Source organism: Rana temporaria, chromosome 3 (assembly GCF_905171775.1).
Source record: "Rana temporaria chromosome 3, aRanTem1.1, whole genome shotgun sequence".
Lineage (NCBI taxonomy): Eukaryota > Metazoa > Chordata > Amphibia > Anura > Ranidae > Rana > Rana temporaria.
The window spans coordinates 47,708,340-48,133,526 of NC_053491.1; the positions used below are offsets into that span (position 1 = coordinate 47,708,340).

Here is a 425,187-nt window from a genome sequence, read left to right on the forward strand (position 1 = left end):
TCGCCTACAGTGGGTATAGAAAAGAAACACCCCCTTTAAAATAATAATATTTTGTTGTTTTGCAGCCTGAAAAGAAGACAGACACAGTTTTGGTTTTATCCAGTTGTATTTACTCACTGCAAATTATAACATCAATGTGAAGATTTTTTTTTTAAATAAAATGAATGTATTTTGTTGGACTACATTTCGCTTTAATTACAGCCTTTAGTCTGTTGGGAGATGTCTCTACTAATTTTACACATATAGCACCCTCTACCTTAGGTAGGTGCTAGAATTAGGATTTTTTGTAAGTGCAGGTAAATGTAATCAGGTTGTTTGTTTTGATCTGTGTGGGCTGGGAGTGGCTCAGTGTAGGCTGGTGACTCACAGATAGCATCATCTTTCGGTTACCCCCCTTCTGCTTCTAGAAGGTTCTAGAAGAAAAGAGGGGAAGAGAGGTGGTGTCGTCTGGGGTGTTCTAATGAGCTCTGACCAATCCCCAATCCAGATTGGCAGGGGGCAGGCCTCCTTAACCACTTCAGCCCCGGACCATTTGGCTGCCAAATGACCGGGCCACTTTTTGCAATTCGGCACTGCATCGCTTTAACTGACAATTGTGCGGTCGTGCAACGTTGCACCCAAACAAAATTGAGGTCCTTTTTTCCCCACAAATGGAGCTTTCTTTCGGTGATATTTGATCACCCCTGCGGTTTTTAATTTTTTTGCGCTATAAACAAAAATAGAGCGACAATTTTGAAAAAATCTATAAAAAATATGTTTTTCCTCGGTTTAGGCCGATACGTATTCTTCTACATATTTTTGGTAAAAAAAATCGCAATAATCGTATATTGATTGGTTTGCGCAAAAGTTATAGCGTCTACAAAATAGGGGATAGTTTTATTGCATTTTTATTTCTTTTTATTTTTTGTACTAGTAATGGCAGCAATCTGCGATTTTTATTGTGACCATAACATTGCGACGGACATATCTGACACTTTTGACACATTTTTGGGACCATTCACATTTATACAGCGATTAGTGCTATAAAACTGCACTGATTACTGTATAAATGTGACTGGCAGGGAGGGGGTTAACACTAGGGGGAGTTGAAGGGCTTAATATGTTCCCTAGTGTGTGATTCTAACTGTAGGGGGAGGGGACTCACAAGGGGAGGAGACCAATGTGTATTCCTCTGTACTGGGAACACACCATCGGTCTCCTCATTGCTGACAGGACATGGATCTGTGTGTTTACACACACAGATCCCCACGGTCCTGCCCTGATTTTGGGCAATTAAGGGTTCCCAGTGGACATCGTGGCCGCCGGCCACGCGCACCAGGTCCCGAGCGATGCCGTGCGTGCGCGCCCCCTAGATGGCCAGGAAGCCCAGGACATCATATAACGTCCACCCAGGATAGGAGATCCCATCTGTGGACGTCATATGACAATGGGCGGGTAGGGAAGTGGTTAATTAACGCCTTTAGTCTGTTGGGAGATGTCTCTACTAACTTTAAACATGTAGCACCCTCTACCTTAGGTAGGTGCTAGAATTAGGATTTTTTGTAAGTGCAGGTAAATGTAATCAGGTTGTTTTGTTTTGATCTGTGTGGGCTGGGAGTGGCTCAGTGTAGGCTGGTGACTCACAGATAGCATCATCTTTCGGTTACCCCCCTTCTGCTTCTAGAGGGTTCTAGAAGGAAGGAGGGGAAGAGAGTTGGCGTTGTCTGGGGTGTTCTAATGAGCTCTGACCAATCCCCAATCCAGATTGGAAGGGGGCAGGCCTCCTTAACCACTTCAGCCCCGGACCATTTGGCTGCCACTTTTTGAGATTCGGCACTGCATCGCTTTAACTGACAATTGCGCGGTTGTGCGACGTGGCTCCTAAACAAACTTGACGTCCTTTTTTTCCCACAAATAGAGCTTTCTTTTGGTGGTATTTGATCACCTGCGATTTTTATTTGTTGCACTATAAACAAAAATAAAGCGTCAATTTGGAAAAAAAAATCTATATTTTTTACATTTTGCTATAATAAATTTTCCCCAAAAAATCTATAAAAAAAAATGTTTTCTTCAGTTTAGGCCTATATGTATTCTTCTACATATTTTTGGTAAAAACACAGTGGTTAAAGGAGAAAAAGGTGAACGTCCTTGATTGAAAAATCGGCTGGGGTGCCGACATCGCGGGACCCCTGGACAGGTAAGTGTCCTAATATTAAAATTCAGCAGCTACAGTATTTGTACATATCCCAACAGACTAAAGGCTGGAATTAGAGCAAAAGGTGGTCCAACAATGCCTGACCTCACAAATGCGCTTCTGGAAGAATGGTCAAACACTCCCATAGACACTCCTAAACCTCGTGGACAACCCTCCCAGAAGAGTTGAATCTGTTATAGCTGCAAAGGGCGGGCCAACTCAATATTGAACCCTACAGACTCATGGTTCCGGAACTGGCGACTCAGCCCTCTCTGGATCTCTACGCCAGAGATCTCTGAAGCAATCCCGATTGACATGGCAGATTACTGGTCTCTCAATGTGGGTTCTGCAGCCTGGGGCTCTCTATGGGATGCCTTCAAGGCTGTGGTTCGGGGTTCCTATATTCCCTGCATTCAGAACTACAGATGCGCCAAACGAGAGGCAGGAGAAACTCTTCAGAAGGCTCTTGAGGAGGCTCTTGCCTGGCATGCAGGTGCTCCCACTTCTGAAACCCGGGGTGTGCTGACGGATGCCCACAGGGCGTTGCAGCTTCACATGATAGATCTAACTAAGAAACAGCAATTATACCTTTCTGCTCGTATCCTTGAGCATGGGGGGAAGAACGGTAGGCTTCTTGCCTATCTTGCCCATACGGATTTTCAGGATTCCTCGATAGACACAATCCAGCTCCCTGACGGCACGTCCACTACGCATCGACCATAAACCAGACCTTTACAGACTTCTAAAGTAACCTGTACAGGGGTGCGGCGGTCCCAGTAGAATCTGAATTTGTGGGCTTCTTTGAAACTCTTAGTTTCCTAAATTTAAGTGAGTCCCAAACATCCGCGCTAGATAGACCTATTACCCTAAAGGAGGTTGACTCCGGGCATGGATGGTCTCCCCTCGGAGTGGTATTGGACATATATAGAGGTATTGGCCCCTAAGCTGCTCAAAGTTTATCAGGACTCCCTTGCGGTGGGGAAGCTACCGGACTCCATGAATGTGGTTATACCTAAACCTGGTAAGGACAGGATGCAGTGTGGGTCTTACCAGCCCATATCGCTCCTGAATAATGACTCCAAAATTCTAGCAAAAATACTCGCCCTCAGGCTTCAGACAGTCATCCTATCCCTTATACCGCCCGATCAGTCTGGTTTCATGCCTGGCAGGAGTACATATGATAACATTCGTAGACTATTCTTGCACATCCACAGAGCGGCACGCATGAAATGTAGTGGTTTAGTCCTCTCTTTGGACATATTAAAAGCTTTTGACACTGTCAGCTGGCCCTTCCCCTGGGAAACTATGGCTCGGATGGGGATTGGCCAGGGCTTTATTAAATGGGCCCGTTTGTTATACGCAGCTCCGAGGGCAAGGGTCCGCACGAATAAGGATTTCTCTCATCCTTTTTCTCTTGAAAGGGTGCACCAGGCTGGGATGCCCTCTCTCTCCACTCCTGTTTGTATTGGCCATTGAGCCATTGGCGGTGCGGCAGGCGTCTGGGATTGGGGGCATCCGATCTGGTCTATTAGAGGAGAATATTTCTCTCTATGCAGACGATGCCCTGGTTTATCTTGATGGTAAGGAAAGTTCCTTTCGTGCTCTTACAGGTGGCCATGAGTTTGGTGCAGTCTAGGGGCTTCAGGTGGGCTGGGAGAAGTCCCAGGCCTTTGCGATCGGCCCCCCGATCCCACTTGATTATCTACAGGGGTCACGCATTCTTCTGTCGCAGTCCTTCAAATATTTGGGCATCCAGATACATGCTGACCTCTCTAGGTATGAAGAACTTTATGTTAACCCTGTATCTCAACAAATGGTGGATAAGTTCTGTACCTGGACGCCGCTGCCCCTTAATCTAATTGGTCGTATTAATATTTTTTAAATTATTTTTTTACCAAAATGTCTTTATTGTTTTCGTGCCTCCCTGGTTTTTCTTACCAAATGTTTGGTTTCATCTGGAACGGTTGCCACCCTTGAATAACTAGGTCTTCCCTTGAAGCCGCCAAGGCCGTGGGTGGCTTGGCCTGCCCGAACCTGCTGTACTATTTTCTGGCCTCCCAGCTCGCCTATGTCCATGACTGGCTGCACTCGGACCCCCAGACTCCAGCTACTGCTCTCTTACTGTCTTTGTTCGAACCTCCTACCTCCCTGTGGAATGAATTACACAGGTTTTGGAGGTCTGAGGGCTCCAGGCTCTCTCCCGTCGAGGTCCGTTTGCTGGCCTGGGAGGAGAGTGGGAGACTGCTGTCGCATGCCACATCTGGCATGTCACTGCAGACTCCTTTATAGCGGAACCGAAATGATCCGTATCTCTATGGTCACCCGGATTCGATATGGTGGACCCGCTGCGGAATAATGCACCTCTCTCAAATTATAGTAGAGAATACGTTACTGTCATTTGAGAAGCTCAGGCTTTATTATGGTCTGGACAATACATTTTTCTTTAAGTATCTATTATTGAGACATGCCCTCCGGACACAATTTGGGTCCCTGAACGTTGAGCTCTCGGAGACTCCCATTGAAGGTCTAATGTCATTTTCTGACATTGCCAAGTTGGTGACGACCTTTTATGGCCGCCTCCAAAGGGCGGGGGCCGATCCCTTTCAGAACTCTCATGGCAAATGGCTAATGTCTATGCCTGAGCTTTCTGAGGAAGATTGGGAGGAAGCTAAGGAGGTGTGCTTTCAGGATATCATTAGCACTCCTGATATGTTAGTGCAATTTAAGTTTGTACATCACTTACACTACACGCCTGCTCGGTTGGTTAGGATGGGTCTGGGACTGAATGCGGCCTGTTGTAGATGTGGTACAATAGCTGCTGACTGGTTTCATATGTTCTGGACGGGTCCAGGGCTCTCTGCATTTAGGAAGGATATATTTGCTTTTTTTGCTGACAAGTTACATCTACAGGTACCTCATATTCCAGAAGTTGGACTCTTGGGGGTGCTGAATGATCACATTCCACGATCTCACCCCAGGACTCTGTTACGTATTTTGTTATTCTATGCAAGGAAAACTATATTGCTTCATTGGAAGGATGTGGGCCCCCTCTCGATTATTTTTTTTTTATATTTTTGGGATGAATGAATGAAAAATTTGTGTAGCGCTACATATGCGAGCTGAATCGCCTTACTACGCTTGGTATTCATTTCCTTCTAATTTTTGGCCTGCAGAATAGATGGGTCTTGAGTTTCTTTCTGAAGGCCTGGTGATTAATTTCCATTCGGATATCGGTTAGTAATGCGTTCCACAGTCGGGGTCCTTGGACTGCAAATCTCCATTCTCCTTTTGTCTTATAACGGGCCTTTGGGATTTGGAGTAGATTTTGGTAAGTTGACCTGGGAACACGATTGGGGTTGTGGTATTTTATTTTCTCACATAGATATTGGGGAGCGATTCCTTGAACACATTTGTGCGTCAGGCAGAGGGCCTTAAATGTGATCCGGTCCTTCAGGGGCAACCAGTGAAGGGACCTAAGGGAGGGAGTGATTGATTCCCAGGGTTTTTCCCTTGTTATCAGTCGTACCACCGTGTTCTGGACGATTTGTAGACAAGCAACCTGGTATTTTGGAAGACCTAGATACAGGGCATTTGCATAGTCGAGTCTGGAGTTTATTATTGTTCCCACAACGATCGATGTGTCCTCTTTTGGGATGAAGGGGATGAGTCTACGTAGCAGGCGCAGCAGATGGTGAGATCCGCTGACTACTGAGCCTATTTGTGCATCCATTGTTATGTCGGTGTCAAAGGTGACTCCGAGGCTATTGACTTTGGTCCTGGGGTAATGATTTGTCCCAAAATGGGCGGGGGGCGTCCATGACGCCATCGCTGGTCTCTTGAGGTTAGCGTGGAACAGCAGAAATACTGTTTTTGTTCCATTAAGTTTAAGGTAACTCTCCATCATCCAATTTTCTATCAAGGTAAGGCATTTCTCTAGTCCGACATAATGATCCCTTTTACTGCTGATGCGAAAATAAAGCTGGATGTCGTCGGCGTAGGAATGGTAGAGTAACTCCTGGTTACTGATAATTTTAAGGAGTGGGCTTAGATAGATATTGAATAGTACAGGCGACAGTGGTGACCCTTGGGGGACTCCGCATGACAGAGCGTCGTTCTGAGGTGAAAGGACCTAATTTCACTGTCTGGGATCGATTTTCCAGGAAAGAGGAAAACCACGGAAGATCCAAGTCTGCAACTCTAGCTATTTCTGCTAGGCGTGACAGCAGCATTTTGTGATCTACTGTATCAAAGGCCACGCTCAGGTCCAGCAGTATCAGAAGACCTGATTCTCCTTCATCTGCTGCTTCGAGAGCGTCATCCCATATTTTGAGAAGTGCTGTTTCCGTCCGGTGACCCCGATTGTATATGTATTATAGCAGAAAGTATAAAAAAGTTTTTTTTTCTTTTTTTTTCATTGTTGGTCTTTCTTTGTTTATAGCGCAAAAAATAAAAACCGCAGAGGTGATCAGTCTATAGTTATCCCTCTGTCTTATCTCACTAAGGGCCCTTTCCCACGTACGGATCCCGTGCGGATCTGTACCTTTCTTATCCGCTTGCTCAGCGGGGATCCCTCCGTTGATCCCCGCTGAGCCAGCAGGTGATAGACACTGTGCAGGGACCGCCCTGTCAGCAGGGGAGGGCTGGCAGCCTTAGGCCTGGGGGGCAAGTCCAGTCAAGAGGCCCTTTGAACCACCGAATAAGCTCACCATCCCCAGTGCCCATAAGCGCAGCCTCCCCAGTGCCCAACAGCGCAGCCTCACCAGTGCATGGGGATTAGAGAGGAGAGCAGCCGGATTACACAGAGCGGAGATCTCCCACTTACCCAGCGTGGCTGCTCCCGTGATGGACATCATCAGTGTGCTTTCTATCATAGGAGCCAGTCCAAGAGGCAGGACTTCGTATGACAGTGGCCGCCAGGTAAGTGGGAGATCCCCGCTCTGTGAAATCTGGTGGCGCTCCCCTCCGAGGCAGCCCAATGCACACAGACACTGGGCACCCTCCCACTGCCCCATCTCTCGGTGCACCTGCTCCGAATTGGCCCTGCAAAGCAGGGACAAAACGGGGACAGACTTGGTCCAGGGACAGTGTCCTCAGTCCAGGGACATCTGGTCACCCTAGGCGAGTGGCCAGCAGGGCCCACAGGTCAGTGGCCAGCTCCCAGCATGACCCACACAAGTGGATCCTGCTGGGAGCTGCCTGTGCACCTGGGGGTCCTGCTGGCTACGGACCTGTGTGTCCTGCTGGCCGCTGGTCATGGCCTGTGGGTCGTGCTGGCCATGGCCATCTCCCAGCAGGACCCACAGTGTTTATGGCGATTTTTAGGTTACTGGGTGAGCACTGGCCTGGGGCAGGGTAAATAGGGTGTATGGGGGGTAGATGGGATGTGGGGTTCAGCTGCGGGTGTCAGGGTCTGTCACCTCAGTGATGGCAGCTGCCCTTGCCAGTGCCAGCTCAGCAGGTCCTTGCATTGCCTCCTCCGATCCTGGGGGTGTGAAGTGATGCTCCTGTCCTGGGGTCAAGGAAACTTGCAGCCCAAGCCAGTCATGTGGGTCCCAACTCCCTGGCACGCCTTGCTTCTCAGGGGTGGACTGACAACACCCAGGGCCTCCAGACCAAATAAAGCAAGGGCCCCCTGTCAGGCCCTGCCCATGACCCATTCCTGGCCCTATCATGACCCACCCCTGGCCCCGCCACTTAAATTTGTACAAAGTACTACCTTTTAAAAAAAAAAACACTGTTTAACAACAGAGTCTAATGGGACCTGGAGGGGGGTCTTTTTCTAACAGTGTCCCATAGACAGTCTGTTAGAAAGTGTCCCCTCCATGCCCCATTAGAGACTACAACAGAGTCTAATGGGAACCCCTCTTTGTGCCATGACTCTCACCCCTGCCCCAACCTCTCACAAAGTGGAAATAAAATTGTAGCGCTACTCTTACCTTTGCTATGGGTGCTGTAGCTGTGGCTGGCTTCTGCATCCTCTGTGGCTGGCTGGCTCCCGCGTCCTCTGTGGCTGGTTTCTGTGGGTGGCTAGCTGGCACCTGTTTGGTGGCTGGCCCAAACCCTGCTTTGGCTGGCTGAATCCCTGGTGTGGGTGGGTCACCGTGGGTGGTTTGCTCCTGTGGGTGGCTGGCTGGCTCCCTGCTGTGGGTGGGTCACTGTGGCTGGCTGGCTCCTGTGGGTGGTTGGCTGGCACCCTGTTGTGGCTGGCTGGTTTCCTCGTGTGGGTGGGTCACCGTGGGTGGCTGGCTGGCACCCTGGCCCTGCTGTGGATGAGTCACCATGGGTGGCGGGCACCCTGGCCCTGCTGTGGGTGGGTCACCGTGGGTGGCTGGCTGCCTGGCACCCTGCTGTTGGTGGCTGGCCTGGCTCTCTGCCGTGGGTCAGTGGGTGGGTTGGTGGCTGGCTGACATGGTGCAGCCTGCTGTGGGTGACTGGCCTGGCTCCCTGCTGTGGTTCAGTGGGTGGGTCAGTGGCTGGCTCGCACTGTGCACCCTGCTGTGGGTGACTGGCCTGGCTCCCTGCTGTGGGTCAGTGGGTGGCTGGCTGGCACAGTGCACCCTGCTGTTGGTGGCTGGCCTGGCTCCCTGCTGTGGGTCAGTGGCTGGCTTGCACGGTGCACCCTGCTGTGGGTGGGTGGGTGGCTGGCCTGGCTCCCTGCTGTGGGTCAGTGGCTGGCTTGCACGGTGCACCCTGCTGTGGGTGGGTGGCTGGCCTGGCTCCCTGCTGTGGGTCAGTGAGTGAGTGGCTGGCTGGCACAATGCACCCTGCTGCAGGTGGCTGGCCTGGCTCCCTGCTGTGGCTAACAGAAAGGGGGTGGGCTGACAGAGGTGGATGGGCTGACAAAGGAGGGGTGGGCTGACAGAGAAGAGGTGGGCTGACAGAGAGGGGGTGGGCTGACAGAGAGGGGGTGGGCTGAGAAGTAGGTGAGCTGACAGAGGAGTGGGCTGAGAGGGGGTGTGGGCTGACAGAGGAGTGGGCTGAATAGGGGGTGGGCTGACGGAGGAGGAGTGGGCTGAGAGGGGGTGTGGGCTGACAGAGGAGGAGTGGGCTGAGAGGGAGTGGGCTGACAGAGGGGGGCTGACAGAGAGGGGGTGGGCTGACAGAGGAGTGGGCTGAGAAGGGGGTTAGCTGACAGAGGAGGAGTGGGTTGAGAGGGGATGTGGGCTGACAGAGGAGGAGTGGGCTGAGTAGGGGGTGGGCTGACGGAGGAGTAGTGGGCTGAGAAGGGGGTGGGCTGACAGAGGAGGAGTGGGCTGAGAGGGGGTGTGGGCTGACAGAGGAGGAGTGGGCTGAGTAGGGGGTGGGCTGACGGAGGAGTAGTGGGCTGAGAAGGGGGTGGGCTGACAGAGGAGGAGTGGGCTGAGAGGGGGTGTGGGCTGACATAGGAGGTGTGGGCTGACAGAGGAGGAGTGGGCTGAGAGGGGGTGGGCTGACAGAGAGGGGGTGGGCTGACAGAGAAGAGGTTGGCTGAGAGGGAAGGTGGGCTGACAGAGGGGGGCTGACAGAGAGGCGGTGGGCTGACAGAGGAGTGGGTGGGGGCTGACAGAGGGGAACTGACAGAGGGGGGGTGGGCTGACAGAGGGGGGGTAGGCTGACAGAGAGAAGGTGGGTTGACAAAGGGGGGGGGTGGGCTGACAATGAGGAGGTGGGTTGACAGAGTAGGATGGCTGGGGGAGGGGCGCTGACAGAGAGGGGGGTAGATGAGACTGAGAAACACACAGCGCGCCAGGCAGAGGCTGGACTCCAGCAAGTGGTCACGACCAGCCGCGCTTGGCCGCATCCACACATGACCAGCTCCGCCTCCGTCGATCTATTTGCAGGGCGCTCGCAAGTTAGGTGAGGTGTGCTGACAGCTAATTAATGGGCTCCTACACATTAACACGTGCATTTATGTATGCACTGCAAGGTTATGAAGTCACTGCTGCCTTGAAACTAATGATTTACTAAAGTAATTAAGAGTTTTCACTCTCTATAATTCTTTCTACATTAATGGGTATTCAAAGTGGACATAGCTTTACCTTATCCACTTTGGTGAACATTCTTTACTCCTAGAGTAAATCAACTTAATATATGTGAACTCTACCAGCCAGAAGATTAAGTGAATGAATGAATGAATGAATGAATGAAAAACTTATAAAGCGCGGCGCATGCGAACTGAATCGCTTCTGGGCGCTAGTTGTTCGTGTCTCATGACATCAAAAGAGCAGAGTTTTGATTCGTCTTCTGAAAGTCAGGTGGTTTTCCTCCAACCGAATGCTGGTTGGTAAAGCGTTCCATAGTCTAGGACCCTGAAAAGCAAACCTTCTTTCTCCTTTGGACTTGTATTTGGTTTTTGGTACCCTGACCAGATTTTGGTCGGTGGATCGCAGAACGCGATTCGAATTGTGAGGTTCTATCTTGTCGCAAAGATATTGCGGAGCCTTCCCATGGATGCACTTATGTGTCAGGCAGAGTGCTTTAAATGCAATTCTGTCTTTTACTGGCAGCCAGTGAAGGGTTCTCAACGAAGGTGAGATTGATTCCCATTTTTTTTTCCCAGTCACAAGTCTGGCGGCCGTATTTTGTACGACTTGCAGACGAGAGATTTGGTACTTTGGGAGTCCGAGGTAAAGGGCATTTGCATAGTCCAGTCTGGAATTCACGATTGTTCCCACCACGACTGCTACGTCTTCTTTGGGGATAAATGGAATAAGTCTGCGTAGTAGGCGCAACAGATGGTGCGCTCCGCTGACTACTGACCCTATTTGTGCGTCCATTGTCATGAAGGTGTCGAAGATGACCCCGAGACTTTTGACTTTGGAGCTAGGGGTGATGATTTGGCCCAGAATGGGCGGGGGTGTCCAGGTTGTTGCCAGTTGACTCTTTCGGCTGGCGTGAAACATAAGGAGTTCTGTTTTTGAACTGTTGAGTTTAAGATAACTCTTAGTCATCCAGTTTTCTATCAAAGAGAGACATTTCTCTAAACTGAGATGATGATCCTTTTTGTTGCAGATGCGAAAATACAGTTGCGTATCGTCTGCATAAGAGTGATAGAGTAGTTCTTGGCTACTGATAATATCAAAGAGAGGGCGAAGATAGATGTTGAAAAGCACCGGTGACAGGGGGGATCCTTGGGGGACTCCACATGACACCGTGCGCTTTTCCGACGTGAAACAACCCAATTTAACTGTTTGTGATCGGTTTTCAAGAAAGGAAGAAAACCATGGTAAATCACCTTCTGCGACTTCTGCTACCTTGGCTAGTCGCATCAGTAACAGTTTGTGGTCTACCGTGTCAAAGGTTGCGCTTAGGTCCAGCAGAATCAGGAGACAAGATTCTCCTTCGTCTGCGGCCTCGAGGGCATCGTCCCATATTTTGAGTAAGGCCGTTTCTGTCCCGTGTCCGGGACGGAAGCCTGATTGTAATGGATCCAGTAGATTGTGGGTATCTAGATGCTGTTGCAGCTGTTGTACCACTACTTTCTCCATTATCTTGGAGAGAACATTTAGGCCTGTTATGGGACGGCGGTGAGTTGGGTCCTTGGGATCCAGGTTAGGTTTTTTCAAGATGGGCTGGATTGTGCCCTCTTTCAACAGGGATGGCACTGTGCCTTCCTTAAATGACTGGTTTATAAGCTGTGTGATGGGTGGTGCCAGGATGTCGGCACATTCCTTCAGCAGTTTGGTGGGGATGATATCATTGGGCGATGTGCTGTTCCGCAAAGCACCAATGATATTTTTTGTGGTATCGATGGAGATTGGTTCCAGAGTGAACTTTGTTGATTGTAGAGCGTTTCTGTGGGTGTTTTGTGGTTGATTGACGGTGGGGTTGAGGGGGGTATTGTTTTGCATGATGCTTTCCCGGATTCTTTCAATTTTGTTGATGAAGAAATCCGATAGTTCATTGCAGAACTCTTGGGTGTCTGAGTTGGGGACTTCAAGACATCCTGGGTTCATGGTCTGGGTGACCATCTTGAAGAGTTCGCGGGGGCGGTTTAGGGCGCTGTTAATCGCCATAGAAAAATGATGTTTCTTGGCTTTGAAGATTTCTTTATGATATCGTGTTGTTATTGCCTTGTAGATGATGAGGTTATCCTCTGCAGGACTTCTTTTCCAGGCGGCTTCCGCCCTTCTGCGCTCTTGCTTCAGAAGCGACAGCTGGTTGTTGAACCAGCCGGACTTTCTTTTTCGGATGCAGGCTTTGCGTTTCGGTGCTACTAAATCGGCTGACTGTAGCAGGGCTGCGTTTATGGCATCCAGTGTATCTGCGGCTGTTTGATGTGGATGGATTGTTTTGATTCTGTTTCCCAAGGTAGATTTGAAGAGTTCCGAATGGAGCTTCTTCTGAGATCTAGCCCAGTGTATTGTCACCGGCTTGGGTGCTTTTATCACTGGGGGAATTTTGGAGATTATGAAATTAATTGCATGGTGGTCTGTCCATGGCAATGGTTCATTTTCTAAAATGCTTATTTTCAGATTTTGTCTGAAAATTAGGTCGAGTGTGTGACCTGAAGCATGTGTTGGCCCGCATATAAGTTGCTGTAGCCCTAATCCCTCCAGGTGATCAATGCAGGCGTCCGCAATGGGATCCTGTGCGGAGTTGGCCCACAGATTAAAGTCCCCGAGCAGCAAAAGGTGTTTGCTGTTAAGGGTATAAGTGGATATAAACTCCGTTAATGATGGCAAAAACTGCGATTTTGGCCCAGGTGGCCTATAGCAGAGGAGAATGTGAACAGTCTCCTGGGGGGAAGTTTGAAGTTGAAGAGTAAGGGTTTCCATGAATGGAAGAGGATTTTGAAGGGCTGGCTTAGTGATTGTAATGCGATTCTTGTGGATCACCGCCAGGCCTCCTCCTCTTTGCCCTATTCTGTTTTCCGTTATAATGCGATAGTTTTCTGGCACCAATTCTCCGAGAATGGTGTTGCAGTCGTCTGAGAGCCCGCTTTCTGTAATAAAGAGGCAGTCTAGATCGTTTTGTAGTAAGAAATCGTGGATTTCTAATCAGTGTTTTACTGCCGATCTTGTGTTGATCAAAGCACATGATATGTGCTCGAGCTGGGTTAAATAGTTAAAATTTTTGATGGTCGATCGTCGATCGAATCTCAAAAGTTGCTCTATTTTTAAGGCCTTTTTGGTGACGGCTGGTAATGCTGTTGCGAATTGTCTCAGACCCCGAATAGAGTGCGCAGAGTATCGCAGATTAGCCATTGTCGCCAGTCACATTGTCATCAGTCTTTCCTAATTGCGGCGGCCGCGAATGAGGCCTGGTCTGGCGCGGATGCGGGAAGAGCCGCGAGACGCCGGATGTGATGGGTGGAAGACTGTCCAAGTGAGCCGTCACTCGTTGAGTCTTCTCTCCCCGATTGGTCCAGAGGAAGGCGAAAAACCCCAGGCGTGCTGTGCCAATCTGCAGCGATCGGGGGAAAAAATTCCTTCCTGACCCCTTAACGGCGATCGGTGCAACCCTGGATCAATTGGCTAGGGGGGTGTGGTGGACCCTGCCTGGCTGCACTATCCCTGGGGAGAGCCGACTCGTTTGAGAGCGTCCTGCTCTCACTATCCCTGGGGTGAGCAGACTAAGATGAGAACGTCTGCTGCACCGCTGAATCTATATAGCAAGAGTTCCAACTTTATTAGCTGCAAGCTTGTTCTGGATCAGTGATTGAAAAAAATAATGAAGACTCCTGTCTTACCTCCTGTTTCAAACTCCTGGTTTTTAACTCGCACTTTTGATCAAAGAATGCACTTCTGATCAGAGAGTCCACATGTGAAGCCACCATCAACTGGGAGCCAGCTCCTCTGGGAGCTTGTACAGCCACTTTAATACTCACCTGTGAAGACCTGTGAACAAACACACACCTGTGAACAATTAAACCCTCCCCTTAATTAGCAGAAAGGAAAAAGAAAAAAAAGCTGTTTAAAAAGTGTCAGAGAAAAAGAGGGGAAAAAACAAATCTGCAAGCAGAAGCAAATGATAGCCAAATCCTGGTTTTTAACTCGCACTTTTGATCAAAGAATGCACTTCTGATCAGAGAGTCCACATGTGAAGCCACCATCAACTGGGAGCCAGCTGTTATTCTGTTAAACCAGTCTCATAATACAGACATTACTGGCAAACAGCACAGCGAGGTCCTGCACATCCTGAGATCTCTCTGCAGACTACACTATATGTAAACTTTCAAGGCTGGTCTAGTTACCCATTTCAGCCTGTGATGTGACAGTGAAGGAGCAGCCGCACACTCTGCTCTCTCTTGCTCCTGCAAAGCAGCGGGGTGTTATTGGTGCATGCTCCATCCTGCTTCCATCCATGCTTCCAGTGCTGTTATCCAGGGAATTGCAGCAACACAAATGCCCTGTGATTGGCCGAACAGGGTCATCATCATGTGCAGCTGCTCGCTGTGCAATTCTGGGACCTGCCGTCATGATGCAAGTCTCACATCATGACTACAATTCCCAGAATTCCACAGCGTGCAGCTGCACATGACCCTGTTCGGCCAATCACAGGGCGTTTGTGTGGCCTGCCACCTACTGTTCAAGTCCTGGAAAGTGCATCTGGCAGACTTCATAAAAAAAAAAAAAAAACGGCAGCGCGGCCGTTTTGCATATAAGTCGGGACGGCCTGGGGGGAAGTGTCCACCTTGCATCCCGGCCCAGTCCGCCCCTGCCTGTCAGATCTCCGCTCTCCCCTATGGGGGGATCGGATGAACATGGACCGTCTGTCTGTGTTTACCCGATCCGCTCCGGAGAGGGATGGAAAAATAGGATTTTCCTCCGTCTGCAGAATCGGACCATAGCAGGGACCGATGACATCTGCTGACACCCGCTATCCTATAGGGATACATGTATGTCCGTATTTCATCCAAAAACGGATGGATGAAATACAGACATACTGTCCGTACGTGTGAAAGGGCCCTAACTAAGCCAGTTTTAATACCATTGCCATGTACATTTGTTTTTGTGTATTTGTTTTTCTCTTTTTTTTTCCTTTCCCTCAGAGATTGTTTTTTTTTTTTAACATTCTACTAAAACTTTTGTGAATCAGTACTGTTTTGGCCTTGATGAAATGGACATCAATACAAAATTGTATATTAGTGCAAATAAAAAAAGTGAAAGTGCACTAATGCGGCTACAATCAGCTCAAGCTTTATTGGTAGAATTTCCTGGGTTTTGGCTACGTTAATTTAGTTGCATACTCAACGTTAATCAGGTTTTTTGTTTGGTTTTTACGTTGTTTGCTTTTATACTGGAATGAAGTATGCAGTTTAGTCCCAAGAAAGCTGTGGCTTTAACCTTTCCAACATAAAGTAGCTTTGGTGTCGTTATTTGGGCAAGGCTCCCATTTGGGTCTGTTGTGTGATAATTAATGCCCATGTTACTCAGCAGTCAGGATTCCTTTCATGGTGTCACCCATTTTTTAGACAAATACTCTAAAGGATTACAGTTCACATAACTCACCTCTTAAGCTTTCTCCAAACAATTACAGCGATTAACTTTTTATGGAAGATCAAGTGCTAGAAGAGGAGATTTTTAAATGGGCTGTCTGGTGGCAGCTCTGAAATCTTGTGATCTCTCTCACCCCTTTAACATATGTGAAAACCTTGGAAAACTCTTTATTGGCTGCAATATGTACAGCCTATAGCAGTGATGGCGAACCTTGGCACCCCAAATGTTTTGGAACTACATTTCCCATGATGCTCATCTACACTGTTCCAAAACATCTGGGGTGCCAAGGTTCGCCATCACTGGCCTATAGGATATTAAGGCGTGTTATATGATAATTTTGTGCTTCATTTTTTACCTCCCTTACATTCTGAAAATGGTTCACATATAGTATCTCACAAAAGTGAGTACACTCCTCACATTTTTGAAAAATATTTTATTATATCTTTTCATGCGAGAACACTGAAGAAATTACACTTTGCTACAATGTAAAGTAGTGAGTGTACAGCTTGTATAACAGTGTAAATTTGCTGTCCCCTCAAAATAACTCAACACACAGCCTATAATGTCTAAACCACTGGCAACAAAAGTGAGTACACCCCTAAGTGAAAATGTCCAAATTGGGCCCAATTAGCCATTTTCCCTCCCCGGGGTCATGTGACTCATTAGTGTTACATGGTCTCAAGTGTGAATGGGGAGCAAGTGTGTTAAATGTGGTGTTTTCGCTCTCACTCTCTCATACTGGTCACTGGAAGTTCAACATGACACCTCATGGCAAAGAACTCTCTGAGGATCTATAATTGCTCTACATAAAGATGGCCTAGGCTATAAGAAGATTGCCAAGACACTGAAAATGAGCTGCAGTGGTTTAACAGGACAGGTTCCACTAAGAACAGGCTTTGCCATGGTCGACCAAAGATGTTGAGTGCACAAGCTCAGAATCATCATCAGAGGTTGACTTTGGGAAATAGAGGTTGAAGGGGTGGGGGGGGTCAGCCTGTCAGTGCTCAGACCATATGCATCAAATTGGTCTGCATGGCTGTCGTCATTGCCGTTACATGCCCCTAGCCTATACCTGAAGGTAGAGGGTATTTATCTTCACCCTCAGTTATGTGTATCTGTTACCCAAAAATACAGGTTCACTCGAATATTGCCCCTGCAAATGCTTACAAAAAGAAGCTCTGTGTATGCTTCAAGTCAAGAACTGGAACTTGCATAGGGCTGAGGTCTCTCGCTATCTCTATGTGACCGTGCTTGGTGTACGGTGCCAAGCACCATTGCTATCACATGGGAGGAAGTCACATGCTTCTCATTATTTTGCTTTGTCAGTCCAACAGTGTGGCAGGGAAGCAAATGAACATTTAGAATAAGTAATTGCAGGGGCCAGCATTAAAGGGGCCTACATAAGCAGAGCACAGGTTCGTTTTAAGCTGCCTCTGGATTTAAATCCACTGTGTGATTATTTTTTTATGCTAATGTGAAATAGAGTAATGTTAATTATGTATTGGAAGGACAGTTTTTCAATCGATTGTTTAGGGGAGGCATACGATGGATATAGAAAAAAAAAATTAAACTCTGGTCCTGTATGTGAACCTTATATTGGTGTACAATGGGGGTGATTTACTAAAGGCAAATGGGCTGTTCACTTTGCAAGGGAATTTACTCTGGGCATATTGAATGAGCAGAAGCTCTGCTGACTTCCATCATCCAGTCATGTGCGATATTCCTTTATTTTCCTTGCACATGATTAAAGGGTTTGTAAAGGATTTTTTTTATTTTTTTTATCTTAATAGCTTCCTTTACCTTAATGCAGTGCTGTTTTCATGTCCTCATTGTTCGTTTTTGCTTTCAAGTTGCTGTAATTTTTCTCTGATCTCCACACTTCCTGGTTGTCTGTTTCCTGATAACCACAGTACTGGGAGCTTTCTCTCTGTGGTCACTAATCAAGGAGGTGTGATTACTGTGTGTCTAAAACCCCACAGCACCAATCCAGTTTCGTTTTCCAAACCATCACTGCCCTGTATTGGCTCTGTGGCTCTGTACATCACAGAAGCAAGAAAAAAACATGCAAAAACGAAACTAGAAACTGCAGATACATTATAAGATTGATTTTTATCTATTTTTAATAATTTTTAAAAGGAATCAGTTAACTATTATGTCTCCTTTAAGTATACTTTGCAAAGTACATTTTCACCACATACATTAAGCAGGGTGCTAATTCTTTTGCAAAACGAACATCCTATTTTCCTGTGTTCAGTGAAAGCTTGTAACTTTTGGTTTTGATTTTGACCCAGGTATAATACACATTTCTGAACCAGTGGCTTGGTGCTGTTCCTTAGGTAGTGTGTTCTCCTTTCCATTTCCTACACATATGGCTATATTCACAAAGAGTTACGCCGGCGTATCAGTAGATACGCCGTAGTAACTCGGAATCTAAGCCGTCGTATGTTAAAGTGTATGCTCAAACTGAGATACACTTAAACCTAGCTAAGATACGACGGCCTGTGCTGTCGTATCTTAGCTGTCTAGGTCGCTAGGGGTGTGAACGCTGATTTACGCCTAGAATGCGTAAATCGGCGAGATACGCCGATTCACGAACGTACGCTTGCCCATCGCAGTAAAGATACGCCGTTTACGTAAGGCAATTCCCGGCGTAAAGTTAGTCAAACAAATAGCTGGCCTAGTCAATGTTAAGTATGGCCGTTGTTCCTGCGTCGAAATTTGAAAAATTTACGTCGTTTGCATAAGTCATCCGTGAATGGGGCTGGACGTAATTTATGTTCACGTCGAAACCAATACGTCCTTGCGGCGTACTTTGGAGCAATGCACACTGGGATATGTCCACGGACGGAGCATGCGCTGTTCGTAAAAAACGTCAATCACGTCGGGTCACGAGTAATTTACATAAAACACGCCCCCCTCATCCTCATTTGAATTAGGTGCGCTTACGCCGGCCCATTCATGCTACGCCGCCGTAACTTAGGAGGCAAGTGCTTTGTGAATACAGCACTTGCCTCTCTGACTTATGGTGGAGTAGCATATATGCCATACGCTACACCTGCCTAAAGTTGCGCCCGCCTACGTGAATCTGGCTAATAGAGAGCAACAGGAGACATTGTTGAACCAATATTACACCCATGTTCCTGTCTACAGAAATTATTCTTGTACTTGAAGTAGGTGGCATACAGAAATAGAAACATAATTCTTTTGTGTTGAGTTCTTTTTTTCTAATGTCAACTGGTTTTACAGCTTCAATTACCTCAGTAATAAGCATGCATGTAAATAGTGATTTTTTATCACAGGACAACATTGTTTCCTTTTCTTTATATTTTTACCTCATAAACTTGAATATGTGCTGCTTGACATGTTGGGCTAGTTGTACAAAGGCTGTAAATTCAGTCACGGTAACAAGACTGAATCTAAGGAAAATGCATTCAAATACCTTGGAGGAGTACAGGGTGGGCCATTTATATGGATACACCTTAATAAAATGGGAATGGTTGGTGATATTAACTTCCTGTTTGTGGCACATTAGTTTATGTGAGGGGGGAAACTTTTCAAGATGGGTGGTGACCATGGCGGCCATTTTGACTCCAACTTTTGTTTTTGGTGTATCCATATAAATGGCCCACCCTGGGCAATCACTGTACTACATCGGATTGTTAGTACAGCGGCTCCAACCCGCTGGGTTGAACATTAGGAAAAAAAAAAACTAGTAGTGTGTACTAGGCTTTAGGTAGGATCATTGTGAATACAGCCACAAGATCCAGCTGGAGTAACAAGTCATTCTATAGGTGGGAGGTGAGTGTTGACAATCACAGGGTGACTTTTAACAAGCACTGTAATATTGGGGTAGATTCAGGTAGGGGCGCACAATGATACGGCGGCGCAGCGTATCGTATTTACGCTACGCCGCCGTAACTTACAGGAGCAAGTGCTGTATTCACAAAGCACTTGCTCCGTAAGTTGCGGCGGCGTAGCGTAAATGGGGCCGGCGTAAGCCCGCGTAATTCAAATGTGGAAGGGGGGGCGTGTTTTATGTAAATATATGATGACCTGACGTGATTGACGTTTTGCATGCGCCATCCGTGTACATATCCCAGTGTGCATTGCTCCCAAGTACGGCGCAACAACGTATTGGTTTCGACGTGAACGTAAATTACGTCCAGCCCTATTCGCGAACGACTTACGCAAACGACGTAAAAAATTCAAATTTCGAATCGGGAACGACGTCCATACTTAACATTGGCTGCGCCTCCTAATAGCAGGAGCAACCTTACGCCGAAAAAGCCTAACGTAAACAACGTAAATAAATTGCGCCGGGCGTACGTACGTTTGTGAATCGCCGTATCTAGGTAATTAGCATATTCTACGCCGACAACAACGGAAGCGCCCCTAGCGGCCAACGTTATATTGCACACAATTCTACGCCGCCGCAATCAAGTTACGTCGGTGGAGGAAGCCTATTTTTTAAGCGTATCTGCCTTTGAGAATCGGCGTAACGATACGCGGGCGCGGATTTCAAATTACGGCGGCGTATCTGGAGATACGCCGCCGTAAAAGGTACGTGAATCTACCCCATTGTGTTTATCAACTCAGTAGCTTGTGCCTCTAAAAGATTCAAAATCTTTGGCTCTATAACGTCCACTGCAATGGGGAATGCAGATATATTGGAGATACAAAACATATGACCAACAAAAACATAGCCAATCAGAGGTGATATTATGTCTGGTCAAAAATGTAAAGTTTTTCTACAATTAACGGACAAGGTAAACTTCTTTTAAGCACAGTATAGTACACATTTTTGAATGGAGAAGACAATTTATTTGTAAAAGGTGTTATGGTCAACGTTGGGGACCTGGGGCACACCAATCAGCAACTTACAATATCCCTCTAACACTTGTGATGTGGCTTATGTAAGGGTGTTAGAGACCCTTTAAATTGCTGATACAATGGAGAAAATAACTATCTGGTATCCTGCAGATTTTGTAAGTTTGCCCACTCACAAAGAAATGAAGGGTCTATAATTTTTATCATTTGACCCCCAAGCAAAACATGACTTATTACTTGGTGGAAAAACCCTTGTTGGCAAGCACAGAGGTCAGATATTTCTTGTAGTTGGTGACCAGGTTTGCACACATCTCAGGAGGAATTTTGGTCCACTCTTCTTCACAGAACTTCTCTAAATCCTTAAGGTTTCTTGGCTGTCACTTGGCAACTTGAAATTTCAGCTCCATTTATAAATTTTCTATAGGATTAAGGTCTGGTGGCTAGTCCATGCCATGACCTTAATGTGCTTCTTCTTGAGCCACTCCTTTGTTGCCATGGCAGTATGTTTTGGATCATTGTCAAGCTGGAAGACCCATCTTCAGTGTTCTGGCTGCAGGAAGAAGGTTCTCATCCAAAATTTTACAATACATGGCCCCGCCCATTGACCCCTCAATGCGTCAAAGTCGGCCTGTATATTTAGAAGAGAAACACCTGACGTGCAGTTGATGATAAAGGGACCAGGTTCATTGGCCCCCTTACATACACCTGCACCCTTATCCCCGCCTCTCACCTGGCGCTCAATTTCGGCCAGTGTGATAGGCTGTTAAGTATCAGCTGTCTCTATTTAGACCTGGCTGTGTTACTTTCATACTGCTGCACAGCCAGGATCCATGCAATCTGTCTAAATCCATGAGCTATGGTATGGGAACTTGATATCTTCCTAAACACTATGTTAACATATAAAGCTCTGCTTGTTTGGTGGTATATATTTATACCCACCTGTTTGTTGTTTTTTTGGATTGTGTTTATGGTATTCTCTTTGCCTTATATACACATTTTATACATATATATCTTTTTTAATAGATTCAACCGCACTCTGCCTGCATTTGTCCTCGTGAGTTTTGACGTACTGCATGTTTCCATCTCTCTGCTGATCTTACGCCTGACCCCTTGTGCCCAACATTCCAAATCCAAATGGAATAACGGCACCAATTCCATTTTTTTAAAGGGCCAGGCAAATTTTTCCATCTTTTTATTTCTGTTTGGCTGAAAGCAATATACTTGGGCTGGGCCTCCTGCCATCCAGGGATCCATCCAATTTGACATGCCTATTCTCTCTACACATGTAAATATCTCTATGTGATGTTAGTACTATGCACTTTTTCCAACTATTAAATAGACTGGAATAGACTAGATGTAATGTCAGTAAATGATATGCAAAATATTAAGCTCCATAAGTAATTCAAGAAATTAATATTATAAACTATCTATATATATTTATACTATGCTCTTTTTTTTCTTTTCTTTCCTTTTATTAGGAAATATTAACCACTTGACCACTGGGCACTTAAACCTCCTTAACCACTTGCTTACTTACCCCCCTCCTGCCCAGGTGAAATTTCAGCTTCAGGCACTGCGTCGCTTTAACTGACAATTGCACGGTCGGGCGGCGTGGCTCCCAAACAAAATTGACGTCCTTTTTTCCCCACAAATAGAGCTTTCTTTTGGTGGTATTTGATCACCTCTGTGTTTTTTTTGCGCTATAAACAAAAAAAGCGACAATTTTGAAAAAAGCACAATATTTTTTACTTTTTGCTATAATAAAAATCCCAATTTTTTTTTATTTAACTTTTTTTTTCTCAGTTTAGGCCGATATGTATTCTTCTACATATTTTTGGTAGTAATGGCGGCGATCTGCAATTTTTATTGGGACTGCGACATTATAGTGGACACATCGGACACTTTTGACACATTTTTTGGACCATTCACATTTATACAGCAAACAGTGCTATAAATATTCACAAATTACTGTATAAATCTGACTGGCAGGGGTTAACACTAGGGGGCGAGGAAAGGGTTAAATGTGTACTCTGCATTGTGTTTCTAACTGTGGGGAAAGGGACAGTCAGTCCCTATGTGTACAAGGGACACAGCATCGGTCTCCTCTCCCTGACAGGACGTGGATCTGTGTGTTTACACACACAGATCCACATCCTTGTCTGTGTAACAGCCGATCGCGGACGTCAGGCGGACATCGCGGCCGCCAGGCACGCGCATCGGCACTGCAGTGATGCGGCACACCCCCCAGTGGCCGGAGGAGCCGAGGACGTCTATAGACGTCCTCCCGGCAATTGAGAGCCACCTTGTGGCCGTCATTTGGCAATAGAGAGGATACCCAGTGGTTAATAACCAGACCAATTTTCAGCTTTCGGTGCTCTCACAATTTGAATGGCAATTACTCAGTCATACAACACTGTACCCAAATTAAATTGTTGTCCTTTTTCCCCACAAATAGAGCTTTCTTTTGGTGGTATTTAATCACCATTTTTTTTGTTTATTTTTTGCGCTATGAAAGAAAAAAGACTGAAAATTCTGTAAAAAAATGAATTTTTCTTTGTTTCCGTTATAAAATTTAGCAAATTTGTAATTTTTCTTCATAAATTTTGGCCAAAATTTATACTGCTACATATCTTTGGTAAAAATAAGTACAAATTGGTGGATATTATTTGGTCTTTGTGAAAGTTATAGAGTCCATAAGCTATGGTGCCAATATCTGAAAATTAATCACACCTGAAGTACTGATGGCCGACCTCATTTCTTGAGACCCTAACATGCCAGAAAAGTACAAACCCCTTTTTGGAAAGAAGACATTCCAAGGTATTTAGAAAGAGGCACGGTGAGTTTTTTGAAGTTGTCATTTTTCCCCACAATTTTTTGCAAAATCAAGATTTTTTTAATTTGTATTTATTTTTTCACAAAATTGACAAATTTCCAGGTTATTTCTCACACACAGCATATGCATACCACAAATTACACCCCAAAACACATTCTGCTATTCCTCCCGAGTATGGCAATACCACATGTGTGAGACTTTTACACAGCGTGTCCACATACAGAAGCCCAACATGCAGGGAGCACCATCAGGCGTTCTGGAGCACCCAGGCCAATTATGACATTTCTCTCCTACATGTAAAAATCATCATTTATTTGCTAGAAAATTACATAGAACCCGAAACATTATATATATATTTTTAGCAAAGACCTAATGCCGGGTACACACGAGAGGACTGATCCGCGGATACGGTCCGCCGGACCGTATCCGCGGATAAATCCTCTTGAGTATCTCCGCGGATTTTGATCCGATGGAGTGTACTCCCCATCGGATCGAAATCCGCGCCGAAATCCCATCGCGATGACGTGTCGCACCGTCGCCGCGATGATGACGCGGCGACGTGCGCAACGCTGTCATATAAGGATATCCACGCATGCGTCGAATCATTACGACGCATGCGAGGGAGGGAATCGGACAGATCGATCCGGTGAGTCTGTACAGACCACCGGATCGATCCGCTGAAGCCGATTCCAGCGGATAGATTTCTTAGCATGCTAAGAAATTTTTATCTGCTGGAAATCGGTCGGCCCGAAAAAAATCAGCGGAAAAAGATCCGCTGGGTTGTACACACCAGCGGATCTATCCACTGGAACTGATCCGCAGATCAATTCCAGCGGATAGATCCTCTCGTGTGTACGGGGCCTTAGAGAAAACAATGTCGTTGTTGCAACTTTTTATCACGCACGGTATTTGCGCAGCAATTTTTTTAGCGCTTTTTTTTTAACCACTTGCCGCCCGCCAATGACATATTGACGTTGGCAAAGTGGTTGTAGAATCCTGACTGGCCGCCTATCCAAGCCCATCCACGCCGCCTATCCGTGCCGCCTATCAGTGCCCATCAGTGCTGCATATTAGTGCCCATCAATGCCGCCACATCAGTGCCACCTCATCGGTGCCCATCAGTGCCGCCTTATCAGTGCCCGTCAGTGCAGTACCATCAGTGCCCATCAGTGAAGGAGAAAACGTACTTATTTACAATGTTTTATAACAGAAACAAAAAAATACTTTTTTTTTCTAAATTTTCGGTCATTTTTAAAAAAAAATTGCAGAAAATAAATATCCCAGAGGTGATCTAATACCGCCAAAAGAAAGCTCTATTTGTGGGTACAAAATTATAAAAATTTTGTTTGGGTACAGTGTAGCATGACCACGCAATTGTCATTCAAAGTGCAACAGCGCTGAAAGCTAAAAATTGGTCTGGGCAGGAAGGTGTATACGTGCCCTGTATGGAAGTGGTTAAATAAAACTGTTTTGTGCTTTTAAAAAAAAACATTAAAGTTAGCCCAATGTTTTTGCATAATGTGAAAGATGAAGTTACACCGAGTAAATAGATACCTAACGTGTCACCCTTCAAAATTCCACACGCTCGAGGAATGACGTCAAGCTTCGCTACTTAAAAATCCCTATAGGTGACACTTTAAATATTTTTACTGGTTACATGTTTTTACTTAGAGAGGAGGTCTAGGGCCAAAATTATTGTTCTCGCTCTAACGTTCGCAGCGATACCTCACATGTGTAGCTTGAACACCATTTTCATACGTGGGCGGGACTTACGTGTGCGTTCGCTTCTGTATGCAAGCACAAGGGAACAGGGGCACTTTACCAATTAAGACCCGGACCATTACGCAGGTAAAGGACCTGGCCAGTTTTTGCGATTCGGCACTGCGTCGCTTTAACTGACAATTGCGCCCAAACAAAATTGGCATCCTTTTTTTCCCACGAATAGACCTTTCTTTTGGTGGTATTTGATCACCTCTGCAGTTTTTATTTTTTGCGCTATAAACAAAAATAGAGCGGCAGTTTTGAAAAAAAAACAGCGGGGATCGGGTCCGTGGCTCTCGCGCCCACGGAGCTTCGAACTGGGTCGCGGGCGCGCGCCCCATGTGGCTGGGCACTTAAAGGACGTACAGGTACACGTGCCTGTGCCCAGCCATTCTGCCGACGTAAATGTGCAGGAGGCGGTCCTTAACCACTTAAGCCCCGGACCAATATGCAGCCTAAAGACCCAAGGTGTTTTTACAGTTCGGGACTGCGTCGCTTTAACCGACAATTGCGCGGTCGTGCGACGTGGCTCCCAAACAAAATTGGCGTCCTTTTTTCCCCACAAATAGAGCTTTCTTTTGGTGGTATTTGATCACATCTGCGGTTTTTAGTTTTTGCGCTATAAACAAAAATAGAGCGACAATTTTGAAAAAAAAGCAATATTTTTTACTTTTTGCTGTAATAAATATCCCCCAAAAACATATATAAAAACATTTTTTTTCCTCAGTTTAGGCCGATACGTATTCTTCTACCTATTTTTAGTAAAAAAAATCGCAATAAGCGTTTATCGATTGGTTTGCGCAAAATTTATAGTGTTTACAAAATAGGGGATAGTTTTATTGCATTTTTATTTTTTATTTTTTTTTTACTACTAATGGCGGCGATCAGCAATTTTTTTCGTGACTGCGACATTATGGCGGACACTTCGGACAATTTTGACACATTTTTGGGACCATTGTCATTTTCACAGCAAAAAATGCATTTAAATTGCATTCTTTATTGTGAAAATGACAGTTGCAGTTTGGGAGTTAACCACAGGGGGCGCTGTAGGAGTTAGGGTGCACCTAGTATGTGTTTACAACTGTTTGGGGGTGTGGCTGTAGGAATGACGTCATCGATCGTGTCTTCCCTATAAAGGGAATGACGCGATCGATGCGCCGCCATAGTGAAGGACGGGGAAGCCGTGTTTACACACGGCTCTCCTCGTTCTTCAGCTCCGGGGAGCGATCGCGACGGAGCGGCTATAAACAAATAGCCGCGCCGTGGTCCCGGATCGCTCCCCGAGCGGACCCGACCTCCGCATGTAGCGGGGGGGGTCCCGATCGGACCCCCCACCCGCTAATAGGCGAGGACGTACGTGTACGCCCATGTGCCTGTACGTGCCATATTGTGGACGTATATGTACATGCGGGGGTCGGGAAGTGGTTAAGTGGTTAAAAACATTTTTTTTTTATTGTTCATTTTACTTTATTTATTTTAGTTTGACACGTTTTTCCCCAAAAATAAATGTTTTGGTCACTTTTATTCCTATTACAAGGAATGTAAACATCCCTTAATAGGAATATGGCATGACAGGTCCTCTTTACAGTGAGACATGGGGTCAATAAAACCCCACATCTCACCTCTAGACTGGGAAGCCTGAAATAAATAAAAAAACAATCCTGGCTTCGATCGTAGCGGTGATTCGGTAGAATCACTGGAGGGCGACGGGAGGGGGGGACATCCCCTTTCGCCTCCCGTAAGAAAGAGGTGGAAAAGCCGCCATGATTGTTCTTATGGTGTAGAGAATCGCCGGCTGAAAAAGCTGATATCTGAATGATGCCTGTAGCTGTAGGCATCATTTAGATATCCCCGCACAAAGTCAAGGACATCCTATGACGGCCGGCGGGCGGGAAGTGGTTAAATCGCATTCAGAGTATTTTCTGGGTATTTCAGAGTATTGGCAGGGTATTGACAGGGTATTGCGAAGTATTGACAGGGTATTGCGGACTACAGTATTGACAGGGTATTGGCAGGGTATTGCAGAGTATTGCCTGGGTATTTCAGAGTATTGGCCAGAGGTATTTCAGAGTATTGGCCGGGGGTATTGCAGAGAATTGGCAGGGGATATTGCAGAGTATTGGCAGGGGTATTGCAGAGTATTGCAGGGATGGCAGAGCATGGATGGCTAGATCTGTGACTGCAATTGTCACAGATCCAGCTCACAGCGCTGCTGACACCCGCTCTCTCCCTCTCACACTATACCAATCGGTACAGAGAGAAGAGGAGGAACCGGCGTCCTCAAATGACGCCGGTTTATTTACAAGTGATCGCTCTGTCATTGGACAGATCGATCACGTGGCAAACGGCTGCTATCAGCGGCTATTTACCGTGATCCGTGAGAGGACCGGTCACAGACACTCCTGTGTGCACGCCGCAAGGGGCGCGCGATTTTGGGAGGACGTCCATAGACGTCCTCCCAGAGTTAACGAACCACACTGTAGACGTCTTTTGTCTTAGGGGGGGTCTTTAGCTGGTTAAGAATCCCTGAAGAAGGAACTTGCACATGGTTTATGAATTAACTTAACTATCTGCCTTCAAAACATGTCGGGTATCATCCACCTCTTTATGTTTTGACCTACCTGTCAGCATTCGGGTGTGGATCTCTGTATATTGGTATTATTTTGTATGTCCATCCCTTTTGTTTTTAATGATTTTTTCTAATTTTGTATATTGTGATTATCATGATTCATATTAAATAAATATCTTTATTTTTATACTTTTTGCCAATTCCATTTTATTGTTGCAATCCGCACCATCCCAGTATACATTGATCTCATTTTACCACAGCACTTTCTCCCAATCCTTCTCTGAATCATTTAGATGTTCATTGGCAAACTTCAGATGGGCCAGTACATGTGCTTTCTTGAGTAAAGGGACCTTGCGGGCACTGCAGCATTTCAATCCATGGTGGCGTATTGTGTTACCAATGGGTTTTTTTTGGTGACTGTGGTACCAACTGTCTTGAGATCATCCACAAGCTCCTCTCCTGTAGTTATGGGCTGATCCCTCAATTTTCTCAGATCATCCTAACCCCATGAGGCAAAATCTTGCATGGAGCGCCAGACTGAGGGCGATTGATGGTTATTTTGTATTTCTTCCATTTGCGAATATACACTCCAACAGTTGCCTCCTTCTCACCAAGCTTCTTGCTGATGGTCTTGTAGCCCCTTCCATCCTTGTGCAGGTCTACAATATTGTCCCTGATGTCCCTTGACATTTCTTTGGTCTTGCCCATGATGGTTTTGAATGGGATAAAGAAATTCTGTAGACAGGTGTCTTTTATACACATAACGAGTTATCATTAGGAGCACCTTCTTAAATTGACAGGACTAATCTGTGTAACACATGAGAACATTCTGTAGCCAGTCAGTAGGAGCCAGAATTATTGTTAGTTGGTAGGAGATCAAATACTTATTTACTCACTGAACTGCAACTCTTTATAACATTTATATCATGTGTTTTTTCTGAATTCTTGGTTGATATTCTGTCTCTATCATTTAAAATACACCTATGATAAAAATTATAGACCCTTTATTTCTTTGTAAGTGGGCAAACTTACAAAATCTGCAGGGGGTCAAATAATTTTTTTCCCCACTGTATGTGGTGTCCCACGTCCCCAACTCTGTGTGTTTTCTCCTTCACACCCAATTTTAATCAGATTGTAAGCTTTAACGAGCAGGGCCCTCTGATCCCTCCTATATTGATGTGTATTGTAAGTGTACTGTCTGCCCCCATGTTGTAAAGTGCTGCGCAAACTGTTGTTGCTATATAAATCCTGCATAATAATAATAAGTTGCTGATATGGGATGTCACAGGTCTTCAACTGTGTGTGTTGGCCTTTCTCACATCCCTGAATCCACTGTCTTTTCTATCCAAAGTCTTTACCCTAATGCCCTTTAAAGAGTGCACATTGTCCCCTAGGTGTATGTAAACAGCTGCTTATGTGACCCAAGTTATTACCTGTCTCTGTTGGGTAAACAACAATGATCCATGGAGCTGTACCAACACACTGCGTCCTGTGCAAAACGTTATGGTAATGGTAATTGGACTACCCAATATAGTTTAAGTGCTTAGGAATTCCTTCCCATCAGATGAACTGCAGAAGTCACTTGGATGACTGAAAAACAGTCATAGACAGATTATGGCCTTTGTAAATAATGGTAACAAAGATAAATCCGCTCTTTCTGTGTTCCCACCACTGCGCTTATAAACAACTAGTGATAATCAAATTGGCAAAAGAGTTAAGCAGCTACTTTAAAAAAATCAAACTGTGAAAAACATATTCTAAAACCCTAAAATTAGTGTAATAAAATATAAGCAGCGCTGTAAACAATGTAAGATGAAATATCCGTTTTCACAGGTATTCAAAAATAATGCTAATGTCCATAAACTTCACCATGTGACAAAAGTGAATATGTGCACAAATTTCTAAAAATATATATAAATGTGTTTAAATATTAATTGAATATAAGTCCATAAAACACATCAAGTAGGTTTGTGAAAAAATAATGATAATAGCTTCCAATATTCCACCACACCCAGTGTCAGTGAATCCTCTCCCGTCAAATGCAAAACTCACCAACTCTAATTGGTGATCCCATGACTAAGTCTTTTATGACGAAACATGTCGGGCGTGGCTGTGCGGCAACCATCTGAAGTGAACGTGTGACGTAACAAGGCCGATCAAGGAAGCAGAGATCCAGGAAGTAACAGCGGGGAGATGGTGAGCGATCAGTTGACACCTTGGGTCTGCTGTGACAAATATACTCGGTTCATCTCTGAACGAGTGTTTGCTCTATTTTTTGAGATTCATGTGAGTGCTATATTTGAAGATTTAAGTGTGTTATTAAACTGATTTTACAGTATCACGCTATTTTGAGCACTTCTTTTATTTACATGCAGAGCTTTCTGGCAGTGAATTGGTTGGAACTGGAATTATCTGCTATACCTACCAGTGAGGTCTTTTTGTACACGTTTACACGCCGAACATGAGAGTGTAAGGCAATTAGAGTTGGTGAGTTTTGCATCTGACGGGAGAGGATTCACTGACACCGGGTGTGGTGGAAGATTGGAAGCTATTATCATTATTTTTTCACAAACCTACTTGATGTGTTTTATGGACTTATATTCAATTAATATTTAAACACATTTATATATATTTTTTGAAATCTGTGCACATATTCACCTTTGTCACATGGTGATGTTTATGGACATTAGCATTAATTTTGAATACCTGTGAAAACGGATATTTCATCTTACATTGTTTACAGCGCTGCTTTTATTTTATTACACAAATATTGGGGTTTTAGAATATGTTTTTCACAGATTATGGCCTTTGCATTACTTGACTTTAGGAGATTAAAACACTGTTCTTTCACATCTCAAAGCAGCTAGTTACTGAACTAAAACAAATTAAAGGCACATACAATGTTTAGGACTGATTTATACGACTACAAAAGAAACTGGTTTTCATAGCCTACATCATCTAATCCTATTAGCGGCAATTTTATCTTTAGCCGAAACATTACAATTGTCTTTACTGGACTATTGATGTAATGTAGTCATTTTCTGTTAAGTCTTCCCACTCAGTACTGAACATCCAAAGAATCTAGAAATCAACAGAACTGCATCACAGAAGAGGGAGTTAGACTGCAGTCCTGGAATGCCAGCACTGTGCAGGTCATGCCCTGAATGGAATACTTTGTTACTTATATATTCAGAAATCATAAACTGCAGTCTGACAGACAGGATATAAACCGTATAATTCCGCCTTTAACATAAAATATGCTGAGCATGAATTAAACATGTTCTACTTTATAATATATTACAAGCCCTTTAGAACTCGGGCATGCCGCAAGGTCTGGTACTCTCACAGAATAGGCTTATTTAGGAAATGGTCTCAAAACCAAAATAGTGAGGTGATAGTTCTATTTAATTTTTTTTTATCAAATAGCTGTAAAAATCATCACTTCATATTAATGTTCCATGGTGAATTAAAATAAATGTAATGAAAATTAAACAATGAATTACGTTTGCAAAATATGCAGTTTGGGAACTGATTGCAAGTGATTATCCTGTTCTAGCATTATGTGTAAAGGCTTCTGCGCTACTCTAAGTGAATAGAAAAAATCCTCCAAAATAAACAGTTTCAAAATGCAGCAACAACTCGCAGTGTATACACAACAGCAAAGGTAAATAAATGGAATAAGGTTGTTGCGCAAAATATAAAACACATATAATCATATAGTGACCAAAGATATATAGTGACCGAAAAATATATATATATAGATATATGAATAGTGTAAAGTGCTAGAGGTGACCAAAGGTCAAATAGTGAAAAAGCAAATAATAGTCCATGAGTGAAGTGGCAGTCAACACTGCTAGTCCCCAGATGAAGACACGTGACTGTGTCGTAATGCGTAGGGATTGGCCGTGGACAGACGTACACCAGGAGTGACGTGAGACGGCGCTGAGAACGCCACTGTCTATGTTTTATGCACTCGTTTTATTTATCCCATGTAAGCACATTTTTATCCTAATAAATGCTCCTTAAGCTTTAATACTACACTATTGGAGGCCCTCTCTTCTGACCCTTTTGTTCCCAGGTACGGAGTTCTTTTAGGTACTGAAGGGAGACTGTTTAAGGCTTTGGCTATTCGGACCGTGAGACACCCAGGAAGTCCGTGGGATAGTGTATACATGTGGATACATCTCTTATTGTACCGCAGATTTGATCCATTGGTGAGGTGAGAGTTCTGGGAGACCAGATTGAAGTCCTTTTGGTGCAGTTTCTCGTTCCTCTCTGGGATTGGTGGACATCTATTCTTCTCCTAGCAGTGTTGACTGCCACTTCACTCATGGACTTTATTATTTGCTTGTTCACTATTTGACCTTTGGTCACCTCTAGCACTTTACACTATTTATATATCTCTATATATATATTTCGGTCACTATATATCTTTAGTCACTATATGATTATATGTGTTTTATATTTTGCGCAACAACCCTGTTCTAGCATTGATTACAACTCTAATACCTGAGCTCATTATTGTATTTATTAATTTTCCAACATGTTGGAAGTTTTCATTTTTTTTCCTTTACTCTAGAAAATTGAACATTTCCTTCATTATACATGGTCCACATTGGTATTGAGAATTTGAAGATCACTCCACACCATCACTTTCAGTATAAGATCTATAAGAGAAATTTTATTTAAGAATAGAGTTTATCGGGTACTTTGGCAGAAGTACACATACAGTACTGCATACTAGTAAAGAGTCAGAATTCAGTACTGAAGGCACATACATTTTATAACAGTTTATGTAGCATTTTACCATTGCAGTTATATCATGTAGCCACTGGACATGCTAAAAGAAAAATGCCTCTTTTAACACCCCTAATATGTGAGAATTAATAAATGGAGTAAGCAGAGGAAAACTAAAGAAGAAAAAGTAGAAAAGGTGAGGGCCATATAAAGAGAAAAGAAGGCACAGAGGGTAAGACTCCAGTTGGGAGTCTAGCTATTGATTTCCTTAATTAACTATAGGATCACTACTTAAAACTCGTAGAAAGGACCGAGGTTTGGTTGAACCAGAGAAGTCAATCCAAGTGTATCAGACATTTATAAACTTTGAGTGACATTCTTGTAGGCTTGATAGTTCCTCTATCCTCATGATTTGGTTGCGTTTTTCAACCAATTCCCTAATACTAGAAATAGTGGTCATCTTCCAAAGCCTAGGAATCAAGGCTTGACCTGCAAATAGAAGGAATCATAGAAAGCTCTTTTTAACACTTAGAACTGATCCGGTTATAATGGATATTAAATATTACCTCTGAAGACTCTGGCCAAGCAGTTTCCATGATTTGTTGGCATACTTTAAAGATAGATCTCCAGTAGGTTCCAATAGGGGGGCTGGTTCACCAGATTTGGAGCTTTGTTCCAATCTCCTTTACGCATCTCCAACAACAGTTGGGGAATCGATGGAAACATGCTGTGCAACATGGCAGGGGATATTATACCATCTAGTTAGTTGCTTACATTTTTTTCCTTGTGTGGTTGGCTATACTCGATTTAAAGGTCAGGAAAAATGACTTCATTCAATCATCTTTTGAGATGGTGCGTCCAGGTTCCCTCTTCCAGTCTCTGATGGTAAGGTCAGTTGGGAAATGCATGTGTTAATAGGATATTGTAAAGTTGGGATACTTCATGTGAACAGTCAGTGCTGTCTAGGCACAAGGATTCAAAAGGTGTTGTCCAGTATAGCCATATTTTTGTTTGGCCCTAGCATTCACTACCATGACCCAGTTGCAGGGGTCATGGTTGAGTTGACTTTCTTAATATGTGAACAAATTACCATTCACACGTCATCATTTTATTACCAGATAATTCTAACAAGCAATGAAATCTAATTTTAGCTCAAATCCAGTTTGATTATAAACACATGGGTTCTTATCTCCAGGGATTCAACATCATTATCTACACAGTTTGTCATTCAGAATATATGAATAAAGATTAACAGTGAATATGTCTATCAACACCAGATAAAGGAAGGTGGTAGGTTGCATGGGACCTTTAACCAATCTTATCTGAAATACTAATCAAAAATTGGGTCAGCCATAATTGTTCTCTTACCAAGAATGCACACTTCTAAGACCTGTTGTTATATCCCCTTTCTATAAAGAAAAGGGAACAATTACCCTATAGTTTGTAAAATGTTGGAAATAATTTTTTATTCAAGAAAACAGTTCAAGGGGCAAATTGCTAAGTTCAAAGTGTATACCCATGACAACCAATTAGGATCCATCTTTCACTGGTTTTCAGTAAAGTGGTCTATGATTGAATGTTATTGGTTGCTCTTCATGCAATGTTCCTTGCATTATTTCCTGCACAAGCCCAAAAGGGTACTTCTGATCCCCTGATATGTTTCTTATTACTTGTAAGTTAAATATTAGTGCATTTTTTACACACCAAAGCTGCTTTAATATAGGCAAAAAAATCAATAGGTTTGCAAACACAACTTTTTACCTTTTCCAGTTCTCCTGCTATCATCTGAAAGCTCTGATGGAATTTCCAAACTTCTGCTGATATAGATCTTCTTCAGGATAGTTGATAAAGTTTTAGGTATAGCTTCAAGTTGGGAATTAAATCAAACTGTCAGTGCAATTACTCTGATTCTCTCTTAAAGCAAATGACAACATAATGAACTTGCCTGTAAAATCTGTCCATGAAAAGAAGAAAGTTAATACTTCTCCTTCTGTCCTTTCTGCCAAACACTGCTCCATTGAAGAGAAATATTCCCAAACTAAAGCTTTTTTTTTTTTTTTAGAAACCGACAACTCCTGGGAGTGTTAATATCTTAGTCCCACTTTGTACTCAGTGGTTCCTTCTACCAAACACCATTTCACTGCTTTGTCCTGTAGCAATGCGAGGTCTCTGGAAGGAACCACTGAGCACAATGGGGACACAGGAGATCAACACACAGAAATGAGATGAAACATTTTTCGCTTCTATAGGACTGTGTTTGGCAGAGAGGTAATGAGTTACTAACTTCTTTTCAGGGGCACCTTTTATTGGCACTTTTAGTTTGGCAATGGAGTCAAAATAGTAAGCTATTTTCAGCAGATCCACTTTTCTAAAGGAGCAAAGTCTGCTAAGGAGGTGCCCATAGATGACTCAATTTCTTTTTTCAATCAGTGGCTGAGAAAAGTTTTCCAACAGTCCCATTTTAACAATCCAGAGCCGGAGCAACCCCCCCCCCCCCCATTACCTCTTATTAGTGGCCACCAGTGCATAGGAGGAATCCCTTCAGTTCTCCCACATGGGAGAGTTTGTCTCCAATGGTTGAGACGCAGGATCTTTCATTTTATTACTAGGGTAGGACCCACTAATTTGGAGTACTTTGTCGCAGTAAGTCGGCTTAGCACTATATGGCCATATAGTGTGACCAAGCCCCCATATTTTTTTTAATATGTTCAGGTGTTTTTAAATAACCTTGCAGGATAAATGTCATTTTTGTATGTGTGTGCTATAATCTGTTTTGTACTGTTTGTTGGTCTTATAGCAGCACCATCTTGAATGTAAACACGTTTTAGGGTGTGCCCCCCCCCCCCCCAAGTATGATTTTTTTAGCCATTCTAACAATCTACATCAAAAAATCGATTTCTGTTGAACAGGGACATCTATACATGTAGATCAAAATTCAGCCGGTCCCTGCTGAACTGACCAAATTTTCATCCATCTATGGCTATTTATATTAAATAGGGTGAAGCTCGAGGAAGTTTGAGAACCTCTGGGATGCATGGCTGGAAGTTCCTGGCTTGGCTCCCCTACACCTGGTTCAAAATAGAATCCTTGTAGGCAGGACAACACCAGCATTCACTTAACCTTAGAATTTGTTCATTAGATAGATAAATGGGTGAGACCAGGGGGTAAGATGCAATGGTGCTTCATGTATAGGCTACACTAAAGGGACTTCAGGGGAGGGTTGAATGTGTTGTTTAGTTTTACCCAACAGTTAATGTACAGAATCACTGTAACCCACACCCTGCTGTTTAGGGGATAGTGGCACTCCTGCCCCGCTCATTGGCCCTGATAAGGTCTGGGAGCGGAGAAGGGAGATCGGATATAATAAGGGCACACAAAAAATATAAAATGACTTAAGAACCACAGACTCGGTTGCACTTTACAGTCAATGCTTCTTTATTTCGTATGTACTGTTACATTTTATGCTGTATGAACATATACTATGTATAGCCGGATGGGGGCCAAAAGTGGATAACTGTGTCCTCCCAGTTATGTGACTCGTTTGTTGTAAAATGAAAATGTTACTTTTTGTTCACAAAAAAAATTATTTGATTTACAAAAAAAAAAAAAAAATAGGGTGAACCTGTATTCACTATAAATACCAAATCATGTGCCAGGGAGATTGAAACATTTTTTTTTTTTTGCTAGCTTATGATTGTAGATTAAAGTGAACGCAACTTTTTTACTAACCCCCAGTGAACATTCAATGTGCAAGTGAACAGTTACTGGTCTTTTGGTAAATCAATCTCTTTCTGAAAGACTAGTAAAGGAAACCCACTTTGTAGCACGGCTAAACTAGAAGCAGAGCTTTATATGTACAGTAATAAGCAAGTACAGCTCCCACCATGTACATATATAACTACAAAATTATACATTGAATTCTATTTAACATTACCACAGACTGATAGAATTATTATAAAGCTCTCTTTAAATGCTTTGTAAAATTACCAACATTTACAAGTTCACAGCATTTTGATAGCATAGAAAATATTAACCTGTGTAACTACTTTAATGCTGAACTCCAGCCTTCCCTTCAGTCTTGCATAGTTATACAGACTCCTTTCCTGTACTGAAATTACTTACTCTGATTTCACTGCCAGCATCTCAAAATAAGCATTAGAAAGTAGAGCAAGTCAGATAAAACCCAACACATTTCCTGGCTGGAGAACCTCCAGTATGATAGGATTCCTCCAGAGATTGATGTGGGTTCCTTGAGCTGTGGCTGGTTGACCTTTCATGTGATGTTGCCTGCATAGTTCTGGGACCAAGTCCATATAACATAGTCAGATGCAAGACATCAATGATGTTTGTAGCTGCCTGTTGGTTTGGTTTGAAGCCTCGTACACATGCACAGTTTTCTCTGACAGAAACAGCAAGAAAACTGCTGGCAGAGCCTTTTACAGAGAAAACTGTGCGTGAGTATGGTTTCTCGTTGAGAAAACTGCCTGGAATCTCGACGAGAAAAATAGAGAACCTGCTCTCTATTTTCTCGTTGTGATTCTCGTCAGTGTTTTCCTGCCGAGAAACCTGAGCGTCTGTATACTTACCTGCCTCCATGTAAACCTGCGCATGCTCGATGAGACGTTGGCGCATGCGCGGTAGCTGCCAAGGCATAGTGTAGGGTGTAGCAAGATGGCGGTGATGGCATCGAATGTGACGAGCACATGCTCATCGTAGTCGATGTCGTCACTGCGTTCTTGCCATTCAAAAGAACGGTGGTTCTTTTGAATGGCCCATGTGTACACTCGGCAAGCAAGAAAGCTTGCCAGGAATCTCGTTAGGAAAAACAACGTTTTTTTCCTGACGAGATTCCCGGCCGTGTGTACAGGGCTTGAGAGGCATTCCCTGAGACCTGAAAATTATATACAATTTTCCTCTGGGACAAAAAAGCCGATTTAGACCTTTCTTCCCCTGCCTTACTTTTCCTGGCCTATCCCTTTCACTCATTGGATTTAAGTTCTTTCAGTCATGGGGGATCAGCATTGCATGTAGGTCTTACCTAAGGTGGTGTGCATGCAAATACAGCCTGCCCAGGAACATCCACTCGTCAAGACTGACATCACCCATCAAAACATTTTGATGTTTGCATATCCCCTCCAAAAAAATGGCCTACTGCTTTCAATTGCGTTGAGGGCTCTTAAGAGGAGTACTGAGGCAGGATGCTGAGATGTTTTTAGGAACCTATGTATTGCCCTCTGCCAGCCCAGCAAATCCCACCAGCCATGACCTTCCTACATTGCATAGAGAAGCAGTGATGAGATCAATGGTCTAAAATAAAAGATGTAATAAAACAGAAATGTTTTATGTTTGTATTAATTCTTTAAAATTTACATTAACATGTTGATGATTGGGGAAAGGAAGAGCCAGGGAAGTCAAAATATAAGCAGATTAAACATTAAAGGGTAAGTTCACCTTTACAGAAAATCTGTAAGGTGAACTTACACTGGACCCCTCCCCAATTCCCCTCCCCACCCCGATACAGCTATACAGGAGTCCCGCCGTCACCTGCTGTGAGACATCAGGATGTTGCTTTACCGGCCTGGGGATTTCAAATCCTCCTGGTTTCCTCTCCTCTTCTCCAGCGCTGACAGGACAGGCTAGGCAGGTTCTGATTGATCAGCGCCATCCATGTGACAATGCCTTCTATCCATACACGCTGAGATGTATGAATAGGTGATTAAACTGCAGGGATTTCAAATCCCCTGACTAGTGACGCTGGGACCGGGTGTCTCACAGTGAGGGATCACGGGACTTCTGTATAGTGGGATCAGGGTCCAATATAAGTTCACCTTACAGATTTTCTGTAAAGGTGAACTTACACTTTAAGCTTAAAGTCGAGAATAGATAAGGGGAAAAAAATAAAATAATTTTAATAACATTTTTTTCAATCATGTAAAATAAAGGCGAAAAGAACGACAGACCTATTCATGTCATTTTATTGTTAGAGTTTCAGGCGTTTTCCATTTACAGAAATTCAAAATGACAGAATATTGCACACAGAAAAGGGGACATTAAGAAACAGAAGTAGAGAACAAATAATAAAAAAAGAAAAACAAGTTTCTTAGTAACGCTGCAGAAACATTAAAGGAAAATAATGAAAAAGTCGGGGGTCTTATTTATACAACATCCAACGTAGAAAGAAGCTATCAGGAATACAGGTTGCAATTTTCAATACAATTAAGACATGTTCACTTTTTTATATATTTTGTAAAATAGTTATTTATTCTTTTGTTTCACCTATTACATACAGGGGTATAACTCATTGTAGTCCACATGCAGAAACAAGCAACAGCTGATTTTAAATGTTTCTATATTTATATATCGCCTATATGTTACGTTGTAATGGTAGTAATGGATTTACAGAGATTCTGCATTTATTTGTGATACATGTTAGCAAATATAGTCTCTGCCCGTGTTGTCTGGTTAGGAGGGCGAAATCATGAGATTGACCTTGGATGACTTTGAGTTGTTCCCTTTATGCAGGGCACCAACGCCGGCCCTATAGCTATTGTCAGATTAAACAAAAATTTAGCAATAGCTGAGAACCTAGGTTTGACTCTGCTACAAAACTACTAATACGCATCAAAAGGCAGCAATGAGAAGCTCTATTTGGTAGTCTGTTGTAGGTTTACTATTCTTGTTATTGGTCAACTATTTAAAGGGGAATCACAAAAATCAAACTTTTCAATGCACAGTAATAAAGGGAAAATGTCTAAGGTCTGTGTACATTCTTATTCATAACATCATTGCGGTGTATAAGTGTTTCCATTCAGTATTGTCATGTGCAAGGCAGGTTTCTTAGTGACCATGGTTATCCTGTTTCTTGGTCTTTTTTTTGTATTAGCTTTCAAGTTTAAGAGAAATAGAAACATTCATAGCTCATTTCTTTTTAGTGCATTATCTATTCTGCCTAGACACCCGTATGGATGTGATCAAAGGAAATGACTGTGCGCTAGGCATCCAGGCACCTATGCTACTGGCTTAGAGCCACAAGCATTGCAGCAAGTAGGTGGGGCTTGTAGGTCAAGCATCCACATTAATAAAAATGGAACATATAAGCAGATTCAACAAAATCTAACAGCCATATGCAGAGAACATAACGCATGCATACTTTAAGATTTAGCTTCATTAAAAGAAATCAAGCATTACATTCCAGTACAGTGTAGTGCTGATACAATGTGCATTTTTTTTCCCTTAGCTCAGCACTAAAAGAAGACAGGGACTTGGGGTAAAATGCCTAAAAGCGTGTAACAAAATAATAGACAGTTGCAAACACATTTTAGAAAAGACACCTGGTTGCCATCTTAATAAAAATCTAAAAACATTCAAAACAACAAAGTCATTCCATTCTAGTAACTTTACTTTGGATATTATATGTCATTCTTTTGGTTTGTTGGGTCTTAGCCTACAGGTCCTTACACATACATAGTATACTAATCACAAGGGATGGTCAGGATGTAGCTATCTTGTGATAATACAACATGACAGCTGAGGACTGACCCTCCCCAGTCCCATTACACACCAATCCTATCTGTATCACTTTGCATTATTACTACAGCACAGTCAGCTCATATCATAACACTAAATAACCACTGCCAGGCAATCGATAGCAAACATATCACAGACACTTGGTTAGATAAGAAGAGTATGAACTTTCAAGAAATCACCACTCCGAAAATCCTTTACTTGGATCTGTTCTTACAAAATCTGGAGAAAAAAAAACATTTCATGTTATGGTACATCCTGTATTTATATTTCCACAAGTTGGCCTAGGAGTCACCATGGAACAAAAAAAAAAGCAAGATAATTTTATTTAAGGACTTAATTTTATATGTGCAAAATCGCGAGGGGTGATATTCGATTTGTAGAGTATGGACAACTAGTGCAAAAAATTGACTAAAACATAATTCCATACTATTAAAAGCAACAGTATGACTACACACAGATAAAATTACATACCTATAATTCTCTAAGTCTTGACTATGGGTAATTTCCCTTTAGAGCTCTGTGTGTTAAAGAACAATTAACAGCCTATAAAATTATATACCCATTAATAAGCAATTGGCTTATTGCCAAGACCAGTACGATAATCAATAGATTATACTAAAGGTTAGATGCATCTAAATAGCTTGACCTAAAAAAAAAAAAAAAAACATACAAACATCGCCTACTGTTAGACCCATAAATTAATAACACATAGCTTAGTTCTGACAATAAAAATAAATATATAAATTAGACAGCAAAATACACCATTGATATATAAATGGTTTGTTCAGCAATAAAGAAATGTGTTCTGTTGTGTAAGGCAGGTAGCTCCCTAGAGCAGCCAACAAAATCTAAAATGTAAACAAACAAGCTATAAAAATGTTTTTATTTGTGTAGCAGCTTCTATGGTCGGTGAAATAAAAAGATCTGATAATGTTCTTAAGCTTTGTGGATCTACCACCTATACAGCTGATATGAGCAAGAATAATAGTAAGTGATAAATACCCAACATTCACTTTATCTTATTTAATGTTTTGTATGTGGGCTGCCCGCTAGGCGATCCCTAGGGCATGTCCCCACTGCAAGAAAGCACATCAAGAGGTACATCACAATCACACTATCGGACTTATTCAGTAAGGCAAAGAAAAGACCAAATTGAAGATCACATGTTGTTTTAAGCAAGTCAGACCACTGTAAAAAAAAAAAAAACATTCTACGTGATTGCTATATGTCACAGCACTTTGACCTTCGTCCTTATTAAATAAGCCTGAGTGAGCGATCAGCTGTGTACAATGGAGGAGCCAAAGGAAATCAAGTGTTCTAACCAAGCAGGTTACAGGATTATAGATAAGTAGAATACCGAAGCTTAATTTTATATGACAGTCAAACTACCATCTACTGACACTACCAGTAAACATGTTGATCATAGCCTTCCTGGAAGCTGAGATAAATCACTGAAAAATATAAATGGTTCTCCATGTCATATTACACGTTTTTTATTTCTGCATATGCGTATAAAATGGTGGTATAAGCCAATTGGTATAAACTGATAACCACCATAACATGGGTCCGGGTGCAGTATAATATAGGCAATTCAGCAGTGTCAAAGAAAATATTAAGTCAGCAGTCTGAGTTTAATTTATAAAAATAGGATGGCGGTATTCTGGTGTTTATAAATCTACGGGAAACCTTAACTTTATCTTTCATTGCAGCTATCACATTCATGCAGACTATCCACAAGGTTGCCAACTGCTTCCAGGGACTTAGCTTCATTGCTCTGAATGGGCACCTAGGGCAGGACCTGAAAAACAGGGCCATATAACAGTGTATATAGAGTTAGCTCCAAGGCCTCTCATTCTAGTTTATCACTAGCGATTTCATGGCTATGTACATTTTAGGGGTCTATGCTCCACATTCTATGATTGAGCAATGCCCAAATTTTGTTCAGTCTGTCGCACATAATTTTATGCTACTATACTCATACAACTAATAAGAACTTTTAGGATATTTTTCTGGAAAGTCTATGGGAAACACTCCCAGATAAAAATTACTTTATTAACTACATACTGTATCCAAACAGCCCTAACAAACCCGTCTTATGCAGATCATACCCTAGGGTTTCAAAGCTCAGCATTAGTATGTCCCTAGCCGACTCGCTGCTTTCTGACTATGGAACCAATGTATCTTCTCATGTGTGGATGTAATCCATATGCTTTATGTATCTGAGAACATTCCAGACCTGTCCTCTGGTTTTTGATCCAGACTTACAATCCTAGATTGATAAATTAAAATAAACAAGTACCGGTAGTTATCTATTTACAGTATATTTCACTACATAACCGAGTCTCAACTGCCATCAGAAATCATGTTATAATATCTAATGGCTGTATGTTCTGCCAGTAACTGACCTCCCTTAACCCAAATATCTTGAATGATCGTGGCTGCTAAGACAATATTCATTAATGCTTCTATATAAATAATCCCTTGCTGCTGTTATCATACATTATTGGCGTTATCTTTCTTTCTGCTGATAATTGGCAATGCATGAAAATGTAACAAAAATTACACAGATAACGGCAACATATAGCAAACGAAAAGAGTTTGCCGTAACGGTCTTGTCGTGAAGAAAAATAAAAGCTGCGTGTGTCACAGACATCCAACATCGGTAGATATGTTACCAATACAAATCCTAACCAGCTAAAGAGATGCTGGATATTCAGTTGACAGTGTTTGCCAAGGTGGACCGCAACAATCCAGATCTGTAGAAAGAACCTGGACACACACCTAAACACAACATACACATAGACACACTATGACTGCTGTGATCCTTAGAATTCTATTTTGCATGCTGGGAAGGATTCGTCTTGCATCACCACAGTACTGCTGCTAGCTAACACCATTATATTAAGCTCCTGCTGCTTCTCATGGGTTTGCTGGTACCATTCACGTGTCACTTCGGTGTCATGGGTTGGGATTAGTGTCACCTGGATAAAAGGGAAAAAAAAAAACACAAAAATAATACTGTTAAATACAGTGTATTGAAATCAATGTGCACTGCGCTTGTGAAACCAAAAATATAAATAATTAGTGTTGCTACTTAAATAATACGATATCAACCAACAGGTGAAAAAAATAGCATGTATATAACGTTTCTACAGTAGTGCACAAGAAAAGTTGATTAAACAATATTAAATGGTTTCCAAAAATGATCAATAAGTGTCCAAAAATAATGTGTCATTATTCGTTACAGGGTTGCAGTGCCCCTGTGATGAAGTCGGAAGTGACAAAACGCATTGGGTGGGGATTGGCTACACTGCAACTGTATGCTGAGGCTGGGAAGGCTAACTGACATCTAGCAAACAAAGAAGTGGTGAGATCACAGCGCAGTGCTTCCCAGCTTGTCTTGTACCATGTAAAATGAAGGCTTGTTTTATTTTGATTTGATGTATATGCAATATATATTTTAGTAAATTCCTCATACTAAGTGATTTTACACTATTGGAGGCTCTGTTTCTATCTTTATTTCCTACATGTGGAGTATAAAGCCAGACAAGAGTGGCATTTATAAGAGACTCTTCAATTAAAATCCTGAGCTTATTTGCCAAACATGAGAGTGAATGGCAACAGCATCTGGTGAGCCTGTTTCTTAAGGGGGTTGCTCTCCCGTTTATCACTGTGGTGGAGGAGTTGGTGTTACTTCACATTAATATATTGCACATTTCAAAGAGGACTTCTTTTCATATGTCTGGAATTGTAATATATTTTACTATTCATTTATGGACATTGACACATTATTTTTGGTCACCTACTGATAATTTTTGGACACCATTTAATATTGTTGAATTAACTTTTCTTGAGCGCTACTGTGGAAAACGTTATTTATATGTTATTTCATTTATTGTTTTTTTTTTCACCTGTTGGTAAATACAGTGTATTGGTAATTATTATTATTATTATTATTATTCAGGATTTATATAGCGCCAACAGTTTGCGCAGCGCTTTACAACATCAGGGAAGACAGTACAGTTACAGTACAATTCAATACAGGAGGGATCAAAGGGCCCTGCTCGTTAGAGCTTACAGTCTAGAAGGGAGGGTCAAGTGGAACAAAGGGTAGTAGATGTGGGGGGTGATCAGATGGACACAATTAAAGTACAGTTGTTAAATGTGGGTAGGATAGGCTTCTCTGAAGAGGAGGGTTTTCTAAAAGCTAATAGAGAAGGAGATAGACGGACAGATTGGGGTAAGGAGTTCCATAGGCTTGGAGAGGCTCTGGAAAAGTCCTGGAGACGAGCATGAGAGGAGGTGATGAGAGAGCTAGAGAGCAGGAGGTCTTGAGAAGAACGGAGAGAACGATTAGGTTGGTATTTAGAGACTAGGTCAGTAATGTAGCTGGGGGCAGAGTAATTAAATAAGTCAGCTGGTAATCATTAAACTGGTCATAGATGGATCGGAATTCAGCTGGTTTTGCAGGGACCACTCAAATGTTTATCCGTCTATAGGCAGGCTGGTTATACAGAAGTCTATCTCTCAATCGACTTCTGTATAACCAGCCTGTTGGAAAATGTTCACTCAATCAGTGCCCTGGCTATAGCCGGCAGTGCTGATGAAAATATTTTGATGGCAGGAAAGCCTCCCCACTGTCAGAATACAATACCACAGCAGGAGGGATTTCTGCATCCACCTTATATGTGTGGATGGGGAATTGTGTGCAATTCCTTTTGTTTAACCCACTGGTTGAACGAAAGAAAGTAATCATGCATAGCCTGCCTTAAAGCGGGGGTTCACCCTAAAAAAAAAGATATCATTACAATGAGCTGACCTGTGACACGGACATTATGCTGGTCTTTTTTTTTTTTCGTACATACCGTTTTATCTGTATTTTCTCCCCGGATTTCCCGTGGGAGTGGGCGTTCCTATTCACAGGGTAAGTGCATACAGCGCGTCACGAGTTGCCGAAAGAAGCCGAACATCGGGTCGGCTCTATACGGCGCCTGCGCACCGACGTTCGTCTTCTTTCGGCAACTCGTGACGCGCTGTATGCGCCGGCCGGAAGAACGTCAATCACTTACCCTGTGAATAGGAAGGCCCCCTCCGGCGGGGAATCCGGGGAGAAAATACAGATAAAACGGTATGTACGAAAAAAAAAAAAAAGACCAGCATAATGTCTGTGTCACAGGTCAGCTCATTGTAATGTTAGAATTTTTGTTTTAGGGTGAACCCCTGCTTTAATTTAATATATATATTTATACAGTGTATATATATATATATATATATATATATATATATATATATATATATATATATATATATATAAATTAGTATATATTTTAGCCTCTAGACCCTTATTTTTTTAGTTTTGGATAGAGTGGAGAAGGATAAGAAAACACCATTTCATTGCGGTCTATACTTTCATTAGGGAGATTCACCCTCTCTATTTGTCCTGTTTACCATTATCATTGAAAGTGAAAGTAAAAGTAAAAGAAAATCCCACATTTGGGTTGTCCACAAAAAAATAATAGAGGTGAAACTTCCCAATGAGGACACTAGTTCTAGTGACCTGGGGGTCCCCAAGAGATTCCCTTAATTTGCCAGGATTTCCTGTTTGGCTATGGCACAGAAAGCAAAGGTAAATTTCCTTAATGGGACAAATATGGCAAAAATAAACTTTACAGGGGTTATAACCCTTCTATACTCTATCCAAAATGAAAAAAAAAAAGTTGTGTCTATAGTTCTATTTTAAGGTAACTAGGGGTAAAGGCTTCAGTTCTCAGTACTTTTGGTTCCAGTAATGTCTGTGAAGTTTCTTATTTATTCAGGTCATGGTAAATCTTATAGTAGGCAGTCACATTTTACGTAAAAAACAATAAGCAAAAAAAGGTGAAACAGGATGCCAACTTATTATAAAAAAAATAGTAATTGACTCTACACTCTCATTTGTACTTTATACTGGTGTGGTGGATGTGTGTGGTATGCATGATAGGGGTTTAGATGACAACAGTGGCATTTTTACCCGTTTTTGCAACATCTGCATACTGTTTGATCTTTCTTTCATCTCTATACGGTTAGGGTATATCTCTGATCTATGCATATGAGTGTTTGTAGACCTTATCGACATCCTCCTGGGCAGAATTGTGATGTTCAGACCCAATGTTTCTTACTCATCCACTTCTCTGCACTTCATTGCCCTCTTAGGACTGGGGGTGCCCAATTAACATGGTATTAAAAAAGCAAAGAAGGAGGGCACACCATCCTAGCGCATTCCCTTTGTAAACTCTTCCACTTCAGCCCCCGGAAGGATTTACCCACTTTCTGACCTGGCCATTTTTAGCGATACGGCACTGTGTTACTTGAACTGACAATTGCATGGTTATGCAACAATGTACCCAAACAAAATTGATGTCCTTTTTTCCCCACAGATATAGCTTTCTTTTGGTTGTATTTGATCACTGTTATTTTTTTGTGCTATAAACCAAAGAAAATATGTTTTTTATTTTTTATTTTCTTCTATAATACATACCCCCAAAAAATATAAAAAAAACAAATGTATTCATCAGCTTAGGCCAATATGTATTCCTCTACATATTTCTGGTAAAAAAAAAAAACGCAATAAGCGGATATTGATTGGTTTGCGAAAAAGTTATAGCGTCCACAAAATAGGGGAAAGATTTAGGTACTTTTCATTTTTTTATGATTTTACTAGTAATGTTTGGGATTCTCTGGATTAGCGTATACGACAGCGTGTTCCAATTCCTGCCAATATCCAGCAACTTTGCACAGCCATTGAAGAGGAATGGACCAACATTGCACAGGCCACAATCAACAACCAGATAAACTCTATGCAAAGGAGATGTGCTGCACTGTGGGTGGCAAATGGTGGTCACACCAGATTCTGACTGGTTTTCGGACCCCCCCCCCCCCCCAATAAAATAAAAATGCACATTTTAGAGCAGCCTTTTATTGTGGCCAGCCTAAGGTACACCTGTGAAATAATCATGCTGTCTAATCAGCATCTTGATATGCCACACTTGTAAGGTGGATGGATTATCTCGGCAAAGGAGAAGTGCTCACTAACACCGACTTAGACAGATTTGTGGACAATATTTGAGAGAAATAGGCCTTTTGTGTACATAGAAAAAGTCATAGATCTTTTCATGGTAAATAAGGGCAAACACAAAAGTGTTGCGTTTAGAATTTTGCTCAGTGTACATCGCTACTTTGACATAAATACCGTTGTTATGGCAGGAGATAGCTGCCATAACCCCCAGTATTTTCCTTAATGGCGGGCAGTCCGCTTTAGGTTAAAAGTGGTCTCTGCGGCTGATTCGCTGCAAGATCACTTTTATCGGTGGTGGGAAAGGTGACCACCCCCCCCCCCCGCCACGTCCCGGTGGTTTCCACCACTTACCGGATCTGTTGGTAGCGACGGAGACAATCCAATCCTTTCCTCTGATAGGCAGGAAGTCGAGTGAGGGATTGATGGCCCCCACTCGACTCTATGCCATTGGATGACGGGAGCAACGTCAAATGTCACTTCTGCCCAACGGCCTTAAGGGGACAATTTTTTTTTATTGCTTTTAAGTGTAAATGTGAGATCTGAGGTCTTTTTCACACCAGATCTCACAATAAAGAGGTTCTGTCATGGTTTTTTCTATTACAAGGGATGTTTTTTGGGAATCAGTGACATTATTACAGCGATCAGTGCTAAAAAATATGCACTGTTACTGTACTAAGGACACTGACAGGTAATGGGTTAACATCAGGGGCGATCAAAGGGTTAAGTGTGTTCCTAGGGGTTGCTTGCTAAATGTTTGGGGGATGAACTCCCTGCATGAACAGAGATCCGTGTTCCTGCTTAGCAGGAACACAAGATCTGTATCTTCTTCCTTGTCAGAATTGAGATCGGCTTTGTTTGCATACACAGATTGCCGTTCTGCCTCTCTGGGGAATAATCACGGGTGGTATGCCGGACCCGCTGATTGGCTCCTCCTCTGTCCAATCAGCATGCGTGCCCCCAGTGTCTATTACACAAAATGACGTACAGGTACGTTGTTTCGCTCAATAGTGTCGACCTGCCGCAATACACCTGGCAGTCGGGAAGTGGTTAAAGTAGAACTATAGGCAAAACTTTTCATAAAGTAAAGGAGGGTTATAACTCCTGTCAGATTTTCTTTTGCCATCTGCATCCCATTGCGGAGATTTCCTTTCACTTCCTGTCCCACAGCCAAACAGGAAGTGAGAGGAAATCCCTGAAAATTAAGGGAATTCCTTGAGGACCTCCAGGTCACCAGAACTAGTGTTCCCATTGGAAGATTCCCCCTCTATTTCCTTTCTGGGGACAACCCAAAATTTGGGATTTTCTTTTACTTTCCCCTTCAATGATAATGAGAAATAGGACAAATATAGAGGATGAATCTCACTAATGGGGGCACGGACAGCAATACAAACTGACAAGTGTTCTAATCCCTTTCCACTAGTTGCTATGGAGCAGCATGAACTTTGCCAGATTTGACCATACTGTACATGTGTATTTGTATAAGTAAGATTCAGAAAGCAGTTGTAAGATACCATTTTAATCACCTTTTGTATGATAACTGCTGTTCTGCATCCTAAAGTGTTGCGAGTTACCTTTTTATTATTTTCTTTATTTTTTACACTGGAACGGTCTCTTTTTTTTTATTAACTATGCCACCACTTTAATATAACAGATGTATTGTTCTGTAATTTATGGTCTGGTAAGTAATAAAATCAGTATATGACAATATAAGAATTTTGACAACAATCTTACTTACTTGTAAATTCTCTCCCCATTGGGCCTTTCCTTCCAGAAGCGAATCAAGTACAGCTCGATTTGGTTCTCCGTTGGCTGCATCATTGCCACTTACAACATAATACGCAGCTCGAACTCTTTTAAAAAACTCCATATCAGTATTTTTGCTATTGCAGTGATTAGGAATGTATGCCAGATCCACATAGACAGGTGGGCCAGGAGGAATAGAAGAGCTTGACTTAGTTGAGCTGCTTGTACCTTGAAGAGAATATAGGTGCATGCTCAGTAGTGACCAATGTATTCAACATACTTATACTTTAATTTAAGATGTCTTATTTTAATAGGATAACAATAATATCATATAAGTATAGTGATCAACTGCACACATCCGAAGCTTCTGTCAGTTAAATTTAGGTACATATGCATCTGTTGGGGTGGGGGAGATGGTTGTGAGCTAAATGAAGCTCCTTTCAGCCAGATTAAAAATTGAAATTGGACGGAGCCCCAAAAAGTATTCTATATATTATTATTATAGCTACAGTTGTGCTCATATGTTTACATACCCGGGCAGAATTTATGATTTCTTGGCCATTTTTCAGAGATTATGAATATTAACACAAACACTTTTCTTTCACTCATGGTTAGTGTTTGGCTGAAGCCATTTATTATCAATCAACTGTGTTTACTCTTTTTAAATCATAATGACAACAGAAACTACCCAAATGACTCTGATTAAAAGTTTACATACCCCACCAGTTCTTAATACCGTCCATTGCCCCTTTTAATATCAATGACAGCTTGAAGTCTTTTGTGGATGAGGCTCTTTATCTTCTCAGATGGTAAAGCTGCCCCATTCCTCTTGGCAAAAAGCCTCCAGTTCCTGTAAATTCTTGGGCTTTCTTGCATGAACGGCATGCTTGATATCTCCCTAGAGTGGCTCAATGATATTGAGGTCAGGAGACACAGATGGCCACTCCAGAACCTTCATTTTATTCTGCTGTAGCCAATGACAGGTCGACTTGACCTTGGGCTTGTGTTTTGGAATGTCCAAGTACGTCCCATGTGCAGCTTCCTGGTTGATGAATACAAATGTTCCTTAAGTATTTTCTGATAATATACTGAATTCATCTTACCATCAATTTTGACCATATTTCCTGTGCCTTTGTAGCTAACACATCCCCAAAACATCAACAATCCACCTCCGTGTTTCAAAGTAGGAATGGTGTACCTTTCATCATAGGCCTTGTTGACTCCTCTCCAAATGTAGTGTTTATGGTTGTGGCTAAAAAGCTCAATTTTGGTCTCATCACTCCAAATGACTTTGTGCCAGAAGGTTTGAGGCTTGTATCTATGCTGTTTGGCGTATTGTAAGCGGGATACAATGTGGCATTTGCGTAGTAATGGTTTTCTTCTGGCGACTTTACCATGAAGCCCATCTTTCTTCATGTGCTCCATTATTGTGCATCTTGAAACAGCCACACCACATGTTTTCAGAGAGTCCTGTATTTCACCTGAAGTTATTTGGGGGTTTTTCTTTGCATCCCAAACTATTTTCCTGGCAGTTATGGCTGAAATTTTAGTTGATCTACCTGACTGTGGTTTGGTTTCAACAAAACCCCTAATTTGTTACTTCTTGATTACAGTTTAAACACTGCTGATGCAAGAGTCTGTCAGGAGTCCAGAAACTCATTGACTTTTTATACACACACAATAGTTACAAGCAAACAGATCACATGTGACGATGGTTACCTTTAATAACCATTTAAACCGCTTTGTGTCAACTGCATGTTATCAGGCCAAAATCACCAGGGTATGTAAACTTTTGATCAGAGTTATTTGGGTAGTTTATGTTGCCATTGCGATTTAAAAAGAGTAAATTGATTGATAATAAATTTAGCCAAACACTAACCATGCGTGAAAAAAGTTTTTGTATTATCATTCATATTCTCTGAAAATGGCTCAAGAAATCATAAATTCGGCCAGGGTATGTAAACTTATAAGCACAACTGTATATTTCCTAAGATGAGTAGTTAAGAAAATACCATATTGCTCTATTAACAAGTCTGAATATTTCTATTGCTATTTCACAAAAATGTATAATTGAAAACACAAACTTCAAAGCTCTGTAATATTTTGTTGCAGATATGAATTGATTCCTGATGCTGATCAGTGGGATTATAAATTTATTAATTCTAATATTAATTTTGATATATATTTTTTTATTAATTATAATACCATTCAAATATTGGTTTACATTCACCGATTGGCACAAGATTGCTCCTAAATGGCAACTTATGTTTATTATGTTTTTTTATTTTTGGACATATTAGTGACACATTACTATATGCCATCAGTCACATATTTGTATATCACTATTGTTGTCTGTTTTTTGTCTGGTATTCTTAATTTGGTGATTTTTTAATTAAGTTTATCACATGGTCAAGGGGTAGCGCGATTTATTATTTTATTTTTCTGAGAATTCATAGACCTTGGGATGTCCCCAGGCAATGAATTAGAAGGGTGGACAACAACTGGGCAAACAAAACTGTGCCAACAGGCCCAACAACAAGGGTCAATAGATCCAACTTCAGAGTGTCACTGCAAGATCCTTGTGGCTAAAAGCCGGTTGCTCAGAAGACTGGACATCACCCTTGTAGAACTTTGAGCATGAATAGAGGACTAGGTGGAAGCCTTACAAAGCTGGGAAATGGGATGCCAGAATGGCCAAAAAACACCCACCAACCTGAGGTCTAGAGGATGACAAATCGGGAATCCATCTTCCTAATTGAAGCTATTTGAAAAATCCAACAGGATCTCCTCTCATTCACATTTAGATACTGTAAGCGCCACAGCTCTTAAATATCAGGGTCCCCAGAGTTGATTGAAAAATGTGAAGGTAAAATAGTTAAGCTAAGAGGGATTTCTCTGTAAGGGAGAAGAGGTCAATCCCCTTAGGAGACTAGAAAAAACTGAGGACTGAACATGGTAAAGCCCAGTACATACAGGCCGAATGTCAGTAGACACATAGGCCACCGTGTCCGACAAAAGCCTTTACCAAAAATTAGCAGCCGACAGACTCCTGAACAGCGTTCTCAGCCAATGGGCGGAGGGCACTGTTCGGAGTGTTATGGCGGGGGGAGGTGTCCCCTTGTCAGAACACAACAGCTCAGTGGGGGAGATCGCTATACTAACTTTGCATAGTGTAAGGGGTTAGCTCAGTAGCGGGGGTGTGTGACCTCCTGAGTGGGTTCACTACACACTGAATTATACAGAGAGGCAGCCGTGGGTGGTTTAAAAAACAAGGGTTATGGTTTATTCTTCCATATTGCTGGAAACAAGTGCAAGCATCCAAACAGCATAAACAAAAAAAACATAAAATAAACCCTGGCCACTTGGGCCATCTACCTTCACAACACAGGAACCTACCTATGGAGTCTGGCACAGCCTACTGCTGGTCTTACAGCAGAAAACAATAGTCTTTTTGATTTTCTTATCACACAGCAAAAAGTTCAACAAGCACTTCACCTTCAGAAGTCTTCCTCAGCTAACTGCTCTCCTTAACTCATTGTTTCTCAATTCCAGTCCTCAGGCCCCCCCAACAGGTCAGGTTTTCAGGATTTCCATTATTTTGCACAGGTGATTTGATCAGTTTCACTGCCTTAGTAATCACCACAGCCTTTTCATCTGAGGGAAATCCTGAAAACCTGACCTGTTGGGGGGGCCTGAGGACTGGAATTGAGAAACACTGCCTTAACTCAACAAGCCTCAGGATGCAGCATTTAGTAGTAATCCTCTGGACAACTTATAGAGGCCTTAATTTTCTCATTCTGAACAGCTGAAGCTATCCAACGTCCTTAAACCTTTCTGGCTACCTCTGCAGCCGACACCTGATAGTAATTGGTGAATTTTCTAAACAAGGCAGAAATGTATCTCCCGTCTGTGACAACACCCCCAGATTTACCTGACTTCCTGTCACAATAGTTAGTACAGCAGCTCCAACCGGGGCTGACAGTTTCTTTTTGTTCAACCCGCAGGGTTAAATGAAAAAAATAACTCATAGTGTGTACTAGGCTAAAGGTTAAAGGGAAGGTGCCCAGGGGGAATGTCCTCAAAGCTTACCAATGCCCAATCACCTATAACCTATAAGCCTATAACCCAGGGTCTGTGAACAGCCTGTGTCTTGTACTGTATGATTAAGAACTCACTTTGGCTGTCACCACAGCAGACATATCTGCACACGGGCACTGCAATGCCCCCTTTTCTGCTTGCCTACGTAAAATCTCTGAGAACGGTTAGATGGAGCCAAAAACATTTGAAAAAAAATACTTTCGACATCTATTGAGGTGCTGGAGCATATTGCTCCATAGCGAGTCACACCTATCAATAAAATTGCCATATGTATGCCTAAAGCAATATTACATTGAAAAAACAAAACGGTTATTTATTGCAACTTACCAATCCCAAAATGTTGTGGCTGTAACATCCTTTATTGAATATCTGCCCAGTAACACACTTCCTGTCTTAGGGTGTCCATATTTAAGGGCTCAATTCACTAAAGGAGATTGCACATGATTTTTGGGTCATGTATCCAAATATCGCATACGATATTGAAAAGCTCCATTCACTGTAGGTTTATGCATTATTCACCACAGAAATAAAAAGTGTTTGGTATATACCGCATAAACCTAGTTAAAAGTCAATTCACTAACATAAAATGTAAACAAAAGCATTTGTAAGATGTGGTCTAGCTGGTTGTTAAGTTGTGGTCTAGCCGGTTGTTAAGCAGTCAGCATCTGCCGGCATCCTTAACAACCAGGGAATAGTTGGTTGTTAAGAAGCCAGCACCCACTCTGTTCTTAACAATCAGTGTTTCATCTTCTGTCATCAGGGTATCCCCACTGACAGAATGTAAACAAGAGCCAAAAAAATCTTTGTGCCGTTCCCCCCAATCTGCCAGGCACGCCAGGAAAGAAGAGGGGAATGAGCACACACCCTTCGGACCCCCCGAACAATAACAGAGCACATGCCCTCAACATGTTACCCCTGACGCTTGGCTCCTGCCAACTGAAATGCCACACTTAAGTCAATGAGGGAAGCATGGTCAACAGCATTATAAAGGGAGGGATCACCTGGATAGGTCTACATCGGGGAACTTTTTTCTCTTAACCTCCCTGGCGGTATGATTCTTTCAGAAAAAAGGTGCTGAAAGCGGTACCATTATTTGCAAGGAAATTTGGCGTTTTATATTGTAGGCCTGTAATTTTTAGAAATAACTCACTTAAATCTGACCAAACAAGATTCTAATAGGCATCCCGGGTATGACATTTTTTTTAAAACAAAAATTATAAATTATAATATAATAAATACTTATAAATAATTATAACAAATAATAATATAATTATAATAAAAATGATTCAATAATGTAATCAAATCAAAATCACTGAAATTTTCTCAGTTGCAGAATTGTCGCTTCCCCACAAATCGCTATCAAACAATTCTGCAAGTGATTATAATTTATTATCGCTGTTTTCTAGCTGCTCTAAAACTATTTTTGACATAAAGGGACACTTTTGGTTGCTATGGACAATCTACAGTTTGCAGGCAGAAAGAACAGTTTTTATTATATAAAAGAACATGTAGGGCACTGGGCAGACCACTAGGGACAAGGGGGGTGTGCATTGTTTACATACAGTACTGTAATCTATAAGATTACAGTATACTGTATGTAATGTGTTTGTTTACGTTTTTGAATTTGGCGCCGTTCTCCGCTCCCGTGCGTCGTAACGTCGCAGGGAACGGAGATCGGCGGCACAGGAGGACGCTGTGTGAATCGAGCGAGGTCCCGCTCGCTCACACAGCGCGGTGGCATCGCTGGATCCAGGGACAAGGTAAGTAAACAGTGCCTGTGGATCTAGCGAGGCAAGCCCGAGTCTGACTCGGGGTTACCGATCGCAGCATGAAAATCTAACCCCGAGTCAGACTCGGGAATACCGCCAGGCAGGTTAATAAATGACTTGTTAATAAAGGACTTTTTAAGGGGGCTGCCAGATTCTGCTAAGTCATCCCCTCCACATCCGAACAACAACAGGGTCAGGGTTGTGAGGAAGAGGCCGTTGTCCTCATCAACAAAGCACCCCCCATGTTGAGGGCATTTTGGACTGGTTTGGGGGGGGGTGGACATGTGTCCTTCACGTTTTCTGGACAGCCAGGCTACATGCTTGGATAAGGGTCTGGTATGGATTTTGGGGAGTTCCTTGAACCATTTTTTTTTTGGCATGAAGTCCCCATACAAGAGCACCTTAAATAACGCAAAATTATAAAATTAATGCGATATTTAAAAGTGAATTGACTCCTTAGATAGACTGGACTAATAAATTAAAGCCAAACTAGCTAATGCTCTTTAAGTGGATAGACTAACTTTTTTTCCTCTTGGAATTTTACAGAAACAAATTAAAGCTGACCATTGTAATCACCTATGCCAGTGTTAGATGTTTTGTCTCAACCCTCTGCCACTTTTCCTTGACAGCTCGGTCTGTTAAAGGAAGGTTAAAGATAACAGACACACTGGCAGGATCACCAAGTAAAAAAGGAAAAAAGACTCTTATAAGTAATAAAAATAACTCCTAATTCTAAACAATAGCTTTGACATATGTCAGCAATATGCATATAGGTAGTACACAACATTCTTCAACACCCATCAAACCTCTAGTGTGTAAACAATTGTAATTATGATAAGTGGGCATTAAATGAACTTGAGGCATAGTTCAAACATGAAATTACCTGTAGATTTGATGCCGTTTACCAGCTTGCTAGGATTACTGCTTCTAGAAAAGTCGTCTTTGTCTTCTCCCCTAGAGGAATGGGTCTGCAATGAAGTTTTTGATTTTTGAGATTTCTCTGTTGTTTCCTTCCTTGCTGTTGTATGCTTTGAAGATTTGTCTGTTGTCTCTCGTGATGTCTGCTTTGATGGTGTTGGAGAATGTTTTACTTTAGATTCCAGCTTCCTAGCAGGCGAAGTAGATTTGGGTTTATTTAAAGATTTTCTAACACCTTTAGTTTTCTCCTTTAGATCTTTTTTGAGCAGTTTTTCTCCTTTACCCAGTGTTAAATCATTTACTAACATTTCAGGGTCTACCATACAGACATCAGGATGTGGAGGATGAGGATAGGGATCCATCATTGGAGCTGGATGTGGATCGTGACCTTGCCTTGAACTGCTGTGGTGAGAATTTCCCACTGCTTTATCTACAGGAAGGAAGTCCGCATCCTCATCAGAATCCATTGCTGCATCAGCTGTTATTGATGGACATTCTTCAGTTTCTGGTGGAACATCAGAATCTGATTGGGAGGATCTAGAATCGCTAACAGATGTTGGAGGTGTTTCCTCAGCAGTGGTCCCCTGAACATGACGGGTTGACCCATGATGAGACCTTCCCTTAACTGAAGGATGACCCTCATCTTGTGACACATCACTATCATCTGACAGGTCAAGCGGGCTAGGGTTTATAAAAGATGGAGAGAGTTCACCTTTCTTGTGTAAGTACTCAGAGGAGGATATTTTGTGCTCATACTCACTTGATGTTCCTAGGCATGGCTCATGCTCATGGGAAGCATCTCCATGATCTTCAGGTCCTCTACCTTTTTGTGTATCTGGAAAGTAAGGTTGGAATGTGTGGTCAGGAGACACAAGAGAAGAGGGCCGGTTTGGTATTTCTGTATCTTCCTCAGAGTATGGAGAGTCTCTATCAGAATCTGGAGATGCTTTTTCACCCATTTTATCTGAAGAGTAGAACTCCTTTTCAACATACTGTGAATGTTGAAATAATTCCGGCATTGTGTGAACCTCTGTGGGACCATTTGCTGCTGACAGTTCTTCTTGTTGATGGGGTGGAAATGAAGTCAACACATTAGAAATTGTGGAAATGCCATCCATATTTTCTGCCTGTGCAGGTGATATATGGCCACTAAAAATGTCTTTAACAGTCTCCGTTTTTGAAGTGCACGGTGTTCCTTTGCATTCAATTCTACAAGGCAATGTACAGTCATCCATATCATAGGAGCTTGCAGACTCATGATCATCAGTGGCATCCCTTTCCCCTGGTATACAGGGTTTGGCAGCATCAGCTGGAACAAGAGGAGATACATCCCACAGATTCCTGACTGCTGGCTCAGTATCTGACGAATAACTGCTAACAATATGTGAGTAAAATCCTTCAGCAGTGTCTTTTTTTACTGGCGTGCTAGCTTCAGAGGATGTTTCTGATGCACTGTGAGAATCTTTTTGGTAATCTGCTTCTGTGTATTGTTGACTTGAAACTTTTGAATATAAAGGATTATCTTCAGATGGGCCTAGTGGTGAGAAATGGGTTAAAGAGAAGGAATCTTTTTTGCAAGCTCTTTCAGAAACCTCAAGGTATTCGTTCTGTCCTTTAAGTGATGCAACTAAGGCATCTGCACCTAATTCTTTAGACTCTGAAAATGACAAAGAGTCATAATGTGGTTTGTATGATGTAGAAGATGCCAAACCTTCAATCTCTTTTTCTGTAACTAAAAACATTCCAGATGAATACTCAGATTCAGTAGCTGAGATTGCACTTTCTGCAACTCCAAAAGATTGCTTCTTGTCCTTACCACATAAAACACCACTTTCTAAAAATGAATCTGCTTCATGGGATTCAATAATAGCTTCTTTCTGGTGGTAATCTATCTGGAATTGAGATTCAGGTAAATCCTTTGTAAAATCACTTTGTAACTTGAAAGGAGAGTATGTGTAATCCATTTCGCTATCGTCCCTCTGCTCTTTTTGTTCGTCTTCATGAAAGCTGTGTTCTGTTCTTCCCAGTAAAGAATGTTCAACAGTTTGAGCTCCAATTAATTCCACAGTTTTTGCTCCAGCCTGAACATTAAAGTGTTCTATTTCTACATCTTTGTGTTCAGAAAGAATACTAAAATTAGCCAAGTCATTCCTTTCTTTAACATCATCAAATGTGTATGTTTCGTATGGCCTTTCTATATCTGCATGCAGAATGGGATCCTTTGTCTCCTTTTCTGACTTCTCTTTGGCTCCTTTCTCCAATTCAGAATCACTTGCATTTTCTTCCCACGTGTCTGTTTTTTCATAATAAGAATCTTTAACTTCAACAGGTCTTATTTCAGAAAGGGCAACATTCTGACTAGCTAAATTGATGTTACCATCATTGTTTTGTGAAGCATGGAGGTATGAAACAGCCATATCTTGGTGTTCTATTGTATCTGATTGTTGTGAAAGATCCATGCAGCTGGGTGATAATTCAAACTGATCATCTACTTTTTGTTCTTGTATCTTTTCAAATGACATTTCCGTGTCTAATTTTTCATTACCGACTGATCTAATACTTGACTTTTTATCAATGCCTGAGCTTGCTAAATCATGTTGTGTTTCTGTGTACTCAAATGTTGAGCGGCCTCCTTTCTCTTTAGGAGACATTGGTGAAGAGAGTTCCTTTTCTCTTAATGTATATAAATGCGACTCCTCCTCCTTTAAGGAAATTTTATGACACTGTATGCTTGTAGATACTGCATCAACAGAAGGAATAGTTGACTTTTCTTTCTCTAGATAACTAGCACTTGTTGGCTCAGTCTCTTCCATGATGTGTCCAACTCCGGAAACAGCAATCTTCTCATATATATCTGCATACTGAAATGATTTGTCACCTGGATAAGGTGTTGGTTCCCGTTCTTCAACTTTTTTTGTAGAACAATATATTTCTCTTTCTTGTGCACTGGACTCAAATTGACTATGAGATGATGTAAAGCTGGAATCTGTAGGATAGTCCAGTGAAGATGGAGAAAGTTTTTTGTCCCGTTTTGAAAGCAAATCGCCTTTTGTGTTATCTAGTTTGTCTCCCAAACTATACTCAGTAGTGACTTTAGACAATGCTGGAGTCTCTTGGTATGATGTTTCCACATATTCTTGCTCCGTGCAATATTCATATCGTTCATATTTCTGTTTTAAAATTTCTTCATAGGCATTATCACTTGATTCCTCGACTAGAGAATGTTCATATTTATCTAATACATTTACAGTATCCCTGCCAAGCTGAAGATCACATTTCTTTTCAACAAAATCACTATCATGGCAAGAAACTCTTGTATGAAAGACAGGTTGTGAATATGGATACTCTTCTTCCTCTTGTGAATCATGGTCTTCAAACCCCTTTGCTACAGGCAAGGAAGTTTCCTTTATTTTTTCTGTAATGCCATCTTGATGGAATATAGGGTCATTTGCTCCATCTTTCCTGTCTGATAAAGCATCAATGGGTGAAGATGTTGTTACATAGGACAGTTTATCCAAGAGGTCAGTTTCATCCGATTGATATGTTGTTTCTTGTTGCAAGACAGATTCAGCAGGTGATAATCTTGTATGAAAGACAGGTTGTGAATATGGATACTCTTCTTCCTCTTGTGAATCATGGTCTTCAAACCCCTTTGCTACAGGCAAGGAAGTTTCCTTTATTTTTTCTGTAATGCCATCTTGATGGAATATAGGGTCATTTGCTCCATCTTTCCTGTCTGATAAAGCATCAATGGGTGAAGATGTTGTGACATAGGACAGTTTATCCAAGAGGTCAGTTTCATCCGATTGATATGTTGTTTCTTGTTGCAAGACAGATTCAGCAGGTGATAATCTTGTATGAAAGACAGGTTGTGAATATGGATACTCTTCTTCCTCTTGTGAATCATGGTCTTCAAACCCCTTTGCTACAGGTAAGGAAGTTTCCTTTATTTTTTCTGTAATGCCATCTTGATGGAATATAGGGTCATTTGCTCCATCTTTCCTGTCTGATAAAGCATCAATGGGTGAAGATGTTGTGACATAGGACAGTTTATCCAAGAGGTCAGTTTCATCCGATTGAAATGTTGTTTCTTGTTGCAGGACAGATTCAGCAGGTGATACCTTGTCATCAGTGAGATGAGTTTCAGCAGATATGTAAGAAGACTCCTGCAAAGGGTCTATATGTTTATCCTCTTGGAAATGTGCATATTCTGTATCTAAAATATCCCTCTCTACTCTATCAGGTGTTGACTGTTCTGAATCCTCTAAATTTGAGGCCAACTGCTCCTCCCAGTCAGGAACATCATCAAGGAAGGTGCTCTCACCTTCTTCAGTATATCGTAGCTTGCTTTCTTTTTTAACATATTCTATTTCTTTTACTTCTTTTGCCCCTGTGAACCATATCTTCTTATCTGAGTTTAGTTGTTTAAGATCGTCATCTTCTGTTTCAGTGGAACATTCATTATTAATTTCCTTTTCTGAATATATGTCCTTCTCAAACATCTTTGAGGAACTCTTATTTTCCTCTGTGCTTTCTGTAGAATCTACAGATTTTAAATAGTTTAGAGAAAATTCTACATCTGGATAATCTTGGCATGGTTCTTTATAAGGGCTTATTTTTACTGATTCAGTTTCTTTAAGAGCACTGTGATCTGCAAAAGATAGTGAATCCGATTCATCAGGGCTTGAAGAGGAAATTACTGAAAATTGTTCCTTATGCAATACTGGTTCTTCAAGGTGATATGCATGTATCTTCCCCACAGATGATTCCTCGGAAAGGGTTTCTTTATCCTCTCTAGGTTCTGTAGTATGGAGAGGGAGAGGCTGAAACTGATCTTGAAAATGTGTTTCAGGAGCCTCTTCTAGATGTTTTTGATCATCCTCAAAGCTTTCCTGTGTGGATAGCAAAGATTCCACATATCCCTGTGACATTTCATCAGACACACATCTTGTTTCTTTTTTTTCAGTTTGATCTTTAAACTGCAAAGAACTTTCATTATCCAAATATGTTTCTTTTGTTGGACTATCTTGATAGGTTTCATTTACAATTGGACTTTGCTCTATTAACGACATCTGTAAGGAGGTGTCATCTTCTTTTCCTTGTTCTGTGAAGGAAAGTGACTTAGCATCTCCTAAGAAAATATCCTGACTACAACTCACAGGTGACATTTCATCTTTTCCAAGCTTTTGGTCTTTAATATCAACATAATCTGCATACTCTGGCATCAGTTTGGGTGACACTGACTGGAATAGATCAGTCTCGGTTTCTTGGACATGTGAAGATTTCCAGTCTTCATGGGATATTTCCTTAGATGCAACTGTTTCTTCAAGCTGCATGTATGGTCTAGAACCCATTGATATCACTGGCTCTGTAGGAAGCTCACAGAATGGAGAAAGGTCAATGTTTTTATCCATTACTTCCTCTTCCACACTCTGGATTATTTCTTTCATTGCTGGCAATGTTTCATTGGTAAAATCATCATAATCTTGATCTCTGGTGTATGCTGGCTCTTTTGATTTAAGGGTTTCTGATACAGTCACCTGCTCTGCAGTTTGAGAAGGCACTTCTTTTGATTTATAATGCTGCTCTGTGCTTTTTTCATATAATTCATATTTGTCATGTACTTCATCTTTCACATCTTCTGCATGTGTAAGTATATCTGCTGCTTCAAAGAGTTCAGCTTGTGTAGTCTCAGATCGATCCTCAATAGGTGACTGGTGGAAGGGTGTGTGTCCTGTGCTTGTAGGCCCAGACTGAGTTGGAGATGCCATTTTAACAGTACTGTCATCAGGACTCAAACATCTTTCCTCAGTCTCTGCAAAGATGGAGTCAACTTTCTCTGATTCACCACAAGGAACAGAAGAGGAGAACTTCATATCCATGCCATATGTATATTGGATATCAGCTTGCTCATGCTCAGAAAATAAAACAGAGCTGTAATTTCTTTCATCTATTGCACCAATATCTGTAGTTTGGTTGCTTTCCTCCACCTCTGCAAGACAGCTCTCATAGAGATGACTTTTAGCAGAAGCAATCATTGCCTGAAAATCTTCTGGAGGTGGAGATTTGAAGCACTTATCTTCTTCAAGAGAAGAGGTTGGTGATATTGTACCAGCAGATGGTAAATACTCAATTCCCTGGGTAGCTTCAGTATGGGAAGAGGGAATGCTGTTGGCAGTGTCAAGAAGCAAGGAGCTTTTGCCTGTCTCTTCTGTTTTTGGTGCAGTAATAGAGGCAACAGACTGGTCTTCTGCAACAGATGTGGCAAACGAAGATAGTTTGTCACATTCAGTAATCGATGTTGCTGAAGAAACGTGTTCCTCTTCGGCAAGAGGTGCTGCAACAATGTTAGTGGAATAACCCACTATTTCAGGCCCTTGTACTCCATACCCCTTCACAGTCACCTCAGAAGAAGGTATAGCCATAATACCATGTATTGCATCAAATGATCCAGGATGATCTGGAACCGAAATATCATAACTTCCTACATCATACTGTAGGTGAGGAATTCTTTCTTCCTGCTCATCATGTATTTCTTCATCAGAAATTGTCTGCTCAGTTTCTGAATAGCCAGGCATAGTTTCATCTTGGATGTATGATATGTGCTCCGCAGCAGTTCCAGATGACAAAGGGACACCAGCCAGGTATGAGGGCTCCTTTTCTGCATCTTTTCCATAAAGATTTGATGTATCTGTCTCCTTTTTTAGTGACATTGTAAAATCGCATGACATATTTTCTTCTTTTTCATTTAATTGTTCTCTAAACTCACTGTCCTTACATTTCAGTTTATCTTCAGCTTCTTCTACATATTCCTCCATTTCTTCTACATCAGCTTTTTCTACCACCTCTATGCTCTTCTCTGTTTCCTTTTCATCTTTCTCTTTTTTACTGACATAATCATCTTCACACCGCTCATTTATTTCTTCCTTTTGCTTTCTATCCAAAATGCCCTTTTCATCCAACTCATTTTCTTTATCTTCATCAGTTTCCAAGTCTTGTATGTCCAAAGTTGGCATAGATTCTAACCTGCTTCTCCCCAACACTCTATTTTCCACTTCTGGTGTGATCTCATTCTCTTCTTCTGTTGCTACTTCTTCCTCATATTCTGCCATTTCAGCAGGTTCATCCATTGCTGCACCTTCATCTACCAGTTCATTTGTGTCATCTATTTTGTACAATGGCTTCTCTTCATGCTGTGAGTCCCCCTCCACATCAGTAGTGGTAATACCCTCATCTGGAGACTCAATAGGGCTTTTTTTATCAGATGTCATCTCTTCTATTTCATTTTCATCTTTGAACTGATTTTGTATAACTAACATATCTGATGGTAGGTCTTTAATAGTATCATTTTCTAAAAGAATAGCATCCTCTTGTTTTTCATTGAGCTGCTCCAGTTTTCCTTCAAACTTCAACTCCTCAAAATCTTTGGTTAGATCTTCAGGAGATGACATAACTGATCTTTGTTCTGCTATATCAGCCATCTGTGGGGGCTTTCCTATGGGAACTTGTTGTACGCGACTTACTTTTTGTTCTGATATAGCATCTTTCTCTGCTTTACTTTTTATTTTTTCAGTCCTAATTTTTCCTGGAACTTTTGCTTTATGTAGCGTTTTTCTTACTTCAGGTGTAAACGGTCGTAAGTCAGGCTTGGGTACTTTCCTAATTTCAGGTTTAACTTCTCTTTTTTTCTCTTCTTTTTTTACATCTTTCTTTTCTTCCTTTTTAACATTTTCTTTCTTGATATCAATTTTTTCTTTCTTTATTTCTTTTTTCTCTTTGTCTTTTTTTTCATCAAGTTTAGAAATCTTGTCCTTGATAGACTTCTTACCTGTTTTCTCTTTCAAAAGTTTCCGCTTTTCAGCTTTTGCAGAATCAGTTGATTCTGTTTTTGTCTTTTCAATCTTTGAAGGTTTTTCAGTATGTTTGTCTAAAGCCTCTTTAACCTTTTTCTCAGTTTTGGCCTCTTTTGTGATCTCTGATTTAACTTCCTTGACCACCTCTTCCGAAATGTCTTCCCTTTTACTTGGTTTACCTGTGCTTGGTCTTGTAGAGGATTTGAGACTTTCTTTGCTGTCGGCCCTTTGTTTGATTTTGGTGTGCTTACCAATAGATGGTGGACCACCAGCAGAAATGTCCTTTTGTGTTGCAACCGGATACCTCAAGAAATCTAAATGCTTAAGCTTTTCAAGACCTTCAAGAATTTTATTTTGTGGTGCATTTCCAGGAAACAAAACACGTACTATTTTTTCTGTGGGGCTTGCTGGGAGCCAGACTACTAGGGCAGTGATGGATGTAAGATATGGTACTGAAATTTCACCCTCTTTGCCATTTGCTAGAATTATGCCAGTTTTTGCTTTGCTGTTTCCAGCCCATTTTTGCATTAAAAACTGCATTTCTTTGCTGTCTTTCACTGGATTTAACACATACATATCCAACCTACCAACACCCATTTTATGAAACAATGTTATGGGCTCTATTGTGTTGCTCACTACCCTGTACAAAGGCTCTGCTTTTATTCCTAATTTATTTAAGTGTTGTAATGTTAGACAAGCTTCTTCAATACTTCTTTTAACCTTCATACCAGATTCAGGCATTTTAAGCTTATCTGGTACATTGAAGAACACAACCCCAAGCTCTGGGGATATTAGGTTCTTCATCCAGTCACTATAAGCAGTAGAGCCCTGAGATTGTTCTTCATCTTGTTCAGCTATCTTTCTTTGAAGAAGTCCATTTATTCCAGGTAGATTATCTGCTCCAATATGTGTCAACAATATGGAGTCAATCCTATCTAAATGCCGAACTAGCTTCCAAAAGCAGGATTTCCTTTCAGATCCACCATCTACTAGAATATTAAATCCATTAACAGCAAAAAGGGCAGAGTCTCCTCTGCCACCAGGAAATATGTAACAACATGGCTTTGACAGTTTCAAAAAACCGCCAGAATTGGGTGGCTCCAGGAGATCAAAAGGAGAAGGAACATCAACAGTCTCTGAGACATAATCTGCAAATTCCGAAACCCCATCCATTGCAGGTAAGACTGGTTCAGGATTGAGCTTTAAACTGATGATATCCTGGAAATTGGAATGTCCAAGGTTGCACCAATCACCTTCTTCCAAACAAGAAACCGTTAAAGAAGCCTTGATCTCTGGATCAGTGTTACTGAAAAGCTGACAAACCTGCAGTGACAAAAGCAGAAAAAAAAATAATGAGTTACTTAACCTTGATGAGAAAGCAATCTTGGACTAAAGGAAACGGAAGTTTTTTTTAATTGATCTACCCAGCCATGAATGATACGTAAAGATACAATCTTCCATCTACAGCCCTTGAACACAACAGCATAATGCAAAGCAACCCATTGGAGGAGTACTGTATTGGGTTTTGATCTCTGTACACTAGCTGGGGCTATTAAAAATAGTTCCCTATGTTGCAATTGTATTTATTTATAACCCAGATAATACAGTAGGAGGAGCTGGAACATTAGTATACAGTGTAAACAGTGTAAACAGTATATGAAATATACACCACTTTGCCACCACACTGAACTTTTAACTAATATCACTTTTAGGTGGACAGACATTTTAAGCTGAAAGTGGCTCATATTTGAACCACCAAAGACAAACGTATCACAAAATGCCCAACCAGTATGGCACCAAGCTACAAAAAGAAAAGCTGATTACTGATAAGTAAAACAGTTTTACATCATTTAGTTAATGATTTTGACTATACTATACATACCTCCGGGTCACTGAACACCTCTCCAAGTCTTCGAAGGGGAAAAGTGCCACTTTGTAGAATTAAATCTCCTTCTTGGTCTGAACACTGACCACTTAAGATGAGTAGTTTGTAGGCAGAAGGATCCGTGATCAAGGAGCGTACCTTAAAAATAGAATTCAGAGCACATTTAGCAATGCGCAAAGCAAAACAATCTAATAGGCTTTGAAAAAACAGTAAACTTTGCCCCTCAGAGTGACAACATATATGGTTCTTGCCTCTAAACAGAATAGGGAGAATGTCTCAATTTATACAAAGTGTTGGGTACATATACAGACCAAGATGTGATTGCTACCAGTACCATTTATGTTCTAGAAATAGCAATGCTTTAATATTTAACAATCCAATAAAATGGCATCCTTGTACATCAGAGCTCAGGAAAGTTTACCTACTTCCCTGGCTAGGGCTTACAAAGTGACTTCAGGCTAAAAAAAAAAAAAATCTTTGCTTGGAAAAGTGTGTGTGTGTGTGGGGGGGGGGGGGGGTGTTCCATTTATAACAGCTTTCCATTTATTCTAGGCACGCTTACCTCACTGTCTTGAAAGCTTAGAAACACGTGTCCATTACTTCTGCCTTACTTCCTAGACAGACTTTAGGTCATTACACAGGAAGGAGTTGGCCAGCTGAGGGTAGATGATGCAGGGTGTGTATGCTAATGAGATCAGCTGGTCAACTCCTCCTTGTGTCATGACCTAAAGTCTGTCCAGGAAGTAAGGCAGAAGTATTTGAGCAGTATTTTTAAACAGATATGCAGAGTGAGGTAAGCATATGTAGAACTAATGTAAAGCTGTTTTATTTTTGCAAAATAAGTACATTAATACTATACTGATACATAGGGGAGCTGGAATTTAGAAAAAAAGGTGAACAAAGGTGAACTTAGAAATAGAGAACTCCGGCGCTGTCTGATGGACTGGGGGGGCGATGACGACTGCAGCAGCACCTGTGGATCTGATCCTAACAGAAAAGGTGATAATAATGTGAAGTATGGTAGCTGCGCTGTGGGGGAGGGAATGGGAAGGGGAAGTGAAAAGGGAATGCGAAGTAAAGTAATCGTGGGTGAACTAAACAGTGAAAGAAAAAGAAAGGGTATCTGATGATACTACAATGAACAATACAGATGAAAGTGAACAAACACCTATAATCCGGTAAAGATTTAACAGTGAAAATACATAGTAAAATGGCTACTACATTAACAAACACCAAAACTAGCATAAAATAAGTGGGAAAAAAGTGCAAAACTATAAAAAATCACACATGTGATAAAGTCCTGTCCATAAATAAGGATCAGATCCAGTAATTCCTCCACAGAGCAGTGTCTAGATGAAACACCTCCACCCAAAATGCAACGTGCACAAATGAAATCTTCAGTGATGACACCTCTGAGTGTGCTAGCAGTTCACCTCATGGCTGTTTGTCCAAACAGCTAACAGAGATACTGATCGCAGCTGGATGAGTGGGCTGATAAAACACATCCTCCTGACTCCTAAGACAGCTCTTAGCGGCCAATGTGTGTCATGGAAAAGAGAAGATATATGCCATGCATATAGCGTGACACTGTGAGGGTACCTCGAACAGGTAAAGATTTGAGAAAATGCACTCACATGAATGAAAGGACAGCGGGCATAAATCCATGAGTGCCGAACTCGTATCCCCCTCAGAGTGTCAGCTATACAGGTGAGAGTGTGATCTGATCATCATACGTCCAAATGGCAAGGCTCAATGTATCATAGGAGCATTAGGAAGAGCGAAAAAGATACCATAGCGTGACTCCATATAATGGATACATTTAATAAAAGACAGATAAAAAAACTCATATTTAGGTAGTGAAGTAGAATAAAACATACACGAGCACCGAACTTGTATTAAAACTTCAGACTCTCTGTACCCGGTGCTCCAATCCCATGAATGTGAGTTTTTATCTGTTTTTTATTACATTTATCCATTATATGGAGTCACGCTATGGTCTCTTTTTCGCTCTTCCTAATGCTCCTATGATACATTGAGCCTTGCCAAGGTTTACCTGTAGGTAAGGAGAATATCTCCTAAACCTGCACAGTTTAGGAGATATTCCCCTCGCAATGCGGGCGGCGCATGCGCAGGGGGGAATCCACGGCGAAAGGACCGGCATCCGCCAGACCCTGCCGATTTTAAATCTCCCACGCGTGACGTCATCGCCGCTCCAGCCAATCACAGCGCTGGATCGGCGATACCCGGAAGACACGCCGGAGCAAGATGACATCCTGCTCGGCGTGGACCAGGTAAGTGGTGGTCACCTCGTTCCGAGGTAAGTATTTCATAATCGGCTAGTATGCGGTTTACAACCGCTTTAAGCTGGCGATACATTATACAATTTTGTTGTTCCATTTCCTTTAAAACTATGTAGAGCAAGGGCCTGCCTGACTGAGTAAAAATTGAAAGTGTTTAAAGGATAGCACTTTTGTGGGATTAAAATTGGCAAATAAAAAAATAAAAATAATATAGCATATACAATTGCAACACAAGTCATATTTTAATACAATATGTAATATAGTCGGGGGTGTTCTGTACAGAAAACCCCCCGATATGTTATTTCCTGCTTGTGTGATTGGCTCACTGATTTTTTCCCCGAAAGTCTGCACAACAAAAACATTTTGGTGAGATACTCCCTATAGGAAATCACAACTAAAGGGATGCAGACCCAGCAATGTTCCTCATTAGAGATTTGCAGGTGTAGCAGCTGGTTGATAATTATGAAACAACTCCCATTAGACTCGCTCTAATGGACAGAGGGGAATGCTTTTTTTGCCCAAAAAAAATGGAGTTACTCTTTAAGTTTGACCTCACATTATATGTTTTTTTGTAAATATATAGGAACATTTTACAAGAAATGTGTTTAATTTATGGCCAGCCTTACAGACAGGAACAAGCACACCTGTTTGGGAGACTTTCTCTCAAGGCTTGTTCCAGTGACAACAATGACATTTTGGGTCTCCCCTCACTTTCTCTTCTATTGTAAAAGATCTAAAAGTGTAGAGAAATCTCTCCAAAAAGGACAGAAATATAAAAAAAAAAAAGAAGGATGGTGTCCCTAACCTTTTCACATTTTCTCCAAATGCTTCGGCCCCTCTATAAGATATGCAAGTTCATGTACAGTATAAGTATAATATATGCAATTTATATTCTTGATAATTAGCACTGGACATGTTTTATACATGTACATATTAGATCCCCAAAGGATCGAAAAATGAGCTCTAAAGCTGGCTTTTCATGTCTACTGCAAGGGTGGACTAGCACCTCTACTTTGACCATGTATGCATTGTTTTAAAGCAATCTTTGGATGTTTCAGTTACTGCAACATGTTGTTTGATGGGCACTAGGAACCAATGTTTAATCCAAAAGTTGAATTATAAATCATGCATTCTTGAAAAGTATCTGTACAATCAAATGTATATCCACAATTTCAGCTGTATAAATATTAGAAATCATACCTCATGAACAATGCTTTCAGCATTGGGATTCACCAAGATCACTGTCTCTAGGACATCACTTTGATGCTGTAGAGTTCTTTGGCCTATGGAAAATATTGATAAAACAATATTATTTTGGATATTACAGAAAACTGACAATTAACCCTGTCATTTGTTTGCTTCAATGATAATTGAATTCACGAATAATACATTACTGGGAATGAAACACATTTGTGTAAAGTATGTGAAGAAAAGCCATTCAAATGAAGAAAAAAAAACGACAAATGTGTTATTCATTTTACTTCCAAATCAGTTTGTAATTTTCCTCCCACACAGCACTTGCATTCTGTAAATCTAATGCAAGAATATAATCTTCCCAGCTGTAAACACTTGAGGAATTTACATCTACACAAAGGCTACCAACAGACAATTCAGAAGTAAACTCAGCAAATCATTAACAAGAGTCATTTTATATTAAGATCCAAAATCACAAACTAAATAAGAAAATAGAATTGCATCCTTGGATTTCTACTAATTGAGTTTTCTTTTGTATTGTGCAAATTAAAAATGTTATAACAAATAAATGTCAATTGCCTTTTTCAACTAGAAGTCTAAAGGAAAAGGCACAATATCTGGAAAGAAAAAGCCCCTGAGTATATACAGTATGTGATTTATGAGCTTTAGCTTAAAGTGGAACTTTAGTCAAGTGAAGTCTTTCTAGGTCACTTCCATGTTGGCCTAATATTACCTAATATCTGTATCCATTTGATAGAATCCTGCCATCTTTAATAAGTTAAAAAGCAATACAATACAGCAGGGGTGCCAAACCTTTTGAAGAGCAACGGCCACTTAAGCAAACTGGTAACCGGTCGCGGGCCACAATGAGCAGAGCGGGTGGATGGCAGTCCACTCAGCTCTATAAAGTCCACTCTACTCGCAGCACACCAAACTCGCAGGTAATAACAGAAGTCTATGGCTCAGTGCAGGTAACCCAAAAGGTGCACTGAAAAGCAGCCCAGTTTGAAAGCAGCCCAGTAACCACTGCAGAACAGATATGCCCATATATACACTCTGATTTTTGTAATAAACTGACCTTTAAAGCGGAGTTCCACCTAAAAATGGAACTTCCGCTTAACCCACTCCTCGCCCCCTTACATGCCACATTTGGCATGTAATTTTTTTTGGGGGGGAGTGGGGGCTTCAGGAGAAGGGGACTTCCTGTCCCACTTCCTCCTTCTGCCGAGGGGCTGGTAAGGCGATTAGCGTAATTGCCTTATTGCAGCCCCTCCCTGTAGGCAAGCACCTGTCCAATCGGACGGCGCCGTGCTGCTCGCGCTGTCACTGCCGGGTGCCCACACTAGGAATGAAGACGCCGGCCGGCGAGGGGGGGCGATGAGCGGAGCCCCGGCCGGCGTGTTGCTGGAGCCTTGGAGCAGGTAAGTGTCTGTTTATTAAAAGCCAGCAGCTACATTTTTTGTAGCTGCTGACTTTTAATAAACTTAAAAAAAGGCTGGAACACCCCTTTAATAACAGCATTCTATTCTTTTTTGTTCCATCCCAAAGCAGGAGGTCGTGGGCCACATCAGAGGGCTCCGCGGGCCACATGTTGCCCCCGGGCCCCTTGTTGGTCACCCCTGCAATACAGTATCTATTCCGGAATCCTGGAGGCAGTTTCAGTTTCAATAAAACCTCTGTAGTGTTTCTGTTTTTTTAGCTGTGCAGGCAGCATCAATTAGTGCCAACATAGTGAAAGGTATGTCTTTTATCTGGTTAGCACACACATCATCATATAATATTTAACTGTATATGCAGGCCTATTTTTGTGGGTAGAAAATACCATCCACGGAGAATAATCTGCTTCTGTCTCATTATCTTGTCAGTTTAAATCCTTTAAAATCATGCAAGCTTGCAACCATTCAACAAACAATATATTAGCTTGAATTATAAATACTACTTATGTATGTCCTCAATAAAAACTGCAGAGGTGATCATATACCACCAAAAGAAAGCTCCATTTGTGGGAAAAAAAGGACGTCAATTTTGTTTGGGTGCATCGTCGCACGACCACGCAATTATAAGTTAAAGCGACGCAGTGCCGAATCGCAAAAAATGGCCCAGGCATTGGGCAGCCAGTTCTTCCGGGGCTGAAGTGGTTATTCAAGTTTTGAGTTCTCATTAAAGGGAAAGTGCACTTTTTAAATGACAAGGACATGGTAGCATTTCAAAAATGGGGGGCATCAACAAAAAGGGGGGGGGGGAGAGAACAATCTAAAAGAAATATTGTTAACCGCTGTTCTTTGCCATTCCTTATTGACTCTGTTCTGTGCTCTTTTTCATTTTTTTTTCTGGCAAGAGCCATCTTACACAATGACCAAGGCTAGTGAACAGGCAGACATAGCTAAAGGTGAATTTCCACTTTTTTTTTACAAAGCCAAGCGATCTCCAAACTGTGGCCCGCAGGCTGAATGAGGCCTTTTCCTAGCCTTTATCCAGTTCTTGGGGCACTTTTCCTCTCGATATGAGGTGGTATTCCTTTCACTGACTCCAACAGTGGGGCACTATTTCCCCCACTAATACTAATGATGGAGCACTATTCTTTCCACTAACACCAATGATGGGGCACTATTCCTCCCACTGATACCAATGATGGGGTAATCATTTTACTCCCACTGACCACCAAGCATGAGGTATTGTTTACTCCCTCTGATCATGTCAGGACTTTTTGAATTCCCACTGGCCACAGTCAGGCCCACCTAATGTTTGAAGGCCGTGCTATGCATTTTAAGAAAGTTTATTTAAGCATTGAGAATCGCAGATTTTTAAATTGTTAGAAGTTGGGTGAGCGCAAAATGTATTTGGTATAATTAAAGGAGTTGTAAAGTCTCATGGTTTTTCACCTTAATGTATTCTATGTGTAGTGGACTCCCCGACTTTCAAGGCCTGATGGTGACCCCCAGAGCCAGGGAGAACTGACATTCCTCCTTAGGGTGTAGGTTACTAGGCATAGTGGGTGCGGTGCAAGATGGAAAGATTAACCTTTGCCGCCAGTCACTTTTTGTAAATATGAACAAAGATTTTATTTCTCTAAACAGGAATGGTGGGGAGAGAGAGTTAGGGCACAGGACACCCTTAGGCAAATGCAATAGCAATTAGGCAAACTCTCAAAAATAGAACTAGGCAAACAGCAATACAGATAAAGGGCCTTTAAAGAGGAAGTAAAACCCTGATGGGTTTTACTTCCTCTATCTTTCCCTGCAAAGGTAAAGCATAATTGCATCGCATAGTAACCCATTACGTGACAGTAGAAGCCCGCGATGTCACCGTCTTCCACGCTGGCAGCGAGCATCCATTCTTCACCCCTCTTCTTCCGAGGGGCCACGAACTCCGGCTTTCTGACTGGCCGAAGTCGCGTGATGTCACTTCATGGCATGACCCCTGGCTTAAAACGGAACAGCGTGCCCTTTCAAGATGGCGCATGCGCCGTTGAAGTCGTCGCTCTGGGAAATTGTAAATATCTCAGAGACTGTGTAGGTCTCAGAGATATTGCAAGCACCTACAGGTAAGCCTTAATCTAGGCTTACCTGTAGGTGCAAGTTGTCCCTGGGGGTTTACTTCCTCTTTAAGCTGAATGCATCAATCTGTATCTTGTAGCAACTACTGTCTCCTATAGCAACAACTTCTCTCACAGTATCCTACTGTAGATCTTCCAGTTTAACTCACAGTATCCCACTGTAGATCCTCAAGCTCAGCTCGCCGTCTCTCATGCCCCGTACACACGGGCGGTTTTCCCGACGGAATACCTCTCAAACCTGCCTTTCACACACACGGTCACACAAACGTTCGGTGAACTTTTGACTGCCAAGACTGCAGTGACGTAAAAGACTATGATGAGCCAAGAAAATTAAGTTCTATGCTTCTGAGCATGCGTCGACTTGTTTCCGAGCATGCATGTTTTTTTTGTGCGTTGAAATTGCATACAGACAAGCGTTTTCCCGATTTTGTGATGTGCCCTGATGTGCTGTGCATATGGGGGGGCGGCATTGAAGGACCCGGTCTTGGGGCGGCAAAGGGAGTAAATCCGTGCCTGCTCATGTGTACGGGGCATTACTAGACTTCTTGGACTCTCAGCTACTGCTGGAGCCCTCAAGCTTCACCCACAACTAACCGATGTACTTATCTTAAAGCTTTACTTACAGCTACCTGCCGTACTCCTTCAAGCTTTACTTACAGCTACCCACTGTCTTCCTGGATGAGTCTCCACTAAAGCTTTCCCACTTACGCCACCGTCCCCAGTTAGTGAAGCGTCTTCTCTGGTACTCCTTCAGAACTTCATCCCTTCCAAACTTGCTTTTGGTAACAGGAGTGGCCGTTCCTCCGGCAGTTGTTCTCCCTTACCACCGGCAACGAACAGGCTCCCCTCGGGCTGAGCCTCTAACACACGCAATTTCATCCCAGGCTTCAGGCTTAACCTTTGCTGCTCCTCCATTGCGGAACCCTTACTGGATAGGCCTCACTTAGACCTAGCAGCCAGAAGTTCAGTTGCTGTAGATTTGAGGGGGACATGCAAGGAAAATAAAAAAACAGCATTTTAGCTTGCACATTATTGGATGATAAAATCAGCAGAGCTTCCCCTCATTTCAGATCTTCCCCTTAGATCTACAGCAACTGCACTTCCAAGTGCACTTTCAGGTGCACTTGTAGTGCAAAGTGGATTTGCCTTTCAGAAATAACCCCTACTGGTGATACAATACCACAAAAAGAAAGTTCTATTCATGGGAAAAAAATGACATCAATTTTATTTGGGTAGAGCATGCAATTGTCAGGTAAAGAAACGCAGTGCCATATTGCAAAAAATGGCCTGGTCATTAAGGGGGTAAATCTTACCTTAAATTACAGCTTTGTTTTAAAAGGTCTATACAAAATAAAAGTGTGATGAAATACAACATGGCTATACGTTTTGTACAAAGGCCCAAACGAACAAGAGTGTTAATCAAGGCATCAAGTAGGAATGGCACTGTATATAGATTTTAATTGTTTAGAACAGGGGTCTCCAAACTTTTCAAACAAAAGGCCAGTTTATTGTCCTTAAGACTTTAGCGGGGCCAGAATGTGCCTGGGGGGGTACAAAATGTCCTAGCTCTGGCATCAGTGAGAATAACTATGGACTCAGGGATGGTGGACAATAGGGGTAGGAATAGTGCCCCTAATTATTAGAAGGGATAGTATCCCATCATTGGTATTGGTGGAAGAAATAGTGCTCCATTGTTGGTATCAGTGGGAGGAATAGTGCCCCAAGGACCGGATAAAGGCTAGCAAAGGGCTACATTTGGCCCTCGGTTTGGACACCCCTGGTTAGATACATACAGTATGTGAGTATAGCAGCACTGGAAATAACTTGTCTATAAAAGTCAGAAAAGACAGACACAAGTAGAGATGTTAATTAAGGATGTAACAGAAAGCGGAAAACACCCTGATCAAAGAAGACAATCTTAAAAAAGGCATAGTCTCACCCCATTCCATAAAAGAAGAGAGCATTGGTGTACTAGGAAATATGTCGTGTTGTTAAAGATAATTATTTTATACATTTGACCATTGTACCCTTTTACAAGCAATTTATTTCCTTTGTTATTTCAAGCGCTAATTGCTGTGGTTGTTTCACCTTGTAATACTTTGTGTTGAGCCTTTCCTTTTCAGCTTTGCTAAGTGGATAAACTTAGATACAATCTTTTTTTTCTAGCATGTCTTCAACAAAATACATCTTCAGAAGGACTCAAAATCTTGGATCAAGGGATTACTGTTTTACAAACAGCTTTAATACCGTAATGCAACATTGGTGCGATTACGGGAGCAAAAGAAGGTGAGCATACACTGTTTTACCTTGAATTTAATATAAGTATACAGATACGGTTAGAGGTTCTGTATTACTATTTTCTAAATTTGCTATACCTTCATATGGTGCACCATCCACATGACACAGAAGAGGAGGTCAGTCGTACTAGTCTTGCAGTAGTGGCTCCGTCTGCAGCCTTCCACCCGCCGGCACTTAGGACTTCGCCATTGTCAGGTAAATGGTAGCTGCTCCTCTGAAGTGTGTCACTTTGTACTAGGAAGGGGGCAAAACTGTGCTGGCGAGGGGTTAGGGTCTTAGGGTTAGGAGTTTGAGCTCTGCACTGGTGTGGGGGACTGATGGGAGATCACTGTGCTGGGTGTTTGGGGGAGAGCTCTTTACTGGTGGGAGGATCATTTTTGTTTGTACATTAGCCTGTGCAATATGCACTCCTTAGCCCTGCGCCTTGTTTAGTATGCACTCATTAGCCCCATGCCCTGTATCGTACGCACTCCTGAACCCTGCTCCCTGTGCTGATATGCACTCCTGAGTCCTACACTCCTTGGAGAACTACTACCGTTTGAAGTATTTGTTTCAGCACTATTCTGGGCAAAGGACTTATCTACTGCTCCCAACTTCCCTTTGGGGTATAATGTTAATGGAGCAATATTAACCTACACAGAGGTCTCAGCACTGCCCACTCTATTCAAATTTAAAAAACAGTTTGGAGTTTACATACTGTACATGCAATTAAAATTCTGCTCTTTGTATACTAATGTGTGCTAAAATGTCTGCTACTTATGTTGTAAAACTGATAGCAACAGCATTATCACTAGCCTTTAAAGCAATACAAAAACAAAAAAATGTAATGTATTGCAGTTTACCAATCCTTAACTGTTGTGGCTGCAATCGTTTTATTTTTCTATTTTATTTTCCCTTAATTATCACCTAGTTATCCAGCAATTATGTCTGTTATTTTTCAATTTCCTTTAACCACTAGCCGACCAGCCGCCGCAGTTATACGGCAGCAGGTCGGCTCGGCTGCACAAAATCACGTAGGTATACGCAATTTCGCATTCCAGCCGTTAGGGGCGCATGCCCCCTGCTCGCCCCTGGTGCCGACGCACGTGATCACCGCCGGGCACCCACGATCGCTCGTTACAGAGCGAGAACTGGGAGCTGTGTGTGTAAACACACAGCTCCCGGTCCTGTCAGGGGGAGAAATGAGCAATCTGTCATTTCCCCTAGTCAGTCCCACCCCCCCTTCAGTTAGAACACACCTAGGGAACATAATTAGCCCCTTCCTCGCCCCCTAGTGTTAACCCCTTCCCTGCCAGTGAAATCTTTACAGTAATCAATGCATTTTTATAGCACTGATCGCTATAAAAATGCCAATGGTCCCAAAAAATGTGTCAAAAGTGTCCGAAATGTCCGCCATAAGGTCACAGTACCGAAAAAAATCACTGATCGCCGCCATTACTAGTGAAAAAAAAATATTAATAAAAATGCCATAAAACTATCCCCTATTTTGTAGACGCTATAACTTTTGCGCAAACCAATCAATAAACGCTTATTGCAATTTTTTTTTTACGAAAAATATGTAGAAGAATACGTATCGGCCTAAACTGAGGAAAAAAATTTTTTTTTTATATATATTTTTGGGGGATATTTATTACAGCAAAAAGTATTATTCATTTTTTTCAAAATTGTCGCTCTTTTTTTGTTTATAGCGCAAAAAATAAAAACCGCAGAGGTGATCAAATACCACCAAAAGAAAGCTCTATTTGTGGGGAAAAAAGGACGCCAATTTTGTTTGGGAGCCACGTCGCACGACTGCGCAATTGTCAGTTAAAGCGACGCAGTGCCGAATCGCAAAAAGTGGCCCAGTCATTGACCAGCAAAATGGTCCGGGGCTGAAGTGGTTAAAGTGCAACTTCACCTTAAAGAGGACGTTCTGTTTATACCCCCCTTCTTTTGGAATATTTGGGTACCTGGTTTTGGACAGGCACCCACTATCACTTCTAGTTGGATCACCTAGATGCTTCCACTAGAAGTTCTTTACAGCATTTGTAGCTGCTGATTTTTTTTCAAAGGGTGAAGAATCTCTTTAATTGACCAAGCTGTTCAGCAAAAGTGGCAGTCTAAAGCCGCATACACACGATCGGAATTTCCGATGGAATAAAATCCAATGCAATTTTCCGTCGGAATTACGATAAAGCTGACTTCCATCAGTCTTGCATACACACATCAGAATAAATTCCGACCGTCGACTTGATTCTGAGCATGCATGGTTTTTTTCTCTGTCGGAGTTGCACACAGATGATAGGAATTTCCTATCGTTTTTTTTCTCATCGGAAAAAAATTAAAACATGTTCTATTTTTAAACACCAATGGAAAAAAGTCCGATGGGGCCCACACACAATCGGAATTTCCGATGAAAAAAGTCCATCTGACTTTTTTCATCAGACATTCTGATCGTGTGTACGCGGCAAAAGAGTTTGACACAGGGGTGGTTTCATGGGTCAGCTTTTTATTCCAGCTGTTATCCCAAAAGGAAAGCAGGACTGGTGCTGTTACAGTGGTACCTCGGATTACGAGCAAAATCCGTTCCAGGAGAATGCTCGTAATCCAAAGTACTCGCATATCAAAGCGAGTTTCCCCATTGAAGTCAATGGAAACTAAAATAATTTGTTTCACATTGAATTCAATGGCATGCAATACCGCATGCAGGCAGAGGCGGGGGGAGAGGGAGAGCCTCGGAAACAGCCGGAAAGGCCCGAGGACAGCTCGGCTGACCTTGGCAAACCTCAGAAAGGCTTGGGAACTGAGTATTTATGAGTCTTTCCGAGCATTTTCGAACGGTACCGATCGTCGCCGCTCGGCTCTGGCGCCCCCCCACCTCAGGCCAAATGTGGTACTGCACACCGCTTTGGCCTGAATCCTGCTCGTTTTGCGAGACAACACTTACAAACCGAGTTAGGGTTTTTCAAAATACAGTGCTCGTTAACCGCGTTACTCGCAATTCGAGGTTCCACTGTACTTAAAAACATTAACTAGAATTCAGATTAAAGTGTAGATAGAGCAATTTTTTATTTTTTTTTGTTCAGCTGGCTGGCTGAATTAAAAAACAACAACAGTGTATAGTCAGCTTTAGACATAAATTGTGTCACTGGCTCCATCACCAGGTGAAAACAAAGGAAAAAAAAGCCACCACATATAAGGATTGTTTTTGTGTTTAATCTTCCCTAATATCTGAATAAACTATGGTAATAAAGGATACATAAACAATTTAATTAAAATAGTTCTGGATAAAAGGGGATACAGTGATACCTCGGTTTGTGAGTAACGCGGTATACGAGCGTTTCGCAAGACCAGCTATATATTTTTTTATATCCTGACTTGATTTGCAAGCGATGTCTCGCAAGACAAGCAGGACTCAAGCCACTGGTGTATGTATTACCGTATGTGGCCAGAGGTCCAGGAGCGCTGGAGAACTAGGAGACGCTCAGAGATGCTCGGAGACACTCAGTGACACTCCCAGCTGGGTGAAACCTACGTCGGAGCACCCGAAAGTGTCAACAGTTCCTGAGCGTCTCAGAGCTTCACTAGTGCCCCCACACCTCTGGTCACATACAGTACTGCATACACCAGCAGTGGTTGTGGAAGAAATCATCTGAGTTTCTATTTTTTCTTATGGGGAAACCCACTTTGATATACGAGTGCTTTGGATTACAAGCATGCTTCTGGAAAAAATTATAATTAGTTCTGCTTTAAACAGGTTCCCTGACACTCAGAAATTCTTAATGTGAGAATACGTTTGTAATGCCGCATACACACGATCGGAATTTTCAACAAGAAAAGTTCGATGTAAGCTTTTGGTCGAAAATTCCGACTGTGTATAGGCCCCATCTGACTTTTTCTGTCGGAATTTCCGACAGCAAAAATTTGAGCGCTGGTTCTCAAATTTTTAGACGGGAAAAGTTCTTGTCGGAAATTCCGATCTGACGCACAAAAAAACATGCATGCTCGGAATCAAGTCACGCATGCTCGAAATCGATGAACTTAATTTTTCTAGGCTCATCGTAGTGTTGTACGTAACTGCGTTCTTGACGGTGGTAATTTTGTGTGACCGTGTGTATGCAACACAAGTTTGAGGCAGAATTCCGTTGGGTTTCTTGATGGAATTTTTCGATCGTGTGTATGCGGCATAAGACTGCTCATTTTAAAAGAAACCTATCAAGACTAAAATATAGGAACTGCTGTTGGTGACCTGTTTTTAAAGGTGCATGATCAACATCTGTCATCCTGAACATGTCTTTACTACTTGGTGAGTCATTGACCTAGAAGAAGTATGTACATACAATATCATGTATGCAACTTCTTGTTCTGGGTCCACCACTAGCTAAATTGTGAAGCAAGGGTTAGGATAGCAGATTTGAAATATGCACCGTGAAAAAAACAATAACAGGTCGTATTCTGTATTCTTCTCCTGACAGATTCCCTTTTTATACACCGAAATGCAAGTCAAGCCCAACCACTGGGGTTCAGGCAGTAGTTGTAGTACGACTTTGGACATGTGAAACCAAAGGTCTTGGCTTAACATATAAGATCACAATTTCACAGGTTCAGAAAACGATTCCTTTCATTTTATTTTCAGACGTCTAATACAAGTCTGTGGGGCGTACGCAGCGTATCCTTGCAGATTACTCCATGTTGTGGGTGGGGCTACCTTGCCCTGCACATGGGAGTACCTTTCATGTGTATGCACACTCATTAATGCTTGGAACCAGGCAGGGATGTTCATGTAAGAATCAAACTTTATGGTGGATCCCTGGCTTATAGATGAGCTGTAGACAATGTGCAGCAGTAAAAGTACAGAGTCCTTCTGTCAAAGTGCTGTCCTGTGACACTACGCACCTTCCTTGTTGTATATTGCATTTAGGAGGGACACCGCAGAGTCTATGCCCTCTCCACCAGTCCAGCATACCATTATCTCCTTACTCCCAGTGACAGAATGAGGTCCCGCCATGCACCTAGCGCAGACCTCATGCATGCACTTAATTAACTCCTTCCACTCTCCTGTACAATGCGGCCACGTACACAAGGTCTCCATACCGTGGGTTCGGTCCCAGTTACTTTAGAGAAACTAACAGCTATGGAGAGAACCAGAACATTCATCCTGTCGCTACCGAAGACCGGTCACCTACACCCAGGTAGAGCGCTGCGTGACTGGCTGCAATGTACCTCGCACTAGTTAATGGTTACCAGTAGCGACTGCATTCTTCCACCTACTTGTCTTGCTGCGTTAACCTTTTATGGTAGCTTTTCTTCTTAACCCATCTGTGCTTTACTGACTCTGTTCTTTCTTACACCAGAAACCATCATACACCCCTCTGAATGACTTCAGGCTGAAAACATTACTGTAACTTCTTATGGCAAAACAGATAATGTGCCTAACTAAGTCCCAAGCTTAAATTGGCTAACAGAGGTGGCTGCCCAGACATACCTTTACAGGCGCTAGTCCAAAGCTGGCAATCCCCAATGGCTGGTAGTGTTCACCGAAACATCCGCATATTGTGTTGAATACATGCTGATTCTTAAGCCGCGTAGATGCGACCATTTTCATGTCATGGAAAAAAACGATGTTTTTCTCAAAGTGATTCTTCTCAAGCCTGCCTTGCATACACACAATCGTGAAAAAAAATGCTCGAGCAAAGCGCGGTGACGTACAACACGTATGACGGCACTATAAAGGTGAAGTTCCATTCGAATGGCGACACCCTTTGGGCTGATTATGCAAATTTTCCCCATCGTTAAAGCTTAAACACAACCGTTTTTCACGACGTGAAAAACGACGAGAAAAAATAGGAGCATGTTCTAAATTTTTAATGCCCATTTTTTATGTTGAGAAAAATGCTCTGGAGCCTACACATGGTCATTTTTAATGACCAATTAAAAAAATGGCATTTTTCTCGTCATGAAAAATGGTTCCCGAGTTCCATGTGCTGTTATGTTTCTTCGTTCTCAAGCTCCTGCCGCACTGGGTCTGGGTCTTTTTCAAGAAAAGTGATTGGTAAGAGCTGCCCACCCTCCCACCCCTTTTCATATGGTATGTCACAGCTTGCTGCAGTTTTTTGACCTTGCCAGCATAAAATGTCTGTAATGGGTTATGCCCTTGATGGAAATCGGAAGTAGGCGGCCTGTCCGGCACTTATGGTAAGGACAGGCCCCCTCCCCTTTGGAATTGTGTGCTCACAGTACAACTGTGACTGGCACTGGTTGAAAAGTGTTCACATGTTATGTTTGGATTTAATAAAGCTGTGGCCTTGCCCTTTCCAACCTAAATGGTTGTAAGTGTTTTTATTTAACAGGGTGAAGGGGCAAGGGGGAAAGTTTTTTACTATACATTTATGTTACAGTTAATTGCGCCTGGGCTCATTTCGACTCAGCAGTCATATGCCTGGAAACTGCGGCGCAAAAAATGTAACCCTTTCAAGCCAACAACCTGACTAGTACAGAAAACTCACACTGTAGGTAACCTGTCTGCAAGGTTTACATAGCAAGTAATTAGTTGTCTTTACACAGATATGGCAGAGCACATTATGGTACAGCTCACATATAGGCATTTTTGTAAGGATTAGTAAACATCCTGCTTAATGCATTTTCCATCAGTTGCAGTTTCCAGTAAATGCATCCTCCATACCGCATCAAAAATGTCCTAAACTGCTTATGAGAACATCTTTTTGAGATTTGTCTGCAGTAAAAAGTACACACAGTTTAGTATAACAGATGCTATGGGAGTCCCTAAGTGGCTACAGCTCCAGGGTTATCTAGCAACTCAATTCCCAGGACTGTTGCTTGTTGTCAAGTCATCAGGGACAAACTTCCTAGAACAACATGCTGTATACTCAAACGCGCCACCCTGTATCATCCAAGATTCACCTCCCGATGCTGATTATAGCATAGCAACCCCAACTCCATCAGTTCACAATCTTCCCTATATGGTTTAAAACTAGTTGTACATCTCCAGGTTGCTTATGTGACTACAAACTGCTATGGACTTATTGCCCAAATGTTAAATTATTCCTCGCAAGGGGGCTACGCCTGCAATGCAAGAGTTAATAGCTTGTTTTGTCTAGGCGAAAAGAGAAATAGTTTTACTTACCTGATCCTACTCTCCTTTTGGCAGACGGCAATCTCCGATACGTTACGCCGCTCTAACTTTAGGCGCAAGTTCTTTATTCAGAAAGAACTTGCGCCCTTCGTTACGGCGGTGTAACGTATGTGTTGCGGCGTAAGGCCGCGTAATTCAAATGTGAAAGGGGGGGCGTGTTTTATGTTAATGTGTGATGACCTGACGTGATTGATGTTTTTTACGAATGGCGCATGCGCCGTCCGTGTACATATCCCAGTGTGCATTGCTCTAAATGACGTCGCAAGGACGTCATTGGTTTAGACGTGAACGTAAATTACGTCCAGCCGTATTCGCGAACGACTTACGCAAACAACGTAAAATTTCAAAACTCGGCGCGGGAACGACGGCCATACTTAACATTAGCTACCCCTCATATAGCAGGGGTAACTATACGCCGGAAAAAGCCGAACGCAAACGACGTAAAAAAAAAGCGCCGGGCGGTCGTTCGTTTCTGAATCGGCGTAAATCTTAATTTGCATATTCCTCGCGTAAAAATACGGAAGCGCCACCTAGCGGCCAGTCTGGAATTGCAGCCTAAGATCCGACAGTGTAAAACACTTACACCTGGTTCTCTGAATCAGCTGCATAGATACGACTGTCGGAACTCAGAGATACGATGGCGTATCAGGAGATACGCCGTCGTATCTCTTTCTGAATCCGGCCCAATGATTACTGCTAGCGGTTATAGCTGCCGACAGTGATTGAATTAAAAAAATCTGACAGCCTGCCCATAGATGGATCAAATCTTTTCCGGTCCCTGCTAAACAGGCCGAGATTCGAATCATGTATGGATGGCCGATGAAAAGTAGTTAGTTGGCAAGAAAATGTACAAACATTATGTGTGTTTTGCATCGTTTTTAGACACACCCATTGAAGTTTATTGGGGCTAAAATGCTTGATTCTATCCTAAAAGAAGTTGTACAGCGATGATCTGGAAGCAACTGACTGTAATAGAAATCCTAGTGTTGAACGTTGGAGCTCTTCCAGTGAAGCTTCCAATCACTCGCATAGTCAGGTGTGCACAGAGCTTTATGGGATAGAGATTTGTCGAAAACCTTTAACCATTCCCTGCTCTATCCAAAACTGGTAAAAAGTTTTGGCTTAAGGCGATCGGATATTTTGACAATTGTGTGATGGACGTGTTTTGTTGGATAATCCGACCGTCTGTATGCTCCATCTGACAACTGTTGTTGGAATTTTCGACAACAAATGTTGGATGGTCATGCTCTCAAATTGTCCGACAACAAATGTGTTCCGTTGGATTATCCGATTGTGTGTACACAAGTCTGTCAGACTAAAATTCAAAGTACAAACACTCATGCTCCGAACCAATGCTAACCATAAGACAACATTAGCAAAAGTTGCCCAAAGGGTGGCGCTAAAGAGCAGAAAAAACACGTAGTTTCATGAATGTTGGCTGCTGTCTGTGTGCAGAACACGTTCATGGCCAACACCCTTCGGAAAAAAATCGGATTTGTCCGATGGAAATCCGATCGTGTGTATGAGGTTTTAAAAAGGCTCCGTTCGCATGGGGCAGATTTGTCTGAGCGGAATCTGCCTGCTCAGCGGGGATCTCTCCTCTGATCACTGCTGAGCAGGCAGATGACAGGTCCGTGTCTGCTCCGCTGTGCAGAGTGGACAAGGATAGAGCCCGCTCTCCTCTATGGGGCGGTCAGATGAAAATGTATGTTTGTTTTCATCCGATCTGACCCGCTGGATGGATGGCGAACATATTGCCATGCATCTGTTTTCAGTGGATTTTGTCAGATCAGATGCCTGGCGGGTGTCCGCTGAGATCCGCCACCCTATAGAGCAGTGGTCCCCAACCTTTTTGGCATAGAGGACCGGCTGCGTGGAAGAAAATTGCGCCAAGGACCGGGGGGGGGGTTTCACGATATTTCGCGGGCAATGGCTGGTGTTAGCGCTTCAATCATCACGGCACCATGCTTGATAGGGTGTAAGGATGATTGAAGCCCATTATTTCTATTATCACATTGTAGTAATAAATGAAATAGTTTGACTCACCATAATGTAGAATCAGTTGGAGCCCTGAGCGTGTCCCCTGCCACTGTTGTCTGCCACCAGATGTGGATAGTCACTTGCCACGTTGCCTGTCACCAGATGCGGAGTGAGTGGAGCTCCCCTTATGGTATGTCAGGCAGACAGCTGATGTGGTGAACTACAAGTCCCAGCACACTTCACCTGTACTCCCACAAACAGCTCACCTGTCACTGACAACGTCACATCTCTGTGGGATCGCCCCTCTGGATGTAGAAGGGTGTCTCCCTCCTCATGCTGCAGCCGGTCTCACCTGGCAGAGGGAGAGTCCTGGGACTCCTTAGGCTGTTACTCTCTGGCTCCACTCTTCTGCCATTCCCGATTAACTATTCGGGGAGGGGGTACAGGCAATCTGCTCCTCTGAACAAGGAAATGTTTTTACACAGCGTGGAGCCGCAGGATAGCTTTGAGGTGGGGGGGCGGAGAGAGATATCATCTCTGCTTGCCCGCCCGCTCATTTGTTTCTTCAAGCACCCAGCGCTCTCATGCCAGCAGCCCAGTATGTCTCATGCCGGCCGCCTGCACCCGTGGCCCGGCTGCAGAAGAGCCGCGGCCCGGTGGTGGGCCGGGGACCGGGGGTTCACGACTCCTGCTATAGAGGACAAAGGGTGGCCCGATCAGTTTCATCTTAAGAATGGACAGGTGGACCCGATCGGTCCGCTGGTGTAAAAGGGGCCAAATACTTTAAGGGTTAATGAGTTTCCTAATTTTAAACATTTAAGGGCCATGATGGATGATCTTGTAAAGGGTTTCTCACCATCACATTTTTTGGATGTAAATCTGCAGTGTGGTGGCACGCACACAAAACCACATGGCAGACAATCATTCTATGTATAAGAACCAAACCATATATGGATGACAAAACATACACAAGAATATGCCTATGATGTGCTGGTCCTCTATAAATGTCCCATCATGAGGATGTTAAAGCTGTGACACTATTCCAATTTTCTCAAAGCATATTTGAATGTTTTCAATATACTAAACACAGCAAACAAATTACAAGTATCTTTGCTCGAAGCATAAATGTAACATTTTAAAAAGAAAAGACCCAACTACATCGCTTCAGGCTACATTCACACCTACGTTTTTCTGTATCACGAGTTTCTGAAAAAAACACGCTAAAAACACAGCAAAACATGCAATTATTTCTTAATGGTACTCAAAACGTGGGTAGCAAAAAGCACAGCAATATGCAGAATGCTCTTGGCGTAGGTACATGAGCTACTTTGGCACTTCCTTCACACGTAGGCCAGCGCATTCAAGTAAATTGGCTGCCCTATGCTGTTGCAAAACAAAAGCGTCAAACAACGCACTAAATAAAGACGTGTTGCACAGGTGTGAATGCGGGGATATGATTAATGAAAAGCTCTAATGCATTTTAAATAACACTCATTAAGATTTTCTAAATGTGTGGATCCTATAGATCACCCATGAACCTAGTATAGTAGACTTTACCTCCCTCACTGTCTTGTGACCACAGTTTATTCCCATGAGCCCTTGCATCCAGCACTGGGCGTGCCACCTACCCTGTCATGTCATCCCCCTTTCCCCACCACTCCCTACTGCCTATGCTTTACTTCTGTTATCCCATTCTACCTTACTTCCTCTCTTTTCAGTACTTCAAGTTGTCTACTATGTTCACATATAGTATCGCCCTTCTACCTAATTTGGAGCGAGATGGTTCGTATCTCACAAGCTTGCTTTTACAATCAGGAGGCATTAGAAGCATCACAATCCTATGATCAGGCCTCATAACTTTTGATAACTTAACTGCTTGAAAGCTTAACATGCACCTATCCCATTTCAGCCACTGCTGGAGTATGCACAAATTCACAAAGATTCTACAGCAGCCTTTCTAAAACTTTTTACCCCAGAGGAACATAATTTTCAGGTCTCAGGGAACCCTAACTAATTGACCAACTCATCAGGGGTCAATAAGAAAAATTAGCAATATATTGGTGGCCAGTAAGAGCAACGCAGCCCTTACAGTGGTGTTCAGAATGCCACCCTTACAGATATTAAAGCGGTGTTCCGGCCTTGAAAAAATAAATTTAAATCCAGCATCTACACATACTGCAGCTCCTGGCTTTTAATAAATGAACACATACCTGTCATGGAGTCCAGCAATGTCGGCACCAGCAGCTGATGTTTACTTCAGCTGTCGGGTGCTCCGCTGCCATTGAGGGTAGGGGAACCCGGCAGTGTAGCCTTTCGGCATCACGCCGGGAACCCGACTGCGCATGCGTGAGGCCCCGCTTCTCTCTTCTATTGCCCCGGCGGCCATGGGAGAAAAAGGGACCCCCGCGGTGATGTCACAGCTCCGTGGCAAAGACTCCCGGAAGTGGGAAACAATACCTGTCATAGACAGGTATCCCGTCCCCCCTCCCCCCGAAAGGTGCCAATTGTGGCACCGAAGGGGGGGGAGGAATAAGATAAGCGGAATTTCCACTTTTGGGTGAAACTCTGGTATAAAAATTGGTGTCATGCTGCTGGCTTTGCTAAGTGGCACTGCTCTTGAAACTTTGCAGGCACCATCAAATAGGTGGTCAATCGGCCAAAGTTTAAAAAACCCCTAGCAGTATCTAAAGGACCCCTAGGGTTCTACAGACCCCTATTTGAAAATGGCTGTTCTATAGGATGTGCATAGTACAGGGAGATAAAACATAGAGTAGGAAGAGTTACACTTACTCCTTGTTTTTTGTTTTTTTGTTTTTTGCTGTTGTCTGTGTCCCACTTAGGGGATTTTCCTGCACTTCCTGTCCTAGGGATGCAATAGGAAGCAAGTAAAAAAAAAAATCCAAAGTGGATGGACATCTCACTAGAACAAGCGATCTCATTGTATTTTCCCTTTATTCCTGTTCTGATGACAACTGTAAAATTGAGGATTATTCATCACTTTCTACTGCAGTGAAAATGGTCACTATGGAAAATTGAGAGGGTAAATCTGTCTAGTGGGACCATAGATTGCAATAAAAAACAGATAGCAGTTGTTTTCTACTATACCCCAAAAGTAAGATTTGGTTAGACATACACTTTAACACATTTGTTTTGGTCTGTGAGCTACAAGCCACCAACTTCCTACCAACCCTGGTTCCAGAAGACCACTGGTTTCAAACATGAAGGGTAATACGTTGTGCTAAGTATAACTTTTCTAACAGTAGTCCAAAAAGCTAAAGAACTGAAAAGTGTGCCAAAAAAAAGTTTTCAGAAGGACAAATATAGTCATCTGTGTTGCCTGTAGGTTTCTCACATCTGATCTTTCCTCCCATTACTGACTTCCCATGTCTTGTTCTGCACTATGTGTCTGTTTTTGGGTGGCCATCTTGGTATAGGCAGGGATTTGTTTCTTCCTATCTAAGCTGCTTCTTTATTCGATTGCTGGTTATGTAATGACTGATGGGGAAATATTCAAAAAGCAGAAGCAGATGTTCAAAAAAACAACATGGACCGAATGAATGATGAGCAGGGAGATTCTTGCATTAAAAAACATAAAAGTGTAGCACTAAACATATGAAGGTACATCTAGTGGTGATGAACACAGTGCAAAACAATATTTGAAACAATCAATGAACAAATATCTGTAAGGCATCGTACACACACGACCGAACAGGTCTGCTGAAACTGGTCCGCGGACCAGTTTCCGCGGACATGTTCGGTCGTGTGTAGGGCCGACCGGACCGGATTCCCGGCCTAGCGGACAGGTTTCCAGCGGACAAATGTTTCTTAGCATGCTAAGTAACATGTCCGCTGGAACCATGTCCGTCGGACATGTCCGATGCTCAGTACGACTCATCGGACATGTCTGCTTGGCCGAAATCCCTCGCATGCGTCGAAGTGATTCGACGCATTCGTGGAAGCATTGAACTTCCGGGGTCGCGTACGTCGCCGCGTCATCGTCGCCGTCACGTCGCTGCAACGTCGCCGCCACGTCACCGCGTATCCTGTCCGCGGGGAATTTAGTCTGATGGTGTGTACAGCCATCAAACCAAATGATCCCAGCGGACATGTCCGATGAAAACTGTCCGCGGACTGGATCCTCAGCTGCAGTTCCAACAAAACGCCTCACATACCGAACCAATACAAAGAGGGTATTCTGATAATAGGTGATTATGGGTAATAACCCAGGAGATGGCGGGAAGTAGAACCAGATAATTGTAGAAAAAATTAAAGTGGTTGTAAACCCTTATTTTTCCACTTTTACCTACAGGTAAGCCTATAATACGGCTTACCTGTAGGTATACAGAATATCTCCTAAACCTGTACGGTTTAGGAGATATTCCCCTCGCAATGCACCGCTGATTGCAGCGGCGCATGTGCAGGGGGGATCCACGGCGAAAGGACCGGCAGCCGCCGGACCTTGCCGCGTTTAAATATCCCACGCGCACGCGCGGGAGTGACGTCATCGCCGCTCCAGCCAATTACAGCGCTGGAGCGGCGATACCCAGAAGACACGCCGGAGCAAGATGACATCTCGCTCGGCGTGGACCAGGTAAGTGCTACACACCTCATTCCGAGGTAAGTATTTCATAATCAGCTAGTATGCGGTGCATACTAGCTGATTATGCCTTTTGCCTTGCAGGTTTAAAAAAAAAAAAAAAATTATATATGCGGTTTACAACCGCTTTAAGAAAAAAGAGACGGGCACATAGCGTAATACTGTATGATAAAGGTATTTAATGTAGATAGGAACACTTACATTGAGAAGTTAAAACAGCGCTTGTCAAAGTACTTAACGGCAACAGTGGAGTCACCCGATGCGTTTCGTAGCATAGTACATCGTCTGGGGATTCTTGCATTGCAGGTCCTCGCATACAGCTTCCTCTCCAGCAAGGAGAAAAGTGAGCAGCACAAAAACGACATCACTTTATCTCCCGAGACTAGAAGCCAGAGGCAATGCGCCTTAGGCTACTTCTTAGGCAAAATCAAAAATTCTAGATGTCCCCCATAACGTAGCAAATCTTCACTTTTTAAGATAAGGTGCACTTTAAGATAAACCTCTGGAGATGCATGTAATCTGTATATAAAAACTGTTCTCTCTAACACCAATTGTAACTTTACACCAAGTCATTTGCCTTTTCTTTCTCTTTTCATGGGTGCAGTAACTAAGCTGCCGCACCGCCTGTCACTAGGAAATGCCTTCAGATTCATTCATGACCTAATCCACTGCAGCTGTTTACATCGGTGTGTTCATCTATTTTATTTGGTCATGTTTTATTTAAACATTTGCTAAATCAGAAACCAGAGCAGGACCATTTTTAGAGATCCAATCATAAAAATACATTAAACATGCCTGGAAGGGGCTTGTGCTGACAACTGCAACAAAGTCATATTAAATGGAGCAGGCGATGAGTAAGTTACAAAGAATTGTTGTCCAACTTCGTTTTACATTGAGATCTTATTTTAGCATTCATGCAAACAATGACTTTTAAGTTAATATTCTGCTCACAGCGCGCTGTTTTCCTGCTGCCACTATTTAAGAATATCTTGTGAGTTACTGGATTTTAATGCAAAGCAGGTTAGTGCTGCGGGGCTGCAAGATGTAAAACATTCACTGCTAAATAACTGCAAGGAGGTCTGGAGATTTATAAAATGTAGGACAGATGCCTGAAGCTCTGAATCTATTTTAAAATAAAAGTGAGATAATTATATGTGTGTGAATTTGGTCATTAGTGATGTCACACCTGTTGGGGAATATTGACATAGGTGAAATTATCACCATGTCTGATTCCACCACCTGCACGCCCACCTTTATCTGCTTTCATGGCCCCCAGGAACAGCATGTGGCTGTACCGTATAGAATGTTTTTTTTTTTCTTTTTTTTTTCAATAGGATTGTGTGTATTGTAAAGAACAACCTAAAGCAGAACTTTTCCCAAAAGGGGTAGTTCCTTTTTCTCGCCCCCCCCCCCATCTCTATCACTTTTGGATACAGGTTTTGAGAGGTGCCCACTCCCACTTCTGCTTGGATTGCCTATAAGTTTGCCCCCACCCCCTTTGCCCACAGCCGCCTGGGTCACACCACAGGTCCTTCTATTTAAAGTCAGAAGCTACAGTATTTATAGCTGCAGACATAAAAAAAAATGATACAGCCTTAAAGGGGTTGTAAACCCTCGCGGTTTTTCACTTCAATGCATTCTATGCATTGAGGTGAAAAATCTCTTGTAGTGCACCAGCCCCCCAGAGCCCCTCTTTTACTTACCTGCACCAAATTGTTCCTGCGCCGGGGACAAGCACACTGGCTCCAGCCGGTGTCTCGGGTCCTGATTGGATAGATTGATAGCAGCGGAGCCATTGACTCCCGCTGTTGTCGATCAAACCCAATGATGCGGGAGCTGGGGGCGGAGCGGAGTCATTCTGTCTGTATCAATGAACGCAGCAGCAGGACATGGGAGAGTGCCCACACGGGTGACCCGAGGGAGATCGCTTCTCCAACGGGGGACTGGAGAAGAGGAGGAGCCAGGAGCGCCACTGGGAGACCCCAGAAGAGGAGGATCGGGGCCACTCTGTACAAAACCAACTGCACAGAGGAGGTAAATAAGACAGTTTTTTTGTTTTTGTTTTACAAAAAAAAGGAACCTTTAGTTATCCTTTTAAGATCCTCTTTATTTCCCCAATCAAATTGTATGACAGATATCAGGCTGGCTAGCATACAACCATGAAGGCCTGATAAATAAACAAGAACAGGGAAAAATATTATGGAAATCATACATCCCAAGATGACATAAGATCAGATGATGCACAGCAAACGCGATCCCCGGATCTAACAAATCTTTCACTGATCTTTGAAGTTTTTGGTGCGCCCTCCATTTGTGGTGGGCTTGGCACATCCAATTAATGCTGCTTTACGTCTTTCAATTGCAATAAGAAATGTGCCTGGCAACATTTTATCCCAAAATAAAACAAAAATGTACATGTTCCAAGCAATATAGCATGTCAAAAACAAATGTCTTGCTGTCGGAGCAAACACGGCACTTTATGTACAGGTATTTATCACTGGAAAATTTTGTAGAGGCAGCAGTAACATGTAAGCCCTGGTTCACATTGATGCGATTTGGCATGCGATTTGACATTTCAAATTGCATGCCAAATTGGTGGCTATTGCCTGCAATGGAAAGGTCTGAAACGGTGTGACTTTGCGGCACCGCACTGATTCCCAAATGCAGTTTCTGTACTACTTTTGGCGATTTCAATAGATATATCTGCAGGAAAAAGCACAGATGTCTATGAAATCGTCAGACTGACATGCGGGAATAAAATCGTGCGAGTTTAGCTGAACTCACACAATTTCAATCTTGCAGCAGTGCGAAGCTGGGCTAACATTGGGGGTCATTTACTAAAGGAAAATCCACTTTGTACTACAAGAGCACTTGGAAGTGCAGTCGCTGTAAATATGAGGGAGACATGCAAGGAAAATAAAAAACAGCATTTTTGCTTGTACATGATTGAATAATCTGCTGATCTACCCATCAGATCTACAGCGACTGCACTTCCAAGTGCACTTGTAGTGCAAAGCGGATTTACCTTTAGTAAATAAACCCCACCGAGTAATAATGCTTGCTGTGGTCACCACGGACATAACTTTGCATTAATATTGGGATCCCCCCCCAGACCAGTCTACACTATTAGGTGGATTCATAAAGACTTAGGCCGGCGTATCAGTAGATACACCGGCCTAAGTCTGAATGTTCGCCGACGCAAATTTAAGCGTATTCTGGTAACCAGATATGCTTAAATTAGGCTCAGATACGAGCGGCGTAAGTGTCTTACACGTCGTATCCTAAAGTGAAATTTTTAGGCTGACCTCTAGGTGGCGCTTCCATTGCGGTCGGCCTAGAATATGTAAATGAGTAGTTACGCCGATTCACGAACGTACGCTTGCCCGACGCAGTAAAGATACGCCGTTTACGTAACGCATTTTCAGGCCTAAAGTTATTCCATCAAATAGCTGGACTAGTAATGTTAAGTATGGCCGTTGTTCCCGCATTCAAAATTTGAACATTTTACGTTGTTTGTGTAAGTCGTCTGTGAATAGGACTGGACGTAATTTACGTCCACGTCTAAACCAATAGGACCGTGCGCGTACTTTGCCGCAATGCACACTGGGATATGTACACGGACGGCGCATGCGCCGTTCGTAAAATACGTCAATCACGTCAGGTCACCCCCCAATAACATAAAACACGCCCCCTCAGCCGAATTTGAATTAGGCGCGCTTACGCCGGCCCGATTTACGCTCCCCCGCCGTAACTTAGCAGGCAAGTACTTTGTGAATCATGTACTTGCCTCGCTAACTTACGGCGGCGTAGTGTAAACACGATACACTACGCCGCCGCAAAGTTAAGGCGGTCTTTCTGAATCCACCTTTATGGCTTTTTTTAATTTTTGCTGTTTTCAGTCACCTTCATCATATTAAAGGGTCAATATTGCCATGCCGATTTGTCACTAATGGCAGGTCAGTATACTTAAAGAAGCTCCAATGACTACCTACCTCCTTCTGCGCTCTCTTCTATTCATAAAAGTCCTTGTATTTTTTTTTACTTAATATAACACATGCTGTGAATGGGATATGGGATCCTGCCATTCATTTGCCTCTCCCCCATTTAGCTAAAGTGCTGCATGCTATAAAATACTTTTAAGGCTCTTCTGAATGAAGGAGAGGACAAAATGTAGTGCAGCAATTGGGACTTTTTCAATATTCTACAATGTAAGAGCTGAGGAAGTTAACCCCTGCAGCACCAGAAGGGGACCTGTCATTACTGCAGGAACATTCCTTCACTAAAGAGCAATCAGCAGGATGTGGGGTATACTTCATTAGAGGCATAGGTGTGTGCAGCCCATTGCATTAGGGTGTGCACCCCAAAGCTCAAACACACATGCCTTTTCCTGCAGCCTCAGCTGCATTGGACACTGAATGAATGGGAAGTGCTCTGTGCTAAGTGGCTCCCTGTTCATTCACAAAATGAAGCATAATAAACACAGTTTACTATTCCTCATTTATGATTTAACACAGTGTGTTCATGTAGAAAATTAATTGGCCTTTAAATGACATATTGAATAGCCCCTTTCCCACAGCCTCCACCCTTAAATATCCCCTGCAGCAGCTGGGGGGAGAGAAGAGGAAAGGAGGGAAGCCTCTTCCTCTGTTGATTCTTGCTGCTGGAATATTCTGTATGTCCCTAATTGTCTAAGTGATGGAGCCCTAAAACTGCATATTTCATTAAAATAAAAATGTAAACCTGTCTTGTTCAGGTACTTTCCTGTTATAGTGTGACAATGCACTGTCCCTGTAACCCTATATTAATTTTGCATTGTCACCATTTCAGGTGGGCTTCCAATGGAGACTACAAAAGCCTGTTTCAACACACATTTAATGTAGGCATGGTCCAGTGGTGGTATCACCTTCTGCAAACCTGTTCTGAGAAGTGCCTTGCAGCTATAACTGGAATGCATGCATACCAACATAAAGTGGCTGCAAAGAAGCATAAGCTGAAAAAACGTAAAAATAAAATGTACTTTCTTAAAACAAACAGTAGTTTTTATGACATACAATGCATTTGCAGACTAAATGTTATTAATTAGGGGTGTACATAGTTACATAGTTAGTCAGGTTGAAAAAAGACACAAGTCCATCCAGTTCAACCACAAAAAAAAATAAACAAACAAAATAAAAAACACAGTACAATCCCATACACCCAACTCCATACCCACAGTTGATCCAGAGGAAGGCAAAAAAAAACCAGCAGAGCATGATCCAATTTGCTACAGCAGGGGAAAAAAATCCTTCCTGATCCCCCGAGAGGCAATCGGATTTTCCCCGGATCAACTTTACCTACAAATCTTAGTATATTATGTACATTTAGGAAAGAATCCAGGCCTTTCTTAAAGCAATCTACTGAGCTGGCCAGAACCACCTCTGGAGGGAGTCTGTTCCACATTTTCACAGCTCTTACTGTGAAGAAACCTTTCCGTATTTGGAGGTGAAATCTCTTTTCCTCTAGATGTAAAGAGTGCCCCCTTGTCCTCAGTGTTGATCGTAAAGTGAATAACTCAACACCAAGTTCACTGTATGGACCCCTTATATATTTGTACATGTTGATCATATCCCCCCTTATTCTCCTCTTCTTAAGAGTGAATAAATTCAGTTCCTCTAATCTTTCCTCGTAGCTGAGCTCCTCCATGCCTCTTATCAGTCTGGTTGCCCTTCTCTGCACTTTCTCCAGTTCCCTGATATCCTTTTTGAGAACTGGAGCCCAAAACTGAACTGCATATTCCAGATGAGGCCTTACTAATGATTTGTACAGGGGCAAAATTATATCTCTGTCTCTGGAGTCCATACCTCTCTTAATACAAGAAAAGACTTTGCTCGCTTTGGAAACCGCAGCTTGGCATTGCATGCCATTATTGAGCTTATGATCAACTAGAACCCCCACATCCTTCTCCACTACAGATCCCCCCAGTTGTACTCCCCCTAGTATGTATGATGCATGCATATTCTTAGCCCCCAAGTGCATAACTTTACATTTATCTACATTAAACCTCATCTGCCACTCAGTCGCCCAATTAGACAGAGCATTGAGGTCGGCTTGTAAATTGGAGATATCCTGCAAGGTACATCTACCTTAAATAAAATTATTTTCCCAAAACAGGCTCAAAATGCGGACAACCAAGCAAGAACAAAGAAGTCATGGAAATGATACAAGTTGATACATAATGCTTGGATCCGTTGACCCAGGGGCTATTCTACGTGCCTACTGTGGTCTTCTTTAAAGGGAAACTATTAGGCCTCGTGCACACTGGACGTTTGCTCAGCTCTTCTAAACACCTTTCTCCAAGCAGGAGAAAAGCAGTGTTAAAAACACACCTAAAGTCAAGTTTTTACAACCCATTTAGGTGCAGTAGTGGCTGGTGTTTTTTTGTTGGTGGGGTGGCAAACAACCACCCCCCCCCCTGCTGTTTGCCGGTCCATCAGCACTTACACGATCGGCGGGCACATAGAAGACCATCGGGCAGGGCTGAGGCAGGCATCTTGCAGCGACCTCCATGTTCTTTTCCCTTCCGAGATCACGGCGGCGTCTTCTTCCCTCCTCCTAGGCGTCCAATAGGATTGCCTAACTTGTTAGCTAATCGAGAAACGGGTAACAGACCCGCGCTTCCTGATTGGCGGAGAGGCGATTCAGTGTTAGAAAAGCAAATATTCATTTGCTTTTCTAACACATCTGGGTGGACTCCGAGCGCAATGCTCTGCGCTCAGAGTCCACCCTATTTTGAAGTCCATTAAAGCATGAGATGCTAAAAAAAACACTCCCGCTGCTGTAATTCAGGCACCCGTGGTCCGAAAAGGGGCCAGAAGCCTGAATACTGGGTGGCTATGCATAAATCTATCCATTAGTCATATAAGGGGGTGGTGAGGATAGAGGGAGCGGCGCCTGTGCACCCTTAATGCACAGGCCACCCCTGTTTAGGTGCTTTTAAGCATGTCAAGTGCTTTGACATTTACTCATTCCATTGGCTAGAATATTAATTTGCATTTAGATACGTTTACACACGTTTAGGTGCGTCAAGCATTTTTTTCTGACAAAACGCTGCTGCTCCTAAGTACACTGGCAGTGCATTTTTTTTTCCTGCTTGTAAATGCCTATGTGTGCATGGACACATATTGTAGGCTTAGCCAACATTAAGTGGTGTTTAGAGGCAGAAAAAAATGCAAGACGCCTCTAAAAAGCATGTAAAACGCCAAGTGTGCATGAGGCCTTAAGCCTCGTACACGCGATCAGTCCATCCGATGAGAACGGCCCGATGGACCGTTGTCATAGGTTAACCGATGAAGCTGACTGATGATACACACCATCGGTTAAAAAACCGATCGTGTCAGAACGCGGTGACGTAAAACACAATGATGTGCTGAAAAGAACGAAGTTCAATGCTTCCAAGCATGCGTAGATTTAATTATGAGCATGCGTGGATTTGTAACCGATGGTTGTGCGTACTAACGATCGGTTTTGACCTATCGGTTAGCAATCCATTGGTTACATTTTAAGCAAGTTGGCTTTTTTTTAACCAAAGGTTATCGGGCCTACACACGATCAGTTTGGACCAATGAAAACGGTCCATCAGACTGTTATCCTCTGGTTAACCTATCATGTGTACAAGGCCTTATAGTTTTGGGTAAGTTCTATTTCAGTGTTTTCTTTGTTTCTTCTTTTATAATTACACTGCCCTGGGTAACAATATAATTCAATATTACAACAGCCATAGCATAGTAAAGAAAATAGTAAAGTAATATTGTAGATTGTCTTTATGGTGCAAATAATTCCCAGCCATGCTAATAAGGATTTAATAACGTCTGGCCCCAGACTCATTCCCAATCCCTGGGAAGGGTGAAATCCAGAAAAGGGTGTGGGACATGGTGCCTAAATGGGGCTATTTGTGTGCCTAGAATGATGTCATGCATTATGTTCCAAGGCAGATCTCATTCACTTGGAAATAAGCTCTGCTTCAATGAATGCACAGACATGCAAATACTAGTGAGGTCTAATTCTTTCTCGGTCCACCTCTTAACTTTGCATAGAGGCCGAAAACACAGCGGCAAGCCCATAGGAAGCTCAGCTCTACAGAATGACCTCATAGTTCTCCAGCAGACTCAATGCATAGCAGTTCAGTCCTGACACCTGCATACACTGTGGCCTGTCCAAAATAGAGGATTAAAGATAATGCCGCCAATCTTATTATTTTTAGTGAACAAAAAAAATTAAAGATGTAAAACTTTTTTTTTTAATGGTATATGGGAAATAGTTTAAATACTTTTTACACTCTAAAGCACAAGCCTCGTAAAAGTGGCAGCTGTTGCCCCTCACCAAAACACCAGATTAAAGAAAAGAAATCTCACACATTTACACATATCCCATAGAGTTCATGTACTAAAAGACTGAAGAAAGTTTAATTAGCAAAAAGAATAAAATTAAGCTTCAATCAACCAATCATCTGCAAGGCAAAATCCATTTTTTTTTTACAAGATTTTCCCCCCACATGACTGCAGAGTTAAAGTAAACACGTTACTCCAGTATATATATATATATATATATATATATATATATATATATATACATACATACATACATACATACATACATACATACATACATAAATACATACACTCACCACCGGCCACTTTATTAGGTACACCTTGCTAGTACCGGGTTGGACCCTCCTTTGCCTTCAGAACTGCCTTAATTCGTATGTCGCCTACACACGACAGTGTGTGGGCTTCAGAGCATTTTTCACTATGTAAAAAATGGCAATTAAAAATTTCGAACATGCTCTAATTTTTCACGACGTTTTTAACGTTGTAAAAAATGGTCGTGTGTGGGCTTTAACGACATGAAAAAAACGTGCATGCTCAGAAGCAAGTTATGAGACTGGAGCGCTCGTTCTGGTAAAACTAGCGTTCGTAATGGAGATAGCACAGGAATGTTTATTTTGATAATCAATCAGTTACATGACCAAACTTTTACTAACACGAAATCAGCAAAAAAAGCCCCAAGGGTGGCGCCATCCGCATGGAACTTCCCCTTTATAGTGCCGTCGTACGCGTTGTACATGACCGCACTTTGCTAGAGCATTTTTTTTTTCATGATCGTGTGTAGGCAAGGCCGCTTTAATGATCGGATTGAAAAAAACTTTGTTTTTTCTAGACCATTAAAAACGTAATTTTTTACAATCTGAAAAACGGTTGTGTGTACGCGGCATGAGTGGCATAGATTCAACAAGGTGTTGGAAACATTCCTCAGAGATTCTGGTCCATTTTGACATGTTGGCATCACACAGTTGTTGCAGAGTTTTGGGCTGCACATGCATTATACAAATCTCCCGTTCCACCACATCACAAAAGGTGCTCTATTGGATGAGATCTGGTGACTGTGGCGGCCATTGGAGTACAGTGACCTCATTGTCCAGTGGTGAGATGATTTGAGCTTTGTGACATGGTGTATTATCCTGCTTGAAGGAACCATCAGAAGATGGGTACACTGTAGTCATAAAGGAATGGAAATTATCAGCAACAATACTCAGGTAGACCTTGGCGTTTAAACGATGCTCAGTTGGTACTAAGGGGCCCAAAGTGTGCCAAGAAAATATCCCCCACACCATTACACCACCAACCTGAACCGTTGATACAATTCAGAATGGATCCATGCTTTCATGTTGTTTACACCAGTGTTCATTACCCCTGTCCTCAGGGCCCACTAACAGGCCATAAGTATTACCTTGGGGAGATGTAGACTAGAATATTGCAATCACTGATCAGCAAATGATATCACCTGTGATGTACTTCAGTTATCTTGCAAACCTGGTCTGTTAGTGGGCCCTGTGAACAGGGTTGACAACCACTGGTTTACACCAAATTCTGACCCTACCATCTGAATGTCGCAGCTGAAATCGTGACCCATGAGACCAGGCAACATGTTTCCAATCTTCTATTGTCCGATTTTGGTGAGCCTGTGCGAATTGTAGCCTCAGTTTCCTGTTTATAGCTGACAGGGGTGATACCCGATGTGGTCTTCTGCTTCAAGGTTCAATGTGTTTTGCATTCAGAGATGGTATTCTGCATACCTTGATTGTAACGATTAGTTATTTCAGTTACTGTTGCCTTTCTATCATCTTGAACCATTCTGCCCATTCTCCTCTGACCTCAACAAGGCATTTTCCTCTATACAACTGCCTCTCACTGGATATTTTCTCTTTTTCTCTGTAAGCCCTACAGATGGTTGTACATGAAAATCCCAGTAGATCAGCAGTTTTTTAAATACTCAGACCAGCCCGTCTGGCGCCAACAACCATGCCACATTCAAAGTCACCTAAATCCCCTTTCTTCCCCATACTGATGTTCGAAATAAATTAACTTTAGCAAGTTGTCTTCACCACATCAAGATGCCTAAATGCATTAAGTTGCTGCCGTGTGATTGGCTGACTAGCAATTTGTGTTACCAACCAATTGAACAGGGGTACCTAATAAAGTGGCCAGTGAGTGTATACACTACAGTGCACCCGGAAAGTTCACTTTTCCCACATTTTGTTATGTTACAGCCTTAGGCCACTTTCACACGGGGCGGATCAGTGATGATCCGCCCCGTGAACCTCCGCTTGCTCAGCGGGAATCGCTCCGCTGATCCCCACTGAGCCGGCGCATGACAGGGCGGTCCCTGCACACTGTGCAGGGACCACCCTGTCTTTTCTCCGCTCTCCTCTATGGGGGGGATCGGATGAACACGGACCATTTGTCCGCGTTCACCCGATCCGATCCGCAGACGGATGGAAAAATAGTGTTTTCCTCCGTCTGCAGAATCAGAGGATTGCGGAACCGGGTGAGATCGGGTGTCAGCGGATGTTCATCCGCTGACAGCCGCAATCTCATAGGGACCAATGTATGTCCCTTTTTCATCCGTACACGGATCTTTGCAAATCTTTGCAAATTTATAAAAAAAGTACATACTGTAAGTATTCACAGCCTTTGCTCAATACTTTGATACTTTGTTGAAGCATCTTTGGCACCAATTATAGCCTCAAGTCTTTTTGAGTATGATGCTAAAAGCTTGCCACACCTTTTTCTGGGCAAATTCTCCCATTCTTCTTTGCAGAACCTCTCAAGCTCCATCAGGTTGGATGGGGAGTGTCGTGCCCAGCCATTTTCAGATCTCTCCAGAGAGGTTCAATCGGGTTTAAGTCTGGGCTCTGGCTGGGCCATTCACAGACATTCGCAAAGTTGTCCCATAGCCACTCCTTTGTTATCTTAGCTGCGTGCTTGGGGTCGTTGTTCTGTTGGAAGTTGAACCTTCCCCCCAGTCTGAGGTCCAGAGAGCTCTGGAGCAGGTTTTCATCAAGGATGTCTCTGTACATTGCTGCATTCATCTTTCCCTTAATCCTGACTGGTCCAACACCATGCTTCACTGTAGGGATGGTATTGGCCAGATGATGATCGGTGCCTGGTTTCCTCCAGACATGACGCTTGTCATTCAGGCCAAAGAGTTCAATCTTTGTGTCATCAGACCAGAGAATTTTGTTTCTCATGGTCTAAGAGTCCTTCAGGTGCCTTTTGGCAAACTCCAGATGGGCTGTCATGTGCCTTTTACTGAGCAGGGGCTTCCATCTGGCCACCACTCTACCATACAGCTCTGTCAGAGTGATCATCGGGTTCTTGGTCACTTCCCTGACTAAGTCCCTTCTCTCTCGATCAATCAGTTTGTCCAGGGGCAGCCCACTCTAGGAAGGGTCCTGGTGCTTCCAAACGTCTTCCATTTATGAAGTGAAAAGTGCTTTTGCGCTAAAATGGATCCTAAATGAGTGAATCCACCAAAAATATATAGTGCAGCAAAACCTAATTATGTTTACATGACATAAAACAGGAATATAAATAAATGGTGATTCTGCGCAACATATCACACTAATGGAATAGTGATATCACATAAACAAGATAAATGTAAGAGCTGACAAATAATCAGCATATAGTATTAAATGCAAAGAGAATAGTGAGTCCAAATATAAATATATATATACTCAAATAGTGAATAGTGAGTCCAAAATATATAATACTCATAAGGCGAATGTGCAAAAATATATAAAGAATATTGTGCAAAAAAACCGGAATGGAAGTTCAATCCCAATAGTAAACACAAATCAGCTGTCAGGGCAGATATTCTGAATGCACTGGATGAAGGTGAGCACCAGCTCTATGGTGTGAGTGCACGGCCGTGCGATAGAAGATAAACCAGATCCCTGGCTGAGCTCCCGGGACTCTTACCTCTCAGCCCTCCTAAATGGGCATTGATGTACAGGTCACTCGCAGCCTTCTATGGGTGGTCCCTGATGTTTCCTCTCTTGATCTGATGGATCCTTCCTTAATTGGGACAGATGCTCCTCGAAACCAGATGGATGATGTGGGTTATAAGAGAGAGAGAGAGGGGACTCCCATAGTGAGGTAACGTTTGGTGCAGGTAAAATATGTTTATTGAGGAAAAACCTGCACTTACATTAAAAGAAAAATAAAAGTGCAACGAGGAAACAAACAAGCGGCGTTTGAATCGCCAGCTTACGTCACTCCGGGTGTACGTCCTCCAATTCCTACGCGTTACGACACCACGTGTCTTCGTCTTCCATTTATGGATAATGGAGGCCACTGTGCTCATTGGGACCTTCAATGCTGCAGAAATTATTCCGTACCCTTCCCCATATTTGTGCCTCGATACATGTACGTGTGATTTGTTTCCTTTTTTATTTTTAATAAATTTGCAAAGATTTTAAACTTAAACTTCTTTCACGTTGTCATTATTTTGAGGAAAATAATGAATTGAATCCATTTTGGAATAAGGCTGTAACATAACAAAATATGGAAAAAGTGAATCGCTGTGAATACTTTCCGGATGCACTATATATTGTGTTATAATATATTCTACATTATATTAAAGTATGTTCCTTAAACAAAATTATAATAAGATAGTTTTAAATGGGTGGTGTTCAGGATGTCATGTGCGGAAATATGGTAATCCATAGTACCCTGAAAAGAAGCTCTGTTTTTTATATTTAATGATTTTTATTGAAGGTTTTATCATAACAAAATGCCAGAAGACAATGGCACATAAAAGTACAGTGCATATAACAGAGTTCTGGAGTCATACTCCTAATGGACATGCAAACAAAACAATCCATCTCATCCAAACTATAGTGTCCGTGGTTGTAAAGTCAGCCTCGTGTCCGCCCGTAAGGTAGACAGACTTGTAGACTACCGCCGCGCAGGCCCCGTGGCCCTCAGCACCCCGGACGCCCCTAAAGGGTTCACACTGCGTCCTGGGAGCAAAGGCCCCGGAATCCCACGCCGCCATGTACAGTAGCGCACGGCCTATGTGGCACAGGGAGTCTGCCTGCAACTGAGCAAGCAGTCAATATAAGAGCATATTACCATATAACTAATTAAACATGACAACTGAATCGAGCAAGAAGCTCTGTTTTATGAATTCTGCACCACTGAACTGGCCAGGCATGTCAAAGGTAAGTGATGTCACCATTATTTTAGTGTCTTTTTACATACGAAGTAGCAGCACTTCCTAGAAAATGAGGATAATAAAAAAAATCCAATAGCAATAGGTCACCTATTGATCCAATTTCCAAAATCAAAGCTAACATCTGTCTCTGTACTACTAGCTATACATATTTAGATTTACATAGGCTGAACAATAGAAATCTGTCAATTCTCCCCCATCCACACTAAACAGTAATCTCCCCTGCTGACTATTGTATTCAGGCAGCCACAGCACCTGTGGTTGTCACAATACCAGAACGGTGTCTGCATCTGATTGGATGCAGTCACAGTCTGGCTGAAAATTTTCCACCCAGTTCCTTTGAGTTTTTTGGTCAACTTTTGTGGACGCCGGGTGGTGCCCAAATTCAAGCCATGTATGGCTAGCACAAATGTCCATACCTTTCAGTTTATGGCCAAATGAACAATAAAACTCTGGTTTTAAACAAGCATTTGGCCTTATTACCTGTTGTCATTCAATACTATAAACCCTGTTTTATTTATTTGTTTATAATTTAATACTTGCTGACTCTGATTATGACGGCTTGCGTGGCTATAAGATTTACTGAGTCTAATTTGCATACCACTTGGATTGTTGTCAACTTTGGTCTTATATCACCGTTGACACCTTGCATGTATAAACTCAGCGGCAAGCTTTCCCTGAAAATGGCAAGATGATTGCAACTATGATGGTAATTCTTTAAAGTGGACCTTGATTTCCCTGAGCTTTCCAAAGCAGACTACAAAATTATTTAATGTTCTTCACTTCCACCACTGGTGGAAGGAAAAAAAACCTCTTGATTTCCCCATTAACACTTCAGTGTTACAGTCGGTGCTGCTTGGGGGGGGGGGGTGTCGGGGGCACGGGGAGCCTTCCTGGCTGGCAAAACACAATGATTGCTGCTAGTGGCTATAGCCGTCCGCAGTAATCATATGCAAAAAAGATACAACAAGCTGGTTGTACCCAAGTCGATCTATGGATCGACTTGGGTACAATCATCCTGCCTTTAGATGGAGTAGAGTCCCTGCTGAACTGATTGAATTTAGATCCATTTATGGTCGGCTTTAGGGCCTTTGAGTCGATCCTCTCCACCCCCGCAACATAAACCGCATAATTTTTTTTGTTGCTCTGCTTACTTATTGAATCATTTTTTATCAGGTCAAGCCCAACTGCCCCTCACACTCCCCCTGCCCCTTCCCACTGCCATCCTTACTTAGGTTAAAATAAGGTTAATAAATCAATGAAGAGGACCAAGATGGTGGCAACTCGTTCGTCATCTGAACAATGCTGGATCCACTGGACAGGTGAGTATGTGAACTGAAGGCAAGTTGTCATCACGTGTAAAGGGAGGGGGGGGGGGGGTAACAGACAAACAGAGTGAAGTTCCCCATAAAAGCTGCCCATACACTGATTGAAATTTGGTTGAATATGGGGACCAACCAAATTCCGATCAGTGTGTGACTCTTCCAGCTCAACAGAAGAAAGTTGTTTCATCAAAGGGACATGACAGGAAACTTTTATCAATCGGCAGCCAAAGCCATTGATGAGTATACTCTGACAACTGTGGGACCTGCTGTCAGAATACAATGTCCCAGCGGGATAATTCCTCCATCCACCTCATTTGTGTGGATGGAGAAGTATGTTGGGTTTTTGGCATTCAGTCTCCTGGCCATCCATGTATGGCCACCTGTGGTTTGCTTATGTAGGTCAATGCAACTAGTTTGCTTTAACCTTCTCTCCTCAACAAGATCTTGCCTTTGTACTCTGCCACTTTGTAACATGTGCTGAAGGAAGTACCTTGTTTTTTTTCTGCGTATGTAGAAACCTGTGAATGACTCCACATGACAATAAGGGGCCAACAAGCACTAACACACAGAGAGTCTATAGCCCTGTGTACTACGATGATTTGTAGTTGACATGGGGCTTTTCTTTGCTTCCCATTGGCTGAATGGAGCAGCGTGGAAGAAAAAGGTAGGTAGGTACAGTACGCTGCTACTATATCTGAATAACTGTGATGTTTTTTATACCTGTTAATTACCGGTACATTTAGAGATGTATTAGCTGTTATTTGGCTTTGTAATAGGCCCAGATTTTTCAGCATTGTTGAAATTAGATAGGATCATGTGTTTATGATGTCACTGGTTTTAAGGGGACAGATCAGTCTTCAGTGTATGAGAGAATGGTGCATTAAAAATTCAAAACTTTATCAATACATCTGGGTAAGCCAAACAAGAGAGGTGTCAGCTATCGAAAGTGGTTAAAGAATATTCAATAGCCCCCATGCTTTTCAAAATCACTACTTACTATACATTCTTTATATATTTTGCATTCCTTCTACCGTTTTTTCATATGATCTGTAGCAAATCAAGGAGCCTATGCATTTTTAGTGCACTCATAGACATTACATGTCAGTAACCCAATCAGTTACCTAATGGACACTGTCTGGGGAAACAATCTATCAGCAACTGTCTCTGCTGAAATAAGCAGCACCAGCAGTATCTGCCATTATCACTTCCCTTCCCCCCATTTTCCTTTCCATAGCAACAAACACAACGCTTGAGCTGAGCAATGTAGAAGCTAATTCTGGTGCCTAAAGACAATCAAGGTCTGCCATGCACACCTGACTGCCCACGTAGGTCTATGGGAGACCTTAGATCTGTTCAAATCTGAGATTCGGGACTGTCATATGTATACATACTCTTTGTTAAGAGATAAGCTGTCCTAAAATAAAGCGCAAGAAGTCAAGGTGCAATGTGATCTCGTGGTTTACAGACCCCGAAAAAAAAAACAATGGTCAATCATATTAGGAGACTCACAACAACAAAAATTGGAATTTTACAGGTATTGGGAAATATTCTTGGAATCCATTAGGCCCCGTACACACGAGGAGACATGTCTGATGAAAACGGTCCGCGGACTGTTTTCATCGGACATGTCTCCTGGGAGCTTATGGTCTGATGTGTGTACACACCATCAGACCAAAATCCCCGCGGACAGAGAACGCGGTGACGTAGAAGACACCGACGTTCTCAAACACGGAAGTAAAATGCTTCCATGCATGCGTCGAATCAATTCCACGCATGCGCGGGATTTCGGGACGCTGGTTACACGTCATAATCAGCGGACATGTCCGATTAGGTGTACTAACCATCGGACATGTCCGACGGACATGTTTCCAGCAGACAAGTTTCTTAGCTTGCTAAGAAACTTTTGTCCGCTGGAAACCTGTCCGCTAGGCCGTACACACGGTCGGACATGTCCGCGGAAACTGGTCCGCGGACCAGTTTCATCGGACATGTTCGACCGTGTGTACGGGGCCTTAGGGATAGAGGAACAATTACAATATAAGGGAAATAACGATATTTGTAAAAACTGTATTTATACTGCAATTATTAGTAATTATATGTTAAAATGTATTGTCCATAGCTGCTGTTTGTATCAAAATTGATGGTTTTACAGGTCAGGTTAGAAAATAAATGGAAGATTCCAGCTGGTTGGCAACATAGACAGTTTTTCAGATATTTTTGAAGTATAGGTAGCTTTGTATGCTAAATTATTATTATCATCATTATCTACGGTACTTTTCTTGTTCTTTTATTACATGGTGTGCTGGATCTTGGTAGAAAGTAACAGACCAAAGCCAGGCTTCCTACAGAGCTTAGAACTCTATACAGCTGTAGATGAGTAGATACTGTATGTAATTACTTAGTTATGTAATTATATCCTAAGGGCATATAAGCAACAAACAAAATTATAGGCAAGGTTCAATCCTCTACTGGAGGTGTCAGCCTCTATGAGATTTCCAGGAAGCGCCATTTTTTAATGATGAAGCTCTACATTCTTTAACCTACAGTATAATTTGAAAAGTGGTCTTCATGCCTCTAACTGACAGGTGCATATTCAGTCATTTAAAGTTTTGATCTCATTCGCAAATATTCCTTCTCTACAGAACTTCACTGATAAAAGTCCCCAAATGTTCTGGATTATTTCTGCTCTACTTCTAATGACCAGAACTATCAGTTATCATGGTAGGGGGTAGGTACATACTGTAGTTATTCACTCCTTGATTATTTCCCACCTTCACTACTGCAACTCTCTACTTAATGGCCTACCCTTAAGCAGACTATCCCCCCTTCAGTCTATTATGAATTCTGATACTAGACTAATACACCTCACTAACCGATCCGTGACTGCCTGCTCCTCTCTGCCAATCCATTCACTGGCTTCCCCTACCCCACCGTGTAAAATTCAAAATGCTACCCATAACATACAAGGCCATTTACAACAATCGCCCCCCAACTACATCACCAACCTCATCTGCAGATATCGCCCAAATCGTCCCCTCTGCTCCTCCCAGGACCTCCTGCTCTCTAGCTCCCTTGTTACCTCCTCCCATGCTCGCCTTCAGGACTTCTCCAGAGCCTCTCCCATCCTCTGGAACTCCCTGCCCCAGTATGTTCGATTAGCCCCTACCCTGTCCACCTTTAGGAGATCCCTGAAAACTCATTTATTCAGGGAAGCCTATCCCACACCTACCTAACAACTATCCTAGAGCCACCCCCATCAAATTCTCTGCAGATATTACCTTTTGTACCACCACACTCTCCCTTTAGAATGTAAGCTCTATGAGCAGGGTCCTCCTGTACCTTTTGTATTGAACTGTAGTGTAATTGTGCTGTCCCCCCTATACATTGTAAATCGCAGCGTAAACTGCGCTATATAAATCATGTATAATAATAATAATAATAGTTTATGAAGGAACTTGGTATTGGAGAGTTGCCACGTTACTCTACCATGTCAAGAAAAGCAGGGAAAGCATTTACGAATTGTATGGGATTATTCATTTTAACATCTGTCCGTTTTAAACAATATCCTGTTTTTATACAGACTGTAGTTCTGCTGTTAGGTTTTCTAAAGCCATCTGTGGTCACTACAATGGTGACTTGTGTAAAAGCTACATCAGTCTGTTCTCATGTGAATGTATCTCCTCCTCTGCCAGTTCAACCATTCATGTCCATGATGGTACACGTAGACTGTGGCCTGCTGAAATGTAGACATTATGTTTACATACACAACTTTCTTAGGGAAAGGAAACCATGACCTTGGGTAGAGATGTCAAATGGGGCCCCAGAATCAAGCTTTGGCAGTCACCACATCATTAGAAATGTGTTGTATCCTATACAAAGATTGCATGCTTCAATAATGATGACAAATGCTTGTAAAATAATCCATCTTCCCTCAACTGCTAGGCTTGCAATAGAGGCATTTGTTGTTGGTAAAAGCACTTGACGTGTCGATACAGTGAAAATAGATATCTTATTAAAGGTAAAATGGCTTGCTCTGCAGCAGACAGCTTGTAGAAATCAGCTGCAGCCTTTGCCGCAGTGTGAGTGCGTGTGTATGTGTGTCACGGCCAGCCCCTCCCAAACCAACAATATCTCTCTGTGATGAATGGGTCTGTACAACTCCCCTATCAGACTTCCAATGTCAATTCTTCTTCTCAGCCTGCTCTTGGTCATTTTGTTATAGTTACTGACACCGTGATGCTCCCTTCTTTCCTCCCCCACCCCCTTATTAAGGGGACTTTTGCTGATGTATCCTCCTTGACAGCACATTGGGTAGTGCCTACGACTCCCTTCCTCTCCACCTCATATTCAGCAAAACTGATAATGGGGATTACTATGAGAAAAGTAGCTGTGTTTGTAATGCAATACATTTACTTTAGACCCCATAAGACATTGTGAATTTTACATTAACGCAAATGAGTAACAAATGACATATACAATATTTAGCATTATAGGCTTTAACAACAAAGTAATTTCAATGGTTGCATTTGGTAATGGAATTCACCTATTACTTTATCTTTTTTTTCTATAAGTGACATAATGAAATATACAAAATGCAATTTTTATTTACAGTATCTTTTTATCTGTCTGTCTATCTATCTACTTACATCTCTCTCTCTCTCTCTCTCTCTCTCTCTCTCTCTCTCTCTCTCTCTCTCTCTCTCTCTCTCTCTTCCCCTTTATTTTCCTTCTCACTATAGGTATAGAAGGCAATCAAAAAGCTTCTATAGATGAATAAGGACAATATAATCGTTTTATTGCACCAGCGTTTCAGCGAGTCAAAGCCCACCTTTCTCAAGGATATATATCTATATAGATATCTATATAGATATAGATATATAGATATACACACACACAGAAATAGATATATAGATATACACACACACACAGAAATTTGATTTATATGTTTTTTTTAAACATAGTGATACCTTTTTATTATAGCACAGTTAAGACTACCTAAGAATGTGAAAAAAAACTTATCTGTTAAATGTTACTTTTCCAATGTCAAAAAATCGTTAACAATTCAGTGATATTTGAAAAATCTACTGAAAACTTATACCTGACTTTAACTTAATTATTATATATCTATAGAGATATAGCTATAGATAGATACAAAACCAAGAGGCATAACCCAATACTTGTAGTACCACATCCATGAGGAACACAAAAAGAAAAAAAATGAAATATTGGACTTTAAGGGTTGCCAACTGTAATCCCAATTAGGAAAAAAGTGAGAGTACTCAATTTATAAAATTTACAAAGTTTAACAACATATACTGTATATAACACATATATATATATTATATATATATATATATATATATATATATATATATATATATATATATATATATATATATATATATATATATATATATATATATATATATATATATATATATCTAGAAATATATATATCTATATATAATAGATAGTCATATTCCATATGTAGCCTGATTTTCACATATCATCTGGCCTACTGACTTTTCTTCCTTTACACAAACGATGATGCTAAGAATCAAACAAAATTAGTGATTATATATATATATATATATATATATATATATATATATATATATATATAGATAATCATATTCCATATGTAGCATGATTTTAAAATCACTCATTTTGTTTGATTCTTAGCATTATAATTTCTGTAAAAAGAAAAAATGTCAGTAGGCCAGATGATATGTGACCTGCTGAAATGGAATTGATCGTGTTTGTGGCAAGCGTAGGCCTCAGACTTCGCCCACAGAAGTAATTTAGCCTTCCAGCTTTGAAGGTCCCTATATGTTCTACAGCTCTTAAAATAAAGATTAGTCAATAAAGGACACGGCACTATAGCAACAGAGAGATGCATATTTAGTAGAGAGAATAATACATAGAAAGAGACTTAAAAAAGATAACCAGACCACCAGATAAATGAATACATGCCTATACAGTAAAACCTTGGATTGAGAGTAACTTGCTTTGAGAGCGTTTTGCAAGACAAGCAAAATGTTTTAATAAATTTTGCCTTGATATACAAGCGATGTCCTGATATAAGAGTAGCGTCACGTCACAACTGAGTATAAAAAAGAAGAGAGGAGCCTCGAAGTGTAGCAATATGTTTACATTTAATGAAGGTACAACATTTAGCAACTTATTGCTACACTTAGAGGTGCTTCTCTTCTCTTTTATACCCTGTAAAAAAAAATGCTTTGATATACAACTGCTTTGGATTACAAGCATGTTTCTGGAACGAATTATGCTCGCAAACCAAGGTTTTATTGTATGTTTAATAATCAAACAATTATAAAATTTCCAAAAGAGAAAACCAAGCATCATGATGGACATTGATATGATGCAATAAAGCCTTTTTTCTTTACTAGGCAATAAAATAAATACAAATAAATCTGATTTTCACCATCATTGGTAGATCTATAGACCAAGAAATCAGCTACACGGTGACGGTAGTGTAAGGGTTACAGAGCCTTAAACGTAGGATAAGTCTTGGAAGGCTTCAGGTACCCAGAGGAAACAGTCGCCATGGAGATAAAACCTCCTATTGAAATACTGCTTCTCTGAGTCCCTTATTTTGCTGTACCAGAAGGTATGTCAAAGGCCTCTGAGCATGAGCGTGACACAGAATTTTCGAGTCCAGGCCTTAGGCTTATTCATGAAACCTTGGATATTATCTTTCAGATTTTTACACTTCAATATGCTCCATCCAAATGAACAAAAGAAGCCACAATATGAGAAATAGAAACCCTGTAGATCAATAGCCAACACATCCTGGCCGAGTAACAGGTCCTAAAAGTGTAACATCTGGTTTAGAAAAGACGTCTGTTCCTTAGACACTCATTAAAAATACATTATTTTACTTCTTCATCTATACCAGGGGTCTCCATACTTTTTAAGCAAAGGGCCAGTTTACTGTTTTTGAGACTTCAGGGGGGCCGGATTCTGACCAATGGGGGTAGAAAATGCCACAGGGCCGAGCATCCGTGAGAATAAACATGGCCCCAGTGTTGGTGGGCAGTAGGAGGAGGAAAAGTGGTCCATCATTGCTATTAGTGGAAGAAATAGAGTCCAATTTTTAGTGTCATTGGGAGGAATAGTGCCTCATATCGTTGGGAGCAATACTGCCCCAAGGGCCGGATAAAGGCTTGCAAAGGGCCACATCTGGCCCTTGGGCCGCAGTTTGGAGACCCCTGATCTATACATACATACTGAGCAAAAACATGTAAAAGGAGCCATCAGTGTCCTTCAGATGTCAGGCCTCTATTTGGGGACAGGAGTGACAAGGGAGGAGAAGACACACCTATTACAAAAAAAAAGACGCTACTTTACGTTCATGTCACTCTAATGCCCTTTTGACTTATTATTTCATCCGAGATGGAATGTGGAGAATCAGGCAAAGGGCTGCACAGATGGTCCTTCTTTTACTTTCTCTAATGACGAGAATTAGACATCACTTAAAGGATGCCGGAGCCGAGGATCACATAACAGCCTGTGTCTGAGAGCAGCAATGATGAGGAAAGCAGGGAAGGGATTGGGAAGGCTGGTGTTAGGAAAATGAGAAATATACATAGCTCTGCCTTCTAAGGCTGGCTTCTCCACAATTTCCATCCTAGATTCCAGCTGGATGAAAACACCCAGACATAACAATCGCATGAGCAAAAGGGGACAGCTTCAATTAATCTGTTTTTAGTGCAAGGCTTCTTATATGCAGGCGGCGGCTAATCTCAGCTTTACCAATACATTAGCACACTAATTCTTCAGTGTGACAGCGTGAAAAGATTTACATGTTGCATTCTGGTGATTTTATGTCCTACAATTGAATCAAGCTTAAAAAACAAAAAGATAGAGATCAGCAATCTAGAACTACTATGTTACAGCCGAAAGAGTCATCTTAAACATACCATTCCATATCAGGACTCCAGAGTTGTGTCAGTCGCTGCTGGAGAGATGCCGCACAAGCAGGAGGTCATACAAAGAGTCTTTAAGATTGTGATTAAAAAATAAATAAAAATAAATGTAAAAGAAATTGGGAAAGAAGAGAGAGGTGCAGCGATACAATCATAGAGAAGAGGCAGCACAAGGCAGCTGCTTTCTGAACGCAAACCAGGGAGGAGCGGTCCAGCCTCTCTCTGACACCCACTCCACAATGCACCAGGCAGACTTAACCCCTCACCAGCCAGCCATAGATCACACACAGGGATTCCAATCCAGCCTGGAAAGTGACAGATCCTGCGCAACACAAGGGTTAACTAAGCAAATTTACATGGGATTTTAATGCACAATTATGGATTTTTATGTAGTGGCTGAAAAAAAAAAAAAAACTTTAGTAAGGTATGACATTTTGGTAAATGAAATGTGCTCTGCAATTTTAGATTTTACAATTAGATGAGAGGGGGCAAAAATATAAAACTACAATTTTAAAGTAGAAGGAAAACAAGATATACTTTATGTATATACACATTGCTTTAGATAGTAAATCTACACTTAGACAAAAAAAACAAAAAAAAAAAATTATATATATATATATAAAATAAAAAGGTGACAGATTTAATAGAGATTTAAATCTACACTTAGACAAAAAAAAAGAAAAAAAAATGTATATATATATATATATATATATATATATAAAATAAAAAGGTGGAACAGATTTAATAGAGCAACTGGTCTTTTTTTCTGCCGTCACTCTTCGAAAACAGAGCTTGCAATCTAATATCTTTACCATAGACACAGATGAAGCCCCAACACACACACTCACAGAAGTCAGTTTGGTATGTACTGTACTGGGGATTGGCTGCGCCTTTAAGATGAACAGTCTTTGGTAGTACTCCACCTTTTCCTAAATGACATCTCCCATGATGCTCTGCATGCCAGAATCACGTAATGATGGAGTATCTCAATTTCTGGTTGGATGTAAAATAAAGCTGTACATGGGTAGAGTTGACATGAGCTGGATTCTCTGTGCTAGTCAGCTGATCCATCCTTTTACTGTAGGTTACATTCTGTGCTACTATCAAAGGGGTTGTAAAGGTTCGTTTTTATTTTATAAACCCCTTCCTTACCGGGCCATAATAAAATGACGTCGGCAGGAACCCTCCCTCCCTCCGGGTGGATGTCATATGACATCTTTTCTTCCCGGCAATCTAGGGTGAGCATGCGCCGCGTTCGTGACCCGGTGCGCGTGCCCAGCGGCCACGATGTCCGCCGGGCACCCGCAATTGCCGGTGATCACGGCAGGACTGTGGATCTGTGTAAACACACAGATCCACCTCCTGTCAGAGGTGAGGAGACGGATGTGTGTTCCCAGTACAGAGGAACATACATCGGTCTCCTCCCCTTGTGAGTCCCCTTCCCCCTACAGTTAGAATCACTCCCAGGGAACATATTAACCCCTCGAGCGCCCCCTAGTGTTCCCTGCCAGTCACATTTATACAGTAATCAGTGCAGTTTTATAGCAACTAATCGCTGTATAAATGTTAATGGTCCCAAAAACGTGTCAAAAGTGTCCGATATGTCCGCCGCAATGTCACGGTCAGAATAAAAATCGCAGATCGCCGCCATTACTAGTAAAAAAAAATAATAAATAAAAATGCCATAATTCTATCCCCTATTTTGTAGACGCTATAACTTTTTGCGCAAAGCAATCAATATACGCTTATTGCGTTTTTTTTTTTACCAAAAATATGTAGAAGAATACGTATCGGTCTAAACTGAGGAACATTTTTTTATTTATTTTTTAAATTGTGATATTTATTAAATCAAAAAGTAAAAAAGATTGTGTTCTTTTTTAAATTGTCGCTCTTCTTTTGTTTATAGTGTAAAAAATAAAAACCGCAGAGGTGATCAAATACCACCAAACCAAGCTCTATTTGTGGGGGGGAAAACATAAAGATTTCATTTGGGTACAGTGTTGCATGACCGCGCAATTGTCATTCAAAGTACAACAGTGCTGAAAACTAAAAATTGGTCTGGGCAGGAAGGGGGTGAAAATGCCCTGTATGAAAGTGGTTAAGCTAGTGCATTGTTGGTTCACTTACCTTTTCCTTCGATTTCCCTTCTAAATGTCTTTTTTCTTTGTCTGAATCGCTCACTTCCTGTTTCTCCTCAGTAAGCTTGCCCCCATCACCTGAGATGTTCTGGCTAGGGGTTAGTCAGTGTGCTCGCCCCCTTTCTTGGGACTACATGCCTACAGCGTCTCCCCGCAGGGATGTAGTCCCAAGGGAGGGGGCGAGCATGTCGCTGACTAACCCCCAGCCAGAACGGCTCGGATGATGGGGGCAAGCTTACTGAGGAGAAACAGGAAGTGAGAAATTCAGACAAAGAAAACAAACATTTAGAAGGGAAATCAAAGGAAAAGGTAAGTGAACCAACAATGCACTAGCTTAAAGGAACCAATTTAGACAATCAAAAATTAACCTTTACAACCACTTTAAGTACTGATAGTACAGGCCACAACTGCCAATCAGTGAAAAGAAGTGATCAAGCCAATGCAAATGAGAAAGCAAATGAATGGCCACTCTTCTACACAATTACACTTGGTAAGTAAATAACCCCCTGAGAATGGTCAGCTTGTCTGTAGAGACCCGCTCTAGAAAACATTTTACTGTTAATGGATACACACAGCAGAGAGGAGAACGTTACACAGCATGTCTATTGTGGAAATCAACCATTTCATCCAGGGAAAATGAGTTTGCAACTCTTTCCATTTTTACTTGTCTGCTGAACGGACCCAAGTCTTAGGAAGGCTTGCAGCTGTCAATTTATTTTACTTAAAGTGGTTGTAAAGGTTCGCATTTTATTTTTTTAAATAACAAACATGTCATACTTACCTCCACTGTGCAGCTCGTTTTGCGCAGATTGCCCGAAAGCTGTTTTCTTGGGTCCCACGGCGGTTCTCTCGGCTCCTCCCCGCAATAGCTAACCCCCTCTGGTAAGCTCTCCCCCGAGGGGGTTACCTGGCAGGCGCGCTCCTGTGTCATACATTCAGCGTCCATAGCCTCCGAGTGTATGACTTGGTCCCGCCCCGCATCATTGGATTTGATTGACAGCAGTACGAGCCAATGGCTGCGCTGCTATCAATCTATCTAATAAAGAGCCGAGAAGCCCGGGCAAAGATCGAGCGCGGGACTTTCCAGGGCTCAGGTAAGTAAAATGGGGGGCTGGTAAATGTCAGATGTTTATTCACCTTAATGCATAGGATGCATTAAGGTGAAAAAACATGAACCTTTACAACCCCTTTAAAGCAGACCTTTTTTCAACTTTCCATCCATTAAATCTTCTGCTCTTGTTGTTTTTAACTTTGGATAGTAATTTTTTTTTTCTGCCAGTAAATACCTTATACAGCCCACTTCCTGTTTCTTTCTGGTCATTAGCCTAGGCTTATGACATCATGCACAGCTCTTTCTCTCTCTCTCTCTCTCTCTCTCTCACTCTTGTGAGAGTTTGCCAGGAAGGGAAGTGAGTCATAAGAGGGTCAATGAGAGCTGCCCACAGTTAAAATAGATACGGCTGGACTTAGTGGAGGGATATTTCTGCAGCATATTTGGTAATTACAGAATCACAGTATATATAAAATAATATGCAAAGTGGTTGGAGGGAAGCTTCAAAATGGCAAAGATGTTTTTATTACAAATTATGTTAGCAGACTGCAGTTCCTCTTTAAAGCTCTATTAAAACTAAAAAAAAAAAATGTAATTCTTAAAGTTGGTAGTCACATCATTCTTTTTTTACTTTTTTTATTTTATTTTCACCTGGTGATCCTGCCAGTAACACACTTTCTGTCTTAGGGTGTCTCCACTGTGGATGGAGGAGCAACAGAGACACCTTGCAACGGCAGCATTGTCAGTCTGGGAAGAGGGGAGTGTTTTTAAAGTGTTACTAAACCCACAACAGTAAAATCACTCTGTATGTGCAATAAAGCATGTTTGTTATACTCAGTGTGGAACCTAAGGAGTTAATCCTCTGCATTGTGTAAAAAGGCTGTTTGATCCTGTCTTCTCTGACCCTTCCCTTTCTTCCACTGACTGCAGAACATGTCCAGATAACACAGAGTTACTGAAGTCAGGCTGCACATGTTCATTTTGGTGTGTATTGCTAGAGAGGTTTTTTTTCTTGAAAGAGTGCGTGTGATCAGCACAGGGCCAATCAGCACTGTCCAGACAGAGGGTCAGGGGTCCTGTCTCCTGATAGGACAGTCAGTGCAGAATGAAAACTCTTCCTACAAGCTTTAACCAGACACTGACAGAAGTCACAAAACTGCAATATACTGCTCATGAGAAAAGGTATTTAGCAGTTTATTTTTACTAAAATAATTGTATTTCCATATTCTGTGTACTGTGACCAGATAAATGCAGGATCCTGAGTTTAGTAACACTTCAAGCAGTTACAGCAACATGTATTTCCTTTTTGGGATAAAGGTTTTACATAAATGAATAAAAGCTGATCATCGCTCCTGTTAATGTAATATGACAGCTTGGTCTGTTGAAGGAAGTTGAAAAATAATAGACTTACAAGTGAAAAAAAAAGGAAAAAAGAAAACGAATGCAGCCACCACATTTATGGACTGGTAAGATGCAACATAATACATTCTTGTTTTCGGGTTTAATACCACTTTAAATATAACTGTATTTTTGAGAGACCCATTTATAATGGTGGATACTGCTACCTACTCTACGCTGAACACCACAGTACAGGTATACCCCTCTTAAAGTACACTCACCTAACGTACACTCGCGAGTATGGACCCATGAGTGTACGTGAAGTACAGACATCCTGCGCTGCACAGCCACTGTAATGGCCTGTAAGAGGTGGAGCTGCCGCTCCAGAGTTGTCGCCAGGGAAGAGGCCTCAAGTGAAGAGACAAAGTTCCCGCCAGCCAGCCCAGAGTTGCCCACCAGCCAGCCCAGAGTTGCCCGTCAGCCAGCCCAGAGTTGCCCACCAGCCAGCCCAGAGTTGCCCGTCAGCCAGCCCAGATTTGCCCGTCAGCCAGCTCAGAGGTACTACCTAAACGTAAGTGGATTACTGTACAGTACTATAAACGTCACTCCCTGACCCCCCCCCCCCCCACTACAGCCCATGGCCCTCCACTATAGGCCCTGATCTCCCCACTACAGCTCCTGACCCCCCTCTACAGCCCCTGAGCCTCTCTCTACAGCCCCTTGACACCCCCAACTACAGCCCCTGACCCCCAACTACAGCCCCTGACCCCCCACTACAGCCCCTGACACCCCCACTACAACCCCTGACCCCCTCTACAACCTCTGATCCCCCACTACAGCCCCTGACCCCCTCTACAACCTCTGATCCCCCACTACAGCCCCTGACCCCCCTATACAACCCCTGACACCCCCACTACAGCCCCTGACCCCCCACTACAGCCCCTGACATCCCCACTACAGCCCTTGACCCCCCCCCACTACTGCCACTGACCCCCTCTACAACCTCTGACCGCCCGCTACAGCCCCTGACCCCCCCCCTCTACAACCCCTGACCTGCATTTTCAATTTACATACATGCTCTGGTCCCATTGTGTACTTAAAAGTGGGGTATGCCTGTACTTACTCCACACTGCCCCCTACATTTTAGTTATAATTCATAAAAGGCAGGCTGTGGTGTGCAGTCTGTGGTGCCCCAAGGAGTATCACCTTCATCAGGTCATATGACTGGCCATTTTTTCTTCCAAAACATTTCTTTCCCCATTTTCATAGAAATGAATAGGGCTTTAATTGCTTTGAAATACTGAAAAAGCAAAGCATCAAGCACATTTGTAAAGCTCAATGCTATGATTTATAAATATGATTTTTTTTTTAAGGTAGTGGCCTGGCTTAGTATGGTTATCCTTTAACTGAGAATCTCCCCCTCTCCCAGTCCGCCAAAGGTCGAATTCGCCCCTGTCCTTGCTGCTCCGCTACAAAATCGTCCAGCTAGACATCTTCTTCTTCTGCCTTTGCGCGTGATTTTATTTTATTTTTTTCAGAGAAGCAATCTAATATGCATCCCAGTGGTATATGGCCTCTCCATAGGAGAGGTGAAGATTTCTCTGTGAATGTGCAGAAAAGGATGTCTGGCTGTGAGATTTTGCAGCAGCAGTGGCAAGGCTCAAAGTAGGCTGCATAGGGAAGATCTGCCAGGGGCAAAGACGGGGAAATAAAAGTCTTTGAATGGATCTTAGATGAAGAGAGGGGGGGTCAGTAAGGATAACAGTACTGAACCTTAAAACTCCTAATTTGCCAAAAATTTGTGCGTATGGCTTGGCCTGATTTACCTTCTTGAGCAGCATCTCCTTCAATAACATTTTTGTGGGACAGTGTAAGATTATGGTGCCAAATTGCAGTCCACTCATGCATCTGGAAGTTTGTCTACAATCAGGGCTGGACTGGGACAAAAATGGGGCCCTGGACTTCATCCAGACCGGCCCAGGGCACAACACATCAGGGTAAAGCACATCAGGTTACAGAGCCCAGCACATCAGGGCACGGAGCACATCAGGGCACAACACGGACAGGGCACATCAGATCAGGGTACAGGAAAAGCCATAATGATCTAGTATGCACCGCATACTACCTCATTATGAAATACTTACCTTAAAACGAGGTGAAGAGAACTTACTTGGTCCACGCCGAGCGAGATGTCATCTTGCTCCGGCGTGTCTTCCGGGTATCGCCGCTCAAGCGCTGTGATTGGCTGGAGCGGCGATGACGTCACTCCCGCGCATACTAGCTCATTATGAAATACTTACCTTAAAACGAGGTGAAGAGAACTTACCTGGTCCACGCCGAGCGAGATGTCATCTTGCTCCGGCGTGTCTTCCGGGTATCGCTGTTCAAGCGCTGTGATTGGCTGGAGCGGCGATGACATCACTCCCGCGCATGCACGCGGGAGACTTCAATTCGGCAAGGTCCGGCGGCTGCCGGTCCTTTAGCCGAGGATCCCCGCTGCGCAGCGGCGCATTGCGGGGGGGAATATCTCCTAAACCGTACAGGTTTAGGAGATATTCTTTATACCTACAGGTAAGCCTTATTATAGGCTTACCTGTAGGTAAAAGTACAAAAGTGGGGTATACAACCACTTTAAACTCTCCTAAAAAGCCGTACTTAGTTTTTTGAACAATTTTCACTTAAAGATATGTATCTCGTTTTAGAGCTTCTCCCCCTTTGTTCACCCAGAAAAAGACCTCTATTGTTAAGGTCGAAACGCATCCGGGCACCCCTTCCATAGACTCCCAAGTCACACATGTAGCCCCATTTATTCTCTACAAGTGTGCAAAATTTGTTGTCTGGGGGACCAACGATTTTTTAAAGCCGGGCACCCCTTCCATAGACTCCCATGTTAAACGTCTGTCTAGTCATGGACACAGTGAGGCATGGGCACAGCGAGGCATGGACACAGCGAGGCATGGACACAGTGAGGCATAGGCACAGTAAGGCATGCACGTGGACACAGTGAGGCAAAGTGAGGCATGCATTGTTTCCTCGACGAGTTCCTTGTCAGGCTTGTCGAGAATCTTGACAAGCTTTCTTTGCGTACACACTGTCAAGACAAAATCTTGTCGTTTTCAAACGCGGTGACGTTCAACACGTACGACGGCACTATAAAGGGGAAGTTCGATTCCACTGGTACAACCCTTGGGGCTGCTTTTGCTAATCTCATGTTACTGCGTGTTAAGTAAAAGTTTGGTAAGAGACGATTCGCGCTTTTCAGTCTGTTACAGCGTGACAAATGTGCTATCCCCATTACAAACGCTACTTTTAAGACCGCTTTCCTCTGCAAAAAAACTCTGCCACCAAGTTTCTTGATGGATTCTGTCAAGGAAAACGGTTGTGTGTACGAGGCCTCATACTCAAGTTTTCCCAGTTTTTTTGTGGTAAAATTAGGTGCCTCGGCTTATATTCGGGTCGGGTTATACTCGAGTATATACGGTACATGTTTTTAAACTATATTACGGAGCTCACGTTCTGATTCCATTTGATGTCTTCCTCGTGATAAATCTTTTTCAAAAAAATATCTTTTTGATATCATTGAACATTATTATTTTTTGCTGCAACTCAAAGCCCCTTGGGGTATCCTTTCCAAATTCAAGAAGCTGTACTTCTGCCATTTTTACCAGTACAACATTGTTTTTGTCTCTAAACCTATTATATTGTAATTAAGAAAGGTTCTTACATTGCTCAAACTGTTGCTCCTCTACGGTCGGAGGAATACTGCTAGGACAGTACTTCTCTCATACACTTTGACGAAGATCTAAAAATGTGCTTAAAACTGTGTAATCTGTCTATATTTGCCTTCCCTATCATTCGCCCCCAGCAACCTCCAACATGTTTATGAAATTTTGGAACCCTTCCATTTCATTTATATACTTTATTTTAGACCAAGTGACATCATCACTGGGTTTCTGTGCTTAAATGACAAAATAATAGTAGCGTGGGATCCTCATTAGAATAGTAAGAAACATTTATTGAACAATTAACAAGTTGACCTCCGTATGATTAAACCCAGCACATCATGGGTTAATCCCCTCCTCCGGTCCACCAGTACCACCTTCTTTTGGCTAATAAGTAGGGGGCCCCTCCTCCCAGTCCTTGTTCCACTAATTTGGCGGACGACAGACTATAGGGAGGGAAAGGCTGTGCTGACGTGAGGACAGGCCAGGAAAGGAAAATTACCGAAGGTAAGAATAACAATTTTCCGTTTTCCTGGCCAGTCCTCCCGTCAGCACATCATGGGATTTAATTTAACACCCTAGGGCGGGAAAATGTATATAAGACTCGGACGACAACTATAAATGCTGCTTAAGTGAATCTTTCTTTATTTTGCCTGAAAAGGTGCCGATACCACGGCATTTCCGAAACTAGACGCCTTAGATGACGTCACGTCTAGATTTCTAATGCTTTGCGAAGGTCTTGCAGGAACTCCAACTGGCTGTCTTGCATATTTCCTCAACTGGTATTTTGGCAAATGCTGCCCAGGAGGCGGCCACCCCTCTGGTAGAGTGAGCTCTAGTTGCCTGAGGAGGCGTCAGCCCTTGTTTCTCGTACGTGAGCTTTCTTACTTTGGTGATCCAGGTCGAGATTATTCTTGTTGAAACGGCTTGTCCTTTTTTAGGCCCAGATGGTAAGATGAAATGGGAATCCGTTTTGCGCACTTGTTGAGAACGGTGCAGGTAAATTGAGAAAAGGTTGACCATGTCCAGAGGTCTGAGGTCCAGTTTTTCTTCCTGCCTAGGAGGTAATGTAAAGCTAGGTAGCACTGCCTCCCAGTTAAGGTGACATTTTTGAAACTACCTTGGGCGTTGCTATTGGTGAAAGCCTCAGAATTACTTTGTCTGGAAGGATGATACAGTACGGTTCCTTACTGGACAGGGCCGCTAGCTCGGATACCCTTCTTGCCGATGTTACGGCGGTGAGAAAAAAAAACAGTTTAAGTGTTAGGAACCAGAATGGACAAGATTCTGCCGGTACAAAAGGATGCAGAAGTAGTGCTCTTAGCACTGCCTAAGTCCCAGGCCGCAAATAGAGACTTCCTTGGAGGATTAATTTTCATGGTCGCTCTAAGAATTGTTTTACCAGTGGTTCGTCTGCCCACCTGTATCCTGTACAACACGACAAAGCTGAAATTTGTACCTTCAATGTACTATAGGCTAAGCCTTTGTTTAGAGCAGATTGCAAAAAGTCCAGTACTTTTTCTGTAACGCAAAAGTTGTAAACTTTGCCCAAATCCTGTTGTAGGTGACATTGGTCGAGGCCTTTCTAGACTTTAACAGTGTTGAGATTACTTCCTTTGAAATGCCTTGTGCCTGGAGTCTGGTTGATTCAGCAGCCAGGCCGTCAGTTTGCAACCTGTTCGGGTTGGGGTGAACCCATTGGCACTGCCATAGGAGATCTCTCTTTAGCGGCAGACGTCTTGGGGGAGCCGACGCCATGTGTAGGAGTAGAGGGAACCATGGCCTCTGCGGCCAAAAGGGTAGAATTATTATTGTATGAACCTTTTCCCTTGCAATCTTTAACAAAGTCCTCATTACTAGCGGCACCGGCGGAAAGATGTAAACTAGGGGAAAATCCCATGGAATGGAGAAGGCATCTTGGGTCAAGGCTTTGTTGCAACGGAACCTGGACACAAATTGGGGTGTCTTTGTATTGACTCGGGTCGCAATTAGATCCACTGAGGGTGTCCCCCACTCGGAAAAGATTGGTTCTAGGAACTTCTTGTTCAAGGCCCATTCGTTCTTGTCGGGGAACTCCCGACTCAGATGATCCACGATGGAATTCTGGCTGCCCGGAATGTAGGCTGCTGTTAGGGCTTCCAGATGTGCTTCGGCCCACACAAATATTTTGGTTGCCACCTGCAGAAGTGGCAAGCTCTTGGTTCCGCCCTGTCTGGCTATATATGCTACTGCTGTCTTGTTGTCTAACATTAGTTTAACTCAAGCTCCCTGTACCAGTTTCTCGAAGGCCTGTAGGGCCATGTATGCTGCTTGCAGCTCCAAAAGGTTGGAGTGTCGGGATTCCGTCTTGCTTCAAACTCCTTGCACCTGCCTGCCGAGGCAGTGAGCACCCCAGCCCCAAAAACCGGCACCCGAAGTTATCGGAACCCAGTGCCCGGGGCTGAGGGGCATGCCCCGCGACAGGTTCTCTGATGACTTCCACCAAGCTAGGTTCTGTCGAATCCGGCTTGGTATGAGAATCCTCTGGTGAAGAGAGGTACCGTCCTATTGGTTCAGGAAGGTTGCCTGGAAGGCACTTGTGTGGAATCTTGCCCAAGGAATGGTTGGGCTTGCTGCAGTAAACATCCCGAGTAGGGTCATACAATCTCTTGCCGTTAGCGATGTTGACTTCATCACGCTGCTGAAGCAGGCTACCAATTCTGCCTTCTTTCATTCGGGTAGGAGGACAAGGCCTCTGTTTGTATTGAAAAACAGTCCCAGATATTCCATCTGTTGTGAGGGAATCAATTGGCTCTTTTGCCTGTTGATGATCCGGCCAAATTTTGATAGGATTTCTAAAACCATCTCGCGTTGAGACGCCAGTTCTCCGCTCGAATGTGCTACTACCAGGATGTCATCTAGGTAGTGAAATATTTTTATGCCTTTCAGGCGAATGACGGCAATAACGGCTAGTAAGATTTTGGAAAACACTCGCGAAGCTGTGCTGATGCCTGAACGGCAGACACCTGAACTGGAAGTGATCTTCCCCTACCAAGAATCTTAGATATCTTTGGTGGCTCTCGTTGCAAATATGCATCCGTTAGATCGACTGATATCAACCAGTCTCCTGGTTGCAACACAGAGATGATTGTAAATACAGACTCCATCTTGAACGTCTTGGGTTCTATGAAGTGGTTTAGAATTCTCAGGTCCAGAACTGGTCTGAGATCCCCCGATGCTTTGGGAACTAGAAAGATTGGAGAGTATACCCCTTTTCCTTGTTGGGATAGGGTCACCAGCGAAATTGCATTCTTTTGCTGTAAGCCGTCTAAATATTCTTGTAAGCAGTTCCGTTTCCTCTGATCTGTCGGTTATTTTGAAAGGATATTTTGGAACCGTATCTAACCGTCTTGCGGACCCACTGGTCCTTGACCTCTTCCACCCATACTTCCCCGAAGGACATTAACCTGGCGCCCACCTGGGGGGGATGGGCGGTTAACCCGTCAAAAAGATTTTTCGGGTTTTTTCGCGGTCTGTGCCGCTCTAGACTTTACCTTCCGCCGAAAAGAATCTTGTGGATTTTTCCAGTAGGGCCTTGTATATTCCCGTCCTGGCCTGTATGACCTGGCGTCATACGCCCTTTTGTAGTCTGGTTGGGCTGGCCGGGTGGCCTGCTGTGTCTTCCTAGGTCTCTGTGGCATTAGACCCGACTTTCCCCCTGTAGCTCGTCTAATAGCTTCTTCTAGGGTCTTTCCGAACAGCACCTTGCCATTAAACGGAATATTGCAGAAACTCAGTTTTGAGGTGCTGTCTGCTCCCCAATGTCGCAACCAGAGGGCCCGCTTTGCCGTCACTGCAAAAACCATGATTTTTGCGAGTAACTTTGTCAGGTCCATAGAGGCTTCCGCTATGAAATCGGCGGCAAGATCGAATTTCTCCATTGTCTGTATGACTGATTCTGACCCTGTATCTGCTTTTAGGGCTGCTTGGGTTCTCGTGGTCCAAACCTTGAGTGCTCTGGAGACTGAGGTTAGGGAAATAGCCAGGCGGCACGCTGCACCTGCAGCTGAGTAGACCTTTTTTAGGTCTGTGTCCGCACGTCTGTCCATTGGGTCTTACAATGGCAATGCGACCTGTCGGGCCAGGCGCTGTAAGGCCACATCTATGCCCAATGGGGAGTCCCAAAGGTCTGCTTCTGGGGTTTTAAAAGGGTACAACCTTGAGAAACAATTCTGTACGTTTGCCCTCTTTTCCGGCTTTTCCCGTTCCTCCTCGAACCATTCTCGGATTTCCAGCAAGAGGGAGAAAGTAACCCCTTGCCTTTTCCGGCTAGGAAAAAATCCTTAACAATTTTTTTTTTTCCCTTCAGCTTGGCTGAACATCTTGATCCCCGTCAATGGTGTCCCTCACGGCTGTGACAAATGATTCAATATATTGAAAATCAAATAAATATTCTGAGGGCTCTTCAGAGTCCGATGAGCCTAGTGATAGCGTCTCCCGTGCAGGTGATTCATCGCCCACTGATTGATTGGCGCTACTAACTTTAGATCTTCTAGGTGTTTTGGTGGCTGCGGCTGACTGAATACCCTCTGCCACCTGTAGCCACGTCCTTAATGCAGCCGGTGCATAGAAGTTTGCCAGGTTCGGATGGTGCCGAACATGCCCAACAAAGACCATCGTCTGGGCGGGGTCTTGATGCATTTAGCTCTGCTACAGTCGCAGTGACTGGATTTGCGTGCTGGACTAGAATGGGACTTATGCGTTGGCCGAGAGCCAGACGTTTGCGGAGATTTTGAACGGTGGCGGGACTTTTTTCTCCGTTCCTGTCTTATCTTAGGGCTTCTGCTCCTAAAAAGACAACCAAGAAACACTACCTTTAGCTCTTGGTATTGCACTCTTTTACGTTGTGGCCCCCGTTGACCCCTCCTACCTGTCCGGTGACTTTGGTGCATCCTGAGGCTGTGGTGAGCTCATGCTGTGTAAAGAAGCAGGATACATCAGGTGGTGTAGCAATTGATACCTAATTTTATTTTATTTATTTATTTATTTATTTTATTTTTATTTTATTTTTTTGCTGAAATGACAGGGTTTACAGGGTATAGAGACATACAAGTTAACTGATTCCTTTTAAAAATGATTAAGAATAGATTAAATTCAATCATATAATGTGCCTCTAGTTTCACTTTCGGTTTCAAAGGTACATACATGAAGTTCCGGGTGAGAGGTGAGTCGGGAAGACACACAGAACAAAAACAAACAAATCCAGGGCAGTGTTTTGTTTTTAAAATTAATCTGATTGGTTCTGAGGAGTTTTAGACACACAGTAATGACAGCTTAGACCATCGTGAAAAGCTACTTCAAAGCAAAAACGAACAATGAGGACCTGAAAGCATAGTGCAGCGCTGACACAATCTCATACAATCCTCCTCAGCTGGAGGCTTACCTAGTGCTTCCTCTCCCAGACAGTGGCAGACCGCACTGAGCCTCCTGTCCTGGAGAGTCTTTTAAAGCCGATTTGGGCATGCCCACGGCGCGGCCCCGCCCCCCCTGTGAGGTCACCGCCGACTAACATAAAGTGAAGGAAGGAGGGGCGGCGCGCTCCTACGGAGCTCAGATCTGAGTAAGGAGAAGGAGCCAGCATGTCCTAGCAGAGGTCAGGAGACACACCACAGCCTCTATGATCACAGTAAGCTTCCTATAAGCTAAAAACGCCCGCAGCTCATGCACCTGAGCGTCCAGTGTCATAAAGGGGCATACCTTTATTACTTCTGGACTTTCCAACCCGAGGAGAGGCTGAACCTGGGTGGGGATGGTTCGGTAGGGGGGTTTTCTTTCTTCCTCTTCATTCGTAGCTTGATTGTCTGGAAGAGTCTTAGGTGGTCTGATCGTCCGACCAAAAAAAAGGAACAAGGACTGGGAGGAAGGGCCCCCTACTTATTAGCTAAAAGAAGGTGGTACTGGTGGACCGGAGGAGGGGATTAACCCATGATGTGCTGACGGGAGGACTGGCCAGGAAAAGTATTTACTTATAGCTCAGGATTGAATTCAAGTATATTTTATAGTCTCTAATTTTTATACATACTGCATTTGTGCTTTGGTTGTACTTTTTCACTTCCATGTATGTACCGCATCCTATTTACTGGTTCTCTTTGTTATGCTTTTTATTCCTCAATAAAAGCGTTTGTATTAAATAAATTAAAATATATATATATATATATATATATATATATATATATATATACCGGCCAGATGTTCTAATCTCTGTAAACTCTTTAAATCTAAAACTAAAAAATTATTTTACCTTCCTTTATACGTTAATAACTATGGACAGTAGCTATGTAAATAAATGATGATCAATACTTTGTAGCTGTCAACATGAAATTTTATCTGCATGGCTATAAATACTTCCACTGATTTCTTTGTGAAGTACTTCCAATGGTATACACATGGACAGATAATGTGTCTAATATAATAGATTATATTGTTTTAGTTTGTATTTTATTATTTTTTTTAGACATTCCAGACTTTTCTTGGTCTATATTGGATTAGAACGATCACATTTCTTTTCTGCTTTACTACTTCAACCCTGGGGCCAATAGAGATCAGTCATCTTACTGTAAATGATCTGGATTCAATCTCTAGCTAGTTTCATATTAACAAATCAATGCATAAATGATTACTGCAATGTTTCTGGGATATTTTTGACTTTTGGTGAGTCTGATTCATAAGCGGCCACATTAGGTGGAAGTACCGCTGGTAATTACGACATCCCTTGTTTTCATCCAGCATTCACTTCCCCGTAGTGCTCATTCTTTGGAAGTCATTATGAATGTGAAGTCCTATTACCAGGGACCTGCTGTTTACTTTAGATGCTGACCTAGTTTTTATAATGACCAACACCCATTCTCCAACTTCATAAATGGGCAGATTTCGCAGAAGCTGGAAAGCCTCCATTTACGTGATTAAGATTGATGGAAAAACTGAACAAAGCGTAATGCCACATACAATATTATTCCCAGAAACCCTTTATTAAGCATGATGTCCTTTCCAAAACATCAACATCATACTTGCAATGCAGAAATTAGAAACACATTTCCTAACTGAGATATTTAATGCATTGTTTACTTCCAAATGCAGCTTAATATGTTGTAGTAAAAATACATAGCAATATTGTGGCTACGCTCAGATTCCTTAAAGAGTCACTAAAGGAATTTTTTTTTTTTAGCTAAATAGCTTCCTTTACCTTACTGCAGTCCTGGTTTCATGTCCTCATTGTTCGTTTTTGCTTTCATGTTGCTGTAAATCCTCTCTGTTCTGGACACTTGCTGGTTGCCTGTTTCCTGATAACCACAGTGCTGTGAGATTTCTCACGGTGGTCACTAATGTGATTATTGTGTGTAAAACGAAACTGGATTGGTGCTGAGGAGTTTTAGACAAAGTATCACTGATCTCTATTGGCTGACTGCCCTCTAGTGGCTCTCTGTACATCAGAGAACCAGAAAACAACAGCAAAAACGAAACTACACTGCAGGCACATTATATGATTGTTTTTTTTATCAATTTTTAATCATTTTTAAAAGGAATCAGTTAACTATTATGTCTCTATGCCCTGTAAACAGTCATTTCAGCTAAAAAAAGTTTTTCCTTTAGTGACCCTTTAAATCAAATTAGTTCCCACTCTGTGCTATCAAATAAATGTGAAAAAATAAATATGAATATGTTAAAAAATATATAAATAAATCAATACAATAATTTATATATTCCCTGCAGCTGCAATATATATATACCCAATCAAATTTACCAATTGTGCAGACAAAATCACAAAAATCTACTTTGCAGTGCTATAAATGTATCTCATCTGCACGACTGGTACTCTCAGATTATAGCATCTGAAAAGACTGACACACAGATGTCAAATGATAAATATATATATATATATATATATATATATATATATATATATATATATATATATATATATATATATATATATACAGGTGGTTCTCAAAAAATTAGCATATTGTGATAAAGTTCATTATTTTCTGTAATGTACTGATAAACATTAGACTTTCATATATTTTAGATTCATTACACACAACTGAAGTAGTTCAAGCCTTTTTATTGTTTTAATATTGATGATTTTGGCATACAGCTCATGAAAACCCAAAATTACTATCTAAAAAAATTAGCATATTTCATCCGACTAATAAAAGAAGTGTTTTTAATAAAAAAAAAGTCAACTTTCATATAATTATGTTCAGTTATGCACTCAATACTTGGTCGGGAATCCTTTTGCAGAAATGACTGCTTCAATGCGGCGTGGCATGGAGGCAATTAGCCTGTGGCACTGCTGAGGTGTTATGGAGGCCCAGGATGCTTCGGTAGTGGCCTTAAGCTCATCCAGAGTGTTGGGTCTTGCATCTCTCAACTTTCTCTTCCCAATATCCCACAGATTTTCTATGGGGTTCAGGTCAGGAGAGTTGGCAGGCCAATTGAGCACAGTAATACCATGGTCAGTAAACCATTTACCAGTGGTTTTGGCACTGTGAGCAGGTGCCAGGTCGTGCTGAAAAATGAAATCTTCATCTCCATAAAGCTTTTCAGCAGATGGAAGCATGAAGTGCTCCAAAATCTCCTGATAGCTAGCTGCATTCACCCTGCCCTTGATAAAACACAGTGGACCAACACCAGCAGCTGACATGGCACCCCAGACCATCACTGATTGTGGGTACTTGACACCGGACTTCAGGCATTTTGGCATTTCCCTCTCCCCAGTCTTCCTCCAGACTCTGGCATCTTGATTACCGAATGACATACAAAATTTGCTTTCATCCGAAAAAAGTACTTTGGACCACTGAGCAACAGTCCAGTGTTGCTTCTCTGTAGCCCAGGTCAGGCGCTTCTACCGCTGTTTCTGGTTCAAAAGTGGCTTGACCTGGGGAATGCGGCACCTGTAGCCCATTTCCTGCACACGCCTGTACACGGTGGCTCTGGATGTTTCTACTCCAGACTCAATCCACTGCTGGATTGGATCTGGAATCGGTCCTTCTCCACAATCTTCCTCAGGGTCCGGTTACCTCTTCTCGTTGTGCAGCGTTTTCTGCCACACTTTTTCCTTCTCACAGACTTCCCACTTACCCTCTTGCTTGAGGGTGTCAATGATGGCCTTCTGGACAGCAGTCAGGTCGGCAGTCTTACCCATGATTGCGGTTTGGAGTAATGAACCAGGCTGGGAGTTTTTAAAAGCCTCAGGAATCTTTTGCAGGTGTTTAGAGTTAATTAGTTGATTCAGATGATTAGGTTAAGAGCTCGTTTAGAGAACCTTTTCATGATATGCTAATTTTTTGAGATAGGAATTTGGGGTTTTCATGAGCTGTATGCCAAAATCATGAATATTAAAACAATAAAAAGGCTTGAACTACTTCAGTTGTGTGTAATGAATCTAAAATATATGAAAGTCTAATGTTTATCAGTACATTACAGAAAATAATGAACTTTATCACAATATGCTAATTTTTTGAGAACCACCTGTATATATATACACACACACACAGTGTGGGTATAGAAAATAATCACCCCTCCCCCTTTTAAAATAAACACATTTTGTTGCTTTGCAGCCTGAAAGGAAGACAGACACAGTTTTTGTTTTATCCAGCTGTATTTACTCTGTGCAACTTATAACATCCAAGTGAAAGATATAACACCATGTCAGGAAAAAAATCAAAAAGAGAATCACTGAGTTGGATAAAGGTTCACCCCCTCCAGACTTTCAACTGTGATCAGCTGTAGTCATATTGATTAGCTCAGCATGAAAAAAGCTTTCCTGGAGCATTGCAGTTAGTGCAACCGAAGCAAACAATCAACTATGGGGGAAAAGGCACTGTCACCGGGATCTCCGGGATAAAGTTGTGGACAGGCACAAGTCAGGATACAAAAAAATTTGAAGACTTTATCAATGCCTAGAAGCACAGTGAATTATTTGGTAGGTATTTGGTACAACACAGACCCTCCTTGGATCAGGACGTCGCTCCACACTGGATAAAAGGGCCAGGAGGAAACTGGTGAGAGAGGCTACCAAGAAGCCTACAGCAACTCTGAAGCAGTTTCAGGAATTTATGACAGAGTGGTCATTGGGTGCATTTGACCCACAAACAAACAAAAAGGGTGTTATGCTAAGATGAGACTAAAATGTTATCATTTGGCCTCAACACCAAACGATATGTTTGAGGGAAATTCATTACAGCTCACCATCCAAATAACACTGTTCCTACAATAGAAAATGGGGTTGGTAATGTCCTGTTATAGGGGTATTTCTCTGCAGCAGGGACTGGAGCACTTGTCAGGATAGAAGGAAAAATGAATGGGGCAAATTATGGTCAAATTCTTAATGAAAATCTGATGCCCTCTGCCAGAAAGTTGTCAATGGGAAGAAGGTTTACCTTCCAACATGATAATGACCCAAAGCACAAAGGAAAAATTATTATTATTGGTTAAAGCGGAGGTTCACCCTAAAAATCTTCTATATACCATTAGATCCAGCATACTGCTGACATCTACAGTATGCTGGTATTTTTTTTTCGCTGTACTTACCGTCTTATAGTTCTTTTCACCCGGCTCTGAGTTCTCACTCCCGCGGGGAGTAGGCGTTCCTATGAAGAGGCGTAGATGATTAACGTGCGGGTAAGGCACGTCACGTGTTCCGAAAATAGACTAACTAGGACTCGGCGCTATACGGCGCCTGCGCCTGCCGTGTAGAGATGACTGCGCAGGCGCCGTATAGAGCCGAGTCCCAGTTCGTCTATTTTCGGAACGCGTGACGCGCCTTACCCGCACGTCAATCATCTACGCATCTTAATAGGAACGCCTACTCCCCGGGGCAGTGAGAACCCGGAAGCCGGGTGAAAAGAACTATAAGAAGGTATGTACAGCGGAAAAAAAAAATACCAGCATACTGTAGATGTTAGCAGTATGTTGGATGTAATGGTATATAATTGTTTTAGGAAGAACCTCCACTTTAAAGGTGAAAAAGGTGGATGTCCTTACATGGCCTAGTCAGAGTCCAAACTTAAATCCCATTGAACATGTTTGGAATGACTTGAAGACTGCAGTCCACAAACAAAAATGTAACTGAACTTGAGCAGTTCTGCAAAGAGTAGTGGGCAAATATTGCAAAGTCTAGATGTGCAAAGTTAGTAGAGATATATCCCAACAGACTACAGGCTGTAATTAATGAAAAAGCTGGTTCAACAAAATTCTGACACAAGGGGGTGATCCTTTTTCCAACTCTGTGATTACAGAAGGAGGAAATGCAAGTAGCTACAGGAAAGCGTAAAATGAGAGGTGAGAAGATTGACATTTTCCATGCAGTTCCATAGCTACAGTGAAGATGTTTTCAGAATTAATAAAAAAACACTGGCCTTTACTCAAACATGCCTAGTCACAAATAGAAGATTGACAGCAGGTACCTATGAATGCGTATTGGAGAAACAAGACACGATCGGAAATTCCGACAAGAAAAGTCTGATGTGAGCTTTTGGTCGAAAATTCCGACCATGTGTAGGCTCCATCTGACTTTTTCTGTCGGGATTTCCGCCAACAAAGATTGAGAGCAGGTTCTCTATTTTTCCGAAGGAAAAGGTTTCTTTTGGAAAATCCGCTCATCTGTATGCAATTCCGATGCACAAAAAAAAACGCATGCTCACAATCAAGAACCGAACTGCCTATTGAACTTCATTGATCCTGGCTTGTCGTACGTGTTGTACGTCACCGCGTTCGTTGACGGTCGGAATTTCCAACAAGATTTGTGTGACCGCGTGTATGCAACACATGTTTGAGCCAACATTGCGTCAGAAAAAAATCCAAGTTTTTCTTGTCGGAATTTCCGATTGTGTGTACACGGCATAAGAGATTCCTTGGTGCGGTCAGAATATAGGGTAAAGGAGCATGAAGCCAAAATTACATTTTTAGGTAAAAAGAGGAAGGGATGCTTTCCGTGTCTGAGTTGCATACAGTGTGGTTTAATAATGAGGGTGACCATTATATAATCCCAATAATGGCGAGAAGTTATTTCAAGGATTTCACACATGTCAGTCCTTCAATGTAATTTATATCCTAATGTGTCCATGTAAGCTAATATACGTTGGGGAAACAGCACAAAAAATGAAGGACAAGATTGCACAGCATCGTAGCACTATTAGTAATAAGCAACCAGAATTGTCGGTATCTAGGCATTTTCTTGAACAGAGACATTATATTCTGATTTGAGATTTATGGTTTTGGAGGAAATAGAGACAGACGAGGGGGTAATAGGATTTTGAAATTAAAACAGAGAGAAATATGGTGGATAAATAGATTGTGGGGGAATGAACAGGGACTATGATCTATATTTATTATTATAAAGATTAAGAGGTTTGAATCTCATCTTCTCTTTTCAGATTGAATTGAATCGCAATGAATAGGAAAAAAGAAATGAAATATACTTTGGAGTGAGCCATGAGAATATAAAGCCTATAGAGCAGTAAGTAGTTCTCAACCTTTAGCGGTCCCCGAGTCCCTTCCACTCGTATAGTATTAAAACTCTCATATGGTACATTTTAGGATGTACAATTCTTTCTCTTTGTTCTCCTTTCATTCCCTTTTATCCCTCGCTATTCTAATTTCTTGACTCCCATCTAGGGTTGTCCCGATACCACTTTTTTAGGACAAAGTACAAGTACCGATACTTTTTTTCATGTACTCGCCGATACAATACTTTTTTTTAATGCCAAGTGTCAGTTCAACTGATGGGCACTGATAGGTGGCACCAACTGATGGGGACTGATAGATGGCACTGACTGATGGGCACTGATAGGTGGCACCTATGAGCACTGGCACTGACAGGTGGCACTGATGGTACTGATAGACGGCAGTTATGGGCACTGACAGATGGCTGGCACTGATAGGTGGCAGTTATGGGCACTGATAGGTGGCTGGCACTGTTAGATGGAACTGATAGGCGGCACTTATAGGCACTGAGAGGTGGCTGGCACTGATGTGTGGCAGTTATGGGCACTGATGGCACTGACAGGTGGCTGGCACTGATAGGCGGCAGTTATGGGCACTGATGGCACTGACAGGTGGCTGGCACTGATAGGCGGCAGTTATGGGCACTGATAGGTGGCTGGAACTGTTAGATGGCACTGATAGGCGGCAGTTATGGGCACTGACAGGTGGCTGGCACTGATAGGTGGAAATTATTGGCACTGACAGGTGGCTGGCACTGATAGGAGGCAGTTATGGGCACTGATAGGTGGCTGGCACTGATAGGCATCAGTTATTGGCACTGACAGGTGACTGGCACTTATAGGAGGCAGTTATGGGCACTGATAGGTGGCTGGCACTGTTAGGTGGCACTGATACTTATAGGCACTGACAGGTGGCTGGCACTTATGCAATGTGAGATAGTGTGTACAAGTGACAGTATTCATTCAGCATTTACAAAATCTATTTCACTTGCAGAGGGCTGCCTCCTGCTATGATGTCCGCCCTGCTCTCCGCCTGTCCTGCTCTCTGCCCACTCTCCGCTCGTCCTGCTCTCTGCCCACTCTCCGCCCGTCCTGCTCTCCACCCACTCTCCGCCTGTCCTGCTCTCCGCCCACTCTTCCACCCACTCTCAGCAGTTATCACAATCTCAGCCCCCCGCTCTCCGCCCCTGCTCTCCGCCCCCGCCTCTCTGCCTGCTCGTCACCTAAAAAAAAAAGTATCGGCAGAAGCATCAGGAGCATTTGCGCGAGTACAAGTACTTGTGCAAATGCTCAGTATCGGTCCCGATACCGATACTAGTATCGGTATCGGGACAACCCTACTCCCATCCCTCTCTCTAGCCGTCTTTCTTGTTCTTTCTCTTATTCTTTCTCTCTCTTTTTCTTTGTTCCTCCCCCTCTTTTCCTCTTCCTTCCACGTATTCTCTATTTTTATTCCTTCTCTTACTCCTTGGTGGGGGGGGGGGGATCAGTGGCAGTGCTGGGGGGAGTTTGGATCAGCCAACTTAGATGCTCTTGATCAAGGTCATCTACTGATCTGAGAACTGTAGTGGGGACTTTTCATGGCAACTATAATCACAGGTAGTGTTGCTCACTGTGTCTCCAGCTTCACTGTCTCTCCCACTTTGTGGTGTCTCGCAGCAGTGACAACTATGCCGAAATCAGGAGATGGGGTCTCCTCCAGCCCTTCCCACTTCACATTCCTCACCAGTCAGCTGACCTATAGAACTTTTTGGCCACAACCATAAACACTACATTTGGAGAGGAGTCAATAAGGCCTATGATGAAACGTACACCATTCCTACTGTGAAACATTGAGGTGGGTCGCTGATGTTTTGGAGATTTTTGAGCTACAGAGGCACAGGAAATTTGGTTAAAAAATTGATGCCAAGATGAATGCCAAGATGAAGTCGACTTGCTTAATTTCCCCACTAATTTCCCCACTAACACAGACAATGTTTATGGAGGAATCCCTCCCACTGAGCCATTTCATTCTCCCAGCGGGGGGGGACAGGGGAAGCCGTCACCGTCGGGAAAAGACAGTGATTATTGCACGCAGGTATACCAGCCGCTAGTAATAATCGTATGTAAAATCCGGGAAGGCTGGGTGAACCCAAGTTGATCGCTCAATCAACTTGGTACATTCAGCCTGCCCATACATGGTTTGAATCTCGGCCAGTTCCTGCTGAACCAGCCTGAGATGCGAACCGTCTATGGCCGGCCTTAAAGGGGTTGTAAACCCAAATCCTATGCATTAAGATGAAAAAACATCTGACTATTACCGCCCCCCCCCCATTTTACTTACCTTAGCCCTGGAAAGTTCCGCATTGAGAACGCGCTGGATCTTTTCCTGGTGTTCCCGACTTTTCATTGCATAGATTGATAGCAGCGCAGCCATTGGCTCCTTCTGCTGTCAATCAAATCCAAAGACGCCAGCGCCGGGCGGCAGGGAAGAGTCCTGCATTCGGCAACTATGGACTTGGGAGCGCACCAGCAAGGTAACCCCCTTGGGAGAGCGCTTCCCAGAGGGGGGTTATCTGATGCGGGGAGGAGCCGAGAGAGCGGCCAGGTGAACCCCAGAAAACAACGTTTGGAGCCACACTGTGCAAAATGAGCCACACATTGGAGGTAAGTATGACATGTTTGTTATTTAAAAAAAAATCTAAATTAACCTATAGCGTCACTTTAACCTATGTGTTGTAAAGAGTAGGGACCAGCGATACTGCATTGTACATGAGAAAAGTGAGGGTTCATCCACAAACTGGGAGCAGCTGCCAGGGAAGTGACTAATAAATAGTGTTGAGCAGAATATGCCATATTCGATTTCGCGATATATCTCGAATATATATTCGAATATTCGAGATATATTCGCTAAATTCGAATATTCGTGATATTTTATCGAAATTAATTGAATGCGATTTTTCGCTATTGCGAATGCGAAAATAATTGCGATTTTTTTAATAACTGCGGTAGGAGCGCTCTGATTGGCTTAGAATATTCGTGATATTTTATCGAAATATCGCAACATGCGAATGCGATATTTATTGCGGAATTTCGAGATATGCTGGAGGAGCGCTCTGATTGGCTTAGAATATTCGTGATATTTTATCGAAATATCGCAACATGCGAATGCGATATTTATTGCGGAATTTCGAGATATGCTGGAGGAGCGCTCTGATTGGCTCAGAATATTCGTGATATTTTATCGAAATATCGCAACATGCGAATGCGATATTTATTGCGCAATTTCGAGATATGCTGGAGGAGCGCTCTGATTGGCTCAGAATATTCGTGATATTTTATCGAAATATCGCAACATGCGAATGCGATATTTATTGCGCAATTTCGAGATATGCTGGAGGAGCTCTCTGATTGGCTCAGAATATTCCTGATATTTTATCGAAATATCGCAACATGCGAATGCGAAATTTATTGCAGATATTTCGAAAACTGCTGTAGCAGCACTCTGAAATCGAATATGTATGATATTTTAACCAAAATACATATTGCGATTGCGATTTTTCGATCGCGCATGCGCAATTGCGCGAACAACACGCGACCATTTCCTGGAGCCTTGCCAGTTTCCAACTTATGATCGCAGCGCAATCACACAGCAACATGGTTGGAAGCAATTTCACTAAGTCTGAGGAAAAGTTGCTGATTTGTGTAAGTATTTTGACCACTGTTATTTCATCATCTTCAACTGCATTTTAGTCTAGTTTAAAAGTTAGTATATATGATCAGATATTAGTATTTCACAAAAAATGTGTCTCCTGCTTTTACAAAACTACAAGTCCCAGCATGCCTGGACAGCTGCAGACACCCTGGTTGGCAAATGTGTATTTAGGCACTTTTCCTTGTTATTTAGCATAATGAATTTAACATTTTATTGGACATAGGACGTATGCGAACGTCCTGACTTCAGTGTCCTCAAGGCCCAAGGACGTTCGAATACATATTGCCCTTTAGATGTTGCAGAACTACAACTTCCAGCATGCCTGGGAATGCTGGCACTTCTAGTATTGTAAGTTCTGCAGGCCCACATTTTTCAGGCCTTTATGCACGGGTCTCTAAACTGTGGCACCCTAGATGCAGCAAAAGTAAAATTCTTAGCATGCACTGACAGACCGTGGCTGATGGGAGTAGTAGTTTTGCAACAGCTGGAGGTGGACTGGTCTTGAAACCCAGAGTTAGGTAACAAACCCGTAGTGTTTTGCAACCATTCTGCCTCCAGCTGGTTATTTTCTGTTGAAAAGCCTGTGGCGTGCAAAACACAACCCAAAAACTCCACCCGGTGCAAGGAAAAATTTGCACACACCTAAAGAGTGACATCACAAAAAACTGCGACGGTTGCATACGTCAGTGGTCCTCCGAAAAGGTCCCGTCTCTGACCCCCCGGGGCGTTAGGCTCCTAGGCTCCTGACAGGGAAAAGAGTTACTGTGGTCCATACAGCCGAAGCCATATGGACCCATCTCGGTCCAAGCAGCGCAATCAACACGCGAACAACACGCGACCATTTCCTGGAGCCTTGCCAGTTTCCAACTTATGATCGCAGCGCAATCACACAGCAACATGGTTGGAAGCAATTTCACTAAGTCTGAGGAAAAGTTGCTGATTTGTGTAAGTATTTTGACCACTGTTATTTCATCATCTTCAACTGCATTTAAGTCTAGTTTAAAAGTTAGTATATATGATCAGATATTAGTATTTAACCAAAAATGTGTCTCCTGCTTTTACAAAACTACAAGTCCCAGCCCAGCCCAGCATTTTAGTCTAGTTTAAAAGTTAGTATATATGATCATATATTAGTATTTCACAAAAAATGTGTCTCCTGCTTTTACAAAACTACAAGTCCCAGCATGCCTGGACAGCTGCAGACACCCTGGTTGGCAAATGTGTATTTAGGCACTTTTCCTTGTTATTTAGCATAATGAATTTAAAAATTTTTTGGACATAGGACGTATGCGAACGTCCTGACTTCAGTGTCCTCAAGGCCCAAGGACGTTCGAATACATATTGCCCTTTAGATGTTGCAGAACTACAACTTCCAGCATGCCTGGGAATGCTGGCACTTCTAGTATTGTAAGTTCTGCAGGCCCCCATTTTTCAGGCCTTTATGCACGGGTCTCTAAACTGTGGCACCCTAGATGCAGCAAAAGTAAAATTCTTAGCATGCACTGACAGACCGTGGCTGATGGGAGTAGTAGTTTTGCAACAGCTGGAGGTGGACTGGTCTTGAAACCCAGAGTTAAGTAACAAACACGTAGTGTTTTGCAACCATTCTGCCTCCAGCTGTTTTTTTTCCTGTTGAAAAGCCTGTGGCGTGCAAAACACAACCCAAAAACTCCACCCGGATGCAGTGAAAAATGTGCACACACCTAAAGAGTGACATCACAAAAAACTGCGACGGGTACATACGTCAGTGGTCCTCCGAAAAAGGTCCCGTCTCTGACCCCCCGGGGCGTTAGGCTCCTGACAGGGAAAAGAGTTAGCAACGCATATCTCCCCTATACGTGTATCCTGTGTTGTTAATAATATATTCATAATTATGCAAATGATAATGGCTGCTATATTTATGCAAAAAAGGTGGCGACCGAAATGGCAGGATATAAAATCTTTCATGTTACCCCTGTCATTGATTAATAAGGCGAGAATGCTTCCAATTGTTGAATAGCATACATTTACGTCATATATCCATAAGGCTGTCAACAGAAGTATTACAATATACTTTGTTCTTCATCTTGCAGAAGTTCCTGGAAACAGGATACGATGAGCTGCGGAGGCAGCCAGAGAAAAGGGCTGTGGTCAGCGCCCTAATCGCTGACTTTGGCGGCCAACATGATAAGAAGTGGTCTGACCTGAAGAGGCGCCAAATGGTTCAGGTCAGACGTCTTCGGGCTAAATATCATCCAGGTAAGTTATTGTTGACAGTTATGTTTTTTTTTTAAAAAGTGTATTTTGTGCGTGAACTCGAAAGAGAGAGGAGCCGGCCTGCAGGAGTTGGGAGGCCTCCCCCAGAGGCAATCTGCCACCTTTCTCCATGCCCCGGTTGGCAATGGCGGGTGTGAGGGGGTCCTCCCAACCCAACCTCGCATAGCACACCCACCAGGGGCGGGGCTGAGACCACCAAACTCAATTCACAGGTAGCCGAGAGCGGGATCCGAACCCCTAGCTGCAGAGGTGAATCAGTTGTCAGTGCAGTGGCAATCGCGTGGAGCCACCGCAGCTCCTTTGGTGACAGTTATGTAAGGTCATATGTAATTCATGTAAGGTCAGATGTTGTTAACCAAGATGCCATGTTGTGCTAACATATATCACCACCAGCCAAGGTATTCATAGTACTGTTGAAAAAAGACATGGGACAGCAGACAGGAACACAGAAGTTATGTGGGAACATAATTTTCCCATTGCTTTGCATGGGACTTTAAAGAAAAACCCCGACCATGGCAAGTGGGGGTGGGTAAGGTTTAAACCACCTATCCTATGTTTGTGGCTGACATATAAGTAACCTGTGTGCCAAGTTTCATATAAATATCTTTAGCCGTTTGTACGTGATGCTGGAACATACATACATACATACATACATACATACATACATACATTTATGCACAAACACACACGTTGAGTTTTATATATATAGATTACCACTAAATTCCTGTGTTAGGCGTGGGGTTGTTATAGTAATCCCGTGTGCTCCATCAGGCCCTTTTTTTAACATGAGATGGTCTGAACAAAACAAAGTAGACAAAAACAGCTCATTTTAACATGGTTGCATCCCAGCTCACGCTCAGTCCCCTGTAGTGCCCACAAGACCCTTTAATATAACATTGTCCCATTCGTTAACTGTCTATATAAATCAATTTGTATTCATATACAATACAGCAGAGTACACAGAATTTGCATACGTCATTAGAAAACATTTTTATAATATATGAACATTGTGTTATTATAGGAGCTCCAATGCCAGTTGTCCGCGCCAAGCGCAGAAGGCGCCAGGCCGATGAGGAGGAGGATGCGGCAGAGGAGGATGCGGCAGAGGAGGAGATGCATGAGGAGGAGCAGCCAGGGCCCTCCCACTCCCCAACCCCAGCTCCTGTTGAGGAGCAAGCTGAGGAGCTTCCCCCCCCCACCACCCCAACTTCTCAAGCAGAAGAGCAGGAGGAAGAGAGCGGTCCTGTGAGCCTCATTCAGGAAGGTAAATATGTGCACAATGATTAATAACATTTCAACAACAAAATGTAGATATAAAAATGGACAACATATAAAGCGCACCTGTCAGATTGTAGAACCATAATATGGTATTGATGCTAGAAGTATACAGGTAGTGCATAATTATTAGGCAAGTTGTATTTTTTGAGCATTCATTTTATTATTGAACAACAACCATGTTCTCAATGAACCCCAAAAACTCATTAATATCAAAGCTGAATTTTTTTGGAAGTAGTTTTTAGTTTGTTTTTAGTGTTAGTTATTTTCGGGGGATATCTGTGTGTGCAGGTGACTACTATTACTGTGCAGAATTATTAGGCAACTTAACCAAAAAATAAATAGATAGCCATTTCAATGATTTATTTTTAACAGTGAAACCAATATAACATCTCAACATTCACAAATACACATTTCTGACATTTAAAAACAAAACAAAAACAAATCAGTGACCAATATAGCCACCTTTCTTTGCAAGGACACTCAAAAGCCTGACATCCATGGATTCTGTCAGTGTTTTGATCTGTTCACCATCAACATTGCGTGCAGCAGCAACCACAGCCTCCCAGACACTGTTCAGAGAGGTGTACTGTTTTCCCTCCTTGTAAATCCCACATTTGATGATGGACCACAGGTTCTCAATGGGGTTCAGATCAGGTGAACAAGGAGGCCATGTCATTACTTTTTTTTATTTAATACCCTTTCTTGCCAGCCACGCTGTGGAGTACTTTGACACGTGTGATGGAGCATTGTCCTGCATGAAAATCATGTTTTTCTTGAAGGATGGTGACTTTTTCCTGTACCACTGCTTGAAGAAGGTCTCTTCCATAATCTGGCAGTAGGACTGGGAGTTGAGCTTGACTCCATCCTCAATCCGAAAAGGCCCCACAAGCTCATCTTTGATGATACCAGCCCAAACCAGTACTCCACCACCACCTTGCTGGCGTCTGAGTTGGACTGGAGCTCCCTGCCCTTTACCAATCCAGCCACGGGCTCTTCCATCTGGCCCATCAAGACTCACTCTCATTTCAGCAGTCCATAAAACCTTAGAAAAATCTTTGTTGAGATATTTATTGGCACAGTCTTGACGTTGCAGCTTGTGTGTCTTGTTCAGTGGTCATCGTCTTTCAGCCTTTCTTACCTTGGCCATGTCTCTGGGTATTGCACACCTTGTGCTTTTGGGCACCCCAGTGATGTTGCAGCTCTGAAATATGGCCAATCTTGTGGCAAGTGGCATCTTGGCAGCTGCACGCTTAACTTTTCTCAGTTCATGGGCAGTTATTTTGCACCTTTGTTTTTCCACACGCTTCTTTTGTTTGATGATCACGCTTCAGAAGCTTTGCAACTTTAAGAGTGCTGCATCCCTCTGCTAGATATCTCTCTATTTTGGACTTTTCAGAGTCTGTCAAATCCTTCTTTTGGCCAATTTTGCCAAAGAAAAGGAAATTGACTAATAATTATGCACACCTGATATAGAGTGTTGATGTCATTAGACCACACACCTTCTCATTACAGAGATGTACATTACCTAATATGCCTAATCTGTAGTAGGCTTTCGAGCCTATACAGCTTGGAGTAAGACAACATGCATAAAGAGGATGATGTGGTCCAAATACTCATTTGCCTAATAATTCTGCACTCCCGGGATGTGTTAGACACATAACAAGTGTATACACATGATAATGATTGATTAATAAGCAAAAAAAAATATTTATTTATTTGGTAACGTTATTTGAAATCCAAATGTTTTTTTATTATATCCTAAAAGCATCAAGAGATCTGAGGAGGCAAAATATACTCATCGAAAAGACGCACCAGAAGATCCTTCAGAACCAGCGGAAGATGAGCTACCTCACCCAACAAAATGCTCTGCTAGAGCAGCAGCTATCGGGTCAGATTGCGGAAATGCACCGCATTCAGAAACGGATTGAGAGCTATATTTAAATTTATTTTTGTATTAAAAAAACTTATTTTTTGGAAATGTTTCATTTCTTTTTGAGATAGAGTTGTAGGTTTTTCAACACATCTAACTTCACATCAAACAAATCAACATCAACACATTTAACTTCATAATAAGCAAAAACATTTTATACTATTATTTTATTTAACATTAACCTAGGACAAACTAAAGCACACGACACAGACACGACGAACACAAAATAAACTGTTGAAAAATGAACATAACAAAAGCAACAATATATATATATATATATACAAAGAGAGAGAGAGGGAGAGCAAGAAAGAGAGAGAATGCAGATGAGCTCTTGCAGTCAGCCCAATGGTTGCAGTATAAATGCCGCAAAACAGGGTTTAACATAAGGTTCATTGTTATAGTTACACTTGCTGTTTAGATCCGGTCTGGTAGTCCGGTCTGGTAGCTTGTAGCGGAGGCTGTTGGTGGATCCGCTGTGCCAGAAAGGTCATGAAGCTTTACTCAGCATGGAGGCAGCAGCAGGAGTATTAAAATATAATATAACTAGACAATGCATTTCCTGAGGAAAATGCGAGTGGGAATGCTGAATAGCTTAATTGGTGAGCCCCTTGCCAAAGACATTCACCATAACCACTACACTATCTTTAGGACACACAGCTTCTTTCTCTATCTGCAAAGTATAGAGTATGCTGACTTCCTGGTCGCCCCTCCCCCCTCAATAGGTTTCCCCTCCCCCCCAGGTCAGTGAGGAGGAATATTGCACTGAGGTCAGGAAAGTTATTTATGGAAAGAAATAACATTACAAACGCTTTTAATTCACAGATCTAATACATGATTTAAGCCTCCAAACAAAGCTTAATAAATCCTCAAACGTACATGCAATTGATACAACGACTACACCGTTTGAAATACACGGCCCTTGTAAACGCATCGATATGAAATTTATGTAGATAAACTTAAAAATGTGGCCATGTCTGCGATTTAGAAAAGAGCGTCTTTGTGAGTTCTGCAGCAACATTTTTTAGATAATTTCACATGAGAGTCTATGAGACATAATTTCTGGCTGTTGCTCCAATAATTAAAACTAAAATACGTATCGCAGAATTGGTCACATTGCCATAAACCAGACAAGCATAGCTACGTTTTGATATAAAAATTGTGTATGAAAAGTAGATCTTGTGGGCGTGAGACCAATTTGTTTCCCCTTTTTGTAAAGATATTTTTAATTACAAAGATCTCCAATGTTAAGGTCACATGACAGACTCTAAATCCCCTCCATAGGATTACATTATAACCTATTGCATTTTTGTGAAAAATTCGCAAAACGTAAATTGCGTTTTCACCAAAAAATTGTAAACGATAACGATCTGAAAAGTCATAGCCGGATAGCTAAATATTTTGTGACCGCTTTAAAGTTTTTTCAGTGTCTGTAAGTGAAAGTATGAAGTAGCTGAAACTTTTGGCATGGCATGTGAATTCAAAGGGGAAAAGGATGTTCTCATTGACTTCAATGTTTAAAAAAAGGGTCTAAAAGCTTAAAATTTATAAAAGTGTAAAAAGTAGAAAAAAACTTGAAGAAGTCCCATCATTAGCTGAACGAGACGAACATTTTTACAGTTGAATGGTCTCAATAGCTGAAAGTATGCCGAAGTTACGCAGAACCAAAAAACGTAAGGAATAATAAGATTACTAAATTTACGGATATCAATACTGGAAATGTTTATTAAAGCATTCACACTAATTAAGATTAATACATTTACGGGTATCCATACTAGGAATGCTTATTAAAGCATTCCCACTAAGTATCACACAGGCATGATTTACAAGCAGTAGTGGTAATAGTAATACATAGCATAAAAACACTTGGGGAATACTTTACAGCATCAGTAGTGGTCATAGTAGTCAATAGTGTACCAAAAAATTGGGACACAGGTGTCTTGACTGAGCTGTAATAGTAGTAGTAGACATTGACAATACAGTGTCAAATCACTCGGGCAAGAGGTGCCATGATGAACAGCAGTCTTAATAAGAGTATATAGGGTGTGAAATAACTGCTGACATAGGTGTCTTGACTGGGCAGCAGAAGCAGCAGTAGTAGTATTAACAGTAGTAGTTGATACAGAGTCATATCACATGGGCAGGAGGTGCCATGATGAACAGCAGTAGGAATAGGAGTATATAGAGTGTCAAATAACTGCTGACATAGGTGTCTTGACTGGGCAGCAGCAGCAGAAGCAGCAGTAGTATTAACAGTAGTAGTTGATACAGAGTCATATCACATGGGCAGGAGGTGCCATGATGAACAGCAGTAGGAATAGGAGTATATAGAGTGTCAAATAACTGCTGACATAGGTGTCTTGACTGGGCAGCAGCAGCAGAAGCAGCAGTAGTATTAACAGTAGTAGTTGATACAGAGTCATATCACATGGGCAGGAGGTGCCATGATGAACAGCAGTAGGAATAGGAGTATATAGAGTGTGAAATAACTGCTGACATAGGTGTCTTGACTGGGCAGCAGCAGCAGAAGCAGCAGTAGTATTAACAGTAGTAGTTGATACAGAGTCATATCACATGGGCAGGAGGTGCCATGATGAACAGCAGTAGGAATAGGAGTATATAGAGTGTCAAATAACTGCTGACATAGGTGTCTTGACTGGGCAGCAGCAGCAGAAGCAGCAGTAGTATTAACAGTAGTAGTTGATACAGAGTCATATCACATGGGCAGGAGGTGCCATCATGAACAGCAGTAGGAATAGGAGTATATAGAGTGTCAAATAACTGCTGACATAGGTGTCTTGACTGGGCAGCAGCAGCAGCAGAAGCAGCAGCAGTAGTATTAACAGTAGTAGTTGATACAGAGTCATATCACATGGGCAGGAGGTGCCATGATGAACAGCAGTAGGAATAGGAGTATATAGAGTGTCAAATAACTGCTGACATAGGTGTATTGACTGGGCAGCAGCAGCAGAAGCAGCAGTAGTATTAACAGTAGTAGTTGATACAGAGTCATATCACATGGGCAGGAGGTGCCATGATGAACAGCAGTAGGAATAGGAGTATATAGAGTGTCAAATAACTGCTGACATAGGTGTCTTGACTGGGCAGCAGCAGCAGAAGCAGCAGTAGTATTAACAGTAGTAGTTGATACAGAGTCATATCACATGGGCAGGAGGTGCCATCATGAACAGCAGTAGGAATAGGAGTATATAGAGTGTCAAATAACTGCTGACATAGGTGTATTGACTGGGCAGCAGCAGCAGAAGCAGCAGTAGTATTAACAGTAGTAGTTGATACAGAGTCATATCACATGGGCAGGAGGTGCCATCATGAACAGCAGTAGGAATAGGAGTATATAGAGTGTCAAATAACTGCTGACATAGGTGTATTGACTGGGCAGCAGCAGCAGAAGCAGCAGTAGTATTAACAGTAGTAGTTGATACAGAGTCATATCACATGGGCAGGAGGTGCCATGATGAACAGCAGTAGGAATAGGAGTATATAGAGTGTGAAATAACTGCTGACATAGGTGTCTTGACTGGGCAGCAGCAGCAGAAGCAGAAGCAGCAGTAGTAGTATTAACAGTAGTAGTTGATACAGAGTCATATCACATGGGCAGGAGGTGCCATGATGAACAGCAGTAGGAATAAGAGTATATAGAGTGTTAAACAACTGCTGACATAGGTGTATTGACTGGGCGGCAGCAGCAGCTGAAGCAGCAGTAGTAGTATTAACAGTAGTAGTTGATACAGAGTCATATCACATGGGCAGGAGTTGCCATGATGTACAGCAGTCTTAATAAGAGTATATAGGGTGTGAAATAACTGCTGACATAATTGTCTTGACTGATCCAAAGGAGTCATGGGAGAAAATCATGTGGTCAGATGAGACTATAATATAATTTTTTGATCATAATTTCACTAACCGTGTTCGGAGGAAGAATAATGATGAGTACCATGCCAAGAACGCCATCCCTAATGTGAAGCATGGGGGTGGTAGCATCATGCTTTGGTGGTGTTTTTCTGCACATGGGACAGGGTGACTGTACTGTATTAAGGAGAGGATGACCGGGGCCATGTATTGCAAGATTTTGGGCAACAACCTCCTTCCCTGAGTTAGAGCTTTGAAGATGGGTCGAGGCTGGGTCTTCCAACATGAGAATGACCCAAAGCACACAGCCAGGATAACCAAGGATTGGCTCTGTAAGGAGCATATCAAGGTTCTGGCGTGGCCTAGCCAGTCTCCAGACCTAAACCCAATAGAGAATCTTTGGAGGGAGCTCAAACTCCGTGTTTCTCAGCGATAGCCCAGAAACATGACTGATGTAGAGAAGATCTGTGTGGAGGAGTGGGCCAAAATCCCTCCTCCAGTGTGTGCAAAGTTGGTGTAAAACTACAAGAAATGTTTGACCGCTGTAATTGCAAAGAAAGCCTACTGTACCAAATATTAACATTGATTTTCTCTGATGTTGAAATAGTTATATTCAGCACTGTAAATACATCAGGTCCGGGGCTTCATCAGGGAATGCATGGCAAGGGACCCTTCAGCGCCCTGAACCGACGACGGGTGCCAGAAAGTCACCGCCGATCCAGGACTCATTCATCTTTATGAATGTGAGTCTGTCCACGGAGTCTGTGGACAGACGGGTCCTCTTGTCCGTGACCACCCCACCTGCCGCGCTGAATGTCCGCTCAGATAGTACGCTGGAGGGGGGGCAAGACAATAACTCCAGCGCATACTGAGCGAGCTCGCGGCAGGTGTCCAATCTGGCAACCCAGTACTCCATGGGGTCGTCGGTGCTCATACTGTCAGAAGCACCGACGGACGCCATGTAGTCTGCCACCATGTGGGCCAGCCGCTGGTGGTGACTGCTGCTGCTGCTGCTGGTGGTGGTACTGGGTCGCTCGGTTTGGAAGAACATCCTCATCTCTTCCATTAGGTCCCCTGCTCGGCTGCAGCTGGGTGCAGCCACCTGCTGGGTGAGATGAGGGGGGACAACTGGAGGCCGGGGAGTTGCCTGCTCCAACCGTCTGACAATGGCTGCCTGCAGTTCCTCCATCCGGTGCTGCCTCCGGCTGGCTGGGATGAACTGCTCCAGTTTCCCCTTGCACCTGGGATCCAAAAGGGTGGCCATCCAGAAATCATCCCTCGTCTTGATGGTCTTAACCCGGGGGTCCCTCCTGAGGCATCTCAGCATGTGGGCAGCCATGGGGAAGAGCACAGCCCGCTGTGACTCCTCAATGCTGGCCAGGTGAATGAGGTGCGACTCTTCATCCCTGAGGCGCTGCTGGTCAAACTCAGACATGCCCAACCCCCGGACTATCGGTGCCCCCAACACCGGCTCTCCCTCCTGACCAGGCCCTGACTCCGGGACGACACCAGCAACCACCTCCTCCTCCTCTTCATCATCATCCTCCTCCTCCTCCTCCTCCTCCTCCTGGTCCTGGCCCTGGTCTCGGTGGAGCATTGCTGACTCCTCCTGCTCCACCAAGGCACTCTCCCCAGCCTCGAGCAGGCGATCTAGTGTCCTCTCCAGCATGAACAGTATTGGCAGCACGCTATTGAGGCCAATTTGCTCACTGCTGACCATCTTGGTCGCCTGCTCGAAGGAGGACAACACTTGGCAGACCTGGTTTATCTGCCCCCACTGCGCACAGGCGATGAAAGGGAGTTGTGGTGAAGCCCTCTCAGTGCCTAGTTCCATCAGGTACTCCCTCACCGCCCTTTGCTGCTGTAACGCTATTAGCGTTAATTTATGTACTAGGAGCGCAGCTTTACCTAATATGACAGCTGCGCTCCATTCACAAAGACATCCGCGTCACTTCCGGTACGCGGACGTCTGCGCTCCACGCTGGAACGCGGAAGTGCGTTCCAGTGTGCGGCGCTCGGCGTGCATGGGAGACCGGGCTATTTAAACCTCCAGCACTGGCGACAGGTTGTTGGAATATTCCTGTTGGACCCTGTCGCCACCTGGAGACCCTCCACCAACTCACACCAACCTTGAACTTCACTTTTGGGATACTTGGATCCTGATCTTAGTTACTATACTAGATAGAAGGACCACCAGCGTTACACCTGTGCTTATTTTCCCAGTCTGGACTACCTCCTAACCGCAAGTATATAGAGTATATTACTGCATATTGGGATTACCATCTACTCCTGTGCAAACAGACCTGGTCCACACTACTTCTTAAACTGCATAAGGATATATAGCATATTACTGCATAAAGGGATTACCATCTACTCCTGTGCAAACAGACCTGGTCCACACTACTTCTTAAACTGCATAAGGATATATAGCATATTACTGCATAAAGGGATTACCATCTACTCCTGTGCAAACAGACCTGGTTCACACTACTTCTTAAACTGCATAAGGATATATAGCATATTACTGCATAAAGGGATTACCATCTACTCCTGTGCAAACAGACCTGGTTCACACTACTTCTTAAACTGCATAAGGATATATAGCATATTACTGCATAAAGGGATTACCATCTACTCCTGTGCAAACAGACCTGGTTCACACTACTTCTTAAACTGCATAATTATATAGAGCATATTATTGCACATTGGGATTACCATCTACTACTATGCAAACTGACCTGGTCCACACTACCTCTTTAACTGCTTGTGTTTAAAGACTATTTTGCCATATAGTTAGTGTTGTTGCCCATAGTCTGGACTACCTCCTTCTCTCTCTTTCAGAAATACATATTAACTATTGAGATACTTGCTCTAAATATATTGAGGTTTTGCTTCTATATGTTATATCAGGAGTGCTAATTTCCTACATGACTCAAGTTCAGTACCTATATATTCAAAAAGCACTTACTAAAGACTTATCCTTGTCATTGCTCTAGACAAAGGTTACTATATAGTTTAACAAGTATTAAACTATTACTACATGTTTTGCTCCAATCAGAGGATATGATGATATAGACCCCATACTCTTATAGTTCAGTGAGAGTGAGCTGGTGGTTAATTCTGATAGGCCTCTACAGCTGGAGTCTAAACTTGAGACAGAGTGTTCTCAGAATCAGGGTCGTAACATAATATTCCAACAACTTTAAAAAAAAAAAAAAAAAAAAAAAAAAAAAAAAAAGGGAAACATTCAAGATGGATCCAGCTGAACTTGCAAATCATTTAGTTACACTCTCCCAAAGAGTGGATAACCTGACTGCTAACATGAATGAATTGCGTGTTCAGAATGATACCTTACGCAATCTCAATCATGCACAAGCTAGAGACAGACCTGAAGCTAAGGTCTGCCCACCAGAACTTTTTTCTGGTGAAAGGAAGAATTATAAACAATTTATTAGTTCATGTCGTTTGATGTACGAATTACGTCCGCGCACTTATTACTCTGATAGAATAAAGATCCTCACTTTAGTTACCTATCTCAGAGGTGAACCCAGAGTGTGGGCTGATACATACATAGAAGAACATGGAGATCTTTTGGGAGCTTTTGATACTTTCATTAATGAGATGTCTCTCTTATATGAAGATCCTAACAAACAGCTAACAGCTGAAAATTCAATCAGAACCCTCAAACAGGGTAAGAGGCCTGTGGAGGACTTTATTTCAGAATTTAAATGCTGGAGCAGGGAGACCCAATGGTCAGAGATTGCTCTTAGAAATCAATTTCGTTTGGGTTTATCAGAGGCTATGAAGGATGAGCTTGCTCGCGTCGTGCTCCCTGATACTCTAGAAGACCTCATGCACCTATCAGTGACTATCGATCGCCGTCTGCGTGAGAGAAAGGCAGAACGTGCAAATACATACCCAGTCACTTCCTTCAGGAGATTCAGATCGCCTTCAAAAGAGTCTCCAATGGAACTTGGAACTATAAGAGGACCTTTGACTCCAGCAGAAAAGCAACGCCGTAGAGCCAATAATCTATGTCTTTATTGTTCAGCTCCAGACCACATTGTGTCTACCTGTCCTCTACTTAAGAAAAACTCTGAAGGTAAATTTTCCCACATTAATAAATTAGACTCATCCCTTTCCACGTCTAATCGATATATCTTTATCCTTCTTACTCTACAGTGGGATCAAGAAGAGATTTCCATTGAAGCAATGGTCGACAGCGGAGCCTGCGGCAACTTTATAGATTCAAGTATTGTAGAATCAAATAAAATTCCCTGTGTGTTTAAGCAAAATCCAGTGTCACTCACTTTTATTGATGGGTCCAGTTCAACTCATGGTCCTGTTATATCTCAGACATCTCCCCTAAAGGTTACATGTGCCACTGGTCATTCTGAGACCCTCAAATTTGATATTATTTCCTCACCTGTCTTTCCCATTGTTCTAGGCCTCCCATGGTTACTTCTTCATCAGCCTATTTTCTTATGGTCCACCAAATCAATTTCTTTACAGTCTGATTATTGTAAACAGTTCTGTTATTCCCCATGCATCATCTCTTTCTCTGACGCCATTCCACATGACCTACCTGAATATTTACATGATTTCCTTGATGTATTCAGTAAGACTAATGCAGATAAACTTCCTCCACATAGAATTTACGACTGTCCCATAGACCTTATTCCCGACAGTCCTATTCCTACTGCTCGAATCTACCCCCTCTCTCAACCAGAGCTTGTACATTTAAAAGAGTACCTCGATGAGAATCTAAAAAAGGGGTTTATTAGGAACTCCACCTCTTCAGCAAGTGCAGCTCTCTTTTTTGTAAAAAATAAAGATGGTTCACTCCGACCAATCATTGATTATCGTTCCCTCAATAATATCACTGTAAAAAATAGATACCCATTACCACTCATTCCGGAACTCATTGAGCGTCTACAGAACGCCAAGATCTATACAAAACTGGACCTCAGAGGTGCATATAATCTGATCAGAATCCGTTCGGGTGACGAATGGAAAACTGCCTTCAAAACCCGATATGGCCTTTTTGAGTATTGTGTAATGCCTTTTGGTTTGTGTAACGCTCCAGCAACTTTTCAGTGGTTCATTAATGATATTTTTCATGATCTACTTGATATTTGCGTTGTAATTTATTTGGACGACATCTTAATTTATTCTGAGAATCAGGATGAACATCACAAACATGTGCGCTGGGTTCTGGCTAGGCTTAGGACACACTCTTTGTATGCAAAACTTGAAAAGTGTGTATTCAATCAAACTACTATTTCCTTCTTGGGTTACCAAATTACTCCTAGTGGAGTTCAGATGGATCGATCTAAGGTAGATTGTATTCTGTCCTGGCCTGCACCACAAACTAGGAAAGCTCTTCAGAGATTTCTCGGTTTTTCAAATTACTACAGAAAGTTCATAAAGAACTTTTCAGCTATTGTGAGACCATTAACCAGCTTAACCAGTTCAAAGATACCTTTTGTTTGGAATGATGATGCACAGAAATCTTTTGACACACTCAAGAATAGTTACACTTCTGCTCCTATTCTTCAATTGCCAAATCCATCATACCATTTTACATTAGAAGTAGATGCTTCGCATTTTGCTCTTGGCGCTGTACTCTCCCAACAACCTACATTATCGGAACCACTACATCCAGTTGCCTTTTTTTCCAGGACACTCTCCTCAGCGGAAAAAAATTATCCTATTGGCGAGAAAGAATTACTAGCAATAAGAGATGCTCTCTCTAACTGGAGACATTTGCTGGAGGGTTCAACACATACTATCACCATCCTCACTGATCATCGAAATTTACAACACTTAAAATCTTGCAAAACTCTCTCTGCCCGTCAAGTCAGATGGAGTCTATTTTTCGATAGATTCAATTTTGTTATTTCCTACCTTCCTGGCACTCAAAATACTAAAGCAGACTCTTTGTCTCGTATGCATGAAGAACAAACATTGGAGATTCCACCATTTTCAATTATTCCATCCAATAGGATTCTGGGTACTACTATGACCTTCAATAAATTGCTTATTCAAACCCTCACTAAAGAGAGATCTCATTTACCTATGGGTTTACAACAAGAGTCTAACGGACTATTAACTTTTAACAACAAGATATATGTTCCACCAAAATTGCAACTTATGTTACTAAAACAACTTCATGATGCTCCACTTGCAGGACATCCTGGCATTACTAAGACCCTTCATCTAGTCAAGAGAAATTACTGGTGGCCAAATCTCACAAAGACAGTTCAGGACTATGTTAATTCTTGTCAGACCTGTGCCACCAACAAACATTCTAGAAAACCTCCCTATGGTCTATTAACTTCTATCCCAGTACCAAATAGACCTTGGGACGTTATTTCTATGGATTTCATAGTTGACCTCCCAAGGTCAAATGGAACAAACACCATCATGGTCACAGTTGATGTTTTAACAAAGATGGCCCATTTTGTACCTTTGAAGAGGTTACCAACCTCTCAAGAGACGGCAAAGGCTTTCATATCCAATATTCTTAAACTTCATGGCTTACCATCTCAGATCATTTCAGATAGAGGCTCACAATTCATTTCCAGATTCTGGAAAGCTCTCTGTCAAACGCTACAAATAGATCATCGCATGTCTACCGCCTATCACCCCCAAACTAATGGGCAAACAGAACGGGTAAATCAAACACTGGAACAATATCTGCGCTGTTACTGCACCCACCTCCAAGACGACTGGTTTCATTTACTTCCACATGCAGAATTTGCTTACAACAACGCCTCCAGTTCATCCTCCCAGTTTTCACCTTTTTACGCAAATTATGGTTTTCATCCTAATAATTTACCGTCTACTTTTCCTTCAACTAATGTCCCTGCTGTTCAGAATCTTTTATCAACCATAAAGGATACTCTAGATACTCTCCGTTCTAATCTTGAAGATGCGCAGATTAGACAAAAGAAGTACTACGATTCTCATAGAACAAAACCCCCATCTTATAAGATTGGAGATTTGGTATGGTTATCTACTAGGAATTTACGACTCAAGATTCCTTCTAAGAAACTTGGCCGTCAGTACACGGGACCTTTTCCAATTTCCCACATCATTAACAATAATGCTGTCAGATTAATTCTACCCTCCGATTGGAAGATTCATCCATCCTTCCATGTTTCATTAATTAAACCTTTCAAACCAAACCCTTTTCCAAACAGAGATCCACAACCTCCTCCACCAGTTCAAGTTTTTGGTGAGACTGAATATCAAGTAGAGAAAATTTTGGATTCTAGGAGGAGAGGTTCTTCCATTCAATACTTGATTCGTTGGAAAGGCTATTCTCCCACAGATGATTCCTGGGAATGCTCATCAGATATTCATGCCCCTAGACTTATTAAGCAGTTCCATCACAAATATCCTGATAAACCATCTCCTATTAGGCGCCCCGGATGGGCCCCCTTGAGGAGGGGAGTATGTAACGCTATTAGCGTTAATTTATGTACTAGGAGCGCAGCTTTACCTAATATGACAGCTGCGCTCCATTCACAAAGACATCCGCGTCACTTCCGGTACGCGGACGTCTGCGCTCCACGCTGGAACGCGGAAGTGCGTTCCAGTGTGCGGCGCTCGGCGTGCATGGGAGACCGGGCTATTTAAACCTCCAGCACTGGCGACAGGTTGTTGGAATATTCCTGTTGGACCCTGTCGCCACCTGGAGACCCTCCACCAACTCACACCAACCTTGAACTTCACTTTTGGGATACTTGGATCCTGATCTTAGTTACTATACTAGATAGAAGGACCACCAGCGTTACACCTGTGCTTATTTTCCCAGTCTGGACTACCTCCTAACCGCAAGTATATAGAGTATATTACTGCATATTGGGATTACCATCTACTCCTGTGCAAACAGACCTGGTCCACACTACTTCTTAAACTGCATAAGGATATATAGCATATTACTGCATAAAGGGATTACCATCTACTCCTGTGCAAACAGACCTGGTCCACACTACTTCTTAAACTGCATAAGGATATATAGCATATTACTGCATAAAGGGATTACCATCTACTCCTGTGCAAACAGACCTGGTTCACACTACTTCTTAAACTGCATAAGGATATATAGCATATTACTGCATAAAGGGATTACCATCTACTCCTGTGCAAACAGACCTGGTTCACACTACTTCTTAAACTGCATAAGGATATATAGCATATTACTGCATAAAGGGATTACCATCTACTCCTGTGCAAACAGACCTGGTTCACACTACTTCTTAAACTGCATAATTATATAGAGCATATTATTGCACATTGGGATTACCATCTACTACTATGCAAACTGACCTGGTCCACACTACCTCTTTAACTGCTTGTGTTTAAAGACTATTTTGCCATATAGTTAGTGTTGTTGCCCATAGTCTGGACTACCTCCTTCTCTCTCTTTCAGAAATACATATTAACTATTGAGATACTTGCTCTAAATATATTGAGGTTTTGCTTCTATATGTTATATCAGGAGTGCTAATTTCCTACATGACTCAAGTTCAGTACCTATATATTCAAAAAGCACTTACTAAAGACTTATCCTTGTCATTGCTCTAGACAAAGGTTACTATATAGTTTAACAAGTATTAAACTATTACTACATGTTTTGCTCCAATCAGAGGATATGATGATATAGACCCCATACTCTTATAGTTCAGTGAGAGTGAGCTGGTGGTTAATTCTGATAGGCCTCTACAGCTGGAGTCTAAACTTGAGACAGAGTGTTCTCAGAATCAGGGTCGTAACAGCTGCTCCCACAACCTCTTCAGCATGTGGAGGGTGGAGTTCCACCGCGTCACACTGTCCACAATCAGCCTGTGAAGGGGCAGATTGTACTTCCGCTGCAATTTGGACAGGGACGCGGTAGCGGTTGGGGAGCGCCTGAAGTGGCTGGCAATCCTACGCGCCTTTGCCACAATGTCACTCAACCCTGGATAAGTGCGCAGGAACTTCTGCACCACCAGGTTGAGGACATGTGCCAGACAGGGCACGTGCGTCAGACTGCCAGCATGGAGGGCGGCGAGTAGGTTGCTGCCGTTATCGCAGACAACCATACCTGGCTGGAGCCTTCGGGGTGTCAGCCACTTCTGGACCTGAGCTTGAAGTGCTTTCAGCACTTCTTCTGCAGTGTGTCTCCGGTCCCCTAAACTAACAAGCTGGAGCACGGCCTGACAGCGCACGTGCCCCACACTTGAGTAGCTACGGGGGCGCTTGCTGGGAGGCTCAGCAGCTGCGGAGACAGTGGCTTGAGGGAGACCAGCAGTTCTCCCCTGGACACCCCGGGGCGGCACCACAAGATCGGTTGCCGACGATCCCTCACCGACGCCTCGGAGGGAAACCCAATGGGCCGTGAAGCTGATGTAGCGTCCCTGCCCATGCCTGCTGGTCCAGCCATCCATTGTCAGATGAACCCTGTCGCTGACAGCGTGATCCAGCGACAGGGTTACATTCTGCACAATGTGCTGGTGTAGGGCAGGGACACCAGTCCTGGCAAAGAAATGGCGGCTGGGGACACGCCATTGGGGTTGGGCCTGCTCCAACATCTGCCTGAAGGGGTTGCTGTCAACTATGTTGAAGGGCAGCAGATGTTGGGCAATAACCCTTGCCAGGAGCCCATTGAGGGAACGCACACGTCGGTCTCCAGGGGGGAAGGGAGTGGTGCGGTCAAAGGCGTCTGAAATCGACGCCTGGCGCCGGACGGCAGTGCGGGACACAGACGTGGAGGGTGCTGTGGAAGTAGAGGTCTGGCTGCCGGTACCAGTACCTCTACTAGAGGGAGCGGGGGGGCATGACCTGCTGGAAACAGATGAAGATGTGGCAGGGGCTGCTGTACCCTGCTCACTTGTGGTGGTGGCGCTGCTACCACCACCACGCTTCATCTCGTCATACAACGCCCAGTGGTTTATCCTCAGGTGCTGGTTCAGGGCTGTGGTACCCACCCGAGCCAAACACTTCCCTCTCTTCACCCTCACTTTACAAATCCGGCAGATGGCCACGGTAGGGTTGTCTGCCACCAGGGTAAAGAAATTCCAGACAGGTGACTTCAGCACCGCCCTCCTGTCAGATGGGGTGACGCTTACTTGCACCTGCTGGGATTCGGTGCGCACAGGTGGAGCTGCCTGCTGCTGCTGCTGCTGCTGCTGCTCCTCCTCCTGACACCTCCTGCTGCCATCACCAGTGGAGACCCTGACGATGGTCTCCCTGGTGGTGACCTGGCGCACCGTTTCACCAGGGTGCCTACCTTCCCCGTCGTCACTGACGTAGTGAGCCGACGCGTCAGATGGCAACCATGATGGGTCACCCTCTTCGCCCCCAGAGATGTCAGACCAAGGGCTGAGATGTGTTGGTCTGAGGGAACCACGTGACATGGAGCCTCTAGCCTGGCTCCGCTGTCCCCTCACCCACGCCTGGGTCTGACTAGGTGCTGCTGTTTCCTGCACCAAAACAGCAGCACCAGTTTGAAGGGATGTCTCTGGGATACTGCCAGCAGGTATCCCATCCTCCTCATCCATCCCTTCAAAAAGGTCCTGACCATCAGGACAGAGCTGGAGGTCTGCCTGATGCATGGCCTCCCCCAAGAGATCCCTATCACTGTCGCTGTCGAACAGTAAGATGCTGGACTCTTGGGGGCTGGGGGGGGGTAGTACAGGCAACGGTGTAATGGTGGTACTACTGTGAGTCGGGACCGACGACTCAGTGGCACTGCTGTGCCCCATGTAGTCCACCACTACTTGAGCCTGAGATGGCAATATCGGGCGGCTGCCCGATGGGAAGAACTCCCGGATCAGGCGTACTCCCCTTGCACCCGATCCTCTACCACTAGTAGGGGCACGAGAGGTACCCCGTGCTGGCAGCGATCCAGCACTGGGAGTAACTCCCCTACCCCTGCTGCCACGGCCACGGATGCCGCTCATTATTGCTGATATGTGTGTGGGGGGGGTAAACTTTATTGGGGGGGGAAAATGTGAACAAAATGTGTTTTTGTGTTTTTTTTACAAGACAGGCACGCAGACAAAGACGTACACAGACAGCTACTAAACTATAAGAAAAGTAGTACACCAGACAAGGACTACAAAATTAAAGAAAAAAAAAAAAGCACTAAACAAACACTAACTTTTTTTTTTTTTTTTTTTATTAAACACAAAACACAGACACTAAACACACACTAAGCTAAGCTAGATGAAATAAATGTACACTAACAGTGTGTACACTTACTACACAAAATTTAACTAAACTGAACACAAAACTTAGCTTTTATAAAAGCTCTTTAGGGAAAACTAAACAAAATTTGAACTGAGATGCCTATCAAATATCACTGAACAGCGAACCTGCAAGATCTAACAGTAACACAAGATGAACAAAACTTAGCTTTTAGAAAAGCTCTTTTATAAAGCTCAGCAAAATGTGTTCTGAAATCTCTTGCAAATATAACTGAACAGGGAGGATTGCAGGATCAAACAGTAACACAAATGAAAAAAACAGCACAAAACAGCACAAAACGTAGCTTTGAAAAAAGCTCTTGGGTCTATTGCTTTGAAAAAAGCAGTTGATATACTGGAAAAGATCCACTGGAATCACTAAATAGCAATGCTGGTGATGATCTAAATCAATCAAGAACAAAGACACAGGAAACCAGGAACACAGAAACAGCCTCCACACTCTATAGCCAGCTTCTGAATCTGCAATGAAATGGTGCTGGGAGTGAGCTTATATAATGTCCATGCAGGCAGGTTCCTATTGGTTGCTAACCTGTGACGAGTGTGGAAGGAGAACTCTGATTGGCTCTGATGCAAAAGGGCGGAGCAAATAATCGCGCAATATTCCTATTGCCGAATATTCGCATTGCGAATATTCGGCAATATAAAATGATCGCTTCAGCTACTCGGCCCAATGGCTCTAATCATACCAGCAATGCTTTCAGACGTCTATGGAGATCACTAGGATGTGATCTGTTTTAAAAATGAAACTGTAAAAATCGCTCTGATGCGGAAGATCGGGGCGAGGAAAATAATCGCGCGATATTGCGTTTGCCGAATAATCGCATTGCGATCTTTCTGGAAAATTCAATGAACGCTTCAGCTACTCGGCCCAGGGTCTCTAATGATACCAGCAATGCTTTTAGACATCGATGGAGATATCTAGGATGTGATCTGATTAAAAAAAAAAATAGTAAAAAATCGAATATTCGGAATTGCGAATATTCACCGCGAATTTCGAAATATAGCGCGATTTCTCGAATATGCTATATTCGAGTCGAATATTCGCAATGCGAATATTCGTGAGCAACACTACTAATAAACTCTATGCAGCCCTTAGACCAAATCAATGATTAAATCTTGATATATACTGACTGGATTTCATCTTAAACTTGGTAGATCAAGTATTTTCTATCTATCTATCTACCTACCTACACTATTTAAAGGGGTTGTAAAACCTTGTTTTTTTTTTTTTTATTAAAATTTGTCATATTTACCTTCACTGTGCAGTTTGTTTTGCACAGAGTGGCCCAGATCATCCTCTTCTGGGGTCCCCCGACTGCGCTATCAGCTCCTGCCCGCATCGGGAAACCACCTAAGAGAAGCGCTCTCCTTGGGGGTCCCCGTGCGGGCGCGCTCCCGAGTCTGGCTTTTGCGTCCATAGCCACAGAATGTTGGACTCGCCCCTGCCCCCCCCCATCATTGGATTTGATTGACAGCAGCGGTAGCGAATGGCTGCACTGCTAGCAATCTATCCAATCAAGAGTCGATACAACGGGCAGACAGAGCGCATCTCCGGTGTGGGAACGAACGGGCTCAGGTGAGTAAAACGGGGGGGGGGGGGGGCTCTGCTCAGTGTCAGAAGTTTTTTTACCTTAATGCATATGATTAACCTAAAGTGATTGTGAAAAGTCTAATTTTCTTTCCTATAAAAATAACAAACATGTTATACTTACCTGCTTTGTTGCAGTGGTTTTGCACAGAGCAGCCCAGATCCTCCTTTTCTTGGGTCCCTCTTTGGTGCTCCTGGCTCCTCCCTCCTGTTGAGTGCCCCCACAGCAAGCAGCTTGCTGTGAGGGCACCCAAGCCGAGACGCAGCTCCCTACAGTCAGACACAGAGTCCCAACCTGGTCCAGTCCCTTCTCTCCCCTGATTGGCTAGCTGACTTAGATTGACAGCAGTGGGAGCCAAAGGCAAAAGGCACCACTGCTGTGTCTCAGCCAATCAGGAAGGAGAATCTCAGACGGCTGAGACATCACTAGACAGAGAGGGACCTCAGGCAAGTATTAGGGGGGCTGCTTCACACAGAAGTCTTTTTATCTTAATGGATAGAATACATTAAGATAAAAAAAACCTTCTACCTTTACAATCACTTTAATATACTGTACACCTTATATAAACCCAATAGGTTTTAGAAATGATTTGTATGCTTCACCTTTGCAAAATCGTAACCCCCTTATCTTGCTTGCAGTCCACGTTTTATAATTATTTTTTGAGAAGGCTCCATAATTATTTCAGCAATTTGAGATGGTTAATGTGGTCACACTGAGCCAATGTAAATTATAAAACCCCTGCAGCGTTCTTGAATGCTTATCGTATTTTCTGACTGCACTACTTAACGACAGTCCCTGAGCCCTGAAAAGATGCCCATTCTGCTATCTCATACGTAGACTTGTAGGAGAAAACAATAGGGAACAGCAAGAACAATCAAACCTCAAATCAATAACCCCTTGAATAATTTATCCTGGTAAATTATTGATCAAAATGCACAACTAAGGGCTTCAAAAAATCAAACTGCCCTGCTTCAGTCCAAGCAAATTTAAATCAAATAGGAAAGGGAGGATCACAAGGAAAAATGTCCACACTGTACTGTATCTGTTTACTACACGATACATGATTCATATAGTAGTCTACATTACTTGTACAGATTGTATCTCCTAAAATAGAATTTATACAACTGATGAGAGTTACAGTTTTCATTATTCTTATCTTTAACCGATTGCCGCCCGCCGCACGCAGATATACGTCTGCAGCATGGCACGGGCAGGCAGAAGGACGTACCTGTACGTCCCCTTTAACAAACGGTTGTTGCAGGCGCGCGCCGCGATCTTCGTGAGCGTGCCCGAAGGTCCCGCAGACTCGATCGCCGCTGGCATACCCGCGATCATCTCACGGAGAGATGTTAGTGTAAACACAACATCTCCCCGTTCTGCCTAGTGACACTGTCACTGATCGTGTTAACTGTCATCGGGAACGCGATCAGTGATGTGTCACAGCAAGCCACGCCCCCCTACAGTAAGAATCACTCCTTAGGGAACACTTAACCCCTACAGCGCCACCTAGTGGTTAACCCCTTCACTGCCAGTGTCATTTTCATAGTAACCAGTGCATTTGTATAGCACTGATAAAAAGCGCTGTAAAAATGACAATGGTCCCAAAAATGTGTCAAAAGTGTCCGATGTGTCCGCCATAATGTCGCAGCTACGATAAAAATCACAGATCGCCGCCATTACTAGTAATAAAAAAAAATGATTAATAAAAATGCTATAAAACTATCCCCTATTTTGTAGACGCTATAACTTTTGCGCAAACCAATCAATAAACGCTTATTGTGATTTTTTACCAAAAATAAGTAGAAGAATACGTACCGGCCTAAACTGAGGAAAAAAAATGTTTTATATCTTTTTTGGGGATATTTATTATCGCAAAAAGTAAAAAAATATTGCATTTTTTTTCAAAATTATCGCTCTGTTTTTGTTTATAGCGCAAAAAATAAAAACCGCAGAGGTGATCAAATACCACCAAAAGAAAGCTCTATTTGTGGGAAAAAAAGGTTTGGGAGCCACGTCGCACGACCGCGCAATTAATTGTCAGTTAAAACGACGCAGTGCTGAATCGCAAAAAGTGGCCTGGTCCTTTAGCTACAAAATGGTCCGGGGCTTAGGTGGTTAAAATATAAAAATAAATCTATGTTGTTCTGATCATACAGTTTAGTGTAATTATCCTTCTCATCCAAGTAAAAGCTTTGTCAGTAGCCTGAGCAAACTGATAGAGTAGTTCACAAAAAAGAAAAAAAAAAGTTTCAAAAACGCCAATCATTTTGTATCGGACCATATTCCTGACCACGTGAATCATGTTATTATTTACCACATCATGGAACACGCAGCAAGGCACTGGGCACACCATGGGACACACAGCAAGGCACTGGGGACATCATGGGACACAGCAAGGCACTGGGGGACACCATTAGACATGCAGCAAGGTACTGGGAACACCATGGGACACACAATGGGGAAAACACATCAGCAAGATACAAGCAGCTGCTGTTTACATTACTTGCAGAGTAGTGTGGGAAGCGGCTGTCATTAGACCTCCCGTGGCACGCTCCTCCCCGTTGGCCCCTCCTTCCCTAGCTAATGAAGGAGCATGCATGCTCCGAACGCGTGCGTCATCACCCATCGTCCACCAGCAGCAACCTCCTGAACCAGTGACATCCAGCTGACGAATCTCCCCTGCGCCTTCCACAGCCAGCCCAGGACACCGGAACCCACCGGCACCGCCGAGCCGGACGGGATCGCGCTACACGGAGCTACCCTGGACTCCTGTGTTAACGGACAGCATTGCTAAATTCATGATGTGCCTACTTACAACCACTTTCTAGTGAGTTTAATAATTTAAGATTAAAGTCTGCTACTTTTTAAAATTTAACCGATGGATTGCTAACCGATAGGTCAAAACCGATCGTTAGTAGGCAAAACCATCCGGTAAAAATCCACGCATGCTCAGAATCAAGTCGACGCATGCTTGGAAGCATTGAACTTCGTTTTTTTTCAGCACGTCGTTGTGTTTTACGTCACTGCGTTCTGACACGATCGTTTTTTTAACTGATGGTGTGTACGCACGACGGACCATCAGTCAGCTTCATCAGTTAACCTAGGACAACTGTCCTTCAGACCATTTTCATTGGATGGACTGATCATGTGTACGAGGCTTTAGATTGGCGCTGCTCTGTTTGTCTTTTCTGGCCCCTCCTTCCCTCCTGTCCACCCCAGAAGCACCAGGCTGAGCAGCTGACAGTGGCTCATCGGGCTGGGCAGCAGACAGTGGCTCATCAGGCTGGGCAGCAGACAGTGGCTCATCAGGCTGGGCAGCAGACAGTGGCTCATCAGGCTGGGCAGCAGACAGTGGCTCATCAGGCTGGGCAGCAGACAGTGACTCATCAGGCTGGGCAGCAGACAGTGACTCATCAGGCTGGGCAGCAGACAGTGGCTCATCAGGCTGGGTGGTTGGCACTGGAATGTCAGGCTGGGTAGCTGGCACTGAAACTTCAGGCTGGGTAGCTGGCACTGAAATGTCAGGCTGGGTAGCTGGCACTGAAATGTCAGGCTGGGTAGTTGGCACTGAAACGTCAGGTTGGGTAGCTGGCACTGAAACGTCAGGTTGGGTAGCTGGCACTGAAACGTCAGGCTGGGTAGCTGGCACTGAAATGTCAGGCTGGGTAGTTGGCACTGAAACGTCAGGTTGGGTAGCTGGCACTGAAATGTCAGGTTGGGTAGCTGGCACTGAAACGTCAGGCTGGGCAGCAGACAGTGGCTCATCAGGCTGGGCAGCAGACAGTGGCTCATCAGGCTGGGCAGCAGGCAGTGGCTCATCAGGCTGGGTGGTTGGCACTGGAATGTCAGGCTGGGTAGCTGGCACTGAAACGTCAGGCTGGGTAGCTGGCACTGAAAAGTCAGGCTGGGTAGCTGGCACTGAAATGTCAGGCTGGGTAGTTGGCACTGAAACGTCAGGTTGGGTAGCTGGCACTGAAACGTCAGGCTGGGTAGCTGGCACTTAAACGTCAAGCTGGGGAGCTGGCACTGAAACGCCAGGCTGGGGATCTGGCACTGGGACGTCAGGCTGGGTAGCTGGCACTGGGACATCAGGCTGGGTAGCTGGCACTGTAACGTCAGGCTGGGTAGCTGGCACTTGGACGTCAGGCTGGGTAGCTGGCACTGGGACGTCATGGTGGGCAGCTGGCACGTCAGGCTGGGCAGCTGGCACTGGGACATCAGGCTGGGTAGCTGGCACTGGGACGTCAGGCTGGGTAGCTGGCACTGGGACGTCAGGCTGGGTAGCTGGCACAATGGTGTGGGTCAGGAAGTACTTCCACTTCTTTTTAGGTTTAGTTACTGCAGATTTGTTAACAGGAGGGATGCATGAAAAGGATGGAACTAAATAAGAGGAAGGGTTGGAACGTAGCAGAGACACAGGAACGGTGGCTGGAGGAGGTTTTTGTGAAGTAGTTGCAGGTGGATTGAAGACAGGGTAGGTACAACTAGTAGAGACTGGGTAGTAATATTTGGTAGGGAGCGGAATTATCTGGGCTGTAGCTGGGGTTGCCATTGGTGATGGACGGATAGATTCTTGGAAAGGCAGGTGATTAATGGCAGGGCTGAAATTTAGTGGTTTGGCTGAAATCAGGAGATCCGACCATGCCTGCAGCACAGGTTGAACAAAAGCTGGTTCACACACACCTTGTCTAATCAGAGACTGCACAGAACTAATACACTCAGATAACTTTTGCTGGGGACAAGAGGAATAATGTTCATCAAAAGAAGCTGGATCATCCTCCATTGACCACTTAAGCCCCGGACCATTTTGCAGCTAAATGCCCAGGCCAGGTTTTGCGATTTGGCACTGCGTCGCTTTAACAGACAATTGCGCGGTCGTGCGACGTGGCTCCCAAACAAAATTGCAGTCCTTTTTTCTCCCACAAATAGAGCTTTCTTTTGGTGGTATTTGATCACCTCTGCGGTTTTTATTTTTTGCGCTATAAACAAAAAAAGAGCGACAATTTTGAAAAAAATGCAATATTTTTTAGTTTTTGCTATAATAAATATCCCCCAAAAACATATATAACATTTTTTTTCCTCAGTTTAGGCCGATACATATTCTTCTACCTATTTTTGGTAAAAAAATCGCAATAAGCGTTTATCGGTTGGTTTTCGCAAAATTTATAGCGTTTACAAAATAGGGGATAGTTTTATTGCATTTTTGTTATTTTTTTTTTTTTACTACTAATGGCGGCGATCAGCGATTTTTTTCGTGACTGCGACATTATGGCGGACACTTCGGACAATTTTGACACATTTTTGGGACCATTGACAAATGAAAATGAAAATTTACAGCAAAAAATGCATTTAAATTGCATTGTTTATTGTGAAAATGACAGTTGTAGTTTGGGAGTTAACCACAGGGGGTGCTGTAGGAGTTAGGGTTCACCTAGTGTGTGTTTACAACTGTAGGTCTGACTTCATCGGTGTGGCTGTAGGTCTGACATCATCGATCGAGTCTCCCTATAAAAAGGATCACTCGATCGATGCAGCCGCCACAGTGAAGCACGGGGAAGCCGTGTTTACATACGGCTCTCCCCGTTCTTCAGCTCCGGTGAGTGATCGCTAGGGGGCGGCTAAAAACGAATAGCCGCGCCCTCGTCCGGATCGCTCCCCGCAGGGTTACCGACCGCCGCATGTATCGGGGGGGGGTCCCGATCGGACCCCCGACCCGCGGAAAGGCGGGGACGTACATGTACGCCCATATGCCTGTACGTGCCATTCTGTGGACGTATATGTACATGCGGCGGGCGTTAACCAGTTAACCATACCAAGGATTCAACTTGGTCACGACTGAAGGGGGAAGAGAAATCATCACTACCATCTGGAATAAATGACAGGGCACATAACCGGATTAACGGCTGAATATCATCGACATATAACCCTGATCCACCAGGGAATGGGCTGATCGGATGGCTTCCATCAGCTGGTCACTAGTCCATCCCTCAAAAACCTGGCGACAATACTCCTCATCCTCCTCTGCCAGCAGAAACAAGTAAGTGATTTCATTGAAATCCATGTTCAAAAAACGCACCACAACAGGATGGTTCCTCAATGCAGGCACGTCTGGTCAAGGAATGGCCCTGGTATACTGTCAGAGAATCAGGTAGACCAGTACTGTGTGACTACACAGAGGAGACCAACAATGTATGTAGTGGAATAAAAAGGTGTTTATTTACACAGTGACAAACATGCGAAGATAACCAGTGTGCAAATAACAACAAATCGTATATACAAGTCAAGGGGAGATACCGTAATCGTAAACAAAGCCAGGCCGAGGTCATACACAGGGAGGTCATAAGATGGATTGAGGACGGGGAATAAGCAGGAACAGGGGAATACAGGAAGGGCAATTCCAGGATTGGGATAGCAGGCTCAGGGTCGGGACAGCAGGCTCAGGGTCGGGACAGCAGGCTCAGGGTCGGGACAGCAGGCTCAGGGTCGGGACAGCAGGCTCAGGGTCGGGACAGCAGGCTCAGGGTCGGGACAGCAGGCTCAGGTTAGTAGAAAGATACCAGGGCGAGGTATGCTTGAACTCCCCAGGTATATAAAGGTGTGGCAATTAAGTTTAGGCCACACCTGAGCGCAGGAAGGGCTGTATGCTCCATACTGTCAGGGTCCATCCGCTGGTGGAGACCGGTACTGCGTCCCAAGGGTGATTTAACACCAGCAGGAAGAAGTTCTCCTGACAGTTTGGAACTGTCAGGAGACACCTGCTGGTGAGACGCAGTACTGCGAGCTAGGTAATAAATAGCACCAGCGCATGGAACCTTTCCTGACAGCTGCTGTCTGTGGCTGAGTGATAGGCCCAGATGGGAGATCGCCCGGCACTTGTGGGTGTTTGGGAGCCCACAGTCAAATGCAGGAGACTCCTGTGACCCTTTGGAGACTTGGGACGTCTGCAGTAAAGTCCATGTGCGTGTACAGTAGAGCTGCACAATTAATAATTAAAAAATTGTGATCTTGATTCAACCCCCCCTGAAAATCTCCAATGTAGAGTTTGCAGATTCTTTCATATAACAAGTCGAGAGACTTTATCTGCTCACTCAGCTGTCAAAAGAAAATATTGGGCAGTCTGCCAAGTTCTTAACAGGAATCATTTGTTACTAATGCTTCCTTCTTAGATCAAAGGGATAAACTTCTGTGTGTAAAGAAAAAATTTGGGCAGTCTGCCAAGTTTGTAACATAAAACATTGTAACTAACTTCCTTCTTAGAGAAAACTTCTGTATGTAAATGCACGAAGTTTAACTACTTAAGGTCCAAATCTTTTTCTGACACTTGTTTAAGTTAAAACCAATATTTTTTGCTAGAATATTACTTGGAACCCCCAAACATTATATATATATATTTTAGCAGAGAATAAAATGGCAATTGCTACAATATTTTATGTCACACTGTATTTACCCAGCGGTCTTTCAAATGCAATTTTTTGGGAAAAAAACACTTCAATGAATAAAAAATAAAAAAATGAAACAGTAAAGTTAGCCCAATTTTTTTGTTTTAATGTGAAATATGATGTTAGGCCACGAGAATCGTGATCTATCTTCCAAGCAAAAAAAATAATAATTGTGATTCTCATTTTAGCCAGAATCGTACAGCTCTAGTGTACAGGCTGGTGTCTCAATTCATTTGGTAATATAGTGAATATGGGACTGCTTGCACGGGGATTCTCCCAGTGTGAACAAGGCTTTTATCAGGCCATAGACGGTGCATATTTCTTTCCTGCAACCATGGGTTGAAAGACATATATTTTACAAATGGTTTGATGTCTTCATATGACAGATGGACAACAGAAAGCATGATTAACCACTTCATTACTGGGAACTTAAACCCCCTTCGTGCCCAGACCAATTTTCAGCTTTCAGCGCTGACGCATTTTGAATGACAATTGCGCGGTCATACAACACTGTATTTTTTGCGCTATAAACATAAAAAAACAGAACATTTAAAAAAAAAACACAATATTTTTTACTTTTTGTTATAATAATATCCCATTTAAAAAAAAAAAAATTTCCCTCGGTTTAGGCCGATACGTATTCTTCTACATATTTTTGTTAAAACAAATCGCAATAAGCATATATTGATTGGTTTGCGCAAAAGTTATAGTATCTACAAAATAAGGGATAGAATTATGATTTTTTTTTTTTTTACTAGTAATGGCTGCGATTTGCGATTTTTTTTGTCAGGCCTGCGATATTGCGACGGACATGTCGGACACTTTTGACACAATTTTGGGACCATTCACATTTATACAGCGATCAGTGCTATAAAAATGCACTAATTACTGTAGAAATGTGACTGGCAGTGAAGGGGTTAACACTAGGGGGTGAGGAAGGGGTTAAATGTATTCCCTCATTGTGTTCTTACTGTGTGGGGGGAGGGGACTGACTGGGGGAGGTGACCGATGCTGTGTCCCTATGTAAAGGGACACAGATCGGTTTCCTCTCCTCTGACAGCACGTGGAGCTCTGTGTTTACACACAGAGCTCCACGTCCTGCTGTGTCACCGACGATCGCGGGTGTCTGGCGGACATCGCGGCTGCCAGGCACTCGCATCGGCTCCCGAGCGATGCGCCGGGCACGTTGTTTCCCCGCTGCGCGCCCCCCAGCGGCGCGCACGGGGAATCACAACAACAGGACGTCTAAAGACGTCCACTCGGCACTTGAGAGCCGCGCTGTGGACGTCTTTCGTCTATAGCGTGGCTCTCTAGTGGTTAAAAATGCGATAGACAATATATGTTTTTATGGACATTTATAAATGTACAAATACATTAAAAGAAACAAAGAATTATTTCCGTGTACCCTTTGTCTTAAAAGAACACGTTGATGTAAGCAACTAAATGTTAAGTAACACTGGCATAGAAAACAAATAAAGAATGTTAAGATTTATATTGCTCATTGCCTAAATTAATGTTGTAGAACGTAATCACAGCTGTGGAAAGAAAACAGTGCTTTGAAATTTACGGTCTCCTAAGATATGAAAATGTATTTATGCCTTCACTGGTTTTATTTCCAAATTAGTTCCTCATTTCAAACCCAAGTTTTTTTTTTTTTTTTCCTATTCCCCATTGTTAGGAATAGTGACATATGGCATTCTATTTGTCCTAAAATAAAAAGAGCAAATGTTTGGATTTCAAAAGTTTGACGCAGCAAATTCTTTTTTGTACAATAGGAATTTATATGCAAATAAAACTTTCAGAACTCACCAGGAAAGTATTATTTCCAAGGACTTTTCTTCTTACGCCTCATTCACACAATCGGATTTTCCATCGGACAAATCTGTGGGATTTTGTGCGAAGGGCGTTGGCCGTGAACTTGGTATGCTTACAGACGGCAAAATGTTCTCAGCCAAGAAATACGAAACAACATGGTTTTTCAGCTCTTTAGCGCCACCCTTTGGGCAACTTCTGCTAATGTTGTGCTATGGTTAGCATTGCTTCTGAGCATGCGTGTTTGTACTTTGGATTTTTTCTGGCGGACTTGTATACACACGATTGGATAATCCAACGGCACACATTTGTTGTCGGAAAATTTAAAAGCATGCTATCTAATGCCGCATACACACGATCGGACATTTCGACAACAAAACCATGGATTTTTTCTGACGGATGTTGGCTAGGGCCTCGTACACACGATAGGATAGCCAGAGGACAACGGTCTGATGGACCGTTGTCTTAGGTTAACCTATGAGGCTGACTGATGGTCCGTCGTGCATACACACCATCAGTTAAAAAAACGATCGTGTCAGAACGCAGTGACGTAAAACACGACGACGTGCTAAAAAAACGAAGTTCAATGCTTCCAAGCATGCGTCGACTTGATTCTGAGCATGCGCGGGTTTTTAACCAATGTTTTTGCATACTAACGATCGGGTTTTGACCTATCGGTTACCAGTCCATAGGTTAAATTTTAAAGCAAGTTCTCATTTTTTTAACCTAAGGTTAAATAACCTATGGGGCCTACACATGATCGGTTTGGACCGATGAAAACGGTTCTTGAGACCGTTGTGAGTGAGTGAGTGAGTGATTATGCACGTTAGTTTTACCAGACCGAATGAGTGAGTGATTATGCACGCTAGTTTTACCAGACCGAGCGCTTCCGTCTCATACTTGATTCAGAGCATGCGTGGAATTTTGTGCGTCGGAATTGTCTACAAACGCTCGGAATTTGCGAGAACGGATTTTGTCGTCAGAAAATTAGAGAACCAGCTCTCAAATTTTTGTTGTCGGAAATTCCGACCGTGCGCACGTGGCATAACATTTGTTGTTGGAAAATCCGACAACAATTGTCCGATGGAGCATACAAACAGTCGGATTTTCCGACAAAACCCCGCCATCACAAATTTGTTGTTGCCAGATGTGCCAGATCCTCAAACGAATTACGCCGGCGTATCCAAATTTCAAAGTTCCCCCGTCGTATCTCTGTTTTGAATCCACAAAACAAGATACGACGGAATCTGTGCTCGATCCGACAGGCGTACGTCTTAGTACGCCGTCGGATCGTAGGTGCATATTTACGCTGGCCGCTAGGTGGCGTTTCCGTCGAATTCTGCGTCGAGTATGCAAATTAGCTAGATACGGCGATCCATGAACGTACGTCCGGCCGGCGCATTTTTTTACGTCGTTTGCGTTCGTCTTTTTCCGGCGTATAGTTACCCCTGCTATATGAGGCGTATCCTATGTTAAGTATGGCCGTCGTTCCCGCGTCAAATTTTGCGTAAGTCGTAAGCATTGGCTTGTTCCGGTTTAATTTCGAGCATGCACACTGGGATACCCCCACGGACAGCGCATGCGCGTTAAAAAAAACGTCATTTACGCTGGGTCACGATGTATTAACATAAAACACGCCCCCATCACATACATTTGAATTGCGCGCCTTTACGCCGCCTAAGTTACACTACGCCGCCGTAACTTATGGCGGGAAATCTTTGAGGATACAAAAAAAAAGTAAGTTGCGGCGGCGTATACGCCGGACGGAGAGAAGAGCCATGCTTCGTGGATCTGGCCCCTTATCTCCGCTTGAAATATTTTAATAAGTGCAGGCAGGTAGCTTTGTGACAACATTGCTTCAAAACAATTTTAATAGATGGGAAAAATTAGGCTGTCTTCCATTTTACGTAAGCAGTCTAAGGTGCTCGCAAATTAACTGACTAATTAGAAAGAGAATTATAAAGAACATCTTCCTGGAGCTCAAGTTCGTTTCCCAAGAGTCCAACAAAAAGCATTTTTTCTTCATTATTGTTTAAATAGAAATCTATGTGTAAACTTGAGAGGCTTTAACGCCATAATTAGAGCTTTGTTCAGTTTTAATAAAAAAAATATATATTTTTAAAAGCTTGAGGCAAACATCCCTGGCTATTGTCCACAAACACTTCGAGCAACATATGTTCCCTCCAGGGGTGGTGCAGGAATTATTGCATTAGGACTATAATGACATATGACAGCAATTAATCTGATACCAAAATGGGATTACCAGATTGTCTTCGCTTTACTGCTTAATGCTCCTGGGAATTCAGTTGGAGTTATCATTTCTACCCCGAAAATGACAATGACGTTTCTCTACAAGCTACCTAATTTTAGTATTTGGATACAATCTCTCCTGCAATTATAAGTAATAAAATGGTGAATATAATGTGCCATGCTGCAATATAATCATTCTAAAAGGTGGCAATACAATGGCCCGGATTCACAAAGCACTTACGCCGACGTATCTCGAGATACGCCGCGTGAGTGTAAATATGCGCCGTCGTATCTGTGCGCCGTGCCCACAAAACTAGATACACCTGCAAATAGGCTTCATCCGAACTTGTCTACGCCGGCGTATCGTGGGCGCATATTTACACTGGACGTATTTGGAGCTCCCATTGATTTTCTATTCACATATGCAAATGAGGGAGATACGCCGATTCACGAACATACGTCCGTCCGACGCAGTGCACGTAAAGTCATATGTCCGGCGCAAAGTTATGCCCCATAAAGGAGGTGTAACTCAGCAGCATCCATGCAAAGGGAACACAAGCCAGCGTATTTTATGTAGTTTACGTTGTACGTAAATAGGGCTGGGCGTAGGTTACGTTCACGCCGTAGGCAGTGATCCGGCGTATCTTAGGCAGTTGTTCCGACGTGATTCTGAGCATGCGCACTGGTATACATCCACGGGACGGCGCATGCGCCGTTAGTTTTAAGTACTTGTATGGCACTCGGGCCATCATTTACATGAGGTCACGCCTCATTAGCATGGCTCACGCCCACTTCCACCTACGCCGGCTTATGCCGAGGGAACCCAGCGCAGTTTGGGAGGCAAGTGCTTCGTGAATTTGGTGCTTGCCTCTCTGCGCTACGTCGGCATAGCGTATATTAGATTCGCTACGCCGGCATAAATATGTGAATCCGGGCCAATATTTTTAAATGGTAGACCATTTGTCTTCTACAAAAATGCAAGATTTTTTTTTTAAATGTTATATTAAACAAACATAGCAAAAGTTATGATTTTTCTAAGTTTATACCTTCAGGAAATATTTCTCTGCAGACATTTTAGAAGTGTTAATCCTCGTACAAACGATCGGATTTCCATCGGACATTAAAGGGGAGTTCCAGCCTTTTTTTTATGTTTAATAAAAGTCAGAATCTACAAAAAGTGTAGCTGCTGGCTTTTAATAAACATACACTTACCTGTTCCACGGTCCAGGAGCTTCGTTCCGGTCCCCCCCCCCCATTTTTTTTTTATTGTCATTAAAAAAGATCGTGTGTGGGCTCCAGAGCATTTTTCACGATGTAAAAAATGGGCATTAAAAATTTCGAACATGCTCTAATTTTTCACGTAGTTTTTAACGTTGTCGTTTTTAACGTTATAAAAAATGGTCGTGTGTGGGCTTTAACGACGTGAAAAAAACGTGCATGCTCAGAAGCAAGTTATGAGACGGGAGAGCTCGTTCTGGTAAAACTAGCGTTCGTAATGGAGATAGCACATTCATCACGCTGTAACAGACTAAAAAGCACGAAGACTGCAAAGCGCGAATCAGCAAACGCAGCCCCAAGGGTGGCGCCATCCACATAGAACTTCCCCTTTATAGTCCCATCGTACGTGTTGTACGTCACCACGCTTTGCTAGAGCATTTTTTTTTCACGATCGTGTGTGGGCAAGGCCGTTTTTCTAGACCATTAAAAATTTAATTTTTTACAACCCGAAAAACGGTCGTGTGTACGCGGCATTAGAGTTTAAAGCCAATCAAAGCTCCTCTCATGAATGCAGAACAATAACATTCAGGAGAGGAGCTTTTGGGCATAAAAAATGCTAAATGCGTCTATAAGCTCCTAAACGTTAGCATTTATTAATTTCAATGGCCAGAATAAATTCAAATTCTTGACAATGAAACACATAAACTTCCAAACACCAAATGCTGCTATGCTCACATGAACTAGTTTGAAAAAAAGCAACTTTATCAGTAACGCTGATTTTCTTCTGTCAGGAGAAACAACGTTTACAATAAACCAGTGTGCATGATTTCAAAAGTGCAGGTAAGTCCTCGTACACACGTCCGAGTTTCTCGGCAAAAACCAGCAAGAAGCTTGCTGTTTTTTTTTTTTTCCTGAGGAAACCGGTCGTGTGTACACTTTTCGACGAGAAAACCGTCGAGGATCTCATCGGGCCAAAAAGAGAACATGTTCTCTATTTCCTTGACGGGAATGGGAAAATTTGGCTCGCCGAGATCCTCGGCGGCTTCACAAGGAACTCGACGAGCAAAACGATGTGTTTCGCCCGTCGAGTTCCTCGGACGTGTGTACGAGGCTTTAGAGATGTTAGTAGATTAAAACAAACTGTGCAACTCTGACTAAAGATGAATAATACCCTATAGGTGTAGGCCATTTACATACCTTATGAAGCCTGACTGGAATACTCCCAGGATGTTGCTAAGGATGCCCAGGACATCGCTAAGTGAGGCTTAGTCATCACTGCTCACCTCCACCATCACATGAGTGAATTCTCTCTCTGATTCAACCCCTCACATACTCTTTCTCTCCCCTGATGCAGTAGCTCTGAGTGGAGGTGAGCAGTGATGACTAGGCCTCACTTATCAACATCCTGGGAGTATTCCAGTCAGACTTCATAAGGTATGTAAATGTAAATACCTGTATCAAGGGTATTATTCAACTTTAGTCAGAGCTGCTACCTGTATCAAGGGTATTATTCAACTTTAGTCAGAGCTGCACAGTTTTTTTTTATTATTTACAGATGCCCCTTATTTGCAGGCAGGTTTGGAGGTTGCTGCATGTATTGTATAAGAAGACACCTTAGTGCCTTCACTTTATAACTGCAACACCTTTGTTTTTTTTGTTCCCAATAACAGAGCCTCTTTAATGCAAATACAAATACACACTCCTGCATACATACACTAGGTGTACTGTATTTTATTAATAGTATACTTTTTGTGACTTAAAAAGTTATGATTTCATTTAATTCATCGGTATTCTGCTTGTATTTTTGAATATTTTAATGATAAATATATTCAATGAGATATACTGATCCAGGTAAACAGATGTAATGGATATAAATAGGTCTGATTTCAGCTCGCATTATACAGTCTGCAATCAATAGTGCATTCTTAAATCCTGACTTCTATCATTATGTTAATCGACTTTTAGAATTTTATCAGAAATGGGATACTCAATAAAGAGTGTTTAAAGTGTAATTTCTTTCTTTAAAAAAAAAAATGTAATTTCTGCTCATCTGGAGCAAAGGACAGCGCACTGCGCGTGCACACTGCCACCATTACTAGTAAAAAATAAATAAAAATTCCAGTATATATACCATAGTTTGTAGATGCTGTAGCTTTCATGCAAACCAACCAACCAATCAATATAATTTTTTATGACATGTAGCAGAATACATTTTGGCCAAAATGTATTAAGGGATTGTATTTATGTTGAGGTATGGTTTATAGCAGAAAGGAAAACATATTGCTTTTTTTTTTTCAAAATCACTGATCTTTTTTCATTTATAGCACAAAAAAAAAAACCCCAGTGGTGGTCAAATAATCACCAAAAGAAAGCTCTATTTGTGGGGAAAAAATGATATAAATCTTATTTGTGTATAGCATTACCGTGCATTTACCAGTTAAAGTAACGCAGTGCCAAAAAGCAAAAAAATGGCCCGATCATGCAGGGGGGCAAATCTTTCGGAGGTCAAGTGCAAATATTTATTGCCCTAGATTTAAGGTTTGCAAATCTCGCCAAGGCGAGGATGATGTACCCGGACCCCACACATGCCCAGGAACGTCACAGGTCACTCCAGGATCTGTCACAGCATTTCATTGCATGCGCCTGGTCCTGCGAACTGCCTCTTGGGTTTTTCTACATTATTTATCCCAGAAGGCAGCTTACCGGATGTCATTCATGTGCAGAAACGGTGTGGGGGTCTCTGTGAGTTTACTAATAAGGTCCATGGCCTGTCTGCACATGTGCAGGAGGTTCAGAGCATACGCAGAAACGCCACGGTGCCTGAAGATCTGGAAAAGAGCCCTGGGGATCCAACTGGGGATCAGTGTAGCAAACTGTGCGTATCAGATTAACCCATTTCATCACTTCTCGGCCTTTTGGCTAAGATCAAGTGTAGTATCTGTTCTTATCAGTTGCCAGTAGGTGGTGCTATGCTAACCGTCCTGAGTACACACGAGGTGGAAAGGGATGGCGGTTGGCGGACGCTAAGCCTGCTGGCGTGGAGGCGGAGGCCTTCTGATTTGGATGGAGAAACATGATGTCGAAGCTGAGGGGCCGGGCCCCTGGCCTTTGGCCTGGATTTGGTGGTGTCTGCCCCAGTCAGTTGTTCGGGAGAGAACACTTGCTCCTCCTTTCGTCGGGAGGAGCGGTTAGTATTTCCCGAACGTGATTAGGAGGGGGTGATGGGAGTAGCCTGCTTAGGTGGGTTCTCTCCGATCTCTCAGAACTCCTACCTTCCTGGCTGGGAAGGGTGCTGCCGGTCTGGGCCGGGGGTCAGGGTCTGTTGAAAAGCCTGTGGAGATAGTGCCCCTGGAGTGGCAGTCCAGGGGTGCCATACATTGCACGAGTGTTTGAGGGGCACTTACCGTATGGCACCTTGGCCACGATCTCCACAAACACACTTTTCACACCTGTCTCTAGGGCCGGGCCTTTTGGCTGGGACCAGAGTAATTTTTGTTTCCCGGCCATCGCATTGAACGATGGTCACTTTCCACTCACCTCTCCCACCTTCCTTCTCCCCCACTTTCTTTTTTATTTTACCCCCTTGTTTGTCACTTTTATGTCTTTTTCTGTTGGTGCACTTTTTGTACACCTTTGTGTGTGATTAGTAGGGTGCTGGTCCTCGGGCCTGCCCTGAACATCTTGGGAGTAGGTAGACATGGCCTTTTAGCTTAGTTCGCCTGCTCTCATGGGGTCTCCCTTCAGGGGAGCCTCACTGAGGAGGGTTCTGTTTCGGCAGACCCTCCAAGAAAGTTGGGTCCGTGTCGGCTTTGGCTGCACGGACCACAAATTACCTCAGTTCCTGCCAGGAGCCTAACGCCCCAGGGGATCAGGTTTCGGTCCTTTTCGGAGGACCATTTGACGATGCACCCATCACAGTTTTTTGTGTATCTCTCTTTATGTGTGTGCGCATTTTTTCCTGCACCGGGTGAAGTTTTTGGGTTGTGTTATGCAAGCCACAGGCTTTTCAATAGAAAAAAAGAGCCCTGCACGTGTCTGAATTCAAGATGGTGGCACCGGAGGATAAGGAGAAATTTCCCTACAAGCAAGACAAAATGTATCTCCATGGACTAGTAAGTATGTTTTTCTTACTTTTATATAGGGACAAGTTTTAGGATTTAAACATTTTATTTTTTAAAAGTAAGGGTATTAATGTGTGAATGAATTAGTGTTTAATTTCTACATATACTAAATTTTTGCTGAACTAGGACATTTTCGTCTGGGACAGAAAGTTGCCCACCTTCGCATTGAACCTCGATGCCAGGAGATCCACATCTGGTATTCCCCACCTCTGACAAATGTCCTGGAAGATGTCGGGGTGAAGAGTCCACTCTGCTGGGAGCAACTGTTGGCGACTTAGAAAGTCTGCCTGCCAATTGTCTATCCCCCGGAATAAAAACCGCAGATATGCACGGGACATGCTTTTCCGCCCAGATCAGGATTTGATCCACGTCTCTTTGGGCTGCACGACTCATTGTGCCCCCCTGGTGATTTATGTATGCCACAGCTGTGGCATTGTCGGACTGAATCCTGACTGGGCGACCCCGCAATCTGTCCATCCAAACTGATAGGGCTAGAAGAGCTGCCCGAATCTCTAGCAGATTGATGGGTAGAGATTTATCGGCGACCGACCACTTTCCCTGGAGAGACAGCCCCTCCAGAACTGCACCCCAGAAGACTGGCATCTGTGGTCACAACCTGCCAAGATATGGGAACAAAGGACTTCCCCCTTAGTAAATTCTGGGGAACTAGCCACCAGCAAAAGCTCTGCCGGACTGTTCGGGAGAGGGACATAGGGAGGTCTAAGGCTTGGGTTTTCTTGTTCCAAGCAGATAGAATGGCGTGTTGTAGTCTCCTTGAGTGGAACTGAGCAAATGGGACGGCCTCGAAAGAGGCTACCATTTTCCCCAACAGCCGCATACAAAGGCGAATGGAGGGCTGACGCTTTGTATTGACCAACTGAACTAGCTCCCTTATCAATCTTTATCTGGGGCAGAAAGATCTTTCTCTGATCTGTGTCTATGAGTAGACCGAAATACTCAAGTCTTTTCACAGGAACCAAGGCTGACTTGTCCAGGTTGAGAACCCAACCCATGGACTCCAGGTATCTCACGGTTCTGTGTACCGCTGAGTTTAGATTGGCAACTGAACGATCTACCAACAACAGATCGTCCAGATAGGCTACTATAGATATGCCCTGGGGTTTTAGATTGGCCAACAGGGGGACAGTACCTTTGTGAATACATGAGGTGCGGTGGCCAGACCGAAAGGCAAGGCCACGAACTGAAAATGGCGTTGATTTATTGCGAAGCGTAACAGCTTCTGATGGTTGAGGAAGATAGGTCTGTGTAAGTATGCGTCCTTTATATCGATGGACGCTAATAGTTCCCTTCCTTGTAAGGAGGCGACCACCGATCGGACCTTTAGGAACTGGTTTAAGGCCTTGAAATCCAGAATGGGTCTTACGTCCCCATTTGGCTTGGGAATGGTGAAAAGATTTGAATAAAAACTCAAACCTTGTTCTTCCAGCGGCAGTTGCCCGATCATCCCTTGGGATAACAGATGATCCTAGAGCTTCTCTTTTTCCTGGGTCTTTTGGGACACTTGAGGGCAGGAAGCGGGATGGAGGAAATTCACGCATATCCAGCCTGTAGCCCTCGGAGACCGTAGAGAGGACCCAATTGTCTTGGAATCTCCCTTGCCAAGCCCCTGCAAACAGCTGAAGTCTTCCCCCCATCCGACCGTGTGAGGGTGAACCTTCATAATGCCGACTTAGATGCAGGCTTGGCCGGCTTACGGTTCCAAGGTTTTTGGAGGCCTGAGGCTGGCCTTGTGGTTTTCCTCCCGCATTATACCATCCGGGAGGCCGTCGGAACTGCCTGACAGTGGAAGTGCTAGGAACAGGAGAGGAAGATTTTTTAAAGGAGGGGGTACCCCTAAACCTTTTCTTCACTGGTAACAGTGTGCTTTTGCCACTGGAAATTTTCTGGATATATCTATCCAGATCTTCCCCAAATAAACGCTCCCCGTGGAAAGGAAACCCTGACAGAAGTTTCTTGCAAAGGGGTTTCAACTGACCAGTTCTTCAACCAGAGTAGTCTGCACATATGAACTAAAAAGAGCGTGAGACGGGAGGACTGTTGTATGGAGTCCTTGATAGCATCTACCGCAAAGCATAATGCCTTGGGAAAATCAGCCAATTCCTGAGCCTGTTGAGCCGAAATATCCTTCAAGACCACCTTTAACTGGTCTTTTAAGGCTTGGCAAATACCAATAGCCACTACTGCAGGTTGGGCTACCCCTCTGGCTGTAGCGAACAAGGTTTTTCAACAGCGTCTCTAATCTCTTGTCTGTCGGGTCTTTGAACATTTTAACGTTGTCCACCGGTCAGGTCAAAGTCTTGTTTACGCAAGATATAGCTGTGTCCACCGTGGGGACACCCCACTTCGTAGTGAACTTCTCCTCGATGGGGTATAAGACCGAAAACTTTTTAGGAGGAAGAAAAAATCTATCTGGATGTTCCCAATCCTCATAGATAAGACCTTCCAGTAGAGGATGAACTGGGAAGGAATAGTTAGCTTGAGGAGCTTTTAAAGAGCCTAAGGAAGAGACTGAACTCTAAAAAAGGCAACTTGAAGGCCGAACGGACCATCTCAGTGAGGGACTGCACTATGATCTTTTGGACTGAGAAGCCGAAAATGGTCCGAGACCTCTGACTGACCCTCTGCCTGATGCCCTGAGGGTAAATCAACCTCTTCTGAGGATAGTTTTTCCGCCATGAGGAACTCTGCAGAGGGAGAGGGAGACCTCGTGCGAGAGAGAGAGAAGATGCAATCAAGGTCGCCAATCTTTGCTCCAGTCCACCCATAGCTGAGGCCAGAGCCTCCTGTGTTACAAAAACTGGAGCAGGCGGGACAAGGGCAGATGAGGCAACTGGCAGCCCTGATGGTTCACCCTGGGCCTCCTCTAATTTATCAGGAGAGGAAATAGCCACAGGAGCATGCCTGAGATCCTCCGAGCCTGATGACGATCCCTTAGATTTTTTGTACTTCTAGTCCCTGAGCCCTTAGCCATAATAAAGCCGAGGTACTCACAAAAATTGCATCTACTAGTGGACCTATAGACCAGCACTGATGCTGCTATTTGGTGGTCAGCAAGATGCAGAGCCCACTATGCGCCTTAAGCAAATGTCACTGTCCACCATCCAGTAGTAATAATACTGAAAACTTGTGCACAAATACTCTATGTGTCCACCGTCAGCCAGGATGGGTGAGGTGGACTAGGTGCCTCGTAGAGAACAGCTGAGATAGTCCTCTTGCGCGCATGCGCACACATGTGCGCCGCCGCTGCGCGTACACATCACAGGGCTGTTTCCACATGCGCACATAATGCCGCACGCGCATCTGAAGCCCCGTGCACGCCGCGTATATGCGTGCGCACTAGACGAGGCGCATAAATTACCGCAATTGCACGCACGATTGTGCGCCTCTGACATGTCCTATGACAGGACATGACGCTGACATGCCCGTGCACGAGGTTTGGAGCTACCGCAGCTACCATGTGAGGACCAGGTAAGACAACTTGTAGCCAAAACTTTTTGGACAACTTTTCCCTGCTATTACCAGCACAGGAGGGGGCTAAATGACTGAGCATAGACACCCCTCCTCCCCCCTTTTTTGACCAGGACAAGTGATAGGAGAGACACAGACAGGCAGCTTAGGCAAAGCATAATGGCTAAAAAAGAAGGAAACTTTCAGAACCAAGTTCTGAAAGCACCTTCACTTACCTGATCCAACGCCGCAGGACTCTGCACACACAGACAGCCCAATCTTTGCCCATCACGGAGAGCAAAGTCTGCAAAACTTCAGGGACCGGGGTCCATTGACAGGAACACCACACCCCTGGACCTGTACTGCACCCTGTCAGTAAGCTTTTTGGTATTGGGTATGACCAAAAGCCCTGAACCCCAGGATCTAGCCCTCAATAACAAGCATTACAGGCAAAACCTTGTTCTTCTTAACCGAGGCCCGGGTACCGACCACTTTGGCTAAGAAGCACTTTGGACGGATTCGGAAGTAGGCTTGCTAAAAAGCGAAGCTTTCTAAGATGTTTATCGCATGACCACCACCTTAGACACTGGCGAAACTGAGGTACTCCCGGTATGGGAGGGGTTATATAGGGGAGGGAACTTCCTGCCTTAAGGGCGTGCCAGTGTCCATCACCTGAAGGTAGACTCTATAACCCACATAGTCATTACTATGCTTCTCTGTGTCCCATGATGTACGAGAAAGAAATTAGTTTAGTGTGAATCTAGTGATAGTTCAGTGTGAGTGTAGGGATACCATTCATTTTTACCTTAGTGTCAGCTTAATTCTTCAGGTCAGGTTTCCTGCAGTATATATCAGTGTATTACTGTACATTTATTCGTGCGTTACTTCACATTTAACACAGTATATATCAGTGTGTTACTGCACAATGAACGCAGTATATATCTGTGCGTTACTGCACATTTAAGGCAGTATATATCTGTGTGTTACTGCACGTTTATCTCAGTATATATCAGTGCGTTACTGTACTTTTAACGCAGTATATATATTCGTGCGTTACTGTACTTTTAGTACAGTATATATTCGTGCGTTACTGCACGTTTAAGGCAGTATATATCCATGCATTATTGCATTAATGCAGTATATATCAGTGCATTACTGTATCATTTAAAAATGATGTTTTTTACAAACTTTTTTCATTGATACATGTCCCCCCGGGGCAGTACCCGGACTCCCATAACCAATATATGCCCAATTACTTGCATGTAAGCCTTCAAAATGGGGACTTTTGATTTTTCCAGTTCGGGTCCCATAAACTTCAATGGGGTTCATTATTTGGTTCTGAACTTTTGCGATATTCGAAAGTTCTGTTGCGGACCAAACAGGGGGGTCGTTTGCTAATGTTCAGGTCATGCATGTCTGGAAGCAGTGAGGAATGAAGTGTTGCATAATCCAGCAGGATTCAAGTATTTGGGTCATGGTAGAGACCTGTGGCATGACTGCGCATGTGTAAGATCTCACAGTGTACATGCACTTGAAGATCAGGAGGAAGGAGCCTCCCTGGGGACAGGAGTATGAGGACTGTGGCACGGAAGCAGAGCAGTGCAAGGATAACTCCATATACTAATACGTTTTTTATTTGTTTTTTTTAAATTAACATATCGGAACAGGGAACACTGTTATAGAATTTTTTTTTAGTTTTAGCTAGGTGGGGTGGATTTCCCCTTTGATTATCATCAAGTTGTTTGCCTCAATGGACAACAGAGTAAATACTTTTGCTTTGTTGATTTCTTTTTCACAAAGACAACTTCTTGAATGATACAACAAAATGTAATTGAAAGAAATATGCCTGCCTGTTGTCAGGTTCCCAATACCATCTGAGGATAAGTCCATTTCCAGGCCTGCATGGTTTGTTTGATTTGTTACATTTCAGTATTATGTATTATGAGAAGGACAGATAAAAAGACTTGTGAAGACAAGAGCTCAGGCTGATGGCTGTGCATTTATGATGTGCTGTAAGCCAGCCAGGCTGGATAAGACTTCATGCGTCCAAATCTATTGTCATTTATCTTTGTCACGTGTTTCCAAGAAATCTTACAAGGTGATATCAAGGACTGCAGTATTTTAGCATTTATGGCAAACAGTTTGCAGGCCATATTAACTCAATTTTCATTTAAAGCAGTATTAAACCCCAAACTGAAAATGTAATACATTGCAGCTTACCAGTCATTAGATGCGGTGGCTGCATTAGTTTTCTTATTTAGGCTTTCCCCCCCCACTGTTTTCACCTGCTGACCTGCCCAGTTGCACACCTTCTGTGTTAGAGTGCCCCCATTCTGGATAAAGGAGCACAGGGAGCACCTTTGGACAGCAGCATTGTCAGTCTGGAGAAAGGGTAATGTTAGATGTACTAGCAGATTTAAATACACTAACATATTGGAGCCAAACTCCAGCTTACACTTTATCTGCTTGCCAAGTACAGCGGCAAATTGGTTCTTCTGCGCTGGATCACGTACTACTAGATACGTGATTCAGCACCACTGGGTAGCTTTACCATCTGAGAAGATAAAAAGAGCCTCGTCCATAAATACCACAAAAGACTTCAAGCTGTCATTGATGTCAAAGGGGGCAATACACAGTATTAGGAACTGGGGTATGTAAACTTTTGATCAGGGTCATTTGGGTAGTTTCTGTTGTCCTTATGATTTAAAAAGAGTAAACACAGTTGATTGATAATAAATGGTTTTAGCATCCACCGACGTGATGCGGAGACCGATAGTGTCAATACATGGTGATACACATGGTCTCAGCATCACGTCGGTGGGTGGTTATCTCCCTCGTTATACTGGAACCTGGAATGTATTTTCCTCTATGGTTCCTGTATGGTCCAATTGTTTTGATCCTTAAAGTTTTAAGCATTTATTCTGTCCTCTGCAGGATGACAACTTTCCTTTTTGATTCACTTCACCTTTTTTTGTTCTTTTATAATCAAATTTGAATGATGGTGTCCATTTAGTGGTGACTCTTCTCTTGGTTTTAATGAGCATGGACATATTGGTGTACATATATCTCCTGTGTGATTATGGCCTTATAAAGCGTGATGAATCTGTCATATTTGGTGATCTATATCTAAGTATTTAGACTTGTTGGTATTGAAACGTGGATCCCGAGGAAGCCCAGTATTTGGGGCGAAACAAGTCAACCCAGACATACCCGATCCACATTTACTCAACCACGCTTTGACTGAATGAAATTGTCATAAAACATGTTGATTGTACCTTTTAATATGTTCTAATGCATATGTTTTACTGACTTGTATAAATAAAACTTGTGGTTTTTACAATTTGCTTTTATGTGGTACTCTGTGTGGCACTTAAAAATCTATTTTGTTCACATTACCTACTCCTCCTAGCGAGGAGATGTATGGACCTACCCTCTATTAAAAAAAAATATATTATTTTCAAAATTGTCGGTCTTTTTTCTTTTGTAGCGCAAAAAAAAAAAGTGGTGATCAAATACCACCAAAAAAAACCTCTATTTGTGTGAAAAAAAAAGTTTGGGTACTGTGTTGCATGACAACGCAATTCTCAGTTAAAATAATGGGGTGCCAAAATACAACAAATGGCCTGGTCATGAAGGCGGGTAGATCTTCCAGAGGGCAAGTGGTTATAATCAGTTATAGCAAACTATTTTTCTTTTGGGATAAAAGTTTTACATTAATAAATAAAACTTGATCATTTTAAGCACCCCTGACAGTGGTAAATGGTTTGTCTTAGCTTGTAAACTGATACATCTGTAGGTGAGCTTGTTATATTGAACAAAAAAAAATGATTTATGCCGTGTACACACGATCCGAATTTCCGACATGAAAACCGTGGACTTTTTTCGATGGAATGTTGGCTCAAACTTGTGTTGCATACACACAGTCACACAAATGTGGACGGAAATTCTGACCGTCAACAACGCGGTGACATACAACATTACGACGAGCCGAAAAAAATTAAGTTCAATGATTCCGAGCATGCGTAGGATTTTTGTGCGTCAGAAATGCATACAGACGATTGGAATTTCCGACAAGAACTTTTCCCGTCGGAAAATTTGAGAACCAGCTTTCAAATTTTTGCTGTCGGAAATTCTGACAGAAAATGTCCGATGGGGCCTACACACAGTCGGATTTTCCGACCAAAAGCTCATATCGAACTTTTCTTGTCGGAAATTCTGATTGTGTGTACGCGGCATTACTGGTCAGATGCCCAGATGAAAAAATAAGAAAATGAATGTAGTCATTCATCTAAGAACTGGTAAGCTACAATATAATATATTTTTTCTTTTGGGTTGAATACCGCTTTAAAAAAATATGGTGATAAATCTATTTGATTGTCTTATTCTGCAATCAAGAATGCTTGGTGCAAATTAAATTAACTCACAGAAAACAGATTCCCGATATTAGTAGTTGAAAATTACAAAAAGCAGAGCAAACATGGTTGCTTTGAAGGAATTATTTTCTGCAATACCATAGGACTTTATCTGACAATGTCACCACTGCCACTGGTGTACAATTAAAAAAGCGCAGCACGGAAATGATATCCTTGACCAATAGCATTAAATTCTGCACCTGGTGCTAAGCTCCATCCAATGTTATTCTGACCTTTTCTGCCTATTAACACTAGGACATTCCTATACTGCACCCTTGTAACATTTTCATAGCAGCAACTGAAAAATCATTAGGTAAAGTCTAATGCTCTCTTTTTTTGCAAGCTCTAGACCTTGGCATCAGAGACCGGAATATTACCTCCCCCCAGAGGTTGCAGCCCTGTATAAACATTATCAGCGGATGTGAAATCCCAGTAATGGCAACATCCTGCTATGTTAATGTTTCTGGTTATTTTCTATTTGCATACCTGGGAACTTGCCAGTCTTTGGCCGGAGATGTTGGATTTTCATGTAGTTTATCATTTTTCAGGTTTTCAAAGTAAAATTCCTGGCCTGTCCCATTTTCGCAATCAGAGGGGGGTGGCGTGGGTGTGATGGAGGAAGAGGTATGGTGGTGGTGGGGACAGGATTCCCTCTTTAGGTGTCACCCAGGGACATATTTCCCTGTTCCCTGTGCTGGCCATTAAAAGCTGTCACATGGAAGACCCAGGAAAGGGGCGACCAATCAGGAGAGAGCACAGAGGTCACCTAGTCCTAGAGACTATAGGGGACATGGTGTAGGTCAATATTTCTCAACTCAAGTCCTCAAGTATCCCCAACAGCCAGGGATGGACTGGCCATTGGGACTACAGGGAGTTTCCCGGTGGGCCGATGGCTCAGTGGGCCGGCTTCAGTGACAGCAGACCGCCGCCCCCCCCCTCCGCTCACCTTCTCTCCCTCCCTGCAGCGCTCACCTGGGGGGAACAGAGAAGCAGGGGGAGGACCAGAGGAGCAGGGGGGGACTGAGGAGCATGGGGGAGGGGACAGACAGCTGACTCAACAGCTATGGCCTAGGAGTTTCTCACTTCTGCCTAATCTTGTCCCATAAGGGGGGGCACCAAACTGATTCTTTGCCCTGGGTGAAATAATGTCTAGCTTCCCCACTGGTACTGCCTATAAGAGTACCAGTACCAGCCGTTTTACTCTAATAAAGCAGAATGTCTAGTGGCTAGTGAAGGTGGAGAGGGGGCTTGGGTGGCGGGGGGGGGGGGGGTTCGGGAGTTGTCCGGCCGCCATGAGAGAGACCTGTCAAAGTGGGCCAGTCTGGATGAAGTCCAGGGCCAAATTGTTGTCCCAGGTTAGCCCTGCCAACAGCTCATGTTTTCAGGCATTCCATTATTTTGCAAAGGTGATTTGATCAGTTTCACTGCCTCAGTAATTACCGTAGCCGTTTTATATGAGGGAAATCCTGAAAACATGACCTGTTGGGGGTACTTGAGGATTGGAGTTGAGAAACATTGATGTAGGTAAACTCTGGGGAGTCAATGGCAATAATAAAAGAGGGCACTGATGGAGACCTGCCAGTTGAGCGGCCAAGAGAGCCTGAGGCACAAACTGTTAGAACCAATCAGTGGGATAGATAGAGAAAAGTGCAGCCAATCAGGAGAGCAATAGAGAAGGACAGGTGAGTGCATGTTGCACTGCCATTTAATTCCATTTCCTCATCCTCATCCTCTATTCTGTACTCAGCAGTCATACAGGATTAGCGTGTCACTGGGAATGTTTGTGCTGTGGAGTGGGTGTCTACTTGTACTGTGTCACCTTAATCCCTTCTCACTCAGCCCCGACATCCCTTTAACAGGGTCTGTATGAAGAATCAGTGATCATGTGATCACTATGATCGGCTGTCACAGTGATCACATCATTGGGAACCAGTCCCACCGCCTACAATCGTTAGTGGTCTTTGACAGCTCGATCTTTGTGCTGAGAGAGCACAGTGAGCACGCTCTCAGCACAGAAACCTTGGCTGCCCATTGACACATATGGGTGGTGTTAAAGTTGCCAATTTCACCCCCCCAAAAAAATGCCCCTCCCAAAAACCTTTTTTGCTAGACTCAGCTTTAGTTGTTTGACTTTTTGCACTCTTGCACATGGGTGGCTGAGCCCGCTCAATGTAATTGCCAGCAATATTTCCTCCACCCAGTTGGCCAGGCCGAGGTGCAGCATACAGCCTGCCATTGACATAAATAGCTGTGCGATGCTGTACCCATGTATATGGCAGTGCTATTGTAAACAAATGCACAGCATAAAGGTGTATGCAAAAATAGAAAATGTTCTAGTTTTTGCATACACCCATATGCTGTACTCATGTTTACGATATTACTGCTATATACACGAGTACAGCAGCACACAGCCATTCATCTCAATAGCGGGCTACATGCTGCACTGGGGTGCCTGGTTGAAGGAAACTCTGGCAATTATATCGAATACGCTTAGCCACCCATGTGCAAGAGGCCTTACGCTGTATATGTCTTTTGTAGTATGGCTGAGAACTATTTCTTCTTTTTGAAACAAACAAACTACAGTTGGTGATGCTTCCATTTTTCTTTTTTTTTAGCCAGTGGAGTTGCATAGGTGAACCCTGATAAGCATCCAAGAGACAACAATCATCCTTCTCTTCATTATTGGTAAGTGTCCATTGTTGCTCTAAGGCCTTGTATGTATGGGCTTCAGCTTGTATACAATGCACTTGCAAAGCTTCTAGACAGCTTTGAACAGCATTGTTGAAGCCTTTGATGAATCATTCAGCTAAAGTCTAGGGAAGTTTAAAAGATATCTTAGTAAACTTCTACAACCTTGACATAGGTGTAGGCAGGTGCAGCCTGTCCTCTCTGCTGTAGGTGGCTTAAGAATTTAGCGGTTCTAAAGAAGGAGAGGAAGTTGGGAGCAACCCTGCTCCTCTATGGCATCAAAAGTGAGCCCCCCCCCCATAAATGAAAATTTCCAAATTGGGCCCAATTAGCGATTTTCCCTCCCTGGTGTCTTCTCAAGTGTGAATGGGGAGCAGGTGCATCTCTCTCTCATACTGGTCACTGGAATTCAACATGGCACCTCATGGCAAAGAACTCTCTGAGGATCTGAAAAAAAAAATTATTGCTCTACATAAAGATGGCCTACGCAATAAGAAGATTGCCAAGACCCTGAAACTAAGCTGCCTCACAGTGCCCAAAACCATACAGTGGTTAGTGATGTCGCGAACCTAAAATTTTCAGTTTGCGAACGCGAACTTCCACAAATGTTCGCGAACGGGCGAACCGCCATAGACTTCAATGGGCAGGCGAATTTTAAAACCCACATGGACTCTTTCTGGCCACAATAGTGATGGAAAAGTTGTTTCAAGGGGACTAACACCTGGACTGTGGCACAGCTCTGGACCCCTCTACATAGCACCCTGCACCACTGGACCCCTTTATATTACACAGCAGCTTGCACCACTGGGCCCCTTTATATTACACAGCACCCCACAGCTCTTGTCCCATCTACATAGCACCCTGCACCACTGGACCCCTTTATATTACACAGCAGCTTGCACCACTGGGCCCCTTACATTACACAGCACCCCACAGCTCTGGACCCCTCTACATAGCACCCTGCACCACTGTACCCCTTTATATTACACAGCAGCTTGCACCACTGGGCCCCTTACATTACACAGCACCCCACAGCTCTGGACCCCTCTACATAGCACCCTGCATCACTGGGCCCCTTTATATTACACAGCAGCTTGCACCACTGGGCCCCTTACATTACACAGCACCCCACAGCTCTGGGCCCCTTTACATAGCACCCTGCACCACTGGACCCCTTTATATTACACAGCACCCTGCACCTCTATTCTAACTAAACTATACAGTGTATAAATATATGTACAACTCCTGGTGATGTATATATATCCTATACACACTGTAACATAAACTGACTGCCTGCCTGCTCTATATAACTCCAAAAAATTACACTCTCTCTCTCTCTCTGTCTCTCTCTGTAAACCACGCAGCACAGATTACAGAGAAAAAAAAAGCAGACTGATTGATTAGCCCTAACAAGGGCTGTTTGGGGTGCTGTTCTAACAGCAGAGATCAGATGAGTCTTTCAGGACTGGAGTACACTGGCCTAAGCTATCGCTTTCCCTATAAAATCTGCAGCAGCAACACTGTCCCTCCTCTCACTAAGAATGCAAGTTCAGAATGAATCTAAAATGGATGCTGCCCGAGAGGTGGGAGGGTCAGGGAGGGAGGGTATGCTGCTGATTGGCTGGAATGTGTCTGCTGACTGTGAGGTAGAGGGTCAAAGTTTGCTCAATGTTAATTAATAGGAGGCGGATCGAACATCGCATATGTTCGCCCGCGGCGGCGAACGCGAACAAGCGAAAATCGCCGCGAACTATTCGCCGGCGAACAGTTCTGCACATCACTAACAATGGCTTAACCAGGTCGGTGCGCCCTCCCCTCTTTTTTTCTTCTCCTTCACAGTATAGGCCACTGTGTAGCCCTCTGGCCGTTACTCGTCCCCCTGCTCTGATGATGTTAGTTCAGTAATAGCCCATACATAGGAGAGAAAGGAGCCCCAGATAGTGTAGTATCGTTTTATACTTTATTTAAATAAACAAAAAATGGGTACTCACATGTAGACAAAAAAAGTATGGCATATAATGTTGACAAAAGTCTGATGCCTGGAAACGATGTGACGTTCGTAGCGTGCTCTACCGGTTTCATCGTGTGACTTCGTCTGGAACACCTTGTGTTTTTAAATATACTTGCGCGGATTTATTTTAACACATGCTCTACAGTTGGCTGCAGCTGGATGCATTTTGAACTGCACCCTAAATGCATAGACAACCCAAAATCAAGGTAATCCTATGCAGTTCACATCAATGCAGGTGCTCCACACCAAAAATGCAGGTGCTTCATGTGCAGCACAATGTACCCCTTTGAGCCAAGAAAGCCAACCCCCCCGCCCCCCTTCAAAAACAATGTGTAGAAAAATGCAGCCCAAAACGCATGCAAAACACATTTAGATGCACATCGAGCGCGCTTCAAATGCTTGTAAACATGTAGTAACTGTTACATTTGTTTTGTTGAAAAAACAGACTTACTGGATCACCCGATGAAAATAGAAGAGAGAAAACCTAAAAATGATTGCAGCCATCACACCTAAGAATTCGTAAGCTGCAATATAATAAATGCTTGCTTTTGTAGTTCGGTGTAAGCTAAAATTCCACTTTAAGCTCTGAAAATGAAAGTCAGAAGCTGATTGGTTGCCATGCACAGCTGCTCTAGATTCTGTCTGCTCCAGTTTTGATACGTCCCCCTCATTGCTTTTTATCTGTACAAACAGAAATCTGTATGTAGAAGGCTTTAATCTATTTTTTCCAATTTGATTGCAACACATAAATGCACTCCTGTAAACTTGATATTTGACTTTGATCTCCAATGTAAAGGGCACCACAATATTAGAAATAGGTGTAAATGTGAAAATTTAGCCTGGTGCAGAATGAGGTTAGCTAATATTAGCATAAAGCCAAGAGAGCAAATTAAATTCTTGGCATCTTAAAATAGGACAGCAAAACCCCAAAACCAGATTATTAGAGAAACAAGAAAGGAACATATTTCATGAACTGGATATCTTATTCAGCACATAAATTAGCTCCAGTATTTCTCTATTGTGCTTTGACAATGAAAATTTGAATTACTGTCGAAGGAAGTCAGGGAGGCATTATCATCTGTCATTTCATGAAGATAACCTGTCATAACACTAAATATTGTAGTTTCCCTATTGTCACAACAGTTACAAGTATTGTAATTCAACATTTTTTACATTTGCTTAGTGGAAATAATAAAGAAAATAAGAAATAAATACAAATTACAGCCATTATTTGAATATATTTCTCTGCTGAATTTAAACCTATGGATTTGGTGGAGTAATGAGTCAAAGACGAGAGTCATAGTAGTAAGCTGTAAGAACCGGCATTGTGAGTTTATAAAAAAAACACATACGCGGATTCACAAAGCCCTTGCGCCAACGTATCTCGAGATACGCCGCGTAGGTGCAAATATGCGCTGTCCTATCTGTGCGCCGGGCCCACAAAACTAAGATACGCCTAAAAACAGGCTTCATTCCACCAACGTAACTTGCCTACGCCGGCGTAGAGTGGGTGCATATTTACGCTGGGCGCATGTGTCCCATTGATTTTCTATTCAAATATGTAAATGGGGGAGATACGCCGATTCACGATCGTACTTGCGCCCAACGCAGGCTACGACTGGTGCGCGTAAGTTGTACGTACGGCGTAAAGTTATGCCCCATAAAGGAGGTGTAACTCAGCAGCATCCATGCAAAGGGCTGCACCAGGGAACCCAAGCCGGCCTATTTTACGTAGTTTACGTTGGACGTGAATATGGCTAGGCGTAGGTTACGTTCACGCCGTAGGCAGTGATCTGGCGTATCTTAGGCAGTTGTTCTGACGTGATTCTGAGCATGCGCAGAACGATGTGCCCATGTCCCGGCAGTTGGTGATACGTATCTGTCTGGCGCTCGGCCGATCATTTGCATGGGGTCACGCCTCATTAGCATGGCTCACGCGCACTTCCACTTACGCCGGCTTACGCCTAGGAAACCCAGCGCAGTTTTGGGAGGAAGTGCTTTGTGAATTCCATGCTTGCCTCTCTGCGCTGCGTCGACGTAGCGTAAAGGAGATACGCTACGGCGGCATTGTCTGTGAATCCGGGCCATAATATTGATCTGGGGATCCTGTGTCTCTTAAAGGTCTATATAAAATATAAGTTTGTTTTGCATGGCTTTACAATACTGTAAAGGCACTTTAAAGCCACATGCACACTGTATTCTCTATGACGCCTTTTCAGGAGTTAGCAGCAGAAATATGTGGTGAAAAACTGTGTTTTTGCATGCACGTTAATGCGTCCTAGCCAGGTCTCTGGTCCTGGGACCCCCTACCCCTGTTTTCTTCCTTGTATAGTTGATAGGTCCATCTCCACATGTCCCCCTTGGCCGCCACGGGAGACTCCCCTTGGTGGCTTCTGCCACTTGAGCTGACGGGATCTTTTTAGAACTTCTGACAAAGCGGCATTGGCCACGAAACTAGTAGAGACTTGCCCTGTGACTCTACTCCCACCGCATTTTTCCCCCCCTTGGGGATCATTAGTTTCGGTGACATGTATGGTTTGTCACAACGTTTTTTTATATTGTATTTTTTTGTTTGTGTTTTTATCGTATTTTTCATATATGTATTTACCTCTGAGTTTACCTACTCATTTGTATCGCAATAGTCCCATTGCCCTCCCCCTTTAATCTTTATGGTTTTGGGGACCTAAAAGCCCTATTTCTATTCAACATGCATTATATTAGCCAAAATGTTAAAGTGTTACTAAACCTAGGAGCCTGCGTTCGCTATATCTGGTCTCCCACAGTACACAGAATATGGACATGCACTTGTTTTAGTAAATATAAATAACTAAATACCATTTCTCATCAGCAGTTAGAGCAGTTTTGTGACTTCTATCCGTGTCTGCCCGAGCACTGGTTAAAGCTTGTAGGAGGAGTTTTTAGTCTCCTCTGACTGTCCTATGAGGCTACATGACCCCTGACCCTCTGTCCGGACAGTGCTGATTGGCCCTGTGCTAATCACATGCACTCTTCCAAAAAAAAAACAACTCTCTAGCAATACACACCAAACTGAGCATGTGCAGCTTGCCCCCAAGGCTCTGTACTATCAGCAGATAGATTGAGGACTATCGAAGGAGGGGAGGATCAGAGAAGACAGAATCAAACAGCCTTTTTAAACAATGCAGAGGATTAACCCCTTAGGTTCCACAGTGAGTATAAAAAGCATGCTTTACTGCATTTACAGACCGATTTTAATGTTGTGGGTTTAGTAACACTTTAACCACTTGCCAACCGCCCGTCGTTGGCTGTTTGAAGAGGAATACCGTTAAAAGTGGTCTCAGCGGCAGATTAGCAACGAGATCATTTTTATCGGGTGGCGAGAGAGGGCCCCCCTCCCACCATGCTCCGGTCGTCTCCGCTGCTTACCAGAGCCATCGGTAGCGGAGGAGACAATCTCGTCCTCTCCCCAGAGAAACTGGAAGCTGAGTGAGAGAAAGATAGTCCCCACTCGGCTCCACACCATTGGATGTCAGAAGCGACATCAAATATCACTTCCGCGCAATGCTTCTAAAGGGGAAATATTTTTTTTTTGGTAAAAAAAATGTTTTTTTTTTATTGCATTTAAGTGTATATGTGAGATCTGAGGTCTTTTTGACCCCAGATCTCACATTAAAGAGGTCCTGTCATTCTTTTTTTCTATTACAAGGGATGTTTTAAAAAAAAAGCTAAAAGAAATAAGAAAAAAAAAATTCAAGCGCCCCGTCCCACCAAGCAGAAGCGAACGCATATGTAAGTCGCGCCCGTTAATGAAAACGATGTTCAAACCACACATATATGGTATCGCCGTGATCGTTAGAGCGAGAGCAATAATTCTAGCCCTAGAACCCCTCTGTAACTCAAAACTGGTAACCTGTAGACATTTTAAAACATCGCCTATAGAGTTTTTTAAGTGCCAATTTTGTCGCCATTCCAAAAGCGGGCGCAATTTTGAAGCGTTACATGTTGGGCATAGATTTACTCTGAGTAACATTATCTTTCACAATATGAAAAAAAAATTGGGCTAACTTTACTGTTGTCTTATTTTTTTCTTATGTATTTTTCCCCCAAAAATTGTGCTTGTAAGACCGCTTCACAAATACGGTGTGACTTAAAGTATTGCAACGACTGCCATTTTATTCTCTAGGGGGTTTGAAAGAAATATATATATAATATTTGGGGGTGCTATGTAATTTTCTTGCAAAAAAAATATTTTAACTTGTAAACACCAAATCTCAAAACGAGGCTCGGGCTCAAGTGGTTAACTTATTCTGGTCATTAGAATGCATAACTATGCGAATGTGCATAAACACGCCTTGTGTTTCTGTGCGTTTAGGGGCTTTTGAGTGTTTTTTATGCTCAAGCGCCTCTCTCCTGAACAAGATTTTGGTCATTTATTTTCAGGCTCTAAACTCCTTTTTTTTCCCCTCAATTTTTATTTATTCATTTTCCTATTTCATGCTGCTATTTACTGTGTTATTTTGTTTAAACAGGCTCTAAACTCCAGTTTGCATGAACATATAGGGAGAGATTTACTAAAACTGGTGCACACAGAATCTGGTACAGCTGAGCTTCCAGGTTTTATTGTCAAGGCTTAATTGAACAAGCTAAAGTTAGAAGCCGATTGGCTACCATGCACAGCTGCACTGTGTGCTCCAGTTTTAGTAAATCCCCCATAGAGGCCAACATGGAAGGGCCTTTAGAAGCAGAGAAAATAAAAGCTCAAACACCTGCAAAAACAGCATTTTTGAGCTTACCTGTGCATGAGGCCTAATGGGGAGGGGGGGGGGGGGATAGAAGGGTATAACTGGAACTACCATTTAACTAGTTGCCGACCAGTCGCGGCAGTTATACGGCGGCAGGTCGGCTCCCCTGCACGAGATCACGTAGGTACACGTCACCCGTGTGAACGGCGAGGGGGCTGTGATCACAGTATAAGTGTCACGGGTGACGCAGTTTAGCTAGTTTATTTTTTATAGCGTCAAGGCACCCGCCATATTTTTCCCAATAAAGGTTTAACCCCCTGATCGCCAGGCGGGTGATCAAAGTTTGGTTTTAGCGGCAGATAGGGTCTGCGTCGCCCCAGGCAGCGTCAGATTAGTGCCAGTAGCGCTAACACCCACGCACGCACCATACGCCTCCCTTAGTGGTATAGTATCTGAACGGATCGATACCTGATCTGATCAGATCTATACTAGCGTCCCCTGCAGTTTAGGGTTCCCAAAAACGCATTGTTAGTGGGATCAGCCCAGATACCTGCTAGCACCTGCGTTTAGCCCCTTCGCCCAGCCCAGTCCAGCCCACCCAAGTGTAGTATCGATCGATCGATCACTGTCACAAAACACAAAAACACATAACTGCAGCGTTCGCAGAGTCAGGCCTGATCTCTGCGATCGCTAACAGTTTTTTGGTAGCATTTGACTCAGTCGCTGACAGTCAGGTGCTTTTTTACCTTTGAATCTTACTAGTGTACCCCTAAATTTAGAGCCCAAAATGGCAAATCGAAGGTACACTAGTGAAGAGGCCTACACATTTCTGAGCCTGACAGATAGTGAGGAGGTCACGCATCTGTCAGATTCTGGCTCAGAATACGATCCTGTAGACGACAGTGGCTCCCTGACAGATAGCTCTGACGACAGATTTGTGGTCCCTGCCAAGCTCAGGCGTACCAGACCCCGATCTTCTGCTGTCGCTGAGGTGCAAGAACCGCAGGGCTCTCATATGGAGCAGAGAAGTACTAGCGCCGCTATTCCTTCTGGTGAACTGGCACTCACCAGCGGCCTAGTACATCCTGGTCGTTCATCCAGCACTGCAGTATCACGTGGTGACGTGGCAAGTCCCATAAGTGCAGTTCAAGCTGGCGAGGTGGCAAGCACAAGTAGTGTCCCGCTGCCACCAAGAAGAAGACAAAGACAGGCCCGTCGTGCCCATAGTGCCCTTCCTGCTGCATTCGCCAATCCTGATTGGGTACCCACCACTTCTGCAGTACTTCCCCCCCATTCACTGGCCAACCTGGAATTCAGGTGAAAACAGTTGATTTTACGTCACTTGATTTCTATTCGCTGTTTTTCACCGAAGATCTCTATAGATCTATTGTGGACCAAAGCAATTTGTATGCTGGTCAATACATCGCCGCTAATCCCCAGCTGTCCCTTGCCAGAGATTGGAAACCAATTACGGTTTCCGAATTTAAAACCTTCCTGGGCCTATCCCTCCTCATGGGCATTACTAAAAAGAGTGAGCTGCGGTTATATTGGTCCACTCACCCAATTCACTATATGCTCTTAAGGTGCTATTGACATGACATTTTCACCACATGTCGGTAACAACCCATGCAAGCCATACCTACAAAGAAACCAAAACAAATAAGTCCAGAAATTAGGTTATGTGTAATAAAATTGGAAAAAGTATTGAACACGCTAACTGAAATGTATTTAATACTTGGTACAAAATCCTTTGTTGGTAATGACCACTTTAAGATGCCTTCTGTATGGAGAAACTAGTTACATGCATTGCTCAGGTGTAATTTTGGCCCGTTCTTTCACACAAACAATCAAATCTTGAAGGCTCTCTGGGCCTCTTAATTGAATTCTGATCTTTAGTTCTTTCAATAGATTTACTATCGGATTCAAGTCAGGTGATTGGCTGAGCCATTTTATTTTATTTCTTTGAAAACCAATTGAGAGTTTCCTTGGCTTTGTGTTTGGGATCATTGTCTTGCTGAAATGTCCACCCTCATTTCATCTTTATCTTCTATCAAAAATGTCTGGGTAAATTTTCCATTTATCCTTCCTTCAAGGCAATGGCGGCTGGTGCTCAACATTTTTTGGGGGGCGCAAACAAACTGAAAAAAAAAAAACCACCATCAATTGCAGCCACTGTGCCCATCAAACGCAGCCACTGTGCCCATCAAATGCAGCCACTGTACCCATAAATTGCTTACACTGTGTCATCAAACGCAGCTACTGTACCCATCAATTGCTTCCGGTGTGCCCATCAATTGCTGCCCCTGTGCCCATCAATTACTGCCAGTGTGCCCATCAATTGCCACTACTGTGCCCATGAAATGCTGCCAGTATGCATCCCCTGCCCACCCGGCACTTACCTGTCTTGGTGGGGCAGCGGGTATAAGTTGCCCATAGGGTGGCGATAAAGAGCTGAAAAACTACGTTGTTTGGTGAATGTCGGCAAAAAAAGGTTCTGCCGTGTGTATGCGGAGCAAGTTCACGGCCAACGCCCTTCAGACCAAAATCCACGGAAAAGTCCAATGGAAGTCCGATCGTGTGTACGAGGCTTTAGAGACCTAGAAAAATGGTGTTGTGTTCAAAACTGTTTTGCACGTTGTAAGCGCATACAAACAAATCACAAATAGTATACAAATGTGTGAAAAAATCTCCAGAAAATCACTATAGAAGAGCCCAGGAATCAAACGTTATGAAACAGTAAGTCCATTAAACGAATAGCTGTATGAAAGAATCCCGTCTTCCATCAATGAAGTGAACACTTCTTGAAAAAATAGATGTGAACACCTTGTGCCCTCCACCACAAATAGCAGAATCTTACTGGATTAAATTGATCCCTTATAACAGAGATCAATAACGCATGTTGTTATCAAATGATTCCAGGTATTCAGCGATAGTCTATATCAGCCCACCACCTATTGTAGCTCAGATAGCTCCATAAGTAGTTATGCCAGACCAGATATCACCATGAACCGTATTTGGAAAAAGGAACAAAGGCTGGACATAGTGTAAAATTGCTACTACAGTATTTATTTAAAATAGAGACAGGTACCTACAATTTAAAATCAAATCAGGATGCAATACAAACACCAACGAAGCCTCGGCAGACGTGATGATGTCAGCCCCCCCATTGCATTTTGCATCAATACACGTCATCAGAGGAACGGGAGTATCTTAGAACTTGAGGATAGTCGCAAACTTGGGAATAACATCGTCATGGCCAGAGACACATACTTTTAATTGGCAAGTAAACCAAGTGATTCTCAAGTGCTTCATGTGCCAGACACAAAAACCAAAGTGACCTAGATATATGAACAGAAAATGCTTAGATGTTTGAAAGAAACCATCGCAGCTGGAACGCAGGGCACAAAACCTTTTTTTTCCCAAAAGCATGATGCTTTGTCTTTGAGATGTTGATTTGATCTACAATGACACATATTCACAAATCTGAGTCACCGCCAACAGGAGATAGCCCAATTGTCAGTCAACAAAGGTTAGAACATCATCAACCTGTTTGGTGGTATGCTTGGTAAGTTGGAAGTTATCAGTAAATTCCAGTTCAAAGGGAAAAAAGCTCATTCACCTTGTCAGGAGAGAGTCATGATTCCATAGGTTGTTTCCAGTGCTCATGGAGGAATGTCTTAAGCCTCATACACACGATCAGATTTCCGTCGGACAAAGCATAGGACTTTTGTCCAAAGGGTGTTGGCCGTGAACTTGTTCTGCATACAGATGGCAAAACTTTGTCAGCCAACAAATATGAAACTACGTGTTTTTTCAGCTCTTTAGCGCCACCCTTTGGGCAACGTCTGCTAATGTTGTGCTATGGTTAGCATTGCTTCTGAGCATGCGTGTTTGTACTTTAGACGGACTTGTGTACACACGATTGGATAATCCGACATCACACATTTGTTGTTGGAAAATTTAAAAGCATGCTATCTGTCTATAATTTCTGAGTTTTGAACATATTCTGTTTCCAGTCCCAATGGTCAGATAAGCTGAGGCTTGCAGTGTCCTGGCAGACAGAATGACCCCCCTCAGGAATATAATCTGTTAGACCCGACTCTGCAATGTCTGCGAGATCCTTTGATTAGCCCCTCCGCAGACAAAAGGGAAGTGCAACTGTTAACATAGTTGAAATTATCAAAAGACCAGCGAGATATTGGAGATTATATGGGCAATATCGCCCCCAGAGGCTAGGTATGGCAGGACAATCAGTAACAAGGACGAGGATCATGGGAGTGCACCGATTGGTCGAACGTCAGATGGGCTGGCAATCAAAGGGAGTTTGAATGATGTATGGATGGGGTCACGTTTGTGATCTTTTACATCTGAGCACAGCCAGGAGGGTTACTGAGAGGAGTGTTAAGTATCTTTCATTATTATTATTGTTGACTGTATATGATATCTGTTGTTAGGATATGTTTCCTATTATTTTTATAGGAAATAAATGCAATTGTTTTACTCAAATGCGTCTGTCTTTATAACTAGCATTATAGCATTAGGCTTAGCATATTCTCTGATAGGTTAGACTAGCAAACAAGGGACCAAACATTAATACATTGGTGCGATAACTATATATATTATAGGTTACAATAGAGTGTATATATATTATTATATCGCATTCTTCACTATCCAACATTTGTTATCGGAAAATCTGACAACAATTGTCTGATGGAGCGCACAAACGGTCGGATTTTCCGACAAAACCCTGCCATCACACAATTCCCGTCGGAAAATCCGATCTTCTGTATGGGCCTTAACATGCTGCATATATTGAGAAGGTCTTTGCAGCCAAAAGAGCTCTAAAATACCCTATGCATTCAACAGCAGGCAAATCCTCCAACTGCAGAATAGAAAGTACTGCGTCAATCAGATTATCAAAACCTTCTCATAAATCTGAGTCATATGGAATTTGCTGAAATGCAGTCACTTCAGCACTCAGCTGTGGGAACTCTGAATCTACATCAGTGATCATTATAGGAGCCTCGTGCACATTTCCAACTGGAGCAGAATTATAGAATTGTAGATGGCTCTGATGCCTCTGCAAGCAGATTGTGCCATTTTTGTGCACAAACTGACAAGTGGGTAATAGGGGACTTATGTACCCATGGGAGGTCAAGGATATGTAAGACTCCAACAAGGGCGACCCCATTGTGGTAAGAGACACAGAATCTAGGTTACAGCCATTTGTCCCTTCTGGGGTTATCAAGAAATCACCCATAGAAACAATAGACTCAAAGTCAAGCATGATCTCACACAGTCCCAAACCCAAGCATCTGATGCTAAAGAGGGTCATAGGTGGCCAGACATGATCAAGTCATTGTAGGTGAGCGATGAAAAGAGATTCACAAAGCATTGCAGAAGCAGGAGCTTTTTGTCAAGTACTCGCCAATACCAATTACCGATACCTATTTTTAGTGTCATGTGACAGTTTTTTTAGGACTTGTTAACACCTGCACTCGGTATATGTAGGCGGCGGCGTTCAAAAACAGCGCGGAAGAAGCGGGGAGGACACCACGAATGCTGCAGACGGACGCCGGACCAGACAAGGCCGCCGATGGACGCCAGGCAACTGTAAGTAACTGTATCAAACCAAACCTCTAGGTTTGGGGTGCGCGCTATACGCCGGTGCGCGCAATAGGGCGATAAATACGGTAAATATTTTATCTGATTGAAGAAAACATTGGCTTAATATCTAGCAAGGGATCAACCAAATTACTATTCTAACATATAAAGCAGCCCCATAAACATTTTAGATATTTGAGACAAACTACCCTATAATGCCTCCCTAAATTACATTTCATAAATATGTGTATCTAGAGAGAGCCTTAAGTTCAGAAGAAGATTCCATATAATTTACAATTTTAAAAATGTATTGTGGGTAGCCTCTGTCAGTATGGCAAGCAAGTAAATATTTAATGTGTTGGAGTCAGACAGACGATATGCCATAGGGTAGCCACAAAGACTAACAAATATGCTCAAGGGAAGGCACCAGGTTATCGGCATCCCTCAGATCCTGGCAGTCTATCCACAGATGGATTCAACGTAAGGAAACTGCTGCAGGGAAAAATCTATTATTTTTTAAAGACATGCTGTTTTTATGACACTAAGCCCTTGAATAAAAAAAAAAGAGCGCACACAGACCATCCTATAGGGACCATGCCCTTTCTATTTTTTACAATATATATTATGTACTACTTTGTTTCCAGGTATTTATTACAGCTTTTATATACTGTACCTCTTCATCACTCGAAACTGCAAAATAGAAAGTACCGCATTAAAGGAATACAATGGAGTTGGGGTCTGCAACAAGAGTACCCTTTATTTCTGTATCTGTTTTAATAACTAAGCCCAAATAGGTGGTGTAAACAAATCATAAACATAAACGACCAAGTCCAGTACACAACAGGCACTCGTAGAAGGTCTGGGAGCATGCATTTTTTTTTTGAGAACTAAAAACACACTAGCTAAAAAATTTAGCATGGTTGCATGACTTCTGTTACATGTCCATTGCTGCCCTAAAATCTTTCCTTAACCATTTAAGCCCCGGACCATTTTGTAGCTAAAGGACCAGTCCACTTTTTGCGATTTGGCACTGCATCACTTTAACTGACAATTGCGCGGTCGTGCGACGTGGCTCCCAAACAAAATTGGCATCCTTTTTTTCCCACAAATAGAGCTTTCTTTTGGTGGTATTTGATCACCTCTGCGTTTTTTATTTTTTGCGCTATAAACAAAAATAGAGCGACAATTTTGAAAAAAACACAATATTTTTTACTATATTAAATATCCCCCAAAAATATATAAAAAAAACTTTTTTTTCCTCAGTTTAGGCCGATACGTATTGTTCGAAATATTTTTGGTAAAAAAAAAATCGCAATAAGCGTTTATTGATCGGTTTGCGCAAAAGTTCTAGTGTGTACAAAATACGGGATAGTTTTATGGCATTTTTATTATTTATTTTTTTACTAGTAATGGCGGCGATCAGTGATTTTTATCGTGACTGCGACATTATTTTTTGCGCTATAAACAAAAAAAATACTGACAATTTTGAAAAAAAAACACAATAGTTTTTACTTTTTGCTATAATAAATATCCCAAGTTTAGGCCGATATGTATTCTTCTACATATTTTTGGTAAAGAAATTGCAATAAGCGTACAGTGATTGGTTTGCGCAAAAGTTATAGCACCTACAAAATAGGGGATAGATAGTTTTTATTATAATTTTTTTACTAGTAATGGCGGTTATCTGCAATTTTGTCAGGACTGCGATATTACGACGGACAGTTCGGACACCTTTGACACTATCTTGGGACCATTCACATTTATACAGCGAACAGTGCTATAAATATGCACTGATAACTGTATAAATGTGACTGGCAGGGAAGGGGTTAACACTGGGGGAGGTGACCGATCAGTGTCCCTATGTACAAGGGACACACCATCGGTCTCCTCTCGCAGACAGGATGTGGATCTCTGTGTTTACACAGACTGTTGTGACTGTTGGTACAAGTGTGTAAAGGTAGGGCAGGTCAATGAGGCAAATGTAGAGATTGGGCAGTGCAGTGAGAATTATGTAGTGGCAGGGCAGTCTGTGAGCAGCATGTAGCTGTGGGCAGTGAGGAGTATGTAGTAGCAGGTCAGGATAGTGAGCAGTATTTAGTGGCAGGACAGTGAACAGTCACAGTAAGTGGTAAGCAGTAGTAAGACAGTGAGCAGTATGTAGTGGTAAGGCATGGCAGCGAGAAGTATGTAGTGGTAGGGCAGGGAGTAGTATGTAATGGCAGGAAAATACAGTAAGAAGTACGTGGTGGCAGGACAGGGCAGTGAACATTATGCAGTGGTAGGGCAGGGCAGTGAGAAATATGTAGTGGCAGGGCAGTGAGCACTATGTAGTAGTAGGAGAGCGAGCATTATGTAGTGGTAGGAGAGCAAGCATTATGTAGTGGCAGGGCAGTTAGCAGTATGTAGTAGTAGAAGAGAGTAGGAGAGCAAACACTATGTAGTAGCAGAGCAGTGAGCACTATGTAAGGCAGGGCAGTGAGCAGTATGTAGTAGTAGGAGAGCGAGCAGTATGTAGTGGCAGGGAAGTGAGCACTATGTAAGGCAGGGCAGTGAGCAGTATGTAGTAGTAGGAGAGCGAGCAGTATGTAGTGGCAGGGAAGTGAGCACTATGTAAGGCAGGGCAGTGAGCAGTATGTAGTGGTAGGGGAGCGAGAGGTATGTAGTGGCAGGGCAGTAAACATTATGTAGTAGCAATGCCGTTAGTTAGTAAGCAGTATGTAGTGGCAGAGCAATGAGCAATAAGTAGTGGCAGGGTAGTGAGCAGTATGTAGTGGTAAGCAAGAAAGTGAGCAGTATTTAGTGGCAGGGCAGTCAGTAAGCAAAATGTTGTGGCAGGTCAGTCAGTAGCAGTATGTAGTGGTAGGGCAGTGAGCAGTATGTAGTGACCAAGCTACAGAAGTGAGCAGTATGTAATGGTAGGGCAGTATGTAGTGGCAGGGCAGTAATTCAAAAGTATCTAGCCAAGAGTATAATGCATAAGAAGTTCCCCAGCCATCTGTTTATGTGCAGTGTGGCGGTCAGGACAGGGGCCCCAGGCCCATAGCAGGACAGATAGAAGGAATTCCTTTGGGGGAGCCTTTCCCCATCAGTCACTTACTGCGAGGCTTCAGGTGAAAAACCTGTTCCACTGCCATCTCTGCTTTTCCTTTTCAGTATCACCACATCTTCAGCAGCTTCAACCAAAGTGAAACAGATACCTGTTCGAAGAGGAGAGGATGCAACAACACCCCAGACCCTGCCCACCAACTCCCACTTATCCAGGGATAAGCTGCTTAACCTGAAAGAGCATCTGCCGGCTGCCTGCAATGGGAGGACCACATATACCCCCCTATCAGGGGCCCTGGGTAGGCCAGCTACATCCAAAGGCCTAATGGTTGAAGGCCTTAAACCAATCATATGACGACAAAATGCATAAGTACAGATTATCTTCAGTGAGAACTGCATGTCGAAACAATCAACAGGTCCGGAGATATAGTCAGCTGAGGTTTGCTCCTATCAAGTCCACCTTCTGAGCCTCTTTATTACTCCCAAAATGTGATGTTCTGTCTCACTGACCAACATGGAATTCCAAGAGGTGGAAGCAGTGAGGCTAAACTGAAGACATGCAATAGGTGGCACTGTTACCTTTAGGATTAGTATGATAGATTACAGAACATTTTAGGTTATGAGTAAATGTGCTTTCTCAGCCAATCAGCAGGAGTTTATTTTGCTGCTGAGGCTGCTGGGATAGTCTATATATTGGGAGAGAGTTAGGTGATCAGGGTTCTTTCCACCGGGGCTGTGGCCTTGGTGGGTGTGGAGCAGCAGCAGAGGTGTAGGCCTGAAGCCTGAGGCCTAGCCACATGTAAAGGGGCACAGCCCAAGGGGAGCCTGATCGTTGTCAGGAGGCATAGGAGAAGGGTCAACCACTCTTGTTGCCAGAGGCAAGTGTCGAAGGGATGGAGTGGAGTTCTGAAGGAGTACTGGAGCAGACTCTTCATCAGTCAGGGATTGTGAAGTAATGGGAAAGCTTCAGGAGAGAACTCATCCAAGATGTACAGCGGGTAGCTGTAAGTAAAGCATGAAGAGAAATACAGTGAGTAGCTGTGAGTAAAGCTTGAGGGATCCAGTGTGTAGCTGTGAGTCCGAGGAACCCAGTAGGTAGCTGTGGGTGAAACTTAAAGAATACAGCGGGTAGCTGTGAGTAAAGCTTGAGGGATCCAGTGGGTAGCTGTGAGTCCGAGGAACCCAAAGGGTAGCTGTGGGTGAAGCTTGAAGAATGGAGCGGATAGCTGTGAGTAAAGCTTGAGGGATCCAGCGGGTAGCTGTGAGTCCAAGGAACCCAACGGGTAGCTGTGGGTGAAGTTTGAAGAATACAGCGGCTAGCTGTGAGTAAAGCTTGAGGGATGCAGCGGGTAGCTGTGAGTCCGAGGAAACCAGCGGGTAGTGGTGGGTGAAGCTTGAAGAATACAGCAGGTAGCTGTGAGTAAAGCTTGAGGGATCCAGCGGGTAGCTGTGAGTCTGAGGAACCCAGCGGGTAGCAGAGGGTGAAGCTTGAAGAATACAGCAGGTAGCTGTGAGTGAAGCAGGTAGCTGGGAGCGAAGCTTGAGGATCTACAGAGGGATACTGTGAGTGAAGTTGTTGCCATAGGAGACTAATGGTGTCCTGTGCTCCACCCCTTTCTCCCCTCTGTTTCAATTAAGAAAAATAAAACTATCTTGGTTCATTTTTAAAAGTGACTTCTTTCCAACTTGCACTACACCCACCATGCCTAGTAGGGTTGTCCCGATACCATTTTTTTAGGACTGAGTACAAGTACCGATACTTTTTTTCATGTACTCGCCGATACCGAATACCGATACTTTTTTTAAATGTGTCCCCAAATGTAGCCATGTCCCCCCCCATATCCAGCCATGTCCCCCCCCATATCCAGCCATGTCCCCCACATATTGCAGCCATATCCCCCACATATTGCAGCCATGTCCCACATACCTGGATGATGCCGCACGTGCCGCGTTAATCAGCGTGCGGGGAACATTACAGCTTTCGTTTGAATAGCTGTATCCCCGACGCGCCGTGTATAGACACTCCCCCTTGCTCGGGATTGGACAGATCATCCGTCCAATCCCACGCAAGGGGGAGTGTCTATACGCGGCGGGGATACAGCTATTCAAACGAAAGCTGTAATGTTCCCCGCACGCTGATTAACGCGGCGGCTTTGCGGTTTTGCAGCGGCGGGGGCATGGGCAAGTATTCTATTTCGGTATCAGGGGTATTTGCGGGAGTACAAGTACTCCCGCAAATACTCGGTATCAGTCCCGATACCGATACTGATACTGGTAAGTAACCTACACCCTAAGGAGGAATGTCAGCTCTCCCTGACTCTGGGGGTCACCACTAGGCCTCTGGAGGTTGGGGAGACAGCTACATGTGATTTTGGAATATCATCAGAAAATACATATTCACACATTAAATTGTTTATTTCAACAAAGTGCAATGTTTTGTGTTGATGCAAATGTCAGTATGTCCAGTGGGTGGAATTACCCACTCGGGTAATAGGAAAGATGTGTGTTTGGTATTAACTTGGAGCAAATTGGTGAGTGGGAGTTCAACACGGATAGGCTGATGTTATTGCTTGCCATGTAGACAAGGTTATTACTGTGTGGGAGGGCACTGTTCTTGTGTAGGAGAGAATTAAATTATAAATCAGTGTGTGGGTAGCTTGTGTTTGTCACTAGAAGTAAAACACAACATTGTCAACAGCAACTATGTGTCAGTTGAGTGATTTAAAAGAAAAGTCCACTTTCAATAAATTGTGATATGACATTATTGCTACACAAGGCATTTTGTAATATGTTATTAAAAATTTCCTATTCATGTTGATCAGCAGCCAATTATGATTTTCCATGTCTGCAAACATTCAAAATTCCAAAAAGAGCCATGGAAACCATGGGAGATTTACTAAAAATGGAGAGTGCAAACTCTGGTGCAGCTGTGCAATGGCAGCCAATCAGCTTCTAACTTTAGCTTGTTCGGTTAAAGCATTTGTTACCCCGATACTTCATATTCCTGATATGTGTCTGTTGTACCATGTATTGTATGAGAAAGTATCCTGTTATCTTTGTATTGCTTCCTTTATGTGAAATCACTGGTGTTCCTGCTAGTCCCCTTGCTTTTCTGGTAATTTCTGACCACACTTAGCAGGAGAGCAAAGCGTGGTCAATTGGAGGAGTGTACTCTCCTCCAATAATGTCCTGACACATCCCCCTACAATGTATGAACAGAAGATCAGTCATTACCCCTAGTGAGGCCACCCCCCCTACAGTTAGAACACACCCAGGGAACATACTTAAAGCGGTTGTAAACCGCATATATCATTTTTTTTTAAACCTGCAAGGCAAAAGGCATAATCAGCTAGTATGCACCGCATACTAGCTGATTATGAAATACTTACCTCAGAACGAGGTGTGTAGCACTTACCTGGTCCACGCCGAGCGAGATGTCATCTTGCTCCGGCTTGTCTTCCGGGTATCGCCGCTCCAGCGCTGTGATTGGCTGGAGCGGCGATGACGTCACTCCTGCGCGCGGGAGATTTAAAATCGGGAAGGTCCGGTGGCTGCCGGTCCTTTCGCCGTGGATTCCCCCTGCGCATGCGCCGCTGCAATCAGCGGCGCATTGCGAGGGGAATATCTCCTAAACCGTACAGGTTTAGGAGATATTCTTTATACCTACAGGTAAGCCGTATTATAGGCTTACCTGTAGGTAAAAGTGAAGAATAAGGGTTTACAACCACTTTAACCACTTCCCCGCCCCCTAGTGTTAACCCCTTCACTGCCAGTGGCATTTTTATAGTAATCAATGCATTTTTATAGCACTGATCGCTATAAAAATTCCAATGGTCCCAAAAATGTGTCAAAAGTGTCCGACGTTTCCGCCATAATGTCGCAGTACAGAAAAAAAATCGCTTATCGCCGCCATTACTGGTAAAAAAATAATATTAATAAAAATGCCATAAAAATACCCCTTATTTTGTAAACGCTATAACTTTTGCGCAAACCAATCAATAAACGCTTATTGCGATTTTTAGAAGAATACGTATCGGCCTAAACTGAGGAAAAAACTTTTTTTTTTATATATTTTTGGGGATATTTATTATAGCAAAAAGTAAAAAATATATTTTTTTTAAAAAATTGTCGCTCTATTTTTGTTTATAGCGCAAAAACTAAAAACCGCAGAGGTGATCAAATACCACCAAAAGAAAGCTCTATTTGTGGGGGAAAAAGGACGCCAATTTTATTTGGGAGCCACGTCACACAACTGCAATTGTCAGTTAAAGCGACGCAGTGCCGAATCGCAAAAAGTGCTCTGGTCTTTGACCAGCAATATGGTCCGGGGGTTAAGTGGTTAAGTTGCTGATCTCATTTGCTTTTTCACCTCTGATCCCTCTAATGTATTGAAGTATTTCTGGTGTAAAGGCAGTAATGGCTGAATGATTTTACCGCAGTGCTCCCCAGGGCACATCAGCACCTCCACAAAGTCTACTGTCAGCAGAGCCATGACAACATCATTTGTTGCAGCTGACACCGTTGCTGTACAGAGAGATGACAACGCTGTACATTTAAAAACATGTATTCATCGGGGGAACGGTTTACATCAACATCAGCTTAACAAGTAGTGCTATTTACAAAGCAGATTTCAAATTTCATTACTCTTTAGGTTGATTTGTGTCCATTTAATTTGGTGAATGATCTTGACACAATCTACTGCAGTTTAGTGACATTGAATAAATGTTAGGTTATTCGATGAACAAACTGCACTGATGAGTAACTAATATATTCTGACACCTAACAAACAACTCAATGTTAATTGTTCCCATCTCCCCATATACTTAAAGTGGAAATTTACTTACAAAATAAAGATTTGTGAACAGGCAGGCTTTTTATTGCAGAAGAGACTTAACCACTTGCTTACTGGGCACTTAAACCCCCTTCCTGCCCAGACCAATTTCCAGCTTTCAGCGTTCTCACTATTTGAAAGACAATTGCGTGGTCATGCTACACTGTATCCAAATAATTTTTTTTAGCATTTTTTTCACACAGATAAAGATTTCTTTTGGTGGTATTTAATTTCTGCTGGGTTTTTTATTTTTTTGCTAAATAATACAAAAATTACCGAAAATTTTGTAAAAAAAAAAAGAAACTGTTTCATAGTTTGTTATCAAATTTTGAAAACTGGTAATTTTTCTCCTTCACGGATATGCACTGATGAAGCTGCACTGATGGGCACTGATAGGCTGCACTGATGGGCACTGATAGGCGGCACTGATGGGCACTGATAGGCGGCACTGATGGGCACTGAGAGGTGGCACTGATGGTTGGCACTGAGAGGTGGAACTGAAGGTCACTGATAGGTGGCACTGATGGTTGGCACTGATGGGCACTGGTAGGTGACACTGATAGGCAGCATTGATCTGTGGCACCGACTATGAGACACTGATGGGTATTGATGGGTGACACTGGTAGGTGGCACTGTGGGCACTGGTAGGTGGCACTGGTGGGTACTTATAGGTGGCACAGTGGGCACTGGCAGCTGACATTGGTGGGCACAGATGAGGCAGCCATGGCTTTCTGTGTGAGGGACCGATGTCCCTCTGACAGAAGCCAGTGATCGGCTTTTTTTTTCCATTACATCACGTGATCAGCCATCATTGGCTGGCAGCTGATCACGTTGTAAGATGTCGGGATCGACCCCTTACTTGTATCTGTGGTCAGCAGAGTCTCATAGACTCGGTGATCATATGGCACGCCTTAATTGCCGGGAGGGTGTCCGAGGAAGGCCCGCGCTGTAGCCGTCTTTCGGCTATAGCACGGGCGGCAAGTAGATAATGGGGTTGATTTACAATAACTGGAAAGTGCAAAATCTGGTGCAGCTGCGCATGGTAGCCAATCAGCTTTTAACTTTAGGCTCTTTCACACGGAGCGGATCCGTATTGATCCACTCCGTTAGCCCATTTGGCTCAGCGGGGATTCCTCCGTTAATCCCCGCTGAGCTGTCGGCGGACAGGGCGGTCCCCGCACACAGTGCAGAGACTGCCCTGTCTCTCCTCCGCTCTCCCCTATGGGGAATCGGATGAATACAGACCGTGTGTCCGTATTCATCCGATCCGTTCCGTCGGACGGAAGAAAAATAGGGTTTTCTTCCGTCTGAAAAACCGGATCCTGACGGAGGCGGGTGATTACGGACGTTAGCGGATGCTCCATCCGCTAACGGCCGTGATCCCATAGGGAACCATTGTAAGTCCGTAAACGGACTTATGAAAAGTGGACCGTTCGTGAAAGGGCCCTTATGCTTGTTTAATTATACTTTGACAATAAAAAGCTGATTGTTTTCTATGCAGAGCTGCACCAGATTTAGCCTGATTACAAATATTTATTTTGTAAGTAAAGTTCCACTGCAAGCATATGAGGAGATGGGAATAAAAAAACATTGAGTTGTTTGTTTCGTGTTAACCTCCCTGGCGGTATGATTCTGTCTGGAATTACGTACCAAAAGCGGTACAATTATTTTGCAAGGAAATTTAGCGTTTTATACTGTAGGCCTGTAATTCTTAGGAATAACTCACTTAAAGCTGATCAAACAAGAGTCTAATAGGCATCCCGGGTATGATTTTTTTTTTAAAACAAAATTATAAATTATAATATAATAAATAATTATAACAAATAATAATATAATTATAATACAAATTATTCAATAATGTAATCAACTCAAAATCACTGAAATTTTTCTCAGTTGCAGAATTGTCGCTGTCATTACTTTTATTTTTTTATGACGAATTTCCCCACAAATCGCTATCGCACAATTCTGCAAGTGATTATAATTTATTATCGCTGTTTTCTAGCTGCTCTAAAACCATTTTTGACATAAAGGGACACTTTTGGACAATCTACAGTTTCTGCAGGCAGAAAGAACAGTTTTTATTATACAAAGAACATGTAGGGCACTGGGCAGACCACTAGGGACAAAGGGAGTGTGTGTATTTTTTACATACAGTACTGTAATCTATAAGATTACAGTATACTGTATGTAAGGTGTTTGTTTACTTTTTTGAATTTGGTGCCGTTCTCCGCCCCCGTGCGTCGTAACGTCGCAGGGAACGGAGATCGGCGGCATGCGGGGACACTGTGAATCGAGTGAGGACCCGCTCGCTCACACAGCGGGGATGCATCGCTGGATCCAGGGACAAGGTAAGTAAACCAAGCCTGTGGATTCAGCGAGAAGGTAAGCACGCATGCTCTGCACATCTACCCCGAGCGTGACTCGGGGATACCGATAGTAGCATTGAAAAACCACCCCGAGTCACACTCGGGGATACCGCTAAGGGGGTTAAAATACTTTAATACAGAAGAAACATACTTTAATATGTCTGTTCTGTATCAAAGTATTCCTACCTGCTTGTTTTCAGTGTACAGTTTGGGCATTTGCGGAGTTAAATGAACTCCCATGGGAGGTGGGAGTTGCATCATCCTGGCCCCACCAATTAAAGGGGTTGTAAAGGTAAATGTTTTTTTCACCTTAATGCATCCTAAGATGTCAATGGCCAGTGGGGAAGCTTGTGGACACCGCATCGCTGGAGTGAAGGTAAAGTTCCACTTTAAAGCTGGACTCTAGGCAGATATAAAATACACGTATTAAAAGAGAATTATGGGGTTTGTATTTTTCTCAGAATTAAACTTACCTAGGTGGATGCAGCATCGGTCCCCCGCTGGCTCTAACAGTGAAAGCAGAGCGATCAAACACAGCTGATCACTCGGTTCTCACAGCTCCCTGAGCAGAGAGCTGGTGACTGTCAGTCACTGCTCTCTCCTCTGCCCCCCCTCAGTTACTGGTGAGGGGGCGGGAGCGGTTGGCTCAGTCTCTCAGTGGCTCGCTGAGAAGCAGAGCCAGGTGCTGGTCCAGGCATGTGAACAGATCCCGACTTCATTGACGCGATCTTGCCGGATCTGGACCGGCTCTGTGATGTCAGCTGACAGTGGGCTTCACCCTGAAAACGGGGCACAGGAGTGCAGAATGAACTGCACTCCTGTGATCCACATTATAAGTACAGCCAAACAAGCTTTGGCTGTACGTCTCCTTTGATGTGATACTAAAGTCTCTTTTTTTTTGTTAAAAATAACAAACATGTTATACTTACCTGCTCTGTTGCAGTGGTTTTGCAAAGAGCACCCCTGATTCTCCTCTTCTTGGGTCCTTCTTTAGTGCATCTGGCCCCTCCGTCCTGTTGAGTTCCCCCACAGCAAGCGGCTTGCTATAGGGACACCCGAGCCAAGCCACAGCTCTGTGTGTCCATTCAGACATGGAGCCGCAGCCAGGCTCCGCCCCCTCACTTTCCTCATTGGCTCACTGACTTTGATAGCAGCGGGAGTCAATAGCACTTCGCTACCGTCTCAGCCAATAAGGAGCGGCTGGACAACCGAGTCTCTCGTGCAACATTACTGGATAGGCATGGGGCTCAGGTAAGTATTAGAGGGGCTGAGGGGGGCTGCTGCACACAGAAGGCTTTTTATCTTAATGCATAGAATAGATAAAGCAGAAACCTGTCCCTTTGGAGTACTGGGAGCCAGATGCTGGTCCAGGCCAGACTGGAGGAAGGCCAGGATGTAAGGAACAGAATATATTTGGGGGCTGAGGTTCCTGCTCTCATCAGCCAAAGTAGGCCCTCCAGGTGCAATGGTAGACCCTACGAGAGGAAGAGTCAGCAATGCCCTCATCCTTTAAGGCCTGGGTTTTAACAGCCATGCCATTAAAACTAGCATTTAAGAAGTAGTGTTGTCCTGTGACAGGAGGTGGAAGTCCACCTTGCTTGACAGCAGTAGTGGGACACTGAGTGAAAGAACCAGCTTGTCCCACATTGTGAGAATGTTGAGCTGTAAAGGTCTTGAGTTGAACTGAGCAAAAGGGAACCAACTCTCGGGAATGACCTGAGAGTCCAAAAGTTGGACCTCAGGAATCAATCTTTCCTTAAGGAAGGAAAACTGTGGCCTGTGCCCATGTTCAAGATGATCCCCCTAATACTCCAGGTGAGGAGTGGTGGACTTTTTAAAGTTGATTGTGGCTGAGGAATCTTTCAGCAGAAGGTTGTCCAGTTAACCCCTAAGGGACATGCCGCTTACAGATTTGAGGTCCAAAATGAGGTAAGTGCCTCCATTTGGTTTTGGGGCTGAGAATAGGTTCAAGTAAAACCCCTTGAACCTTTCCTCTGCAGGAACTGGGATTACCACTCCTTGTGCTTGAACATGACTCAGGGTGGGGCACAAATATGCTTATCTTTGAGGCAAAGCTGGCAGACTGGAGGTTAGGAACCAAAGAAGGTGCACAGATAGAAAAGTCTATTTTTGTAGCCCACGGAAATTACAGATTGGACCCCCACTGCCCTCTTCATTGTGAGGAGGGATTCTAGGCAGGGGAGTTTTGGAGTCCAAAATTTGCACAAAAGGATGGACCTGCTTTTGACTTTGAGAATAAATTATTTATTTCCTATGGTCATCAATCAGCTCCATCTTGTGGTAGTTTCCTGATTTACGCTGTGAAGAATATTCGACCTGGAGATAAAATAGCTTAATAACATAATTTTTTGGCCCTATTCGCACAAAATGCGCGTAAATGCAGTTTCACAGGACAAATAGCTCTGCAAATGTTTTTATAAATACACCGCTTAGCATCCGACTGTTTGTCCCTGCAAATTGATGTTGTAATTCTAGATAAACTATAGAGAAAAACGTATTTGTTAAAGCAATTCAAATAGAATAAAAGGTATCTTAGTGGAAAGTGACACACTTGGGTAAGTGGGGAGGTTGGTTCATATTTGTGTCCACATAAGTGTAGCGCTACCCCCCGAAGGAGCCGCTGATTAGATTTGGGATTGGCGTGTTTAAGTTACCTCTATTCTGTGTCTAGGGGTGATGGTAGTGCTGAGAGCAATAACAGAATGTCCAGGACCGTTGGTTACGTTTTCAAATTATTTATTTTCCAGGGCAAACACGACCAACATGTGAACTTGAAGTAGACAGGATAGATTGGTGAAGGTAGAGCAACTTCACAATATCAGGCTATGGATAGTAAAGGCAGTCCTGCCCTCTGTAATTAGTATTCGTCCACGTCGCCACTCCAACCGGAGTGGGTAAAGTGCCCCCTGGACAGACATCTCTCACAGGCCTGGCAGCCAGAGCGCCACTTAAAGCTTCTGGGAGGAACAAGTCTCTGCCACCGACTTGGCTCTGATTAAATCAAGGTGTTGGATGAGACCTCCCAGTATGTCTTTTTGGGGTTACCGACTGACAGTTTGAATGTAACCCTGTCTGTGTCCGGTCACCCAGATCCCCGATGGTTCGTTACAGCCCTGTTGGATCGCCTGCCTCCGGGTTCTCCTCAGACCGATCCCCCACCGAACAGCACCCAGCTTTGGATCTTCTCAATAGAAGTGGGGACCCAGCAGGTTACTGGGGCCCCTTTGCAGAATACATTGCTCCGGGCTATGAGAGCCCAGAGTCAGGAACTCCGCGTAGCACGCGACCCCGGCCTGGTAGGCCATAGTGGTGGGACCCGTGATGTGCGCACACCTTAAAGGTGGGTGCCGCACCTGGAACCAGGAACTCGCGAAGAACCGCCACAGAAATACCCCCCCCCCCCAGCATGCCCCGCGAGGAAAAACTCCTCCAATTGGCTGCTAAGAAGAAGCGGCTCCGCCTGGACCCCTCTGGCGCCACCTGCCGCCCAGAGATGAGGCCGCATCTCTGGGGCACAGACTGACCCACAGGAAAATCCAGATTTGGCGACAGCCAAATTGAACAAAATCAAAGAATGAGAGAAACATAACTCTCTCATTCTCCCACTAATTTTAAGCATAGCACCTGTACGAAAGTACACAGGCACTACATAAGTATTTAATAAACATATGGAGTTAACTTGTGTTTTACAACATTTGTATCTGGCATACTGCATGGCTAAAGCTTCTGTACAGTTCCTAGCAGTTTACATTTGTATTTCTCACATACTGTTTTGCAATGGTTTATCTGAAAAAATATCTGCAGTTTGCTGAGATCTATGGATAGGAACAGGAGAGTTCTGTTGCCATAGCAACCCAAGCATACCCTTGTTACAGCACCACCTGTTCTGCAGCAGTCTGGAGACGGTTGCATGCTCTCTGCAATGTTTAAATGAACATTCCAGCCCTTATCCTGCTGCAGCTCCATGATAAAACTGCCTTATGGGACCGGCCATCAATCTGGCAGTTATATGAAAACGGCATCACAATAGATCTATTCTGCTAAGAGAACTGAGTGAACGTTATCAAATATAAAATACATCAGTGTTCTCTACACAACATAAATTAAACAGATGCACCACCATGAGCTTCTGATGAAAACAACTATTTGTTAGAAATAACACAAGTTTGCATTCAGACTTAAAGTAGTATTAAACCCTTAGGCCCGGATTCACGTAGATGTGCGTATCTTTGTGCGGGCGTAACGTATCCTATTTACGTTATGCCTCCGCAACTTTTACAGGCAAGTGCCGTATTCTCAAAAGAAAGTTGCGGCGGCGTAGCGTAAATAGGCCGGCGTAAACCCGCCTAATTCAAATGTGGTAGATGTGGGCGTGTGTTATGTAAATTTTATGTGACCCCACATAAATGACGCTTTTTACGAACGGCGCATGCGCCATCCGTAAAAGTATCCCAGTGCGCATGCTCCAAATCAACCCGCAAGAAGCCAATGCTTTCGACGTGAACGTAAATGACACCCAGCCCTATTCGCGAACGACTTACGCAAACGACGTAACATTTTTTAAATTCGACGCGGGAACGACGTCCATACTTAACATTGGTACGCCGCACGTATGCCTCATATAGCAGGGGTAACTTTACGCCTGCAAAAGCCTAACGTAAACGGCGTATCTGTACTGCGTCGGCCAGGCGTACGTTCGTGAATTCGCGTATCTAGCTAATTCACATATTTCTAGGCGTAAATCAGCGTACACGCCCCTAGCGGCCAGTGTAAATATGCAGGTAAGATCCGACGGCGTAAGAGACTTACGCAGGTCGGATCTAATACAAATCTATGCGTAACAGATTCTAAGAATCAGGCGCATAGATACGACCGCTCAGACTCAGAGATACGACGGCGTATCTCCTTTGAGAATCTGGGCCTTATTTGTTTTTAATTTAACACATTGAGCACAATAAAATAAACATTTCTCAGTAAACAATTTCTTACAATTCTTACCCCATTAGCTGCAGTTTTCACCCTGCAATGCTGCTGTCTCCTGATCTCTCAGTCCTGCTTCCCTGAACTTCCAGTCATCACAGGACATTTCCAACAGTGGACAATGTAGTCTCCAGTCAGTCTGTTAGCTCAGAGAAGAAAGGTGGGAGGAGGAGGGAGGAGCAGGGGAGTGCCATGTCATTTTAGGGTACAAGGCTTTGGAGGTTATTTTCAAAAGGCTAATCCACTTTGCACTACAAGTGCAAACTACGGGGTAGATTCACGTAGATCTGCGTTTCTTTGTGCGGGCGTAACGTATCCTATTTACGTTACGCCTCCGCAACTTTTACAGGCAAGTGCCGTATTCTTAAAAGAAAGTTGCGGCGGCGTAGCGTAAATAGGCCGGCGTAAGCCCGCCTAATTCAAATAGTGAAGAGATGGGCGTGTGTTATGTAAATTAGGCTTGACCCAACGTGATTGACATTTTTCCCAAACGCCGCATGCGCCGTCCGTAGAATTGCTCCAAAGTACGCCGCAAGGACGTCATTGGTTTCGACGTGAACGTAAATGGCGACCAGCCCCATTCACAGACGAATTACGCAAACGACGTAAAAAATTCGAAATTTGACGCGGGAGCGACGGCCATACTTAACATTGGTACGCCGCACTTACGCCACCATATAGCAGGGGTAACTATACACCGGGAAAAGCCTAACGTAAACGGCGTAAATGTAATGCGTCGGCCGGGCGTACTTTCGTGAATTCGCGTATCTTGCTGATTTACATATTTCGACGCGTAAATCAGCATACACGCCCCTAGCGGCCAGCGGAAAAATGCAGTTACGATCCGACGGCGTAAGCGACATACGCCGGTTGGATCTAATAGAAATCTATGCGTAACTGATTCTATGAATCAGGCGCATAGATACGACCGGCCGGACTCAGAGATACGCCGTTGTATCTTGTCTGTGAATTTACTCTTACAAGTGCAAATTGCAAAATCCGAGGGGGACATGCAAGGAGAATAAAAAACAGCATTTTAGCTTGTACATGATCCTCATTTCAGATCTTTCAGTGCAATTTCAAGTGCACTTTGCACTTGTAGTTCAAAGTGGATTTGCCTTTCGTAAATAACCCCCTGTGTGTTTCTAATGATGCACACAGTGGCCCAGATTCAAGAAGCAATTGCGCCCGTGTAACCATAAGTTACACGGCGCAATTGCTTACTTGCTCCGGTGTAACGAGTGCTCCTGATTCAGGAACCTCGTTACACCGACTGCAGCCTAAAATCTGCGCGGCATAAGGCACTTATGCCTCGCAGATTTTAGGCTGCATTCTTGTGCTTGCCGCTAGGGGGCGCTCCCATTGTGATCAGCGTGTAGTATGCAAATTGCATACTACCAACTGATTTACAAACTTGCGCGTGCCCCGCGCAAGCCAGGTACGGAGTTTCCGTACGGCAACTTTAGCGCAAGGCTGCCCCTTCTAATAGCAGGGGCAGCCAATGCTAAAGTATAGCCGGCCTTCCCGCGCTGTGAAATTTGAATTTCACGGCGTTTGCGTAAGTGCTTCGTGAATGGCGCTGGACCCCATTCACGTTCACTTTGAAGCAAATGACGTCCTTGCGACGTCATTTGCCGCAATGCACGTCGGGAAAGTTTCCCGACGGAGCATGCGCTGTACGCTTGGCGCGGGAGCGCGCCCAATTTAAATGATTCCCGCCCCCGGCGGGATCATTTAACTTGCGCGCGCTTACACCGGGCAAATTTGCCGGCGCGCCCTCGCAGTTCACGGAGCTACTGCTCCGTGAATTGAGGGCAGCGCAAAATATTTGCGTGGGCGCAGGGCAAAATCGTTGCCCTGCTCCCCCGCAAATATCGCGCAAATGTACCTGAATCTGGGCCAGTGTAGGGAGGCACAACTAGGGTTCCAGGCAGACTGAAACCCAGACACATTATTCAGACTGGGCTGTGGCTTTCCAAGTAACCAAGATAGTCACACAAAAATCTGTTGTCGTCCGGGAGCTGCAGGCGGCTGTCTGGGGGCAGGTTTAGCATCACTGGGGGCAGAGCAATAATGTCAGCAAGAGTCATTTGACCACGCCCAATGTTAGCTGCGATAAGCTATGCGCACCGCAATACTGCTCTCCTCGGGGCACCCAAAGGTGTCCCAGGCCGCTAAAGTGTTCGGGTTTGGCTTAAAGAAAAGGTGGTAACTAGGGTTGTCCCGATACTAGTATCGGTATCGGGACCGATACTGAGCATTTGCGCGTGTACTTGTACTCGCGCAAATGCTCCCGATACTTCCACCCCCCAAGAGCAGGTGGAGAGGGGGCGGAGAGTGGGCGGAGAGCGGAGCAGAGCAGTCCTCAGGTATGGAGGAGAGGGGGCGGAGAGCGGGCAGAGAGCGGAGCAGAGCAGTCCTCAGGTATGGAGGAGAGGAGAGGGGGTGTATTGAGGGGTGGAGCCAAGGGGGGGGGCGCAAAATAAGGTTTCGCCTAGGGTGTCAAAAATCCTTGCACCTGCCCTGGCCCTAGGCAGTCAGAGATGAATGCCTGGCGCAAAGAAGACCTGTGTTTTGGGCATTTGTCCCCAAACGCATAGGTCTCTAAATGTGGGCACCAATCTGTACAGCTTTTGACTCCCATGCAGCCTCAGCCTTCCATACACTTTGACAGGCTGCAGACAGCAGTGGGGGATGCTGCAATTGTCCCCTGCCAGGCACTTTAATGCCAGGGAAAATGAATTGCAGCTAAATGGCCTGGTGTGCAAAGGGCGTAAAGATTACATTTTATTAAAAAAAGAAACATTTGTGATGAATAGAGTGATAAATTGTTATTTTAGGTGAATAAATGATCTTATAAAAGCACTGGCAATAGTCAGGATCTCTAATTCCAAGCGGGTGAATAGTGAATCTCGCAGAATCAATTATGGCCGGAAACCATAGAGAACAGAAATGTATATCTACATGGAAGCCAGCCTAGGACAGAGAGGACAGGATGTCCCATGTGCTTCATTTGTGCATTATTTGTAACTGAAGTGAAACTCTGGCTTCTCTTTGCTCTCTCTCAGTAGGGGGTATGAGAATACTGGGAAACCCTATCTACAAACAGAGCTATTGCCATGGCCGCAGAGAAAGGATATTGTATTTTTGTCAGTTTAGGGAGATTTCAGCTAGCAGCAGTTTAACCACTTCACCCCCGAAAGGTTTTACCCCTTTAATGACCAGGCCTTTTGCAATACGGCACTGCGTCACTTTAACTGACAATTGTGCAGTCGTGCGACGCTGTACCCAAATTAATAAAAAATCCCCCACAAATAGAGCTTTCTTTTGGTGGTATTTGATCACCTCTTTTTTTGCTCTATAAATAACAAAATAGCAACAATTTAGAAAAAAAAACACAATATTTTTTACTTTCTGCTATAAAACACATCCAGAATAAAAAAAATTAAAAATAAAATCTCTTCATCAATTTAGGCGAATATGTATTCTGCTACATATTTTTGGTAAAAAAAATATCCCAATAAGCGTATTTTGATTGGTTTGCGCAAAAGTTATTGCGTCTACAAACTATGGGATAGATTTATGGAATTTTTATTTTATTTTTATTTATTTTTTACTAGTAATGGCGGTGATCAGCGATTTTTAGCGGGACTGTGACATTGCGGCGGAAAAATCTGACGCTAAGTGATACTTTTTGGAAACCAGTGACACCAATACAGTGATCAGTGCTAAAAAAAATATGCACTGTCACTGTACTAATGACACTGGCTGGGAAGGAGTTAACATCGGCAGTGAGAGAGGGAGAGAGAGAGAGAGACTTGTAAGGCGCAACACATGCGAACTGATTCGCCTCTGGGCGCTGTATCCATTTCATGGGTAAGGAACCCCTTGACCTCAGAAGAGATGGGTTTTAATCTTTCTCCTGAAGGCCAAGTGGTCCGACTCCAGTCGGATGGTGGTTGGTAGTGCATTCCACAGGCGGGGTCCTTGGACTGCAAATCTTCGATCTCCTTTGGACTTGTATCTGGCCTTGGGTATCTGGAGGAGGTTTTGATTGGTGGATCGCAGAATGCGATTGGGGTTATGGGCTTTTATTTTTTCGCATAGATATTGGAGGGCGTTGCCTTGAATACACTTATGTATCAGACAGAGTGCCTTGAAAGTGATTCTGTCTTTTACTGGCAACCAATGAAGGGATCTCAGTGAAGGTGAGATTGATTCCCATGTTTTTTTTCCCAGTCACTAGTCGAGCGGCCGTATTTTGAACGACTTGCAGACGAGTGATTTGGTATTTGGGGAGTCCTAGATAGAGGGCATTTGCGTAGTCGAGTCTGGAATTGATGATTGTTCCCACCGCGACTGCAATGTCCTCTTTCGGGATAAAGGGCGTGAGTCTGCATAGTAGGCGCAGCAGATGGTGGGATCCGCTGACTACTGACCCTATTTGTGCATCCATTGTCATGTAGGTATCAAAAATGACTCCAAGACTTTTGACTTTGGTGCTAGGGGTGATAGTTTTACCCAGAATGGCTGGGGGAGTCCATGTTGACGCGGGGTGATTTTTCCAGTTAGCGTGAAACAGGAGAAGTTCTGTTTTCGAACCATTGAGTTTAAGATAACTGTTTGTCATCCAGTTATCTATTAGAGTGAGGCATTTCTCTAGTCCAAGAGAATGATCCTTTTTGTTGCAGATGCGGAAATACAGTTGTGTGTCGTCTGCATAGGAGTGGTAAAGTAACTTCTGGTTACTGATGATTTCAAAGAGAGGGCGAAGATAGATATTAAACAATACGGCGATAAGGGAGATCCCTGAGGGACTCCGCATGACACCGTACGTTTTTCAGAAGTGAAAGACCCCAGTTTCACTATTTGTGATCGGTTTTCCAAGGAGGAGAACCAGGGTAAAACACATTCAGCGACTCCAGCTACTTCAGCTAGCCTAGCCAGTAGTAGTCCATGGTCTACAGTGTCAAAAGCCGCGCTTAGGTCCAGCAGTATCAGGAGACAAGATTCTCCTTCGTCTGCGGCCTCTAGAGCGTCATCCCATATTTTAAGCAGTGCCGTTTCTGTTCCATGACCCGGACGGAAGCCTGATTGAAACGGATCGAGTAATTTATGGGTGTCTAAATGATGTTGCAGCTGTTGTACAACTACTTTCTCCATTACCTTGGAGAAGACATTTAGAGCTGTTATGGGCCTCCGGTTGTTTGGGTCTTTGGGGTCGAGGGTAGTTTTTTTTTAGAATTGGTTTTATTGTACCTTGTTTTAGCAAGGTGGGCACCATGCCCTCCTTGAATGATTGGTTAATGAGCTGCATGATAGCTGGTGCCAGTATATCGGCACTTTCTTTCAGCAGTTTAGTGGGGATGATATCATTGGGTGCTGTGCTATTATGCAGAGCCACGATGATGTTTTTAGTGGCATTGATGGAAATGGGTTTTAGAGTGAATTTTGTTGATTGCGGCGGATTTATGTGGGTATTAGGTTTGTGATTTGGGGGGGAGTTGGTGACGGTTCCATTTTGCTGAATACTTTCATGGTTTTTTCAATTTTATTAATGAAATAATCCGATAATTCGTTGCAAAATTCTTGTGAATCAGAATTGGAGGCCTCTAAACAAGCTGGAGGGAGGAAACGGAAGCCGCCGCCACCGTGATGACCCGTGGAGAGCAGGAGAACGGGAGGTCACCGCCGATGAGCAGGGGAAGCCGGTGGTGATGGGGTAAGTGCTACCGACCGACTCACAAGATTTCAGGTTGAATGAACAGCTATTTTTTTTGTAACAGGTATAATAAAACACTTTCAATGTTACATTTAACAGATCAAAAAAGAGCAAATAAGTGAAACACTTTAATAAACAGCTAAAGACTCCAGAAAGATCCGTGATTTGCAGCTAGGGAAAAAAAAAATACTATTTTCAAAATAAAAGCTCTCTAGGCAACAAATACATGATTACCGTATTATTCTGTAGCTGAAGATCTTACATTGTAATTCATTTGTCACTGCTAGGTGGCAGCAAAGCACCTTTACTAAACATTGTAAATACTTTGACGCTATGATCAGAAGGAAGTATAGAACATCACACATGTCAGACTCAATAGTAAAACCTACATGACTACAAAAAGTAAGCTTTTTCAATAAGGTTCCTAGAGTACAACAGCTCACAGCAACATATCAGATGTCCTTTTTATAATAAGATCAGTTAAAAAAAAAAAAGAATAACTGTCTGTTGTAGGTTATTGCCATTTGCACATTATTTTTTACTCTTTGTACTGAATTACTGAATCATCCTGGATAGTACATACCAGCCTTTTTCAATCGGGGTGCCTTGAGGATTCTCCAGCGGTGCCTTGGCAAAATGCCTAAAAACGGTCCCAAAACAGGTTAGCGCACAAGGTGTGCCGGGTGTGCCTGAGCACACCCTAATCATCCCATGTGGTGCGTATTCCTCCTGTTTAGACCCCTGAAATGTCGCCAAATTAAAAAATGTTTCTCCTTTTCTTTTTTTTTTCTAAAAAATGTTTTAAAAAAAAAATTGTAAAAATAAATAAAAATAAAATAATAAAAACTACTGACAATGTCCACTGCCCTACTGAAACAAATCTATGACCTCATGACACCATCCACTGCTCTACTTACACCATCTGTGTATATATATATATATATATATATATTAGGGGTGCACCGAAATGGAAATTTCAGAACCGAAACAAAACCGAAAAAAAAAAAAAAAATCCGTAAGCCGAAAATGCTTTTTTTTTTTTTCCTATTTTAATTTTTTTTTAATAATGGCACAGTGGCTGCGTTTGATGGGCACAGTGGCTGCGTTTGATGGGCACAGTGGCTGCGTTTGATGGGCACAGTGGCTGCGTTTGATGGGCACAGTGGCTGCGTTTGATGGGCACAGTGGCTGCATGTGATGGCACAGTGGCTGCGTTTGATGGGCACAGTGGCTGCGTTTGATGGGCACAGTGGCTGCATGTGATGGCACAGTGGCTGCGTTTGATGGGCACAGTGGCTGCGTTCGATGGGCACAGTGGCTGCATGTGATGGCACAGTGGCTGCGTTTGATGGGCACAGTGGCTGCGTTTGATGGGCACAGTGGCGACGTGTGTTGGCACAGTGGCTGCATGTGATGGCACAGTGAGGCTGCAATTAATGTTTTTTTTTGGTAGTCAGAGAAGGCAAGCATGGCTCAATAACACACAAAGTTTTTTTTTTTTAAAAACGTTTGTGTTATTGAGCCATGCTTGCCTTCTCTGACTACCAAAAAAAACATTAATTGCAGCCTCACTGTGCCACTGTGAAAAAATGGCAGATAACATTTTTTTTTTGTATCTGCCATTTTTTCATTAAGAAAGTGCTGGTCACCTCAGTCAGTTAACCACCAACCCCCCAACCCCCCCCCCCCCCCCCCGAATCCAGACATTTCTTTCTATGATCTAAGTTCTATTTCTAACTTCTTTAACAGGTTCTGCTAATGCTTACTTTTTTTATCAGCACACTGCTTGGTTCCTCCTAGGCAGGCAGTGTCACAGGCAGCTCCGACACAGCTCCCTGCCCAGCGCTCCGAGTCCTCCCTCGCCTCCGGCCGTGACGTCACGCGGCTCACGCCGATGGACTACACCAAGAGACTCCGATCGGCAGTCGGCACACAATTTGTACAGTGCCACTGCCCGCGCTCTGTACTGGTCTGGCGGCCGCGGTCTGCGTGAGTATAAGAACTGCGCCCCCTCCTAGTCCAAATGGTACCGCCCACGGAGGGCGTTCATTATCGGCAATTGTAATGTGTTTCGGCAGGGACCCAAAATTGCTATTTTCGGCCGATATGTATCGGCCACCGATATATCGGTGCATCCCTAATATATATATATATATATATATATATATATATATATATATATATATATATATACATATACACACACACACACACACACACACACACACATATATGTTTGAGCTTTGGGGTGCACACCCTAATGCAATAGGCTGCACACACCTATGCCCAAAAATTGTATACAAGCCAGCAGGTGAATCAAGCCTGCTTTTAGTTACACAAAGCCACAGGCTTTTATTGTGCGCCATTTCAACCTTCCAGCCATCGGCATCCTAACAGCCTGTAATGTCATCAATGTTGATAAGAGGGCTGTTAATTGTCTGCACAGCATCCTTGTTTGACCCTCTCCTGCCCCTCTCCATCAATACTGGGGTCACATTAGCTGAGTGATGGAGAGAAACTAAGAGAGAGGAGAAACACTGGAATACTAGTGTGCAAAAGTGTATTTGCTTTCTATTCTGATTCTTTGTCCCGGGTGAAACAATGTCTAGCTTCCCCACTGGTACTGCCTATAAGAGTACCAGTACCAGCTGCTCTACTCTAATAAATAGAACGGCTAGTGGCTAGTGAAGGGGGAGAGGGGGCTTGGGTGGCCGGGGGGGGGGGGGGGTGCGGGAGTTGTCCAGCCACCATGGGAGAGACCTGTCAAAGTGGGCCAGTCTGGATGAAGTCCAGGGCCAAATTTCTGTCCCAGTCCAGCCCTGGGCTCAGGACCATATTGTGGAAACTACACATTTCCCAAAGCGGGTTCTAACAATACCTGGAGATCCAGTAAAATGAAAAAGTGTACACATGTAAGCATGTAACATTGCTATACAAAAAAAAAAACACAAAATAACTGATTGCATATACAAGATTTCAAGTCGCTATTTAGTAGATGTACCTCTGGCCACAATTCCAGCTTTCAATCTGTGGATAGGTCTCTATTAGCTTTGCCCATCTAAACACTGTCAGGGGAATTCCTTAACTACTTAAGCACCGGAAGGATTTACCCCCTTAATGACGGGACATTTTTTGCGATTTGGCACTGCGTTATTTTAACTGATAATTGCACAGTCGTGCGACGCTGTACCCAAATAAAATTTACGTATTTTTTCCCCTACAAATAGAGCTTTCTTTTGGTGGTATTTGATCACCTTTGCGGTTTTATTTTTTGTGCTACAAACAAAAGAAGACAGACAATTTTGCGGGAAAAAAACTATGGGCCAGATTCACATATAACTGCGGCGGCATAACGTATCGTCTATACGTTACACCGCCGCAAGTTTTCAGCGCAAGTGCCTGATTCACGCACGTACGGACGTACTGCGCATGCTCCGTTTTGAAATTCCCGCCGTGCTTTGCGCGAAGTGACGTCATTTTTTTGAACGGCGACGTGCGTAACGTACTTTCATATTCCCGGACGTCTTACGCAAAAAAAAAAAATATTGAAATTTGACGTGGGAACGACGGCCATACTTTAACATGGCTCGTCTAAATTTAAGCCATGTTAAAGCAGCCGTAAATTTGCGGCGGGAAAAAAACGACTAGCGACGACGTAACGAACGCGAAAACCTTCGTGGATCGCCGTAAAAGCTCATTTGCATACCCGACGCTGGAAAACTACGCAAACTCCACCCAGCGGCGGCCGAAGTATTGCAGCCTAAGATCCGAAGGCGTACGAAGCCGTAAGCCTGTCGGATCTTAGCCAAAAGCCGTCGTATCTTGTTTGTGAATCACAAATTAAGATACGACGCGGCAAATTTGAAAATACGCCGGAGTATCAGTAGATACTCCGGCGTATTTCTTCTGTGAATCTGGCCCTCTATTTTTTACTTTTTGCTATAATAAATCCCCAAAAATGTAAATAAAATAAAAAAAATCTTCATCGTTTTAAGCCAATATGTATTCTTCTACATATTTTTGGTAAACAAATTGCAATACGTGTATATTGATTGTTTGCGCAAAAGTTATAGCGTCTACATAATAGGGTATGTATGGGGTATGGATTTATGGCATTTTTATGATCTTTTTTTTTATACTAGTAATAGCGATTTTATCGGGACTACGATATTGCGGCGGACAGATTGGACACTTTTGACACTTTTTTGGGACCAGTGACATATATACAGCAATCAGTGCTATAAAAATTAACTGATTACTGTATAAATGACACTGGCAGGAAAGGGGATAACACTAGGGGTGATCAAGGGGTTAAATGTGTTCCCTGGGAGGTGTTTCTAACTGTGGGGGAGGGGACTGACAAGGAGTACAGAGAGATCGCTGTTCCTAATCACTAGGAACAGACGATCTCTCTCTACTCCCCTAACAGAACGGGGATATGTTTGTTTACATTGACAGATCCCCATTCTGTCTTTCTGTGGAGAGATCAGCTCACCCGTCATGCAGCAAGCGTGCGCCTGCTATAGCTGTTAAAGGGACAGACGTACAGCTATGGCGATTTGCGGTAACAAGCTGACATTCCACAGTATAATGACGATGGCTGGTTGGAATGCAGTTAAAGAGGGACATCGGTCCCTGTAAAGCTGATACTGCTCCACCTTGCTGGTGCTGCCATCATTGAAAATCTTGTGCATGCACAGAAGTACCAAAGGGCTTTGATTAACCATCGGGACCTGGCAGAGACCTGCGGCACATCCGCGTACGTGCTATGTTTTACAGCGCATGCACTGACAATTAGAGATTCAGGACCTCCAGAACAGCAGCACCTTCACGCATGCACAGGGGAAACCCAAAGTGCACAGATTTGCCGAAGTTCCAAAGGCCGGAAGAGTCCTGTGCATGTGCAGAATCTGGCTCCTAGGGGGCACCAGGACAACAATGTAATTTTAGCCTTGGTGCAGCTAAAAATATCAAGACCACTTTAAAACAATGATCAAATTGTGGTAGAGATAGGGGGCTGGAACCAGGTGCAAACAACATGTTTTTTTGGGGTGAAGGTCCACCTTTGCCACTTCAATACCAGGCATTTTTACCACCTTCCTGCCCAGGCCAATTTTCAGCTTTCAGCGCTGTCATATTTTGAATGACAAAATGCAACCCTGTAACCAAAAAACATTTTTATCATTTTTTTCACACAAATAGAGCTTTCTTTTGGTGGTATTTATTCGCCACTGGGTTTTTATTTTTTTTGCTAAATAAATGAAAAAAAGACTGAAAATTTAGAATAAAAAACACGTTTCTCTTTGTTTCTGTTATACAATTTTGCAAATAAATAATCTTTCTTTGAATTGCGATATGAAGCTATTCACTAAAATCCTTGCCTCTAGGATAAATACCTTGCTTCCACGCCTAATTGGAACAGACCAAGTCAGCTTTAATCAGTCCCAAGAGGCCAGGGATAACACTATACGGACACTGAACATCATCGATAAAGCAAAGCGTTTCAGATTACCCCTGTTGCTCCTGTCCACGGATGCCGAGAAGGCTTTTGACAGGGTGGACTGGTCTTTCCTCCGGGAGACGCTTAAATTTGTGGGTATGCCCGACTCCATACTGTCATGGATATCGGCCATCTACGATAATCCTTCAGCAACTGTTCGGGTGAATGGCTACGATTCCAGTCCTTTTCATATCTCGAACGGCACCAGGCAGGGCTGCCCCCTTTCCCCACTGTTGTTCGTCCTTTCCCTGGAACCTTTGCTGCACCACATCAGAGGCAATCAGAGGTATCCAGTCGGGCCAATGTCACCACAAGGTTGCGGCTTATGCTGATGACCTTTTATTTTACATTACTGAGCCCCTCAGCTCTTTACCTTCTCTGTTGCAGGAGCTAAAGCGTTACGGCACCCTATCTAATTTTAAGGTAAACTTACAGAAATCAGAGGCCCTAAGTGTTTCCTTGTCGGATTCTACCATCTCTAACCTATGCCCTTTTTTCCTGTTCAGGTGGGCTGCCCGCTCAATCCGCGGACATGTCCGACCGTGTGTAGGGCCTAGCGGACAGTTTTCCGGCCTAGCGGACAGGTTTCCAGCGGACAAAAGTTTCTTAGCATGCTAAGAAACTTGTCCGCTGGAAACATGTCCGTCGGACATGTCCGATGGTTAGTACGACTAATCGGACATGTCCGCTGGTTATGACGTATAACCAGCGGCCCGAAATCCCGCGCATGCGTCAAATTGATTCGACGCATGCGTGGAAGCATTGAACTCGCGTGATAGAGAACGTCGGTGTCGTCTACGTCACCGCGTTCTCTGTCCGCAGGGATTTTGGTCTGATGGTGTGTACACACATCAGACCAAAAGCTCCCAGCAGACATGTCCGATGAAAACGGTCTGCGGACCATTTTCATCGGACATGTCTGCTCGTGTGTACAGGGCCTGACACGACCAAAGACCAAAGGTGGTCTTGGATTCCCAGACCCAGCCATGTACTATACGACGGCTCACGTGACCAGGGTCGTCACAGTGATTTGAAGCTCTGGGTGTCGCTGGAGAGGGAAGCGGCCTGGGGGACCCCTTGCGGGACTTCCTTGGGCAGGGAATACTCCTGCCACACATCTTACTACCCACCCACTAATTGGGCCTATTCTCATGGAACTGAAAAGGTTTTAAGTTTAGCCTCGCTGAAAAAATTTCCATCTCCACTGACGCCAATCATTGGTCATCCGGATTTTGTACCTGGCTTTACTGATCCGTCTTTTATTTCACAAGCCCCACAGGGTCTTATAAGGGCTTCCTCATTCCTGCGTCCCACCGGTTGGCTCACTACGGAGAACTTGTTCTCAGGCCAGGCCCCACTTTCAATAGACCGCTGGAGGGTCAACCAACTATCTCACTTTTTCAATTCACTGCCCATTTCCTCAGAAAGCTTCACCCTATCTAGGAACTCTGTACGGGTGAGGGTCCGATCCGGAGGTCCTTATCTACCTCCTACAAATCCTTGTTAGATCTCCACGCCACTGAAGACCCACCATTCTTAGCTAAATGGGAAAGAGACTTGCATGTTACCTTCACAGAACCCCAAAAAGACTGCATCCTTTTTTTTGCACAGAAATCTTCTCTTTGCAGCAAATATCAAGAGACCACATATAAAATAGTGACACGATGGTACATGACTCCTTCTGTTCTGGCTAAGATATTTCCTCTACAATCTGACCGATGCTGGCGTTGCGGCCTACACCCAGGCACGCTATTGCATATATTTTGGGACTGCCCTGTGCTCCAAACTTACTGGCAACCGGTACTTAAGCTCATACAGAAACTCACGGATGTCCCCCTTCAGAATAACCCGGCCGCAGTTATCCTTAACCTTACCCCCCCTATCACGGAAAAGTTACCATAAATCCCTCCTCAAACATCTCCTTAATGCTGCCCAATGGTTCGCAAGAGTGAGGGATATTGAGCTCTGCGCTGCGAGACAAATCAGAGGAACATAGGGCCAGATGGATTCACTGGAACCTCTTTCGCTTCTCTGACGAATTCACCCAATACATGACTGGATCCACCGAATAGGATCCCGATCTGGGCTCCCGGGGGGTAATTACCCCTCCCCTCCTGTCACCCCCCCCCCCCCTGTTTTTTTTTCTCTCTCTTTTCTTTAATTTTCTTCTTTGTCTTTCCTTCTCTTCTTCTTTCTTTCTTATCGTTGGTTTTGAATGGTCATTATATCTCATATGCTCATTGCAATCTATCAGTATTTTTTTATGCTTGTATCTGTGTCTTATCCCTAAATAAAAAAATAATTAAAAAAAATAATCTTTCCTCATAAATTTAGGGCAAAGTGTATTCTGCTACACTTCTTTGGTGGACATATCAGTGTATATTAATCAGTATGTAGGAAAGTTATACAGTCCACAAACTATGATATATTTCTGAAAATCCTGACGTACTGACGGCCTATCTCATTTCTTGAGACCCAAAAATCTCAGGACAGTGCAAATACTCCCCAAATGACCCCTTTTTGGAAAGAAGACAGTCCAAGGTATTTAGTAAGAGGCATGGCGAGTTTTTTGAAGTTTTCTTTCTTTGTCATAAACTTTTGGAAAATTTATAAATTGGAAAAATAAATTCCATACTGTCACCAGTACAGTACAGTGTCATCATATAACTGGTGTGGCAGTGATCAGGGACAATGACTGGTGACAGTACGAAAAATTATTTTTTTATTATTATTATATATATTTTTTTTTTTGACAAACATTTTTTTTAGCACACTGTGACCAGAGCAATATAATGTTACTATAGTAACATTGTACTACTCTGGAGAAGTGATTAGTATTTATTTATTTTTTTACACATTATGCAGTTTTACTGAATTAAATCGATACATTCCGTTTCTTTAGTTGTGATAGCTGTGATTGGTCAGAGCTAATCACATGGTACAGATGGGCTGTCATGTGACCTGCTGTGATAACAGCGGTCACATAGTACTGGCAGCGGGCCTGTATAATGATCAGTCGTCCGCTATGTCCGATGGCTGCGAAGCGGGAGGACGTCATATGACGACCGCCCAGATCAACAAGATGTTTCCGCCAGCATCATTATCCAATAGGCCGGGTGGGAACTGGTTAAGAACTACCTGCAGCTAATTCAGGCAAGTATTTGCACCACTTAGTAGGATTCACCACTCCACTTCATCAAGGCCCAAAACAGGATAAAAGGTGGATAAAAATTGTGATTTCATAGAACTACACAGTCTATTAGAACCAATATTAACTGCTTCCCGCCTGGCCTCAGATGTGTCCACCAGACACGGCAGATGGCAGATAAGTGTACCAGACCACTGCCAGTACCATGTGATCTCTGTGACCAATCAAAGCAGATCACATGGTAATTGTACACAATGGTTTGTTTCCATTCATGCTATCCATTGTGTACTATTGTGTTGATCTCTGTAAATGGTCACAGTGATCACATAGTACAGATAGGACCAATCACAGCTGATCACAATAGTACACACTGGATGAATAGTTTCCACTCAGAAAAAATTGTTGCTTATAACAGTGATTATTTATGAAAAAATAAATAAAAATCCTGATCCCCTGGTAACACTGTATTGCTCTGTGTAATAAAAAAAATCATAAAAAAATAAATAAAACATTTTTTTAAAAGAATTATAATTTTTTTATTTTATTTTTTATATATGGTCACCAGTCAGTATCCCTAATCACCACCACGCCAGTTATATGATTACGCTGTACTGCACTGGTGATAGTATGTAAAAAAATAAGTGATTTTTTTTTCAATTTCTTTGTTTTCCAAAAATTCCGAAAAAAAAATACAGCTTCATAAAACTCGCCATGCCTTTTATTAAATACCTTGGACTGTCTACATTCCAAAAAGGGGTAATTTTGGGGGTATTTGTACTGTTCTGGCATTTTCAGGCCTCAAGAAATGAGACAGACTTTCAGATACTGTATATACCATAGTTTGTGGACTCTATCCTACAGACTAAATAATATATAGCTGTACACTGATTTTGGTTATTTTTACCAAAGCAGAATACATTTGGCCTAAACGTATGAAAAAAGATTATTTGTTTGCAACATTTACATTTTTTCCCCCAATTTTTTTTTTTTTTTTTACTGTTTATTCAGCAAAAGAAAAAACTTAGTGGTGATTAAACACCACCAAAAGAAATCTCTATTTGTGAACATTTCATATGGGTACAGTGTTGCATGACTGCACAATTGTCATTCAAAGTGCGACAGTGCTGCAAACTGAAAATTGGCTTGGGCAGGAAAAGGATGAAAGTGCCCGGTATTGAAGTGGTTAAACTCTCCTTATGGAGTAACAAATTGACAGCAGTTGCTGAGTGGTGTTGTCCCCGAAAAGCATTGGATGTGTTTACATTACTTTTTTTACCAACTACTGAATTATCATGCACTCTTTTATTCTATTTGGCCACAGTCTTCGGCCTTGACAAATGTTGAACAGAAAAAAACTCTTCTAGTTTGGACATTCTTGGTGCATCTGTGCTCTTTTCTATTTATTATTTGGTCACACCCTTGAAGGAGGAAGTCATAATGACAACACGCGACAGAGCGGGGCCATAGGGCGCCTGGAAGTGATGCAATAATCCTCTCATCTAGATGGATAGGAAAAAATGGATGGTTGAGAAGTATGTTTTTTCCATGGAGCAGTGTTTGACTGTCCTGCACAAACTGAATCATCTACCTGTAAGTATTTTTACTGGGTTTTTTAGATGATGCATTGTGGGATTTGCCACATGGGGAGAGACATGCACACATGTTTTTTTGATACTCTGTATAGTTTATTTCTCTTCTCTCCATTTATTGAAGCATTGGCATCTAATCTTTGGATAATTTTTGGACAGGTATCAGTGGTCTCTGTACAGCACGTACATTGATACAATTGACATATGGGAGTCCACCCTTCTTTTGGGTTGTGGGTATGCTCTATCCAGAAACAAAGTATGATTTGAGTATTTTTGAAATGTACTATAATGTATAGGGTTGTCCCGATACCGATACTAGTATCGGTATCGGGACCGATTCCGAGTATTTGCGGAAATCCCGCAAATACCCCCGATACCGAAATAGAATACTCCCCCCCGCCCCGCCGCATCCCGCCGCCGTTACGCTGCATCCCGCCGCATCCCCGCTGCCGCCGACTGGTTAATATGCGCGGGGAACATTACAGCTTTCATTTGAATAGCTGTAATGATTCGCGCCGCGCCGCGTATAGACACTTCCCCTTGCTCGGGTGAACTGTCCAATCCCGAGCAAGGGGGAGTGTCTATACGCAGCACGGCGCGAATCATTACAGCTATTCAAAGCTGTAATGTTCCCCGCGCGTATTAACCAGTCGGCGGCAGCGGGATGCAGGTAAGGGGGACATGGCTGGATATGGGGGGGGGAGACAATGGCTGCATATGGGGTACATGGCTGGATATGGGGGGGAGACAATGGCTGCATATGGGGGGAGACAATGGCTGGATATGGGGGGAGACAATGGCTGCATATGGGGGGAGACATGGCTGCATATGGGGGACATGGCTGGATATGGGGGGGAGACATGGCTGCATATGGGGGGACATGGCTGGATATGGGGGGGAGACATGGCTAGATATGGGGGGGGGACATGGCTGCATATGGGGGGACATGGCTGCATGGGGGGGATATGGGGGGAGACATGGCTGCATATGGGGGACATGGCTGGATATGGGGGGAGACATGGTTGCATATGGGGGGACATGGCTGCATGGGGGGGACATGGCTGGATATGGGGGGACATGGCTGGATATGGGGGGGGCATGGCTGCATATGGGGGGACATGACTGGATATGGGGGGAGACATGGGGGGAGACATGGCTGGATATGGGGGGAGACATGGCTGCATCTGTGGGGGGACATGGCTGCATCTGTGGGGGGACATGGCTGCATTTGTGGGGGGACATGGCTGCATTTGGGGACACATTTTAAAAAAAGTATCGGTATTCGGTATCGGCGAGTACTTGAAAAAAAGTATCGGTACTTGTACTCAGTCCTAAAAAAGTGGTATCGGGACAACGCTAATAATGTATACTGTTTACAAGTTTACAATATATCAGACTCTTAAAGTGATGCTGCCTTTCACTGCAGAAGTGGTAAAAATGCCTAAAGAAGAAATTATTTATACTTGTATTCATATTTTGAAACGCGTTGAGTATACCCATCTACTAGATTTTTTCTTCAGCCCACCATCAGGGTTGTTTTCACAAGCAAGTAGCTGGGGGATACCACTTCTACATATCTTCAACATGTCACTTTTCTTCAAGCACTCTGTGCTATACCATGCTATATGATGTAATTTGTGATCATTTTTTAACCAATTTTGTATTTTTTTATACTGTTTTTAAAAGATATTCAATAAATTTAATCTTTTTACAAAAATAACGTTTGAGTTGCCGTAAAAATCCCAGAACGAGGACATATCTTTCTAAATCTATATTTTTTTAGGGCTGTTACTGATTAAAATTTTCGTGTTCGATTAATGTTTTTTTTTTTTTTTTTACGATTAATCGACTAATTTTGATTAATTATAACGCACATAAAGATCCAAATACTTTTAGCTGATCTCCTTGCATTGCAACTCTGCATTAGTCAGTGGTAAATGTGGTATACACTATATACAATCACCCGACACTAGTTTGTTTCCACAATTCATGACTTACCTACACAGTTCACACAAATACGTTTTAAATTCAAACTGTAGCACTGACGTAAGTAATTTTTTCTTATTAAACTTTAAGAAAAACGTAGAAGGTTCGTTTAACTTTAATTATAAAACTTATCTAGTATATTGACTGTCAGTCACTTTATAGTAGGCAAGTAGGCATCACTTTAGCCAGTCACGCAGACATACCAGAGTGTTTACATTTTCTGGAAGCAGACATGATCACATTTTACTGACAATATACCCTGAAGAACTGAACAGTCTTTTGCACGGACCAGATGTTGCCGATACACAAAGAATTGTCTGCACAAAACTGCTTAGGCCAGGAAAACAATGGTTATTTTTGCCCCCTTCCCCTGATGGAGCCGGATGCATCCTCCTGCTCCACAGATGCAAAGGAACCTCAATCCAATGGGTGCAGTTTGCTCACATTCAGGGTAAGTCTCACTGTCCAGGCTGTCCGGTGACGTCAAGAATTTTGATCGATCAAAAAAATTAAAGATTAATCGAGGAATTCATCTTTAATTTCCCCAGCCCTAATATTTGTATTATTTATTTCATTTTCCAAAACATTACAACTTCAAAAAACTCGCCATGCCTCTTACTTAACACTTTGGACTGTCTAATTTCCAGAAAGGGGTAATTTGGGGGATATGTGTACTGTCCTGGTATTTTTAGGGCCTCGTAAAATGAGATAGGCCGTCAGTACATCAGAACTAATCAATTTTCATATATATATATATATATATATATATACACACTGTACCCTTTTACACTACTGCATCTTCAAAGTCGCACGACTTTACCACGATTCGCGGCCGCAATTTCAGGGAATGGCTGTGTAAGTGCCATCAAAATCGGACCAAAGTAGTGCAGGGACTACTTTGAAGTCGTACTAATATGAATGGTTGTCATTGGAAATCATGGGAAACAACTTATCATGCTACTATGCCATCACAAATCGTGGGACAAGTTGTAAAAGTGTGAAAGGGGCTTTAATAATATACATTGATTTGGGTTATTCTCACCAAAGAAATGTAGCAGAATACATTTTGGCCTAAATTTATGAAGAAAGATTATTCATCGGTCAAATTTTATAGCAGAAATTTTCTGTTTTTGTTTATTTAGAAAAAAAAATATTAAAACACAGTGGTGATTAAATACCACCAAAAGAAAGCTCTAGTTGAGTGAACAAAATGATGCATTTTTTTATATGGATACAGAGCTGTCATTCAAGGTGTGACAGTGCCAAAAGCTGAAATTGGCCTGGGCAGGAAGGGGGTAAAAGTGCCCGGTGTTGACGTGGTTAAAGAGACTCATGGTTGGTATTCTTTATTCCTTATTTGTGGGTAGTAGACATGTGCAGACTGGAATATTTTGTTTCGTTTTTTCGTTTTCGTTTGGAAAATAAATTTATTTAGTTACTCCCGAAAATCGTTTTGAATCATTTCGTTTTTCGTTGGGGAATAGCTTTCGTCCGAAAATGCAATAATACTTGGTTTCTGTCGAATGGTCAAAAGAATATTCGCCAGAACGTCAAATCTTTTTGGTTTCTGTCGAATGGTCAAAAGAATATTCGACGGAACGTCGAATCTTTACGTCGAATCGTACATTTCCGTTCCAATATTCCGCCTACAAGAATTCTAATGTTGTATGACTAGTAATAATGTCGAATCTATTCTCTATATTGTCGAATCTATTTTCTCATAAATCGAAATCTATTCTCTGCAATGTCGAATCTATTATTTCTATAGTGTCGAATCTTTTCTCTATAATGTCGAATCTTTTCTCTATGATGTCGAATCTTTTCCCTATAATGTCAAATCTCTCTATATCGAATTTTTACCGCAACGAAAACGAAAATAAATCATGTTTTATGTCGGATCTTTCGGTTTTCACTACTTGCACTTTCGTTATCGTTTGTTAAAATAACGAAAAAAAATTATTTTCGGACGAAAATGCATTCTAACGAAAACGAATGCACATGTCTAGTGGGTAGAATATGTTATCCACTCTAATTAGTACAATACAACAACATGGCATAATGGTGTCATTAGGAGACGATAATAGGGATATATTCAAACCTTTGACATCTGGAGAAAAGTGAGCAAGATGGCGGGTAACAAAGAGTTTGAGCTGTGCGTCCAGGTCACAGGAGCCGAGGCTGATATTCCATGAGCGGATTCCTGGAAAGAGAATATCAGTATGTTACTGAGCGCAGTATAGATTTCTATGTAACTCTATTAACATCTGTATCTGTTTTATGAAAAAATCCATATCACAATGGTATAAAGGCACCAGGGCGAAGAGCAGGTGTAACTAAGACCCTGGATTCCACGCAATTCACATTGATGATGGTGTGCATTCCATCTCATTGGAAAAGTCAAGACGATGGTCAGCAGTTCATACTTTGTTCAGTGCCACGAAAGGATTTCTTCCACAATGCAGGACCAGGACTGTCTTTAATATTGATTGGACCCTGGGCAAACATTTTCTTGGGCCCTCCCAAATCCACATATCAACTATTTGTGGACAGTGTAGGCTCAAGGGGCAGCTGCTTTGGGACCCACAATAATGACTGGGCCCAGCTGCCCCTTTTGTCCTGCGTTAAAGACGACCCCAGGGACGGTCTGACAACTCATGGGGCCCCGGGCAATAGAAGATTATGGGGCCCCTAGGCTTACAGATGGCCACCACGCCAGCAGGCAGTGCAGAGGCAGGGCAGCTAAAATCTTGGGATTTTCACATAAAAAGTATGTCGGTTTTGGACATATCAGGGACAGATGTAAAAAAAAAAAACATAGATTTTTACATTCTGTCCCTGGTTTTGAAGCCTTGTGGCCCCCTCGGACTCAATGGTCAGTCCGCCCCTGGACAGCCCTGTCATAGACCACAAGGCTTCAATAATGTTCTTATATCACCTATCTTGGTCACCATATGAACTAAAAGGTTCTCCAGCCACCCTAAACCACTTGTGTTTGCAGTGAGGACACACATAATTGACACACATGTCAACACACTAAGGGATTTCTCACACATTGCAAAAAGAAAAAGCCTATTTTAATGTGCATATGTCGCGTGGTGATACCGCGAATGCACTTGTATAAAATGTGCCAACGCCCCGATAAATCGAGAATTTGGATGAAAAGCTATTGGTTGGGCTTTGAGGGCACACAGTATAATTTGGTATAGAAAACTAGAAATTTATTGAATATGAAATATCATAAAATCAAACAGACGTAAAAACAAATTTAAGTCAGTGACTAATACTACAAGGGTAGTGACAACAATATACAATCTTATTATATACAAGCTTTATCTGACAAGCACAGTTATAAGTATGGTGTTGAGTTGTGTATCCCATGTGGTATTTCCGGAGGTTTAATGGAGGCCTTGCTCTACATGTTACGCGCGTTAGCGCTTCCTCAGGAGCATAAGATATTGCATAAGGTAAGTCGCATTGGGGGTAGACAAGCGACAATGGTGTCCTAACCCCACAGTGGCTGAGTGGACAGAGTCTGTCAATCCAGCCTAACGTGGGGATAATATCAAAAAACACATAAAGAAATGTAAAAAAGGGTAATCAGACAGTCAGGTGCTGGTAAGCACTTAAATTCGGATATGGGGGTCTGCACGTGCGGTATTTGAGTGCTCAATGTGCTAGGCTAAGTAGAGTAGATGTAAACATCCAATAGGGCAGTCTTTAGATCCTAGGTATAGGTGCCAAAGGATATTATATGATGCTGCCAGAACAGAATCCTGTAGCCTAGACCGCACCTAAATCCACGCGTGTCCCCAGTAAAACGATGACGCTGATACTTATCACCTGACTGTCTGATTACCCTTTTTTACATTTCTTTATGTGTTTTTTGATATTATCCCCACGTTAGGCTGGATTGACAGACTCTGTCCACTCAGCCACTGTGGGGTTAGGACACCATTGTCGCTTGTCTACCCCCAATGCGACTTACCTTATGCAATATCTTATGCTCCTGAGGAAGCGCTAACGCGCGTAACATGTAGAGCAAGGCCTCCATTAAACCTCCGGAAATACCACATGGGATACACAACTCAACACCATACTTATAACTGTGCTTGTCAGATAAAGCTTGTATATAATAAGATTGTATATTGTTGTCACTACCCGTGTAGTATTAGTCACTGACCTAAATTTGTTTTTACGTCTGTTTGATTTTATGATATTTCATATTCAATAAATTTCTAGTTTTCTATACCAAATTATACTGTGTGCCCTCAAAGCCCAACCAATAGCTTTTCATCCAATTTCTCACACATTGTTTGATCACTGAAGAGCAGTCTGCATTCAGATCGCTCTTCTGAAAGCATTTGACAGGCAGTGAGGAGGTGTTGTATCCTGCTTGAACCTAAATGGGTCACACTCGGCTGGCTCTACACCCCCTGAAAGCAAAAGTGGGTAACAGTGGGTATAATTCACGCTATAGACACGACATCTGTACACCCCTGGCTGCTGCCTCTGCAGGTAAAGGTGGAGCGGTTGGGGGGAGGGGGGGGGATATAAACATGATTGAACCATGGTCTTTTCCTGCCCCCTTAAGTGCTAGTGTGAACAAACCCTGAAAATTAAAAAAAAAAACACTGACAAGGGTTATATCCATCCCTTATTCTATCCAAAATTATTTTATTTTTTTAACTGAACACTGGAAGATTCTATTTTAACATTTTATCACAATAAAGATGTTCTGTGAATGAAGACACAGAAAAATGGAATTTAGGGCCAGATTCACAAAAGGGATACGACGGCGCATCTCCTGATACACCGTCGTATCTCTGTTTCTATCTATGCGACTGATTCATAGAATCAGTTACGCATAGATATCCCTAAGATCCGACAGGTGTAATAGTTTTACACTGTCGGATCTTAGGATGCAGTACCGCGGCCGCCGATGGGGGGAGTTTGCGTCGTAAACCAGCGTCGGGTATGCAAATTAGGAGTTACGGCAGATCCCCGACGGATTTTCGCGCTCGCTACGTCGCCGCTAGTCTAGTTTCCCGTCGCAAAGTTAGTCGTCGTTTTAGGTGCCCTAACTTTAGTCAGCAAACGTATTGCTGTCTAAAGTATGGCCGTCGTTCCCGCGTCGAAATTTAAAATTTAACGTCGTTTGCGTAACACGTCCGGGAATACGGAAGTACGCTACGCGCGTCGCCGTTCGAAAAAATGACGTCACGGCGCGCAAAGCACGGCGGGAGTTAGAAAACGGAGAATGCGCAGTAGGTCCAGCGCGGGAGCGCGCCTAATTTAAATGGCACACGGCCATTTGAATTGGCCCGCCTTGCGCCGGAGGCCGCGGGCGTAGTTTTCATCGCAAGTGCTTTGTGAATCAGGCACTTGCGATGAAAACTTGCGGCGGTGTAACGTATATACGATACGTTACGCTGCCGCGATTCTACGTGAATCTGGCCCACTATTCTTCCCACTGACACAAATGTTGGGGCACTATTCCTCCCACTGACACCAATGAAGAGGCACTACTCTTTATATTGACACCATCAATGGGACATTATTCTTTCTACCGATATCATTTTCTACTCCCTCTGGCCACCATCGGGCCCCCCTAAAGTCTAAAGGGCAATAAACTGACCCTTTGTTTTTAAAGTTTGGAGGCCCCCCTTCTAGTGCAGGGATATCCAAACTTTCTAAACAAAGGGCCAGCCTACTTCAGTAGTGGGAGTAGAAAATGTCTGTGCGTTAGTGGGAGTAAACACTGCCTCAGGCTTGTTGGTCAGTGGGAGTAAAAAAGTACATGTGGTCAGTAGGAGGAATAGTTCTCCAGGATTGGTATTGGTGGGAGGAATAGTGCCCTGCTTTTGGTTTCAGGGAAAGGAATGATGCCCCATTGTTGGTGTCAGTGGAAGGAATAGTGCCCCATTGTCGGTATCAGTGGGAGGAATAGTGCCCCATTGTTGGTGTCAGTGGGAGGCATAGTGCCCAATTATTGGTGTAAGCGGAAGGAAACATGCCCAATCGTTGATGTCAGTATGAGGAATAGTGCTCCACTTTTGGTTTCAGGGAAAGGAATGATGCCCCATTGTTGGTGTCAGTGGAAGGAATAGTGCCCAATTATTGGTGTAGGTGGAAGGAAACATGCCCCATCATTGGTGTCAGCGAGAGGAATAGTGCTATGTATTAGTACCCCACTGTTGGTGTCAATGGAAGGAATTATGCCCCACCATAGGTGTGCGCAGCTTCTTACATTAGGGTGTGCACCCCAAATGTATTAAGACATGGACGTCGTTAGTAGAGCAGTGGATGGTGTCAGTAGAGAAGTGGACTTATCAGAAGCACAGAGGTTGGTGTCCGTAGGGCAGTGGATGGTGTCAGTAGAGAAGTGGACTTATCAGAAGCACAGAGGTTGGTGTCCGTAGGGCAGTGGATGGTGTCAGTAAGTTTTTATTTATGTTATTTTTAAAAAAGATTTTTAGGAGCCCCGTTGGGGGTCTTTGGTGAAATATCAGCAGGGGGAATCTGTGCCGCACGGGGTGATTAGGGTGTGCCCCACTATTAGTGTCAGTGGGAGGAATAACCCCCCTTCATTAGTGTCAGTGGAAGGAATAGTGCACCGTCGTTGGTGTCAGTGGGAGGAATAGTGCCTCAGTGTTGGTGTCATTGGAAGGAATGGGGGATTCTTAATGATGGGGGATTAGTCCTCCCACTGACCCTAATAGTGGGGCACTCCCTAATCACCCCGTGTGGCACAGATTCCCCCTGCTGATATTTCACCAAAGCTCCCCAATGGGGCTTCTAAAAATATTTTTAAAAAATAATCCCTTATTGTCAGTGTCAGTGGGAGGAATAGTGCCCCAACATTGGTGTCAACAGAAGGAATGGTGCTATGTATTAGTACCCCACTGTTAGTGTCAATGGGAGGAATTATGCCCCACTATCGGTGTCAGTGGGAGGAATAATCCCCCATTGTTAGTGTCAGTGGGAGAAATAGTGCCCCATCATTGGTGTCAGCAGGAGGAATGGTGCTATGTATTAGTACCCCAATGTTAGTGTCAATGGGAGGAATTATGCCCCACTATTGGTGTCAGTGGGAGGAATAATCCCCCATTGTTAGTGTCAGTGGGAGGAATAATCAGGAGGAATAGTGCCACGCATTAGTACCCCACTGTTGCTATCAGTGGGAGGAAAAGTGCCCCAAGAGCCAGATAAAGGCAAGAAACGGGCCACAATTGGCCCACAGGCCACAGTTTGGAGACCACTGCTCTAATGCAGAATTAAAATTTAATTCAATTTCTGAGCTATTTCCACACAGATACATTGCTTTATTTAAATTTTCTGGCCAGTGCAGAGTTCCCCTTTTTCTTATTTTGTATACTCCTAAAAATAATGACCAGGAGATAAATAATTTTTTTTCTTTTTTTTTTTTTTTAGAGAATTGATTTATCTCAAATAGCTTGCACTAATTATCTCATATATTTATTGAGTTTTCAGTATTTACTGTAAATTTCATGTTACTTTGATGAATTGACTCTTTTATTATATCATGCAATATTTCCAAAAATAACACAAATATCACATGTGCTAACAGTTCGTGAACGGACCCCACTGTGCCATAGATTTATTGCTGATAATTATATCATAACATAACACAAAACAATGTCATCATATCCACCTCCGTTCTCTATCAGGCTCCAGCAACCACATGCTATTCTTCAAAATTATAGTCGTTCTGTGCTAGCAATTTTAATCTATTGTATTTATAAATTTCCAGCAGGAAATGCATATACACAATCACACATTTATGCATTTAAATGTCTTATTTATTAGGATAAGGGAATTGTCTGGCATTATACAGTAGCAATTAGATGTTTATGCCACACACATCATAAAAAAAATACTATCTGCTGTCCCTAAAAACGACGCTATGACTTTGTGATTGCAATATGTATGCAGCTATAAAAAATGTACTTTAATCCAGTAAGCCATGTAAACAGAAAATGTGGTCAGGGAAGCCATAAACTGCGGGAAGCAGTGCAGAATCTTTTATTATATTGTTGGGAAATAAGAACATACGGTATGTGTCACAAATACACTGAATTTATCTCAACTTGTTTTTCTTTCTTTTTAACCACTTAAGACCCGGACAGCTAAAGGACCCGGACAGGTTTTGCGATTCGGCACTGCGTCGCTTTAACAGACAATTGCGCGGTCGTGCGACGTGGCTCCCAAACAAAATTGGCGTCCTTTTTTCCCCACAAATAGAGCTTTCTTTTGGTGGTATTTGATCACCTCTGCGTTTTTTTTGCGCTATAAACAAAAATAGAGCGACAATTTTGAAAACAAATGCAATATTTTTTACTTTTCGCTATATTAAATATCCCCAAAAAAATATATAAAAAAAACATTTTTTTTCGTTAGTTTAGGCTGATACGTATTCTTCTACCTATTTTTGTTAAAAAAAAATCGCAATAAGCGTTTATCAGTTGGTTTGCGCAAAATTTATAGCGTTTACAAAATAGGGGATAGTTTTATTGCATTTTTATAATTTTTTTTTTTTTAGTACTAATGGCGGCGATCAGCGATTTTTTTCATGACTGCGACATTATGGCGGACACTTCGGACAATTTTGACACATTTTTGGGACCATTGGCATTTTCACAGCAAAAAATGCATTTAAAATTCATTGTTTACTGTGAAAATTAAAGTTGCAGTTTGGGAGTTAACCACAGGGGGCGCTGAAGAGGTTATGTGTGATCTCATGTGTGTTTACAACTGTAGGGGGCCGTGGCTGTAGGTGTGACGTCATCGATTGTGAATCCCTATAAAAGGGATCACACGATCGATGCCGCCGCCACAGTGAAGAACGGGGAAGCTGTGTTTACATACAGCTCTCCCCGTTCCTTAGCTCCGGGGACCGATCGTGGGACTCCAGCGGCAATCGGGTCCGCGGGTCCGGTCACGGAGCTTCGGACCGGGTCGCGGGCGCGCACCCGCGACCCAGGGCTGGGTACTAGCACATGACGTGCCTGTACGTGCATGTGCCCAGCCGTGCCATTCTGCCAATGTAAAAGTGCAGGAGGCGGTCCTTAACCTCTTGACCACTGGGCACTTAAACCCCCTTCCTAACCAGACCAATTTTCAGCTTTCGGTGCTCTCACAATTTGAATGACAATAACTCAGTCATACAACATTGTACCCATTTGAAATTTTTGTCCTTTTTTTCACACAAATAGAGCTTTCTTTTGGTGGTATTTGATCACCTCTGCGGTTTTTATTTTTTGCGCTATAAAAGAAAAACGACAGAAAATTCTGTAAAAAAAAAACAAAAAAACTTGTTTCTGTCATATTCGCAGGTTATTTCTCACACACAGCATATGCTTACCACGAATTACACCCCAAAACACATTCTGCTATTCCTCCCGAGTATGGCGATACCCCATGTGTGCGACTTTTACACGGCGTGGCCACATAGAGAGGCCCAACATGCAGGGAGCGCCATCAGGCGTTCTGGAACACCCAGACCAATTCTTACAATTACATAGAACACCAAAACATTATATATGCAGAGTATTGGGGTATTGCGGAGTATTGGGGTATTGCGGAGTATTGGGGTATTGCGGAGTATTGGGGTATTGCGGAGTATTGGGGTATTGCGGAGTATTGCGGGGTATTGGAGTATTGCGGGGTATTGGAGTATTGCGGGGTATTGGAGTATTGCGGGGTATTGGAGTATTGGGGTATTGCAGAGTATTGGGGTATTGCCAGAGTATGGGGGGTATTGCCAGAGTATGGGGGGTATTGCCAGAGTATGGGGGGTATTGCCAGAGTATGGGGGGTATTGCCAGAGTATGGGGGGTATTGCCAGAGTATGGAGGGTATTGCCAGAGTATGGAGGGTATTGCCAGAGTATGGGGGTTATTGCCAGAGTATGGGGGGTATTGCCAGAGTATGGGGGGTATTGCCAGAGTATGGGGGGTATTGCCAGAGCATGGGGGGTATTGCCAGAGCATGGGGGGTATTGCCAGAGCATGGGGGGTATTGCCAGAGCATGGGGTATTTGCAGAGTATTGCGCAGGGATAGCTGAGCTGGGATGGATCTGTGACTGCAGTTGTCCAGCCACAGCAGTGCTGACACCCCGCGTTCCCCCCCCTCTCCTCTCGCACTGTACCGAACGGTACAGAGAGGGGAGGGAGGAACCGGCGTCATCAAATGACGCCGGTTTGTTGACAAGTGATCGCTCCGTCATTTGACGGAGCGATCACGTGGTAAACGGCCGCTATCAGCGGCAATTTACCGTGATCCGTGATGCGCCGGGTCTTCTAGACCCGGCGAGCACGGACACTTCCGTGAGCGCGCCCCAGGGGACGCGCAAACGCGGAAGTGCACGAGGACGTCCCAGGGACGTCCTGTCACAGTAACTCGACCGCGCTGTAGCAGTATTTTTGCTATAGCGCGGTCGGCAAGAGGTTAAGTGGTTAAACACCTGATGGCCAGGCAGTGGCTTTCTCATCCTGACTGGACATCATATGACGTTCAGAATGCGCTGCTCGTGTGTGCCCCCGGGCGCATCACTGATCGTGGTAAAGAGCCTATGACGTAGGCTCTTTACCATGTGATCACTTAGGCCGCATACACATGGTCGAACATGTCCGCGGACCAGTTTCCGCGGACATGTCCGACCGTGTGTACGGCCTAGCGGACAGGTTTCCAGCGGACAAAAGTTTCTTAGCAAGCTAAGAAACGTGTCCGCTGGAAACATGTCCGTCGGACATGTCCGATGGTTAGTGCACCTAATCGGACATGTCCGCTGGTTATGACGTGTAACCAGCGTCCTGAAATCCCGCACATGCGTCGAATTGATTCGATGCATGCGTGGAAGCATTGCACTTCCGTGTTTGAGAAAGTCGGTGTCTTCTACGTCACCGTGTTCTCTGTCCGCTGGGATTTTGGTCTGATGGTGTGTACACACATCAGACCAAAAGCTCCCAGGAGACATGTCCGATGAAAACGGTCCGCGGACCGTTTTCATCGGACATGTCTCCTCGTGTGTACGGGGCCTTACACACAGTTTTTAAAGAACCTCAGCAGGTAGGTTGTTCCAAACTAAGCACAGATCTTCTGTGGATGTAATCTGCCTCGAATCCCTCTGTCTCTTCATGTAATCCAGTGGCGGTGCGTCCATAAAGGGCGCATGAGCGTCACCCCCCGCCTCCTGCACCGCTGCTCTATCATCATAGATAGATTCATCGCTTAAAGGGGTCCGATCATTGGATGGATGCAGGCCCGGACTGGGACAAAAAATAGGCCTGGGCATTTAAGACTGAGCAGGCTGGGGAAGGGGGGCACGGCGGCGGCGCTTCACAGCGGCAGTTAATGATGGGATGTGGGGTTCCAGCACCTTGTACCTCTGGACCCCTTTACACTACACAGCACCCTGCACCCCTTTACATTACATAGCACAGCACCTCTGGACCCTTTTACATTACACAGCACCCTGCACCTCTGGACCCCTTTACATTACACAGCACTCTGCACCTCTGGACCCTTTTACATTACACAGCACCCTGCACCTCTGGACCCCTTTACATTACACAGCACCCTGCACCTCTGGACCCCTTTACATTACACAGCACCCTGCACCTCTGGACCCCTTTACATTACACAGCACCTTGCACCTCTGGACCCCTTTAAGTTACACAGTACCCTGTACCTCTGGACCCCTTTACATTACACAGCACCTTGCACCTCTGGACCCCTTTAGATTACACAGCACCCTGCACCTCTGGACCCCTTTACATTACACAGCACCCTGTACCTTTGGACCCCTTTACATTACACAGCACCTTGCACCTCTGGACCCCTTTACATTACACAGCACCCTGCACCTCTGGACTCCTTTACATTACACAGCACCCTGTACCTCTGGACCCCTTTGCATTACACAGCACCCTGCATGTGACTTCCAGTGAATTGATGTTGGTCTTCGGTTTTGTATCGGTCCTACTATTTACCCTTATTTGTGATCAACGCTATACTAGACTTTCCTACCATGTGGATCACCATCAGAAGGTGTATTGGGTGCCATTCAGAAAGAATAAATGGCATCAGTGCACTTAAAGTGGTTGCAAACCTTCGTGTTTTTTCACCTTGAAAAAACACCTTGCAGTCACCGGACCCCCGATCCCCCGTTTTACTTACTTACTTCCGTGGCCGCGATCCTACGTTGCTTTCCCCCAGGACTTGTCGGCTCTTCATTGGATGATTGATAGAAGCGCAGCCACTGGCTCCCCGCTGCTGTCAATCAAATCCAATGACGTGGCCGCCGGGGCGCGGAGCCGAGTCATACAATTGGCATCTATGGACGCTGATTGTATGGCACAGGAGCACGCCCGCAAGGTAACCCCCTCGGGAGAGAGCTTCCCAGAGGGGGTTAGCTCTTGTGGGGTGGAACCGTGAGAGCCGCCGTGGGACCCCCAGAAGAGGATGATCGGGGCCACTCTGTGCAAAACAAACTGCACAGTGGAGGTAAGTATGACATGTTTGTTATTTTTTTTTTAAATAGCTGACCCTTTACAATCACTTTAACATCCAATGTTACTGGAATAAACACGCTGGCCCAGATTCAAGTAGAATTGCGCGATATTTGCGGGGGAGCAGGGCAACGATTTTGCCCTGCGCCCCCGCAAATATTTTGCGCTGCCCTCGATTCACGGAGCAGTAGCTCTGTGAATTGCGAGGGCGCGCCGGCAAATTTGCCCGGCGTAAGCGCGCGCAAGTTAAATGATCCCGCCGGGGGCGGTAATCATTTAAATTAGGCGCCCTCCCGCGCCGAGCGTACAGCGCATGCTCCGTCGGGAAACTTTCCCGACATGCATTGCGGCAAATGACGTCGCAAGGACGTCATTTGCTTCTAAGTGAACGTGAATGGCGTCCAGCGCCATTCACGTTTCACTTACGCAAACGCTGTGAAATTCAAATTTCACGGCGCGGGAAGGCCGGCTATACTTTAGCATTGGCTGCCCCTACTATTAGAAGGGGCAGCCTTGCGCTAAAAGTAGCCGTACGGAAACTCCGTACCTGGCATGCGCGGGGCCTGCGCAAGCTTGTGAATCAGTGGTAGTATGCAATTTGCATACTACACGCTGATACACAATGGGAGCGCCCCCTAGCGGCCCCCGCAAGAATGCAGCCTAAAATCTGCGAGGCATAAGAGCCTTATGCCGCGCAGATTTTAGCCTGTAGTCGGTGTAACGAGGTTCCTGAATCAGGAGCACTCGTTGCACCGGAGCAAGTAAGCACTTGCGCTGCGTAACCTATGGTTGCGCGGGCGTAAGTGCTTCTTGAATCTGGGCCGCTGTGAACAGACCCACAAGTCACAAACAATTGTGCAATCAAAACACAGCAGTGTATCTCGATGCTTCCACTCTCTGCTGATCCTCATGGCCATATATCTACGGGTGTAAGGGGGACCTCTGCAATGGAGTTCCCTGGTCTGCACATCTATGACACCAATTACAGAGGAGCAATTCTAGGAAGCAGAATGAATTTTATATTATAGAGAACATAACTGTTGGACATTCTGTGCTGCTGAGGACTATTGTCCCAAGATCGCCACCATCATTTAAAAATTATAAGTAATCCTATGCTTAGATAAAGTGTCCTATCATATGTTTTCAGCATTACCCGTTCAAACAATATTCATTTTATTGCAGGTATAGATTGGACGGCAAGATCTACTACTTCCTTGATAGTCTGCACCCCCCCCCCCCAAAAAAAAAAAAAAAAAACGAAAATTCTCTCTATTTCTCCAACTCTCTCTCTCTCTCTTTCTTCTATGTTTTCCATGTTCCTATTAATTTATTATTTTTTATTGCAGGCATTGATTGGGCAACAACATCTAGAGCTGATCTTTTGGATCCCTGGAAGACGAGACTGGCGCCCATTCAAAAATTTATTAAAAGACAAACAAAAAGACAAAAAACAAACAAAAAAACAAAAAAAAAACAAAAAAACAAAAAAAATATATACAGCTGTTTTCTTTGTTTCTCTGTTTCTATTAATCTATACATTGTTATTGCAGGAATTGAGCAATAAGATCTACAGATTCCCCAACCTTCATCACCCCTGCATTGCTGGACGTTCATCTGCTTCGCTGGATGATGTGACAATGGAGGGACAACGAGGGACATTTTTTCAGATTAGTATTTTTTTACACACTTGGGGCCAAATCCACAAAGATCGTGCCTAACTTAATTTTTTCCATTTAAGTTACACTGCCTTAAAATTTCAACCTAAGTGCCCGATCCACAAAGCACTTACCTAGAAATTTTGGGCTGTGTAACTTAAATTCCGCCTTTGCAAGGCATTCCTATTCTAATGGGGGCGATTCCCATTTAAATTAGGCGCGCTCCCGCGCCGGCCGTACTGCGCATGCTCGTGACGTCATTTTCCCGACGTGCATAGCGCGAAATGACGTTACGACGAGCTCTGTGGATTGCGACGGGTCAATAAACTTGCGTCGGGAAAAAAAAAAGATACGGCGGGAAAAAAAAAATTCAAAATTTAAAAAAAATCGCGTCGCTGGACAGAAAGGTCTGCTTTTACATGGTGTACTAACTTTACACCATGTAAAAGCAGCCCTAATTTTGCGTATGCAAACTAAAACTTACGGAGAAAAAACTAAGCTGAAAATCTTCGTGGATCTCCGTAAGTGCTAATTTGCATACCAGAAGCGGCATTTCGACTCGAAATGCCCCCAGCGGCGGATGCGGTACTGCATCCTAAGATCCGGCAGTGTAAGTCCCTTACACATGTCGGATCTTCTGCCTAACTATGGAAAACTGATTCTGTGGATCAGTTCCATAGTTAGGAACAGGGATACGACGGCGTTACAGCAATTACGCCGTCGTATCCCTTTTGTGGATTTGGCCCTTGCTGTCCAGGGCAATTTTTTTTACATTTTTCACACATATGTTGAAATCGACATTTTTAGATAGAAAATTAGTTAGAGCCCCCAAACATGACATATTCTGTGAATGCAGAAGCCCTGGAGAATACCATGGTGGCTGCTGCAATTTTTGTATGCCACATGATATTTGCACAGCTATTGATCAAACACATGAGGGTTGATTTACTAAAAGCAAATAGCCTGTGCACTTTGAAAATGCAACTGCTCCAGAGCTTAGTAAATGAGGGGAAGCTCTGCTGACTTCCATCACCCATCACCCAATCATGACTAAGCAAAAATTATTTTTACATTTTCCTTGCACGTGATTGGGTATTTTTTGAAAAAGGGAAGCTTCGCCTCATATTCTAAGCTCTGGAGCAACTGCGCACAGTCTATTTGCCTTTAGCAAATCAACCCCAAAAAGTAAAATAATGTCCTTTAGTGTAGAAACATCCCAAAAATTGTGCGCTAAGTCCATAATATCACAGCTACGTATTGTTATTAAAGGGGTGGTTTACCCTAAAAACTACTTTTTCTTATTACACTGGCCCCCCACATTACAATACGATTAAGCCTATTATCTATTTTTTGATGCTGTACATACCTTCGTACAGCTATTCACCCGTGGCTTTGGGGTTGCGAGTCCCGCGGGAGTGGGCGTTCCTAACATGTCTGTGATTGACGTTTTGACCAAAAACGAGCTCCCCCCCGTCGCGTAAGCCGCATCACGGTTGGCGAAAGGAGCCAAACGGCGATGCGCATGCGCAGTATAGCGCCGACTCGCCGTTCGGCTCCTTTCGCCAACAGTGACGCGACTTACGCGGCGGGGGGGAGCTCGTTTTTGGTCAAAACGTCAATCACAGACATGTTAGGAACGCCCACTCCCGCGGGACTCGCAACCCGGATGCCACGGGTGAATAGCTGTACGAAGGTATGTACAGCATCAAAAAAAAGATAATAGGCTTAATCGTATTGTAATGTGGGGGGCCAGTGTAATAAGAAAAAGTAGTTTTTAGGGTGAACCTCCCCTTTAAAGGGGTACTTAGCGTTTCCAGCCCAAACCTCCCAACTTTTTGAAATAGGAACGAGGGACGCCTATAAACAAAAGTATGTAGGCATAAGACACACCTCCTGCCACGCCCTACTAAAGGTGAATTCCACATAAAAAAAAACTAGTTAAGTGCTTTTTTTGATACTATTATTCCTTTAAATTGGCTTTTGAAATTTACAAATGCACAAGTAATAAGGCCGAGCAGCGGCCTGTGTTTATGGGAGGAGCCCGGGGAGCCTATATAATCTCCTCGCCTCCCTCCGGGCTCCGTCGGCTTCCTGTCTCAGCACGAGACTTCCGGCGCACTTCGATTGCGTCATCCGTCGCATCCGCGTCATCCAGCCGACACACACCGCCGCAGACACCGAGACGCCCCTCCGTTCGCCTCCGCCCGACCGCGACAAGGTAGGCCTGCTCCCCCAGCACCCGACCCCCGCCCGCACCGGAGCCTCACCAGCCATTTCGGCCCCCACCGCACCAGCACAGCCCGCACGGCTGCAGCGGCCACACATTTCTACACATGTCGCCCCACGTCCTGCTCACCCCCCTCCCCTTTTTTCACTGTCTCTCCTTTGGTCATATTCTCCTGTCACTTGTCAATTACCTGTCCGGTAAATGTAATGGTTGCCTGGCCGTACACAGGAATAACACTTGCACGTCCACTTGTCTAAATGTTCCCACGTTTAATATGTAAATTTTGCTCACTGACAATCTGCATCCAACCTAGGACAGCTTCACTTGTCTTGCATATTGAGAGACGCTCATAGGTTCACTGCATAGAAGCACAATCAGAATGCCTATCAGTGCTGCAACACTTGCGTGGCTTCTTATAAATGTTCACTGCAGGGCTCTCCAGGGCATGCAATGTTTTGGATAAATCATGTGTCTCAGGTGGCTGAGTTAAACGATTACCACATGCCGTACATGCACATGTTGATTCACAGGCACTCATCACTACTTTCCATGCTGCATGTATTCATGTCGTTTTAAACTGTATATTTTCTTCCCCTCTGCTTTTTTTTTTTTTTTCTCCTCTCTCGTGTTTTGTTGTCATTGTTTTCTTACCCACTTCACACACGCACTTCCGCACAGCAAACCAAACTTGCAGCTTCCCTGTTTCCCTGCAGTTGCAGCTGAATCGCTCATCCCCAAACCCCACCTGAGCTGGGACGCATATCTCCATCCCACATAGGAAACCCACGTGATTCATCCCTCGGGTAGGTTACGGGTTACTGCACCCCTTTAATTGCACGGCAATGCAGGAGGCACTCACCCTGTCAATTGTTGCGCCGTGCCTCATGCTTTTACACAGCCGTTCATTTTTCCCCACTGGCTTCAGAGCAATTCCAGACACACCCCACTTGCCTCCATACGCTTACCTCCACACAACCCGCACTCCTCACGCGCACGCACACCAGCCACCGCACCCTCGCTCAGCAGCGGCCTCACCCCTAGTTCACGCTCCAAAGCCCGGCAGTCGCCGGCCACACAACAACGCACTGTCACGCCTCTTGTGGGACGTTCCCTTCTTACCCAGCTGCAGTACATCTTGGGTGTACACAAGCACCTCCTCAGCTGCAGCCTCACCCCATTCCATACATGGCCAAATCCACCGTGGCCCCTTTCAGTACATGCTCCAGAGCCCGGTTGTCAGTCACAATCACAGTGCACCGGTTCATGCCTCTGTCATGGCTCATTTCAGCCACTCGCCCTACCACAAACACACCCCAGCAAGCCCACACACGTCCTCACACACAGTCCGGACCCAAACATGCCCCTCTCTTTTAGCCCCATTTCAGCACATGCTCCAGAGTTTCGCATCTCTGCCATGGGAATTTCTGTCACTCATTTACTTGACACAAGTCCAGATCTCAACCCCTGCACGTTCCCGCTGGCAGCCTTGCCTCGAACGTTCCCCAACAGTGTCACCCTCATTTCAGCACATGCTCCAGAGCCCCCGCGTTGCCAGCCACACCAGCAACGCACCGTTTCAGGCCTCTGTCATGGGACATTTCGGCCACCAAGCCGTCCTCGCCGCCTCACCCCCTTCGTCGGTCGCTTACAACATTTGAGCTTGGCTAGCACCCGTCCTTATATATTGTCATTTCTCCACAGGTCAGTCAAGCTCACCAGCTCCCCCTGCACACCAGATTCAGTAATTTCTACAGGTAAAAAAAAAAAAAAAAAAAAGGGGGATCCCCCATCCCCGGCAGGACACGGAAACAACCCGTTTTATCTCACCCCTGCAGGTTCCCGCTCGTCCCACCCCGACCTCGTAGACAAGACTCCGTACCCAGGGCACGACTTACCCTGAGTCATGTCTCAGGACGGCAGCGAAGACCTTTTTGCCCCTTCCTCACCGCCCCCTGCTTCAGAGAGCGGCAGCGCACGCTCCTTCAGGGGATGGACCATCCCCAAGTTAACAGCGGAGTTGAGGCGCAAGCATGTGCCCTTTCCGTCCACAGCCAGGAAGGCAGAACTCTTCAGGCTCCTGTTCCCACCTCCTGCTTCAAACAACTCCCCACCAGCCTCACCCGGACCGAGCACCCAGCGAACCTCGCTACACTCCATATCCACCACCGTGTCCCAACTCCACAACATGGTCGCAACACTCTCCACCACTATTACAGACGTACAGACGAGAATGATGCTTCTGGAGGCTCGCCCACCTACAGCTACCCCCGATCCATCCACGCTCACCCCGTCGACAGTACAACCGCAAATACCTCTCCCGCTTACACCCGCAGGCAAGTGCTCCGTAGTCCTCCCAGCCCACTTGGTACCTGCCAACATCAGGAAGGACATCCTGGACGGCAAGGACATCAACCTAGCCTCCCTCCTCATTTCAGTACACGACCTAGCCGAGAACAAGGCCTACGCCTGGGGAGACGTCTCAGTGGTCCTCAAGGCCAAAGACCCAAGGCTTAACCGTAAATTATCGGTCCCGGAATTCGCCTTGGCCTTTGGCATGCTCAGAGACGTCCTATGCTCCGCCTCACCCAGTAGGAGGGAAGAGCTGGACCTTTATCTCCACACCATAGTGGATCTGGGCTACAAGTACGGAGGGTTTTCATTCTATGACTACCACCGCTCCTTCTCAGCCAAAGCAGCGGCCAGGCTGCTGCAGTTCCAGACAGCTACAGATTGGAGTCTCATGGACACCGAGCTGTTCTGCCGTCACTTTGCTGGCCTGCGCTCACCATTATGCGCTGTTTGCCAGTCCTCCACTCACACCGCCACCTGGTGCGCCAACACCGCCAGCACCACCTCCAACACTCGCCCGTTCGAACTCCCCTCGACCTCGAGGGCAGCTCCGTGCCTACCGGCCACCCAGCAGACGTCCCAGGCCGACAAGTTCGGGCGCCCAGTACAGACCCTAGGCGGCGCGGCCATCTGCAATAATTTTAACCATGGCTCCTGCAACTTCAGCCAATGCCGTCTGCTCCATGTCTGCCTTACGTGCCATAGAGCGCACCCCAGGACCCTATGCCTAGTCAAGCAACAAAAGAAGACCTGACTAGGCCGCATTAACATCCCCTGGCTGGAACTCTACCTCACCTCCCACCCCCCCCCCTCCCTCACCACCTTCCTCGTCCAAGGCTTCACAGAAGGGTTCCACACAGGCCTCATTTCACTACCCCACACAACGCACGAATGTAGAAACCTGCGCTCAGCCGCCACAGACGAGCAGGCCATAGACCAGCTCTTACAGACAGAGCTAGAGCGAGGCTTCATCATAGGCCCCTTCACCACACCCCCCTTCAGCACCTGGAGAGTCAGCCCTATTGGGCTTGTCAAGGGCAAGTTTTCAAATAAAACACGTTTAGTTTACGATCTGTCTGCGCCTCATTCTTCCCCCACCCCCAGCCTGAACTCCTTGATCCCCTCGGAGGAGTTCTCCCTAAAATACGCGTCTGTAGACATGGCAATCCAAGCCATAATTAAAACCGGCACGGGCACCTGGCTCTCCAAGGCCGACATCTCAGACGCCTTTAAACTCTTGCCTATCCACCCGTCCCTCTGGTGTTGGCATGGCATGAAATGGAGAGAGTCATACTACTTCGCCACCAAGCTGACGTTTGGCTCCAAGTCTAGTCCCTGGCTCTTCGACACCTTCGCACAGACTCTCACCTGGATTCTCGTGCACCAAGCCCATTGTCAACAAGTCATCCACTACTTGGATGACTTTTTGCTAATTGAACGACCCGACACGCCTCCAGGAGACCTCCAAAAGTTGAGACTCGTCTTCAAAAATCTCAACGTCCCCCTCGCAGAACACAAAGTAGAAGGCCCAGCACACTCCATTACCTTCCTCGGAGTTAATCTGGATACCACCTCCATGCAAGCCAGCCTCCCCCCCGACAAACTGACCCGCATCAGGGCAGTCCTCCATAGTTTCACCCAAACGCAGGGCTGCACCAGGAAGCAGCTGCAGTCCCTCCTGGGAATGCTAAACTTTGCAGTAAGGATCATCCCTCAGGGCCGATCCTTCGTGTCACGCCTTCTGGTCTTCCTTTCCCATGCACAGGACCCTGATCAGATTCTCAGGTTGGATACCGCAGCCTTAGCGGACCTCTCGATGTGGGAAGAATTTCTCACCAACTGGAACGGTATATCAATGTTTATACCGTCAGTGTCACCCCTTTCCCCACAAGTAGTGACCGACGCCGCAGCCTCCACAGGTTTTGCAGCTATTTTTGGCCACCACTGGTTCGCAGGACCGTGGCCGCCAGAAATACTAGCGATCCCGGGCTTCACCCAGACGTCCTCCTTGTTCGAGTTGTACCCAATCGTAGCAGCCGCCCAACTCTGGGGCCACAGCTGGGCTGGACAAACTGTTACCTTCACCACCGACAACCAGGCCACAGCCGACATTATTAACAAGGGCAGGTCCAGGTCTCTTGTTGTAATGTCCTTCCTACGTCGGCTAGTGCAACTGTCCTTGCTACACCAATTCAATGTGCATTGTACCTTCCTCCCCGGCAAGTGTAATCTCGCCGCAGACGCCTTGTCCCGCTTTAATTATGCCTCTTTTTTTCAGCAGAAACCCGCAGCCGATCCATCTTCAGCCCCTATCCCTCCTTGGTCTCAACTGACCCTGGACTGACACAGCACCTACAGCAAGCTACCCAGCTGATCAACCAGTCTCTCTCCCGCAATACCCTCAAAGCCTATCACACGGCTTGGGACACCTTTACCAACTTCTTGACGCGCCACTCCGCTAACACCACCCCGAGTGTCAAGCACGTATTGGCCTTCATCTCCTACTGTCACACTTGCCAGTCCCTTTCATACAACACTATCCGTCTCTACCTGGCTGGCGTCCAGCACTTTCTGGCCTTACACGATCCGGCGAAGCCTTCGCTGTTTACGTCCCACGCAGTCAAAGCTGCCCTACGCGCAGTCCGGAAGCAACAACCAGTTGTCAACGCCAAACGCCTGCCCATTACCAGCACCATATTTAGAGACCTGTCCGCCATCCTCGCCACATCCCCGTTTGGCCTCCTGCCTAGCTTGGTCATACAAGCGGCCATCTACCTAGCGTATTATGGTTTCCTCCGACCCAGCGAGTTTGCCTTCAACAGCCCTGCCGGCCAAGTCCTGCGCAGACGACACTTGGTCCGCCATCAAGACCGCTTCACGCTTCACCTCACTACCACCAAAACACAGCAATCAGGCCCCGGCTTAGACATCGCCATTTACAAGACAGGTAACGCCTGGTGCCCAGTATCCGTGTTGGACCGCCTACTCTTACTTTTGCCAGCCCAATCAGACTCCGCTCCTCTACTCCCTTTTCCGGACAAACCTCTGAACACCAGCCAGTTCATTAAACACGTGAGGATCCTCCTTCGGACTCTGCACCTCAATCCTACCCAGTATTCGGGCCACTCCTTTCGTATCGGAGCAGCCTCAACCGCCTCGCGACACGGGGTCCCCGACCATATCATTAAGAAGCTAGGCAGGTGGAAGTCTGCCTGCTTCGCTAGGTACATTCCTGACCCTCAGGCGGAGATGGCACAAGCCTTCGCCATACTTGCTCACTAATGTTCTGACTCAATAAAACCATAACCCTACCTGAATGTTTTGCCCCCTTATTCTGGCGTACCGTCCATTAGGGCCAGCGCACACTTCAGGTCCATTGTATGTTGTGAGTCCTAGTCAGTATGTGTCCATGTCCGTGTCGGCCGTAGGGCTCCGACCATAAGTAATAAGGCCGAGCAGCGGCCTGTGTTTATGGGAGGAGCCCGGGGAGCCTATATAATCTCCTCGCCTCCCTCCGGGCTCCGTCGGCTTCCTGTCTCAGCACGAGACTTCCGGCGCACTTCGCCCACCCCCCCCATCCCATTTAACAGGAATTCCCAGGTTCATTCCTCTCCACAACATTTATCATTTAACAGGGTATGCCCCCTTATTCTGGCGTACCGTCCATTAGGGCCAGCGCACACTTCAGGTCCATTGTATGTTGTGAGTCCTAGTCAGTATGTGTCCATGTCCGTGTCGGCCGTAGGGCTCCGACCATAAATGTAGAATTTGGATTAAAGGTTTAGCACTGGGGAACACTTTTTGAAAAATAAATAGTGCATTTTATGTAAAACTATATAGATCAGACCAAAATGAGGGACAAATGAGGGTCAGAGGGACTTTGTTCCAAATCAGCGACAGTCCCTCGAAATCATTGGGAGCTATGTAAACCCCACTTGGAGAAGTGAACATTTATTTCCCAAAAAAATAAAAGCAGTGCTCAGGACCTCTAGAAACACCTGATGTGCTGTTGTGTAGTGCAGGTAAGTACAGCATAGTGTAGAGCAGTGGTCTCCAAACTGTGGCCCAAGGGCCGGATGTGGCCCTTTGCTTGCCTTTAGCTGGCCCTTGGGGCACTATCCCTCCCACTGATACGAGACACTATTCTGCCATCTGAAACGAACAATGGAGCACCATTTCTCCCATTGACACAACTAATAGAGCACTATTCCTCCCTATGATACCAGCAATTGGGCACTATTCCTCCCCCTAATACCAGATGTTTACTAACAATGGGCCATATTCTGAGTATAGTTACGATGGAGTATCTCAGGATACTCCATCGTATCTCTCTTTTTTGGCCCGTGTATCTATGCGAGTGATTCTTAGAATCATTTTCGCATAGATACGCTGAAGATCCGACATGTGTAAGATTTTTACACATTCATTAAATCTTTTACACACTTTTATAAAAATATGTTGGTGCTCTGGTGGGGGGAGGGCCTTCCATGGAGGAGAAATGGAGATAAGTGGCAGCATCAGATGACAGTGACACACTGCTTCTTCCTGTGTCCATGCCATGTGTTCTGCTTCTTGGACGCTGTGCTACAGTATGGAGAAGATGGAAGGAGGAGGTGGGTGGAGCCAACACTCCCACTCAGGGGCGGAAAAGGAAAAAGGCTCCGTTCTAATCGCTGGGGCTCTCCTCCTCGTCAGCAGTGGCTCCGACGTGACTGACGTCAGCAGGAAACACTAGAGGCTGAGCCAGTGACACCGCTCCATCCACTGCCTCCTGGTTCAGCGCAGCGCATTTAGAACAGAGTGGGGCAGATTCAGATAGATTAGCGGATCTTTAGATCCGCGTAATCTATCAGATTTTCGATCCGCCGGTCCAATTTAGCGAGGCCAGTGCAGTATTCACAAAGCACTTACCTCGAAAATAGCACCGTCGGATCGTAACTCCCCCGGCGGAATTCAAATTCCGTGGCTAGGGGGAGTGTACAATTTAAATCAGGCGCGTTCCCGTGCCGATTTAACTGCGCATGCGTCGCCGGTGAAATTTGCCAGTGCACATGCTCCAAATGACATCGCTAGGACGTCAATGTTATCGGCGGCTACGTAAATTCCGGCCATCCGTATTCCCAATCGACTGACGCAAACGACGTAAAAATTTGAATCTCGGCGCGGGAACGACGGCCATACTTAACATTAGCTACCCCTCATATAGCAGGGGTAACTATCCGCCGGAAAAAGCCGAACGCAAACGACGTTAAAAAAAAGCGACGGGCGGGCGTTCGGTCTTGAATCGGCGGTTCTCCTCATTTGCATATCCGACGCGTAAAAAACTGCGACGACACCTAGCGGCCGGCGGTAGATTCCAGCCTAAGATCCGACTGGTGTAAGACACTTACACCAGTCGGATCTAAGGGAGATCTATGCGGTACTGAATCTTATGAATCAGTCGCATAGATCCGACCGTCGTATCTCAGAGATACGACGGCGGATCAGGAGATACGCCGTCGTATCCCCTTGATGAATCTGCCCCAGTCTCTCTCTCGGCGCCGCTCCACTCACCTCTGCTCCTCCTGGTCCAGCGCAGCATAATAATAACACATGTCTCTCTCTCGGCACCGCTGATCGGCAGGTGATACTGAGAGAGAGACTTGGGACTGCAGTCAGACAGGAAAATGCCCCCCCCCCCTGGATCCACCCCTGACTTAGCTACAACTGGCAGTTGGAAAGCTAAAGTGATTCTGCGTTCACACCTGAGTGCAGGGCCGCTGATAGGGGGGAGACCACCAGTCCTCCTGTAGGGGGCCCGGGCACACAGGGGGGGCCAAACACCAGAGGGAAGGAGGGACAATTACAGGCAGCAGCTGAATACCCTCCCGTCGACTTTTAGCTGTTGCAGGGAGAGACACAGACACAACTGCCCGCTTCCTTGTCCTGTTGAAATATTTTTTTTAACCTTGTGTTGTTTTAATCCATTGTAAAAAAAATAGAAAATTATATAAAAATAATTTGTAAAAATTGTAAAATAAAATAATCAATTTATTTAAAAAAAAATTATAAAATGTTTTTGTTCAAAAATTTAGAAAACTATTTAAAAAAGGGCTAATTCACACAGCTTTTCTGTCATCTGTGTGTCCGCTAAGAATGATTTTAGTATATTTATTGTGAAAAAATTTTTTTATATATATTTGAGGGGGGCCCTGCCAGGTAGGCTGTACGGGGCCCCGTGATTTCTAACAGCAGCCCTGCCTGAGTGTAGCGGGAACGTTCATTTCTGCTCGTGTTTTTTGCAAGTTTTCCGAGAATTACTACTTGTCATGTAGAGGGCAGGTTATTCACTTGAATAGGCTGCCCTACGCACAACAAACGCCTCACAGAAGTTCCAAAAACCTTTTTGGAGGGAAGCATGGCGAGTTTTTTCAACGTGCATTTTGGCACGCTTGCTGCATGACAATAGTGCGGCAAAACACACGTCTGCTACCCGCACTTGGGGCGGCAGTAACAATTAATGGCACCCCAAGCGCAACGTGCCTTTGCAGCACGTCTTGGATGGACCATATTGATTCACTGTGACGGTGCTGACCACTCAGCATCGATCTGTTCTGTTCTAAAAGCGCTGCGCAGAGGAGAGGTAGACATACTGGGATTTCAAATCCCTGGACTGCCACACTGGCTACAGGAGTGCCGACAGCTCAGAATCACCCGACATAAGCAGAGAGAGGAAAGGGGAGTTGAGGAGTGTGTAAGGTCTTATGCCGCGTACACACCATCACTTTATGTGATGAAAAAAAACGACATTTTTTAAAAACGTCAATTTAAATGACCGTGTGTGGGGGGAAAACGTTGTTTTATGTCTCGTGAAAAACGACAAAAAGAAATTGAAGCATGCTTCAATTTTATGTGTCGTTTTTTAAAACGTCGTTTTTTGTTTCACAAAAATTGACTGTGTGTAGCAAAAAACAACGTTTAAAACAACGTTTTTACACCCGCGCATGCTCAGAAGCTAGTTATGAAGCGAGCTTCAATGGAAAAAAGTGGTGAACGTAACCTCGCTTTGCTAGAGCATTGTGAAAAAACGATGGTGTGTAGGCAACGTCGTTTTTGAAAATTGAAGTTTCAAAAACGTCATTTTTTACTTCACAAAAAATGTCGTTTTTTTTCATCACATAAAGTGATGGTGTGTACGCGCCATTAGTTCACCACTGTAAAGTGCTCACTGGAATATCTCCTAAACGGTGCACGTTTAAGAGATATTTAGCTAGATTCAGGTAGGCAGGCGTAGCGTTGCGGCGGCGTAGTGTATCGTGTTTACACTACGCCGCCGTAAGTTAGCGAGGAAAGTACATGATTCACAAAGTACTTGCCTGCTAAGTTACGGCGGCGTAGCGTAAATCGGGCGGGCGTAAGCGCGCCTAATTCAAATTTAGCTGAGGGGGCGTGTTTTATGGTAATAGGGGGTGACCTTACGTGATTGACGTAATTTACGAACGGCGAATGCGCCGTCCGTGTACATATCCCAGTGTGCATTGCGGCAAAGTACGCCGCACGGTCCTATTGGTTTCGACGTGGACGTAAATGACGTAAATCCCTATTCACGAACAACTTACGCAAACGACGTAAAATTTTCGAATTTCGGCGCGGGAATGGCGGCCATACTTAACATTACTATTCCAGCTATTTGATGGAATAACTTTAGGCCTGATAATGCGTTACGTAAACGGCGTATCTGTACTGCGTCGGCCGGGTGTACGTTCGTGAATATGCGTATATAGTGATTTACATATTCTACGCCGACCGCAATGGAAGCGCCACCTAGCGGTCAGCCTAAAAATTACACTTTAGGATACGAGGGTGTAAGACACTTACGCCGCTCGTATCTGAGCCTAATTTAAGCGTATCTGGTTACCAAAATTTGCGTAAATTATCGCCGGCGCAAATTCAGACTTAGGCTGGCGTATCTACTGATACGCCAGCCTAAGTCTTTCTGAATCTAGCTAATTCATTTTACCGACAGGTGAGCTTTATTATAAGCCTATAAGTTTACTACCACTTTAAGACAATTCATCAGTCCATTTCTCTGCACCTCAGCTGCCCTGGACAGTGAATAAATGTGAGGCTCTCTGAGACTTTCAGTTCATTCAAAAACTGAAGCATAGTAAACACAGTGGTGAATGGACAAAGGAGCGATTGTTATCAATCACTCAAAGTGCTCATTCAGGAAAGGAAGGGTCGGTAAAAATGTGACATCTACTGTCTCCGTCCCCTTCTGCTCTCCATCCTTAAATACCCCCCTGTGTGCCAGCAGAAAAGAAGAGGAGGGAATCTGCCAAAGCTGTGGGGGGCACATGGGGCCCGGGCAGCAGGGGGGTGCTGGAGCAGAAACCGATCCCTCTGGAGTGCAGCAGGAGACAGAAAAACAAGGAGAAGCAGCGCTGCAGGGGGAGGCACAAGATTTGGCAATAAGGCAGTACAGCCAGCCCTCCTGCTCGTCAGGTGCCCCCCCCCCTTTGAACTGATGTGGCACAGGCCCAGTACAGGAGGACTGGCTGTACTGCCAGGTCCTGTACCAAGTGGCTGCCCTGCTGCTTATGGGAGGTCGCCCATTCGGCATGAATTCCTTCAGGGAACACTTTGCATTTTCTCAATGAATGCAACAGTTTTTTACTGGACAAGGTAGAGAGGTGGGGTGGTGACATCATAATCTCCACCTCGTCCAAGCAGAGAATGCTTGGCACCATGCTAAGCAGGTGACCTCCTGTGTTCAGTAAGCAGAGGGGCAGCAGATTGGCACAGAATCTGGGAGCTAATGGAGATCACTGTAATATCATTGTCTACTACAGTAATTTCCCGCTTCCATGGGGTTCCCACAGGTATGGCACATACATGCTTGCATTGGTCAAAGCTAGATCAATATACAAATATTGGTCAGCTTGACATGGCACTGCTCCTGTTTTTTAACATTCGCATCTATGGAAAATCTTTGTCAGCTTGACATGGCACTGCTCCCGGTTTTTAACATTGCTGTCTATGGGAAATGTTGGTCAGCTTGACATGGCACTGCTTCCGGTTTTTAACATTCACGCCTATGGGAAATCTTGGTCAGCTTGACATGGCACTGCTCCCGGTTTTTAACATTGCTGCCTATGGGAAATGTTGGTCGGCTTGACATGGCACTGCTTCCGGTTTTTAACATTGCCGTCTATGGGAAATGTTGGTCAGCTTGACATGGCACTGCTCCCGTTTTTTAACATTGCCGTCTATGTGAAATCTTGGTCATCTTGCCATGAGCAGCTTTCGAACCATAAATGATAGGAAACTTGGGGAGCACCGAGAGGGGACCCAAGATTAAAACATATTCTTCAATTCTTCATATCCTTCAATTTTGGGGCCGACCAGCTTGCCTAGGTAATCAGTCATGCCTGTAAATGACTATTGCAATGCAGTACATGCATTGAGAAGTAAAAAAAGGTATTGCTTCACTTTAAAGCGGAGTTCCACCCAAAAATTTTACTTCCGCTTTTCGGAATCCTCCCCCCTTCCGGTGTCACATTTGGCACCTTTCAGGGGGGAGCAGATACCTGTATAATTTTCAGTATCCGCGGCGATCTACGCCATGTCCGGCCCCTCCTCTGGCCCCCTGCATGTTTTCTGGGAGACGCACAGGTCCCAGAAGACAGCAGTGAACAGTGAGATAGCACAGCGCGACTCAGGGAACCAACCAGGAAGTAAAGTCGCGAGGCTTCACTTCCTGATTCTCTTACTAAAGATGGCGGCGGCAGTACCCGAGAGCCGAGGGACAGATATGCTTTGGGTGCTGACATCGCTGGCGCCCTGGACAGGTAAGTGTCCTAATATTAAAAGTCAGCAGCTGCGGTATTTGTAGCTGCTGACTTTTAATTAAAAAAAATTCAGCGGAACTCCGCTTTAAGTACATTTTCGTTTTACATACATGCTCTGGTCCCATTGTGTACCTAAAAGTGGGCTATGCCTGTAACTATGTAAAATCTGCCATATGTAGAATTCAGCTTTAAACCCCTAAAATAAGCCTTTGGATTCTCCCCATCCAATTCGCAATAGCAGGAGATTTTGAACGGCTCTCTATGGCATATCTCCGCTGCGGCTCCAGTGTGAATTTGCACAGGAGCCCTGTGCGTCTTCTGGTTTGTTTCCGGTCGAAATTCACTAAAAAATTCAGGCTGAAATCGGACCTGAAACGGTGAACGGTAGGGTGACCACATTTCCAAACTAGCATTCAGGGACAGAAAGCAAGATACGCCGACATTAGCCTAAGATACGACTGGCATAAGTCTCTTACGCCGTCGTATCTTAGGGTGCATTCTCACGCTGGCCGCTAGGTGGCACTCCCGTTGTTTTCGGCGTAGAGTATGCAAATTACCTAGTTACTTCACAAACGTACGTGCGCCCGGCGGTAGTTTTTTACGTTGTTTGCGTAAGGCTTTTTCGGCGTAACGTTGCTCCTGCTATTAGGTGGCGCAGCCAATGTTAAGTATGGATGTCGTTCCCGCTTCGAAATTTGGATTTTTTGCGTCGTTTGCGTAAGTCGTTCGCGAATAGGGCTGGACGTCATTTACGTTCACGTCGAAACCAATGACGTCCTTGCGACGTCATTTGAAGCAATGCACACTGGGATATGTACACGGACGGCGCATGTGCCATTCGTAAAACACGTCAATCACGTCAGGTCGTCACATATTAGCATAAAACACGCCCCCCCTTCCACATTTGAATTACGCGGGCTTACGCCGACCCCATTTACGCTACGCCGCCGCAACTTACGGAGCAAGTGCTTTGTGAATACTGCACTTGCTCCTGTAAGTTGCGGCGGCGTAGCGTAAATACGATACGCTGCACCGCCGTAAGAAGGGGCGCAGCTACCTGAATCTAGCCCAGAATGTTTTGCCCAGAGACGAAATGGAAGAAGAAAATCACCGCTCCAGGATACTAATCAAGAGTCCCCTCACCAGATCCAGAGCCACGGGTGCTGGCAATGCATGGAATGATGCAAAAATGAAGGAAAGGCGTTCTGGAGAGCCGCACTCCAAAAATGTATTGCTTTCATTGTAAAATAAAAAAACACACGAAAAGCATGCCACAGCTTTTACCCCGTTTGCTGTGGCATGCTTTTCGTGTGTTTTTTTGATTTTACAATAAAAGCAATTCATTTTTGGAGTGCGGCTGTCCAGAACGTTTTTCCTTCATTTTTGCATCAGAGAATGTTTTGCATTGGGGGAAATCTTCCAATGGGAGCACATTTGTTCTGGTGGCAAAACTGGTGGTGCAGCTTAACCACTTAAGGACCGCCTCCTGCACATATACGTCGGCAGAATGGCACAGCTGGGCGCCCGGTCCGAAGCTCCGTGACCGTGACTGTGGGACCCGCGGACCCGATCGCCGCTGGAGTCCCGCGATCGGTCCCCGGAGCTGAAGAACGGGGAGAGCTGTGTGTAAACACATCTTCCCCGTTCTTCACTGTGGCGTCATTGATCGCGTGTTCCCTGATATAGGGAAACACAATCAATGACGTCACACCTACAGCCCCGCCCCCCTACAGTTAGAAACACAAATTAGGTCACACTTAACCCCTTCAGCGCCCCCTTGTGGTTAACTCCCAAACTGCAATTGTCATTTTCACAGTAAACAATGCATTTTTTAAGAATTTTTTGCTGTGAAAATGACAATGGTCCCAAAAATGTGTCAAAATAGTCCGAAGTGTCCGCCATAACGTCGCAGTCACGAAAAAAATCGCTGATCGCCGCCATTAGTAGTAAAAAAATTTTTTTTTATAAAAATGCAATAAAACTATCCCATATTTTGTAAACGCTATAAATTGTGCGCAAACCAATCGATAAACGCTTATTGCAATTTTTTTTACCAATAATAGGTAGAAGAATACGTATCGGCCTAAACTGAGGAAAAACAAATGTTTTATATATTTTTGGGGGATATTTATTATAGCAAAAAGTAAAAAATATAGAATTTTTTTCAAAATTGTCGCTTTATTTTTGTTTATAGAGCAAAAAAAAAAAAAAAAAAACCGCAGAGGTGATCAAATACAACAAAAAGAAAGCTCTATATGTGGGAAAGAAAGGACGCCAATTTTGTTTGGGAGCCACGTCGCACGACTGCGCAATTGTCAGTTAAATCGACGCAGTGCTGAATCGCAAAAACTGGCCAGGACCTTTAACTGCCTAAAGGTACGGGTATTAAGTGGTTAAAAACGCTCAATACAGCTTTTTTTATATACAGAGCTCATTAATTGTAATGTGCCCATGCACACAGGCGCATAAACAAGCGCCGTGCATTCTTCAGTAAAAAAAAAAAGGGGCAGATCCACAGAGATCTGCACCCGCGCAGCGTATCAGAGATATGCTACACCGCCGTACCTTACCTGGCGTAATTTCGAATCCTCGAAGATTTTGCGCCGTAAGTTACGGCGGCGTAGTGTATCTCTGGCGGCGGAATTCAAATCGGCGATTAGGGGGGCGTGTTTCATTTAAATGAAGCGCGTCCCGCGCCGAATGAACTGCGCATGCGCCGTCCCAAAATTTCCCGCCGTGCATTGCGCTAAATGACGTCGCTAGGACGTCATTTTTTTTAACTTAGACGGGACTTACGTACATTCCGATTCACGGACGACTTACACAAAATAAAAATCTAATTTTGAAGCGGGAACGACGGCCATACTTAACATGGCAAGTCTAACTATACGCCGCAAAATACCAGCTTTAACTATACGCCGGAAAAAGCCGACTAGAGACGACGTAAAAGAATGCGCCGGCCGCTCTTACGTTTGTGGATCGTCGGAAATAGCTAATTTGCATACCCGACGCGGAAAACGACGTGAACGCCACCCAGCGGACGCCAACGTATTGCATCTTAGATCCGTACGCCTGTCGGATCTAACCCAGATGCCGTTGTATCTTTGTTTGAGGATTTAAACTAAAGATACGACGCGGTTAATTTGAAAGTACGCCGGCGATACACCGGCGTACTCGCTCTGAGGATCTCGCCCACAATCTGCTGTTTTGGTCAGTAATTTACACCTAATGCGGGCAAAGACGCACAGATTTACATATTGTGCAGAATGAGAATGCGAGAATACGTTTTTGCGCATTTGCGGGAAAATGCACGAACGCATATACATGAAAATGCACGTAAATACGCACAAATACATACAAAAAATAAACCTGTCTGAAAAAGTAGATGCTCAAACAGGAGTATCATGTGCAAGAGACCTTACTCATAGACTCCAGCTTAGCGTTCTGGTAAAATGAAAGCCTCTACGTCTACATTTCGGTGTCTGCTCTCTAGACTTTTGCATTTTCGTTACATTTGTATTTCATACATTGTGAAGGATAAATGAAAAGTCATCGATCTCTCGTAATAGATCTTCCAGCAGAGGTGGCAGTATCTTATTAGTTAACAGAGCCTACATTGGAGATCAATGACGTTTTGCATAATGCGTTGTGCCCTATGTGCACTGTGTGGGAAAGATAATGGTTCCGCTTCCTCTGCCAGTAATAAGCATGTCACTGCTCATTCCCCGAGACTCCACTGCTTTTCTGGAAGTGCATACACATTACACACAGAGGGCAGCCAGTTATACAAAGGCATGCAAGACTGCCACCCCAGCCATGGTACTAATAGTCTGTATAGGAGGCGCTGAAGGGAGCGTAGTATCAGATGCTGCTGATGATTGAAATCCTGTCTGCTATGTAATATTATATAACTCAGGGCATTATCAGAGCGAAAAAATAGTCCATATCCATCTCTAATGAGGCCTTAACCACTTCCATACCGGGCACTTACGCACCTTCCTGCCAAAGCCAATTTTCAGCTTTCAGCACTGTCGCAATTTGAATGACAATTGCGCGGTCGTGCTACGCTGTACCCAAATGAAATTTTTATCATTTTGTTCCCACAAATAGAGCTTTCTTTTGGCGGTATTTGATCACCTCTGCGATTTTTACTTTTTGCGCAACAACTAAAAAAAGACCGAAATCTTTGAAAAAAAGTAAGTTTTTATTTTTTTCAGTTTTTTTTGTAAATAAGTAAGTTTTCTTCTTCAATTATGTGCACTGATATGGCGGCACTGATGGGCACCGATAAGGTGGCACTGATGGGCACCGATAGGCGGCACTGATGGGCACCGATAGGCGGCACTGATAGGCGGCGCTGGTATGCTGCACTGATGGGCATTCATAGGCGGCACTGATGGGCACTCATAGGCGGCACTGATGGGCACTCATAGGCAGAACTGATGGGCACTCATGGGTGGCACTGATGGGTACTTATGGGTGGCACAGATGGGCACTGATAGGTGGGCACTGAGCATAAATGGGCACTAAGAGGTGGCACTGATGGACACTGGGTGGCACTGATGGACACTGAGGGGTGGCACTGATGGCATTGCTGGGAATCATTTTAGCCAGTGCCCATGTTGCCAGTGTCATTTTTTTTTTGGTGTTTTCTTTTTCTTCGTTTTTTGCTCTATTGAGCACTGGGGGGCACTCCCTGGTGGTCCAGTGGTGGCATCCGAGGGGGGGGGGGGGGGGCTGCGCTGATAAACAATCAACACGAACCCCCCCTGTCAGGAGAGCCGCCGATTGTCTCTCCTCTACTCGCGTCTGTCAGACGCGAGTGAGGAAGAGCCGATCAACGGCTCTTCCTCTTTACATCGTGATCAGCCTTGGTTGGACACGGCTGATCATGTGGTAAAGAGTCTCCGCCGGAGGCTCTTTACCGAGATCGGTGATGCAGGGTGTCAGACTGACACCCCGCATCACCGATCGGCGCACGTCGGCATGAAATCCTGCAGGACGTCAATAGATGTCCAGTCAGGATTTCACAACCACTTCCCGGACGTCAATTGCCTATTGACCGGACGGAAAGTGGTTAAAGGGGTTGTAAAGGTACAATATTTTTTTTCCTAAATAGCTTCCTTTACCTTAGTGCAGTCCTCCTTCACTTACCTCAGCCTTCCATTTTGCTTTTAAATGTCCTTATTTCTTCTGAGAAATCCTCACTTCCTGTTCTTCTGTCTGTAACTCCACACAGTAATGCAAGGCTTTCTCCCTGGTGTGGAGTGTCATGCTCGCCCCCTCCCTTGGACTACAGGAGAGTCAGGACGTTCTCTACGTTGCAGATAGAGAAAGGAGCTGTGTGTTAGTGGGCGTCCTGACTCTCCTGTAGTATTAGTGCCCCCCAGCCCCCCTGATTACTTACCTGACCCCTAGAAAGTCCCGCGCCGTGAACAAGCAGGCTTCTCGGCTGTCTTCCCAGCTCATTCATTGGTTGATTGAAAGCAGCGTAGTCATTGGCTCTGCCAGTGACATTTACACAGTAATCAGTGGCTATTTTTTAGCTCTGATCGCTGTATAAATGTCACTGATCTCAAAAAAAAATTCAAAAGTGTCTGATCTGTCCACCGCAATGTCGCGGTCACGATAAAAAATTGCATATCACCACCATTACTAGTACAAAAAATAATAATGAAAATGCCATAAATCTGTCCCCTATTTTGTAGACGCTATAACTTTTGCGCAAACCAATCAATATACGCTCTTTGCTTTTTTTTTTTACCAAAAATATGTAGAAGAATACATGTTGGCCTAAACTGATGAAGAAATTTGTTTTAAAATAATAAACGTGAGATATTTATTATAGCAAAAAATATATTTTTTTTCAAAATTGTCGCTCTATTTTTGTTTATAGCGCTAAAACTAAAAACCGCAGAGATGATCAAATACCACCAAAAGAAAGCTCTATTTGTGGGGAAAAAGGAAGTCAATTTTGTTTGGGTACAGTGTCGCACGACCGCGCAACTGTCAATTAAGCGTCGCAGTGCTGAATCGTAAGAAATGCTCTGGTCATTAAGGGGGTAAAACCTTCAGGGGCTCAGGTGGTTAAAAATATGGGCCTGTACTGTTTAACCACTTCAAGTCCAAGGTACATAAATAGACGTCCTTGGGTTGCAGTGGTTATACCGGGATGATGCCTGCACCTTAAGGCATCATCCCGGTATCGATCTTTTCACCTGGCGATTCTGAGTAAGGCAGAAGTGATCTGCATGGCTAATTAGCCACTTGATCACTTTTGCAGGTCACACCCACCCTTGCCGCTGTCTCTCCTGACCCCAATTCTCTCCATAAAGAGGACCTGTCATGGTTCATGCTATCACAAGGGATGTTGTACAAGTTAGTACAACAAAAAAAAAAATACTTTCGTATAAAATAAATAAATAATAAAAAAAAATTAACGTGCCCCCATGCATATGTAATCGCTGATCAAACCACACATGTGAGGTATTGTCGTGAACGCCAAAATGAGAGCAATAATTCTTGCACCAGACTTCCTGTGCAACTCTAAACTGGTAACCTGTAAAGGCTTTTAACTGGCTAAGGACCGATGCACGACTAAATACGTCGGCAGAATTGCACGGCTGGGCATATGGACGTACAGGTACGTCCCCTTTAAGAAGCCCAGCTGTGGGTCGCGAGCGTGCCGCCGCCGGCGTGCTCACGACCTGGTCCTGTGCTCCGCGGGACATGATCGACGCCGGTGTCCCACGATCGGGTCACAGAGCTGAAGAACGGGGAAAGGTAAGTGTAAACAAACCTCTCCCCGTGCTTCCTAGTGAGCCTGTCAGTGATCGTCTGTTCCCTGTCATAGGGAACGGCGATCAATGACGTCACACGTCCAGCAACGCCCCCTACAGTAAGAAACACACATTAGGGAACACAAAGCGTGGTTCCTGAAACAGGTGAGGGGTTATCTGGTAGTGAGCGGGTCGGTGTTCCGGCTCCCTCCCCAGAAGTTGGTCTCCCGTAGCAGCCAAGACCAAACCCAAGTTACAAAGACCTGAAGCCTGGTCACATGGTACGGGAAGGAAGGAGTTAACAAATGCATGCATGAGGTCTGTGCTATGTGCATGGTGGGACCCCATTCTGTTACTGAGAGTAAGGTAACAGAGGTACGTTGGACTGGTTGAGAGAGCACAGGCTCAGGACGTGCCTCCCAAATGCAACATAGATCAGGCAACAGTATGTAGTGACACAGGATAGTACTTTTCAGAGGAATCCCATACTTTATTACTGCACACAGTGACACGGCTCATCTCTAATTCAGGAAACTGCATTAATGTTTGATTCTCACATGACCACAGTCCCCGCCTGGTCCCGGACTCTGATAAGGGCGTTTACGGCGAAATGTAACCCCCACTTGCAGGGAGAGTAGCCCAGCCCACACCCTTACATCAGGATCCCCTACAGAGACACTCCCTTACATCATGGTTCCCATCAGAGTTCCCCCCTTACATCAGGGTTCCCATCAGTGTTCCCCCCTTACATCAGGGTTCCCATCAGGGTTCCCATCAGTGTTCCCCCCTTACATCAGGGTTCCCATCAGAGTTCCCCCCTTACATCAGGGTTCCCATCAGAGTTCCCCCCTTACATCAGGGTTCCCATCAGAGTTCCCCCCCTTACATCAGGGTTCCCATCAGTGTTCCCCCCTTACATCAGGGTTCCCATCAGGGGCGGCCCGTCCATTAAGGGTGCATGGGCCGCCCCCCCCCCCCGTTTTAAAGCATGTGATCGGAGGCTTTAAAATAGGTTGACCTCGGGGTGTAGAGCACTGCAAACCGAGCCCACCTGGATATGTTACAATAGTGAATGAATAATCGCTATTGAAACACTGTTCCTTCTCCTGGCCAATCAGGAAGCAGGTCCTGAGACCCTCACCAGATTGGCTGAAAGGACACACGATCGAATTGGATGCCAAAAAAAATAAACCCCAGCCGCTACTGGTTCCCATCAGTGTTCCCCCTTACATCAGGGTTCCCATCAGCGTTCCCCCTCTTACATCAGGATTCCCCCCCCCCCTGACCTCAGGGTTCCCATCAGAGTCGCCCCCCCTTACATCAGGGTTCCAATCAGAGCTCCCCCCCTTACATCAGGGTTCCCATCAGAGTCCCCCCCCTTACCTCAGGGTTCCCATCAGAGTCCCCCCCCTTACATCAGGGTTCCCATCAGAGTCCCCCCCTTACATCAGGGTTCCTATCAGACTTCCCCCCTTACATCAGGGTTCTCATCAATGTCCCCTCTTATATCAGGGGGCTGGGGGATATCTTGCAGAGGACTGTAGTTTAGAGACTCCTTCTCTAGTGGTTTCTGCAAAGGACTATATAGCAGCAAACATTCAAGCTCTGGCTGTCACAGCAAGGCTGGTAATGGTGATAGATCTCTTTGATGTGGTCACTGACCAAAATGAAGCAGGGGACAGGGATCACAACATGCCTCATAACAATGAAGAAAAATACGTTTGTATAGATTTCCACTTAACAGAAAACAAACGTTAAGACCCCTTTCACACTGAAGCGTTTTTACAGCGTTTTAGCGTTAAAAATAGCGCTATTAAAACGCTCATAAAAACGCTCTCCATGCATCTTAATCTCAGTCCTGCAAGCAGCATCTTTGGAGCAGCTTTTGGGCGCTAAAAAAAACGCTCCAAAAATGCCCCTCTCCATTAAAATGAATTGAAAGCGATGTAAAAACGCCTTAACCTTTCACACTGAGGCACTGCAAAAATGCCCTAAAACGTTAGGGTCTTAGCGGTGCTTCACCAGCACATTGGGATTGCAGATGAGGCTTTGCTCGAATAACGCTTGAATAATGCCCCAGTGTGAAAGGGGCCTAAAAGAAAAAAGGCAATATTTTGCTAGCATGTAATATTCTTGCTTTGTTTCTCACACTTTCTTTATGGTAATAAACACAGTATATCACAAGCATGCTTATGCAGGGGATATCATTCTAATACCATCACAGGCTGTCTTACCTGTGTTTTGATTAAATGTTTTCAAAATATGGGGTGATCCACAGTTCAGTGTGACAGCCATCAGAATATACATAGACAAGAAGCTGTGCATGTCTGCAAGCTAGTGCACGAGATATGTAAATAACCTGTCACTCAAGAAGGAACTTTGGTCTTTATCTGGAAGTCTTTTTATTGTTCAGTGAAATAAAACAGAGGATTGCTCAGCGCTGGATTAACTCTGTGTGGCAAGACTGGGCACAGATGATAGGAAATCGTATTCTCTACATTGTGACATAAAAAAAAATGTGGGGGTTTACATCCACTTTAATATTTATTGGTTTTTATAATTGCAAGAAATGTGTCGCACAAAAGTGTTTGATGAGAACACAATTCTTCCTTGTATCTTGTTTGTCCCCATTGTATCTGTTATAACTTTCCTTTAATTTTACTGCGCAGATCAATATCATCTAAATGACTTCTCCAGGAAAATACTGACCCATTAGAATGAACATAAAACAAGTATTTATGAATATTTTCCATGCCATTATGTATTACGCTGTTTACTGCACTATAAGCAATAATACCCGCTCAAATGTTAGATTTAATGGCAAGACTTGTAATAAACTCTGCTCTTATCACTTTTCAGAAATGTGACCAGTATTGATTATTTTTCAGTCTATTTCTAGAAGCTTAAAAATAGATCATGAAATACTTCTCCTTTGAAGATCAAATGTTGGTATAAGACTCCTTAAAGGGGGAGTCCAAAGAAAACATATCAGTTCTGGATCTCAGCAAAACTTAAAGCAGATCTAAAACAAAATAAAAGTATAAAATAAAAGCAGATCTAAAATGTGAAGCCTTATGTCCTGTACACACAATCGGAATTTCCGATGAAAAAAGTCAGATGGGAGCTTTTCATCGGATATTCCGACCGTGTGTATGCCCCATCAGACTTTTTCCATCAGAATTTCCGACGCACTTAGATAAAGAGCAGGTTCTCAATTTTTCAGACGGAAAAAATTCCTATCGGAAAATCCGTTCGTCTGTATGGAATTCCGATAGGAAGAAAAAACCCACGCATGCTCGAAAACAATTCTACGCACGCTCAGAAGCATTGAACTTATTTTTCTCGCCTCATTGTAGTGTTGTACGTCACCGCATTCTTAATGCTCGAAAGTTCAGAGAACTTCTGTGACCGTGTGTATGCAAGCCAAGCTTGAGCGGAATTCCGTCGAAAAAACCATCCAACTTTTTTCCGACGGAAATTCCACTCGTGTGTACGTGGCATTAGGCTCCTTTATCACCATGATTTGTGCTACGAAGTAAGCAGTGCCAATTACATGGTGTAACAGAATGGCCCGTGATACCCAGAGACTTTTGAAGGATGCGGGGTACTCCTGTGCCAGCTTCACTAATGACTCTTGGGTCTAGGGTCATCCTATGTCCAATAGGGGCATAGGATGACTGAGAAATGATATCATGAATTACATGAGATGGGACAGTAATGATAATTCATGTATTGCAGGATATCTTGAAATATTACAGGTGGTTAATTCTGACCCCAACAGGTCAATAGCAGAGTGACTCATTCATGTTGGGACACAGACTGTTGAGGTGCTAATTAAGCCTACCTGGCTGTAGTGATAAAAGCTTGCTGTGTTTGCATTATATTGTCTATAGTGCTAATTAAGTCTGCCTTTCAAGAACCTTTCATTGTGTATGCTAATGACACTGTATTGTGTGAAAGTTCTATTGATGATAGATATGTGTTCGCAGTCTGAAAGGTCAGATGTCTGACCTTTCAGGTGTAGTGGATTAGCATGTCAATTATGTTTACTAAAGGAATGTGATTTATGTAGCAGGTGAGAATAACTTATCGCAGAGTCAGAACTTCTGGGGAATGATTAGTAATTAGCTCATCTGAATGTCATTATCTAACGCAATGTGTATTGAGCACCCATTGTGTCATATTGTGGGTGGAGTTGAGTCATTGTCCATATTTGGCTTCTAACTGTATAAAAACCTGAGAGTTTACCATTAAAGTGTTCATTCGTTTGGACCCAGAGAACAGAGCTTGTGTCTCGTTATTCTGGGGAATGGAATGGGTCCTGTCTGCTGGATTGTGGCACGTCGGATAAGCTGTCTTGGGTTGGTGGAATGGAATATCGTAAACGGTGTTAACCCCTGACCGTTACACATGGGTTACCTTTATTTTTTTATAACTTCTTTTATTTGTGAAAAAAAATTATTTCATTCATCTTTATGCACTGCAGTGCGTTGTGATATGTTATAGTGCGTTGCAAAATGCTGTGGCGAGCTCAAGTAAAAAAAGTAGTGCATGTCATGTGTACTAAACACATAGTAGATAATTTACTAAAACTGAAGAGTACAAAATCTGTTGCAGCTCTGCATAAGAACCAATCAACTTCCAAGTTTTTTGATCACAGTTTATTTGAACAAACTAAATCTAATTGGCTACCTTTAAAAAGCTGCACCACATTTTGCACTCTCCGGTTTTAGTAAATCATCCCCATAGTACACAAAGTAAATTGCCCTGTTTATGGGGTGAGCTGTTATGGGCAAGGCTGCCCAGCTTTGTGTAATTCAATTTGGTGTGAATGGGCCATATAGGTAGCAAAAAACAAATTATAAGGGATTTTATATGTGTGGTTAAAGTGGTTGTAAAGGCTAAAGTATTTTTTTAACTTAATGGATTCTCTGCATTAAAGCGGAGGTCTGCAGATTTTTTGTTTCTTTTTTTTAAAAGTCAGCAGCTACAAATACTGCAGATGCTGACTTTTAAAATAAAGGACACTTACCTGTCCAGGGCACCCGCGATGTCGGCACCCGAAGCGGATCTATCCCTCGGCTCTCGGATGCTGCCGCAGGCATCTTCGGCAAGGGAATCAGGAAGTAAAGCCTTGCGGCTTCACTTCCTGGTTCCCTACTGCGCATGCGCGACTCGTGCTGCATGCTCCCACTGGTCCCTGTAGTCTTCCGGGACCTGTGTGTCTCCCAGAAGACAGCAGGGGGGGGGCGGAGAAGGCGCCAGCAGTGGCGTAGATACCCGCAGGTGGCTTGGGTATCTATGCCCGGAAGTGGAGGCAAAATACCTGGATTACACAGGTATCTGCTCCCCCATTCCCCCTGAAAGGTGCCAAATGTGACACCGGAAAGGGGGGAGGAACTGGAAAAGTGGAAGTTCCATTTTTGGGCTCCGCTTTAAGGAAAAAAAAAAAAAAAAAAAACTTTATGTAGCATAAAAACAAAACAAAAAACCAATTGAAAAGCATTCGTCTGGTGCCCTGCATATAGATTAGGGGGTCAACGCATTGATGGGGGTGGCGGTGCCCATGTGCCCCATATGGACAGGCCGCCACTGATCTCTAGTGTGCCATGGTTTTTATTGACAGTGTCACCACTACCTGTAGCACAAGTGTACATGATTTCCTATAGTAGTGGTGGATGTCTATAGTGTTAAAACCAACCAGATAGCTGGTTGCTAAACTAAAAGCCAGGAAGAAGATGGAGAAGGCTGCCAAAGACTTTGTTCACTTTTCTACATTAGAATATAAAATTGTGATGAGCGCAATCTGAAACACTTTCAAATGCAAGGGTCACTGCTGTAACAAACAGTGTATGTACCAGTGAAATAAAGTGCAAACAACAATATTAAATGAACGAAAGTGAAAAAAACATGGAACATGCGTGTATCGGGTTCCAAATAACTAAATTGCATATACAAAACAAATAAAGTGTAGGGGTAATAAACACCCAAATAAAGTGCTGAAGATACACAAACAATAATGAACGACGATGAACAGCTAGTGAACAATATATAAATGAAATAAGTCCAAAGTGCTGGTACTAATAAATAATAAATATGAGTTCAAGTGCTTCAAAATTCAACGTGCTTCAAGTGATGGACCTCTTACTATGTGGGCTCACAGAGCGCTTACCTCGATCATACAGATCATGAGCCTTGTATGACTAGAGACCGGCTTACTGCGAACGTGATGTCCTTCGTAAGCTCCCATCGTAAAGTGGTAAAAGTCACCTCACATGACTTCATCAGAGGAAAACGTTTGAAGCCACGTGAGGTGACGCAACGCGTAAGGAATACTGCATGTGACCGGAAGTGACGTGGAGCCCGTCCGGAATATGGTTTTATCGCTGCTTGGTTTTTTATTCTTCTTGTAAGCGCCAACTTTTACTTCATTAAATAAATTTTTCTTTTACCACTTTACGATGGGAGCTTTACTTTTTTCCCTCTCTCTTGTGATTGCTGGACCCATATTGTGAGCCTCCATTTTATTGAAGACCATTACTGGTATTGTTAAGAGCATCAGGAAGCTGCACACTAAGGACATCACGTTCGCAGTAAGCCGGTCTCTAGTCATACAAGGCTCATGATCTGTATGATCGAGGTAAGCGCTCTGTGAGCCCACATAGTAAGAGGACCATCACTTGAAGCACGTTGAATTTTGAAGCACTTGAACTCATATTTATTATTTATCAGCACTTTGGACTTATTTAATTTATATATTGTTCACTAGCTGTTCATCATCGTTCATTATTGTTTGTGTATCTTCAGCACTTTATTTGGGTGTTTATTACCCCTACACTTTATTTGTTTTGTATATGCGATTTAGTTATTTGGAACCCGATACACGCATGTTCCATGTTTTTTTTACTTTGGTTCATATAATATTGTTTGCACTTTATTTCACTGGTACATACACTGTTTGTTACAGAAGTGACCCTTGCATTTGAAAGTGTTTGAGATTGCGCTCATCACAATTTTATATTCCAATTTTTCAGTGATTTGTACACTTTATAGATTTGAGCAGCACTCTCACATATGTAACACACTAGGTTTCCTCTATCTGTTTGGGATTAATTTGGCCATCGCAGGAGACCCCTCTCTTCATTATCACTTTTCTACATTACTCCTTAGCGGCATATCATTTACTAAATAATGAAAAAGTACAAAACATATGGAAAATAAAAAAATGTAAGTACAATAATTCAGACAGACAATACGTTTTATACAGGTTTTTATTTTTATAATTAATTTCACACAAACAGCCATTAAAATATAAAAATACATATGTGTGTTACATTGAAATTAATCTATAAGATATGAAGTATTAACTGTCTCCTACAGTGGTTTAAATAAATAAAAAGGTTTTGCAAATAGCTTATAGAAAAGTGGTGTACTTTCTTCTGTTTATGTCAATGCAAATTAATTAGGAAGTGTGCAAATGATCATCAATTGTTTCTGAGTTCAGTGGTATGTCTTTATATAATCATATTAGAATATGAGCGAATGAACTGACCCTAGACAGAATTGATAGACAGTGACTACCATAACTAATGCCGCATACAGACGGTCGTTTTTTGTGATGAAAAAAAACGATGTTTTAAATCATGAAATAAAACGACGTTTTTGAAACATCATTTTCAAAAACTATGTTGCCTACACACCATCGTTTTTTCACAATGCTCTAGCAAAGCGAGGTTACGTTTCACCACTTTTTACCATTGAAGCTCACTTCATAACTAGCTTCTGGGCATGCGCGGGTTTAAAAACGTTGTTTTAAACGTCGTTTTTTGGTACACACGGTCAATTTCTGTGAAACAAAAAACGACGTTTTGAAAAACGACACAAAAAATTCAAGCATGTTCGAATTTTTTTTTGGTCGTTTTTTTGAAGACATAAAACGACGTTTTGCCCACACATGATCATTTTAAATGACGTTTTTTAAAACGTCGTTTTTTTTCATCACAAAAAACGACCGTCTGTACGCGGCATTAGGGTTATGGAACTATATGGCCCTGGTCAAAAGTTTTGAGAATGACACATATTAAATTTTCACAAAGTCTGCTGCCTCCGTTTTTATGGTGGCAATTTGCATATTCTCCACAATGTTATGAAGAGTGATCAGATGAATTGTCAATTAATTGCAAAGTCCCTCTTTGCCATGAAAGTGAACTTAAAGTGGAGGTTCCCCTAAAAATAAACTTTTAAGATTAGATTCATGCTCATTTTGTCTAGGGGAATCGGCTAGTTTTTTTAAAAAACGAAGCAGTACTTACCGTTTTAGAGAGCGATCTTCTCCGCCGCTTCCGGGTATGGTCTTCCGGTCTGGGCGTTCCTTCTTGATTGACAGGCTTCCGACGGTCGCATCTATCGCGTCACGAGTAGCCGAAAGAAGCCGAAGGTCGGTGCGGCTCTATACGGCGCCTGCGCACCGACGTTCGGCTGCTTTCGGAAAATCGTGACGCGATAGATGCGACCATCGGAAGCCTGTCAATCAAGAAGGAACGCCCAGACCCGAAAACCATACCCGGAAGCGGCGGAGAAGATCGCTCTCTAAAACGGTAAGTACTGCTTCGTTTTTTAAAAAAACTAGCCGATTCCCCTAGACAAAATGAGCATCAATCTAATCTTAAAAGTTTATTTTTAGGGGAACCTCCACTTTAATCTCCCCAAAAAAATGTCACTGCACATTTCAGCCCTGCCACAAAAGGACCAGCTGACATCATGTCAGGTTAACACAAATGTCAGTGTTGACGAGGACAAGGCTGGAAATCACTCTGTGATGCTGACTTAGAATAACAGACTGAAAGCTTTAAAAGGAAGGGGTACTTGAAATCATTGTTCCTCTGTTAACCATGGTTACCTGCAAAGAAACACGTGCATTCATCATTGCTTTGCCACAAAAAGAGATTCACAGGCAAGGATATTGCTGCTACCAAGATTGCACCTAAATCAACCATTTATGGCAGGGATAAGCAATTAGCGGACCTCCAGATGTTGCAGAACTACGATTCCCATGAGGCATAGCAAGACTCTGACAGCCACAAGCATGAACCCAGAGGCAGAGGCATGATGGGACTTGTAGTTTTGCAACAGCTGGAGGTCCGCTAATTGCTTATCCCTGATTTATGGGATCATGAACAACTTCAAGACGAGAGGTTCAATTGTTGTGAAGAAGGCTTTAGGGCGCCCAAGAAAGTGCAGTAAGCGCCAGGACCGCCTCCTACAGGTGATTCAGCTGCAGGATCGAGGCACCGCCAGTGCAGAGGAATGGCAGCAGGCAGGTGTAAGTGCATCGGCATACACAGTGAGGTGAAGACTTTTTGAGGATGGCTTGGTGTCTAGAAGGGCAGCAAAGAAGCCACTTCTCTCCAGGAAAAACATCAGGGACAGACTGATATTCTGCTAAAGATACAGGGATTGGACTGCTGATGACTGGTGTAAAGTAATTTTCTCTAAATCCCCTTTCCCATTAATTGGGGCACCTGGAAAAAACCTTGTCCGAAGAAGGAAAAGTAAACACTGCCAGCAGGAAAGCATCCCGAGACCATTCATCCGTTTGGTTGCTTCTCAGCAAGGGAGTGGGCTCACTCACAATTGTGTCTATTCATGGCTGTGTTCCTAAAGAATGGTACAAAAACCTCATCCAAGAGCAACTTCTCCCAACCATCCAAGAATGGTTTGGTAATGAGCAATGCCTTTTCCAGCATGATGGAGCACCTTGCTGTGGCTTGGGAAACAAAACATCGAAAATTTGGGTTAATGGCCAGGAAACTCCCCACATCTTTATCCCATTGAGAACTTGTGGTCAATCCTCAAGAGGTGGGTGAAAAAAAAAAAAAAAAAAAAATTCTGACAAACTCCAAGCATTGATTATGCAAGAATTGGCGGCCATCAGTCAGGATGTGGCCCAGAAGTTGATTGACAGCATGCCAGGGGGAATTGCAGAGGTCTTTAAAAAGAAGGGTTAACACTGCAAATATTGACTCTTTGCATAAACTTAAAGCGGAGGTTCACCCAAAAATCAACTTTCTGCCATTAGATCCAGCATACTGCTGACATCTGCAGTATGCTGTTTTTTTTTTGTACTTATCGTTTTATCAGCCGTTGTTATCCGGCTCTGAGCGGGGATTCCTTCCGGGTATAGGCGTTCCTAAGCCAAGCGGAGTTGATTGACGGGCTGCTAAAGCGCGTCACGCCTTCCGAAAATACCCGAAGTGACACTCGGGTGTTTACGGCGCAATACGGCGCCTGCCGTGTAGAGCTGACTGCACAGGCGCCGTAAACACCCAAGTGTCACTTCGGGTATTTTCGGAAGGCGTGACGCGCTTTAACAGCCCGTCAATCAACTCCGCTTGGCTTAGGAACGCCTATACTCGGAAGAAATCCCCGCTCAGAGCCGGATAACAACGGCTGATAAAACGATAAGTACAACATTTTTAAAAAAAAACAGCATACTGCAGATGTCAGCAGCATGCTGGATCTAATGGTAGAAAGTGGATTTTGGGGTGAACCTCCGCTTTAATGTAATTGCCAATAAAAGCCTTTGACCCTAATGAAATGCTTGTAATTATACTTCAGTATACCATAGTAACATCTGACAAAAAGTTCTAAAAACACTAAAGCAGCAGACTGTGAAAATTATATTTGTGATATTCTCAAAACTTTTGATCAGGGCTGTAAATATACAGAATTACTCTACTAAAGAACAATATGAATATTTTCAGTACTCATGGTTAAAAGTTACTGAAAACTGGGGATGTGGCTTGCCAATGTAGGAGCAAAGATGCAAGTTAATGCTCACCCGAGCTACCCCTTGAACATAACTAGAAAGAAGAGGATAGGAGGACAGTCCAGGTCAACCTGGTTCTCAGACAACCAAAACCTTCTTACCTCTCAGCATATCTCACCACCACATCATGGGGCCAACATATCAAAATAGGACTCTAGGTTAGAGGAAATGATGACCGACTATAACTCTTCCAAAAATTGCAAAAATCAGCACGCTCAACCTGGATTCCCAACATCCTCCATATCTCCCCTGGCTCAATAGGAGACTGATTGCCCACACAAGCCCAAGCAGAAACCGACCTACTCATTCTTGCTTATCCTTTCACTCTCCATGAGAATGGACCTGGAAAGTCTGATCAGCAGGATCGAAAACAGCTTTAAAGCCAAAATAGAGAAAGGTTAGCACAAGGCTAGACTAAAAAGATCACAAGCTACAGAGGAAGACTTTAATGCCTTGGAAGCCCTGTGCAATACCCACCTGCAACAGTTTACACAATTCCTGGGGAATGGTAGGTTCCTGAGGAACTTACCAACAGAACCCTTTGAACTTGATTGGGTAAACGGTACAGCAAGGGTGAGAAACCCCTCACCTTACCATTCCTGTAAAGGGTAAAAAAAATGATTTAGTAAAATAAGAAATCCTTTAAAAAGGCATGACAATAAGGTCACATTTCTTCTGAGGGTGGCAAAATACTTATCAGCTCCTAAAATCCCTTCTAGAATGGATTCAAAGCACTGGAGCCACCTTCAAGTGCAAACAAGGATTCTTCTTCACCCTCTACTCACCTTCCCAGTCTTTCACTGATTTAGTTCTCTAGTTGCAAGAAGATCTTCGTCTCTGGCTGGCTGGCACCTACCAATGGACAGAGGTCTGTGGGACCCCCTCAGATCTTGGCCTTAGAAACAGCGATTCACGATCCAGAATTTATTACAGAGATAAGGATGACAACTGCCACTTATCACTTAGCAATACATTTCCATGCCCGACTCAGGATGCTGGGAACACAGTTTATGTTTCTTTGTTACTTATTTTGTTATGTTAGTTCTGAATTTAAAGGAGTTGTAAAGGAAAAAAAATGTTTTGCCTAAAATTTATGTCTGCAAGGTAGACAGACAGAATAGTGTAATGATTCTATTAAAAAAAGTAATTACCTATTAAATTCCTTCATCTATATCACCTTCAGCGTTTTAGTTTCTGTTCTCTCTTTCACTTCCTAGCTTGCGCCGCTCGATCATGTAAGAACTGCATTTCCCAGTATGCATTGCGGCACGCCCAGTAATTCACACCTCCTTGAAGTCTCCAACACGTAGAGAGCATCTTGCCGCACAGATGTAGTTCCCAGGAGGGGGCGAGCACGTCACTGACCACCGCAGTAAAGCCTCCCATCACGGTGGTGAATAACAATCAGACAAGCAGGAAGTGAACAGAACAGAGAAGAAATAGAGCAACTTCTGAGCAAAAAACGAACAATAAGGAAGTGAAAAGAGGAATGTCTGCAGGTAAAGGATGCTTATTATGAATTTTTTTTTCCTTTACAACTCCTTTAAAGCTTGATTCAGCCCTGTTCCACCAGGCTGTACTCAATTTTCGTCTGACGCCTTTTTGTTGATTGTATTAAGAAGGTTTTGGTCCTTAGGTCAGCCCTCCTACACCTTTCCCACACTCACTGGATGTCTGAGAAATCCATTTTAATTTTGGACGCTGATATATGTTTTACCAAGCTTTCACTATTGCCTGTTAAATGATGGTGAGAACATTGGTCAAGAGAATAAATTGATGTTTAGATATTCCTTTTCTATTAAAGTAGTATTAAAAGCTGTTTTTTTTTAATAGCAAACATGCCATACTTACCTGCTCACTGTAATGGTTTTGCACAAAGCAGCCCGATCCTCCTCTTCCCAGGTTCCCGCTGGCTCTCCAGGTCCTTTCCTCCTGCCAAGTGCCCCCAAAGCAAGCAGCTTGCTATGGGGGCACCGGGCATCCAAGCAAGCTTGCTCCCAAGCCACTGCTTTGTCTGTCCATTCAGTGGCTCCCACTGCTGTGATAATGGTATGCAAGCCACGCCCAGCCGATCTGTAGTGACATTGGGTATATGATGCAAAATGCTGTGCTTCAGCCCCGCTCCGAGCTATACATAGGACACATACACATAAATGCCTCGATGATTAATGTCTTCCTGGTCTACACAGCAATATCCACTTGTGTGAAAGTCAATCCTTGGTTTGGTAAAAGGCTAATGCAATAGCAAGCAGTGGTTGTGTACACAGGAGCAATTGTGCTGAAGTTCATCTCACCACTCCTTTCAATCCAGAGAGGATAAGGCCCCTTCCACACGTATGTTCCGATCAGGTCTGCCTGTCAGTTTTTCAGGCGGACCTGATCAGAACCCCCATTCTTCTCTATGGAGCGGCGGGTGTATATGGAAATGTGTCTGTTTACACCTGCCTACATCCAATCCAACCCGATCCACCAAAAGCAGACAACGAAGGTTACATTCGCCATCCATCTGGGGAATCGGGTCGGATGGTAGTCAGGTGTAAAAGAACAGGCGGTTAGTTAACATCAAATGGCCCATAGAGGAGAGTGGTCTGTGTCCATGTGTCCTTTGCATGAGCAGACAGGGACATGTTATCTGCCTGCTCAGCATGGATCAGCGGAGAGATCCCCTGCTGAGCAAGTGGATCGCAGCCACAGCCTGCCCGGTGTGAAAGGGGTCTAAAAGTATCCAATGTGATCGGCCATAAACAAGGCATTCATGCTGAATGTGTTGGCAGGCTGAGGACCCACACAATCCTTGGCATCCTCATAGCAAAGACATGGTGGAAGCCTTGCTAGACGCACACACCAGTATGCAGACAGGACCTCAGACCACGGGGAGGGCGTGTCCCCTGATGCTTTGATACTTTAAGACCTTTCACATTGAGGCGTGGAGCCGCGGTGACGGTATAGCCGCGATATTTGTAGCGCCGCTATACCGTCGTATTTACCGCGATATTCGGGCGCTAGCGGTGAGGTTTTAACCTCCGCTAGCGGCCGAAAAAGGGTTAATACTGCCCGCGTTGCGGGCGGTATTACCGCGGTTTCCCATTGATTTCAATGGGAAGGCGCGGTATAGGAGCGGTAAACACACCGCTCCTATACCGCTCCAAAGATGCGGCTAGCAGGACTTTTGGAGCGTTTCTGCTACCGCATTGAAGCCTGCAGAGCATGATTTTTCATGCGGTATAGCAGCGCTATTTTTAGCGCTGTACCGCATGCAAAAACGCCTCAATGTGAAAGGGGCCTTACTGCCAGTGTGTGTAAATCAGACAAGCTGACCATTGGCTGTAAATTGGAATCAATCTGGTGGCTGTACAACCGCCATTCCCTATGGTGTCTGCTTTCAGAAAATCAATAATGTTTTGATGGATTTATATAAACTTATACTAATTTTCAAATGTGTGCAAAAAAATGCAAAAACAGCTCTGTCAGTGCAGGAGTTTAAGAAACCTCTAGACTTAAAATGCTCTGTAGCGGCCTGCTACTTTCGGGCCTGCACTGCTTTAACTTTAAAGGGTAGTCTGAGAGTTAGTTGACTCAGACCGTATGATTCTTTTCAAATTTGGGTCTCTGTTCCAGCCATGGCTGTACTGTGAGTGACCACTATTGTTGTCTGGGGTGCAGTTACCACCCCAGGCCGAGGGTGGCAGCAATCAGGTCAAGGTGATTTGGGTGTTCCCCTTCGGCAGCCAGTCAGTGTGAGTTGATTGTCCCGCTGTGCATGCTGGGGAGGAGTACTTAAGGGACAGACGCCATTGGACCGGGGTCGTAGATCCTGGCCTGTTGTCCCACCACCCCCCGTGTGTGGCCCTCCTGGCTGGGGGTACGTGTTCAAGTGTTCCTGGCTCCGGGACCACGTTGGTCCGGGGTTGTGATCTACTAAGTAGACCCGGTAGTCAGACTGGGTCTACGTTTGCAGAGTGGTCCTGTGCTGTCCGTCCTGAGGGAGGAAGCCACTCGATGGAGAGGAACCTATCTTGGAGAGCACCGAGCATGAGGCTGGTATCTCAGGAGAGGCCTTGAACTTCATCGAAGGACGTACGATTACTGAAAGGCTTAGTGATGGTTGCCTGTCAGTTCTAAGTTCACAAGAAGTCAATCCGGAAGAGATCCGGGCGCTGAATCCTGTGTTGAGAGGATTTTGGACCTGTAACGGAATGACCCGTGATAAACAGACTTTGGAAGGATGTCTTTAGACTGTGTCTAAAGATGTGGATTGAGGGGAACTCATTGTGTGATGGTGTTTTGTTTGAATTCTATTGATAAAGGAATGTGACTTCTCAGGTGTAAGAATCAGGTCATGTTAATTATAGACCAGCGCCGAAATGTCTGGAATGTTTAGTAATTAGCCCATCTGAAGGTGTATTGAAGCCCCCCCAGTGTGTGATGTGTGGGTGGAGAGTTTGATTGTTCCTGTGATTACTGAAACATGTCTTGTAAACTGTATATAAACTTGAGAGCTAACCATTAAAAGGGTTCATACATTTTGAAGCAGAGAATAGAGCTGTCAGTCTCATTTTCTGGGGAATTGATATGGATTGTGTCTGCTGGTTTGTCGGTGTGTCGGATAAGCTGTCGTGGGTTGATGGAAGGTCGTAAACGGTGGTGACCGTTACAGGACCGAACATACCTCCATCTTTGGAAAAGTCTGTGGCAGAGACTTTGCCAAATTTTACGTGTGTCATCTTGGCTGCTGGACTAGTAATAGAGGCCTATCCAGGTGCACAATACCCGCTCTGGCTAGAGTGGCGACGAAAGCTTCCTTGCTGGAAACAGGAGTTATACACCTGAACCTATTACCTGTTACCCTTCCACCTACTTCTTTTATTCTTTTACCACGTTCAGCAAATGAATCAAAGAAAAAGAAATCTAAGGTGTGGACATTGAACCTTTACTCAACTCTCTTCTATTACCATAGACGGCGAGGAAATAGAGGTAACATGCCACCCAAAACAATCCAGCTGCTCCTCCGGGGGTAGTGCTACACTCATTATTTTAAATATAATTATATACAATGTTTTATAGTTCCTTTGTAGGCAAAGCTAAAAAAGCAGATGACAGTTCTTCAAATTTAACCATAATTGGTTAAATTTGAAGAACTGTCATCTGCATCTATTTTAATAACGATTAAACGGCATCATTTTTGTTTAGATTTGAAAACAGAAGTATTCCAGAAGGCCGTATACTGAAGGACACGGAGAGATGCCCGTCCTTGAGACTTTGCCTCTTGTAATTTCATACGTTTATATGGTTATACTTTAAATCCCAACGGTAAGAGAGCTTTGGATAATAGCTCTGCAGGGCTGATGTGCACTGTTGATTAGAATTCTAAGTCTGAATTCTTATTATCCAGAGACGACTTTTTTGCCAAGGGCAGCCCATGTCCCCAATGAGACTTCTCATCAGAAAACACAGTGACAATACAGTGGAGAGAAAGAGCTGCATCCTAATTGTATACAAGAGCTTTGGGTAGGTATTGCTTATATACAGTATGTCTTATTTTATCCCTCTTGATGTAAAAACATGGGACAAAGATGAAGTGTGAATAATATCTACTAGCTAACTGCATATTATTTTAGTGGTCTCATGCCACGTACACACGATCTGTTCAACCGATGAGAATGGTCTGATGGACGGTCAAAACCGATCGCGTGTGGGCGCTATCGGTTGGTTAACCATTGGTTAAAAAAAAAGACAACTTGTTTTAAAATTAACCGATGGATTCCTAACCGATAGGACAAAACCGATCGTTAGTAGGCACGACCATCCGTTAAGTCCACGCATGCTTGGAAGCATTGAACTTCGTTTTTTTCAGCACGTTGTTGTGTTTTACGTCACTGCGTTCTGACACGATCGTTTTTTTAACCGATGGTGTGTAGGCGCGACGGACCATCAGTCAGCTTCATCGGTTGACCGATGAAAATGGTCCATCGGTCCGTTCTCATTGGATGGACTGATCGTGTGTACGCAGGGCCGGCGCTAGCAATAGGCAGATCAGGCGGCTGCCTAGAGCGCCAGATTAGGGGGAGCGCCAAAATCCGGATCCCCAGCCACTCGGGAATCAGATTATTAAAATCCTACCAGGACCGGCGGTTGCGCCTGTGAATACAGTAGCGGCGCGGCGGCGGCAGTGAGAACATGATCTGAGGTCTGAGGGTAGAGAGCCGGGATGAGAAGCAGCCGGCCGGAAGTGCCGCATGATCGGTGGAGGGGGAGGATGAGATGGGAGCCCTGTGGCTGCATGTAGTGTAACTACGGCGGGCTTGCCGTGATATCCGCTCCCCCCTCCTCCTGGGCGCTCGGGGATCTGGTTTGAAAGGATAGGCAGGGGCAGCGCCACTCTCCTGGAGCCGGAGTAAAGTTATCATCGCCGCTGGCTCAGGTATAGTGGAAACACAGGCAGCGCTCCGTGCTGTAGCCTGCGCCCAGTCACAAAAAAAACAAACACTGACTCTGCTTCTTACTCGGCATGGACTCTGTTAAGTTAATAGTGCATTGCACAGGGGGGAACTGATATGTGGGGGGCGGCTTAGGCAGACGTGCAGGGGGGTACTGATGTGTGTGTGGGGGGGGCAGACATGCAGGGGGGGTACTGATATGTGTGGGGGGGCAGACATGCAGGGGGGTACTGATGTGTGTGGGGGGGGGGCAGACATGCAGGGGGGGTACTGATGTGTGTGGGGGGCAGACATGCAGGGGGGGTACTGATATGTGTGGGGGGCGGACATGCAGGGGGGGTACTGATATGTGTGGGGGGGGCAGACATGCAGGGGGGGTACTGATATGTGTGGGGGGGCAGACATGCAGGGGGGGGTACTGATATGTGTGTGTGTGGGGCACAGGGACGGACGTGCAGGGTGGTACTGATGTGTGTGTGGGGCACAGGGACGGACGTGCAGGGGGGTACTGATATGTGTGTGTGGGGCACAGGGACGGACGTGCAGGGGGGTACTGATATGTGTGTGTGGGGCACAGGGACGGACGTGCAGGGGGGTACTGATATGTGTGTGTGGGGCACAGGGACGGACGTGCAGGGGGGTACTGATATGTGTGTGTGGGGCACAGGGACGGACGTGCAGGGGGTACTGATATGTGTTTGGGGGGGCAGACGTGCAGGGGGGTACTGAATGTGTGTGTGGGGGGGGGGCAGGGGGGTACTGATATGTGTTTGGGGGGGGGCAGACGTGCAGCGGGGTACTGATATGTGTGTGTGGGGGACGGACGTGCAGGGGGGTACTGATTTGTGTGGGGGGGGGACAGATGTGCAGGGAGGTACTGATATGTGTGTGTGGGGCAGACATGCAGGGGGGTACTGAATGTGTGTGTGGGGGGGGGGGGGTGCAGGGGGGTACTGATATGTGTTTGGGGGGGCAGACGTGCAGGGGGGTACTGATATGTGTGGGGGGGGCAGATGTGCAGGGGGGTACTGAATGTGTGTGGGGGGGGGGGGTGTGCAGGGGGGTACTGATGTGTTTGGGGGGGCAGACGTGCAGGGGGGTACTGATATGTGTGGGGGGGGCAGATGTGCCGGGGGGTACTGAATGTGTGTGTGTGGGGGGGGCGTGCAGGGGGGTACTGATATGTGTTTGGGGGGGCAGACGTGCAGGGGGGTACTGAATGTGTGTGGGGGGGACAGAAGGACAGATGTGTGTGTGTGGGGGGGCCGATGTACAGGGGGGTACAGAGGGGAACAGATGTGTGTGTAGGAGGGACAGGCGTGCAGGGGGTACAAAGGGGAAACAGATATGTGTGTAGGGGGGACAGGTGTGCAGGGGGGTACTGATATGTGTTTGGGGGGGACAGACGTGCAGGGGGGTACTGAATGTGTGTGGGGGGGACAGATGTGTGTGTGTGTGTGGGGGGGGCACAGAGGGGAACAGATGTGTGTGTAGGAGGGACAGGCGTGCAGGGGGTACAAAGGGGAAACAGATGTGTGTAGGGGGGACAGGTGTGCAGGGGGGAACAGGGGTGTGTGTGTGGGGGGGGCAGACGTGCAGCGGGGTACTGATGTGTGTGGGGGGGGACAGATGTGCAGGGAGGTACTGATATGTGTGTGTGTGGGGGGGGGGGGTGCAGGGGGGTACTGATATGTGTTTGGGGGGCGGCAGACGTGCAGGGGGGTACTGATATGTGTGTGTGGGGGACGGACGTGCAGGGGGGTACTGATATGTGTGGGGGGGCAGATGTGCAGGGGGGGTACTGAATGTGTGTGTGGGGGGGGGCGTGCAGGGGGGTACTGATATGTGTTTGGGGGGGCAGACGTGCAGGGGGGTACTGAATGTGTGTGGGGGGGACAGAAGGACAGATGTGTGTGTGTGTGTGGGGGGGGGCCGATGTGCAGGGGGGTACAGAGGGGAACAGATGTGTGTGTGTGTGTGTGTGTGTGTGTGTAGGAGGGACAGGCGTGCAGGGGGTACAAAGGGGAAACAGATATGTGTGTAGGGGGGACAGGTGTGCAGGGGGGTACTGATATGTGTTTGGGGGGGGGCAGACGTGCAGGGGGGTACTGAATGTGTGTGGGGGGGACAGATGTGTGTGTGTGTGGGGGGGGCACAGAGGGGAACAGATGTGTGTGTGTGTGTGTAGGAGGGACAGGCGTGCAGGGGGTACAAAGGGGAAACATATGTGTGTAGGGGGGACAGGTGTGCAGGGGGGAACAGGGGTGTGTGTGTGGGAGGGGGGGGGGCAGATGTGCAGGGGGGTTACAGAGGGGTAGCAGATGTGTGTGGGGGGCAGATGTACAGGGGTAGGGGTGTGTGCAGAGGGGAACAGGCATGCAGAGTGATACAGTGATGGGGTGAGAAGGTCCAGAGGCACAGGTGCAAACCTGTGGACCATTGCTGAAGAAATAGGTGCCGCACATTTTTTAGTGAGGGGCGGAGTCAATGTGTGTGTGTGTGTGTGTGTGTGTGTGTGTGTGTGTGTGTGTGTGTGTGTGTGTGTGTGTGTGTGTGTGTGTGTGTGTGTGTGTGTGTGTGTGTGTGTGTGAGAGGGGGGGGGGGGGGCGGCAAAATTAGGTTTCGCCTAGGGTGTCAAAAATCCTTGCACCAGCCCTGTGTGTACGCGGCATTATAAAGAGACACAAATGACACCTCTGGAAACCCTGTCACCATCCAATACTTCTCCTGCCCTAAATGCTATATAAACATTTCTGCATGGATGCGGTTAATCTAAAGCCCTGAAAAACACGATCGGATATCTGATGGAATCTAGTCCGATGGATTTTTTCATCGGATATCCGATGAAGCTGACTTTCATCAGTCTTGCCTACACACCATCAGTCAAAAATTTGACCGTGCCAAAACGCGATAACGTAAAACACTATGGGCCAGATCCACGAAGCAGTTACGCTGGCATATCTATTGATACGCCGCGTAACTTCTAGGTTGCTCCGGCGTATCTTTGTTTTGTATCCACAAAACAAGATACGCCTGAAGCTGGGCTAGATCCGACTGACGTACGTCTTAGTACGCCGTCGGATCTAAGGTGCATATTTACGCTGGCCGCTAGGTGGCGCTTCCGTCGATTTTCGCGTCAAGTCTGCAAATTAGCTAGATACGCCAATCCACAAACGTACATCCGCCCAGCGCATTTTTTTACGTTGTTTACGTAAGGCTTTTTTCGGCGTAACGTTAACCCTGCTCTATGAAGCGTACGCAATGTTAAGTATGGATGTCGGGCCAGCGTAGAATTTTCCGTCGTGAGATCGTATGAAAAGGCTTTTCAATTAGTCGAACTGCATCCCTTGGCACCTGCATACAGGACCTAATTATGAGGGGATCAGATGGTACCCCAAACAGCTGAAGCGTTTCAGGGGCGTACCCTTTTCTTCAGAGCCTAGGCAGTCAATATACAATAAAGGCACAGATCATCCTCTCTGCATTTTCTAAAGGCCTATCTTGGTTACTTTAGGTACCCTTTACTATGTATCATAGACTCTAAATCAATGGTGGTCAACTTTCTTAATATGGGGGCCTCAAGTGCAGCCCCCGACATAACCAAAGAGATGCACATAAAATTCAGGGATGTGTCAGAGACAGCAGGATATAGTCAAAGATTATGGGCATGACACAGGAGATGGTCAGAGACTGAGGACATAATACAGCAGAAGGTCAGAGACTGAGGACATAATACAGCAGAAGGTCAGAGACTGAACAAGATACAAGAGATAGTCAAAGACTGGGGATATAATACATTATACAGGAGATGGTCAGAGACTGCAGACATAATACAATAGATGGTCAGAGAATTATAAAAGAGATGGTCAGAGAATGATGAAATACTACAGCAGATGGTCAGAGACTGTGGACAAGATACAAGAGATGGTGAGATACTGCAGATATGATACACCAGATGGTCAGAGACTGCAGACATGATAAAAGATGATCAGAGACTGAGAACATAATACAGGAGATGTCAGAGACCACAGACATGATGCAAGAGATGGCCAGAGACTGCCAACATGATACACCAGATGGTTAGAGACTGCAGACATAATACAAGAAATGGTCAGAGACTGTGGAAAAGATACAAGAAACGGTCAGAGACTGCAGACACAATAAAAGAGATGATCAGAGACTAAGAACATAATACAAAAGATGGTCAGAGACTGCAGACATGATACAAAAAATGGTCAGACATGATACACCAGATGGTCAGAGATTGCATACATGATACAAAAGATGGTCAGATTGTGAACATGATACAAGAGATGGTCAGAGACTGCAGACATGATACAAGAAATGGTCAGAGACTGTGGACAAGATACAAGAAAAGGTCAAAGACTGCATACACAATAAAAGAGACTAAGAACATAATACAAAAGATGGTCAGAGACTGCAGACATGATACATCAGATGGTCAGAGACTGCAGACATGATACAAAAAATGGTCAGACATGATACACCAGATGGTCAGAGATTGCATACATGATACAAAAGATGGTCAGATTGCATACATGATACAAAAGATGGTCAGAGACTGCAGACATGCTGCAAGAGACTTTCAGACACTGAACATACTATAGGAGTTCTTGGAGGTTTGGGGCAGGCCTCAAGAGACTGGCATAGACTGGAGACATTCTATAAGAGACTGCTAGAAATCATTGCTATAGCAGGGTAATAAATTTGTGTCTGCGGGGCCCCAGCACCGCACAAAAAAATGCCATAAGGGCCAAAGGTAAGGTACCAGGGCTCTAAATGGTCACATACAGTTTAGTGTAATACGTCATGGGCATGGAAGAAGGGAGGAGGGGTTGTGAATGTGTTTTAACCACTCGACCACCAGGCACGTAAACCCACTTAATAACCAGCCCAATTTTCAGCTTTCGGTGCTCTCACAATTTGAATGACAATTACTTAGTCATACAACATTGTACCCAAATAAAATTTTCGTCCTTTTTTTCACACAAATAGAGCTTTCTTTTGGTGGTATTTAATCACCGTTGTTTTTTTTATTTTTTGCGCTATAAGAGAAAAAAGACTGAAAATTCTGTAAAAAAAAATGAATTTTTCTTTGTTTCTGTTATAAAATTTAGCAAATTTAGTATTTTTTCTTCATTCTTTTGCATAAATGTGAAAGATGAAGTTACGCCGAGTAAATAGATACCCAACATGTCACCCTTCAAAATTGCACACGCTCGTGGAATGGCGCCAAACTTCGCTACTTAAAAATCCCCATAGGCGATGTTGCAGGGTATTGTGGGGTATTGCAGAGTATTGTGGGGTATTGAAAAGTAGTGTGGGGTATTGCAAAGTGGTGTCGGGTATTGCAAAGTAGTGTGGGGTATTGCAAAGTAGTGTGGGGTATTGCAAAGTAGTGTGGGGTATTGCAGAGTAGTGTGGGGTATTGCAGAGTAGTGTGGGGTATTGCAGAGTAGTGTGGGGTATTGCAGAGTAGTGTGGGGTATTGCAGAGTAGTGTGGGGTATTGCAGAGTATTGTGGGGTATTGCAGAGTATTGTGGGGTATAGCAGAGTAGTCTTAGTATGGGGCAGGGATGGATGGCTGGATCTGTGACTGCATTTGTCACAGATCCAGCCCACAGTACTCCTGCTGCATCTGCTCTCTCCCTCCCTTCTCCTCTCACACTGTACCGTTCGGTACAGAGAGGGGAGGGAGGAACCGGCGTCATCACATAACGCCGGTTTGTTTACAAGTGATCGCTCCGTCATTGGACGGAGCGATCACGTGGTAAACCGCCGCTATTAGCGGCGATTTACCGTGATCCGTGATGCGCCAGGTCCGGAGGACCCGGCGGTCACGGACATTCCCGTGTGCGCGCCCCAGAGGGCGCGCGATTCTGGGAGGACGTCCATGGACGTCCTCCCAGAGTTAAGCAACCGCCTTGTAGACGTATTTCGTCTATAGGGCGGTGGGTAACTGGTTAATAATTGTATCTGTTATTATACTATTACTACTACAGTATGAGATATTTTTGTCCTGCTGATTTAAATGGGAAAATGTGATATATACATTATGCACACATTCAGCAAATGCACCAAGAATAGGCATAGATAATTTGGTGGAGTCACAGATGAGGTTCCTGAGCACATTCATTTGTATATTCTATCTCTGGTGGCAGCTGGTCACCATTAGGAAAATACTATAGAGCATATTCCTATATTGCAGCAGCATAGACTTCTATTATGAGAGACGTTGTATTTGTTCATCGGTTATTGCAAGCTTTTATCACCAAAAAGACAAACTATCTCACCACTCCGCATGTCGTATTCTACTTTTCTTTAATATAATTGCAATTCAACTAAATCGCATCACTTATACAATTGCCAGTATAATATTCACTGGGCCTGTTCTAATTGCCTATGTTCCGTAGAATGAGATCACACTAAAGTAATAAGGTAAAAATGGTAATTTGTCTATTCTGAATAAATAATTTAATCGTGGTCTATTTTTCATAGCTTTAAAATTCCTCATTATTCTCAGAGGGTTTTTTTTTGGAGATCCTGCTTCATTTTAAAGCCGGGTATTTGATGTATAATTGAAAATCAAACATTCACATTTGCATCAAAGCTATCTTAAAACTGTCTTTGATCATTTATTTCCCTAAATGGATTGAACACTCCTAACAAAAAATGCTCTATTAAATGAATAAGTAGATGAATAAATGTAATAGATCAGCAGAGAAAGAAAGAGTACAATATGACAATGATTTCATATACACATTTAGAAAAGCATACTTTGCCTTGTACTTCCCCATGTGAGTTATAGCAAAAGATGCGTATGTTTTAGATCAGGGCTCGACAAATCCCGGTTGCCAGGTCGCCATGGCGACTAGAAATAGCCTCCTGGCGTCTTGGAAGGACTTGTGTGAAGTCCCCAGCTCTTCCTTGTGTGAGCTGGCGCCATCTGGTGGTGGCCGTTGGTATTACAAGTTAAGCATTACAAGTTAAACAGCAATTCTAATGTCATTTTTCACCATTTTCACTGCCATCTTCTTCCCTCTAATTAGAACCCTCAAACATTATATATATTTTTTATCCTAACACCCTAGAGAATAAAATGGCGATCCTTGCAATACTTTCTGTCACGCCGTATTTGCGCAGCGGTCTTACAAGCGCACTTTTTTGGGAAAAACATTACTTTTTTTAATTTAAAAATAAAACAGTAAAGTTATCCCCATTTTTTTTAATATTATGAAAGATAATGTTACGCCGAGTAAATTCATACCCAACATGTCACGCTTCAAAATTGCGTCCGCTCGTGGAATGCCAACAAACTTTTACCCTTTAAAATCTTCATAGGCGACGTTTAAAAAAATCTACAGGTTGGATGTTTTGAGTTACAGAGGATGTCTAGGGCTAGAATTATTGCTCTCGCTCTACCAATCGCAGCGATACCTCACATGTGTGGTTTGAACACCGTTTACATATGCGGGCGCTGCTCACGTATGTGTTCGCTTCTGCGCGCGAGCTCGGCGGGACGGGGTGCGTTTTCTGGCTCCTAACTTTTTTAGCTGGCTCCTAGATTCCAAGCAAATTTGTCAAACCCTGTTTTAGATCAGCCAAGGCAACACCCTACATGATACAATCTGACTGTACAACTGTGTAGGTCCAAAGCATACCCAACCAGATTAAAAAATAAACACACTTTTAACCACTTCAATATCAGGCACTTATACACCTTCCTGCCCAGGCCAATTTTCAGTTTTCAGCGCGGTCGCAATATTGAATGACAATTGCGCGGTCATGCTACGCTGTACCAAACAATTGTTTTATCATTTTGTTCCCACAAATAGAGCTTTCTTTTAGTGGTATTTGACCACCTCTGCGATTTATTTATTTTTGTGCAACAAATAAAAAAAAAAGACCAAAAATTTCGTAAAAAAAAAAAAGTTTTTGTTTCTGTATTTTTTTTGTAAATAAGTACGTTTTCTTCTTTAATGACGGGCACCGATATGTCTGCACTGACAGGCACGATGGGCATGAATGAGGTGACACCAATGAGGTGGCACTTATAGGTGGCACTGGTATGCGGCACTGATGGGTACTTATGGGTGGCAAGGATAGGCACTGATGGTCACTGATAGGTGGGCACTGATGGGTACTTATGGGTGGCACTGATGGGTCACAAGGATGGGCACAGATGAGCACTGATAGGCGGCACTAATGGGTGGCACTGATAGGCACTCATAGGTGGCACTGATGGATACTTATAGGTGGCAAGGATAGGCACTGATAGGTGGGCACTGATGGACACTCATGGGTGGCATTGCTGGGCATCACTTGTCTGATCTAATCCATAATGTTGCCAGTCAGTGCCCATTTGTGGGCACTGATTGGCATCTATTGTGCATATTTTTGCATATGTGGATGGCCATGGGGTACGTACCTGGCCATCCACATGTTGGGGGCTTCCCAGGTGGTCCTGGTGGCTTCCCTCATGGTCCAGTGTGGGCATCTGCGTGGGGGGCTGCGCTGATAAACAATCAGCACAGACCCCCCTGTCAGGAAAATTATGATTAAACTGCTGAAGGACCGCCACACGCAGATTTACGCCAAATTTACGTTGTGAATAAACTACAGATATCTCATAATTCTTGGTTCTCTAGTGCTGGTGCAGATGGGAGCTAAATAGTAATTCAGTCTGACACAGCCAAAGCAGTAAACAGAGAGATTTCCATGTGGTCTATCATAACATTAGCACTCCCACAATGGCAATGAACACACAACCTGTCCCTTTTTAACCACTTAAGGCCCGGACCATTATGCAGGTTAAGGACCTTGTCCCTTTTTGCGATTCGGCACTGCGTCGCTTTAACTGACAATTGCGCGGTCGTGCGACGTGGCTCCCAAACAAAATCGGCGTCCTTTTTCCCACAAATAGAGCTTTCTTTTGGTGGTATTTGATCACCTCTGCGGTTTTTATTTTTTGCGCTATAAACGAAAATAGAGCGACAATTTTGAAAAAAACTCAATATTTTTTACTTTTTGCTATAATAAATATTCCCCAAAAAATCTATAAAAAAATGTTTTCCCTCAGTTTAGGCCGATACGTATTCCTCTACCTATTTTTGGTAAAAAAAATCGCAATAAGTGTTAATCGATTGGTTTGCGCAAAATTTCTAGCGTTTACAAAATAGGGGATAGTTTTATTGCATTTTTATTAATATTTTTTTTTTACTACTAATGGCGGCGATCAGCGATTTTTTTCGTGACTGCGACATTATGGCGGACACATCGGATAATTTTGACACATTTTTGGGACCATTGTCATTTTCACAGCGAAAAGTGCTATAAAAATGCACTGATGCTGTGAAAATGACAATTGCAGTTTAGGAGTTAACCACTAGGGGGCACTGTAGGGGTTAAGTGTGACCTCATATGTGTTTCTAACTGTAGGGGGGCGGGGCTGGACGTGTGACGTCAGTGATCGTCTTTCCCTATATCAGGGAACAGACAATCACTGACATTGCCACAATGAAGAACGGGGAAGGTGTGTTTACACTCACCTCTCCCGTTCTTCAGCTCTGGTGACCGATTGCGGGACACCGGTGGTGATCGGGTCCGAAGGTCCGGAGCTTCGGACCGGGTCGTGAGCATGCTGCCGGCGGCGTGCTCGCGACCCCACGGCTGGGCGCTTAAAGAGGACGTACAGGTACGTGCTTGTGCCCAGCTGTGCCATTCTGCCGACGTATATCGTGTGAAGGGGTTAAGTGGTTAACGAATAGGAACAAGCTAGGTGAATAAATACATGGACATAGGGGAATCGATCAGCCATGACACTACAAACTGGAGCTACCACATTTAAACCTATAAAAACACAAAAACAAAAAATGTGTTGTGTTGTCCACTTTATGAACTCTGGCCGGGATTCAGAGAGATTGTCTTATCTTTAGTGCAGCGTAGCGCATCTGATATGCGCTACGCCGACGCAACTTAGAGTGGTTCGTACTGTATTCAGAAAGGACTTGCTCCCTTTCTTACGCTGGCGTAACGTAAAATGGCCGGCGTAAGCCCGCCTAATACAAAGTAGCAAGGCAGTGGGCGTGTTGTATTTAAATTAACCGTGACCCCATGTAAATGCATGGTCGATCGAACGGCGCATGCGCGCGTATGCTCAGAATCACGTCGCAAATACTCCCTAAGATAGGTTGGCTCAATGCTTTAGACGTGAACGTAACTTACGCCCAGCCCCATTCACGTACGACTTACGCAAACAACGTAAAATACGACGCTGTTCCGACGTCCATACCTTAACATGACTTACCCCTGCTTTATGAGGGGTAAACTTACGCCGGACATAAGCCTTACGTAAACGGCGTAGCTAAATCCGACGGGCGCAAGTACGTTAGTGAATCGGCGTATCTAGGTCATTTGCATATTCGATGTGTAAATCTACGTAAGCGCCCCTTGCGGCCAGTGTAAATATGCACCCAAGATACGACGGTGTACGGCAACTTACGTCGGTCGGCTGAAGCCATATTTCAGGCGCATAGATACGACGGCGCACACAGCGCGTCACGACTTCCCGAAGGAAGCTCGGGTCGGCTCGGCTCTATTCGGCGCTGAATAGAGCCGAGCCGACCCAAGCTTCTTTCGGGAAGTCGTGACGCGCTGTGTGCGCCGTCGTTTAGCATGTCAATCAATTGGCATGTCAATAGGAACGCCCACTCCCGCGGGATTCCCTACCCGGAAGCCGCGGTGAATTCCACAGGTAAACGCTATCTACGGCAAAAAAATAAATAAAGGTCAGTGTCATTTGATATGCAGCACGGTGCTGGATGTAGTGTTAGAAATTTTTTATAGGGTGAACCTCCACTTTAAGTAAGGGAAAAATGATTCATGTAGCATTTACTTCCTGGAATCCATCTGCAATTAGCTCAAGCATGCATGTAGTAGAGTGTGCTTAAAGCGGAGTTCCACCCAATTTTCTAAACTTAATCTATATTCAATCTCCTTAGCTAATCCTTTTCACATTGGCATTTATTTATTTATTTTTCTGCCTAGAAATACCTTTTTACCTTTATTTCTTCTTGACTTCCGCCCCTAATCGCCTAGGCGAGTTGCAAGGGTTTCTGGGACATCGCTGCCGAGATCTCGCGTTATTTGCAGATCTTCTCTGATGAAAGGAAGGAGGGGGGGGGGGGCGAGCGGTAGGAAACATTCTGACAGCCCGCAGCTCTCCTCCTCCCACTTGCCCGCTGTCTGAGTTGTGCTCAGAGGGGTGAGGAGTAGACGACTTGACAGCACCCGCTACCATACCTCCCAATAGCGGCGGAAGAGGAGGTCAGTTGTCCGCTGCCCAAGTGCTCGTTCGGCTAGGGCAGCAGCAACCCACCGCTTAACAACTTTTTTTTCCCCGCTTCGGCGGTAGCAACATCACACGCCAGCGCCAAGTGCAACCGGGAGCCAAGAAAATATACTAGTTATAAATAATTATATTCAACTAATATGAACTCTGTATGTTCTATAATTAGTAAAATTATGTTAATGGACAAGTGTAAAAAATCTGAACTCCTCACTAAAAACTAAGGGCCAGATCCACGTAGCGCCGCGCATTTTTACGTCCGGCGTAGCGTATCTCAGATACACTACGCCGCCATAATTTACAGTGTATTTCCTGTATACACAAAGAATTAGTAAGTTACGGCGGCGTACTGTAAATGTGTTTGGCGTAAGGGCGCGCAATTCAAATCACTAAGTTGTGGGCGTGTTTTATGTTAATACGTCTTGACCCGACGTAAATGACGTTTTTTCTGAATGGCGCATGCGCCGTCCGTGGGGGTTTCCCAGTGCGCATGCTCCAAATTAACCCGCAACAAGCCAATGCTTTCGACGTGAACGTAATTCTACGCAAAGCCCTATTCGCGAACGTTTTACGCAAACAACGGAAAATTAGACGCTGGCCCGACGAACAAACATTGGCTATGCCTCATATAGCAGGGGTAACTTTACGCCGAAAAAAGCCTTACGGAAACGACGTAAAAAAATGCGCCGGCCGGACGTACGTTTGTGGATTGGCGTATCTAGCTAATTTGCATACTCAACACGGAAATCGACGGAAGCGCCACCTAGTGGCCAGCGTAAATATGCACCTTAGAAGCCCAGCTTCAGGTGTATCTTGTTTTGTGGATACAAAACAAAGATACGCCGGAGCAACCTAAAAGTTACGCGGCGTATCAATAGATACGCCGTCGTAACTTCTTCGTGGATCTGGCCCTAAATACACAAATACATATATAGTACCTGAGCAGTCTTACCTATCAGAAGGTTTGTATTTCTATCCTCCCAGTCAGTGGCGGCCCGTCCATAGGGGGCGCATGGGCGCCGCCCCCCCTCTCCCCAAAGCCAGTAAAAAAAAAAAAAAAAAAAAAAAAAATGAAATTTTTTTTTTTTTTTTGGGCCCTTTAAGAAAAAAAAAAGGTCCTTTAAGACGGTGCATGTTCAGGGTGAGCGCCGGTCAAAGACTCAGAGCACTGCTATAGCATCATTGAAGCGTCATGCCAATGCAGCAGGCAAGACGCTTCATTTGCAGTTTTTTTTTAAGCTCTGTGGCTATGTGCTGTGCGCCATGAGCCAATCACTCTCCAGTGTCTCCACTCTCCTCTCTAATTGGGTCCTGCTGCTTCCTCACTGCAGAAGGAAATGGGCGGTGCTTTCCCCAGGGCAGTGTTACTTCGGTTTTGACTCCAGGAGGACTCTAAGGTAAAGTAACTTATTAAAACACTTTATTTGTCTCATTGTCTGTCCTGTCCAGTGTCCCTGTCCACCCCATCATGTCCAGCACCTTATGCTGTATGCTCAGCCTGTACTGTGATCGGACTGAGAGAGGACAGGAGGGAGGGGGAGGGTGCCGTGCTTCACATCTCCTGTATGTGTGTGAGGGCTTAGAGTGCCTGCGTCCTGCAGCTGTGCTTTACAGATCTCTTATCTCTGTCTGTCTATCTATCTGACTGTCCTGCCTGTCCCCCCCCCTCTCTCTCTCTCTCTCTCTCTCTCTCTCTCTCTCTCTCTCTCTCTCTCTCTCTCTCTCTCTCTCTCTCTCTCTCTCTCTCTCTCTCGCCATATCTATCTCTCTATCTATCTATCTATCTATCTATCTATCTATAGATCTATCTATAGCCATATCTATCTCTCTATCTATCTATCTCTCGATCTATAGATCTATCTATCTATCTATCTATCTATCTATCTATCTATCTATCTATCTATCTATCTATCTATCTATCTATAGCTCTATCTATCTATCTCTCTATCTATAGATCTATCTATCTCTCTATCTATAGCCATATCTATCTCTCTATCTATCTATCTCTCTATCTATAGATCTATCTATCTCTCTATCTATAGATCTATCTATCTCTCTATCTATAGCTCTATCTATCTCTCTATCTATAGCCATATCTATCTCTCTATCTATCTATCTCTCTATCTATAGATCTATCTATCTCTCTATCTATAGATCTATCTATCTCTCTATCTATAGCTCTATCTATCTATCTATCTATAGCTCTATCTATCTATCTATCTATCTATCTATCTCTCTATCTATAGATCTATCTCTCTCTCGATCTATAGATCTATCTATCTATCTATCTCTCGATCTATAGATCGATCTATCTATCTATCTATCTATCTATCTATCTATCTATCTATCTATCTATAGCTCTATCTATCTATCTCTCGATCTATAGATCGATCTATCTATCTATCTATCTATCTATCTATCTATAGCTCTATCTATCTATCTCTCGATCTATAGATCTATCTATCTATCTATCTATCTATCTATCTATCTATCTATCTATCTATCTATCTATCTATCTATAGCTCTATCTATCTATCTCTCGATCTATAGATCTATCTATCTATCTATCTATCTATCTATCTATCTATCTATAGCTCTATCTATCTATCTCTCGATCTATAGATCTATCTATCTATCTATCTATCTATCTATCTATCTATCTATCTCTCTATCTATAGATCTATCTCTCTCTCGATCTATAGATCTATCTATCTATCTATCTCTCGATCTATAGATCGATCTATCTATCTATCTATCTATCTATCTATCTATCTATCTATCTATCTATCTATCTCTCGATCTATAGATCTATCTATCTATCTATCTATCTATCTATCTATCTATCTATCTATCTATCTATCTATAGCTCTATCTATCTATCTCTCGATCTATAGATCTATCTATCTATCTATCTATCTATCTATCTATCTATCTATCTATAGCTCTATCTATCTATCTCTCGATCTATAGATCTATCTATCTATCTATCTATCTATCTATCTATAGCTCTATCTATCTATCTCTCGATCTATAGATCTATCTATCTCTCTCTATCTATAGCTCTATGTCTCTATCTATCTATGTCTCTATCTATCTATCTATAGCTCTATCTATCTCTCTCTCTCTATAGATCTATCTCTCTCTCTCTCTATAGATCTATCTCTCTCTCTCTCTATAGATCTATCTCTCTCTCTATCTATCTATGTCTCTATCTATCTATCTATCTATCTATCTATCTATCTATCTATCTATCTATCTATCTATCTATCTATTAGCTACCTCTGTCTAATTATCTATCTATTTATCTATCTAATTGTCTGTCTATCTATATCTATCTGTCTGTTTAATTATCTATCTATCTATCTATCTATCTATCTATCTATCTATCTATCTATCTATCTATCGCTCTATGTCTCTATCTATCTATCTATCTATCTATCTATCTATAGCTCTATATCTCTATGTCTCTATCTATCTATCTATCTATCTATTTGTCTGTCTATCTAATTATCTATAGCTAGCTGTCTGTCTGATTATCTATCTATCTATCTATATCCATCTAATTATCTATCTATATCTATATATCTGTCTGTTTAATTATCTATCTATCTATCTATCTATCGCTCTCCCTCTCTCTCTCTCTTTCTCTGTCTCTCTCTATCTGTTTAATTGTCTGTCTGTCTATCTATCTATCTATCTATCTATCTATCTATCTATCTATCGCTCTCTATCCAATTATCTATCTATATCTGTCTGTCTGATTATCTATCTATCTATCTATCTATCTATCGATCTATCTAATTATCTATATCTATATGTCTGTCTAATTATCTATCTATCGATCTATCTAATTATCTATATCTATATGTCTGTCTAATTATCTATCTATCTATCTAATTATCTATCTGTATGTCTAATTATCTATCTATCTAATTATCTATAGCTCTATCTCTCTCCCCCTCCCTCCATCTATCTATCTGTTTAATTATCTATAGCTCTATCTAGCTATGTCTCTCTATCTATCTATCTGTCTGTCTAATTATCTATCTAATTATATATAGCTCTATCTCTCGCTCCCTCCCCCTCCCTCTATCTATCTATCTATCTATCTATCTATCTATCTATCTATCTATAGCTATCTGCCTAATTATCTATTTATCTATCTATATCTATCTATCTATCTATCTGTTTTATTATCTGTCTGTCTATCTATCTATCTGTCTCTCTGTCTGTCTGCAGGTCCCATTGTCTGCGAGTGGCGGGGGGGGGGGGGGGGGGTTGACTGGGGTTTTGTTTGCGCCCCCCCAAAAAAATAGAGCACCAGCCGCCACTGCTCCCAGTTCTGAGATTTACACAGCCCTGTCACACAGCACGGCTCTGATTGGCAGGCCAGGACCTGATTTTTCTTAAAGTGGATGTAAACCGGAATAATTATTTTTTCTTTTTTTTATGTCATAATGTACAGTATAATATTTCCAATCATCTGTGCCTAGTCTTGCCACACAGAGTTAATCCAGCTCTGAGCAATCCTCTTTTATTGTTCAGTAAAAAAAAAACAGACTTGGGCCTCGTACACACGACCGTTTTCCTCGACAGAATCCATCAAGAAACTTGGTGGCAGAGCTTTTTTGCAGAGGAAAGTGGTCATGTGTATGTTTTTCATCGAGGAAACTGTTGTGGAACTCGATGAGAAAAAAAAAAACAAGTTCTCTTTTTCCTCGTCGGGAGTCTCAATTTCCTCGTCTTGTTCCTCGTCCGGCACGTTTGTGTGTATGCTTAGAAACCCGCACATGCTCAGAAGGGTGGCGCCAGTGAAATCAAACTTCCCCTTTATAGTGCCATCGAACGTGTTGAACGTCACCGCGTTTGAGAACAACAAGATTTGGTCTTGACAGTGTGTACGCAAAGAAAGCTTGTCAATATTCTCGACAAGCCTGACAAGGAACTCGTCGAGGAAAACGATGTTTCATTTACGACGAGTTTTTCGGTCATGTGTACGAGGCCTAACAAAGAAAAACCTTAGTCTGTTCCGCCCCCTTGCTGTGAGTGACAGGTTATTTACATATCTCATGCACTAGCCTGGAGACAGGCAATATTTTTTAATTCCCACCCCCACTCCTTTTCTGAAGTCATGTGGTTACTTTTCTGGATTTTGACTGGATGTTCGTGATCATAGCAGAATTTAGTGTAAGGAATACACAGGAAAAAATGCATGTTGACAAGGGGAGTGTAGAGGAGGGCGGGGAGTCTACTGACATCACGACTCCACCCACCGAGCTCCAGACAACAGACCCACCCACAGAATCTGCAGTTTTTCAGTTCTTATAACAGACAGGGGGGAGATATTTGACAGGTAAGGATACATGCAGGAGGCATCTATATCCTTATAGATCAGCACCATGGCAGTAGTTTAGAAAGGATGAGAGTGGCTTTACATCCACTTTAACCACTCAAGACCCGGACCATTATGTAGGTTAAGGACCTTGCCCCTTTTTGCGATTCGGCACTGCGTCGCTTTAAGTGACGTGCGGCGTGGCTCCCAAACAAAATTGGCGTCCTTTTTTCCCCACAAATAGAGCTTTGTTTTGGTGGTATTTGATCACCTCTGCGGTTTTTATTTTTTGCGCTATAAACAAAAATAGATAATAAATACCCCCCAAAAATATATATATAAAAAATGTCTTTCCTCAGTTTAGGCCGATACGTATTCTTCTACCTATTTTTGGTAAAAAAGATCGCAATAAGGGTTTATCGATTGGTTTGCGCAAAATATAGTGTTTACAAAATAGGGGAAAGTTTTATTGCATTTTTATTAATAAATGATTTATTAATAAAAAAAATGTACTACTAATGGCGCCGATCAGTGATTTTTTTCGTGACTGCGACATTATGGCGGACACATCGGACAATTTTGAGACATTTTTGGGACCATTGTCATTTTCACAGCAAAAAGTGCTATAAAAATGCACTGATTACTGTGAAAATGACGATTGCGAATTGGGAGTTACCACTAGGGGGCGCTGTAGGGGTTAAGTGTGACCTCATATATGTTTCTAACTGTAGAGGGCGGGGCTGGGCGTGTGACGTCATTGATCGCCTTTCCCTATATCAGGGAACAGACGATCAATGACAGCGCCACAACGAAGAACAGGGAAGGCGTGTTTACACACACCTCTCCCCGTTCTTCAGCTCCGGTGACCGATCGCGGGACACCGGTGACGATCTGGTCCGCGGGCGCGGTCACGGAGCTTCGGACCGGGCCGCGCGCGCGGCTTAGAGACACGTACAGGTACGTGATTGTGCACAGCCATGCCATTCTGCCGATGTACATCGGCGTGAATGGGTCCTTAAGTGGTTAAGGCCCAACTGCAGGCAACTAAGAAATGATCCCTTGCAGTGGGGTTGCTCCAACGCTGCAAGGCTTAAAGTGATTGTAAAGGTTCTTTTTTTGGGGGGGAAATAACAAACATGTCATACTTTCCTGCTCTGTACAAGGGTTTTGCACAGAGCGGCCCCAATCCTCCTTTTCTGGGGTGTCCCGGCGGCGCTCCTGGCATCTCTTTATCGTATGCCCCGCACGGGTGCTTCTGAGTCCTGCTGCTGAGTCCAATGGCTCCTGCTGCTATCAATCTATCCAATGAGGACCTGAGATGCCACCGTGCATCCTGGCCATAGACCATCACTGCCCGCCAACACCATAGCAATGAATGCCACAGTGCATCCTGGCCATAGACCATCAGTGGCCGCCATCACCATAGCAATGAATGCCACCGTGCATCCTGGCCATAGATTATCAGTGGTCGCCATCACCATAGCAATGAATGCCACGTGCATCCTGGCCATAGACCATCACTGGCCGCCATCGCCATAGCAATGAATGCCACCGGGCATGCTGGCCATAGACCATCAGTGGCCGCCAACACCATAGCAATGAATGCCACTGTGCATCCTGGCCATAGACCATCAGTGGCCGCCATCACCATAGCAATGAATGCCACCGTGCATGCTGGCTATAGACCATCACTGGCCACCAACACCATAGCAATGAATGCCACTGTGCATCCTGGCCATAGACCATCAGTGGCCACCATCACCATAGCAATGAATGCCACCGTGCATCCTGGCCATAGACCATCAGTGGTCGTCAACACCATAGCAATGAATGCCACTGTGCATCCTGGCCATAGACCATCAGTGGCCTCCATCACCATAGCAATGAATGCCACCGTGCATGCTGGCCATAGACCATCACTGGCCACCTTTACCATAGCAATGAATGCCAATGTGCATCCTGACCATAGACCATCAGTGGCCGCCATCACCATAGCAATGAATGCCACCGTGCATCCTGGCCATAGACCATCATTGGCCACCATCACCATAGCAATGAATGCCACCGTGCATCCTGGCCATAGACCATCACTGGCCACCATCACCATAGCAATGAATGCCACTGTGCATCCTGGCCATAGACCATCAGTGGCCTCCATCACCATAGCAATGAATGCCACCGTGCATGCTGGCCATAGACCATCACTGGCCACCTTTACCATAGCAATGAATGCCAATGTGCATCCTGACCATAGACCATCAGTGGCCGCCATCACCATAGCAATGAATGCCACCGTGCATCCTGGCCATAGACCATCATTGGCCACCATCACCATAGCAATGAATGCCACTGTGCATGCTGGCCATAGACCATCACTGGCCTCCAACACCATAGCAATGAATGGCACCGTGAATCCTGGCCACCATCACCATAGCAATGAATGCCACTGTGCATGCTGGCCATAGACCATCACTGGCCACCATCACCATAGCAATGAATGCCACCATGCATGCTGGCCATAGACCATCACTGGCCACCATCACCATAGCAATGAATGCCACCGTGCATCCTGGCCATAGACCATCACTGGCCGCCAACACCATAGCAATGAATGCCACCGTGAATCCTGGCCATAGCCCATCACTGGCCACCATCACCATAGCAATGAATGCCACCGTGCATCCTGGCCATAGCCCATCACTGGCCGCCAACACCATAGCAATGAATGCCACCGTGAATCCTGGCCATAGACCATCACTGGCCACCATCACCATAGCAATAAATGCCACCGTGCATCCTGGCCATAGACCATCAGTGGTCGACATCACCATAGCAATGAATGCTAATGTGCATCCTGGCCATAGACCATCACTGGCCACCATCACCATAGCAATGAATGCCACCGCGCATGCTGGCCATAGACCATCAGTGGCCGCCATCACCATAGCAATGAATGCCACCGATCCAGGGCAAACTGGGGACTAGGGTTGTCCCGATACCGATACCAGTATCGGTATCGGGACCTATACCGAGTATTTGCGGTTGTGCTCGTACTCCCGCAAATACCCCCGATACTGAAATAGAATACTTGTTCCCCCCCCCCGCCGCCGCAAACCCGTCGCCGCAAACCCGTCGCCGCAAACGGCAAAGCCGCCGCCGTTAATCAGCGTGCGGGGAACATTACAGCTTTCGTTTCAATAGCTGTATCCCCGCCGCGTATAGACACTCCCCCTTGCGCAGGATTGGACGGATGATCTGTCCAATCCCGCGCATGGGAGAGTGTCTATACGCGGCGGGGATACAGCTATTCAAACGAAAGCTGTAATGTTCCCCGCACGCTGATTAACGGCGGCACGTGCGGCATCATCAAGGTATGTAGGACATGGCTGCATTATGTGGGGGACATGGCTGGAATATGTGGGGGACATGGCTGCAATATGTGGGGGACATGGCTGCATTATGTGGGGGGACATGGCTGCAATATGTGGGGGGACATGGCTGCAATATGTGGGGGGACATGGCTGCAATATGTGGGGGGACATGGCTGCAATATGTGGGGGGACATGGCTGCAATATGTGGGGGGACATGGCTGCAATATGTGGGGGGACATGGCTGCAATATGTGGGGGGACATGGCTGCAATATGTGGGGGGACATGGCTGCAATATGTGGGGGGGCATGGCTGCAATATGTGGGGGGGCATGGCTGCAATATGTGGGGGGGGCATGGCTGCAATATGTGGGGGGGGCATGGCTGCAATATGTGGGGGGGACATGGCTGCAATATATGGGGGGACATGGCTGCAATATATGGGGGGACATGGCTGCAATATGTGGGGGACATGGCTGCAATATGTGGGGGACATGGCTGCAATATGTGGGGGACATGGCTGCAATATGTGGGGGACATGGCTGCATTATGTGGGGGACATGGCTGCATTATGTGGGGGACATGGCTGCATATGTGGGGGGACATGGCTGCATATGTGGGGGGACATGGCTGCATTTGGGGACACATTTAAAAAAAAAGTATCGGTATTCGGTATCGGCGAGTACATACAAAAAAGTATCGGTACTTGTACTCAGTCCTAAAAAAGTGGTATCGGGACAACCCTACTGGGGACCATGCTTTTATCACCTTGGGGGGGGGGGGGGGTACCCAGATGGCACCTTTGTTAAGAAAGAGTGAGTTAGGCTTTCCATCTACTTCAATCACACTATAGATGATACAAGCAATCTGTGCCACTGATAGCACTGCAATACAGAGAAGCACGAAGCCTCAGTACAAGCAGACGCAGTAATACGCACTTCACTAGAGGAAAGTTTTATGAGCTGCTCCCGTTTTCCACTTTAGCTGGAATCATCATAATCTATGGGTGAGATTATAGACAGATGAGGGAGCAGCACACAGTCTGCACGCTGAGCCGGGATCTGGAAGCCGTGTCGTAGCCAATAATCTCCCCAGTGCAGGCCGGTGACTCAGCGATTCGAGAAGTACAACAGCAATGCGTCACGTCTCCCTGTAAATCTAATGAGCTCCTAATATTCCATCACACATTCCCTGCAGAACAGATTCTATATGGGTTGGGCGCATAGGAGGTCACCTAGACTATCAGACATACAGACAACGGTAAACATGAGCTGCAAAATAAAGGCAAAGGCAGGCCCCTTGCACTTGCTGGTAGCAGGGCCAGGGCAAGGGTTGGGCAGGAGGGACGGGTGCCCTGGGCACAGCTAGAGCAAGGAGGGCAGAGAACGGATACAGGGCAGTAAAAACCCATTTTACGGTATGGGTTAACAGTGGGGGAGGGGTTCAGTTCCGCATCTTTGCCCTGGACTATATTGTATGTCACCTAAAGCTCTTTACACATGTTACAACCGATTATACAACCTTAAATCTATCAATACGTTTGTAATATAAGGGCCTGTCCGATCAGATAGACAGGTTGGCTGTGTAAGTTATGTGGCAAGTCTCGTTTTTTTTCTTCTATAAAATGAACAAACATGTTATACTAACCTGCCCTGCCTAATGGTTTTACACAGAGCATCCTGGATCCTCCTCTTCTCAGGCCCCTCCCTCCTGTTGAGTGCCCCCACAGCAAGCAGCCTGCTATGGGGGCACCCGATCAGAGCAGTCAGCCTGGCCCTGCCCCTTTTCTCTCCTCATTGGCTGACTGACCTTTGATTGACAGCAGTGGGAGCCAATGGCGTTGCTCTGCTGTCTCAGCCAATGAGGAGGGGAGTCCCGGGCAGATGAGACACTCCTACAACATCACTGGATCTAGATAGGCCTCGGGTAAGTATTAGCGGGGCTGCTGCACACAGAAGGCTTTTTATCTTAATGGATATAATCCATTGAGATAAAAAAAAACTTCTGCCTTTACAATCCCTTTAGGAGGGTCCTCATATTACATAGTTTTGTTAAATTTAAAGCTCAGCACACATGTTACAATCTGATTGTGCAATCCTTTAAATCTACCAACAACTATGTGTGCACCGCTGCATGCACACTACCGAGCCGCTGCTCTACGCATTCATAAGACACAGAGGTACACCTTGGCCCCGCCCCCTGCTCTCTTCATTGGCTCACTGGCTGTCATTGACAGCAGTGGAAGCCAATGGGAGGAGGGATAGCTGAGGCTATCGTGAACATCACTGGATCAGAGGGAGCTCTGGTAATGATTGGGGTGGCTGCTGCACACAGACGGTTTCAGCCGTATATAAGTATAAATAACAAACATACTTACCTGCTCTGTGGCAGTGGATTTGCACAGAGCAGCCCAGATCCTCCTCTTTTCGGGTCCCTCTTCTGTGCTCCTGGCCCCTCCCCCCTGTCGAGTGCCATCAAAGCAAGCTTGCTATAGGGGCACCCGAGTCACAACTCCCTGTGTCCATTTAGACACGGAGCCCAGTCCGGCCCCACCCCCCTCTCTCTCCTCATTTGCTCACTGACTGATTGACAGCAGCAGGAGCCAATGGCGCTTTTCTGCTGTCTCAGCCAATGAGGAGGGAGAGTCCTGGACAGTCAAGTCTCTTGTGGATAGAGATGGGGCTCAAGTAAGCATTAGGGGGACTGAGGGGGGCTGCTGCACACAAAAGGTTCTTTATCTTAATGTATAAAGTGCATTCAAATATAAAACCTTCTGCCTTTACAACCACTTTATCCACTTCCATACCAGGCACTTACGCACCTTCCCGCCCAAGCCAATTTTCAGCTTTCAGCGCTGTCGCACTTTGAATGACAATTGCGCGGTCATGCTACACTGTACCCAAACAAAATTGGCGTCCTTTTGTCCCCACAAATATAGCTTTCTTTTGGTGGTATTTGATCACCTCTGCGATTTTTTGTTTTTGCGCAACAACTAAAAAAAATTTTGAAAAAAATTACGTTTTTATTTTTTTCTGAATTTTTTTTTGTAAATAAGTAAGTTTTATCTTTCAATTACGGGCACTGATATGGCGGCACTGATGGACACCGATGAGGTAGTACTGATGGGCACCGATGAGGTGGCACTGATAGGCGGCGCTGGTATGCGGCACAGATGGGCACTCACAGGCGGCACAGATGGGCACTCACAGGCGGCACAGATGGGCACTCACAGGCGGCACAGATGGGCACTCACAGGCGGCACAGATGGGCACTCACAGGCGGCACAGATGGGCACTCATAGGCGGCACAGATGGGCACTCATAGGCGGCACAGATGGGCACTCATAGGTGGGCACTGGGCATGGATGGGCACTGAGGGGTGGCACTGATGGACACTGAGGGGTGGCACTGATGGACCCATGTTGCCAGTCAGTGCCCATTTGTGATAAACAATCAGCGTGAACCCCCCCTGTCAGGAGAGCCGCCGATCGGCTCTCCTGTACTCGCGTCTGTCAGATGTTTACATCGTGATCAGCCGTGATTGGACACGGCTGATTACGTGGTAAAGAGCCTCCGCTGGAGGCTCTTTACCGAGATCGGTGATGCAGGGTGTCAGACTGACACCCCGCATCACCGATCGCCGCGCGCCGGCATGAAATCCTGCAGGACGTCAATAGACGTCCAGTCAGGATTTCAGAACCACTTCCCGGACGTCAATCTGCTATTGACCGGGCGGGAAGTAGTTAAAAAGGTCCTCATATTACATAGTTATGGCTGTACAAAGATTGTACAATCAGGTAATATATTGTATGGTCAGCCTAAGGGCTTGTTTACACGTGAGGTTGGGGGGTGGTAAGATCCTATGATCGAGCTTTCACGACCCATCCATTAGGGGTGCACAACCCCTAATCCATGCGCCCAGCCCCTAATCTACATGCAGGGTGCCGGACACATGGATTTCAATGTTTTTTTTTTTTTTAAGCACATGATTAGAGCCTGAGGATCCAATTGGCTTCAAAAAAGGGTGGCCTCAGAACGCAGAGCACTGCGCCCTGAGCCCACCCATTTGTGTGACAATAGCGAATCAATATTCACTATTGTCGTTCTGCTTCTCCTCCCGGCCAATCAGGAAGTGGGTCCTGAGACCCAATTGGCCAGGGAGTCTTAGGACGGGAGGAGAAGCAATGGGCCCGGCTCTTCCCTCGGCAAGCTGGAGCGAGGAGCAGCATTGGCCTCCTAAGGTAAGGCCACTAATCACCGCTGTCCATCTCGGGGAGGGAGACACTGATCAAGTCCTAAGGGTGGCCATACACACTACAATCCAATTGCACAATTCCTTTACAACCTCATTTAAATTGAACAAAGCTATGAAATATGGGGCCAAACCTATGCAATGGGGGAGAGTTACTAAAACTAGAGAGTGCCTGTACTGTCTAAACCCAATGAAAGCCTATTGTTCTAACACTAGAGAGTGCAAAATCTGGTGTTCTGCATAGTAACCAATCAGCTTCCAGGATTTATTGCCAAAGCTTAAAGTATAACTAAAGGCAACAACGTTGTTTTTAGTATTGGATAGAGTGGAGATGGATTAGGACCCCTGTCAGCTTTTATTGCTGTCTGTGCCCCTGTTAAGGAGATGCATCTCCTCCATCTGTCTTGTTTACCATTATCATTGAAAGTGAAAGAAGTTACCCAACTTTTGGGTTGTCCCCAGAAAAGTAATAGAGGGGAAATCTCCCAATGGGGACACTACGTTTGGTGTCCTAGGGGTCCCCAAGAATCTCATTTAATTTGGAGGGATTTCCTGTCACTTTCTGTTTGGCTATGGGACAGGAAGTTGAGGGGAAATATCTGAAATGGGGACACAGATGCTGAAAAAAAAAAAATCAGACAGGGGTTATAACCCACCCTAAAGGCTCATGCAAAAAAAAGCTGCTTTACAGGCATTTGAGTTTTTATTTCAGCTTGAAAAAGCTTGTGTATTTTTGTGTCCTTTTGCACGTTTTTATTGAGCTTCTTTGAGCATAAGGTTTTTTTCACAAACCCTCCCCTCAGTTAATTTTTCCTATTTCTTTTGTGTGTTTTCAAGCTTCTTTGAGCTGTTTCACACTTTTTCGCCCAGGCACACCCAGTGCGCACACCTATGCATTGGGAATAAACATCCTTATCCTTGTTAAAGACATATGGGGGGGGGGGTCTATAGGAGTGTTATATGGGATAGATGTCAGCTCTCTGTATGATAATATGGGGGGGGGGGGGTCTATGGAACTTTTATATGGGATAGATGTCAAATCTCTGTATGATATTACTTGGGGGGGGGGGGTCTATAGGACTTTTATATAGGATAGATGTATTACTGGGGGGGGGGGGTCTATAGGAATCCATCGTGGGATAGATATCCGTTCTCTGTATATCACTGGGGGGGGGGGGGGTATAGGAGTTTAATATGGGATAGATATCAGTTCTCTGTATGATAATAGGGGGGGGGGGGTCTATAGGAGTTTTATATGGGGTGGATGTCAGCTCTCTGTATGATATTACTGGGGGGGGGGGGGCTATGGGACTTTTATATAGGATATATGTATTACTGGGGGGGGGGGGTCTATAGGAGTTTTATATGGGATGGATGTATCACTGGGGAGGGGACTATAGGAGTTTAATATGGGATAGATATCAGCTCTCTGTATATTACTGGGGGGGGGGTGTCTGGGATAGATATCAGCTCTCTGTATGATATTATGGGGGGGGGGGGCTATGGGAGTTTTATATGGGATAGATGTATTACTATGGGGGGGGGGGGGGGGGTCTATAGGAGTTTTATATGGGATGGATGTATCACTGGGGGGGACTATAGGAGTTTAATATGGGATAGATATCAGCTCTCTGTATATTACTGGGGGGGTCTATGGGACTTTTATATGGGATAAATGTCAGCTATCTGTATGATATTACTGGGGGGGGGGGGGCTATGGGAGTTTTATATGGGATAGATGTATTACTATGGGGGGGGGGGGGGTCTATAGGAGTTGTATATGGGATAGATGTATTACTGGGGGGGGGGTCTATCGGAGTTTTATATGGGATAGATGTATTACTGTGGGGGGGGGGGGGGCTATGGGACTTTTATATGGGATAAATGTCAGCTATCTGTATGATATTACTGGGGGGGGGGGGGTCTATGGGAGTTTTATATGGGATAGATGTATTACTATGGGGGGGGGGTCTATAGGAGTTGTATATGGGATAGATGTATTACTGGGGGGGGGGGGGTCTATAGGAGTTGTATATGGGATAGATGTATTACTGGGGGGGGGGGGTCTATAGGAGTTGTATATGGGATAGATGTATTACTGGGGGGGGGGGGGTCTATAGGAGTTGTATATGGGATAGATGTATTACTGGGGGGGGGGGGTCTATAGGACTTTTATATGGGATAGATGTATTACTATGGGGGGGGGGGTCTATAGGAGTTTTATATGGGATAGATGTATTACTATGGGGGGGGTCTATAGGAGTTTTATATGGGATAGATGTATTACTATGGGGGGGGTCTATATAGGAGTTTTATATGGGATAGATGTATTAATATGGGGGGGGGGTCTATAGGAGTTTTATATGGGATAGATGTAATACTGGGGGGGGGGGGGGGTATAGGACTTGTATATGGGATAGATGTATTACTGGGGGGGGGGGTCTATAGGAGTTTTATATGGGATAGATGTATTACTGTTGGGGGGGGGGGGGGCTATAGGAGTTTTATATGGGATAGATGTATTACTATGGGGGGGTCTATATAGGAGTTTTATATGGGATAGATGTATTAATATGGGGGGGGGGGCTATAGGAGTTTTATATGGGATAGATGTAATACTGGGGGGGGGGGGGTCTATAGGAGTTTTATATGGGATAGATGTATTACTATGGGGGGGGGGTCTATAGGAGTTTATTATGGGATAAATGTATTACTATGGGGGGGGGGGGTCTATAGGAGTTTATTATGGGATAGATGTATTACTATGGGGGGGGGGGTCTATAGGAGTTTTATATGGGATAAATGTATTACTATGGGGGGGGGGGTCTATAGGAGTTTATTATGGGATAGATGTATTACTGGGGGGGGGGGGGTCTATAGGAGTTTTATATGGGATAAATGTATTACTATGGGGGGGGGGGGGCTATAGGAGTTTATTATGGGATAGATGTATTACTGTTGGGGGGGGGGGGTCTATAGGGGTTTTATATGGGATGTAATACTATAGGAGTTTTATAGCAAGTATGGGACGTTGTCGGTGCCCCCGATGTGACATGACTGCAGAGCTCTGCATACAATCGGGGGAGTCGGTGACACGATGATGAACAATACTGCAGTGTAATATACAGGAGAGGAGAACTCGTCTCTGATTCTCATACTCAGCCAGCAGAGACATCGTTCCCGATGATTACAGGGGAGACACAGGGGGGGGGGGGGATACACGGGGGGGGGGGGCAGGATGGGGAATGAAGATAGCAGGGAGACGAGGATATTGGGGGGGTGATTTATTAAATCTTAAAGCATATTGTACAATCGGTCTGTATAGTGTGTGGCCCCCCATAAAGCAGATTGTACAATCAGATTGTATAGTGTATGGCCCCATAAAGTTTGTCCTGGGTCTGCAGTATTCAGGAGACAAGCTCCTCCTATGGGCGATAACAATCAGACGCGTTCAGTTTGCAGGGAATTTTCTCTTCCTTTAGTAAAGGAGTTGAAATTCACTTTGCAGAAAATCATCCAATCACGTGCAAGCTTCACCAAGAGAAGGGAAAGTTCCCTGCAATGTGATTGGTCAGATTGTCTTCAGTGAATGAGCCCCGGACACGTTATCTTCCTGTAGGATTGGCAGTCGATCTCCTGCGTACTGCAGACCCCCCCAGACACATTGTAGGGTGTCCATACATTATACAATCTGATTGTACAATCTGCTTCATGCTTCAATAATTCATAGCTTTCCTTTCCGATCGCTCTCCCGCAATAGGAAGAATTGATCGATAAATGACAACCCAATCAATCAATGTGCCCCAACCAGGGAAGGGAATTCCGATCACTAGTTCTGATCTTAGGACACAATTGCGAGTTATCGATCGTATCTCTCTCATCATCATCATACAATTTCATACAATCTGACCGGTCACAATCCGATTCTTTTCCTGAACAGAATATCTCAGTACTGCGGATCAATGCTTAACGATCAATAGTATTCCGCCCTGGCCGATCGAGTCAGATCCGATCGGTAAGTTATGTCCATCGGATTGGATCGGGCACATCGATCGCATAATAAAATCGCACCACATATGGCCACTATTAGATGCAGCCTGCCTGGTTGCTCAGGTTGGTCCTCCTATCTCACAGATCGTACAAGCACATCGCACAGTGTATGGCTCCCCCTCCTCCGCTCACCGTGCTCCAGGTGATCCCTCACCGCCTGCAGCTGGCTCTCGGTGGCGATGTCCCCGATGACGATGAGCAGGTAATGTCTCCGAGGATCCCACCTGGCGGCCGAGGCTGCAGCAGTGCCCGAGCGCCGCTCTCCGTGGTGCTGAACCTCCAGCGCCGAGCCTGCTGCGCCGGTCTCCATAGCAACGCCGAAGGCCTCCGCACAGCCCGCCTCGGTCTCCATGGAAACGTCCGGGAGGCTGAAAGGGGAAGGCAGGGAGCGCGCACGGGTTCTTAAAAGAAGGCTTGGGCGCCGCTGATTGGTCCAGCCGGCCTCGCCAGGGCGACGCTGGAAAACGGGGCGTGACTAAATGAGAAAGCTTTGCTCTTATTGGCTGATTAGGGAAAGCTTAGCAATCCTTCATGGGAGGGAAGTTGCTAGTGTTAACCTCTGAGGTGCCGAGGGCAGGATTTTTTTTGCAGTGTAATTTCTGCAGTCATGGTTGTTCCTCAGCGCTGTATTGTGGTTTTCTGATGTCATAAAAGTCACATAATAGTCACACTGTATACATGTTAGAGCTAATATCATGGGGGTGTGCCAGGTGTGCCTGGGCATGGGCATACCCTAATCATTAGGTGTGGTGCTGATTCCCCCTAATGCATGGACTCCCCCCTGTGTCCCCCACCAGGGCTGGACTGGGACAGAAATGTGGCCCTGGACTTCATCCAGACCGGCCCAGGGCACAACACATCAGGGCACAGCACATCAGGGCACAGTACAGAGCTCAGCACATCAGGGCATAGCACATCAGGGTACAGGGCACAGCACATCAGGGCACTGTACAGAGGTCAGCACATCAGGGCATAGCACATCAGGGTACAGGGCACAGCACATTGTGGCCAATCACAGCACACCACATCAGGGCACATAGCACATCAGGGCACAGGGCACATAGCACATGTTAGACTTATTACACACGCTTCCTGCCTGCACTACTCTGCATGCTGGCTACGTGGCTAAATCTCGATCTACCCGTCAAGCGCCAGCTGTCAGTGATTGACGGGTAGAAGATCGCCGCAGACCTCCCACTGGCCCACTGAGCCAACGGCCCACCGGGAATCTCCCGGTAGCCCGTCCATCCCTGTCCTCCACCCTTGCTGCCAGCACTGGGGGGCAACAGTTCATTGAGGGAGCCATGAATGCCAACATGTACTGTGACATACTGAAGCAGAGCATTATCCCCACCAATCAGAGACTGGGCCGCAGGGCAGTATTCCAACATGATAACGACTCCAAACACACCTCCAAGACGACCACTGCCTCGCTAAAGAAGCTGAGGGTAAAGGTGATGGACTGGCCAAGCATGTCTCCAGACCTAAACCCTATTGAGCATCTGTGGGGCATCTTCAAACGGAAGGTGGAGGAGCGCAAGGTCTCTAACATCCACCAGCTCTGTGATGTCATCATGGAGGAGTGGAAGAGGACTTCAGTGGCAACCTGTGAAGCTCTGAACTCCATGCCTAAGAGGGTTAAGGCAGTGCTGGAAAATAATGGTGGTCGCACAAAATATTGACGCTTTGGGCCCAATTTGGACATTTTCACTTAGGGGTGTACTTACTTTTTGTTGGCAGCGGTTTAGACATTAATGGCTGTGTGTTGAGTTATTTTTAGGGGCAGCAAATTTACACTGTTATACAAGCTGTACGCTCACTACTTTACATTGTAGCAAAGTGTAATTTCTTAAGTGTTGTCACATGAAAAGATTTAATAAAATATTTACAAAAATGTGAGGGGTGTACTAACTTTTGTGAGGCACTGTACCTGAATTGCAGGTAAATGTGAGTTCCTCGCTATCCATGCTGCCATCTGAGGTGGTGCTTATGTTGACTTATTTAATGTTGGGGGAGATTTTCTTCTCAAAGTGACCAATTTTTTTGAAAGCTGAACTCCAGACACAAAACCCTTTCATTCAACCCCTTCCTGCCCTTCGGACTCGGCTAATCACAGATAAGGGTAAAGGGCCAGCCAATCACAGCGGGCCCTTTACCACATAATCAACTGTCAGCCACTGACAGCTGATCATGGCTTTTTTTTCCTCACACGAGAAAAGAAGAAAGCCGTTAACCGTTACAGGGACATTGGTCCCCACATTCACAACCAGTGCTGCTAAGCTGTTCCCACGAGTGCCACCTATCAGTGTTGTCATCAGTGCCCATCAGTACTTCATCATCTGTTTTGCTTATCAGTGCCGCCTACCAGTGCCTATCATTGCCATCTATTAGTGCCCATTGATGCCACCTATTAGTGCCCATTGATGCCACCTATTAGTGACCATTGATACAGCCTATCAATGCGGACTATCAGTGCCACCTCTAAGTGCCAACTGTCAGTGTCCATCAGTGCCATCAAACAGTGCAGCCTTATTAGTGCCTATCATTGCCCATCAGTGCAGCCTATCAGTGCCCATCAGTGCAGCCTCATTAGTGCCTCCTGATCAGTGCCCATCAGGACAAACTATCATTGCCTATCAGTGCAGCCTATGAGTGCCCATCAGAGCAGCCTATCGGTGCCCATCAGTGCAGCCTATGAGTGCCCATCAGTGCAGCCTATCAGTGCCCAGCAGTGCAGCCTATCAGTGCCCATCAGTGCAGCCTATCAGTGCCGCCTATGTGTGCCCATCAGTGCAGCCTATAAGTGCCCATCAGTGAATGAAGGAAAATTACCTGTTTGTAAAGTTTAATAACAAACTGTAATTTTTATTTATTTTTTGTATTTACTCTGTTTCATTCACCCTCAAGGTTTTTCACCTTAAAAAGGTTATAAACCGCCAACAATCAAAAAAAAAATCTGCAAGAAGAAGGCATAATGAGCTTGTATGCATCGCATGCGTGCTCAATATGAAATACCTACCTTAGAACGATGCCCTGCAGTGTCGCCAGCACTCCGCTCCCAAGGCCGCCATCTTTCAACGGAGTTAATTCCGCGTTTGCGGGCTCCGGCGCTGTGGTTGGCCAGAGCCACGATGACGTCACTCTGATCATGGCACGGGTCCTGTAGAACGGCACCAGCGGGCCATTTCTTCAGTGCGCATGCGCCAATGACATCAGCAGCAGCGCATATAGTGAATATCTCCATTACATTATATTTACAGTACCTACAGGTAAGCCTTATTATAGGTACAAGTGGTGCAATAGAGTTTACAACAGGGGTCTCAAACTGGGGACCCTCCAGCTGTTGCAAAACTACAAGTCCCACAAGGCATTGCAAAGCTGACAATTACAAGCATAACTCCCACAGGCAGAAGCATGATGGGACTTGTAGTTTCTCAACAGCTGGAGGGCCACCAGTTTGAGACCCATGGTTTACAACCACTTTAACTACTTGCCGACCAGCCACCGTCATTTTACGGCAGCAGGTCGGCTCCCCTGCGCGAGAGCCCATAGCTATACGCCGGCTCTCGCGCAGGCCACTAGGGGCGCATGCCCGGCGGGCACGATCGCCGCCAGGCACACGCGATCGCTCAAGACAGAGCGGGGACCGGGAGCTGTGTGTGTAAACAAACAGCTCCCAGTCCTGTCAGCAGGGGAAATGCTGATTTTCTGTTCATACAATGTATGAACAGAAGATCAGTCATTTCCCCTAGTGAGGCCATCCCCCCCCCCCCCACAGTAAGAACACACCCAGGGAACATACTTAACCCCTTCCCGCCCCCCTAGTGTTAACCCCTTCAGTGCCAGTGGCATTTTTATAGTAATCCAATGCATTTTTATAGCACTGATCGCTATAAAAATGCCAATGGTCCCAAAAATGTGTCAAAAGTGTCCGAAGTGTACGCCACAATGTCGCAGTACCGAAAAAAAAACGCTGATCGCCGCCATTACTAGTAAAAAAATATTAATAAAAATGCCATAAAAATACCCCCTATTTTGTAAACGCTACAACTTTTGCGCAAACCAATTGCGATTTTTTTTTACAAAAAATATGTAGAAGAATACGTATCGGCCTAAACTGAGGAAAAAAAAGTTTTTTTATATATTTTTGGGGGATATTTATTATAGCAAAAAGTAAAAAATATATTATTTTTTCAAAATTGTCGTTCTATTTTTGTTTATAGCGCAAAAACTAAAAACCGCAGGGGTGATCAAATACCACCAAAAGAAAGCTCTATTTGTGGGGGAAAAAAGGACGCCAATTTTGTTTGGGAGCCACGTCGCACAGCCGCGCAATTGTCAGTTAAAGCGACGCAGTGCCGAATTGCAAAAAGTGCTCTGGTCTTTGACCAGCAATATGGTCCGGGGGTTAAGTGGTTAATGCATTCTATGCATTGAGGTGAAAAACCTTCTATAGTCCAGCTGCCCCCCCCCCCTTTTACTTACATGGACCTGATCTTTCCAGCAACAGGGACGAGCACAGAAGCTCCAGACATTGTCTCGGGTCCTCATTGGATAGATTGATAGCAGCAGGAGCCATTGGTTCCGGCTGCTGTCAATCAAATCCAATGGCACGGGGGCGGGGCCGAGTCCTGCTGTCTGTGTCAGTGGACACAGCAGCAGGACTCAGGAGCGCACCCGCACGAGTGCCCCCATGGAAAACGGCTCTCCGTGGGGGCACTCGATGAAGAGGAGGAGCCAGGAGTGCGGCAGGGGGACCCCAGAAAAGGGGGATCGGAGCCACTCTATGCAAAATCATTACAGTAGGTATTTTATATATTTTATACGTTTTGTCATGGCTGCCATGTTCCACCTGTTGACACAATTCCTGTTCTGTTCATGTCTTGAAACTTTTTATTTTGCTTTTTTTTAGAGTACCTCTATACCTACTTCTCCACACCCTGAAGAAGGGATACGTGTTGAACCTCACGAAACGCATCGGGCTATAGGAGAAATATTTAAGTTCATGTAGCTCTTTTTGAGGATAGTACCTTATTACCTTATTCATATGCTGTGTTGTATACTATGTATGGTGATGTGCTACACCACTACATGTTTTAATGTTTAAATATGAATGCATTTCATGTTTTATGATACATTGTGTACAAGAGTTCACCCGTAAAGTCCCGCAGTACTGGGGGGTTACTTTTCCTTTTTGGTTTTCTATTTATAAATATTGGGATGTTGGCAATGAAAAACTGGGATTTTTTTATTCTCTATGGTGGTTCTTCATTTATAATCATTACAGAGCGGGTACTTACTGTGTAATGATTATAAAAGAAGAACCACCATAGAGAATAAAAAATTCCCAGTTTTTCATTGCCAACATCCCAATAACATGTTTGTTATTTAAATAAATAAAAAAAAGAAAACCTTTACGACCCCTGACAGTTAAATAACAAAGGTTATATATATATATATATATATATATATATATATATATATATATATATATACAGGGTGGGCCATTTTTACTCCCGCAAATGCCCCCGATGCCAGATCCGATACTACCCCCCCCCCCGCCGCCGCCGTCGCTGCAATGCCGCCACATACCGCAACGCCCCCGCCGCCTATTTAATCAGCGTGCAGAGAACATTACAGCTTTCATTTGAATAGCTGTCTGTTCCCCGCCGCGCCGCGTATAGACACTCCCCCTTGCGGATCACCCGTCCAATCCCGAGCAAGGGGGTGTGTCTATACGCGGCGCGGCGGGGAACAGACAGCTATTCAAATGAAAGCTGGAATGTTCCCCGCACGCTGATTAACTAGGCGGCGGCATCTAGGTATGGGGAGATATGGCTGCATATGTGGGGGGACATGACTGCATATGTGGGGGGACATGGCTGCATTATGTGGGGGACATGGCTGCATATATGGGGGACATGGCTGCATATGTGGGGACATGGCTGCATATGTGGGGGACATGGCTGCATATGTGGGGGACATGGCTGCATATGTGGGGGACATGGCTGCATATATAGGGGACATGGCTGCATATGTGGGGGACATGGCTGCATATGTGGGGACATGGCTGCATATGTGGGGGACATGGCTGCATATGTGGGGGACATGGCTGCATATGTGGGGGCCATGGCTGCATATATGGGGGACATGGCTGCATATATGGGGGACATGGTTGCATATGTGGGGGACATGGCTGCATATGTGGGGGACATGGCTGCATATGTGGCGGACATCGCTGCATTCGTGGGGGACATGGCTGCATTTGGGGACACATTTAAAAAAAAGTATCGGTATTCGGTATCGGCGAGTACTTGAAAAAAAATATTGGTACTTGTACTCGGTCCTAAAAAAGTGGTATCGGGACAAACCTAGTGGTGACCATGGCGGCCATTTTGAAGTCGGCCATTTTGAATCCAACTTTTGTGTTCAATGTGCTCTCCAGTGACATGCGGCGAGTGCTACGCTGTGGGCTCTTGCTGAATGAAGCTAGGACAGCCACTGATGTTTCTTCATTAGACCCCTTTCACACTGGATACGCCTATAGCGGAGCGTTATAATCGCGGTAAAATCTGGGTTAAAATCTGGGTAAAATAGCAGTGTTTTACCGCGATTTTAACGCTCCGGCTCCGCTATAGGCGTATCCAGTGTGAAAGGGGTCTAATGAAGAAACATCAGTGGCTGTCCTAGCTTCATTTAGCAAGAGCCCACAGTGTAGCACTCGCCGCATGTCACTGGAGAGAACATTGAACACATTTTATAAGTGGTCAGAAACTTGTAAATAACTCATGAAAGAATAAAGTTAAGTTAAAACCAAGCACACCATTGTTTTTCTTGTGAAATTCCCAATATGTTTGATGTGTCACATGACCTTCTTCCTATTGAACAAACAAAAGTTGGATTCAAAATGGCCACCATGGTCACCACCCATCTTGAAAAGTTTCCCCCCTCACATATACTAATGTGCCACAAACAGGAAGTTAATATCACCAACCATTCCCATTTTATTAAGGTGTATCCATATAAATGGCCCATCCTGTATATACATGTGTGTGTGTGTTCTTATTTAACCCCTATTAACTCTAAGGCCCCGTACACACGACCAAACATGTATGCTGAAACTGGTCCGCGGGCCAGTTTCAGCAGACATGTTTGGTCGTGTGTGGGCGCGAGCGGGCCGAATTCCAGCAAACATTTGCCCGCCGGGCCTTTTCCCAGCGGACAAATATTCCTGGACGTGTTTTAAAACCGTCCGCTGGAATCCTGCCCGCTCGGACATGTACGGTCGTCAGTACAGACCTACCGTACATGTCCAGGCGCCCGCCGTCCCTCGCATGCGTCGAATGACTTCGACGCATGCGTGGAAGCCTTTAAATGGCAGGCCCGCCCACGTCTCCGCGTCATCGTCGCGTATTGTTTACGCGCGGACTTCTGTACGATGGTGTGTACAACCATCGTACAGAAGCCCTCTGGCAGACATGTACTGTGAAAACGGTCCGACGGACCGCTTTCACCGTACATGTTTGTTCGTGAGTACCCGGCCTTAGTTTACCCTAATCAACCCATCCTAATTAACTCCTTCTTCCATTTCTCCTGTTAACAAATATCTTCCTACTGATATTTTTATCATTATTTCTATTATTATTTAAAGGGGTCTTCCACCCATTTTTTAAGTTTATTAAAAGTCAGCAGCTACAAAAAGTGTAGCTGCTGGCTTTTAATAAACTGACACTTACCTGCTCCAGCGTTCCAGCGACGCGCCGGCCGGGGGTCCGCTCCTCTCCCCCCCTCCCCGGCCGGCGTCTTCATTGTCACCGTGGGCACCTGGCCGTGACAGCTTTCGGCTTCACGGCCGGGCACCCACTGCGCATGCGCGCGCGGCTCCGGCGCTGTTTGATTGAACAGGCGATCGCCTGGGACCTGTCACGTGTCCCAGGCGATCGCCTACAGGGAGGGGCTGCCAAAAGGCGATATGACGTATCGCCTTTGCAGCCCCTCGGCGGAAGGAGGAAGTGGGACAGGAAGTCCCCTTCTCCTGAAGCCCCCACTCCCCCTCCCAAAAAAATTACATGCCAAATGTGGCATGTAAGGGGGAGAGGAGTGGGTTAAGAGGAAGTTCCATTTTTGGGTGGAACTCCTCTTTAAAGTTTTTCTTTATTTTTTAAGCCGTTCATTTGTTTTTAAATAACTTTGCAAAGCTTTGTGCCAAAATCAAAATGTTTGTGTTATTTTAATTGGGGCAAATGGTAGCAAAAAAATGATACAAAGTAGAAAAAAGCTTTCATTTTAGTTTTGTTATGTTTTTTTTCTTTGGATTAAATAAAAAATAAAACAAGTTCAGCAAGCACAGAATAATACAGACAAAAAATAAAAAATAAAAAGTGAACCAACCACATACAATGATCCAAGTTATAAGGAGTAATAATGATCACCCTGTGGCTGCAGTGTCCCTATGGAGCTTTACAGAGATTTCACAGACATATTTTCTATCTCATTACTGAACAAAATACAATAAGTGAAAAGAAAAAAGACTGCGTACAGCACATTACGATGAATGATTAATATTTCAGATTGTTTGTGATAAAATCAATGGGATATGTTACTTCTTTTGAATCATTTAGCAATTGTCACAGTTAATATTTACTTTTAGCCCCCTTGGGGACCTGTGTGTGTTTTTTTATATGGTTGGTCTTTTTAGTATGGCCGTATTGCCATTATATGGTAGGTCTTTTTAGACCAACCATATAATAGCAATACGGCCATACATACGAGTAAGCATCACATGATGTGAAACATGTCAGCCACCTTTTTCCTTTTGTTCACTTCATTTTGACTGCATCGCTTTGGTTGTTTTTGGATTTTATTTGTATAATAAAGACATTGTTTTAAGGAGTGCGGCAGTCCAGGACCTTTTTCTATTCACGGCCATACATACGGCATCTATTTATGGGTATTTGGAACGCAATATATTGATCCAGTGATTATACCGAAGTATTTTTTTGTATTTTCGTAACTCCCTCTTTAGGAGCTTGCTGTCGCTTCCGGGGTTTTTTATGTATCTTTTTTCCCCTGTTGAAGATTTGATGTACCCTTTATTTAGGAATCAGTACGTATTCACATCTTAATACATTTGGTCTTTACCTTTCTCAGTATTTGATATTGATATTGGCCACTATGATAGTGTGTGAGACTATTTTTCTCTTTTCTTCTAATTTCAGCCGGTTCCACTTATTCTGCTATACCAGCTGTATGTCTTCTCTACATTAGTTAATCTTTTCCTATTGTGGATATTTGCAGCAGCCAATGTGCTGATTAAGACTGATATATTCTGCAAGGTAGATTTTTATTTATGCACCTTAGTTGCTGGTGGGATCTGTGTGCTGGTGGTTTTTCTTTTCTTTTTTTTTTCTTTCACTCCTTTGTTTTCCATTTGTTCGCGTGTCTTTGGGTGTTTGGAAAAAAAATGAGTATGTTATAATTGTAATTATAAATGTATGTCTTTGTCCTTTATATAGTGAGGTTTCCCTCCTGTTTTTGCCTTTGAAATTACAGTACCCTGAACTGCGTCCTGAAGAAGCCTGTTGGCGAAACACATTGATGCATTCGGGCTTTCATAATATATGTTGCCATATTATGATTTTTAATATTTGCATTGTCCTCATGTTTCATGTACACATCTTTTTTCTATTAAAATTATTTTTATGTACCTTTATTGTTTACTGTGCCGTCTAAAGTCCGATTAGGGTCTACCCTTGGGTTCCCTTTTTTTTCTCCTTTTTTCTTCCTACATAGTAAGTCAGGTTGACAAAAGACACAAGTCCATTTAGGTCAACCAATTTAACCACTTTAAGACCATGTCTTTTTCTGCCATTTGTTGTTTATTTGAACCCCCAAACATTTTATATATGTATATATGTATATATATATATATATAGCAGAGATCCTAGAGAATTAAACAGTCAGTATTTGCAATATATTATGTCACACTGTATTTGTGTAGAGGTCTTTCAAACACAATTTTTTGGGAAAAAAATACACTTTAATAATAAAAAAGATAAAAAAACAGTAAATTTAGTCAAATTTTTTTGTATACTGTGAAATATGAGGTTACGCTGAGTAAATAGATACCTAACACGTCATGCTTTAAAATTGTGCACACTTGTGGAATTGGAGACAAACTACTGTACTTAAAAATGTCCGTAGGCGAAGCTTTAATATTTTTTACAGGTTACCAGTTTAGAGCTATAGAGGAGGTTTTGCGCTAGAATTATTATTGCTCTCATTCTAACGATCATGGCAATACCTCACATGTAATAATAGATGGGAGGGTAATGGCGCTTGCTGATACACAAAGTGCAAAATAATAATAAATCCGACAATCTCAATGTGTCAGAAAAAATGTGTCAGGAAAAAATGTTTCACTCCTGATCAATAATAACCCACCAAACATCAACAAAATGATGAGAGGGATAAGGAAGTGATTTTAGTGAAAACAAGAAACAATGGTGTGAATATTACCAAATATGATAATGCAAAATCACACTAACAATAATTAGAATCTGATGTGATTAATAATATTAATGCATATGAACACAAACAGAAACTATCCTATGAGTAAGTGGCATGTCCAGCCACGTAACGCGTAAGGAGGAGAGCTGTTGGTGACGTCGTCTCCGCTCGTGGCCGAGAGCGGAGACAACCAGTATATACATTACATGCTGTTTGATACATTACTGTTTGTAAGTGCATATATTTATTTATTATTAAATCGTCAATACATTTTTACGCTATGGAGCTTTCATTGTCCTTTTGTTGAGTGCCATACACCCTGGGAGTGTTATCGCTGTGATCTAGGAACCTTTACCTGGGGGATTGGAGCAACAGGCTGGCCGTGAGACACTGATCCTCAGCGGTATCTGCTGTGCTTGGTAAGCCAGCAGCAATATAGGCTTATTTAAGCCTTTTTAAGGTAAGAGGCTTGTGGAAACATAGGGCCAGATTCACGTAGAACTGCGGCGGCGTAACGTATCATAGATACGTTACACTGCCGCAATTTTTCATCGCAAGTGCCTGATTCACCAAGCACTTGCAATGAAAACCTACGCCAGCGGCCTCCGGCGCAAGGCGGGCCTATTCAAATGGGCGTGTGCCATTTAAATTAGGCGCGCTCCCGCGCCGGACCTACTGCACATGCTCCGTTCCGTAATTCCCGTTGTGCTTTGCACGGCGTGACGTCATTTTTTCGAACGGCGACGCGCGTAGCGTAATTCCGTATTCCCGGACGGCTTACGCAAACTACGTTATTTTTTACATTTCGACGCGGGAACGACGGCCATACTTTATACAGCAATACAATTGCTGCGTAAAGTTAAGGCACTAAAAAAACCGACTAACTTTGCGACGGGAAACTAGACTAGCGGCGACGTAGCGAACGCGAAAATCCGTCGGGAATCCCCGTAACTCCTAATTTGCATACCCGACGCTGGTTTACGACGCGAACTCCCCCCAGCGGCGGCCGCGGTATTGCATCCTAAGATCCGACAGTGTAAAACAATTACACCTGTCGGATCTTCTGGATATCTATGCGTAACTGATTCTATGAATCAGTCGCATAGATAGAAACAGAGATACGACGGCGTATCAGCAGATACGCCGTCGTATCTCTTTTGTGAATCTGGCCCATAGCACTTTATTTCTGCACATCTACACCGTGGGAACCTTGGTGGATTTCATTTTTCTTTGTCTACAAGCACTTCATGCACTTTTGAAAATCCTGGATTGAAGCACTTTATCGTGGACTTTTTGTTTACAGTGGAGCACTTATGCACTTTGGAAAATATTGATTGAAGCATTCTGTCATTATTGTTTTTGAACACTTGATCAATCATTTCATTTGCATGATTGCGCACAAAGACCCACTTTTTATATTTCTTATTTTATCATGCATGTTTTGTTAAATGCATTCATTTGTTTCACCATATATCGATTCTGTTAGTGGATCTTGAAGTTCCACTTACAAACAATTTCTGTTTGTGTTCATATGCATTATTATTATTAATCACATCAGATTCTAATTATTGTTAGTTTGATTTTGTATTATCATATTTGGTAATATTCACACCATTGTTTCTTGTTTTTACTAAAACCACTTCCTTATCCCCCTCATCATTTTGTTGATGTTTGGTGGGTTATTATTGATCAGGAGTGAAACATTTTTTCCTGACACATTTTTTCTGACACATTGAGATTGTCGGATTTATTATTATTTTGCACTTTGTGTATCAGCAAGCACCATTACCCTCCCATCTATTATTACTTGATCAGTGTGTGGTCACTTTCTGTTGTGGCTGCTGCTTAGCTCCTCATTTAAATTTTAATTTTATTTATATATTTATTTAATCTTTATTGTTTTAGCTAGTGTGGTTTTGCGCATTCGTTTCCCCCATTATTCAATACCTCACATGTATGGTTTTAAAACTGTTTTACATATTCGGGCGCAACTTATGCATGCGTTTATTTCTGCACACGAGCTCGGAGGGATGGGAGCTCTTAAAATTTATTTATTTTTTTGCTTATTTATTTTACTTTTATCTATTTTTTTTATCACTTGCATTTCTATTACAGGGAATGTAAACATCCCTTGTAATAGAAATAAGCATGACATGTCCCTTTTATTCAGAGATCTGGGGTCAAAAAGACTCCAGATTTCTCATATACCTTGAAGACATAAAGCCAAGTGGGGGCTATCTTGCCCTCACTCAAAGTCCTGCTTAGCCAGCGGCCGCACCGGATCGGTTCCAGGCTTACAGATAGCTCCGATATTCTCAGAAACAATGCAAAGTGCAGGAGGGGGGCACCTCCCCCGCCGCCTATTAATGGCTGTGTGTTGAGTTATTTTGAGGGGGACAGTAAAATTACACTGTTATACAAGCTGTATACTCACTACTTTATATTGTAGCAAAGTGTCATTTCTTCAGTGTTGTCACATGAAAAGATATAATAAAATATTTACAAAAATGTGAGGGGTGTACTCACTTTTGTGAGATACTGTATGCAGTACGTTCTTCATTCATTTATATAAATGTAGCGCTACCCCCTCAGGAGCCGCTGGTTGTTTTGGGATCGGCGTATTGAGTTACCTCTATGTGTTGTCTAGGGGTGAAGGTAGTGAGTAGAGCAATAAGCGAATGTCCAGTTCGCAGATAAGGTTTTCTGAATGCTTTATTTCTCGGCCCAACATGACCAACATCAACTTGAGGTAGACAGAACAGGTTGATGAAGTAAAGGAACTTTGCGGTATCAGGCTTGGATAGAAGGAAAGCAATCCTGCTCTCAGCAACAGTACGGTTTGTCGCCACTCCAGCCAGAGTGGGTGAAGTGCCTCTGGACAGACCCCTGCCACAGGCCTGGCAGCCAAAGTGTCACCTTAAGATTGCTGGGAGGAACAGGCCTCTGCCACAGACCTGGCTCTAATGGGGCCTCTGCCACAGGCCTAGACTTGGATAAGCTAAATGGTTGAGCATATCCTCCTAGTGAATTGTGCTAGGGTCACCGGTTGACAGTGGAAGTGTACCTGTCAATGTCCGATCACCAGATCCCCGATGGTTCGTTCAAGCCCTTTTTGATAACCTGCCTCCGGGTTCTCCTCAAGCCGATCCCCCGAACGGCACACAGCCTGGGATCTCCTCAGTAGAAGGGGGACCCAGTAAGTCACTGGGGCCCCTGGATAGCATCAGTTGCTCCAGGCGAGAAGGGCCCAGAGTCTGGAACTCCGCGTAGCGCGCAACCCCAGGCCAGGTAGGCCATAGTGGTGGGGCACGCAATGTGCGCACACCCTAAAGGTGGGTGCCGCACCTGGAACCAGGAACCCGCGAAGAAACCATAACAACGGTTTCCGCCACAGAAATACTCCTCCCAGCATGCCCCGCGAGGGAAAACTCCTCCAATTGGCTGCTGAGAAGAAGCGGCTCCGCCTGGACCCCTCTGGTGTCACCTGCCGCCCAGGGATGGTACCGCATCCCTAGAATGCAGTCTGACCCACAGAACAATCCAGATTTGGCGACAGCCAAATTTAACACAATCAAGAATGAGAGCAACTTATCTCTCTCATTCTCCCACTAACTTTAGCGTAGTGCCCTTACTGAAAGTAAAGGGGGCGCTACATAAAAATCTGTCAAATGTTGATTCCAACAATGGTCTTACCACAGCAATGAATAAGGAATCTACACAACAGACATGGGCCAGTCTGGATAATTTTAATGTAGGCCAAAGTGACAGTGTCTTTGCAAAGGCCCGTCTTTACATAGTTAGTCAGGTTGAAAAAAGACACAAGTGCATCAAGTTCAACCATAAGAAATAAAATAATAATATCGTACAATCACATATACCACCCACAGTTGATCCAGAGGAAGGCAAAAAACCCCAGCAGAGCATGATCCAATTTGCTACAGCAGAGGAAAAAATTCCTTCCTGATCCCCCGATGAAGCAATCAGATATTCCCCAGATCAACTTTACCTATAAATGTTAGCACCCAGTTATATTATGTACATTTAGGAAAGTATCCAGACCTTTCTTAAAGCACTTTACCGAGCTGGCCAGAACCACCTCTGCAGGGAGTCTATTCCACATTTTCACAGCTCTTACTGTGAAGAAACCTTTCCGTATTTGGAGGTGAAATCTCTTTTCCTCTAGACGTAAAGAGTGCCCCCTTGTCCTCAGTGTTGACCGTAAAGTGAATCACTCAACACCAAGTACACTGTATGGACCTCTTATATATTTGTACATGTTAAACATATCTCCCCTTAATCTCCTCTTCTCAAGAGTGAATAAATTCAGTTCCTCTAATCTTTCCTCATAGCTGAGCTCCTCCATGCCTCTTATCAGTTTGGTTGCCCTTCTCTGCACTTTCTCCAGTTCCCCGATATCCTTCTTGAGAACTGGAGCCCAAAACTGAACTGCATATTTCAGATGAGGTCTTACTAATGATTTGTACAGGGGCAAAATGATATCTCTCTCTGGAGTCCATACCTCTCTTAATACAAGAAAGGACTTTGCTCGCTTTGGAAACCGCAGCTTGGCATTGCATGTTATTATTGAGCTTATGATCTACCAAGACCCCCAGATCCTTCTCCACTACGGATCCCCCCAGTTCTACTCCTCCTAGTATGTATGATGCATGCATATTCTTAGCCCCCAAGTGCATAACTTTACATTTATCAACATTAAACCTCATCTGCCACATAGTCGTCCAACTAGACAGAGAATTGTCTAATTATAAAAGTGATCCTGTGGCGAATATGCCGCTGGGATCACTTTTATCTTAAAGCCGATCGCTTGTGGGGAAAAAAAAAGATACCAGGGTTATGGCAGCTAGCTGTAGCCATAACTACGTTATTTAACTGTAAAGTAATGATGTACATTTACAGTTAGGTGGTTGGCAAGAACCTCTATATACACTATCCTAAAGCCACAGCCGATCCAGAGGAAGGCAAAAAAAAACAAAAAAACAATAAAGCATGGTCCAATTCACTCCAGCAGGGGGAAAAAAATCCTTCCTGATCCCCCAGGAAGCAATAGGATATTCCCTGTATCAACTACCCCTGGTGTTATTACCTAAAAAAAAAGAAATATATATATATATATCCTATTATATTTGAAATGCATCCAGCTCTTTTTTTTAAACAGTCTACTGAGCTGGCCACAACCAGCTCTTGAAGGAGACTATTCCACATTTTCACAGCTCTTAGGCCCCATACACACGAGAGGATTTATCCGCGAATACGGTCCAGCGGACCGTTTCCGCGGATAAATCCTCTCGAGGATTTCAGCGGATTTCCATGCGATGGAGTGTACTCACCATCGCATTGAAATCCACGCCGAAATCCTCTGGCGATGACGTGTCGCGCCGTCGCCGCGATTATAACGCGGCGACGCTGTCATATAAGGAATTCCACGCATGCGTCGAATCATTACGACGCATGCGGGGGATCCCTTCGGACGGATGGATCCGGTGAGTCTATACAGACCAGCGGATCCATCCGTTGGGATGGATTCCAGCGGATAGATTTGTTTAGCATGTCAGCAAATATTTTATCTGCTGGAATCCATCCCAGGGGATAAATATCCGCAGAAACAGATCCGCTGGAGTGTACACACCATAGGATCTATCCGCTGAAACTCATTCGCTGGGATTTTTCAGCGGATGGATTCTATCGTGTGTATGGGGCCTTACTGTGAAGAAGCCTTTCCATATGTTAATGTAAAATCTCTTTTCCTCCGGACATAAAGATTGCCCCCCCAACTGTTGCAAAAAGAAAAACTGCCTAATTACAAGTGATTGTTGCATGGTAAAAAGACAAGAATATTTTTGACACATTAATATTTTAAGGGATTATGCTCAATTTACTAAACTGTAATGAATGTTATTTTCTATAATTACCTTTTTTTCAGCAATGAGCTCTCAAATAGATAATATTTTCTTCAATCAGTCAAATAACAGTCATGGGAGAGATTTACTAAAAATGTAGCACTCTGAATCTGGTGCAGCTGTGCATGGTATCCAATCAGCTTCTAATTTAAGCTTGTTCCATTGAGCTTTGACAATAAAACCATGAGTTTCCAAGTTGATACGAACATGTGTCTTCAATGTCCACGATTGTTATGTATGTCTATATGTAACCCCATTATATTTAAATTGTATTATATTTATTTTCCATGTTAATAAACATGTGCTTTCTTCAACATACCCCCACCATGTCTAGAACCTCATTTAAAGTCCAAACCCTCCTATATAAAATGTACCAGGGATAGAGGCACATAGCCATGTGCCTCATTTAAAGTCCCACCTGTGTCTTGACACAGTCCCCCTTTTTTCTTTGCAGACTTATGAAGGCACCATCAGATCGGAGGTCAGTTAGCCACATCCTGAAGAACACCTATCAACCTCTTGAGAAACCCTAGGTTGCCATAGAATCCTGGTTAAGAATGTTTGGGATAGAGCATAGGTGCCCAACCAGTGGCCCATAGAGCCCTCTGATGTGGCCTGCGACCTCCTGCTCTGGGATGGCAGGTTGGCAAGCCCAGATTGTGGGTTGCCAACCCGCCATCCCAGAGCATCAGTGTTGTGAATGAAATCGGTGGTAAAGGAAGCAAGCGCTGCAGATGAGTGACACTGAGAGGACCTGTTGGGACCTGACCCCTGGACTATACTCCACCTATCAGAAAAATAATTAATCTATTGTTAAAGCGGTAGTAAACTCTATGAAAAAAAAAGGCTTCCCCCTGCAAGGCAATATATGCATACTAGCACTTTATGAAAGACTTTCCGTAAAACGAAGCCCTCTAGTGGCACGATGTCACCGATGCAGAGGCTTCCATCTTCACACAGTCTTCCTTCCGGGTTCGGGGTCTCAATGATGTTTTGGTCAGGGCACAAAGCTCTGAAGGAACGACCCATACGAATTCCCCCATTAACGAGACACACAGCTCTGTTTTAAGTTCAACAGGAAAAGACAATCTTTATTGAGAAAGCAGCTTGTATATACACAAAAAGAATACTGCAGTAATCAAATGAACAATGACCCAACTCCACCCACAACATCACACAATGGTTACCTAAAGAGCCCCAATACACATCTTTTAGTAACCATTCTGACTCCAGCTCTGACCTAATTTACATGAGCTAATTAACTACAGCTGATAATTCAGACACCTGTCTGTTAACTCACAATACACATTTTTCATAGTAGCAGACTTAATTACCACACCAGACAATAGAATGCAATCACAGCAAGCTTTATAGTACACTACAGCCAACACACAATACAGGGTCAATTAGCACAAGCCACAATGAAATATCCTTAGAAGCCATCCTAGATTTATTTACATCACAACAGACAGACAGGTGGGCTGCAGTCCAAAACATATTCTGCATGTCCATTATTTTCTGGCTCAATCTGTGCCCAAAAGTGACTCCCGTTACAATTACAGCTCTAATTGGTTTTAAAAAAGGGTGGGCTCAGGGCGAAGAGCACTGCACCCTGAGCCCACCCAGTTGTGTGACAATAGTGAATTATTATTTGCTATTGTCTTCCTGATTCTGCTCCCAGCCAATAAGGAAACGGGTCCTGAGACCCAATTGGCCAGGGAGTCTTAGCACTCCCAGCCAATCGGGTCTCAGGACCCACTTCCTGTTCAGCTGGGAGAAGGAAAAACATCTGTTCGGCCAGGAGGAGAAGCCCTGGTTTCTTCCCTCGGCTGGACCGAGGAACAGCAGCCCTACCCCTCATCTTCGATCCTCGTCATCTCTTAAGGCAAGGCTGCCTTTCCGTCCGTCTCCCGTGGGGAGGGGGGTGGTGTGGTGGCGGCGGCGGCGGTGCGAATCAGGGGGCAGGTTTGTTTGCCACCCCACCAAAATATTGAGCACCAGCCGCCACTGACCAGAATGTGTAATAACCAGCACCCTCATAGTGCTGGTACCCGGTGCGTACCGCACCCTTGGAACCCCACTAAGTACGCCATTGGCTTGAGTAGGCTCAAAATGTTTTTTTTTTCCAATTGTCCTAGTTCACACTTGTACACTTAGTTGCCCTAATACACAAGCCTATTTTTTGATGATGGTGATTCTGGCCAGATAGACTTCAATTAAAAAGCCTGTAAAACACACAATATGTACATTTCATGCGTTTTTTTTTTTTTTTGCATCATCATTTTTTCATTTGAATGGGCTTCCCTGTGCACAACAAATGCACCACTCACATTTTTTGGTGCATTCTTTATGTGTTCTGCTAGTTACACATGGGGCAGCTCATACATTTGAATGGGCTGTCCTATGCATGACAAATGTGCCAAAGAAGCTCTCAAACCTTTTCGGGCGTGGCGCATCAGCTTTTTTTTTGTAGTGTTTTTGATGTGCTAACTGCGGTTGGGGTGCCATTAACTACTTGCCGACCAGCCGTGGCCCGTAGTATAACGTCGGCTCTTTGAGCGGCCACTAGGGGCGCTCGCTCCCGACTCCCGTGCGTGTGCCCGGCGGGCTCGATCGCCGCCGGGCACCCGCGATTGCTCGTTACAGAGCGGGGACCGGGAGCTGTGTGTGTAAACACACAGCTTTCGGTCCTGTCAGCGGGGGAAATGCTGATCCTCTGTTCATACAATGTATGAACAGAGGATCAGTGTTTCCCCTAGTGAGGCCACCCCCCCCCCACAGTAAGAACACACCCAGGGACATACTTAACCTCTTCCCCGCCCCCTAGTGTTAACCCCTTCACTGCCAGTGGCATTTTTATAGTAATCCAATGCATTTTTATAGCACTGATTGCTATAAAAATGCCATTGGTCCCAAAAATGTGTCAAAAGTGTCCGAAGTGTCCGCCATAATGTCGCAGTAACGAAAAAAAATCGCTGATCGCCGCCATTACTAGTAAAAAAAATATAATAATAAAAATGCCATAAAAATACCCCCTATTTTGTAAACGCTATAACTTTTGCGCAAACCAATCAATAAACGCTTTTTACGATTTTTTTTAACGAAAAATATGTAGAAGAATACGTATCGGCCTAAACTGAGGAAAAAATATGTTTTTTTATATATTTTTGGGGGATATTTATTATAGCAAAAAGTAAAAAATATTCATTTTTTTCAAAATTGTCGCTCTATTTTTGTTTATAGCGCAAAAAATAAAAACCGCAGAGGTGATAAAATACCACCAAAAGAAAGCTCTATTTGTGGGGAAAAAAGGACGTCAATTTTGTTTGGGAGCCACGTCGCACGACCGCGCAATTGTCAGTTAAAGCGGCGCAGTCCCGAATCGCAAAAAGTGCTCTGGTCTTTGGGCAGCAATATGGTCCGGGGGTTAAGTGGTTAACAATTATTGGCACCACAAGTAAGACGCATGTTTGCAACACGTTTCTGAAACACACGGGAAAAACATGTGTTTCCTATGCATTTAGTCACATGTTCAATAAAAGCGAAGTGTGAATGGCGCTGTAGAGATGTTACTACATAAATGCTGAATCTGTATTCATACAGTCTCTTCATACTTTATAATTTATTCATTCTACTCTATGATTAAATGAATATACGCATCATCCTCAATGACAGCCACTCCAGACTTTTGATGTATGCCTATACTTTCACAATATTTAGCAGATGGTGGACTGAATCATATAGTTTTAAAAAAAATATTTTTTTTATTTTTTTGCTATCGTCTAAATTCTGTTATTTCAAAACTGTTATCTAGATTGCGCAATAAGCCAGCCACAGATTGGTCAGTGTGTGTTAGGATATTTTTTTCTTTATTATCAGATTGCCTTCCCAGCAAAGGATTCTGCTGCAGTGCAGAACTGTACATTCAATTGGCTTCTTTCCAATAGTAAGGCATGAGTAGAAGAAACAAATCTGATCCTGAACAGGCACGCGAAAAGCTAGAAGACCTGTATACAGCAGCAAGGTGGATCTATCCAGGCTGTATAGGAAACAGATACCTAATGACAAACAACTGCATTGTGTCGTAGCTGTGAATGTTAACCACTTCAGCCCCGGAGGATTTGGTTGCCCAATGACCGGGCCATTTTTTGCGCTTCGGCACTGCGTCGCTTTAACTGACAATTGCGCGGTCGTGCGACCTTGCACCCAAACAAAATTGACGTCCTTTTTTTCCCACAAATAGAGCTATTTGTGGTATTTGATCACCTCTGCGGTTTTTATTTTTTGCGCTATAAACAAAAAAAGAGCGACAATTTTGAAAAAAAAGCTCATATTTTTTACTTGTTTTGCTATAATAAATATCAACAAAAAATATGTATAAAAAAAAACATTTGTTTTCCTCAGTTTAGGCCAATATGTATTCTTCTACATATTATTGATACAAAAAAAATTGCAATTAATTGGTTTGCGCAAAAGTTATAGGGCCAGATCCAGAGAGAGAGTACGCCGGCGTATCTACTGATACGCCGGCGTACTTTCAAATTTCCCGCGTCATATCTTTAGTTTGAATCCTCAAACCAAGATACAACGGCATCTGGGTTTGATCCGACAGGCGTACGGCTTCGTACGCCTTCGGATCGTAGATGCAATACTTCGGCGTCCACTGGGTGGAGTTCACATCGTTTTCCGTCTCGGGTATGCTAATTAGCTATTTCCGATGATCCACGAAGGTACGCGCGGCCGTCGCATTCTCTTACGTCGTCTCTAGTCGGCTTTTTCCGGCGTATAGTTAAAGCTGGTATTTTGCGGCGTATAGATAGACTTGCCATGTTAAGTTTTTTTTGCGTAAGTCGTCCGTGAATAGGGATGGACGTAATTCACGTCTAAGTTAAAAAAAATTACGTCGTTGCGACGTCATTTCGCGCAATGCACGGCGGGAAATTTCGAAACGGAGCATGCGCAGTTCATTCGGCGCGGGGACGCGCTTCATTTAAATTAATCACGCCCCCTAATCGCCGATTTGAATTCCGCCACCAAAGATACACTACGCCGCCGTAACTTATGGCGCAAATTCGTTGTGGATTTGAAACAAAGCCAAGTAAGTTATGGCGGCGTAGCGTATCTTAGATACGCTGCGCCCGTGTCGATCTATGTGGATCTGGCCCATAGCGTCTACAAAATAGGGGATAGATTTATGGCATTTTTTTTTTTTTTTTTTTACTAGTAATGGAGGCGATCTGCAATTTTTATCGTGACTGCGACATTATGCTGGACACATCGGACACTTTTGGAACCATTGTCATTTATATAGCGATCATTGCTATAAAAATGCACTGATTACTGTGTAAATAACACTGACAGGGAAGGGGTTAACCACCAGGGGCGAAGAAGGAGTTAAGTGTGTCCTAGGGAGTGATTTTAACTGTGGGGGGTATGGGCTACCAGTGAAACGACACTGATCGCTGCTCCCGATGACAGGGAGAAGTAGATCACTGTCCTGTCACTAGGCAGAACAGGGAAATGCCTTATTTACATATGCATCTCCCCGATCTGCCACTCCGTGAGATGATTGTGGGCACTCAGCGGACATCAAGACACGTACGTCCCTTTGTGCAGCTGTGCCATTCTGCCAATGTATATATACATGCAAGGGTTAATCACTAGGCGCGAGGAATGAGTTAAGTGTTCCTAGGGAGTGATTCTAACTGTGGGGCCGCGTACAGACGAGCGGACCTGTCCGATGAAAACGGTCCGCGGACCGTTTTCATCGGACATGTCCGCTCGGAGATTTTGGTCTGAAGTTCAATGCTTCTACGCAAGCGTCGAATCACTTCGACGTCATGCGTGGGTTCTCGGGCCAGCGGACATGTCCGATGAGTCATACAGACGACCGGACATGTCCGACAGACATGGTTCCAGCGGACATGTTTCTTAGCATGCTAAGAAACATTCGTCCGCTGGAAACCTGTCCGCTAGGCCGGGAATCCGGTTCGGTCGGCCCTACACACGACCGAACATGTCCGCGGAAACTGGTCCGCGCACCAGTTTCAGCAGACATGTTTCGGTCGTGTGTACGAGGCCTGAGGGGGTTGGGCTACCAGTGACACGACACTGATCACTGCTCCCGATGATAGAGAGCAGTAGATCACTGTCCTGTCACTAGGCAGAACAGGGAAATGCCTTGTTTACATAGGGGCGAAGAAGGAGTTAAGTGTGTCCTAGGGAGTGATTTTAACTGTGGGGGGTATGGGCTACCAGTGAAACGACACTGATCGCTGCTCCCGATGACAGGGAGAAGTAGATCACTGTCCTGTCACTAGGCAGAACAGGGAAATGCCTTATTTACATATGCATCTCCCCGATCTGCCGCTCCGTAAGATAATCGCGGGCACCCGGCGGACATCAAGACAGGTACGTCCCTTTGTGCAGCTGTGCCATTCTGCCGACGTATATATGCATGCAAGCGTTAATCACTAGGCGCGAGGAAGGGGTTAAGTGTGTCCTAGGGAGTGATTCTGACTGTGAGGGGGTTGGGCTACCAGTGACACGACACTGATCACTGCTCCCGATGACAGGGAGCAGTAGATCACTGTCCTGTCACTAGGCAGAACAGGGAAATGCCTTGTTTACATGAGCATCTCCCTGTTCTGCCGCTTCGTGAGACGGGCATCGAGGCAGGTACGTTCCTTTGTGCAGCCGTGCCATTCTGCCGATGTATATATACAAGTGGCGCTCGGCAAGTGGTTAAAGCCGTATTAATCCCAAAACCAAACATTTTATAAATTGCACCATTAGATGTGGTGGCTGCATTCATTTTCTTTTCTGGGAGGCTTTTTTCCCTCTGGTGATCTGGCCAGTAACACATCTGCTGTATTAGAGTGCCCCCACTCTGGATGAATGAGCACCCTGGATAGCAGAATTGTCAGTCTGGGGGGGAGGGGGGTGGGGAATGTCAGGATCGATTCATACTACTGCGACCTGAAAGTCACGCTACTTATGGTGCGACTTTGCGTCCTGTCCACTAGGGGCGCAAGGTCGCCACCCCCCATTCATGCATCCATACCCCGAATCTACGGGCAGGGCACTGGACGCATGGATTCCAATGGCGGTTTTTTTTAAGCACGTGATTAGAGCCTGAGGCTCTTATAGGCTTTAAAAAAAGGTGTGGGCTTGGGGAGCAGAACACTGCACCCTGAGCCCACCCAGTTGTGCGACAATAGCAAATGAATATTCGCTATTATCACGCTGATCCTCCTCCTCAATCAGGAAGCGGGTCCTGAGACCCGTCACGCGATTGGCTGAAAGGACAAGCGATCCTATTGGACGCCTAGAAGGAGTAGGGAGGAGACACACGGCGGAAGCCGGCGTCATGCAGAGGAGGAGGAGGAGCGATGGAAGCCGCCGCCCGTACAGGTAGAAGATGGGAGGGGGCAACATTGTAAACAACACTTATGGTTAACCTTTACTTCCACCTTAATCTTACAGGTTTGCAGACAATTTATCTTATCACATATTTATTAAATGAGGCCTAAGTTATTGAATGATGCCATGATTTTATGTCAGCAAAAAGTAGAACCAGATTGATTCAATTATTATCAGTATCTTTTATAGATAATGTACATATTCTTTGTCATTACTCCGACTAAGACAAATGCTGCACTACAGCATCCTCTAGAGGCACTACATGGAATGATAAAGATGTATAGATTGTAACCTTGTGGCTTTATTCCTTAATTCACTACAGTATGCAATGGTAAAGTCCAGAAAAAGGATCAAAGGGCTTTAATAAAAACAACATATTATATACTCACAAGTGCATATAGTCTATGAGAAAGAGCCCACTCATCACACAACACAGTGACTAGGAACGGATGGATGCCCACGGTGCCCGGATCGCTGTGTGGCCAACTGACAGGTGAAGACCTGGGTTGGATGCTTCTCCTGCTCGGCTCGCTCAATCCCAAGGACAGCTCGCCGTGGACGATGGTCTCCTGTAAAAGTGGGGGTCATAAAACGCGTTTTTGAGGACTCCTCCTCTTCAGCTAACCCCCACAGGCTACCCACTCTTTAAATAGTTTAAATAAAACCCCACAAGCTCCAAAGCACTGGGCGGGGCCTGTTTTCTTTTTTAGGCTTTTTCTCCTTCATTTTCCCCTGATGATCTTGCCAGTAAGTCTGTTGTTTTTCAAAAGAAAGAGTTATTCCAATAAATGTATCAATTAGCGTGTAGACGCTATGTGCTAGATTCAGGTATCTGCGCCTGATCTTACGGCGGCGCAGCGTATCGTATTTACGCTACCCTGCCGCAACTTACAGGAGCAAGTGCAGTATTCACAAAGCACTTGCTCCGTAAGTTGCGGCGGCGTAGCGTAAATGGGGCCGGCGTAAGCGCGCGAAATTCAAATGTGTAAGGGGGGGCGTGTTTTATGTTAATGTGTGTTGACCTGACGTGATTGACGTTTTGTACGAACGGTGCATGCGCCGTCCGTGTACATATCCCAGTGTGCATTGCTCCAAATGACGTCGCAAGGACGTCATTGGTTTCGACTTGAACGTAAATTACGTCCAGCCCTATTCGCGAACGACTTATGCAAACGACGTAAAAAATTCAAAAATCGAAACGGGAACGACGTCCATACTTAACATTGCGTGCGCCTCATAGAAGCAGGCACAACGTTACGCCGAAAAAGCCTTACACAAACAATGTAAAAAACGAACGCCGGGCGCACGTACGTTTGTGAATCGACGTAACTAGGTAATTTGCATATTCTACTCCGAAAACAACGGAAGCGCCACCTAACGGCCAGCGTGAGAATGCACCCTAAGATACGACGGCGTAATAGAATTACGCCAGTCGGATCTTAGGCTAATGTCGGCGTATCTAGCTTTCTGAATACAGAAAGTAGATACGCCAGCGCAGATTTGAATTTACGCGGCGTATCTATGGATACGCCGGCGTAATTCTTTGCTGAATCTAGCCCTATAACTTTTGCACAAACTTTTGCACAAACCAATCAATATACGCTTATTGGGATTTTTTTTACCCAAAATATGTAGCAGAATACATATTGACCTAAATTGATGAAGAAATTTGATTTTCTACATTTTTTTATTGGATATGTTTTATCGCGGAAAGTGAAATGTATTATTTTTTTTCAAAATTTTCTGTCTTTTTTTGTTTATAGCACAAAAAAAAACAGAGGTGATCAAATACCACCAAAAGATTGCTCTATCTGTGGGAAAAAGGGACATCAGTTTTATTTGGGTACAGCATCGCATGACCGCACAATTGTCAGTTAAGGTCATGCAGTGCTGTGTGGCAAAAAATGGCCTGGTCATGAAGGGGGCTTTAGAAGGTACAAGAAAGCCGGCAAACAGTTTGCTGAATGCAAGCAGAATAAGGACATGGATTATTGGAACAATGCCCTGTGGTCTGATGAGACCAAGATAAACTTATTTGGATCAGATGGTGTCAAGCGTGTGTGGCGGAAACCAGATGAGGAGTACAAAGACAAGAGTGTCTTGCCTACAGTGAAGCATGGTGGTGGGAGTGTCATGGTCTGGGGCTGCATGAGTGCTGCCGGCTCTGGAGAGCTACAGTTCAATGAGGGAACCATGAATGCCAACATGTACTGTGACATACTGAAGCAGAACATGATCCCTTCGCAGACTGGGCAGCAGGGCAGTATTCCAACATGATAACGTCCCCAAAGACACCTCCAAGATGACCACTGCTTTGCTAAAGAAGCTGAGGGTAAAAAGGTGATGGACTGGCCAAGTATGCCTCCAGACCTAAACCCTATTAAGCATCTGTGGGGCATCCTCCAACGGAAGGTGGAGGAGCGCAAGGTCTCTAACATCCGCCAGCTCCGTAATGTCGTCATGGAGGAGTGAAAGAGGACTCCAGTAAACTCCATGCCCAAGAGGGTTAAGGCAGTGCTGGGAAATAAACACAAAATATTGACACTTTGGTCCCAATTTGGACATTTTCACTTAGGGGCGTGCTCACTTTTGTTGCCAGCGGTTTAGATATTAATGGCTGTGTGTTGAGTTATTTTGAGGGGACAGCAAGTTTACACTGTTATACAAGCTGTACACTGACTACTTTACATTGTAGCACAGTGTAATTTCTTCAGTGTTGTCACATGAAAAGATATAATAACATATTTACCAAAATGTGAGGGGTGTACTCACTTTTGTGAGATACTGTATGTGCTTTGTTCAGATTTCATGACTGAGTTTTACAACTGTTTTAGGCTCCAGAGCCATTTCCACATTTCAGACATGGGCATTACATATATTAATTTTGGGGACAAACAATGTTTCCTTTGGTGGAATTATCTTTCACGAGTTATAACATTTTTCTTATAAGTTATATGTTAAAGGCTAACTACTTCAGCCTGCAGTCTCTGTGGACCGCGATGTAAGGGGGAGCTCTGTGGGCTTTTTTGTAAAGAAAGGGCTGTGGTTACCAGAGACCCCCTTACATCAAAATTTCCTATTACACCAGAGTCTGCAGCTGTCCCTATTACATCAGAGTTCTCCTTTACATTGGGGTGTGGTCTTAACAGGAAGGGGTGGGTCATATTTAAATTAGGGGGTGCACGAGTTTAGTCAGGCCTAGGGCAGCACAAAACCTAAATACACCACTGGGTATCTGTACAGTATCTCCAGGCTTAGACCTGTATTATTGAAGGATGATTTCCACTGGCGTGGACTGGGATCATAGGCGTGCGCACAGGGTGTGCCAGGTGTGCCCAGGCACACCCTAATGACCCTGTGCAGAACAGATTCCCCCTACTGACCTGGCTCCCCCTCCTTCCCCCCACAGCACTGCCGGCTTCCCTCCTCTCCCACTGGTTGTTGCTGTGGATGTTTTTGGATGGGTGGGGGAAGCGGCCAGTTAATATGCCATTTACCAGCCACTTCCCTTTCTGAATGAACATTATGAGTGATCAGTAGAGTGTGTTTGAGCTTTGGGGTGCACACCCTAATGCCAAAAGCTGCGCACACCTATGACTGGGATGGTTTTAGAATGTTGCTGAGGTGGGCCCCACTATGCTGGTCTGGATACCAGAACATTTCCTCTGATCAGGTGTTGTCCCTGCACTGACCCTACTGGTCAGGAACCTCTCCCTGCACTATAAACTCTCTCCCTATAAAGCAGAGTCTATGTCCCTGTCCTTCTATATGCGTTAGGGGCACCCAATGATGAAGGCATTCTAATTTATAAAGTCCCACATCAAGATGACTGCCAAAGATCACCAGAGGTTGCAACCTCCAATCAGATGGCTACTACCTCTGAAAAACTAGGACCTCTGATGTGATGGTGGGAGTCCTCTGATGTGATGGGGGGGTCCTCTGATAAGATGGGTAATACTTTGATGTTATGGGTAATGCTCTGATGTTATGGAGGACCTCTGATGTGATTGGGGGACCTCTGATGTAATTGGGGGACCTCTGACATGATGGGGGACCTCTTATGTGATTGTGGGTCTTCTGATATGATTGAGGGGTCCTCTGATATGATTGAGGGGTCCTCTAATATGATTGGGGGACCTCTGATGTGATGGGGGTCCTGTGCAGTGGCGTATCTAGGGTATGGCAACCATGGCAAGTGCCATGGGCGCCATGGGGAGGGGGGCAGCAAAAAGCTACCCTTTGCATGAAAAAAACCCCACCCGTCCTCCTGCGGCCTTCTCCGTCACTAATGTAGCTCCCGGCATCGCGGCCGGCCTGCTGAAGAGTGGTGCCCAGCACAGCAATTGCTAATATTGCTACTTGGCCTAAGGAGGGGAGTGACAGGTGCCCCCATGATGGCCGATGACTGGCCATTGATGGCACAGTGGTTGCTTTTGATGGGCACAGTGGCTGCAATTGATTTTTTCTTTCAGTTTGCGCCCCCCCTAAAATTTTCAGTACCAGCTCCAGTGGCCCCAGTGTCCCCCTATGTCCTCGTCGCACTGCGTCCCTCCCTATCTCTGGTTATCTGAAAGGTTTCAAATGTTTTGACAGGGGCGCAGTTTCAGTGCTTGCCATAGGCACCATTTTCACTAGATACGCCTCTGGTCCTGTGATATGATTGGGGGACCTCTGATGTGATGGGGGTCCTCTGATGTGATGGGGGGGGGTCCTCTGATGTGATGGGGGGTCCTCTGATGTGATGGGGGGTCCTCTGATGTGATGGGGGATCCTCTGACGTGATTGGGGGTCCTCTGATGTGAAGAGGTGTCAGCGCTATATGAAATGTACAGTAATAATGTGAAATTGTACAACACTACAGAAGTCTTACCTTTTTGTTATTCTGAAGATATCGCTGTGTGTTCCTCTGTGCCCATGTTCACAGTGAGTCTAATGGGAGTGGTTTCACAATGATCAATTAGCTGACAGGCTCTAATGACGAAAGTGGCTGGGTCTGTATCCCGTCAGACATGTTCCTATTGGAAATATAGCAGCAAAAATGACATGTATGTTGCAGGGGATGAATGAAAGCTGACTTGTATCTTAGTGTAGACTTGTGGGAAAATCAGTGAGCCAATCACACAAGCAGGAAATGATGTTTCTGGGGGAAAGTTCTGTATACATTCTGTGTACTGAACACCTTCAGGTCACCATATTGCATTTTCAGAAAATTACAGCGGCTGCAGATTGAAAAGGAAAGGTTATTTTTAATAACATTCAAACACAACAGGACTTGTGTCGCAATTGTCTACGCTACAGTATATATTTTTTTCTTTATTTGATATATTTTTTCCCCATGAATGTAGAATTACCCTTAAATCATAATAATTAATAAGTGATTGTACAATTCTACGGTATATGTCAGCGCTATATAAAATGTATAATAATAATGTGTGATTGTATAACGCTACGGTATATGTCAGCGCTATATAAAATGTATAATAATAATGTGTGATTGTATAACACATACGGTACAGTATATGTCAGCGCTATATAAAATGTATATCAATAATAATGTGTGATTGTATAAGGCCTCGTACACACGACCAGACATGTCCGCTGAAACTGGTCCGCGGACCAGTTTCAGAGGACAGATGCGATCGTGTGTACAGGCTAGCAGACAGATTTCCAGCGGACCAAAGTTTCTTAGCATGCTAAGAAACTTGTCCGCTGGAGAGCTGTCCGTCGGACATGTCCGCTGGTTAGTACGTCTAACCAGTGGACCGAAATCCCGCGCATGCGTCGAATTGCTTAGACGCATGCGTGGAAGCATTGAACTTGCGCGATAGAGAACGTCGGTATCGTCTACGTCACCACGTTCTCTGTCCGCGGGGATTTCGGTTTGATGGTGTGTACAGCCATCAGACCGAAATCTCCGAGCGGACATGTCCGATGAAAACGGTCCGCTGACGGTTGCTATGGATGGGTTGCTATGGAGTGGTTGCTATGGACTGGTTGCTATGGACTGGTTGCTATGGACGGTTGCTATGGACTGGTTGCTATGGACTGGTTGCTATGGACCGGTTGCTATGGAGGGTTGCTATGGACTGGTTTCTATGGACTGATGGCTATGGACTGGTTGCTATGGACTGGTTGCTATGGACTGGTTGCTATGGACTGGTTGCTATGGACGGTTGCTCTGGATTGATTGCTATGGACTGGTTGCTATGGACTGGTTGCTATGGACTGGTTGCTATTGACGGTTGCTCTGGATTGGTTGCTATGGACTGGTTGCTATGGACTGGTTGCTATAGACGGTTGCTATGGAGTGGTTGCTATGGAGTGGTTGCTATGGACTGGTTGCTATGGACTGGTTGCTATAGATGGTTGCTATGGAATGGTTGCTATGGACAGTTGCTATGGAGTGGTTGCTAGAGACTGGTTGCTATGGACGGTTGCTATGGACTGGTTGCTATGGAGGGTTGCTATGGTCTGGTTGCTATGGACGGGTTCCTATGGACGGTTGCTATGGACTGGTTGCTATGGACGGTTGCTATGGACCGGTTGCTATGGACCGGTTGCTATGGATGGGTTGCTATGGAGTGGTTGCTATGGACTGGTTGCTATGGACTGGTTTCTATGGACGGTTGCTATGGACTGGTTGCTATGGACTGGTTGCTATGGACGGTTGCTATGGACTGGTTGCTATGGACCGGTTGCTATGGACTGGTTGCTATGGACTGGTTGCTATGGACTGGTTGCTATGGACAGTTGCTATGGACTGGTTGCTATGGACTGGTTGCTATGGATTGATTGCTATGGACTGGTTGCTATGGACTGGTTGCTATGGACTGGTTGGTATTGACGGTTGCTCTGGATTGGTTGCTATTGACTTGTTGCTATAGACGGTTGCTATGGACTGGTTGCTATGGACTGGTTGCTATGGACATGTTGCTATGGACTGGTTGCTATGGAGGGTTGCTATGGTCTGGTTGCTATGGACTGGTTTCTATGGACTGGTTGCTATGTATGGTTGCTATATGCAGAGCATGCAGAAGTTACGCAGAGCCAAAAAAAACTGAGCCATATCACCTCACAGTGTGTGGGAGGAGCTATAGAAAGCCCTCACAGATGTGTGTATGAAGGTTTTTACCTCAGCGTCTCCTAGGAAACCAATGCAAACACACTCGAGTCTCAAACTGGCGGCCCTCCAGCTGTTGCAAAACTACAAGTCCAATGAGGCATTGCAAGAATGACAGTTACCAGCATGACTCCCACAGGCAGAGGCATGATGGGACTTGTAGTTTTACAACAGCTGGAGGGCCACCAGTTTGAGACCCTTGCAAGCAGAGGAAAGTTCCCTCAGCCTTGTGTGGGAGGAGCCAACTCACCTCACAGCTGTTTGTGAGGTGTTATTAAACTCCTCAGCGTCTCCTAGGAAACCAATTGTTTGGTTTGCAGGCTCTCTGTAAACACAGCAGAAATTGAGGAATTTTTTTTTAATACTTGTCCTTCAAATTAAGGTATTTACCTCACAGAAAACACCTCACAACTATCTCACAACTGTGTGTATGAAGGTATTTACCTCACAGAAAACGCCTCACAACTACCTCACAACTGTGTGTATGAAGGTATTTACCTCACAGAAAACACCTCACAACTACCTCACAACTGTGTGTATGAAGGTATTTACCTCACAGAAAACACCTCACAACTACCTCACAACTGTGTGTATGAAGGTATTTACCTCACAGAAAACACCTCACAGAAAACACCTCACAACTGTGTGTATGAAGGTATTTACCTCACAGAAAACACCTCACAACTACCTCACAACTGTGTGTATGAAGGTATTTACCTCACAGAAAACACCTCACAACTGTGTGTATGAAGGTATTTACCTCACAGAAAACACCTCACAACTACCTCACAACTGTGTGTATGAAGGTATTTACCTCACAGAAAACGCCTCACAACTGCCTCACAACTGTGTGTATGAAGGTATTTACCTCACAGAAAACGCCTCACAACTGCCTCACAACTGTGTGTATGAAGGTATTTACCTCACAGAAACACCTCACAACTGTGTGTATATGAAGGTATTTACCTCACAGAAACACCTCACAACTGTGTGTATGAAGGTATTTACCTCACAGAAAACGCCTCACAACTACCTCACAACTGTGTGTATGAAGGTATTTACCTCACAGAAAACACCTCACAACTGCCTCACAACTGTGTGGGAGGAGCTATAGAATCCCCTTACAGCTGTGCGTGAGGAGTTTTTATTACCTCAGCGTCTCCTAGGAAACCAATGTAAACATAAGCATGCAGCCTCTAAGCAGAGACTCAGATCCTGGATTTTTCTTAAACACTTGTCCTATTCAAATGGTTGTATTTTAAAAACTATGAATCGTACAGCGAATATCTTTATATTTTACGAATCACAAGACCCAGACCTACATTTTGATGTATAGTATGTCTCTGAAATAATAAAATTGAAGGCACAGTCGCAGTTTACAAATTCCAAAGATGATTTTAGTTTTCTAAACTTTGACCTCCATTGACTTCCATTGAAATAATGGATGGCGTAGGTTGCAAACAAATTATCATATTGTAAAAACGGTTTGATCAATCACTTAGCTGTGAACACGTGTGGAGGTAGCAGGGATAGCTGAACGTTTTGATATAAGATTTGTGTAGGTCGGCTTGAAAATGAGGGTGTGGTCGCAGTTTGCAAATCATGTAATGATTTTTCATTTTTAGAAATCCCACACTCTACCGCTCCCCATTCATTCCTATGGGAAAATTTTGCCGCAAAAATGACAATATTTCGCGAACGATTCGGCGAAATTTTCCACACAGTAATAGCCCACCGATCGGGAACAATCCGCACGATTCGATATATTACTCGTCTATGTAGTGTAAAAACTGTGGGAGGAGTTAGGGGGGCAAATTTGGCTATAAGAATAATAACTAGAAAAGATACAATTTCTGGGGAAATTGTGGGGCGTGGTCTTGCCTCCACCAATACTCCTGACTGGAGACGGTGCCCCTGGAGATGTAAATGTGATCCAACCGTGTGTCGATCCAATTCGGTCCATTGCCCCATCAAAAACTGCTCCATCAAAAACTAGCCCATCAAAACTGCACCATCAAAACTGCACCATCCTATTTGCCCCATCAAAAACTGGCTGCTATGGAGGGTTGCTATGGACTGGTTGCTATGGACGGGTTGCTATGGAGTGGTTGCTATGGAGTGGTTGCTATGGAGTGGTTGCTACGGACTGATTGCTATGGACTGGGTGCTATGGACTGGTTGCTATGGAGGGTTGCTATGGACTGGTTGCTATGGAGGGTTGCTATGGACTGATGGCTATGGACTGGTTGCTATGGACGGGTTGTTATGGACGGTTGGTATGGACTGGTTGCTATGGACGGTTGCTATGGACGGTTGCTATGGACTGGTTGCTTTGGACTGGATGCTATGGAGGGTTGCTATGGAATGGTTGCTATGGAGTGGTTGCTATGGAGGGTTGCTATGGACTGGTTGCTATGGACGGTTGCTATGGACTGGTTGCTATGGACTGGTTGCTATGGAGTGGTTGGTATGGACGGTTGCTATAGACTGGTTGCTATAGACGGTTGCTATGGACCGGTTGCTATAGACTGGTTGCTATAGACGGTTGCTATGGACCGGTTGCTATGGAGTGGTTGCTATGGAGTGGTTGCTATGGAGTGGTTTCTATGGACGGTTGCTATGGACTGGTTGCTATGGAGTGGTTGGTATGGACGGTTGCTCTGGATTGGTTGCTATGGACGGTTGCTATGGACTGGTTGCCCTAGACTGGTTGCTATAGACGGTTGCTATGGAGTGGTTGCTATGGAGGGTTGCTATGGAGTGGTTGCTATGGAGGGTTGCTATGGAGTGGTTGCTATGGAGGGTTGCTATGGAGGGTTGCTATGGACAGGTTGCTATGGACTGGTTGCTATGGACTGGTTGCTATGGAGGGTTGCTATGGAGGGTTGCTATGGACAGTTGCTATGGACTGGTTGCTATGGACTGGTTGCTATGGACGGTTGCTTTGGACTGGTTGCTATAGACGGTTGCTATGGAGTGGTTGCTATGGAGGGTTGCTATGGACTGGTTGCTATGGACGGTTGCTAGGGACTGGTTGCTAGGGACTGGTTGCTAGGGACTGGTTGCTATGGACGGTTGCTATGGAGTGGTTGCTATGGAGGGTTGCTATGGAGGGTTGCTATGGAGGGTTGCTATGGAGTGGTTGCTATGGAGGGTTGCTATGGACAGGTTGCTATGGACTGCTTGCTATGGACTGGTTGCTATGGACTGGTTGCTAGGGACTGGTTGCTATGGAGTGGTTACTATGGAGTGGTTGCTATGGAGAGTTGCTATGGAGGGTTGCTATGGAATGGTTGCTATGGACAGTTGCTATGGACAGTTGCTATGGACAGTTGCTATGGACTGGTTGCTATGGACTGGTTGCTATGGACGGTTGCTTTGGACTGGTTGCTATAGACGGTTGCTATGGAGTGGTTGCTATGGACTGGTTGCTATGGACTGGTTGCTAGGGACTGATGGCTATGGATGGGTTGCTATGGACGGTTGCTATGGACTGGTTGCTATGGAGTGGTTGCTATGGAGTGGTTACTATGGAGTGGTTGCTATGGAGAGTTGCTATGGAGGGTTGCTATGGAATGGTTGCTATGGACAGTTGCTATGGACAGTTGCTATGGACTGGTTGCTATGGACTGGTTGCTATGGACTGGTTGCTATGGACGGTTGCTTTGGACTGGTTGCTATAGACGGTTGCTATGGAGTGGTTGCTATGGAGGGTTGCTATGGACTGGTTGCTATGGACGGTTGCTATGGACTGGTTGCTAGGGACTGGTTGCTAGGGACTGGTTGCTAGGGACTGGTTGCTAGGGAGGGTTGCTATGGACTGGTTGCTAGGGACTGGTTGCTAGGGACTGGTTGCTATGGACTGGTTGCTAGGGACTGGTTGCTAGGGACTGGTTGCTATGGACTGGTTGCTATGGACTGGTTGCTAGGGACTGGTTGCTATGGACGGTTGCTAGGGACTGGTTGCTATGGACTGGTTGCTAGGGACTGGTTGCTATGGACTGGTTGCTAGGGACTGGTTGCTATGGAGTGGTTGCTATGGAGTGGTTGCTATGGAGTGGTTGCTAGGGACTGGTTGCTAGGGACTGGTTGCTATGGACTGGTTGCTATGGACTGGTTGCTATGGACGGTTGCTAGGGACTGGTTGCTAGGGACTGGTTGCTAGGGACTGGTTGCTATGGAGTGGTTGCTATGGAGTGGTTGCTATGGAGTGGTTGCTATGGACGGTTGCTAGGGACTGGTTGCTATGGAGTGGTTGCTATGGAGTGGTTGCTATGGAGTGGTTGCTAGGGACTGGTTGCTATGGACAGTTGCTATGGACTGGTTGCTATGGACTGGTTGCTATGGACTGGTTGCTATGCATGGTTGCTATATGCAGAGCATGCAGAAGTTACGCAGAGCCAAAAAAAACTGAGCCATATCACCTCACAGTGTGTGGGAGGAGCTATAGAAAGCCCTCACAGATGTGTGTATATGAAGGATTTTACCTCAGCGTCTCCTAGGAAACCAATGTAAACATATGCAAACACACTCTAGCAGAGGAAAGTTCCCTCAGCCTTGTGTGGGAGGAGCCAACTCACCTCACAGCTGTTTGGGAGGTGTTATTAAACCCCTCAGCGTCTCCTAGGAAACCAATTGTTTGGTTTGCAGGCTCTCTGTAAACACAGCAGAAATTGAGGATTTTTTTTGAATACTTGTCCTTCAAATGAAGGTATTTACCTCACAGAAAACACCTCACAACTACCTCACAACTGTGTGTATGAAGGTATTTACCTCACAGAAAACACCTCACAACTACCTCACAACTGTGTGTATGAAGGTATTTACCTCACAGAAAACACCTCACAACTACCTCACAACTGTGTGTATGAAGGTATTTACCTCACAAAAAACACCTCACAGAAAACACCTCACAACTGCCTCACAACTGTATGTATGAAGGTATTTACCTCACAGAAAACACCTCACAACTGCCTCACAACTGTGTGGGAGGAGCTATAGAATCCCCTTACAGCTGTGCGTGAGGAGTTTTAGTTACCTCAGCGTCTCCTAGGAAACCAATGTAAACATAAGCATGCAGCCTCTAAGCAGAGACTCAGATCCTGGATTTTTCTTAAATACTTGTCCTATTCAAATGATTGTATTTTAAAAACTATAAATCGTACAGCGAAGACCCTTGCTCTAAGCAGAGGAAAGTTCCCTGAGTCATATCACCACAGTGTGTGGGAGGAGCTATAGAAAGCCCTCACAGATGTGTGTATGAAGGTTTTTACCTCAGCGTCTCCTAGGAAACCAATATAAACATATACAAGCAGCTAAGCAGAGGAAAGTTCCCTCAGCCTTGTGTGGGAGGAGCCAACTCACACTCAGAGCTGTTTGTGAGCAGTTATAAAACTCCACAGCGTCTCCTAGGAAACCAATTGTTTGGTTTGCAGCCTCTCTGTAAACACAGCAGAAATTGAGGAATGTCTTTTATTACATGTCCTGTTAAATGGTTGTATTTTAAAAACTATAAATCGTACAGCGAATATCTTTATATTTTACGAATCACAAGACCCAGACCTACATTTTGATGTATAGTATGTCTCTGAAATAATAAAATTGAAGGCACAGTCGCAGTTTACAAATTCCAAAGATGATTTTAGTTTTCTAAACTTTGACCTCCATTGACTTCCATTGAAATAATGGATGGCGTAGGTTGCAAACAAATTATCATATTGTGAAAACGGTTTGATCAATCACTTAGCCGTGAACACGTCTGGTGGCAGCAGGGATAGCTGAACGTTTTGATATAAGATTTGTGTAGGTCGGCTTGAAAATGAGGGTGTGGTCGCAGTTTGCAAATCATGTAATGATTTTTCATTTTTAGAAATCCCACACTCTACCGCTCCCCATTCATTCCTATGGGAAAATTTTGCCGCAAAAATTACAATATTTCGCGAACGATTCGGCGAAATTTTCCACACAGTAATAGCCCACCGATCGGGAACAATCCGCACGATTCGATATATTACTCGTCTATGTAGTGTAAAAACTGTGGGAGGAGTTAGGGGGGCAAATTTGGCTATAAGAATAATAATAATAACTAGAAAAGATACAATTTCTGGGGAAATTGTGCGGCGTGGTCTTGCCTCCACCAATACTCCTGACTGGAGACGGTGCCCCTGGAGATGTAAATGTGATCCAACCGTGTGTCGATCCAATTCGGTCCATTGCCCCATCAAAAACTGCTCCATCAAAAACTAGCCCATCAAAACTGCACCATCAAAACTGCACCATCCTACTTGCCCCATCAAAAACTGGCTGCTATGGAGGGTTGCTATGGACTGGTTGCTATGGACTGGTTGCTATAGACTGATGGCTATGGACGGTTGCTATGGACTGGTTGCTATGGACTGGTTGCTATGGAGTGGTTGGTATGGACGGTTGCTCTGGATTGGTTCCTATGGACTGGTTGCTATGGACGGTTGCTATGGACTGGTTGCTATAGACTGGTTGCTATAGACGGTTGCTATGGAGTGGTTGCTATGGAGGGTTGCTATGGAGGGTTGCTATGGAGTGGTTGCTATGGAGGGTTGCTATGGAGTGGTTGCTATGGAGGGTTGCTATGGAGGGTTGCTATGGAGGGTTGCTATGGACTGGTTGCTATGGACTGGTTGCTATGGAGGGTTGCTATGGACTGGTTGCTATGGACTGGTTGCTATGGAGGGTTGCTATGGACTGATGGCTATGGATGGGTTGCTATGGACGGTTGCTATGGACTGGTTGCTATGGACTGGTTGCTATGGAGGGTTGCTATGGAATGGTTGCTATGGACAGTTGCTATGGACAGTTGCTATGGACAGTTGCTATGGACTGGTTGCTATGGAGTGGTTGGTATGGACGGTTGCTTTGGACTGGTTGCTATAGACGTTTGCTATGGAGTGGTTGCTATGGAGGGTTGCTATAGACTGGTTGCTAGGGACTGGTTGCTAGGGACTGGTTGCTATGGACTGGTTGCTATGGACGGTTGCATGGACTGGTTGCTATGGACTGGTTGCTAGGGACTGGTTGCTATGGACTGGTTGCTATGGACGGTTGCTAGGGAGTGGTTGCTAGGGAGTGGTTGCTAGGGAGTGGTTGCTAGGGACTGGTTGCTAGGGACTGGTTGCTATGGACTGGTTGCTATGGACTGGTTGCTATGGACGGTTGCTATGGACGGTTGCTAGGGACTGGTTGCTATGGACTGGTTGCTATGGACTGGTTGCTATGGACGGTTGCTATGGACTGGTTGCTATGGACTGGTTGCTATGGATTGGTTGCTAGGGACTGGTTGCTAGGGACTGGTTGCTATGGAGTGGTTGCTATGGAGTGGTTGCTAGGGAGTGGTTGCTAGGGACTGGTTGCTATGGACTGGTTGCTATGGACTGGTTGCTAGGGACTGGTTGCTATGGACGGTTGCTAGGGACTGGTTGCTAGGGATTGGTTGCTAGGGACTGGTTGCTATGGAGTGGTTGCGGTTGCTAGGGAGTGGTTGCTAGGGACTGGTTGCTATGGACTGGTTGCTATGGACTGGTTGCTATGGACGGTTGCTATGGACTGGTTGCTAGGGACTGGTTGCTATGGAGTGGTTGCTATGGAGTGGTTGCTATGGAGTGGTTGCTAGGGACTGGTTGCTATGGACTGGTTGCTATGGACTGGTTGCTATGGACTGGTTGCTATGGACTGGTTGCTAGGGACTGGTTGCTAGGAACTGGTTGCTATGGAGTGGTTGCTATGGAGTGGTTGCTAGGGACTGGTTGCTAGGGACTGGTTGCTATGGACGGTTGCTAGGGACTGGTTGCTAGGGACTGGTTGCTATGGACTGGTTGCTATGGACTGGTTGCTATGGACTGGTTGCTATGCATGGTTGCTATATGCAGAGCATGCAGAAGTTACGCAGAGCCAAAAAAAACTGAGCCATATCACCTCACAGTGTGTGGGAGGAGCTATAGAAAGCCCTCACAGATGTGTGTATGAAGGATTTTACCTCAGCGTCTCCTAGGAAACCAATGTAAACATATGCAAGCAGCCTCTAACCAGGCGTCTCAAACTGGCGGCCCTCCAGCTGTTGCAAAACTACAAGTCCAATGAGGCATTGCAAGAATGACAGTTACCAGAATGACTCCCACAGGCAGAGGCATGATGGGACTTGTAGTTTTACAACAGCTGGAGGGCCACCAGTTTGAGACCCTTGCTAGCAGAGGAAAGTTCCCTCAGCCTTGTGTGGGAGGAGCCAACTCACCTCACAACTGTTTGTGAGGTGTTATTAAACTCCTCAGCGTTTCCTAGGAAACCAATTGTTTGGTTTGCAGGCTCTCTGTAAACACAGCAGAAATTGAGGAATGTTTTTTGAATACTTGTCCTTCAAATTAAGGTATTTACCTCACAGAAAACACCTCACAACTACCTCACAACTGTGTGTATGAAGGTATTTACCTCACAGAAAACACCTCACAACTACCTCACAACTGTGTGTATGAAGGTATTTACCTCACAGAAAACGCCTCACAACTACCTCGCAACTGTGTGTATGAAGGTATTTACCTCACAGAAAACGCCTCACAGCTACCTCACAACTGTGTGTATGAAGGTATTTACCTCACAGAAAACGCCTCACAGCTACCTCACAGCTGTGTGTATGAAGGTATTTACCTCACAGAAAACGCCTCACAACTACCTCACAACTGTGTGTATGAAGGTATTTACCTCACAGAAAACACCTCACAACTACCTCACAACTGTGTGTATGAAAGTATTTACCTCACAGAACTCACCTCACAGAAAACACCTCACAACTGTGTGGGAGGAGCTATATAATCCCCTTACAGCTGTGAGGACTTTTAATTACCTCAGCGTCTCCTAGGAAACCAAATGTAAACATATGCAAACACACTCTAGGCAGATTCTCAGATCCTGGATTTATTTTTTAATATTTGTCCTTCAAATTGTTGTATTTTAAAAACTATAAATCGCACAGCGAATATCTTTATATTTTACGAATCACAAGACCCAGACCTACATTTTGATGTATAGTATGTCTCTGAAATAATAAAATTAAAGGCACAGTCGCAGTTTACAAATTCCAAAGATGATTTTAGTTTTCTAAACCTTGACCTCCATTGACTTCCATTGAAATAATGGATGGCGTAGGTTGCAAACAAATTATCATATTGTGAAAACGGTTTGATCAATCACTTAGCCGTGAACACATCTGGTGGCAGCAGGGATAGTTGAACGTTTTGATATAAGATTTGTGTAGGTCGGCTTGAAAATGAGGGTGTGGTCGCAGTTTGCAAATCATGTAATGATTTTTCATTTTTAGAAATCCCACACTCTACCGCTCCCCATTCATTCCTATGGGAAAATTTTGCCGCAAAAATTACAATATTTCGCGAACGATTCGGCGAAATTTTCCACACAGTAATAGCCCACCGATCGGGAACAATCCGCACGATTCGATATATTACTCGTCTATGTAGTGTAAAAACTGTGGGAGGAGTTAGGGGGGCAAATTTGGCTATAAGAATAATAATAATAACTAGACAATGCATTTCCTGAGGAAAATGCGAGTGGGAATGCTGAATAGCTGAATTGCTGAGCCCGCACAAAAGCCATTCACCATAACCACTACACTATCTTTAGGACATACAAGCAGTGTTCAGTACTTATAAAGCCTAATATCACACAGCTCCTTTCTCTATCTGCAATATAGAGAGTGTCCTGACTTGACTGGTCGCCCCTCCCCCCTCAAGAGGCTTTCTCCACATGAGGTGGGGGAGGAGGACTGCACTGAGGTAAGGAAAGCTATTTAGGGAATCAAAATACCATTAGAAACGCTTTCATCCACACGCAAAATCAGTTATCGAAGCCTTCAAACAAAACGTAATAAATCCACAACCGTACATGCGATCGATACAGCGACTTCACCGTTTGAAAGACACGGCCCTTGTGAACGCATCGATATGAAATTTATGTTGATAAACTTAAAAATGTGGCCATGTCAGCGATTTAGAAAAGAGCGTCTGTGTGTTTTGCAGAAACATTTTTTAGACTTTTTAACATGACTCTTGTCCTTTAGAAGCTCCTGGAACTAAAACTAAAATACGTATCACAAAACTGATCACATTGCCTGAAACCAGACAAGCATACCTACGTTTTGATATATAAATTGTGTATGACAAGTAGATCGTGTGGGCGTGAGAGCAATTTGTTCCCCCTTTTTTTAAAGATAATATTTTTTGTGGATGATCTCCACTCTAAAGGTCACATGACACACTCTAAACCTGCTCCATAGGATTACATTATAACCGATAAAAAAATCACTAAACGTAAATTGCGTTTTCACAAAAACCGTAAAAGATATCAATCTGAAAAGTCATGTTTGGATAGCTGAATATTTTGTGACCGCTTTAAAGTTTGTTTGGTGTCTGTAAGTGAAAGTATGAAGGAGCTGAAACTTTTGGCAGAACGTGTGTTTTGAAGCAGGAAAAAGGATGTTCTCATTGACTTCAATGTTAAAAAAAAGTGTCTAAAAGCTTAATATTTTAAAAAGTATAAATAGTACAAAAAAACTTGAAGAAGTCCCATCGTTAGCTGAACGAGATGAACATTTTAAAAGTTGAATGGTCTCAATAGCTGAAAGTATGCAGAAGTTACGCAGAGCCAAAAAACGTACGGAATAAAATTAAAATTAAAATTAAGAACTAGAAAATGCATTCCCTGAGGAAAATGCGAGTGGGAATGCTGAATTGCTGAGCCCGCACCAAAGCCATTCACCATAACCACTACACTATCTTTAGGACACACAGCTCCTTTCTCTATCTGCAAAGTAGAGAGTATGCTGACTTCCTGGTCGCCCCTCCCCCCTCAAGAGGTTTCCCCTCCCCCCAGGTCAGTGAGGAGGAATATTGCACTGAGGTAGAAAGCTATTTATGGAAAGAAATTCCATTACAAACGCCTTTTAATTCACAGACCAATACATTAATTACGCCTCCAAACAAAACGTAATAAATCCACAACCGTACATGCGATCGATACAGCGACTTCACCGTTTGAAAGACACGGCCCTTGTGAACGCATCGATATGAAATTTATGTTGATAAACTTAAAATTGTGGCCATGCCAGCGATTTAGAAAAGAGCGTCTTTGTGTGTTTTGCAGGAAAATTTTTAAAATTTTTAACATGGACGGTCAATGAGAGTGGTTTTGTCACTCTTGTCCTTTAGAAGCTCCTGGAACTAAAACTAAAATACGTATCACAAAACTGATCACATTGCCTGAAACCAGACAAGCATACCTACGTTTTGATATATAAATTGTGTATGACAAGTAGATCTTGTGGGCGTGAGAGCAATTTGTTCGCCCTTTTTTTAAAGATAATTTTTGTTTTCAAAGATCTCCACTCTAAAGGTCACATGACACACTCTAAACCTGCTCCATAGGATTACATTATAACCGATAAAAAAATCACTAAACGTAAATTGCGTTTTCACAAAAACCGTAAAAGATATCAATCTAAAAAGTCATGTTTGGATAGCTGAATATTTTGTGACCGCTTTAAAGTTTGTTTGGTGTCTGTAAGTGAAAGTATGAAGGAGCTGAAACTTTTGGCAGAACGTGTGTTTTGAAGCAGGAAAAAGGATGTTCTCATTGACTTCAATGTTAAAAAAAAGTGTCTAAAAGCTTAATATTTTAAAAAGTATAAATAGTACAAAAAAACTTGAAGAAGTCCCATCGTTAGCTGAACGAGACGAACATTTTAAAAGTTGAATGGTCTCAATAGCTGAAAGTATGCAGAAGTTACGCAGAGCCAAAAAACGTACGGAATAAAATTAAAATTAAAATTAAGAATAACTAGAAAATGCATTCCCTGAGGAAAATGCGAGTGGGAATGCTGAATTGCTGAGCCCGCACCAAAGCCATTCACCATAACCACTACACTATCTTTAGGACACACAGCTCCTTTCTCTATCTGCAAAGTAGAGAGTATGCTGACTTCCTGGTAGCCCCTCCCCCCTCAAGAGGTTTCCCCTCCCCCCAGGTCAGTGAGGAGGAATATTGCACTGAGGTAGAAAGCTATTTATGGAAAGAAATTCCATTACAAACGCCTTTTAATTCACAGACCAATACATTAATTACGCCTCCAAACAAAACGTAATAAATCCACAACCGTACATGCGATCGATACAGCGACTTCACCGTTTGAAAGACACGGCCCTTGTGAACGCATCGATATGAAATTTATGTTGATAAACTTAAAATTGTGGCCATGCCAGCGATTTAGAAAAGAGCGTCTTTGTGTGTTTTGCAGGAAAAAATTTTAAATTTTTAACATGGACGGTCAATGAGAGTGGTTTTGTCACTCTTGTCCTTTAGAAGCTCCTGGAACTAAAACTAAAATACGTATCACAAAACTGATCACATTGCCTGAAACCAGACAAGCATACCTACGTTTTGATATATAAATTGTGTATGACAAGTAGATCTTGTGGGCGTGAGAGCAATTTGTTCGCCCTTTTTTTAAAGATAATTTTTGTTTTCAAAGATCTCCACTCTAAAGGTCACATGACACACTCTAAACCTGCTCCATAGGATTACATTATAACCGATAAAAAAATCACTAAACGTAAATTGCGTTTTCACAAAAACCGTATAAGATATCAATCTAAAAAGTCATGTTTGGATAGCTGAATATTTTGTGACCGCTTTAAAGTTTGTTTGGTGTCTGTAAGTGAAAGTATGAAGGAGCTGAAACTTTTGGCAGAACGTGTGTTTTGAAGCAGGAAAAAGGATGTTCTCATTGACTTCAATGTTAAAAAAAAGTGTCTAAAAGCTTAATATTTTAAAAAGTATAAATAGTACAAAAAAACTTGAAGAAGTCCCATCGTTAGCTGAATGAGACGAACATTTTAAAAGTTAAATGGTCTCAATAGCTGAAAGTATGCAGAAGTTACGCAGAGCCAAAAAACGTACGGAATAAAATTAAGAAGAAGAATAATAAAAAACGAATATCAATACTGGGAATGCTTATTAAAGCATTCCCACTAATAAAAAACGAATATCAATACTGGGAATGCTTATTAAAGCATTCCCACTAATAACTAGAAAATGCATTCCCTGAGGAAAATGCGAGTGGGAATGCTGAATTGCTGAGCCCGCACCAAAGCCATTCACCATAACCACTACACTATCTTTAGGACACACAGCTCCTTTCTCTATCTGCAAAGTAGAGAGTATGCTGACTTCCTGGTCGCCCCTCCCCCCTCAAGAGGTTTCCCCTCCCCCCAGGTCAGTGAGGAGGAATATTGCACTGAGGTAGAAAGCTATTTATGGAAAGAAATTCCATTACAAACGCCTTTTAATTCACAGACCAATACATTAATTACGCCTCCAAACAAAACGTAATAAATCCACAACCGTACATGCGATCGATACAGCGACTTCACCGTTTGAAAGACACGGCCCTTGTGAACGCATCGATATGAAATTTATGTTGATAAACTTAAAATTGTGGCCATGCCAGCGATTTAGAAAAGAGCGTCTTTGTGTGTTTTGCAGGAAAATTTTTTAAATTTTTAACATGGACGGTCAATGAGAGTGGTTTTGTCACTCTTGTCCTTTAGAAGCTCCTGGAACTAAAACTAAAATACGTATCACAAAACTGATCACATTGCCTGAAACCAGACAAGCATACCTACGTTTTGATATATAAATTGTGTATGACAAGTAGATCTTGTGGGCGTGAGAGCAATTTGTTCGCCCTTTTTTTAAAGATAATTTTTGTTTTCAAAGATCTCCACTCTAAAGGTCACATGACACACTCTAAACCTGCTCCATAGGATTACATTATAACCGATAAAAAAATCACTAAACGTAAATTGCGTTTTCACAAAAACCGTATAAGATATCAATCTAAAAAGTCATGTTTGGATAGCTGAATATTTTGTGACCGCTTTAAAGTTTGTTTGGTGTCTGTAAGTGAAAGTATGAAGGAGCTGAAACTTTTGGCAGAACGTGTGTTTTGAAGCAGGAAAAAGGATGTTCTCATTGACTTCAATGTTAAAAAAAAGTGTCTAAAAGCTTAATATTTTAAAAAGTATAAATAGTACAAAAAAACTTGAAGAAGTCCCATCGTTAGCTGAATGAGACGAACATTTTAAAAGTTAAATGGTCTCAATAGCTGAAAGTATGCAGAAGTTACGCAGAGCCAAAAAACGTACGGAATAAAATTAAGAAGAAGAACTAGAAAATGCATTCCCTGAGGAAAATGCGAGTGGGAATGCTGAATTGCTGAGCCCGCACCAAAGCCATTCACCATAACCACTACACTATCTTTAGGACACACAGCTCCTTTCTCTATCTGCAAAGTAGAGAGTATCCTGACTTCCTGGTCGCCCCTCCCCCCTCAAGAGGTTTCCCCTCCCCCCAGGTCAGTGAGGAGGAATATTGCCCTGAGGTAAGGAAAGCTATTTATGGAAAGAAATTCCATTACAAACGCCTTTTAATTCACAGACCAATACATTAATTACGCCTCCAAACAAAACGTAATAAATCCACAACCGTACATGCGATCGATACAGCGACTTCACCGTTTGAAAGACACGGCCCTTGTGAACGCATCGATATGAAATTTATGTTGATAAACTTAAAATTGTGGCCATGCCAGCGATTTAGAAAAGAGCGTCTTTGTGTGTTTTGCAGGAAAATTTTTAAAATTTTTAACATGGACGGTCAATGAGAGTGGTTTTGTCACTCTTGTCCTTTAGAAGCTCCTGGAACTAAAACTAAAATACGTATCACAAAACTGATCACATTGCCTGAAACCAGACAAGCATACCTACGTTTTGATATATAAATTGTGTATGACAAGTAGATCTTGTGGGCGTGAGAGCAATTTGTTCGCCCTTTTTTTAAAGATAATTTTTGTTTTCAAAGATCTCCACTCTAAAGGTCACATGACACACTCTAAACCTGCTCCATAGGATTACATTATAACCGATAAAAAAATCACTAAACGTAAATTGCGTTTTCACAAAAACCGTATAAGATATCAATCTAAAAAGTCATGTTTGGATAGCTGAATATTTTGTGACCGCTTTAAAGTTTGTTTGGTGTCTGTAAGTGAAAGTATGAAGGAGCTGAAACTTTTGGCAGAACGTGTGTTTTGAAGCAGGAAAAAGGATGTTCTCATTGACTTCAATGTTAAAAAAAAGTGTCTAAAAGCTTAATATTTTAAAAAGTATAAATAGTACAAAAAAACTTGAAGAAGTCCCATCGTTAGCTGAATGAGACGAACATTTTAAAAGTTAAATGGTCTCAATAGCTGAAAGTATGCAGAAGTTACGCAGAGCCAAAAAACGTACGGAATAAAATTAAGAAGAAGAATAATAAAAAACGAATATCAATACTGGGAATGCTTATTAAAGCATTCCCACTAATAATAAAAAACGAATATCAATACTGGGAATGCTTATTAAAGCATTCCCACTAATAATAAAAAACGAATATCAATACTGGGAATGCTTATTAAAGCATTCCCACTAATAATTAAGAATAATAAAAAACGAATATCAATACTGGGAATGCTTATTAAAGCATTCCCACTAATAAAAAACGAATATCAATACTGGGAATGCTTATTAAAGCATTCCCACTAATAATAATATATATGTGAGATAACAATAAGTGCTCTTGCTATGCAAGACCACTTAATAATAATAATATATATGTGAGGTAACAATAAGTGCTCTTGCTATGCAAGACCACTTAATAATATATATGTGAGATAACAATAAGTGCTCTTGCTATGCAAGACCACTTAATAATAATAATGTGTGATTGTATAACACTATGGTATATGTCAGCGCTATAAAACAGGTATAGTATTAATATGTGATTGTACAACACTACGGTATATGTTGGCACTATATAAAATGTATAAAAATAATGTGTTATTGTATAATGCTACAGTATATGTCAGCGCTATATAAAATGTATAATAATAAAGTGTGATTGTATAACGCAATGGTATATGTCAGAGCTAAAGAAAATGTATAATAATAATAATAATGTGTGATTGTATAACACTATGGTATATGTCAGCGCTATAAAAAATGTATAGTAACAATATGTGATTGTACAACACTACGATATATGTCGGCGCTATATGAAATGTATAATAATGTGTTATTGTATAACGCTACAGTATATGTCAGCGCTATATAAAATGTATAATAATAATGTGTGATTGTATAACGCTATGGTATATGTCGGCGCTATTAGAAATATAAAGTAACAATATGTTATTGTACAACACTACGGTATATGTCGGCGCTATATCAAATGTATAGTGATAATGTGTGAATGTACAACACTACGGTATATGTCAGTGCTATATGAAATGTATAGTAAAAATGTGTGATTGTACAACACTATGGTATATATCAGCACTATATAAAATGTATACTTATAATTACCAATGCGTGATTGTACAACGCTGTCAGTGCTTTCGAAATCTGTAATATTAGTAATAATAATAATAATAATGTGTAATTGTACAGTGTTACAGGATATGTCAGCACTATATAAATGTATATGAATAATGTGTAAAATTGTACAACACAACACCTTGGTATATGTCAGATCTGTATTGATCCTTAGTACATGATCTGGGCAGTTTACCATATATGGGCAGAAGTGTCAGTTAGAAGATCAGACTGTGGCTGGGTTTTTGAATAATTAGTGGGAATGCTTTAATAAGCATTCCCAGTATTGATATTCGTTTTTTATTATTCTTCTTAATTAGTGGGAATGCTTAATAAGCATTCCCAGTATTGATATTCGTTTTTTATTATTAGTGGGAATGCTTTAATAAGCATTCCCAGTATTGATATTCGTTTTTTATTATTCTTCTTAATTTTAATTTTATTCCGTACGTTTTTTGGCTCTGCGTAACTCCTGCATACTTTCAGCTATTGAGACCATTCAACTTTTAAAATGTTCATCTCGTTCAGCTAACGATGGGACTTCTTCAAGTTTTTTTGTACTATTTATACTTTTTAAAATATTAAGCTTTTAGACACTTTTTTTAACATTGAAGTCAATGAGAACATCCTTTTTCCTGCTTCAAAACACACGTTCTGCCAAAAGTTTCAGCTCCTTCATACTTTCACTTACAGACACCAAACAAACTTTAAAGCGGTCACAAAATATTCAGCTATCCAAACATGACTTTTTAGATTGATATCTTTTACGGTTTTTGTGAAAACGCAATTTACGTTTAGTGATTTTTTTATCGGTTATAATGTAATCCTATGGAGCAGGTTTAGAGTGTGTCATGTGACCTTTAGAGTGGAGATCATCCACAAAAAATATTATCTTTAAAAAAAGGGGGAACAAATTGCTCTCACGCCCACACGATCATACACAATTTATATATCAAAACGTAGGTATGCTTGTCTGGTTTCAGGCAATGTGATCAGTTTTGTGATACGTATTTTAGTTTTAGTTCCTGGAGCTTCTAAAGGACAACAGCCTGAAATCTTCTCTCATAGACTCTCATGTTAAAAAGTCTAAAAAATGTTCCTGCAAAACACACAACGACGCTCTTTTCTAAATCGCTGACATGGCCACATTTTTAAGTTTATCAACATAAATTTCATATCGATGCGTTCACAAGGGCCGTGTCTTTCAAACGGTGAAGTCGCTGTATCGATCGCATATACGGTTGTGGATTTATTAACTTTTGTTTGAAGGCGTAATTCATGTATTTGGTCTGTGAATTAAAAGGCGTTTGTAATGGTATTTCTTTCCATAAATAGCTTTCCTGACCTCAGTGCAATATTCCTCCTCACTGACCTGGGGGGAGGGGAAACCTCTTGAGGGGGGAGGGGCTACCAGGAAGTCAGGATACTCTCTACTTTGCAGATAGAGAAAGGAGCTGTGTGTCCTAAAGATAGTGTAGTGGTTATGGTGAATGGCTTTGGTGCGGGCTCAGCTATTCAGCATTCCCACTCGCATTTTCCTCAGGAAATGCATTTTCTAGTTTTAATTAGTGGGAATGCTTTAATAAGCATTCCCAGTATTGATATTCGTTTTTTATTATTAGTGGGAATGCTTTAATAAGCATTCCCAGTATTGATATTCGTTTTTTATTATTAGTGGGAATGCTTTAATAAGCATTCCCAGTATTGATATTCGTTTTTTATTATTAGTGGGAATGCTTTAATAAGCATTCCCAGTATTTTTTTTATTCTTAATTTTAATTTTATTATTCCGTACGTTTTTTGGCTCTGCGTAACTTCTGCATACTTTCAGCTATTGAGACCATTCAACTTTTAAAATGTTCATCTCGTTCAGCTAACGATGGGACTTCTTCAAGTTTTTTTGTACTATTTATACTTTTTAAAATATTAAGCTTTTAGACACTTTTTTTTAACATTGAAGTCAATGAGAACATCCTTTTTCTTGCTTCAAAACACACGTTCTGCCAAAAGTTTCAGCTCCTTCATACTTTCACTTACAGACACCAAACCAACTTTAAAGCGGTCACAAAATATTCAGCTATCCAAACATGACTTTTCAGATTGATATCTTTTACGGTTTTTGTGAAAACACAATTTACGTTTAGCGATTTTTTCAGAAAATGGAATCGGTTATAATGTAACCCTATGGAAGGGATTTAGAGTGTGTCATGTGACCTTTACAGTGGAGATCTTTGAAAACAAAAATTATCTTTAAAAAAAGGGCGAACAAATTGCTCTCACGCCCACAAGATCTACTTGTCATACACAATTTATATATCAAAACGTAGGTATGCTTGTCTGGTTTCAGGCAATGTGATCAGTTTTGTGATACGTATTTTAGTTTTAGTTCCAGGAGCTTCTAAAGGACAAGAGCGACAAAACCACTCTCATTGACCGTCATGTTAAAAATTTTAAAAATGTTCCTGCAAAACACACAAAGACGCTCTTTTCTAAATCGCTGGCATGGCCACAATTTTAAGTTTATCAACATAAATTTCATATCGATGCGTTCACAAGGGCCGTGTCTTTCAAACGGTGAAGTCGCTGTATCGATCGCATGTACGGTTGTGGATTTATTACGTTTTGTTTGAAGGCGTAATTCATGTATTGGTCTGTGAATTAAAAGGCGTTTGTAATGGAATTTCTTTCCATAAATAGCTTTCTACCTCAGGGCAATATTCCTCCTCACTGACCTGGGGGGGAGGGGAAACCTCTTGAGGGGGGAGGGGCGACCAGGAAGTCAGCATACTCTCTACTTTGCAGATAGAGAAAGGAGCTGTGTGTCCTAAAGATAGTGTAGTGGTTATGGTGAATGGCTTTGGTGCGGGCTCAGCTATTCAGCATTCCCACTCGCATTTTCCTCAGGAAATGCAATTTCTAGTTTTAATTTTAATTTTATTCCGTACGTTTTTTGGCTCTGCGTAACTTCTGCATACTTTCAGCTATTGAGACCATTTAACTTTTAAAATGTTCGTCTCATTCAGCTAACGATGGGACTTCTTCAAGTTTTTTTGTACTATTTATACTTTTTAAAATATTAAGCTTTTAGACACTTTTTTTTAACATTGAAGTCAATGAGAACATCCTTTTTCCTGCTTCAAAACACACGTTCTGCCAAAAGTTTCAGCTCCTTCATACTTTCACTTACAGACACCAAACAAACTTTAAAGCGGTCACAAAATATTCAGCTATCCAAACATGACTTTTCAGATTGATATCTTTTACGGTTTTTGTGAAAACGCAATTTACGTTTAGCGATTTTTTCAGAAAATGGAATCGGTTATAATGTAACCCTATGGAAGGGATTTAGAGTGTGTCATGTGACCTTTACAGTGGAGATCTTTGAAAACAAAAATTATCTTTAAAAAAAGGGCGAACAAATTGCTCTCACGCCCACAAGATCTACTTGTCATACACAATTTATATATCAAAACGTAGGTATGCTTGTCTGGTTTCAGGCAATGTGATCAGTTTTGTGATACGTATTTTAGTTTTGGTTCCAGGAGTTTCTAAAGGACAAGAGTGACAAAACCACTCTCATTGACCGTCATGTTAAAAATTTTAAAAATGTTCCTGCAAAACACACAAAGACGCTCTTTTCTAAATCGCTGGCATGGCCACAATTTTAAGTTTATCAACATAAATTTCATATCGATGCGTTCACAAGGGCCGTGTCTTTCAAACGGTGAAGTCGCTGTATCGATCGCATGTACGGTTGTGGATTTATTACGTTTTGTTTGAAGGCGTAATTCATGTATTGGTCTGTGAATTAAAAGGCGTTTGTAATGTTATTTCTTTCCATAAATAGCTTTCTACCTCAGTGCAATATTCCTCCTCACTGACCTGGGGGGAGGGGAAACCTCCTGAGGGGGAGGGGCGACCAGGAAGTCAGGATACTCTCTACTTTGCAGATAGAGAAAGGAGCTGTGTGTCCTAAAGATAGTGTAGTGGTTATGGTGAATGGCTTTGGTGCGGGCTCAGCTATTCAGCATTCCCACTCGCATTTTCCTCAGGAAATGCATTTTCTAGTTCTTCTTCTTAATTTTAATTTTAATTTTATTATTCCGTACGTTTTTTGGCTCTGCGTAACTTCTGCATACTTTCAGCTATTGAGACCATTCAACTTTTAAAATGTTCATCTCGTTCAGCTAACGATGGGACTTCTTCAAGTTTTTTTGTACTATTTATACTTTTTAAAATATTAAGCTTTTAGACACTTTTTTTTAACATTGAAGTCAATGAGAACATCCTTTTTCCTGCTTCAAAACACACGTTCTGCCAAAAGTTTCAGCTCCTTCATACTTTCACTTACAGACACCAAACAAACTTTAAAGCGGTCACAAAATATTCAGCTATCCAAACATGACTTTTCAGATTGATATCTTTTACGGTTTTTGTGAAAACGCAATTTACGTTTAGCGATTTTTTCAGAAAATGGAATCGGTTATAATGTAACCCTATGGAAGGGATTTAGAGTGTGTCATGTGACCTTTAGAGTGGAGATCTTTGAAAACAAAAATTATCTTTAAAAAAAGGGCGAACAAATTGCTCTCACGCCCACAAGATCTACTTGTCATACACAATTTATATATCAAAACGTAGGTATGCTTGTCTGGTTTCAGGCAATGTGATCAGTTTTGTGATACGTATTTTAGTTTTAGTTCCAGGAGCTTCTAAAGGACAAGAGTGACAAAACCACTCTCATTGACCGTCCATGTTAAAAATTTTAAAAATTTTCCTGCAAAACACACAAAGACGCTCTTTTCTAAATCGCTGGCATGGCCACAATTTTAAGTTTATCAACATAAATTTCATATCGATGCGTTCACAAGGGCCGTGTCTTTCAAACGGTGAAGTCGCTGTATCGATCGCATGTACGGTTGTGGATTTATTACGTTTTGTTTGGAGGCGTAATTAATGTATTGGTCTGTGAATTAAAAGGCGTTTGTAATGGAATTTCTTTCCATAAATAGCTTTCCTTACCTCAGTGCAATATTCCTCCTCACTGACCTGGGGGGGAGGGGAAACCTCTTGAGGGGGGAGGGGCGACCAGGAAGTCAGGATACTCTCTACTTTGCAGATAGAGAAAGGAGCTGTGTGTCCTAAAGATAGTGTAGTGGTTATGGTGAATGGCTTTGGTGCGGGCTCAGCAATTCAGCATTCCCACTCGCATTTTCCTCAGGGAATGCATTTTCTAGTTATTCTTCTTCTTAATTTTATTCCGTACGTTTTTTGGCTCTGCGTAACTTCTGCATACTTTCAGCTATTGAGACCATTTAACTTTTAAAATGTTCGTCTCATTCAGCTAACGATGGGACTTCTTCAAGTTTTTTTGTACTATTTATACTTTTTAAAATATTAAGCTTTTAGACACTTTTTTTTAACATTGAAGTCAATGAGAACATCCTTTTTCCTGCTTCAAAACACACGTTCTGCCAAAAGTTTCAGCTCCTTCATACTTTCACTTACAGACACCAAACAAACTTTAAAGCGGTCACAAAATATTCAGCTATCCAAACATGACTTTTTAGATTGATATCTTATACGGTTTTTGTGAAAACGCAATTTACGTTTAGTGATTTTTTTATCGGTTATAATGTAATCCTATGGAGCAGGTTTAGAGTGTGTCATGTGACCTTTAGAGTGGAGATCTTTGAAAACAAAAATTATCTTTAAAAAAAGGGCGAACAAATTGCTCTCACGCCCACAAGATCTACTTGTCATACACAATTTATATATCAAAACGTAGGTATGCTTGTCTGGTTTCAGGCAATGTGATCAGTTTTGTGATACGTATTTTAGTTTTAGTTCCAGGAGCTTCTAAAGGACAAGAGTGACAAAACCACTCTCATTGACCGTCCATGTTAAAAATTTTAAAAATTTTCCTGCAAAACACACAAAGACGCTCTTTTCTAAATCGCTGGCATGGCCACAATTTTAAGTTTATCAACATAAATTTCATATCGATGCGTTCACAAGGGCCGTGTCTTTCAAACGGTGAAGTCGCTGTATCGATCGCATGTACGGTTGTGGATTTATTACGTTTTGTTTGGAGGCGTAATTAATGTATTGGTCTGTGAATTAAAAGGCGTTTGTAATGGAATTTCTTTCCATAAATAGCTTTCCTTACCTCAGGGCAATATTCCTCCTCACTGACCTGGGGGGAGGGGAAACCTCTTGAGGGGGGAGGGGCGACCAGGAAGTCAGGATACTCTCTACTTTGCAGATAGAGAAAGGAGCTGTGTGTCCTAAAGATAGTGTAGTGGTTATGGTGAATGGCTTTGGTGCGGGCTCAGCAATTCAGCATTCCCACTCGCATTTTCCTCAGGGAATGCATTTTCTAGTTCTTAATTTTAATTTTAATTTTATTATTCCGTACGTTTTTTGGCTCTGCGTAACTTCTGCATACTTTCAGCTATTGAGACCATTTAACTTTTAAAATGTTCGTCTCATTCAGCTAACGATGGGACTTCTTCAAGTTTTTTTGTACTATTTATACTTTTTAAAATATTAAGCTTTTAGACACTTTTTTTTAACATTGAAGTCAATGAGAACATCCTTTTTCCTGCTTCAAAACACACGTTCTGCCAAAAGTTTCAGCTCCTTCATACTTTCACTTACAGACACCAAACAAACTTTAAAGCGGTCACAAAATATTCAGCTATCCAAACATGACTTTTTAGATTGATATCTTATACGGTTTTTGTGAAAACGCAATTTACGTTTAGTGATTTTTTTATCGGTTATAATGTAATCCTATGGAGCAGGTTTAGAGTGTGTCATGTGACCTTTAGAGTGGAGATCTTTGAAAACAAAAATTATCTTTAAAAAAAGGGCGAACAAATTGCTCTCACGCCCACAAGATCTACTTGTCATACACAATTTATATATCAAAACGTAGGTATGCTTGTCTGGTTTCAGGGAATGTGATCAGTTTTGCGATAGGCATTTGACTTTTAGTTCCAGGAGCTTCTAAACGACAAGTGCCTCAAACGCCCTCCCATTGACCGTCATGTTAAAAAGTCTAAAAAAAATTCCTGCAAACACACAAAGACGCTCTTTTCTAAATCGCTGGCATGGCCACAATTTTAAGTTTATCAACATAAATTTCATATCGATGCGTTCACAAGGGCCGTGTCTTTCAAACGGTGAAGTCGCTGTATCGATCGCATGTACGGTTGTGGATTTATTACGTTTTGTTTGGAGGCGTAATTAATGTATTGGTCTGTGAATTAAAAGGCGTTTGTAATGGTAATTCTTTCCATAAATAGCTTTCTACCTCAGTGCAATATTCCTCCTCACTGACCTGGGGGGAGGAGAAACCTCTTGAGGGGGGAGGGGCGACCAGGAAGTCAGCATACTCTCTACTTTGCAGATAGAGAAAGGAGCTGTGTGTCCTAAAGATAGTGTAGTGGTTATGGTGAATGGCTTTGGTGCGGGCTCAGCTATTCAGCATTCCCACTCGCATTTTCCTCAGGGAATGCATTTTCTAGTTCTTCTTCTTAATTTTAATTTTATTCCGTACGTTTTTTGGCTCTGCGTAACTTCTGCATACTTTCAGCTATTGAGACCATTTAACTTTTAAAATGTTCGTCTCATTCAGCTAACGATGGGACTTCTTCAAGTTTTTTTGTACTATTTATACTTTTTAAAATATTAAGCTTTTAGACACTTTTTTTTAACATTGAAGTCAATGAGAACATCCTTTTTCCTGCTTCAAAACACACGTTCTGCCAAAAGTTTCAGCTCCTTCATACTTTCACTTACAGACACCAAACAAACTTTAAAGCGGTCACAAAATATTCAGCTATCCAAACATGACTTTTCAGATTGATATCTTTTACGGTTTTTGTGAAAACGCAATTTACGTTTAGCGATTTTTTCAGAAAATGGAATCGGTTATAATGTAACCCTATGGAAGGGATTTAGAGTGTGTCATGTGACCTTTAGAGTGGAGATCTTTGAAAACAAAAATTATCTTTAAAAAAAGGGCGAACAAATTGCTCTCACGCCCACAAGATCTACTTGTCATACACAATTTATATATCAAAACGTAGGTATGCTTGTCTGGTTTCAGGCAATGTGATCAGTTTTGTGATACGTATTTTAGTTTTAGTTCCAGGAGCTTCTAAAGGACAAGAGCGACAAAACCACTCTCATTGACCGTCCATGTTAAAAAATTTTAAAATTTTCCTGCAAAACACACAAAGACGCTCTTTTCTAAATCGCTGGCATGGCCACAATTTTAAGTTTATCAACATAAATTTCATATCGATGCGTTCACAAGGGCCGTGTCTTTCAAACGGTGAAGTCGCTGTATCGATCGCATGTACGGTTGTGGATTTATTACGTTTTGTTTGGAGGCGTAATTAATGTATTGGTCTGTGAATTAAAAGGCGTTTGTAATGGAATTTCTTTCCATAAATAGCTTTCTACCTCAGTGCAATATTCCTCCTCACTGACCTGGGGGAGGGGAAACCTCTTGAGGGGGGAGGGGCGACCAGGAAGTCAGCATACTCTCTACTTTGCAGATAGAGAAAGGAGCTGTGTGTCCTAAAGATAGTGTAGTGGTTATGGTGAATGGCTTTGGTGCGGGCTCAGCAATTCAGCATTCCCACTCGCATTTTCCTCAGGGAATGCATTTTCTAGTTCTTCTTCTTAATTAGTGGGAATGCTTTAATAAGCATTCCCAGTATTGATATTCGTTTTTTATTATTCTTAATTTTAATTTTAATTTTATTCCGTACGTTTTTTGGCTCTGCGTAACTTCTGCATACTTTCAGCTATTGAGACCATTTAACTTTTAAAATGTTCATCTCGTTCAGCTAACGATGGGACTTCTTCAAGTTTTTTTGTACTATTTATACTTTTTAAAATATTAAGCTTTTAGACACTTTTTTTTAACATTGAAGTCAATGAGAACATCCTTTTTCCTGCTTCAAAACACACGTTCTGCCAAAAGTTTCAGCTCCTTCATACTTTCACTTACAGACACCAAACAAACTTTAAAGCGGTCACAAAATATTCAGCTATCCAAACATGACTTTTCAGATTGATATCTTTTACGGTTTTTGTGAAAACGCAATTTACGTTTAGCGATTTTTTCAGAAAATGGAATCGGTTATAATGTAACCCTATGGAAGGGATTTAGAGTGTGTCATGTGACCTTTACAGTGGAGATCTTTGAAAACAAAAATTATCTTTAAAAAAAGGGCGAACAAATTGCTCTCACGCCCACAAGATCTACTTGTCATACACAATTTATATATCAAAACGTAGGTATGCTTGTCTGGTTTCAGGCAATGTGATCAGTTTTGTGATACGTATTTTAGTTTTAGTTCCAGGAGCTTCTAAAGGACAAGAGCGACAAAACCACTCTCATTGACCGTCCATGTTAAAAATTTTAAAAATTTTCCTGCAAAACACACAAAGACGCTCTTTTCTAAATCGCTGGCATGGCCACAATTTTAAGTTTATCAACATAAATTTCATATCGATGCGTTCACAAGGGCCGTGTCTTTCAAACGGTGAAGTCGCTGTATCGATCGCATGTACGGTTGTGGATTTATTATGTTTTGTTTGGAGGCGTAATTAATGTATTGGTCTGTGAATTAAAAGGCGTTTGTAATGGAATTTCTTTCCATAAATAGCTTTCCTTACCTCAGTGCAATATTCCTCCTCACTGACCTGGGGGGGGGGGGGGGAACCTCTTGAGGGGGGAGGGGCGACCAGGAAGTCAGCATACTCTCTACTTTGCAGATAGAGAAAGGAGCTGTGTGTCCTAAAGATAGTGTAGTGGTTATGGTGAATGGCTTTGGTGGGGGCTCAGCAATTCAGCATTCCCACTCGCATTTTCCTCAGGGAATGCATTTTCTAGTTCTTTTTATTCTTATCCTTTATTCCGTACGTTTTTTGGCTCTGCGTAACTTCTGCATACTTTGAGCTATTGAGACCATTCAACTTTTAAAATGTTCGTCTCGTTCAGCTAACGATGGGACTTCTTCAAGTTTTTTTGTACTATTTATACTTTTTAAAATATTAAGCTTTTAGACACTTTTTTTTAACATTGAAGTCAATGAGAACATCCTTTTTCCTGCTTCAAAACACACGTTCTGCCAAAAGTTTCAGCTCCTTCATACTTTCACTTACAGACACCAAACAAACTTTAAAGCGGTCACAAAATATTCAGCTATCCAAACATGACTTTTTAGATTGATATCTTTTACGGTTTTTGTGAAAACGCAATTTACGTTTAGTGATTTTTTTTATCGGTTATAATGTAATCCTATGGAGCAGGTTTAGAGTGTGTCATGTGACCTTTAGAGTGGAGATCATCCACAAAAAATATTATCTTTAAAAAAAGGGGGAACAAATTGCTCTCACGCCCACACGATCTACTTGTCATACACAATTTATATATCAAAACGTAGGTATGCTTGTCTGGTTTCAGGCAATGTGATCAGTTTTGTGATACGTATTTTAGTTTTAGTTCCTGGAGCTTCTAAAGGACAACAGCCTGAAATCTTCTCTCATAGACTCTCATGTTAAAAAGTCTAAAAAATGTTTCTGCAAAACACACAACAACGCTCTTTTCTAAATCGCTGACATGGCCACATTTTTAAGTTTATCAACATAAATTTCATATCGATGCGTTCACAAGGGCCGTGTCTTTCAAACAGTGAAGTCGCTGTATCGATCGCATGTACGGTTGTGGATTTATTAAGTTTTGTTGAAGGCTTAATTCATGTATTTGGTTTGTGAATTAAAAGCGTTTGTAATGGTAATTCTTTCCCTAAATGACTTTCTTTACCTCAGTGCAATATTCCTCCTCGCTGACCTGGGGGAGGGGGAGAAAACCTCTTGAGGGGGAGGGGCGACCAGGAAGTCAGGATACTCTCTACTTTGCAGATAGAGAAAGGAGCTGTGTGTCCTAAAGATAGTGTAGTGGTTATGGTGAATGGCTTTGGTGCGGGCTCAGCAATTCAGCATTCCCACTCGCATTTTCCTCAGGGAATGCATTTTCTAGTTCTTAATTTTAATTTTAATTTTATTCCGTACGTTTTTTGGCTCTGCGTAACTTCTGCATACTTTCAGCTATTGAGACCATTTAACTTTTAAAATGTTCGTCTCATTCAGCTAACGATGGGACTTCTTCAAGTTTTTTTGTACTATTTATACTTTTTAAAATATTAAGCTTTTAGACACTTTTTTTTAACATTGAAGTCAATGAGAACATCCTTTTTCCTGCTTCAAAACACACGTTCTGCCAAAAGTTTCAGCTCCTTCATACTTTCACTTACAGACACCAAACAAACTTTAAAGCGGTCACAAAATATTCAGCTATCCAAACATGACTTTTCAGATTGATATCTTTTACGGTTTTTGTGAAAACGCAATTTACGTTTAGCGATTTTTTCAGAAAATGGAATCGGTTATAATGTAACCCTATGGAAGGGATTTAGAGTGTGTCATGTGACCTTTACAGTGGAGATCTTTGAAAACAAAAATTATCTTTAAAAAAAGGGCGAACAAATTGCTCTCACGCCCACAAGATCTACTTGTCATACACAATTTATATATCAAAACGTAGGTATGCTTGTCTGGTTTCAGGCAATGTGATCAGTTTTGTGATACGTATTTTAGTTTTAGTTCCAGGAGTTTCTAAAGGACAAGAGTGACAAAACCACTCTCATTGACCGTCATGTTAAAAATTTTAAAAATGTTCCTGCAAAACACACAAAGACGCTCTTTTCTAAATCGCTGGCATGGCCACAATTTTAAGTTTATCAACATAAATTTCATATCGATGCGTTCACAAGGGCCGTGTCTTTCAAACGGTGAAGTCGCTGTATCGATCGCATGTACGGTTGTGGATTTATTACGTTTTGTTTGAAGGCGTAATTCATGTATTGGTCTGTGAATTAAAAGGCGTTTGTAATGGTATTTCTTTCCATAAATAGCTTTCTACCTCAGTGCAATATTCCTCCTCACTGACCTGGGGGGAGGGGAAACCTCTTGAGGGGGAGGGGCGACCAGGAAGTCAGGATACTCTCTACTTTGCAGATAGAGAAAGGAGCTGTGTGTCCTAAAGATAGTGTAGTGGTTATGGTGAATGGCTTTGGTGCGGGCTCAGCTATTCAGCATTCCCACTCGCATTTTCCTCAGGAAATGCATTTTCTAGTTCTTCTTCTTAATTTTAATTTTAATTTTATTATTCCGTACGTTTTTTGGCTCTGCGTAACTTCTGCATACTTTCAGCTATTGAGACCATTCAACTTTTAAAATGTTCATCTCGTTCAGCTAACGATGGGACTTCTTCAAGTTTTTTTGTACTATTTATACTTTTTAAAATATTAAGCTTTTAGACACTTTTTTTTAACATTGAAGTCAATGAGAACATCCTTTTTCCTGCTTCAAAACACACGTTCTGCCAAAAGTTTCAGCTCCTTCATACTTTCACTTACAGACACCAAACAAACTTTAAAGCGGTCACAAAATATTCAGCTATCCAAACATGACTTTTCAGATTGATATCTTTTACGTTTTTTGTGAAAACGCAATTTACGTTTAGCGATTTTTTCAGAAAATGGAATCGGTTATAATGTAACCCTATGGAAGGGATTTAGAGTGTGTCATGTGACCTTTACAGTGGAGATCTTTGAAAACAAAAATTATCTTTAAAAAAAGGGCGAACAAATTGCTCTCACGCCCACAAGATCTACTTGTCATACACAATTTATATATCAAAACGTAGGTATGCTTGTCTGGTTTCAGGCAATGTGATCAGTTTTGTGATACGTATTTTAGTTTTGGTTCCAGGAGTTTCTAAAGGACAAGAGTGACAAAACCACTCTCATTGACCGTCATGTTAAAAATTTTAAAAATGTTCCTGCAAAACACACAAAGACGCTCTTTTCTAAATCGCTGGCATGGCCACAATTTTAAGTTTATCAACATAAATTTCATATCGATGCGTTCACAAGGGCCGTGTCTTTCAAACGGTGAAGTCGCTGTATCGATCGCATGTACGGTTGTGGATTTATTACGTTTTGTTTGAAGGCGTAATTCATGTATTGGTCTGTGAATTAAAAGGCGTTTGTAATGTTATTTCTTTCCATAAATAGCTTTCTACCTCAGTGCAATATTCCTCCTCACTGACCTGGGGGGAGGGGAAACCTCCTGAGGGGGAGGGGCGACCAGGAAGTCAGGATACTCTCTACTTTGCAGATAGAGAAAGGAGCTGTGTGTCCTAAAGATAGTGTAGTGGTTATGGTGAATGGCTTTGGTGCGGGCTCAGCTATTCAGCATTCCCACTCGCATTTTCCTCAGGAAATGCATTTTCTAGTTCTTCTTCTTAATTTTAATTTTATTATTCCGTACGTTTTTTGGCTCTGCGTAACTTCTGCATACTTTCAGCTATTGAGACCATTCAACTTTTAAAATGTTCATCTCGTTCAGCTAACGATGGGACTTCTTCAAGTTTTTTTGTACTATTTATACTTTTTAAAATATTAAGCTTTTAGACACTTTTTTTTAACATTGAAGTCAATGAGAACATCCTTTTTCCTGCTTCAAAACACACGTTCTGCCAAAAGTTTCAGCTCCTTCATACTTTCACTTACAGACACCAAACAAACTTTAAAGCGGTCACAAAATATTCAGCTATCCAAACATGACTTTTCAGATTGATATCTTTTACGTTTTTTGTGAAAACGCAATTTACGTTTAGCGATTTTTTCAGAAAATGGAATCGGTTATAATGTAACCCTATGGAAGGGATTTAGAGTGTGTCATGTGACCTTTACAGTGGAGATCTTTGAAAACAAAAATTATCTTTAAAAAAAGGGCGAACAAATTGCTCTCACGCCCACAAGATCTACTTGTCATACACAATTTATATATCAAAACGTAGGTATGCTTGTCTGGTTTCAGGCAATGTGATCAGTTTTGTGATACGTATTTTAGTTTTAGTTCCAGGAGCTTCTAAAGGACAAGAGCGACAAAACCACTCTCATTGACCGTCATGTTAAAAATTTTAAAAATTTTCCTGCAAAACACACAAAGACGCTCTTTTCTAAATCGCTGGCATGGCCACAATTTTAAGTTTATCAACATAAATTTCATATCGATGCGTTCACAAGGGCCGTGTCTTTCAAACGGTGAAGTCGCTGTATCGATCGCATGTACGGTTGTGGATTTATTACGTTTTGTTTGGAGGCGTAATTAATGTATTGGTCTGTGAATTAAAAGGCGTTTGTAATGGCATTTCTTTCCATAAATAGCTTTCTACCTCAGTGCAATATTCCTCCTCACTGACCTGGGGGGAGGGGAAACCTCTTGAGGGGGGAGGGGCGACCAGGAAGTCAGGATACTCTCTACTTTGCAGATAGAGAAATGAGCTGTGTGTCCTAAAGATAGTGTAGTGGTTATGGTGAATGGCTTTGGTGCGGGCTCAGCTATTCAGCATTCCCACTCGCATTTTCCTCAGGAAATGCATTTTCTAGTTTATTAGTGGGAATGCTTTAATAAGCATTCCCAGTATTGATATTCGTTTTTTATTATTAGTGGGAATGCTTTAATAAGCATTCCCAGTATTGATATTCGTTTTTTATTATTCTTCTTCTTAATTTTAATTTTAATTTTATTCCGTACGTTTTTTGGCTCTGCGTAACTTCTGCATACTTTCAGCTATTGAGACCATTCAACTTTTAAAATGTTCATCTCGTTTAGCTAACGATGGGACTTCTTCAAGTTTTTTTGTACTATTTATACTTTTTAAAATATTAAGCTTTTAGACACTTTTTTTAACATTGAAGTCAATGAGAACATCCTTTTTCCTGCTTCAAAACACACGTTCTGCCAAAAGTTTCAGCTCCTTCATACTTTCACTTACAGACACCAAACAAACTTTAAAGCGGTCACAAAATATTCAGCTATCCAAACATGACTTTTCAGATTGATATCTTTTACGTTTTTTGTGAAAACGCAATTTACGTTTAGCGATTTTTTCAGAAAATGGAATCGGTTATAATGTAACCCTATGGAAGGGATTTAGAGTGTGTCATGTGACCTTTACAGTGGAGATCTTTGAAAACAAAAATTATCTTTAAAAAAAGGGCGAACAAATTGCTCTCACGCCCACAAGATCTACTTGTCATACACAATTTATATATCAAAACGTAGGTATGCTTGTCTGGTTTCAGGCAATGTGATCAGTTTTGTGATACGTATTTTAGTTTTAGTTCCAGGAGCTTCTAAAGGACAAGAGCGACAAAACCACTCTCATTGACCGTCATGTTAAAAATTTTAAAAATTTTCCTGCAAAACACACAAAGACGCTCTTTTCTAAATCGCTGGCATGGCCACAATTTTAAGTTTATCAACATAAATTTCATATCGATGCGTTCACAAGGGCCGTGTCTTTCAAACGGTGAAGTCGCTGTATCGATCGCATGTACGGTTGTGGATTTATTACGTTTTGTTTGGAGGCGTAATTAATGTATTGGTCTGTGAATTAAAAGGCGTTTGTAATGGCATTTCTTTCCATAAATAGCTTTCTACCTCAGTGCAATATTCCTCCTCACTGACCTGGGGGGAGGGGAAACCTCTTGAGGGGGAGGGGCGACCAGGAAGTCAGGATACTCTCTACTTTGCAGATAGAGAAATGAGCTGTGTGTCCTAAAGATAGTGTAGTGGTTATGGTGAATGGCTTTGGTGCGGGCTCAGCTATTCAGCATTCCCACTCGCATTTTCCTCAGGAAATGCATTTTCTAGTTTATTAGTGGGAATGCTTTAATAAGCATTCCCAGTATTGATATTCGTTTTTTATTATTAGTGGGAATGCTTTAATAAGCATTCCCAGTATTGATATTCGTTTTTTATTATTCTTCTTCTTAATTAGTGGGAATGCTTTAATAAGCATTCCCAGTATTGATATTCGTTTTTTATTATTCTTAATTAGTGGGAATGCTTTCATAAGCATTCCCAGTATTGATATTCGTTTTTTATTATTCTTAATTTTAATTTTAATTTTATTCCGTACGTTTTTTGGCTCTGCGTAACTCCTGCATACTTTCAGCTATTGAGACCATTCAACTTTTAAAATGTTCATCTCGTTCAGCTAACGATGGGACTTCTTCAAGTTTTTTTGTACTATTTATACTTTTTAAAATATTAAGCTTTTAGACACTTTTTTTTAACATTGAAGTCAATGAGAACATCCTTTTTCCTGCTTCAAAACACACGTTCTGCCAAAAGTTTCAGCTCCTTCATACTTTCACTTACAGACACCAAACAAACTTTAAAGCGGTCACAAAATATTCAGCTATCCAAACATGACTTTTTAGATTGATATCTTTTACGGTTTTTGTGAAAACGCAATTTACGTTTAGTGATTTTTTTATCGGTTATAATGTAATCCTATGGAGCAGGTTTAGAGTGTGTCATGTGACCTTTAGAGTGGAGATCATCCACAAAAAATATTATATTTAAAAAAAGGGGGAACAAATTGCTCTCACGCCCACAAGATCTACTTGTCATACACAATTTATATATCAAAACGTAGGTATGCTTGTCTGGTTTCAGGCAATGTGATCAGTTTTGTGATACGTATTTTAGTTTTAGTTCCAGGAGCTTCTAAAGGACAAGAGACATGTTAAAAAGTCTAAAAAATGTTTCTGCAAAACACACAACGACGCTCTTTTCGAAATCGCTGACATGGCCACATTTTTAAGTTTATCAACATAAATTTCATATCGATGCGTTCACAAGGGCCGTGTCTTTCAAACGGTGAAGTCGCTGTATCGATCGCATATACGGTTGTGGATTTATTAACTTTTGTTTGAAGGCGTAATTCATGTATTGGTCTGTGAATTAAAAGGCGTTTGTAATGTTATTTCTTTCCATAAATAGCTTTCCTTACCTCAGTGCAATATTCCTCCTCACTGACCTGGGGGAGGGGGGGAAACCTCCTGAGGGGGGAGGGGCGACCAGGAAGTCAGGATACTCTCTACTTTGCAGATAGAGAAAGGAGCTGTGTGTCCTAAAGATAGTGTAGTGGTTATGGTGAATGGCTTTGGTGCGGGCTCAGCAATTCAGCATTCCCACTCGCATTTTCCTCAGGGAATGCATTTTTAGTGGGAATGCTTTCATAAGCATTCCCAGTATTGATATTCGTTTTTTATTATTCTTAATTTTAATTTTAATTTTATTCCGTACGTTTTTTGGCTCTGCGTAACTCCTGCATACTTTCAGCTATTGAGACCATTCAACTTTTAAAATGTTCATCTCGTTTTAATTTTATTCCGTACGTTTTTTGGCTCTGCGTAACTTCTGCATACTTTCAGTTATTGAGACCATTCAACTTTTAAAATGTTCATCTCGTTCAGCTAATGATGGGACTTCTTCAAGTTTTTTTGTACTATTTATACTTTGTAAAATATTAAGCTTTTAGACACTTTTTTTTAACATTGAAGTCAATGAGAACATGCTTTTTACGCCTTAAAATCTCATGTGCTGCCAAATGCTTCTTCTCCTTCATACTTTCACTTACAGACACCAAACAAACTTTAAAACGGTCACAAAATATTCAGCTATCCGAAAATGACTTTTTAGATTGATATCTTTTACGGTTTTTGTGAAAACGCAATTTACGTTTAGTGTTTTTTTCAGAAAACGTTATCGATTATAATGTGTTCCTATGGAGCAGCTTTACAGTGTGTCATGTGACCATTACAGTGCAGATCATTGAAAAAAAAAATTATCTTTAAAAAAAGGGGGAACAAATTGCTCTCACGCCCACAAGATCTACTTGTCCTACATAATTTATATATGAAAACGTAGGTATTTTTGTCTGGTTTCAGGCAATGTGATCAGTTTTGTGATACACATTTTATTTTTAGTTCGTGGAGCTTCTAAAGGACAAGAGCCCCAAAGTTCCTCCCATTGACCATCATGTTAAAAAGTGTAAAAAAAAATTCCTGCAAAACGCACAAAGACGCTCTTTTCTAAATCGCTGACATGCACACATTTTTACGTTTATCAACATAAATTTTATACCGATTTGTTCACAAAAGCCTTGTGTTTCAAACGATGAAGTCGATGTATCGATCGCATGTACGGTTGTGGATTTATTAAGGTTTGTTTGAAGACTTCAATAACTGATTTGGTGTGTGGATTATAGCGTTTCTAATGGTATTTTGATTCCCTAAATAGCTTTCTTTACCTCAGTGCAGTCCTCCCTTACCTCATGTGGAGAAAGCCTCCTGAGGGGGAGGGGTGACCAGGCAAGTCAGGACACTCTCTATATTGCAGATAGAGAAAGGAGCTGTGTGATATTAGGCTTTATAAGTACTGAAGGAACACTGCTTGTATGTCCTAAAGATACTGTAGTGGTTATGGTGAATGGCTTTGGTGCGGGCTCAGCAATTCAGCATTCCCACGCATTTTCCTCAGGAAATGCATTTTCTAGTTTTAATTTTAATTTTATTCCGTACGTTTTTTGGCTCTGCGTAACTTCTGCATACTTTCAGCTATTGAGACCATTCAACTTTTAAAATGTTCGTCTCGTTCAGCTAACGATGGGACTTCTTCAAGTTTTTTTGTACTATTTATACTTTTTAAAATATTAAGCTTTTAGACACTTTTTTTTAACATTGAAGTCAATGAGAACATCCTTTTTCCTGCTTCAAAACACACGTTCTGCCAAAAGTTTCAGCTCCTTCATACTTTCACTTACAGACACCAAACAAACTTTAAAGCGGTCACAAAATATTCAGCTATCCAAACATGACTTTTTAGATTGATATCTTTTACGGTTTTTGTGAAAACGCAATTTACGTTTAGTGATTTTTTTATCGGTTATAATGTAATCCTATGGAGCAGGTTTAGAGTGTGTCATGTGACCTTTAGAGTGGAGATCATCCACAAAAAATATTATCTTTAAAAAAAGGGGGAACAAATTGCTCTCACGCCCACAAGATCTACTTGTCATACACAATTTATATATCAAAACGTAGGTATGCTTGTCTGGTTTCAGGCAATGTGATCAGTTTTGTGATACGTATTTTAGTTTTAGTTCCAGGAGCTTCTAAAGGACAAGAGTCATGTTAAAAAGTCTAAAAAAAATTTCTGCAAAACACACAAAGACGCTCTTTTCTAAATCGCTGACATGGCCACATTTTTAAGTTTATCAACATAAATTTCATATCGATGCGTTCACAAGGGCCGTGTCTTTCAAACGGTGAAGTCGCTGTATCGATCGCATGTACGGTTGTGGATTTATTACGTTTTGTTTGAAGGCTTCGATAACTGATTTTGTGTGTGGATGAAAGCGTTTCTAATGGTATTTTGATTCCCTAAATAGCTTTCTTTACCTCAGTGCAGTCCTCCTCCCCACCTCATGTGGAGAAAGCCTCTTGAGGGGGGAGGGGCGACCAGTCAAGTCAGGACACTCTCTATATTGCAGATAGAGAAAGGAGCTGTGTGATATTAGGCTTTATAAGTACTGAAGGAACACTGCTTGTATGTCCTAAAGATAGTGTAGTGGTTATGGTGAATGGCTTTTGTGCGGGCTCAGCAATTCAGCTATTCAGCATTCCCACTCGCATTTTCCTCAGGAAATGCATTGTCTAGTTTTAATTTTAATTTTATTCCGTACGTTTTTTGGCTCTGCGTAACTTCTGCATACTTTCAGCTATTGAGACCATTCAACTTTTAAAATGTTCATCTCGTTTAGCTAACGATGGGACTTCTTCAAGTTTTTTTGTACTATTTATACTTTTTAAAATATTAAGCTTTTAGACACTTTTTTTAACATTGAAGTCAATGAGAACATCCTTTTTCCTGCTTCAAAACACACGTTCTGCCAAAAGTTTCAGCTCCTTCATACTTTCACTTACAGACACCAAACAAACTTTAAAGCGGTCACAAAATATTCAGCTATCCAAACATGACTTTTCAGATTGATATCTTTTACGGTTTTTGTGAAAACGCAATTTACGTTTAGCGATTTTTTCAGAAAATGGAATCGGTTATAATGTAACCCTATGGAAGGGATTTAGAGTGTGTCATGTGACCTTTACAGTGGAGATCTTTGAAAACAAAAATTATCTTTAAAAAAAGGGCGAACAAATTGCTCTCACGCCCACAAGATCTACTTGTCATACACAATTTATATATCAAAACGTAGGTATGCTTGTCTGGTTTCAGGCAATGTGATCAGTTTTGTGATACGTATTTTAGTTTTAGTTCCAGGAGCTTCTAAAGGACAAGAGCGACAAAACCACTCTCATTGACCGTCCATGTTAAAAATTTTAAAAATTTTCCTGCAAAACACACAAAGACGCTCTTTTCTAAATCGCTGGCATGGCCACAATTTTAAGTTTATCAACATAAATTTCATATCGATGCGTTCACAAGGGCCGTGTCTTTCAAACGGTGAAGTCGCTGTATCGATCGCATGTACGGTTGTGGATTTATTACGTTTTGTTTGGAGGCGTAATTAATGTATTGGTCTGTGAATTAAAAGGCGTTTGTAATGGTATTTCTTTCCATAAATAGCTTTCCTTACCTCAGTGCAATATTCCTCCTCACTGACCTGGGGGGGAGGGGAAACCTCTTGAGGGGGGAGGGGCGACCAGGAAGTCAGCATACTCTCTACTTTGCAGATAGAGAAAGGAGCTGTGTGTCCTAAAGATAGTGTAGTGGTTATGGTGAATGGCTTTGGTGCGGGCTCAGCAATTCAGCATTCCCACTCGCATTTTCCTCAGGAAATGCATTTTCTAGTTCTTTTTATTCTTATCCTTTATTCCGTACGTTTTTTGGCTCTGCGTAACTTCTGCATACTTTGAGCTATTGAGACCATTCAACTTTTAAAATGTTCGTCTCGTTCAGCTAACGATGGGACTTCTTCAAGTTTTTTTGTACTATTTATACTTTTTAAAATATTAAGCTTTTAGACACTTTTTTTAACATTGAAGTCAATGAGAACATCCTTTTTCCTGCTTCAAAACACACGTTCTGCCAAAAGTTTCAGCTCCTTCATACTTTCACTTACAGACACCAAACAAACTTTAAAGCGGTCACAAAATATTCAGCTATCCAAACATGACTTTTTAGATTGATATCTTTTACGGTTTTTGTGAAAACGCAATTTACGTTTAGTGATTTTTTTATCGGTTATAATGTAATCCTATGGAGCAGGTTTAGAGTGTGTCATGTGACCTTTAGAGTGGAGATCATCCACAAAAAATATTATCTTTAAAAAAAGGGGGAACAAATTGCTCTCACGCCCACAAGATCTACTTGTCATACACAATTTATATATCAAAACGTAGGTATGCTTGTCTGGTTTCAGGCAATGTGATCAGTTTTGTGATACGTATTTTAGTTTTAGTTCCAGGAGCTTCTAAAGGACAAGAGACATGTTAAAAAGTCTAAAAAATGTTTCTGCAAAACACACAAAGACGCTCTTTTCTAAATCGCTGACATGGCCACATTTTTAAGTTTATCAACATAAATTTTATATCGATGCGTTCACAAGGGCCGTGTCTTTCAAACGGTGAAGTCGCTGTATCGATCGCATGTACGGTTGTGGATTTATTACGTTTTGTTTGAAGGCTTCGATAACTGATTTTGTGTGTGGATGAAAGCGTTTCTAATGGTATTTTGATTCCCTAAATAGCTTTCTTTACCTCAGTGCAGTCCTCCTCCCCCACCTCATGTGGAGAAAGCCTCTTGAGGGGGGAGGGGCGACCAGTCAAGTCAGGACACTCTCTATATTGCAGATAGAGAAAGGAGCTGTGTGATATTAGGCTTTATAAGTACTGAAGGAACACTGCTTGTATGTCCTAATGATAGTGTAGTGGTTATGGTGAATGGCTTTTGTGCGGGCTCAGCAATTCAGCTATTCAGCATTCCCACTCGCATTTTCCTCAGGGAATGCATTTTCTAGTTTTAATTTTAATTTTATTCCGTACGTTTTTTGGCTCTGCGTAACTTCTGCATACTTTCAGCTATTGAGACCATTCAACTTTTAAAATGTGCATCTCATTCAGCTAACGATGGGACTTCTTCAAGTTTTTTTGTACTATTTATACTTTTTAAAATATTAAGCTTTTAGACACTTTTTTTTAACATTGAAGTCAATGAGAACATCCTTTTTCCTGCTTCAAAACACACGTTCTGCCAAAAGTTTCAGCTACTTCATACTTTCACTTGCAGACACCAAACAAACTTTAAAGCGGTCACAAAATATTCAGCTATCCAAACATGACTTTTTAGATTGATATCTTTTACGGTTTTTGTGAAAACGCAATTTACGTTTAGTGATTTTTTTATCGGTTATAATGTAATCCTATGGAGCAGTTTTAGAGTGTGTCATGTGACCTTTAGAGTGGAGATCATCCACAAAAAATATTATCTTTAAAAAAAGGGGGAACAAATTGCTCTCACGCCCACAAGATCTACTTGTCATACACAATTTATATATCAAAACGTAGGTATGCTTGTCTGGTTTCAGGCAATGTGATCAGTTTTGTGATACGTATTTTAGTTTTAGTTCCAGGAGCTTCTAAAGGACAAGAGCGACAAAACCACTCTCATTGACCGTCATGTTAAAAATTTAAAAAATGTTCCTGCAAAACACACAAAGACGCTCTTTTCTAAATCGCTGGCATGGCCACAATTTTAAGTTTATCAACATAAATTTCATATCGATGCGTTCACAAGGGCCGTGTCTTTCAAACGGTGAAGTCGCTGTATCGATCACATGTACGGTTGTGGATTTATTACGTTTTGTTTGAAGGCTTCGATAACTGATTTTGTGTGTGGATGAAAGCGTTTCTAATGGTATTTTGATTCCCTAAATAGCTTTCCTTACCTCAGTGCAGTCCTCCTCCCCCACCTCATGTGGAGAAAGCCTCTTGAGGGGGGAGGGGCGACCAGTCAAGTCAGGACACTCTCTATATTGCAGATAGAGAAAGGAGCTGTGTGATATTAGGCTTTATAAGTACTGAAGGAACACTGCTTGTATGTCCTAATGATAGTGTAGCTGTACCCATGCCTATGCCACATTCCAGACGGAGGTAAGTCTATTTTTCGGAAGAGAGAAAAGTATAGAATGAACGGCATGTATATAAAATAGTGCAAACATTGCTACATGATATCTGCATGTCCTGTACTGTAGGTAGATATGGATGAATGGATATAGTGTAGGTAGATATGGATGGATGGATATAGTGTAGGTAGATATGGATGGATGGATATAGTGTAGGTAGATATGGATGGATGGCTATAGTACACGTAGATATAGATGGATGGATTTAGTGTATGTAGATATAGATTGATGGATATAGCAGGGCTCAAAATTTCAAGTCCTGAGCTACTAGCCAGGCCTTAAGAGTTACTCGCCACCAGTTGCCCCACCCAACCCTCTACCCTGCCCCGCCCATAATTCCACCCCTAATTACGCCCTCATAAATGATCTCATAAAATGACACTGTTAAATGTTTTATGCAGAAATAAGTTACAAAAATAAATATTAACAAAGTGCAGCCTCACCAGTGCTCATCAATGCAGCCTCACCAGTGCCCATCACTGCGGTCCGATCAGTGCCCACCAATGCAGCCTAATAAGTGCCCACAGTGCAGCCTAATCAGTGCAGCCAGATCAGTGCCCATCAGTGCAGCCCCAATGCAATGCAGTGAAATTGGAGGTATGATAGATTGGCAGGTGGGTGTGTGGTGGAATTGGAGACAAAAGTATGATTCAGACCTATGCCTCCAATTCTACCCCCACCCAATCCAATCTCAATCCCCCCCTTCCTTTCCTCCCAGCACACATCTTGTTCAATCCCCCATTCAATGTCTCCAACCCCCTCAAGCACATGTGCTGCTTCCAATCACAGCACACTGTCATAGTTACCATTCTCCTTTCTCCTGCAGCAGGGGGAGGGGGGGCAGGCATCGGTGCACACTGAGAACGAGCTTGAGGCATGCAGCATGAGGGAGGTGGAGAGGGGTGGTCCCAGACGGCTGACTGTTTCCAGGGGGTGGGATGTGTGGCAGGGAGAGGGGCGGTCCCTGGCAGCTCACTACTGTATTCTAAATGTAATGCCTGTAATGCGAGTGCGGGGGGGGGGATGTGCAGCAAGGAGGAAGAGGGGCGGTTCATAGGCGGCTTACTTTTCCCATTGTAATGCCCCCACTGCGAGTGCGGGGGGGGCGGGATGTTCAGCAAGGAGGGAGGGAGAGGGGCGGTCCATAGGCGGCTTACTTTTCCCATTGTAATGCCCCCACTGCGAGTGCGGGGGGGGGGGCGGGATGTTCAGCAAGGAGGGAGGGAGAGGGGCGGTCCATAGGCGGCTTACTTTTCCCATTGTAATGCCCCCACTGCGAGTGCGGGGGGGGCGGGATGTTCAGCAAGGAGGGAGGCAGAGGGGCGGTCCATAGGCGGCTTACTTTTCCCATTGTAATGCCCCCACTGCGAGTGCGGGGGGGGGAAGCGGGATGTTCAGCTGACAGTTCCTATTGTAATGTCCGCACTGCGAGTGCGGGGGGGGGTTGAATGTGTAGCAAGAAGGGAGGGAGAGGGGCGGTCCCCTGCGGCTGACTTCTGTATCCTTGTAATGTCCACGCTGCAAAGGGGGGCGGGGTGTGTGCACTGGCACGGAGGGAGGGAGAGGGGCGGTCCATAGGCGCTAACTATTCCTACAATTGTAATGCCCGTGCTGTGAGCCTCTGCGCGGCGGGGAATCGGCTTTACATTCCCGGGACAGCGCAGCCCTGGAACATACTCGCACACCTCAAAATTACACTCGCAAAATGCGAGCAAACTAGTGAATTTTTGAGGGCTAGATATAGTGTAGGTAGATATGGATGGATGGATATAGTACACGTAGATATAGATGGATGGATTTAGTGTAGGTAGATATAGATGGATGGATATAGTGTAGGTAGATATGGATGGATGAATATAGTGTAGGTAGATATAGATGAATGGATATACTGTAGGTAGATATAGATGGATGGATATAGTGTAGGTAGATATGGATGGATGAATATAGTGTAGGTAGATATAGATGAATGCAACTTATACTACCGAGAAATAGCAAAACTACCGTATGGTCTGAAATGGAAACAATATGGGGTGTCCCTCTTGTCGCACATAGTTAAAGCGGGCCGGTTGAGGTCCTTTGCTGAGCTCAGGGCTGACTTTCAGCTCCCAGCGTCCATGCACTTTTACTACCTTCAACTCAAACATGCATTTGATGCTCAGAGGGAGGATGATATATGGTCTATGGACGCGGCGCCGCTCTTTAACTACTTGTTCGAAGTGTCCACCTACAAAGGGTTCATATCCAGTTGTTACGCTATGCTGTTAAACCTCTTCCTGCCGGGTGCCCCTCTTAGGGCGGTGGCGCGGTGGGAACAGGATGTAGGAGCGTTCGAGGATGAGCAGTGTGAAGAAGCCTTGCAGGCGATTCCCGCATGCTCCCTGAATGTGGCACAAAGACTCTCGCAACTTTACATCCTCCTAAGGGTTCATTACACGCCGGCCAGGCTGGCACGGATGGGACTGGGGGTGGACCCCTGCTGCACCAGGTGCTGCAGGGATCACGGAGATCTCATCCACCTTCTGTGGCGGTGCCCGAAGCTTCATCTATATTGGACGGGGGTGGTTGACACGATTAACAGGGCCTTTCAGACCCAGGTTCCCTTGGAGCCCAAGGCGTGTCTCCTGGGGATCACTGAGGGTCTCCTACTGGAGGAAGTTCCCAGACAGGCTATAGGCAGGGCCCTGTTCCAAGCTCGCCTGGTGATACTGAGACACTGGAAAGACACTGAACCACCTACAGTGCAGGAATGGATTAAACAAATGGGGGTCACTCTGAGGTTGGAAAAGGTGGTGTATCAGAGACGGGGGACAAGCGGCAAATATGAGAAGTTATGGGCCCAGTGGCTTGATGTTCCGGGGCTTGCCCCGATAGACCTAGTGTACGACAGGATATTCTAGGTTTGCGCCCAGCCGGATTGGGAACACTTGAGCACGCCATGGAGGGGGGTGGGAGGCGGGTGGTTGCAGGGAAATCCATTATGTTGCGGGGATGTGATTGTAGGGCACTGTTTTGCTATTAATGTGTTCTCCCATGGGAATTTAAATGTGATAAGGCTCTGGAAATTGTAAACTGTTTTCTTTTTTTTACATATGCTCAATAAAAACCTTTGTTTGAGAAAAAAAAAGATATAGATGAATGGATAGAGTGTAGGTAGATATGGATGGATGAATATAGTGTAGGTAGATATGGATGGATGAATATAGTGTAGGTAGATATAGATGAATGGATATAGTGCACATAGATATAGATGGATGGATTTAGTGTAGGTAGATATAGATTGATGAATATAGTGTAGGTAGATATGGATGGATGAATATAGTGTAGGTAGATATAGATGAATGGATTTAGTGTAGGTAGATATAGATGGATGGATATAGTGTAGGTAGATATGGATGGATGAATATAGTGTAGGTAGATATTGATGAATGGATATAGTGCATGTAGATATAGATGGATGGATTTAGTGTAGGTAGATATAGATTGATGAATATAGTGTAGGTAGATATGGATGGATGAATATAGTGTAGGTAGATATGGATGGATGGATATACTGTAGGTAGATATGGATGGATGGATATACTGTACGTAGATATGGGTGGATATACTGTAGGTAGATATGGATGGATGAATATAGTGTAGGTAGATATAGATGAATGGATATAGTGTAGGTAGATATAGATGAATGGATATAGTGTAGGTAGATATGGATGGATTGATATAGTGTAGGTAGATATAGATGGATGGATATAGTGTAGGTAGATATGGATGGATGAATATAGTGTAGGTAGATATGGATGGATGAATATAGTGTAGGTAGATATGGATGGATATAGTGTAGGTAAATATGGATGGATGGATATAGTGTAGGTAGATATAGATGGATGGATATACTGTAGGTAGATATGGATGGATGGATGGATATACTGTAGGTAGATATGGATGGATGGATATACTGTAGGTAGATATGGATGAATGGATATAGTGTAGGTAGATATGGATGGATGGATATAGTGTAGGTAGATATAGATGGATGGATATACTGTAGGTAGATATGGATGGATATAGTGTAGGTAGACATAGATGGATGGATATAGTGTAGGTAGATATGGATGGATATAGTGTAGGTAGATATGGATGGATATACTGTAGGTAGATATGGGTGGATATAGTGTAGGTAGATATGGATGGATGGATATAGTGTAGGTAGATATGGATGGATGGATATACTGTAGGTAGATATAGTGTAGGTAGATCTAGATATGGATGGATGTAATGTAGGTAGACTTCATGCAGTTTATTTGGGTAGATATATGTAACACGTGACTCTGATTTGGACCTTCTATGTGAAATGCATTGATTGACCTGTCTGTGTTTCCCCCCCCCAGAACCAACTCTTCTATGTCATGGAGTATCTAAGCGGAGAAGATCTGGCGGACGTGGCGCAAGGATGTGACATCACCACCCTCAGACTGACCACAGCAGAGCTTGTGTGTGGTCTGCAGTTTATCCATTCCACAGGTATCATACACAGGTAAGTACTATTATTTACTTTACAATCCCCCCTCCCCCTCCCTCTGCCTCAACACCCAATGGTGACCCGTTCCTCCTCCTCCATCCAATGTCCACCTCTCTGCTGGATGCACACATAAGGAGAGGAGGACGGAGGAATGCAGCCTGGATGATAGGAAACATTGGGTGGTGCTAGGAAAGGGAGCTTTGTAATTGTTCATCCCGCTATGGATCTCTAATACTGGGATATATGAGAGGAATCATTGTCTGAACTCTTTTTTTTCTCCACAGAGACCTAAAGCTTGACAACATCCTCATAGATGGCACCGGTCACATCAAGATCGCAGACTTCGGAATTTCAACTATCTACACGCCTGAACGCAAGGTAAGTCCAATATGCCCATACACAGGGCAATTATTAACCATACTAGGATTGAATTAAAGAGAACCTGTATATATAGAGCAATTATCAGATTAGGACTGGATTAAAGACCTTGAAGGTCCCATCCAGCTACCGATTTGGCTTTGGGGGTCCCTTCTAGTCCTGGGGGCCTCATTCAGAATCTATCTGGTCCTTGCGGTCCTGTCCAGCTAAAACCCACCCCTGGGGGCCCTGTCCAACTACTATCTGGCCATGAGAATCCTGTCCAGTCCTGGGGGGCCCTGTCTAACCATCATCTGGCCCTGGAGGTTCCTTCCAGCTACCATCTGGCCCTGTGGGTGATGTCCAGTCCTCGGGGTGGGGGGGGGGGGGTCCAGTCTAACAGCCCTATGCCCATGTGATCCCTGTCCAGCTATCATCTGGCCTTAGGGGGACTCATCTGGCTACCACCCACCCCTGGGGGTTAAAATTTACAGATTGAAACTGAATACTCGTTGTAATGTTGATATTGTTGGTTTCTAGCCTGACCTGTCATCCTTATCCTTCTTTCTCTCTCTGATTTCCCCACAGATGTCGTGTGACCCATCCATGGATTATTTCTGGTTGGGGGTCACGTTATGTGATCTGGCCTTTGGTTGTCGTCCAATCTTTTGCAGCCGTGACAATGCCATATGCTGTGTAATGCCACTGTACCCGGCGGACACCGACCCAAACTTTGTGAACCTGCTAGAAAAGGTAAGTAGTGAAACAGTCCCAGTGGGACAAGAAAAGTAGACATATAGGCTCCACTAGAGAGTCAGTGCGCTTCATGACCAAATCCCATCACTTTATGTTTTCCTGTTTTCTTTTCTCCCCGTAGCTCACGTGCGAAGGCAAAGAGGTGTGCAAAGCGACAATCAACAACATCAGAAATCACCCATTTTTCCGAAGATTAAACTGGAAGGAGGTGGAGGCGAGAGAGACACCCCCTCCATTCTTTGTACCTCACAAGGTATGTATTTAATCAGTGTGTCAATAGGGGGCATTTTTGCATTGAAGTCAAAAGGACGCAATTTTGCACTGAAGTCAATAGGACACGGTCAGTCATTATCTGAACTTTTTTTTTTCTATCAGCAAAACTTAGATAACCCTATTCTCGGCTGATAATTTTCCAGCGTCCGATATATCGGTGCATTCCTACATAGAGGGGTTTATTCCAATCATTCGTGGATCTCATTGTCCTCTTTTTTCTATTTCAGGATCTCAGAAAAGTTACAAAGCAGACGATACCATTGGATGACCTCCTAAATGATGAGACCATTCCAGCCAAGAAGCAAGTGCTATTCAATGGCTTTTCATTTGAAAGTGATCAATGGAGAACCATACAGAAGCTGAACTGAAGCCGAAAACACACCAGGATGAAGCTTATGGAAACCGACATAAAATACTGCAAGGAATTTCACGCCTCAACCATATACCACCGCAAGGGAGCCGTGACATCTACCACCACCAAGGGAGTGAGACTGAGACTGTGAGGAAGTCAGGACTGAGCCTATGATGGAGCAGGGAGGAGTGTGTGAAGGAGCAGAGAGGAGTCTGTGGGGGGACAGACTCCTAAAGCTCTCCTGCACTCTCCTCCCCCGCTCCCTCGTAGACTTAGTCCCCTCTTCCCGACAGTCCAAGCCTGACTCAGGGAGGGGAGCCAGGCTATGACTGTGAGGTAGCCGGAGCAGAGCCGAAGCCGAAGCAGGGAAGAATCTGTAGAAGAGCAATGGGGAATATACAGGAAGTAGGGAGGAGTCTGTGGGGGGACAGACTCCTAAAGCTCTCCTGCACTCTCCTCCCCCGCTCCCTCGTAGACTTAGTCCCCTCTTCCCGACAGTCCAAGCCTGACTCAGGGAGGGGAGCCAGGCTAAGACTGTGAGGTAGCCGGAGCAGAGCCGAAGCCGAAGCAGGGAAGAATCTGTAGAAGAGCAATGGGGAATATACAGGAAGTGGGGAGGAGTCTGTGGGGGGACAGACTCCTAAAGCTCTCCTGCACTCTCCTTCCCCACTCCCTCGTAGACTTAGTCCCCTCTTCCCGACAGTCCCAGTCTGGCTCAGGGAGGGGAGCTAGGCTAAGACTGTGAGGTAGCCGGAGCAGAGCCGAAGCCGAAGCAGGGAAGAATCTGTAGAAGAGCAATGGGGAATATACAGGAAGTGGGGAGGAGTCTGTGGGGGGACAGACTCCTAAAGCTCTCCTGCACTCTCCTTCCCCGATCCCTCGTAGACTTAGTCCCCTCTTCCCGACAGTCCAAGCCTGGCTCAGGGTGGGGAGCCAGGCTAAGACTGTGAGGTAGCCGGAGCAGAGCCGAAGCCGAAGCAGGGAAGAATCTGTAGAAGAGCAATGGGGAATATACAGGAAGTGGGGAGGAGTCTGCCAGAGAGCAAGGAGAGGTCTGCTAGGGAAAAGGGAGTGCACAGAAGTGTCAGAGAGTAGGAGGAGACTTTCAGGAAGTGGAGAAGAATCTGCCAGGAAGAGGGGACTGAGCCTACAATTGAGCAGGGATAAGTCTGCAGGGAAGCGATGGTAGTCTGTATGGGAGCAGAGAGTAGTCTGCCAGGGAGGGAGGGATGCATGGCGTGCAGACTCCTCTCTGCTCCCTAACAGATTCCTACCGCTTCCCTGCAGACTCCTCCCTGCTCTGTTGTAGACTCAGTCCCCATTTTCTGGTAGGCTCCTGCCCACTACCTGAGGGACCATAGTGGGACACTATGGTGGGGGGACACATGGGGACACACAGGTGGTGGGGGGACACTGGGGCACACCGTGGTGGGGGGGACAGGGGGACACTGTGGTGGGGGGAGAGGGGGACACTGTGGTGGGGGGGGGACACAGTGGTGGAGAAGACACTGTGGTGGGGGGGACACTGTGGTGGGGGGGACACATTGTGGTGGGGGTACACAGGAGGACATTGTGGTGGGGGGACACTGTGGTGGGGGGGACAGGGGGACACTGTGGCAAGAGGGACAGGGGGACACTGGGGCACACTGTGGTGGGGGGGACAGGGGGACACTGTGGTGGGGGGAGAGGGGGACACTGTGGTGGGGGGGGACACAGTGGTGGAGAAGACACTGTGGTGGGGGGGACACATTGTGGTGGGGGTACACAGGAGGACATTGTGGTGGGGGGACACAGTGGTGGAGAAGACACTGTGGTGGGGGGACACTGTGGTGGGGGGGGACACATTGTGGTGGGGGTACACAGGAGGACATTGTGGTGGGGGGACACTGTGGTGGGGGGGACAGGGGGACACTGTGGTAAGAGGGACAGGGGGCACTGGGGCACACTGTGGTGGGGGGGACAGGGGGACACTGTGGTGGGGGGAGAGGGGGACACTGTGGTGGGGGGGGACACAGTGGTGGAGAAGACACTGTGGTGGGGGGGAAACTGTGGTGGGGGGACACATTGTGGTGGGGGTACACAGGAGGACATTGTGGTGGGGGGACACTGTGGTGGGGGGGACAGGGGGACACTGTGGTAAGAGGGACAGGGGGACACTGTGGTGGGGGTGACAGGGGGCATGGTGGTGGGGGGGACACACAGGTGGTTGGGGGACACTGTGGTGGGGGGACACTGGGGCACACTGTGGTGGGGGTGACAGGGGGACACTGTGGTAAGAGAGACAGGGGGACACTGTGGTGGGGGTGACAGGGGGACACAGTGGTGGGGGGACACATGGGGACACACAGGTGGTGGGGGGGACACTGTGGTGGGGGGACACTGGGGCACACTGTGGTGGGGGGGACAGGGGGACACTGTGGTGGGGGGAACACTGGTGGAGGGGACACAGTGGTGGGGGGGACACTGGTGGGGGGGGCACATTGTGGTGGGGGGGACACTGTGGTGGGGGTACACAGGGGGACATTGTGGTGGGGGGGCACAGTGGTGGGGGTGACACTGGTGGAGGGGACACTGGTGGGGGTGACAGGGGGACACTGTGGTGGGGAGACACACAGGTGGTGGGGGGGACACTGTGGTGGGGGGACACTGGGGCACACTGTGGTGGGGGGGGACACTGGTGGAGGGGACACAGTGGTGGGGGGGACATTGTGGTGGGGGGGACACGGTGGTGGGGGGGACAGGGGGACACATTGTGGTGGGGGGGACACTGTGGTGGGGGTACACAGGGGGGCATTGTGGTGGGGGGGACAGGGGGACACTGTGGTGGGGGGGACAGGGGGACACATTGTGGTGGGGGGGACACTGTGGTGGGGGTACACAGGGGGACACTAAATCAGTGGTTCTCAACCTTTCTAGTGCTGTGACCCCTGGATAAAATTTCCCAAGTTGTGGGGACCCCTAACGGTAAAATGATTTTCCTATGGTGGGTTGTCAGCACAAGTAATTTGCGCCCCTAACCCACGGACATTTAGCGCTCCCTGAGTCCCTTCCACTCGTACATTATTAAAACCCCTATAGTACATTTTAGGATGGACCTCTCTTTTTTTTTTTTCTCCTTTCTTTCCCTTTTATCTCTCTCTATCCTCATTTCTTGTTTGTTTTCACCATTCCTCTCTAGCCATCTTTCTTGTTCTTTCTCTTATTCTTTCTCTCCTTTTTTTTTGTTCCTCCCCCTCTTTTCCTCTCCCTTCCATGTATTCTCTATTTTTATTCCTTCTCTTACTCCCTGGTGGGCAGTATGGGATTAGTGGCAGTGCTGGCGGGGAGTTTGAATCAGTGGCAGTGCTGGCGGGGAGTTGGGATCAGTGGCAGTGCTGGTGGGGAGTTGGGATCAGCCAACTTAGGTGCTCTTGATCAAGGTCATCTGCTGATCTGAGAACTGAAGTGGGAACTTTTAAAGAAAACTCTAATCACAGGTAGTGTTACTCACTGTGTCTCCGACTTTGTGGTTTCTCGTAGAAGTGGCACCTATGCTGAAATCAGCAGATAGGGTCTCCTCCAGCCCCTCCCACTTCACATTCCTCACCAGTCAGCTGACCTCTAGTCCTTGCCCCCTAGCTATGCCATGAACTGAATGGAGGCAGCTGTGAAGAGGCTGAGTGGGCGGCCACGGGCTTCAGGAACAGCCCAGGTTTTGGTGACCCCTGGCAAATCCTCATTTGACCCCCAAGGGGGTCCCGACCCCCAGGTTGAGAACCACTGCTCTAAATAAACAGACTCACCCGTCCCTGTAATTAAGACCCCGCCCTCCTCTCTTCTCGTCCGTTCTTGTGCTGTACTGGCCGCTGCCTTGGGGTTCCCGTCATCATCCTCTCTTCCTAGTTTATTCACAGACCTCCGGGCAGGGAAGAAGACCCAGTGTTGATGCCGCGCGGAGGAGGGTAGGCGGAGCATTAGGCTCCGCCTCTTTCAGTTAATCTGGTCAGCAATCAGACGTCTTATGGGGGCGACAGTTGCTCCCCTCCCCCGGCCAAGGTCGCCCAATAGTATTAGGCAATGCTTCGCTATAGCAGGGCGGCCGCCGGGACCTAAATGTATGTGGGAGGCGGCCGCGGGACGACGAGTGGGGGGGGAGTCTGGGGGGGGGGGGCGGCAGCAGCACATTAGGGTGTGCCCAGGCACACCCGGCACATCCCGTGCGCACGCCTATGGTTAGGGTTAAGGGTTAGGGGTTAGTAAAGGGGTAGGGATATATGTTAGGGTTAAGGGTTAAAGTTAAGGGCTAGGGTCACATGTTAGTGTTGTAAGACTGATTTAAAAAATCCCAGAATCCACTCTCACAAGAGTATTAATTTGCATTATACTAGCCGATTTGCATTTTCAAACGGGATACCCCCCAAAAATTTCAGCAAGGGACTTATGTAAAATTAAGGGGGTGGGACAAAAAGGTCAACCATGGCTTATGTAAATGCAAATTAAGCTTTACTGATGAAAAAAGTACACATACAATATATACTTCAAGTCCATTCAAGGCAACACAGTGTCCCTATTTAGGACAGTGCTCCTCCGTAGTACCAAACTATAATTAAAAACATACTGCAGTAATAAACAACGCTGTCATATAAAAAACGCTAAGCACAAAATAGCCCCGCAACTCCATACAATGATTTCCTATCTCCAGGAAGGGATAGCACCTGATGCTACTAATTACCGTATTTATCGGCGTATATCGCGCACTTTTTTGCCCTGGGGGCAAAATCGTGGGTGCGCGATATACGCCAATACCCGCTTTCCCACGCCGAGTTTTGAATACTGCGCCGACATATACCGAGCGCAGTACACTCGGGTATAGTCGGCCAGTCTCGGCTTCTTCCACGCTCACGTCCTGGACGTACAGGTTGCCGAGCCTGCCCGAGTGTACTGCGCTGGCGCAGTATTCAAAACTCGGCGCGGGAAACGAGCGGGGAGGACGCGAGGACGCCGGACCCGACGAAGAGGACACCCGAAGCCGCAGACGGACGCCCGATTCGCCGATGGACGCCGCGTAAGACACCAAAACTTTAAGTACAAAGGGCCAAATCCTCAAAAATCCTGCCTAACTTAACTTTTCCCATTTAAGATCCACAAAGCACTTACCTAGAAATTTCAGGCCGTGTAACTTAAATGTCTCCGGCGCAAGGCTGTCCTCTTCTGCAGGGGGCGATGACAATTTAAATGAGGCGCGCTCCCGCGCCGGCCGTACTGCGCATGCTCGTGACGTCATTTTCCTGACGGGCAGCGCGCGAAATTACGTTATGTCGGGCTTTGTGGATTGCGACGGGACAATAAAGTTGCGTCGGGTAAAAAAAAAGTTACGCGCCGGGAAAAAAATCCAAAATTAAAAAAAAATCGCGGCGATCGAAAAAAAGATCTGTTTTTACAAGGTGTTACTAGTTTACACTTTGTAAAAGCAGAACTAATTTTACGTATGCAAACGTAAACTTACGCAGAAAACACAAAGCTGAAAAGCTTTGTGGATCTCCGTAAGTCCTCATTTGCATACGCAAAGCGGCATTTCAATGAGAAATGCCCCCAGCGGCGGATGCGGTACTGCATCCTAAGATCTGACAGTGTAAGTCTCTTACAGATGTCAGATCTTCTGCCTATCTTTGGAAAACTGCTTCTGAGGATCAGTTCCAAAGATAGGCACAGGGATACGCAGGCTGAACAGCAGTTCCGCCTGCGTATCCCTTTTGAGGATTTGGCCCAAAAAACTATTTTTTTCCACAGGAATGTGGGGAACTTTAGGGGTGCGTGCTATACGCGGGAGCGCGCTATACCCCGATAAATACGGTATTTCTCTTCTAGGTGTTGTACTTCTTTCTCAAACTAGTAGCGTATTAGGAAAGTGGGGTGAGGGGAGAGGCTCTGGAAGTGTCTTAGGGCTCAAGGAAGATCTTCAAGCTCAGTTCATTATTCAATCCATTTGGCTGAAGAGTCTTGAGCTTGAAAATCCAGGATTTCTTTCCTTAGGAGCACTGTATCAAAATCTCCCCTGTGGCCCATAAGGTCCAGAGAGAAAAAGTCCTCTCTGAACTAGTGAGAGACCATGAGTGTGGTGATTTATGACATTTCTATGTATTTTGTATTACCAAGTGTTGCAACTAACTATCATTAACCACTTAAGTTCACACCAGACTCAGGGCCAGATCCACAGCCGCCGAGCGCAACTTAACTTTTCAGAGTTAAGTTACACTGCAGCAAATCTGCAAAGTTAGGTGCCGATCCACAAAGCACTTACCTGGAAATTTGCGGCGGTGTAACTTAACTCCGTCCGGCGCAAGGCGTTCCTAATACAAATGGGCGATTCCCATTAAAATTAGGCGCGCTCCCGCGCCGGACGTACTGCGGATGCTCCGTCGGGTAACTTACCCGACGTGCATTGCGCTAACTGACGTCGCTCCGACGTCATTTGCTTAGACGTTAACGTAAATGGCGTCAGCGCCATTCACGAACGTCTTACACAAACGACGTAGAGTTGAAAATTTCGACGCGGAAACGACGGCCATACTTAATAGGGCTTAGTCAAATAGGACTCAGCCCTATTTTTACGCGGCGTAACTCGACGTAAACAACGTAGATTTAGCGCGACGGGCCCGTCGGAACGTTCGTGGATCGCCGTAAGTGTTCATTTGCATATTCTAGGCCGGCCGCAATGGCCTCGTCACCTAGCGGCCGGCCTAGAATTGCATCCTTAAGATCCGACAGTGTAATTCAATTACACATGTCGGATCTTCTGCCTATCTATGGTAAACTGATTCTGTGGATCAGTTCCAAAGATAGAAACAGGGATACGACGGCGTATCAGTAGATACGCCGGCGTATCCCTTTTGTGGATTACCCCCTCAGTTCTGTGTGCTTTTTTTCTACACTAAAAATGCATGCACAGTGTTTTCCATGTATTCCAATGGCTCTAATTCACACTATGCAGTCAGTTCCAGTCAGTTTCCGGGGCATAAACTGACCGGAACTGACTGTGTTGATGCAGATAAAACTGAACTGCACAGAACTGCATCTGGTGTGAACTGGCCCTTAAAGCGGAGTTCCACCCAAAATTTGAACTTTTGCTTATCCCACTCCTCACCCCCTTACATGCCACATTTGGCATGTAATTTTTGTTGGGGGGGGGGGGAGTGGGGGCTTCAGGAGGAGTGGGACTTTCTGTCCCACTTCCTCCTTCCGCCGAGAGGCTGGTTAGGCGATTAAGCTTAATCGCCTACAGCAGCCCCTCCCTGTAGGCGATCGCCTAGGACACGTCACAGGTCCTAGGCGATCTCCTGTCCAATCAGATGGCGCAGCGCCGGGCCGCACCGCGCGCGCAGTGCCGCTCGTGCATGCGCAGTGGGTGCCCGGCCGTGAAGCCGAAAGCTGTCACGGCCGGGTGCCCACAGTTGAAATGAAGACGCCAGCCGGGGAGGGGGGGAGAGGAGCGGAGTCCCAGCCGGCGCATCGCTGGAACGCTGGAGCAGGTAAGTGTCTTTTTATTAAAAGCCAGCAGCTGACTTTTAATAAACATAAAAATTGGCTGGAACACCCCTTTAAGGTTATATTTTGGGGGGGGGGGGTCAGTATTTGAACAGACTGACAATCTCCATTTGGACAGAACATACATCTACATCCCCCAATTACAGATATTGATCTCCTGAATATGACAGAAGGAAAGATGATGAAAATAAAGGTGAAGCATCTCTCATCCACCAGAGACGGGGAGAGACCAGCAAAGAGAAGCAGAGAAGAATGCACCAATGGAGAACATCCGCTCTTGTTGGCTCTTTTGCGGTGCCCAGAAACCTCCCCCCAGGATATTGAGGCTTTCTACAGCTTTACTGGTATGTTCCCACTTTTCCTTTATGATAGGAAACCTGTAATGAGATAAATACATAGGCTGCCATTGCTATTCCCGGTCTCACCAGAGACACTGAGAGCAGCAGGTGCCCTGCACCTCAAACACCTGTAAGGCGGGGGCATGGCTTATTGGCACTGTGTGTGTTTATGGATGCATACAGCCTGGTTCAGAAGCACACTCGCATGGGTGCCCCATAGAACACTACTTGCTAAGGGGGCACTCAGAGGAAGAAGGAGCGGACAGCATCAGCGGGGGACTGCCAAAGAGGAGGTGCAATATTGTTGCACAAAGTAGATAATTATAATATTTTTTTATTTCATTTAAAAAAATACCCTTTAATAGCACCTTAACTTTAAACTGATGGCCTGTAGGGGCTTTTATAATGCTGCCTATTGAAAACGTAGGGTACTGAAGTTTGGTTTTGTTTTGCAATTTTAATGCTTGACATGTTGGGTAATACAGTGCCTTGCAAAAGTATTCACCCCCTTTGCATTTTTCGTGTTTTGTTGCCTCACAACCTGGAATTAACATGGATTGTTTGAGGATTTGAATCATTTAATTTAAAGAACATGCCCATAACTTTGAAGATGTTTTTTTATTTATTGTGAAGCAAACAACAAATACGCACATTGGGCTAGATTCAGTAAGAATCGCCTATCTTTAGGCGGGCGTAGCGTATCTCATATACGCTACGATGCCGTAACTTTGAGAGGCGAGTCTCGTATTCTGAAAGAATTTGCGCCCGAAGTTACGGCGGCGTAGCGTATATGGGCCGGCGTAAGCCTGCCTATTTCAAAATAGGCTGGTAGGGGGCGTGTTGTATGCTAATTAATCGTGAAAGTATCCCAGTGCGCATGCTCAAAATCACGCCGCAAATAGTCAATGCTTTCGACGTGAACGTAACATACGCCCTATTCGCGTACGACTTACGCAAACGACGTAAACTACATAAAATTCGACGCTGTCCCGACGTCCATACTTAACATTGGCTACGCCTCATATAGCAGGGGTAACTTTATGCCGGAAAAAGCCTTACGTAAACGACGTAAAACAATGTGCCGGTCGCACGTACGTTTCTGAATCGGCGTATCTAGCTCATTTGCATATTCTACGCGGAAATCAATGGAAGCGCCACCTAGCGGCCAGCGTTAATATGCACCCTAAGATACAACGGCATAGGAGACTTACGCCGCTCGTATCTAGGCAACATTGAGGCGTATCTGATTCTATGAATCAGGCGCCGAGATGCGATGGCCCGCATTCGGAGTTACGACGGCGTATCTGGAGATACGCCGACGTAACTCCTTTATGAATCTAGCCCATTGACTTTTTCTGTCATTTTGTCCTAACTATTCACCCCCCTAAAGTCAATACTTTGTAGAGCCACCTTTTGCGGCTATCACAGCTCCAAGTCGCTTTGGCCAAGTCTCTATGAGCTTGCCACATCTTACCACTGGGATTTTTTGCCCATTCCTTCTTGCAAAACTGCTACAACTCCTTCAAGTTGGATGGTCTGCGCTTGTGAACAGCAATCTGTAAGTCTGACCACAGATTTTCTATTGGATTGAGGTCTGGGCTTTGACTAGGCCATTCCAACACATTTACATGTTTCCCCTTAAACCACTCAAGTGTTGCTTTAGCAGTGTGTTTGGGGTCATTGTCCTGCTGGAAGGTGAACCTCCGTCCTCGCCTCAAATCACGCACAGAGTGGTACAGGATTTGCTCAAGAATATCCCTGTATTTAGCACCATACATCTTTCCCTCAACTCTGACCAGTTTCCCAGTCCCGACTGCTGAAAAACATCCCCACAGCATGATGCTGCCACCACCATGTTTCACAGTGGGGATGGTGTTCTTTGGGTGATGTGATGTGTTGGGTTTGCACCAGACATAGAGTTTTCTTTGATGGGCAAAAAGTTAAATTTTAGTCTCATCAGACCAGAGCACCTTCCTCCATACATTTTGGGAGTCTCCCACATGCCTTTTCACAAACTCAAAACGTGCCATTTAGTTTTTTGCTGCAAATAATGGCTTTCTTCTGGCCACTCTGCCATAAAGCCCAACTCTATGGAGCATACGGCTTGTCGTCCTATGTACAGATACTCCAGTCTCTGCTGTGGAACTCTGCAGCTCCTCCAGGGTTACCTTAGGTCTCTGTGCTGCCTCTCTGATTAATGCCCTCCTTGCCCGGTCCGTGAGTTTTGGTGTGCGGTCATCTCTTGGCAGGTTTGCTGTTGTGCCATGTTCTTTCCATTTGGTTATGATAGATTTGATGGTGCTCCTAGGGATCATCAAAGATTTGGATAATTTTTTATAACTGAGCCCTGACTTGTACTTCTCAACAACATTGTCCCTTACTTGTTTGGAGAGTTTTTTGGTCTTCCTGGCAGTGTTTGGTTAGTGATGCCTCTTGTTTAGGTGTTGCAACCTCTGGGGCCTTTCAAAAAGGTGTGTATATGTAATGACAGATCATGTGACACTTTGATTGCACACAGGTGGACATCATTTCACAAATTATGTGACTTCTGAAGGTAATTGGTTGCACCAGAGCTTTTTATGGGCTTCATAACAAAGGGGGTGATTACATATGCACGTGCCAATTATCACTTTTTTTTTATTGTTTTATGTATATATATTTCTAATTTTACTTCACCAACTTAGACTATTGTGTTCTGATCCATCACATATAATACATATAAAAAAAAATGAACTAAAGGATGTAATGTAAGAAAATAGGTAAAAAGACAAGGGGGTGAATACTTTTGCAAGGCACTGTATATTGTGTGCACTAATACTAAAATAGAATTTTTTCATTTCAAGCCTGCTTCACGTGAAGACATTAAACCAAATAACAACCAAAACCATTTCCACCTGAAAGGAAGGAGGAGATCTTTAGGCTGAAGATGTATGCACAGATGGACAGAGAATGCGATTCCTTCATCCTCAAATCGGGAGGACCGAGATATTTTGACCGAAGGCAGGATAAACTCTGAATTGCAGATAAGTTGGGCTGCGTGCCCAGGAAAAAACAGGACTAACATTTATTTACTGACACACACTGGACAACATACAGTGACTGGCATGCACTGACCTACACTAACAGAGGACGTCCAGATGCACACACACATACACAACCAAATTAGGAGAGAGTAGATCGCACACACAGATTATAGGATGAGGCCTACTACAAACATACATCCAACATTAGAAAAAGGATGACTAACATCCAGTAGGGTAGATAGCAGTGGCGGCTGGTGCTCAAAATTTTTGGGGGGGCGCAAACGAAGAAGAAAAAAAAATATAAGCCTCACTGTGCCCATCAAATGCAGCCACTGTTCCATCAATTCGCACCACTGTGTCATGCCATCAAACGTAGCCACTGTGCCATGCCATCAAACACAGTCACTGTGCCATCAATTGTCACCACTGTACCATGCCATCAATTGTCACCACTGTACCATGCCATCAAACACAGCCACTGTACCATGCCATCAAACACAGCCACTGTACCATGCCATCAAATGCAGCCACTGTACCATGCCATCAAATGCAGCCACTGTACCATGCCATCAAATGCAGCCACTGTACCATGCCATCAAATGCAGCCACTGTACCATGCCATCAAATGCAGCCACTGTACCATGCCATCAAATGCAGCCACTGTACCATGCCATCAATTCTGGTCACTGTGCCATCAATTGTCACCACTGTGCCATGCCATCAAATGCAGCCACTGTACCATGCCATCAAATGCAGCCACTGTACCATGCCATCAAATGCAGCCACTGTACCATGCCATCAATTGTGGTCACTGTGCCATCAATTGTCACCACTGTGCCATGCCATCAAATGCAGCCACTGTGCCATGCCATCAAATGCAGCCACTGTGCCATGCCATCAAATGCAGCCACTGTGCAATGCCATCAAATGCAGCCACTGTACCATGCCATCAAATGCAGCCACTGTGCCATGCCATCAAATGCAGCCACTGTGCCATGCCATCAATTGTGGTCACTGTGCCATCAATTGTCACCACTGTGCCATGCCATCAAATGCAGCCACTGTACCATGCCATCAAATGCAGCCACTGTACCATGCCATCAAATGCAGCCACTGTACCATGCCATCAAATGCAGCCACTGTACCATGCCATCAATTGTGGTCACTGTGCCATCAATTGTCACCACTGTGCCATGCCATCAAATGCAGCCACTGTACCATGCCATCAAATGCAGCCACTGTACCATGCCATCAAATGCAGCCACTGTACCATGCCATCAATTGTGGTCACTGTGCCATCAATTGTCACCACTGTGCCATGCCATCAATTGTGGCCACTGTGCCATCAATTGTCACCACTGTGCCATGCCATCAAATGCAGCCACTGTGCCATGCCATCAAATGCAGCCACTGTGCCATGCCATCAAATGCAGCCACTGTGCCATGCCATCAAATGCAGCCACTGTACCATGCCATCAAATGCAGCCACTGTACCATGCCATCAAATGCAGCCACTGTGCCATGCCATCAATTGTGGTCACTGTGCCATCAATTGTCACCACTGTGCCATGCCATCAAATGCAGCCACTGTACCATGCCATCAAACACAGCCACTGTGCCAATTGTCCCCACTGTGTCACTGTCCAGTCATACATCCACCTCGGAGCTTTATATTATAACCTGCTGGGACTTGTAGTTCTCCATCGTCTCCTGGGGCTCAGGTGCATGCAATCCACCATCTTTGTCCAGTTTTTCTCACTGCTGGGACTTGTAGTCCCATAGATGGTGGATTGCATGCACCTGAGCCCCAGGAGAAGATGGGGAACTACAAGTCCCAGCAGGTTTATAATATAAGACTCCCATCCACCTAGGAGCCTTATATTATAACCTGCTGGGACTTGTAGCTCCCCATCTTCTCCTGGGGCTCAGGCTGCTGACGGCTGGCATTTCACCCAGATTATGCATTGCATTGAACATTAAAAATCATTTATTATGCCCAACTCCATGAAAATGTTAAAAAAAAATCCACCCTTGCAATGAGCCTACATCTGCACTGGGTTAATTGCTCATCATGTCTAGTGAACATTCGGCCGAAATCGCGGCACCCCCATCCCCCCCCCCCCCCCCTGAGGGGGGATGGGGGTGCCGCGATTTCGGCCAAATGTGCACTAAAAAAAAAAATTCCAAATGTTCCAAAAAAAATTTTATAGTGAATATTCGGCCGAAATCGCGGCACCCCCATCCCCCCCCCGGGGGGGGAGGGGGGTGCCGCGATTTCGGCCGAATATTCACTAAAAAAAAATTGGAACACAGGTAATCTTTGCAGAAGGGGGGTGGACAGCTGCAGCTGCTGCCGCCGAACTTTGCAGAGAAAACAGTCCATTACAGAGGGGCAGAGGCAGGCGGCATAGCTCAGCTTACCTGTACTCGCACTGAGCGCCCCGAGTCCCGACGTCACTTCCTGTTCTTCCAGGGACGTCAGGACGGAACGAGCACAAATAGTGGATGCACCCGCCCAGCCATAACAATGCAGTCCATCGCGCCGGAAGCAAGTGGCGCGATGGACCGCGCCACAAAGGCATTTTTGGGCTGCCAATGTAGCGCCACGTCTGCAATCCCGTGATTGCACAGACGTGGCGCTACCCATACCGCGCTTTTCCCGGCGCCCGACGCCCGGACTCAGTGCACATAAGAACCTTTTTTGGAATTTTTTTTCCTTAAAGGGACATGTTTAAATAAAAATTTTTTTTTTTTTTTTTTTTTTTTAGATTTTTTTTTTTACTGACTGGGGAGGGGGGGCGGCGCCCGGGCGCCCCCTATGGGCGGGCCGCCACTGGTAGATAGTGTAGTTAGTGTAGGTCCTGCCCTAGAAGAGTCTACCTTGCCGTGGTGGGCAGGCTTGGAATCTCTTGGTCAAAAGTGTGTCAGCGAATGGGAGAGAGGATCACTAGATCTTCACTTCTGGCCAATTGATTTTACCAAAGGACTCTTGGTTTAATCAGAGTTTATATATATATTTGGAAAAGGAAAAAATGTGTATAGGTCCATAATTATACTTTCATAAACACACAATAAAAATTTGGTATATTTACATTTGAATTGCTTCCTCTTTTATTTAATCCTTTTATGACCGGGTCTCATTACCACTTGGATGCACAGGCCACATTTGCAAGGCTGGAAGGGGCTCTATGGCTACTTCTTCCACTCTGGTGTGTGTAGGGATGTGTAATAGGTGTTTATGTATTAACATGTGTCCTAACCATATATATATGTATGTACTGACAAGCCCCTTATGTGATAGTAGTGACCAGGGATGGACTGGCCATTGGGACTACAGGAAGTTTCCCGGTGGGCCGATGGCTCAGTGGGCTGGCTTCAGTGACAGCAGCCTGGGAGTTTCTCACTTCTGCCTAATCTTGTCCCATGAGGAGGGGGGGCACCAAACTGATTCTTTGCCCCAGGAGAAATAATGTCTAGCTTCCCCACTGGTACTGCCTATAAGAGTACCAATACCAGCCGTTCTACTCTAATAAAGTAAAACGGCTAGTGGCTAGTGAAGGAGGAGAGGTGGCTTGGGTGGCCGGGGGGGTGCGGGAGTTGTCCGGCCGCTGTGGGAGAGACCTGTCAAAGTGGGCCAGTCTGGAGGAAGTCCAGGGTCAAATTTTTGTCCCAGTCCAGCCCTGGTAGTGACAAGATCCTTTCAATGGAGACATTAGGGGTCTTCTAGCTTCACCCAAAGAACAGGATATATGATTAAATCCTGTAATTAAACATTCCCCTTAAAGGGGTTGTAAAGGTACTAAATAGCTTCCTTTACCTTAGTGAAGTCCTACTTCACTTACCTCATCCTTCCATTTTGCTTTTAAATGTCCTTATTTCTTCTGAGAAATCCTCACTTCCTGTTCTTCTGTCTGTAACTCCACACAGTAATGCGAGGCTTTCTCATTGGTGTGGAGTGTCGTGCTCGCCCCCTCCCTTGGACTACAGGAGAGTCAGGACACTCTCTACATTGCAGATAGAGAAAGGAGCTGTGTGTTAGTGGGCGTCCTGACTCTCCCGTAGTCCAAGGGGGGGGGCGAGCATGACACTCCACACCAGGGAGACTTTTAAATCCTACTGCAGCCTCGCTTTGTCGGTGGTTCGCCCGCGCTGCCCATTCATTTCAATGGGCAAGAGCGGTGGGGGGGCTCCAGTCCAAAAATGCTGCTCGCAGGACATTTTTTAACGTCCTGCCAGCGCACCGCTCCAGTGTGAAAGACCTCGGGCTTTCACACTGGAGTGAATGGAGCCACTCTTTTAGGGCCCTTTGCAGGCGCTATTTTTTGCGTTATAGTGCCTGCAAAGTGCCTCAGTGTGAAAGGGGTCTAAAGGTTTACATTTTTTTCATTAAAATAATAAACATGTTGGGCCGGATTCAGAAAGAGATACGACGGCGTATCTCCTGATACGCCGTCGTATCTCTGAGTTCCGACGGTCGTATCTATGCGACTGATTCAGAGAATCAGTTACTCATAGATATCCCTAAGATCCGCCAGGTGTAAGTGTTTTACACCGTTGGATCTTAGGCTGCAATTCCAGGCTGGCCGCTAGGTGGCGCTTCCGTATTTTTACGCAAGGAATATGCAAATGAGGATTTACGCCGATTCAGAAACGAACAACTACCCGGCGCTTTTTTTTTACGTCGTTTGCGTTCGGCTTTTTCCGGCGTATATGGCCAGATTCACAAACAGCGGCGCAAATTAAGTTACTCAAAATATATGTCATTTAAGTTACGGCGCCTTCATTTTCTGTCGTAAGTGCCGTATCCACAGCGCATTTGCGCCCCAAATTGCGCAAGCGTAACTTAAATCCCGAGGCGTAAGGCGTGGTTATTGCAAGTGGGAAGGAAGTGGGCGTGCTCCATTGTAATGAGCCGTGACCCCATGCAAATGAAGGGCCGGCCGTACTGCGCATGCGCGCACGAATCTGCACCTCACTGGGCATGTGCAGAACTTGGCTCGGCGCAATCAGTGAGATAGGTAAAAGGCCAAGCGTACTTAGTTTGAGAATCGCCCTGTGTATAAATAGCCCCAGACAAACACACTTCCCTTGCAAAAGTACATCCCTGTGTTCCCCTTCCTAAAGCAAGTTGCTTCTGCTCTGTCGTCTGTTGGTGTGTGTTGGTGAGTTTAGTGTTAGTTAAAAGATTTGGAGGAGTAGTAGAGTGTAGTAGTTGTGTGTTTTTTTTTTATTGTATTTTCTGTTTGTTTTTTTTGATTGTTTTTTTTCTGAGTGTATTTTCTGTTTGTTTTTTCGGAGTTTGTTTTAGAATTTGTATTAGGTGTCTGCTTGTGTGGTTTGATTTTTGTGTTTGTTTGTTGTGTGAGTATTTTTGTTTGTTTGTTGTGTGAGTATTTTTGTTTGTTTGTTGTGTGAGTATTTTTGTTTGTTTGTTGTGTGAGTATTTGTGTTTGTTTGTTGGGTTTGTTTTTTGTTGGTGGTGGGTGTTATGGCACCGAAGCGCAGAAAGTAAAATTTTTCTGCAACAGAGAAGCAGATACTTGCTCGGGCCATCGCCCGATATGGGCATTATTTGCATGGCCCTGAGAGCCGGAACACCTCCCCGGCCAAGAGGAAGGAGATCATCCAGAAAATCACGGATCAGATCAATGCGGCGGGGGGGGGGGGGGGGAGAGGAGGACCCCCAGTGGGATACAAAAGAAGATAAACGATCTTAAGAGCCTGGTCCGTGACAAGATGGCCAAGATCAATGCCCATGCCACAGGCACTGGAGGAGGCCCAGCCTGCCCCATCAGGCTGAGTGAGGAGGAATGGGCAGTGGCCCAGTGTTTCCACCCACAGCAGGTGGTGGGCCTGCCTGGCTATCAATCTGATTCTCCTGTGAGGACAGGTAATTTTTGGGCTTTTCTATCTGGTGATTAGCATGTGTGGGTGGGGGAAGGGAAGATGTGCCAAGTGTGTGGATCCTCTAACCTGTGATTGTTTTGTGTCCTCCACAGATGGCCAGGAGATTGCTGGGCCATCAGGCCAGGAGGTTGCTGGGCCATCAGGCCAGGCTGCTGCACCATCCCCTGGACAACAGGCTGCAGAAGAGTCCCAAGAAGGGCAGGAGTCCCCAGGGGAGGGGAGTGGCCACACAACAAATGTTCGATGCGAGCGTGTTGTCGGAAAATCCGACCGTGTGTATGCTCCATCGGACATTTGCTATCGGAATTTCTGGCAACAAATGTTTGAGAGCTGGCTCTCAATTTTTCCGACAAATTCGGAAATTCCGATAGTCTGTATGCAATTCCGACGCACAAAAATCCTACGCATGCTTAGAATCAATTTGACGCATGCTCGGAATTATTGAACTTAATTTTCCTCGGCTCGTCATAGTGTTGTACGTGACCGCGAATTTCCGACAACATTTGTGTGACCGTGTGTATGCAAGACAAGTTTGAGCGAACATCCATCGGGAAAAAATCCACGGTTTTGTTGTCGGAATGTCCGATCATGTGTAGGCGGCATAAGGGATGGTTATAGACTGTTTTTTGCTATCTGTTCATTTCCCTTAATTTCCTGCCCCATAGCTAAATAGGAAGTGAGAGGAAATCTCTGCAGATTAAGGGAATCCCCCCCCCCCCAAGGCCCTTAGAACTAGTGTCCCCACTGTAAAATTTAAGGGCGGGTCTTAAACAGGAAGGGGTGGATCATATTTAAATTAGAGTTTAGTCAGGCCTAGGGCAGCACAAAACCTAAATACACCCCTGGCTACATATATATATATATATATATATATATATATATATATATATATATATATGCCTAATGGAAAATAATTTGACCTTCGATGTATTGGTAACCATAGTGCAAGGCTATATAACAAGAATAGATAAATTAATATACTACATACTGAAATTATTTTAGAAAAAATATATATATCATCAAATATTTCAATCATTCAACACAGCTCAAGCACATATCATGTGCTTTGCTTAACACTAGATCAGCAGTTAAACACCGATCAGAAATCCATGATTTCTTACTACAATACGATCTAGACTGCCTCTTTATCACGGAAAGTTGGCTGTCAGACGATTGCAACACCATTCTCGGAGAACTGGTGCCAGCAAACTATCGCATCTTAACGGAAAATAGAATAGGGCAAAGGGGAGGAGGACTGGCGGTGATTCATAAGTCGCATATTGCAATCACTAAACCGGTCCTTCAAAATCCTCTTCCTTTCATGGAAACCCTTACGCTTCAACTTCAAGCTCATTCTCAGGAGACCGTTCATATTCTCCTCTGCTATAGGCCCCCTGGGCCCAAATCGCAGTTGATATCAGCATTAACGGAGTTCATTTCCACCTACACCCTTAGCGGTAATCATCTTTTGCTGCTCGGGGATTTCAATTTGTGGGCTAACTCCTCACAGGATCCCATCGCGGATGCCTGCATCAACCACCTGGAAGGATTTGGACTTCAACAACTTATACGCGGACCAACGCATGCTTCAGGTCACACACTCGACCTAATTTTCAGACAAAATCTGAAAATTAATATTGTGGGAAATGAACCTTTGCCATGGACAGACCACCATGCAATCAGCTTCATAATCCCCAGAACTCCATTAGTCATGAAAGTACCCAAGCCGGTGACAATACACTGGGCTAGATCTCAGGGGAAGCTCCACTCGGAACTCTTCAGATCTACCCTGGGAAACCGAATTGGGGCTATTCCTCCTCAGCTAGCAGCCTCAGATACTTTGGATGCCATTAATGCAGCTCTGCTACAGTCAGCCGACTTAGCAGCACCAAAGCGCAAACTTCGCAGCCGGGAAAATAAGTCCAGCTGGTTCAATAACCAACTGTCGCTATTGAAGCAAGAGCGCAGAAGGGCGGAAGCCTCCTGGAAAAGAAGTCCGTCAGAAGACCACCTCAACATCTACAAAGCAGTAACTACGCGCTATCACAAGGAAATTTTCAAAGCCAAAAAACTTCACTTCTCCAGGGTGATTAACAGCGCACTGAATCGCCCTCGCGAACTCTTCAGGATGGTCACCCAGACCATGAATCCTGGATGTCTAGAAGTCCCCACTTCAGACACCCAAGAGTTCTGCAATGAACTATCGGATTTCTTCATCGACAAAATTGAGAAAATTCGGGTAAGTATTCGGCAAAACAATACTCCACTCAGCCCCGTCTTCAATCAAAACAACGACCGAACGCCTCTACAATCAACTAAGTTCACTTTGGAACCCATCTCCATCGATACAACAAAAAAATTCATTGGCCTGCTGCGCGACAGCACAGCACCGAATGACATCATTCCCACCAAGCTACTGAAGGAATGTGCCGACATCCTTGCGCCTCCGATCACGCAGCTTATAAATCAGTCATTTAAGGAAGGCATAGTGCCTTCCCTGCTGAAAGAGGGCACAATCCTGCCGATCTTGAAAAAACCTAACTTGGATCCTATGGACCCAACTCACCGCCGTCCCATAACAAGTCTAAATGCTCTGTCCAAGATAATGGAGAAAGTGGTGGTAAATCAGCTGCAACAGCATCTGGACACCCACAACCTACTCGATCCATTTCAATCCGGGTTCCGTCCCGGACACGGGACAGAAACGGCCTTACTGAAAATATGGGACGATGCGCTCGAGGCCGCAGACGAAGGAGAATCATCTCTCCTGGTTCTGCTGGACCTAAGCGCTGCTTTTGACACAGTAGACCATGGATTGCTACTGAGACGACTAACAGAAGTCGCCGGAGTCTCAGAAGATGCCTTACCATGGTTCTCCTCTTTTCTAGGAAACCGATCACAAACAGTGAAACTGGGATCCTTCACGTCAGAAAAACGCACGGTGACATGTGGGGTCCCCCAAGGATCCCCCTTATCACCAGTGCTGTTTAATATCTATCTTCGTCCTCTCTTTGATATTATCAGTAGCCATGAACTACTTTATCACTCTTATGCAGACGACACGCAGTTGTATTTTCGCATCTGCCACAAAAAGGATCATCATCTAAGTTTAGAGAATTGTCTCTCTTCAATAGAAAACTGGATGACTAAGAGTTATCTCAAACTCAATAGTGCTAAAACAGAACTCTTTATCTTCGATGCCAGTCGGAAGAAATCACCGACAACAAACTGGACACCATCTCCCATCCTGGGACAAATCATCGCCCCTAGCTCCAAAGTCAAAAGTCTGGGAGTCACGTTTGACACCTTCATGACAATGGACGCACAAATAGGGTCAGTAGTCAGCGGGGCGCACCATTTGATGCGCCTACTACGCAGACTGATTCCATTTATTCCCAAAGAAGACGTAGCAGTCGTGGTGGGATCTATCGTGAATTCCAGACTGGACTATGCAAATGCCCTTTACCTCGGGCTACCCAAGTACCAAATCGCTCGTCTCCAAGTCGTACAGAATACGGCCGCTAGACTGGTGACTGGGAAAAAATCTTGGGAATCAATCTCACCTTCACTGAGATCCCTTCACTGGCTGCCAGTGAAAGACAGAATTGCATTCAAAGCACTCTGCCTGACACATAAGTGCATCCATGGGAAGGCTCCTAGATATCTATGCGACAAGATCAAACCGCACAATTGCAGCCGCATTCTGCGTTCCACCGACCAAAATCTGGTCAAGGTTCCTATAACCAAATACAAGTCCAAAGGAGAAAGAAGGTTTGCTTTCCAGGGCCCCAGGCTTTGGAATGCTTTACCAACCAGCATTCGGTTGGAGCAAAACCACCTGTCTTTCAGAAGGCAGATCAAAACCCTGCTTTTCTGAAAGGCATGAGACACTAACAACAAGCGCCCAGAGGCGATTCAGTTCGCATGTGCCACGCTATATAAGTTTTTCATTCATTCATTCATTCATATATATATAACTTCATGTAGCGCCCGTGTACTTTCAGTCCAGGTGCTATCTTAAATTTAGAGGGGGATGAGAGAGTTAGTTTACTCTCATCCAGATAATTTATGTAAATTAGGCCTCTACTCTAGCTGGGCTGTACTGCCAGTTCATTCTGTGTTCCAGAGATACCTTTCCATCTCTGGGCGACAGGTGGCAGCAGTGGAGTTCAGTCTGAAGCGCCTTTTGCCAGCAGCCAATCAGAGGAGTTTCTCCCTCTCGGGGCATGCTGTCTGTGTACACCACAAGTGGTGCGTTTTCCTCGACGGGACTTTAAATTGGAAGACTGGGTTTGTTTATGACAAAAAATTGGTCAAGAAGGTATCAAAATTGTATAAATTTAGTAATTAAATTGAATGACGGCCAGGACTTGACATGAAAGACAGCATCCAGGTGACCAAGGGGAATAAACATGGGAAATACACTTGTCGGCGGCAAAATTATTCAATCAGAAATGATAACAAAACATAAACAACAAAAATTGCAAACACCCGAGAAACAGTCTGTACAGTGGAGTTCAGTCTGAAGCGCCTTTTGCCAGCAGCCAATCAGAGGAGTTTCTCCCTCGCGGGAGTTTCTCCCTCGCGGGATGTGCGCACACCTTCAGGGTGTGCGCACATCACGGGCCCCGGCGATATGGCCTACCAGGGGAAAACGTGCTACGCGGAGTTCTCGGTTCTGGGCCCTCATGGCCCGGAGCAACTGAAGCTGTGGAGGGGCCCCAGTGATCGACTGGGTCCCCACATTCTGAGAGGAAGATCCCAAGCGAGTTGTGCTGTTCGATGGGGAGTCAGTCTGAGGTGAGCCCGGAGGCAGGCGATCCAACAGGACCTAGACAATCCATCGGGGATCGAGGTGACCGGACACTGACAGTTTGTTTGATGGCAACCTGTCAGTCGGTGACCATTTGAGAGACTACCTGAGGGAGATTCAGGCACTAATCCATAGCTCCCAACTGTCCCTGATTTCGAGGGACTGTCCCTGATTTGGAACAATGTCCCTCTGTCCCTCATTCTCCTCATTTGTCCCTCATTTTGGTCTGATCTATATAGTTGTATATAAAATGCACTTTTTATCTATCAAAAAGTGTTTTCCAGCACTAAACCTTTCATCCAACTTCTAAATTGCTGCATTTGTAAATTCCAAACGCCAATATAAAGGAATAGTTGTGGTTAAAAAAAGCACTCATGGGTTTAACCAATCTTGTTTTTTTTTTGTGCAAGTCTCCTTTAAGGGGTCGTGACAAGGGGTGTGTCCTATGCCTGCATACTTTTGCTGATAGGTGTTCCTCATTCCCAGCTCAAAAAGTTGGGAGGTATGCTAATCTACCAAGGAGGATTTACCTCACTACCTATGTTCTGGAGAAGGGACCTGTGGCAGAGGTACCGTTCTGACTCGTCAGTTCTATTAAGTTTGTGGCAGAGACTTAATTTCTCCTCAAGTTCCAAGTGATACCCTGGCTGCCAGGTCGGTGTGAGAGGCCTGTCCGGGTACACTATACCCTCTCAGTCGAGAGGCGACGAAAGTAGAGTGTTATGCGAAGCAGTACTGCTTCTGTTCTATCCAGGCCTGAATCTGAAACTTTCTCTTCTTCACCAACCTGTCTCTACCTACCACAAGTTCACTGTTTGCCGTGTTGGGCTAGAATAAAAGCACAGAAAACGACACCTTGCTGTTTGGACATTTCGTCATTTGCTTTCGTCATCATCATCATCATCACTACCCCTAGACACATCACAGAAGGTAACACGCCGACCCAAATCTAACCAGTGGCTCCTGCGGGGGTAGCGCTACATTCACTTTTGTGGGGAAAAAATATCAAATAAGAAAATAAATAATATAGCATATAAATTGTAATTGAATGTTATTCAAAATTACCTTTCATTTTTTTTCTGCAGCTCTGCAAAATTCAATGCAATATGGCAGCCTGGGGGCATCCATACAACATTGGTGCAGAGAACTCCCCAGAAACTGAATTTCCTGCTTGCGTTATTGGCTCAGTGATTTTCCCAGAAATCAGATTTTGGCATCCTCTGCAACAAAAAACAAATTTATTTTTGGTGAGATACTTCCAAATGATTTATCACTTCCAAAATGACTCTCCATTTTCCTCATAAGGACACTGCAAGTGTTTAACTGATTACTAAAAACTAACTCCCATTCAGATTCACTCTGAATATTGTCATAAACAAACAACTTTTTCTTCAGAGCAGAAACAGATAGGAATCTGTAACAATGTGTTAGGCCTTGTACACACGACCGAACATGTCCGCTGAAACTGGTCCGTCGGACCAGTTTCCGCGGACATGTCCGACCGTGTGTAGAGCCTACCGGACAGTTTTCCGGCCTAGCGGACAGGTTTCCAGCGGACAAAAGTTTCTTTGCATGCTAAGAAACTTGTCCGCTGGAAGCCTGTCCGTCGGACATGTCCGATGGTCAGTACGACTCATCGGACATGTCCGCTGGCCCGAAATCCCGTGCATGCGTCGAAGTGATTCAACACATGCGTGGAAGCATTGAACTTCCGGGTTCGCGCACGTCACTGCGTCATCGTCGCCGCCACGTCACCGCGTATTCTGTCCGCGGGGAATTTGGTCTGATGGTGTGTACACACATCAGACCAAAATCACCCAGCAGACATGTCCGATGAAAACGGTCCGCGGACCGTTTTCATCGGACATGTCTGGTCGTGTGTACGAGGCCTTACAATCCATACAACGTACAGTACTGTGAACAAGTTTTAGACAGGTGAGAAGAAACGCTATAAGGAAAGAATGCTTTAAATATATATATATATATTTAATTGTTTGTTTGTATCAATTTACAAAATGCAAATTGAGCAAACAGAGGAAAAATCGAAATCAAGTCAATATTTGGTGTGACGGCCCTTTGGCTTCAAGCCAGCATCAATTCTTAAAGCCCATACACACGATTGGATTTTTCGACAACAATGGTCCGATGGACGTGTTTTATCGGACAATCCGTCCGTCTGTATGCTCCATCGGACATTTGTTGTTGGAATTTCCAACAACAAATGTTGGCTGTGCATGCGCTCAAATTTTCCGTCCAAAACATTTGTTCCGCCGGATCATCCGATCGCGTGTACACAAATCCATTGGACAAAAATCCAAAGTACAAACACGCATGCTTCGAACGGTGGTGGTAAAGAGCTGAAAAACCATGTGGTTTGGTGAATGTTGACTGAAAATGTTCTGCCGGGTGTATAAATAACAATGCCCCTTCAGACAAAAATCCACGAAAAGTCCCATTGTAGTCCGATAATGTGACTTTACACTTACACACTTTGTACACTTGTATACCAAAAAACAGTGCTGCGCTACTAAGTGACTCAAAACATCTCAAACATAAATGCATTCATATTATATACTGTATTTATTGGCGTATAACACTCACTTTTTTACCCTGAAAATAGAGGGTAAACTGTGCCTGCGTGGTATACGCAGGGGGCTGTGGAACGTTTTTTCCCCTGAAACTTCCCTCTTAAAGTTGGGGTGCGTGCTATACGCCTGTGCGTGTTATACGCCAATAAATACAGTGGGCTAGATTCAGATAGGTTACGCGGATCCGCGTAACCTATCTCATTTACGTTACGCCGCGGCAAGTTTTTCAGGCAAGTGCTTTATTCACAAAGCACTTGCCTGTAAAGTTGCGGCGGCATATCGTAAATCCCCCGGCGGAATTCAAATTCGGCGGGTAGGGGGCGTGAATCATTTAAATGAAGCGCGCCCCCGCGCCAACCGAACTGCGCATGCGCCGTCCCAAAAAAATCCCAGAGTGCATTCCTCTAAATGACGTCGCAAGGACGTCATTGGTTTTGACGTGAACGTAAATTACGTCCATCCATATTCGCGAACGACTTAAGCAAACAACGTAAAATTTCAAAACTCGGCGAGGGAACGACGGCCATACTTAACATTAGCTACGCCTCATATAGCAGGGGTAACTATACGCCAGAAAAAGCCAAACGCAAACGACGTAAAAAAAAAGCGTTGGGCGGTCATTCGTTTCTGAATCGGCGTAACTCTACATTTGCATATTCCTCGCGTAATAATACGGAAGCGCCACCTAGCGGCCGGCCTGAAATTGCAGCCTTAGATCCGACGGTGTAAGTCGGATCTTAGGGATATCAATGCGTAACCTGATTCTATGAATCAGGTGCATAGATACGACGGCCGGACTCGGAGATACGACGGCGTATCAGGAGATATGCCGTCGTATCTTCTTTCTGAATCCGGGTCAGTATATATAATAAGTCCACTGAATGTGAAAAAATATCTCAAAAAGTTTGTGCACATAAATAATGATTGATTGAAGGGAATCCAACCGTACATCGATTCACCAAAGGGTAGACACAGGGGCGTACCTAGAGCATTTGGCACCCGGGGCGGATCCTACATCTGGCACCCCCCCCCCCCCAACGTTTACCTGGAAAAACACCCACAATTTTTTTTCATGTTTTCAAGAACATGTATTGCACGAATTTGTAAACTTTACATCAACTTAAAAAAAAAATAGGTTTAAGTAAGTTAATAACTTATTTTCCAAATTTCAATTATTTATAACATTTACTCAACAGATAATACTGCTTTTTTTTTTTTAACAAAACCATAGCATAGCAAACGCCTGGATTCTGCACACTGTAAATCGCACATGTCTACATTCTGCACACTGTAAATCGCATATGCCTACATTCTGCAACCCTCCCAATCAGGTCAGCTACAGTGTTACACTATACACATGGCAGGGGGTGGCGGGCACAGTAATCACCCCCCCCCCCCCAAATCAGGGCCGTCTTAATAGCATCATGGGCCCCTGGGCAAAGCAATGCTCTGGGGCCCCTACAATGGAGACAGTGCAGGTAAACAGACATCAAGTAGGTAGGAGGTAGGGGATATCTGGGGTGTAGAGGGGTCAGAGTGCTGGAGGGATATCTGGGATGTAGAGGGGCAGCCCGGGGCCCAAGGAACAGCTGCTTTGGGGAAAGAGCAGGGGCCCCCATGCAACTGGGGCCCCTGGGCAGTGCTCAGTGTGCCCTCTCATTAAGACAGCCCTGGGGCAGCTACATACAGTGCTAGTACACATGGCAGGGGGTGGCGGACACAGTAATCACCCCCCCCCCCCCCAAATCAGGTCAGCTACATACTGTGCTAGTACACATGGCAGGGGGTGGTGGACACAGCAATCACCCCCCCAAATCAGGTCTGCTACATACTGTGCTAGTACACATGGCAGGGGGTGGCAGACACAGTAATCACCCCCCCCCCCCAAATCAGGTCAGCTACATACAGTGCTAGTACACATGGCAGGGGGTGGCAGACACAGTAATCACCCCCCACAAATCAGGTCAGCTACATACAGTGCTAGTACACATGGCAGGGGGTGGCAGGCACATCAATCACCCCCCCCCCCCCAAATCAAGTCAGCTACATACAGTGCTAGTTGTGCACATGGCAGGGGGGTCCCCCTCCCCCCAAATCAGGTCAGCACACACAGGGTGGCAGAGCAGGCAGACACACTCCTCCAGGCTCTTCTTCATACAACCCCTCCTCCCTCACCACTGTTGTCCACCCTCAGGCTCTCAGACTCAGCCTCTGCTAGGGAGTAACTTGGGAGGTCCAGATGGATTCGATTCCTGATCCTGCCTCACTGCCTGTGTCTGTATGTGAAAGCAGCAGCCGAGCCACCCCAGCGGAGAGAGATGACAGACACAGGCTGAGGCCGCAGTGGTGGGTGGAGGCGGAGCTAGCAAGAGGGAATTCAGTGAATAAAACGAGTGGACAATCTGGACTAGTCCATTGCGGCCGCGGCGATGGGGGTGTTCTAAAAAACACCTAAAGGGAAATGGAGCAGCCAGACCCAGCAGGGATGCCTTGGGATGATTAGACAGTATCACCCGCCTTGGGTATGGAGTGCACCCCACATAGCGAAGTCACTCGGCCACTGACACCCCTTCAATGTGTGGTACCTGGGGCGGACCGCCCCCGCCGCCACCCTATTGGTACGCCCCTGGGTAGACAATAATATGTGCTCTCCACCTCCGGTTTCACAAACTGCTCACCTCATACAAGAGTAAAATCAGCAATTTTCCCCTCTGGGGATAATGAAGACACCTAGCGTAATATGGATGCAAAGACCTCCTTTGAAAAAAGCTCAGTTTAGGGGACGGAGCCTGTGTACTGACGTCATAGCACGGCCAAGTGAAAATTTCCAAATTGGGTCCAATTAGCCATTTCCCCTCCCCAAAATCATGTGACTCATTAGTGTTACAAGGTCTGTTGTGAATGGGGAGCAGGTGTGTTAAATTTGGTGTTATCGCTCTCACTCTCTTATACTGGTCACTGAAAGTTCAACATGGCACCTCATGACAAAGAACTCTCTGAGGATCTGAATAAAGAATTGTTGCTCTACATAAAGATGGCCTAGGCCAGGGGTCTCAAACTGGTGTGGCGCTCCAGCTGTTGCGGAACTACAAGTCACATCATGCCTCTGCCTGAGGGAGTCATGCTTGTAACTGTCATCCTTGCAATGCCACATGGGACTTGTAGTTGTGCAACAGCTGGAGGGCCACACCAGTTTGAGACTCCTGGCCTAGGCTATAAGAAGATTGCCAGGAAACTGAGCTGCAGCACGGTGGCCAAGACCATATAGTGGTTTAACGGGACAGGTTCCACTCAGAAAAGGCTTTGCCATGGTCAACTAAAGAAGATAAGTGCATGTTCTCAGCGTCATATCCAGAGGTTGTCTTTGGGAAATAGACGTATGAGTGCTGCCAGCATTGCTGCAGAGGTTGAAGGGGTGGGGGGTCTGCCTGTCAGTCCTCAGACCATACGCCGCACATTGCATCAAATTGGTCTGCATGGCTGTCGTCCCAGAAGGAAGCCTCTTCTAAAGATGATGCACAAGAAAGCGCAGTTTGTTGAAGACAAGCAGACTAAGGACATGGATTACTGGAAACATGTCCTGTGGTCTGATAAGACCAAGATAAACGTATTTGGTTCAGATGGTGTCAAGCGTGTGCGGACGAGGACGCCAGTGGCAACCTGTGAAGCTTTTGTGAACTTCATTCCCAAAAGGTTAAGGTAGTGCTGGAAATTAATGGTAGCCACACAAGTCTTGACAATTTGGGCCCAATTTGGACATTTTCACTTAGGAGTGTACTCACTTTTGTTGCCAGCAGTAACAATCTGTACACTCACTACATTGTAGCAAAGTGTAATTTCTTCAGTGTTGTCACATGAAAAGACATAATAAAACTGTAGGGGGGGTGGACTCACTAGGGGAAATGACTGATCGCTGTTCATACATTGTTTGAACAGACGGTCAGGCATTTCTCCCCTGACAGGACCGGGAGCTGTGTGTTTACACACACAGCTCCTGGTTCTCGCTCTGTAACGAGCGATCGTGGGTGCCCGACAGTGATCACGACCGCGGGGCACGTGCACGGGAGTCAGGAGCTAGCGGGGGGCGCGCGCCTCGGGGGTCGCGCACTTGACCCTAGTGCCCGCTTCGCGAGGTGATGTAGAGCTACGGATTTCCGTGCAGAAGAGCCGACCTGCCGCCGTAGAACTGCAGCGGCTGGTCGGCATGTAGTTAACAGAAACAGAAACAGCTGTGTAGGAGGCTAAACCACTTAAGGACAGAAGGTGTTTTTCAGATTCGGTGTTTACAAGACTAAAACAGTTTTTTTTGCTTGAAAATTACTTAAAACCCCCAAAAATTATATATATTTTTTTCTAACACCCTAGAGAATAAAATGGCGGTCATTGCAATACTTTTTGTCACACCGTATTTGCGCAGCGGTCTTACAAGCGCACTTTTTTGGGAAAAAAATCACTTTTTTTAATTAAAAAATAAGACAACAATAAATTTGACCCAATTTTTTTATATATTGTGAAAGATAGTGTTACGCCGAGTAAAATGATACCCAACATGTCACGCTTAAAAATTGCGCCCGCTCGTGGCATGGTGTCAAACTTTTACCCATAAAAATCTCGATAGGCAACGTTTAAAAAATTCTATAGGTTGCATTTTTTAAAGCTACAGCGTAGGCTAGAATTATTGCTCTCGCTCTAACGATCGCGGCGATACCTCACTTGTGTGGTTTGAACACCGTTTTCATATGCGGGCGCTACTCGCGTATGCGTTCGCTTCTGCGCACGAGCTCGTCGGGACGGGGCCCTTTAAACTAATTTTTTTTTCTTATTTATTATTATTGATTTTATAATTTTTTACACTGAAATAATAAAAAAAAATGTATCACTTTTATTCCTATTACAAGGAATGTAAACATCCATTGTAATAGAAAAAAGCATGACAGGTCCTCTTAAATATGGGATCTGGGGTCAAAAAGACCTCAAAACTCATATTTAGACTTAAATGCAAGAAAAAAAAAAATTGTCATTTAAAAAAATGACAACAAAAAAATTGTCTCTTTAAGACGCTGGGCGGGACTGACGTTTTGACGTCACTTCCGCCCAGCAAAGCTATGAGGACGGGTGGGGGCCATCTTGCCCTCACTCGAGTCCTCACACACTAGCCAGCAGCATCCGCCGCGGAGACCGCCGTTATCGTTTACACAGCCGCCCACTGAAAAGATGGATACCTCAGTTGTGGCAGCAGCTGCTGCCGTTACTGAGATATCCATCTTTAAAAACAGGACATACATATACAGTGGGTGGTCGGCAAGTGGTTAAAGTGGTTGTAACCCTAAAAAAGAAAATAGAGATCCTGTTCCCTTATAGCAGGTTAAACAGCACAGTGCTTGTGCAGTCCTATATGTTCCTGCTGGGAACACTCGGCTCCCAGCACACAGCAGGAGCCAATCGGCGGGCGTGGCGCAGCGCTTCACTTCCTGGTTCCCTCAGCGTGGATGGAGGGGGGAGCAGCAGGGTGATGAGCAGGGCAGGACTTAGGGTGGTGGGGGCCCCTGGGCTTGAGTGTTGAAGGGGCCCCCTGGAGCCGAGAATTGGGGGGGGTCGAAGTTGTTGAGCGGGGGGGGGGGGGCGAATTGAAGTTGTTGAGCGGGGGGGAGCGCATTAAAGTTGTTGAGCGGGGGGGATTTTGCAGTTGTTGAGGGGGGAGTGCCTCTCACCTGTGCCAACAGCCGGGGCCACAGACTGTCATTAGCCCGGCTGTCGGCTTTCTTCCCTTCAGCAGCCACAGTCCTCCACACACCGCTCCGGTTCCTCCTGCTTCCGTGCTGCCTCCTCTTGCAGTGCGGGAAATTTAACCCTTTTGCGGGACTGCGGGAAGAAGCTGTCTGTGCGGGAAAGTCCCACAGAATCCGTGCGTGTTGGGAGGTATGCGCAGGGCCGCCATCAGGAATTTTGGGGCCCCTTGCACAGCTTAAGGCATGGGCCCCCTGAAGCAGAGAACCTAGGGGGGGTGGGGGTGCTGCCGCCTGAAATTGAGAAGCGTGGGGGCTGCCGCAAATTGAGAAGCGGGGGGGCTTTACAAAAAAAAGAAGAAATAAAGAAGAAAACAAATATATATAAATATATGTAGCCATCCGGGGCCCTGGGGACCTCTGTGCCTTTTAATAAAAAATAAAAAAATAAACAAAAATAAAAAAATAAACATTTATAAAAAAAATAAAAAAGGGGGGGTTGCCACATGGGGCCCTGGGGACCTCTGAGCCCTTTAATAAAAAAAAATATATATATATATATATATAAAAAAAAATGTAATTTTTTTTATAAAAAAATAAAAAAGGTGGGTTGCCATCCGGGGGCCCTGGAGACCCCTGGGCCCTTTAATAATAATAATAATAAAATATATATATATATATATATATATATATATATATATATATATATATATATATATATATATATATATATATATATATATATATATATATTATATATATATAAAAATAAAAAATATATAAAAAAATTTTTTTTTTACAAAAAATAAATAAAAAAAAAGGGGGGTTGCCGTCCAGGGCCCTGGGGGCCCCCGGGCCCCTGGGGACCTCCGGACCCCTAAAAAAAAAAAAAAAAAAAAAAATATTTTTTTTTTTTTTTTTAAAGGGGGCCCCCTATTGGGTGGGGCCCCTGGGCTTGAGCCCAGTCAAGGCCAATGGTAAGTCCGGCCCTGGTGATGAGCGATCGCTCGTCATCTGCTGCGGACGCCGCTGGACTCCAGGACAGGTAAGTGTCCTAATATTAAAAGTCAGCAGCTGCAGTATTTGTAACTGCTGGTTTTTAATATATTTTTTGGGCGGAACATCCGCTTTAAACTAGATGCTCAAAAACCACAAAAAAACTGCTGGATAAAAACACAAATATTTAGCTTTTTTTGCCAGTGTTTTTGCATGCTTTAGGAACAATTTTTCGAAAGTGTTTAGGATCAGTAACGTTCCTGTTAAGGAGCGGGCGTCCTGAACAACCAGTGATTAGCTGGTTGTTAAGGAGCAGGTCAGTGGGTTGGCAAGCCAGCTGCCGTGTCCTTAACAACGGATGACTAATCCGCTTTTGACGGGGTTCCACACTGAATGTAAACAAAATAATTGCCGGCAATAAAAATACCCCCCCCCCCCCAATCCATATCTGGCCCTTCGAATTTGGTATGGATTTTAAGGGGAACCCCACCCCAAACTTAAAATAATGACAAACAAATATTGGTGCAAAAAGTAGGCAAAACTTAGGTACTAAGTAGGAGCCTAGAGTTCTCAGTATAAATAATACAATTTCATGTAAAAATTCCTTGAAAGTCGGTTAAAGGGGTTGTAAAGGTTTGTGTTTTTCCCCCTAATGCATCCTATGCATTAAGGTAAAAAAGCACCTAGTTGTCATGGGCCCCCCATTTTACTTACATGAGCCCGTTTACCTGCTGTGCGCCTCCTCTGGCATCCTCTTCACCACGGAGTCTGGCCGTTGATTGGATAGATTGATAGCAGTGCAGCCATTGGCTCCCACTGCTGTCAATCACATCCAATGACATCCTATATGACCGAGTCATATAGTTGGCGTCTATGGACGCCAACTGTATGACACAGGAGCGCGCCTGCAAGCTAACCCCCTCAGGAAAGAGCTTCCCAGAGGGGGTTAGCTTTAGTGGGGAGGAGCCGAGACAGCCGCCGTGGGACCCCAGAAGACGAAGACTGCACAGTGGAGGTAAGTATGACATGTATGAGTTTGGCTAATGTTTGCACATCACATCTTGGAAGTGACGTCACGGCAGCCCGACTGTGAGTTCCACCCAGGAAGCAACGGAGTCCACAGAGGCTATCCGATCATGGAAACACAGCCTTCTACATCCACCGGGCAACCTCAGGACAGTAATGCTGAGGATCTTGCTAAACAGCGCTACATGCTTGTGACTGTTATACCTTCGTGAGTAAGGCTCGGTTCACACCTATGCGAATTGGATGCAGGTTTACCCGCATCCAATTCGCATAGCAGGACAATGTGACTGGCTCTCTATGGAGCCGGTTCACATGTCTCTGGGGCGGCTGCGGAGCGCACTGCACAGAAATGCTGCGCGTCTTTGCCTCCGTTTCTGGGCCGAATTTAGGCAATGACTCTGTCCTGATTCGTCCCAAAAGAGAACAGGGACGCACAGAGTTGCTGTGCCACCCGCGGCCGGTTTAGGTGTGAACCGAGCCTTATACTCTTTTTTTTACCTGTGATAAACTCAGTACATGCTACACTTAGAAGGCGCTTGTTTTCTTTCCCCTGCAAACTAAGAATGGCGTACCATTAGTGCCACCTATCAGTTCCCATCAGTGCTGCATATAAGTGCCCAATAGTGCCACCTATAAATGCCCATCAGTGCCACCTATAAGTGCCCATCAGTTTGGCCTTTAAGTGCCTGCATATAAGTGCCCAATAGTGCCACCTATAAATGCCCATCAGTGCCACCTATAAGTGCCCATCAGTTTGGCCTTTCAGTGTCTATTAGTGTCACCTATCAGTGCCCATCAGGGGAAGGAAGTCACCGCTCCAGGTGGGTCCAACAAGCAATTAGGAACCTCTCAGGAAACCAAGGGTGCTGGCAATGCACTAGGCAAATGTGGAAACTTCAAAAGGGATGGATAGCCGCTCTCCAAAGGAACTTCAAAAGTTGTCTTTATTAATAAAATAAATGGAAATGCATCACAGGATACAGCCAAAGAATCAAGAAAAGGAGCAGCCGACGCGTTTCAAACTAATTAGTGCTTAGTCATGGGCATTGATAGTGCCACCTATCAATGCCCATCAGTGCTGCATATCGGTGCCACCTATCAGTGCTTCCGATCAGTGCTGCATATTAGTGCCTCATTATCAGTGCCCATCAGTGCCACCTCATCAGTGCCACCTAATTAGTGCCGCCTTATCAATGCCCGTCAGTGCAGCCTCATCAGTGCCAATCAGTGAAGGAGAAAACTTACTTATTTACAAAATGTTATAACAGAAAGAATGAAACACTTTTTTTTACAACATTTTTGCTTAGCAAAAAAAAAATCCCAGCGGTGATCAAATACCACCAAAATGTATCTCTATTTGTGTGAACAAAATTATAAAAATTTTGTTTGGGTACAGTGTTACATGACCGCGCAATTGTAATTTAAAATGCGTCAGATAAAAATTGGCCTGGGCAGGTGGGGGGGGGGGGGGGGGGAGTGGCCAGTTTCAAAGTGGTTAAACATGTGTGCAGTGCTGTATTTAATTTTTGTGCTGCCCTAGGCCTGACTAAACTTGTGCACCCCCTAATTTAAATATGACCCATCGTTTCCTGTCAAGGCCAAACCCCTTTTTGTTTAAGATCCGCCCTGAAATTTTCGAGTGGGGACACTAGTTCTGAGGGCCTGGGGGGGAGGGGGCAATGGATTCCCTGAATTTGCATAGATTTCATCTCACTTCCTGTTTGGATATGAGGCAGGAAGTGAAGGGAAATCTCTGCAATGGGTCAGGGATGGTAAAAAATAAACTGACAGGGGCTATAACCCTCCCTTACTCTATCCAAAATGAAAAAAACAGCTCTGCATGTGTGCAAAAAAATGCAAAACGGGTTCTAGCAGCGAAAGAGTATACAGCTTTATGGGCTAGATTCAGGTAGGGGGATGTAATTTTGTGCGGGCGTAGCGTATCCTATTTACGCTACGCTTCCGCAACTTAGATGGGCAAGTGCAGTATTCACAAAGCACTTGCTCCGTAAGTTGCGGTGGCGTAGCGTAAATCAGCCGGCGTAAGCGCGCCGAATTCAAATTGAGAAGAGGTGGGTGTGTTTTATGTAAATAAAACATGACCCCACGTAAATGACGTCTTTAAGGCCGCATGCGTGGAAGCCTTTAAATGGCAGGCCCGCCCACGTCGCCGCGTCATCATCGCGGCGACGACGCGGACACGCCCCGCGTAATGTTTACGCGCGGACTTCTGTACGATGGTTAGTACAACCATCGTACAGAAGCCCTCTGGCAGGCATGTACGGTGAAAACGGTCCGACGGACCGGTTTCACCGTACATGTTTGCTCGTTAGTACCCGGCCTAACGAACGGCGCATGCGCCGTTCGTGAAAGAATCCCAGTGCGCATACTCGAAATTCCGCCGCAAATCGTCAATGCTTTCGACGTGGACGTAATTTACGCAAAGCCCTATTCGCGAACGACTTACGCAAACGACGTAAAATGTTCAAAATTCGACGCGGGAACGACGTCCATACTTAACATTGCGTACGCCTCATAATAGCAGGAGCAACCTTACGCCGAAAAAGCCTAACGTAAACGACGTTTTTGCATAATTTGCATAGATTTCATCTCACTTCCTGTTTGGATATGAGGCAGGAAGTGAAGGGAAATCTCTGCAATGGGTCAGGGATGGTAAAAAATAAACTGACAGGGGCTATAACCCTCCCTTACTCTATCCAAAATGAAAAAAACAGCTCTGCATGTGTGCAAAAAAATGCAAAACGGGTTCTAGCAGCGAAAGAGTATACAGCTTTATGGGCTAGATTCAGGTAGGGGGATGTAATTTTGTGCGGGCGTAGCGTATCCTATTTACGCTACGCTTCCGCAACTTAGATGGGCAAGTGCAGTATTCACAAAGCACTTGCTCCGTAAGTTGCGGTGGCGTAGCGTAAATCAGCCGGCGTAAGCGCGCCGAATTCAAATTGAGAAGAGGTGGGTGTGTTTTATGTAAATAAAACATGACCCCACGTAAATGACGTCTTTAAGGCCGCATGCGTGGAAGCCTTTAAATGGCAGGCCCGCCCACGTCGCCGCGTCATCATCGCGGCGACGACGCGGACACGCCCCGCGTAATGTTTACGCGCGGACTTCTGTACGATGGTTAGTACAACCATCGTACAGAAGCCCTCTGGCAGGCATGTACGGTGAAAACGGTCCGACGGACCGGTTTCACCGTACATGTTTGCTCGTTAGTACCCGGCCTAACGAACGGCGCATGCGCCGTTCGTGAAAGAATCCCAGTGCGCATACTCGAAATTCCGCCGCAAATCGTCAATGCTTTCGACGTGGACGTAATTTACGCAAAGCCCTATTCGCGAACGACTTACGCAAACGACGTAAAATGTTCAAAATTCGACGCGGGAACGACGTCCATACTTAACATTGCGTACGCCTCATAATAGCAGGAGCAACCTTACGCCGAAAAAGCCTAACGTAAACGACGTTTTTGCATAATTTGCATAGATTTCATCTCACTTCCTGTTTGGATATGAGGCAGGAAGTGAAGGGAAATCTCTGCAATGGGTCAGGGATGGTAAAAAATAAACTGACAGGGGCTATAACCCTCCCTTACTCTATCCAAAATGAAAAAAACAGCTCTGCATGTGTGCAAAAAAATGCAAAACGGGTTCTAGCAGCGAAAGAGTATACAGCTTTATGGGCTAGATTCAGGTAGGGGGATGTAATTTTGTGCGGGCGTAGCGTATCCTATTTACGCTACGCTTCCGCAACTTAGATGGGCAAGTGCAGTATTCACAAAGCACTTGCTCCGTAAGTTGCGGTGGCGTAGCGTAAATCAGCCGGCGTAAGCGCGCCGAATTCAAATTGAGAAGAGGTGGGTGTGTTTTATGTAAATAAAACATGACCCCACGTAAATGACGTCTTTAAGGCCGCATGCGTGGAAGCCTTTAAATGGCAGGCCCGCCCACGTCGCCGCGTCATCATCGCGGCGACGACGCGGACACGCCCCGCGTAATGTTTACGCGCGGACTTCTGTACGATGGTTAGTACAACCATCGTACAGAAGCCCTCTGGCAGGCATGTACGGTGAAAACGGTCCGACGGACCGGTTTCACCGTACATGTTTGCTCGTTAGTACCCGGCCTAACGAACGGCGCATGCGCCGTTCGTGAAAGAATCCCAGTGCGCATACTCGAAATTCCGCCGCAAATCGTCAATGCTTTCGACGTGGACGTAATTTACGCAAAGCCCTATTCGCGAACGACTTACGCAAACGACGTAAAATGTTCAAAATTCGACGCGGGAACGACGTCCATACTTAACATTGCGTACGCCTCATAATAGCAGGAGCAACCTTACGCCGAAAAAGCCTAACGTAAACGACGTAAAAAATAGCGCCGGGCGTACGTACGTTTCTGAATTGGCGTATCTAGTCATTTACATATTCTACGCCGAACTCAACGGAAGCGCCACCTAGCCAGCATAAATATTGCACCCTAAGATACGACGGCGTAGGAGACTTATGCCGCTCGTATCTTAGCCTAATTTAAGCGTATCTGGTTTCCAGAATACGCTTAAATTTACGACGGCGTAGATTCAGAGTTACGACGGCGTATCTACTGATACGCCGGCGTAACTCTACGTGAATCTAGCCCCCAAATGTTTTTAATTACATATATGTAACATAGTGATTATATAGCAGCATTTATTAGCCCATTTTCTGATGACTGTTACAAATACAATTCCTTGTCTTGCCTGGATGGGATAGTAG

At 44.0% G+C, this 425,187-nt stretch overlaps 1 protein-coding gene, 1 long non-coding RNA gene and 1 pseudogene across 3 annotated transcripts; 2 read left to right on the plus strand and 1 right to left on the minus strand.

The window, feature by feature from the left end:
* Positions 1-38,278: 38,278 nt before the first annotated feature.
* Positions 38,279-311,955, minus strand: MAP1A (microtubule associated protein 1A). 2 transcript variants are annotated; one of them, XM_040342530.1, is made up of 8 exons: positions 311,725-311,955; positions 232,684-232,785; positions 68,669-68,751; positions 65,166-65,306; positions 59,013-64,606; positions 55,396-58,742; positions 48,638-48,873; positions 38,279-42,829 (listed from the first exon to the last, which is right to left on the minus strand). In XM_040342530.1, the coding sequence occupies exons 1-8, from the start codon at positions 311,942-311,944 to the stop codon at positions 42,674-42,676; spliced, it is 9,879 nt and encodes a 3,292-aa protein (XP_040198464.1). In that variant the 5' UTR covers positions 311,945-311,955; the 3' UTR covers positions 38,279-42,673. The 2 variants fall into 2 exon arrangements, with proteins under 2 accessions (XP_040198464.1, XP_040198462.1); XM_040342528.1 differs by having other exon boundaries at positions 55,396-64,606.
* LOC120931262 lies at positions 43,084-93,299 on the plus strand. Its single transcript, XR_005747848.1, has 3 exons — positions 43,084-43,215; positions 74,385-74,504; positions 93,053-93,299. It is a non-coding gene; the product is annotated as an uncharacterized LOC120931262 (long non-coding RNA).
* LOC120933952 lies at positions 173,272-173,399 on the plus strand (annotated as a pseudogene).
* Positions 311,956-425,187: the final 113,232 nt, after the last annotated feature.

Excerpts from the sequence above, each read along its gene's own strand:
- MAP1A (XM_040342528.1), bottom strand. The coding sequence starts at position 311,944 with ATGGAGACCGAGGCGGGCTGTGCGGAGGCCTTCGGCGTTGCTATGGAG. Across the intron at positions 232,786-311,724 it reads GAGGGATCACCTGGAGCACG|GAATCCGCTCATGGAATATC; the intron begins GTGAGCGGAGGA and ends TTCTCTTTCCAG. Across the intron at positions 64,607-65,165 it reads AGGTGTTCAGTGACCCGGAG|GTTTGTCAGCTTTTCAGTAA; the intron begins GTATGTATAGTA and ends TTGTCACTGCAG.